Source organism: Gobius niger (assembly GCF_951799975.1).
Source record: "Gobius niger genome assembly, chromosome: 1".
Taxonomy (NCBI): Eukaryota; Metazoa; Chordata; class Actinopteri; order Gobiiformes; family Gobiidae; genus Gobius; species Gobius niger.
The window spans coordinates 23,478,964-24,055,679 of record NC_136852.1 but is presented as its reverse complement, the minus strand read 5'-3'; the positions used below and the strand labels follow the sequence as shown (position 1 = coordinate 24,055,679).

The 576,716-nt window shown below is 41.9% G+C and overlaps 4 protein-coding genes across 4 annotated transcripts in view; 1 reads left to right on the top strand and 3 right to left on the bottom strand.

The window, feature by feature from the left end:
- Positions 1 to 255,900: 255,900 nt before the first annotated feature.
- Positions 255,901 to 516,906, top strand: lsamp (limbic system associated membrane protein). The gene is made up of 8 exons (XM_079558444.1): positions 255,901 to 256,263; positions 426,491 to 426,635; positions 430,626 to 430,713; positions 468,596 to 468,721; positions 495,884 to 496,015; positions 498,230 to 498,350; positions 514,761 to 514,909; positions 516,160 to 516,906. Exons 1-8 carry the CDS (start codon positions 256,097 to 256,099, stop codon positions 516,255 to 516,257), a joined length of 1,026 nt encoding a protein of 341 aa, XP_079414570.1. The 5' UTR covers positions 255,901 to 256,096; the 3' UTR covers positions 516,258 to 516,906.
- Positions 516,907 to 524,310: 7,404 nt separating this feature from the next.
- gap43 (growth associated protein 43) lies at positions 524,311 to 539,231 on the bottom strand. Its single transcript, XM_079558506.1, has 3 exons — positions 538,926 to 539,231; positions 530,530 to 531,157; positions 524,311 to 525,484 (listed from the first exon to the last, which is right to left on the bottom strand). Exons 1-3 carry the CDS (start codon positions 538,953 to 538,955, stop codon positions 525,408 to 525,410), a joined length of 735 nt encoding a protein of 244 aa, XP_079414632.1. The 5' UTR covers positions 538,956 to 539,231; the 3' UTR covers positions 524,311 to 525,407.
- A 10,065-nt stretch (positions 539,232 to 549,296) lies between these two features.
- mpzl3 (myelin protein zero-like 3) lies at positions 549,297 to 565,700 on the bottom strand. The gene is made up of 6 exons (XM_079558494.1): positions 565,501 to 565,700; positions 562,292 to 562,458; positions 553,561 to 553,774; positions 552,311 to 552,467; positions 549,639 to 549,708; positions 549,297 to 549,452 (listed from the first exon to the last, which is right to left on the bottom strand). Exons 1-6 carry the CDS (start codon positions 565,568 to 565,570, stop codon positions 549,369 to 549,371), a joined length of 762 nt encoding a protein of 253 aa, XP_079414620.1. The 5' UTR covers positions 565,571 to 565,700; the 3' UTR covers positions 549,297 to 549,368.
- A 4,546-nt stretch (positions 565,701 to 570,246) lies between these two features.
- Positions 570,247 to 576,716, bottom strand: part of LOC306964477 (myelin protein zero-like protein 2) — a 27,661-nt gene continuing 21,191 nt past the window's right edge. The window contains exons 2-5 of the mRNA XM_079558483.1: positions 576,128 to 576,297; positions 574,589 to 574,799; positions 574,002 to 574,218; positions 570,247 to 571,690 (exon numbers count right to left, since the gene is read on the bottom strand). Coding sequence (XP_079414609.1) covers positions 571,534 to 571,690; positions 574,002 to 574,218; positions 574,589 to 574,799; positions 576,128 to 576,297 — 755 coding nt within the window. The 3' untranslated portion in view covers positions 570,247 to 571,533. The remainder of the gene's footprint in view (positions 571,691 to 574,001; positions 574,219 to 574,588; positions 574,800 to 576,127; positions 576,298 to 576,716) is intronic.

Sequence of the window (576,716 nt, the reverse complement as noted above, 5' to 3'; positions counted from 1 at the left end):
TGACCTTTCACCCCTGGACACAGCAAATGTGAAAAAGTGACATTGGGCACGATAGCGCCCCCTCCAGGTACAGAAGAAAAAATGCATTATGGGAAAAAAATTAGTTTGTCGGAAATGGATGAAATTCGGTACAAAAGTAGTTGATGGCATCCCGATCCAAAAAGCCAATGAGACCCATATCGTATTTTGTACGGTGTTGCCATGGTGAATCAAAATACATTGCGTATATGGAGGCGGGGCCAACGTCAACTTTGTCGTAGAGCGACGAGATTCGGTACAGACATTCGTCATGTGACGACCAGCAAAAAACATAAATGTGGCCACGCCCCCTGACAAACCGGAAGTCCGCCATTTTGACAGGAAGTCTGGAAAATGCTGAGTCAGCGTTTTCGCTGACGTCGCATTTTAACGAACTCCTCCTAGGGCGTTTCACCAAATGAGCTCAAAATTGCTCCAGCTCATCTCGAGATGTGGGGCATCAAAAGTTATCCAAATTTTGTGCCTATGTTTTACGGTTTGTTTGCGGCGAAGCCGCAATCTTTCCGAAGTATTTTGCGAATCATCATAAACTAAACATCGCTCCCATTCGCACAAACAAACTCCGATTATAAATCGGAAATATACATTTTTTTGACCTTTCACCCCTGGACATAACAAATGTGAAAAAGTGACATTGGGCACGATAGCGCCCCCTCCAGGTGCAGAAGAAAAATTGCATTATGGGAAAAAAATTAGATTCACGGAAATGGATACAATTCGGTACAAATATAGTTGATGGCGTCCCGATCCAAAAAGCCAATGGGACCCATATCGTATTTTGTACGGTGTTGCCATGGGAACGACCGGGAACCCCCATATTATTCCAATGGGATGGACACATAAATCTCACATTATACACCATCACGGCGCGTTAGCGCCCTCTGTCAGCAGTGTGTGGACAGTAGTAATTAAAGTAAGGCCCGTAAGGGCTGCCTAATGCTGCTTGTGAAATAAAAAACATTATGGGCGCGCTAGCGCCCTCTGGAGTTTGGAACCATTATTCACATGGAGAGGGAAAAAACACATAGCACCTATGGGGGCGGGGTCAACGTCAACTTTGTCGGAGAGCGACGGGATTCGGTACAGACATTCGTCATGTGACAACAAACAAAAAATATTATTGTGGCCACGCCCTCTGAGAAACCGGAAGTCCGCCATTTTGACAAGAACTCTGGAGAATGCTGAGTCAGCATTTTCGCTGACGTCGCATTTTAACGTACTCCTTCTTGGGCGTTTCACCAAATGAGCTCAAAATCGCTCCAGCTCATCTTGAGATGTGGGGCATCAAAAGTTATTCCAATTTTTTTGCCTATGTTTTACGGTTTGTTTGCGGCGAAGCCGCAATCTTTACGAAGAATTTTGCAATTCATTGTAAACTACAAATTGCTCCCATTCGTTCAAACAAACTCCGATTAAAAATCGGAAATATACATTTTATTGACCTTTCACCCCTGGACACAACAGATGTGAAAGAGTGACATTGGGCGCGATAGCGCCCCATTCAGGTGTAGAAAAAAAAATGCATCATGGGAAAAAAAAATGTTTCTTGGAAATGGATGAAATTCGGTACAAAAATAGTTGATGGCATCCCGATGAAGAAAGCCAATGGGACCCCTCTGTTAGGTGCGTTTGGACAGCGGACATGGAGGTACAAATTCCCTAAATGAAATAAATTTTGGGCATGCTAGCGCCCTCTGTGGGTTGGAGCTGTTTCTCACATGGAGAGGCTAAAATTTTACCTGAGAAAGGTAAAATGCACTGTCCCCCATTCATACGTTATCTCATCATCTCAGTGACCAAACATATTGTTATTGCTGGAAAGTGCCACTCACAGTCACGTTGAGCTTTTTTTTTTTTTTTTTTTTACAATAATCTTCTTTGGACATTTAAGGGAAAATATATTGACCTAATTTCATACATGTTGACAGAAAATCCTGAGCATTGTGACAGATTTTAGCCAAAAACCAAGACAAATGAAAAATATCAGCACTTTTGGATGCCTTCATGAGAAAGTCATGTGACGTTAGTTCATGTCCTGAGAGAGCCCTGAGAGGGACAAGTTTTCTTTCATATGGATAGGTCCAGCCATAAACCAATAGTAATCATGGTTACCACAATAAAATTTGTAACTGTGCCAACTTGACTTTAAATTGTAAGCTGTTTTTGTGACATCATGAGAACACAACCTAATGATGCAATTTGTTTTTTTAGAAGTAGAAAAAAGACATCTTTAAACAATGGAACCATAGACCAGAACACCGATGGAGCTCACTAAAGTGCACTCAGTCTGTACCCCGTTCATCCCAATACCATAAGAAATCATAAACATGAGTTTATTTTAAAAGTACACCTTCAGTTGAAAAAGGATTACAAACGCCACTGTTATTGCACTTTGGGCCATGTTCCCACTGATCGTGGGTAAACCTGTTCTGCAGCCTGTTTGTGTGGGCCCTGGGAGTTTGGAGTCTGCCTGAGGAGAGAGTGGTGAAGAGGCAGTTTCCTGGGTGAGTGGGATCCTGCAGTATGTTGGCTGCACGTGTGAGCAGTCGAGTGGCGTAGATGTCATCCAGGTTTGGCAGAGAGGAGCCCAAGATCCTGTCTGCTGTCCTTATCACGCGCTGCAGGTCCTTCTCAGCAGCAGCGCAGCTCACATACCATAATATGCAGTAGTATGTATGTTAGTATGCTTCCTATGGTACAGCAATAGAAGGTGACGAGCTACTTCTGAGGGAGCCCGTTCCTCCGCAGGGTCCGAAGGAAGAAAAACCTCTGCTGAACTAGCTTAAAGGAGCTGTACCTGATTTTTTTTCAAGTTATTGGATGAAAGTTGTTTAAACTCATACGTTTGTGGGGGGAAAAAGACACTTTCCATTTAATTAAAGCAATTGCAACAATTTCATGAACTTGCAAGCAGGTTTTCCTGCATTTTTGAGAAAGTGATCCTGAAAAGTGACCCTGCAAGTTGTGAAAAGTGCAGATTATTTGAAATAAAAATATCAGGTATAGGGACTTCAATAATGCAGGTGTTTACGCTCCATGTTAGGTCCTCACTGATCTGCACACCCAAAAACCTGAAGTCTTAGACCCTCTCCACCTCCACCCCATCAGTCCACAGACCACTGTGAGGTGTTTTCCTGTTTGTCCGAAAATCAATTATAACCTCTGTTGTTTTCTTTGTGTTCAGAGGTTGCAGCTAAAATGGCAGGAATCATTATATAAGACCATTATAAGACCTGACAGTATTTGACCATTTAAGATAAACATGTGTCATGTATCTGAAACACTTAATCTGCTCTATATGTCTGTGAATTCTTTCATCTGCTGCCTTTGTAATTTGTCATAAAATTTCTACACCAGAAAAATGACCAAGCCTTGAATGTAAGCAAGTGTAACAAAACATTTATTGAGTTGAATACTTCTTTAAATTGACATTGACAAAACATGTATACACATGTTTCAAACAATAGCAACTGTCCCTTAAAATACAAACACAAAACATTTTCAATTTCTGTCACATTATTACAACATGAATACTTTAAAAAAAACTTGTGAATACATTCAAACCTATTTACATCATACACAACAACAAAAAATGAGGATCAATCAGTGAAAACTTCATTGTAGTTTAATTTAATATTATCTGAACCACTCTTGGTCTGGCCTGTCACCTAGAACCTGTTTGCCCTGGGAGTCCCTACAGAGGCATAAAGCCCCTCACAACATAGCTCCTAGGATCCTTCAGGCGCTCAAACCTCTCCACCACGATAAGGTGGTGGTTCAAGGAGAGGAAAATTTATTAACATTATTAGTGTCATTACAATCGAATACATGATTTACATCAATAATACATTATAAAATACATAAAAGTACATAAAAATACATAATATACAATATAAATACAATACATACATTATTATTTGGCATTTATATATACATTACATAATTAAATTATTCAAGGGACCCTTTGAACCAGTCAGAATGTTCAAGACCAGAGACAACAAACCTTACAGTATGTGTGCACGCATCACTGTAAGGTACAACACACAATAAAGCCAAAACTAAATCAACAGTAACAACAATTACAACCAAAAGCCCTAAAACTACAACGCCTAAATCAGCAAACACATAATCCAAAGCTAAGCAGTCTCTTCACAGACAGGTTTGTTTGTTCACCTGCTTTACAACTTTGGTTTTCCTCAGAAACCTCCCTCTTCACATGATGTCACTGTGTAAAGGCTTGTAGTTTTCTAATGTACTTTTGTCAGACAAAATGGGGAAACTTTAACTGCATGGTCACAGATAAGTTTTCCCAGTCTGACAAAATGACATTAGAAAACTACAAAACTGAGCACAGCTTCACCTAATAAAGAGGACGAGAGGAGGAAGACCAATATTGTAATGCACGATTCACAAAAAACCTGTCAGCAAAGAGAAAACCTCTGCAAATAAATATCTCAAAATACTCCATCACTGAATTTCCATGATCCAACATCTAAAGCTATCATCAAAACGAACCAACACATAAATATGTACAACACTCGAAATGTTTCCAAAGACAAACACACAAAAGTCAAAATACATGATTACTGCCAATCATAAAAATGTTATGTACAATTTTGACAAAGGGTCAAACCCTGAATGCTCAATAATCAAGAGAGGAATGGACTGCTTAGGGCATGATGAAAGGGCATGGGAAGACAAAGTTGTAAGAGACACAAGACAAGTCATATGTAAGGAGCAATGTGATGAGCCGACACAATAAACAGCAGCTGTCCATTTAAACTATAAAGTAGATCTAATCTAAACGCGGCATTTCAATGCACTTCCACCTAAAAGAACAGACGATCCCTTCATGGTCGCTAAAGTATGTTGGCACGACTGAACAGTCAATGTCGTAATCACTTGACTTTAGATAGAAATGATCAATTAAAGTCCCTCTCTCAGTTGTGGGAGATGTAACGTATTGAACATAACCTCTTTCTACCATAAAATTGCAGAGACTTGTAGATTTCAATACGTCGTCATTAAAATCTCCCATCACAGCCACAGTGGCACAATGTGAACTCAGCCAATTCAAAAACCTGTCAAAGTTATACTTGAATAGAGACATGGGATAAGACGGTGGCCTGTAAATTACTGCTATGATAATTTGATGCTCTGCAAAATAATTAACTAAACACTCCAAATCGAAATCTCGTACTGTGATTTCATAGTTAAGGTTTTCCTCACAGTACATGCCAACTCCACCGTACTGTTGGCCACGTAAACTAACCAACGCTGTGTGGTTACTGCGCTGGTAGGAGATACTACGGGGACGACTATGGAAGGTATAACCTTCAATTTGACAACCATCAAAAGATGAGTCTACAGATAACCATGTCTCTACCACAGCGATACAGTTAGGCTGCAAAAGCTGTGTGCGTGAAGCTAAGTCAGACACATGTCGGGCTAATCCCTGTACATTCATAAAAAATACTGTCAAAACATGTGCCTCTTGTCTGTGCCAGGGCAAACTGTCGGCCACGAAGGGAGGCAGGTTCTCTAACGCGGCTCTAATGTTGTCCTTGCAGTAAATGGCCTTTTCCGAAAAGTCTTGAATTACAAGACCCTCTAAACTCCGGACGCGACTTAAGGCCACATACGCCTGACCCGCGGTAAATATTTTCTTCAGGGACACCACAGCTTCATCTACAGTAACCCCTTGTACTTTGTGTACTGTACAGGCCCACGCGAGTTTAAGCGGAAACTGTCTACGCCTCTCGGTGCGTTTATTCACCTGTTCTTCAGCTGGTCCTATGCGGGTAGAACCAGTCAGGTCTGCAGGGGTACGGGTCTGTTTCCTTGTCTTCGCACCTACTCTATCGTCATCGAATTTCACGTAAATAGCTAAAGGAAACCTCTTGTTCTGGGGATCTTCGACTATATAGGTTACAATGCCACATACCCCATTTACTAGACCGTCAGAAAGATCTATGTTTTTACAAAGCATAACGCGTGCATTGACGCCGATATGCAGTGCCTCCGCCAAACTAGGTTTCATTTTTTTGGACTTATGGAAACACAGATGACCATGGAGTTCCTTAATTTTACCGGAGCCCTTATCAATCCCAAAATCCCGCGCCTCTATGGTCATCACCTCTGAACAAACGCTACTAAGCTTTCTTAAGTTATATTCCCCAACATGAACCCTCCTCGCGAAAATATGCAATACGTCGGGCTCTTCGCCTGTTTCACGACGCTTCAATATATCTATGTCGCTTTGGAGCATGGGTGTCCCTCTCGTACGCACTCTTAGCCGGTTTAAGAGGTCCGCGAAAATACTATCTTGTTGTCTAACAACAGTTTTTAATTCCGCTACTTTAAACAAATCGTTGAAAAAATCAACGCCTACATTTTCTTTATACAAAACCTCCCCCCCAACAGGAGCTAACTGATAAAAATCCCCAACTGCAATAACGCAAACGTTTCCAAATTTTATCTCCTCATCCGTCTGTTTAATTTGACCCAAACGACCGTCAATCCACTCAAAAACCCTTTTGTCAACCATCGATATTTCGTCGATTACAACAATTTCAACATCGATGTATCTAGCGCGCAGTGTACTTAACTTTTCCTCTCCAAGCTTACCATACTTTGCTGGAGGATTCGCAGGGATAGAAAACGTCGTATGGATTGTTGCCGCCTCTAAGTTATACGCTGCTATCCCGGTCGGAGCCATTAATAAAACGCTAATGTTATCCGGACTATGACAAATAGGAGCCAATAACCGCGACGCTTCGTACTGAATAGCCCTAATCAGGTGACTCTTCCCGGTGCCAGCTCCACCTGATATAAATACGTGCAATGGCTCAGGGTTGTTACCGGCAACCTTATCTAAGCACCATTGCCGTATTTTGTAAAAAATGGACAGCTGTTGCTCATTCAGGCTTCGCAAAAGTGCAAGACCCTCTGGACGACTCATAACATTTGTCCTCTCCAAATGACAAATGTCCTCGTTCCTTACAGCTAAGTCAGGGATGGGCTCTTGCTCATGCTCAGAGAGGACCTCCTGCAACATCTCCCTAAACTCCTCCTTCGACTCCAACCTTTCAACTTCCAGCTCTGGGCAGAGATCGGCCCATGCCTCTTCCAAAAGCTCTTCAGAGTTCATTGCCTCTTGGATCTCATCCAGATCCTCAGCCTCCACTTCAAAACGACACCTATTCGCATCAACTATCGCCTTCACCGAATGCACCGACCCGTCACTATAGCGCACTTCCCCATTTTCATAAAAGTCCTTATATGTTTCGTATGGAGCCGGCTTAAGGTCGGCTTCATCGCGATATGGTAAAAACAATTGAAGGATGCTAAGATGGAATAACTCTGAATCTTTTGTCTCTGAAAACCGTGCATACCTAACAATTGCAGGCTTGGTGTTCTGCCGTTTAGCGACAGCACCTAAAGAATTTAGTAAAGGAATAGCCTTTTGACATGTATCTGTTTGACTAAGTACACGGTATTCAGATACAAAAGAAGCAATACACATATCATTAAAAGTACTATCGTTTGGCCTACTCATAAAGCGATCTATAATGTTGGTCATCCAAATATCGTCCGCAGCCGAATCACCATCTAACTGACTGATAGGTTTGCTCAATCTAACAATGTTGTTTCCCGTAGGAATGAATTCTACTTTACGTGAGAATTCCTTAAGGTGCATGTTTGTAACGCGATAAACAGCTTCCTGCGCAGAGACATCCCGATTATGCAAATAAACGCGTCCTAACTTTTTCAATGCCTCTTTTGCACTAACATTATCTTTGGAAGCTTCTTTTTGGGCAGCGCCCAAGAGCAAACCCATCTCCCTCTCTGCCTTAGAAATATATGAAATTATATAAACTATACACGCCCACGCATCTACAACAAACTGAATATCCATATTCGCATCCCAAGCATCCAACAATTTCGCGTTATAATTATTAATCCAAACTTCCTTAATCCCCCGCTTTAAAACTACATGAGTGTGACCGCCTAAAGCCTGGTACACCATTTCAAACGAGTCCTGTGTTAAACCGGCAGCTGCAAACAATGACTGCACACTATCAATGGGAACATTCTCATCTACAATAGCATCTTTAAGTGCAGTCATAAACGCCACAGCTTCCTCTTTAGGCATAATCGGTTCGCTCTCCGGGTCTACTTTTTTGATAAACGTACGCATGGACGGAGGACGTGGGAAATTAAAGCGACACTTCTTTTTTCCCTTTTTACAAGTTTTGGAGTGACGCTTTGAATGCTGCTGCACTGAAGTAACTTTTTCCAATAATTTTGGATCAGAGGGTAATTCACAACTAATGTACTTATCAATAAAGTCAATTACCTCCTCGTCTGTATTAACTCCAAGCTTGGGAGCGTCTCTAACCCAATATAAACAATGGACGTGAGGGCTTCCGCGCTGCTGAAACTCTACACGATAAAAGGAATCTATAATTTCGCCTATCGGGTGAGCCGGGGACTTCAGGACGGTATTTTGAAATCTATGCCACCGCTGATCAAACATACGGGCGACAGTTGTGGGGTGGCGACGCAAAAGATCACATCTGTCTGCCCAATTTAAGTCCTCTACGCTCCTGGTACTACCTTCTATTTTTAACAGTGCCTCGAGGACTTCTGGCCAACGCATATCTGCCGAACTAAATGAACAAAACCATGTTGGAATACCCAGCTGGCGCACCATCGCGATTAAGTCTTTGAGTGTGGCTTGCCAGTATGGGGGCGTGCCTCTAATAGGCTTTAAAAAACGATAACCACTATCAAACTGTAATAAATTTTCCAAAGATTCTTCATCTGCAGCAGCATTACCCGAACCCTGACACGCATGTCCCTTTCGCAAAGCTATGGAGACCTTCGATACAACCTGCTCTACTTCCAACATGTACAGAGCCATGAATAGAAATTTAAGATTGCGCGCGAAACGACCGTCCGCGTGCAATAGCCTGTTAATGAAATACCGGCACAAAGTAATACGAACAGGCCTACGGGTGTGAAATGTATTACGCCCAAAGGGGAACTCTTTTGGGAAGCATTTAGCCTCATTTTCCTTATCGGTGAGCAAACTAACTGGACTGTTCCCCTCCGCCGGAGCCAAATTCAGTACACCCTGGAAGTAGTGGTCAAGAGCCTCCTGAGCCATATCTGCAGGCATAAAGAAGGTGTCCTGGAACATACAATGACGCTGACGGTCATGGAGATGCTCATCATCTAAATCTTCATCCTCTCCCTGTGCTGCCTGTCCCTGTGCTGCTTGTCCCTCTCCTTCCTGTCCCTGTGCTGCTTGTCCCTCTCCTTCCTGTCCCTGTGCTGCCTGTCCCTCTCCCCCCTGTCCCTTCGCCTGTCCCTTTGCTGCGCGTCCCTTCGCTGCGCGCCCCTTCGCTGCGCGCCCCTTCGTCGGCCGCCCCTTCGTCGGCCGCCCCTTCGTCGGCCGCCCCTTCGTCCCCTGTGCAGCCCCCATCTGCCCCTGCGTTGCCTGTCCCTGCGTTGCCTGTCCCTGCTCTTCCTGTCCCTGTGCAGCCCCCATCTGCCCCTGCGTTGCCTGTCCCTGCGTTGCCTGTCCCTGCTCTTCCTGTCCCTGTGCAGCCCCCATCTGCCCCTGCGTTACCTGTCCCAGCACCGCCTGTCCCTGATCCGCCTGTCCCTGACCCGCCTGTCCCTGACCCGCCTGTCCCTGACCCGCCTGTCCCTGCCCCGCCTGTCCCTGCCCCGCCTGTCCCTGACCCGCCTGTCCCTGACCTGCCTGTTCCATCGGTGTCGCTCCCGTATCCATAGCTTCCTCTTCCTGCCTCACGAACTCATTAACCCACTCTTCATCAAACTCTATGTCCAAATAATGCTGGTTGTTTGCTTTAAGAAATGCTATCGCGCTCTTTATCCGACCCGTGTCGACGTATTGATATTCATAATGGCCTTTGTAAGTAAGTTTACGCTTTAATTTCACAGGTAATAACCATCCGTCCATGCTACGACGCGGTAACAGCTTAGTGGTGTCAATAATATTGGACGGCACACATGTGGCCGGACCATGAGTCCCCCCTTGACCCCCCTTTGGCAGAGCATACATCTGCATAAACACTATATTGAGCGCCACTAAATGCTGTTCGACAGTGTTCAAACACGCGAGTTCAGGAGGAATATCATCTAATTGTAAATTGTTTATTGAGCATTCAGCCGGCATTTGACCCTTTTTGAGTTTAGAGTTACAAGTGTAGCAGATCCACAAACTCCCTCTACAATCAGACAGCGGACACGGTGACGGACAACTCTTACTGCACGTATGTAAATAGGCATCTGAGATACAGGCCTCAGCAACAGCAGCACATTTAGGATCAGCCATAAAATCATCCTTTCTACAAGGTAAGACCTGGTTGATAAATAATAATTTAAAGCACACGCAACAAATGTGTTCAGGACCGTGTTCAACTTCCCGCCAAAAGCGTTCCTTAACCAAATCAAAATTATCAGCCAATTGTTGCTTAATTTGCCTTTTACGATTTCTGTAAGCAACACGAGTTTGAGCTTTGTATTGCTCATCTTTGTGGTATTTCACTTTACTATAGATTTTTACTTTCTGCCTATGTTTGGGACTATCTTTGTACTTCTGTTTACTGGCGGCCCTGACATCGTGTTTGTGCTTTAAGTTCTCTTCATACTTTTTAATGCTAGCTGTCTTTTTCTTTTGTCTATACTCTGTATTAGCACAATATTTATGTTTATTTGCTGCCTTGATTGCCACTTTCTTTTTCTCTCTATAATCTACATCGTCTCTATATTTAACATTGACTGCAGCACTGCTCTCAGCTTTTTTTTGTTCTCTATAATCTACATCGTCTTTATATTTAAGATTGACCGCAGCCTTCTTTTCCTCTTTATAAAATACATTCTCTCTATATTTAAGATTGACTGCAGCCTTCTTTCCCTGTCTGTAATCTACATTATCTCTATATTTAAGATTGACTGCAGCCTTCTTTGCCTGTCTGTAATCTACATTATCTCTATATTGAAGGTTGACTGCAGCTCTATTTGTGGCCTTCTTTCCCTGTCTATAATCTACATCATCTCTATATTTAAGTTTGTCTGCGGCCTTCTTTCCCTGTCTATAATCTACATCATCTCTATATTTAAGTTTGTCTGCGGCCTTCTTTCCCTGTCTATAATCTACATCATCTCTATATTTAAGTTTGTCTGCGGCCTTCTTTCCCTGTCTATAATCTACATCATCTCTATATTTAAGTTTGTCTGCGGCCTTCTTTCCCTGTCTATAATCTACATCGTCTCTATATTTAAGTTTGTCTGCGGCCTTCTTTCCCTGTCTATAATCTACATCGTCTCTATATTTAAGTTTGTCTGCGGCCTTCTTTCCCTCTCTAAAATCTACATTTTCCCTATATCTACTTCTCAATGTTTCACGCAATCTATCTTTAATTGTGGCATATTTGCTTTTTAAATGTTTATGCTTTTTGTTTTGAATGTACTTGGATAATTTACTGTGTTGTACATTCGTTTCAGTGTTTGGATTAACCACTGATTTGGCATCTACCTGTCTAGACCTAGTGTTGTAACCCATAAGAATAGAACTATTAATTTGGCAGCTTCCGTAACAACTATGGGTCACAGGGTTTTTAACGCAAGTTACATTTTCATAATGAATATTGTTAATATTTTCGAGGTAGATGCCGCTGGTTGACAAAGGCCTGGTAGTACAACCATATTTAAGCCAACGTCCACTCAAAAACGTAAATATATCTACACATAAAAGATCTGCTGTTGCTTGGATCTCCATCTCAGTGGCCCAAGTGTTAACTCTATGCATATTACTATCGTTAATATACTGGGCCACAGAAGAGCAGCCATCGCGCAAAAGCCTATTGTATTTTGATGCATTACTTTTAAGATGTTTAACGACCGCAAGTCTAAGTTTCCTATGATATTTCTGTGTGCCACTAACAGCCTGCGAGATCGAGCGAAAGAAACAGTTACCGTCGGCAACGATTTTATCATTTGTACACGGCACATCTAACTTTAACGATCTCAAAGGATCTGTTGTTTCTGGTTCTGCTACAGCAAGTCTCTCATAGTCAATGTTAAGGTTCTCACACAGTGCCCTACAAACATTCTCCTGAAGAGGAATAAAATCAAGAGCATCATCTGTGGCACCGGTACAAACAACATCCCAATCAACATCACATTCACGATCATGTTTGGTCTTTTTAGGTGTGTGTGTGTGTTTGGGAACAGACAACGTTACTTTAACTGAGCTTTTACGCTTCGGCTTTTGGTCAGAAGTGTCAGGCGTCTGAGGCAAAATGACCTCTGACGCTTCACACTTCAAACCAACCACCACAACAACAACACCTGTAATCTCAAACAACTTATATTCAACTTCATAACAGTCAGCTAACGCGCAAAAATGAGCATATAAATCATCCAGGCTGCTAAAGTAAACAACAACACTCTTACCATCAGGGTCAACCATCCCAGTCGCACTACGACTGTGTGAGTCCACCACCGCGTATCTACCGCTGTCTTTAATGACTGCACAAGTGTTGCCACACATCGTCAGTAGACATGCATCATAGTGTGCCAACATCTCCCCTAAACCACCATCTAAGGTGACCCAAGATCCAGAAACAATAAACTCATGCTCCACTACATTTGCAGCCCCAGCGCCCGGCCGACTGAACTCAAACTCAAACGGTTGACCATCAATAACTGACTCTTTGGGCAAGTCAGAAGGTAGCAAGTTATCATTCCCATTAGTCAGGTCGTTACCCCTAAGCTCTGTGTAAATAGCATCACCAATCTCTAAAGTCCTGTCTAAATCCTTTTGCTGCCATGTAAACACACTGGACACAGTGTGCCTAGCTAATGCCACCAGAGCTATGGCTGCACACTGAGCCCCTCCATACGGGAACCTGCTATCAGCCTGATGAAAACTACCCCTAACACAACTCGGAATATCAACGGGAACGCTATCCTCCATAACTATATCAGAACACACCACAACAGGACTATCAACTGGAACACTATCCTCCATAACTATATCAGCACACACAACATCCAAATCGTCACATTCACGTTCACGTTTCACCCTCTTACTTGTGAGTGTGCGTTTGGGAACAGACTTAGCTTTAACTGACCTTTTACGCTTTGGCCTTTGGTCAGAAGTGTCAGGCGTCTGAGGCAAAATGACCTCTGACGCTTCACACTTCAAACCAACAACCACAACAACAACACCTGTAATCTCAAACAACTTATATTCAACTTCATAACAGTCAGCTAACGCGCAAAAATGAGCATATAAATCATCCAGGCTGCTAAAGTAAAGTACAACGCTTTTACCATCAGGGTCAACCATCCCAGTCGCACTACGACTGTGTGAGTCCACCACCGCGTACCTACCACTGTCTTTAATGACTGCACAAGTGTTGCCACACATCGTCAGTAGACATGCATCATAGTGTGCCAACATCTCCCCTAAACCACCATCTAAGGTCACACAGGTACCGGACACAATAAGCTCACTCTCTAGTACATTTGCAGCCCCAGCGACCGGCTGACTGAACTCAAACTCAAACGGTTGACCATCAATAACTGACTCTTTGGGCAAGTCAGAAGCTAGTAAGAGCTCGTGCCCATGAGTCAGGTCGTTATCCCTAAGCTCTGTGTAAACAGCATCACCAATAACTAAAGTCTTGTCTAAATCCTTTTGCTGCCATGTAAACACACTGGACACAGTGTGCCTAGCTAATGCCACCAGAGCTATGGCTGCACACTGAGCCCCTCCATACGGGAACCTGTCATCAGCCTGATGAAAACTACCCCTAACGCAACTCGGAATACCAACAGGAACGTTATCCTCCATAACTATATCAGCACAAGCTACAGGACTATCAACCTCCATCTCTACATCGCTACTACCAAACGTGATAAGGCTTTCACTATCACTAACATCTATGTCAGACTGTGCACAACAAATGCAAGACTTATCTTGGTCCCTGGCGTCAGAAGCGCTCTCCCCGTGGACAGCTGGTGGAATGCTGCGGCGTGGAGAAGGCTGACTGGCTGAAAGGGGGCTGGTCCTCTTCATCTACAAGTCACAAAGAAAACACATAACCATTAGACATCTCTCAAACTAAAGCGGATCTCACTCTGTTCAGTGTAGCTGCTTTTAAAAATGATACATAAAAATCATCATCTCACCTGGTCCACGAAGACCACTGGGGCGTCGGGGGAACTGGTGAGTGATGCTCCTGGAATCACCCCCACATCCACGAACTGCAGCTGCAAAAAGAATAACGTGTTAGATACTACTTCATGACAGATCATAGAATGTCAATTAATAAAAAGTACACACACCTCCTCCTCCAAGAAGCCGTCCAGGATGACCACGCTGGTAGGTGACGTTCCTGGTGTCACCTCCACGACAGCTGCCGCCACCTAGAGGACAACATTTGTTAATAATCAAAGAAGTTACAATGTAAAAACTTATTCAGCCACTTTAAACGACACTGACCTGGTCCTCCTCCATAGTAGACACGGAGCTGGCAGATGAGCCGGGTCTCACCGCCACAACCTCTTGTGCTGCCCGCGCCTACAATAAACAAAATAACAAATATGCATTAATTTCTTTAGAATGTATAAAGAGCACAGCCTTAAAAACACCTACCTGCCGCGTGGGCCGGCGTCTCTTTGGGGCAGCACGCTTGCGACGCCTCGTCCGAGACGTCTGTAAAAAAAAGACGTGTTATTTCACCAGCTCAGAAATCATGATTAAACAACAACATTTCACACAAGATCTGATACTTACCTTCTTTCCCGAAGGAAAGGAGCCGATGCCCTGGCCACAGCCGCCGTGAGATGGAGAGAAGCGCTCCATCTCCACCAGCATGGCAGGGCTGAACAGGCAAGGCGACAAGGGAAAGGAGAACACGTTCTCCACCTCAAAACAAAGGAAACAGACAGTTTAGTCACAGCACTCACAATCTAACCATAGCTTTATAGAGTAGAACACTAACCTCCTGCGCCTGCAGCAGTCCCTTGGGGCTCACGGGGGAGACCCCAGACTGAGTGACAGAGATAAACACAAAGCAGTCAGTATAATGCAACTTCAGTTAACAATGCTTTAACAAAACAGGAACAGTATCTCACCTTGCTGCCCCGTCGAACCTCGGTCCACTCAGGAGGGGGTGGAGGTGGCACGGGCGGCGGCTCGGGCACCTCCACTCTTGGGGAAACCCTCCTGGTGACCGGGCGGGGCGGGGGAGGAGACACCGGCGCAACAGCGGCAGCGTCATCCAGCTCCAGCTGCATGTAGCACGCCTGCCACAGCAGCTGGACGAGGATGGGCATGCCAAAGTCGTCGCTCAGGTGAGTCTGAAACACATCATTCACCCACGTTAAATAAAACAACAGTCATTAAAATGGTCAACTTTAAAGAGAGAGACTGTACTTACACCATCCCTGGCCCACAGATGCCCTTTGCTCCGGGGAAACTTGTGTGCTACACGGAAGTAGCGGATCCCTAAAACAGATGTTAGCAACAAAAAGAACATGTTAAAGTATGCGCCACTCTAAGGAAAATAGTGATGACAGTTGCATTTTTTATACATACCCATGCCAACAGCGATGCGGTGGTACGCCTGCCGAAGGAGGGTCTGAATCTCCACCCCAGCGCTAAGCCGAGGTGGAAAATCCACGACACACACCTACGAACACAAAATTACAATTTAGACAAGTTAAATACAATAATGAAGTACTTTCAGACCTCATAGAAGTGAAGTACACACCTTGGGCCAGCGTCCACAGACGTAGGCCAGGAGCTGGCCGAACTCCCTCGCAGCCTGGTCCAACGTCCGGCACGTCGTCAGTCCGTTGCAGGGTGCCATCAGAACGACAAGCGCTGGCTCTGACAACAAGAGAAGGGTCAGAGGTCAAACGTGCTGAACTATATGAGACATTTCAAAAATGTTAAAAAAAAAAAAAAAAAAAAAAAATTTTTTTTTTTTTTTAAAAGGCTAAAATGTTGCTAGTACAACTGTACCCACCTCGGGGCATGGTGGTCCCAGCCAGCTCCCTGTGGATGTGCGAGGGTCCACCACCAGGCGTCGCGCTGAAGCCGAAGGAATAGTGCCCCTCCTGCATCGGCACGTGCTGGTCCACGATGGCTCGCAGATGGGAGTTCCCGACAAGCAGAATGAACTAAGACCAAAAAAGAAACAATCTGTATTTAGTGATTGTCAGCACATCAAAAGTCACACATTTATTTCCTTCTCAAACTCATGAACTTGCCTTCTTGTCGGGAGACTCCTGCGGGAGCACCAGCCGGTGCTGCTTCCCGGACACTCCAGTGGGCCAAACCTGGGGACGGTGTCGGTAGCCGGGTCCACGGGCTTCAAAGACAAGAGAAATCATTGTAATATCAAACAGAATTAAAAAGGAGGTGGAAGTATTCTGAAATCCACTTACGTTCCTCGACGGGGGGCCAAAGAGGAGAGGGATCGAGCTCCTCCTCAGGAACAGCCGACTGCCCCGGGAGCAGCTCGACGGGAACAGCGGACTGCCCCGCGAGCTCCTCCTCGTGAACAGCCGACTGCCCCGGGAGCAGCTCGACGGGACCAGACGACTCCCCCAGGAGCAGCTCGACGGGAACAGGGGACTGCCCCGCGAGCTCCTCCTCGGGAAGAGCGGACTGCCCCGCAAGCAGCTCGTCAGGTACAGCGCACTGCCCCGGGAGCAGCTCGACGGGAACAGAAGACTGCCCCGCGAGCTCCTCCTCAGGAACAGCGCACTGCCCCGCGAGCTGCTTCTCCCTCCTCCTCTTGGCCGCAAGGGATCGCCTGGACCCCTTGCCGCGCGGCATCTGAAATACAAAAGTGGAATGAGTAAACAACACAATGGTCAAACAATCAAACCGAAGTAGCCATGTCTTAAACTAAAGTCAGACGCATAGAGAAACAACACTTCATATCATCCTAGCCTCAGTCTTGTGATGGTGCTGTAGAAGGTACTGACCTCATTCTGGCATCAATGGACTGAGGCAGAGACGACCACAGCATGGACTGGTATGACTCAGTCCACACTGTCAACAGCTAAAGATTTAATTCAGGTTTAATGTGAAACAACTTCTGTCCTCAGTGTCCTCACAGACAGGACCAGACATGGACCAAGCCAGAACCAGCAAAACCAAAACCACATGATCCTAGATGTATCTAGTTTAACACCAAATATAGCCTAAAGTGAGATTTAGTCAACCTGCCAGACACAGACAATACATTTCCAAATCTGACAACAGAAAACGCTCCACTTCCCAAATTTTCACCAAAGAGTAACAAAAGAAAGACCTTATCCCAAGCAGTACTAAGCCACTATCTCAGTTGTACCAATAAGACAGTCATTTACGGCCCGTTTCATCAAAACATTCCACATAACATGAGCAACTAAAGACTATTAACTCAAAACAGTCAAATGATCTAAACTGTAGAATTCATCTGAACTGTAGAATTCATCATTAGTGGGACCCATCAGGTATAAGGCAATAAACAAAAAAGACGTACACAAGACACAGAGCCACACCAAGTCTGCACCAACAGTGTTATCATCACTACATTAAAACATGCCACTGCTCCACAACAAGAAAGAACCAACAGGTCTAATATATTGGCTTTAAACTGACAATTTTGGATGCTACAAATATGTTCCGAAAGCTAGGAATGAGTTTGGCCCACAAACAACATTTTAATTTAGTGATTTCCTTTTCTGTGTTTGCAATCAACAAAGTCACATAGGGCCTTTAAACACAGGGCAGCTCCTCCTCCTACCACAGACATGTCACAAATACAAACCCTGCATCAGGTCTGAAACAGTACCACTCTGAGGCTGAACCCTAAGCCAGACCAGAACACTACAGTAAAGTTCACATGAATCAAGAAAACAGCCGCTGTCAAACACAAGGTCAAATACCCACAAATATCAACTATTTTCTCCACATAAAAGTTGCATAATGCAGCTTTAAGTGAGACACAAGGACATTAACAAACAGAACGAGAAACAAACCTTAAACTGAAACATCCGCACCAAGCTTGGACCAGAATGCAAACTCTATACAAAACATGTAGACAGTTCCACCAGGAACAGAAATCATTAAGATTAAATCTTAGAGGCATCTATCAAGTTAAAATTAGCTTAAAATTAAAACAAATAAATCAAATCAACAAGACACAGAACCAAACCAAGTCTGCACCAAAACAAACATGAATACGCGACACAATGAAACTGTTCCACAACATGAAAGATGAGAAATCATGAACCAAAACATCTGAGACAAAATGGCCGCTCTCTATCACACAGATGTGCTGTCACAACAATAAACACTACATCAGGTCTGAACGAGCACCATACTGAGGCTGAACCTTCAGCCATGCCAACGCTCCTGTTCTTAACACACGCTCTCACAGCATCAATCCAAACATCACACAATAAAACAGAATGACCTGCAATACACACAATGGCCACCCAGAGCACTGCACTTCAGGGTCAAGGTCAAATACACACAAATATAAACTCTTTTTCCACATGAAAGTTACATAATGCAGCTTTAAGACACAAGGACATTAACAAACCTTACACTGAAACAAAATCCGCACTAAGCTTGGACCAGAACTCCACAAACTACAAACAAACCATGTAAACAGAGTCCTCCCAAGAACAGAACTCATTTAGATTAAATCTAAAATATGAACAATGCACTTTTAAGTAAGACACAAGGACATTAACAAAGAGAAAGAACCAAACATTACATCCTCTTACATGACACGCTCTCACAAGTACCAGAACACGACATCAGGTCTGAACCAGAACCTGCGTACTACAGCACTACAGTAAAGTTCACATGACACAAGAAAACAGAGCCACTGTCAAATACAAGGTCAAATATCTACAAATATCAACTCTTTCCACATAAAAGTTACATAATGCAGCTTTAAAGCAGTACTGAGTAACTCTTCCCCCTAGAGGCCATAAGCGCTACTGCAGGTGTAGTAGAAAGTTACGATTTTTTTACTTATTAATTGTCTTGGAGAGTAAATACTACGCCAACAGGAAAGGCGAAGGGAGAGAGGGTTACTGTGCATCCAATTATACAATGGAAATATTTTTTTTCACTCAAACTTTGCTGTAAATACTGTTTAAAGTGACGTTAGCCCGCAGTTAGCTTTGCCCGTTAGCATGTTAGCTTCTTCTTTGTGATTCTATTAGTGTGTATTGCTTTCTCCGCACCGGTGGCAGACAAGTTGCAAACACGGTTTTCTGGTCAGAGACACCAGGGGGAGATGAAAGACCCTCCAATCATCCCATAAACACTTCTATTACCCGCACAGGGACTACGAAAAGGATTTATTAAGGTAAACACGTTACTTAGTACTGCTTTAAGTAAGACACAGGGACAATAACAAACAGAACGAGAAACAAACCTTAAACTGAAACAACATCCGCACCAAGCTTGGACCAGATATCTACAAACTCTACACAAAACATGTAAACAGTCCCACCAGGAACAGAACTCATTTAGATTAAATTCTTAGAGGAATCTATCAAGTTAGCTTGAAATGAAAACAAATAAATCAAATCAACAAGACACAGAACCAAACCAAGTCTGCACCAAAACAAACATGAATACACGACACAATGAAACTGTTCAACATAAAAGATGAGAAATCATGATCCAAAACATCAGAGACAAAATGGCCGCTCTCTATCACACAGACGTGCTGTCACAACGATACACACTACATCAGGTCTGAACGAGCACCATACTGAGGCTGAACCTTCAGCCATGCCAACACTCCTGTTCTTAACACACGCTCTCACAGCATCTATCCAAACATCACACAATAAAACAGAATGACCTGCAATACACACAATGGCCACCCAGAGCACTGCACTTCAGAGAATATGTACTCCTGTTCATCACAAGCAATCTCACAACAGAGAACCAGAAAAAGCAAACAAATAGGTGCTAACTGTTCAAAACTGGACATTTCATCCAATGCGAAGAGGCAAAACCAAGCACAAAGACTTCTTCACAACAGTTTTAAATGATGATTTACTTGTGAGGTGTCAGAGTAAAAACAGATCAAATGTGTGTATTTGACCTTGTAGTGACCCAGCGGCTGTATATGAGTGGTCAACATGGCACCTTTACTTTCCACCACAGTGGTCTTTAAAACACTCCTGGATCAATTGTTAAGTAGGTTCCCTCCTGACCGCCAGAGGCGGTGCTGTAAGCACTGACAGAGAAGCTCTGGCGGTCATCCGGGATTCATAGAACCGTAGTTACATACGTAACTTTCGTTTTCTGATGAGGCTCAGTCAGCAGTGAAAACCTTTTAAAACAATTGATCCTGGAGCGTCCTAGAGACCACTGTGATGGAAAGTAAAGGCACCATGCTGACCACTCATACACCCACTGGGTTACTACAAGGTCAAATACCCACAAATATAAACTATTTTTCCACATAAAAGTTACATAATGCAGCTTTAAGACACAAGGACATTAACAAACCTTACACTGAAACAACATCCGCACTAAGCTTGGACCAGAACTCAACAAACTACAAACAAACCATGTAAACAGAGTCCTCCCAACAACAGAACTCATTTAGATTAAATCTAAAATATGAACAATGCACTTTTAAGACACAAGGACATAAACAAACAGAAAGAGAACCAAACATTATATCCTCTTACACGCTTTCACAGGTACCAGAACACTACAGGAAAGTTCACATGAATCAATACAACAAAACCACTGTCCTGTGAGTCACAACATGGCCACAGCACCACAGAAACAACAAGAGTAAACATAATGCCTTTTTAAAATACAAAGCCTTAGAACTACTCCTGTTCATCACACACAATCTCACACAGAGAACCAAAACATACACAAACAGATCAACTTAACTGTTGCACAAAACTGTACAGTAAAAACGTGACACTACAGGACTAAACAAGAACTAGAACTCTGCAAGGCCTACACAAACAATAAGACCCACCAGGGTCAGACATTATTGTGAATAGAAGACCTGCCATATTAAAATGATCCCCAAAACACAGAACTAAACCAAGTCTTCAACAAGACTGTCATCATCACTGCATGAATAGTCACATGACTTGGTAAAACAGCAGCTGCACAACATTTAAGATGTTTAAATCATGAACTAAAACATCTAATGCAAACACAGCTCAGCACAGACGTGTTCAAACATGAACACGTGTGAAACCTAACCTTAGTCAGAACATTACATTTATATCATCACACACGCTGTCACAGCATTTATCCTCACTTCACACAATAAAACAGGATGACCTGCAATACACACAATGACCACCCAGAGCACTGCACTTCAGAGAATATGTACTCCTGTTCATCACATGCAATCTCACAACAGAGAACCAGAAAAAAAGCAAACAAATAGATGCCAACTGTGTCAAAACTGGACATTTTCACACAACACTACAGGCTACACCAACAAAGACTTGTTCCCCACAAACAGTTAAGCTACTAGAACAAAATAGTTTTAAATGATGATTTATTTGTGAAGTGTCACAGTCGAGCCAACAAGTCTAATGCAAACACATTAGCAGTATCATATCTGACACAAAATGGCGGCTGTCCTTAAACACACAGAACATCGTCCCTCCTCTCACAAGTACAAACCCTACATCAGGTCTGAACCAGTACCAGAACACTACAGTAATGTTGACATGAATCACTATAACAGTACATTTATAGGTAACACTTTATTTTACACTACCACTGATACATTGTACCTGCCACATTTAGTACAGTGTAATCTGCTCTGTAACCATGTGTTATGGTTACATAGAACATTACATTGTACTAAATGTGGCAGGTACAAAGTAATCAAGGGTAATGTAAAATAAAGTGTTACCCATGTATATTCACATTGCAATAAAACCGCCTGAGCAACTGTCCTGCAGACACAAAATGGCTGCCTATTACAGTTTTGTTCCTTTAGTAACACAGAAGGTTTAGTTTACCTCCTTCACTAGTTTCGATCGCTTCCTGTGATCTTCATCTCCCTCCTTCCAGAGGAAGATCACAGGAAGTGATTGAAACTAGTGAAGCAGGTAAACTAAACCTTCTGTATTACTAAAAGAACAAAACTGGAATAGACTTAACCTAACAAGACAGTATGAACCTTTTACAAAGACGAAATGGCTGCCCACAGCACTGCACTTCAGATATTATAATATAAACACCTGTACATCACACACACTACCACAGCAGAGAGTCAGAAAAAAACACCACCACACAGAGGCTAACTGTGCTCCAAATTTCACCCAATGCAAACAGGCAAAACCAAGCACAAAGACTTCTTCACAACAGTTTTAAATGATGATTTACTTGTGAGGTGTCAGAGTAAAAACAGATCAAATGTGTGTATTTGACCTTGTAGTGACCCAGCGGTTGTATATGAGTGGTCAACATGGCACCTTTACTTTCCATCACAGTGGTCTTTAAAACACTCCTAAAAGTTACACAATGAAGCTTTAAGTAAGACACAAGGACATTAACAGAACGAGAAACTAGCCTGAAATGTACAGACCATCACTTTAAAGCCACACAGTGGGAACATTCCAGATTATATGAGCAACTGAAAACTATTGCCAATTTCAAACATTCACAAACAGATCAGATAAGCAATTGCAAAAAGCGGACTAATCAGAAATACACGATGCAACTTAAAACACAAAACACCAACTCAATCTTAACCTAGAACATCAGAACTAAAGCAGAAATCTTCATAGAGAACATGTGCAATAAATCTGAATGTTCCACATCATGAAAGATGACAAGTCATGAACCAACAGGTCGACAGCATTGGCTGCTATAACATCTGAGAGACAAACAGAGGAGCAGCATCCTCCCCCTCACAGCAGGTCTGAACCATAACCTTAGTCAGAACATTACACAATTACATTACATTACCTTCACATCACACAATAAAACAGCCTCATCACACACGCTCTCACAGCAGAGAAACACAAAAAAAACACATCACCACAGAGGATCTAACTGTTAATAACTGGACCATTTCACCTAATGCAAACAAGAAATAAGAGTGTTCCTCACTAACAAAACAACTTCAATAAGATAGTGATTTGAAAAGGATAGAAAAGCCAACTTAATCTCCATAAAATCAGTTTTTAAAAAAACATGCTATTTTGTTTAAGAAACATTAGGTGTTAAGTGACACTATAAAACTGTTCCAAAACATATTTACAATATGACGAATAAAAAAAGATGAACCAGCAGGTCTAATGCAAACACAGTCCCAGAATCAAAATGGCGGCTCTCCATCACACAGACACCTCTCACGAGGAAGAACATTAGGTCTGAACCAGTACCACACTGAGACTGGACCATGAGCCAGGGTCAGACTTTATTGTGAATAGAAGACCTGCCATATTAAAATGATCCCCAAAACACAGAACTAAACCAAGTCTTCAACAAGACTGTCATCATCACTGCATGAACATTCACATGACTTGATAAAACTGTCCACAACATTAAAGATGTTTAAATCATGAACTGAAACGTCTAATGCAAACACAGCTCAGCACAGACGTGTTCTTCAAACAAGGACAAACACGTGTGAAACATAACCCTAGTCAGAACATTACATTTATATCACACACGCTCTCATAGCATTTATCCTCACGTCACACAATAAAACAGGCTGAGCAAATGACCTGCAATACACACAATGACCACCCAGAGCACTGCGCTTCAGAGAATATGTACTCCTGTTCATCACATGCAATCTCACAACAGAGAACCAGAAAAAAAGCAAACAAATAGATGCCAACTGTGTCAAAACTGGACATTTTCACACAACACTACAGGCTACACCAACAAAGACTTGTTCCCCACAAACAGTTAAGCTACTAGAACAAAATAGTTTTAAATGATGATTTATTTGTGAAGTGTCACAATCGAGCCAACAAGTCTAATGCAAACACATTAGCAGTATCATATCTGACACAAAATGGCGGCTGTCCTTAAACACACAGAACATCGTCCCTCCTCTCACAAGTACAAACCCTACATCAGGTCTGAACCAGTACCAGAACACTCCAGTAATGTTGACATGAATCAATACATTACATTTATAACCTTCCAAACAATTGATCCTGGAGCGTCCTAGAGACCACTGTGATGGAAAGTAAAGGCACTATGCTGACCACTCATACACCCACTGGGTTACTACAAGGTCAAATACCCACAAATATAAACTATTTTTCCACATGAAAGTTACATAATGCAGCTTTAAGTAACACACAAGGACATTAACAAACAGAACGAGAAACAAGCCTTACGCTGAAACAAAATCCGCACTAAGCTTGGACCAGAACTCTACAAACTACAAACAAACCATGTAAACAGAGTCCTCCCAACAACACAACTCATTTAGATTCAATCTAAGATATGAACAATGCACTTTTAAGTAAGACACAAGGACTTGTGAGGTGTCACATGGCACAATAAAACTGTTCCACAAGCAGACAGATGAACCAACAGATGTAATGCAAACACATTAGCAGCCTCACACGGACACAAAACCCTACATCAGCTCAGTACCACAAAAAAGATCACATCAATCAAGAAAACACAGTCACTGTGACACACAACATGGCCGCCTCTGTCTTGTGACACAGAAAATGGCCGCCACAGCACCAAACTACAGAGCTTGACAACAAGAATAAACATACAATGCCTTTTTATAATGTCAACACTTATTGTGCTCAAAGCCTTACAACTCCTGTTCACTCACAATCTCACAGCAAAGAACCCGAGCAAAACAACACTATACTGAGGCCAACTGTGTCTAGAACTGGACTAGACAGGCTATAATCAAATGCAAGGTAAACGGGCAGAAACATAAAGACCATCACATTAAAGCCAAACAGTGCAAACATTCCAGATTATATGAGCAACTGAAAACTATTGTCAATTTCAAACATTCACAAACAGATCAGATAAGCAATTGCAAAAAGCGGACTAATCAGAAATACAAGATGCAACTTCAACACAAAACACCAACTCAATCTTAACCTAGAACATCAGAACTAAAGCAGAAATCTTCATAGAGAACATGTGCAATAAATCTGAATGTTCCACATCATGAAAGACGACAAGTCATGAACCAACAGGTCGACAGCATTGGCTGCAATAACAAACAGAGGAGCAGCATCCTCCCCCTCACAGCAGGTCTGAACCATAACCTTAGTCAGAACATTACACAATTACATTACATTATCTTCACATCACACAATAAAACAGCCTCATCACACACGCTCTCACAGCAGAGAAACACAAAAAAACACATCACCACAGAGGATCTAACTGTTAATAACTGGACCATTTCACCTAATGCAAACAAGAAATAAGAGTGTTCCTCACTAACAAAACACTTCAACTTCAATAAGATAGTGATTTGAAAAGGATAGAAAAGCCAACTTAATCTCCATAAAATCAGTTTAAAAAAAAACATGCTATTTTGTTTAAGAAACATTAGGTGTTAAGTGACACTATAAAACTTTTCCAAAACATATTTACAACATGACGAATGAAAAAAGATGAACCAGCAGGTCTAATGCAAACACAGTCCCAGAATCAAAATGGCGGCTCTCCATCACACAGACACCTCTCACGAGGAGGAACATTAGGTCTGAACCAGTACCACACTGAGACTGGACCATGAGCCAGGTCAGAACACGACAGTAAAGATCACATGAATCAAGAAAACAGAGCCACTGTCAAATACAAGGTCAAATACCCACAAATATCAACTCTTTTCTCCACATAAAAGTTGCATAACGCAGCTTGTAAGACACAAGGACATTAACAAACAGAACGAGAAACAAACCTTAAACTGAAACATCTGCACCAAGCTCGGACCAGAACTATACTAAACATGTAGACAGTTCCACCAGGAACAGAAATCATTTAGATTAAATCTTAGAGGAATCTATCAAGTTAAAATGAGCTTAAAATGAAAACAAATAAATCAAATCAACAAGACACAGAACCAAACCAAGTCTGCACCAAAACAAACATGAATACGCGACACAACGAAACTGTTCCACAACATGAAAGATGAGAAATCATGAACCAAAACATCTGAGACAAAATGGCCGCTCTCTATCACACAGATGTGCTGTCACAACAATAAACACTACATCAGGTCTGAACGAGCACCATACTGAGGCTGAACCTTCAGTCATGCCAACACTCCTGTTCTTAACACACGCTCTCACAGCATCTATCCAAACATCACACAATAAAACAGAATGACCTGCAATACACACAATGGCCACCCAGAGCACTGCACTTCAGAGAATATGTACTCCCGTTCATCACAAGCAATCTCACGACAGAGAACCAGAAAAAGCAAACAAATAGGTGCTAACTGTTCAAAACTGGACATTTCATCCAATGCGAACAGGCAAAACCAAGCACAAAGACTTCTTTACAACAGTTTTAAATGATGGTTTACTTGTGAGGTGTCAGAGTAAAAACAGATCAAATGTGTGTATTTGACCTTGTAGTGACCCAGCAGCTGTATATGAGTGGTCAACATGGCACCTTTACTTTCCACCACAGTGGTCTTTAAAACACTCCTGGAACAATTGTTAAGTAGGTTCCCTCCTGACCGCCAGAGGCGGTGCTGTAAGCACTGACCGAGAAGCTCTGGCGGTCAGGAGGGATGAAATAGAACGAAAGTTACGTATGTAACTACGGTTCTATGAATCCCGGATGACCGCCAGAGCTTCTCTGTCAGTGCTTACAGCACTGCCTCTGGCGGTCATCCGGGATTCATAGAACCGTAGTTACATACGTAACTTTCGTTCTATTTCATCCCTCCTGACCGCCAGAGCTTCTCGGTCAGTGCTTACAGCACCGCCTCTGGCGGTCATCCGGGATTCATAGAACCAGAGTTACATACGTAACTTTCGTTTTCTGATGAGGCTCAGTCAGCAGTGAAAACCTTTTAAACAATTGATCCTGGAGCATCCTAGAGACCACTGTGATGGAAAGTAAAGGCACCATGCTGACCACTCATACACCCACTGGGTTACTACAAGGTCAAATACCCACAAATATAAACTATTTTTCCACATGAAAGTTACATAATGCAGCTTTAAGACACAAGGACATTAACAAACCTTACACTGAAACAACATCCTCACTAAGCTTGGACCAGAACTCAACAAACTACAAACAAACCATGTAAACAGAGTCCTCCCAAGAACAGAACTCATTTAGATTAAATCTAAAATATGAACAATGCACTTTTAAGACACAAGGACATAAACAAACAGAAAGAACCTAACCTTACATCCTCTTTCATGACACGCTTTCACAAGTACCAGAACACGACATCAGGTCTGAACCAGTACCTGTGAACCAGAACACTACAGGAAAGTTCACATGAATCAATATAACAGAACCACTGTCCTGTGAGTCACAACATGGCCACAGCACCACAGAAAAAACAACAGTAAACATAATGCCTTTTTAAAATACAAAGCCTTTGAACTACTCCTGTTCATCACACACAATCTCACACAGAGAACCAGAGCAAAACAACACTATGCTGGGGCTAACTGTCTAAAAGTGGTCATAGACAGATTATAATTAAATGCAGGTAAGGTAAACAGGCAAAGATGGACAGACCATCACTTTAAAGCCACACAGTGGGAACATTTCAGATTATATGAACAACTAAAAACTATTGTTAATTTAAAACATACACAAACAGATCAGGACTAAACAAGAACCAGAACTCTGCATGGCCTACACAAACAATAAGACCCAACAGGGTCAGACTTCATTGTGAATAGAAGACCTGCCATGTTAAAATGATCCACAAAACACAGAACTAAATCAAGTCTTCAACAAGACTGTCATCATCACTGCATGAATAGTCACATGACTTGGTAAAACAGCAGCTGCACAACATTTAAGATGTTTAAATCATGAACTAAAACGTCTAATGCAAACACAGCTCAGCACAGACGTGTTCAAACATGAACACGTGTGAAACCTAACCTTAGTCAGAACATTACATTTATATCATCACACACGCTGTCACAGCATTTATCCTCACTTCACACAATAAAACAGGATGACCTGCAATACACACAATGACCACCCAGAGCACTGCGCTTCAGAGAATATGTACTCCTGTTCATCACATGCAATCTCACAACAGAGAACCAGAAAAAAGCAAACAAATAGATGCCAACTGTGTCAAAACTGGACATTTTCACACAACATTACAGGCTACACCAACAAAGACGTGTTCCCCACAAACAGTTAAGCTACTAGAACAAAATAGTTTTAAATGATGCTTTATTTGTGAAGTGTCACAGTCGAGCCAACAAGTCTAATGCAAACACATTAGCAGTATCATATCTGACACAAAATGGCAGCTTTCCTTAAACACACAGAACATCGTCCCTCCTCTCACAAGTACAAACCCTACATCAGGTCTGAACCAGTACCAGAACACTACAGTAATGTTGACATGAATCACTATAACAGTACATTTATAGGTAACACTTTATTTTACACTACCACTGATACATTGTACCTGCCACATTTAGTACAGTGTAATCTGCTCTGTAACCATGTGTTATGGTTACATAGAACATTACATTGTACTAAATGTGGCAGGTACAAAGTAATCAAGGGTAATGTAAAATAAAGTGTTACCCATGTATATTCACATTGCAATAAAACCGCCTGAGCAACTGTACTGCAAGACACAAAATGGCTGCCTATTACAGTTTTGTTCTTTTAGTAACACAGAAGGTTTAGTTTACCTCCTTCACTAGTTTCGATCGCTTCCTGTGATCTTCTTCATCTCCCTCCTTCCAGAGGAAGATCACAGGAAGTGATTGAAACTAGTGAAGCAGGTAAACTAAACCTTCTGTATTACTAAAAGAACAAAACTGGAATAGACTTAACCTAACAAGACAGTATGAACCTTTTACGAAGACGAAATGGCTGCCCACAGCACTGCACTTCAGATATTATAATATAAACACCTGTACATCACACACACTACCACAGCAGAGAGTCAGCAAAAAACACCACCACACAGAAGCTAACTGTGCTCCAAATTTCACCCAATGCAAACAGGCAAAACCAAGAACAAAGACTTCTTCACAACAGTTTTAAATGATGATTTACTTGTGAGGTGTCAGAGTAAAAACAGATCAAATGTGTGTACTTGACCTTGTAGTGACCCAGCGGCTGTATATGAGTGGTCAACATGGCACCTTTACTTTCCATCACAGTGGTCTTTAAAACACTCCTAAAAGTTACACAATGAAGCTTTAAGTAAGACACAAGGACATTAACAGAACGAGAAACTAGCCTGAAATGTACAGACCATCACTTTAAAGCCACACAGTGGGAACATTCCAGATTATATGAGCAACTGAAAACTATTGCCAATTTCAAACATTCACAAACAGATCAGATAAGCAATTGCAAAAAGCGGACTAATCAGAAATACACGATGCAACTTAAAACACAAAACACCAACTCAATCTTAACCTAGAACATCAGAACTAAAGCAGAAATCTTCATAGAGAACATGTGCAATAAATCTGAATGTTCCACATCATGAAAGACGACAAGTCATGAACCAACAGGTCGACAGCATTGGCTGCTATAACAAACAGAGGAGCAGCATCCTCCCCCTCACAGCAGGTCTGAACCATAACCTTAGTCAGAACATTACACAATTACATTACATTACCTTCACATCACACAATAAAACAGCCTCATCACACACGCTCTCACAGCAGAGAAACACAAAAAAACACATCACCACAGAGGATCTAACTGTTAATAACTGGACCATTTCACCTAATGCAAACAAGAAATAAGAGTGTTCCTCACTAACAAAACAATTCAACTTCAATAAGATAGTGATTTGAAAAGGATAGAAAAGCCAACTTAATCTCCATAAAATCAGTTTTTAAAAAAACATGCTATTTTGTTTAAGAAACATTAGGTGTTAAGTGACACTATAAAACTGTTCCAAAACATATTTACAACATGACGAATGAAAAAAGATGAACCAGCAGGTCTAATGCAAACACAGTCCCAGAATCAAAATGGCGGCACTCCATCACACAGACACCTCTCACGAGGAGGAACATTAGGTCTGAACCAGTACCACACTGAGACTGGACCATGAGCCAGGGTCAGACTTTATTGTGAATAGAAGACCTGCCATATTAAAATGATCCCCAAAACACAGAACTAAACCAAGTCTTCAACAAGACTGTCATCATCACTGCATGAACATTCACATGACTTGATAAAACTGTCCACAACATTAAAGATGTTTAAATCATGAACTGAAACGTCTAATGCAAACACAGCTCAGCACAGACGTGTTCTTCAAACAAGGACAAACACGTGTGAAACATAACCTTAGTCAGAACATTACATTTATATCACACACGCTCTCATAGCATTTATCCTCACGTCACACAATAAAACAGGCTGAGCAAATGACCTGCAATACACACAATGACAACCCAGAGCACGGCACTTCAGAGAATATGTACTCCTGTTCATCACATGCAATCTCACAACAGAGAACCAGAAAAATGCAAACAAATAGATGCCAACTGTGTCAAAACTGGACATTTTCACACAACACTACAGGCTACACCAACAAAGACTTGTTCCCCACAAACAGCTAAGCTACTAGAACAAAATAGTTTTAAATGATGATTTATTTGTGAAGTGTCACAGTCGAGCCAACAAGTCTAATGCAAACACATTAGCAGTATCATATCTGACACAAAATGGCGGCTGTCCTTAAACACACAGAACATCGTCCCTCCTCTCACAAGTACAAACCCTACATCAGGTCTGAACCAGTACCAGAACACTCCAGTAATGTTGACATGAATCAATACATTACATTTATAACCTTCCAAACAATTGATCCTGGAGCGTCCTAGAGACCACTGTGATGGAAAGTAAAGGCACTATGCTGACCACTCATACACCCACTGGGTTACTACAAGGTCAAATACCCACAAATATAAACTATTTTTCCACATGAAAGTTACATAATGCAGCTTTAAGTAACACACAAGGACATTAACAAACAGAACGAGAAACAAGCCTTACGCTGAAACAAAATCCGCACTAAGCTTGGACCAGAACTCTACAAACTACAAACAAACCATGTAAACAGAGTCCTCCCAACAACACAACTCATTTAGATTCAATCTAAGATATGAACAATGCACTTTTAAGTAAGACACAAGGACTTGTGAGGTGTCACATGGCACAATAAAACTGTTCCACAAGCAGACAGATGAACCAACAGATGTAATGCAAACACATTAGCAGCCTCACACGGACACAAAACCCTACATCAGCTCAGTACCACAAAAAAGATCACATCAAGAAAACACAGTCACTGTGACACACAACATGGCCGCCTCTGTCTTGTGACACAGAAAATGGCCGCCACAGCACCAAACTACAGAGCTTGACAACAAGAATAAACATACAATGCCTTTTTATAATGTTAACACTTATTGTGCTCAAAGCCTTACAACTCCTGTTCACTCACAATCTCACAGCAAAGAACCCGAGCAAAACAACACTATACTGAGGCTAACTGTGTCTAGAACTGGACTAGACAGGCTATAATCAAATGCAAGGTAAACGGGCAGAAACATAAAGACCATCACATTAAAGCCAAACAGTGCAAACATTCCAGATTATATGAGCAACTGAAAACTATTGTCAATTTCAAACATTCACAAACAGATCAGATAAGCAATTGCAAAAAGCGGACTAATCAGAAATACACGATGCAACTTCAACACAAAACACCAACTCAATCTTAACCTAGAACATCAGAACTAAAGCAGAAATCTTCATAGAGAACATGTGCAATAAATCTGAATGTTCCACATCATGAAAGACGACAAGTCATGAACCAACAGGTCGACAGCATTGGCTGCTATAACAAACAGAGGAGCAGCATCCTCCCCCTCACAGCAGGTCTGAACCATAACCTTAGTCAGAACATTACACAATTACATTACATTATCTTCACATCACACAATAAAACAGCCTCATCACACACGCTCTCACAGCAGAGAAACACAAAAAAAACACATCACCACAGAGGATCTAACTGTTAATAACTGGACCATTTCACCTAATGCAAACAAGAAATAAGAGTGTTCCTCACTAACAAAACAATTCAACTTCAATAAGATAGTGATTTGAAAAGGATAGAAAAGCCATTAGGCTATAGAATTTACTGATGAGTCACCCAATGCTAACAGGCCAACTAAATCTCCATAAAATAACAAAATATGTTAAGTGACACTATAAAACTGTTCCAAAACATATTTACAACATGAAAAATGAAGAAAGATGAACCAGCAGGTCTAATGCAAACACAGTCCCAGAATCAAAATGGCAGCTCTCCATCACACAGACACCTCTCACGAGGAGGAACATTAGATCTGAACCAGTACCACACTGAGACTGGACCATAAGCCAGGTCAGAACACGACAGTAAAGTTACCATGGATCAATAAAACAGAGCCACTGCTAGACACAGAAGAGACAAAATGGCCGCCCGTGTCCGATTACGCACATAAAAGCACATGTGAGACACGTAATGGCCGCCAGAGCACAGACGCAACTTCAAAGACAAGGAAAAGACCAAACCTAATGCCATTATTTTAGCTCTATTGTGTGATCACTGAACATGTTTCACGGGGCACAGTGACATAGCAAAAAGCCTGCTAGCTGCATTAGCATGTGAAGAAAACACGAGGCTATCATCCACAACTAAACGAAATCAAACTAAACAGGGCACAGTAACACAGAAAAAAAGCCTGCTAGCTGCATTAGCATGTGAAGAAAACAGAGGCTATCATCCACAACTAAACGAAAATCAAACTAAAGCCAACATTAATGAACTTGGTCGACCTAAAACAGCCTGATAAGACATTTAGCATCAAGCAGAAGTAAATTAAATCACACAAAAGCCAGCCTTAATGCATGAGGTCTTCAAACACCACCTGCTAGCAACATTAGCATCTGAGAACAATAGGCTAACAAACAAAACTAAACTTAATCACAAAAAAGCTAGCACTTTACCCCACATTTGAAATAAACAGCAATAAAGAGAGTAAAACATTGTTTTTCTTACCTTCTCCTGGGAAAGTGGCTCTTTGCTGAAAGTCACAGACGATCAGACGGTCCTTTCTCCAGCCTAAGAAGATGTCCTCAATCCAAAAAAAAAGTCCACACAAAACACGATAAAACTCACAAAAGACTACAAAAGACTAACAACCAAAAAACAATAATCCAATGATCCGATGATCGCAAAGGCAAGCCAAGGTTTGAGAAGACAACGCTGGTTCAACCACAGGTGACTTCTCCCGAAGTCTGGAACGTTCTGTCCTCTCCCCCTTCTATTTATAGACTCCAGTGAGTCACAGATCGCGCCGTCTCTCCACCAATCAGAGCGGAGGGAGGGGAGGGTGGGGCTCGTGGGGGAGGGGAGGGGCGTTGTTACTGGGCAGAAAATACACAGGGATGGGAGGGGCTGAGGAGACGTGCTCTGTGCGGAGCAGAAACAGACACAGAAACAGCCTCCGTTTGGACATGATTAGTTTAGTGAGTTTAAGGACTACAAATATAAACCAGGACAGGAGAGATTATTTGTTTCTGAGATACTTATATCTGCACAAGAGCTGTGTGATCAGGGGAGAGTTATTTTATCACAATTCTTAGTAGATTTCTGTTTCTCTTTGGCTCAATGGTTAATCACTCAGACTGGAGTTTGAGAGATGTAGTTTCTAAACTGGGAGTTCTTTGTACTTTATATACAGATATTATACAGATATACTTTTACTCCTGTGATGACGTGATTTCCAACAATTAAATAAGACATGTATTATAATGATGGAAAATATTTGCTCTTAAAGAAAAGACAGAAAGTGGCCAGAGAATGCTTATTTGCATTTGCAACAATAGCATGACATTTATTGAACATGTAAGTCGTTTTTATTGGGTTTACTCAAATAAATCAACACAGAAGCTAAATCTGTGGAATAGTGGTTCATTGATGACTGGTGGAGATGCATAATGAGATCCTGTGTTTGCCTGATCGCTCACATGATTTAATCACACTTAATGTAAGTAAAGTCAGAAATGCCAGGCACGTTGGCGCCTTCTGTATGTGTAGTCACAAAGTTTTACCCAATGTTAAAATGATTTTTATTTCTTTAAAACATGTGTTCCATTTGTGGGAAATAAAAAAGGCGCGACAGCGCCACCTACAAAAGTGAAAATACTCCCATGAAAAAAAGATAAACAGTATATTGACCCTTCACCCCTGGACACAACAAATGTAAACCAATGACAGTGGGCGCGATAGCGCCCCCTCTAGTTTGAGAAGAAAAAATGCATTGGTAGTCAAACAATTAGTTTGTAGGAAATGTATGTAATTTGGCAGAATAATAGTTGATGGCATCCTGATAAAATAAGCTAATAGGAACCACACAGTGTTTATTACGGTGTTGCCATGGAGACGACTGAGGCCCACCATGTTATTCTGACGGGACAGACACATAGATCTCACATTATACAACATTACAGCGCGTTAGCGCCCCCTGTCAGGAGCTTGTGGCCAGTGGTCATTGAAGTACGGCCGTACAACGCTGCTTGTGAAACAAAAAAGATTTGGGGCGCGCTAGCGCCCACTACAGGTTGGAGCCATTATTCACATGGACAGGCTAAATATTTAGTTTTGACAAAGATTAATGGCACATCAGGGCAATAAAGTGTAGTTGGCGCGTTAGCGCCCTCGGTAGGGTTACAGAGGCGCAGCAATGGAGATGCAACAATGGAGGCACAGACGGTCAGTGAAATAGAGCCCAATCCTGCTTGTGAAATTAAATAGATTATGGGCGCACTAGCGCCCTCTGCATGTTGGAGCCATTATTCACATGGAGAGGTAAAAAATGCCGTTTTCATGTTTACTGACAAAGATTAATGGCACTCAAGGGCAATAAAATATAGTGGGCGCGCTAGCGCCCTCTTCAGGTGGGTGCCATTATTCACAAGGACAGGCTAAAATGCAACTTTTCGTCTGTGTTTACTGACGGATAAATGGTACATCAGGGCAATAAAATGTAGTGGTGTTACAGAGGCGCTAAAGGAGGCACGGCCCGCGAGGGCCGTTCGATGCCGCTTGCGGCTTTAATTATTAGGCCCGAGCGGCCTGCCGTCGCAAGGGCCTATTGTAATCGCAATCGCGATCGCAGCGCAGTGCGCGCAGCGCACTGAACCTAAGTGCGCGGAGCGCACAAAAACAGCGCGAAGCGCTGTCCCCATGTCAACCGTAAACTCACCATGTAAAACAGTGACAGCCCACACCGGAGGTGTGGGCCCTTTATACTTATTATTGCATTAAAATGAATGGGGGTATATAGTGTGAATGGGGGTATATAGTGGATGACGAGCGCGAAGCGCTCGTCATCCACCCAGGAACCCCACGGGTGCGTGCGGATCGATGAAAGCTTTCCAAAAATGTATAATATGATATCGTCGCGAAAGCGACGATATTGTTTTTCTCGGAAATATTATTAGGCCCGAGCGGCCTGCCGTCGCAAGGGCCTATTGTAATCGTAATCACAGCGCAGTGCGCGCAGCGCACTGAACCTAAGTGCGCGAAGCGCACAAAAACAGCGCGAAGCGCTGTCCCCATGTCAACCGTAAACTCACCGTGTCAAACAGTGACAGCCCACACCAGAGGTGTGGGCCCTTTATACTTATTATTGCTTTAAAATGAATGGGGGTATATAGTGTGAATCGGGGTATATAGTGGATGACGAGCGCGAAGCGCTCGTCATCCACCCAGGACCCCCACGGGTGCGTGCGGTTCGTTGAAAGCTTTCCAAAAATGTATATTATGATATCGTCGCGAAAGCGACGATATTGTTTTTGTAAAAAATATTATTATTATTCTTTCTTTCTTCTTCTTCTGCTCTTTGAGCAGGAATTTAACCCCCTGAACATTGTCGAAAACTCACCAAACTTTGCCCAAAATTCAGGTCCGGTGAAAAATTAATTTAAATGTGTGTTTCATATCGGGGAAAAAAAAAATGGCGCGACAGCGCCACCTACAAAAATCAAAATACATTGCGCCAATGGGGGAGGGGCCGAAGTAAACTTTGTCGTAGAGCGACGAGATTCGGTCCAGATATTCGTCATGTGACGACAAAAAAAAAATATTATTGTGGCCACGCCCCCTGACAAACCGGAAGTCCGCCATTTTGACAGGAAGTCCTGAGAATGCTGAGTCAGCGTTTTCGCTGACATCGCATTTTAACGAACTCCTCCTAGGGCGTTTCACCAAATGAGCTCAAAATCGCTCCAGCTCATCTCCAGATGTGGGGCATCAAAAGTTATCCAAATTTTTTGCCTAAGTTTTATGGTTCGTTTGCGGCGAAGCCGCAATCTTTCCGAAGTATTTTGCGATTCATCAAAAACTAAAAATCGCTCCCATTCGCACAAACAAACTCCGATTAAAAATCGGAAATATACATTTTGTTGACCTTTCACCCCTGGACGCAACAAATGTGGAAAAAGTGCCATTGGGCGCGATAGCGCCCCCTCCAGGTGCAGAAGAAAAAATGCATTATGGGAAAAAAATTAGTTTGTCGGAAATGGATGAAATTCGGTACATAAATAGTTGATGGCATCCCGATCCAAAAAGCCAATGAGACCCATATCGTATTTTGTACGGTGTTGCCATGGTGACCCCCGAGGCCCCCCATGTTATCCAATGGGGCTGTCACATACATCTCACATTATACAACATTACAGCGCGTTAGCGCCCCCTGTCAGGAGCTTGTGGACAGTGGTCATGGAAATACGGCCCGTTAGGGTCATCTGATGCCACTTGTGAAATTAAAAAGATTACGGGCGCGCTAGCGCCCTCTGCAGGCTTGAGCCATTGCTTACATGGAGAGGCTAAAAATGTAGCTCTGATGTTTACTGACAAAGATTAATGGCACATCAGGGCAATAAAATGCAGTGTGGCGCCCTTGGTACGGTTACATAGACGCGGCAATAGAGGCGCTAAAGGAGGCACGGCCCACGAGGGCCGTTCGATGCCGCTTGCGGCTTTAATTATTCTTTCTTCTTTCTTCTTCCGTCTTCTTTCTTCTGCTCTTTGAGCAGGAATTTGACCCCCTGAACATTGTCGAAAACTCACCAAACTTTGCCCAAAATTCAGGTCCGGTGAAAAATTAATTAAAATGTGTGTTTCATATTGGTGGAAAAAAAAATGGCGCGACAGCGCCACCTACAAAAATCAAAATACATTACGCCAATGGGGGAGGGGCCGAAGTAAACTTTGTCGTAGAGCGACGAGATTCGGTACAGACATTCGTCATGTGACGACAGAAAAATAATATTATTGTGGCCACGCCCCCTGACAAACCGGAAGTCCGCCATTTTGAAAGGAAGGCCGGAGAATGCTGAGTCAGCGTTTTCGCTGACTTCGCATTTTAACGAACTCCTCCTAGGGCGTTTCACCAAATGAGCTCAAAATCGCTCCAGCTCATCTCGAGATGTGGGGCATCAAAAGTTATCAACATTTTGTGGCTAGGTTTTTCGGTTTGTTTGCGGCGAAGCCGCAATCTTTACGAAGTATTTTGCGATTCATCAAAAACTAAAAATCGCTCCCATTCGCACAAACAAACTCCGATTAAAAATCGGAAATATACATTTTATTGACCTTTCACCCCTGGACACAGCAAGTGTGAAAAAGTGACATTGGGCGCGATAGCGCCCCCTCCAGGTGCAGAAGAAAAATTGCATTATGGGAAAAAAATTAGTTTGTCGGAAATGGATGAAATTCGGTACAAAAATAGTTGATGGCGTCCCGATCCAAAAAGCCAATGAGACCCATGTCGTATTTTGTACGGTGTTGCCATGGTGAAGCCCGGGGCCCCCCATGTTATTGTAATGGGGCTGACACATAAATGTCACCTTATGCAACATTACAGCGCGTTAGCGCCACCTGTCAGGAGCTTGTGGACAGTGGTCATGGAAGTACGGCCCGTCAGGGGCGTCTGATGCTACTTGTGAAATTAAAAAGATTATGGGCGCGCTAGCGCCCTCTGCAGGCTGGAGCCATTATTCACATGGAGAGGCTAAAAATGTATTTTTGATGTTTACTGACCAAGATTAATGGCACATCAGGACATAAAATGCAGTCTGGCGCCCTTGGTAGGGTTGTGGCACGGATAGATAGAGGCGCTAAAGGAGGCACGGCCCGCGAGGGCCGTTCGATGCCGCTTGCGGCTTTAATTAGGCCCGAGCGGCCTGCCGTCGCAAGGGCCTATTGTAATCGTAATCACAGCGCAGTGCGCGCAGCGCACTGAACCTAAGTGCGCGGAGCGCACAAAAACAGCGCGAAGCGCTGTCCCCATGTCAACCGTAAACTCACCATGTAAAACAGTGAAGCCCACACCGGAGGTGTGGGCCCTTTATACTTATTATTGCTTTAAAATGAATGGGGGTATATAGTGTGAATGGGGGTATATAGTGGATGACGAGCGCGAAGCGCTCGTCATCCACCCAGGAACCCCACGGGTGCGTGCGGATCGTTGAAAGCTTTCCAAAAATGTATAATATAATCTCGTCGCGAAAGCGACTATATTGTTTTTCTCGGAAATATTATTATTAGGCCCGAGCGGCCTGCCGTCGCAAGGGCCTATTGTAATCGCAATCACAGCGCAGTGCGCGCAGCGCACTGAACCTAAGTGCGCGGAGCGCACAAAAACAGCGCGAAGCGCTGTCCCCATGTCAACCGTAAACTCACCGTGTAAAACAGTGAAGCCCACACCGGAGGTGTGGGCCTTTTATACTTATTATTGCATTAAAATGAATGGGGGTATATAGTGTGAATGGGGGCATATAGTGGATGACGAGCGCGAAGCGCTCGTCATCCACCCAGGAACCCCACGGGTGCGTGCGGATTGTTGAAAGCTTTCCAAAAATGTATAATATGATATCGTCGCGAAAGCGACAATATTGTTTTTGTCGAAAATATTATTATTCTTTCTTTCTTTCTTCTTTCTTTCTTTCTTTCTTCTGCTCTTTGAGCAGGAATTTGACCCCCTGAACATAGTCGAAAACTCACCAAACTTTGCCCAAAATTCAGGTCCGGCGAAAAATTAATTAAAATGTGTGTTTCATATTGGGGGAAAAAAAAATGGCGCGACAGCGCCACCTACAAAAGTGAAAATACATTACGCCAATGGGGGAGGGGCCGAAGTAAACTTTGTCGTAGAGCGACGAGATTCGGTACAGACTTTCGTCATGTGACGCCAAAAAAAAAATATTATTGTGGCCACGCCCCCTGACAAACCGGAAGTCCGCCATTTTGAAAGGAAGACCGGAGAATGCTGAGTCAGCGTTTTCGCTGACTTCGCATTTTAACGAACTCCTCCTTGGGCGTTTGACCAAATGAGCTCAAAATCGCTCCAGCTCATCTCGAGATGTGGGGCATCAAAAGTTATCCAAATTTTTTGGCTAAGTTATACGGTTTGTGTGCGGCGAAGCCGCAATCTTTACGAAGTATTTTGCGATTCATCAAAAACTGAAAATCGCTCCCATTCGCACAAACAAACTCCGATTAAAAATCGGAAATATACATTTTATTGACCTTTCACCCCTGGACACAGCAAATGTGAAAAAGTGACATTGGGCGCGATAGCGCCCCCTCCAGGTGCAGAAGAAAAAATGCATTATGGGAAAAAAATTAGTTTGTCGGAAATGGATGAAATTCGGTACAAAAATAGTTGATGGCGTCCCGATCCAAAAAGCCAATCAGACCCATACCGTATTTTGTACGGTGTTGCCATGGTGAATAAAAATACATTGCGTCGATGGAGGCGGGACCAATATGGGCCAACGTCAACTTTGTCGTAGAGCGACGAGATTCGGTACAGATATTCATCATGTAACGACAAACAAAAAATATTATGGTGGCCACGACCCCTGACAAACCGGAAGTCCGCCATTTTTACTGGAAGCCTGGAGAATGCTGAGTCATGGTTTTCGCTGACATCGCATTTTAACGAACTCCTCCTTGGGCGTTTGACCAAATGAGCTCAAAATCGCTCCAGCTCATCTCGAGATGTGGGGCATCAAAAGTTATCCAAATTTTTTGGCTAAGTTTTTCGGTTTGTTTGCGGCGAAGCCGCAATCTTTCCGAAGTATTTTGCGATTCATCAAAAACTAAAAATCGCTCCCATTCGCACAAACAAACTCCGATTTAAAATCGGAAATATACATTTTGTTGACCTGTCACCCCTGGACGCAACCAATGTGAAAAGGTGACATTAGGCGCGATAGCGCCCCCTCCAGGTCCAGAAGAAAAAATGCATTATGGGAAAAAAATTAGTTTGTCGGAAATGGATTAAATTCGGTACAAAAATAGATGATGGCATCCCGATCCAAAAAGCCAATGGGACCCATACCGTATTTTGTACGGTGTTGCCATGGTAATGCCCGGGGGCCCCCATGTTATCATAATGGGGCTGACACATGAATCTTACATTATGCAGCATTACAGCGCGTTAGCGCCCCCTGTCAGGAGCTTGTGGACAGTGGTCATGGAAATACGGCCCGTTAGGGCCGTCTGATTCTAATTGTGAAATTAAAAAGATTACGGGCGCGCTAGCGCCCTCTGCAGGCTGGAGCCATTATTCACATGGAGAGGCTAAAAATGTTGTTTTGATGTTTACTGACAACAATTAATGGCACATCAGGGCAATAAAATGCAGTGTGGCAACGCTGGCGCCCTTGGTACGGTTGTGGCAACAGAGGCGCTAAAGGAGGCACGGCCCGCGAGGGCCGTTCGATGCCGCTTGCGGCTTTAATTCTTTCTTCTTCTTCTTCTTTCTTCTTCTGCTCTTTGAGCAGGAATTTGACCCCCTGAACATAGTCGAAAACTCACCAAACTTTGCCCAAAATTCAGGTTCGGTGAAAAATTAATTAAAATGTGTGTTTTATTTTTGGGGGAAAAAAAATGGCGCGACAGCGCCACCTACAAAAGTGAAAATACATTACGCCAATGGGGGAGGGGCCGAAGTAAACTTTGTCGTAGAGCGACGAGATTCGGTACAAATATTCGTCATGTGACGACAAAAAAAAAATATTATTGTGGCCACGCCCCCTGACAAACCGGAAGTCCGCCATTTTGAAAGGAAGACCGGAGAATGCTGAGTCAGCGTTTTCGCTGACTTCGCATTTTAACGAACTCCTCCTAGGGCGTTTCACCAAATGAGCTCAAAATCGCTCCAGCTCATCTCGAGATGTGGGGCATCAAAAGTTATCCAAATTTTTTGGCTAAGTTTTACGGTTTGTTTGCGGCGAAGCCGCAATCTTTCCGAAGTATTTTGCGATTCATCAAAAACTAAAAATCGCTCCCATTCGCACAAACAAACTCCGATTAAAAATCGGAAATATACATTTTATTGACCTTTCACCCCTGGACGCAACAAATGTGAAAAAGTGACATTGGGCGCGATAGCGCCCCCTCCAGGTGCAGAAGAAAAATTGCATTATGAGAAAAAAATTAGTTTGTCGGAAATGAATGAAATTCGGCACAAAAATAGTTGATGGCGTCCCGATCCAAAAAGCCAATGAGACCCATATCGTATTTTGTACGGTGTTGCCATGGTGAATCAAAATACATTGCGTCTATGGAGGCGGGACCAACCGGGGCCAACGTCAACTTTGTCATAGAGCGACGAGATTCGGTACAGATATTCGTCATGTGACGACAAACAAAAAATATCATTGTGGCCACGCCCCCTGACAAACCGGAAGTCCATCATTTTGACAGGAAACCTGGAGAATGCTGAGTCAGCGTTTTCGCTGACATCGCATTTTAACGAACTCCTCCTAGGGTGTTTGACCAAATGAGCTCAAAATCGCTCCAGCTCATCTCCAGATGTGGGGCATCAAAAGTTATCCACATTTTTTGCCTATGTTTTACGGTTTGTTTGCGGCAAAGCCGCAATCTTTCCGAAGTATTTTGCGATTCATCAAAAACTAAAAATCGCTCCCATTTGCGCAAACAAACTCCGATTAAAAATCGGAAATATACATTTTATTGACCTTTTATTGACTTTTCAAAAAGTGACATTGGGCGCGATAGCGCCCCCTCCAGGTGCAGAAGCAAAAATGCATTATGGGAAAAAAATTAGTTTGTCGGAAATGGATGAAATTCGGTAGAAAAATAGCTGATGGCGTCCCGATCCAAAAAGCCAATGAGACCCATATCGTATTTTGTACGGTGTTGCCATGGTGACGCCCAGGGCCTCCCATGTTAATCTAATGGGGCTGACACATGAATCTCACATTATACAACATTACAGCGCGTTAGCGCCCCCTGTCAGGAGCTTGTGGACAGTGGTCATGGAAGTACGGCCCGTTAGGGCCGTCTGATGCTAATTGTGAAATTAAAAAGATTATAGACGCGTTAGCGCCCTCTGAAGGCTGGAGCCATTATTCACATGGAGAGGCTAAAAATGTTGTTTTGATGTTTACTGACAAAGATTAATGGCACATCGGGGCAATAAAATGCAGTGTGGCAACGCTGGCGCCCTTGGTAGGGTTGTGGCACGGATATATAGAGGCGCTAAAGGAGGCACGGCCCGCGAGGGCCGTTCGATGCCGCTTGCGGCTTTAATTAGGCCCGAGCGGCCTGCCGTCGCAAGGGCCTATTGTAATCGCAATCACAGCGCAGTGCGCGCAGCGCACTGAACCTAAGTGCGCGGAGCGCACAAAAACAGCGCGAAGCGCTGTCCCCATGTCAACCGTAAACTCACCATGTAAAACAGTGAAGCCCACACCGGAGGTGTGGGCCCTTTATACTTATTATTGTATTAAAATGAATGGGGGTATATAGTGTGAATGGGGGTATATAGTGGATGACGAGCGCGAAGCGCTCGTCATCCACCCAGGACCCCCCCGGATGCGTGCGGATCGTTGAAAGCTTTCCAAAAATGTATAATATGACATCGTCGCGAAAGCGACGATATTGTTTTTCTCGGAAATATTATTATTAGGCCCGAGCGGCCTGCCGTCGCAAGGGCCTATTGTAATCGTAATCACAGCGCAGTGCGCGCAGCGCACTGAACCTAAGTGCGCGGAGCGCACAAAAACAGCGCGAAGCGCTGTCCCCATGTCAACCGTAAACTCACCATGTAAAACAATGACAGCCCACACCGGAGGTGTGGGCCCTTTATACTTATTATTGCATTAAAATGAATGGGGGTATATAGTGTGAATGGGGGTATATAGTGGATGACGAGCGCGAAGCGCTCGTCATCCACCCAGGAGCCCCAGGAGCCCCACGGATGCGTGCAGATCGTTGAAAGCTTTCCAAAAATGTATAATATGACATCGTCGCGAAAGCGACGATATTGTTTTTGTAAAAAATATTGTTATTCTTTCTTCTACTTCTTTCTTTCTTCTGCTCTTTGAGCAGGAATTTGACCCCCTGAACATAGTCGAAAACTCACCAAACTTTGCCCAAAATTCAGATCCGGCGAAAAATTAATTAAAATGTGTGTTTCATATTGGGGGGGAAAAAAATGGCGCGACAGCGCCACCTACAAAAGTCAAAATACATTACGCCAATGGGGGAGGGGCCGAAGTAAACTTTATCGTAGAGCGACGAGATTCGGTACAGATATTCGTCATGTGACGAAAAAAAAAAAATATTATTGTGGCCACGCCCCCTGACAAACCGGAAGTCCGCCATATTGACTGGAAGCCCGGAGATTGCTGAGTCAGCGTTTTCGCTGACGTCGCATTTTAACGAACTCCTCCTAGGGCGTTTCACCAAATGAGCTCAGAATCGCTCCAGCTCATCTCGAGATGTGGGCCATCAAAAGTTATCCAAATTTTTTGGCTAACTTTTACGGTTTGTTTGCGGCGAAGCCGCAATCTTTCCGAAGTATTTTGATATTCATCAAAAACTAAAAATTGCTCCCATTCGCACAAACAAACTCCGATTAAAAATCGGAAATATACATTTTTGTGACCTTTCACCCCTGGACACAACAAATGTGAAAAAGTTACACTGGGCGCGATAGCGCCCCCTCCAGGTGCAAAAGAAAAATTGCATTATGGGAAAAAAATTAGTTTGTCGGAAATGGATGAAATTCGGCACAGAAATAGTTGATGACATCCCGATCCAAAAAGCCAATGAGACCCATATCGTATTTTGTACGGTGTTGCCATGGTGAATCAAAATACATTGCGTCTCTGGAGGCGGGACCAACCGGGGCCAACGTCAACTTTGTCATAGAGCGACGAGATTCGGTACAGATATTCGTCATGTGACGACAAACAAAAAATATTATTGTGGCCACGCCCCCTGACAAACCGGAAGTCCGCCATTTTGACAGGAAGTCCTGAGAATGCTGAGTCAGCGTTTTCGCTGACGTCGCATTTTAACGAACTCCTCCTAGGGCGTTTCACCAAATAAGCTCAAAATCGCTCCAGCTCATCTCGAGATGTGGGGCATCAAAGGTTATCCAAATTTTTGGGCTATGTGGTACGGTTTGTTTGCGGCGAAGCCGCAATCTTTCCGAAGTATTTTGCGATTCATCAAAAACTCAAAATGGCTCCCATTCGCACAAACAAACTCCGATTAAAAATCGGAAATATACATTTTATTGACCTTTCACCCCTGGACACAACAAATGTGAAAAAGTGACATTGGGCGCGATAGCGCCCCCTCCAGGTGCAGAAGAAAAAATGCATTATGGGAAAAAAATTACTTTGTCGGAAATGGATGAAATTCGGTACAAAAATAGTTGATGGCGTCCCGATCCAAAAAGCCAATGAGACGCCTATCATACTTTGTACGGTGTTGCCATGGTGACGTCCGGGGCCCCCCATGTTATTGTAATGGGGCTGACACATAAAGGTCACCTTATGCAACATTACAGCGCGTTAGCGCCACCTGTCAGGAGCTTGTGGACAGTGGTCATGGAAGTACGGCCCGTCAGGGGCGTCTGATGCTACTTGTGAAATTAAAAAGATTACGGGCGCGCTAGCGCCCTCTGCAGGCTGGAGCCATTGTTCACATGGAGAGGCCAAAAATGTAGCTGAGATGTTTACGCACAAAGATTAATGGCACATCAGGACAATTAAATGCAGTTCGTTCACGCTGGCGCCTTAGGTACGGTTATATAGAGGCGCTAAAGGAGGCACGGCCCGCGAGGGCCGTTCGATGCCGCTTGCGGCTTTAATTAGGCCCGAGCGGCCTGCCGTCGCAAGGGCCTATTGTAATCGTAATCACAGCGCAGTGCGCGCAGCGCACTGAACCTAAGTGCGCGGAGCGCACAAAAACAGCGCGAAGCGCTGTCCCCATGTCAACCGTAAACTCACCATGTAAAACAGTGAAGCCCACACCGGAGGTGTGGGCCCTTTATACTTATTATTGCTTTAAAATGAATGGGGGTATATAGTGTGAATGGGGGTATATAGTGGATGACGAGCGCGAAGCGCTCGTCATCCACCCAGGAACCCCACGGGTGCGTGCGGATCGTTGAAAGCCTTCCAAAAATGTATAATATGATATCGTCGCGAAAGCGACGATATTGTTTTTCTCGGAAATATTATTATTCTTTCTTCTTCTTCTTCTTCTTCTTCTGCTCTTTGAGCAGGAATTTGACCCCCTGAACATAGTCGAAAACTCACCAAACTTTGCCCAAAATTCAGGTCCGGCGAAAAATTAATTAAAATGTGTGTTTCATATTGGGGGAAAAAAAAATGGCGCAACAGCGCCACCTACAAAAATCAAAATACATTGCGCCAATGGGGGAGGGGCCGAAGTAAACTTTGTCGTAGAGCGACGAGATTCGGTACAGACGTTCGTCATGTGACGACAAAAAAAAAATATTATTGTGGCCACGCCCCCTGACAAACCGGAAGTCCGCCATTTTGACAGGAAGCCCGGAGAATGCTGAGTCAGCGTTTTCGCTGACGTCGCATTTTAACGAACTCCTCCTAGGGCGTTTGACCAAATGAGCTCAAAATCGCTCCAGCTCATCTCGAGATGTGGGGCATCAAAAGTTATCCAAATTTTTTGGCTAAGTTTTACGGTTTGTTTGCGGCGAAGCCGCAATCTTTCCGAAGTATTTTGCGATTCATCAAAAACTAAAAATCGCTCCCATTCGCACAAACAAACTCCGATTAAAAAACGGAAATATACATTTTTTTGACCTTTCACCCCTGGACACAACAAATGTGAAAAATTTACACTGGGCGCGATAGCGCCCCCTCCAGGTACAGAAGAAAAAATGCATTGTGGGAAAAAAATTAGTTTGTCGGAAATGGATGAAATTCGGCACAAAAATAGTTGATGGCATCCCGATCCAAAAAGCCAATGAGACCCATATCGTATTTTGTACGGTGTTGCCATGGTGAATCAAAATACATTGCGTCTCTGGAGGCGGGGCCAACGTCAACTTTGTCGCAGAGTGACGAGATTCGGTACAGATATTCGTCTTGTGACGACAAACAAAAAATATTATTGTGGCCACGCCCCCTGACAAACCGGAAGTCCGCCATTTTGACTGGAAGCCTGGAGAATGCTGAGTCATGGTTTTCGCTGACGTCGCATTTTAACGAACTCCTCCTAGGGCGTTTCACCAAATGAGCTCAGATTCACTCCAGCTCATCTCCAGATGTGGGGCATCAAAAGTTATCAAAATTTTTTTGCTAACTTTTACGGTTTGTTTGCGGCGAAGCCGCAATCTTTACGAAGAATTTTGCGATTCATCGTAAATTAAAAATCGCTCCCATTCGCACAAACAAACTCCGATTTAAAATCGGAAATATACATTTTGTTGACCTGTCACCCCTGGACGCAACAAATGTGAAAAAGTGACATTGGGTGCAATAGCGCCCCCTCCAGGTCCAGAAGAAAAAATGCATTATGGGAAAAAAATTAGTTTGTCGGAAATGGATGAAATTCGGTACAAAAATAGATGATGGCATCCCGATCCAAAAAGCCAATGGGACCCATACCGTATTTTTTATAGTGTTGCCATGGTGACGCCCGGGGGCCCCCATGTAATTCCAGATGGGCTGACACATAAATTTCACATTATACAACATTACAGCGCGTTAGCGCCCTCTGTCAGGAGCTTGTGGACAGTGGTCATGGAAGTATGGCCCGTTAGGGCCGTCTGATGCTAATTGTGAAATTAAAAAGATTACGGGCACGCTAGCGCCCTCTGCAGGCTGGAGTCATTATTCACATGAGAGGCTAAAAATGTTGTTTTGATGTTTACTGACAAAGATTAATGGCACATCGGGGCAATAAAATGCAGTGTGGCAACGCTGGCGCCCTTGGTATGGTTGTGGCACGGATAGATAGAGGCGCTAAAGGAGGCACGGCCCGCGAGGGCCGTTCGATGCCGCTTGCGGCTTTAATTAGGCCCGAGCGGCCTGCCGTCGCAAGGGCCTATTGTAATCGTAATCACAGCGCAGTGCGCGCAGCGCACTGAACCTAAGTGCGCGGAGCGCACAAAAACAGCGCGAAGCGCTGTCCCCATGTCAACCGTAAACTCACCATGTAAAACAGTGACAGCCCACACCGAAGGTGTGGGGCCTTTATACTTATTATTGCATTAAAATGAATGGGGGTATATAGTGTGAATGGGGGTATATAGTGGATGACGAGCGCGAAGCGCTCGTCATCCACCCAGGAACCCCACGGATGCGTGCGGATCGTTGAAAGCTTTCCAAAAATGTATAATATAACATTGTCGCGAAAGCGACTATATTGTTTTTCTCGGAAATATTATTATTCTTTCTTTCTTTCTTCTTCTTCTTCTGCTCTTTGAGCAGGAATTTGACCCCCTGAACATTGTCGAAAACTCACCAAACTTTGCCCAAAATTCAGGTCCGGCGAAAAATTAATTAAAATGTGTGTTTCATATTGGGGGAAAAAAAAATGGCGCGACAGCGCCACCTACAAAAATCAAAATACATTGCGCCAATGGGGGAGGGGCCGAAGTAAACTTTGTCGTAGAGCGACGAGATTCGGTACAGATATTCGTCATGTGACGAAAAAAAAAAAATATTATTGTGGCCACGCCCCCTGACAAACCGGAAGTCCGCCATATTGACAGGAAGCCCGGAGATTGCTGAGTCAGCGTTTTCGCTGACGTCGCATTTTAACGAACTCCTCCTAGGGCGTTTCACCAAATGAGCTCAAAATCGCTCCAGCTCATCTCGAGATGTGGGACATCAAAAGTTATCCAAATTTTTTGGCTATGTTTTACGGTTTGTTTGCGGCGAAGCCGCAATCTTTCCGAAGTATTTTGCGATTCATCAAAAACTAAAAATCGCTCCCATTCGCACAATCAAACTCCGATTAAAAATCGGAAATATACATTTTATTGATCTTTCACCCCTGGACACAACAAATGTGTAAAAGTAACATTGGGCGCGATAGCGCCCCCTCCAGGTGCAGAAGAAAAAATGCATTATGGGAAAAAAATTAGTTTGTCGGAAATGGATGAAATTCGGTACAAAAATAGTTGATGGTGTCCCGATCCAAAAAGCCAATGAGACCCATATCGTATTTTGTACGGTGTTGCCATGGTGAATCAAAATACATTGCGTCTATGGAGGCGGGACCAATCTGGGCCAACGTCAACTTTGTTGTAGAGCGACGAGATTCGGTACAGATATTCGTCATGTGACGACAAACAAAAAATATTATTGTGGCCACGTCCCCTGACAAACCGGAAGTCCGCCATTTTGACAGGAATCTGGAAAATGCTGAGTCAGCGTTTTCGCTGATGTCGCATTTTAACAAACTCCTCCTAGAGCGTTTCACCAAATGAGCTCAAAATCGCTCCAGCTCATCTCGAGATGTAGGGCATCAAAAGTTATCCACATTTTTTGGCTAAGTTTTACGGTTTGTTTGCGGCGAAGCCGCAATCTTTCCGAAGTATTTTGCGATTCATCAAAAACTAAAAATCGCTCCCATTCGCACAAACAAACTCTGATTAAAAATCGGAAATATACATTTTATTGACCTTTCACCCCTGGACAAAACAAATGCAACAAAGTGACATTGGGCGCGATAGCGCCCCCTCCAGGTGCAGAAGAAAAAATGCATTATGGGAAAAAACTTAGTTTCTCGGAAATGGATGAAATTTGGCACAAAAATAGTTGATGGCGTCCCGATCCAAAAAGCCAATGAGACCCATATCGTATTTTGTACGGTGTTGCCATGGTGACGCCCGGGGCTCCCCATGTTATTGTAATGGGGCTGACACATGAATCTCACATTATGCAACATTACAGCGCGTTAGCGCCCCCTGTCAGGAGCGTGTGGACAGTGGTCATTGAAATACGGCCCGTCAGGGCCGTCTGATGCTAATTGTGAAATTAGAAAGTTTATGGGCGCGCTAGCGCCCTCTGCAGGCTGGAGCCATTATTCACATTGAGAGGCTAAAAATGTTGTTTTGATGTTTACTGACAACGATTAATGGCACATCAGGGCAATAAAATGCAGTGTGGCACCCTTGGTAGGGTTACATAGACGCGGCAATAGAGGCGCTAAACGAGGCACGGCCCGCGAGGGCCGTTCGATGCCGCTTGCGGCTTTAATTCTTTCTTCTTTCTTCTTTCTTCTTCTTTCTTCTGCTCTTTGAGCAGGAATTTGACCCCCTGAACATAGTCGAAAACTCACCAAACTTTGCCCAAAATTCAGGTCCGGTGAAAAATTAATTAAAATGTGTGTTTCATATTGGGGGAAAAAAAAATGGCGCGACAGCGCCACCTACAAAAGTGAAAATACATTACGCCAATGGGGGAGGGGCCGAAGTAAACTTTGTCGTAGAGCGACGAGATTCGGTACAGACGTTCGTCATGTGACGACAAAAAAAAAATATTATTGTGGCCACGCCCCCTGACAAACCGGAAGTCCGCCATTTTGACAGGAAGCCCGGAGAATGCTGAGTCAGCGTTTTCGCTGACGTCGCATTTTAACGAACTCCTCCTAGGGCGTTTCACCAAATGAGCTCAAAATCGCTCCAGCTCATGTACAGATGTGGGGCATCAAAAGTTATCCAAATTTTTTGGCTAAGTTTTACGGTTTGTTTGCGGCGAAGCCGCAATCTTTCCGAAGTATTTTGCGATTCATCAAAAACTAAAAATCGCTCCCATTCGCACAAACAAACTCCGATTAAAAATCGGAAATATACATTTTATTGACTTTTCACCCCTGGACACAGCAAATGTGAAAAAGTGAAATTGGGCGCGATAGCGCCCCCTCCAGGTGCAGAAGAAAAAATGCATTGTGGGAAAAAAATTAGTTTGTCGGAAATGGATGAAATTCGGTACAAAAATAGTTGATGGCGTCCCGATCCAAAAAGCCAATGAGACCCATATCGTATTTTGTACGGTGTTGCCATGGTGAATCAAAATACATTGCGTCCATGGAGGCGGGACCAACGTCAACTTTGTCGTAGAGCGACGAGATTCGGTACAGACATTCGTCATGTGTCGACCAAAAAAAAATATTATTGTGGCCACGCCCCCTGACAAACCGGAAGTCCGCCATTTTGACAGGAATTCCGGAGAATGCTGAGTCAGCGTTTTCGCTGACGTCACATTTTAACAAACTCCTCCTTGGGCGTTTCACCAAATGAGCTCAAAATCGCTCCAGCTCATCTCGAGATGTGGGGCATCAAAAGTTATCCAAATTTTTTGCCTAAGTTTTACGGTTTGTTTGCGGCGAAGCCGCAATCTTTACGAAGGATTTTACGATTTATCGGAAACTAAAAATCACTCCCATTCGCACAAAGAAACTCCGATTAAAAATCGGAAATATACATTTTGTTAACCTTTCACCCCTGGACACAACAAATGTGAAAAAGTGACACTGGGCGCGATAGCGCCCCCTCCAGGTGCAGAAGAAAAATTGCATTATGGGAAAATAATTAGTTTGTCGGAAATTAATGAAATTCGGTACAAAAATAGTTGATGGCGTCCCGATCCAAAAAGCCAATGAGACCCATATCGTATTTTGTACGGTGTTGCCATGGTGACGCCCGAGGCCCCCCAAGTAAATCTAATGGGGCTGACACATGAAACTCACATTATGCAACATTACAGCGCGTTAGCGCCCCCTGTCAGGAGCTTGTGGACAGTGGACATGGAAGTACGGCCCGTTAGGGCTGTCTGATGCTACTTGTTAAACTAAAAAGTTTATGGGCGCGCTAGCGCCCTCTTCAGGCTGGAGCCATTATTCACATGGAGAGGCTAAAAATGTAGTTTTGACGTTTACTGACAAAGATTAATGGCACATCAGGACAATAAAATGCAGTGTGGCAACGCTGGCGCCCTTGGTAGGGTTGTGGCACGGATAGATAGAGGCGCTAAAGGAGGCACGGCCCGCGAGGGCCGTTCGATGCCGCTTGCGGCTTTAATTTCCTTTCTTTCTGTATCAAAAACGAAGCAAACGTGAATGCTTTTTTTATTTTACTTAAGAACAAGGTCATGCACAGTATTTCCGATGTACAAATTGCTTCTGTCCCGGTGGTACTATTGACAACATCAATTGGCTTTAACACATGGCATCACCAGGGAGTTTGTCCTTCGCGTGTGCTTCCTGTCATTACCACCAACTGTTTGAGAACAGCTTTCAACAGAAGGAAAATGAGCACATAAAGCAACTGCGGTAAAAATAAATAAATAAATAAATAAAAAGATTTCTCCCAGTGATGCAACTCTTTCGATATTATTTTTGTACTTGTCGCAAACCCTCTCGACCAAGGGTATATTTTATCATAATGTTTATTTCTTGCGTCAAATTCGGAATAGACATCCGACTTTTTGTTTTGTTGCTTTTCTTTTTTTGAGAAAGACACACATGGGAAGTTGGGAAACGAACTGTAAACCAAACGAGGACAGGAACACGTTGCTGCTCATTATGTGTAGTTTTTATTTGCTGTCGGTGTGTCGTCTTTTTGCGATGTTTGAAACACTTTCACACTGAAAGCCTCGGGCTGACACATGGCTAAAATTCCACCCAGCCTGAAGAACAGGCCACAGCCATGATAATAAATGAACCAATCACTGCCTGTGCTGTCTCTCTGATGGATGTAATTATGAGACCGCTCCAAAAGCCTCCGGTCAGAGCGGAGGAGCCCGGGTGCTGCATTTTGTTTATTGCTGTTTACTTCCTAACTGTGAATGCTTTCACCTGATTGGATGAATGAGATACACTCCTGTTTGTGCATACAGAGCAGGGCGGGATTAATGTCGGCTGCTCAGACATAGACTCTATGTGGGCACAGATCAGGGCTTGATGAAAATAAAGTCATTGTAATTACTGGATTATGTGAAGGTTAACACATTAAAGGGCATGTAGTAAAAGGAAGAGAATATCATGGTATTCTCTTCCTATTAAAGCGTAATAAAGATGATTAGTCATGGACAATGGGTGAGGATAGCACTTCTCGGGGTGCTTTGTTGCGATACCGCCCCCTAATGGCCAAGGGCGACTCCAGAAGGAACTCTGTAATATGGAAGCCAAAGATCTTTCATAAAACTCGAGATCGGACATGTCCATTGTAATACGTTTGAACAAATGGCAGTTCTGGTGCCTCCCTCGGGAGGTGTTCCAGGCATGTCCTATTGGGAAGAGGCCTCGTGGAAGACCCAGGGCACGCTGGTGGGACTATGTCTCCGAGCTGGCCTGGTGTCGCCTCGGGGTCCCCCTAGAACAGCTGGAGGAGGTGTGTGTGGATCGGGAAGTCTGGGCATCTCTGCTGAGACTGCTGCCCCCGCGCCCCGGCCCCAGTTAAAGCGGAAGAAAATGGATGAATGGATGGATGGATGGATGGATGGATGGATGGATGGCAGTTCTGACGGCCATCTTGTGACTGGACCGTCTAACCCAGGGCAATGTAATCAAATGGGAAACACCACTTATTTCCTTGATATGCCTCAGGCCACCCTGCCAGGGCCATTTTTGAGATGCTTCCTTCAGGGAAAAGGCATCGCTTTCTCCAGTGTCGGGTTCTACTGATCGCCATTCTGATCGTTTCTATCAAAGCACTTTTCTTTTTTGGTGTGGACTTTTTACTGTGCAGTATTTTACCTTTAAGTTTCTTATGTGGCATTTGTTTGTTTTTACGTTGTGTAATGTCCTTTTATATGTTAACAGTGCACTTTCAGCTCATTGCACACTTTTATCCAATGTGCTTTATATGCTGCAAGAAACTGAACTACTGTTTTGATCTATTTTTAGTTATGTCATGACTTTTTGATAATTGGGATCTGGCCAGAAAATAACATTTTTGCAGTTTTTCAACTGTTATTTCAGTTTTATAGGAGGCATAGACTTTAGTTACATTTAGTTACATACTTTTCCTCTATACTTTTTAACTCTATATGACCAATATTTATTGAACATGTTACAGTGATACAGTGAATGCTAATCACTGAACCCTCGGAATGAATGGAGAAAACAATGGTAATACGACTAAACAATGAGACATTTCAAAGAGATTACATCCTGACTGAGAGACCTAGACTTAGAATAATACAACCAAACACAAACAATGAGTGTATCTCACATTCTGTCACTGAATCAATGAAAATGTTGCTTCCGGATTTGCATTGGTTGCTATAGGGGTTAGCCTCGCCGGCCACTCACAAATGGCCGCCACGTTTGCCACGTCAACATGCGTCATGGCCGAACGAGTTTTATTAAATATCTTTCATGGAATCCAATGCAGACTTTATATTTTATATATTTCTATAACTTAAAAGCCTAGCATCTCTGAGGGGGTATCATAGTTCTAACCACGCTGTGTTTTGTTCTCTTGATGTTTTTTTCTTTGATTGACAGGACCTGGAGAGCTGTGAGGCTCATTGTCACTTCCCAGTCTTTATGCCCTTTTTTAGAAACCTTCTCTCTAAATTTCACACACCGCATGGGCCCATTACCATGAATGGGGCAGAATGGCTCTATTCATCTCATGTTTATGTGGCCAAGGAACAAGACAGTGATTCTGCATTATTCATGGGAATACCACTAACCACAACCCTTACTCATTATGAAGACTGTAGATGAGTGACATGGTTAGTATGTTATTGGGAATACAGTTCAAACAGGGCTGCAAACAGCATTATTATTCATTCCTATTTGTAACTTATTCCCATGTTTTTACTGTGATGTGACTTCACAGTTGAGCCAGATGTTGTGTACATCCTGATGAGGGATGTAGGAGTGGATAAACAAGCAGGAGACTTCAGTATGGTCCAGTTCAGTGAAGTGAGGAGAATACTCACTCAGCCGTGGCTTAAATGACTCGGAGCCCGGTGGAGCAGCCTTGGCATCGCTGCACTAGTTCAGGGTAATGAGACACTCAGTAAGCCCTGTCATTACCTGCTGTGGTTCAGCTCCTGCAGAAACCACGGCCAGAGAGCACAAACTCTAAAGGTACAGATGCATTAAGCCAGTATGCTTATCATTTCCTTTAAGGTCTTTGCAAATGAAGTCACCTGACATTTCGAAAAAGTCTTGATACTGCTTGGTGGATGTTGGGAAGTGGATCTCTCGACCGTGAGTGCTACTGCATAAACGTTTTACAACAGTTCTTATTGACCACATAAACTTGGAATATTCTCTGTACTTTCTTACTTACTCACTGATTTTGTTTAAGAAGCTGAGAAAGTAAGATTTCTTTTCCCCACCACCACCACCACACATTAGTGTTACCGATGATAAAGTGTAATGGCCCTGATCCCAGATAGAAGCCATATAGTCAATGCCGAAAGCAAACAATTCACTGTTCAGTGAGGCATCCATATGGGGGATTGTGATGTATGGAGATGATTCAGCAGAGTTTATGATGAGCAGGCTTTGAACACAGCCAAAATGCTCCATTTGTTATTAGGATGGCAGGAGCAAACAATAGGAACCATCCACTAAAGCCTTCAGAGGAGGCTGTTTTGTGTAGACTGTTTAAGCCACACCTTAAATTTAGAAATCATGTTACTCATCATGTTTACTAAAAGGAAAATACTACCTTAATCTGTTTTTTAATCCTATTTTAAAATCTCAATATGTTTGTGTTGGCTTCAGAGGTTTTATATTCTAAACAAAATCATATTATTATTTGGGACAATGCCACCCAGCTATACGCTTGTTACGCACTGTGCTTTGGCTCAGGTGCTCTGAGAGGCACCATACTGAGGCCACTGTGACAAAAACGATGCATGAGGAAGACCCTGAGGAAGAGTAGCCTACTAAAAGAAATATGTGCCAACGCAGCCAGCGATCAGGGGAGACTTCACTCTGTAGGCAAAATGTTGCACAATAGTAGTGTCCTCTGGAGCCGTACAAGATGGAGAGAGAAAGAACAGGGGTCTTTGAAAGAGGAAAGACATTTATAACTATTAGCTAAAAATAAGTTTCCAATGCTATTGACCAATGATCAGCAGCTCGCATAAACAGCAATGTGGGGGTCGGGGTGCGCGACAGGTTCTGCAGACAAAGGTGCAGGCTACGCAACTGTCTCTGTCCTGGTGCAGGCCGTGAATACTGACCCTGGCCCGCACACCCATAGCGCCGCGTACGATGTGCCATAAGCCACATCCTACGTTGCTGATCATTGGTCAATGATTATGGGGAAAAAAAACTCCTCATATTGTTCAATCTCGATTTTCGATTAGATTAGTTTAGCGCAACTTTGTAGCTGATTATACACGTAAAATCACCAGGTCCCTCTTTGTGCCGCATGTGTCATCCGTGCTTCCTGTTTGTTTGGGCCGAGCGTTTCCCTGGGATTGACCTGACAGACGCCGCAGAATTGGGCCGTCCATATTTTTTTCCAGACGGGTCTAGCCAATTCTCCTCCATTAAAAAGCACCACGCCATTATCGTGATCGACCTTTATTAAAATCTCAAATAAATTAAAATTCGATTAATTGCCCAGCCCTAGTCCAAAGACTTTGTTTTCTCCCTGTCGTGTCCGGCTCCAGAGGACGCTCCAGGCGGCTAGCTTGGGGCATCTGAACTTATATTTGCTGATGATTGTTTTATGTTTTACTTGATGCATGAACAGAGATTCCATTCCAGTTGGCGCAAAGTTGCTCGCTAGTACTTTTCCCTCAAAGCTATCTAAGACGCATTTCTCTTTCTTTCTCATAACTGCTCTGCACCATCTTTCCATACTATCAGTATCTCTCTGAGAACGGCAGCAGTGACTCATGGATTGGAATCCTATGTATCAAGGACAGTTATTCAGATTGAGCACTTTGTTATTGAAACTAACTCTCCCTCCCCCCTCCCCGTGCTGTTTGAAATGATGTTAAACACAGGCCTGCAGAGCTGATGGGTAAATCTTTGAAATGCTGCATATTTTAAAAAGTGACTATAGTTTCATTTCTAGAGAGAGGCGGAATTTCTTTGGGGATTGGTAGCTAGCCGCATGGAGGAGCCTTTTTAATATGCCAGACGGCTGAGCGCTTTTAAGTGTCAGTTGATGGAATCCATACCATTGGGACTGCCATCTGAACATGGCCGGGCTTAGTTCCTCTGTAACAATATGGTCTGTTTTACGGCAGGCAGTTTTAGAGCTCTATTCTGTAACATTTAGGGTATGACTCAAAGAGGGATTATATTGTATACTTTTGCCTTTGTTTGTTTTCTTGTATGTCCTTGTCTCTGCCCCTATATTGCATCAAGATGGTCCCGGGGTTCGTTCGGTTTCCCCTACTTCTAAAAACATTCACAATAGGCCTGGATTAGTGGACCAAGTTTCAGTAATGCAAAGAATCCCTACATCCTCATTATTGTATTACAAGCCTGTTCAATAATGAAATGGCTTTGTCTTAAGAGAAAACTAAATCTGTCTCGATTCAGTGTTTTATGGACATTTCAAGGACAATGACTGAGCAGCGGGTCGGCCAAATTCCACAAAAGAACGGGCAATTACTTTTCTCCCTTTCGGAGTTGAATAACGACACAGCTCTATACTTTTAAGAAAAACATCTTGGTAGAAGCTTATTTACATGATATTACTCCACCGTTATCTCGTGACGATGGGCCTCTGTTCCACAATATTATTACTGAAGCTCAGCTCGTGTGGATTACGATAGTGGGACTAAATGTTCTAAATTATGCTTTTCTATGGGCTCTACTTAAAAATCCAATTATAGCTGCTTATTGCCTCTTCAAACTGTTTCCACGTGAAAATGAGCTTATGTGATTAGTCGTATGCTTGGTATGCACTTCTGATAAGTCTACCTTATCAGGTAACACTTTACATTACAGCCTGCGACTTCCATGGGTACAAGGAATAAGAAAGTTAAGTAATAGACTTCCATGTTAGTACAGGTAAATACACATTACAGTGCAAGGTTTAGTGAAAGTATGCAAAGTGTAGCAACTGTGCACACAAACAAAGGTGTACAAAGTGCAACAAAGGCCTTTTCATGTCATTTTTAATGCCCAAAGAGTGAATTTTAAAGCCACAAAGGCAGAAAAAAATAAATAAGATTTGCAAACATTTCACCAAACAGAGGAAAAAAGAATTGGACAAAACAGGAAACTTTGGAGCCAAAAAAAAAAACAGGTAAATTTCAGCCAAAACTGTAGCTCAATATGTTATAGTCATAGGTACAAGAAAGAAGAGATAACGGGTGTTCCATTCAGCTTCAGCTCCATTCAAAGTAATGATCCCGAGTGGTCTGTGAAATTACCATGGGTTTACCAAATGTCTTTTGGAGTTGCCTCTGGCCACCAGGGGGTGGTATTACAGCATGAGCGTGGGTTGCAATCTAAAGTGAGGCACTATGTACCCCTTTGTTACACCTTGTACCCCTTTGTTACTCGCACATCTGCATATTGTACACCTTTATTACTCCTTGCACACTGTTATTAAACCTCGCACTTTAATGTGTTGTAATTACCTGTACGTACATGTGTAATTACTTTCTTGTGCCCTGCACCTACACAGGCTGTAATAATCTAAAGTGTTACTGAATATCAATACCCAGTGTATGTGTTCCAGATCATTGGTGAACTTGCATGGATTTCCCCAATTTTTTTCTTACAGTACATTGGCCCTATCTTTCCACAGTAAAGAGTTAAACATGCAAAAACTCAACTACTCTAACAAAAGGTCTTACACAATACATAGCCAGAGGTACTGCTATTTTTGTCCTTTTTCTAATGCTTTCTGGTCCTGATGAAATGCTTCTTTTGAACCAGATATCTGTATGTTCTCATTAGATCAGATCATTAGTAACATTGCATTACATAAACACACTGTGCACAAACCTGCTCCCATCCCTGATCTCAGCAGGGCTTCAGCTGGGGGAATACTCAACGTGAATTAGCATAATTAATATCATCTACATGAACAGGCAATTTCTTTCTTATACATGAGCTTCGTTATGGCCCCTTTCCTCAGCATTCATGTTATTTTCTCGGGGTGTTGAATGCAATAAAAGTTGTGCTGTACAGTACACAACATAATAAGGGTAAAACCAAAGAAATACAAGAAGAGAGGAGAATATTTAATCAGTGATGTTCAAAGACAGAATAACTGACCCTGATTTTTGTGAACTCTGCTATCAAATATTAGTCATTTCTGCTCTTTTTCTTGCTTTACATATACATATAAATTAATTGGATTTGTCATCCAGTCTTGTCTAACATCAGCTATAAATCTTTCTTCAATACAGAGCGGCGATGAAATGTTTGCTTTCCCTCCTGAACGCAGACTCAAAAACCGAAGGGAGTTAAAGCACATGCTCTGAATGTAATGGATACATTTATGTGTGCAGCAAGTCAATAAACGCAATTTACAGCATAATGACATAACACACTACAATTACAATGCCACTAATCGCTTCGGAGTGCTGCAGCATGGAGATGAGCATCAGCTGTAGCGTTTAGCTCTGATAACAGCCCATTAGTCAGAATGCAGAGAACACTGTTTGCATTTCAGTCACACGGAGAGCCACTTATTACCTATAGCTGTCGACAGGGGAAAGTGTGTAAGTGAACAGCGGTGCAGCCTCGCAGTTTAAAGGATCAGAGCTTTAAACCCACTGTACCTCCAGCTGACTGCTGACAGACACCACTCTGCCTGGTCCATTAGTGTAATAGCCCATATGCTAACTATGTGATAAATAATGTACAGTGAGATCAATGGTTTGAATTCAGGTTTTGGAATTTCTTGAGAGGAACTGTTACTAACCGATAAAATAAATGTATTATAGCAATATTTACATGTAGCCTTTATTTTATTGTTTTTAAGCATCTTTTGATGGTTAAAAAGGCCTAAGATTCTTAAAAAGAGGAGGGGTGGCCGGGACACCCAACCTCCATGCTGCATGCAGGCACCCATCGGACAGCACAGCGGCCGCCACAAACAACCACCATTCCTAACCCGAACCCTAACCCGGTGCCAGGGCTCCCTCAGAGGGAACACTGGGAATAAATCCTATGATCAACTGTAACTAAAAAGTCTAAAAGGTAGAAACCAATCAAAGCGCTATCTCTAAATAACTATAAAATAACAACATTGGACTAAAAGCAGAGAGACGTCAACTGAAACATAAACTGGAAAGGTGAGTCTTGAGCCTGCTCTTACAAACATGAACCGTAGCAGCCGATGGCCTGCAATCTTTGACATGCTTTGCTCTAAAAGAAACCATTACCATCTTAACCAACCTTTCTGACCTAAATGGACAGTGTAATAAGCCAACAATTGATAAAGCCAGGAGTTATGAAAATAGACTCAGGCTAGCGGACTGGCATGATTGACTCAAATGGGAGTCACATTGGGCAATGACAGCCCAGTATACAGTGAAAGTCACTAGCTCGGGATAATTTCTATCCGTCATTTTGACAGACAGGGTCATAAAAATCTGTTAGAGATATTTTTATCTGTCATTAATAAATCTTGTTCGTAGGTGTTTAATGAGATAAACGGGGCCAAACTAAACATGATTTCTGAACAGAATAATCGAGCACAGATTCTGAAACGAATGTGTTCAAAGGAGAGATATTCAGAGCCAGCGTGTGCTTGTCAGTATTAAGGCTCATATCACACTAATACAAGTGCAAGTTGCAGCTTATTATTTACATTTCCTCGATTCAACTTAATGTGTAAGTCACATCGTCTGTCTTTGAAGCACTATACCTCCTCTCTCTCCTCTCCCCTTTGCGGATTTATCCAAGTTATTGCGTTCACATCTCCGATGTGTCCAACCATGCAGCGTTCCACAGTGATACAGCTAAGCTTAGAGCCCAGAGGCCACGCGGTCAGAGAGAGAGCAGTGCTGCGTTTGGACTTTCATTACGGCTTGATTTTCAATCCGTCAAAATGACGGCCGGTCTTAAAAAAATTCCGTCAAAGCTAAAAATATTCCGTAAATGCAACCTCTGCTTAGAACTGACAGAAAGACTGCACAGGATTGTTTCTGAACTGAAAATATCAAAGATAAAACACGAGTTAATTTTATGAGATTATTTTTTAATATAATTTTCTAGTGATTTAAAACATGTTTCAAAATATCCTTCAACATATCCCCAGTGTGTATTTTTTGGTCAAGTTTTGTGCCAATTTCCTGACAAAATCTTTTCCGTAATCACGACGAGAGTAACACCCAAAGTCTGAAAGCTATTACTGCAATTGTATCAGATGCTCGATTAATCATTTTGGCAGAAAGAAAATGAGCGTCAGTTGATGCTGCCAAGACCGAGCACACTCCAGTGGCAAGCTTGACTAATTAAGTAAGACTGATTATTGTGATGAGGATATTACTGCGCGCATGTGGCGCTCAAATTAGCTGAATGATAATTCACCTGTGACTTGCATTAACAATCTCTGCTTTTGACTGACAATATGGCAGCTCTGGTCAATCGTGTCATCCTGTAGAAACCATAGGCCCGATCTAGTGTTTCTAAACGCACACTATGGCGTAACCTTTTGTGAGCCAGCACCAGATCTGGTGCATTGAGTGGGCTGGACAAACACCAAGGCCAATGGCGATGTTATGTAGAACAACCTTTTTCCTCCAACCAGACTCTTTCCGCGGTGGTGGGAGTGAGGGGGTGAACAGGTCCTTTTTTTTGTTTTCGTGTTGTGGCCGAGAGCAGACCATAGACATAGACCTGCGCCACAGCGGGACTGGTTGTACATCTCTTTCTCTCAGGACACAGGACACATACAGTGTTGCACTCACAGTGGGATGAATAAAGTTTTTAGTTTGACCTGAAAGAGCTTATAAAAGCCTATAATGCTAAAGGAAGAATACAAGGCTCACAGCGCTGCCTGTATAAAACCACGCCTCAGTGGGTGTCTTAATAAGCGACGCCCTCTCGCTATTGGTGCAGGTACTTAAGTGCAACAACTGTGCACAGGAAAGATGACCGTGGCGTTTGGAGCAACGCTGTCCTTGCACCAAGCGGAAGATCGTGCCCCTTATTTCTACTGATGCCGGGGGTTTTCCAATGTTTTTCAGTCCACATACCTCATACTGAGTATAAGACGGACAGGGGGATCCCAACTCTCGATCCGTGTATGGCAAAAGATCATCAAATGTGTAAGAAAGAATTTGGCATACATTTTTTTCTCATGTTTTGTGTGTTTTTCGCTCAACCACACTATCTCGCCAGCTCCCTCTCCCGTCTCAAACGCACAGGTCAGTGGAGTCTCTGCAATGATAAAAAGGTTTGTGTTATCTTGGAACAGTGTCCCATGAATCAGTGACAATGTAAAACTTTGGGCTGCTGTTTTTGTTGCAGATCAAATGGATTCGAAATGATTCAGCTCGACTGCTAGCGCCGATTCTCCAGTCAGAAGTCAATAGCATACTTTTGATTTCGCGCTCTCTTTGTGTTAAAGTTGTCGTACTATTTCAGGGAACGGCTCACGAGAGATTTGTGAACCACTCCTCTAGCCGCACTGTAACAACATCATAGGATTTATTCCACCGTCTGTTTAAAAGTTCTCGCCGTGTCTGTTTGGTTTCCTCCAGGCACGCCCGTTCGCCTTCACTAAAATAAATGTGAAATTGGCTGAAATCCTCTATAACGTAATCCCGGTGAAGATTCTGTCTCGATATCTGGAGATGGGTCAAATGCATAGAACAAAACTCCCTACAGGGACAATAAAGTCTACAGCAGCAAATAAAAGCCATAATCACAGTCACTGTTGGGTACACAGCAGATATTGGCACTTTGCTCAGATAGACCCACACATAAAGCTTTGAGAGGAAAGCTAATATCCTCTGAAGTTTGTGTAGACTCGCAATCAACCAAGAATTTTCTATAGTAGTTGATGTCTAGTGGACTGGCAGAGGATGGTTCGCTTTTATCTTCAATCACCGCTTCATTATCTCTTGAGTCAAAGGATATCAAACAAAGAAAAGAAGAGTAAAATACAATGTGAGTTCAATCAACCTGTCAGCAAAACATAGTTCTGCATTTTGAGATTTTTTTTAATCAAAGCGTTTTGCTGCTGAAGTCACACCGAGCACTTGTTTCCAAAAGGATCTATTATTCTCAGTAAAAGACCCGGTCTTTGGCTCAATTTTCAACTCATTGTTAACTGTGAGTGCCAAAGAAACAGCACACTGTGTCTAACTTCAAACATTCTAAAAATGTGCAGCTTTAAAAGGGACCTATAATATTGATAATAACATAGCACTGAGGCCCGGGAAATATCCTGTGCAAGTTTAAGTTTTTACTTTTTGTTCACCACAAAATCATCGGGCTATTGTTAGTCATGCAGCCTTCCTGTCATGTCCTTTACAAGAATGAATCTACAATTAAATGACAAAATAAGGAGCATAGCTTCAACTGTTTTCCTTGTTTGAGAATAACAAGGCGAGACCTGATCACTCTACAGTACAGTGAGTACTCCACCTGGAGATCACTCGTGATTCCGCTTTTAATTGGCAAGTGACATTATTATCAGTTTCATTGGACACGGACCAGTGTTTTGATGGAAATTGTCAAAAATAAGTGCACGTGCATTGGAGAAGTGTATTTCAAAATTCTCATCTCAGTGTCTCGTATCTTAAAGGAACAGGCCACCGATTTTCCATACTGAGATATGTTCTTACCTGAGCTTAGACGAGTCGATACGTACCTGTCTGGTCTTTGTGCCCGTGGAAGAGCTTGGTCGTTTCTAACTTCACCCCTGTGTGGAGCTATAGGAATATATTGGGAGAGGCCAAATGCTAACAACATCTTTCGTTGTTTTGCGTGACTGAGCGCACGCACAAAGACCAGACAGGTACGTATCAACTTGTCTAAGCTCAGGTAAGAACATATCTCAGTATGGAAAAACGATGGCCTTTTCCTTTAAAGGACACACAGGGCTCACCCTCGGCACATAATAAACTTAATAAACACATCAAGGAAACATGATGACAAGTTTTACGGATTGAATGTAAATAGCACGTTAAGTGGCACTTGTTTCTTGTTTGCATTTGTACTTTTGTTACAGTATATATAATTCATTGTCATGACATGTCCATGAACTTCTGCACTGGCCTAAATAAAAGGGGGGAAAAACAAAAACAAATGATAAGCAAACAAATCACAAACTGGATTTTCATACCAACATAAGCAGAGTTCCTATATTCTGGGTAGAATATCTTCGGTTGCCAGATTGCTCCGTCTGCAATTCTTCCCCCACTGCTTCAAAAAGATAAGACAATATGGAGCATGAACTGTGAAATTAAGGCTTTGTCTCTCATTTAATCTGTGCACTGAGCTAAAAACTACGTTGAAGTTAAAAGTGTGATTTTTTTTTTTACAGATTGTCAAGGTCTCCAGTCTACTACCTATAGTGGAAGTGAATTCATAACATACGCCATTGTCATTTGTATTTTTTTTCTTTAGAAAGACTTTGCTTGACTATGCACTATGTGACTGGCGACAGAGAACACTGACTGTGACAATATTGCAATACAAAGAACAATCTGACCAAATGAACAAACCAGTAGGAGACATGTCCAACAAAAAAGACAGGTTTCCATGTGATTGAATGTATTTATCGTAGCTGGATCCTGTGTGGATCCTGTGGTCTGCATCTTATACATATTTTCACACCTGTCTGATCCCATTAACACTCGCACAAAGCGAAATCACATTGTGGTCCAGCAGATGGTGAGATGATGGCAATTCATACAAGATAAAATGAACCTCAAATCAGCTATTAATAGAAACGAGCTTTCGGGGGGTGGAACTGGATTGCAATCCTGCTAAAGTCAGCACATTTGAACTGCTTTTTCACCTTCTGGGCGAATGAAATGTTCTTTCTTGTCTTACTTGCCCTCCTACTTCCTCTCAAATGATTTTTTTCCTCACACAGCCATGTCCGAGTATCTTTTCCTGTGACAGTGACGCCCGCTCCAAAGGTTTTACAGACTTCGCAATGTGTCGTGAGTTCTGTCCGTGTCGCTCACCGGATGGCAAATGTCTCAGAGCCCGCGGCTTGCCCACCCTGGTGTTGACCTCTCCCGGTGACTGAAAGCCTGATGAAAAGCAGACGAAAAGTGGGAAAGACGAATAGAGCTTTTGTCAATCAGTGTTTTGTGTTGCATTTACAGCGGGCGAATTGGTTTCAGCCCCGACAGCGTCCTAAATCGCGAGAGCAGGAGACGTCCTCTGCATTTAAACAAGCCTGTCTCCGGAGGTGTTTGTGATTTACAGTGAAGGAGATGGAGCGGAGAATTGAAGACAAGTGGTGGACATTCACTGTGTAATCCTGTTTAATGCAGCCAGTGAACTGAAGGAGAAGACCATGGGGGGAAAGGAGGCTTCAAAAACTGGGCCCAGACAGAGAGATCAGAGTCACCGCGAACGGTCTGCGTTGAAAAATCACTGCAAAGAGAGAGGGAGAGAGAGCTGACTAACTGCACAAGAGTAACTGTCGCTTTACATTGCACATTAATGGTGTTGGGGTGAACACATTGACATTGTCCATTATTTTGTCCAATCAAAATGGGTGGCCCCTCACTCCCCTCCACACACTGCTACTTATGGATTCACTGAGATACGGAAATCCCATTAATGTAGCAAAGTAAACATTTTGAGACATATTTATTAGCTTAACTGCAACTTTCATGTAAGTCTGTTTTTTTTCCCCTGGCATTTATAACGTAATACTTCCGTTTAGAACTACGATTACAGTGCAGAGCTTTTTCCCCCCCACAACCCTTGAACGCCTCTCACTCACAGCGTCTCGGTGCCTGCTGTAATCATAAGGAAGACCTGACAGCTCCCTGTAGATATTGGATTATTAAACAAGTGGATATTTCATGAGGATTTCAGCCGCACCAGAGCAGGTTGCTCAGTTGTTTCTTCTGTAAACTTCTGTCATTATGCTAAACTCTGACTGTGATAGCTGCTGTTTCTGCATTTCGACTGCTTTAACATTAGCAATCCCAACACGTGTATGTGTTTACATGGTGAGGGGTGTGTTGGGGGGTGTCCTGTGAGGCGGGGGAGGTGCGGTGCTCGGCTGTATCAACATGGCGTATGATTAAAACATATTTTGCCCTGCTTGTTATTAACTTATTTATCTCTAATGAAATATAAGAAATGCACTTTGCCGAGTTTTAAATCTTTATTTTCATCATGGATGATTGGAATGGGAATTTGAAAAATGAACTGATACCCTTAAACACCCTCACTTTATTGCCAATATCTCCTTAATCGCACATGTTTCTTTTTGCTCTCCATTTCCGTTATATTTTATAGTGCTCTTTGTTGCAACTTTCCCATTGATTGGTCTGTGCCCTATTCACACTAATTAGCCTTGAGTTCAACCTACAGACCCAGTCTGCCAGGGAGAGCTGGCAAACACACACTATCTGTATTTGGCATAGACTAGACTCTCCTGGCTCACCTAATTACTCTGAACTGAAAGGGCATGAAGCTTTCAGCAGCTAGACTTGACATAGAAATCAATATAATGCACTCCTAAGCCCAGGATGATAAAGCAATTATTTAAAATTAGATTTTTTGTAAAGGACTGTTTTTCTTTAAAGGCCTTTTGTCCTTTATAAGACAGGACAGCTCGGGGTGAAAATAGGTGGAGAGTGAAGAGAGACATTCAGCAGATTGTTGGTGCTTGGACTCAAGCCTGTGATGCTGAGAATAAACTAATGGCAAAATAAAATCCTAGGCACACAAAATCAGCTTCTATTGTCTTTAATTAAACCCCAACACATTTCGACTCTCAGTCTTCGTCAGGGCAGTCAGCTGTGATGCTGAGGTTGAACATGGCAGCAGCTTTTAATATTATATATCTGGTATAAATATAATACAAATCACTGACTGTAAGGTGCAGAATTATTTAAATACTGTTAAAATGCTATAGGCATATTTAATGCTTACACCAGTATATTGTGTGGGGAAAATACTTAATTTTACGTTATATATTCCAGATTCAAAGAGCAAAGTGTGTATGTTTTAGAATGCATTCATTTCTCAGATCACTCAGATTCTGTAGTGCTCGTGCAGTGTTTCCCAAATAGGGGTACGGCACTCGGGGACTTAGCGGGGGGTTGGAGCTATGCCAGATTAAAAAGAAGGCGAACTTAAATGCTATTTGAACATAATTTTGAAAAATGATATATAAACATATGAATTTGAGACACAAAAGCTTGTCTTTTTTATTAGTAATATGTACTTTTGTTGTCTATTGGTATGGGGTACAGTGTTAAGTCCTCCAAATCCATACGACACAAGTGGTCGTTTGTCTTATCCCTTAATTACGACCATATAAGACGTTTACTAAAACAGCGCCCCCAAGCTCCCATTGAGGGTATGTACATTACATTTAACCCTATTCAGAAACGACTTTATTTTACGTAGTGTTTTGCGATGACGATTCCAAAACACAAACGCAAAGAAATAAATCACAAACTGGCAAAATGAGCCCCACATGCAATAAGTAAAGCAGCCCCAGATCTTCAGCCCCGCCACACCTGTGGAGGAACTGAACGTCCAGAGGTGCCAAAGGCTCTCCAAGCGCGCTCTGCGCTATTACGCATCACACCTCCCCAACCGCAGCAGCGGCTACAGGTCACCATCCTCATCATTTATTATATAATATGTGTGGGCTATAGGTTATCGCCATTTTACTCACAACAACAGCGACACCAAAGCACAACTCACCATTGACGCCTTCGTTTCTTCTCCTCCATATGCGTCACTGCCAACTCCATAAACTCTCCTGTCACTTCCATCTCTGTCCTCAAACGTCCTCGTGTCTCAGACTCCGTGTCTCCCGTACGTCCGGCTGTCCGGTGACCGCGGCGATCCTCGGATCCGCCCCGGGTTCCAGTGCGCATGATGCAGGGAAAAACCTCTCGTCATCCTGGTAAAGTGTGGCCTCGGCTCCGCTGCTGTTCTCCACAAAGTCCCGCATCTCTTTCAGAATTCCTCTTGAAAACGTGCAGCCAAATGTCCTGATCAAACTGATGTGGTTCATTTCTCCGCAGTTTCGTCATTTAAGGATAAAAATATAAAACATCACAGCTGTGTTTAGCTGGCGGGTTTTTCCAACTAGATTTGACGGACACTCGCTCTGTCCAATGAAAACACGTGAATCAGCTCGAGGGCGTTTGGGCAGGTGAGCCTGCGCTCTGATTGGCTGAAGAGTCGGCTACGTCATATCCAGTAATATTTGTTAATAATCATCATCATTATATTATAAACAATCTGAAATAAACTGTTATAGAGCAATTCCTCTGATATCTGTGATTTATATGAACAATGTTACACATTTTATTATTTTTCCATTCAAAATAAATGTCTTGGTCATAATAATCATTCTACCCATATGTGTTTCTATGCATGACATAATGAGCTAAACACATGATGCAGATAAAGGTTAAGATCATTTATGTGTCATTACAAAATGTGTCTCTGCATTTGGCCCCTCCTTCGACTGAGGCGAGCCGTCAGGAGCAGTGGGCAGGAGCGTGTAGCATCTGGGGACCATCTCCAGATGTGGAGCCAGGCTGATGGTCAGAATCACCTGCTGGAGGATTCACCTAATGCACATGTCTTATGTTTAAAGCAAATGTAATAGAGACACTGCAGATGTGGCACTTTGTGTTCAGTGTGAATGTTTTGTCATGTCTGATTGTGTGTGCGCAGATGAGCGGCTCTGTTGCCAAGAAAAAAGACAAATCCCCCTCTGGGGTAAAGACGTTTATCTTATCTTATCATATCTTATCTTTTGTTGGGGTGCAGATGAACTCCACACTGAAAGGGAATTTAACCCAGGACCCTCTTGCTGTGAGGCCAGACCACAAACCACTCAGCCACATGTGCCGCCCGTCATGTAAATCATACAGGCGACTGTCAAGTGTGTTTTAATAAAATATAGAAATGTAAACATGACTTTATAAAATAGTAATGAGGAGGTTGCATTATTTCTCATCTGTTTTGTGCAGAGGAACATCATCATCATTCCCTATGATGTAAACATCTAATGAACAGCTGCAGGGACAGATGTGCTTCATGGAGTTCTGGACAGTCCAATTGCGTCCAGTTCTTTAGGTTCCTTTGTGAGCCAGTGTACGACACTGAGATGGTCAAATGTACACGCTCACTTTTATGTTACATGACTTAACACTGGTGATCCACATGTGGCTGTGGCTTCTCCTGTGAGCTCCACTGACATCACATATGATCAACCAACACACACATGCACCACATGGATGTGCGAACCCTCACGCTCCAGATGAAACGTGACATGATGAAAACTATAAGAATTATGTTTTTGTTTCTTAATTTTATCATAACCCCTGAGTAAATGTTTGTCTAATTAAGGTTTAGTGTTGATAAAGCAGAGAAAAAACATAAAACAATGTTGAAAATTCTGATATGTGTAAAAAATAAATCACAATTATTTTGATAAGACACAAGAAAATTAATACAGGTTTAGATTCATTGTGCTTTGATTCATTTTCATATTTTTCTTCAGTTTGCCGCTTGCAGATTTACTCAGTAAAAAGAGAACTATACACTCGAGTACAGATACTACTTCAAAATAATATTACTTGAGTAAAAGTAAAAAACTCAAATAACAATTAAAAATATAAATAAATGGATCCCAGAAAGAATAGTTATTGCTGCGGTAAATATATAAATGCAGAAGTAGTAGATAATAAGAAATGTACAAATAAATAAATCAAATCAAATACATAAACCCCTTTCTTTTTTCTTCCCTCCTTTGCACCTTTTGCTATAGGGTTAAATCCTGCTTTAGTCCATATAAATCACAGACATCAGAGGAAATGCTTTACAACAGTTTATTTCAGATTGTTTATAATATAATGATGATGATTATTAACAAATATTACTGGATATGATGTAGCCGACTCTTCAGCCAATCAGAGCGCAGGCTCACCTGCCCAAACGCCCTCGAGCTGATTCACGTGTTTTCATTGGACAGAGCGAGTGTCCGTCAAATCTAGTTGGAAAAACCCGCGAGCTAAACACAGCTGTAATGTTTTATATTTTTATCCTTAAATGACGAAACTGCGGAGAAATGAACGACATCAGTTTCATCAGGACATTTGGCTGCACGTTCTCCAGAGGAACTCTGACAGAGATGCGGGACTTTGTGGAGAACAGCAGCGGAGCCGAGGCCCGACTTTGTCGGGATGACAGAGGTGTTTCCCCGCATCATGCGCACTGGAACCCGGGGCGGATCCGAGGATCGCCGCGGTCACCGGACAACCGGACGTACGGGAGACACGGAGTCTGAGACACGAGGACGTTTGAGGACAGAGATGGAAGCGGACAGGAGAGATATGGAGTTGGCAGTGACGCATATGGAGGAGAAGAAACGAAGGCGTCAATGGTGAGTTGTGCTTTGGTGTCGCTGTTGTTGTGAGTAAAATGGCGATAACCTATAGCTCACACATATAATGTAATAAATGATGAGGATGGTGACCTGTAGCCGCTGCTGCGGTTGGGGAGGTGTGATGCGTAATAGCGCAGAGCGCGCTTGGAGAGCCTTTGGCACCTCTGGACGTTCCGTTCCTCCACAGGTGTGGCGGGGCTGAAGATCTGGGGCTGCTTTACTTATTGCATGTGGGGCTCATTTTGCCAGTTTGTGATTTATTTCTTTGCGTTTGAGTTTTGGAATCGTCATCGCAAAACACTACGTAAAATAAAGTCGTTTCTGAATCGGGTTAAATGTAATGTAAATGTACATACCCTCAATGGGAGCTTGGGGGCGCTGTTTTAGTAAACGTCTTATATGGTCGTAATTAAGGGATAAGACAAACGACCACTTGTGTCGTTTTCTGTTGGAGGACAGTCTCTGTTAAATGGAACTTATATAGAACTGTTCTACATTGATCAGGGTCAAAGCACTTTACAGTAAGGAACCAGTCCCCCATTCACTCTCTCATTCATACACAAATGTGCGCAGACACTGGAGGCACTGGTGCACGGAGTACAAATAGATGGTCCAAGGGGTGCACAAGACAAAAAGGGTTGGGAACCACTGTGCTGTGTACTTACAGTATATCTATAGACTAGAACTATCCATAAAGTGCTTGCTTACAGATAATTTCCTATGGCACATTGTTCTCTCTCGAGCATGTTTATCCGTAAATGAGGCTCACAGAACCATATTGCTGCTCAGACTCCTACTGATTCCAATTTGTGGAGACTCCAGATTTCTGTGCCTACCCCTCGCTGAGAGAGCCATATGAGTGTAGTGTGAAGATGGCGCTGGCTCTAACTGATTTTGAAATCCACTCTTTGAGACTGCATGCACTGTATTTCAGTCCATTATTTTGTTACGTAATCCTTGTTTGAATGTGATTCTGATGAAAATGGGCTGGAGAAAAAGCCGGTAGAGCGTTACGTGTCAGTATTGGAGCAGTGCCGTGAGTCCTTACCTCTTCTTGATGAGATACATTAAATCAGTGCATTGCAACGAACAATTATTAAACAACTAAAAGCATAGGGATTCATTCTTTGGCTCACAGACTCAACAAACTATTGGGGAGAAAAGAACAGCTTTTCCCCCAAATCCACCCATGTTAGTGACCTATGAGTAATAGCTCACTTATTTGTTTTTTGTAAAGGACACGGTGAAACCAAAAGTTCCTTTGATTCACAGGCAAATCCTGGGCAAATGCCAAACATTGTGTCTCTGAGATTTAGAAAAGTTCAGGAGATTTGGTACAGATTTTCAAAATTTTTACTGATGTAGGAGATGTAGAAAGTGATTAATGACCTTGTTTCGAAATCGGTCCAGGCTTGTCAGTATTGCTCATTTTATACACTTTCCAACTACAAATTTTCTATCCGTCTCGGACTTGTGTGTGCATTTTTTCTCCTTACTGAATTGCAACATTGAGTGCAACAGCTTGTATTGTTTTCCAAGACTGCCATCTGTGCCTAGTTTGTTTTCGCGCCTCTCCTCTCCCAATGACAGCCATATGGTCATAATGTTGAAGTCACGTTTTGTCACTGAATAACCTTGCGAGTGCTCCTTTTAAAATCTTGGCCCCAAGTGCCAAAGCATTGTGTGTGAATGACAGATGATGAGACAGATTCCCCTTACAAAGTCGAGTACAGTCCCCTCCGCTGTCAATCGGGACACAAACATGACAGCAAAAGTCATACGGCCGCTTTTGTTTCATGTATGATTTCTGTCAAGAATTTGTGACGTGAGCTCTTTGCAAACAATGCACATGGCGGAACTGTGTCTGATGGCTATTCTCCCGCTCTGCTCTGCCTTCTGTCTGTCTCCTGCACAAATCTGTCTGTCTGCTCCATCAGTGGCTGTGTTTACCCGGAGTGTGTGGGATGCTGAGCAGTTATGTTTTAACTGCTGGGGACACAACTGCACACGGCTGAACAAGAGAAGCAGCAGAAATGGCTAAGCTTCACATAAAGTGTGGGTTGAAAGGATACGGCTGTGGATAACAACTTAAAGCTGGAGAAATTAGCAACGCTATTTACAGTCATATACAATACATACGCTGATATTTTCACCCTTATGTAACTGATTGAACCATACAGAGAAAAGTGAAACGCAAGTCCTATGCACTCAAAGAAGAGCCACGGCGTGGTCTCAGGGTAGATGTTTTGGAAAGTTCTGAGGAGAGCAAATGTGTGAATTTAAAGGGACTATACAGAGTTTAATAATGTTAAAATGAAGTATTTTCCTCCCCCTACATGTTCCAGCCATGTCCTAAGGTGCAGAATGAGCCCTGACCTGTTCACCACAACTGCCTCTAAAATCCTGCACTGTCACTCAAAAAGGTGTTACTTCGGGTCCGAATTGCCGCCATGCACGAGCTTAATATAGAAGGTGCAGTTACACGTATGACCTGAGGTGGCAGTAGTGAGTATAAAATGGCCAACTTGCATCTAGCCCCTTTAAGGAGACAATCAATCAATCAATCAATCAATCAATCAATCAATCAATCAATCAATCAATCAATCAATCAATCAATCAATCAATCAATCAATCAATCAATCAATCAATCAATCAATCAAGCAGTCTGTCTCATGGGACTGCACAAACATTAAGACAATTAAACAAAACAATAAACAAGACAATGTAAAGGATCCACTCCCATGGACGGACAGGCTATAGAGACCCAGGGCCGATGGGAGTCCATCTACAGACGGGCCAAGACAGCGGAGGAACGTCCAGTCCTTGTTGGAGCTTTAGTTATAGTTGTGCAGTCCCTGTAGGCAGAGGTAGGGCTGAAGACTGGGATGCTAACGTCCATCCAAGCATCAAAACATGAAGGATTGTAGCGCAGGGTAAAATTTCTCATTTACAGCATGTAGACATTGATAAACAAGGCAGGTAAAGTGTCTTGCTCACAGTAACACACAGTTTGAATCAAAATGTGTTGAGAACATAGCTTTTATTCTGCCTTGGCATCACTTTTTCACAATCATGACATTTACTGTAAATAACTACAAAGTACTTCTCACAATAAAAAGTGATGTTTATTGAAACTGATGCAGAGCTTCTCATCCTTTGACTTTATAAATCAACTGCTCTCTGTTGGTCAGTTCCTTCATTCTTTATCTGTATCTGTGCGGAGCCGTGGCAGCTATCTGCATGTTGTCTTCATGTGTCAGTGAGTGGCTGATGTAACCCAGAGTGACAGTGTTCTCAATGGGGTTTCTCTGTGTGGCGCAGGCTCTTACAACAACCTCATTGGCATTGCACACGTGTGTCTGATGTGTGTATCTAATGCAAAAGAGAGTGGTTCGATATTTTGCCCACCTTTTGTTCACACCGGCCCGCAAAGGAAGATACTGCCTCCTCCTATGACCTAAACCGCTTGAATAATTCTGCCCTGTGTCGCGATTACAGACCCAGCTTTTTAAAGTGCGGTGTACAACAGACATAGACTGTGGAGATGCATATCTATCAGCACTGCATCATTATCCATTCAATATGCACATTTTAGTCTGACAAATGTTCTCTGTTGTCATTTAGTCACGCCATCAGGAGCCTGCACACCTGCTCATGCATAACATGTTTATGGAGGAGTTAAGGGATGCACTTACTTTACATACCGGGACCACACTGCAGGAGATTTTAGAAATGAAATGTTTGGATCTTCATCCTATTCCTTGCTTAAAAACAACTTTATTTTAATTCATTGACCTCAGGGTCAAGAGTAATTGATTTTGGTTGCATCAGTCAATCACATCATATTTTAAGCTTTGCATATTTTCTACTCACTGTACCGACTTGCAAAGCTATTTTTTAAAGAAGAAAATGCACTATTGCTTGCACACTCATCTAAATGAAAGAGGCTCATGTTAGAAATCATTTATCATTGGTAAACAACATAACTTTCTATATACATCCTACTAAATGAGCTACACTCTCTGTAGAATCAGTGACAACTGTTCTTCCTAACAACTCCTAACACTCCTTGTACTCATTTCATTTCATACAAGGGTCTGAATCTTCATAATTGAGCTCCGTTATCAGGTGGGAGGGGTGAACTCCTTTGAAACGATTGGATCTGATTTTCGCTAGCGTTTGGTCGTGACGTATGTAATGTGCCCGAGTGAGTGAAGCAGCCATCATAACTCTATCATAACTCAATCATAACTCTATCATAACTCTATCATAACTCTATCATAACTCTATCATAACTCTATCATAGCTCTGTCATAACTCTATCATAACTGTATCATAACTATTATTACTGTATCATAACTCTATCATAACTCTATTATAACTCTATTATAACTATCAACACTCTATCATAACTGTATCATAACTGTATCATAACTGTATCATAACTATTATTACTGTATCATAACTATCATAACTCTATCATAACTCTATTATAACTCTATTATAACTATCAACACTCTATCATAACTGTATCATAACTGTATCATAACTGTATCATAACTCTATCATAGCTCTGTCATATCTCTATCATAACTGTATCATAACTATTATTACTGTATCATAACTCTATCATAACTCTATCATAACTCTATCATAACTCTATTATAACTCTATTATAACTATCAACACTGTATCATAACTGTATCATAACTGTATCATAACTGTATCATAACTGTATCATAACTATTATTACTGTATCATAACTATCATAACTCTATCATAACTCTATTATAACTCTATTATAACTATCAACACTCTATCATAACTGTATCATAACTCTATCATAGCTGTATCATAACTGTATCATAACTGTATCATAACTGTATCATAACTCTATCATAACTCTATCATAACTCTATCATTACTCTATCATAACTCTATCATTACTCTATCATAACTCTATCATAACTCTATCATTACTCTATCATTACTCTATCATAACTCTATCATTACTCTATCATAACTCTATCATAACTCTATCATAACTCTATCATTACTCTATCATTACTCTATCATAACTCTATCATAACTCTTGGGGGCATACCTTGCACATTCCAAGGCTTCAGTTTTAATTTCTTGATATTTGGGAGCCGAGCCAGAACGGATTGAAGAGCTTCCTTTACTTTCATATCCGCCGCCATTGCCAAACTACAACCAGCAAATGCGGCGTAAATGCTTGACGTCACCTACAACACCCGCCTCCCCCGCTCCCTGAATGGTAGGTTGAAATTCAACCGATGTAACACGGCCACTGAGATCCAGACCCAGACAAAATTATGAAGCGGTTTAACCCCAGCGCCAGATGCCATTCATTTTCCAAACCAACAAAAACATCATTCATCTGACAGTGGTGATGTCTATGGGAATGTCCAGGACAAGTCACTATGGCAACATGTTCATATGGTACAGTAAACCAATTCAGTAGTTTCATGACACCTTTTAGAGCTGGTTCAGTTCGTCCCAGGGATATGAGCTGACTCAATGTATTTCATTTCCCAGAGGAACACTATAATCATGCACATACATAAAAAGTAAATAAATCATTCATCACAAATATCATGATGTGATTCATCAAAGATCAGGATATTCCCCGGTATGTCTTTACACTCTCCTGAAAAACCTGCAAAAGCTGCAAATTAGGAGTGACTACCGACCAAGAGGAGCTGCTTTAACGTTAATGAAAGCAGATGTTTAGTGGGATGAAGCTGCTCCCCCACACTTTGATCTAAAATTAATTAGACTGGTGTTCCTCAAATTAATACGAAGAAAACCTCGCACATGACACATCGACTTATGTAGCTCCTGATATTTACATTCTGCTTCTGGCCATGAACACACATTTGTGAGTAGAATTACGCTTATGGACCATTATGAACTACAGTATCTCCAGTTTGGAAAATGTCACGGGTCTGTTGATTGTCATTGCCCCATGCAGTCAAGAGTGTGACAGACATGGGGCTGAAATATTCATTATTATAAAACACTTATCTGGTCAACTTGAAATTTATGCTAAATTTAAGAATATAATCCGATTTTAATGGTCTGTTGTCTTTGACTTGCCACATAATTAACACTTAATCTATTTTCTTAATGAATGTACTTTACTGTCCGTGTGACACTTTTTGAGAAACGAGTACTAAAGTGCCGATTTGCTAATGGAGTCAGTGCCTTCACTTGGTATAATTGCATCTAATTCACATTTAATGGCTTTGGTCTTGCTGCCATTTTGCTGATCGCTTTGTCTTTGCTCCCAGACTGTTTGAAATGAGTGAAAGGTGGATCATGTGGCAAGAGTAAGTCTCTGCCAGGCCTTAGTTACCGACCAAAACATACAGTAGTTATGCGAGTCCGTCTTTACCCACTTCGCTTCAGCCATTTTTCGTATGTAGAAGAAATTATAAACAAGTCAAGCTGGTATACTTAGGTTATGTCTGTTTAGTTTATTTTTATTGTATGTGCACGTATCATGAAACTGTTGCATAAAACAACAACACTGAGAGGGCATCCAACAGTCAACCCTTACCTTCTTAATCCCCCGCCTTTAACCACGCGCATTTTCTTCAATTCGGCTTTACCCAAATATATAGTCCAGCGTAACGCCTCATTTGAAAGCTAAGACCCCCAACAATGATCTAAGATTTTTCCTTGCGTTGTCGTCTCTTTTTCATTGTATTTTGTCTGCTGTTTTGCTGCGTTTTTGTTACTTTTTTGTTGCTTTTTCATCACTTTTGTGTTGCCTGTTTTGCTGCATTTTTGCTGCTTTTTCAGCACTTTTTGTGGCTTTATCATCAATTTTGTGTCACCTGTTTTGCTGCGTTTATTGTTTCTTTTTCAGCACTTTGTTGTTGCTTTTTCATCACTTTTTGTGGCTTTTTCATCACTTTTGTGTTTCTTTTTCATCACTTTTGTGTTGCTTTTTCATCACTTTTGTGTTGCTTTGTCATCACTTTTGTGTCGCCTATTTTGCTGCGTTTTTGTCCCTCTATTGAAGCTTTTTTTGTTTTGTTTTCAACCCTCATTTACGTCTTGTTTTTGTCGTCTTTTTTTTTAAGAAGCTTTTAGATTTGGGTAAAGCCAAACTGGAGAAAATGTGCCTCGGTTAAGACGAGGCTTGAGAGGTTTTAATAAAAGCATATCACACACTAATACACATCACAGAACACCTACTTCATAAAGGCTGAAACTGTGTACTTTGCTGCAACCTCGGCAACTTTTACTCCATTTTCCGAGCTTTGAAATAGTCTCTTCCGAGGATCAGTCTGGAGCTCAGAGTAAATCGTGGATTTAATGGTAAAGCCGTTTCAGAGACAGACGGACGGAGCGGTGCAGGTGTGACAGTCGGCAGGTCACAGCGGGTGGGTTAAAGTTGAAGTTTAGTGTAAAAAAAAAAAGATAAATGTACCATGGCTTCACAAAGACACGCCGTTGATATAATCATGGACATTTTGCATGGTAAACAAAAGCGTGGCGACCTGAGCCCTTCCAGTGCAGGGTCGATACACTACCGCTAAAGTTGTCATTACAATAAATTGCCTTTAGTGTAATTAGGCTAATGCAGCTCTGAGCATTTCATCTGCATGCAAACAGTGAAAATTAGATATTTCATTTGCCTTCGCCCGAAGCGTGTGATTATACGCTTTTGTTTATTGCCCCATATCCCACACTGCTGAGTAAATAAAACACTATTAAAACCGTCATGAATCACCCTGTAATTAGGAACCTGTGTGTTGGGATATTAGCGCGTTCGCAGCACTGCAGGCTGACTATAAAACAGAGAAGAAAAGCACAGTCACGGGTTTGTTGAAATCGTTTGAAATAAAAACGACTGTTAGCGCTGAAGCACACGCGTTCACCGCATCCACTCATACCTGGAGACAGAACCTGGTGTGACCAATACGATGTGTTTGTTGACACTATAGGCTCCACTTAAAATGAGAGACTTGAAGAAGAAATGGTTTTGGTTTCAGCTCATTTTTACAGCAAACGTGTAAGAGATTGGCTTTGTGTCATTGCAGCCCTTTTGTCTTTGGTTTGATAGATCTTCATATTAAACTCCACAGATATTAGCTGTTCTTTGAGCACAGGGATACATTATTGTACTTTTTAATTAAGGAATTAAGGAATTCTGGTACACTTGCTTGTACACTGTTGGGTTAAGCTAAATCTATATTGTGGCACTTCATTCTCTGGAGATAATTGTCTTCCTATCTCAAGCAAACAAAATAGATTCATCTCTAACCCAGGCCTTAAAGATGCACTAAGTAACTTTGTGGGGGAAAACAAAACTTGATTTGTGCGTGTTTGGCCTTTTAGGGAAACAGTGGTTTCATGTGTGCAGCACGGCACCTTCGCTTCCCTCAAAGTGGCCTCTGTGAGGCTCCAGAATCAATTGTTTTTGGTTTCTGGCAAGTTTCTGGTACGAACCCCTAAAAACAATTGATCATGGAGCATCATAAAGGCCACTGTGAGGGAACGCAAAGGTGCCAAGCTGCACCCATAACGCTACTGAGTCACTAAAAGGTCAAATATGCACAAATATTAAGATTTTTTTTTTCACTTAAAAAGTTGCAAAGTGCACGTTTAAAGGAACAGGCCACAGTTCTTCCATACTGTGATATGGTCTTTCCTGAGCTTAGACGAGTTGATGCGTACCTGTCTGGTCTTTGTGCCCGTGGAAGAGCGTGGAAGCTTCTGACTTCACCCCGTTTGGAGCTATAGGAATATACTGGGAGAGGCCAAATACATTTATTTATATGTTTATTTGATAGGGACAGAACAAGAAGCATTGTTACAATAACCGATGCCATGCTCATAGGTCGTATAGCTAAAAGCTAGTTCGCAGACCTGGTCCCTAAGACATAAAATATTAACATTTACATAAATCATTACTAATAATACAGTACAGAATTACATTACAAAGAATACAATTTAGAAAAAGTTTACAATAAAATATTATAAACTTCTGTTGTGTCCACAAGTTTGATTCAGTTTGAGCCACTGTTTAACTTTACTTTTAAACTCGCTCAGGTCTGTTAAAGTTTTCAGATCAGCAGGTAAAGTGTTCCAGATCTGTGGCCCTTGTACCGCAAACGCTGTCTGTCCAAGAGCTGTTTTGCATTTGGCTGGTCTGCAGTCTCCACTGACAGCGCCCCTTGTGACGATTCCGTGAGCTGCACATGTTTCAATCATTCCTGCAGCGATATCGGGAGCGAGGTTCTTTGGTTGTTTTGCGTGACGCACGCACAAAGACCAGACAGGTTCTCATCAACTCCTCTAAGCTCAGGTAAGAACATATCTCAGTATGGAAACACGGTGGCCTGTTCCTTTAAACAAGCTAATTTTCTCCAGTTTAGCATTAGCCAAATCTAAAATCTTATAAAAAAAAAATAAAAAAAAAGAGCATCAAAATAGCAACAAAAATGAGGATGAAGACACAACAAAAATGTGCCGGAAAAGCAACAAAAATGCAACTGAAAAGACAAAAACACGACATAAAAAACAATGAATAAACGGAAAAGACACAAAAAGGCAACAAAAGAGCGGCAAAACGCTTCAAAAATGTGACATAAATTCAGCGACAACGTAACAACAAAGTTGCGATCCCTTTTGCAGGTCTTTCAAATGAGGCATTACACCGCTTTGGGTAAAGCCGAACTGGAGAAAATGCACTCGGCTCAGGCGACGGGTAAGAGGTTACGATTAAGAACTGAAACTAAACATGCACTGCCATGGTTTGTAGAATCCTAAACAAGCCAAGGCAGCTTTATGTAAATGAATGAGTGTATGTAGGCCAGTGCCTGCAGGGTTGTCCTGTTGAAAGCAGTTCTCACACTAGTTGAACTCTGCTTCTTCTTTCACTCAGCCAGAGGCTCCATGTCTGTTCCTCTGTGTCCAGTCCTTGGACTGTCCTCTCAGGTCCTTTCATCTGCTGCTGGAGCTGATCCAAAATGGGACAAGTGTGAGAGTCTCCTCCTGGTCCTCCCTTCCACAACCAGAGGGCAGTCTCTCCGATCACCAGCAACATCTGCCTTGTTTTTTTCATGTGTGTGAGGTCATTACAAGTGCGGCAGGAAACTGTGTACCTTAATACTGGGCGAGATTTATCAAGACAAGTGCTAAAAAGTTGTAAACAATGGCTACAACTACGACAAAACAAGCTAAGATAGATGAAAAGAAATGACTAAAAAGTTTTGCTTATTATGTTTGTGGGAGAAGGTCCATTGAACAGTGCAATGTGATTGAATATGTATGAAGTCTGCTAACACATGTCAAGAGAGACTGCGATTGTTTGGACATGTGGCATGCTGGGTAATCGGGAGAGCTTTTGGGCCGTCAGAAAAATGAAAATCTATTAAAACAGACTCTCACAGTTGTACTTTTACAGGCCTGAAGGCTTTTACTATGGCTGCTGTTTTAGACATAAATTAAGTTACACACACACACACACACAAAAAGTGCATAAATAATAAAATATATTTCATTTGCATAACTCAAACTGTGGAGATGTTACAGGCCCAGATAATGTGTGTAGTGGCCCATGTGAAAAGAGAAAGTGTTGGAACTGATCCTACAACCTCTAATTATCAAAGAGCCAAAATCTGGGGGTAAGAGGGCTGGTTTAAATCATAAAACTCCCGTCCCGAAATGAGGTCCCAGCACGCCCCTAGCGCAGTATATCAAAGAAAATCCCATTCATGAATCGAGAATACTGCTGTATAAGTGCGTAACAATAAGAAGTGCCATAGGCTAGTTATCTAAATTTTGCGAACCCTTGAGCTAACATGGACACACAGTATTTGCTTGATGTTCGATTCTCAATTTCTTGTCTCTCGAACAAAAAGTATCGTCAAGCCTTTGGACCAACTAAATATGTACCCGCAATCTCTCTTGACTGCTTGTGTGTGTGTGACCACGGTGAGTCACAAATGCCTTTCTGATTAAACTTTTCCTCAAGTTTGTGTAGAAACAAGCGCTTTAAACTAATTAAGGCCAACGCATGTCTTTAGGGGGAGCACTGTGAGCTTTCTCCTCTCGGTTGGAGCTCCAGTTTGGGTAAATTAGCGCAACAAAAAGAACAGCCATAAATCACAGCCTACAGCGGCAGAGGTCCAGATAATCATGTTCTCTGTGTGAGGGTGCCACCGGAGGAGCAGGGCCCGCAAATAGACAAACCAGACACAGTCACCGGCTTATTAACATCGCAGCGTCTGCAAATGGTGCCACGGTGAGAGGCCGAGGGACGTGCGTGCAGCAGGTGGAAGGCGGTCGGTTCACTGATGGAAATGCCTTATACAATCCGTATGTGGTATTTTTATGTGTTTAGATCGCGTCGGTGTCTCTGCTCCTCCGTTAACAACTTCACGTACTCAAGCAGTCCATGAAAAAAAAAACGTCTCAGATTCATTATGCGCTTCACAAACTTCACTGGAACAACGTCATGTCTCGCTCTTGCAAAGAAGCGAAGAGGCCCATGTGCCTGTGGTGTGGTTTGAATGGGACTCTCCTGGATGTTTGCACGGGAATTGCACGCAGCTTAACGCGGAGCGGTGTTTTAATGCTCAGCTACTGCTCTATTGTTTCGTTCGGGTTTTGGGTTTGTGGCGTGCCAAGGCATTTGTAATGGAGACCCCAGCGTGCAATACATCCACGCTCGCCCCTCTGAGTCGAGTAATTGGTCCCAAAGAAATGAGAAAACCTCAACTATTAATAAATGATGAATTGCCACGTCCACTTAAGTGCCCGAGACAATGCCACAGTTTGCAGGGAAAACATCGTTCTGTGACTTAACCAAACTCGCTTTTGGAACGTCTTTGCTTTATCTTTTTAAGGAAAGCAGTATGAAAAAGCGTTGAAAAGCATCAGCTCCTGTCGGCTCGGATGCACCATTTTCTGAAAATCCATTTGCACGGAGGTGGATACGGGACATTTTTTTTCTTCCCTTTTCACTCTGCTTCCATCTCAACATCATGAGTGCTTAGTATTCAGCTCCATTATCAGGACCAAACAAGACATTTTTGCTGTTCCCTTTGTTGTTCTACTTCTTTTTTCTGGTTTTCTCCATCAATCCAAAAAACAGAGATGTTGTACACGATTTCCTGGATTGGAATCGGCACTCGACTTGAACATGCAGTAGGTCTGAGTGTTTGTGAACCAAGGACTCGTACTTGAACGATTTAGCTCTCAAGTCCTTGTTATTACTGACCTCTACAAACAAGCTTTTAAATCATTATTTTTGTAATTTCTCAAAGGCTCAAGAGCCAAATTTGTGACTTGGGTTTTTGTTGACGCTGATTTCGACTTAGACTTGAACTTTATGACTTCTGAGTCATTAAAACTCGCACTCAGACTAATCCAAGATTAATACAAGTACCTAACAAGGTGAGATCAGTGAAGGCACAACACTGGAAGTACATAAATAGATTTGCAAAGTCTTTAACAAGGCTGTTGATCAGTAACTCACTGAGTCTCTAATCAGGATGAGGTCAAGGAAGAAACAGGAAATGTCTTAATGATCAATGTCAAATCCACTGTTAAAAACAGTGTGCATTTAGGTGGAGATGTACATGTTTAAAGACAGATAATCAACCAGAATGGACTTTTTAATTCAAATGTATTACAAATTGCAATATTAGTTTATTCATACGTGGAATGTTGTCAGAAAATGTTGATCCAACTTTGTTTTACTATACTTACCTTGGTCAGGTAAAAGTCAGATATAAACAAAAACACACAAACAAGGAAGTATTTACCTTGCTACTAACACTTTACAATACGTCCCGGTATGTCTGTGTTATTACTATAGTACATCCTACACAACTACAGTGGTACCTAACTCTATGGTACCTAACAGTTACTACAATAACTACATAGACTTACCGGGCCGTATTGTAAAGTGTCACCTATATTTGAAAATTGTGTGTACCAGCATTACTGCTGACTGTCTCTCTCTCTGTCCAATACCCAACGGTCTGCAATCTTTTCGATGATGATACACTTCAGTGGTTTTGAAAAACCACCAAGTCTCCCACCTCTGTCTGATGTGAACCTTTTAAAAGCCTCACTGAACATATCAGTGGTCTAGTGCATTTAAAGAGAAACTGTTGTGGGAAGTGGTTTATTGATCTGCATTAGCAATTTCTATTATGCATGAGGAGATATCATTGCAAGAAATATTTATGGCCCATGCGTTAATACAGACATACTCTTAAATGGGTTTATCAGTAGCTAAATGTGCGCAAAGTGCAATCTCCTCAATTTCTTAATGAGCATTTGTGAGTGGAACCCTGTAGAGACCCTCAAGTTATAATTAACACGCAACCAGCAAGAAAACAAAGAAAAGCTATGAGCTTTGTTTAACAGAAAACTAAATACAACTTACTGTTCTTATTTGTCTGCAGCGTCGAGTAGCAACTAACATCGAATATCACTGCTTCTTACAGATTTACCAGAGACTCGCTCTCAGCCTGAAATTTCATTCTGTCAAATCAGATTTAGGAGCAGAGTCCCACCTGTCTCACGCAGCTTTGTGTCTACAAATCATGTGGCTTGCGACATGAAGGAGGAACAATGTCACGAGTCAGGACATCAAGTGTTTTACAATATCTTTGTCACTTGGTTGATTTAAAAGGCGGAGAGTTGGATGTGACACAGTAAGGAGAAAGGAGTTACAACTGCAGGAGGCCACAATGCGACGCAGAGTTTACCGGCCACTTGCTGTAGAGATCACACAGGTGACAGACATGAACGGGACAGGATGATATTGAATATAGATAAATTATTGATAAAGAGACATACAATACATCATTATTTGACACCAGCTGGTTCCCCATGTTTACTCAAGCTGATCCCTCTTATGCCTATTGTCCTCTCACCATCTCGCCACTCACTTCCCCATACCTCCACATAGATGAGAATAGGGTCCTTGGTTTGTTTCTCAGATCAGAGTAAACGTACCATGTGGGTATTTCCCTTATTAACCTAAATATCCTTAATCGTTGAACTAGATCCAACCACTCCATTGACACCTCACTCAAGCAGGGCACAAAGAGAAAGCTATTTCTGAAGGCTTTTTCCTATAGCTACCATTCATTTTCCACCATTTGAACACACTTTGGATATTGGATATTCACATGTGCAGTCATGAAACATGGGCACAACAGTTTTGCTACAGGAACCTTCACTTCTGATAATATTCCTCCCTGGAGTCGTCGTAGACAAGGTCTGCTCATTGGATATCTAGTTTACACAAATGACCGCAAGACTCTATCCCTTCCTGTTCCAAATTTATGTGCGAAAGTCTGCGATGTTGAAGGTCATGGGGCATGGATCTCACAGGGTTGAATGAATCAATGAATGCTACATGCTACACGCCCTGACATCAAGCTATTATAGTAATCAACACAGCTTCACCCAAAGTTCTTTATTTGGTTTAAAACTCATGAGACTTTTGAGACATTTGCATTTTCATCATGTTTTAGTTTGGAAGTTGTTGAATGTACAAGGCCGGGTTTGTTCACCCAATGAATACCGGCTATAATTATAAGGTCCTAAAAATGCTAAGAAGGAAATACTTAAAAAGCCGGAAATCCATGTGAAACTTTAATTGAAACAAATATAAACCAAAAAAAAGCATTTTCTGCACCTGTTATCTCATTAATGCATCCATTACTAAATTTTCACTTTCACCAGATGAGCTCATTTGTCGGGCACTTTTGGATCACTGACTAAGCCTCAGTAATGGGCCCAGAAGACGGAAAGTTGGTGCAGAGATGAGCCTGCCTCATTATTTATTTCTTTAGACTTCATATATATATATATATAGGTTCCAATACGTCTCGCAGAGTTATTCCAACTTCAAAATCCAGCTTCACGTTTTAAACTGAGCTGCGCAGCCTGGCCCTGGGAATGAAAGTTTCAAAGTATCATTTAAAGCAGCGCTGTGTGACAAAGAGCTGCAGAAGAATGTGGCACCGCAGAGGTTTTCCACCTGTGCGTGCGGATATTCACAATAATGAATCGACAGAGATCTTTACGATTTCTGCTGGTCATTTTAATTTGACTCACAAAGTTTAGTAGATTTCTTTTTTTTTTGTCTTCCTCTTTTATTGCATTTATTGCTGCAAAACTCTTGGCTCTTGACATTTTATGGCTCCATTAATCGCACGCTGTACTGTACTTTCTCGCAGACATATTTAGAACGCTGCTGAGTAGCTTCTTCTTCTCACCACATTGTGCAGTCTGTCAGTCTTGCATCATTAGACTGAAACGCACACTCTCAAAATCCCTAAATCTCATGGCGTCAATTCCCGTGATGGGCCACTATTTCAGGCGTCTAGTTATAAATGCATATCAAAGCGGGCCTTATAGTTGACAGGCTATTGCTTTAATTTGTGACTTTGATTGATTCGCCTTTGAGCTTTGTCGGAGTCTGCAGCTCCACAATCCTCTCCTTCTCTGTCTGTGTAGTCCTACTGTAGTGCAGTCTATAGTCCACTCGTTGTTGTGCACGGGGGCAGAGTGTGCGCCCTGTATCAAAGGAACTCCTCGGGGACACAGCGCAAATAACAACAGTCAGGATGCACTTACTGTTGGCTCATACATCAATGAACAACCCGAGAGAAGTGAGGCCAGGAAACATCGGTGAATAAGCAACCTTCATTCATTCGTTCATTTATTCAATATCATTTTTCTTTTGCAAATAAACCATATTTCAAATTTACTTTAGTGTCATTTTTATGATATAGCAGTGTCCTAGTCCAGTCCTATACAACCTTTTGTACAGTTTATTTCAGTGGTTCCCATCCATTTTTTTTTACTTGTGTACCCCTTAAAGTCTTCAGAGGTACTCCGCATACCCCTTAAAGCAGTACTGAGTAACTCATGCCCCTAAAGGCCATAAGCGCCACTGCAGGTGTCGTAGCATGTTGAGGTTTTTTACTCATTAACTGTCCGTGAGAGTAAATACTACACTGACAGAAAAGACAAAGGGAGAGAGGGATATTTTACATCCAATTACACAATGGAGATCATTTTTGTCACTCAAACTTGGCTGTAAATACTGTTTAAGTGGCGCTAGCCCGCAGTTTGCTTTGCCCGTTAGCCTGCTAGCTTCTTTGTAGTGATTCCGTTAGTGTGTATTGGTGACTCCGATCCGGTGCAGCGAAGTTTCAAATGTGGTTTTCTGGCCAGAGACAGCAGGGGGAGGTGAAATACCCCCATTAACACGTGTATTACCCCGAGAGGAAAGGATGTATTAAGGTAAACAAGTTACTTGGTACTGCTTTAAGGATGTTGCAGATTATATAAATAATATAATAAAAATAAAAGCCAAAGTGTCATTTAACCTCTTAACCCCCATCGCAACCGAGCTCATGTTCTCCAGTTTGACCTACAAAAGTGATTGTAACTTTTTTTTTGTTACGTTGTCGCCACCTTTTTTTCACGCTTTTGAAGCGTTTTCGTCGTGTTTGTGTAGCTTGTTTGTTAAATGTTCGTTGCTTTTTTGTTGAGTTTTTGTCACATTTTTGCATCACTTTTTGTGGCTTTTTTGTTGCTTTTTCATCGCTTTTATTTAATTTCTATGTTGTCATGTTTTTGGCAGCTTTTGTTTTGCTTTAAGATTTGGGTAAAGCCAAACTGGAGAAAGCGTGCTCGGTTCAGGCAGGGGGTTAATGTGGTTAAATAGCCTTTTTTTCAAAACTAAGTAGCCCTTTTTAATCTGACATTCATTCCTGAAGTACCCCCAGGGGTCCCCTTACCCCTGGTTGGGAAACACTGCAGTATTTTACCTATTTTACCACAGTATTATCTGGGTTCGGTAATACAGACTTCACCCAGTACAGTTAATGTGTCACAAATGCCGAGTTAATGAACCCTGTTTGCTCCTCCTGGTGATCTTTTTCTTTTCTTTTTTGTGTAAATCCTCGACAGAATTAAATGGTTGCTGAAAGTGGACGTAACTCTCGCTCTCTGTAAATCCTGTCAGACCATGTAAATCTTTGAATGCATATCCCCCTAAATTGGAGGAGGTAAAAAAAAAAATAGCAATGTAACCTTGGAGCGTGTTTCCTGAATCTCAATTCATATTGGCCGCGCGCTGCAGTCATTTGTGTCACAGCTCGTTTCTCTATGGGACACAAACAGCGCCTGACAGAGGGATTAACCTGGATGTGTGTGTCCTCACCTCACTGCGCCTTCAGTCATACAGTCTGACTCACATCCCCCATAGACGTCAATACAACCATTTAATAAGGCGCGTGTGTGGCATGTTTAAGAGAGCTTCAGGAGCCTCTGCTGTGTTGTTGATCTACTCAACTTTTCTTTTTCTTTTCCTGGCTTATGATTAGTATATTAGTACCTGCAGCACATAACACATAGTTCTGATGGTCAGATAGATCCCACCTGCCACTGAACATTAAGTCAGATATTGTAAAGAAACTTTATGATTACTTTTAATGTTTGCTCTGTTGGTTTTACACTGCTGCTTTGGGGGAAACGTCTGTCCCCTTGGAGAAAACACAGCGATTATGATGATGCATTGCTATCATAAACACGGCTATTTTTAAAAAACAGCAGGGCAGTCGGAGTGCCTTGGTGGCTTTATGCCTTTACTGCAGTAAGCCCAGGTTTTTCCTGTCTCTTTTGCTCCATTTCTGTATGAGTTAAATGGAAAATAAATACAGGTTAATTTAGGCAAACATAAAGGCAGTAAAGAAACACTATAGGGATATAAAATGCAATTTAATAATACACCTGAAGGAGGTGGGGAGCCGGTACAAAGTAAGTGAGGGAGTGAGTTATGAAAAAGGGAGTGTGTGGATGTGTTTGATAATAGATTTAGATCTCACAAAACATGCATGTGTTACTTTATGAAATCTACTTGTGAGGTAACAACATGATTGACAGTTCATATTAGGATAAATAAACTGCTGTCATAACTGTGCATTTTCATGCACTGTTGTTCTTGTACAAATAAATGGATTTTTGTCTGTTGAAATCATGAGGTGTGAAGAACAATGGAGACAATTAAGTGGATTGAATATTTACTGGGAGAAGAGTACAAAATATAGTCACATCTTCACAATGAACAACGATAGACATGGAGTTTTTATCCTAGTATGCAAATGAGGTATGTTCAGGGCGTATCTTAAACATGATAGGCCGGCCCAAATAACTAAGTATTCTCTAAGTTATTCTCGGTGAAGTTAGTTTAGACAGACCGTCTGTCTGTGAGGCCGCGTATCCGTCAATGTCATGGTGGCTGGACAGCTATGTATAGATAGAAAAACACATTCCTTGTCCTATAGGTTTACCAGTAATTTCCACTAACGTAGGCATAATACATGTTGCACACTCCTAACACAACACGCTGGCATGCTTATTCATTTATAATATAATTTGAACATAGCAAAGTTAAAAATATGATTTCATCTGTTTTTGTATATTATGTTTTTAACTTAAAGGCGGCTGCATGAGTTGTCAGCATGGCACTTTTAAAAAGTTGCATAATGCCCTTTAATCGAAACAAAATTCTAAATACTGAAGAGGAGCATATGGAACTAATAGGGGATTTCATTTACCTCTGTGTTCTGTCTGTATTATTTTTCATTTTGATAAGATTGATACTTTCATGTTTTGATGCTTCTTGGAATCCATTTGACCACATTTCCCTTTGTATTTACCACATTTAAATGATCTAAACTTGAGACGTTAGGACTTTCCTGATCCAAATAACATCACAGGTTGTGCTTTTGAACACTGGGCTCAGGTTTTAGTCTGCGGTTCGGAACAATCATCTGTCTCTGCTTTGAGTTTCTACAGTGTATTTAATGGATTAAGGGAATGTGTGTTATGTGCCCGGACCACCAATGTCAATGATGACACAATCCTCATATGCACCCCTGACCGTCTGATGCTTTTATCAGATTACACTGTGACAAAGAAGCACCTGTCTACATCAGCAGGGATGGTTGTGTAATATTTTCTTTCTTTTAAGATGGTCAGTCAAATGCTGTAGCTGAGATGTGAATAGACACTGTAACCTTTTTCCAAAGGTAAAGTTACAGAAGAGGAGTCTGTTATAGCTGCCAGTCTACAAAATGAGCTGCCTTTCACACTAATATATATTTTTTTTCTTTACAGGTAAGACATGCTCCATTCTTTCATAGCTGCCAGTGTGTGCAATGTTCCTGTCATCTGCAAGTGGTTGAGGGCACTGAGGAGACAAAGTAGGTACTTCTGCACAAGACGTTTTGGCTGGTTTTGAATGTGTGTGTGAAGTTGAATGTGGCGCAGAAACTAATAGAGTGAGATGAAAATACTTAAGTGTAGACTGATCCTAATAGTGTTCAATTGTTCGGAGTTGTTGCTTTAGCACAAATTTGACTTTTGTATTTTTTTTTTGTACACCTGTGATTGCTGGTGCACTTTCCAAACTACTCTCTACTATTAGTTTGTCTAAAAATGTACTTCCTTGGAGTGTTTGTAGATTCATTGTACAGTACATCTTCACAAGTGTTTGAGGAATGCTCAATGTCACAGGCTCCTTCCAGGGCACCAAACATAATTGCAGCACTCACAGGCGTGTCTGCTGGTTGTGCTGTGCTGTTTCAGTTTGGTCACAATGGCCGTGCAGTACAATTCATTAAACTATAAGTACACACTGTTCGGGAACGTGTTATTCCTGACCCTACAGCGTGACATGCAGTGAATGTGTCACTTTGCTCATGAATTATTTATCATTCATCATTTAATGATGGCATTAGTTTCTTGCTGTGTTTTGTTTTCACTGCTAGAGATTGATTTTAGCTCCCCTGAGATCACCTATGGCCTTGGTTGGTGAAAATAGTGAATGGTTTTAACACTTTTTTTATAGGCACTCTAGAAAAAGAGTCCCACACAGACAGAAACATGCTTTATTCTCCTGTGTTTGTTGACAAAAGGTGATGTGGGTGACAAGGAGACATCAAAAGGGATGTTAAGATTATACACAGGCATGAAGTTTCCCCTCATCAACTATCGTCTTGTACAGTCATTTGGACACATATTTACTAATGCTGTCAATCAATGAAAATATTTAATTGCGATTAATCTCATGAATGCCAGAGTTAATTTACAAGTAATTGCAAATTAATCTCACATCTATTTTTATCTATTCTAAGTGTCTCTTAAACTCACGGTCACGTGATGCCGTCCCGTTTGAGTGACAGCAGCAGTGGAGCGGATCATGCGCCGTCTTTTTAATGTCTGTCGGCAAATTCAGACTAATGTTTTTGGGTCAGGTTGGGGCGCGTCGGGCGCGTCACTAGGCCACAGCTTATAAAAACAACGATTACGATAACACATTAATAATAACGCAATATTTTGGACAGCACTAATATTTACCCAGTGAACTCCAACATCACACACAGGTCCATCCATGCTGTATCACAGATGTTGTGTCGAAAATGAAAAAGAAAAAAACAAACACACCCTGCTCGCCTGTTCACTCTCAGACCTCTCTCCCCTGTCCCTACAGACTCTGAATCAATCCTGATACATTCTGGCTGTTGTATTTTATTGTGTCTATATGTGAGCCCCTTCTTGTATGTAGCTGACACAAAGGAAGTGACAAAACATACTGTCGCCTTCACTGTAATGTGATTGTTGTTGTTTCAGTTTCAAGTTCAGATATTGAAATTGACTTGGTATTGCTTTAGATGAAGGTGTGTATAATAAGCAGTGTGTTAATACTTTACAAGCATATTATAAATGCTTATTGGTACCTTATTAATACTTAATGAGCACACCTTAATATAAAGTGTTAGCCACTACAAACTAATGTAAAAATCAGGCCAAATAAGCTGGCAATCTTGCCTTTTTTTGACAAAAACAACTTGTTTTAATTTACTAAACATGGAAAGAGAGCTTGATAGACTTATTTCCTCAGAAGCCTGTATTGTCCGCCCATGATAAGATAAATCGAACCTGGCAGCACGAGTCTCCCATTACTCCCTAAAACCCAGTGCGGTTGGGCCAGCAAACAACCACACGTTCATTATTGAGTGCCCTCAATTTTGTGTCCCTGCGTTTTATCTCTAATGGCTAGAGCCGCACTGTCATTATCAGGGCTCACTCTGAAGAAAATTCCTGCTCTTTGGGTAACAGCTTTGGATGGAGCTGCTGTGTTCTCTCTTCACAAAGAGATACAGTGCATTACGATCATCAGTTGGCTTTCAGCATTGCAAGAAATGTACTTGTTTTTTTCAGTAAAGAAGCCTATGGGTAGATTGCAATAGGATTTGGAGAAAAGATTGCATGCATTATATATTTTTGGAGGCCTTTCGTTAAGAAGAATGTAATGTACCTTTGCAGGAGCCAGTCATTGTCAGGATTTTGAGCATTTTTGTGATTGCCTGGCACTGCTAAAAAATCCTCCAATGTTCCCTTCAGTTTCCTCTTGCAACCTCTGTGGTCTCTCTAATCCTCAGTGGGTTCCTTTTCCGAATTTTTTGTTAAAACTTGCTAACAAAGCTGCATCAGAGAAGGAATCGCAATATCACTCCTTTGCCATTTAAATGTCAGCTCTGTGAGCCATAAGAGGGGCATTCTTCCCCCAGGCTATACTGGTCTGTTTTAGGATTATGTGGACAAACCACGGTTTGTAGATAGCGTGCCTCCTGCTGCAGGGCGAGGCTGATAAGAGGACATAAAACTCACAGCTGGCCAGAAACAGTGAATCTCCTTGAAAAGACGAATGAGACATAATGTCAGGTTTGGAGGAGCAGCTAGGGGAGGGCAGCACAGTGGACTCTTGGACAATGACCAACACACTGCCCTCTGTTGTTCTACTACAATGAAGACCAAACCAGTGCTTTGTTCTTCGAAACTTTGATCGAGAAGTTTCTCTGAAGATGTGGTTCTTTCTTCTCTGTTGTTTCACGCAGTCAAACAGAATAAAATGCATACCTTGAAGTCTATTTGTCTTGTTTAGATGGTATTGGCTTTATTTTTTAAAAGCTTTCACCGATGGTAAAATCATGAACTGACACAGCAAGGAGTAGATTTGTTGTATGTTTACCTTTATTGGCATTATAAAAAGACAAAGAGGCTAAGTGGCATTTGCCGAATGAAAGATGCGGAAAGAACTTGCTATGATTAAAATGATACAAGTGAAGTGTCTGAACATTTAAAAACAAGCTACATAATCTTTGCACTCAAGGCACTTTATTCACAACTCGTACAGAGATAGTTTCCTCTCTCATGCTCGAATGCTCCCTGGACAGTGCTGGATTACATGTGTTTAGAGCAGCTTATCATGCCTTTACGCTTAATCTATTCCAAAGAGAATAAAGCATCCAAATCCAATAGTTATACATGCAGTTTAAAGAAGCCGAGAATTGTACATATGTTTTTTGGAGGATTGGTTTCTTCAGAGGGAGGTGAACTTTTTGGCATGCCTTGGAATAATCCACTAGATAAAAGTACAACTTGAATTCCATAAAGTAATGGATTACTTCAACACAACCAGCATACAATAGAAACGTGAATCTATCCTACTGCACTTACAAATTGTTCACTTTTGAGGACTTGAAAATCCTGCGTCTTTGAAACAAGCCCCGGGGAGTCTGATCCGCCGATGAAACACAAGGGAAGACTCTCTTCTCCTGACGGTCCAGCCTGTGATCTGCAGGCCTGGTGTACTCCATAATGAGATGTCAACACACCACTGGGACACTCAGCAGCTATTAGTGCATTCCCTCAGAGGAAACGAGAGCCTCAAATGAACATAACAGCGGGGCAAACAGAGCTAGTAATGGGACTTGGAGAGATGTTGAGAGGAGTGGAAGCAGTAAAGCTGCGCTTGCTTCACAGTATTTGCCTACACTGAATGACCAAATGCACCAAGTGACTGTCGGAATTTTTTATGGAAAAGTTATACTATCTGTAGCAATACTACACTTTACACCAGAAATTATGTGCGGTGTATTCATTTAGAAATAAACAAGAAATAAACAAGGCACCACCTATGGTTGACTAACGTTTGCCTTGTTGTCTCATAATTCTGAAGCGTGACTCTTATATACTTAAGCACAAAATCAGTTGAAACCCAAAGCTTAATGCTTGAGTATATTAATTTATTCACAGCTCAAACAACACACATAGCATCAAATCACTATTTGCAAATCAGATTTGGCAAATGATTAACTCCAATTCACATGACATTGCTTTAAGGTGCAAATGAATCTACACAAATGTCTGCTTTAATGCAGAGAAGGACTTTCTGGGAGGACAAAGGGATCACAGGGCCTTGAATGAACCCTGGGCACAACTTGAGAACAGAGTGTGAGAACTCTGTAGAAGAGAACTTGTCGAAGAATAATAAATAAATCACATGTTCACATGGTAAAAGGCAAGGGATGTAAACTGTTTCAAAAAGATAGTGACACAGATGCAGAAACATAAAATCATTAGTGATTTATTTGAATAAGATGTCCGGTGGAGCAACTGTTTATCTTTTCCTCATTAACTTTTAAAACCATGGAAATCCACAGAAACGGACTGAAACAAAAAAACAATGAACTTGTTTTTTGTTTCAGTCCGTTTCTGTGGATTTACCATTTACCATTTTCAGCATGAGGGAAAAACAGGACCATTTTATTCTCAAAATACTATGGATACAAACTGAGGTCTAGTTTCTCATCAGAGTTTTCAAATAGCTCTTTGGAGAAAAAAAGCGGTACATTCAACTTTACCTTTGACATGCTTTTCTCTCTGTTGTTGGCCTTTAATTATCAAGGTGATTGTGTGTATTTCCTTTTGACCATTCAGCAAAGAATGAACTCTGCAGCAATCAGATACAGTGTTCATGACACCATGTCTTACATGTCTCTATTGATGTCCAAATGTATTTCAGCCAAACTATTTTACCTGGTGTTGACCTATCTGGTGAATGAAAAGCCAAGTGAATCAGAACTGGATGGATGTCAAAGTTGGAAGCTGTGGCAATCAATGTTTTGTCCAGCACATTGATTACTTTTAGTTTCTTTCTGTTTAAACCAGGACAGATTTAAAGAATATCAAACAAGTAATTAAAAGTAAGATGAAAGGGTCAAAATTACGGTTAGTTACAAATTTCCCAGCATTGTTATTTAAAATGTATTTTCACTGTTGTTCAGTGCTTTCTCAAGTCTTCTAAAACAAAGCACCAATAAACACCAGTTTATAATGAAACCAAGAGCTTCATTTACATTATCACCTTTTTAATTGCACATGCTTGACGTCTGCATTGCTTTAAATACTGTAAGCAATAGGTTGTGTTTTCCTTTAAATTGGAGATGCTGTACTTTGCACATACTTAAAGTTAAATGACAATGGCAAAGAAAACAGTCTGGGATTGAATCGTTACTGCTTTACATGATGTTTTAAATTTAATGAGGCTAGATGTGTTAAGTCATCACTACCTTATATATACAATGCATATCAGATTATCTTTCTATGAATGTAGATTTCTTCACTTGTTCCCTGCACAAATACAGTCTAGATTCTATCCATGAAGCGAGCACTTTGGCGGATTGCGTTGTCATGGCGAAAGCACAGACGCAGGATCATTTGAATCAGTAATGTGAGTCAATAGTACTTACACACCCGCATCCATTCCCTCCACTCATTGAAATTTCTCGGGAGACAAGACATAATATAGAAAATACGGGGCACTTGAGATCGTAGAAGGTGTTAGACTCTTGTATCCTATGCAGATTCAACAATTCTCTTGTTTACTGCGTTTTCTGGATGAAGTTCATTCATTATTGAAATAAAGAAGGAGGTGAGACATTTCCATTGATAGCTGTGCATGTTAAGGTGTACATTCGCAACTTTGGCAGGGGAAAGGGCAGGACAAACTGAATTCTGAGATCAGGTTATTGTGGCCAGAGGAGACAAAAGTGAAATATGGGCTTCACTTTGGAACATTTTCACTCTAGTGTTTGTCAAAGAAATATGTGGAGCTTTATTTAACTTTAAAGTTTGTTATTTTATTATATCAATAAGCGTGTGTGTATGTGTAAAGGCAGTTAAGTTAGTTCGTTAAGTTAAGTTACACTTTATTAATCTGTTCTCTGCATGAACCTATTGCACGTGTTATTGGGTGTCCACCATCAGCATTGTATTTAGTTAAAAGTGCAATCAAAACATTTATAATATCCAACTTTCACAGTTTGTCTGGCCCATTGACCTGTTGTATGCTTTATAAAATGCAAATAGCTAGTACCTGTTGCTGCCCTTTTGCATATAGGCTGTGATACCATCCAGAATTTTAAGTTCACGGCTATACAGCATGTTAAACCACCAGAGGGATCAGTTTTGTAGACAAGTGAAAGTCTCACAATTGTAGGTGACATTTGTAAACGTTTAGCCATGCACATTTTTGTCTTTAGTTTGCAGTTATTAAGTAAATGTTCCACGTTTATGTACTTTATTTCTCTAAATATTTAAGAATTATCACATTGGTTGCTTTGATATTCACAATCTTTTATATTCAAGCAATTATAATAAGTCTTTATTGGGGAAGACACTGAACATTGCATCTTAATTAGTATCATACTGAGCCCTCTGTGTTTGTTGTCTGTGTTAGCACTCCCAACTGCTTTTCTTCTTTGCAACTGATCTGTTGGTGGCAAGCTCACACATAAAGTACCTTATCACCCAACCCTATTATTATTAGACAAGAGGACGCAGTACGCTGCATCATATTTGAACTTTAATTAGACAATAGTACCGAGAATTCCTGAGAAGTGTTTGGAGTGAAAAAAAAAAAACTCAATAAACGAAGGTTCCTCTTTAATGACCAAAGGTAATGAGGTGGACCTTTGTTCCCTGCAGTTATAAGTTCATGATTGTTAAAGTTCATCCCTCCCACATACAATTGCTTTAATTAAATATTGTGGTGAAGTTATGTAAAAATAATGAAGAATCGTTCCGCATTAATTGCCTTCGCAGAGCAGATGGACAGTCACTTGGCTTGTCGCGTCAAGGCTTGTTATTGTAATGTCTCACATAGTGATTTTGCATTAGTGTCCAAACGGTTTGTACACTTTATCCATCCATCCATCCATTCAACCATCCATCCATTCAACCATCCATCCATCCATCCATCCATCCATTCAACCATCCATCCATCCATCCATCCATCCATCCATCCATCCATTCAACCATCCATCCATCCATTCAACCATCCATCCATCCATCCATCCATCCATTCAACCATCCATCCATTCAACCATCCATCCATCCATTCAACCATCCATCCATCCATCCATCCATCCATCCATTCAACCATCCATCCATTCAACCATCCATCCATCCATCCATCCATCCATCCATCCATTCAACCATCCATCCATTCAACCATCCATCCATCCATCCATCCATCCATTCAACCATCCATCCATCCATTCAACCATCCATCCATTCAACCATCCATCCATCCATCCATCCATCCATCCATCCATCCATCCATCCATCCATTCAACCATCCATCCATTCAACCATCCATCCATCCATTCAACCATCCATCCATCCATCCATCCATCCATCCATCCATCCATTCAACCATCCATCCATTTACAATACATATTAATGAACATTGTAAACAATGTAAATATGCCAGATTATAGCCTTAGGCTAATTTCCATCCATCCATTCAACCATCCATCCATCCATCCGTCTGTCAATCCGTCAAACTTGATGATTGATTGAGGTAACACTTACAAGTGCTCTAATTAATAAATATTTTCTACATATTTTGGCTGAAATCTGCTTCACTGTGCAAGCCGGAGACGAGAAACTAGAACGTGATAGAATTCTATGTTTGAGTTTGGGAACGGCAGCCGCAGCCGCACATCAAGCCGCTCACCTGCGGTGCTGGGTGTGCAGTGTGTCTACACCTGAGTGTTCCTGTCTGCTAAACAGAGTGTGAATTGAAGCACGCTTTGCAAATACATGCTTCAGGGCGAGAAATATGTTTGTGATGTGTAAGCAGAGATGACTTCTTAATAATGTTCGATTTAATTTTGTTTTGGAACAATTATTATGGACAATATGAACTTTGACATTTTTAGTGTCCAAGGTCCTAGTATCCCAAGGTCCTAGAATGTAGATATTCCGTGCCACCACCTGAGTCCCGTATCTGGTGAAGGACAAGACTAAACCCGAGCAAGTTGAGGGACGGGCAACACACTTTGTAACATCTGACTTCAGTCCACCAACGATCAGTGCAACAGCAACTGTATGCTCCACAATCTGGGAAGGAAAACTCTCGACGCAGAGACAGCATCTGTGACTCGCTGGGAGCAGTGCCACCCACCCACCTTATTCCTGTTGACTGCTGAACTACATATTAATATTGTACTATCAGACCCAATACCGCCAAGTGCAAGAACTGTTTTTTGTTGTTGTTGTTCACACATCCCTCAATGGAACAAGTAAAGCAGTTTTGAACATGACTGTACATACCTTCAGGCAAAACTGTGATGGCGAAGACTCTCCCCTTCACCGTGACATTGTGTATGAGCTCGACCAGAGCATTCATATTGAATGCATCATTTTCCATCTAAATATAATATTATAAAAACAATGCCTTTATGTATCCTGTTCATATTTTTGAAAAATCAGTTTTGTTTATCTTTTTTTTCTCTCTCTGTCAAATACTTTTACTTGCTCATATGTAGCCTACACTTGGAAGAGGCACTTGAAACCTAAGGAAGATGTTTTTCAATAAGATTTTTTAAATAAGTTTCGGACATCTTCTATGCAGGAAATTCCATTGAGGATAATCTTGATACACACAGAGCACTGCTATCCGGTATCTAACCAATAAATGAAGCATCCAATAAGTGCATACTATTGATGACAAGATGATGATTATCTTTCTATGTTACTGTTGTTTCAAACTTAAGAATAATCACAAATAAAAAATAATTAAATAAATGGACTGGATACTGCTTATTAAAAATATTCACCCCCGCAGTTTCCAGTGTTCCGTAGTCTGTGGGAATAGTACATGAATTTGAATAATTAACAAAGACCAAGACGTGTCTGTGTTGAATGGTAATTACTTTGTGATTGTGGCACTGGCTTTATGCATTATTTTCCTTTTTAGGCAGCTCCAAATATAAACATTGAAACAGGGATAAGTTGTGCTGTGTCCTGTTAATTTTTGCGCTATGCGTTAACCTAACACATGTTTCCTTGCTTTCCAAATAAGATGTTTACTTCAAGGGTCAGTCAATTAATTAGTGCAAAACTCTGGCTCCACTGGTGCTTATCTGCTTCGCTCTGTCTTCTCTCTCTCAGTGACAGTGTTTGTCATGCCACATTGAGTCTCCAAGAGCTGTGTAAAATTAATAAGCATTTATCGTGTGTTGATCTGTTTATGTTCCATCTCACTGAGATGCTCTGAGGTGTTTTGGTCCACACAGACTTTTGTTCAGAACCGGCTGTTCGGTCGCAAATATTTAACATACTGTAGAAGGAGGAACTAATAATGTGATCTGTGATGAACATTCTTTTCATTTGCAATACCACTGCATGAAGTTTGAGCGCTCCGTCTGACTTAAATGCCCTCTTCTGTCTTCTGCTGATCCCGCTTCTTTCTGATTTGACCATTTCACTTATATTATATTACAAATCAATTCATTATTTGTTTACTTATATAACACACACATATTCTTTAAATGTTCATGTTTGTCGCCCCCTCAATGCTGCAGTGATGGCCAGTGTCGTTAAAGCTACATTTGATCTCACATCAGTTGTTTCCGACTTAAATTTACACTTACATTTCATGATACTGTTTGTGAAAATCCCACATGCAAGCCTCAAGAGTGAAAACCCTTGAGTGTTCTTCCTCAGTTCCAGTGCTACACTGACGCTGTGGATTTTTTTGTGAACCGAATGTGACAAATACAGTGTGACACTCTCTGCAGGGGCTTAAGAGGATTAGACGCACAACTGTCTGCAGCTGAAATGCACCTTTACACCTGAAGTAGACACACATTTGATAATAACTTTAAAGCAGACTGGTGAAATCATACCTCTTACATCCGTTAATTATTTTGGAATGATTGAGTTAGCTATTTAAAAATGATGGCTTGATACTCATTGTTTATGATGGGGTCTGATAAGCTATAAAAAAAAAAAAAGTATGGTATGTTATAAACTGTGTGCACTACTGTAGACGTTCCTGAGGCTATCTGAGGCTGAGGTGGATTAAAAAGAAGAACTCACCAATAGAGACATTTGCATAATTAAAGTCATGATCTGGCATCTGGAAACGGCCCGGACCTACTGAAGAGAGTCAAGTTAAAGGTACACTGCGTAACATTTTGGACTATACTTTTGCGGCAAAACGAAACATGCTCCTAATGACCAGCTCAACACAGACCATTATATTACGGCAGTGTGTAATAAAAGAGTGGATTTGGATGAGAAATTAACCTGCTTAAATCTCAAATTCTACTGCCTTTCGTCACATCTCCATGGAGACGAGCTGGAGACGTACCCACTCCCAGTCAAGTTTACAGTCATATCTTAGGGGGGGGTAAGCCTCGTAAATCTTTGTTTGTGCATTTATGAGGTATTTTTCAATGATGAAAATATCTGTCATAAAATAAATGCTTGCATTTCAATTTTATTTATGGGGTAAAATTATACGCGGTGTGGCTTTAAATGTTTGATTCTTCCTTTCTCAGTTCAATAGACAGTGTTCTTACAGAAAGCCCAAAATGTCCTGTAGCAACTGCCTCTTTGTTGATACCTCTACCAAGGGGGGGCACAGAATCCCAAGGTCTCACCAAGGCACACCCAACTGGGCTAAAGCCAACTCTGGGAAACCAACCCCGCTCAATGTAACCTGTATATGCTGCTTCTAAAATGCTCACAATGAAGTGGAGGCAAATAAGTAAATATAACTGAATATGTGACAAATGTATGAAAGGCCATCTACTCCCACAGCTGCCGTCAAAGCTGCTCAACATAAAAGGTCAGCGCAACAGCAGTGCATCCCCTCAGGGAATGCAGACCCACAAAAACATTGTTTCAGTAAGGTCTGCCCAGGGTTCAGTTAAGTCGTTGTTTATGTGCGTGTTTTACAGCAACGGACGCGTTCAGCCAGAGCGTAGGTTATGGCCTGCGTGCTACGTTTATGATAAAGAAATGGGATCGTGGGTGAAGAGTCAGCACAGCCTCTGCAGGAAAGCGGCAAAGCATCATAAAAACAACGCAATCATACACACCATATTATCAACCACTTTGTCTCTTTGAATAAAATAGTGAATGCATTGTGCTCAGATTGTTTCTGAGATGTAGTGCTTTAATACAGTGAAAACGCTAAATGAAAGGTCGAACTGATCTACATTGCCTGTTCACCACTGGTAGAAACATTAACTTTCCTGTCCAAACTGTGCAGCTTTTTGTCTTCGAGAATTAATGCCAGAGAGATCATCTACTTAGCCTTAAGCAAGAAAAAAATGAAGCCGTTCGTTTCACAGATTTTTCCGTCATTAGTTGAGCACGTACGCCCACTCGTATCTCTAAATGGACTCCTCTTGACTTCACATTGTCCTGCTTATCCTTGGGCCTCTTATAAATGTTCAACTTTTGTCTGGTTAATTATGCGGCTGTCTTGGGGTGTGCAGGCCATGAGACAGTAAGAAAAAATATAAAGTGGACATATACTTTTTTTAAAATGTTTTATATAAAGAATGTCTAGGCCGGGAAAACTTGAGGACGACTATGTGTGTCGATTCAAGTGCTATCAGTGGGAATGATGGAATATCAACCAATGGTATGAAAACAAAATACTTACATAAGAAATGCGGTTTGAGGTGCAGGCACACGGAGGACACTTTCGGTTAATTCCCCATCAAACCACGGGGATTGAGCAGTAGAAGAAGAATCAATCAAAAATAAACCGGATAACTCAAACCTGTGTCAATGAAGTCAAATATACAACTCTGGATTGTTTTTGCTGAGGTAACAACAAAGTATGTTCAATAATGTATACTCCCACTTCATTGTCAACCAGATGAACGGAACAGGGATCTCCAACCAGTAGCTCGGGAGCTACCAGTGGCTCTCCAGCACGTTTTTGGCTTTTTACACACACTAGATAAGTCACATCTTCTTTTTGTTCTGAACATTTTAAACAGAATCTGCACCAATTTGGCGAACAAAGTAACTGAAAGGGACAGGATTTCTATCATTGTATATATAAGACACCTCTAGCTACTATTACTTGATTGCACGTGTCCTGTTTATTTTGCACCCAAAGTGTTTCTTGAGAGCGGATGGAACAAGTGAATTTCTCCAGTGTGAGCTCAATGAAGTCTTTTTTCTGTAATTCTATTGAAATATCTTGGCTACAAACTCTCCAGGGTGTACGCCTCCGTAGTCTCATAACCAAATTCACATGTGCACCCCCAGCAGGCAAAAGGTCTGCTAAAGTCAGGATTTTTGGAAGAAAATCTTACTGGAGGCGCATGTGAATTGAGCCATTGTTACAAGTGTCTTCGAAGCATGAGCACCTCTCTGATGGTTTTGGTATGTAAAAGTAGCTCAGCATATAAATAAGGTTGGAGACCCCTGGCCTAGAAGGTTTGCACTTACATCAGTTTAATTCTAAATGGAAACACTTTTGTTCCAGACCAATAAGCATACCAGGTGGCAAAATAAAATAAAAACACATTTTCTGATAACAAACTCAACAGTGCCACTAAACAGAACACTAAACTATCGCTCTTTTCCAGACACATGATTAGCGGCTGCTAATAGCACCTTTCACATACAGAGAAGTACTTCACAAAAATAGAAATACAAAGTACTCTTACAGTCACAAAACATGATGGTCATAAAACAACATTTTAATCTCCTGGAATTAAAGCGCTTCCCGAAACATCAACATAATCATAAGAAAGGTGGAAGATCATTCCAGAGCATCGGCGCTCATTTGTTTGTGAATGCTACTGAGCCAGAGAGCGGCACAAAACCAGGAAGCGAAAGTTGGAGGACGTTGTGCATCTGCTACAACCAAAACAAACAAACGAGTAACGCAAATACAGAACAGTGCTGACAATCACATGTTGGTTCTATTTAAAATGAGAACGCATGTGCAGACCCCCTATAATTAGAGCTAACAGTTAATATGAAATTTACACCAAAACATAGCCATGACCGTGAATATAAGGAAGAAACCTTTGATTTAAGCAGCGACAGAGGCCAGTCAGCAAAAGCCATGATCAGATCCTTTTAAGTACCTTGTTCCACGTCTCTTTCCCTCAGACAGTCGTCATTTGTAGTTTTTGATGGCTCTGCCCAGAGCCCTCGCAGTTGTCATGTGAAGAAAAAATATCTCCGGGGTCCGCCAGTCCTGCTTTAGTCCTGCTTTAGTCCTGCTTTAGTCCTGCTTTAGTCCTGCTTTAGTCCTGCTTTAGTCCTGCTTTAGTCCTGCTTTAGTCCTGCTTTAGTCCTGCTTTAGTGTTTAAAATGTTGGTTTGATTGAAAAAAAAGAGGTGTGAACGCCAACCCCGCTAGTTGGAAACCTGAAACAATGCCGCAATGTTGGTCCCCAATCGAACCGAGTCCCAGGTGTGAATGCGACCTAATAGAGGAAAATGGAAATGAAAAGTGACTGGGAGCCATTGACACAAAATGAATCAATACATTTTCTGCTCAGGTGAGCTTTCTTCAGGGTCCATCTGGTTGACAATATCTACCGGTTCTAACTTACATATGCACAAAATATCAATGAAGCGCTGCACACATCTGTGTCGTATGTTGATTTTTTTTCCTCTTCAGCAAACTGCAACCATTGATCAGAAAACATGTATGCCCTTTCCCCCAAATGTCATCCAGTTAATTAGCGCAACTAAGAGTTTGTAATGTAAATGAGTGTTGTGCCGTGTGTACTAGCTGATAGAGAGAGATGCAGAGACAGGCAGACAGCAGGGGAGATTAATGCCACTACAGTAAGTGCAGATGCTATAATAGATGCACTAGATCAAAATAATATACTGCAGTGACCTATCGTGTCCCACTTTTACCCTGCCTTCAATTACTCTACATTTTTAGCATGTTACTGGTTCCCCAACATGTCTATTCATCTGTTCTTCCAACGAGCAAACTTACGACGTGCTCCCAAAGCTCTTTCACTTGATTTAGCGAACGAGGTTGTATATTTCGCATTACATGGGAGACGTCAGACAGTCTTGGAGTAGCTCACTGTCTGAAGGATCGCTTTTCATTATTAGTCCTAAGGAAAGAGGCAGGGAGTTATTTAGTTTTTAGCTTTTAGTCAAAGATTGAAAGCCTATATTCATTGCTCGCCGTAGCTAAAGTGCTTAAGTGCTGTGAAAAAAAACGTCTGGGAAACTGTGGTAGAGACTTCAGGTTGGCGGCATGGGCTTATCAATTTGATGAGTCCTACAAAGCTTTTTTTTTTTTTTTTTATGTCTGTAAAATGGCAATTATCTATCCACCGAGCAGCTACGCATTAGTGAAGTGCACGCTGGCTTCGGTGGAGCAACACTGTAATATGGCTGGATAGAAAGAGCAAACCAGCCACAGAATATGAAGCATTTTGTCATTGGCCATTCATGACAGAAATAAAAATAATAAAAAGAACCTCATATTGAGATTTTCCAAATGTAAGGCAGACTGGTTCATCCCGGATAGTGTTGACAGAACCAGTTAAGTTCAATCAGAGAGAAATGCTGAAGGTTGCAGGCATGTTTATGACGTTGATGTTTCATCGAAGTTGCTCAGGTATAGATTCGAGATCATGAGGATGGATTTTCTTCGGCCCGGCATGACTATGTAGGGTTTTCAACTCCTTTTGTATTTCTCCTCTGATACTTGAGCGATGTAGACAGACAAACCATTTATCAGAGTCGAGTTTTGGACAAGCAGAAGGTCTTATTTATTCAGCACTCGCACTGAATAAATTGGAGACGTGCTGCTATCATTTTATCCGCCTCAAAACCAACACTGCAACATGTTGGCTGGCATTTACATGTATAATTAAAGTAAATGAGTGCTGCTAAGTGGGAGGGCAATTAGTCACTCATTAACATGGATTATTTGTCTATGCGATGAAGGTTATCACAGATAGTTTGAGCCGACAACTTTTGCATTTCTCCAGTAAACCTGCTTCACTCGTCAACAGACTGAATACTGGCCCATGCATGATTGTTGTGTGTTTCTTTATTCTACTGTTGTTTCTCTGTTGTTGATCATGGTATAATGGCCTGCACTAGATAGGCATTGTAGATAGGCATTGTAGTGTAAAGTACCAGAGGGATTGTATCATTGTCTTTGCTCCAGGCTCCAGCAGTGGCATTCGTGTGTCTAAGTCCTGGATATCCCTCAGAAGATGTACTGGGCACGTCCCACGGGGAGGACACCCATTAAAAGACCTATAGTACCCACTCTTAGTTGGCCTGGGAATGCCTTGAGGTCCCTGCGGAGGAGCTGAAGGAAGTCTTTGGGATGAACTAAGCCTAGACGGCTGCCTTATTGAGGTGGCCTTGGATAAGCACAGGACAAATGATGGTTGGATGCGGGTCGGCGATTTGGTAGCTCAAAGCCCCATAAACCCACACCTGTCTCAAAATGAAAGTGAGACATTGAGAACAATTTGGTTTTGTCACCTTATTTCCCCTACATCTGAGCAAAGAATATGACTATGGCTTGTGGTTGAAAAAAGGTGGAGATGTACTTATTCTGCAAACTCAGCCCACTTGTGAGGCTGTGGTTGATGCAATACAGCTGTAACAAAAGGAAAACAAGAAAATCGAGCACATATAATATAGGTTTCCTTTCCGAGCAGACAGGGACCCTTAAAACTCAGACATAAGGCTGTTTTCTCACTTTTCACTCATGGAGTATAATTCAGACTGAATGAAATTTGTACATTTTGCAAAAGCACTTTAAAAAGTCAATCCAAAATATGTCATATTTTTATTGCAATAATGTGGTTGTTGGAAATACCGCTATGCCAAAAGAAAATTACTTTCTGATTTTTTTTTTATTGTATACACTATGGACCTTCTCTGTCATTTTTCAAATGCAGTTATTGACTTAATTTCCACTGCTCTAGAGAGAATGACTGATGCATATATTGAACTGAACAAACATGGAGGTCTTCAGAAATTCATGGGTTGATTATGCAACACAGTCATGCTGTGGTCTGCAGTGCATCATATTTGCAAATAGCAGCTTTGACCACCATTGACTTTGGTCTGTTTGCCTTTCATAACCCATTAAACAAACAAGATGAATGTGTACGAGCCACAAGCATTTCAGCAGAAGCAGCAATGATTGGCCTCTGCCATTTTGTAGCATCACAATAAGCAATAATGTCCACACGGATTCACATGATGTCATCCGAATGTTTCGTGGCCACAACTCAATCAGTTCTTTGTCTCTGCTAAGTTTTTCCGGGGGTGATGAGGACACTGTCACACAGTAGGAGGCTGGTGGTTCTACTGGTGCAGGGCTTACAAAAAAAAAAAAAATCTTGTCCAGTTCAGTTTGCAGCTTAAGTTATGACTGTTGCCATTAAGAACTTAACACAAAAATGTATATTTTGAATGTTGAAAAGCCCTCTGAAAAGTCATCTACCTCACATGACTTTGGTGCAATTTGGTGCAGTCTTCCTGGTGGCTTCATTTCATTAAAGGATATTATTCATAAGTATTGCATTAGGAAATATAGAGTAGATTATGTGTAGAGTTAGGAATGGCAGGGCAAAGCAAGGCAACTTTATCTATACATTTCGTATACAAGGCAACTTGATGCGCCTTACAAAAGAAGATAATGCAAAATTACAATCAAGTTAACTTAAGACAAAGCACATATAGAAACATCAGTACATGGGAAATACACGATGACCGGCCATTGACCGGGGGGCGGGGCTGAAGAAACGCGTTGAGGCAGATGAAGAACGACGGGGTTGTGGTTAGGGAGGGGGTATGTGTGTGCGGTTATTTACAGTCTGAAAGTCAGTGTTATGCAAAATATGACCCAGAGAGCTCAGTCCTTATCTGGTTAAGCTCAGTGGCTTGGCCTTGAAGGGAAGTGTTGACGGCGTCGGAAGAAGGAAGAAGAAGTCCAGCTGCCTCAAACCTCCTCTCTCAGGAGGAAGATAATTATTCCAGTTATAGTTCATAAATTTATAATTAAAATTCAGCATTACTTCAGCTCTCCAGAGCAGGTAGTTCCCTTCACAGTTCATTCTTTTTCCTCCCAAGATATAGTCCATCTATTGTCCGTCTCCACAGCGAGCTGCCAGATCGTACATAACAGTCCATCGTTGTGGGCCCTACTTTCCAGTGTAATTCCATCACTCAGTCACTCCCTGCTCCAAAGTGCTTGGTAATTTCAATCAACAGCAGAAAGGGTCCCATTGCAAGCTGCTGTCATTCTAAATTTCCGATAATCCAGGGCAGTCCATCCAATAAGCAGGTACCCTGTTATCAAGAGTCCAAATAAGTAAACTCCCAAACCGAGCTGTGACAATCCAATCAAGGAATACTTTGCAGGGGACTTTCTAATTTCATTAGAAATAGTCCCCATTCTTCTGCCAAATGTTAGTTTTGTAAAATATACGTAGTTGTTAATAACCACATTGATTGATATGTGTCAGTAACTGTTTTTGACATAAACTGGAACATTGCTAATTTTGTAACGGCCCTTTTGTGACACTAAGGAGACCTTGGATTAATGATGCGCCGGCAGGGACAAGACGACAGCAGAAAAGATAACAAGGAAACAGCAGCAGGTGTTTGGTCTATGAAAGATCCCAAAATGGCAGGGCACATCTGGGACGTGGAGACGCTGTACATGAAATGTTACAGCGGGTTTCTGGACACACAGCTCCACTCAGAGCAGTCTTTAAATGGAGCGCATTGATTTGAGACCTCCCCAACACCTGCAGCTGCAGTGAGTGCGCTTGTGACCGGCGGCGTTGGCTCTGCGTTGTGGTTAACTGGTGGGGTGCAGAATGTGGACTCACGGGACTCAAGGCGGTAATTGGACGAGGCAGCGGCACTCGCACTCAGTTTATTGCAAGCATCTGACAACATTTAAAACACAGCATAGATAAGGCGACTCCTGGTGGCGCAGCGAGAGACGCCCCAACACCCAATCTTGCAGGGATTCAAAACCCCCTTGTTACACACCGTCATCGCTACAGCTTCATCCGTCAAGTTGTCACATAATTGAAAAGGAGACCATAAAAGGTAGAAATGAATGTAATACATATTGAATGCCATGAATGCACTCTTTGTTGCAGCACTTGTAATGTGTTCTGCTAGCACTCATTGATGGTGAACAATGCCTTGGATGAAAGACCTAAAGGCTCTACCACCTACACATCACCAGAGCAAGATCAGCAGTGCAGCGGTGTGGAGTACATCAAGGTCAACTTTTTCCGCTATTCACACACTTATGCAGGCTTCACCCTGGCTGATCAATGCTGCTGCACACAAATCATGTGGAGAGATCCTATTGGCACCGCACAAGCTGAAAGAAAAGATATCATTACACCGAAAGTGAGACCATTGTTTTAGTGTTGTGCTGCCCTGAAGGAAAAGTCAGCCTTGTTCAACCCTCCCTGCTGGTCCCATAGTATACTTTATATTAGTTATTTTACACAATGTGTAGGAGGCATGAAACCTGTTCAAACAAGAAAAGCAGTGTAGTATACATAGTAAAGAAGCATACATTGTGATAGCTGCTGTTGCTTTCTTTCTGTCACAACACAGAAGAGTAACTTAGTGAATTCAGTCCGATAAAACAGAGAAGAAGACCTCTCCCCACTCTTCACCCTCGGTTGACGTAGTAAGAACAAATGTCCAAGCCTACCAAGTGTCATAATCACCGTGGTTACATGAACAAAAGGAGAGTCGGATCTCTTGCCTAGTCTGACTAGAACAGGATTGGCCGAACCCATGCAAACCCAGGAGAGTCAATTGGGGCCTGAGCCGATCGTCAGTCAGATTAGACCAGCATGTAACAGTCTTGTTGAATCAAAGCGGATTGGAATGGCCCAAAGTAGGGCAACACATTGTCAAAAAACATCATGTTAGCACCGGGAGCCTCTGTTGAAAAGTTTTAGGTTAGCTCCAGCTAGTCACTGTAGAAGACCCTAATATAGACCTTGGGTGTATTGTTAAAGATACATTGGGACATCGCAGTTAACCCCAAAACAGCCATTCGGTCTAAACGCACTTTAGGCTAATCAGGGTTAACTGCTAATACATAGGTCAACTGCAAAATGTGAGTTAGACCACACCCCTCCTGCTCTCTGTACTGGACATTCGGATTGGGGCTAACAGAGAAACGACTGGTTTGATTGTTTCTTTTAGCAAAACGGATCAGAGTAGAATCTTAAAAACTTAGTAAATGTAGTGAAAGAGATCCTTGACCACGCATCCTCGACTATGACCGCGTGGTGTTCCTTTTGCATTTTTGTGTGTGTTTGAGTCGATTTTCTCCACACTAAATAACATTTTACGCCTACTATACTTTACTTTATATTTATCAATGCAGGCTCAAACATGAATAATAATTCATAAAGGCCCAGGGGTGCCAAGGACGGCATCTTTTCAAATTGCTGAAGTTTTTGCCCAGATTTTGTGGTATTCTGTTGTATCTAGCGCTGTATTTGAGTGGTGGGCTTACAGCACCCTCTGCAGTCTGACATAAAAGAAAAAAAACTCTGTGCTTGGTTGAGTCCTTAAAATCCACCATCTTATTTGCCAGCATTTTTTGTGTGAATTTCATTTTTACCACACTAGGGAGATAGATATAGAAAATAAATGTATGCATCCTACTGTATACACTGCTCTGTTTATTAAGAATCTTTTGCAGACCAATTAAAAGTTTGTGGACCTACAGTTTTTTAGTGTTGTTACTGGGCTTGTACCACCATTGCATAAGCCAAATATCTCGTCAGCAGCAGAAGGAGGCTGTGAGGTTGGAGGAGTGACTGATGTCTTCTCGTCCACGGCGCAATTACGAAACATGAAAGACGCATGACATTTGAAAGACACAAAGAGGGCCGTGACAACAATAAGACGTAATTGAGGAGAGGGTAATGTCAGCTGATGTAAGGACCCAGTAATGGGCTACAATACTGATGGGAGCTTGTTTTAAAAATAATGCGTTCAACAGCCTTGAGTGTGGGGATGCATGCATGGTGGCATAGGGGTTAGTGCTCTTCACTCCCGTTCCCAGCCCGCAGATGAACATAATCAAGTTCCATTACTCTTACGTGTCCTCAGTCAGCCGGAGAGAGCAGTGAGGGTGCATGAATGATGGATGCAGGGCTCACAGCACAGGTTGCAATTATTATTTTATCAGCTTCACATGAAAGTGAGTGGCAAAGGGAAGACACCGAGGTGAAGGGCATCATATAAAAAGCACAATGGAGAGGGCAATGTCAAATGATGCAAGGACACGCAATGTGCCGGTAAACTAATGACTGTAAAAACAATGAAGGGTGAGAGAAAAGATTTTTTAAAGGTGCATAATGCAACTTTTTATGGGGAAAAAAAAGTTGATCTTTGTGCGTGTTTGAACTCGTAGTTACCAAGCATCCATCCATCCATCCATTTTCTTCCGCTTTATCCGGGGCGGGTCGCGGGGGCAGCAGTCTCAGCAGAGATGCCCAAACTTCCCGATCCACACACACCTCCTCCAGCTGTTCTGGGGGGACCCCGAGGCGACACCAGGCCAGCTCGGAGACATAGTCCCACCACCGTGTCCTGGGCCTTCCACGAGGCCTTGTCCCACTAGGACATGCCTGGAACACCTCCCGCGGGAGGCGACCAGGAGGCATCCGGAACAGATGCCCGAGCCACCTCAGCTGGCTCCTTTCGACGTGGAGGAGCAGCGACTCTACTCCGAGCTCCTCCCGGGTAACTGAGCTCCTCACCCGATCTCGGAGGGTGCGCCCAGCCACCCTGCGAAGGAAACTCATTTCGGCCGCTTGTATTCGCGATCTTGTCCTTTCGGTCATGACCCAAATCTCATGACCATAGGTGAGGGTGGGAACGTAGATCGATCGGTAAATCGAGAGCTTTGCCCTCCGACTCAGCTCCCTCTTCACCACTGTAGCGATTTCAAACTACCCCCCCATTCACCTTACCCCCCGGTACTTTGAAATTGATTTCAGACTACCGGGGGGTAACTTGAAATCGATTTCAAATTACCCCCGGGGGTAACCTGAAACTGATTTCAAGTTACCCCCCCTGATTTCAGATTACCCCCGCCACAATATGTATTGTTTGTTTGGCACGGCTGTGTTAAATAGAAAATGCCCGGATGTTAATTGCTAATAATAGCTTCAACTCTCGTAACTTTTCATCTGGTAAGGTCAGCTTTTGTTCGTAAACTCCACTATCCTTAAGTTTAGGGCTACGGTAATGTTAGCTTTAGTTCGTAAACTTAAGGTTAGGGCTACGGTAATGTTAGCTTTAGTTCGTAAACTTAAGGTTAGGGCTAAGGTAAGGTTAGCTTTAGTTCGCAAACTCCACTATTCTTAAGTTTAGGGCTACGGTAATGTTAGCTTTAGTTCGCAAACTCCACTATCCTTTAGGTTACGGCTCCAACTGCGGTTCCTGTAAGGTATTTTATGGTTGAAGAAAGCGGTTGAGAGGGGGGTAGTCTGAAATCAGGGGGGGTAGCTTGAAATCGCGTTCATCTTACCCCCGGGGGTAACTTGAAACTGATTTCAAATTACCGGGGGGTAGCCTGAAATGGGGGGTAGTTTAAAATCTTTACACCACGACAGACCGATACAGCGACCGCATCACTGCTGACGCCGCACCGATCCGTCTGTCGATCTCACGCTCCATCCGTCCCTCACTCGTGAACAAGACCCCGAGATACTTGAACTCCTCCACTTGAGGTAAGGCTACCAAGCAGCTGCGTGGAAGTGAAGGTGCCATTTAGACTCGCTACAAGGTGAAGCACAAATATCCACTTTTTTTTTCACACATAAAAAGTTGCATAATGCACCTTTTAACCCTTAACCCCCGACTTAACTGAGCACATTTTGTTCAGTTTGGCATTACCCAAATGAAGCCACTTTGAGGCTTTCCTAGCAAAAAAAGTGTTGTAGCTTCGGAGTCTCTGAGCTGTTTCATTCTGTTTGAACACTGACCTCTTGTGGACAAACTTTGTTATTGTGACTTCTCATAAACACCACTGGCGGTTTTATCACTTGCAGCCTGATATTGATGTTTGAATGATCAAATCAATCATAGGCCGATAAATAAGAGTCATTTTCTGTGTAACGTGAGTCTGCGGGCGAAGCTCCAGTGGGCGGGGCCTCAGTCACCTGCGGCTCTGCTGCTCAAAGGCAGGACATCAATGCGCGATCTTTTTGCTTCATTCAGTCAGAGCTAATTTTGGCACTATTTGCTCTAGGTGGCGCTCCTTACGTTTCCCTCGCCTGATCAGCTCCACGCCTGCTTTTGTATCTGTTCAAAAGCAGGACTTGAAGAATAAGAAAATATATAACATATGAAATGTATTCTAGCTGGCTCACAGCCACCTTCTCTACATGAATGCGGTTAAATGTGGAAATGGGTGAAATACAGCACATTTATTTCTCACTAAAGATTTACATCGCTATATGGACGAGAAAACATCTGTTGTTGTCGCTGCTAAAGGCAGCTCAGTGAGACGCTCTGAGCAGATGACCCGCTTTAAGACACGATACACAACACACAGAATGAAGCAGTTTTCGAGACAGTCACGTGACCAGGTGTTACTGAAAGAGGCTCCGACGCAGTGTTTCGAAGCATCTGCTTCAGGAAGAGCGATACAAGCTCCGAAGCGGTGAGTTTTTTCACTCACTACAAAGAAGATATGAAAAAGTGACGAAAACCTGACAAAAAAGCAAAGAAAAAAAGGACAAAAACATGATGAAAAAAGTGACAAAAACATTACAAAAAAGCAATGAAAAAAAACAAAATGTCTAAATGGGGATGACAACGTGGCAACAACCTGAAGAAAAAGATACGTTTTGATCAGTTTTGTAGGTCTTAGCTTTCAAATGAGGTGTTTAGATTTGGGTAAAGCCAAACTGGAGATAATACACTGGGTTAAGATGTGAGTTTAGTCAAGAGATTAAGAAGAGTACAAAAAACCAAGCTAGATCTGAGACCGGCCTAGAATGTCATCCCAGTGCAAAACTTACACCAAATGTATTTTATGGAACAAAACAAGAAAGTGACTCCATTTTCCCAATATATATAACAACAGTATAGAGCCCTCTACAACACTGACCAAAAGTGATTTGCTAAAAAACAAAAAAACAAAACAAAAACAGATTATTATTCACAGTAGCAAAACAAACACAAATTCTCCCCTCAATAGTAATATATAACAGGCCTTAATTCTGAATTCTGACACTTTGCACGTTCTACAAACTGCACTGACACCGCATTCCGTATTGTAACCACGAGTGCCTCATTTCCATAGGTGTGGGAGTATGTGCCTAGATGTAGCCAAGTCACCGTTCTAATGGCCTTCAAATGAACCTCAGTAAATGTTGGCGGTAACTGTGAGTGCTGCAGATTAAGTGTTAATTAAGAGGGCAAATGAAGTGTGGAAAAGAGATTAGAAAAATCCCTCCTCTAGGTTATCACAAGCTTTGCACACACTGCCATGGAGCGGAATCCTCACCAACACACTCTTTACTCATGAACAATACATTTAATGTGAGCAAACATCCTTCACTCTGCCTGTGTCCGTTTGTTCAATCATAGAATACTTATTTTTAAACGTAAACTACAACCTGTTTTCTCTTGTTTTTCTCTAATAATGTTGTCAGTAATCTACAGGAAAAGTCTCATGTGTAAATGTATTTATTTTCTCCAATTTACTTGCTGTGTCTTTAAAAGCAACAAGAAATGTGGGTTTCAATGCACACAAAGTTTTCTTGGGATTCTACTGTTATCTGGTAAAACATCAAAGTTATCATGACCTCAAAGTGACTTCAGGCAACAGTGTCATCTGTTCACTGATATCAAAGGTGTGACAGGGGACAGATACTGTGGTCTCCTGTGGTCTCCTGTGGTCTCCTGTGGTCATCCTTTCTTCTTTGTGTCTTTGATTGACGCAGAGGAAACATTTAGAAAAAGCTGTGTGGGGCATGAAGCAAATAAAAGACTTGAAATAGAGAAAGCCTGCATTTTTGCAAACAGAAATCACTGACAAAGCTGTCCCTTCACTGAGGTCAATATGAGGAGATCAGTCTAAGAGCGAGCAAATGATTGGAAAGATCGTTTTTCAATAATAATCATCTCTGATTCATGTTCATGGACACGTCAGAGACTTTGCACACAGTTCTATCAATGATAGTTAAATGGAGGGCAATTAAGGGCACTTATGTAACAAATGTCACATACATTTACGCTGTTTGAAGATAGAATTGCAGTGTTGCTCTGCATAGCTACACGAAGAAGTCCACTCACCACCATTGACGTCATTAGAAAGTGACCGTCCTGTTAATGTTCATAGTCCGTACATGCTTCACAGAATAAAGCCAATGCCGACTTCTCACACAATCCGTCTAGAACTGTTTGTACAAATGTGTGAGGCGAGACAGGTTAAAAGAACTAATTTGCACTTAGTTGATCTTTGATCCGCTCTTACTCTGTGCACACTTTGGATTTAAACAGATACAAAGGTCACAACCGGCTGCTGTCATTTTAAAGGCTGTTATTTTAAGTTGCAGACTATTTACTCAGAAGACCAGCAGAACACTTACTATGTGAGCCTGGCCTTTACTTGGCATTTTACTTATTTTGAGCAAGTAAAGATTGATTTTAAAAATAGTTAGTTATTCCGTAGTTCTTTTGTTAAAAGGGAAAAGGTAGACGTTAGCTGTACCTTGACATGTTTCAGCGGATGGTCAACGAATTCGTTACAATTAACACCTGGCGTGTGTCTCTCATCAGCTGATGTTCTCAGGCGAATACAGTAAAGGTGGCAGTGGGACCGACTAAAGGGGCGCAGTGATGGGCACAGTCTAATCATGCCTCATAGCAGGACTGAAGAGGACTGAAAATGCAGACAATGTTTTTTTATTTTTCTTTACATGTTTTTGATTAAGCATTTTGCCTGATCACACTCACCATGTGCTCACCAAATGAAGCAGGAGCGGCATTACCTGATCTCACACTCTCTCTAAATATTATTCCTCTGCTGCTCTGGAATCACACATCCCTTTGCTCTGCTCATGTGTATTATCTGTCTGCCCATGTTTGGTTAGATGATCGAGTTCCATAACTGTGTGATTTGACATTGTACAACTCTGCACTTTATTTGATCTTATTACCAATTTCATAGTGCAGCTGCACTTGCACAATGTGCCCAGAAATAAAATTTCCCCGCGAAGGACGATAAAGTTTATTCTAGTCTAAAAAGTGGTGAAAACATACAAGAGTTGAGTCAAACTTTTTGGGAAACTGTTTTGGCCTCAATTGCAGGTTTAGCACGAACATAAAGGTGTTATTTTATGTTCTATTTTCTACAGCTGCTAGAAATTCATAGACCTTTGAGATTTTTGCCACAACCCCCAAAATTCAATTTTATCTTTCCTTTGTGTTGCCGTTTCGGAGCAGGTTGTGACAATATATGATCTTATTAAATCACACTTTTTCAATCACAGTCTTTTTTTTTACATGATATTATAAATGGAAATGTTCCTCAGTTCTTGTTCAGTTCATTTTCCAAATGCAAAGTCAGGTAAATATGTCTTATGGCATAAATAATCATGTTTATTTCTATGTTTTTTAATAGAACAGAGATGGATAAACACACAAAATTGAATAAAAGATCTCTGCTTTATTAGCATGTCTACATCGACATAGCTTGTTGCATGAACACACAAAGCATGGTGCAGTGTGACCAGACAGAGTTGTTCTGAAAGAGAACTCACGTCTGCTTATCCAAGGTCAGTTGTTGTGTGACGTGTCAGCTGTACAATGCTAACACTCTTCTCTCACCAGTGGAAATCAGGTTGACTTTTTGTACATTGAGTCCAGGAGTATGTATCCGAGTAAGGAAAAGTGAGACACAGCAGGAGGAGGAGATGACTGAGACCCATAAAATAACCCACTGACAAAGTAACCCACCTCCACACTGTTGCACTGCCAGAGGTTACTGGGCTGCGGCTGCAAAGATCCCCCTGGTGCGGACACTGACTGACATTAACAGCCTTCAGCCCTGACACAGGAGTGGGCTATTGCAGCAGGAGAGGACAGGAGCACTCAGAGCAAATAGACATAATCTGTCCCAGTGGTACCGCAGAGCACTGAGATGGTGGTTTACTGAGACAACAAGAGCCAGTCAATGTACCATACAGTATCTGGAAAGAAAAGGTCAACTTTATGGAGATACATAAGTGACTAATGTCACCGGAGTAAATGGGTCTAAATTATGTAACTGCTCTTAGGTCATTTTTGCTGCGCCAGTGGCTAACTTGAACAATAGTAACTGATCTTTTAGGCCACTTGTCCTAAGAGTGGAATATTTAGTTTGTGCAGTATTTGTGCGAGTATTTTTTTTTTCACCATTAAGTCAATCACCAAAAATATTCATATGGTTCGACAGCAAGATTATGTAAGGGCGAAACAAGTTTTTTTTTCATTATTTTTTTCAGAGGTCCTCTATCAAAAAATAATGACCGGTAGATGTATAGCATTGGTTGTTGTTGGGACAGTGCATGTTAACCTGTAGGTTTCTTTAAGAAGTACAATGACAGTTACTGAGAGTTATTTGATCGTTTTTCTGTGGGTTTTAGTGTTTTTGGACCAGTTGAATGAGTTCAGACAGGCAATTTATATCAGTATGTTTACTGCCTTGCCTAAGTGTGTCTCAGTGCAATTAACCAACCCACAGAAAGCATGCCCACTCTAATTATTGGCTATATTAATCAGGGAGCGCTCCAATATGCAAGCAGACTGCAGCTTTGTGGTTAAAAGAGATCATGAGAATTTCAGGTTTGAAAACAGCTCATGTTGTTTTTTCTCTTAATGTTGAATACCTCATACTTATTATATATAATGAATACACACAATGAAGAGCGAACAACTTTGACATAGGAACTTTTAGACCAGAATAATGTCACCAATATCATGACAGCTGAAGTCCTCAGAAAGTCTCCTCAAAGCGGGCACTTTTCTCGATGGACACTCAACCTTGATCCCCACAGTTTTGAAGATCTCCTCGTCTCCCTTGGGAAGCCCCTCTCCTTGATAATGATGCCTAATTATATCAATTATCAATGGAGTCGTCCCATATGCAGTCCACTCAAAGCATATGTTCCGTTTCATTCATCTGCCGTGAAAATGGTCTGTTGTGCATGTGAAAATGAATCAAATCGAGGATCAAATAAAGTAGGATGGAGCGTGTAGCTGCCCATGAGCTGACAAATTAACCAGAAGTGGAGGACATTCAGTTTAATTCACGGTTCAAAGTCAGCTTTGTTACCAATTTTACTGTTTACTGCCATATTGTATGAAGGATACTCAGTTGACTGCATGTGCGAAAGTCTTTGCTAGTAACTACTGTACACTCCGAATGTCTGGAACGTCCCTGTCAGTTAATTCTAACGCACTACTGTAAATGAAACTTGTTTTTGTTGTGTTACTGCCAGTGGGACAAATCCTGTTTCTAAACCTTGTTCTGTTTGGCTCAACGAGACTTTATCGGGGGTTTACAGTGTGCCCTGTCAGCTGTCAGGATTAGTGAAGAGAACACTTTATGGGATTATGGGAATCAGAGGAGAAGGCATTGATCCTTCTGGAAAAACTTACTGCTGGCATAGCCTGAGTTATCATTGGTTTTTAGCATTCGCCAATTAACATTTCTTTAGTTTCTTTCATGCATTTCAAGTCTTATTGCTTTGGGCTTAGTAGCAATCTTAAAGATTAGTTTTTTTTAAATTTTTTATTATTATTATTATTTATAGTTTCATGTTGCATTTTCCAAAACGAGAGACGTCTAACTTCAAGAGGAGAGCTTGTTGTGTATTTTATTAAAGAGGCTGCACCTATTTTAATACTCTGCTGTGTGGCATCTGACGTGCTAGAAATGTGTCAGAAGTGCCGTCATGCACGAGCATAATAAAGAGATTGCCGTTGCGCATACGACCTGAGGCGGCAGTAGTGAGTATAAAATGACCAACTTGCATCTGGTCTCTTTAAGTAATTAACAACTAACAAATTAAAATAACAAACTTCACAGTTACTACATCTACTGGACTGGTTGCTGAACACTTGGGATGAACTGTGGTCACAAAGAACATAGAATAAGGCCAACACACCCCGAGGTTATTGTGAATTTCCATGTAACCCAGATTGTTATCCCATATCTGTGTGTATAAATAGAATCACTGCCATGTTAAATGCATTGAGAGCTGTTGCTACTTCCCAGCTGTTGCATGTTTTTTTTCTTCTTTTTTTGCTTTTCTGTAACTGAATTAAGCACAATACTGATGTCGCTGAAGAAACGTCTGATGAAATGGAGATTTTGAACTATTTTGCACTGAATATTTTGAACCTACCTGCACACGGTTCCCTCTCTGTATCCAGACCCATATTTGACCAATAGCAGCTTGTTTATGTATTTTTCTTATGCACAGACAGCCATGTATAGTGAGAGTGTGAGCAGAATGACTTTAGTCAGGTGGAGCTGTGTCTGAGCTCATAACAAACGCTCTAAAACATTTAACATGTAGAATTCTAAAGAGGGCGACATGCCTGTGTCCTATTTTTGAGGTCTGTGCTGGGAAAGCAGCTGATGGAAACAGAATCCATTTCCCCGGTCATTACCAATACAAAGTCTTGAGCACTCCCTTTTGCTCTTTTGATAATAGTTTTCAATCTATTCATCTCAAGCTTGCTCTGATAACAGATTTGGATGACAGCGCCTTCAGTCGTGAGATTTTTTCTCCTCTCTATTCAAAGGCTATGCATCCTGTGCCATCTAAAGCAGTTCTAATTCCCACCTTGCGCTTTGAAATCTTAGCAATACTGTTGGTGGCTCTCTGAAGTGGTCTGAATGGGCCAGATTTGATATGTAGCATGCCATTATTCATTCAATGTTGTTGCGGAGGACATTTTTAATATTCTGTACAGTGCAAGATGGAGCAACATTGAGATTTTTCAATTTTGGTTAAGTGAATGTGTAAAATTTGAGTTGTAATTGTAATTGATAGTACATTAGGCAAGCATTTCAGAATCAAGCTGGTTTTCTACATAAGCTATAGTGGATTGATATGTATTTTAATAAGCCTATCAGGTGCTTAACTTTGGAAATACACATGAATCAGAGAGAGAGGATTAGTAAAGACCTCCATCTCCGTTTTCAAAAGGAGTTGTATGTGCGTGAAGTATTGGGTTTTAGTCGATTCCTTCACAGTGCCATTTTATGATTTAAATTTGCTCTCTGATGCTGTCACGCTTGTTCAATGATGTGCAGTAGTGTGTAGTGTACATTAATAGCTCTGTGCACTTCTTAAACACCCTCTTCATATGTGCAGAGTGCACTGCTGTTTATGACCTATTCAACTGTAAATCTCATGACAAGCAGCCCATAAGTGCATGCATCCTGTATACTTAAGAATGCCATTAGCGATATCTACAGACTGAGTTTTTCTCTGCAGGAGGCTCCGGGCTAGATTGAACCTTTTTTTTCTTTTTTTTTTTCTTTGCACTACAAGAGGCGGTTGAATGCCAATTCAACTGAACATGGTGTTTCAATGTCGAACAATTCGCTGAAGTGGGTTTGAAAGTTTACAGTGCGACACATTTAAGAATCCACAGCAACACAGGGATATGCAGGTGATTTGAACAGATCAGTGAGTGGGTCTCCAGCTAAATCATTGTCCTTGGCCCTCAGATATAAAGAGAAAGTGTTATGAGTCGTCACTCTCTAAAACCTAAAAATCAGGTTAGAAATCTATAGAAGCAGTCATGGACTCAGAGCTGAACTTAAACAGCTATAACAGCAGCAGCTTTTTAGCCATCTACAAGGAATAGCCAACATCAAAGGCATATCTTGTTTCCAAATGCAGACGGTACACTAGACTTTTGCACAGTCGGGTGGCGCCCTGTGCAATCTTCAGCTTCATACCAGGCGCAGTAAGTGGGCAGGACAGGGGATGGACAGACTCCTACCAATAAAAAAGGCTTTAATATATCAGAAACTGTCACTTTGGAACAGTTGCGTGATATTGGCAGGATTAATCATTTTGGATGTGAATAAATCTGTGCGTTCCATGCACGTAGTTACTGTCACTCCATTTATGCTTTCACGTGCTCCTAATGTCAAGCCTGTGTTGTCGGAATTTACCACCAGAGGGCGCTAGAAGCGTGTCAGAAAATGCATAAAAGGAGATGCAATGTTTTTTTACGCCACATTTACTGAAGAAGACACGAGAGAGTGAGGCAAAGCAGTGATGGTTAAGTTTGCGATTGGGTCAAATCACTTTTTACAAGTTTAGCCGTTTGTTCTACTTCACCTGTTAAGCTGTGTGCAGTAGCGTAGATGTAAATGAGAGAATGTTGCCAATGAATCTGCTAGTGATCCTCTTTTGCACGTGCTACTCATTTTGCACATGAGCAAACGCTTGGTAAATGTCCTCTAGAGCGACTACTCCATACGTTTGTCTCCAGCCATTGATACTGTAACCGTCTGCTCACTGGCCTCTCTGCAAGACAGCTGCAGTGTATCCAGAATGCTGCCATATTAGTCCAGTGCTCCGGTCTCTGCACGGGCTTCCTGTCGCTCAGACGATAGACGTTAAGACGGCTCTGCTTGTGTCTAGCTTCATGTTAGAGATGAACCATCTCTGAGCACCCGCGGGGAGAGGCTGTGTTTCAGTTTCACGCAGCTAAAATATGGAACAGACTTCTAGGTGATGTGAGACAGGCCTCGTGCTCAAATCTGTGTTGAAAACAGTTCTCATCTGCACTCATCGCTTTAAATGTATGATTATATTGGTGTTGATTGTATCTGCCCTCTTGTATTTGTATGTAACTGTGAAGCATCTTGGAGTGCCTTGCCTTTATGAGCACGAGCTGAAAAAAGGATTGAAAGACTCCTGTGTTATCTTCTCGTCTGGTGAGAGGAACGGGTCTTTGTCTTTGAAACCCAGACTTCTCTCACCATACACAAGACAACAAGATCCTCAAGCAGATCCACTTGAGGCATAGAAGAGGCTTTTTTTTCTGTGGAGGACCATTCTATTCTACCTATAAAGCAAATGAAGGTAAATTGCCCAGGACCAAATCAAAACTAAACCGGATCTAAAAAGGTTATATAAACAAGAGCACCTACATCATGGGTGCAGACCATGTCTAATCCATAACTTAAATGCACTAATATAGTATAAATGATCTCTGACATGAAGTATCACTTGAAGAAACCCAAGGACCACCAGTCCACCACTGCTCTAAAGTGTTACAAAACTCCATAATGGATTTTTTTCCCACTCTCCAATTGTCCTCTTTGAAAGCAATTTTAAGAATGACCATTTGGCATTACAGATCAGTCTTGTTTTGAACATTGAATACTGAAAACGGATTTTGGTCACTGGGGTGCGCAACACCACATGCAGGTCATCTTAAATGTACGACGACTGCTTTATCGATGTTGGTTTTCCCCCCCGAGCAAGTATTTCGTCATTTCTTGGTCTGCTAAATCAATTCGCTGAGTGAAAGTCTCGACGGCAGAGACCTGATTTATTTGACTCATTCCACCCAAACAGATACAGCATCTCGTGAGTTCAAATTAGATCACTGGCCTTAATCTAGTCGGTCTGCTTTCTCGCGGCTCACCAAAACAGCGCCGCATTTGCATGATTTATCTGGATGGGGAGAGAGTGTCAATGCCGGGATGTGGGGTATTGTATTATTAGAGCATCGGCGTGTATCAGGGTGCTGGTTTGTGCCATCTACCTGACTTTGAAACACTTTTCCCTCATGATCTCGATTCTAAGATACGGAAGTGTCGTGTTTAATACTCCATTGTTTGGATTCTCCTTCTGTTCGCCTCACACATCCATCATGTTACAGTGAAAATACAAAGGTTTGCTCAAAGCTCAGCAGACCAAAGTCATCCTTAAGCCCCTTCCCTCCCTCCCCTCTCCCTGTCTTCCCTGGTTATGAGGGACTATTCTAGGTTATGGAGCCCTGTAGGGACATCTGCCCATTTATTTCTTCATTCCTAGGAGAGGTCACAGGAAGCGTGCAAAAACTAAAATAGAAAAGAGAACTCATTTTTTATTACTTTTGTGTGCGCCCCACAGTGTTGGCTTACAATATCTGCCTGGGTCCCTCGAGGGGGAATGAGCTGGAAGTATGAGAACCATATTTATTGCACGATGCTACTACATTGTATCGATCAAAAGTAACCCAGAGTTTCTGTTATTCAGCTGCTGCGCAAACACCATAGGTGAGGCCGTTTAGTATGTACGTGAAAAACCTTGCAGCTGGACAGTTTGATCATTTCTGCCTCTGTATAGCCTGCTTTCATTCTGTCAGGTTTCAAACATGTGGGCCATTTCAATAGCAAGGCCCATGCCACAACAAAGTGCAATTAAGATTTTATTCACAAGGTTATAGTGTAAGCAGGAGAATCATTTCTGAAATGGAACAGACATGAAGGGAGGGAGGGTGGGGTCGACAGTTTCAAACAAACTGAGATGACGAGGCTTGGCTTGGCATATGATGGCTCGTGAGTAATTAGAGGCGTGGTTAGGTGAAAGCAAGAGTGGTTGGTGTGCAAAGTGTGATAGGTTGAGGCGCAGTCCTGCTCCCGAACCTAGTCAATAAATATTGACTCCATTAAAATGTCAAATATTTATCTTGTTGATATTTAAACTTCAGCCTGTTTTAGTTTGTTGTAATCTCTACATGGTGGAAAAAAACAAGCAGGAGGTAAACAAGCCGGATGCTTTAATATGTGAGAGCATCTGGTGCAAAAAAGGAGAGGTTCATTGAAGTGAGGAGACTACTCGCTCAGCTGTGGCCTGAATCGCTCGCAGCCCGGTGGAGCAGCCTTCGCATTGCTGCACTAGTTCAGGGTAATGAGACACTCAGTAAGCCTTGTCATTACCTGCTGCAGTTCAGATCCTGTGGAAATCACAGGCAGAAAGCCAAAAAAAAAAAAAAAAATGTACACACTTAGAAATGACGTATTTCTGAAATGCTGCTGTGGGTATAAGTGCTGCGCAAACTGACTGTCATTTTAATAATGCTGGGTTTACACATTGGCAAGACATGAATGTGATGTGTTACAACACGGCTCAGCTTAGTTAGGGAAGTAACAAAAACCAAGATGTAAAATGGATAAATAAAGAAGTAAGAGTGTAAAAGGTAAAGTTAACAAAAAGAACCAAACAAAGGATATTTGCATATTTACAAAAGGTTAACCAAGATAAAGTTATTAAATACTAAACCAACAAGTGTACAAAACCAATTTCACAACTGACGAGTGTCTCCATAACTAGTCACAGTAGGCCCACTAACAAAATGAGAGACAAACAAAATGAGACACAAACTAACGTAAGTAAAACCGAGTGTTCGTAGAAAAAACCAACATGTCACGACAGACAAAATGGCATATTAGCCACAAAGACCAGCAGCCCCCAATGTCCTGAAGTGTGACCTTTTAAAGGCGTGGCTGCAACAGGTTAATTAGGGGCTAGGCATTACGATGCCGCACCAATCAGGACCAGAGATAAACAGCCCATCAGAAGCGAGCTTGAAGCCAGTCCTCCAATCGCAGACCAGAGCTCGCACAGTCAGGTTTCCATGGAGGGAAAGACAGTATTAACCACAAAGACACAAACTAAGGCCCTGTCCATAGTCAAGCTGAGGACCAAACGCAAAGATATTTTATCAATCCAGTGTATCATCCATACAAGCCCGGCGTTTTGGGGGTCTGCAAACGAACATTTTCCAAACTAGGTCCCAGAGTGGAAAGATCTCAAAACGCTGTTTACGTGGCGCCATTGTCTCCGCAACGTCTCTGCAACTTTTACTAAAACCATGACATCACAGCGCCAGAGTGGTGTCTGTTATCCATCATATACTGACCTTATAATGACTTTTACTCATGGGTCTATGAAGGTTTTACTCCGCTCTTCTTTTCTCCAGTGCAGTCCACAAGCCACAGGTGACAAGAGTGAGTCTGGGTTTTTGGACTAAAAGTCCAGTCACTAACAGGTTTTTAGTCCCGTTAATATAATAATAAACTCGCCTCTTCATCTCTTCTGTAGATCGTCAATCCTTGAATCAGTTTCATTTTCACTGTTTGCATTCCACAATAGTTTTCTCCAGTTTGGCTTTATCCAATCCAAAAAGTGACAAAAAATGTGACGTCAATTTAACAAAAAAGCGATTAAAAAAATTATGAAAAAGCAGCAAAAAAGACACAAAAAGTGACAAAAACTCGACAAAAAAGAGACGAAAACATGACAAAAACACTTTAAAAATGTGACAAAAACACAGGGACAACGTGAAAAAAAAAAAAAGTTTTGATCACTTTTGTAAGTCTTAGCTTTCAAATGAGGCATTACACTGTTGCTCTCCAGTTGAGAAGCTTTTAGAATCAGGTGCAGCCGAAACTGGAGAGAAGGTAGTTACCTTTACGAGAATTGGCGCTCTGCGGGAGTGTAAAGGGCGCTGAAGCTTCGGAGCAGACGGCGCCTGGCTCTCTTCCTGCCAGCGGCACTGCAAAGCATTTCAAAATTTACTATACGTGATTAGAATTTGGAAACTTTATTTTTTATGAAGATTGACATAGCCTAAAACACAATATACACATGGGGCTGGAGGACAAAGCCTCCACAAAGCTCCTGGACCATATACTGTATATTTGAAGGTTCCACATTCTTGTCATTCTTAACACATTCCTTACAGGACCCGACATTGGCCCTCAGCAGCGCAGGACAATATAATCTTGATTTTAAAGCAGAAATTCCTTATTTAATTGAATCACTTTAGAAATGCACCATTAACCATAATCACCAAGGTCACACCTTTTTATACTGTCCGGAAATTGTTCCAACAGTGCCTTCACACCATTGACTGGAGGTAAAAGTCAAACAGATATTCACTTTATGAACACTTCCTTTCCGGGGGAATTCTAAATTGTCACTGAATTCATCTGTATAACCATTACCCAAACATTCAGATTGCACATGTACAAACTGTTCCCATGAGCTTATGTTTTACTGGAGCACAATAGCCCTTTGTCCAGGAATAGCATGATAACTGTGCCATGTGGAGTAGGATTATGTGAACAGCCTCCGAAGACACCAGTTAAAAATCCAATTAGTGTCTTTTACTGCTTCTTCTAATTACAGACTTGGGGCTTAAGTCAGTAACTCAGCTGCGCATTCCTTTTGTGTGAAGTCCACTAAAAGTATTGTCCTTTTGAGTAAAACGAGTAAAACGAGTAAAACAATAAAAGTAAAACAATATGTAGCACAGAAATACAGCACACGTGACATCTCCAATGAGACAAATCAATATACTAAGTGTGGTCTTTTATCATTGTGTGCATTTGTTTCTCTTTAGAGATCTGTTGCTGTGTCTGTGTTGCAGATGTTTTGCTCTATTGATCTGGAGCTGTTCCTCCACGGTGTCAGGCCTGGCTGCAGTAATCGAGTGTTTACGCACTCATTTTCATGTTGAGAGCTGCTCTGTTCAACACCGCTGAGCCGCGGTCTTCGCTCTCCCTTGACTGTAGTCTCTCAAACATCAAGAAAAAACAGACATCGAGAAAAAATAGGGTGGCAGCAGCTGAGTTTATCAAGCCATTTCCTGCTGATCCAAAAGTCGTCTGCCCCCAGTGTTGCAGTTGAGTCCTTGCAGGCGCTTTCTAAGGCATTATAATGTGTAACCACCGGCACATTTTACTAATATGCAAAGTGACGTGTATAAATCTTATCCGGTCCCTGTCTTCTTTCTCATTCAAATATGGCGAAGCTGTTTTCTGTAACGACGCATCTATCATTGCTTGATGAGTTGGTCGAAATGATTTGTGTAGCAAAGTCAATGACGGTCAAAACAGCTATTTGCAATAATGAAGAATCACAGCGATCTCCAGACATGTTGTTATTGTTGTGATAGATTTATTGAGTCCCATAATGAGTAGTGCTTTTCAATATCATCTGAAAGGCATGTGTTTGTCTGCTGCAGTGTGGATCATTAGGGGATGTAGGTGGAGATTGGGCCTCGGTGGACTCCAGCAGCTCTCTGAGGAGATGATTTGAGCTGTCAGGCCTCTCCATAGGCACTCCTCCACAGTTCAATAACCGCACTGTCATAAACAAACACTCCAGAGGTTCTACTGGTGTATCTGTCAAACCTGCCTGTGCAAGAGCGGAAGATGTAGTTAGTACTAGACAAAGTGGCTCTTTATTAGCCTTAACAGCTATATGTTTATGCATTTTAATCGCTATTGCACATAAAACATTTCAGAAATTGTATATATCATCAGTGTTGCCACAGATTACTTAAAAAAAAGTAATCCGATTACCAACTTTTTACTTCTTTAAAAAGTAACTTTACTGATTACTTGGTTTTGAAAGTGTTAGAGTTAGATTACGCGTTACTTTATTGTAGTGAGTTTAGGTATGTGATTACTATAATGAAATTTGTCTATTGTAGCTTGGGTATTTGACCACTAGAGGGCGCGACTTTGCTGCGATACTGTCTGATACACTCTAATGTGCTGCTGTTCACTTCGGTCTGAGGCTAATCAATGTGTCTTACCTCAGATCCTGACACTGACCATAATCACCTCCTCCTGCATTAGCTGTTTGAGTCACATCACCTGGTGGGACTTCATCTGCAAATTTGACTGCGGTGCTGCAAATGTGCCCAGTCACGGGAACCAGGGACACAAGTTGGTTCTGGGGCATTTTGAGCTTTTCACAGATTGTTAAAGTGTAGTCTCCAAGCTTTCCAACAATGTGTTATACGTGGAAATCTAATAATATTTGGAGATGTTATAGCAATTTGAAGTTAAGACCCAGAATATTTCTAACCAGAGAAAACGGCCTCTAAACGTTTGGGCTGTTCTCACCTCTCTCTGCTGCTCGCAGTAACAGTAGGGCTCATTTACATCTCATTTAGATAAGCCATACCCGCTCCCCCGTAAAGCTGTAAATCACAGGGGAAGAAAAGGCAAAAAGCAAGAAAAATGTGCCATCAAAGAAGAAAAAAAAGGTTTGCAAACAGGTAATATATAATTAAATGTCTATTGCATAAATCCACTTCCCACAGAGCCTACTTCTACAGCAATTAGCAACACAATGATAACTAGCAACATTATCCCAACACACACACATTTGACCAGAGGGAAAGAAGAACGCACACACGGTCATTAGTGCCATGGACAATGACTATGTTACATTATTATCAGCAGCGCGCTGTGAATGCTTACAGCCAGGACATCATCAGTCGCACTGGAAAAGTTAGCCTGGAAAAGTTCACTGGTTTCACACAGAAAAACAAACTCCTGCAGTAGTATTCCAGTGTTAGCATTCGGCTATTCAGAGCGTTAGCAATAGGGGCCGACCTCCGTGAGACACACAGGGAAGCGTTGCATAATCATGAAGTCACACACACACAATGGGCTATTTCTCCGTCTTTTTCACCCTGAGATTTCACACTTTTAAATATACCAATACTGTTATCTAAGACATGTTCGTGATCTTCGTGATCTCAACAAAAAGATTCTGCAAACAAAAAAAGGAAAATCACCAATTTTCTAAAAATGCTCTTTCTCGATTTGTGGGAAACTGAGTTGGCCGACTTGTGTCCCCCATGTTTCTTCATTTGTTGTCAGCTCAGATTGTCTGGACAGCGAATCTTAATGTTGTCATCTTTATCTGACATAAACTCAAGTCATAACTAATTAGTATTTCCAGTATTGCTGTTGTTTACGTTTGTGCCCTGGTCCTCACGCTGAAAATGTGACTTGGCGCATAGGCTACATCACTCCTTGCGACACAAAAAGAAAGCAAATACTTTTTACAAAGGAAGATGACAAAATAGTAATGCACAGGGACTTGGAACCGTGACTTTAATCTGCTTACTGGTTAGAAAATAGTAATATGTTAGATTACTCATTACTGAAAAAAGTAGTCAGATTAAAGCAGCTCATTACCGACATCACTGTGTATCATATTTCTGTTAAATGATCATATTCATAAGGGCATATACACAGCACACATCACAGAGGCCCTCTCTCACTTAGGCTTCATCTGTGGGAATAAACTGAAGCCAAATGAACATAACGGATTAATATCAAAGACAACATTAGCTGGCCCAGACAGTCTCAGAGCAACACAGGTCTTTAATGTGTCCACTGCAAGCAGCACTCTCCAAACTGTCCACCCACAGCGAACCCACAATTCATCGCCACATAGTTAAATAAAAGCTGTTTTTCAAGATCTGCAGTACACTATGATTTCAATCCATTTTGAAATGTTTAAAATGCAGCTGAATGACACCTAATGCTTATCTGTTTGATGTGATTGTGTCTTACTCCGCCTCTCACTCCCTGAGGTCGCCAGGCTCTGTTTGTGGTTCCTAAGACCAAGACAAAGCTGAGAGGTGATAGTGCCTTTTCTGGAATGAGCTCCCACTAAATATCAGACACATCTCTTTTTAAAAACAAATTTCTTCCCCTTGATATTTACATCCATTTATGGGTCGGCCTTTAATGTACTTGTGATTTGTATTCTGCATTGTGTACAGCACTTAAGTCAAGTGTGTTGCTTTAAAGTGCCTCATGAATAAAGTTGAATTGCCTCTAAATGGAGAGACCTGAGATGAAGCAGGTGCAAAAATATCAACCTACAGCAGGAAACTCTCCGGAGCTCTGGCCCAACACAGTAAGAGGAAAAAAACAATAAAAGTTGGCCAGATCAACGGCCAGTGCCCCAGATTGTAGCATACGCATATCCTCATCCAGCGGGCCTAATGAATTCAGGTCCCTCATTGAAGAAAAGACCTCCATGCACACTTTATAGGGGGGTGACTGCGGTGACTATTCAATGCATCATCACGCCAACACAATGCTCCTCTAATTTATTTACCCTGAGCTCTTGACATAGTAAGGAAGTTCAGCTCAATGCAAGATATAGGGATCAAAATGTGTTTGAGATTGATAGTAAATGTCGGGGGGGGGGGGAATACCCATTCTAATGAGGCATGATTTGTCCTTGTAGTTATTTATTTATTTAGTCATTAGTGGAATTTGTGGATTCAGTTTTTTTTTTGTGTTTGTGTTTTTTGCATCATGAGACAGTTTTGCAAATAGCAGATCTGGGCAAACAATTTCTCCTACAAGCAAAGAAAAAAAGGCTTTGTGGATGAGCAAACTATTTGTTTATTTCTCTGTTCATTTATTTTCGTCCATCTGGTTTCAAACGGAACGCAAACAAACGATCTCAGTGACGAATGCTCAGAAAACAGATGAAGTTGCGCTTTATTTTTTTATCTATTATTTTCCTGTTAATCTGTTTCCACATGAGCACGGGATTGTTGCATCAATACCACCAAGAAATCGGGGATCACTTGCACATTCCTTATAAACCAACGGAGACGCAGAATTTAAAGTACACAGAAGTATTTGGAAATTAGAGTGTGTCCGTGACTGTAGGAAAACAACATATGAATATTTGAGCTTTGCTGCCTGGTGTAGGGTTTTGCTTGGAACGATCAATTTATAAGGTTATGGTAGTTTAGGCAGTACAGTGGCGCTTCACAGCAAGAAGGTCCCGGGTTCAATTCCCACCTGGACGGGGCCTTTCTATGTGGAGTTTGCACGTTCTCCCCAGGAGCAGTAATATCTGCACTTTACTGCGCGGACGTCGACGTGCTCCTCAGGTGTTATTACGCCTTACAATATAGTACCCCCTTTAATCCGCTTAGAAAATCGACATGTTTAATTTCACATAACCATATTTAAATAGGGGAAACATGGAAGAGCTTTGTCGCTTCTAACTTCCCCCCCCCCCCATTTGGCCCCATAGAGGAGAGGCTAAATGCTAACAACATCTTTGGTCTTTGTGCGTGACTGAGCGCACGCACAAAGACCAGACAGGTACGCATCAACTCGTCTAAGCTCAGGTAAGAACATATCTCAGTATGGAAAAACGGTGGTGGCCCACGAGATGCGGTTTGCTCACTCCAGCCACTAGGGGGCAGCTTAAATTTTTTTTTTTAAATGAAAGAATTCCACACGTGTCCAGCGGAGGGCACTGACATAGTAAAAGATCAGGATATAAACAGCATATTATAGCCACGTGGTAAATGGTCAGTCTGCCCCAGGGCGGCTGTGGCTACAATAGTAACTTACTGCCATCGAATGTGGAGTGAATGAATAATGACTTCACGTAAGCACTTTGAGAAATATGTGACAGAGGCTGATGAAGCACAATAAGTGTAAGCCGTTATTTATGAGGCCACAGTCCGTTACAATATATGCGGCCCGCGACCCGCCGTGGGGGCTGAATTTCGCCCCACGACCCAAATGACTTCGACACCCTTCCTTTAACTTAATAAGATCCAGCACAAGATACTTTGTGATTTGAGAGAATTCCTACCTTGTTAGTCTTTGTGATTTGCAATTTTGATTTGATTTTTTGCGAAGCCCTCGAGCGACTTGCATTTGTTCGGATTTGTGATAATGCATGCAATACGTGTTCCTTTAATTTATATTCTGAACTATTAGACTCTGGTAAATCAAATAGTCTAACTTGGCACTGCAAAAACAATGGAAGGTTACACAGTACATAAAAAAAATGTTTTCTTCCCTCTGTGATGGAAATATGATCATACTGCACAAAGATGTAAGCAAACAGCATAGGAAAGGAGCCGGAAACATCCATCAAAGTCTGTGAATGCTGCACTGTACTATTGGGTTTAAAAATGGAAGATTGATGGTTAAGACAGGTATAGCTCAAAAATTAGGAGCTCAGTTTTGGGCTCTTAATCACAAAAGGAGGATGTACTGAGCCCCGTGCAGTACGAATTCTGTTTAAATTCTTCTTTACAAATTATGCTGATCCATTGAACACATGCGTCTTTGTGGTCAGGAACATTCTTCTCGTACAGTGTCTCCATAAGTCCTCCATTTAGAGAGTAAAGGAGGCCATTGATCCTCCTCCGTCTGCAGCAGGAAGGTTCAGTTTTCTGCCTTTGTCAATGGAACTAATAAGACATGCTCACATACTGTATTGGTCTTTTTGGAAAGTGACATATTGAACTTTTTTTAGTACATGGCTATGCCTAGTATTATTAAGAATAATTATGATGATGCTTATGATGATGATAAAACAGCAACCCAGCAATCCACCACTGTTTTTACTTTCGTTTGTAGCCTATATCATGCAGAGCCACTTTTTGCCGTGGGACTGGGAAAGTGGTGTGTTTAGATTTTGTAAACCGAAGTCCATTCCCTTTAGTTTAGTTTAGGATTGCCTTGAGACAAACATTTGATAAAACGCTAAGTTTGTTCTTTGTTCTGGACTGGATCAATTTCTTGACCTCATAGGGTCAAATCCAGAATTGATTTCTTTCTCCATGTTCTCTCAGTAAGACTCTGAAGTAGTAAATCATTGCTTAAGAAGAATAAAAAAGGCATCTGCAACAAATACCTTCTTTCAGACATTTCAACCATTGTGATAGAAATATACTGTCCAGGTAGTGTTACATCTTCATACTCCTATTGAACGTGATCTGACAACTCAAGCATCCACTTGAAATGAGCTCAAAGGGCCCGATCTTCCGCCTGGCACAAGGACAGCCTTGGTTGTTGGCATGGCTTCGATCTTGCCCACACCCAAACTTGTGCTTTCGCCGGTAGCCTGAGGGGGTCGGGTGTGGGTCGGTGGAGGCGTGTGCTACAAGCGATCTTTACACTTGTTCACCATCTGAACCATGCCCAAGCACAGAAAGCCCCTTCAGCGTGGTCCGTTTGTGTGTGAGTGCAATCAAACTGTGCTCAGGTCCTGCTCGGTTCCAGACTTTGACCTGCTTGGAGGACGTGGGCCAGCACAGTTGCTGATGCATGCTCACACGGATAAGGAGCTGTTAAATGAGCGACTGCATTTGTCACAGTAAAAAAGTGAGAAATGGCTGTTTTAGGCCTGAAACGCTGTCAGTGCCACTGTGCTGCGTTTACCTTCTGGTAAGAGAGCACGACATCGCTACTTAGTCCAAAATACAAGATTAGAGTGGATTTCACAAACAGGGCAAGAAGGAATCGCACATTCATTCAGCCCCTCCAAGAATCCTGAGCAACTGTTCCAATAGGCCTCAGCAATAATTTCCTTGCAACTGCGTAGCTCTGCAAAATCTCTGCTAAAGTCACAGTTTCTGATCAGTCATATCATTTTATTGGTATATTTGCACATTTGAGTGGTGCCAATGGCTCTGTTAGTTCAGCCTGTCTGAGGGGGGTCTCAGCGAGGGCTGCTGCCTCTCTCTCTCCCCACCCACTTCATGCTCATCTCAGGTCTGACTTTACAGCGAGTCCTTCCACCCCCTGCACTGCTGCACACCTCCATCTTCCAAGGCTGTGCAGTAGCATCATGTGTCCATTTCCTGTCCTGCCCCCTTACTGCGCTAGATGGCACAAAGCGCCACCTTTCTGCACAATCGTCTTGACTACAGTCTGTGTTTAGAAACACAAGATCTGGCCCAAAGTAAGTTAAAAGCCCTTCATATATAAATATACATCATATGTTCAGATTCATGGGGGAATTCCCCTGCTCCCCTCAATTCCAGTAATCCTCTTATATTTATGCAGAACAACAGATTTGCCCAGTGCCCACCCGAGAGTCTGCCCCCCACTGGGACGCTTTAAAAGCGCCTCCAGCTTTGACCTGTTTCTTTAACATCCCAGAGCAGAGCTCCCTGTCAAAATGACACGTGTGATGATAGTATGTATCAATCAAAACCTCTAAAAATGTATAGACTTAATCAATAAAATGACCACTGTTGCTCTTGCCCAAAGGAGAATGACACTCCATGTTTACGAAAAGGAATGAAAGCTATTGCGCTTTGTATTCATAAAAATAAGAATACATATTATCCAGCCACGGGGCTTCCCAAATCTGCGACACAAATTCATCCAATCGCCCATCAAGTGTTGCCCCAAACTATGTGCCAAATGCAACACACTGCCTGATTCAAGTTCAAGTCTTTTGTTTGAGAAAAATCCAGGCGTTCAAACTAGAGATGGCATGAATACATTAGCTTGAAGACGGGCTATTATTACAATCTATCTTTTGTCAAGCAATATTGCTATTCTCAGCATCTCTCTCTGTCTCCATCGCTGACAGATAACCAGATCAGTATTCAAAGCAGCAGAGAGCTTAATCCCTTTAGACTGTTGGAGAGTGAGTGTGCCTCTTCAGCACAGGGTTAACTCTGAGACCACTGCTGCGAATCAGCTCCAAGGCTTTACACGCAAACCATTCCAACTCTCAGACCTCTGCTTTCGCTTCAACAAGGTCCTCATAAACTATCTTATGTGTTGCATACAGCATCAACAACACTGTGTATATTGCCAGAACATCATGGGACTCATAGAATAAAGTGGCTGCTCGAAAAGCGAGTTGTCTCGAAATCACTGGCCATCAATGGTTGAGGTAAATCTAAAATAGAGTCTTACAGGCCTTCCACTTTGACAGATCAAACATTGTGAAAGCACCCTTCACATTTTACAGAGCGTTTTCATCCCTCCAAGATCTCAAATCCCATAAATCTTCTACTTCTTTAAAGATAACATTTTGAAAGAGTTCCCACAGAAAACATCGTCCAACAAAGCTGAAGTTTGTGTCTATAATTGTCGGATATGAATCATTTAGGAGAGATTGGGAAATGAGGGTCAGTGACGGCTGCCAAGACTGAGCATATTCAAGTAGCACGCAAGTCAGAGTATGGCCATGTAGAATAATGGGATAAAGATATGACTCTGCATGTGGAAAGATTTATTGGCTGAAAATGAGTCGCTAAAATATCTCCATTTTACCATCGTTTGCTGATTCGGCAAAGTGAAGTCATCCAGGACTGTTCCCCTTCTGCTCGATTTTCCATTTATATGCTTGATTATGCGGTGTAATAGAAAGGTTGGCTTGCTGGAGCAATGGAAGGACATTTGGAGACAAGCCACTGTAAATGTTACATAGAAATGTGTTTCATGCCTGTTTAAATGTCAGCACATCTTGATGGAGGTCGGGCTAAAGTAGGCGCCCTCGTCTTCTCTTCCTTGTCTGTAAAAAAAAAACGGTCTGATTCAGTCGAGTGGCATTTGTCCGTGATTGTCGTTTAATCTATTCCAAGCCGTTGCCAAGCTCAGACTGAGGCGGCAATCATTTCATTTAAAGGGGGCCTATTATGCAAAATCGACTTTTTCAAGCTTTACATCATGTTATTAAGTCATTCCCTCATTAAAAACATGCCTGAAGTGTTGCCTTGGCACATTCACGTATTTTCGAGTAATCTGTAGAAACTCTGATGGCGGCCATTTTAGGGATAAAACGCCTGATTCCTTCAGGAAACGCCCTCGACCTCCAGGATACGCCTCCGACCTTTCGTCACCAGCCGAGTAACCAACCACTGCTCCTCAGCAGAACCCCCATCCCCCCAGTGTCTAGCCCTAAGATGTAAACAGAGTCATCATGGAGGATTAGCTTCATGTGTTGTGAACCGGAGCCACAGCAGACTTTTACAAAGACACACATCAGTGTTTCTGTTACCGAAACACCCAGGATTAAAACCGGTGACAAGAACACTTATTTCAGTGTCTGGTTCTGCGCTGGGCCTTGATGATGCACAGAGCCTCCGGAGAAAGCTAATGCTAAGCTAAACCTCGAGTCATCACGTGGAAACGAGAAATATGCACAAATAAAGTCAATAAAACCACCACACACATAAAGAACCGTTTAACAATGATCACACACGGAGCCAGGCTTGTTGATTTGGAAGTTTATTGCTCACATTTCATCTACAATGGGTCATAGCCGAGTGGTTTTCTCCCGGAGCTAACAAGCTAGCCGCGACAAGCTAACGGGAAAATTCACTGAATACAAGCATATTATGCATTGAAAACGTCACTAAAACAGGAAACTGCTTGAAGCAGCCTTTATGATGATCACACACTGAGCCTGGCTTGTTGATTTCGTAGTTTATTGCTCACATTTCATCTACAGTGAGTCGTAGCCGAGTGGTTTTCTCCCGGAGCTAACAAGCTAGCCGCGATAAGCTAACGGGAAAATTCACTGAATACAAGCAGCATATTATGCATTGAAAACGTCACTAAAACAGGCAACTGCTTGAAGCAGCCTTTATGATGATCACACACGGAGCCTGGCTTGTTGATTGTGTAGTTTATTGCTCACATTTCATCTACAGTGAGTCGTAGCCGAGTGGTTTTCTCCCGGAGCTAAGGCACTATTAGCCGCGACAAGCTAACAACCTTCACCTTCACAACATTCATTGAAAACAGGCAGCATATTATGCACAAATAACGTCAATAAAGCAGGCAACTACTCGAAGCAGCCTTTACGATGATCACACAATGAGCCTGGCTTTACACATTTGTGGTTTATTACAGACTTTTCATCAACAATGAGCTGTAGTCGATTGTAACAAGCTAACGGGTAACCTCGAAAAACCATTGTCCACCTGTGGAGATAATGTCCGTCTTTGAATCGTATGGGCTCCTGCAGATCCTGGTGTCGTCCATGGGGGTATAGTTAGAGATCCATAGGGCATGGCAGATGCAACGAGATAGCCTCCAAACAGCAGTTATTTTTCAGGCAAGAGCCCCTTCCAAGCGTCCGGTGTGGAAGGTTCGTTTCCAAATAATATCCTGTGTGGCCATTGTTCACAAAGTGATAAACAGTAGGTCCTTTCCAACAATAAAAATTAAAATGCACCGATCGTAGTTTCAATACTGTTGAGACAACGAGCGGAGTGTTGACAGCGTGTGGAGGGGGCGTGTCGGAAAGGGTCAGAGGTTCTTAAAGTGACAGAGGCCTATTTCAAGTCATTTGCTAACGCCATTTTGAAAGAGCAATTTTATACAAGGCAGTTATTCTAATTTACTGCATTGACAGACCAACAGAAGGTTTCGTCATCATTGTAGTGTGCTATAGACTGGTGCTATGTGGCTGAAAAAAGCATAATACCCCCTCTTTAAGAAAATGCTCGAATGAACGGGTGGAAAAAGCAGCCATTTTACAACATTAAATGGGTTTTACTTTGAATAATAGGATGCAGTTCACGCAATTATCTCTGGAAAATATATCTGCAAGAAAAGCGTAAAAGGCAGGTCCATTAGAAAGGGCAGCGAAGGCGATGTGCAGCCAAGCGTCATGTTTCTGGGTTCTTTGAAGCCAGGACTCTGAGTGGGGCATCCCTGATCTTAGAAATGTCACATAAAACAAATGTATTGCTTACCGATCTATGAACAAAGGATTGCATTGACATAAGCGAATATTAGTTTCAATCTGGTTATAAAATTGATTTGCAAAAAATGCTCCCTTTTACATTGGAACATGCCTGGTTTCTTAAGTCTGCATGTGTATGAACTTGGTGTGTGGATGTGAAGGATACGGTTTGTGACTATTATTTACAGCTTCCGGCGGCGATTTGACTTTACCATAATACAGAGCTTTGTAACTCAATAGTTGCACTGAACAGTAGAAACAGCTTTGGTGTGTTTTATTGAAACAGCGGGTCAAAACAGCGTGGTATGTGCGCAATAAAGACCTTATCAACGTAAATCCATGTAAATCTATATTCATGTCACGCTCCTCCAGAAAGAACAACAGGAAACACGGTGCCCTGTGCAGAAAGTGCTTCCTCCTGACATGACAGCGTTGAGTAGATTTGTTTTTTACTCTCTACAGGTGGCAGCAACTGGGGACTGGTAGCAAGAAGAGAAATGGGAAAACCACAGGAGAGGCATTAGTGCAGGGATGGACTAACAGGGTTGCTCTATTCTAAGCCAATTTTCATGCCTTTCCCCCTGGAGTAGTTTGCACTTTCCAAAGGTGTTGGAGAACTGCCAGATCAAGAGTATACAAACCTACTATGTGGAGAGAATGATTATGGATAGCATGTTTAAAAAGATGTACACCGACAGATGCGATTCTTTGGTCAAGAAAAAAATACGCTTTTGAATTTATAGCCGCTATCGTCTTTTTCGAGTTTTTTTTTTTGGTTTGTTATCTTTTTGTTATTTGTGTTGCTTTTGAGTTAAAGCAAGTGGCATGCTCAATTAAAATGATTTAAAAAAAAAGATATTTCCTGTAAAATGTTTTGCTCTTGCAATGGCATGGCTTAGAATTTTGAATTCAGCGATTGAATGTAAAGTCTAGTCTTGAAATGATGCATAAAAGAACATCATGCTCAACAGCTGCATTCACCTGTGTGCAGCTTGAAAGGAATATGATCAATCCTAATGGTATTTCCATCCGGTAGCTTTTATCTCTGATGTTTACATGGAAACAAAGTAGTGTACTGCTTTTGTGGGTCAGCCTTTGTGAGACAGTAAATGGACGTGATGAGATTTTTTGGGGTGGGCTGCACGGCCTCAAAATCCTATTGAATGTTTTATGAAGCAAAGCAAACTCGATCAGTGTACTCATGGGACTGCCCTATTTTGACGGGGTCAAAAGAGTAGAGAGGCCCCTTTTCCAATATGGCCAATTAGGTCTCCATTTAATAGTATTAGTATGTGCATTAAGTTAATAGCTCAAAAGTCTGAACTGGACAACACACAGAATCACATTAAGGATCTCTCAAAGGTGCCGGTGCCTTTATATATCGGCGAAAGCTGCTATAGCTGGGAGAGAATATGTCTGCCAGCTAAAATCCCAGACAAAAGCGGGTGCCTAACAGAATACAAAGCAACACTGTTCAGTCTGAGAGACCGCTTTCACATATCTGACAGACTGTCTCCATGCATGGCTGATCAGGGATAAAAAACAGGACCGTGTGAGATGAAGCCCAATTAACTGACTCAGGTGTGGTGCACCATCTTCAATAGACGGTCAGTTTGGATAGTTTACTATGCCTCATCTACTTTCCACTGTGAATGCACAGATCCATCAGAGAGCTATTCGAGAAGCTGGCTTACATTGCAACATATTATAAAAACCTAAAGTCAGATCAGATGAGAAAGTTGAACTCAATTTGATCAGTGCACAATGAGCCCAAGGTTTATACGTTGAAGCGGTTCAAATTCCTGTCTGTGACTTCTTCTGTTGCACGCGGTTAAGAGTTTGAAATGAGCTGTGACATTAGCTGTAAAACAAACATTGAATTCACGAGTTCTGTAGCGCACAAAGCGGCTGCGGTGTCAAGAGCAGTGTGTGAGTCTGCCTTTCATCCTGTTCAACCCGGTTCCATCGCTTTGTGATGTCCATAGTCCGTCATGAATCATCAGTGTTATTAAGTCAGGCTCTTTTCTTCGAGCCTGCACAAAGGTCATTCTCCAGTTAGATACCTCTGACCACAAACCTCGCTCTAGGGTCCTCATAATGCTCAGTTATCTGTTATCTCCCTACATTTGGCCGTTTCATTTCTTTTCCCAGACATGTCACAACTATAAGGTCCTTTTATAAGGCACAATTATTGACAGGAATTGACAATTCCCAAATAGTTTTACACCATTCCACTGGTGTATTGAATAATCTCCACGGCGAAAAGGTATCCTGGGCTCGGTCACGTTTCCCCTTACCACCCTCTCTCAGGTCACGCGATAAATATGTATTAAACTATTTGAATAATGCGGACTGGAATGAGAAAACCTTATTTCAGGGAGAGAGCGGGTGATATGGGAAAAGCAAGGGAGGGCAGAAGGCTTCCAGACTTTTAAGTATCTCAGAAAATTAAACAATGCCCCTTTTATTTTGGAAGTGACGACGGGCTGACATTGAAATACTGATACTTTAATATGTTATAGCTGTCGGCAGGGCTGTGTAGTACTGTGCCGTGTGTGGAGAATCAAATATTAAAAAAAAGACTCGCACAGAAACCTGCGGTTGTAGAATATGCAGTATCTGAGATGTCCTGAAGGCTCTAAGATTAGGATCTGGTGCTGAGTGTTCCTCTCGACTGGCAGGACACCGAGTGGGATAAAAGAGAGAGGAAGAGACTGAACCGAGACAATGATAGTCACATACTGTGTCAATTCGTAATGTGGAAGTATTAGCTCAATTGTCTCTTTCACTGTTTTTGGTTAATGCTACATATTTCTTCTGGGTGTCAGGGATGCCCACCAGCATCTGTCCACGGCCCAGCTGGTCAGGACCATGTCTTAAACGGCTGCGACCGGGTGAGAATGGACCTGTGTCTGTGCCGTGTCTGCAGGATCTGTGTTCGGAGAGGGACAGTGCATCCGTGTGCTGCCTGCCTTTAGAGTGACCTGCATCGGTGTGCGTTCTGCTCGTGTTCCTCCAGTGTCCCTCCACTCGCAACTCGTCATCCCCAATTTGTCATGACTCATTTCTAGCAACATGCCTTTGCAACAATAATATAATCTGAATATGAGTCAACTCTTAATCACCTGTTATATATACAAGAATGTCTTTTTTTGAGCTTTCTAACTGAAAGTTTCATTTTTTGGTAAATGGTCTCAACTTATATAAATGGTCTCAACTTATATAGCGCTTTTCCACCTACATTAGGCACTCAAAGCGCTTTACAGCAAGGATCCACTCACCCATTCATACACCAATGTACGCAGACACTGGGGGCAATGTGGGTGAAGTGTCTTGCCCAAGGACACAACGACAGTGTACACTTTCAGGAGGTGGGAATCGAACCCCCAACCTTCCGATCACGAGACGACCCTCTCTACCATCTGCGCCACCGTCGCCCCATGGTAACACTTTATAATAATGGTACATGAATTCATGCATGATTTTCATGAACTCATGCATGAATTAATGCATGATTTCATGAAACATTCATGCATTACTAAATCATGACTAATCAGGAACAAACATGACTACATGTTGGTTCATGGATGACTTAATCTCTGAATTAAACGTGTAACTACTGTAATGAATTTACATAAAAATAATCTTAATAATTCATCATGATCATGAGGTTCACATAAGAATACCATGAATTCACTAAAACAGCAATGAAATGAGAATAAAATGATCAACCAATCATGATCATGAGGATCATGCATGAACATCATGACTCATGTGGAGGAAATCTACTTGCAAATGATGTCCCCTCAACTAAAGTGGTGCATTACCTTAAACTTTTTAACAAAGACCACCTCAGTCCTGAAGAAGAAGAAGAACTTTTGTGACAAATTATTACAAGTACAGCATAACCAAATAAGACCTCCAGAGCTGGTCTTTAACAGGTTAAAACGTTTAGGATAATGCACCACTTTAGTTAAGGGGACAAAATCATAATGAAATCATGATGTATTAAGGATTAGCAAATTATAAGTTCATGATTGCCGTAAATGTTAGCCTATAAAGTTAAACTTTGTGTTCTTGTCCATAATTTGCAAGTAGATTTCCACCATATGAGTCATGATGTTCATGCATGATCCTCATGCAATGCATCCTCCTTTTTTGGGGGGGGGGGGGTGAGAAGATTGTGTGAAATTAGTCATATTCCGCAATCCAATTCATGTCTCAAATATATTTTTCTTCGCCCTTTTTATTTATGTCCCACAAAAGGCTGTAATAGTCTCATCACTGAACCAGTCATGGGCACTGAGCAGTCTCCATATTTCTGACCCTCATTGTTTGATGAAATCCTGATGAAAGTTTTCTCTCCATCCTTCAAAACCAATTCTCAAGTTAGTATATTTTAGCTGTATTGTCTGCTTCTAAACAGTTTCGCTGACATTTACTGCATGTCTTACAGCTTCGTCTATGGCATTTTACATCTGCTGGCTGCCATTTGGTGTAGAACAAAATCATCCAAAGATATAACCTGCATGTGAACATCATCATTGTGACTTTTAAATGCCATTTAAACTGCTTTGATTGAGCTGTGGCATTTTCATCATCCAGTGGAAATCAATTAAGACTGATGAAGGCGGCAACAATCTGTTGTGTTTCTTGGAGTTCAATGTCCAACCTGATGAGGACGAATGCTTCGATTTATATAAAGACTATCCATTGGCCAATCACGATGAGGAGAAAATAATGATTTGACAATATAAAACAGGAAAAGATTTGCACAATTGATGTGTTTTGTACATACCGGGTGGACATTTTCACACCTGTCCGATTTCATTAACTCTCGTGCAGAATTAGACAACCCTATCGTTTAGCAGATGGTGAGATGATGGCTGTTTACACAGGGGAAAATGAACGTGAAATGTGCTGATTATAGAAAGTACTTTGGCTTCTACTTTTGTCTTGGAGAATAAACAGATTTTGCTTGGAGTCTCGGGTAAAATGACAGAGCATCACTAAATGAAGTTAATCAGATGCTCCCTTCAGAACCCGAAGAGCCTGTCGTCTCGTAACTGTGTCAAGGCCTGAGTCTGGAGTCTGTTTATATTGTGGCAATCAACCTTGAATCAAAGGAGTCCAGCTAAAGGAAATCCATAGCTTCACTCAAAGCTCCCATCTCATTAGCTGCGCCCATACATTCCTCAGTTAATGGTTCAAACGCATTTAGCTGAACCAGTCCACCCTGATATTGACGTCTCCGGTGACTGAAAGGGCCGACGGAAAGAGGACAGAGGGAGAGAACGGGACGAGCAGTGCTCTTTGTCAATCCGTGTTTGGTGTAGCATTTACTCTGGGCGAATTGGTTTCAGCCCTGACTTGACTGGATGTGTCCTCAATCACGGAACAAGAGACGCCCACTGCATTTCAACAGGGATGTCCAGACGAGCGCGGGCGCCGGACAAGGGCTAAAATGGACTTCTGTAGATAAAGCAGACACGGGGAGAGGGGGGGGGGGGGGTCTGACAACATGGCAAGACTTTTAAACTGTTGACGGGACAAAGGAAACGTAGGTGATTCAATCGAAACAGCAGGAGGGGTGCCATGCTGCGCCGTCCCACCAGACCGAAAGGCGCGCGGACTCTAAATCACACTAGTTTCTTCCTCCTGTTTTTCTTCTTCTCTTTCTCTCTCTTCTTCCTCTTCTTTCTTTTTCTTCTTCTTCTTTCTCCTCTATTTCTTTTCCTTCCTCTTCTTCCTCCTCTATTTCTTTTCCTTCCTCTTCTTCCTCTTCTTCTTTTTCCTGTTTTTCCTTCTCTTCTTTTCCTTCCTCTTCTTCTATTTCTTCTTCTTCCTCTTCTCTTTCTTCTTCCTCTTCTTCCTCTATTTCTTCTTCTTCTTTTCACCTTCTTATCTTCTTCTCTTTCTTCTTCCTCTTCTCTTTCTCTTTCTTCCTCTTCTACTTCCCCTGCTCTTTCTTCTTCTTCTCTTTCACATTGAGGCACATTGAGTTGTCTACATACGGAATGAATAAATAAAGTTGCCTTGCCTTTCTTCTTATTTTCTTCTTCATCTCCTTCTTCTTCCTCATCTCTTCCTCTTTCTCTTTCTTTTATTCCTTCCTCTTTGTGTTGTCTTACTTCTACTTCTCCTTCTCTTTCTCCTTCTTTTTCTTGTCTTTCTTCTACTTCTTCTCTTTCTCCTACTTCTCCTCTTTCTTCTTCCTCTTCTCTTTCTTCTTATTTTCTTTATTGTCATCATTGTCTTCCCCTTCCTTCTTCTTCTATTTCTTCTTCTTCTATTTCTTCTTCTTCTTCATCATCTTCTCTTTCTTCTTCTTCTTCTTCTTCTTCTTCTTCTTCTTTTTCTTCTTTTCCTTCCTCTTCTTCTATTTCTTCTTCTTCTTTTCACCTTCTTATCTTCTTCTCTTTCTTCTTCCTCTTCTCTTTCTCTTTCTTCCTCTTTTACCTCCCCTGCTCTTTCTTCTTCTCTTTCACATTGAGGCACATTGAGTTGTCTACATACGAAATTAATAAATAAAGTTGCCTTGCCTTTCTTATTATTTTCTTCTTCATCTTCCTTCTTCTTTATTAAAACATCATCTCTCTGGAAAACACTGGTTGCACATCATATCTTTGCTATACCTTTGGCGGACTGACGTAAACATGTTCTGTTCAGTCTTTTGTTGATGTTAAACAATCATCTCAGCAGGAGCATAACATTATTTTTCACTTTTCTCCCTTTCATGCTCGGCTATATCTTTTACAGTGACATTTTATAATGATGGCGTTCACAAAATGACGGCACAGCTTGAGTTCAGGAGCCAGGCGCCAAGTTGCCGAGTACACAAAGTGCTTGAACAAAATGCTTTCATGTATGATCCGAGCATATTTGTAATAGATCCCAATTGCCTGGCCGGGTAAACGGATAAACAGCCCGCCCGCCTGCTTTGACATGCGGGGAAGAAGTACAGGCGCATGGGCTACAGAGCTTTTTTTTTTTTCCTGACAGGTTTCAACAAAGCGGTGTTTACTTTCCCCACAAAAGCGCCACTGGATGTTTATAGTCGCGCTCTGGCTTCCCTCTGTCATCTCCGTGTCCCTCCATACTCCTGACAAGTTTCAAAACAGTCTCTTTTACCCGCTCTTCTATGGATGCACAGTCACTTGTGGGTTATATACCGGCTCCGCGCTCCCTTGTTTGAAATGTGTTCTTATACCTTTCGTTGGCTCAAAGTCATCCCGTCTCCTGAGTTTGTATTCACCTCCAACTTCAAAGAAATGCTCTGTTTTTGTGTGTGTGTGTGTGTGTTGTTTTTCTGTTTGTTTTTCACTGCGCTTGAGAGATTGAGGCCTTAGCCATTCCGCTCACACGCGCAGCTGTTGCCTATAAACACCCCTCATAGATTTTCAATGGCTCATTTATATCATTATCCACGCTATTTAATATGTGTCACCATTTACATAGAGGGAAAATCATGTTGCCGTGTATTTGCATTTGCCTTCTCGTTGACTGGTTCATACGCAAACGGTCTCCTCACACTGTAAAGCTCCGAGCACACCTGACCGAGCTGACCTTTTGTCTGCAAAAGTTGATCATATGTTAGCTTTAGGCTTGCAATTTATGAAAATGCGATTCACTCCCAAATCATACAGCTTGCCTGATAGCATCTGAGGGGGAATACTGGAGCGATGTCTTGAAGTTAAGGCTGTTTTTGGTTCAAAATACTAAGAATTTATTTCCCCTCTCTCTCTCTCTCTGCTCTTTTTTGTATGCTGTGCTGGACCTGGCCCTACCTGGATTTCTGCGGACCTTACAAATCAAAGGTAAAGCTTTTTAAGTTTTCGATCTTGAAAACAAGTGGAGCAGAAGTTGGTGGAAGTATTGGTGTGAACCATTGCACAATTACCGAGAAATATGCACCATATCCAAGAGTCTATTTGCAGTCAGTCTTTGACAGATTGCAGCGTCTTCTGAGTTTGCTTGGTTTTTCATTTAGAGATGTTTGGTGATAGCATGATATTCAACACAAGTCTATAATGAAAATAGTGACACTATGGCTCATAGTAATAGAGTAATAGACGACACACAGGTACATGATATATGGTATTCTTTTAATTTGGTGCTGAATGATTTGATTCCATATTCTGGTTGCTGTGCTGTTGACATGTTAGATCTTTTATAGTTCATCAATCATCTTTGCGTTCAGACTTTATCCACTTACTGCCTTCCTCTTTTTCCTCGGTCCATATTCTAAGTATTTAATGAGATCTGAGCAGTCCTACACTCTGCCCCGTACCTAGTGCGTGGTTCAACACCAGCACATTTATGAAAGCTTTAGTGCATAATGGGAAGACCTGTCTGGTTCTCATGCTCTGTAATACACAGCCAGGAAACGGCTGTTGAAAACTCATACACCAAATCGAACACTTTTCAAATCAATGCAGCATGAGAGCGCTTTGCAGGGGTATTGCTTTATGACTTTGTTTTCCACAGCTAAAATTGAACATCATGTTGGATAAAACAAAGCCTCTCAAAGCTCTTGAAATGTGTCCAGTATGTAGGCCAGAATGAGCAAACAGATACCTAATTAGCCTTTACTTTTACTTTAAAAAGGTGCATTATGCAACTTTTTATTACTTTTTTTTATGTATGAGTGGTCAGCATGGCGCCTTTACTTTCGATCATGGTGGTTTCTGCAACACTCCAGGATCAATTGTTTTATTAGGTTTTCTGGCCAGCCGTGAAAATCTTCCAAACAATTGATCCTGGAGCGTCCTAGAGGCCACTGTGTTGGAAAGTAAAGGTGCCATGCTGACCACTCATACAGCCGCTGGGTCACTGGGTCAAACACATAAAAAGTTGCATAATGCAGCTTTAAACTTGTTTCAGACGATTATGGGATTGGCACGGAACATGTTTTTGTTTTAATCTTGACTGATTAATCGTGGGGTAACCTTACCAAATGATCTGCCTCCCTCTGACTTGAAATCATTTGCATATTGATTGGACATTTCCCTATCCAATGCGCTCAACGCATAAAAGGCAACGCACACCTCTGCTTTCCATCGGAATTAGTGCCTTCCTCTTTAGTATCCTTTTGCCCCGTTGTAAAATTTGGCAGGCATCTTGAGATATTTTGCAAGCTGTGTCTAGCTTGGACTCTTGCCAGTGTAATTTCCGCTCCCCCAATGACGGCCATATGGTCATTGTGTTTGCCTTTTGTTTTTGTGTTGTCCTATTTTGCGATTTTCTTTCTTTCTTTTTTTTTTTTTTTTTGCATGGAAGTTGCCAAAGAAACCTGGCCAGTTCACTTGTGTCATTTTCGCCATCTAAACGAATTCAAAGCGTGTGTGGAGCTATATGACGGCCCCTCTGCTCCCCATCCTCGTGTGTCGGTGAGCGGCTGACGCAACACATTGGTTCCACTGGCTGTGCTCACAATGGGGCTTCTCCTGACCGTGACACTGGCCTAAAGCATCCTCATTGACATTGCAGAAACACCCCCCGGACGCTGCTGCTCCTGCCACTGCTCAGGAAATACAGATGGGTTTTATGGCGCTTCGGTGGGAGCTTCATTTTTTGGAGATCTAATTATTTCAAAAAAAGCAGTTCAAAAGGACTAGCTCGTTTTATATTGATTTATTAAGAAGTCAGTCTGATTCATTATATCAGAAAGCCAAGCAATAACACTTAGTGAGCACCGCTACAAAAAAAACAAACATTTTGCAGCACAAAGAGCTATACTGAACAAAGATCTCTGCTGCCTTGGACACGTTTCGTTTTTGACAAGCTCTGTTATACTTTTACGCTGCTTTTCACTTTTTACAGCTCCCTGGCTTCGTTTCCCTTTTAAAATGTAGTGCAGTGCAGCTCATTTGACAGTGTCATGTGAGGACTTGTGTGATTTCATGTGAAGCTGGTCATACAATACAATTTGTCAGACTGACAGGAAAGAAAGTGACAAAGTTCACCAGGGCTTGTACATATTTATATTCACCAAACATATGCACAAACTCTGGACATTATTTATCTGCGACACGCTCTGACTTTTTTCAAAGCAGTACTGAGTAGCTCATGCTCCTAGAGGCCATAAGTACCACTGCAGGTGTCGTGTGTTTTTTTATTCATTAATTGTCTGTGAGAGTAAATACTACGCTGACAGAAAAGACAAAGGGTGAGAGGGATATTGTACATCCAATTACACATTGGAGATCATTTTTTTCACTCAAACTTGGCTGTAAATACTGTTTGAGTGGTGCTAGCCCACAGTTAGCTTTGCCCATTAGCCTGTTATCTTCTTCTTCATGATTCCATTAGTGTGTATTGTTGGCTCTGACCCGGTGGCAGCAAAGTTGCAATTGTGTTTTCTGGCCAGAGACACCAGGGAGAGATGAAAGACCCCCCAATCATCCCATTAACACTTGTATTACCCCCAGAGGGACTACGGAAAGGATTTATAAAGAGAAACATGTTAACTGAACATATTTACTCCAGTTCAACATGAATCTTTAAAGCTTCATGACATGGGAGCTTACAGCCAATGGGCCAGAGTAACGCCTCATTTGAAAGCTAAGGCTGACAAAACTGACTTTTTTGTCACGTTGTCGCCCCTTTGTTGACACATTTTTGCCATGTTCTCGTAGTTTTTTTGCCAATTGTTTTGTTGTGTTTTTGTTGTTTTTTAATGTGTTATTGTTATATGTTTTTGTCGCTCTTTTGTGTCTTTGTTTTTTTTTGCTTTTTCATCACTTTTTAATCATGTTTTTGTCACTTTTAGGTTGCATTTTCATCCTCGTCTTTTGATGATTTTTTTCCAAGAAGCTTTTAGATTTGGGTAAAGCCAAGCTGGAGAAGATGTGCTCGGTTAAGGTGGGGGTTAAGAGGTTAAAAAGTAACTGTAGAAAGGTAATTAGTACTAGTTATGTTAGCGGATATGGCATTTACATTTAGACTTCCTTCTTATTGCTGTGCATAGGACAATACATGTACGGCCTATCCTTAATACAATGTCATTGATCTTATGTGCGGATGCCGGACACAGATTTTTAAGTTGTGGCAGACAAACATAAACGCATGCAAAAATATATCAGCACTTGGTTGGCATTACTTATTCATCTATGCACATTTCTCCGTGTGACAAATGTTCTGTGTTGCCATTTAGAGCCTCCATCAGGAACCCGCGCACCTGCTCATGCATTTAATAATCTCCTTGTTTGTGGGCTGAGTATTATGTAAATTATTTACAATCCAGTCAGCGGATTAAGGATTGTGATAGTGAAATGTTCGAGTATTATATATACTTGAAAAAGATTTAGGAAGCGCTCACCAGGATCTCAATTAGTTACATAGACCGGTGCTCATCGAGGGTCAAAAATATACCAAATCAAAGAAAATGGGACTGAGGCACTCGAATCAAAGTGGAGAGTTTATTTCGCCAATGCGGTACATATCATTATATATACTTCTGCATCCCTTGTTGTATCAGAGCAATTAATGGATTTTACTACAGCTCGAAACTTTTCTGAGCACAGCTATTATTGAGAGTGGGTGTTACTGTATAATTTATTCTACTTTCTTTGTACTAACTTTGAGTAATTAGTATAGTTTTCTTTTTTTCCTAATAAAAAAAGAAACATATAATTTAGTGTTTGACAATGTAGTAAAATAATACAGAAATGTATAAGTGGATGATGGAGACTTTCTGAAGCCAATGTTCCAGTCCAGTTTCATTTCATAGGCTGTTGATAGGCAAATTGCAATTGTTTGCTTTGTTTGCTCAGGTTTTCATGCTTCCGTAGCCGACATTCTGCTGAAAATGGATGGGGGAAAAGGCTGCCTTCCCTCTGCTTCATCAACCTTGAGCCCGGAGGTTAAGGATGATCGATTTGCAACTTCATCGGCGTTGCAGATAGCCGGTTTGACGTGCCTTCATGAGCGCGCATAGACTCAAAACTCCTCAGATTAATCAAACTCAAGCCTCTGCTATCGCTAAATCTAGGCCCTTATCTCAGTGCTATTGTAAAAAAAGGGGGGGGCACTAACGCACAGATTAGACGTCACCGCGTAATCGAGAGCGCGGCGCAAGAATGGATGTGCCTTGGTCATTACAGATTCAGCCATAATAACGCTGGACAGTGGGAAACAATGATGCATGTTCTCATTTAGCATTCACACAGAGGAGGCGTGAGCGTGCTACACCCAGCGCATTAGCTGTGGCCCCTCAGTTTTCGGCGCAATCTCTATCCGCATTGGACACACATTGGACACACACGGTTGTTGACAAATACCACTTACGAGTCTGCGATTGCCTTTCACCACGGCGCACTTATAGAGATAAGATCGTTTCAACGCGGTATGTCCACTTTGTTGATAGATGTAAGTGTTGCCAATACTATTATTTAATGCTTAGACCTGTGGTTACTTCTTACAGTCACAACGATAATGGCTACGAATTGAGGTTTGGTTTTATGGTAGGAGACACCGGGGCTCTTTGTCATATGGGGTCATTTGTCAAATTGCTTTTAATATATTCACACTAGAGGGTGCTGTATGCTGGTACTGATAGTTCGGGAAATTGTACAGTTACCATGGAGATCGGCCATCTTTGCAGCTGTTAGCATACATTTCCATTGACTAACATTAGCTAAAAACAGTATAAAAAGTGGAGAAAAAAGCTGTGGAATAACTCCGTTAGCTGCTGAGTTGCTGCTGGTAAATCCATCTAACACACTGTGGTGTCCAAGTGTTTTAATGTGAGCAATAACTCCAGTATTTTAACTTTTAAAATCTCCATTAGTTTACAGTTGCTGCTAATCCCATAGGCTAATGCTTACCGATATGACGTCACATTCCCGAACTCTACTGGTGCCTCTCCTCCAATAAGTATTTTCTCATTTGGACTGAAGACATGGGGAGAGGACACATTTTGAATTGCTTTTATGGCTTTTCCCAAAATTCCATGTGCCATAAACAAAAGACACTGATCTGAATGATAGAGACGTTAGCTTTGGTTTGAGCCGTTTTAGAGCTAACATGCTAATGCCGTTTGTTAGCTAGCTGACACTGTTCGTAAAGCGGACACTCTGGGTTATTCTTGTAGTAAGAGCTTTTCCTTTTGTTAGTGCCATTAACAAAACACACAGAGATGTTAGCTTTGATTTGAGCCGTTTTAGAGCTAGCATGCTAAAGCCGTTTGTTAGCTAGCTTACATTGTTCGTATCGTGGGGGGTTTTGTCACATGGGGTATAAATGGTGGGATTTTTTTTTTCTTTTGTGTCTCATATGTATTTATGATCACTTAATTTTTACATTCGCTTTTATACAGGCCGTATGTTTGGGTTATTTAGTGAATTTGTACGTTTAACACCTCATAGAGTATTTTACAATTTTTTTTTCTTCAAATCAACAGTTCAGATGTGGCATTGTGTTGCAACAGTTTTAAAACAAAAAACAAAGGTATATCAAATTTCAAGTTCACACCAAACTCCTTAAAAACAATAGTGACAACCAACCCCAAGGCCTGCACATCATGGGGACATCACTGTCACAGTCGATTTTCTTGTGTTTGATGCTTAATAACTATTTATCTCGATAGGGTTCAAGTCAAGGGTTCAAGCTTTCATTTTATGCAGGTCTGACTCTTGGGGTGGAATTTTCTGTTGATGAGTAGTGAGTTCTAGGGAAAAAAAAGTGTGACAAATATCCCCGGTCTCCCGTAATAGGCAATATAGATTAGCGAGGTTCTTTAGAAAGCACTTAACTACTTCAATACAAATAAGAAACTGCCTATGGTTCAGTGTGATAATGAACCAACATCCAAAATGGCACTGTTGACCATGATGTATGAAAAATCTCACTACAACTCCATGATCTAATCTCACACTATCCGTCTATGTCTGTCTACATTTGCCTATTTGGTCTAATGGCATTAGAGAGCCATGAGCAAAAGCAAAGTTAATTTTCCCTGAGACAGAAGTGACTCTTTTTGTTTTCTTCTTCACAAAAAAATACTTTGCACTACACTGCTGTACGTCTATGTAAAGGGTAAAATGGATAACATGATTCGGTTAAGAATCCCCATCACAGGAAGAACATGAATTATAAACAAGCACTGACATCTAGTGGCCATTGTTTTCCACTGCATGGTTAATAGTTTTGAATTCAGCCAGTTCACGACAGCCAGGCAAATTGAATATTTATTCGGCATGAGTGGATTTACATGTAGTTGGGGTAAATTCAAGTGGAAAGCTCAAATATTTTCATTTCGTCTCTATACGTCGTTCTGTGCAGCTGTCCTGTATTGGTTGCATAGCTGAAAAGAAATGATAAAGACACCGTAGTTTGAAGTTTGTCCCAAAATTGTTGCTTAGATTAGCACAGTACTGGGCGAATACATTTGTTCTTTGATTAGATTGTTTGTCATTTGCATTGAATTATCACCGAAAACAGATCGAGTTTTTTTTTTTTTTTTTGTGTGTTTGTGAGACAATGTAAAGAAAATGAGAGAGTAAAACTGCTTGTTAAGTTCGGCTGTTAGACTTTTTTTCCAAAGTGAACGTTTGAATGAATAATGCCAGACCACAGTGTGACCTTGTTGCCTCATTAAAAAGTAAGCAAAGCCACAGAATCAGAAGCTGAAGGATCGGGGAGGCTCTTTATGTTATCGAACAGGCAAAAGCAACATTCACTGTTCCTTTCTCTCATCATGCAACTTTCGAAATCACGTTATATCTTTTACTACTTTTTACTTGCAATATCTCTGAGTAAAAAAATATAGTGTTACACAGTTCTTTTGGCTACTCTCCCCACCTCATGACACATCCACTGTTCTGTAATATGTTAATCATCTCACCCCCGCTTCTTCAGGATCATGACCATGTAATTACAGCTATTGAGTTGAGCAGTTTTAACACAAGCGGCTGACTTAATTAGCGCAACACTGTCATTACACTTGAGTACTAATGTTCATTTGTCTTGTTTCTCCATTAAAACAAATACAAAAAAAAAACAAAGGCCTGACTTTGGAGGCACCAGCTGTGTCAATCTGAGTCAAAACAAATTACTGGTTTTTGAAGGACTTTTGGCTTTTGCTTTCATATCCTTTCATATCTCGAGCCCTTTCCCTTGGCCCTGCACCGTCTAAAGTTATATGAGTCCATTTCTCACAAGAGTAAACCGAAAATGACAACTGAATTATGATACATTCTTCACTTTGACGTGTCAAAAGAATGGAAAGGAGATGGTTTCTGTATAGCCTTCTGGATATTGTGGTGATATTTTCTAACATACATTAGATGTTTTTGTTGTATGTTTGGGTCTAGTGTCCTGCTGTGTTTTATGGTAGTTGTTTCTGACATTCCCTTGACCGTTATTATACTTTATCTTCTTGGCATTAGAAAAGTGTCTTTGGTCCGCAGTAGACGCACTGTCTTAGCCTTGGGGTCATTGCTAAAAGCAGCTTTTTAGCTGCACCATGACCTCTGAAATCAGTTCAGAAAGCCTCTATTTGCTATTTACAGAACTAAGTCAAACTTATTTGCCATTTCAGAAAAAACTAGACAAAAACAATATACATATGTTTTTTTTTAATGAAAAGGGTAAGCAGGCATACCCAATGAATCCTGTGGAAAGGCATGAGTTAACCTCGTATCCAGAGCCGGTGCTGGCCCTTCTGGGGCCCTAAGCAAAAAGCCACACGGGGGCCCCACAGTACGCAATCCATTTACGGTCAAAAACTGTTTCACTGTGCAGAAGGGGAACATAATGACCTCAATTCAGGCCCTGCCCCTGGGGACCACTAACCACTAAACCACTGTCAGACTGGGATTTAGGACTACTACTAGTCTATTTCCCCCACTTTTTAAAATGGTAAATGTCTGTTATTCAACTTAAATTGTGAAACTAATATATGATATAGACTGATTACATGCAAAGTGACATACTGTATGTATAGCCTTTATCTGTTATCATTTTGATTATTATGGCTCACAGCTTGTAAAAACCCCAAGGCTTTGCATGTAATGAGTCTATTTCATATATTAGTTTCACATTTTAAGTTGAATAACAGAAGTAAATGCACTTTTTCATGACATTCTAATTATATACCGAGCACCTGTATTTTACAGAATTACTCTTCAAATACTACAGCTGGCAGGCCCAAAGTCACAGTGGAAAAGTTTCATCCATTCCACAGCCAATTAAAAGTACAGGATTTCACACAAAATGCTATTTTAGGTTGAGTCCTTCTTCAACTAAGAAGCACTGCTGTATTTTCCGAGGGTGATTCAGTAACATTATTGCCCTCGATGATGTGCAATAGGACTTTAGCAACAGTTAACAAGTCAAATGATCTAGATTTTCAGCATCTATTTAAAAGCACAAGGTTTATTAAAGCAATACTTTGTGTATGTAAAACCTAGCTTATGGCATATTTATTCAGCCTGAAAACAGTGTCCTACTTATATGGAAGTACTGGGAGCATAATTATGATGGAGCAACGCGCTGTGTTTCATTAACTGCCTGGGTGGTAACTGCATTGGAGGCTTCATCCATATACAATACCAGCTCATTTGGTGCATTTTCAATAAGAACTCCCCCGTCTGTTTGCGATGCTCCCAGGAAACTTTCCTTGCAATATTTCTGTAACTTATTATTTCCAGCTACTCAATTGTTTCCCAAGGCCCATAAAATTGGCGGTACCGAAATTTGCCGGCAGATGGAATATTCTAGTACTTTTTAATTAATTCCACTCAGAGCGGATTTGGCAGCGAGGCACTGCAGTCGATTTAAACATGGCCCTCTCTCCAGAACTGGTTTGGCAGCATATGGCGGTGAATTGGAGATCATTGTCCGTGCGAGTGCAGCAGGCGAAACAAGGGAGAGCAGCTGTAGATAAATACGGCGGTGTTGATTGACTGTGGATTTGAGCTAAACTGATAAATAATGTCCAGAGTTTGGGCATATGCTTCGTGAATATAAACATGCACTGTAGATATAGCTTGGCGCATTAGAACTTTGTCAGTTTCTTTCCTAATTTTACAGTCTGACTAATGATGTATTATATGACCGGCTTCACATGAAATCACCCCAGTCCTCACATGACACGGTCAAATGAGCTGCACTGTCAGTGTAAAAGTGAAAATGTATTGCAATGAGTTTGTTCTATATCACAATCTAAAGCAATTGTTGCATACTTTGTCGAAGTATTTCATAGCCCCCTGTGTCAACATATGAATATTTACAATATGTATTTTTGCATTAAAGCCACATGGCTGCTGCACTGTGACTTGGATAAGAGCACAGTTGGAGCCCCAAGAGTTTTGTTGTGTTCCTAATTCAGTAATTTGCTGCTTTGCTCACTGCCTGTTGCTGCCAGTTATCTCTGCAGGGTCACCCGTGACATTTTCTTTAGCGACGGTAAACAAGCGCTGTCCTCACCCGCCACTTGTTCACTCCCCACACACGCTGAGAGAAGCATTTCACCTCACAGGCTTTGTCTGAAGCTATATTGTCTGTACCCATATTTACCTTGAACGTACCCATTCAAACAGCTAATGCTGTATCGGATCAAAGACATTTTTAAGTGTATAAGTGCATATCATTTATTAACATAAATGGAGTTGTGTAGGTGGCATGAATAAAAGGTGATTACAATCAGTCTCTCAACAGCGCCATAAACACAACATTATGAAACATAATCCATGGCATTGGCTTCCAATCTCTACTTTTCAACGTTTGATGAATCATTAATGCCAGTAATACAGTTATTGGTGTCACAGAGTCGTCATGTAGCAAATATACATTTGCCAAAGACACCCTTCCTCATTTCCTGCTCTGCTGGCACAAGACTGTTTGGCAACTGTGGCACATCCAGATTTTTGGCAAGCTCTTGATGACTGTTCAATTTCGATAGAGACACAAATATTGGCTTTGTTCCAATCTCCACTTCAAATTTGGAAACAATGTTCATGAGCGAATGCTAAAAACACACTTGGATTAATAATTCACTAAACAAGTAATTTATGTGAATACTTTTAAACAGAAATATTTTTGTCTTACATATATTTGGAAAGTTAAACTGCCTTTGTTGCTTTGACCTATTTGCTAGAGCTCTTGTCATATTTATCAAGTATTCACAGATGATTGCCAGCTTGAATAATTTCACCCCATCTCTCTTCCAAATTTCCAGCGCTGCCCCCGTTCCCTTCAACAAAGGCAACAAAAACACGGTGCTATTACCATATTTCAATGTGGCATTGTCTTAACAATAATGACATTGAAACAACAAATCTCATGTATTATTTTCCCCCTCCGCGCCATGCCAGCTTTCCTTTTGAACCCTGACGCTGTAAGACATTTGATAACCACCAGATGTCTCTCCTGCGTTGTGAAACCAGCACTTCCCTTCTCCATGTCTGCCGCCTCTGTATTCGCAGACCAAATCAGACTTCTTTAAAAAGACAAAGTGCCGCGTGATGCCCAGATACGTCCTTATACTTACTTTGCCTATCACTTTGAATGGACCAGTCCGGTTTGATGGATGGCCCTTATCAAAGTTGGCCCAGTGCGGGGAAGAGTGGCTGCGGTGAAGTTTCTAATAATAATCTGATCATGGCCCTATCTGATCCATTATGATCTACCGGGTAAAACTAATAGGAAAAAATGTATGTGCCTGTCTGTTGGAGCCAAAGTAAAGTTAATTATGAAAGTACATCGGGGAGTTGCACTCACTGACTCCGTGTAGTGTGTACCGGAGCACTCATTTTAGATTATCTGCCTCTACATCCCTGTCATTAAGATTACATGGCAGATTTTTAATGGTGTCTGATGGATCGTTCTTTGGAGGGCGGGCGGGAACACCACGAAAAAGTCCATCATACAATCTTAATTTGTGAACATCAGAATTGATCACTTCAGACTCTTCAGGTCAGAGCATGTACTTAATCATTTGGACGGCTTGCTATTATTCTACTCAAATATATGACAGACTGTCTTTGGCGGCACTGTTGCACTTTTTTTTGTTTTTTCGATACCTGTTTAGCCATACTCGATTTTCACTAGCGCTACCTACACTAAAATAGTTGTCATCTAGAAGCAGAAAACATGTGGGTTTATTTCCCATGTATGGGAAAAGTTGGGAATAATTTGGGGGAAAATTGGGAGAAATTGTGGCAAAATTAGAGTTGCACTAAAAAAAAAAACCCGTTGTATTTGTGCATCTTTGACCTTTTAGTGACTCAGTGACTTCATGGGTCCAGCATGGCACCTTTGCTTTTCCTCACAGTGGACTATGATGCACCAGAATCAATTGTTTTGGGGTTTCTGGCAAGTTTCTGCTACAAACCCCTAAAACCAATTGACCCTGGAGCGTCATAAAGTCCACTGTGAGGGAAAGCAAAGGTGCCAAGCTGCACCCATAATGCCACTGAGTCACTAAAAGGTCAAATATGCACAAATATTAAGATTTTTTTTTCTTAAAAAGTTGCATAGTGCACCTTTAAGGAAAAGGTGTGTTGAAAGAAAATGGGGCTTAAATAGGGGAAATAGAGACAATTCTAAGATATAATATAGAAAAAATATATAATAAATGCTTATTGCTGTCCCTGGACCAACAGCATCAACACTTGGATCTTAAAGCTGCATTATGGAACTTTTTATGCAAAAAAAACATTTGATATTTGACCTTGTAGTGACCCAGTGGCTGTATGAGTGGCCAGCATGGTGCCTTTACTTTCCATGATTGTGGTCTTTATGACATTCCAGTGTCAATTGTTTTGTAGGTTTTCTGGTCTGCAGTGAAAACCTTCCAAACAATTGTTTTTGGAGCGTCCTATAGACCACTGTGATGGAAAGTAAAGGCGCCATGTTAACCACTATACAATCGCTGGGTCACTACAAGGTCAAACACGCAACACACAAATATCAACTTTTATTTTCTCACATAAAAGTTGCAAAATGCACCTTTAAGATATAGAGTTTTGGAATACTTCTATTAACACCAGCATCTTGATTTAAGAAGCAGAAGAATTTAGAAGCCCTTTGTAGAGCTGCTGCAGGAGAAGTTTGCATCTTTTGATGAAATATCTATTGATAGTTCTAGGTCACATTTGTGTAAAAATCATTGCGGTATAGATTTCATTAAACGTCTAGAGAGGGCAGTGGGCTCGCACTGAAAATGTTCAATTTGTGAAGGCCATGAGGTGGGCCACACACACATATCAGACTTGTTTGTTCAGCACATCCCGCAGGAACCTTGGGCAACATGTCCACTCTGCACTATGATCTGCAACGCGGTTAACCCTTCACTGCATTATGTTGATAACGGCTGTCTGAATGACGCTACTGCAATCTGAAGGCATAATAGAAATACATCTGGTATAAAACTCAAGTCAGAGTATAGGAGTGCAGTTTCGATCTTGCATTTACCGACTCAATCCGTCACCATTTGCCAGTGTTGACAAATATCCAAGGCTGCCTTTTCGGCATCAGTCAGACGCAAGAACTTCAGGGCCAAATTCTACACTTGAGAGACCCACTGGTAAATTGTACCGGAAATATCAAAAAGCTTCTTTATTTTATTGATTTGGTTTATTTGATAGAGACAGATACAAAAACATAGACAAGCTGTAACATAAGTGTGATGTATGCATGATAGTGCTGATAAGCTAATTGGCAGCACTTGTCCCAAGATTGGCTTTCCTGTTGCCCTTCAGGACCTTTATATAAAATAATTATCTTAAATAAGAATTAGGGCTGAGGCTTTTTTCAATTAATTACATAAGGTTTAGTGCAATTAAACATAATAATCGGAATTAATCACACTTTACTTTAGCGGCACAGACACTTTTTCAGTCTCCTTTTCACTGCCAGACGTTGCTTAACCACAAACATTTTTTTAATGTCAGACTTGTTTATTCAAACAGTTAAGCCGACATAAACTTATTTAAATAGATCATTCTCCAAAATAAATCAAACTGCTATTGTTGTCAAATGATCACACAGGCTTCACATCTCCACTTCACATATTTTAAAATGTAGGAAAATACAAAGCAATATAACTCTAAATAAATGATGCTTAAATGTAATTAATTGTGATTAACCTCTTAACCTCCACCTGAACCCAGCACATTTTCCAAAATCCTAAAGAGTCTTGAAAAAAGCATCAAAATGCTGACAGAAAGGAGAAGAAAATGGGGATGAAAACGCAACAAAAAGAGTGTCAAAAAGTGACCAAAAACCAAAAAGTGACAAAGGAGGAATAAAAAGAAGCAAAAATGGGACAAACATGTGACGCAAATGCAATACAAAAGCCACAAAAAAGATACAAAAGGGCAACAAAAAAGTTTTAAAAATTAGATGAAAAAGAACGTGAAAAATGTTAATCGAGTCCCACCACTAACAATGTTTATTTAGTTTTTTTTTGTAAGGCACTTTTCCATTCAGAGCATCTCAGAGTGCTACTGAAATATATGTGTGAAAAACATCAACATTTATAAAGCCTTCTTAAAAAGGTCAATTTATCTTTAAAAGAGTCCAGGTTCTGTGTTTCCGCAGCTCCACAGGGAGGCTGTTCCAGAGCCTTGGCAGCTGAGCAGAAGGCTCTGTCCCCCATGGTTCGGAGTCTGATAGTAGGAACATGAAGGAGGAGGCTGGACGACCTGAGGGTGGTGCAACTTCCTGCAGGTGTAATGGGGCGTGACCAGTGGTGCGTTTGTGAATGAGTAGCAGGATTTTGTAATTGATCCTCGCAGAAACAGAAAGCCAGTGCTGTGAATACAGAATTGGTGTTCTATTAATACTCGGCTTGCAATATTTACATTGGGCACATTATCTGCACTGACATAAGTTTGTAGTAAATGCACTTCTTCACAGTCCTAGAATGCTCTACGAATCTTATCAGATTCGAAGCCAAAGCAATCTTATTTACAAGACTCTCAGACACAGAGTGCATATTACCTCCATATATATTGCTTAAAATATGAGCTCAAGTGTCATTGTACAACTGTGTAACAAAATTGTGTTCAGGTGTTATTCCTGAGCTGCTGCGACTGAGCCACGCCACCATTATTGGCCAACCTGAGCAGCATGTTTTTGGAAGTACCGGAGTACTCAGAGGAAACCGGGTTGGCTGCCTTCAGTCTCCTCTGATCCTCTAAAATGGTGCAGCGCCACCTGGGTTTGTCCCTGTTTCAGAGCGTGGTGTCCTGCACTGGTCAGCTCCTCCACCTCCTCCTTCCTCTTCCTCCTGCAGTTCCCTCCACTCCACAACAGTCTTTCATCATCTTCTGGGAAGAGCGTTGCAGTTACTCTGTTTTATTCTTCAGTGAACGTCCATTAGCCAGAACAATATAGGACTAGAAGGCATGTGTGGCTTAGCTGCAAGTCTTGCCCGGCTACCTCCTCGTTTGTCCCTTTTTTGTTTCCTGTAGCAACTCTTGTGACGCCTCCTCTGTGCTGCAGGTGTGAAGGGCTCCTGTTGCCTCGTCAGTGTTTCAGAAGAAGAAATGTGTAGCTCTCAAATGTCTTTAGCTCATAGGCTAGCTGTCTGTTAACCTTTAAAAAGCTGCTTTCTTCAAGATAATTATGGACTCTTTGCTGTAAAAAATAAATAAATCCACCAAACCACATAAAACACAGCAAAGACGTACAAAAGCATCCAGTAAAACAATGTGAAAGACAGAAACCATAAATGCAGTTTGTAGAATAAGGCAAAAAAATGCAGCTGTACCAAGAGAGATGGAGGTTGCTGCTTGTTTACTCATCACTATGACTACAGTCTGTATAGCACTTTACTGTGAGATGATCCTGCGGCGTTATGACAATACATGAGGTGAACCTGCCATATAAGCTAAACAAAACCTCCCCCAATTCTTCAGAGTGGAAATCCTGTATTCTAGTTTAGTTTTATTTCAACATCTTGGACCTACGCGCTGAAAATCAATTTTGCACTGGTCCTTGAGCCAATTTAAGTTTTGAAGCATTCTCAAACCAACAAATAGCTCTGCTCGTGTGGAGTGTCTCTTCAGACTAATGCTGCTTGGCCCGAGACACAGCGTTGTTTAGCCCGCAGCGTTTGTTCGAGTCCCACATTTTGGATATCAGTCTAAAACATATGAGATTTTAGTTGAATACTCTGGCAGTAGTTTTATTATTAAAAAAATATTATTCCTCAGAAGTTTGGCTATAGAAAAGGGACGGTTCGCAAACCTAGCAGTAGAACAGCTGAAGGCACACTAGCAGAATCAAAAGTTGAAACCTTGAAAGCAGCTTTTGAAGTGGAAAGAGATGGAAATACTTCTCCTGAACAGGGAAGTCAAACAAGAGTCAAACTGAGGCAAAACTGAATAAAAAAGAAAAAAATCTTGGCACACAAACTCCAACTTAGCAAAGTATGTTTTTTTCAAAACAAATACAAAATGGTATGGAACATTTATAGAGACGTCCGAAAGTGCGTCCAAGAGGAGTGTGCACATCTCGAACTTAAAGGCCCTATACCTGATATTTTTCATTTCAAACAAACAATGATTGTTGGTGCAGGTACAAACTCATCCCCAATCTTCCTAATACATGTATTATCCCAGTTTTTCCACAGGGACACGTTTATAGGCACATTTCACAACTTGCAGGGTAACTCTTCAAGGTCACTTAGACAAAAATGCTCGAAAACTTTCCTGCTTTATAATTAGATCTACAGCGTTTTTCCCACAAATGTCTGAGTTTACAATATACTAACGGAAGACAAAACAAAGTTCATTCCTTAACTTGAAAAAACGATCAACAGTCCCTTTGACCACCACCATTCATCACTATTGTACATGTTTTTAGTGGTAACTGGATTACCCAGAGGAAACCATACGCAGACACAGGGAGAATATGCAAACTTGACACAGAAAGACCCCACCTGGGGATCGAACCTGGGACCTTCTAGCTGTGAAGCACGATCGCTAACCGCTGTGCTAATGTGCCAGCCGTAAAGGAACAGGCCACCTTTTTTCCATACTGAGATATGTTCTTACCTGAGCTTAGACGAGTTGATTTGTACCTGTCGGGTCTGTGTGAAGAGCATGGTCGCTTCTAGCTTCACACCATTTGGAGCTATAGGAATACATTGGGAGAGGCCGAATGCTATCAACATCTTTGGTCTTTTTGCGTGACTGAGGGCACAACGTTTTTCCATACTGTGATATGTTCTTACCTGGGTTTAGACGAGTTGATACGTACCTGTCTGGTCTTTGTGCGTGCCCATGAAAGAGCATTGTAGCTTCTAACTTCACCCCTGTTTGGAGCCATAGGAATACTTTGGGAGAGGCCAAATGCTTTTATGCGTTTTGCATGACAGAGGGCACGCACAAAGACCAGACAGGTATGTATCAACTAGTCTAAGCTCAGGTAGGAACATATCTCAGTAAGTAAAAACTGTGGCCTGTTCCTTTAAGTGTTTTCTCTCTTGTTCTGAGGTGGTAATTGTTCTGCAGTGTGTGTCGTAAGGCTTTTAAATTGAACAAAACATGTAACTAACTCTATAGTGTGGGAGAAATTATAATTGTTTTCTTTCATAGTGGATTAAAAGTGACTGTGAAAGACTGTGAATTGGCCTAACCATGTGTTTTCCATCTTTCCCAGCCTCAACCACATGAAAACCAAGGACAGAAGCTGCACAATAGCTCACCCATCACCAGATGCAATAACATGAAGCGTTATACCTATCATAATGTTATTCCTGATCACTGTATGGGCATCTCCCTCAAACTATAAAAGACTCACGCGATCTTGCTTTCACCTCTCACTAATGCACCGAGCCCCCCTAATCCATCCATCAACCCATTTTTATCTCCATCCTTTTCTTCACCTCCAAACCCGAATGAGGACGGGAATCTCTTCCTGCGGGTCAATGTCGTCCAGCAGTGGATCCGGCTGTGTCGGCGCGGCTTCCTGAAATATCCTTCAACCAACGCGACGTGATGAAAAGCTCAATTCGGCCTCACTGAAGTAATTCACTGTTTTTATGAGCGTCCTTGTCAGGCGCAGAAGTGATGATTAGGTAGAAAGTGGAGGACGAGAGTTGGTCATGCATAAATGGATCTGAGTGAGCCAAAACAAAGACTTGGCAACTAGCGGTTATGGGCTGCTTTCACGGCACCAAAACATCAATGCATTTCTATAATGTTGTACTGAAACGATTGATCTGTCACATGTAAGTTTGGAGAAGCAACAATGGGCTATAACATATATATAGGTCATCAGACTTATGTTATATGGCTAAAATAATTCTTTACCAAGTTATCCGGGCCTTATATCATGAAAAGATAATTGTGTGGAACATACAGAGCAGACAAAGAGAGACTGTCGCACAATCAAACCCACAACCATGTTATTCCTTGTGACAAATCTTCAGAAATAACTTAATATTATATTCATGTCTTGCTGTACTGCACTGAATCAAACTTTTACTGTGTCAAAACTGTTGACCAAAATTGTGCATATATCATATCAAGATCAAATGGAGACTCAATGAAAACGTCTCGAAACTTGCTATGAATCCCACGTCATCGCGATTTTTGCTTTGTGTAGTGTAGACGGGGAATAACAATGAGCTGTCAAACTTAAGTAAATATTCAATTCAAGGCTCTTTCCTATAACCTTGACTCTGCAAACTCCAGAGGCGCTCCGTCGTTGGTGAGCAAACTGACTTGGGAATCATTTGTCTGAACTCTGCCATATGGCCTGCTTTTGCTGAAGGCACATTTTTACATTCCAACGCTCCTCCACCGGTGTTGTTTAAATGTTTATTATGTTTCTTTACAGACAGAACACAATACAATACTATTAAATGTTGCATTACTTCCCCATAGCAGCTATAACAACAGGTCTCCGTGGGCTTCTTTAATTGGCGTTGCAGCCCAATTGTTATGCATTGTGCAAACAGTACTGCCACTCGATTAATGTGAGTTCTCTGACAGGCATCACAACAATACCAGCACTGTAGGCAGAAACTAGGCGTGCTTCTGCGTGCGAGTCCCCTGGAGAGGTTTTATGTGAATTCTCCGTGCACAGATCGTGAAATTCTGACCGACAAATAGTTTGAAAATAGTAAGCAGAGGTTAATTAACTGAATATTTTTTTAGCTTTGATGGATTGGAAATCAAGCCGTAATGAAAGTCAAAACGCACCACTGCTCTATCTCTGACAGCACATCACTGTTGAACATTGCATTGTTTCGCTTTGCATATTGCATGGCAAGTAAACAGCTTTTTAGTTCTATGGTTCTCACTGGGAGGGCATGGATTTGGATAAATATGCGAAGGACAGAGAGAGGAGATAGAAGAGGCGCATGAAGGTAAGAGCATATGGACCTTCCGGCATATATAGTGCAGGCTTCAAAAACTGCAAAATGTCTTGTTCGCCCAATGTTTCTTAAACTTAATAATAATAATAAGCTCCAATTTGTAGTTGTAGTAGTGAAATGTGAGTCTTAATATGGATGAGCAGATGATGCTCTGAATAAGTCGTCCCCCTTTGAGACTCTTAAGTTTCGACACATTTTTGTTTTATAATAGGTAACCTATATATATTTCTTTGAAAATGCTTGTAATAAGAGATGAATCAATGACGGATAAATATAGCTCATGACGGATTATTTACAACCCTGGTGACGGAGAGAAATTTTCCCTTGCAAAAACCACTGGTCTCGAGCTTCAGATTTGCAAGTCTTTAGGGGATTGTGTGAGACTTGAACCAGCTTGTTTTTAGCTTTGTGAGTTTCAGAATTTGAATATGTTTTTAAAAATGAAAGGGTCTCTCAGATATACTGCCTCTGTTTGAAATTGTCAAGCCTGGACGAAAGAGCTGCTATGATTTTTCATTGTTTTTGTTTGTTTTTTAGCACAAAATAGTTTTGGATTGTGAGATTGGGAAACTACTGCCATTTAAAACAAAATTCGCCAACTAAATAGACATGAAAGAGAAAACACCATCTACCATCACACAACCTTCTTTGTCAGCATTGTCGCAACTATTGCACTATATGATAACAAGTAAGTCATGTTATTGCAATAAATCCATGTAAACATGTCAGATGTTACAGTTCCGCTTTTCTCTCCCATTTATTTCTGTTTGCAATAAGTACAGCCGGCTTTGTACACTTGTATTTGCTACAGAAAAACCTGGGGAGGGGGATGCACGCTGAAAAGAGATGGATCTGGTTCTTCGCTGTGTTGTTATTGTTGTATTAAAACCAACAAACAGCTCGCCCTAAAGCATGCCCAAAGTCTCAGGGGAACAGTCGAGTGCTTTCTTTTTTTTTTTCCCCTTTTTTTTTTTTTTTATCATAAACTGCCTCTCGCCTGCGCTCCAAAGGCCTGTCAGATATGTGCGAGCAACAGGAAGCAACAAACATCAAGCCGAGAGGTTCTGCACTGATGCTCCGTTTCTTCGGCACCCCATAGAAGTCAGTTTTTGAATCTTTGACCGGAATCTAAAGCGTATTTCTCTCAGCCCATCCATCAAGCCTGCCTCGGAGAAGTTTCTCGAGGCATTGCATAAGAAATAAATAAAAGTTACAATGTATGTCATTTTCTAATATATACTGCTGCATTTGGACCTTTGATGCAAAAAAAAAAGGTGAAAGCTCACATTGTCTATGACTATGACTTGACTTTTTAAACATTTTGCACATGATTTCTGGAAAGCCTGTTACTTTCTAAGCTCACTTGCTGTGAAATGTCACTCTTTTGGTTTTTGATGATGCATTGGGTAATTTCAGAAAACTACAAACGTAGAACAGAGGGAGCCAAAAGCGCAAATTGCATAGTGTTTCTTTAAGGCAACCATTCATAATACAGTGGCCCGCTATCCATCAAACCTCACTGACAGGGCCTTAAAGTATTAAAGGGGGACTGCTTTTTTTTTAAGCGGACCAATGAGAGGAGCCATACTCACCGACCTGCACTTTTCTTCAGGGGGTGAATACAGCCTTTGAATTAAGCTTTTATTGGGCACATTACATAGGGGGAGGGTATGGTATAGCGTCAAGTGGCGGCGTGGACTGTTTCGATGGACTGACTAAATCACTAAAACCCCCCCACTGTTTATCCACTACTGAGGATTTAACCCAGCTGTGCTCTGAGATGTACTTTCTGCTCGACTGGCAGAAAAAAATCGGCCCAGGACTTTTGGGTCAAGACCGGCCCTCAAAAAATCTTCAATGCAATAGTCGACCATTAGCAATACAATCAGCCCTTGAACTGAAAACAGTATGAGCTACAAAACCTAGGAGGACAATTATCTGCATGTTGTTCCTGCCGAATTCAAGCTCCACAACGGAGTTAGGGAGGTGTGGAGTTAGAATAGAAGTCCCAAAAAGGCAAAAATGATTGTAAGTCCTTTCAATGGAAACCGTAAGCTTTTCCAAACTGCACCTGACAACTCCCAATATGCACTTCACTGCATATGTTTGTCTAAAATGTATAAAAATAGAGTTCTGGGTCCTTGAGGGTGTTACGATAAACTATTTTCACTTATATTGACAAATATGATGTGTAATGTTGTATCCGAGAGGCCCCTTATTATTTACGAGATCATCAGTGAACCATAACTCAAGAAAACATGCCAACGGAGGGGTATAAAAGGTTACAGATAAATCTAGAGGATGAGTTGTGTAATTGTATCCAATGAATCGTTTTGTAGTTTCTATTGCGGGCCGGTGTGGTGCAGTACAGGCCTGTTCACTGGTCTGGTCTGACCGGCCCAAAAGTACGTCGGCCCACCGGGAAAACTCCAGGTGCTCCCGATGGCCAGTCCAGCCCTGACTGAAAGGCATGGTGATGTATGATGATGTATTGTTCCTTTCCCCCCCCCCCCTCTATTTGGCACCACGCAGTTCCTCTGTTGTTAACTTGCTACATGTAACATCTGCTAACAACATTGTATGGGACCACACCTTTTTCTACTCGAATGGCTGTCTCATTAGTCAAAAGCAACGTAGCTGTATGACCACCTGGTACGTTAGAACTGCCCCTCTGGGACGGCGACAGCTCGTGGAAGACACCATGTTGTGGCCTGTAAATGCATAATAAACAAAGCAGTGCTTAAGCCCAGAGTGACTTACTGCTTTTGTGCTGACTCGGCTCAATGGACCTCATTGTATTTGCATTCTGCTGCATGTGGCCCCTTATGGAAACACTATAGAGAGTAGCCTGGACCAGCTCAATCAATCCAAGCTGCACTCTGGCTTTCGTTCCGCCTGCTATTAGGTGGATATGAGCTCAGAATGCCGGTGGTGATTGAAGTGATGTCTGTTAATAATATAGGGTGGGGACACATTCATATTCTAGATAAATGCACCCGTAATATGCAGGTTTTAAGACTGCCGACTTATGGTGATCACAGTCACCAGTCGCTCGAATTGAACTGACAGCCTCCATGCTTTGACGCAGAACTGGGAACTGTTCAAACCCCCCAGGATCAACAACAGCAGGTTATCTCAATTCAATTTTAGCCCAATATCACAGCAGTCGTCTCAGGGCTTCAAAACAACCAAATAAAGAGACAGATATCATTATCAAACAACAAAGAAGACGAGCTGATGGGAAAACATTCAACAGTCGAGCCGAAATCGGAATTGGTATTCGCTCTGCAAGGGAAAAAAAAACTGCAGCAGTAATACACCAACAAGACGAGAAAATATTGCCAAACGAAACCTGTTCATCAAGTAGATAAATGTAGATGAATCTCGCAGACTTCCAATGTCCTCTCCCAAAAAAAGGCAGACAGAGGACATTGCGCCTGCTGTAGCGGTGCTGTTTTGGCGACGTGGATGCACTCGGTTGGTCTTCTCATTGTATTGTGCTTTGAGTTTATGGCTGCAGCGGTGACCTGTCAGGCTGCGTAAGTCCACAGTGTTCCACCTCGGTGCTGCCTCCACAGTGCGGGCAAATCCTCCGGGCATCAGTCTCTCCGCTCTGTCAACGACAACCTTACACTCCACTCCATGTCCCAGCCCCGAACAACTATTCCCCCCCCCTTCCCTCCCTCCCCTTAATGCTGTTCCATGGGATGTGTGCAAGCTTTAAGGGGTCGGCAGCCAGGTCAAGCTTTGCAGATTCCTTTTTCTTTTTTTTTTTTCCCGGGTAAAGACGGGGCTGTTCAGTGTGGCGTATGCTTGTATTCTCTGATCTGATTCTGAGCTAACTGTCAAGATGGGTTAACTGGAGGGCCGGGGCGAAATGGTCCGGTCTTGACCCGCTGTCTCACAAGGACAGGCCTCGGTAAACAGTGTTTCTATCAGGAACAGACATGTGATGCTGACAAGAGAAGGGAGAAAGAGGCCTGGAGAAATTGTTTGTGGAAAAGCTGGCTCTTCTTTAGCAGCCATTGTTCCATGTCTAACGAATCTCATGCCAGTGGAGTCTTTGACCGTTCAGCTGCATTGTCATTGTTTTGATTTGTTTTTCTGTAATTCTTTTTTTTTTTTTTTTTTTTTTATCGTATGTTTCTGTTCAGTGTCTGTTGCTTGTGACAGTGTTAGTGCTCGTGTTTGCAATATATGTTGCTGTAATTGTGCCTATTCTGCTAAGTCTGTAATTTTCTGGTCATGACTCATGAGCCATAGACACCATTTGTATTAGAGTTATAATTACTGGTTTACCCTTTTCAGTATGTGGTCTGCTTTCCAGACTCTTACACTTGCGTTCATATTTTTTGTTTATATGCTACTGCTATGTATTCTATTATAGCATTCACAGTGTTGGTCTTTGGGAGCATGGAGAAAACGATGTCATACCCTTTGCCGTTCTTTATGCTCCTCATTTGTGGGTTTCAGTCACGTAACGTTTTCTTGTTAGCCTCTGGAAGGCTTTTGACCGTTCAAAAGATAGAACAGCCAATGGTCCTCATTTTACATCACTTGAAACCAATGAAATTTGAAACTGCAGCACTTGTCGTCACGCAGTGGATGGCAGCCGGCCCCCCTTCATGCCTATAGATCTCACAGGAAGCTCCAACTCTCCGGGGATTTAACACAATAAGTGATGTCCGCCTAACAAATGACCCTATAAAAAGCGAATGAGGATGGATTTCGGCGCTGTTAAATATGTCACTACGTAATTGGCTAAGCGATAAATCACTGCATTACTGTACGTTTGGAGAGCAGCCTTGTGGGAATATGCGGCAGGTTGAATGAAAGCAGAGACGGTGTCATAAGTGAATCCCTCGTATGAAAGGCCTATAGAGGAGGCCAGGGCCCCGCACTGCAATTGGATTGACCTAGATGGCCCCTAGAGTTCAGGGATGTGGGGAGCATAGCTGCTGGCAAACAACACACACTGATTGAAGTCAAAGTGCAAGGCTTTCTTTGGCAGCCTTCCTCATTGTCCCGCCTGTATTTGTCTGCGCCTGTTGTACTGTACAGAGTCAAGGGCTTTTCTTGGATTTCTCTTTCCACTGGGTCACTTTATGGTCACTTTATGGTCACTGTATGGTCACTGTATGGTCATTGTATGGTCATGGCCAAAGTGTGCAGAGACAATGAAATGTTTCCAGTAATTGTTTTGTCATTCAAAGTTGTATAGTTTCTCAATTTCATGCTATGTGTCAGGAGCCACAGTGAACAAATCGCAAAGGCAGTGTCCACGAGGTTGTACTTTATTGGGAAAACCCTGCTAACCATGTAGCTTTGACCTCAACAAATATGTTACAAGATTCATGTTACCAGTTTCAGTCTCGTCTCAAACGATATTCTTAGATCTGTTCACAATGTGTGCTTTGATTTAAATCTTGTAAAGGAACAAATAACATTTCTAGCATTGTTCCTACAAAAAACAGCCTGGTTTCTTTCATTGTAAGTAACCCAGCAATAGCTAGGTGTAGCAAGTTCCAAGAAACCAGGCTTTACGTGTGGAAAGTGCAATGCTAACTAATGGAAAACTAGCTTTTTTTGCTGTTCACATATCGAGGTACTGCAGCAATGGCGAACAATCTCAGCCCCTAGCATCGTTGTGTTGAAGCAGTGCAACCAGCGGCCATTGGTTTTAACATACAATCACATCCCTTTTAGGGTTGTGAAAGAAATCATCTAATTGAAAGTCTTTATGTAACATCATGCCAGCTTGATGTCAACATAATCTTGAAGGGCGTATGTGGTCAGAGTTGGTGGATGTGGAACTTTCCTATGATGTCACAGAACATTATGAACTGGCGCTTATAAACTGGCTTGTGCCTTGGGTTTACCTCATTTTGATCAAACCATGTGCATTATATATACACTTATAGGCTATATATTTTCCACTTCAGCTGTATTGTATTTGCTATCCTTTCTTTGGCGAGACACTCTGCTGTCATTCATTTTATCTGACTGTGCTTGCTCAATGATTGGTTCAAGGGGAATGCAGGCTTTCTGTGCTCTGAACCAACTCCCTGCTCCAGCGGCATCCAGTCATCTGACACTCGGATCACACGTCCGCAACACAAACTCTGCAGCCTGCCCCTCAGAGAAGGAACAATCTCCCTGTTTTTTGTTGTTCTTTCTCTTTTCACTGGCTGCTTTCCCTCCCTTTGTAGGTTTCACTCCGGTCCTGTCTGGCCATGTCTTCTCCTCCACACATCTTCCTCTCCAGATGCCGTTTCGCCTTTTTGTCGTTTTGAATGGCGGCTCGGAAGGGTATAGAGGGAAATGATCAGTTTGCCAAGCTGGCTGGACATTAGGACTGCATGCGGAGCTTTGATCTGGACCTTCTTTCGCAGGCATGCACATACACATGCTAGCACAAGCGGCCAGCGTCACACAGCCAACTGCGAGAGCCAAAGACCAGCTTAGGAGAGATTGTTGGGTTAGTGGACAGCAGATGAACTAGGAAGCATGCCAGTCTGATGATTAAGTAAGTCTGTTTTTGAGGGGGAAGGGCAAACGTGGGTCAATCTAAAAATAACCAACACATTTAGCACATATTTAGTTGGTCAAACATGAAACTTTCAGGGTAAACCGAAGTAGGCTTTGGAAAAAACAAGAAAATGTTTACTCATGCATTACTCGAATCTGCTATAGCTCAGATCACAGTGTCTTTCGGATCATGGTCTTTCTGGATGATTCGGGAGAAGGTTAGTGGAGGAATATGTGCAGTATGTTTGTTGCTGTGCCTGGTTTTGTTCATATTTAATCCCGCCGTGTTGCTCTGTGAAGGGATGCCCTCACAAAGGTGTCAAGGTCTCCAAATGGAGGACTGCTGCGAGTGAGTCGGAGACAGATTTATTGCATAACTGACACGCAAATCTCTATAATCCTAAAAGTCAATTGAGTTAATATGGTCCGTGTTTGCCTTTTTATGTAACCTGGTTATTGTTGTTTGCGTAAGAGTCTCAGATGTGTTTAGTGAACTGAGGCCAGCGCAGATGGGGCTTTTCTATTGTTCTGAAGTGTGGCATGTTCCAGCTGCACTGTAAATTCCAACTCATTGCACTTAATTGGAATAAGTTGTAAACCCGATGCATAACTATTACTCCCAATGTTAAGCCATGATTACTAGTAGCGCTAGTATGATTAAGACGGCTTTCACAGTGTTCATTACTAATGATACAAGTTCTGATTATTAGACATGTTAGTACTGGCAACTGGGAATTCCGAGTACTGATTACTTTTGTTACTTAAATATGACCTTTACCTGTACTATTATGCTTAGTACTGGTTAATGGAACATTCCTGTTCCCTTTATGGTTTATTGGTTATTCCCATTAATGAAGTTTTACAAATTTAGTACAAGATATAAATGTTGTAATAAAGCAAATCAAAGTGTAGTTATAAAGTCAATTTATTCAACATTAACACAGTGTAAAACACTTACATTTTTAGGTGCAGTTAATGATAGAACATCTGTATTTCTGCAGTTATCGTTCACATCAGTCCAAACAGGTAGTTTAGTCTGTACTGAGCCGATGAAGACGAGGAGCTGAAGTGTCTCAGAAGGTTCCACAGACTCTGTACATGCAGCAGGTTCTGCAGACTCACAGCAGGAGGAAGGGGGTCTTTGTAAATCACCGTCAAGTCTTCATCAACGTGGTCAGATTTCTGTAAGACATAAAAAGAACCAAAATACTTTAGATACAAGTCCCTATGGCAAGACCAAAACCTATAGGTATAATGTTGCTTTGTCTCATCCAAACATCTCAGCTCTGACTCTGTCTCACCTCAGTGTGTTCAGCTCCAGCCTCAGCAGATCCTTCAACAGCTGCTCTTCAGTCTGACACTGGACACACACAAACCATTCACAAATGTTATTTCACATCCAACTTATGGCCACTTTATCAGAATACAACGATGAGTGCCGTCTTACCAACTGTCTGGATGCTGAGATGGTCTCAGAGTTTTCACAGCAGTTCAGAATTCTGTAAAACAAAGAATTACAATCAGTAAGCTCAGTAAAAACAGGTAAAAAAGACTATGGACTTCCTCAGAGTTTTATGACAATAAGGATAAACTATCATATAAAAAGTCAGGATTGATATTTATATATTTATATTATATTTGAAGTCTAAACACTTGTGTACTAATACTAAAGTCCAAACCACAGGTAAATGTTTTTGACACAAACATTTGAGTCCCGTCTCACCTCAGCGTGTTCAGCTCCGTCTCATCAGGTCTTTCCACAGCTGGACTCCTCAATCTGACACTGGACACACAAACCATTTCAAAGATTATTTTACTAAATTACATGCTGTTTAAAACACTGATCAGTGCAGTCTTACCTTCAGCCTTGATGCAGAGTCAGTCTCTAAATCTTCACAGCTGTGGGAATAAAAGAAAAACTTTAATCATAACCAGCAGAATTAGTTGTGGACAGGCTGCACCTGATTTAACGTTTGAAATAATGAGTTACAGTAATATGGCCAAAGCTAATATGTAGATGGTCCATGAGTAAAAAATGCACAAATGACTGTGCTGCTGCTGCTGCTGCACTTTTGCACGAGAACACAGAGTAAATTACCCTTAAGTATCTATTTTCTGTCTTTAAATGACACGTCTGGAGCTTTACTACTTAAATTTGTATCACTGATATTAGACAGGCCACTGTGCGGTCACCAAATTAAATAACAAATGTGTTTCAAGGTAGAGCAAGAGCGTTATTGCATTTTTGAAACATAAAAAACTATTGAAAATAGTAACAATACATCAAACTCTCAGAGCAACACAAATATATCCAAAGACACACTCACCTTATGTCGATTAATGAGAAATAAAACAGGAAAGGTCCTGTTTTCTGCTGTTTCTGCTGATGATGCACTGAGGGCTGTCGAACACTTCTCTTTTGAATTCAAAACAGTTCAGAGCAATCTGATTGGCTCATTCTGTACATGTGACATATGACCTGAACCAATCACGGGCAGCATAGGTTACAGCTTAGTTTTGTCAGTTGCGATTACTAGACAGTCAAGTTCCCGTTACAGGGGGGCAGTAGAGGACACAGGGGGGGTTAGTGAGAGTTACTAAAACCATGTACTGGATAAAGAGAAAAGCAAGTTAAGCCAATGTTCAGCCGATATTATTCAAAACGGGCAAATCCTAGTAAGTGGGACAGAATCTGATAATGGATACTTTAGAATGAGCGTGAGCACAACAGGACAACAAATAATCATTACTGGCATCAAGTAAAGTTAGTCAGTACTGGCAAAACCCTGTTTTTGGAGCAGAAACATGTTGCTGTAAAACAAAAAAGCAATTAATCACAATTTTCTCTTGAAAATGTACCTCTTACATGGAATAGAGGGTAAAAGCTGAAAATTTCAGGTCTCCTAGTAATTATAACACTTTATTTCATGTTGCCACCTTAGTTGGAATTTACAGTGTGCTTTTAGGGACGTACAAAGGCAAATTTCCGTGGACTGCACCGCATTTAAGCACGCGTTGAAACATTTTTTCTTTTTTTTGCTTTTATAAACGATATAGTCAAACTTCAAAATGGATTTCCTGCAGTTAATCTCCACAGGTACCTACAAGGGGTCTTCAACAGCTCTAAGAGGTTGAGCTGGACTTTTTTGAGATGAGTGTGTTGTGTGTTTGTTTGAGGCACTGTTTGCAATATCTTCATAGTGGCGTATTTGTTTTGTGGAAAAACATAAGATTTCTGTGTTTGTGTTTCAATGGGAAAAGCCAGTTTTAGACCAGTCTGGCGAGGACAAGACAAGACGACGTCACTGAGCCACTTCATCCAATCAGAGGCCATCATTCTGTGACCTTTATTCTCCTTGAGAGAAGTCTATGAAAACAGCTGAAACCATTGTGAAGATTGCACAGTGCAGGCATGACATTTCAGGTTGTGCCTGTACCGTGCAACTCTTCAACAACTCAAATGGAGATCTGTCTGTTCTTACATGTCCATGTACACCTGCATAACTTTGATTTCAATTGACATTCTAAAAGATTCCGAACAAATATGTATTCTATAACAAAAAACGTCATTGAAACCAATCTTGTCCAATGGCTGCAGCCGTTGGAGCGGCCCAAATCACATTGCACCAGCCCCCTGTGGCTCCTCTTGCAGGTGGTGGGACCACAGAAGGACGGCCTCACGATTCTAACCAGGTCTGTTGGTCCTTCATTAGGTGCTTCAGAACCGCTCTTTGTCTAACCCGTGAACAAGGACCTGTTTGCCCAGGATCATTCTGGTGATCAAACCACTCCACCACGTTATGGTGGCAGTTCGAGGAGCTAAAAGTTACTATATAATGTGCATATAAAATGATAGCACCAACACAAGTATATAAAGCAAGTTGATAAAATTAGATCTTTTTAGGACCTGATACAACAAGGAACAACAGGGAAATGAACAAAATGGTATAGATTGGTTTGAAAAGTGCCTGTAGCTTGCTCCAGATTGAGCGTTTATTGTCCAGCATAAACATTCTTTCCAGTTTCCCATAAACAAATGTCGATTAACATATCCTTCTCCTCCCGAATAGCTTTACCGATAGGCAGCCTACCATTTAAATGACAAATGTTCTAAGGGACAGTGTGTACCAGCCAGGCCTGTCCTCTCTGCTTCGTTTCCCCAGTGGCTGCACAGGGTCGCTGGGTATTTATGCGCCTGACCTGCTGCCTTTATGACCGCGATTTACTTAATGGGCCAAAAGAGAGCTGCAGTTCACAGTTTAGCACTGCTTATGAGGAAATCATGTATGTGACCACTCCATACTCATTGGATAAGTAGCAGAAGATTCATCCATTTAGCATAATAGAGTCCACCGACAAACACTTTTTGTTGTTGTTGTTTTTTTTACCATTGTCTAATCAGGAAAGTCCAACTGAGATTCCGAATCTCTGTACCCCACCGGACCCTATTTGTACATTGAACACCCAATGCTGTAAATTATTTCAAATCAATACTGCTTTTAAGTTCTATTATCGCTTCAATTATTTTCCAATTGCGGACAGTTTTATGACGTCTTTGCACTGACCTTGCTCCCTTTGTCGAAATCACATTCACTGACCATTTTCTTGTTCTATCACATCTCCTCGAAGGACACCCACTCCCCGTTGTATCCACCCATTCACTTGGCGCCATGGCAACCAATAAACAGAGTTATTTTCTCTCCCAGTGAGTAACAGTTTTCAATGTTTAATGTGATGTTCAATGGGATGACCAATAACACCTTGGTGCAAGGCCGGTGCTCTTAACGTGGTAGAAGTGTTTTACAAGAAAGTGGCAGTTGTCGTAATGGGTGGAATAATGGACATTTTAAGTCTGATTGTTCCAGTGGGAGGCATGTTAACACCATGTCATATAGTGTGTCAAATCTCAGTTTCCTTGAGTGGATTTACCCTGTGGTTGATGTTTCTGTTGATGACTAAATCTGGAGGTGTTTGTGACGTGAATAGCAGTCCACCTTCTTCACAATGCCTCCTCTCCTCAGTATTAGTATGTGTATGTATCCCTCCACTCATGACTGATGCTTTTCCATTACCATGAAGGTGTACCGTAGAGGGCTTTAACTCCCCTGTGATGCCGTGCATGGGTGAAACCCTGCATCAATCCTCCCTGCATATCCCAAACACTCCCCACTATCTCTGTTTTGATCTGCTGATCTTGTCTCATGGTTTCTCTCGCACGGCTCCTGTTCTATTTCTATATCAGGCTTGTTTCAGCAATCACAATCTCACATTGTTTGGTGCATTTTTTTTTTCTTTATCCCATTCCAACACAAGGGATTTACGCTCACTGCCAAAACTTGCAAAATATGTTTACATTTTATCAGGCCCGCGCTCGAAAACCGAGTTTAAGTCCTAACAAAGTTCAGTTTTTGTGATTTGCAATGGCTGTGTCCGGGAGTCCTGTGGGTTTCTCTCTCCTCTCCTATTCCACCTGCCTGAAGCAATCGATGTGCGATATTTTAATTTTCATTGTGGCACATGTTTCATCAAGTGGAAGGTGGTCTGGTTGGTTACTACTGATACCGACGTGGTTCCCAAGAATTGATGGTGAGTGGATCCTCTGTTTCCCATATAGAAGCTGTGTTAATCCCGTCAATTTAAATAATTTGTCATAATTTTAGTAAAAATCCACTGCCAAAGGAACAGCTCTGAGCTTTGTTCATGTTGAGGACAAACATGAAGCTGAGGACATTGATTAAATGTGATTTAATCTAAATATTATAAATGCAAAGTTGACTAAATCCATCTTTAATTTAGTGAAGAGAATCTGTTCTCAAAATCATGACTAAAATGAAATGACATTTTTTATCAAAAGAGTAAGACTAAAATTTAATTAAAACAACTGCCAACAAAGGTGTGACCATTAAGAGGCATTAGACAGGAACATATTTTTAAACACTTGCAGGTACAGGTGTGTGAGTGGGAGGGACGAGGGGAGTGGCATATGAAAGAGATGCACTTTATGTATTGTGTTGTTGTTGTCCTTGCCTGTTTTGTCTGTAATGTTCTGCTGTGTGTTGTGGCTTATATGTTTTATATATTTTGTATGTTCTTGTCTTGTTTTTTATGGGACTGCGGATGGAAATTAGCCTTGAGCTAAATCCGGCATATTTACAGCACTAGTTGTCTGTTCATTAATATGCACTGTCCCATTCAAATAAATTAATAGATGAAAATTAAATGAAAATATGTTACTAAAATTAACACTGGTAAGAAGATTTCCACTAAGATAAATCTTGGTGCATACAGGCATGTTTGGAATTAGTGGTTCAACATCCCATAAATACTTAAAAAACGGACAATGCTAACCAGGAAGCTAGCGAAGCTAAGATTAGCTTCATGCTATGTTAGCTAACAAGTGCTGTTTTTGACTTCTACTGAACAATTTGCTGTAAAAAAAAAAAAAAAACATCCATATGAACCCGATTTTGGCCTGACTTTATTGGTGTGTGATAAATATGCTAATAGTTGGCCTTAAAATGGCTAAAAATAGTAAAAAATGGTGACTCTCGAGAGGTTTTCTACCCCTTCGGCTTGGCCACGCCCCCCTTGTACGACGTGATGCCATCTGTATCTACATCTCTCCTAAAATTGTTTTGTTAGTAATTGCTTCTGTTTGCATCTTCGTTTCTACGGGTAAATCTAAAGCAATTGCGAATTTAATTGTTTTGAGCCATCAGTTTGGTTGAATTATCCACCTCTGATTTTTATCGCATCCATATATACGCACGGACTGTATCTGTCATCTCCATACCCGACCTCTGTATCTCTCTCCCTCCTCCCTCTCCATCGCACTGTCTAACCACAACACCGCCTGTGGCCTGATAATCCCCCAAGTTTGCCACTAAACGGCTGACTCGTCCAGCGGTGTCCCCTGAAAGACTTAGCATTATTGAATGAAACGCTAAATGCAGCCGCAGGGGAAAATGACTGCCACATCGCATCACTCCCCACCTCCGTCTGCTCCCATTGCCGCGCGAAGGTCTTCATAGAAGGATTGAAACTGGAGACTGATATTCCCTTATATCTATTCGTCAGCCAGTGGCGCCAGTCGAGTATAGTCAAACGCTATAGCTGTCACTTTTGATCAGCTTGATAGAGATGGTTTGCGGCTTTTTTATTGTGAGAGCGCTCCTCCTTCAAATGCAGCTTTATAGAAAGTCATTTCCATTCACTTTGTGCTAGACATTTGGGGCCAAGTGAGCGGGGCTTCACAGGAGAGCTTTTAACAAATAGAAAGAACAGGAGCAGAAGCCAAGTAAAAGCGCTTTAGTACATCAGTGGAGGTGTTTGAAGATTTCAAGCGGCACAGCCTTTCTTTTAATAAGCCAACCAACCATCTCAAAAAGCTTCTTTTTTTTTTTACTTGCCTGTTCATTTTCTGACCAGAACACTCTCTTGTTAATGCTACATTCATTAAAGTCCTTTCATGATGTATTCTTTAGAGTTTGTTTGATCCATTGTCAATTAAAGATAGAGTAGTCAATGTATTCTCTTGTGGTAGAGTCAATTTCTTGAGGCTAAATATAGCACGTTTGGTCTAAGGGTCAGATCTTGTGCCTGGTGCAAGGACTTGTGTTTTTCCTTTATAATGAATTTCTCCATTGTGAGGTCGAAAAAGGCTCATCTTATCTTATAGGCTCTCACAGGTAAGACTACAAACTTTACTAACAGCTAAACAATGTTCGTGTTCCGAGAGAAAGAGATGTAGCCTACAGCCGGTGGCAGGGGTCGGCACTCGCTTGGCCGTAATTGCGTTAACGCGACCAAAACAAAAGCATGCGTTCACCCTCCACTCCCCCATAACTCCTTCCCCTTCGCCGCGGAGTCTGTTGGAGGAAAACATTGCCGTTGTACGTAGCATGGCCATTGGTCAAGGGTGTTTCTTTTCCACATGTACTTAAGTCTGGAGTGGCATGATTCTAAATATCCTACGGTCTGCATTTACTGATCGGGCCCTAAATCACTATTTCTCAGGCGGTCCGCCCTGCTCACTTCTCAGCACAGTCTCGTTCTGAGCTCCTTGGACAAAAGCTACATCGAATTAACTCACTTAAACAATCAGGATGTGTGCAAGGTATTGTGAGAGTTTAAAACAAGCAGCCGGTTTATGCTCAACTGCCTCTGACTTAAAAGACTTGAAAACAGGATCATTTGAGTAGTGCAGATATAAAGAAAATGTCTCATTCATGTTGAATTTCACCATTTTATTATTCAATTCTTGTTGTATCAAATACCTGAAATTCCGGAATGAGTGAACACCTTCAAAAGTATGTGGGGAACTCATTGCCAGGTGTGCCCATTTGTGTTTCATCCATTTATCACCTTCTTGATGATGTCTTCTTTTTGGTGTCATGACTGTGGGCCTTATTCCATACAAAGGATTATGTCTATGACCGTGGAGCTTACATCTAAAGTATGTGTAGTATTTCGCTTTCATTAACCAGTGGCAGTATCCATTCACCAGATTCTTTCGCACTTTGCTGATATTACTTCAGCTGAGCCATTCCTTTATCAACAATTCCAACACCGTTAACTCAGAACGTCTCAAGAATTACACAATATATGGCGAGAAAAGATGTCATTGTACGACTAAAAGATCCCAAAATGAAAGATTAAGTTCTTCTTGCTTCATCAGTGCTTCTGAACACACATTCTCCAGTTCAGTTTTCCCCAAATTAAAAGACCAGTGTAATGCCTCATTTGAAAGCTAAGACCTACAAAACCGATACAAGAATCCTCCTTGCGTTTTTGTCACCTGTTTTGTTTGGGTTTTTTAATGCTTTTTCGTACTCATTTAGGCTTTGTTTTTGTCGCTTTTTCATCACAATTGTGTCGCCTGTTTTCATGTTTTCATTTTTTTAAGCTGAAGCTCATAGATTTGGGTCAAGTCGAATTGGAGAAAATGTGCTCGGTTCAGGCGGGGGTTAACAGGTTAATGGGTTGTACAAGGGGGCGCTGCTCTACCCTAAATAGGTCAGATGTAGCCCGTTCTAAAAAAAGTAAACTCCTTTTACTGTCCTTTCAGTCAGTTTGACCTCCATATTTCCTGAGATTATGATATTCTCTACCATTTATCACGGGCAGCAAACACAGAAAAGCAACTGTTTGGGGAAATATTAATAGGGCGCTTTGGGATTGTTTATAAAGATACTTTTGATTAATCATCGTCACGCACATCCAAAAATAAACATTGTGTTGTTGACCAAGGATAACTTGTTTTTTCCCTGGAATTTATACTCTTTGATTTTGGACTTTGAAACATTACTTCTATTTATTTAGCCTGCATAAACAAACCCACTAATCCCCAAATAGAGTCTCATAATAGCTGCTCCTGTATAATGAATGCCATGAGTAAAGCTAATTAGTGATTATGTGTATTCCCATGTATCATTTGCTTTGATAGGATGTCAATTTTAATTACTCATCTCTGCTTTTCAACAGCAAGAAAAGGATCAACACCAGTAAATACTACCATTTCTACTTTGGCTTCTGCGACTAATTCATAATCTGTAATGCTTTACGATCCAGCCTCTGTTTAGCCACTTAGGAAGTAACAGCCCTGACCTTGGTGCGTATTTGATTCAGGTTTTACAGGCAGCAGTTGTCGTATAGTACTGGTTAACCCCCTTGACTTAACCGAGCACATTTTCTACAGTTCCACTTTACCCAAATCTAAAAGCTTCTTGAAAAAAAAAAGTGTCAAAATAGTGACATAAATAAGATGTAAATGAGGATGAAAATGCTTTGGGGTCGGAAGGGGGATTATGTAAAAAAATAAATTAAAAAAATTAAGCTTTTTATCATGTTAGTGTGTCATTACCTCCTGGAAAACAAACCTCCAGTGTTGCTCAGATTGATTAACGTATTTTTGAGTAATCTTTGACCTTCCATTTCTGTTTTGTTATCGAGGGGACGAGGCCTCTCCCATGTTCTCTTCCTCAGTTCAGCTCACAGCACAAGATTTAGCTTTTCATTGACCTGTTTAAAATGCTTTTGAAAGAAATCCCTGGCTCATGTTGTCCGTCCTCTAAATGGCTGAAGAGAAAAAACCCGCTCCCCTCCCTCGCTTCTAGGACGGACCTCCGTCAAAACAGTTGCACACCTGAGAGAGAACTGCGCATCGATCGGTCTACTCTGCTCATCGTAGTAGCTACCTGCCTTTACTTTTTTTCAAATGCCTTCAGCGAGAAAATATATTTTTGGATACGAAGAAAGATTGTTTGAGGCACCTTTCAGATGACTGCTTTCAAAACATGAGCTTATTTGAAAGTGGATTAATAAGTACACTGACACTAAAAAACAATGCGATCCTTACCCTAAAGAGGACTACTTCTACAGAGCCAGCAGCACAGGTACGATACTGTAACTCTACGCATTCCTCACATTCATTAATAACCACAGAATACACCTTTCTTATAATATTATCAGCATTTTCGGATTTCATATTAACCACACCTAATCACCAGGGAGCTCACCATGTGCCAGATGTTGTCAAATCCGTGATTCTGCTTTGGCAAAGTCCGGAACAAAAGTCCTATATTTCCCACGTGTTTCCCGGTGAAGTCCAGAGGCAACTCTGACGTCCCTCGTATCCCAGTTCACCTGTTGTTCTGATCATATCCAAAACTGCGTGTTCCTCTTTCTCCAAAAAATCACTCTCTGGTCCGGAAATTGAATCTTGTCCTTGCACAATCCTGCTTCCCCTTCCCTAAAAAAATGTAGGAACTAGCCAAATACAGCACACAGGAAAACAGGAGTAAACAGCCTCCATGTGTGTTGGGATGATGTACTGAAAGGAGGAGTGGTCATGGGCGTGTCCGACAGGCACGGAGTTTCTTAAAGAGACAGAGGCAAAGTGTTGCTTTGAGGGAAATTTATTGTCGGTTGTTTTTGATATTTGCTGCATTTTCCAAACAAGTTTGAGTAGCATAGTTATTTGAGTATGCTATCGAATGGTACTATGTGGCACAAAAAAAACATACACCCCCCTTTAAAAAAAGCATCAAAAGAACGACAAAACGCAACAAAATAGGTGACAGAAAGTGATGAAAAGCAACATAAACACAACTAGATCATGACAAAACGGTTACCAAAAAGCAAAATTGCAACAAAAAACAAAACAAATCAAGGAAAAATCTTAGATCCGTTTTGTTGGTCTTAGCTTTCAGATGAGGCGTTACTGGCCTATACGCTGTAAGCTTCAGTCGAGAAGCTTTTAGACTTGGGTAAAGCTGAACAGGAGAAAATGTGCTCGGTTAAGATGGGGGTTAAGAGGAGGAAAATAGTGATTCTGTTCTGCTTCTGCATCGGCCTTATAAATGAAGTATAATGGTGAATTTGCCAAAGACTGTGCTGGTTATTCATTCAATAGTTAACCGGTAATGACTGTGTTCGAATTCTGTGACATGTTAACGTTTCAAATTGCGGCGCTATTTCTATTCTCCAGACTGATTTGATCTCCGATGTTCCCCTGCTGTTTTCCCGGCGCCATTACTGGCCGCATATAAAGCACCTGAAATGTAATTTAGCCCTGTAATATGAGCAAGTTTGAACGGTGATGCTGCCAGCATGGGGGCCTGCATCTAACCCCGGCTGCTCGTCAGTGCAACGTGTTATTACAATTCAGAGGACTATTGTATTTCGACGTTACTGTTTTTGTTTTCCGGATTTCTTTCTTCTGGCTTTACCATGCCTGTGTTCACTGAATATTGGGTAATTGCTTATCGGTACAGCCTTAAATCTTAATCTCGACTTGAATAGAGTCTTCAGGTGTCGCCCGCGCCGCATATTGCCCTGCCAATTTTCCACCACTTATGTCGAACACTTCATCCACTCAGCTCGCAAATGATACAATCTTCAGAGTCTTACATTTTAAACAGCAGCTGCAGTCACATTGTTTACACTCCCATTACAGGCGAAGAAGAACACTAATGGGAAGTTTGGAATGAGTTTGGGCCTCGACTAACAAACTAAAATGTACACGTTTGAGTTGTTTGCAAACAAATCAAAAACCTGGGGCAGGGCCTTTTAATTATACAGTATAAAAGAAAACAACCCAAATTGTTATGGCAGAGTGTCCCTTCCTCTTTTAGGTACCTTTTTGTACCTCATACATTCCGCTAAGACCATTGGACCTCATTCATGACTGTTAATTCATGACTGAATTAACAATGGTGTTCGAGAGGATGAAGAATAGGCAGCAGTGGGATTTCTTATACAGGAGAAGTTTATTTACCATCGGTGCGGGACCCGGAGACATGAACTCGAGACATTGCGCTAGTCCTACCATTCAAGTCTGTCTATGCTTCCACAGAAAAGGGATAAATACCCTCTCAGAGCGTCATACTGATACACAAGCAAACATTCAGTAGCTGAGAGTCTGAGCACCACAGTCAAGGCTATGACAGAGATAGTATGACAGTATGACAGCTTGACCCAGTATGATAAACACCGATTTAATGTTATCGTCTAACAATGACCATCTTCTGATAAAACTTCTCAAAATCCGTACTTCGAAGACAGTGTCAGAAAACTAGGCCAGAATCACGACACCTTCTCCAAAGGGGAAAATACTTCGTTCCTGTGTTCTGAGGTCATAAAAGGACAAAAAGTGCTGTGCACAACTGTCAGCCAGAGGATACGAATGGCAAAACACAAATCCAAAAGTAATAACCAAGACAACCCAACGCACTCAAGGACCCGCCTAAACCTTTGGGCATGCAAATCTCATTACAAAATGGTTCAATAGGTGTAACCTGTACGTCACAAAAGCACTGTCCTTCTCTTCTTCTCTCGGGTTAGTTCCTTAAATAGATGACATTCCACTTGTGTAGCTCAACAAGGAGAGCTCACGCTTCCTAAAAACAACACTCGTCTTTTTCAAATAACGTTAATACAGTGCAATTTATAAGTGGAGGCAACTGGCAAGTAATATTACCAGAAGTATCTGTAATTTCTTATAATTATATCTACATGTTTTAATTACACAAGATTTAATATGTGCATATATGACTGAGAATGCTGGGTTCCATCAGGTGCATGAATGTGAACAAAACTGGAGACTTTTTTTTTCGTAAGAGTCCTCCTTCTTAGGATTTATTCTTACAGAGTAACACATTTTGTGAATGCCAAAAACCTTCCTAAGAAGGCGTTAAGAGCAAATTTGTGTGTAAGAACTTGTTGTGAATAAGGCCCATTGTTCCCTCATCAAAAACGTACCTGGAGAAGTATTTCAGACATTCAGTCATTTTGAGTAATCCTGCGCTATTGAGTTATCCTACGCTGCTCAGATCGGCATCATAGAGGAAAAATGAAACTGTTTAAGGTTTTTTTTTTGGTTTTTGCTTACATTTTTAAAGCCCACAGTACATCTCTTGATCTTTTCTGAGCCCTTAAACTTAAAATGTGCTCTTTACGGCGCCAATGGATTTTCTTGCTCCACATTTGCTTAATATAATTCCCTCAACTGCCTTTTTTCTTCATATATTAACATATATATCAAATACAATAGGGCAGACAAAGAAGGAAGGACTGTGCGTCATCGTACTCCTTTCGGTGGATAGAAATAATGCACATTATTACATGCAATTCACACTACGAACTACCATCACATTCCTGGTAGCACAGCCAAAACACATGATCCAGTGAGTCTTCCACTCACAGTGATTCCCCTTCAGCTGCACCAGAAAACATCCACCGGATCAGCCTTTCCCCTCATCCCTATTTGAGCTGCATTCACTGGTGCTTTGTTCTTCTCCGGTAGATTTCAGCCCAACCCCTGCACTACTATGAATAGCAAATCAGATGGCGCTATAAAGTACTAAACGCGACATACCCCGTGTGAGTGTGTTCATGAGACATAGAGCCCGTCCACCCGGCGTTTTGATCATCGCCTCCACAGTTTTAAACACAAAGATCAAAACAACGCTGTCCTACATAGCTGGGTTGAAAACAGAAAGGAGTGCAGCTTATGTGCTTTCTCCAAGTTTGTAAATGAAGTGAAAAACAAGAGTTTGGAAACCTGTGATGCTATATTCAATTGTCTTCAACATGACTCTCCAGGCAGTGATTTAGTCTGACACTCTTCTCTGTTGTATATATAGCTCTACCTTTATTGCTAATGTATTCCCAAGGGCATTCAAATGTATAGAAAAGTATGTAGAAGCGACATCAAAATGTTGCTACACGATCGTATGGAGCTTCTAGTCATATCTTCTCTTTCTAATCAATTGGAGAACAACTCCACCTACTCTGTTTGAATAAGAATTAGTTCTAGAGATCATGCTGTCCCAGTGTGTCAGTGTGAACCAAGGCAGATATTGCGTAATGCACTGAGTGTATAGAGATTTCTCTATCAGTGGTCTTAACTTGTGCAGTTTCTGACCCACATTAGACAGATCACGACAAGCCACAACCACAAAAGCTTTTAGTTTGGCCCTGTTTTGCATATATTGAATTTTAAAACACTACTTATTTACACAGTTCTGTTTATTCATCCAACATGAATGATTATAAATACCAAAACAATTCATCTGCAACCATTTTAGGGGCGACAGTGGTGCACATGGAAGAGCAGGTCGTCTCATGATCGGAATGTCGGGGGTTCGAAATGGCACATGGCATTATAAGACATTTGTTCCGTTTGAAGAGCATGCGGCCTTGCAAGTACTCTTTAGCTGCTTGTGGAGACCACGTGGAGGCTGTCTCCATCTCCCTCATTCATTTCGTAACCACTAAAAATGGTCCTGCAATTTTTTTGGTCCCCGCTTATGAAACACTACTTTTACAGACCCAATTGTCCATGTTGTTGCTTGATTTGGAAGAAAAAGTGTAAATAAAATGGTATTTCTTTACTATAGTTAGCCATATACTGCTCTCCTCTACCCTCGGTTTACTGAAGCCAGTATACATCCTCTCAGTGCTCCGTCTCACACTTGCCTTCAGTGGTCTGGAGGTTCACTAATCTTCTGACGCAGCACTTCTCCTTCTTGCCCGGCGTGCCAATAAGGCCATGTACTTACATAGATCAAGATAAGGAGCAGGGATGTGCCCATGTGACTTTGTCCGCTGCATTGTGTGAGCGGGCTTGTTTGTGTGGGAGGAAGTGCAGCCTTTATTGACGCTGCCGGATCTGTGTGCAGTGAAAAGGCCATAGACTATTGGGTAAAATCATTATGTTCCTGTAATTACTTTGTGGGGCCATTGGACTGCTGCCTCTTAATTGGAAAGTTAAAGGATTAGGTCAATTTGTGATCCGTTTTTGTGTGAAAGCAAAGTGGTGAAAGTGGAAAGTCCTTCTGTGTCGTTTTGCACTCACATAAATAGGTAATTGTGGGACATACAGTATTTGTTGTTGTGCATCATTTCATCTGAATAAATGGTCTGCTTCAAATACTATTGGCACCACTACTTCCATTACGACTCGTGCATTCTTTACTTACATTTCCCACATTGCCCACTTTCCAGAATTGTCTGTTTAAGAGTGACCGTAAAAGAGCAGACTGAGGAATTAGCTGGTGATGACAAAAGCTTGTGCGCTCATAGGCACTGGCTCCAAGAATCCTGGCTTCTATTGAATTGCGTCTCATAAAACAATGGTTTCTCCGAACATTATTGCTCCGTTACACAAGATGTTTGCATAGACACTAGGGCTCTGCTTCTATATTGACAATTGTGAACAACATGTTATTGCAAGCAAAATTCAAAACTCATTTTCATTCTCTCTCATGGCCGATGATTAACATTTCAGTTTGGTCCTGGTTAAGCTGGTGAAAGTTTTCTGCCATCCAGAATTTGATATCTAGAATGCAGTTAAAAAATGCATCTACCTGACATATACAGGTTAAAAAACACTGGGCCTAAAATTGAACCCTGGGGCACGCCACATGTAATTTTATGGACCATAGAGGAGCAGGTATCCACACTTACCATGAATGTCCGGTCTGTGAGGTAGGATGTAAACCATTTGTGGACATCACCAGAGAGACCGATTTGTTTTTAGACGAGTAAAAAGAATAGTGTGGTCAACTGTATCAAAGGCAGTGTGTGACTCATAATTGAATCTACAACGTGTGTTGACCGTGAAGAACTCTTCACAGACTCTATCTTCCTCTGGACAAGCAGCCCACAGTTCCGCACTCAGACGTATTTCAACCTGGATAGACACACACAGACAAAAGCAGCAATTAGAAAGATTTATTGGCATATACATGTTTGTCAATGAGACCCGGCAGTGAACATCGATATATGGATTAAAGTTAGTATGCATGTGTAGGTTAGGAGTAGTGATGGACACTGTTGGTGGTTATGGGAGACCGGTGAAGGATGTAGCAGTGTGAAGCTGTGGATAGAAGAGACAGTGGAGGTGGGCCACAGCACAGCAGGGACGCAGATGTGCCATGAACGCTGGAGGTTTAAACGCGGGACCAAGTGCGATGATTGGCTATGACGAAGGTGGGGCTCCGTGCTGATAGGTTGAGGTGGAGGTGTGACGCTCGCAGACACGATCACTGGCTGGAGGTAGGTGACGCTGAAACTACTCTTCCAGATTGAATTTATGCCTAGGCTTCATTACCTCTGGGTGGGGATAACATATGAGCTGCCTTCGTTTGTTGAAAGGCTTTACTTAGTGATCATCCAAAATAAGGCTGCTTCCGAAACGGTCAGATTGCTAAGAGCTCTTACGCCAAACCAGATGTGCGTCAGCGTCCGCCATGGCAAGTTGCCTCCGAATTGGTAAGTCAGTTAGGAAGTAGTTAGGAAAAGGAGCCTTGATGCTAACTATCATGGCCACTTTAGCATAGGGACCTCTGATGCTAACTAACCAGTGATTAGGAGCTATGTGCCATCCCACAAGCCACTGCGCCAAATCCCCCCACCCCCCTCGCCCCCACCCTCGAGTGATTCATGCGCAACCACTGTTGATTGACAGGAGCACATTTAATAATAAAAATAATTACAAATTAAGATTCTGCACAAGTCAAACTTTATAAAAGTGACAAATCCATGTTGTCGTCCCCACAGCTCAGTCACATGTCAGTGTTAAAGAGGAAACTCAGGAAACGGATTAAATGCTTTTGTTTTCATTTAGTAGAAACTTCAGCCACATGGATCATTTGCATAATGTAGCTTTATGAAACAGCTGTTGAAATAAAATAACACTAAAGGGAAATGTTTGGATCATTTGGATTTATTTTTCTCCTTAAACGTCTTTGTTTGGACACTATGTTGTTGTTGGACACTGTACACTAGGGGGCGACATGCACTTTTGTTTGGCCTGCACTCCACCAATAACTTTAAAGAAGAAGAAAAGCAGCTGTTGGTGATGTCACTTCCCTTTCCCCTGTTTAAGGACGGACGGATTGTTCAAATTCTGCTGAAGGTCTAGTTCACTAACTGCATAGAGGTCTAACAGTCGACCCCATGAAAGGTTAAGGAGTTAGTTGCTAGTGTTAGTGCTTAGAGGCTACAATTTGATGGTTTCGGATTGAGCCAGAAACTCTGTCCGGACGGTCAGTCAAAAACCCATGTATCGAAAAGGCCAAGATAAGACCTGTATCGAGATTAGAGGTGACCAAGTTTAATCTGGAGAGAAAGGCACAAGGATAATTGAGCTCTTATGCACAGAATAGAAGTGTGGTGATGTAGCAAAGTTTATCAGTCTAACCCCCACTTCCATACTATGCTCCTGTCAAGCTGAGGCCAAGAACTTATTCTATGGAAATGCAGTGAAATCACCCTCCGGTGCTTATGCACTACACTTGCACAAGGTTAGGGTTTTAACTGCTTCTTCAAGGACGACGCGAGGGGATGTGGCACTTAAAGTAACTGTTTAATTTTTCACGATGCAATTTTGAAGCTCCTTGCACAGACGTTGCAGCAGCCATTTGCCACCGGGAGATCTATATTAATTGAGAAAAACATCATCTACTCGGAGACATTGACAGTGGAAACGGTGATGAAATATTAATGATGAACTAACACTTCCATCGGATAAATAAAATGGCCTGGGCATTAGACTCGGTATGAGAGAATTCTAGATTCAGCGCTTGGTGACAGTGGCTCAACACTAAAACCCTTCCATTTCCTGTGAATGCCAAACCCAAGGCTCTCACTGTGCAACGCCGACCTCTCCATATATCTTGACTCGCTAAAATACCCAACCTTATGAAATGGACAAACTCTATAACACCTGCGTTTTCGACTACAAAAACACCAGCTGCAGCTTTTAAGTCTGTTAATGAGCATGAAAGATGTTTAGTACCCGTGCTGTACAGCTGGCCAGCCGCACGCTTTTATCCTCCGGTAATAAATTAACTGTGAATTCAGCCAGAGTCGTTAGGCACCATTTAAGAGCAGTGTTTGACTCAGCGCTACCTGGGAGGTGTCATTTATTTCTTTTTGGAAATGATGTGACCACAATAAGGCCTATAAGGAATCCAATGACATGCACAGAGAGGGCTAAGGGGATTAGTCGCCCACCAGCCTTCACCACTGGCACGGCTCGCGAGCGCCGCTGACTCAGAGCTGCGCCTGCGGTAAACTCCCAATGGCGGCAATTTGTAAGGTGTAATATGCTAAAAGTGCCATATCCCAAAATGTCTGCAGTTAAGGATATTTTTAACAATTATTTAACATGATTTGATAAGCGAATCATAGCCATATTTTTTGCAAATTGATTTTCATAGACTTTATTGTATTGAAATAAATACAATCCTTGAATTGCAATCCAGGACTGTGTCATTATGGCACAGTATCGGGACACTTCTTCAAATCTTTATGCAGGAATGTTCTTTTTTCAAGGGATGCGATCATGTCCATTAATCAGGCTTGAGCACAAAGAGTATACAGTGGGTTTCGTCAACTTAAGCAAGCCAGCTAGTGAACGGGAAAGAAAGGATTTTAGTGAAGTGATATTCTCTAAGAGATTGGCCTGTTTAAAATGAGGTCAAACCAACCTAACTGTGAACAGAACAAACTCTTTTTTTCTGCCCACAAAATTGTCCCTTTAACATTCCCTGTATTTTTTCTCGCAACAGTGAAGACAACTGCTCTACAGACTACTCTGAAATACTCTCTGCAAGACGTTTTACTCTGTATAACTTACATACCTTCAGTCTACGTCTAACATCGAAGAGCTGTTACTGTTTTAAAACATGGAGAATAGATGATAATACAGTTTAGTCACCTGTTCTGGATTTGGATCCGAGCTTAAAGGAGGGGTATTATGCAAAATCGACTTTTTCAAGCTTTACATCATGTTATTATATCATTAAAAACATGCCTGAAGTGTTGCCTTGGCACATTCACGTATTTTTGAGTAATCTGTTAAACTCTCATGGCAGCCATTTTAGGGATAGGCTTGCCTGAGTCCTCCTAGGAACGCCCCACCTCCTGGAGACGCCTCCGAGCTTTCGTCACCAGCCGAGTGACCGACCACTGCTCCTCAGCAGAACCCCCTCCCCACTGATGCCACAGACAGCGTGTGGAGGGGGCGTGTCGGAAAAGGTCAGAGGTTTTTAAAGAGACAGAGGCCTATTTCAAGACATTCACTACAGCCATTTTGAGAGAGCAATTTTAGACAAGGCAGTTATTGTAATGTACTGCATTTACAGACCAACAGAAGGTTTTGTCATCATTGTAGTGTGCTATAGACTGGTGCTCTGTGATTGAAAAAAGCACAATACCCCCTCTTTAAGATCTGATCATGGGTCCCATACAAAGAATAACATTGTTCACGGGGACAAACTGCACCTTCAAAAAAGAAAAGAACAAGATGTAGTATATCCAACTGGCTGTACATGAGTAGTGTGCGTTTCCACTGCGAACTGCTTTATTGCTTTGAACAAAAGTGCCGCCTTTCTCAGCCCATAAGTAACTATAGAAAATCTCTTTGTATGTTTCTGCCCAAGTGTGAGCATGATGCTGACTCTCTCTCTCTCTCTCTCTCTCTCTCTCTCTCTCTCTCTCTCTCTCTCTCTCTCTCTCTCTCTCTCTCTCTCTCTCTCTCTCTCTCTCTCTCTCTCTCTCTCTCTCTCTCTCTCTCTCTCTCTCTCTCTCTCCTGATCTGCTCTGCCAGTTAATTAGAAAGCTTTGTTGCTGTGTTTGTAGTGACACATGCTTTTAGTGGTGATGCACTGTGCAAGCTCCCACTTCCTTTTTAACAAACTCGATTCCATTTGCTTTTTCAGTGTCGCATTGATGCCTTTTTAAGTGAATTTAACAACCTTGTCTAACTTAAAACCTCCAATGAACAAAGCTGATAAAATGCTCAGGCAACAGCATTCCATAATGTTTAACAACTTTTAGAAACATTCGCTGGCTAAAGTTCTGCAGTTTCCAATGCATATGTACGTTGCTGTGCCAAACAACTGAGAAATATACATATATATATATATATATATATATGTTTTAGAGCTGCAGGAAATATGCTTAAAGGGGCTAGATGCAAGTTCATCATTTTATACTCGCTACTGCCACCTCAGGTCTTATGTGTAACTGCAGCTTCTATATTAAGCTCGTGCATGACGGCACTTCGGACCCGAATTAACACCTTTTTGAGTGACAGTGCAGGATTTTAGAGGCAGTTGTGGTGAACAGGTCTGAGCTCATTCTACACATTAGGACATTGCTGGAACATATGGGGGAGGAAAATACATAATTTAACATTTTTAAACTCTGTATAGCCCCTTTAAAATCTCCTGCAACAGGCAGACTGTGGCGCAGTCAGTAGAGCGGGTCGTCTCGTGATCTGAAGGTCGCGGGTTTGAATCCCAGCTCCTGCAAATGCGCACTGCCGTCATGTCCTTGGGCAGGACACTTCACCTTCCTTGCCTCCAGTGTCTGCGTACATTGGTGTATGAATGGGAGTGTGAATGGGTGACTGGTTTCTTACTGTAACGCGCTTCGGGGATGATAAAGGTAGAAACCGCTATATAAGTTGAGTCCATTTACCATTTAAAATCTCCTGCAAGATAGTGTCCTATAGCTCATGGCTTTGGCGATGGGCCCGGGGCACTGTGTTCGCACCTAGTCCTGGTTGGCTGGTTGCCCCATGTGGCACCGAAAGAATGCTCAAATGCAGACAAAAGACACATTTCTTTGCTGGGACAGTATACCTTCATCTAATGTACTCATTACACATTTACCTTTTTACTATTACTCAATTGCACATGTTCCTGTCTATCTTGCACCCCCTGAGTGTTTCTTGAGATTTGATAAAACAAGTGAATTTCTCGACTGTGAGATTAATAAAGTCCTATCTAATCTTGAGCGATAATAATTTCCGAAACAACTAAACAGACATTCCCGCTGAGCTCAACGTGTGTACCGGAGCTCCTTTGAGGAAGTCCCTCAGTTTGATTAAAGCCGTCTTAACATGTGCCTGGTGACTTAATGCTAACAGCTCCTTTTGTCTCCTTGCAGCGCCTGCCTCTGTCAGACCCTACGTCTCTACTCCCTTCTCCTCCCCACGCCTCTGTGTTGTTGGCACTGCTAACGTCTCCCAGTCCCTTTCTCTCTCTGGCTGTGATTAGTTCGAGAGTGGGTCTGCAGCTCTGTGATAGCATCCGTCTCCCGACACATTCGCTCTCGCCTGGAACAAAATAACTTTGGAGTTAAAGAGCTGGAATGCGTCGAGTGCCGTATACATCTGTGTGCTTGTGCATGTGTGTGTGTGTGTGTGTATATGTGTGTGTATGTACTCAGCACCTGAAAAAGCGTTGTGCATGCACTTGCTGTAAGTGCGCTTATGTAAGTTCCACTGTTCTTAAGGGAATTCAGTCCCGGGGAGCAGCTAAACTTTGATGTCAAGAGTAACGTTGCAGTGCTTTTCAAAGACATCTATTTTCTAAATGACTCTTGTAAAAATAAAAAAATAAAGCCATCTTCTGTAATTAAATCGAGCAATATCATGTTGTTTTCCTCATCCATGGCATTGGATATATTGGTTTTGGTTGGAGTAGGAACAATCCACCCTTTTCATTCTTGGTGCTGTGCATGTTTTAGTCTGCGCTGATGCATTATTGCTGTCAAAACCGCTGTATGCCAGAGATTACACGAATTAATGACACCAACCTCTCTCAACTGTTTGTGAAACTGGTGGATTTATTCATTTTAATTCCATGTATTTGATATATCATGTAAGGATATACTTTAATAGCTCATATCTGAATGAATGAGTAATGGCGACACGTAAACAAGCAGCCACCACCCTCACTCTTGTTACAGCTGTATTTTTTTCCTTTTTCCGCAAACTACATTTGTGGTTTCTGTGTTCCACACTGTTTTGCTGGATGCTTTTGTACGTCTTCGCTGTGTTTTTGTGGGGTTCAGTGGATTTGTTTGTGTTTTTTGTCCATTATGGTCCTGAAGAAGAAAGCAGCTTTTTAAAGGAATAGGGCCATCGTTCTTCCATACTGTTTTATGTTCTTACCCAAGCTTATATGAGTTGATACGTACCTGTCTGGTCTTTGTGCGTGCCCGTGGAAGAGCGTGGGTAGCGTCTAGCTTCACCCCATTTGGATCTATAGGAATATGTTGGGAGAAGCCAAATGCTAACAACGTCTTTGGTCGTTTTGCGTGACACACAAAGACCAGACAGGTGCGCATCGACTCGTCTAAGCTCAGGTAAGAACATATCTCAGTATGGAAAAACTGTTCCTTTAAATGTACTAAGACGTTGGAGACACAGCGAGCTTTATCTCAGTATAGAAAAATTGTGGCCTGTTCCTTTAAAAGCAAAAAAAACAGCTAGACTATGAACTTCCGCACATTGTGAACAAACAAGGAAGGGACAAACTAGGAGAAGATTGTGAAAGACTGTTGCGGGTGGAGGGAGCTGCGCAGAAGGAAGAGGAAGGAGGAGGTGGAGGAGCTTACCAGTGCAGGACACCACGCTCTGAAACAGGGAATAACCCAGGAGGCGCTGCACTGTTTTAGAGGACCAGAGGAACACTAAAAGCAGCCAGCCAGGTCCTCCGGGTGCTTCAGTTTCCCCCACCTCCAGAAACATGCTGGTCAGGATGGCCCACAGTGGCTCAGTCGCAGCAGCTCAGGACCAACACCTGAACACAATTTTGCTGTACAAAGACAAATGAAGCACTTACTTACTTTAGTTAAAGAATTATTATCAATGTAAAATGATCCATAACCACAATAGCTAGTAAAAAAAAGCAAAGATCAATGTGCAACAGAGAAATGACATTATGTTACTCACAAGCCCTCGGTGAAATGGAGTGCTTTATTTGACCAACAATAGTAATTAAAGCATAGCAGTAAGACTAGATGAGTGTGTTGCTGTTCCTTTTTATTCACTTGGTCTGCTAATAGAATTATGAAGAATCCTTGTGGGTGTTTTTCATGGTCATGGCAGTGTAATGACAGTTCAGGAACACGCTGTAATTTTAAAGCCTGTTGACATTTTTTTTTTAATTTGATACCGTAGTGAGTGGTGATGAATTGCTGTGGACTTGTTTCATTTTACCGAGAAAGCAGCTCCGTCAGCTCATAATACCACAGACTTTCTGCTGCTGTTTGGCCCAAGTGTTACAGTCATGTTTTCGAGCCGGTCTCAGCCCTAAGGAGAGTGCGGGATAAATGCTGGTGTACGTGTGGGCTCAGCAGCTTAGCCGAGGGGGCCACTTTGTGCTTGGTCAGGATCTGCCTCTGAGATGGACAGATGGGGAAGTAACGCATTTCCTCCCACTGACACCCACATGCTCCAGGCTCCAGCTCTGGCATCAGCAGCTATAGCAACAGGCAGCTGCCTCACTCTCTCTGGGCCCCCGGAGCCTCGTCAAGCACGCGCATGTAATGTGATAGGACTGGTGTCACGAGCTAAAGAGCAGCCAGCGCTAACCTTTGCACAGCGCTCTCCACTCTGATGAGATTTGTTGGTATTTGTGCTAGATGTGAAGCTGTTTTCTTGGGAAATCTGAGAAAATGACCGAGAATCCATTTCTGGTTGATAATAGTGAATGGAAAACACATGCTCATGTCAGATTGCTCACTTCATCTGTCAGACAGCATCATACGCGTTAACACATACAAACACGGTACAGCAGTGTTTTTCAACCTTTGTTGAGCCAAGGCACATTTTTTTTATTGAAACAATCACGAGGCACACCACCAGCAGAAAATGTTAAGAACATTTAACTCTGTAGCTTATATTCAGTCGTTCAAAGTGTCTATAGGAACACCGTATAGTCTCGCTAGCCACAATGCCTCAATGCATCATCTCAAAGAAATACCTGATCCAATCCAATCCAATCCACTTTATTTATATAGCACATTTAAACAACAAAACGTTTCCAAAGTGCTGCACATGCAACAAAATCAATAAAACCACAAAATCAATAAAATGATATGGAAGAGTATATGGTTACTCTCGATCACTAGACAGCACAGACACTCGAAAACGATACATTATTTCTGGATAATAATGCATTTGTTTTCAAAAAACCAACGAGGTGAAATTGGATAATTTCCCAAGGCACACCAGACAATATCTCACGGCACAGTGGTTGAAAAACACTGCTAAAGTGGAGCAAAAAGCAAGTGCAGTTGATATTTGCGTTTCTAAAAATTGGCAAAGGCCGCAGCGTAAACTTAAAGCTACTCTAAGCGATCCCGGTCCGGCACCGATGCATTGCCAATAAGCGCCACTAGATGCGCCACCATGTGCACCACATTCACAAACAGTAGAAGAAGACCGGCGCTTCTCTCGCCCGTTTCTTATAATAGATCCATGCCCTCACCTCATAGCAAACCCCCAACACGACCCTCACCCCCGCACCATGTAAACATCGACATGAGAACAAGAGATCGCAAATGTTCGAAGCAGAAGACGCAGCAACAGTTAGCGGCTAACAGTTTAGCATTATGGCAGAAGTTTACAAAAAGATGGTGAACTGACAAACATCTGACCGACCTGCTCTGATGCAGCTAAAATCCTCGTGAAATATCCGTTTGTTTATTAATCCAATATCTAAAGGAGTTGTCAGGTCCTTTTTTTTAACTCACAAAGCAAAGCAGCACCGGAGGAGAGGCTGAGGCGTTCAAGGGTTGCGGGGAAAAAAAAGTACTGCACTGTAAGCTTAGTTCTAAATGGAATTATTATGTTCTAAATGTCCAAAAATCGCTTAAGGCAGCTTTAACGCAATAAATGATAGCGTTTAGCGAGCGCTGTCATACTTATCTCGACTAACAGGTATGTGAAGAAAAACTAAGAAATGAGTACGTTGGAGAAGCTGGCGAAAACTTTTGCGTTGAACAATGTAACGCAGTTAGCGAACCAATGTGGTGTTCCAAACGCTTGCAAATGTTTGTATCTGTCTCAAAGTTAAAATACTAATTGGGTTGTTTTGAAGGTCTGCGGGGTTACAAAGACAGTATAAGTTACCTGCGACATTACTTCCCTTGGCTCTACATCAAACTGCAGTTCACACCCGCAGTCAATTAAAAAGGCTCCACGAGTCTGTCACACGTCTTTTCAAAGTCCTTTATCCTTACCAAATCCGCGGCGTCTGTGCACAACGGCGACAGAGTGTATTGATGATACATGAGCCGTATGTTCGCTGTTCACCTGTTCCTCTCCTCCCATAAGTGCGAGCCCGTCTTGCTGAATCGATATTCTCTGCTTTTGAGGAGTCTATGATTTAAACCTCATCTTCAGACAAACATTCTGCAGCGTCGATCGCTCTTCCCTGCTAGTTCCCATCACACATACAGTATCGCCGCTGGATGAGCGTGTGGAGGGCATGGAAGTATCCCCCCCCCCAGCAATTGTTTGGAAGGCTTTCACTGCTGACCAGAAAACCAAAAAACCTTCCAAACAATTGATTCTGGAGCGTCCAAGAGACCACTGTGATGGAAAGTAAAGTCACCATGCTGACCACTTACAGCAGCTGGGTCACTACAAGGCCAAATACGCACAAATATCAACATATTTTTCTGCATAAAAAGTTGCATAATGCACCTTTAAAGCCAAGAAGATCAATTTGCTACAGTAATAACAATCAGATAATTATTGATTGTGGACATTTGTCCATCATAACCTTCCTGTGCTCGCCCACTTGCGAATTTCAAGTACTCGCAATAATATTACACCTGGCTTAGATAGCAGTTCTTTTTTTTATTTAAAGGAATATTTTGTAGTTGTGGTTATATGTGTGTCAGTTTCCGTTAAACCGTCAGAAAATCACAAAGGAGTTTTAGCCGAGACACAAAATCCCGTCTGCTCAGCCATAATAAAATGTACCTCCCTGCAATATACGAAGTGATTTTCAGCCGAGCAAGTCACCTCTGAGCTCCCAGAACAATAACTATATACAGCTTTTCTGGTTTTGTGTAAGATTTAGCTTTGATTTTTTTTAAGGGTTAAGCCGAGACCTGCTTGGATCCGTGGATAAAAATAAAATCCCCTGAAGTCAAAAGAAAGTTCGGGCAAACCAGATCACGTATGCGCCACCTTTCCCATGCAAATGAGGCATGATATGAACTGAGATGGACGTGTATTAGCCATCACAAGCTTGATCCCAAGAGATATTTTAATCCCAGCATGAACAACGTCTTATCAAAGTCCAAACTGCGATGTTGAGAAGGTGGGTTATAGTCAAAACACATGTAATATTATGCATAATGTGAGCGAGCTTCCCATCCCCTCTTTCACCGTGTGTTTGGTGCCTGGAGGATACAGCTCTAGTTCCTTTGTGCACTCATGCTTTTCTTACCAAAGTCTTTCATCTTTCCCTGGACTCATTTTTGTTTTGTTTTTTCCCACCGACTTCCTTCACACCTCCATACTTATTTTGAAGTCCACGCACACACCATTCAGTACTACACAACAGCAGTAGCATCCTGTGGGCCGGTGCAGAGAGACGAGAGAAAGAGTGATGCAAACTTTACCTATATAGGGCTGGGATGTTTTCTTTATAGTATAGATGATCAGTGAGAATCTATTAGTCAAATCTTGCCTTCAAAATGATGTAACCTTGTAGCCCCCACCCGAACAGAGCACATTTTCTCCAGTTCGGCTTTACCCACATCTAAAAGCTTCTTGAACAAAGCATCAATATTTTTGCCCCTTTGCGCTTTGAGTTTTTACTCATTGTACAAAACCTCTATTTACTATATAACTGTCTATCTTGCACACCCTGAGCGTTTTTCTTGAGAGCCGAATGCAACAAGTGAATCTCTCCATTATGAGATCAATACAGGATTATCTTGTCTTATCAAAATATAGCATCAAAGACAAGGACGAAAACCCAACAAAACGGTGGCAAAAAAAAAAACACGACAAAACAGCAGGTCAAAAAATGTTATGAAAAGCAACAAAATTCGACACAAGAGCGACAAAAAACGTTACACATTTTATTTGAACAAAAAACATGCCAGAAAAGCAACAATTATACAACATAAAAGTGACTAAAGAGCGACAAAAATCTGACAAGACGTGGCGAAACCACGTCAAAAAAGCAACATTAAAGAGACTAGATGCAAGTTGATCATTTTATGCTCACTACTGCCACCTCAGGTCTTACGTGTAACTGCAGCCTCTATATTAAAGGAACAGGCCACCGTTTTTCCATACTGAGATATGCTCTTACCTGAGCTTAGAAGAGTTGATAGGTACCTGTCTGGTCTTTGTGCGTGCCCTGATTGACGCAAAATGACCAAAGATGTTGGAAGCGACCAAGCTCTTCCACGGGCACGCACAAAGACCAGACAGGTACGTATCAACTCGTCCAAGCTCAGGTAAGAGCATATCTCAGTACGGAAAAACGGTGGCCTGTTCCTTTAAGCTCGTGCCTTTTTGTGTGCCAGTCATAGACATAATATTAATAGACCGTCATTACTCACTCCTCCCTGTTTGACAAAATAACGACTTTCGAGGGGGAAAATCATGGAGGATTTACAGACTCCTCCCCAGCTCTGACGAAGCATGTTCCTCAAAAATGCATAAGGGCGGGATCTTCACTGTCGACTCGGCCCTTGCGTGATGTGTGGTTCGGTCATAGCCACGCAGCTCCAATGCTGACAGTCCAGCCCTCATTAGAACGAGATTTCTAAAACTAGCTTGTTCTGCCGCCACTATATGGAGGTACTACAGCAAAGGCGGCCAATGTCTGCCCCTATCGTCGTCGTGAATCTGTGCTATAAGCGGCCATTGGTGACAGAGCAGGATTTTAGAGGTATGAGGTATGAGCTCATTCTACACATTAGGACATGGCTGGAACATGTAGGGGGTGGAAAATACACACTTTTAACGTTTTTAAACTTCACATTGTCTCTTTAAACGCAATGGAAAAAAAACTATGAAACCAAAGGTCACAAAAAGCAGTCAAAAAAAACGCCAAAAATGCTTAAAAAATGTGACCAAAACGCAGCAACAACGAGACAAAAAAAAAAAGTCGCGCTCAGTTTTGTTGGCCTTAGCTTTCAAATTTGGCATTACACTGTTGCTCTACAGTCCAGAAGCTTTTAGATTTGGGTAAAGCCAAACTAAAGAAAATGCAGTGGGTTAAGGTGGGAGGTAAGAGGTTGATGAATTTCAAAGCAGATGAAACAGAACCCTATACATTGTCATTTGTGTATTACAAATAAACCCATTTTCATTTTCTGCGTAGAACATTTTAGTAACTGTGACTGATAGTCTCTACTCATGTTACGCCTCACGGGAGTTGAGGCAAATCTGGCTCAAAATCAGAAAACTTCTGGAGCGAGACATGTTTTTTTTTTTTTTTTTCTCCCGTAAATATCTATGAAAGTCAAACAGCAGATGTGAGAGAGTGAGGGGGGGGAAAAAATAAAAAATCCATAGACTGCGACTCTGAAGCCTGGAGCAGGTGCACACCTCAGTGACCTCGCACAGCCTCGGTCTGCCCTCCATTATTTTAGTAATGGAGTTTTCACCAAAGACGTCTTCACTGCTGCTCCCACACAGGCAGACAGCACTGTTCGCGATGCACTCACAGGTACGAGGGATACAAAGGGTGCAGGAAACCTTGAGAAATGCATCAACAACACCGCGCCTTTATGTGGTGTTATCAGCTTTTAAATCTATGCTGATGTTGTGAAAGTTGTTATTAATCTTATCCAACTAGTGTGTAGGTGATTTTGGAAATAACAGACAAAGCTAAAGTGTCCCATGGCAGGTGACACTTTATAATAGCTACACCTTATTTGCACCTTAATAAATGATGGATCAACACCATCATGAGTAATTCACTTGTTAGCTGCTTAAAGGGGCTAGATGCAAGTTAGTCATTTTCATACTCACTACTGCCACCTCAGGTCTTTTGTGTAACTGCAGCTTCTATATTAAGCTCGCGCATGACGGCACTTCAGACCCGAATTAACACCTTTTTGAGTGAAAGTGCAGGATTTTAGAGGCAGTTGTGGTGAATATGTCTGAGCTCATTCCACATTTTAGGACATGGCTGGAACATGTAGGGGGAGGAAAATACTTAGTTTTAACATTTTTAAACTTCGAATAGTCCCTTTAAAGGCACACTGTGTAGCATTTTGGATTATACAGTTGCCATCAATAAGAAACATGCTCCTAATGACCAGCTCGACACATAAAATGCTCTTACTGCCGTGGCTAAAAAAATAATGGGTTTGGATGTGAACCCAACCTGTTTAAATCTCAAATTTAATTCTCAAATTCTCCATGGAGACGAGCTGGAGACGTACCTACTCCCGGTAAAGTCATGTCTTAGTAGAGGTGAGCCGCTCACAGCAAAGACACATATTTGTTTGTACATTTATGAGGTATTTTTTCAATGATGAAAATATCTATCATAAAGTAAATGCTTATATTTCAATTTCATTTATTGGGGGAAATTATCCGCTGTGTGGCTTTAACTATTACAGTTAATGCCTAACTCATAATGAATAGTTCTTCACATACGTCACTTATTCGTTAAGTACTTATTAAGTGTTAGTCACACTTAACTAATGAATTATTCATGATGAATTAATTGTTAACTCATCATTTATTAAGGCTAAATAAGGTGTAGTTATTATAAAGTGTTACCGGAATGGCAATATGGGACTTTTAAAGCAAATTTCCCTGCCAAACATAAATAAATGTGGCTATGTAGTGATTTCAACTGACCATATCTTTTAAATTATTGAAGAAACATTCTACATTTGCCTATATACAAGAGAAACTTTACCAACAATTACTAGAGGCAGGTGCGTAGGAGATGAGAGAAAATCCCAGCGTACATGAGTAAAAATAATAACTCTTCTGCACACTGCCAACCATTGAGGTCAACATTTCAGTCCTGAGACATTCATCAGGCAAATTGTCTACATTTTCCTATAAAATAATTTCTGTAAATAATTAAGTGTTGATGTTTGTGACTATTATATGCACTTAGAAAGACTTTATCAGTACTTTGTTTACTCCATGGGATTGTAGTTTACATAAAGCATACACATATGTCCTGGAAAACACTATTCACGCATTCATCGGCTCACGATTGGATTACGGCAATGCACTGTGTATTGGACACAGACCTCCATACACAGACAACAGCTAATGCAAAATGCTGCTGCCCGGCTCCTCCACCAACTCTCGCAAACATGACCATATCACACCTGTCCTTTACCCCCTGCATTGGCTCCCGGTCCCTTTCAGAATCCAGTACAAACTTCTGCTTTTCGTTTGCAGTTCCATCCACGGCCTTGCTCCTGCGTATTTATGCGAGACTCTGACCCCTCACCAGCCCAGCAGAACCGTATACGTTCTGCCCAACACATTACAAACAGTGGGGTGATCGTGCTTTTGCTGTGGCAGGTCCAAAACTCTGGAACTCATTGCCGCTTGAGTCATGTGCCGTTTTGGTTGTTGTAAAGCGCTCATAGAAATAAAACTTGATTGATTGATTGATGTCTGTGACTGTGTGATATACTGCATACTGACTATTCCTCAAACAGTGGTTTTCTATGGTAGACTTATTCCTATGCACAACATTTTAGGCTTTCATTGCCGGATTGAGATTGTCTTTGTTTCATCCACTCTCCACACACAGCCACCAGGTCCAACTCTCCGTCAACACCCGCCATTTCATTCATCCCTTCGCAGCAATGCCGCTTTGTTCTTGCGTTCAAAATCAATCCCTTGTTAGGCCTGATCTTGAGGTCATGAAACCAGTATAGGGCTACTCAGCGCTAAGGCTTTTCGTAGTTCGTCTTACAACTACGGCGGCTGTTGCACTTTACCAAATGGGCGACTTTAAATGTGTGCGGCTGTCTCACCTCTTATCCCACTCTGCTGCTATCTCTTTGAAAAACGAACACACTCCCCGGGACGCGGAGACTGTCGGTGTAATGCAATCAGCGGGCGCGGCGAACACAGGCGCGGGGAACATCTGCGCATCATCGGAAAGAGCCAAAACCCCGAGCTCGACTGGGAGAGTGACCATGGACACAGCGGCATATGGACGGGCCAAAGCTTCCCCAACAAGGCCAAATAATGATTGATGCTAGCAAGTCGCTCGCTACGCAACCGTCTGTGCAATTCACCGGGGAGCTCCATCGCGGCCAAATGAGCAAATAAACCGTAATTTCATTGTCATTGATGATCAAATTATGTTGCTGGTCCAATTTGAAGCAGGGAGTAAATAGTTTGCCCGGATTTCTGCTTTTCTGCTGTCTTGCAGTACAGTAATAAGGATACTAATAATGATGATGTGCTTGGTGGAAATCTTTACCCTGGAAGGATCTTTATTCCTGATATTGTGCAGAGTCGGAAGGATGACGAAAAGTTTTGTAACCCAGAATAAATCCTATATTAAATGTATTATCATGATGATGCAATCGTATATTTAGATATTGCGGAAATAGCTGGAGTTAGACTTGAGTATATACAGTGTAAAAACCTGCAGAATAAAAAGCTTTACATAATTAAATCTGACCTATTTTAAAATGCGGATATTGTGCAAAATGAACTTTTTTTTTATACCTTTCTTCTAATGTTGTTCCCCCATCTAAAGCAGGCTTAGTGTTTTGAGTCATTCATGTTTGAATAAGTGTTTAGTGCTTGTCTTTGTTATTTGTTTATGAAACTACCTGGTTTGTGTGTGGCCCCTTCCACAGCCCTACGTGACCAGGAAGTAGAGGTCGACCAATATGGGTTTCTCTAAGGCCGATGCCAATATTTTTGCAGATTTGTTCCAAATGTTTGGTCTATAATCCTGTAATAACATAAATACTTGGCCACTCCAGCAGTGGCCGATTATACTTTATTACTCTAGGTCAGGGGTTCCCAAAGTGTGGCCCTCGGACTTCTTATTGATTTGATCTTATTGATCACTGGAGATGGTACTTTTTACTGCAAGTTTAATAATTCTACTCCATTAAAACATCAAAAATGAACATTTTATGGTGAGGCAGAGCTGCATCTAGGCCTGTCACGATAACACATTTGATGTTCGATTTATTGAGGCAGGAAAGCATAAACGATATTATTGACTCTACTACTAGATACTGTCAACTCTCTCTAAACCTTTGTTCTAAAAGTGCATAATCCCATCCTAAAAGAGCACACAAACTGCAATGAACATGACAACAATGTAACTCAATTTGCTTCAGTTAAAAATCAAAGTTTTACAAAGAAAAAAATAGGGGGGAAATGCTAATGATAATAATAAATGTACTGATGATAAATATCGAGCCCAAAAATATATTGTTTATCTGTTCTTTATTGAACGATAAGTCGATATAGTAACTATCGTGACAGCCCATAGCTGCATCAATGGTTTAAACCTCTCTTAAACGCACCTGGTTGAATATTTGACTGCACTGACCACCAATCCACGGCCCTCCATGCTGTAAAGACTTCAACGTGCGGCCCTTGATAAAACAAAAATATTTAGCATCCTGCCGTTAGCATTAGCATATTGTTGGTAGCTGCAGCATTTTGCGCGGCGATCATACATACAATTGCAGAGGTAAAAACAAACTCATCGATTAAATCCTCCAGGTTCTGTGCTTCGAAATGACATGCAGCACGTCCACATTGACGGAGGTTTTGTGAAAACTGTGTTTAAGAAAGTTGTAGCTAACCAATTTTCATTGCACTGTTTCTCTGTTACCCGGAGGCCCAGGGAGTTGTGAGAGGACTTTATTTAAAGCCCTGACTTTGCTCTTTCCAATGCAAAAAAAAAAAAACGGGAAGTCTCTATCACTTTCGTTCTGCACTAAATCTTGCCAAATCCCTAACACAGGTTTCTTCTCCTCCTCAGAGCAGCAGCAATATTAGCAAAAGGCAATAATGTCAACTGGAGATTTGCTATACAAAGACACTCTCAGCCCCACCTGATATACCAACAACATCATGCTACATCCGCAGAGCTTTGGTGTAATGGGGAGAGACAGGAATGGGAAACTTTGAAAAGGCAAGATAATGAACGCAGATGTATTACAATAGTGAAAGATGCGCTTGAGATGATGCCAAAAGCACGGGAAAAGCATAACACCCGTCTCTGGATCATTTTTTTTGGATGAGATTAGTCACGGCGGCGCACCTCGTGCCGGGTTATGTACCGACCGCGACCTTGCCACGGGGGAAGTGATAGTGAGTGTTTATTGGCTGCGAGCAGATGTTTCCTCACCTGCATCTGTCGCGCCAAACTGCTGCTAACTGCTACAGGCTGCTGCTGATAAACCGGGTTCACTGCGCACTAATAAAGTCACACACCGCCGTGACCAAACCCCCACCCCGCCACCACCTCTCCCCCTGGAACACAACAGGATTCATCTGGATCACCCTCTTTATCATGTGCTTATGAATGCTCCACTGCTGCATTGCAAAAGACCAAACAGGCTTAAAAAGGACGTTACTATGGTACTATGGACAATGACAGGGGAACAGACAATAGGCAAATAAAGACAAAATGTAAATTGTAAATTAGCTGTCATAACACCGGAAATAATGTCTATTCATACAAAATAAATAAATACAAAAATCCAAATCAACAAGGCAATAATATGGTATTGGAGAAAATGTGTACACAAGACACCGATTATTGAAATAATTGAGGAAATTAGAATACCACTCGGCTGCGTTCTTTTGGCTATTTTCACGGATGATATCACAATATTATTTTTTTTTTTTTCCTCAGACTTTACCGTCAATCACATGTCAGCGCAAAGTCCTTGTCACTATAATACTGCCAAGAATAAAACATGGTGTGGAAAGATTGCCCCGAAAAAAAAAAAAAAGCTAAGTAGATCAACCTGCTCGTGACACTTGACAGAAGCAGAGTGTCTTCAGCCGCAATCAATCAGTGTACCTCGCCTCTGCCAACTTAACCTATTTTAGAAAACAGGCCACCGGTGCCAACTCCGCTGCTCAGCGCTCCACGAGTGATCCTAGGCCACCGTCGGCCTCTCACCTCCGAGCGGGAAGTAGGCCACTTTTACTGGGGTAGAAATTGGTCTTAGTTAAAGATAAAACGTGTGTAAAAATCTGCTTAGATCAGAAATATGGCTCGTGCTGTTGTGTGTATTGCTGCCCATTGCTGCCAATTGTCTCGCACCAAGGGGTTGAGAGGAGCATTATTTTTGACTCACTGTTTGGGCTTATGTGGTTGATTTGACAATAAAGCAACCAGCACTGAGCCTATTTAGTTGTGGAAAAGTTTCATCAAGAAAATAATGAAATAGCAATTTGTAGCAATTCCACACATCTGACAAAACCCATTGTTTTGTCGGATGAATTAACAGAATGTTTCGGAACAAATGATTCTGAAAGGACTAGAAAGCAGAAGGTATCCGTAATGTCAGTCTTACACAACAAAAGACAAACAACAAATAGCCAGTTAAAGTCATTATTATATACAAAGATTCATGCTTGGATGTTTTTTGCATCGCAACACAACAACGCACGTCGTATTGTCTGACACCCGGCTTCAGTGAAAACCCTGAAGGAGGTAGAATGGTCACGTCACGGGCTCTTATTGGCTAAACTCGCAATCTCATATCGTGTTTTGAAGCTTCTCACATTTCTGTTTAGTCAAAAACGGCCTGTAAATACTTTGTGATGCCTTGCCTTTACTTTAGAAAGCCCCAGAGTTTGACTTAAAGGTCATATTCACCCCAGGAAGTAGAAAGAAATAAACAAAGGCGTGCGCTGCAGTTTCATAGGTTTTGTTGACGCCTCATCGTTTTCATATGAAAAGCAGATCGAGAGACTACGAGACTGCTGAGTTTTCCTGCGTTTTCCCGGAGACTAATCCCGTGCAAACTGTGCCTCAGGGCGTTTTCACACATGTTGGAGCTCCTTTTGGGTCGACCCGAGACCGCCCTAGTTTCTACAGCGTTTACGTCAAAGTTACTTCAGCCCACGTTGCACCATCAGTCACGTAACAACAATCAGCTGTTGGTTGAACTTACTCCCATGACAACAGGCATCGACCTGTCAGTACACCGACACACACGCACATGCACACTTCCCTAAGACGTAGCCTACTCGGATGATATAAAGTTGATGCATTTTGCCTCGTCAGTAGTAGTAGTAAATCCAATCGCCCGGTCATGCATTCATCCTTTCTTCACGCAAAAAAGAGGCGTGAAGGCGAGACTGGTTCGGCCCAAGGTTTGACCGCCTTCACACTACACCCGCTCCACCTCACAGTACTGCACAGGCTGCTCCGAGACCACCTGTTTCAGCTGCACTGGGAGCGACTGTTAAGACCGGCCCAAAGTACTGCGATTGGGTTCACACTGACCCAAAAGTGCCCGCTCTCTGTTTCGACAGCCCCTTTAGGTCGACCCGACTAGAGCCTGTGTGAAAACGCCCAGACTCATTTTCCGGTTCTCCAAACAGCGGGTGTTCTCCATAGGCCCAACAAAGGTGTCGCTGATCAGAAACTTTGAAACGCCACTCTAAAGAGGAAGAAATCTCAGAAAAGATGGTATGTCTACAGTTGTTGATCAAAAGGAATAATTGGTATCCATTTACTCTCTGTGCCCACTGTATGCGTCTTGCCACACTGTGCACTCTATTGACTGTTTTTCCATTCACTTATGCCAACGCTTTGTGTATTAATACAATGAGGCTGCACTTAACATGCACTCTCTGTTCATGGAGGCTTTGTGTGACTGCATCCGTACACTTTACACCGCGGTCTATTGAGGATGCTGTAGCTTATTTATTTGCCCACATGCACACAACTGAAGTATATCCACACAGACAGACCCTCTTATTGTTGGATTCATTAAACCTACCGGAGACAGTTCCTAAAGCCAATGTGTGCTTTACATGTCTTATTTTTTTGGGAAGTCTGGGGTATGAAATGGCAGTGTTTGTGTCCAGCACATGGGCATAATCCGAGACACATCCGAGTTTGTTTTAGCAGTTTGTGCACACTCCTCCTGCCTTCTGCTGCGACTGCTTTGACAGCTAAGTTCTCGTGATATAATTAGACTACTGTTACTCTTCAGAGGGAGCCTTGCAATGTGACATCCAAAGAACAGCTATCCTCTTAATTGTGTTAAGATTTGTATAAATAGTTCTCAATGTGTCACACACTGTATTCTCAAGGAAGATTAGGTTAAGCATCCACACAGTTGAACTTCTAACTTTGTGCATTTGAGCTTCAGGCCTGTAGATGTTTTTTTTTTTCTCAAGGACTGCTCGGACTTTGCTTTCTTCTATTCTTCCAAACATCAATTTAAATTGAATTGGTGAATCCAAAATGTCCGCTGGTGAATGACAGAAATTGTTCTCCAAAAACTGTTTCATCTGCAGCCAATTACGGCAAGAGAAAGAAGATTGAATTACATGGTTCTTACAAACATCTAGCATACAAAACATGGTTGGCAACATGCCCCCTTAATACGGTCATTAATTTCAACAAATGCCTCACAAATACTTCCTGTTTATGTGTGTTATTTCACTGATTGGCTCAATGTCCAACTGAAATCACAGAGACCAAAGCGATCCCTCTCTACAACAGAATTGCCTGCCAGATTTCGTATTTTTTTGGTGCCATTTCATCGTCACATTCCCTTCGATCTTTGCATGTGACAGCCATTGTTTTCCCCTGTCTCATCCCTACAGTTGACAAGAGTGAGTTCACATTGCTATGACATGTTGTGTATGGCGTCTCACGAGCTGCTCCTTCTTGAAATGCAGCCGAGACAGAGCCACACACACGCACTACACAAACTCCAAATTATACAGCGGGCTATTTCCTGCGGACACTGTAATTGTATCATTGAAAGATAGCTTGTCATAAAACAAAAAAAAGATGCCAAGAACAAACGCTGCCTTCCCTGATTACTATCTTTAAGGATTGGATTTTGTACTATGTGATTTTGCAGCCAGTGGCACCATTCTGTCCGATGTGGATTGTCTTTTGCGTGCTCACAGAGGGAAATAGGTCTTTTAAAACTGTGTATTTATATTGGAGGCTCCAGGCATCGGTTATATCCCCAAAGATTTCATTGCCCTGGGTAATTAATTAGAAACAACCAAACAACGCTATATTTAGGTATGATAAAATATGCCTTTGGATCAGTACATCAAAAGTAGGAAAGCAGGTAGAATAAGTAATAGGCCACATCAGGAGCTATAATTTACATGCAGTAAGTCTGTCTTCTCTGAAATAGAAAATGTGATGGCTGATAAAGTTAAAATCGAGTTATTTAAAGAGTATAATCTTAAAAAGATATAGAAATCTATGTGTCCATCTCAAAGGCTATTTTTGGCCGAACTATTTGAGCTGGGTAACGAACAGCTCCATCCGACCTCAATAATATACAACACATTCAAAAAGACTAGGTGGAGCGTTGTGTTGTTAGATGCAACAACAGCATGAAATAGCCAGGAACATTTTTATTTTAAATTTTCAGAGTAACTCTGTTCACCCTGTCCTCACCACAGCTATCGCGCCAGATGGAACCAAATCATGTTTGTTTATTTGCTGTGATGCATGCTTCATGCTGACTGAGGTGTCAACGCAGTGTGCTTCGTCAAAGTGAAGAAAAGATGGTGCCTGACGCACTTTTTTTTATTCATCCATGTCTGTTCCCAATTCTTGTTAGAAGTGAACAGATGTATTCTGTTTATTTCTATCTTAACAGAGATGGGATTTAATACCTGTAGGAAAGTGCTCGCAAACTACTCATCGTTACAATGTGCAGCCTATACCACGAACTTTCTGTTTATCACTCTATTTATTATCACATTTTTCCAGAATATTTTGGGATCATCAAACAAATGAACAAACAGTGCATCGTGTACTTTGCTTATCTTTAAAATTACCTAATATATGAATTTCTTGTGGGTAGCGTGAAACAATTGGATACAAACCAGATAATCATTAAGCTACTGTATTGATCTCAAATTTTCATTTTGTTGTATTTCACCTGCAGTTACTGATTTTGCATCCCAACTTTCCTTGTTGCATTTGTCATTACAGCAGTGAAATAATGCTGCAGACAAAAAGAGTGTGTTGAACACATCAAATGTCAAACACACAGTAGCATTTTGACATTCTGCTGTGAGAGCACATTGCTGTTTGCACTTAATGATGAATGTATGGAGCTTGGCTGCAGGCTGTCATGCTAAAGCCGTTTGAAACATTAAACTGAAAATAAAAATGTGTGTCCTTTTGAATAATGTGGTGTTCGCTACTAAATAATTGCTGAAGGAAAGAGTGTTTTTTTTGTTTTTTTCAATTGAAGCAACAGACTGCTACACTTTGTATTCCCTATGCTAGTGTTGTCCCTCAATGAGTCATGAGAGATATTTAAATAATGTGGCAGTACAACATCATTTAACAATTTTAGAGCCAACCCAATGAAACTGCTAGCCTGGCTATCGCCAGACAAAATATAGAAGTTATATTTAGTCTGGACAGGTATGGTTTACAAGCGTCCATAGCCGTTTATTGGGCACTACGAATGTCTATCATATGTGTCTGCATGAAGCCATAACCAATCATATCATCGTATCCGATGACGTATGGCGACTGCAGTGTCATCCAAGAACTTCTGCATGTGGCATGTATCGGAGTTGTAAAGGAAGTCAGTGTAGAGGGTGAAGAGGAGGGGCGAGAGCACAGTGCCCTGAGGTGCTCCAGTGCTGCAGGTCAATGTTGAAGACCTACTGCCCCTCGCTTGAACAAACTGCGGCCTGCTGGCCAAATAGTCCGAGACCCAGCTCACGAGGTGAGGGTCCACAGTTTCTCCTGGAGAAGGCTGGGATGGATTGTGTTAAAAGCACTGGAGAAGTTGAAGACCAGCAGCCTCACAATACAGCACACGTCATCAGGAGCCTTGGACAAACCTGGACCCACGGCCTTCCTTGGGTGCATACGTCGCAGCTGCCTCGTCACCTGGCCCGCCGTGATGGAAGGAGTTGAGGTGGATGTGACAGGTGCTTGAGGGAGCGTGAGAGAGGCAAGAGGAAGGGCAGAGGAGGATGGTAATGGTCAGAGGAACCAGAGAAGGCCTGTGGGGCTGTTCAGCTCCTCCACTCTCTTCTAACTTTGTTCCCTCTCAAGACATTTTTAGCACTTCTCTGGTAACTTCATAGACATATTACAATCATTCTCTCTCTCTCTCTCTTCTCTGTTATTTACATAGATTCCAAAATGTTTCAGCCATGTTAACAAAACCAAGGGGGTATTTCTATCTCCCATGTATTGATACCTATGCCTTCTAAAAGCATTCCGGTTTCCACATCCACTAATTACACTCCTAATCATCAACAGGAGATAGCTTAGGAGTGAAAGGGCATTGTGCCATTTGCGTAGCCACAGTTCCAGGTTATTGTGAAAGCTTGACGTGGTAGTGCAAGCCGATCGCAGCGGAAGCTCCTGCAGGCAGTTCATATCTTCACTTGATGTCAGCCGTTGCTAATCATTCCACCGCAGCTTTATGCTTGACGCAGCCGCCAAGGCCAAGCGTTTCCTAATTAGCCCTCATTATCTCAAAGTTTATTGCAGTCACTCTCAACACGACTTCACTGCAGCAGTCTTCCTCCAAAACAAAATCTTCGCATTAGCATTTTGCTTTGTCTGCTTAACAAGATCCGAGCTCGCGCTTTGTATTCCTCTCCGCCGCACGCCGGAGACCGCATCAGGCCAGCACAGGGCTCCCCCTCACGACCGCGACTCGCCTAATGATGAGTGAAGGGCCTTTGGTGTGTTCCTCTTCATAAATATCTGCCTATATCTGTGTATACGAGTGTTTTGCGCACGTGTTGCGAGCCCACCGCGGGGAGAGGAGCATCTGCCAAGCTGCGATTACGCCCAGGGTAGCTTGAGGAGTGCGCGCTAATCATCAACGCTTTTGAAACATTCACCGCTCTCTCAGATAAGACTGTTTTTCTTTCTTTCTTTTTTTTTTTTTTTTTTTTACAGCCACAGTGATGCGTAAGTCCGGCAGGGATGCTCCAGGCCTCCATTGTTCTCAATTATGTATCGAGTGATCTTTTTATTCTCATGCTTTTGTCGTCAAGAGTCTTTCCTCACATTGTCTAGTGAGTGTTTTCTCCTCAACACATATCACATGGACACACCCAAGCCAAACAAAACGCGGCATCGGATTGAGGTCGTGATGATGAAGAACTCTTTCGCGACTATGTTAAATTCTACGTATGGTACAAAGCAATTTCGAGTTTGAATTCAGTGGTAATCTAATGACAATGTTAAAGATCAGTCAATCTAGGTACCCTGGATATGGGCCATGAGGACTTTCTCGAATGATTCACAATTTAGAAGCAAATCCACATGAAGACTCCGCACATAGTATTGCGTCATTTCATTCTCATTATCAATATGATATTCATAAGCCATCATCACTGTGTTCCATCCAACTTACAACACTTCAAAAAAACCAAACAACAACATTGTATTGTTGTGAAAGTGGCTTACAAGCAGCTCATCTCAGTGCGTTTTTTTTTTTTTTTTTGCCCCCCTCTAGTCTTCTCTTGCGTTCTCCTTCATGGGTGTAAAAGTAGAGACTGACAGGATGTTCAAAGTGCTGAGGATCAAAGGCGGCTCTGGTTTTGTGAGTGATGGGGGTGGGATCGGATCCGAGGCTTTGCTTGTGTCGGGCCATATTACACGTCTCTTTCACGCCATCGCTCACTGTCTGTCTGTCTGACTCCCTTGTTCGGTGCTATTCTCTCCCCGTCAGCTCACCGCATCACACCTTATCGCGCTTGGTTCGCCTGTTTTTGTTGACTTTGCCTCGCAAGCCCTGTTTGCTACACTGCGTTCGTGTCGCTATCTCTTCCCTTCACACTGGCTTTGTCAGGACCACTACTCTCCGTGGTGTCCGGTCTATGGAACTTTTCAGTCTCGAGGCTTCAGAACTTCTGTATTGTATTTTCCCTCTGTTAATGGGCATATTTAGAGCAGTTTGAGAGATAGATGACCCAAAATTGTGTTATGTTTGCTGTACATTGGCTGTTATTACCAGACATGTCTAAACTTTTATACTTCTATACATTATGTTTTATCAGTGTACATTTTCCAACTGATGAGCCTTTTTGCATATTGCCAAATGCTTTACTGCTTTGTTTAGGTTCTATGGTAGAAGCAGGCACATGCAACTCATTCTCACAATGGTTAACTAGCCGGTAGTTGTCATTGTTTACACTATTGTGGCAGTATTGTTCCTTGAATGTTGTGAAAGTCTCTGAAGGATTGTGATGTTCGACAGAAATGTAAGGGATGGGTTTGAACCCCAGCCAGCAATTTCCAATCCCTATGCTTCCTTCATTGTTTGTAAACCAAATAACTCAGCTTTAAAGGTGCATTATGCAACTTTTTTATGTGGGGAAATGAAGTGACCCAGCGGCTGTATGAGCGGTCAGCATGGCGCCTTTACCTTCCATCATGGGGGTCTCTACAATGCTCCAGAATCAATTGTTTAGTAGGTTTTATGGTTTTATTTTATTTATTTAACCTTTATTTAACCAGGTAAAAAAAACTCATTGAGATTAAACAGTTGATCCTGCAAAGTCCGAGGGACCACTGTGATGGATGGAAAAGGTGCCATGCTCACCACTCATACAGCCACTGGGTCACTACAAGGTCAAATACACACACATGTCAACTTTTTTCCCACATACCTAAAGGTGCATAACGTACCTTTAATGATGCCACTCAAACCTCGTCTTAATATCTATGTCCTGTATAAGTTCTGCTCAAACTCTGATTCTCTGCACCACCTGTGCTTCCACTGCTCCTTCACTGCTTTCATTTCCCGAAGAGGCTCCTCAGGCTGATGGCGATTCTAATGGGCTGTAGCACTTTCAAACGTGGCATGACTTAATTTCTGAAATTGATGTTAATGACAAATCAAAGAGCAGTAATATGAAAGTGCCAGAAGGAATCTCAGTCCTTGAGGGTGCCAGCTTAGAGGGCTATTTCTAGGTGGTTACAATAGGAGAGTGCATTCAATTAGACACCACGTGGGATAATCCACAACGGTCTAAGAGACTTCGAATCACTAGTGTGTGTAAGAAAATGAGGTGTAGTGCCTGGGTCTGGGTCACCCTCTTCTAAAGCAGCCAACACATTCCCACTCAATTTGAATCGGCAATGTGATTTTTCTCACACTTCAATGCTTTGTCTCATTAGAAACTCTGCATGTTTCTAATAACACACACAAAAATGATTTCCGTAAGTGGCTTGTTCTGTGTGCCTGGTGCTATTGGCGTGCCACTGTCCCTGGGTTGGCTAGTAACAGCTCAAACATTAAATGATGCCTTTAATGAGGCAATTAAGCCCTGGCCACATTAACGCTCAGGCTTTTAGAAAACAAATCATGTTTCGGCCACTTTGACCTTTTGTCGAAGCTCTGACACAGTGACAGGGAAACGCTACTGGGTTTGCAACATGTGCAATGGCTTCTGTGGCTCAAAACAATAGTATGTGAGTGTTAACAAAAGCTTTTAATTCAACTAAACTACAAGCAACTATATACACTCCCTAAAGTTTAATGTACTATATGACTACACCACTAAAATGTTTATTTTGCTCTGGGTCTTTTACTCTTAAGAAACACTTTAGAGATTTCCAAATCCAGTCCTAAATTGCTTAAGCATGTGTTGCACAATTTCCGTGTTTCTTTAGTGTTTTCAAAGAACTGTTATATTTTACCATTTTACCATTAACTACTAAAAACCTTTTCTGAACATTTTGTTCAATAGAAATCTCATCTCAAACATGATGTAACAAGTTCCATTTTACTTATACTTTTGTACCATTTCTAACAGTTAGACTGCCAAGCTTTGACACTGATTACGATACTATTAGGGGCTTCTTTGTACTCATTTGAACAAACTTAGAGCCACATCACCTTGTGACGATAAAGGTTTTGTCAAATCCTTGCAATTACTCATGCAGACAACGTTCCCTTTTGGTGCGAAAAAGCAAGTTGCTATAGCCTGTTTCACTCTGTCGTTATGAGAACATGAGGTGCTCTGAGCAATCGCTCCTTCATGATGCGTCCACTCACTGCAAATGGTCTGTGACATGACTGTCCCTTTGTGTAAGGTGAAACAAAGCCACAGTGGCTGTGGAGATGCAATTTGGTGATGTGAAGTTTATTATAGAAACTCTGCTAGTTGTGGAGTCTGCATACTCGATTGTATCCCACCATTGGGAGAACATTTTTTGCTGCATGCCCCAATTTAATTGTTTGCAAATGAAACTTCAGCGCAATTCATTCCTGCTTCAGCCATTCATCGCCCAGGATCCCCTTCTTAAAGGAATAGGCCACCGTTTTTACATACTGAGATATGCTCTTACCTCACTTTAGACGTGTTAATATATCCCCGTCTGGTCTTTGTCCGTGCGCTCTGCCAGGCAAACGGAGCACATACGCAGCCTCTCCCACATGTCACATAGCTCCAAAAAAGCTCACGATAGAAGCTACCAAGCTCTTCCACGTGTTCCCTATTTAAATAAAGTTACGTGAAGTGTTTTCATGCGAAGTATATTTACGTCCGCGCAGTAACTCCTGAAGACTTCCCCCGCTCACTTCCGTCAATAACCTTTAGGAGTTACTGCGCGGACGTTTTGCTCCTCGTATCATTACGCCTCACAATATAGTCCCCCTTTTTATTTGCTTATAAAATCGACAAGTTACATTTCTGTGTAAATATACTTCGCATGAAAACACTTCACGTAACTTTATTTAAATAGGGAACACGTGGAAGAGCTTGGTAGCTTCTATCGTGAGCTTTTTTGGAGCTATGTGACATGTGGGAGAGGCTGCGTATGTGCTCCGTTTGCGTGACAGAGCGCACGGACAAAGACCAGACGGGGATATATTAACACGTCTAAAGTGAGGTAAGAGCATATCTCAGTATGTAAAAACGGTGACCTATTCCTTTAAGCCATTGCTCTGTCGTTTCCTAGCTGTGCTGTGACCCTCCTCCGCCCCTCCTCCTGCTTGGCCTCTCCTCGGTTCTGCTCGTCGTTGTCAACTGGCCGCCCCAGGTCTCGTCCTCTACCACCAACAGTGTCCGGGCTCTGGGCGAAGATTCCGTCTATCCTTCATCATGTATTTCATATCAGTAATGCAATCTTCCACCAGGGTCTGAGCCCCAATTACGATTCATGTCCAATAAAACTTCCTAACACCACTCTTTCTGTGAGTCTTTTCAGGTTGAATTGGCACACTTGACGAGATGGAAAGGCTGAAGAGGTTGCTAGTTAAGCTACAGTGAAGGTAGAAGCAGGAAGCAGAAAAAGGCTTAGTGATAAGAACTGCAGTATTTTCAAAAGCACTATTTTGTGACGTAACCCTGAACGACAGTGAATCGGTAAACGCTTACAGTCATACCAAAGCTTCATGATATACTGCATACGAGAAATCCCAGCAGATCTCTCCATATGTTCTCGAGAATGATTACTGTGTAGGTGTGTGTACGTGTTGAACTGTGAATTTTACCACCCAGTTGTGTGAAAATTTCAGCCACCACCTTTGTGTGAAGAATTCCCCATAGGCCTGGGCCTCTTCCGCCGCCTCTCCTCTCCTCCTCTCCGAGCACTTTGAAAATGCAGAGAGCGTCGCACACTGTGGCTAAGCCCTGGCTTGATGCTGCCTTTCAGATAGGCTGAACTTTTAAAAGAGCCAGGGAAATGCAGGCGCTGACGAGTGGAAGGTGGACTTAGAGGCAGGAGGTGAGGATCAGTCCACAGCAGTGTCTCCCGGGCGGGACCATAAATAAATGAGGCTGCCCCACTACAGTGAACTGGCTGAGAGCCGCCTGCGTGCCTTGATGAGGGCTGCCTTCTGCCTTCTGTGGGTGGGCTCTTTGTCTCAGGGCTTTTCAGGGAAAGAGTATAAAAAGGGTCTGTGGGAGTTGGTAAAAGTGGGTTTCATAACACATTTTCAAAGAGTTAATTCATCATACATTTGTTATATATTGCATTATTTGTTGACTTTATCGTCCCCATTGGGAAAGTAGTCCTGTGCGTTTAACCCATCCTGCGACTAGTGCCTCAGGGCGACCTGTCTGCAGCAGTGGTCTCAGTGCAAAGGCCCAGGACTGTCAAAACCTTGAACACATTTCATGGTTTGCTAGCAGTCATGACATGACACATGTTTTGTCTAATTTTAACACACTTATAGCACACATGACACACTTCTGCGTCAACACAATCATCAAAATGTAACACACAGCCACTCAAAATCTTATGAAACAAATCATCTCTTTGAGTTATCTTAAAATTGGTCAAATAAATGGACATATTATATGTATTCAGTGCACGTTTGAATCAAGGGACCTGTGCTACTGGAAATTAGCGTGTGCTATTTTTGTGTGCGTGTTGCACCTGACTTACTATTAGTAACTGCACTTTAAAGCTTCACCCAATAAATCGAATAAAATACAAGCATTTGTTTTACTGTAGATATTTTTATCATTCAAAATACTTAAAAAAAAAAAGTAAACAAACAAGCATGCAAGCGGCTCACCTGTCTTCACACCTGGCTGTAACTTTACTGGGAGCGGGGAACGTCCTCCAGCTCGTCTCCAGGGAGATTTGGCTAAAGGCAGTTTGATATGAGATTTAAATTGGTGAGCTTCTTCAATTACCCACTGCAAAAAAAAAATGTCTAGCTGGTCATTAAGAGCATGTTTTGTTTTGCTGTCAACTGCATGATCCAAAATGTTGCGCAGTGTCCCTTCAAATTAGTGGAACATCTGAGGAAAGCAGATTTATGTGCAAATACATGTTCTGTGACTCTTGCTGCTGCTCTCATGATAACAGCACTTTCAGAGAACAGCCATGACTGAAAAAACATGGTGGATAAAATGCCAAGAAGTGTCAAGAAGAGTTTACTTTCTAGGTCAGTTGAATGTTCTTCATTAACATCAACAACCAACAACAACAAAACGAACCACTACAATGTTTGCTGTCCGTAAAAACAACACAAAACTGCCAACATAATCAAAACCAATCAGCACCTAATGCATTTTTTCCCACACAAAAATGATGAGGTTGTAAAGAAAACGATTAAAAAAAAAAAAATGTCTCCAACACTTGCACTCCCCAAATTATGCCAATTATGTTTTACAACCGAATCACTCCCATTTAGATTCCAACTTTTATGGTGAAAGTACTGCTAAAACCCACTGACAGTTGTGTGTGGGATGGCACTTCCCCCCGAACCCACAGCCCACGTACCGCAGCTCTTTAATATTTATGCCGGTTCTCGGGCATTGATTGTTGCTTAAGTATTCAAATGGCAATGATCAGATGCGTCCACTGCTAATGACGGGAGCTGCTTTAGGGAGAACATAGATTCAGTTTGTAAACAAGGCAGTGCGCCGGCGTCCGTCTACTATCCCCCCCCCCCCAATGAGATTAGGAGCGTAATAGGGACATAATAGCATCGCGGACGCAAATGGTGCTCACACATAAATGTCCGCGCTCGCCCCGCTCTCGCTCTATCACTCACTGCTATCAGTCTAATTCAGTCTGTCTGAGGCTGCTCCTGGAAATACAATCAGTGCATAAGCCACTGACAAATCCCCATTATATGCAATTTCATGGATGATAAACCCTTTTAAAATCAAAGTGATCCGACGAATGTATGCACGCGGCTTCTCCGATGAGCAAATTATGATTTCCCCTCTTTTTATTTACTCTCATAAAGCACTAGACTGGACTCTTTTCATCAAATTAAACTCGACCGTGAAAAGTAAAACACACAGTATGGAGACTAAAAGGGCCAATAGTTTATTTTTTTTGTTTACCAGCAATGAAAGAGTAGCCACATACATGTTGTTCCTAATGCATTTTCCATTTCTTCACAAGGATGAAATGATAAGGATGCAATGATTTTTAGATTTTAAGTTCAGCGTTTAATTCTGTTTCAGGTCTGTAGACAGTAAATTAAGAATGGACTAATTTGTGTTTTAGGAGAACGGCCGCAGTCGGTCAACCATCATTGTAAATGGACTGTAGAAATATTTGTGAGACAGTCCAAAAGCATCTTGATTTATCATATCAGGTCATGCTGTAATGCCATACCATCTCTGTACAGCCATAACCTTGATTCCATAATAAATAAATCAGCTAAACGCGCAACACATTCTCTAGCGCTGACATGTCTATAGGGCTAACGTCCAAAGCAGCTTATAAAATACTCTCACCGAGGAGGGTCTGCACCTGTGGAAACATCATTATTGTTAGGGAAATAAATATCACGTATTTCAGAATTCTAGAAGGAATTCTAGCCTCCTCCGTCCTGAAGCCTTATAGGGAAATGGATACAGGCTCCAGAAGTTTCTTGCTCTTACGTAATGGACATTTTTCAGTCATTATTGAACACAGGCATGTCATTCTTACCTCCAGGTGTTTGTCTTAAACATTGTCGGACTTTTATTTCCTTTCCTCATTTATTTTTAACTCCATTCTAAACGAGCTAGCATAAACAAGCTTCAGTAACTAGCCTCACTTAGTCCATTCTTACTCTACAGTCTATACTCATGTGCCAACTTTCCACTCATTCCTTTTCAAACATGGAAGTACAGTATATAAGTATGTATTTGATGTTTTTCTTTCGCACCTTAAAGGGACTATACAGAGTTTAAAAATGTTAAAATTATGTATTTTCCTACATGTTCCTGCAATGTCCTAATGTGTAGAATGAGCCCAGACCTGTTCACCACAACTGTCTCTAAAATCCTGCACTGTCACTCAAAAAGGTGTTAATTCGGGTCCGAAGTATGGAAGGTGCAGTTACACATTTTAAGCTTGGAGGGAAAAGACCGGCAAAAGATATATATATATATATTATTTTTTTTTTACTTACTGTCATACTGTGTTGTTATCATTTGCATGTTTGGAAATAAACTGCAGAGAGAAAAGAGGCAGAATAACTTTTGGATTATAACCAAAACGTTTTTCAATTTCATTTTATTTCTGGACTGCTAAGTGATGCAGTGATGTGACAGGTCTCAGGTCCCTTCTTTCTGCCACAGTCCATAAATTAAAGCAGCAGAGCCCTTAAAAACACGCATGAGGATCAAGCAGTCATGTATCATTGGCATGGTAATTTGCCAGACACTACTACCAAAGTATATTAGTCTTTATGAACATTTTTAAACCAAGAATAAAGTAAGACTAGACACACAAACTGCACAAAAAGTCAATTTAGGTCTATATTTATAACATACTTCATGATGGCACCACTGGAGTGCATTATGGAGAGAATATCTTGCATGAATCACAACCCAACAATCGCTGAAAACACACTATATTTTCTGGACTTAACACTGTCTGCGTCTTTGTAATACCCGCTTAATGTACTTCACTTCTCAGCTGGTAAACACGCATAAATCAACCACAGCGCAACAACTTTACACTCCAAAGTTCCAGATGCCTTTCCAACCGACCCAATAACCAATTTGTCTGAGTGCAGTCGAACTCTTTCAGCTCTTACACATCGGCCATAGATCAGCTGTAATGTTTGCTCAAGTACAGCGCATTACCATTATAGTATGGCCATGTGGTGGTACAGGAGAAACACAGTAGATCAATTGATAACCCATTTGGGCCTCAGGCAAGATTAGTGTGTCTTATTGGCCTGTGAAAATAGCATATGTTGTCCAATAGCCATCGTTCTCAAGTTTGGACATGAGTGAAGAGGGCCCAGCAATAAAATGACTCATGTATCCATATCTTAGTTCCATAGTTTATGTTCTCTTACTCTAGGAGCAGAGGGCTTGGTACGCCAGACTGTTCTCTTCCTCTGAACCCACTAAGACTTTCATTTTCTCACCTGCTAGATTGTGTCTCATTGGCCCACCTGCTATGATCACCCGCTCTCCCTCTTTCGTGTATGATGGTCATTTTTTTCCCCCTGAACACATCTCGTGATATTGACTCAATTTCCAACACGCTTTGATTGCCGCCGCGTCTCTATCAGATAATGACTCAGAAAGTACTTTTAGTTTGGCTCCGGCTGCTCGGTCTCCCTCTCGGTCGATGCGCTTTCTAACCAGAAGACACGGAGTTGATTAATTTCTGCCAAGACATTTTTTTCTCAAATTCACACTGACATTTCTGGTAAAAATGAGAGCGCTGACTGAACTACGGAACATTGTTTTCAGTGTTTTCTGGCTTGGGTTTCCTCTTTTGCCTTATGAACTTCAAAGTCAAACATTTTTCAGGAACCTCACCAAAGTGTTTTATTGCATTGTGTCATTATTTTTGGAGGGGATGTGGTTTTTCCCTGGGCTAACACTGAATACACAAATTGTCGCTACTCTAAATGCTGTTTGGGTGATTAACAACACAGGATAATTGTACTGTATCACTGTTTACAAATGTCAAGCAATAGTCACAAAGGATGGCATCACTTACTCATCCTTCAACTAACCTTGTTCCTGTTGAGACGGATAAATACATGCAATAAATATGTATTTAATCGCGAATGAAGATTTAAAAACACATTTTTTTTTCTCTTGAAGGATGGTCGCCGAGCTGCTCTTTTACTTGAATATATGTACGGCAACCTATTCAACCTACTCAACTTATTCTGCCCCGCCCACTTTTGCCTCTTTTTGCCACGGATCGGCACTGCCTTTGTATTGACACTTACGGTAAGAGCACAAAGTCCGTTCATTAAAGGGACAGGCCAACATTTTTACATACTGAGATATGAGCTTACCTGAGCTTAGACGAGTCGATGCGTACCTGTCTGGTCTTTGTGCGTGCTCTCAGTCACGCACAACGACCAAAGATGTTGCTAGCATTTGGCCTCTCCCAATGTATTCCTATAGCTCCAAACGGGGGTGAAGTTGGAAGCTACCACGCTCTTCCACGGGCACGGACAAAGACCAGACAGGTACGCATCAACTCGTCTAAACTCAGGTAAGAACATATCACAGTATGGAAGAACTGTGTGCCCTCAGTCACGCAAAAAGACCAAAGATGTTGTTAGCATTTGGCCTCTCCCTGCATATTCCTATGGCTCCAAACGGGGTGAAGTTAGAAGCAGCCAAGCTCTTCCACGGGCACGCACAAAGACCAGACAGGTACGCATCAACTCGTCTAAGCTCAGGTAAGAACACATGTCAATGTGGAAAAAACGTTGGCCTGTTCATTTAAGTGGAGAACGAGGAACAATGTGATGTTTAGTAGATTGATTTGTGTAAAATGCCCAATGTTCATTTGCACCAACAAGTCAACATTGCTCTGTTTCTCTGCGAGGCCTTTGTATCTGTGTTGTAAGTGATTTTTTCTTGACTTCTCCAGTCCTATGTGAACTAATACAAGTGAAGGGGTGGGCACAATTCATGGCGGAACTTCTGGAATAAGGTGAATTTATAGAGAGATTATTTTTTGGTAAATCAAAACCTTGAAGCATAAACTCTAACAAGCAAATACTAGTGGCTCAACTAAGGTAAGAAAAGGTGTGTACCATAATTTCCGGTTTATAGGACACTACTCAAAGTTGGCAAAAAAAAACAAAAAACGATACAGCTAATTTACGTGTTGTGTTTAGATCTTATGCCCGAACCTGATCAGGAATTTGGAGTCATTCCGCAGTTCAGCCATTTCTCCTACTTAGACCGCTAACAGACTGCGGCGGGGGGAGTACACGTACTGAGTGTATCGGTCACGTTTCTAAAGCATGGCGAGGCCGGCGCTTTGATACCGGCGCTGCACCGAGCCAATCGCTTTATGCTCTTTATCTCAGGCACAGTTTTAACTCAAGAGTAGTTTGGTGTCCATTCAGTGTGTAAAAGTACGGAAAATACAACGCGATGTTTGAGGAAAAACGAGCGAGGAGGAGATGAGAATGAAACGGCAAAGAGGAGGGACAGTTGCCTGTGTTGCTGCTCGTACGCCCCTGGCATAACCTGTCCGGCACCGCACTCCTCTCTCTGCCCTGGTGCAGTGTGTGTGAGCTACAACATGGGCAGACACCTGCAGTCTGCAGAATAGAAAAGTGCGGACTCTACTGTACACGTACTTTTTTCTTTTTTAATTTAGTTGGTGTGGCTTTAATTCAGGTGTGCTCAATAGTCCGGAATTTACGGTTCTTCAAAGTCCCAGTGAGCAACCGTGACGCCTGAGAACCCATCTCCAGATCTCAAACTCGGTTTTGGTCAAGACTACCTTGCTGCTTAGACTATTGTGCAAGTTTGTTCCTCAGAGAAATGCCTCACGCGCTCAAGGAATCGAAGACATAAAGCCCGTATTAACCTTGTCACGCCTGTCATTGCTTGATTTGACAGTGTGTCTGACAAAGTGCGTCTCCATATGGTCAACTACTGGGTATCACTGACAGGCGCGGTGACAGGTGAGACATATTTTTTATCCTCATTTGTTGCTGTAATTGTCAAGGCGCTGTGAGTGCGCAAACATTTACACAATTAAAACAATTGTATGGGATGTAAAAAGAAAGTGTTTTCAGTGTGCATCCACAATAAGCAATGTCATCTTGTAAAACATCGCAAAGTTCTGTTAAGCAGTGAGCAGCTCTTTATGATCAAGTGATATCATTTTCCAACAAAGGAGCTGGTATTTTCTCTTTTGTTCTCTCCTCTCGTGCTGACTGACTTTCCTCTGCAGAATAGTTATGATAAATGTAACAAAGAGAATTAAAGATGAGTGCCGCGTTCACCGAAAGCACACAGCGAACAAAGTAGGAGAAAGCATTTCCATTTGAATTAAGTTGCTAAAATCTTGATTATCATTTTAGTTGGAAATGTTGCTGGCATTTTTTTCATCCTTTATTTATTTATTTCCCTTTCAAATTGTCAAACATGGCAGCAAAGGAAATGTCTGACTTACCTGGATATGGTAAAATACAAACACATTGATGCAATTTGTGTTCACTTTTTACCTTTAGCATGCATTTAGCTAAACTCAAGCTGTATTTTCCCTTTTATCCGACAAACCAACACAGTTCTCATTGATTAAATGTCCTTTTCATACACAGAAATGATCGTACAAAACATGGAATATGAATGCAATTACATGGTTTATAAGCCACAACCCTGTATTTGTCCTCATTCACTTTTGAAATCATAAATACGAATAAGTGACAGTCACAGTTTTACAAAATACTGGGAACACTTTAGTTCCATGTGTCGGTACAGGTATCAAGATAGTAATTACACATGTAAGCACAGGTAATTACAAAATAACATCTTAACCGCCACCTGAACCGAGCTTATTTTGTTTGATTTAAAAGCTTCTTGAAAAAAAATGAAAAATAGCCTTGTAGTCAGATGCTCGTATGTGTTCACTTCAGGCGGTGCCACTGCAGCGTGATTCTGTAGGAAAAAAAAAAACTCTGCCCGGTTGCTGCTAAGCACTAAGATGTGAATGAAAACGCTTTCCTGATTCTTTGTGCTTTGGTGACAGTGAGATAGTTGAACTAGCCTCCATTTCCCTGACACTTGAGGCAAATCTCGCCTCTTTCCTCTCACCCCTCTCTCAGATATTATTTCAATACGTGTGGGTTTGAGTGTGTAGTACCTGTCTGTCCAGAGATCCCCCTTTAAACATGTTTGTAATCCAGTGCCTTCTACAATGCGCACACGCTCGCGTTTTCACAAGTTTATTAAAGCGTATGATTCCTCTGATCCGAATGCCTTGGCTCGGGAAAGGCATTTCAAACCACAGCTGCTGATCCGACCGTCATGAAAACTTCCTCTTTTCAGATGGTGTCTCCATTCCACTTGTGTCTTTATGATGTAGAAGAGGTGGTTATGTTGCTCCATATTCAGATAATCAATATATTACTCCTGAATGTGTGTTTTAATGCTAGTTCCCACTGCTCTAACGCACCTGCCCACACTCACCACCCGTACATGTGCGAGCACTTACATTGACAATGGACAGGAATCCACTGTCCCTGCCATGTGATCCAAATTAGGTGTAGACGCACCTTTACACTATAGCTGTAAACTCTCCAGTCGAGAACCTTATACAGTAGATTTGGGTAAAACCAAACTGGAGAAAATGTACTCAGTTAAGAGATTAAAATGCAACAGCGTACTCTCACTTTAGATTACAGTGTAGGTACACATTATGATGTATTTGCACATTAATTATGTGTTTTTTTTCGCCTAGTTCCACCTCGTTACTCTTTATCTCCTCTGTTCCTTCTTGTTTTTGTAGGTACACAGCGCCTCACTTCAGATTACAGCCCGCGCTCATACACATTAGGCTAATTTTCGCTCATTTTCCCCAATTTATGAAACTTCATAAAGCTGGCACATCTATATGATCGCAACCTCGCACTTGGATGTGTCATGACTTTCTTGTTCCCTGCACATTCACAAGTTTAGTATTGTATTGTGCGGTGGTTTTATGACCCTTTTTCCCCCTTCTCCGTGAGCTGAACTCCTCCAGACTCATGTTGGCAGCGAGGTCAGCCTCTTCGCCGGGCAGAAGAGGAGCCATCAGTCAGGCCGGCGTCAGGAAGAGCACATAAGCAGCATGTAATTAATCACTGCTCTGGACGCCTTCCTAATCGCAGCCATGCACAATTCTCACCGCAATAATGATAGATACGGCTGCACCTCACCAGCCAGGGGTCTCTGGGAATCCGAGGTTTGCAATTACACAAAGACTGCTCCACCACCACCGCCACACATTAGCCCGCGTTTGTTTGCATCTCTCATTCAGTTGCCGTGCCATAGTTTAGTCTAAAAGAATTACCTTCAACAGTGTGACGACGCCCCCGCGCTCCTCCAGAGGATTTCTTGGCCGCGAAAAATGTTGATTTAGAAATAAGGTTTCACTATTCGGCTCGCGTCTCGTGTCACACCTTTGCGCCTTCGCCAAATTGAACGTTTGAATCTCATCTAAACATTATCATTGTAAGTTAACAAAGTAATCTCCCCCCCGAAAGTTGACTTCTTCATTTGCAAGATTAAAACGATAGAGGAATAACTTTGGGGGGCGTTGCGATGTTGATTCAACCTGCGCATCAGCCTTCGAAAAACTTCAGCCGCGTAATTTCGTTCAGACGAGCAGAGGCCGAGCTATAAAAAAGGCAGAGCTGAGGATATGCTTCAAAGCACACTTGCTACGTGTGATGGCGGCAGCTTAAAACTTGTCGTTTCCTTTCACAATCACACCGAGCAGTGTCAAATCCAACAACTGCGATTTCAAAGCAGATACCGTGAAGGTGAGTGAGGTTTCTGGATGTAACTCGCTTTGATGGCGTATAGAAAGGCACTACACAAAAGTGACCACTTAACAAGGCTGCCATGTTTGTTGACCGGCCCAAGGATAGCGAAAACTGTGCCTGAAAACAGTCCCGAGGCAGGAAAAAAGGGCAAATCCATTCAAGCTCATTATTAGAAACAAAGTGCACGGCTGCATATTTTAGAAGCCGGGGCATAGATAGAATCTGCCTTTTTGAAAAATGTGAAAATAATAACCCTTCCCTTAACCATATCCCATAAACGTGATTAATTATGCTGATACATCCTGGGGACAATTATGCGGTGTCTTTTGAAGTAAACGGATGGCTACGAGAAGAATCCGCAGAGGATTATTCATCAGCCACCGAGAGCCTTTTGATTTTCTTTATGAGGCAGAGGAACACTCCAGCTCGCAGCCGGGGGCCTGTTGTCTACATAATGGCGGTTCAAAATGTTCCCGTATCTGCCTTTTTTTTTTTTCTTTTCTTTTTTGTCCCGGTGCAATTGTAATCAGCCTGACAGTGACGTGATGATTTGGAATTACTCTTTAGGATTGGCAGTCCGGTGTGTTTTCCCGCGTCCTCTTCCCGCGTGGTGGGTTTTTTGCGCAGCTGAACGACCAGGTCTGCAGCTTGTGCCAGCGTTTTTTAATTAGTCCAGGATGAATAGTGAAGTGTCTCCACCTCTCAGGGACCATTTCACGTTTTGAAACCCGGGGAAAGCGCACTTAATTGGGAGCAATTGTCCTGTTCAAAGGCGGGGGGTTGTCGCGGGGGTTTTCACTTCGAAGTTGTTTTGTTTGTGAACCTGTAGCGTGCAAAATGATTCCGTAAACTGGGACTTGTATGTGTTTTTCCGCTATTTGTTTTATTTGTGGTTGTTGTTGTTTTTTTTTTTTTGGCAATGTTAGTGGAGAAGGTGCCTTGGTAAATCCACCAAGGTGAGAAGTGTTTGCATCTTGCTATGTGTTTGTGTGAGGTAGGTATCTGTACCTTCTTTTAAGATAAGATAAGATAAGATAAGATGGTACTTTATTGATCTCGCAGATGGAGAAATTGCATAAAACACAAGTATCTGTACTTTCTACTCCTTACATTTTCAAAATAGGCTTGTTGCATTTTTATTAGAATCACGGCAGAGAGCAGTTTCGTTTTTGCCTTTTTAGTTTTGGTTTAGAGATGAACAGCCTCACCACACACCGGGGGGCAGCCGCTGAAGTAAACACGCTGATTTCAGACACTGACAGCAAATGGACCAGGTCAGGCGCAGTACACGGAGGTGAGAGGTGCGCCTCCTCCATCCACAATGCAGCTACAGGCAGCATGAACATAATATTGACAGTCCTGCTTTACTAATGCCAAGTATGAGATCACAGCTGCTTTGGCCCAAACGGTTCCAAACTCAACACTGACTTAATCTAACCTTTGGTCTGCTGTAAATGATGAATCAAAGGCTGTTTCACAAATGTAGGCCCTTGGCTGACATTAGCGATTTTTGGGCATTTTTATTTGTATTATTATATATTCATTTAATCCTTTGTTTATACAGGAAATGAGACTCAGTATCTCATTTGCCAGAGAGACCTGTTTCAAACACATCAACTTCTTGCCCAGTTACATTGGCATGCTTTACTTATTTAAAAAAAAGAATAATGAAAAAAAAAAAATAGAATAAAAGTTTTAAAAGCATATGCCCATAGACAAAGGCAGGAAAGAAACAACAAATACTAGCACAGTAGCTGCTGTTATCACATCTGCACGTGAGAACAAGATAAAAATAAAAAGGATTAAAATATAACTAGGAGCCTATAATGTGATGCCATTTCTAGTTGGATAATGTTTTTAATCAAGCTCCATCACCGACTGTTTTTGCTTCTTGCTTTTTGACTTACTTTTGATAGAGTTGCAGCTGTACTGTCATTTTTTTACTTAAGTATCAGTACTTCTCCTTGAAGAGACTAGATGCAAGTTGGTCATTTTTATGCTCACTACTGCCACCTCAGGACATACGTGTAACTGCAGGATTTTCTGTCTGGGCTCATTCTACACATTAAGACATTGCTGGAACATGTAGGGGGAGGAAACACTTAATTTTAACATTTTTAAACTCTGTATAGTCCCTTTAAGTAAAAACAAGTACTTTTGGCATTTCTGGTGTAAGGATTCAGTCATCCAGGATTTGTGTAATGGATTTTTAAATATTCTCGACTCCAATGGCTTCTTCTTCCTTTGCAGCCTCAGAGCAAGAGGAAGCTTCTGAAAATAGAAGGATAGCATCCTCAACTTAATCGACCCGGCTCAGTCGACAATATCTGAACATTTCTACTCCCATCTTGCAAAGGGAATGGGTAATAAGGCATGTCATCCTTTATAACTGTATCAGCGCGAATTTGAAGGTGTTACCGCGCCTAAGCTGACTACGCTCGCACCAAAGACCGACTTTTCTTAATAACTCATTTCGCCTGACCTCTTTTGTTAAAGCGTGTATGGCTTACCGCAGATGACAGACACTGGCTGAGCTCTTGCAGCTGGAGGGGCCTCTGTTCTACACGGCATATATATTATTAATTTTGAAAGTAGCTCCAGTCCATCAGCCGCTCTTGTTCCCAGTGTGAGCGTGCCCTCTGGGGCTGCAGGAGAACAGCACGCTCGGACACGGCTCTGCAGCGGAGACTACACTATACCCAATATAGAGCTACACCGCAATGACTTGTATGAACACTTTTTCCACTTAACAGATTTTGGCAGGTTAAATTCACCTCTTGGCTAGATTATAGTCTTTATTCCTGTCCACTATGTAACTAAAGTCCCCGTGGAGGCATGAAGAAATGCATTTTGCCTATCAGTTCAAGTTCTTTGAAGATTGGTTTGCAAGGATGGCCATTTTGAAAGCATGGAAGCCACTTACAGCAAGTATGTACTTTACATTCATACATACCACAAAGATTTTCTTGGACATAGATGTTTCTATTCCTTTCAGCTGCAGTATTCAACAAAGAATTGTGTTTTCCTTTCCATCGCAGAGTGATCTTGTCTAGCCATTTGGATCTCCACATCCATTCACTGCCTGGCTTTCAAGTGAAAACCAGATGTTTGCTGGCAGACCACGATATACACACACAGCTCTTTGTCTTGTGCTGGTGGATGCCTTGCGTTTGGCTTCATCGGATGTTGTCATATAAAACGGTGCATCGGAAATCCCCTTCATATTGATGTCCTGGTCTTGTGTTTGAATTTCTCGCTGACCCTGATGGGAGTCATAAAATATTGACCGCGCCATTCTCCGACAAAACAACAGCCCCGGCCCTGGAGCGACGTGTGCGTCCTTCGCTTAAAGATGCTGAAGCTTGGGTTTCAAAGCGGGTGGAGACAACTGCTGAAAGAGCACAGATTGAGTGACATATCCTGAAAGTGCTGCGCCCACCGCAATCTAACAAATCAATACAATGCGGCAAACTTCTGCAAGATCGGACATAAGTGAAGGGGAAAAGTGAGAAGAGTTGCAGCTATCGGTGCGGCGTACAATGGTTGCACGGTCTTGCCTTATTCAGGTGAATTGTTAAATCGTATGCCCTGCTGAAAGATGCACGAGCACTGGGTCAAAATGCCCATTGACTAAAAAGACTGCCCAGTACATCATTAACAAAATAAACCATGAGGATATAGGAATCATTATTTCATTATGATCATTCCCAAGGGCTTGGATAATGGGGACTGTCAACGCTGTTTTGAATGCAGTTTCTCCTTTGGGCGCTTCTCCTCCCCATTGTTTCAGAGCTGACGGTGTATTTGCTGCATGAAATGGCGGAGTTTCAGGCCATATTGCGTCACCGTCTTGTGATATTGTCTATTAAGAAGAATACATTTCCCAATCTTTTCTTGCAGCGCTGATGGCTTGCAGCCCCATTCCCCCATTTGCAGACAGATCCTGTCAGGTGCATGCTTCACCTGACACAACCTCTGTTTATGCATCCAATTCAAGCCTTAATTAATTCAATGGAGCGCTCGGTTGCTGTGCACTTGCATCAGCGCAGACAGGTAATGAAAAAAAAAAAAGCCAGGAATATATCTCATATAGTACTATCTGCCTGTACGCGAAGCTCTGTTTTTCTTGGCTTTCTGAAGCACCTCATGTTGAAAGTACATTTCCAGGTGTTGGTGGAGACGGCAGGTATTTTTGAACCTCAGGGTCATGAACAGAGATGACATTTTGAAGACATTTTGAGACAGGACATGTGGCCATTCCTATGTAACTTTCAAAACAAATATGCAAGACTCTATCAGCTTAGTGGAAGTCAATCCCAGCTCTGACCCAGGCAAACGGTTGCCTCTGGGAATCTGTTTTTTCTAGTCACAGAAAGCGGCAAAGAGCAAATGATCATTAAAGGTCCTATATCATGCAAAATCGACTTTTTGTTGCTTTTAGCCATGTTGTTATGCTATTTCCTTATCAAAAACACCCCCAGAGTGGTTTGTGGCTTCATTCACACAGCTCTCAGTAATCCTCCTGAATCCTGCTCTCTGAGCAGCTGCTCCTCCCTCTCCTGGTGAACGGCTGACCTGTTCAGTTGTGTCGTAACAGCGGAACGGAAGTGCTCGACGTCTGTAAAGCAATGTCTTAATTCTATGCTTACGGCCTGATTTTAATTTGTAAAAGAGCGTTTTCATTATTTCTGTCGTAAGAAAGAAACAAAGAGAAAAAAAAAAGAAAAAAAAAAAGCCCGAAGTGCCCGAATGCCCGAAGTGCTTCCAGGTCAGCTGTGGCCAAAACAAACACATCGCATCTGAACAGATCAGTCATGTTTGCGCTGCAGCTGTGAAGATGGAGCTCGTTACCTACTCTGGACACACCTGTTCTTTATTCTTAACTAACGATCATGTCACGGAGAAAAAGAAGTGCGTTTGGCTACGAGGACGAGGAGTTTATTCAACCTTTTTCAAGAAGAGGCCACTTGTCTAGCTGTTTTTTTCTCCGGGATTCAGCGACTATCAGCCAAAATGGTGTTTTTCTGTGACTGTCTCTGTTGGATGTTTGGGGAACCTTCGCCAGAACCAAAGTGGATTAACTTTTATAACCAACGCGAGTCCCACAATGTAAACAGCGATGGACCAGAGCGGTGAGTCAATCCAAACGCGGGTTAGCTTGTGTGTTAGCATATTAGCATGTGTGTTAGCCATTTATGAAGCTGTGTTGCTGATGTCAACTCCGTATAACTGCATCGTGAAGTGACTTCACTTATTGTTGTTTATTTATATTACGGTAAAGTTGTATGCGCGGAGAGAGGGGGCGGAGTTAACTGAATCGAAGCGTTGTGTCTTCCGGGTTCGAAAAATACCTCCAGAAAACACTTATATTTATCACAAAAATGAGTGCTCCATAATGGTAGAGGTACAATATATCATATAAATGCCTATACTTAATTTTGGAATGGCTAAAATAGCATGATATAGCTCCTTTAAAGGAAGGAATAGGCCACCGTTTTAACAGACTGAGATATGTTCTTACCCGAGCTTAGACAAGTTGATGCGTACATGTCTGGTCTTTGTCCGTGCCCGTGGAAGAGCTTGGTCGCTTCTAACTTCACCCTGTTTGGAGCTACATAGGAATATACTGGGAGAGGCCACATGCTAAGTTTCAGGAAGCTTTTAAATGTGGTTTAATGTGGTCAGACTGGAGAAAATGTGCCCGGTTAGAAAATATCATTAAATGTGCTCTTAGGTTTCTGCTTGAAATTAGATGAATTTTGAAATTTTTTGCTCGGGCTGCATTTCATTTTCATCTCACTGGTAACAACTTCAAATTTATGTTCACTGAAACATTAATCTCATCAGTGCAAGCTTGTTTCCGATGCCCTTTGCTGTGCTGAACATGGAGCCGCAAACGGACCCTGCTGCTCCCCCACCAGACCTTTGTACAGTACAGCAGCTATTGTGTGCCTGTGTGTGTTTGTGTCGTTGGGAGTCTCTACATCTGTTGTGGCCATGTATCGGTTACCAGCCCATGCCTCACCTCTGCCTCCTGTCATACCAGTGGAGTGTGGGTCTTCATGGAAAGCACGAGAGCAGTGCAGACGCATAATGCTATTGTGAAATGCCGCTGTGTGCTCCGGTGTGTGCTCTCTGCCTGGTGTGAACGTGTCGGCGTGAATCAGGTCACCTCCACTCCCTCCTGACCTTCCCTAGTTTCCTCTCTCCAAACTGCTCTCTCCTTCTATACCGTATATCCCGGGATCTCTGGAGCAGCTCACTGCAAAGGTCATTATCTCAGCATAGAGGCCAGCACTATTTAAAAGTCAGAATAGCCGTAACCCACTGGGGAGTGTATAGTATGTGGAGTGGGTCCAGCATGAGTTGGATGGCATTAAAGTTAATTAAAAACAATTGGCGGTGCATATTTAGTTGTCTGCCTTGGGTAAACAATCTGGGCATTAATGTCTATGAGATAATGAAAAATATACGGGTTGTCTTGTGGGAGTGGAGTTATTGTTGTGGTTGAAATTTTACTTTCTCACCTGCCTTGTTCAGACTTTTATAATCTGAGCAAGGGAGATAAATTGACAAAAAGAAAGCTTTGTTGCCCTCTTCAGGCTAAAGTTGTTTTAGTCCAACTGGAAGACAAGGCATTTATATTTGTGGAGGACAATGCATACGCAAGTGCTTCATAGTCACATAAGAAGGCAGATCCAAACCATCCATAAAACACAAATATAATCATTGATCAATCACAGTAAAAGAGTTACATTATAAGGAACTGTTCTCAGCCTGGATTTGAACATTGCAAGAGTTGAGCTCTGTCTCACATCCTCTGGAAGACCGTCTGTTCCAGATTCCAGAATAAAACATAAACTGAAATGCAGAATCACTGTGTTTAGTCCTTACTCTGCGCACCAGCAGGAGACCCCTCACTGACGTTCTCAGAGCTGAGATGTTTCATATGGCATGTCAGAGATGTTCTCTGGTGCTACACGATGAAGACACTTGCAGACAAGCGGAGCTGTTTCAAAGTCTGTTATCTTAGCAACAGGCAGCCAGTGCAAAGACCTGAGCACTGGACTAATATGGTCGTATTTCATGGTTCAGGACTCGAGCAGGAGTGTTCTGGATGTGCTGCGGCTGTTTTACAGTCTAAGTCTGGTTTATACACTAAACCAGACTAATCAAATAACAGTGTATTTTAAAGATTCAAATATTTCATTTGCCAATGAATCAAAAAAGTTCATTTTCCTCGTCGTTGTTGTGGAGCAGGGGGTGGGGAGTAAGAGGTGGGAGGGCAGGGAAGCAAGGTAGTTCAGCTTCCTGATGGCCTGGTGTATGAAACTGTTCCTTCAGTCGATTGGACCTGGCCCATGGATTCCGCAGTCTCCTCCCTGAAGGCACTACCTTGAAGAGACTGTGTGATGGGTGCGTAGGGTCCCTGTTGATACTGACAGCTTTGTGGGTTGAGTACATGTCCTTAATGGAGGGGAGAGGGGCTCCGCAGATCTTCTCCACTGCTCTCACGATGCACTGGAGGCTCCTTCGGCAGTGCCACACAGTGATGGAGCTGGTAAGGATGCAGTCTATAGACCCTCTGTAGGGACTTGTGATTATTGATTGAAATGCATTGCACAATGTAACAAATGTTGTTGTTCAGGAGTTATTATTCACTAAAGAACAGAACAGAAACATGTGGCTCATGAAGAGGAGCAGCAGCATAGATGTTTAGCATAGTTCACTTATACTTTCAAACTTTTATGGTCGAGAAAAAACAAAAATATTCTGTCATGCGGGACCAGTGCTCTAGAGAGGTGTCCATCTCGAATCAGCTTTTCTGTGACACATTTAGATAGTGCTGAATTAACAATAGCTGGCAGCATAAACCATGGAAGCCACTTCTGATTCAGACTTACACTTCCCCGCTCAAATACGGCACTAATGTATGCACGGCTAAATCTGCCGCTGAGGGCGACTGACCAGCTGGAACAATGGTCCGCTGCCTGGTGAGCTGATGAGGGCCGATACGAGGGCTGAGAATAAGACCCAGCTTTTTATTTCTGCTCAACAATGGCTGACTGGCTTCTTAACAAGTGTGTGGTTATTTTTGTATGCGCATATGTAGCCAATCCTTCTCTCCCTTCACACACTGCGTTATGCTGAATGCCAAAACGCCTGTGTCCTGTATACATTGGGGAGGACATGAAGTGAGCATTATGCAGAATCCGAGGTGTCAGCTGAGGGAGCTTTTTGTTGAAATTTCTCTTCAATTGAATTCAATTACTCAATAAATATGGCGACCAGAAAGTTGGGCTGAAAGTTTTGCCTGACAATAGATAATGCCGCTCCCATTCTTTTTGCTATACAAATTGGTGTTTTTCCACAGGGAAAGGAAGCTGTGGATTATCATTTTACATTCAAAGTTAACTTTAGAAATGACTCTCTCATACAGGCTTTGGACCAGTTTCTAGGTTTTCTCTATAATCGGAAGGCACAGCTATTCCCTCTTCTAGTGCTGTGTTTTTCTTGACAAACTCAAGCTCGGGTGAAGGGTACATGAGCAGAAGACATATTTCACCTTGTTACTGAAAAACAAGCAATGATTCAAATGAGTAAAAAAAAAATCCACCTTTCACATCTTGATTGTAGTTTAAGATGAATATGAAAGGCAACCTTCTATTTCCAACCTGTGTTTAATCAGCTTTATCCTCTATACTCAGTGGGTTGGAGTCCTGCCAAAGCCAGAACAACGGCGCCGTCCTTAACCATCATTTTTTTCCTTAAATCATGTGTGTTTTTGACAAGAGGGCGAATTCAATTAGGAGAACATCGATTGAAAAGAAAATCTCATCAGAAGGGCAATTTCAAAGAGCTGTCGGAGTAATTGCTGTGGATTTGTCATAAGTGGTTATGGTCTTACCTCATTGCCACAATATCGTCTGTAATAGTGTTCCGCAAAGGCTAAACTTATCACTCTTTCATTGAGCTTGAAACTTAGACAATTTTTCTTTTCATCATTTCTTATTATGTTTTTACCCGGATTGTTTAGTTTATAGTTGTTAGAGTTACATATAGTTTACACTTGGAAATGCACTCTTGAGTCATTCTTGCAATATTCTGTCATAGCTGATGCTTGGGTTTTCCCCAGTCCAAGAGAATGGGTATTTTCACTAAACAGGAGTCAATTGTTTCTGCATTAAGTTTCTTACGGATCCAATCCCAGATGCAAATTTGTAATGCGTTACTCAAACAGATGCAGAAGGCAGCTTTTGAACTGCCCATATATGGTCATGTTCAAAGCCGCCACAGGGGGGAAACAAAAAAACTTTACTTTCTCCCATTTCTCCACCAATAGGCTACTTTAACAAATGCTGAATTATGAATATACTTTTCTGCTAAGTAAAAATACAAAGACACGGTGAGGAGCAAAAGGGTTCAACAATCCCATAAATACAGACAATGCTAAACAGCGAGCTGAGAATAAAAAACGAAACAAAACCAGGAAGCTAGCGAAGCTAACAATAGCTTCATGCTACGCTAGCCAACGAGTGCCGTTTTTACGCTTCTACTGAACAATTTGCTGCAAAAAAACAGCCTCTATGGACCTGATTTTGGCGTGATTTTATTGTTTGTGATAAATATGTTTATAGTCCGGCCGAAAACGATGAAAATGAGTGAAACATTTGGATTCCAATGAGTGGTTTTCTTCCCTCTCAACCAGGCCACGCCCCTTTGTATGACGTGTTGAATTCATAACTTCTCTCACCTGGAATCAAGAGTTTACTTTTCCGTCACACACCCCTCACCCCCACATGCTCCCCGCACCATGTAAACACAAACACGTGAACAAGTAATCGCAAGCTTTAAAGAGGGGGTATTATGCTTTTTTCAATCACATAGCACCAGTCTATAGCACACTACAATGATGACCAAACCTTCTGTTGGTCTGTAAATGCTGTAAATTAGAATAACTGCCTTGTATAAAATTGCTTTCTCAAAATGGCTGTAGTGAATGTCTTGAAATAGGCCTCTGTCTCTTTAAGAACCTCTGATCCGACACGCCCCCTCCACACGCTGTCTGTGGCATCAGTGGGGAGGGGGTTCTGCTGAGGAGCAGTGATTGGTTACTCGGCTGGTGACGAAAGCTCGGAGGCGTCTCCAGGAGGTGGGGGCGTTCCTAGGAGGACTCAGGCAAACCTATCCCTAAAATGGCTGCCATCAGAGTTTTTACAGATTACTCAAAAATACGTGAATGTGCCAAGGCAACACTTCAGGCATGTGTTTTAATGAGGGAGTGACACAACATGATGTAAAGCTTGAAAAAGTAGATTTTGCATAATACCCCCCCCCCCCCCCCCCTTTAACTGAAATCTAATATTGCAAACTCATCTGCATTCACAGTGGACTCCAAACCAAGCCACCGGCATATTGCAGTTATTCAAGTTTACTTATTTGTCATTGACCTTACACCGGGCAGAGTCATATTGCTGTATATAGCCCCATGGCCGTACTGAACATTGCTGTGCTGCACAAACATACCCAGGCTGCAGTGTCTTATGAGGTGTGTGTTATGGTGCATATATATATATACATATATATATATATATATATGTGAAGGTGGCGTGGGTCCCTTGGGTGCTGTTCGCTGCTAGTCCCCGAGCTTGTCATTCCTCCGCCGTGCACATTTGCCCTGTAATCCACCAGAGAGTTAGCGGTAAACACGGCCATATTAATTTCAGTGGAGTCCATATTATTAGATATGAAACGAGGCTATTATCTGGCGAAATTTCGCTGTTACCCCCCCTTTAGCAGCTAATAAGGAGTGACTCATTCAAGCTTTTATGTTGGGCTGTTATTGACTTTCGCTGCTTGTGGCGTTCCATTCTACCTTAATTATTGACTCCGAACCCCTTTAGCTCTTTCCAACTCAATAAAATGTCAACACCATTTTATATGGGTGATATTAATGATGAGTATGGGAAGAGAAGTTATGAAGATGAGAAGATAAAATGTATGACTTAGGGAAAAAAAAATATACAGGGAAAGAGAGAGATAGGGATGGCTCACGAGGGAGGGATAGAATGAGAAAGCTGCAATGACTGAGTGCAACGCCAGACTGCTTGTCTACGTGCTGCTAATTAAGAGAACAGAGGCGGAATGTAGATTAGGAGGGAGGGCCGCGAGATAGGCCTATGGCTCTCTTTCTAGTCCTCTGTGAGAACCTCGTCCTGGGATATGACTTCTTCATGCTAAACAATGAGAGGCTACATTATTCATTGGTGGTACAAAGGAAAACAAGGATGGAATACTGAGATGGCCGTTCTTTGTTGTATGATCTAAAAATACTGTATTTAGTTTCGCTTGATCTCATGTGTATAGTATTTGAGCCAACTGTCAGGAGCAGTGTTGCCACAGTTACTTTGAAAAGGTAATCTGATTTCTGACGACTCCTTGGATTTGAAGTTTGATTACAAGTTACTTTATTAGTTACATTCAGCAGCTGCAGACAATACCTCCACTACCTCGACATACAAATGACTTTTACAAATACTCACTTTCCTGGGTCAGGTAAAATGCACTCCTCCCTCCATTGTTGTTTGCGTTTGTGTCTTGTGTGATTGGTATGTAATTCACGTGAGTGGTCCTCATGCTGAAAACATGACTTGTTGCATGTTACCTCACTCCCCGAGATGCAAGAAGAAAGCAAACATATCTTTTGTTACTAAAGACTGAAATTGTAACTGACAGTGACTTGGATGAGTAACTTTAACCTGGTGTAGGACTAACTCTAACATCTGAACGCAATTTTGTTCAACAATTGTCCAATGACAAATAAGGCACTTACTTACTTGCTGAAAAAGTAGTCAGATTAGTTACTAAAGCCAAATTCACACATGCGCAATGTCAGGAAAAAGTCAAAATCCAAAAAATGTCTTGCTGAGGGCGCGTGTGTGAATTTGGCTTAAATAACTTGTTACTGGCATCACTGGACAGGAGCATGGGGCAACGGCATTGTCCCTTCTTTCAGGGAGTCATCTCCATCTTTTAAGCAAGGACTCTTGTCAGAAATGAGGATTCCTGGAGGATTAGCTTCCACTGTGCATTTGGGTCTGTGAAGCAAAAGTAACTGGAAAGATCACACAGTCTAGGAATCAAAACATGGACATTCTGTGAAGCTAGATAATACTGTGCTCAGATCTGAATGCAAAAAAATATTTAAAATAGTTTACACAGATGGTATCAATATGTTGCCGGTGTTTTGGGGGTATACATTTTGAAACTATTAGTTCCCTGGAAAGATTTCAAAACGCTGTTTACTTGGCTCCATTGCTACAGCCTCTCTGCAGCTTCTATTAAACAATGACATCACAGCCCTGGTGTTGTGCAAAATCTACTGACCTTATTATGGCTTTTACTGCAAAATCCTCCACTCCTCTGCTCCTCACATTCAGGTTTACTGACTCATGATTAAATCACCCTCCGTAGACACCAGGTGTAAGCAACGTCAGGTCCGGGTGAAAAATCTCGCCCTCAAGCAAACTGTATACATATCCTCTGGCTCACAAGTATAGAGTACAGCGATCTCAACATTGTAAAGTACACAAAAAATCCCTGGGGTTGGACCACCCTTTTAGTTCAATATAACGTGCAAAACTAGTACTAGTAACAGTGTTGGCCGCTGTGAGCAGGTTTTACCCTCCACATAAACTATCAGCCTGCCACCCAGAAAGAAAACTCATCCACCCCTGGTAAACAGCAGCACTTCCAAGTACAGGCACCTGCTTTCACATATGTTTACTGGACCCATGGCCTCCATTAGAATTCGCTACATAACAACTTGCCAGTAAATAGTTAAGATGGTTGCTCCTGGATGTGTTTTTAAAGTAGCACATTTTGATTCTGTACACATCAATGCTTTCTTTTTTAACAGAAACAGGTGTGTTTGACAAGAACTGGCTCATCATTGTTTATCCTGTTTTTAGAACAGAGTAATAGAGAAATTAGTGTTTAAAACATTTATTATTCGAGCCCCCCCTAGTTTGCCTTATATCAGTAGACTTGAGGTGTGATCGTTTTCAGTTGCCTGCGCTGTTATTAAATTGTATTCTTTCTTTCATCTTCCTGTTTTGATTTGCAGTTTTATTTTCAAATCGTAGATTAAGCAAACGCCTTCTCCTGCAGGAGTGGTGACACAGCTAGTATTTCAGCAACACAAGGGGAGTTAAGTCACGCCAAACACCAGACGAATAAAATCTGGCGGTGCTGTAAGATCCACCCAAAGGGGGCAAACTTACCGCTATGAAGTAAATCTGTAGCTATTTGAAAGCTGTGCCTGAAGCAATGCACTGATCAATAATGTACCGGCAGCTCAGCTCAAGTGGCACTGCTGTGAGGGAGAGGGAGTGCAGCTGAGGAGCGTGTCAGTAATCTTTCAGTGGTGTGTTTTCTTCACGGCAAAGGCGGCAGTTTAAAGGACGACATTAAAGGCATCTCTGCTTACTTAGACATCCCCGTTTTGTTCCCCGTGATTAACCCGTAGACTCTGCAAAATCCGGTGCTTGTTTGTCTGCATTTGCTCCGTTTTTGAAATATATATATATACGGTGGGAGGAAAAAGTGAGTACACCATTTGGAATTTCTCACATTTCTGCCTAAATTGCTCCTAAAATGGTGGTCTGATCTTTATTAAAATGATCTTTAAAAAAAAGGAGTAAACAGTGTCTGCTTTAACTAATACCACCCAAACATTTACATTTCAACATATTTTTATTGGCCATAACATGTAAACATTTACAGGATAGCGTGGAATAAGTGAGTACACCCCCTGGCTAAAGATCCTGCCAAAGGAGGGTCAAAGGGTGTACTCACTTACTCCACACTGTCCTGTGAATGTTTTCATGTTATGGCCAATAAAAATATGATAAAATGTAAATGTTTGGGTGGTATTAGTTTAAGCCAACACTGTTTATTCATAATTGTGATTTTAATAAAGATCAGACCACATTTTATGAGCAATTTAGGCAGAAATGTAAGAAATTCCAATCTCAATTTTCCTCCTGTTTTTCCATACGGTATACTGTATATCTTGGATCCTGGACACACAGCAGACACAACACGTGTTGAGGTGAAATGTTACTAAAATAACTGAGCAAATCCAAATCAGCATCCCTGTTTTCCACCCTGCGCAGCTACAAAACCAATCCCTCCCGGAAAGGTCTGACACATATACCCTCAGCTGTCGCTAATAGAAGTGAATAGCGGGAGAAGAGATGACCCGCGGGGGCTCTCCTCCAGAAAAAAAAGGCTTCCTCTTGTATAAACAGAAGATTGCGAGTTGAAAAAGGCAGCGTTCATTCCCGGCCGAGGCGAGATGGATTCTTACAGGTGCAGAAAGCTAAGGTCAAGCCCAGGCAATTTGACAGCGTGCCTTACAGGAATGATTAGATTTCATAACTGGGGTGAATGGAGGGCTGCTGCGCTTCTACATTTCCACAAATGACCCCTCACTAGATGCATTTGCTCTTCCTTTTATCATGGGCTGCTCATGCATGTGGGTGCTCCAACGACTTAAGGCCGAGATGCAAGATAAAAGTCTCCCTATACATCAAAGCAGCTTTTTTATAGTCCGTATAAAAAAAATCTGCACATTGTTGGTTCTCAAATAAGTGCTGGTGTGATCGCCTTGCTCGTAAGACAAACCCACTTGGGGAATAGAAAAGTGTTTAGGGGTGCGCTGTGTTAAAGGATTATTACTGGCAATTTCGCAAACTCCGTGAAAATCCACTTGAAGTCACAGTCCGGCAGCCCATGAAAAACTTGTGTCCCACTTTTAAAATGGCTTTATTCATTAAGTTATGTCATGGCCTGGTCGTATCTCATTGTTAGCATACTTATTCATGCATCTAAAGAGCTCGCACTGCCGTGGTGGTCATTAATAATTGTTGCCAAGTAGAAGTAGAGGAAAATACATTTAAACCGTGTTTCAGATTATTTTATGGGCTTTAGGACAACCAACTCCAAGTTGCTGCAAGGCTTGCTGGCTACGTTTACATGCAGACCAAAAATCCAATCGTGATCTGATTTCTGGAGTTGTCAGATTAGTGACGTGGCATGTTTAACAGCATAATCTGATATACATTATCCTATATTCATACAATCAAATTTCTTTCTGATCTTTCACACATGCATAAACTAGCGGGGAAATACAGCAAAAAGGCCACACTAATGTAATGTCACTAACAAAGATGAAAGATATCCTCAGCGTTGTGAGTTTGAGACCCCTCCTGTTCACTGGCATTTTTTAAATTGTTGAAGTTGAAGCACAATTTATACTTTGCTTTACTACTACACTTACTAAAGCAAATAAGACATAGCTGACGGAGATTGAACCTGAGACCTTTGAGTTACGAAACCTGTGCTGAATCCACTTGACTACCAAGCAAGCTGCTGCCACATGGACAGCACTTTGACTCCAAGTCCAAATATCTCCACCTGGTTCTGCAGGTGGGCCTGATGAAAGGGAGGGGCAGCGACATATTTCAATTGCTTGAAAAATCCAAGGCCCCATCCGAAACGAGCAGATTGGTAAGAGGTCTAACCCCAAACCGGATGTGCGTCCGCCATGATAAGAAGCCTCCGAATTGGGCAGTAAGTTAGGAAGGAGTCATGGAAAGGAGCCTCAATGCTATCATGTAGCCACTTTAGCATAGGGACCTTTCGTGCTAACTAAACGGTGATTAGAAGCTATGTGCCATCCCATAAGCCACCGCACCACCAATCCCCCACCCTCGAGGGATACATGCGCAACCACTGTTGATTGACAGGAGCACATTTATTTTAAAAAAATACGGAATAAGACTGCACAATCCAAACTTTATAAAAGTGACAAAATACGTGTGACAAAATACGTGTTTTCGTCATCACATCACAGCATGTCAGTGTGTTAAAGAGCCGCCTTAGTAAATGGTTTAAATGAAGGCAGTTTGTGCTTTTGTGCATTTGTTTTCATTTAGTAGAAACTTAAGCCACATGGCTAATTTACTACTGTAGCTTTATGAAACAGCTGTTGAGATAAAATAAGGCTAAAGGGAAATGTGATGGCTCATTTGGATTTTCCTTTTTTGTGTCTTTATTTGGACACTATGTTGTTGCATATGCAATGCAGTAGGTGACGGAATGCGCTTTTGTTTGCCTGCAGTCTGCAAATAACCTTAAAGAAGAAGAACTGCAGCTGTTGGTGATGTCACTTCCCCTTCCCCGGGGTAAGGATGGCAAATGCTGCTGAAGCAAAAGTTCACTAACTGCACAGAGATCTAACAGTTGACCCCATGAAAGGTTAAGGATCAGGAGCTAGGGTTAGGATATGGAGGCTATAATTTGATGGTTTCGGATGCAGCCCAAATCTGCTCTGTCTCATGTAGAACCTGGAGTTTTGGATTCTGGAGAGAATGTAAACGCCTTAGATTTGATTATTGGGTTTGATTATCTGAATTCTCCAGTTATTGGATTTTCTAACCAACGTAAACGTAGCCACTGTCTGGGATTTCTTTCCTTGGCACACTTTTCTACACATTTTCCATCGTTAGAACTGGCCATGTTTCAATTCTGGTGTTAAATATTCAGTCAGTCGACCTTCTGCAGCAGTGTATATACCTCAACTTTTCACTAAATGTTGCCAATGCTACTACGCACTTTCTGATATACACTGGAAAAGCACAAGACTGTATTTTACTTAAAATCCAGAGTAACTAATGCCTTAACACTATATATGATTAAATATATAATGAGAAACATAAGTAATGGGGAATAACATTTGAGACATGTTTTCTCATACCTATGGACAGATAAAAGTACTTGGAATCTGGGGTGAATCATTTTCTTGATCCAACCTCGTTTCAGTTTTCACCGAAGCACCTCACAAATTCTGTTAAGGTCATGTCTAATCCATAAAAGATGGCGTTTACTTAGAAGCTTAATGCATCCTCTGAATGGTACGTGTTCTCTTTGATGAGAGAGCGACGGCGGCTTTTGAGACCAGCCATAATATAAACAGTTGTTGTTTTTGTGGAACTGAAAACATGTTACTCAGATTCAGAGGAGAGAGTGAGGAAACTAAAGGTGATCTTGTGGCACCGCTGCTTGAGTTATTATAGACGGACTGGGCCGTTTACTCATCGGCTGGCGCGCTTAAAAAAAAGGTGCTTCTCTTATTTTACATGACTCACAGTTTTATAGCGAAGGTGTCATTGGGACCGCGTTTGATGAAAGAAAACACAGTGCTACCTTAGCAGTAGACAACAGCTGCCGCCGGTGAATTCAAGCATGTCTTTTTACCTTGACAAACGGTACCTAATAGGGGACATTTACTGGCATATACAGGAATATTTATGTTATGGAACCAATAATGAACAGGACCTACGACATATACTGTATAGGTTGAAAACCATTTACTCCCCCATACAAGCGCAGAGGTGGATATAGCCTGTGTCTTCCTTATTGAGAGAGTAATAATGTGGGAATTTATGTCTCTTGCGTTAATACGGCAGGTGCCTGAAAAACACCACACGTTGAGTCTCTAAATTGATCATTAAGTAAAGCCTTACACTTTCAAAGAACCAGGGGGAGAATTTAAAAAAACATCAGTAGCGGCTGTTGATAGGTGGGGCTGTTGCACACCGCGTTCGTGTTGCTTTTTTTTGTTTTTGATCTATCTATCAGATCTACTAAACACGTTTACTGCTGCTTGTGAAACTAAAATGCAGACTTGTTCCCAGAGCATCAGACATACAACAAGGCAAAGGTTTACACTTGAAACGGCAGTCAAACAGCTACATACCATATAAACAGCAGACTATCACGTAACAGTGCATTTGCCCTCAGCATAAAGATATGAGAGCACTAAGGAGTTGTTTATGTCCTGCTAAAATTAACAACACCCTCTGAACCCGGATAGATGTGAACCGTGGTGTAAACATGGACTCACCCCCGTGGGATTGAGGAGCATCGCGTCCTTGCGTCTGCGTCCAAAAAAGAAGACAAAAAGAATATCCGTATAATCCACCGGTGTTTGCTAGTTTCCCATAGTGTTTACAGAAGCCGCGTGCAAGTGAAAGTGACCAATGAAGAGTCTTCAGCGTGGTGTGCGTGCTATGTGGTTGGTCCCGGAGCCAAGTGTGTGTGTGTGTGTGTGTGTGCTGGAGGCGGGACTGCCATCTATTGATCACTGTCATATGTTTGTGTGTTCTTGGGACTAATCATAACTAGTCCTTTTTTTGTTCTTGTGGTAAAAATCATGAGCTGATGCTTAAAACTACAATGATTATACGCAGTAATGACATTAGGCAATTAGTTATGATGTAAACTACTTTCTTCATTCTCTTGTCAAAAAAAAAATACAGGAGGAGCTTAGCCCACCGAGCCCATTGATACTAGCCATCCCTGTGTAAACTATGGATGAAGTTTTCGAGTTGCGTTTTTGGAATTCACTACAGCAACATCCAGAAAGTGACGCCAACAGAAGCACATACATATAATTTACTCCTTTTTTGGAGGTGTTTTGCCCAATTTGCGACAACAGGTCCTGGCTGCATTTGAAAATCCGTGCGTTTTGTGCTCTTGTTTTATTACTCTGAGCTCTCAAGCTGTCGCCGCTGTATTTATCTTTTAAATGAGCTGTCAGGTAGTCCGCAGACACTGTTCCACCTCAGACAGCCCAATGTTAATTTCTAAGCACTTGTTTACTCCCCCATCTGCCGTGTTTCAGCCTCAGTCGTTTTCTGACTCGACTTTCGACACCAGGGAGATATAGAAACTGACATCTGAAGGAAAACGCTGTTTGTGTAATCAAGTATTATGCGGAATGTCTGGGTGAAAAGTTTAGCCCTATGTTTCTTCCGTTCTGCTGACGGAGGTGCCAGGCTTTGGGCCAAGGTGCACGTTGAAACCGTATACTGCTGAAGTTGTTGCAAGCATCCCTTTTTTTTTCTTTTTCTGCGTATCGTGCATTTTGCCGCCAAGATGCCGCTTCAGATAGAAAACCCCAACAAAATATGCATGGCTGTAAAAAATAACAACAACACCAACTTGTCTTTTGATCTGTTGTCTTGAGTTTCTTCGTCCTTTGCACTCTAATGCGCACATGGGCGTGCTGCACAAAACTGTGTGCAAGTTTTCCTGCAGACTCAAAACAGAAAACAATACAATAGTGTAGCTCATTGATCTTGTAGCTCCACAGCTTTTTTTTTTTCTTTTTTTTTTTTACGCAGAGGTTAGATAGTGCACTATGAAGGTGAGTGCAAATCAGAATTACATTATAGATCCAGCTCCTATTGAAATGTCTGTGGTGCTTGTGCTTCATAGGCAAACACTGTATTGATTTAAGATTTTGAGGCGGAGCGCGTTTCATATTTGGAGGCCACTCAAGTAGGCTATTGCAACATAGAAAACTTTATTTTTTTGTTTTGTTTTTCGTTGAAGGCCTGTAATGAGGGAGTTGTCATATTGCTTACTCCGGTCAGCTGTCAGCAGTTTTCTGGGGATGTCAATGCAATGCTGGAAGGCACCTGCTCAAGAATGTGTTTTTATACAAGACATTTCTGGAGATCTCAGGTTTTTGTCTTTGAGTTGAGATCATACAGTAACTCTGATAACGCTTCTGCTGTGTATTTGCCTGGAGTGAGGAATGTTGCGTTGAGATGAGCATCGGGGATAAAATATAGAATAACATGATAAGCAAATAACTGCACACTTTACAGACTTGACTGCATCATAGCGATGTAATTATTATCAATCTGGCATTCCAGCGACACGACCAAAGTAACAAGGTGCTTCTTTAACATAGGTATAACATTCTTGTCAGTACCATGGAAGAAGAACATATTACATTTTATCACACATATTTATCATGCATGTTTTCTGACATTATAATTGTCAATTGTCTCAATATTGCAGCTTCTAGATTCACCAAATGCACATCAACAAAGTGGGCCCTGCGAGAACACGTGTTTCAACCACAATGGGAAAATACTTTTAATTTTTTAATCCAGTTCAGGCACCTGCTCAAAAATGTAGTAAAAATAAAAAGTGTTAATGATAAAATTCACTAAAGTTTAAAGGAACAGGCCACCGTTTTTCTATACTGAGATATGTTCATACCTGAGCTTAGACGAGTCGATGCGTACCTGTCTGGTCTTTGTGCGTGCCCTCAGTCACGCAAAACGACTTAAGATGTTGTTAGCATTTGGATTCTCCCAATGTATTCCTATGGCTCCAAACGGGGTAAAGTCAGAAGCAATCAAGCTCTTCCACAGGCTCGCACAAAGGCCAGACAGGTACGCATCAACTCGTCTAAGCTCAGGTAAGAACATATCTCAGTATGGAAAAACGGTGGCCTGTTCCCTTAAGGGATATTTCAGGATTTTTTTTTTACATAGGGCTTAATTTCCTGGTTATCTTAGTGTTGTTGATTTCTGGAGATATATGTGTATTTTTTTTATTCATGCAGTCCTTATATTTGAAGAGTGGTGTGGCGCTAGGCTAGTGCTAGGCTAGTGCATGTCTATGGTAAGTAGAAGCCTGCATTAAAAACAGTCTGACCCAAGCACAGTGCACCTGAGGCAAATCACTTACAACACCAGACTACCGATTTAAATGTCTGTGTTGGCTGAATATTTTTTTAATACAACCATTTTACATTAAAACAAACTTATTTAAACGATATTTGAGCAGCATCAGCTTCCTGGTTATAAGCTACGCAGCGGCGGAGTAATCTGTTAGGTTACCCGATCTACAGTAGTAGTACCTGCAGCCGGCATTACTACACGTGGAATTCACAAAGGAGCTTTCTACATATCAGATATGGCAACGTTTGGAGGACTACCCAATGATTTTGAAGAGGTTTGTAATGCAGGCTACTAGTTACCATAGACATGTACTAGCCTAGCACTAGCCTAGCACCACTAAACTCTTCAAATATAAGGTCTGCATGAATTAAAATAATATATATATCTCCAGAAATCAACAACACTCTGGATAACTCGGAAATTAGGCCCTATGTCAAAAAATGTGAAATATCCCTTTAATCAGAGGTATACCTAAAATGTGTACTTTGCTTTCTACTTTCCACTACTGCTCAATACTATTCGGTAAAGTGTAAAATCTTTAAAAAATAATGATTTCTTCATTCTCCCCATGCTTTAGACCAATTCATCTTCAGTGTATAGCCTAGCATACACCACCAGCCTGACAGACAGAACTAATTAAAAAGATAATTTAAGAACGAAGTTAAAATGAGCGGTTTGGAAATGTCACCTGCAGAAGTCTTTTACATGGCAGCCTCCACACACTGCCGAATACAGTGTAATGACTGTGAACACCTACAGGGAGAGTTTGTCTAAACCAACATTAGTTTTCTGCGATGGGCCTCATGGGAGTGAGCGACAGTTCTGCCGCACAGGTAATGAAGTCTGCACAGCTCAAATAATTTCAGCCCACATGCAAACCCCGCATCAAATTACCCTGTTTTATGTTGTAAACCCCTGTGTGTCGGCAGGTAAGCAAACAACAGGAGGAAGTCCTGCGTGTGAGATGGTTTTCTTTGGCTATATGACTATGAAACGTGATGACGTGATATTTAAAGTGCATTATGCTTTTGAAAATATGACTTATTAAGATTGATAACTTCTGTTGTAAGTAATAATTTTCATTTCATTTCAGTGAAGCAGCAACTTTAATGTAGAAAAGTTATTTTTATTTGAAGCTGCTGACAGGAAGTGCCATAGATGATACAGACGGCATCTCTGGAATCGCCCATACATGGTCATGTTTGAAAACAGTTAAGGGGGAAAACAATTTAATTATTCAAAAACTTATTTAACAAATGCTGAATTATAAATATAGTTTTCTACTAAATAAAGATACAAAGACATGGGGAGGAGCAAAGTGGTTCAACAGCCCATAAATACATAAATAACGGAGAATGCTAACAGAATGCTTAATGTTAGCATCGGACTAATACTAACGTTAGCTAGCGCTAGCTACAACTGCCGTTTTTTCACTTCTACTGAACAATCTGCTGTGAGAAAATATCCATATGGGCCTGATTTACACTTGACTTTACTTATGTGTGATAAATAAGTTCATATTCCACCATAAAAAGGCTAAAAAGAGTTCCAAAAGGGTCTATTTTATTCTGTCTGTGTCCAATCAGGAAGTGAAGCTACAAATGTTTGGCAAAATCTTAAATACAAATATGTTAACTATGTTTTAGCAATAATTGTGTCTAATGTGTCATATGCACTTTAATGAAATCACAGTTCGGTCAATGGGTCATGTTACACACAAGGTGTAAGGGAGAATATACTGTATTATTCTATTTTATTTATTGAATGAGATAATGTGGAGTGTTTATTTCTATTTTATTTTATTTTTTTAATGATTTTTTTTTCCTATTCATTGTTTTATGTGCTTTGGTGGAGTAAGCAGCTTTGTTTAGACCGCAATTACAATGTCTTTTAGTTCACTCCCTGATTTCCCACCCGCAGAATTTGCATACAACACCTTATTAACATGCGCGTTTATAATTAGACAGATAACAGTTTATTCTGAGTTTGGCACTTCTCTCAACACGACCTTTCACTTTGTCAGTGGGGAGCCTGACAGCAGCTTAGCAGATAGATGCTGCGGGCCAACTGTCTTCTGCCGCAGGGACACGTGACGACACAGGGGCACAATTCATCCTTTCGCCGAACTTCATTGTTCTTAATTCTCCACCAAAAATACACAACTTGAACATTTCTGTGTATAAGGAGCGCAGAGAAGGGATGTATATTTCCAGGTAACGCTGATAAAACTCATGAAATGGCACCAAGTTGCGCCGTCCCTGATTAAACAAAAAAACAACAGTTCTGTTAATGAGATTTGCAGAGAAAACAATGCCTTCTCCATTATTCTGATATGTATTACAGAAACTGACATGAGCTGAAATAACTTTGTTGTGAATAATGTGTTGGTTAGAGTTTATTTGAATAAGGACGAAGCTAATTAACTCATGTAATTATAATGCCATGCCTGCACTTGACACTCCCTAATTCGCTGCAGTCTTCTGGAGTCACGCTGTGAAACTTTTTGCCTTTAATACATACTCTATACTATATTATTATTAATATTATGTATTATTTCAGTTCTTTCCAGATGATGCACTCACCAACGCTGCTCACTATTTGTAAGGGGTACGGACAGGACAAAAAAACAAAGCAAACAAGATTCTTTCTAAGCGCTTACCAAGTTTTTTCTTTATCCAGTACATGACCGGAGGGCTTTGTTTCATTAACACAAGAATCAGCCTGTCTGCTTGTTTATTTAATATTTATTTTTTTGTCCAGTGAACTAATAATGACCAAACGATGAGCTCACTCTTGAATAAATGTCATAGACTGTAAATATAATGGACGTCTCCTCCTCACTCCTCCCTGTTTACCACAATGACCACGCTCGAGGGGGAAATCATGGCAGGTTTACAGACTCCCCCTCCCGAGACTCGGCCCTTGCGTCACGTGTAGTTCGCGCTGCTCCAATGCTAACAGCCCGGCCCTCATTAGTATGAGATTTCGAAAAATGTTCTACCAGCCTGGTCTCTTTAATTGTCACTAACCCAGCGTTATCACAGGAAAAAAAAATTGGGACCAGACTTTAAAGTTGTTTTTAATGTGTCTAAAGTCCAATGGGGACCTAGCGGCTATATGGAGGTACTACAGCTATGGCGGAGCAATGGCGGCCCCTAGTGTCTGTGTCAAAAAGCAGAGCAGCCGGCGGCCATTGATAAATGCTAGCAAGCGAGGAGTCAATATATGTAAGTTGTTTGTTGCGTGTAAACCGTTATAATACTTTATGGTTAGCTTGTGCTTGTAAATGCATTACACATTTCTTTTTCTTTTATGCTTTTGTAGTGTAATCCCCTGGTGAGGGAGGGAACAAAAAGAAGAAAAAAAAAAACGAAATAAAATAAAATAATAACATAAATAAAAATAATTACATTTAGGCACTTGCAGGCTAATATATATAATATTGTGCGGTTATCCGTAAAAAAAAAGAAGAAAAAAAACGCCACCAAAACAGCGACAAAAAACAGACAGATGAATAAGTGACAAAAATGCCACAAAATACTAACATAAAAGTGACAAAATACAGCAAAAGAGTGACAAAAATATGACAAAAAATATGAAATCATTATTATATTATTATTTTAAAAAAGCAATGAAAAAGTGGCTAAATAACGATAAAAAGCCACAAACATATAACAAAAACACAACAAAAGATTGGCCAAAAACGTAACCAAAGTGAATGATAAATGTGATGACGACGCAACAAAAAAGTGGCAGAAAACTGTACACATTTTCTTTAAATTAGTAGTTTAGTATTATTTGAAATTGATCTTGAATTATTTGTTTATTGACAATTAGTTCATTCATATTCGTTTTTCATGATCATATCATATCATCGCTGTTATGTTTCACTCTCCTTTCATGTATAATGATCTCTGGCTTTGCTCACTGTGTCCAATCCACTTGTGCATCCCTGCTGTACGACAATAGCTGCTCTGTGTGTCGCTGTGTGTTCCGACGGGCCGGAGCAGAGATCACTGGCCTTTGTTTTGGAGCTTCCATAAGCCGTGGTGTACGTCCCCCCCCAACACCACCACCACCACCACCGAGAGGCATGCAGGGCACTCCCCGCTTATTACACACACTATCGCTCTCATCGCCAGCAGACTTCAACCAATTTCAAACTTGAAGTATAGCTAAAAGGTCTCACAGGGAAATATTCCCATCCAAATCAGCATGCCAAGCCAAGGAGCGCCTCTTCCCACTACCTCAGTGCCCACTAGTCTCTTTTAAGTGGTCTTGGTGCAGACGCTGTTTTTATAAACTGCTCAATCTTGGATGTATCTAAAAAAGCACTGGTAGCTTTGAGAGAATGGATGGAGCTCAGTTAAGCATGTTAATGCTTGGAGCCAAAATTCTCATCTTGCTATCAATTCCACCTGCTGCCTTTAAACCATTTCAGAGCAACTCATTTGGAAAGTGAAGTTTACGGCTTACCTTAAAGTGCACTAGGGTTGCTATGAAACAAAAGCAATAATTTCTACCTTAACCTGCCGTCCTCCACCTGTGAGTTGTATTTTACTCACACAAATCTTTATTTTCAGAAACTATAAGGCAGGGGTGTCCAAACTTTTTTCACCGAGGGCCACATAAAAAATAAACAACTGGGCCGCACTCAGTAGAGGTCAGATATGTAACTACACCTCTGTTGTTTTAAAGGGGCTATATGCAAGTTGGCCATTTTATACTCACTACTGCCACCCCAGGTCATACGTGTAACTGCAGCTTCTATATTAAAGGGGCTGGAAGCAAGTTCGCCATTTTATACTCACTACTGCCACCCCAGGCCATACGTGTAACTGCACCTTCTATATTAAGCTCGTGCATGACGGCAATTCGGGCCGAAGTGACACATTTTTGAGTGACCGTACAGGATTTTAGAGGCAGTTGTGGTGAACAGGTCTGGGCTTATTCTACACATTAGGGCATTACTGGAACATGTAGGGGGAAGAAAATACTTAATTTTAACTTTTTAAACACTGTATAGTGCCTGTAAAGTTAGCAAATTCAATAAAATGTTAACTATGCGTTTTAATTAAATATGCTTAAAGTAAAAAAACAGCCTTCATTACTGCTTTCTATTAATGAATTTTCATTTATTTTATATGTATATTCAATTATATATATATATATATATATATATATATATATATATATATATATATATTCAATTATATATATATATATATATATATATATATATATAGCTGGTGTTTGGCACCTCTGGTATCTTTACCGATTCCCTTCTGAGCTGTGCTCATGTATTGAGCACATGGTTCAATACATGAGCACAGCTCAGAAGGGAATCGGTAAAGATACCAGAGGTGCCAAACACCAGCTCCTGGTAGACAGAACAGTCGCTCGAGACTGCAGAACCCGACACACTAACCTGAGCACTGCCTGGATTGATTACAAGAAAGCCTACGACTCAATGCCACATACTTGGATCATTGAATGCCTGGAGCTATACAACATCAACAGGACTCTAAGAGCCTTCATTGCAAACTCGATGAGGTTGTGGAAAACCACCCTTGAAGCCAATGGCAAGCCACTTGCACAAGTCTCCATCAAATGTGGCATATTCCAAGGAGACGCCCTGTCCCCACTGCTGTTCTGCATAGGTCTGAACCCCCTCAGCCAAATAATCAACAAGACTGGCTATGGATACCGACTCAGGAACGGGGCCACCATCAGTCACCTCCTCTACATGGATGACATCAAGCTGTATGCTAAGAATGAGCGAGACATCGACTCACTGATCCATACCACCCGGATATACAGTGCAGACATTGGGATGTCATTCGGACTAGAGAAGTGTGGTCGGATGGTGACTAAGAGAGGGAAGGTAGTCCACACAGAAGGGGTCTCACTCCCAGAAGGAACAATAGCAGACATTGAGGACAGTTACAAGTACCTCGGAATCCCACAAGCAAATGGCAACCTCGAAGAGGTGACAAGGAAAGCGGCTACGGCCAAATACCTCCAACGAGTAAGGCAGGTCCTAAGAAGCCAGCTCAATGGCAAGAACAAGTCCCGGGCAATAAACAGCTACGCCCTACCAGTAATCAGATACCCTGCAGGAATAATAAGCTGGCCAAAGGATGAGATACAGACCACAGATGTTAAGACGAGAAAGCTCCTAACCATGCACGGAGGGTTCCACCCCAAATCCAGCACTCTGAGACTGTACGCTAGCCGTAAGGAAGGAAGCCGAGGACTAGTGAGCGTGAGAGCCATTATCCAGGATGAAACATCCAAGATCCATAAGTACATCAAGGACAAGGCTCCGACAGATGACGTGCTCAGTGAATGTCTCAGACAATGGGGAACAGAAGATGAAGTGCTGGAGGTCCCATCATGGGAGGACAAGCCCCTACACGGCATGAACCACCGAAACATAACTGAAGTGGCGGATATACAGAAATCCTACCAATGGCTAGACAGAGCCGGACTAAAGGACAGCACAGAGGCACTCATCATGGCTGCACAGGAGCAGGCCTTGAGCACCAGAGCAATAGAGGCCCAGATCTACCACACCAGACAAGACCCCAGGTGTAGACTGTGCAAAGAGGCCAATGAGACGATCCAGCATATAACTGCAGGGTGTAAGATGCTGGCAGGGAAAGCTTACATGGAGCGCCATAACCAAGTGGCTGGTATAGTGTACAGGAACATCTGTGCAGAATATGGGCTGGAAACCCCAAGGTCAAAGTGGGAAACACCTCCAAAGGTGGTCGAGAATGACCGAGCCAAGATCCTGTGGGACTTCCAGATACAGACGGACAAAATGGTAATGGCGAACCAACCGGACATTGTGGTGGTGGACAAAGAGCAGAGGAAAGCCATCGTGGTCGACATAGCAATACCAAGCGACTTCAACATCAGGAAAAAGGAACACGAGAAACTAGAGAAATACCAGGGGCTCAGAGAAGAGCTGGAGAAAACCTGGAGGGTGAAGGCATCAGTGGTGCCCGTGGTCGTTGGGGCACTCGGGGCAGTGACCCCCAAACTGGAGGATGGCTCCAGCAGATCCCAGGAAATACATCAGACATCTCGGTCCAGAAAAGTGCAGTTCTAGGAACAGCAAAGATACTGCGCAGAACCCTCAAGCTCCCTGGCCTCTGGTAGAGGACCCGAGCAGGAGGAAAAAGAGACCGCCCGCGGAGGGGGAGGAAGAGTTTATATATATATATATATATATATATATATATATATATATATATATATATATATATATATTAATTGAATATATATATCTTTTATATCTTTTATATTTTTAGAATTTGCAGCAGGCCAATTAAAAGTGGGCCGCGGTCTGCAGTTGGCACGCGGGCTGTAGTTTGGACACCCCTGCTATAAGGTCTTAGCTTTCAAATGAGGCTCAACACTGGCCGAAAGGCTGTAAACTCCAGTCAAGAAGCTGAACTGGAGAAATGCACAACATTTTCAATGCTTTTTATCATCAACACATCAAGCCTAATGTTTCTATTTTTCGTTTTACAGAAATCCTCTTTTTCCCCCCTAAACCTGCATGCACATTTATATTTTATTTATTTTTTATTTTTTTTGCTTTTCTCACCATAAAGCCTACATGTCACACACAGGCCACAGCAGCTGGAGGGGAGCTGTCAGGATGGGCTTTTGCCTTCTGATCTTCAGCTTAAAATGTGCTGATGCTTTAACCACAGAGGGGCTGATTCTGGGGCGTCCTGTCAGTCTGCGCCGCTCACGATGGGATTACAAACAGCTCTGCCTGCTCCAAACAAGTGCTTTATGTGGGGAGACATAAAAGGACGCGCTCGTGTGATAGACAGCACAATAAAACCTGCAGCTGATATATGTGACGACAGCAAAGTAGGCGCATAATGGGCAAGTGGCGGATTACACGGCGAAATATAGTCTGATTTTAAGCAGGTTAGGATGCTTGGAAATGCATTTTTTTTTTAAAAGAAGGTTGTATAATCTGTATGGACAAATGTGCATGTTTGGTCACTGGCAAGGAGAATAAAGCGATGCTCGAACAGGGAATGAGGAAGTAATCTGATCAGTTTTCCAAAGAACGTGCCCTTAATTATGTAATCAGAATGTAAACAGAAGTGATATGTTCCTGATTGTAATATGAATTATATAAACGCAAACAATGCATACGTTAATTGTGATCGTATAGTTGTTGATTAAACAGAGAAGTAATGAAGTAATATGTACCAGAATGAAGCTTGACTGTTCTGTTTTGAGTGTGCATTATTACGTCTAACTGTGAGGTTTCTATGTAATAGCCATAGCGCCTTTGCTCTGCCCAATCCCGTCAGACCTTGGAAGCTGAGCAGGGAAGGGCCTGGCAGGACTTGGATGGGAGACCGTTTGGGAACACCAGGAAGCCTGGCGAATGTAGTGCGTGAGTGAGTGACTGGTGGTGGTCGGAGGGGCCGATGGCACAGACTGGTTGCCTTGCTTCCGTCAGTCTACCCCAGGGCAGCTGTGGCTACAATAGTAGCTTACCACAACCGAGTATAGAGTGAACGAATAGTGCAATGTAAAGCGTCTTTGAGTAGCCAGAAAAGCGCTATATAAAACCAATGCATGATTATTATTGTTATTAATAGAAGTGTTTTGGAAATATGCCTTAATGGGAAATAAACAGGGCTGTGAATTACATCTGTCTTACCGACTGTGCTCATCTGAAACTGGCTCAGTGATCAACTTAATGCATTGTGTAATGTGCCATGGACCAAATCATCTCTCTGCATTTGTAATATGCTGTATGCTATGGACAGCATATTTGAGAAAATAGACCCAGAGATCTATAATAAAACTCTGATGTTGCCATAGTAATCCATTGGAACTAATCTCGAGCTCCAGCAGCCATATTATGATTGTTTACATTACTTCTGGAAATGGACTTATCAGGCAGCAAGGCGGCCACCACATTATTACACTTTTTTAACCAGATAGGCATATTTTAGATCAACCTTGAGATGAAAACAAAATAAATACCATGGATACCGTAGCTATTTAGAGTTTTATTATAGATTTGTAATAGGAACAATCAAAGGCATTTTTTTTTAATATTTTGCACAATTTTTGGGATGCACTTTTGAAGTATATACCGTCGCAGTGGGTATGCGGATGATGTCACAACATGGCAACAGAAACCAAGTGAGTGTCAGCGCTGATGTATGAAATGGGTTATTTTTATTGGTTCTCCAGAACATTGAGAGTTATGTTTGGAATAATAATGTGAAAAAAATAGAATACACTGTAAACCCGAACAAGTTCAGTAAACTCAAAACCTTTGTGAAAACTCGATTACGACAGAAGTTCAGTGGACTCATCCAACATAGTTTGTTTTAAAGTTTAGTCTTATCACATATGTTTTGACAATTTGAACGTACATTTTAAAGTTCAACACACTCATTAAATCAAGTCATTGATTTAAATTTTAATTTTAAGTTTGGTAGACTCATTACATTAACTTTTGCACGTCTATTTCCACCTACAATTTATAAGTTTAGCAGGCTTAGACAAAAATACAATAATACCAATAATCAACTCTAAATACACAAAACATCCAAGTATTCAAAGCCCAAGAATACAATACAATGACATGTATTAGAAATATGCTGCCTTACATTAAAAAACATTCCAACCATAACAATGCAACTTTAGCATAAATTGCATAGCTATCCAAGCTGTAAGAATTGACCCTCTACAAGCTCTTTTGTCAATTATTATCTGAAGTCGAGTCACACTGGCAAGCGGTGCACCGTGCGGAGACTCTTCAATGTATCTCATCAGTATTCATATTTCCTGAAACAAATCACACTAAATGCACTGCCTAAACTGTTACAGTCAGTTCATTAGGCGCTGCGCTGAATGAGCATTAGATCATGGACTATTAAACTGCTGCTTGATTGGCAAGGGCTGAAATTAAAAGCTCATTTCACATTCACATTTCAGTTGAATAAGCAGACACCCCTCTTCAAAACAGAAAACCTTCAGCTCTTATTCAGTGTATGACTTAGCACAAGGCAGCAGCTTCACCATGGAGTCCCGTGGTCATGGTCAACTGTACTTGAGCGGTCCTCAGTAGAATGTAAAAAATGTAAATGCAATGAGAAAACAGGGTTAAACAAATTGAACTCTTTATGTTGTCTGTCACAACATAAAGAGTAAGAAATGGAAATATGTGAATCAAGGACAGATAGATGAATGTCAGGGTATACTTGACATGCCCATGTTCAGAAAGTCAATCTCATAAGGAACTTGTGTCATTACTTCAATATCTACATCTGAATTACTTTTGTCACAGTTCATATGTTGAAAATAGAATGGCGTTACCCAAATCTAAAAGCTTCTTGAACAAAGCGTCAAAATAGCGAGGATGAAAATACAAAGAAAAAAACATGATTTAAAAAAAGAGCCAAAAAAGCAACAATAACTCTATAAAAAGCAACAAAAGCATGACAATGAAAAGCTTGTGTCATTAACAGAAAGAAACACAAAGACATGAGAAGAGACTAAGACCGAACATCGTCCATGACCCCCAGACAGTGACAGGGTGTTCAGTTGGTGTGAATCCTACTGTCCCAAACAAGTCCAAATATAAACAAGCACAACATTTTCAACAATATTGTGCTTGTTTTCCAATCAAGTAATAACACTTACTTGATTGGAATACTTTTACAGAATGCCTAGACAGAGGAAAAGAAAGACTGACAGATTTGTGCTGGATAATGTTTATGATGAGGTCAGAAAGAAGGGCAGGTCAGATCAGTTGCAAAGGCACATGGGATCTGCCATGTAAAACTGAGCAGGTGCAGTGATCTTCCCGGTGTAGGTTACTGGAGCATCAACAGGGTTTTCACTGAGGTGCAGGAGGAAGTGTTGGCTGATTATTTGACTCAGATTGTAGACCTGTAATATGGCCGGACTGAACGTGAAGTAAGCATAGGTTAAAGAGAGAGAGACATTGTTCTGGACTGTTGTTTTATTGAAATAAACCTCTATTGGAAGGATATCACGTGATGTGCCTCTGTTTTTATTTATTTTGTCTAACTGTTACAACTTACCCCATCATGTGTTACAAAGGACCACCATGTATTTGACATCAACTCACGAGGTCTGTGATGTTCTTGCAGAGGTTTGAATCGGTGCCATCTGTAGTAAACACATGTGGATACTTTGTATAAAAGTTTGGGAGCTCTAGCTCAAAAATTCAGTGAGTTACAGGTGCTGAAGCAAAACGTGTTACAACCATACCCGGTCTCCCCTATACAAACATATTACATTTTTAAAACGGTAACTACTAATATAGAAAATAAAACCATTTTAAAGTAACTTGCCCAACACTGTCTAAGACTCAAAATAGTCAATTTTATTGTACTTGATTTATAACAAACACAGTCATTTCTGGTCTTACATCTCGAGATTTTGTGATATGACGTGGTTCTTACTCCACAATTAAACAGTGTAACTTCCAAGCTGGGATGATAGTGTTAGCCCTCAAACACCTTAAGGCTTTCGCAGTAGTAGCCCTCGGTTCGTGACCCCTATTGTGGAGCAAAATCTTTAAACACATTTGCTCAAAAAATCCCCAGGACTGTTTTGTTCCAAAGGTATAATTTTGTTTCCATCTCTGTCCTGGCCGGCTGTGTCTTGCAGAAAGGGACCTCAGGTGGGTGCTGTTGTCCTGACAACCAATAAGGGGCGCATCACAGTCAGAGGCAGGATAATCTGAGCAGAGAGAGAGAGAGAGCGAGAGAGAGAGGTGCTGCGAGTGTGCTGTGGCTGTGTGAAGGGAGGGGGGCGATTTTTCCCATAGACTCGAAACAGAAGCCTGCCTCTCTCTCCCCATCGCTGCTACTGTGTGCGCTGCTTCTCTTTTTTTTTTTACGCGGAGAGCACTGGGCAGCACAAGAGGCGAAGGCTGTTGGCTGTGGTGCCGCGCAAACTTCTCCTACACACATCACTATCGGAACTGTTGCTTTGGATTTCTTTGGCTTGGGATAACTGGCAGGACTTCTTCTTCTTTTTTTTTTTTTACGAACTGCATCTTTTTATTGTTCGTCTACACAATTTGGGATTTACCAGCTTCACGAAAGCGCGCGCATGTACCAGAAGATGCAAGTCGGGCGCAAATCGTGCTGGAAGCAGTTGCAGGCTTCATTTTTTAGACTGCTGTGTCTTATTCCCACAGGATTCCCCGTCCGGAGCGTGGATATGCAGCGAACCACGGACAACATCACCATCCGCCAGGGCGACACAGCCATCATAAGGTAAAGCCCTGACTCTTCTAACTTTCTTCCAGTCTCGCGGTAAAGACACTCCTCCTCCTCCTCCTCGCTATGAGTGGGGGGTTTCACTCTTCTCACAACAACACGATTCTTCACATGCTCCGCTTCTGTCTGTCTTTTTTATTTTTTTTTATTTTACCTTTATCAATATGAATGAATGTGAGTTGGGAACGATTTGCTGTGACGCTTTCAACTTCTGTCACTCCTGCTTATGTTCAGTGCGGGGAGTTTGGTGCGATGACGGGGTGAATATCCAATCCACTGCGCGCAAAACACGTCCTCGCTTCCATCCGAAAATGCATTTGGACGCGGAGAGCGCGCCTGTTTACTTGTAGCGTGCGTCGCGTCCGGACACGCGTGTATTATGCACGACGAGTGATGAGCCGAGGATGCGGAGCTCGGAGTGGCAAGCACTACCGAAGCAGCGCGCGTTTCGGGATGTGTGGAGCGTATGGTGGGTTGGGTGTTTATTCACCACATCCATCACATCCATCACAACTACGGAGAAGAGTACGTAAAGCAGCATCGTTAGGCGTATCTGCTTCCCTCCCGTAGGCCGCTAAGTTCTGCTCCATATATGTGTGCGCTCCCGTGTTTTGGACGGTATTTAAGCCCGTAGCCCACTTAATCACCTCCGAGACAATGCAAGCTGTCAGTTCAGTGTATTGTGATAGTGTTGGGCAGATGTCTCTGAACACGTGATCAGCGAGCCATGTGTTTGGGACGCGCCGAATGCGAAGTTGATTTTTATTTAGGCTATTTGCGTTTGCATGGTGGTTTTATTTAGGCTAGACTCCTACTCACCAGCCAGTCTGGTCTCAAATGCTCTAAATAGGTCCCGTGTATAATGACCGCACACATGCACTCAGTCACATTGATTTTTCGACTCCCCCTCATATTTTATGTGCTCAGTGCCTCTGACTGCTGCTGTATGTACAGTGAAGATGTGGTGCGATGGACTAAAGGAGGAGAGGTCAAACTTAGACACTGCATTGACCCGGAGGAGCCAGGCTGTTGTGTCCACCCGGTCTGGGTCATTTGAGGTTAATGGCAAATCTAATCGGGAACATGATGAATTACAATAGGCTGCTAACTAAAGTACCAGATACAAATACATGGGAACACTACAAGAAACAACCCCACATGAGCTGTTAGCTACATGACCTTTTGCATTATATGAGAGTAATACTTTGCTTAATGGTTCTCAAACTGTGGCTTGGTGGTTAGAAGACTATGTTCTGCAGTACAGCTTGTATTTGTCTTTCATAGTTCCTTTCATAGTCCTTATTTAGCTCTGATTTATTCACGGTTTAGTTGTGGTGTGATTGTCATATATCTATCTCCTCAACAATCCCTCTCGTTACGCCTATGGAGAATAAAATTTCCCTTCCCCTGGAATGGCTCACAGAGGAAAATCTCCTTTCTCCATACAGCTGCTATCGCTGACTTTATTCTCACACAGTGAATAAACCACTTTAATAGATGCTCTTTGCCAACAGGTGCCATCCAGCTCATCGCATTAGTCTGCTGAACTGTTTACTGGTGAACTCTCGAGGGGTCACAGTTATTTGTTTCACTTATCAAATCCAATTGAGTCTGTCTTGGCTATATTCAGCCGCTTAGCCGCACATTCAGCCTGACTTCCTCGAAACCCACAGGCTTAAGGTCTGAATCAAATCCAGGAAATGTTTAGATGCGCCTTTCCAAGATTTTTATGGACACGTTTATTTAAATGGACAGAAATGGCCAATCGGTAACTGAATAAAACTGCTCCATGGCACAGGGGCTCACTAAAGTATAGCTTTTATTTGAGCAGATGCGTTCAGTTAAATGTTCATAAAACATGCCCATTGCTAGATCAAAATAACATGTTATTATGTTGTTTTGTATGCACCAGTTAATGAGGAACGAAAGCTTGATTTAATTTGTCATTTCGAACATGCCTATGCACTCTGTCTAATCATTTCTGAGAAGTCAAGCTATTGTTGCCAGGAGAAGGTGCAAGGTGTGTCAAAGAAAGTTGAATAAAATTGCTTTTTGCTTTGGAAAACGTGCTCTGAAGGCAATTTTCGAATTGAACCCTCGCTGCTGCACAGGCCGGGGGTCATTCGAGGCTCTGGCGCTGCTGACAAAATACCTGATAAATGATGTCTATCTAATTACCTCTCCCGATCACAGTAAGCAACATAATTAAAGGCACATTCATAATTCATCTTGTTTGCTTTGCCGATCACTCTTGTTTATCACCGGTCGCGGCACGATTAACTGAGGCCAGAGACCCCCATGGCTCCGTGGCGAAAACACAGCCATTTTTCAAGCCCAGTTTCAACCTGACAAATTGGATGTGTGGCCTGCGCGGCGGGGGTTTAAAAAATGCGCAGAACTTTGAGCATGGGTGGGGGAACTGTCGGCGAGCGATTTGTCATGCTGCACGTTGTATCTGATTCCATAAGCTGGGCTCTTTGTGCGGGGCTACTGGGATGTCGCTGACCCCGGGGGGTGTAATATCGCCGACTGTATAAGCTCCTTCACTGGTGCCCCTGGCTACAGCCATGCCCATGGCAAAAGACTTGAGGAGTCAGCTGGAGAAAACAGTATGGGGCTGAACCACTGCACTTACAGCAAGCTCGGGATAGTATCGGAACAAGCAAATAAAGCAAAACCGAACATATATAGACATTTGTGTTTTCAGAATAAAGGGCACATTTTCTGCATCTGTCTCCAAATTGCAAGACTAATTATTTGAAAAGAAAAGAAATCATCATCTAAACGTATGAAGCTGACTGAATAGAATTGCCAAAGTCTTTGGCCAGATTCTGAGAGACAGGCCTGTAAAGAGTGACCTTAGGACAAGTCAGACCAAGGTCTGTCTGGAGAGCTGCAACACTGGCAGAATATTGATCCATCCCTTTCTGTCTGAGCTAAACAATCCCCAATCCCACAAGTTTCTTTTTAAACAAAAATAGTCAAATGTGGATGGATCTTTTCATGTTTCAAACAAGACAAAATATTTATGAAAGTGAAGATGAACCAATGCACTCTTCCTGCATTATAAATTCCCTATTTACATATTCAAAAATGCCTTTATTTGAAGGGGTTAGATCAATCCAAAACCTTTTTACCCAGTGAGTTACTTTTGTGTACAAAAAAAAAAACCATCAGAGAGCTACTTGTGCTTCAAATAAACTTGCATAACCATGCAATTTAGGAGGAGTTCACGCTGCAGAGTTAGTTGCCAAGATTCTATTTCAACACAGTCAAAGGAAATTACTTGAATTGTTCAACATGTTCAGAGCAGTCAGAAAATGTATCAAAAATGTGACTTTTCAAGCACATGTAGAAATGTACATGGCCTTTTGGGAGCTATCAAGACACGGCTGGAGAGCTGCTGATATCGCCTGTTGGATCATTCAACATTTTGAAAACATTGCATGCTGGATCTTAATCTATAAATCAATATTCAGTATCGATTTTAAACATATTCAAAGTGGATGCTCTGGTTTCTTTGCTCCTTTTTTCCCTCAAAATGCCAGACCCACAAACTCCATTAAGAGTAAATATTGACACATATCCCGAACATCTGCGGCTGCCTTACACAACCAGCTGTGGAGCTACAAATTGATTTGGTGTTCGTTCGTGCGCCGCAGTCTTCAATCTGCTCGCACTCATTTACAAGGCGCCATCAGATGTGAAGATTTAACCACTCTTAACCTCGCAGACCCTTCGCCGTACGAGGCCATCGCAGGAGTTAATCTGACACACAGATTATTCCCATGGCAACAGGCAGCTCGGGGGTTACTTCGACATGCTTGCATCTCGATTCTTCCTCTCTGAGATGGCAATTCTCATAGAATCGCAATACTTCCTTTCAAATGTTATAAAGAAACCCACTCAGACACAGGGAGAGCGTGCCAACTCCACACACAAAGTCAGACACAAATTTTTCGCTTTGACTCAAATTGTAACTTTTTCAAACTTTGAAGAATGGCGACCCTGGGGCGCGTATCTCACCAGTCACATCACTTCTTCAAATCGATCGACAAAACCTGAGACCTTCTTTTGGCAGTCACCCCTTTTTTGGATGACGCCAGCAAGTGAACTCAAACCTTTGCCATCCTTCTGTCGCCACAACGCAACTCACTGAAAGCAATAACGTTTCCGCTGCGTGTCTTGGAGCCCTTTTCATGCCACAATAGTTAACTTTATAATTGCTTTTTGGAGTCCTCCTCTGCTCCATGGCCTTAAGGATGAGCCGGATAATGTCAGGCAGAAGTCCCTGTAATTGACAATCGTTTATTAAAGCCATAATGACACGACTTTTGCGTGCTCCTCTGGGTCGATTATGCACACTTTGACAACGCACTTTGCCTCGCCGCTGGCTTTACGGGAGGGGTGATTTTGCACTTGAGCTGCGCCCAGGAGCATCATATATATAAAGATACCACAGAAGTGTGCGCTTAATTTGGATCAGATCCAGGCATACTAATCTTGTGCACAAAATCCACCGGAGGGTTAGACACAATGTAGCTCCAATCTTCTAGCTTTGTGTCAATTCAGTCAAAAGCGGAGTTGTTTTATCCTGCATTATTGAAGATTCAACTTTTGAACTCTGACGGTGGATGCTTTTATATATTGATGCAACTTTATCACATTATTTACACTCCAGTCAATGCACAGGTCACACAATAAAAGAACGCGTTTACAGGGTATTTCCACGGCTAGCATTGTTCTTTAGAAGTGAAAGACAAGGCACAGGTATATGTGCCTTACTTTGATCTGACTTTATGACAAATTAACATTATGTTTACATTTAGAAAGAAAATATGCATGAACTCTCATATACGAGAGCAGTGAGATGTAGTAGAGTTAAACGTGAAAATAAGAATTTTAAACAGGTCATGTTTACTTTGAGTTCCAATTACCTTAAATAATCATAAAATTGAAATGTTTGTTCTCACAATAATCCTTAAACTCAAATATGGAATCATGACATTGTATTATTTTATTTGTCATCAATATAGCATTAAAACCAGATATCTCTATAACATTTAGAATGAGCCTGAACCATAAGGAAAGGCATATATAAGTCAAATCTGTAGTTGATGTGAATCAATGCACTGCAGAGGCCAAATTAACCTGGACACTGTGTTTAACTTGATGTTTTGTTTATTTGGAAAGGGACAGTGCATAGGAATTTACATTACACAATGTAAATGTGCCCGAGTTGCCAAAAAAAGCTCATTTTCATCGGTCGTCCCTTTGGCAGATGTCAAGGCCAGCCTAAACAAAGACAGAATTAAATTCACACAACAATTTCCAAGATCACAATGGAGAAATTCACTTGTTACATTCAGCATTCAATAAGATCACTCAGGTTGTGCAAAACAGACAGGAAATGTGCAAACAGTTAAATAGTAGAAAAAAGCGGTATCTTATGTACAATAAGTAAAAGCAAAAATCTTAGGAAGGAAGGAAATAAGAATAAACAAAAATAGGATAAAAAGTAGAACTATTATAAAATGTAGAATATCGAGGTCCAAAGTTTGCAGTCCTAGTGCAGTTTGTCAGTAAGTGATGCTGGTACAGGGAATAAAGTGGTGCTGATACATTATTGCACGTAGTTTTTCAAAGGGATTATTGCACATGTTACTTTACAGTCTTGTTGTTCAGTCTGACAGCAGTGGGGATGAAGGACCTGCTCCTTCTTGCACTGAGGGTGTCTCAGTCTGCCACTGAAAGAGCTGCTCAGCTCCTATACAGTCCTGTGCAGTGAGTGGGAGGTTGTGTCCATGATGGAGGTGAGCCTGAATTATACCCTTCTGTCCCTCACCTCCTCCACAGAGTCCAGGGGGCAGCCCAGGACGGAGCTGGCCCTCCTGACCAGCTTGCTCAGTCTGTTCTTGTCCCGCTCTGTGCTGCTTGGGGCCCAGCACACAGCAGCGTAGTGGAGAGCAGAGGCCACCACAGAGTCATAAAAAGTCCTGAGCAGAGGCCTGCTCACACCGAAGGACCTCAGTCTCCTCAGAAGGTGGAGGCGACTTTGGCCCTTCTTGTACAGGTGTTGGTGTTGTGGGACCAGTCCAGTTTATTGCTGAGGTGAACACCCAGATACTTGAAACTGTCCACCTCCTCAATGTCCTCCCCCTGGATGTTCAGCTGTGTGTGTGGTAGTGGCTTCCTCCTGAAGTCGATCACCATCTCTTTCGCCTTACTGGTGTTCAAGCACAGGTGGTTGAGCTCACACCAGTCCACAAAGTCCATGATACTATACAATCATAAAGCAACTTTGATCCACCCGCCAAACACACAACTGGGAATCTTCAAAATCTGCAATAAATATACAAATTTGCAAACCAAATGTTCTAAATCCTGCATAAACAAATACTTTGGTCCGGGAGCTTATCCAAAATCCTCTTTGAAGTCTTATAAAGTCAAATACAAAGTTTTGTCTCAGAACTCTTAGCTTGAGTCGAGTTTAACAAAATCCTGCTATTTTCCTCTAAGTAGCAAGCCTGCATTCTTTTGATAAAACTTTCAGCATCACACAAACGAGACATGATTACAAAACGCTTCAAAAATGAAAAAAGAAAGCTTGAATATTTGAAGGAACGAAGACAAGTCATTTGCATGCGGGTAATTAGCGTATGTGCTTTCCTTGCATAATGCACGTATCACACTGATGCTGTAGGTCAATGAAAGATTAAAAGCGCTGTCGATCTGTGGAGGTACACGCAAACATATGGCAAAGACATGGCGTTTGCTTCCGCCCCTTCCTCTGCGTATACACAAGCGAGCTGTGATCACCATTTCCTGCTTGTCACTTTCAATGATGGAAACTCTGTGCACGTATTCATTCCCGCGGACAGTATGCAAGCTCGGGTAAGGCGATCTTATGAGCGATATATCCCTGGCTGTTTTTCAAAGCGGGCGGTGTAAAACGCCGCAGAAACAAATCAATCTCGGGGTTGCCGGACGGAGGGCAACGTAGCAACATCATTTGGGATGTCTACTCCCCGGGGGACTTCTATATTTCCACCAGCTGAACTTTTTTTTTTGCTTTCTTACAGTAGAAAATCCGGGACGAGATCCAGGCCTGCCATAGTTTCATCTCTCTGACCAACCAATGAACGATATGCTCCAGTTGTGCAGTTTGTACGGACTGTGGCCCATATCTCCACCTGGTTATCAAAAACTGCCATGATGAAGCTCTCTAGACGGAGTGAAACATTGGCGTCCTTTTACTGCAAGCCCACTTGGATAGCTTTCACTTTTCCAAGCTTGGAAACTCAAGTGGTAGATACAGTGCCTGAACCACCATCATCCTTATCTGCTGCACAAACGAACTCTTCTCTGCCACTCCAGGTTTTCTAAAACGCTACATCGCCCCTGCTCTCCCGTCTGAAGGGTCCCCGAGCCTCAGCCTCAGCCTCTGCTCCCGCTTCACATCTATCCTGCTCGGCGTTTTGCTTCGCCAGCAGTGCATTGTCCAGCCGTGTCCTCATCTGACTCACCGGGCGCTCCGAAAGTTACTTTAGGACAAAAGCGAACAAGAAAAAAAAAGTACCGGAATGCATGTTGGCGGCTGAATGCTTACACAGAAAGAGAACAGGCCGCCTCTGATGGGATGAATTGGAGTGGGAGGAGGCGGAGGAGGAGTGCAGGGACATAGCATTAGTACAATCAGCACAATAATCCCCTCTGTTCAGCCCGGGACCATGGAGGATTTTCAAATCAATTTTTGACACATGATGCTGCGGCGAGAGGGGAGAACAGTGTTGTTAGCATCATGTGTGCTTTTCAAGAATACAGAAAGAAAGGGCCAGGTAGATATTAAGTTTGCAATTAATCACAAATTGATTGTTCATGCCGTGAACCTATACACATATTTCTGTACAAATATTGACAGTCTTTAATTGCAAAGTCTTGGTCGTTGCGTAGTGTTGGCGTCCGTGCTTACAAGATATCTGAAATTTGAATGCTGATCCATTTATTTTCTGCAGACAGTCCCGGATTAGTGTGCCTAAATGTTGACCCAATTTTGACGAGTGCAGGGATTACGCTTTGGAAAGGAATGTAACTAACACAAATAGACAAACCAATACTGCCAGTTGTGGAGTATTGCGGTATCCAGCACAAACTCTTTGGCATGTATGTTTTCCTATAAATATGAGCGTACGTTTTTTTTCCCCGCAGAATGTTGTTTTCTTGACTGGCCCGACGATTGTTTTCACATGTCGACAACTTCCCAATGTGTTTGCCGTCTCCCGTTGACAAGACACACTCGAATGCGCCAAGATTCCCAGCGTAGACAATGCATATTTTAGAATGGCATACAAAAGATCGGTCAAAAAAAAAAAAAAGAAAAAAAATCTTTGATGTGCAAATCTTCGGGACCATGGGCTCTCTGAGATATTTCCCTATTCTGTGCAGATTTCCAAAGCCCTTTTGGTCCTGTTGCGAGTTATCAAAGTTACTTGGGCTTTCATCTTGGCGAGTGTGATCTGAATAATGGCCCGCGGGAGACAGTGGAGAGACTTTGACGCGGCAGATGGACAGCCCTCTGTGTGCCGAGACCCAATGCAGCTCAGCGCACTGCCTGGACTTCTTCCAACCAGACTTCAAACTGGACTCTTTCGGTCACTGGTTTTGATGTGGTTTTCACCTCCCGAAAACAAAGACGTCACAAAGCTCTTTATTACAGTGTGTCCTTTCAATGTGTTTCTGTGAGCCAACAGAAAACCCAGAACAGTTTTTTTTGTGTTGGGTTGTTGTTTGTTTTTCCCTTTAATCCCTGGTTTTGGGGCCTCTGAATATTAAAGTAGTACTGCTCTCCCTAAAAGCAATTCCACTCCATTTCCTCGGCTTTTGTTGGCCAGACCTGAATGTCTCTAAGTGCATATTTAAACTACTCAGCAATTTCTCACAGCCGCCGGCCACCTAAGGGCCGCGGTGGTAGAAGCAGAGTGTGCTCCACTAAGAAACACCTCCAAATGTCAGTATCAAGGAGCAGCAGGGGAACTCGGCACGTCCTAGGTTCAGTATTTTGAGAACATTTGCATGGCGTAATCACTTTAGTAGCCCGGATCTGAACAGTAGTATGGGGGCACAAATTTGACAAAATGTTAAGTTCTGGAACTTCTTTATGCAAAACAGTGTCAGATGATTGAGAATGTGCAGCAACGACAAACCGGAGGAAGGGGAGAACCTTCGAGAACAAAGTCAAATTGAAATGATTGCCCAGTCTGAACATAACCTGGTGTTTTAATATGCAAACTTCACTCTGGCCAATGTCTTTAGGCGTGTTCTTCTAAAATAATGGAACACACAGACGACAATCCATCCAAGAAATTGTCTTAGTAAGAGGGGAGGCTGTTAAATGTTTATGAAGATTTCCGGAAACTTTAATAATGGCCTCAATGTAAAACAGACACAACTGTTCATCTTTGTGTGTATATCAATATTATGGATTTTGGCATTTTGGCCCTTATATAACATATATGTTCCACTGTGCATCATTATTCTCTTGAAGTTTATTGTTACACCTTTCCTTAAAACTTTACATTTTGCACAATACTGTTAACAAAATCTGGTAAAGATCGTTGCCTCCAGCTCCTGAACTAGAGCGTTATAGTTTTGGTACATGGCTGCAAGCATTTGGATTTTAGCCGGGGGCAAGTTTTTCAGCGTTTTGCACCTCCGGGATTGGTTTAAGATTATATGATGCAACTTACCTCCACCAACTACACAGTGCAAAAGAAGCTTGGATCGCAAGTCTTTAATATTTCCTTCATGCCGATATACTTAAACCAGGGTGTTATTTAACCATGCTACTTAATGTTGCACCTTCTGTATGGATCAGATCCGCCATTGAGTCCTGTTCCCTTTGCCATTGCAATGCACGTGCATGTTGTAGAGGTTTAGCTTCTACAGTATAATTGTATGTCACTATGATTAATAACACAGTGAGCCCTGCAGTTGAACTTAATCCAATCTTTTCACTTGGGGCTTTCATTCCCATTAACCAACCAGTAATAACGCTTTGGTGCTGAACTCGGGAAGAAAAATATATTTTACATTTTTGTGTCACGAAGTGAAATGAGATGTGATGGCGAAGTTGCCCCAATTGAACTCTCAAATGAACTGGCAAGACAGATTAAATAAATGTATGGCTTAGTCAATGCATTAAAAGGATTTAAAGGGGATATGTACTGTCATATATGAGGCACAGTCAACCTTTTTTTTTAGGTTTTAGCCATGTGTCGTAGAAAATCTAAATCATCGACTGGACTGGGTTTTGGTAAAGTTTGGTAAAGCTTCTCGTCACAGAAGCGTCTTCATAGCTCAGTTGGTCAGAAAGACACTTTGACCCAAACTGGAGTGGTCTATATAAGACTCAAACTCCTCCCAGGAGGAGGGAACCAAAACTGACAAACATCCCTACTCAAGTTGTCTGCAGTATCACTCAACTAGCAAGTCTTTGTTCTGCCCCTGTAGATGCTCAGTGTCTTTAGGATGGACTAAATTCTGTCTCAAAGTGTTTGAAATACAATGGAAACTGCAAACTGCAACTTCTCTCCTACTCCTGCTACATACAGGATGGCTACTCCTTTCCTTCTAGGCTCTGTTTACTGTCTGCCCTGTCTTTTGCTTCTTTGAGCTGTCTTCACCTTATCAAAGGACTAACTCAGGTCTTCCTGGGAGGAGCCTGAGTCTTTTATAGACCGCTCCAGTTTGGGTAAAAGTGTCCTTTCTGACCAAAAGAGCTAAGAAGAAGCTTCTGTGACTTGCAGCAATGTCCTCAACCATGTGGTTACATTGTTCCCTCATCAAAACAATACACGGAGTAGTATTTTGCTTTGTTCAGAAAGTTTTGAGGAATCCATCTGGTTATTTCTCCTACAGCAGAACGTGCTTCAATCTGCATGTCCCGGCTTCGATTATGTAATAGATGGGCATTAAAAATAATCGCTAATATTTTTAAATTATTGATAAATCGTACTGCTGCAGAGGACTCTTACACGTCACAATGAGACAAAGAACAACACAGTTGTTGATGATGATGAACATGTTCTTTCCAATCACAGAATCTTTTAGTTATAAAGGATGAAACAATGCTACGATGGTTAAAAGCAGGTTTATAAGACCCACCACAAATTTTGGTCTTAAAGTTACATCATTTTACTGGGATAAAACAGATGCCTTTGATCCGCGTCCGCCCCAGCTGTTAATCCGTATGGCGTTTAAGTAGATTATGGGGCCCACCGTTAAGTATGGTCCTGGATGAGCACACGCATTGTTTACCAAGCTATCTCCACCGCCATCAGCAAAAAATAAAACTGCTTACCAATTCAGCGACACATGCCGGTTTGGACCACAGGGTCAAACCGCATGAAGACTGTATAATTTCTGCCTATTACATAAATGACAGCTCCTGGGACGTAGCGCTGTGGGTTGTTATTACGGACTTGGGAAGGACCTGCGGTGTGACCAAACTGGCCCTTACATAAGTTTTCATCATGCCTTGTCTTAATAAGTGTGCTTGAGCGGATTAAACATCAAAGTGGGGATTGTCAGCATTGCAACGGTTACTCAAGCAATGAGCTGGAACTTCCTAGATGTGTAGATAAAAACACTATCAGTGATCTCGCTACTTCAAGAGATGACTTTGAAGTTATCTCCTGCAGATGTGATTTTCTTTCAATCGGGGTAATTAGGGGTCTCCTCAAATGCTATGCTTTTGAGTGATGGGAATATGCAAATTATTGATGGCAAAATTAGATTGGATAAGCACAGAAAGCACAGAACTTTGTTTTTCTTTATCTTACTATATTTATATCAAGAATTACCCACTCAAGATGTTTTCCTTAGTTGTTGCAAGATTTTTCAAACAGCAGAGAGATAGTAGTTAATTTTAGACTCAGTATTATTGTTTTAGCCGTGGAGTATATCATCATTTATTTTATTTATTTCTCAATTGTTCAATTCCTCACTATCGAAATATGTGCTAGGTCAGTGTTGAGGTGAGCTATGCATGTGCAAATATGAGAGAGGTCGGTAGTTGGGACATCAGTCAAGCATCAGTGTAAATGTGCCAGATCTGTAGAAATATTTGCCGAACAGTCTAAATCAGTCTAAAAGCATTGTAAAGTATCATCACTCAGTCTCTTGAGCACCAATTTCAATCACTATTTATCCTATTGGCTCGTGCTGAACGGCCATACCATCTCTGTAGTGCACTCATAACCTTGATTCCATATACAGATTGACCTGTCATTGAGGCATACAGCACAGAAGGCTTAATCTTCAACTGGACACGTTTATATATATATACATTCATACATTTCGAGAATCATCCAACGTCGGTAACTATGATGGATGTTCAGTTGAAGATTAAGCCTTCTGTGTTGTATCTACCTGGATAATTGAGGTCAATCTTTGTTGGAATTTAATCAGAATTTGGCAAGTTTTGCCTGGTGACTGTGCAATCTATAACACCTTCAAAGGTTCTTTTAGAAAGATACGAGGTATAACAAGACGTTTTTGTTCAAATGCTATACACGTTTCGACGGACTGGGAATTCCACTTCCGTCTTCATCAGAGGTGTCTCCTGACGTGCATGATGGGTTCTTCCCAGACAAAGAAAGAACAGCTGTTGTGCTGGAGTACGTCACCATCTAATCTTGCATCGGACTATACAGCTTTGGCTCTTGAAGAAGAGAATTGGATGATTCTCGAAACATCGGCTACTATGTACTTTATATTAAAACATGTCCAGTTGAAGGTTAAGCCTTCTGTCTTGATTCCAGAATAAGTAAATAGGCTAATCACAACGCAGCTAGTGCTAACAGCCACAACTGCTTATCATTTAGGGCTGCAAACGATTATTTGGTAATCGATGAATCTACCAATTATGTTCACAATTAATCGGCTGGCTGTGAATGATGTATGAAAATTGTATTTTTATTTTTATTTTTTTAATACATAACCCTAAATCTGCATCACTTGACGACATCTTGATGGAGTAAACTTAAAGTGAGTGTTTTAGGAGGCTCTTAGTGCTAATTCTGCTTCTGATTGGATGAGACACAGACAGATATTTTTTGACATTTTCAATGTACAAAACACTACAGACCCTAACTTTTAAAACAAAGTAGGTTTTCATAAAACATACACAATTTTCATGTCATTTTTGCTCTATTTGAGTCTGTGTTTACTAAAGAACTAATAAATCGATTACTAAAATAGATGTTGACTATTTCAATAGTTGTCGATTAATCGATTAGTTGTTTCAGCCCTACACTCACTGAGGAGGCCCTGTGCCTGTTGCAATTTCTTGTTGCAAGAAAAGAATTACCTTTGTTGTGCTTCGATGTAAGCCTTTAGAGCAGAGTCAGCACTCTGGTAGAAGACAACCGCTGTAATCAGGAGCTGAGGTATGTACTTTTGTTATGCATATTAAGTAGCCATGTGCTCCGGGTGAGACTCAGGCCTTCAAAGTAATACAATAGAGGTAGAAAGGCCTTTAGACACCAATAGGACTGAAATAGCATGTGTCTGTCACTGTGAGGGTTAGAATACTTCTGCCTGTGTTTACAGTACAAGACTTTCAATGCAGGGAAATACTGTACCTCATGTTTGTGTCCCAACCTGAGGTCTTTCTCCCGTGTTTGCACGTGCACAGCTCCACTCAGTATTGACCAGGCACGTATTTGGAAAGTGAGGAATTGAACTGCATGCACTCATCACGCATCTCTCCTCAAAATATTTCTGCACTAATGATGAAGAAAGGCATCGATAGAGGCAACGAAACAGCGAGTAATTATGCAACTTGAATAATGTTTTCCGAGCACCTGATGCCCCGGTGACGTACGTGGGTGTTATAACTCCGCTGAATCACACTTAATTCTTATTGCCGCATGGAAAAATTACATGTATTATGACGCTTAAAAAAAGAAAGAAAAAAAAACACTCTATTTTGAGCGATATGCAAAACAGGAACGCCACTAAACCGAGAAGAACCCCCCACGGGCGCAGTGCGAACATGCTGTTTTAAATCACCACCATGCGCGGCCAAGTTTGAAATTCAGATGCTCATTTCCGGGACATTGTCATTTGAGAGCCGCAGTGCCGGTGCCGATATGTCCCAGCGCCTACACTAATTGCTTGACGGTAGCATGCTCAACAAGATGAGATAAGCTGCCCAAGTCATGCCTCGCCGTGACACTGCCAAGCTTAGCCAGCGGTTCATTATGTAAGGCCAGTAATCAGCTCAGAAGTCAACAGCCGGCCCGACATACACAAAAGCCTCGCAACAGTTTCAAACTCACTGCTGCAGGTGACGCAACACGGAGAAATATTGATCTTCCTGTCAGACGAGGACTTCGGCCAAAAGATTGAAGTACCTCCAAAACGCCGCACTGACTTCTCGCCGTCACGAAATGGCCTCCAGATTTCGCAACACTGCCATTTGCGTTGGCTTTTTTTTTTTTTTTTTTTGTCAAATGACTGCAAGTTAATGCAGACATTTAATTATATCTTTGGAGGAAAAAGTAAGTTGTCCAAAGTTGGTTTCCATGAAAAAACGATGAGGATTATTCAAACTATAATATATATTCATTTCACAGTAATGAAAGCCCAAAAGCAGTAGAGAAGAGCTTATTGGCGCCCACCCGGCATTCAAATTACTTGTTCTACACTTTATAGGGAGGTTATTAAGACTCCTAATCACAGTATGACATGCTCGTACCCTTTGGTTTCACTGTTAACACCAGTGCTCATTCGGTGGCTCACTATGTATACTCAACAACTGAACTCATGGAATGGTTTCAGACCAAGACGTACATGTAGGGAACTTATAATTGACCAGAGTTTACGGATGGCTAATGCCAGGCTAGATTTGGCCATTCAACTGTCAAAAACAAAGCTAAACTCGGCAGAGGTGTAAAACGGGGCAGTTAAATCCCAGGCCAAGAACAAGCATCACAGTAAAGCAGTGCATCGTCTCTGTCTTAAGATCACAGATGACGATAGCCATCCACGGCCCCATCACTTCCAGCTCCTTCCATCAGGGCAGAGACACAGACCTCCCTGTGCCAAGAAAAATGTGTACAGGAATTCCTTTGTGCCCTCTGCCATCCAGGAGCTGAATAAGCTGCAACCCCGAATGTCGCTCAGTCTGTTCAGTTCCTTTTCATTTGATGAGGTGAATCTGCTGCTGCTATTTTATAATGGACTTTAATGTATTATGTATGCTATCATATTTGCTGGGCAAATGTGTGAGCAAGCCAAAGGCAAATTTCTACCATCATTGTGCATGCTAGACAATAATATTCTATTGTAAGTTTCTCAGTCATTCCAACAGCACTGGAATTTTGACACGGCTTAAAAATGTGTTTGTTAAGAACCTTAAACGCTCCAAAGTGTTTTTGCACCATCTCTTGCTTAATGCAGTCCTTGCAATCCCAGCCGTCTACAAAAGCATAGCACACATTTATATAGTCATGCCTCATTTGCACTCGGCCCCTTCTTATTATGCCGCTTCTTGTTTGTGCCAAAATGTGTTTCAAAGCGCTCGATTATCACCTTGCCCTTTGACACAACACTTCCTTTCTACGGTTGAATGGTCATGATTCATTGATACTGTTCAAAATATTTGCAGAATGATAGTCGCATCATACCTACCGCATCCCCCGCGATCTCACCGGTTGATTGGAGCCTAATAAAGACTGTTTTGTTTTCGGTATCGTATACGCAGAGGCGCAGAAGGGCCATAATCACTGATAATAACATGTTGTCGCGGACCCCAGGGGAGAGCCATTTGAAAAAAAAACATGCTCTAAAGCGATCTCGGTGGCAACATGTTTTGATCTTCATTATCCTACTGAGCTTGGCTTTGCATTTTAGAGTGGAGGATTTGAAAAGGCCACAGTGTTGGAGGTCCATGCGACTAATTAGACATCCTCTCCTGGGCTTTTGGCATTTGAGATGAAGGAAAAAACGGCGCTGTTGTCTCCCCCCCCATGTTACCACTGTATCACAAATTGGGATATGTGCGCTTCTGGATTGAGAATTCAGCTTGTCTCATTATCTTTTAATTAAACACCTCCCGCCCTTTAATCTCAGCGCAGGTGGAACAACATTGTTTTCAATTACTGGCTCTTACATGCGCTATACAATTACCTGCAATTAAATCACCTCCTTTCCCTCCCCATGAGTAATCTGAGTATTGATTGTCGCGAGCCTCATTCACTCTCACTTGGCCACTGCTTGGGTGACAAATGCTTTACGACAACTGCCATTCACGGGCAGAATGTACTTGTGCTGACAGTCATTAAGCAAGGAGAGACGGCGTTCGGTTGTTCTGCTTGCTGACCGTGTCCAAATGCTCTCAGCCAGACGACGATAGAGGTTTGCAGGGGGTAAGTAAGAAGTGAGGTAACTTCATGTGCGCTCAAAATGACTTCCCACCAGTTTATTTTTTTTGTAAATAAGAAAGCAACATGAGACAACAATAAGCTAATGACTATACAGTATGTTACAGTATAAACGATACCAGTGCAGTGTCGGAAAAAAAAAACGTTTAGGTACTACTGATGCTTTTTATCCAAGGACAGCATTAAAGGAAGTGACTGATTTTATTTCCCCCCATTTTCTTTTCCCTATTTATCCATATTTTTTTTGCCCAATGTTTGCCCCATTTGTCCCAAGTCCCCTCAATAACAATCTACGGGTGGCAAACGGGAGTGCCGAGTATTTTTTCTAATAAACCGGTAAATGACCAAAAATAAACCGGAAAATAAACCGGTAAATGACCAAAAAACACATCGGTGACTTTTGCGATTGAAAATTCTGTTTGAATATTAACGCCAGCCGCTAATAACGCAATTGAATGCCCTTCGCTGATTGGTTTACTCCACTTCCTGTTTGCTTTGCGTATGTTGTGCTGTAAAAAAATCAAGTTGATGCGGAGTCTTACCGGACTCACGCGCCTGTACAGCGGTGAGTCTGGATTATTTCACGCAAATTCCCCAAAATTCTTTGCTAATATTTTCCCTATTTCCTCCCATTTTTGTCCCATTTTCCCCCCCAAAAAAATTATTCCCCATTTTTAACACATGTATTGACATTGGAGATGAACCCGATATTGTATATTTGCATATCTTCCACTACATTATTGTTATGTTGTGTGGTTCTCTACGACAAATATTTCAGTCTAGGGTATCGGGAAAAGTCATCATTTAGGTATCGGTATCAAACACCAAGTATCGTTAAAGGGACTATACAGAATTTAAAAAAAATATGTATTTTCCTTCCCCTACATGTTCCAGCAATGTCCTAAGGTGTAGAAGGAGCCTAGACCTGTTCACCATAACTGCCTCTAATATCACTTCGGGTGCAAATTTCCGTCATGCATGAGTTTAATATAGAAGGTGCAGTTACACATAAGACCTGAGGTGGCAGTAGTGAGTGTAAAATGGCCAACTTGCATCTAGCCCCTTTAAAGCAGTACTAAGTAACGTGTTTACCTTAATAAATCCTTTTTGTAGTCCCTGTGGGGGTAATACAAGTGTTTATGGGATGATTGGAGGGTCTTTCATCTCCCCCTGGTGTCTCTGACCAGAAAACCATGTTTGCAACTTGACTGCCACCGGTCCGGAGAAAGCAATACACACTAATGAAATCACGAAGAAGAAGCTAACATGCTAACGGGCAAAGCTAACTGCGGGCTAACGTCACTTTAAACAGTATTTACGGCAAAGTTTGAGTGAAAAAAAATATTTCCATTGTATAATTGGATGCACAGTAACCCTCTCTCCCTTCGCCTTTCCTTTTCAGCGTAGTATTTACTCTCCAAGACAATAAATAAGTTAAAAAATTGTAACTTGCTACGACACCTGCAGTTGCGCTTATGGCCTCTAGGGGGAAGAGTTACTTAGTACTGCTTTAAAATACTGGTATTGCCTTTTTTTTTGTTTTTTTTGTTTTTTTACGGTACCCAGTCCTACTCCTTATTCATTACACTTCTTTCTTCCTTCCCAAATATGAAAGCGGTGCAAATCGAAATCCACCACAAGGCTCTGACCTTCAATGGTTATTTTCTGGGAAAAGGAAACAAAAACGCACAACTCAAGTTCATTAAACTTGAGCTAAGTCTCCAATTTGCATGCGTCGCTATATAGCCCCTGGAATGAGCGCATCGGGAGGCATTAGCATTTCATCGCATTGTCTCCTTGAGCTGGAAAGACGTCAACGCAATCGGCTTGTGCCCGGAGAGTTCCACCGCTGCACCCGAAGAACAGTGAACAGGTGGCCCGAGTGCTAACGCGCCACTCCTCGGAGAGACGGCAGTTAGCGCTTCCCTTTGTGCCTTCATTCACCATGGCGACAAAAGGAAGAGAAAACCGCTCGATGCACTTAAATATGCCTGTCGAGCCTCATAACACATTCTCAAAAAAAAAAAAAAAAAAAACAATCCCCGCTTTTTATTTCTCGGGGCGATTTTCATTCAATTTTCATGTTCCCGCAACAGGAGCTGTCAAATAGAAATCATCAGAGAAGAGGATGTTGCCATGTTGGGAAGAGAAGTGTAGTTTTATGTTTAATTATCACATCATTAGCCTGTACATGTATTGGTGCCCTATACCCAAGCATGCTTTTTCTCCTTTTTCTTTGCTGCTCTTCAGTCTGCACAACTGCACAATGGGGGAGTGAAAAAGAAAGAAAGATGAGAGACACATATGGCAGCTCAATAACAGTTGTGCAAGTATAAGAAGTTGAGCTCACCGTTCTCTGGAAAGTGGAGGCGGGAGAAGTTCTCGGAATCGTGAGAAATTTGACTTCAAAAGGTCCGCTCAAGTAAAAAGCATATCCCTGAAAACTATTCATAAAATGTCACTGCTGCCACCACTACATCTTGATTCTATCTCATCCATTTCCACCTCGCCAGCACTGCGGATCCAAACGATCCCTGAACAATACTGAACAATTAGGCGCTCGCTCTGTGTCGTTGCCTCTCCTGTCAGAGCAGTTTGCTTTCCCATAATCATTATTGGCCTGTAAGTGCATTAGCCAGATGAATTGCTGGGGAAAAAAAAAAACTGATTTTATTTCATGCATTGTTTATGAAGCTCAAGGTGGTCACAGCGCTTATAATCAAACAGTAAAATTTGTATAAAACCGTAGTAAAAAAATAAACATTTGAAACAGTTAATAGGAAATGAAATAATATGTCACAGTATTACTGACCGTGAAAAGCCAATATACTGTAGGTTTTGAGCCTGGGTTTGAAAAGGCTAAAGTCAGTGATGGTTGAAATGTCAGGGGCAGGTTATTCGAGAGTCTGAGCCCAGCGACAATGGTGACGTCCAGCAGGAACTGCTTTGTGGACCTTAACGACGGGTTTTGGATAGACAGGAGATTAAAGCGAGACACGGTAGGTGAAAATATAGATTTTTCACGCAGTGGTCAATGTGGAGATTTTTAGCTAACATCTTAGTTTTTACGTTTAGAGTATAAAAAACACTAATCTTACCCCGTGCGATGCTTATTTTATAATGTTCTGTCCGTTAGCGAGGCGGAGATTTCCCGGAAGTAGCTTCAACATTGCTTCACAAAGCTTCCACATCCACATGTCCCGCAAAGAGTGCCCGGGATGACGCTATCAAGCCCGTGGGAACCCAGGGTGCTGAGGGTGAGTAGTTTAGTTTAGTTTACACATTGCAAGCAATATTGATAAACAGGAAATATACATCCTTCAGCACCCCTATATTCCCACGGTTCTGGACGCTATAATCCAAATATGGTCATTTCCTTTCTGGGTGACACCTGGTACGAAAGACCCGGAAAATGTACTCACGCATGCGCACTTGTTACAAAACTTCAGGGCCATTTTATCAAGATGTGGATTTATTGTTACAGATTGTGTTCACTTAATTATGATTACTGAAGAAGATATCTGTCTATCCATTATTTGGATTTTGTTGCTGAAAATGACGGCACCATTTGACCATTTTATGGCATAAAAGGTCTTATATGAAAACATTAAATCGTTTTTGCAATACAATATTTTTCCTCATATTTTTGTCAGTAACCAACAGTTTCAAATGGAAAATAATAATAATAGTGCATCGGTTTTCTATAGTGCTTTCCTGGACACTCAAACACATTTTACATTGCATTATTCATTCACTCCATACTCGCTGGTGGTGGTAAGCTACTATTGTAGCCACAGCTACCCTGGGGTAGACTGACAGAAGCAAGGCAACCAGTCTGTGCCATCGGCCCCTCCTACCACCACCAACCACTCACTCACACGCTCCATTCGCCCAGGCTTCCTGGTGTTCCTAAACGGTCTCCCATCCAAGTATCAACCAGGCCCTTCCCTGCTTAGCTTCGAGATCTGACGAGATCAGGCAGAGCAAAGGCGGTATGGCCATGGATATCACTGAAAAACAAAAGCCCCATTTTAACCTCCAGTGTCTTACTTTAAACAAACAGGGAGGCCCAAGACTGTGGAGGGCTTAAAAGATTAAAAGATTTTTTTTTCTCTCTACATTTCTTCATTTTTCTATAAATTGGTGTTGTGGAAGTTTTTGAAAAGAAAAGCTGCCTCAAGCCAATTCTACCAGTGTTGCAACTCATTTTTACGTTTATAACAAGAACAAACAACGACCGTTTATTAAAAGATATATTTTTTCAAGTTGATTTCGCCGGTTGCATATACAGCACCAGAATTTGCCATTGGTGTCGAGTCATTCACGGGGGAGAAAGTTAAATAAAGTATGCATTGCAGATACATATTAGCAACGGAAAAGGCTCTGTCCTGGAGATAAATGAACATCACCTACAGTACCCGCTGAGTCACTGAATATGTGCAGAATATGCAGAATCGTCTCCACAGATTCCACACAGAGCTGCAACATTTACTCCTTGGCCTTTTCATGATTCATCATTACCGCTCTGGTCCTGCGCCGTATGAGCCGCACTAGTACGGCGTTCGGCTTATTGCTGTCTGATGTCTAATTTCTCTCTCCATCCCGCTACCCGCCGAGCGCAGAATTAAAGTCTTTCACTTTTGCTTCTCCCTAATTTGGTCCGTGCTCTTTGTTCCACTGCTTTCACTTTTGAAGGCTATGGATATACACAATAACTAGGGATGCACGATAATATCGGCCGCCGATAATTATCGGCATTTATCGGCATATTGGCGGCATCCCCGATAAAGCCGATAAAAAAAATGTGGACGATAATTAGGCCCGATAATTATAAGCTCAAATTACATTGAATCTGCGGCTCCAGCTCGCTGCCTTTCTCTCGGCGGCGCCCGCACGTCCTGCAGCCCGGAGCTGCTGCAGACTCAGGACAGCACATTTACAGCAGAAGATATACGCTCTCCACGGCCGACTTCTGCGCGGCTTTAGCTGAAAAATACGACGAGTATTACAGAGAAACAGCGCTGTGCAGCTGTGCAGGCGCTCTCCGTGAAGGAAGAGCTTTTTGACTTTTTACATCGAAGTAACTTCAACATTAGCACCGCAACAAAATGAGAAAAAGACGAGGAAATGCGAAAACTCATTATATGATTTATATGTATACACTTGGGCAGAACTGTGAACTGTTACATTGAGTTCTTGTCACAAAATAAAGTGCAAATATATATACATAATTATCGGTGTCATTATCGGTTATCGGTATCGGGACATGCGGAATCATCGGTTATCGATTATCGGTTCAAATTGGCATTATCGTGCATCACTAACAATAACTATATCCCGGCAGTGGCTAAGCTGGTGCGCTTTATGGCCCGCACTGCTCGTACTTTTTTTGTTGTTGTTGAAATAACATTTTGTGAAGCTGAAATTCCGCTCCCTTAAGTTGACGTAATATGTGAAGATATTTCTATAATGAGCTCTTGTCTGAAAATGCAGAGCTGTCCTCAGATCCGCAGCTGCTGGATGGCCATACTCTCGTTCTTACTGAGTGCGCTGAGTGCCGTCCCCTGGGCCGTATCCCTCCTCGCTTTGTCCCAGACACAGCCGCAGTTATAGGCCACTGCGCCAGATCTGTGTCAGCTCAGACGGACTCCAAAGAGACCAGACAAAATAGCTCTGTGCTTGTTATGTCATGCGACGGTGTTTTGCAAGAAACGGTGGAGGGTCAGTCAGGACTTAAATCAACAACGGAATTGGAGATGGAACGCCACAAAGTGAGTGTGATCAAAGAAAATGAGAGGAGAAGATGAAATCGGGTTGAGGGATTTGTTTGAGCTGTTTTGCAAATGTTGGTTTGGTTTTAGGGAATGTGCCGAAGCAGCTGAGGAAAATGTCATGTTATTTATTTATTTCAAGTTGTTCTGTCCTGTTAATGACGTGTTACAAAAATCGAGTACTTTTTTCAGTAACTAAGGACGGTAACATATTACTTACACAAAATACGGTAAAGTATTAGTCATTACACTTCAAGTAACTCAAGTTCCAAGTGCATTTAAATGTATGAAGGAAAAAAATGCCAAACTCCCCCAAATAAAATGCAGCACCAAATCAATTTGGACACTGGTGAATAAGATCTGCAGTTGCGTGTAGCTAATGTTGTCAAAACTAGAGGCCGGCCGATATTTGGGGATTTTACAATATCAGCTATCGGCCGGTCTAGCTGAAAAATAATAGAGACGTTTGTCGCATTGGAAAGAGCAGGGCTTTAAAACCAGTCCCCCACACAACGGCCTAGGCTTCAGGGGAGGTGAGAAACATCACAATGAAAGTCGGTTAGCTTCAAGTTTGGTAAATACAACTTTCACCAAACCTCCGTCAACATGGACATGCTGCACCTCCATGCTAACCTCCACTATTGTATTTTTGATGCTGCGGCTAGCAACAGTATGCTAATGCTAACGACAACTAATCAAAGCTGGGACAGAAACTATGATTGGATCACCTAAAGTAATAAAATAAAATCAGCCAGTGTTGGAGCTGCAAAGTATTTGTTTTTTACAGGATTATAGACATTTGGAAAAAAACGGCCAGAATATATATATATATATATATATATATATATATATATATATATATATATATATATATATAATACCCATATCAGTCTATCTAGTCAAAACTATTTTCAGTTTATATTTTGCCAAAAGTATAACTCAGAAGTAACTCAAAATAGTGTAAGAAAGAGTAATATGTAATACAAACATATTACATTTTTAAAACTTTAATTATAATTTTATATTTCAATTTTAAAGTAACCTGTCCAACACTGGAAATAATTTCAATAATTTAAAGGAACAGGCCACCGTTTTTCCATACTGAGATATGTTCTTACCTGAGCTTAGACGAGTTGATGCGTACCTGTCTGGTCTTTGTGTGTGCTCTCAGTCATGCAAAACGACCAAAGATGTTGTTAGCATTTGGCCTCTCCCAGCATATTCCTATATAGCTCCAAACTGGGATGAAGTTGGAAACTACCACGCTCTTCCACGTGCACGCACAAAGACCAGACAGGTACGCATCAACTCGTCTAACATATCACAGTATGGAAGAACGGTGGCCTGTTCCTTTAAGAAGACTGTAGTTGAATAATGCCCAACATATGGTCGAACTTGCACACAGCATGAAGTTTTTTGATAAACATACAAGTGACAGTCATTTTTTTTGTCACCAAACAAATGAGTGTGTTGTGTGATTTTGACCGGTGTCTGTCAAGAAGTTGGGTTAAACATTGATATTCATAGGAACATGCTGTAATGCCGAGTGTCCCGCTCAGCTCCATGCCCAAAGTGAGAGCAGATAATGACACTGGTGATTGCCGTCCCGACAGCGGTCGTGTCGACAATGACGGAAATAATGAGCGTATGTGTAAGGGAGGAGAGTGAGCGGTAATAAATTGGCCCGCTGTAAAATAGTCACATTTTAATTACGGTAATGAAGCGCTCCCATTAACGTTAACAGTAGGAAACTGTCATTAGTGTTCTTTCTGATTGACTGTGCTGTATTTACACCTTTTTGTGTTGTAAATGTTCATTAAACTCATCCACCACAGTGCGCTTCAGCCTGCAGCAAGGCCCCAACAGATACTTATAGCTTTATCAGTGAGTGAGAGACACTGAATACTGTTCCATGACAAATGTGTGTCATAAAAAATGATCGGAAAAGTACATATCCATGAATTAGATTTTGTGTTTATTTCACATTTCATTCGATGAGACAATAGGTAAAGGCTAGCTGTAGCTTGACATGTTGTGTGACGTTTCTTTTTTCAGCTGCTGTTCCGAGGCATTAAGTTGAGCATTAATGCTGAGGCGGAGATTGTATAAATCCATTCCTTTAAGTGTTACACGCTGCGCTGTGGCACTTGTTCAGTGGCTTGTCACATCTGCACCGAGGTCAATGAATTTTATAGAGCATCACCACTGTGTAATTAACTTGACTCACGTCCCCAGTGTTTCTGATGGAGCGGCCCGCACTTATGAAAGGCTACTATATGTGGTCCCCGTTGTATTGGAAAACCCCAGTAAAGTTTGGTATTGTGCGGGAACAATGCGTCTCCTATCTCTGTTTTTGCTATTGTTGTCTAAAGTATAACCTCGGATTCAGTATGAGCGTCACAACGCGGATGCAATTTCTGCGGTGTCACTCATGTGAAAAGAGCTATTCTGTGTCCGGATAATTGAATCCTGCCAATGTAAAATATTTTAGCCAGTTGCAATATTTGGACAATGGAGCAATATGTTATGGTATTTGATACATGTTTTTCTGAATACTAGTGCAGTCAAAATATGCAACCAATATGAACAACAAAGTAAAATAAATGCTTGTCACAAGCGGCAGGCAACAGCAGAGAATCATCTTCTAGCGCAATACTATGATCGCGCAAACTGATTACTTGCTGAAGTTTGATCAATCATGTTTTATGGCTGTAACTATTACCCAAGCTGTTATACTGTATTGTTCAGTGGCAGATTTTTCCCAGGGCACCCAGAGACCAGTGGGGTGGTCATTAAAAGTTATCACTAAACAAATAAATATATAAATGAGTGACTGGCGTAACCTTCTTTGCTCTGTCAAATCAAAGTAATTCAGGACTAAACCAGGGCTAAACCTAGATAAAGGCGTAGGGAAGTGCCGATCCGATTGCATTGTATGTGTTGTTTGGGTCACTGATTTATTGGGCTAAACGCACAGTGCCCCCATGGGATTTCCGGCTGGACAATAAGATCGGCGTTGTCCTTCCTCTCCCCGATTTGCGGGGTCCCACACAAATGAAGAGATAGCTCAAGATTATGTAAAGGGCAGCGAGTAAAGGTTGGGATGTGACTGGAGTAGGTTAAAAACATAACATGAGATGCAACGACTTCACTGGAGGAAACCTCCATGTTCATAACGGTGGGTGGTTTTGAAGAGCCTGTGCAAGAATTGGCCTGCATGTAGTTTACATTACATTGAGTTCACATGTTATAGTGTCATTTGCTTGCAAGATAAAAGCTCCTACCTGAACGACCACTGGTGTTTCCTTCAGGGCAGGATTCAAATCCAACATGATGTTTGTAACATGTTGCAGTGACTGTCCATCAGTAGCTCGCTGTCCTTTACAAAAGGACATTTGTAAAGGACATGTAAAAGATAGGGGGGAGGAAGGACAGCGCCAATCTTATTGTCCAGCCGGAAATGACATGGGGGCACTGTGGTTATAGCCTATAGACCAGGGGTCTCCAACAGGCGGCCCATGGGCCAAATGGGCCGCTTGTTGATAGTTGGTTAGATTGTGGGCTTCAATTGTGAGCTTAAATCCAGCCCACAATCATCTCATGGGCTGGATTTAATCATTCAGCCCACGAGATGATTCAATCCGGCCCCTGACTTGTAGAGCACAAATTGAGTATGTAAAAAAAAAAGTCTCTAGCCTATTGCAGAGTTATGAATTTTTAAAGAAATAACCAGAATGCTCACTCCAGCCACTAGGGGGCAGCTTCAAGAATGAAAGGAAAGAATTCCACACTTGTCTAGCAGAGGGCACTGACACAATAGGAGAACAGGATATAAACAACATATTATAGCCACGTGGTAAATGGACAGTCTGCCCCTGGGCAGCTGTGGCTACAATAGTAGCTTACCACCACCAAGTGCTGAGTGAATGAATAATGACGACAGTGCAGCAGTGACTTGTGACACAGGCTGTTATTGTTAACTGCAATACAAGTGTAAGCCGAGGTTACAGTCATGTCAGGCTCATTATTATTCATTATTGAAAAAAGTTACAATAGTATTTTCCCAATCAAAACATATTGTACGGGAGCTTTTTGTTTATGCAATACACTCCCGATATATTTGGCCCCATCAAAATGAACTTGGAGACCCCTGCTATAGACCTTACTTACACCCTTGCCTTCGATTTATGAGCAAGATACTTTACGAGTACAATCCATAGTCAATAAATCTTATCCTAACATTCCTATCTTTCACTCCTCAACAATGTACAACCACAGAGTTGCACCATTTATTTTTTTTGTACAATTGCCACAAAAACTGAAGCAGCGTCTCTGATGTGGTGCTGAAATTCCATGGAGCGGCGTCTTATATCACGGGCCAGCTTATTGATTCCCTGGGCCTGAAAGCGGTTTGACGTGGCCCGAGATCTACAGCTCCATTCCGGCTGATTTATCCGCCATTCGGGGCAGGTTAATCTAGCATATGGAGCCGAGCGAGGCGGCGGTGATAAATGCTATGTTTGTACGCTGTGAGGAGGAACACGGCGAAAGATCACTGGATACAAGGAACAAGGCGCGGTATCACGGCCCAAACAACAAGACACAACCTGAGGGACATGTTTCAGAGTGCACCCGCTGCCTCTGACATTGACTAAGAAAGAGCGCGCACAGACCAAACGCTCTCCGCGCTCCATACTGATGTCTGTGCAGCAGGAGTTTGGAGAAGTGGAGCTCGTGGGATAGACTACAGACTAAGAAATCTGCATATCAACACATCTAGTCCCATCCAGTACTCCTACATTCATCTGTACTTGGTAGTTTAAATGTTGGACGCAGGCTTCAACAGCTCTCATGATCATTGCGAATATACCAGTGCAGCTTGTAATGATTCCCAGCAATTGGAATCACATCGACTTGTCTTTGCAATGTTTTTGAACACCTGATGCATACAGTTAGCCTTTGGTCTCGCTCATCATGGCACCCAAAGTGATTTGATGTTGGCTTGCTCTATGTCGTGTTGCCCTCCCACATACACACACACACACACACACACACACTTGGCAGGAAGTTCGCCTGGTTGGATTTCTCAAAGACACACCGATGAAAGACTGACAGAGCGGACACATAGGGAGGAGGTAGGATGTATAGGAGAGAGGAGGGAGGGAGAGAGAAAAAGATTGATCACTGAGTGGGTGGAAATGTCAGCGTGCTCCGGGCTATTCATTTTCCATGTGGAAGCTGCTATATGTGGCCTTTTTCACACTTGTGTCCAGGGCTCGCTCTGACTTCATTGGATAATTACCCATGCGCAAATCGTATTTTGAGCACAACTTAGCAAATGCACATATATTTAAAAAAAACTGAATAAAATGTTGTCAGTGATGTGTGCCAGATATGGAGTAATAAACTCGGTTCTGCCCTGCAGTTAAACAACATTGTTTCCTGACAGTCTGAAGATGGCTGTATTCATTCAGTATAAATTCATGCATACTTACCCTTAAAATTTGCCTCCAGTGTAACATAAATCCTCGAAGTCAGCACTTTGAATGTGTACATTTCCCTGCTATGTCAGCTGTGGAGCAGATTAATACAACTTTTGTACTGCTTCTTACACGGCTAGTGCCTCTCATCCTCCCCGCATGCTCGCATTAAATTTTGCCAGCTCGCCTCTTCATGTTTCTCCACTCCTCTCCAATTTTCTCCTCTCTGCTTCCTCCTGAGGAAGCCCGCACTTCCTCCTAATTGTCGGGGTTTGTCAGCCCCCATATGCACTGTTCAAGGACATGGCTGCGAGAGGTGTGTGTGTGTGTGTGTGTGTGTGTGTGCTTGCCAGTATTTTCTTTGTGTTCACGGCATATTGCATTGCTTTGCCCCTTCATCTAAGCCTTCAGCCAGCGCTTTAGCTCACCCACCCAGCAAAGGCTGGATTTGCAGAAAAGGCCATAATTATTATCAATCATAAAGCAAAGCCACTTCTGAGACAAGCAGAAGTTTCAGCCTCCAACGCCCCAGCATGTAGCCGCCAATTAGCCAGTGTAGTGCAGCAGTGTACACACAGCACTGGATCCCACAGACAGACTCTGAGCTGTGGCCATACTCCCACCCCCGAGCCACTGTGTATACAGTAGTGACAGTCCACATATCCAATAACACACAGTACGTATAGGGAACACACAAGAACTGCTCACTGCTGTCACAGCTGGAAGCCGGATGTTTCTCCGCTCTGTTCTTTGGTTGACACCATATTCACGCCTGTGCTGACTGGATGAAGGATATTTTCTTTTTGCCTTTAGTGAGATTGCATGTCCTGCTGCAAGAAATCCTTAATCCTATACGGGTCGTGTGAATTGTCTTACACATCGCATCAGTCAGACTCAGGCTTGTGTGGCAGATCTAACGTTAATAAGACACACAGACACAGCTCCATTGTTCAACAGAAAACCTGAATCCATGAGAGTCACCCAAGCTTACCTTTCATCATCTTAATTTTGTTCCTTTGAATAGCACTGGATAAAGAGCACACTCATGTGGAGGATCTCTCTTGTCTGCTTTGATACAGCACTGGAAACCTTCAAACAAAACCTACGTATCCATCTTCCACTGCAGAGTTGGAGCATGCCCGTAGGCCAAGCTCAGTGCCAGATGCGCAGGCCCTTATGACTAACTCCTTAATCTGCTTAAACTGCAGCCACACTGCATTTCCTCACATCGCTGCTGAAACACGGGCCATGACCTTCCGGTTTAATGCAGACGTTTGTTAAAAATGCCATGTCATTAGGTATATTGTCTTGTAAATGTGTTCTGTGTAATTTTCATACCTCATGTCCACTTTTGGCTGTTGCATATTGCACCCCCCGCACACACACACACACAATGGTTTTGACACTTCCGCAGCATCTTTAACACGCACAAATTGCTCCATAAAACGCGGTTTGTTTGGCTTCCGAATAGGTTAAAGACGGCTGTGAAATAATGGGAGCAATACTAATTACTCCCACAAGACATATTGTGCTTTTAGCTGCTCTCCTCCACTGACAAATAAAGACTGATTGCACTTATGTTGTGTTTTTGTTTTGTTTTTTTGCACAGTAGAGAGTGGGTTATGTGTTTGTCATTACACTTTCAAAACATAACTACATAAAGGGCTGATTAGTATGCGACAAAAGGCTGTAAGAGTTATTGTACATAATGCATTCCCTGTGGGGTGCGTTGGAGAGCGAGAGCGCAGTGGCTAAATCGATAGGGCAGCAACAAGTTAATTCAGCTTTGGCCTCCACTGCGCCGGCTGCATATTTTGATCCATTGTTCTCAAACAGGCAATCTGTGATCACTCCTGCTCCTGTCCCTGTCAATGCACCGTGGCATTTTTCTTTTAGGAAGATTGTTTTGCTCCATTCAGTGCCCACATTATACATACTCGGATTAGGGCCTGACCACTATTCAATGTACTTTACTTTTTGGCAACGTCTTTTTCAGTGCATTCTTATATGTACTGTATATATTAGGGATCCGATACTGCCAATCCAACCGAAAAACCGGCCTCCTCTGTTGACAAGTCATTGTTGAAATGCGTCTCTTCGCACTGGCTTTTCACGCTGAGCTAGACATTTTGATTATGCAGTTTTTATTTTTGGGGGGACTATTTTTTATTTTGTACTTCACTCCATCTAGTGAAATATTCTTTGTGTGTCACCTGTATTTTTGCATTGAATAATAGAAAGCGCTTTGGGGTAGTACTCTGTTTTTAAATGTGCTATATAAATAAACCTTCACCTTGATCGGATATCAATACTGGAAAATATATGATATGATGATATGATTTCGGGTACTTGTTTTGGATCTAAAGGTTTTTTAAAATACAAGTTTCACCAACTCAGTGAATGCCATATATAATTTTGAAGCTTAGAACCTGGAGAATTCAACCGCTGAGTTAGAGTGACCTCCAAACATACTGCAAAATGCCACGACTAGTAACAGTATGCTATTAGTTGCGACAGCATGCTAATGCTAACATCAACTAGCACGGATAGAAATCATGATTGGATCGCCTATTAAAATATAATAGCCACTGCTGGAGAGGCCAAGTGTTTGTATTGTAGTTTATGGAACGCTGTTAAAGAATAGCTCTAACACATTTGTAATGCACAAGTTATAATGATCAGATCATTTGTTTATATTAATGCAACCTCATAGCCTAATAGTCTTATACTCAAGGATATTTAGTGTTTAATGCTTTTCACCATTAGTTTATTCATTGATATAAATGCCTATGTACGATGTCGTTTGCATGAAAATATACTATGTATCTAACACTGGGGAAAAGATGATTCACATTCACTATTTTCACAGCCACTTTTAAGAAAGTTTCTTGGTAACGGTTAATATTGGATATCAAACCCCCGTATTGGTATCGGTATTGGAAGCAAAAAAGCTGGATGTGTGAATCTCTAGTATATACTATATGTAAACCATGCTTAAAAAGGAAGGAAAAATCAGCGACTGTGCCTTTAATGCTGTATCAGGGCTTATGATTGATGATCTCATATTAGGTTTTGTTCAGTCTAAGTTAACAAAGGGAAAGATGAAAAAAAGCAAAATACTATAAAATAATCCTGGTATGCCGAGAAGACTGTTGGAAAGGGCGTCTGATAAATGGAGGATGGCAGACAATTTGACGTGCCAACCTTTGAATAAAAATAAACCGAAACAAAAGAGACATTGGCTCGTATTATGCGAGATGATTAAACTGTTCTCTGCGATTCCCGATCTTTGTTCATTACACGTGGCCTACAGTTGTTTTTGTCTCCGAGCGTGAGTGAAGTTTTTCTATTAAAATCTGCTCATCACAGTAAAGTGCAGTTTAGGGCAGAAACTCTCCTCGCACTAATTGATTCTAGAAGATGATGAACACTTCCTCATCTTTATCCTGCCCTCAGAGACCCTTTTTTTTTTTTTTCTTCTTTTCCTGCACAATCTCATTATAAAACCTCATATTTCTGAGCACGCCTCTGTCTGCTACAAATTGTCCTTTCATCCTTTCGCTGTGCCGCTAAAGTCACTCCTTGTGCTAGGAAAGGGGCGAGGGAAAGTTCACCAGTTCAGTTATTTTTGTTAAATTCCCTGGTAACACCTTTTTTTTTAATGCATTTTTTGAACCGCACGTCTGAAACAATCACAACTAATGAGACACGGCCACGATCATAATGTACTGGGTATATTTTGGCTGATAATGTGTTGATTATCCAAGTGCTTTAAGTCTTTCGGTCTCAACTTCGATAGGATGTGATTGTTATAATGTTTAAGTATCACAGTGATGGTAAATATTCGTCTGCTATGTAGCTCACGGCCATTAAAAGTGCTTTATAAATAGAAGCAGTAATGTTTCACTAATGTCTGCTTTAACAAAATACAGAAGGATGAAAAAATACATTGTGATTGAGATTGGATATACAGTATGAGTAAATTTGCCAAAATGCTCCAGAGAATGCTTGCATATCACTGATCATATCCATATAACGACAGTGCTTTATGTGCCAAACCATGGAAAAAGAAAAGTTTGTCAGTCATTTGCTGAGAGCCACGTCTTTGGAGCTGGTGTTTTTAACTCCACGGCCAGCTCCGAGTCTGCCAGCGTCATTCATTATTTAGCCATGACTTAAACATGCCTCCCTGGCGCCTAACTTTGTACTCCTCTCATTCTTCTCACATCTTGTTGCCAGCGGAGCCCCTGATCCAGCTGGTACCGCGCTTCAAATAAACTAATAGTGGTTTTTGATCCGTAAATATTATGTCCTGGCCATCTGGCATTACCCCATTTGGCCCCATTGAAGTTCACTCAGTGAGAATGGTAAATCTGAGTGGAGTGAACACTTGGACTTGGTGGAGTGTATACAGTGGATCTATTCAAACTGTAGGGCTAAAAATAAACACATTTGTGTTGCAGTGTTTGACACCTGTGTTTCCCAACCAGGGGTACTGGAACTTAACGGGGGTACTCAGGGACTTAGCAAGGAAGTACTCGGGGTCTTAACAGGGGGTACTCAGGGAGTTAACAGGGAGGTACTCAGGGACTTAGCAGGGGGTACTCGGGACTTAACAGGGAGGTACTCAGGGATTTAGCAGGGGGTTCTCGGGGACTTAACAGGGAGGTACTCAGGGACTTAGCAGGGGGGTACTCGGGACTTAACAGGGGGGTACTCGGGGACTTTGCAGGGGGGGGAACTCTGGGACTCAGCAGGGAAGTACTCAGGAACTTAGCAGGGGGGACTCAGGGACTTAACAGGGAGGTACTCAGGGACTTAGCAGGGGGGTACAGCGGGGACTTAGCAGGGGGGGATGCTCTGGGACTCAGCAAGGAGGTACTCGGGGACTTAGCGGGGGGGGTACTCTGGGACTCAGCAGGGAGGTACTCAGGGACTTAGCAGGGGGGTACTCAGGGACTTAAAAGGGAAGGAACTCAGGGAGTTAGCAGGGGGGTACTCAGGACTTAACAGGGAGGTACTCAGGGACATAGCAGGGGGGTACTCGGGACTTAACAGGGGGGTACAGCGGGGACTTAGCAGGGGGGGATGCTCTGAGACTCAGCAGGGAGGTACTCGGGGACTTAGCGGGGGGGTACTCTGGGACTCAGCAGGGAGGTACTCAGGGACTTAGCAGGGGGGTACTCGGGGACTTATCAGGAAGGCACTTGGGGCTTAGCGTGGGAGTACACAGGGATTTAGCAGGGGGGGTACTCTGGGAACAGGGAGGTACTCGGGGACATAGTAGGGGGTACTTGGCTCGGGGACTTAGCAAGGGGTACTCAGGGATTTAGCAGGAAGGTACTCGGGGACTTAGCGTGGGAGTACTGTGGGACTTAGCAGGGGGGTACTCAGGGACCAATTGGGGGTGGGGTTACACAGGGACTTAACAGGAAGTTACTCAGGGAGAAATAGTATTATTCTTGTGAGATAGCATCATTAACCTTGAAGTTTTCCTGAGTGCCTTTGGGTGAACATACCAACTATTTTTTGGGCTTATTTGCTATGTTCACTTAAAGGCACACTTTTCATTTTCAATACTATTACAAATAGCGATAAATCCAAAGCCACACACCAACAGTAACATATTTTTTTCTGAAACCTCTGACACTGTCACACGCCAGTGATATGTAAATAAATGATTAAGGGCATGTGCGTCGTTACCATCCTCGGTCTAAACAGCACTTCCCGTGTCGTAGCATAAATAATACATGCATTCTCCATAAGCACCTAACACGCATTCGCCTCATTCCTTTGTGTGTGCACGTGGTGACGTCTGACCTCCTCCAGGTTTGAAAATAGGGCCGGAGGCAAACCTGCTGCTGTCGTTGCCATAGCAGGTCCCCAGCACTGCAGCCCATTAGAATAAATATGGTCACACACACACACACACACACACACACACACACGCATAAGCTACTGCAGGCTGGGACCTCGATTATAGCGACCTACATGTGGTGGATACCATTGAACTAGGTTACCGCTAATCAACGCCATGTCTATAATCATCGACTGTGTGAGTGTGACAGGAACAGATAAGATTGATTGGGCCAATAGTGTTTGCTTGGCCAGTGGGCGTGTTGTAGGGATTGTAGTGGTGGCTACAGTGTATCCGGCAAACAACGCGATAGATTTCTGTTTCATGAGATGCGACTGCTTATACGCTTTGTCACGTATGCACATATTAGCATAGGACAGCGAGGTGATTTGTAGCAGCAATATTGAAATGCAGTATGGTGTTGCCAGAGCTGCAGCTATAGCAAAACTCATTACTGATGTCCTAGATACTCACATTACACTAGAGCCATGCATTCTCTGGAGTTTACACCCGGCTCCACAAGCAAATGCAGAGAATTAGTCAAATATATTGCTTTTACAATATAAATGTGATACAAGATACACGACTCATTAAGTGAGTAGTTCCATGTGGAGGTTTTAGGACCACATGTTCGATGGACAGCTTACACTGACTACGAAAGGTTTTTTACCTCCTAACCCCCACCTGAACCAAGCACATTTTCTCCAGTTTGGCTCTACCCAAATCTAAAAGCGTCTTAAAAAGTGTGAAAATAGCAACAAAAATGAGACAAAAACGAGGATGAAAATGCCCCAAAGGAGCAACAAAAAAAGTGTCAAAAAGCGGAGAAAATGAGACAGAAACGCAACAACAAAGCAATGAAAATGCGAGGAAAATGATCAGTTTAGATCAGTCTTGTTGGTCTTAGCTTTCAAATGAGGCGCTACACTGGCCTATAGGATGTGAGCTCCTGGCAAGAAGCTTTTAGATTTGGGTAAAGCTTAAGGTGGGAGTTAAGAGGTTAAGCTCTGTTACCAAGGCATGAAAGGCAAAGTTACTTTTTTATTTTTTCAATTTTCACACCCAGCACTATTGAAGAAAAAGATTTGGCAATACAAGTTTAGTATCTAAAACAGCTCAATAATAGAACCTGGGACTAAATGGGAGCCTCTTATTCATTGTGCTTTCATTGGGTCAGATAATACACATCAATAATGTGTCTGACCACAACTGTGCCGAACTAAGTGAACACATAGACAACAAACTATTTTTTTTTAGATGGAATAGGGGCTGGTACCTTTTTAACAGCTGATTAGATCATGTGATCAATAAGATGCCAAGAAATACCAGGTGTCCGGCCACAAAATCACGCAATCAAATGAGAAGACTATACTTCCATTATTATTTTCATTGTTTTAATAACACAACAATGATTTAATTGAAGTAGTAAAGGCAGTGAACACATTACAGTCGTAAGGGCAGTGATCATGTATGTGTAGAGTATAGTACCATGAAAACACCACAAAGATAAGCTTTTGTCAAGCGCCACCATGGGACTGGCATCGCTCAGTACTTCATACAGTCTGTGCTTCCCAATTGCTTCTGCTTGATCAATAGGGAAGCAGTGCATTCAACATAAACATTTTGAATAAGCTATTACCATAATTTGTGTTTGTCCATCCTTCCCTTGTTGTATAGATAATAGAGTAGCTGTTTTCTGAGAACAAATTGGGCAGGTTCGGCCTGAATGCTTCCTCAAACACGACAAAATTTCACATAATCTATGCAAGAAAACAGGCATTCGTTCAATCTCAACTAATAGTCCACTGCTTGAGAGCGCCGCAAAGCCTCCTCACACCTGGGATGCGGTTATTCCGAGAGCTGTAATTGTTCTGACACTGTGCGGTCGACTCAGTCAGAATGTGAACATGCTGAAATATTATGCCTTTGATGTGTGGAGCATGTTATGTTCAGTCCAGCAGGGAAAGAGGCGCCATTATTGAAGATGTCCTGGTGTACAGCCAGGTGATTCTGACCATCAGCCTGGTTTCACGAACTTCAGACGAGTTGATGTGTACCTGTTTGGTCTTTGTCCGTGCCCGTGGAAAAGCTTGGTCGCTTCTTACTTCATCCCATTTGGAGCCATAGGAATATGCTGGGAGAGGCCAAATGCTAACAACATCTTTGGTCTTTTTTGCGTGACTGAGGGCACACAGTTCTTCCATACTGTGATATGTTCTTGCCTGAGCTTAGACAAGTTGATACATACCTGTCTGATCTTTGCGCGTGCTCGTGGAAGAGCGTGGTAGCTTCCAACTTCACCCCCGTTTGGAGCTATAGGAATATGCTGGGACGCGCACAAAGGCAGGACAGGTACGTATCAACTCGTCTAAGCTCAGGCAAGAACATATCTCCGTATGGAAAAATGGTGGCCTGTTCCTTTAACCAAGATTTGTACAGATTTAGATGGCTGAAAAAAACAAAAGGACTCTGACTGATGAAAAACTATGTGGTATTGTGTGTTTGATTATAGACTAAGCACTAGTTCTTATGTGTAAAAAGTAAAGAAAAGTACCAGAGTGAAATTGATGTTCTCGGTTCACTAGTCCAAAACAAGTCCCAAATCCTGGTCAGGGAAGAGGATACTAAGGGACTATCCTATTGTTTATACCACAAACAAGAAATCCTGGACCTGAATAGCTTCCCTCTGAAAGAAACGAGTCACACGGAGGAGACGGTGAGAAGATGAGTTTGCTCATGGCTGCGTTATCTGGTCGGATCCTTGGGCGTCCGAGAAAAAGTGAAGTGAAAAGTGAAGGCCACGAGACTGCAGGGAATTCCAACTTAGCCTCTATTTGAATAGCCCAGACCAGAAAGCAGAGCGCATGGGACAGGATGTGGTTAATGACACCGAGAGTGCATGCATAAAAGCAGTGAAAAGACATTGAGCACACTATAAGAAACAGGAAGACGGCACGCGAGAGTCTGAAAAGGGTGAGAGGAAGACGAAACTGGGTGAAAAGTGTTCTCGAGGAGAGTCACAAAAAGGCATGAATAACACACGAGCGGGTGAGGGGATCAAAGTGGATTGATGGGGCTTGAAAGGAACATAAAAACTGTCATAAAAGAGGCTTGATGCTCGAGGGTGGATGCTTGATTGAAGTGGCAAAATGAATTGGTTGCTGCTGCGAGGAGGAATGGACTCATCTCTCTGGCAATCACTGGTTGATTCACTCATTTAAGTCGAGTTAGATAGGCCTGAACCTTACTCTGGAAATAGACATGTAAGAATGTATATGCCTCTCTTGACTAAAAGTAAAAAAAAAAGTTCTATCGCAAAAACAAGTAAGTGCCAGTGGAAGAAAACAATCAGTGTGTGCTTGTAATTCTATTTTTGTGGAGCAGTGTTTGTAGAGACAGGGCCGTGCAGAAAGCTTCAGTGAAGAGTTCTAGACATAAATAAAGAATAAACACAAACTTTTTTTTTGTCATGTAAATCGATCAAATAATGACTGAGGTGTTGAAATCAGAAAGATTTCTCGTTGCACTTCGCATTCAGTGCCGAAGCAGGGATTGCCATTGGACAATCAACGGACTCAGAGGCGGGAAGTTGGGCACCCCCGTAAGTGTCTGCATGAGTAAATAAGTGGATAGAAAACAGGCAGGTGAGACAAGAAATACAGTATGAAAGGCAGTAGTGACCGATGCATAAAAAAATGCATAATCATTTATTGTCATTTGCATAACTCAAAGCTCACTGTGTGTCAGGCCCAGATCACAGTATGTGTGTAGAGTCAGAACCGATCTCGCAATCAGCCCCAATCCTGCTTTGCGTTTGAGGTGAAATCGGGCCTTTATACAAAGCGCAGTGTTCATAGTTTCAGTGAGAGGAACGATCACATCAGTGTCCTTGCAGCTGATACAATCCGGTTTCCCCTTTCATCAAACAGTAAAGGACGCCATTCTCTGTGATTCTACGGTAAATAAAACATTGACCAGTGGCTATCAGCACCCAGCCCATGCACAGGAGCGTCAGAGCTGTGCACAGACACATGTGTTCGATGTGGTTAACATTCCTCTCCATCATCTGGCCTCAGCCCCCGGAGAAATCTGTGAAAAGTGTCATCTATCCCCGTCTTCAGCTCTTTCAATTCTCTCGCGCGGCGCTTTGTCTTTCATTATGAAAAATCAATCACTTCATTTAAGCCAACGCCAAGCATAGATGTCACAGCAAACACATTATTCTGGTAAAAAAAAAAAAAAAAAGGTGTCGAGTCAATAGAGAATATATAGGCTGCTTTATAGCATGCTTTCCTGAAATTGGACGGGCAATATAGTAATGATTGTGTAGGCTTTAAAAAGACTTATGATCCCCTTTTCAATGATCATATTTCTCATCATCTCCTGCTTACATTCTGTCTGGCCGTGAATCTTTTTATTCCAATATCAACCAGCGTTCGTGTGCTTTGTTTTGATTCTGAGCAGTCACACTTCCTGGTGTTGTCCAGCTCTCTGCATCCATTTTCATTCACAAATCACAAATGATTGCAAACGAGGGGTTCCTTTTTAACTGAACCAAGACCCATGTTTTTCAGCTGTACCAGGTTTTGCTTCTTTGGTCGATTGCACATTCCCAATGCCTCAGACGAGTGGGAATATCTGAGCAGACTATGCTAGGATTCGAATCAGGAGAGTGTTGTGAATATGCCTTTATACACTTTTAGGAATCACGCTATTTCATCATCTTATTACCATGCCATTTCACTGCTGTAAAGTGCTATGACTTTACTGATATTTAACATAAACAGAGCAGCCTGGTTCGAAATTGGGACATGTAAATCTCGTCTCACAACACGCAATTTAAAGCTTTAAATGCATGCAAATGGTTGCGGCCTCAAAGTGCATTTGTAACACTCTTTAAACAAGTCTTCTGTTCTTGTACTTGAACGGATTCCAATCCTCTGCAGAGATAACCCCAATTACTGCTTCTGAAAGTTTGCGCTCACGCCTGTGATATAATGTGTGCGATGAAGGGAGGGAGCCGGCGCTCTAAGGAGGATGAAGTCGGAGGAAAATGTGCGCTAAAGGCTAAAAGGAGTAGTCTGTTTGAATTAAAGCAGGGTCAAAGGTCAGTGATCGTCGTGAGCTGTTGGAGACCGCAGAGACTTGAACTTAAACTTAGCCTTTCCATCCTCCGACCGCTCCCTCTCTCACCTCTGCTATAATCATTTAAAGGTCTGTTGGTTGCAGATGCAGGGAAGGTAGGAAGGAGTCTGTTTGTTTGTTGAGCGCCTTTCACAGAAGGGCTTTAATGGTACATACTTTGTACTAGTAGGGGCGGTATCAAAAAATAAATTATTTCGGTGCTTCGGTAATTTTGTTCTCCAGACGTCAATATGAACGTGTGCCAATAGTTAGCCACTTGTAGCTGTTTTATTGTTCTTTTTTTTTTAAAACAGTTACACCGAAGAAAGGCTATAACTCATTCAAACGTTTGTGATTATTGGAGATGTCAGTGCAGGGCTGCGGCAGGTCTGACTAAACCAGGACTTCGACTAAGCCGGTTGTATCCTCGGCCCCAGGACTGAATAAGAAACTATAGTTTTTAGACCAGGAGTGTCGAAGCCGTTTGGGTCGTGGGCCGAAATTCAGCCCTCACGGTGGGTCACGGGCCACATATATTGTAAAGGACTGTGGGTAAATAAATAATGGTTTACACTTATGCTTCATCAGCCTGTGTCACATGTTTCTGCATAAAGTCATTATTCATTCACTCCACATTCGATGGCAGTAAGTTACTATTGTAGCCACAGCCGCCCTGGGGCAGACTGACCATTTACCACGTGGCTATAATGTGTTGTTTATGTCCTTATCCCTTATTATGTCAGTGCCCTCCACTGGACACGTGTGGAATTCCTTCCTTTTTTAAGCTGCCCCCTAGTGGCTGGAGTGAGCAAACTGATTATTTCTTTAAAAATCCATAACTCTGCACAGGAATGGGCTAGAGACTGAGCTTACCCGCCTGTTGTTTACCAAACTCCAGCTGCACCATGAGGAGAATATCAAAGATTGTTTGGAAAAGTGTGCGCTCACCAATTAGACGTTGGTTTGGACATTCGGTGCAGAGATCCTTGAACAAAAGTGGACAGCTCACAATTGTTGCTTCACTGAGCCAATACAAACGTTGTAGTAACACATTTAACATGAGTTTGATTTACTTTGAGGGGTAGTCGTAACAAACATAAATGCATAAAGATCTTTGACATGTGAAGTACTTTCGCTCGTGTTTAGACAACTTTAGCTGAAAGAAAACGGTGTCATGATGAAGTGGCTTTGGACTGTCTGTAATAATGTTCTTCCTCTCTTTTTGTCGCTGCTTAAAGGGGCTAGATTCAAGTTGGCTATTGTTTACTCAGTACTGCCACCTCAGGTCATACATGTAATTGCACTTTCTATATTAAGCTCGTGTATGATGGCACTTCGGACCCGAAGTAATAACTTTTTGAGTGACAGTGCAGGTTTTTAGAGGGAGTTGTGATAAATAGTTCTGGGCTCATTCTACACATTAGGATATTGCTGGAACATGTAGGGGGAGGAAAATGCTTAGTTTTAACATTTTTAAACTCTGTATAGTCCCTTTAAGTGGAAATTATTTTTTATACCCTTGGGCATGTTATTTAGATTCAATTAAAATAACATAGGTTTAAAAAAGTACCGTTAAGGCACCGGTACCAAAAAGCAGGTATCGTTAAAGTAGTGGTATCGCAAAAAAAAAGTTACATTCATGGCCTATTGTACATGTTTTTAGTGGCATAGGAAACACTCGGAGGATGCCTACGCAGACACGGGAAGTCATCTCCAAGCACAAACCCCTAACTGTGTTGCATAGCGACAGGAGCACATGGCACTGTGTATCGATAGCGAGGAAACGCTATGTGACTCAAAATACAATGAAATTGCATACAATCTACATAAAACCTGTACAGGTGTTTCCTATGCTATGTCACACACACATCCACACACACAAAATCTCCTCATGCGGTGTCCTAGATAAGTCTCCGAAAGTAACACTCAAAACTTCAGAAATTTAAGAAGTGTTTGCACCAAAAATACCCTCTTCAAACTTTAGCCAACACCTGAAGGTTTCTTCTCTTTGTAAGCACTATCCAGCCCGGATTTCAAAGCGTGGCCTACACTCCCACTTCCCGCGTACCGTTGGCTCTGCATGTCGCTCACTATTCACAAGGCAAAATTGATTGTTCAGACTGTTCAGCTGTAGCCAATGCAGGTCTTAAGAGCATGTTCCCTTTAGATCTTCCACGCACACAAGCCAAGAATAGCACGCAGTTGTGGTGGTAGTAGGGGCTCAGTGCTGCTGGATGTGGTCGATGTACTGAAAGCTTCACTTTATTAGAGAAAGGATTATCTGCTCTGAGGTTCTTAAGGGTAAACTCGGTCATGGCTCAAAGTTCTTAAGAGAAGGTTGTGGAGTTCAGCACCACGGACAGCAACATCTATAGACCTATAATACTGCTGGGCTAGCTCATCTGAATTTTACAAAACAAAAATAGGGCATATAGATTATTATATATAGCTTATATGCTGTGATATTTGTGGTTATTTTAAAGGAACTTGCACGCTAAAGACTTTATAGTAGTGAAATATGTGTCATTATAACAATTTACTGACTCGAATTCCTCTCATGTGGTTTGTAAGGACTTCTATGTATGCAGCCAACTAGATTTCACTCAAGGTTACTGTGGTGTTTAAACCGAAAGGCCAGTGCTATTGATGCTGATAAAATATTTTTACACTTAAAGCCGTACAAATCATCATACTTATTTGTTATTGATAAATCTGAGGATGGCCTTAGTATTTTTTTTTTACATATTTTTTCTATAACTGATTTATTCTGATTGATTTAGTCCTCTAAACCAGATGTTAGATTACAAGCACTTCTTAAAATCAAGTAAAGGGGGTTTCACGATTAGAAACAGATTACAATATCAGTGTCGCAAATCTGATATGTGGATGTGTCTGCGCTGCAGCCTTTTAGTGTTCATGAGAGTCAAAAACCCTCACCCTGCGGCTGCTGTTTGCACCACTTTAGCACACACTGCTTTGTAAATCAAATCCAGCGTGTCATTTTTCAAAAATAAAAGTTGTGCCACTTAAATCATTGGTTCCCAAACCTTTTTTTTTTCTCTTGCGGATCCCTTGGACCTTTCAGTGGTAGTGGCAGTGGTATTTGTAAGTAAAAAGACAAGTTGTGTCACCTAAAATTCTTCCAAAACTACACATTTTACGGCAAAATATAGCTTTTCTTATGAAATTACTGTTCAGTTTCCCCTTTTTTCTTGAATCTGAAATAGTTCCAAGTACCCCCCTCTGCTAGGTCCTCGAGTACTCTCGGCCCTGGAAAACTGACATGTAAGACAAAAAAAAAGTAAATTACAAGTAAGTAAGAGCAATAGGGCTCAATACAGAGAGTAGTTTTTGTCCTATTCATCCTCATGCTTCCTGCATTCAATTTTGAAATCTAGATCCATTTCACTATAGACATTTCAACAAGTGCAGGAGTTTGAATGTTTGAACTGGTAAACAACTACAAAAAAACTAGATGCATTTCAAGTATTGAACTACCTGCGTATATACAGCATTTGCAGCCTTTGCCATTTCAATCCGATCGCGTCCATACAGTCACTTCTCCAGTTCTAAACTCCACCACCGCTCCTTATGAGACAACTATATAACGCTTCATAAAGTCCAAACAAATCGCGGCGCGGCTCGAGCGAACGTGGCCTTAACTCCTGTCATATTTATTTAGAGCCGACGACAAGCCGCCTCAGACTCCATGCCCTCCTGTATCCGCTCTGTTGTCTCCGATGTTTGACCTGTCGCCTACATCTGCTCAAGTTAATTACTCTTCAGCGACTCACGCCGTTATAGGAGGAGACGCGTTCCAGCTGCTCTGATGATTGCAGAACTGACCGTGTTTAGGCTTTACACTTTCCTTTGCTTCCTTTCAGCTGTTTGCTTTGAAAGGTTGCCATAGCGAATTATCCGTCTGTGTTAAGCTCTCGCTCAATGAATAAAACGGAACTCGCGTCTTTCTCTGTGAAAAGGTTTGGATAAAATATACATCCAGGTTCTCTGTGATAACCTTTGCCTGCGATAACCAAATACAATGGTTTAAAGAAGAAGAAGATGGGGGGAAAAAAGCTGCTCCATGTTTGTGTATATGTCGCCACTATTTGTGAAATTTGAAACCAATTCTGGGATAGGATTGAACTTTAATAATACGATCACACATTTTATCCACTGCTCAGAGCATTGGTTCTGTGATTCACTGCCTTAAAATAGCATCAAATGACGCTGGAGGTGAAGTTTTTTCTGCTTGTGTCTTTGCAATGGCTCTAGTCATGTCAGAGTGTTACGGAAGTGAGCCAACCCCGAGATGTGCTTAGTGCCGCTATTATCACAGAAAATAGCTGTAAAGCCGAGAACAAAACAACACTCGCATACAATTAGCCGAAACAGCGGGCCGTTGGAAGTATAATTTCTTTCACGGAAAATATCTGTGAATGAAGTCATTAGAGCGTTTCACTCAAACAAAGCAAGTTTATGTCTGTGTTTGGAATTTAGTTCAACAGCCGATAGAGTTCAGGATTGTGATGTCATATCGCTAAGCATCATGGGATTAGCAGCAATAATAAACCAATGGAGATTTAAAAAGGTATACTACTGGAGCTGTTGTTCACATCATCACAGTGAGTTAGATTGTATTTACCAGTGGTGACAGCTAATGAAGTTGTTCCACTGCTTTTTTTCCCTCCACTTTTTATACTGTTCTTAGCTAATGTTAGTCTATGGAAATGTATGCTGACAGCTGCAAACATGGCGGATCACCATGGTAATAGGGGGTTTTCCCAAACTCTATAAATGCTTTAAAAACGGACAATAGATACAGAGGGCATCGCGTCATAAAAGGGTGTGTGGCTTCGCCGAGGGGGAAATAGAATCTTTTGGAAAACACAAATGTCCACTCTTTAAGCCATTTTCTTGTGGAATATGAACTTATTTACCACACATAAATAAAGTCACATGTAAATCGGGCCCAGATGGATGTTTATTTCACAGCAGATTGTTCAGATTTTTCTCCAAATTGTTTCCCCAATGAACTGTATTTAAACTTGACCATATATGGGCGGGTCTAGAGTTGCCGTCTGTATCTATGCTAATCAGGAAGCTAGAGAAGCTAATGTTAGCTTCATGCTACGTCAGCTAGCAAGTGCTGTGCTTCTTCCAATTTAGTTTTGATTTTATTAGCGTGTGATAAATCTGTGAATAGTCCGCCAGAAAACGGCTAAAAAGAGTGAAAAATTGCAATGAGAGGTTTTCTTGCAGTCTTTATCTACAACAAACAATGCTTTGCTTAGGCTATTATAGTTGAGTTCTTGCTCTCCTTTGGTTTTCTGCCCTTAAAAAAGGCCTGAACATGTGGTGTGATTGATATTGTGTGTTAAATTATGAATTCATTTGATTCCTGCCAGTCAAGGTCAAACCCTTCTTAGATAAATATACTTTAAGAACTGGCTGATTTCAAATGCATTTCTCCTTGTCTCCGCTCCCCTCCGTTGGCTGCACTGAAGTAGAGTTTCCCGGGAGCGGCTTTAGCTGGTAATTGCGTAACAAGATTAAAGTGTGAGGTACTGCGAGAGGAGCAGGAGTCTAAAATGTGGGTTTAGATGGCCCTGTTTGCGTTTGGGTGACGATCTGTAACGCCCCGAGGTGCTGCTGCTTCCTGACAAACTGCCTGTCCTTATTGATGACAGTGATTGATCACAGCCTGCGGGGAGCTGTGAGCGATAAAGTTATTTCTAATTGAAAGATCACACCGAGGGTTCCTAATAGTCCAGTGCTTTCTCATCCCATTCCCCATACCGAAGTGTGGTCCGTGGACATATCCACAGTCAGGGCACAGCTCTGTATACACGGGTGATGAATGGGCTCGGCTGTATTGCACTGTTCAATCTTCCCGCCTGTTGCCTTTTTGTTTCATATCCCATCTCATGCACCAAGCAAAGTTGTGTTTCTAGGGGTTTTCCTGTGTCATATCTAATGGCATCACAGATATCCAATCATGATATTGTGGGCTATGTTATTAAATGGATACTGGCTTTATTTTTGCAAACATAAATGTCCACAAGCCGGGACAATAACGAAGAAATACCGATTAGGTGTAAAGGCGGTTCGAGCTGACACCCACCAGGCAGAACAATTAACAAGATTTAACAAGATGAGAGCACATTTTAAAGCAAACTGTTTGGATGCACTGAAAAATCTAAGTGCTCCCTGCGGAGGAGAAAAGTCCAGCTTGTAAACCTTAAATAAACAGCTGACCTGAGAAAGCCTTGTGTGGGTGAGGCAAATGTCTGTATTTCAAAGCAAGCCATTACAGACGACATCATGAAAACCTTTCAACAGTGGAAAGATCCTGTGCGGAAACAGTCAGAATGGCGTCCTTCTGTCAAATGTCCATATTTTATGTTTTTGGGTTTACAAGCTGCATTCCGTACATGATCTGTGTGGTTGCTAAAACCGTTAACAGACCATGAGTTCACCGTGGAGTCAGTTTCTGGTATTTTGGATTGCAGAAAGCTTTTCCAGCTGTACAGTCTACTGTATGCAGCAATCTAGTTTCCCAGCGCTTATCTGCAGACCATTCCCTGAAAATGGTTTGATGTACATCTAAACAAATTTACCTCTCTAAAATTTGTTTTGCACTTGAAGTAAATATCCCAAATTGGATTATTTGTGGCAAACGTTCTCGTTTTGCTCTCTCACCTCACACAACCTCCTTGCACACCTGAATAAACTATAAAATAACTTTATTAGGAGTGGAAAGAAGACTTCAAATAATTCGATCAAACCAGCTATGAAATAGATTTTTTCAAAAGATCTTTTTTGACCGGTGAAGAAGTTTCAGTACTAACTGCAACAGAGGCCTTTCTAAAGTTATATTATCAAGTTTTAAACTTCTAGTGCACATCAAGACACTTAAAGAGAGTTCAGCAGACAGGTCTTTGGTGGACTGGTTCAAAGCTGACATAATCAATACAGGGAGCAGAGTCACAGTCTGATGGCTCTCCCCAGTGAGGTGTGTCCGGACACGCAAGATGGCTACAAATCTGCTTCCTTTAATAATGTCAGTTACGTCTTCTTTCTTATTTTTTCTCAAAGTCTGTCTCGATACCCAAAAGATGGATTCTGCTTGTTGTCTGACTTGTGTGCCTCTTCATCGCTGTCCTGCTTTACCCTCCCATGCGATGCTGCCTCCATACAGAGCACGTTCTGGAGCCTTAGCAACTGTGGGTGTGGTCAGGTGAACGCATGCAAAATATCCCGTGTCTCTACCTAATCTAATTTGTGATATGACATGGCCAGATTTGAGCCAACGCGCATATCTAATGGTACCGGTTTGTCAGGCTGCCAGTATTGCATTGCATGTCCCATAGATAATGTGCATTGATATTATGCAAGAAAAACAACACGAAGATGAAGCGGCAGAAGGGAAGCGGCTGTTTAGCAAATGAGAAGTAGATCCAGCGCCGTTGCCGCGGTAGAGACCATATATATCTTAAGGGGCTTGACAGTGGATCAAAAGCAAAGCTATTAGGAACACCTTTAGCTGATGGTGGTGTGTGTGGGTGAAACGTGGGATTGGCGAATGCGGGGCGCGCGGGGGGTACCTCCTCGTACAGCGTACAGCCTACAGCCAACTCAGTCTAAATGGCTCCTTAGGGAATCACCAAAGTGGAACAATCGATTTCAGCGATGGATGGCTGGAAGAAAGAAAGAAAGAATGAAAGCCCGAAAAAGGGGGGGTAAAAAAAAAAAAAAACACACCAAAAAGACCAGTGTCCTTATTTTCAGACTTTTCCCTGTAAAACCGTTGCTCTCACTTATTAGCTGATTCCTTCACTGAGAGGCAGCTAATGAGAGGGCCGCCCTTGGAGCAGCGATTGCCAAAGTCAGACAAGCTCTGGAGTGTAAGGCCTTCACCTGTCTGTTCCGGTGATAGTGACGGAGACCGGCCGTCCGTGGATAATCCTGACTAACCCAATTAAAGACGTTCAAAGTCGGACTCCTTAAGTATAGTCATCTATTTACAGCGCGAGAGAGTTTGGTCATGAGACGAATAAGCCGGTGAAGAGCAGCATTCGGAATCAAACGACTCCAACCAAAATAAAAGTAACAATCAGTCAGGTAAGCCACGTTTGGAACAAGATTGTCATTTAGCATTTAGTTTGGCATTGAATTCGAACTTATCCGTCTCGCAATTGGACTGAGTTTAATTACTCGTTTATACGCTTTGGAGGGAACAGTTAGCACATGTCAGTCTTTGCCTCAAATGGGGAGACATATTTTGTGCTCATTAGTTTTAATACATTTGCTGATTGGCTCTAAACGAATGAAATGTGGCAGTGATTATCCGTTAATGATGTTTACAAGGCTAAAGTCATGGGCTGAAATGTAATATGCGGTGTGATTTGCGACAATTTTCTTTCAGCCATTAGAAACCTAGCAACCCGGGTTAAGGTCGGTGGCTGTTTCAGAAATCTGTCTTGCCTTAATCTTCCTCCGCCGAGTGCTCCGCCGACTTTTCATACGGGTCTGGTATAGCGGCGGTGCACTTTCCCCTTATGCGCGAGGTCAACCCCAGATCAATTATGTACTTATTTCTGCTTGGTCAAGCAATTTGGATTTTAATCTCATGGTTGTTATCTCAGAATCCTCTTTGTGGAGTATGGAGGAGCTCAGCCATTGGAACGCCCCAATGAGGACTTCAATCGCTCGGGTCAATGGACAAACGCAATGATGATTCCCCGTTAATTTGCCGGTAATGGAAGCAAATGCATGACTGAAAGCATCCGGTCGTGATGCTTTTAAACCAGCTATCAGGTTTTCTTCTCCAATTCTTTACCTATACACTTTACGATGGTGTGCTCTGCTGGGTAAAGGTAGATTCACAACCAACCAATAACCAATTGCCAATAATCAGACCCGAGACTTTAGCATGAGACCTTCTGCGCTTGTGTGGTGTGAAAATGTTCTACAACAGCAGGGGGCGCTTGAGATAGATACCTTTTGTAAACACACTATTTCTTGTTTTTTCTTTCACTCACGGTTGAACTTAACAAATCCAATCTTGTCAAAGGATAAAACGGGATGGATTATTGCTCGCCAAAGAGGGAGGCAATTTACGCTTTCATCCCCAAAGCCGGAGTAAGCTAACTGCGGCGCACTGTTGTCACGGGACGCATATAGGAACAGTGGTCCTGCTACTGCGTGTGATCAAGAAGCACAGAACAAGCGCGCTATGAATAATTGACAGCAAATTGATTGACTGAAGCGGCTAACTGTCTTCTAAAAGTTTGTCGGACGGACTCTGAATTTCAAACGGGCGTCCGTCTCTGCAGCAGACCATTTGCTATTCGCTTAGTTTGTCTTCCGAAAGCACCATGCTGTGATTTAGACAACTAGAAAAAGAAAAACATGGAGCGGACACGACACACACAAAACGAAAAATCCTGTTATTGTTGTCACTTTCATGGGACAAATACCATGGCAACTGCATTTCTGTGACACCATTAATAAACATCTTGGATTTGGAATTTGCCACGTTTTAAATATTGCCTTGCTTTACAGTTTTGTTTTTTTGTTTTTTTTTAAATCAGTACACTTTATCAGTTGCACTTTATATTAACTACACCGTATTTAGCCTTAATAAATGATGACTTAACGCTTAATTATCATGAACATTTTGTATAGTGTGACTAACATTTAATAACTATGAATAGGTGAAGAACTATTATATTATATATTATATTATACTAGTAGTTAAAGGGACTATAAGGAGTTTAAAAATGTTAAAATTAAGTATTTTCCTCCCCCTACATGTTCCAGCCATGTCCTAATGTGCAGAATGAGCTCAGACCTGTTCACTACAACTGCCTCTAAAATCCTGTACGGTCACTCAAAAATGTGTCACTTCGGCCCGAATTGCCGTCATGCACGAGCTGAATATAGAAGGTGCAGTTACACATATGGCCTGAGGTGGCAGTAGTGAGTATAAAATGGCGAACTTGCTTCCAGCCCCTTTAAGTAGTGATTAAGTGTGATTAAGTCACACTTAGCTAATGAATTGTTCATGATGAATTAAAGCAGTACTAAGTAACTTGTTAACCTTAATAAATCCTTTTTGGGATGATTGGGGAGTCTTTCATCTCCCCCTGGTGTCTCTGACCAGAAAACCACAATTGCAACTTCGCTACCACCGGGTCGGAGACCCCAATACACACTAATGGAATCACGAAGAAGCAGCTAACAGGCTAACGGGCAAAGCTAGCTGCGGGCTAGCGCCACCTAAACAGTATTTACAGCCAATTTTGAGTGAAAAAAATGATCTCCATTGTGTAATTGGATGTACAATATCCCTCTCTCCCTTTGTCTTTTCTGTCAGCGTAGTATTTACTCTCACGGACAATTAATGAGTAAAAAAACACAACATGCTCAGACATCTGCAGTGGTACTTATGGCCTCTATGGGCATGAGTAACTTAGTTCTGCTTTAAGTGTTAATTCATCATTTGTAATGGCTAAATAAGGAGTAGTTATTACATTATTTTGAAAGTCTCACCGCTTGTTCATTTGCACTGCAGTGGTGGTCATGTGGGGAGACTTTTTGTTTCTTCTTCCGTTTTCATCCAGTGTGCTCGAAAGGTCCTTGCTCTAGTGATAGTTTTGCCCCTGGATCAAATTCACCTCCACCAATCGCTAAAACAACAGCCCTGGCCTGATCTCCGACTAAAGCTTCACCTCCAAATACGGACCATCGCAAAACAAAACTTACAAGTATATTGGATCCGCCTTTGCCGCACTTTAAAGCCGAATTGGAGGTACACCGAAGTCGCCCCAAAATCTCATCAAAGGCGCCAGTTGCCGTTTCTCTTTTTGTCGATCCAATTTTCATTTTGTATTGTGCCGCGCGATTGAAATATCCTGACTTCAGGCGTGAGATACTAAAACAGCTTCTTCTCTTTTTCCCTACTTTTTTTCCTCCTGACAAATAAATGATGTATGAAGCGCAAGTGCAATAAAAAAAAGTTTGAAATTGTCTTGTTTTGGGAGCCTAGTTTCAGATGAACGCCTGCTGGGCTGTGAGGAATCTGTTGATGTAAGCCACCCACAGTGCAATAATGTGGCAAGATGTTGAAGCATATGAGCATAAACAAAAATCGTTTTTAATTGTAATTGAAATCTCTTGTGATTCCCAGTCATAAATAAATCCCCATGGGTTTGATGTTTGCATGGCTGACAATATAATAATGTTATCCCCTTTTTTTTTCGCGTGCAGGATTGCAAGTCTGTCAAGTGCTTCAAACGCATTTCTTGTATATAGATTTAAACCGCTGGCCCGAGGCGCTTTATTGATGCAAGTGTCTATTCATGAGTGAAGTCAGTTGCACAAAAATAGTGTAGGAGCTTGCCCGAAAGAATTTGCATGTGCTAAAAGGCAGACTGTTCGGAAATGCTGCAAAGCTGACACGCACGTTCACAAATCATCACATTCTTGGGAGCTGAATCAGGACCAAAACAATAGCCACTGTGTTTCTATGGCTGGAAGTCATTTCTGTTGTCCATTCAAGTCTTTCAGATGTTCCGTGAAAGAATGGATTTCCTGTGATGAGTGGCAGTATTTGTTTCATAATAAGGACACAGTTTTTCTCCCCTCTTCCTCTACAACGTGACAGCTATGACAGTATGGCATTGTTCTTTTACAGCATAGTGACATAAAATACGTTCTTATGTGGATACATATATATATACATAGTAGCCTACTGTTCCGGGATGTACAGACGGCAACAAACGTGGCCTAGCCCAGGGGGAAGAATACCTCTCATTGGAATCACAACTTTTCACTCTTTTTAGCCGACTATTAACATGTTTGTCACACACCAATAAAGTCTAGCCAAAATCGGGTACACATGGATGTTTTTTTTCACAGCAAATTGTTCAGTAGAAGCGAAATACGGCACTCGTTAGCATACGTAGCATGAAGCTAGCATAGGTTCGTGGATAGCGTTTTTTTTTTAAATGTATTTATGGACTGTTGAACCACTTTGTGCATGTCTCTGTATCTTTATAGACATTAGTGGTGGGCCTTGATTATTTTTTTTAATCGAGTTAATTATCGCCTTTGTAATTAATTAATCGCAATTAATCGCATTAAAGCGTCATTTATTTAGGGGTTGTATTTATTTTTTTAGAGGTATGATTTAGGTGCTTCTTTGTATATTCCTGCATTTGAACCAATGGGCGCTGGCTGCTCTGCTTTATGACCACGACACTGGGGGCCGCAATGGCTCCGCCATTGCTGTAGTACCTCCATATCGCCACTAGGCCCCCATTGAAAAGCATTGGAGTTTAGACACCTTAAAAACAACTTTAACGCCTGGTTTCAATTTTTTCAACACTAGACTAGGCTAGATATTCCTCCTGTGATAACGCTGGGTTAATCACAATATATGAAACCAGGCTGGTTTTTGTAAAAAGAATTGTTGAAATCTCGTACTTAATGAGGGTCGGACTGTTAGCATTGGAGCAGCGCGAGCTATACGTCACGCAAGGGCCGAGTTTACAGTGAAAATCCCGCCCGTATGTCCTTTTTAGGAACATGCTTCGTCAGAGCTGGGGAGGGGGAGTCTGTAAATCCGCAATGAATTCCCCCACGACCGTGGTCATTATGGTAAACGGGGAGGAGTGAGCATAAGACGTCCATTATTTTTTACAGTCTATGATTTGAACTCATCTAAAGTGGAGATGTGAGGCCTGTGCGAACATTTCAAACATGTCGCCGTTTAACTGTGTGAATAAACATGTTTAACAGTCAACTTGTTTATGGCTTTACGTGTGGTTTGTGCCTAAGCAACGTCAGCAGGAAAAAAAGAAACTGAAGTGTCGAAGGTTGAAGTGCGATTAATTTCGATTCATATATTTTTAATCGCACTAAACCTTATGTAATTAATTAATCGCAATTAATTGAAAAAAGTCCCGGCCCTAATAGACATATATTCATAATCCAGCATAAAATAATGGTGAAGAAATGGGAGAAGTTTTTTTTCTCTTCTTTGTTTCCCCCCCTCTGGCTGCTTCGAACATTACCATATATGGGCATTTGCTAAGATGCTGTCTGTATCTATCCCCAGCTAGCCTTTTGCCAATGGGATAGCAACTTTAATATTCTGAATTCAAGTCATTTAAAACCCATGCCTAATATTTATTTTTTTGTAGTGTGTCAAGGCCGAATCTAGAGGTGAAATCATCTTAAAGTGGCACCTGACACTAAACCAACTCTTTTCTTTTGATAAGCTAATGTGGTTTTCGAAGAATATTATCACATTTTCCCAGTCCAGTTTTTGCTGTTTCAGTGTAAAGTGGTATAATTTGCTCTTTTGTGGTCTAAAACCATCTTGAATGTGCTTGTGCTTAATGGTTAACCTGCTACCTGCAGACCCACGATCAGGGGGCTAGGCTTAGGGTTAGTGAACGGCAAATGCAATGCAAGTTGTGTTTCCCCCCACACACGTCTCACACATATTTTTTAGAAACTAGAAGGTCTTGGCTTTCAAATGAGGTATCACACCGGCATATAGGTTGTAAGCGCTCCAGTCAATACGCTTTGAGATTTGGATATAAATAATTGCTAACACTAACCCTAAGGTGGCAGTTAACAGGTTAAATGGTTAAACGGCCAAACGAGCCAGCCATCATTATGACCAAATAGCAATCTGAAAAGCAGCTCATTCACACTGTACCCAGGCCCAAACCACACCGAGAGCACAGGAATAAGCGTAAGCATGCGGCGTGCATTATTGTACAGAGGTCTGGCCAGGGTAATGATAATAAAAACAGGGCCGCTGCATCTTTTGTAATGAAATCTCTCTTTGCCCGCGGAGAAGGGGGATAAAAAGCAAAGTAGACCTCCGCGCGGTGTGCTGCAACCTTTTAATTTATTCACCAAACTTTCCACGCTGCATCGCTTGCTTTCGGAAAGGCGGCGGGAAAATTAATTGCAAATCAAGTGATAAATCTTTTGAGTTTGCATCAAATAAACTCCTATTCAACTCGCTGCACAGTCTGATCTGGGGGAAAGGCAAGGAGAGACATTCACCTGCATCTAATTAGAGTTGGAAGCAATAAATATTCAAATGTACGGCCTGATCCGAGATAGAGTCAGGCAAACACAGTCGCGCAACCAAACTTCATTATGTTTTCCGTCGGGGCTCATTATTCATGTCCGGGAGATTTACCTGTGAGAAATGCCAGAACAATTTGAACCAGTTAAAGAAACAGACGGGGTTTTCTAAATAAGTGGGAAGCATGGCATTACGGGATGATAATGCTGCGCTAGGATGTTGCACGTCTTGCTCTGGGGACAGAATTCTATAGTCTGTATCAATTTTGTGTGTGTCCGTGAACTAAACCACATTCGAACCCGGGGTGAACTCAATCAGGATTAATCCGGGACTCAAACCAGAGCTTTAATATAAACACAGCAACCATAGAACCGCTATCACGGCCTCATCGTTGTTCATGGAGAAAAACTGATCCCGTGTAATGTTAATAGACCGACAATGACTGCATTCTTTTTTTGATTTGTGACCTGATAATGCACTCGCCCACGGGCTATAGAGAGGAGGCTTTTCATGTACTTGTTTCAGAGCCTGTGTCCAGTTCGGTGCAGCTCCGACAGAGCCGGTCTTTGTGTTTCATCTCCGTCGCCTCTCACACACACAGTGTCAACGCGAGAGCAAACAGCCCACTGCGCTCCCCCAACCCACCGTCTATGGGCTGAGCTGGGGGAGGACATGGCATTCCTTGCATATTAAACTCCTCATTCATCTACTGCTACACTCCCGCCAACAATCAGGCCCCTTGCTTCTCTTCTCTTCTCCTCTTCTCTTCTCTTCTCTTCTCTTCTCTTCTCTTCTCTTCTCTTCTCTTCTCTTCTCTTCTCTTCTCTTCTCTTCTCTTCTCTTCTCTTCTCTTCTCTTCTCTCCTCTCCTCTCCTCTCCTCTCCTCTCCTCTCCTCTCCTCTCCTCTCCTCTCCTCTCCTCTCCTCTCCTCTCCTCTCCTCTCCTCTCCTCTCCTCTCCTCTCCTCTCCTCTCCTCTCCTCTCCTTTCCTCTCCTCTCCTCTCCTCTCCTCTTCTCTTCTCTTCTCTTCTCCCCTCCCCTCTCCTCCCCCCTCTCCTCTCCTCTCCTCTCCTCTCCTCTCCTCTCCTCTCCCCTCTCCCCTCCCCTCCCCTCCCCTCCCCTCCCCTCTCCTCTCCTCTCCTCTCCTCTCCTCTCCTCTCCTCTCCTCTCCTCTCCTCTCCTCTCCTCTCCTCTCCTCTCTCTCTCTCTCTCTTCTCTTCTCTTCTCTTCTCTTCTCTTCTCTTCTCTTCTCTTCTCTTCTCTCTTCTCTTCTCTTCTCTTCTCTTCTCTCCTCTCCTCTCCTCTCCTCTCCTCTCCTCTCCTCCTCTCCTCTCCTCTCCTCTCCTCTCCTCTCCTCTCCTCTCCCCCCTCTCTTTTCTCTGATTTCCAGAGGACAGGACAGTGGGATTGGTCAAGCTATACTATTATCGCCAGGCTGATAATTATGGCATTCAGTGACGGCGCAGGCTTAAGTGCAGCAAAGGGGGGGGGGGAAGTCTTCTGTGCAGACTTAGCGACCCTGCATGTTCTCCACTCGATACGGTCGTGAAGGCCGCCTTTAACTGTACACATTGATTGATTTCATTCATTTGTTTGTTTCGGCAAGTAGCTAGCTGTGGACGTACTCTCGGAATTGCAAAGCACTCGGGTTAACGCTCCCCGAGTTGCTCACCGCCGCCACCTCCACTCATTTCCTGCTCCCGAATACAAAACCTCTAAACTGCTTCAGCGGCGCCTTTGCAGACTCGGGTTTCATCCGTGCGCGGGTCTTGTTCCACCCTCGACGAGTCTGTTTTTTTGTTTTATTTTTGAAACTTTCTCCCGTCGTCCCGGTGTTCTCTCTTCTACCCCTCTCCATTATTAGCTCAGGGATGGCAATGAGACGTTTTTTTTTCTTTCTTTTTCTTGTCTTGCAATAAAACGTGACTGAGCGCAAATCTAAATGATCCCAAAATGCGATGCGGGAGGGAGGGAGGGGGGGGGGGGGGGGCTTTAATGACTTTGGGCGCTAAGATGGTCAGACAGCGGGACAGCATGGCACCACTTAGCCCCTGTCAGTAATGGCCTGGGACACCTCCGTAGCTCACAATGTCATCCTCCGTGCCATCCATTCCTGTCCGCGCGTTCGTTTTTTTTGAAGGCTGGGTCTGACGGGTACAAGAGGAGAGGGGGGGGAAAAAAACAAAGGGGCAAAGGGTAAATGCGGAAAACAGTAAAGGGTTTGTTAATGGAGAGGGAGGACAGTGAAGGGGCCATTGCAGCGGGGAGGGTCCGGGGGAGAGTGGCAGAACAAACAACCAAAGTGGCCAAGAGATGAACCCGCGATGGTTCGGGAGAGCTCTTTTCTCTGCCGCGAGAAAAACCCCCAAAACAATCTGTATGTGGACTTGCTGCCCTTACTGGTCCCGGCAAACGCGACCTGTCAGTTTTGGTGGGTGACTTTTCTCGAAGTGAAGGAAAGAGGAAGCATGCAAAAAAATAACAGAATAAACTGTCTCAGACACTGCAAGTTCATTTAAAAGCACAAAGACAACCCACCAAGGGCACCAAGGATCAACACTAGGGCCATGGAGTTGCTTTTACTACAGAACTGTTGGTATGTGAATGGGCCCCAGCAGGTTGCTTTGCGCACAAAAAAAAACAAAATTGAAAATAAAACTAGGCCCTGAGCAGAGGCATGTTTAAATTTTTAAAGCTTCCAGAACTGAATGGGCCCTGTCGGTCTGGTAGTAAAAGCATGTTCACAGCTTTACCCACAGTGGGTCGATGAATTGTGTGTTCTGCAGTTACCCTATTGGCCTTCAACTTTGACAGCACGAGGTTTTTGAATTTCCATGTCACGACATTTGAAAGACTGGCTTCTCTCGTCAATATAAAGCACAACACAATTTTGAGCAATATTCACACAATTTACAAAGGCCATTGTGAGGATGAGGAAAAAAACTTTGACAAACTTTGAAGGACAGGCTGAATTCTGCGCTCAGATTTCTGAAAACACTGAATTTGCTTGCTCAAACAGGGCCGCCTCCTCCTCGCTGTTCTTCTGCCGTGCCCTTTTAGCTTACAGAGTACCGACTGAATATTAAAGTTGACATGGCAGCTCAACACAGCTCTGCTCTTTGCAAATAACAAAGAACAAATTGGACTTTCCCCAAAAGCCGCGGAGCAAGGTTGGAGCAAATGGACAGAAGATAATGAGTAATGGAACAAATGGAACACAGAATTCAAGGTCTTTTGAAGCGAACCTTTCAGAAAAACGTCCGCCGCTGTTTCACATTGTCAGTATTTAGTTGAAATATTTCGGCACAATAAGTCCCGCTGGCCTTTTGGAGAATTTATTTAGAGAATTTAGAGAATTTACTGTTTGAGATTGGAGTTCGTGACATTCCATGTAACTCATTTAACCTTGCATTTATCTTTTGTAAATTTTATTTTGCTATGCTGCAGACGTTGGCCGATATATTGGGCTGATATTTGGGTGTTTTACAATATCGGCCATCAGCCATTCGAAGGCCGATTAAAAACCTCTTAACCCCCCAGTTCGACTTCACAAACTACCAACAAACTTCTTTCGCACCGCAAAAGGTCAATTTATCCTGACTTACTTCTGCATTTATATTGTCATGGTGAATTTGTCTTATAACAGGTGATCTTTGCGTCGCCCGATATGGGTTTTTCTAAGGCCAATGTTGATATTTTTTCCAAATGTCTTATCTACAGTATAATCCCGTGTATGATGCTTCTACAGGACATTCATGTTTTCAAAACTTAAATACGTTCTGAGGTGTGCAAACTTGTGACCCTTTTTTCACTGCGATGTTTCTCAGTTCCCCTGATGCCCTCGGTAGTTGAGGGAAGGCTCGTTTTAATGCTCTGACTGAGCAATGTAAAAAAACGGGATGTCACTTTCAGTTCCAGAACCGAAAGTAAGAGAGACTTTTGCTCAGAATTTCAGAACCATGAGAGCAAGACACTTACTGTTTTAAGTTTCGGAAAAAATGAATGTCCTGAATAAATCACTGCATGCCCTAATAAAGCGCCCCCTGCTGTCACAGATCAACACTGGCTTATTTAACAGTTTAGATCAGGGGTGTCAAACTCATTTTGGGTCGCGGGCTGAACTTGAGCTCCCACGGCGGGTCGCGGGCCGCGTATAATAGAGTTTTTTTTTCAATAAATGAATAATGATAAGCTGTGATTTGGTCAAAGCTCCAACTTGACTGTAGCTTCATTAATGACAACGCCTTACACTTGTATTGGACTTTACAAGCCTGTGTCACAAGCTCCTCAAAGTACTACATAGTAGTCATTATTCATTTACTCCACACTCGTTGGTGGTAAGCTGTTTAATGAAGCCACAGCTGCCCTGGAGCAGAATGTCCATGTACCACGTGGCTATATAATGTGTTGTTCATATCCTGAGCTCTTATTATGTCAGTGCCCTCTGCTGGACACGTGTGGAACTCTATCCTTTTTTTTAAGTTTAATGCCCCCTAGTGGCTAGAATGAGCATTCTGGTTAATCTTTAAAAAATCATAACTCAGCACAGGAATGGGCTAGAGACTTAAATCTTTTTACATACACACTCAGGAATTTATGCTCTACAGGGCAGGGGCCTGAATAAATTATCTTGCAGGCTGTATTAGGCCCGCGCGCCGTATGTTTGACACCCCTGGTTTAGAAACATCATCATACACATGGAAAAATGTGCCAAAAATGTCAGCATTGGATTAAGAAAAACCCATATCAGGCGACCTAAATACACAAAGATCACCTGTAATTAGACAAATTGACCATGAGTATATAAAAGTAAAGAACCTGAGCGATATACTGTAAACGTATTTGTGAAGTAGCTCTCTGTATAAAACTAGCATTCAATCTAATGCATCCTTCAGAAAAGCTACCGAATGCAATGTACTGTGTTGAAATGGTTGAATGAAATATCATATGTTTTAAGAGCAGAACATCGCGACGGTTATCCTGCAGCTCTAAGTGACATTTTAATGGAGTCTATAAAGAAGCTGCGGGTTTAGAGATAGTTTTTTTCTTCTTCTTGTGGCTTCTTGTGACAACCAGTATTTAAAGGAGCGTGCGTGGAGCGCTGGTGACAGTGATAAAACCCTCATTTGGCTAATTAGGTCATCGTGTGAAGTGACCCAGTGCACTGACCAAGCGCACGCCCAACAAGCAGCTCTGATCTACTTCAGCTAATGACAGAAGTGCACAATCAATAGAGTCTGGTGTGAGCGCCATTGAACGCTGCATATACTGTACATGCAAAGTCCCACCCTCACTTCCTCTGCTTCCTCTGTGGCCTCATTTAAGCCGCCACTTTGGCCCGCGGGGTCCGACGGTCTGTCCATTGCTCATTTACAGTCGACTATTGACTCAGAAACGCATCATTACAATCTTACTGCATGTGTCTGCCCGATTATAATAGCCTTGTTTATTTAGTCTGTTCATAAATGTGATATGATTAATTAAACACATTTTTTCTTTTTACCTCTTGCTATGTGGTCCTCACACCTGTAGTTGGGAGACACTGAGATTCCCAAATAGGAGACATAAGATTGATTCTTGCACCATAACTAAGGAAAAAGTCACTGCTCCTGTCGGGATATCTGTCCTCTGCATTTGACTCCATCCTTCAATGCAGCCGGAGCAGTTCCAACAGCACAGCGCCGCGGGGTAGCTCTAAATGTTGAGCTTGGTTCGGTCATGACTGCCCAGCCGGAGGATAACCCTGTTGTACATGTTTTAGGTTGTGGACTACAAGAGGGGGGGGGGGGGGACAGTGTGTTTCGGACCATCCACTTTTGTCACGATCCGATATGTATCGCGATACTCAGGGCCGATCCGAAACATATTGTGATATTTTTTGTAAATGTAAGAAGTCATGTGTCCAAAGTTTATAATCCAAGTGCCATTTGACATTTATTGAAGTGTTAAGATTGAAAAGTGCTGTGTAACTGTTACTGGAAAACCAAGTGTGTGATAAAAAAAAATGCCTCCAAACACAAGTATTGAAAGTATTGCGATAAAGTATCGATACTTGGTATTCCAGCACAAAGTATTACGATCCAATCTGTTATTTTTGTCCCAACCATAACAGCCACCAAGAGATGAACAAATTACTGATAGGAACAGACTCCTCTCAGAGAAGTGAACTCACGACCAGCCTGCTCCAAGGCGAACCACTCTCCGCTAAGCATAACTCAAGGGTTTGATAACATTTGATACCATTTGCGCATGACAAACACACCTTAAAGTGATAGTCAGTCAGTTTAAATGTTTTACACATTTTATAGATTGTGTATAATTGACGGCCTGGGCCTGAAATTGAATGTAACATAATATTAAATATGACTATCTTTTCTACAGTCCTTCCCGTTGCTGATTTTAGACACTAATAAGAAAACAAGGGATACTACTCTGACCAATGAGATGAGCTTTGTCTGTGAACCAGCCTGTCAGGTCCAATCAGGAGATCGGGGGGAGGAGCTTGAGCGTTTACTTTTGACAATTCTCCTCATTTCCCAAAAATAGGAGCGGATTTCTGGTCCAAGAGGGGGGGAATTTGATAGTTCACTTTATCTCTCCTCACTTTGCAAACTTACAGACTATCACTTTTAAGTGCACATGACAAATTAGAAACATGTTTTGCTAAAACATAGATAACATGATTATATTTAAGATTTTTGCATGAAAAATTCACTTCCTGTCAGTGTCCAGGAAGTGAAAAGTGAAACTAACATTTTTTTTTTATGCTTATAGTTTCACTTCCTTATTGGACACTGACAGGAAGTGAAATAAAATATGTCATATTTACAAAACCATTAAAACTTGTCACTTTAATGCATTTCCAATTTTCTCATTTACAAGCATTGAGCTGCATCAGGCAAAGTCAGGCAATCCACCCGATTTACCAGATTTAATTTTCTTCTTTTATGAATGAATAGTGCTGTGAAAAGTGTATTTCCTGGTGTTTCCGTCTTTATTAGGCCTCGGGCATTGACATAGTGTAATATATTGGAACACAAGTCGCCGTAAATTGAATTCCCTGTCAATAAACTATTATCTGGAGTTTATTACCTGCCATAACGCTTCAGTGTTCACGCGCGTGTTCAATTTAGTTACAGCTTACTCCATGCGGAAAACAAATAATAATAAAAACAAACAGGTACCGCCGCTCGGTTTATCTACTGGGGTCTCTCTAGGATTGCACGCTTAACAAGAACAAGCTGGTAATTAATTGGCGCCATGAGGTTGTTGAGTTGGGTCTGCAGCACCATGGGGTCAATATGGCGGGAGGGGCCTGTAATAGGCTGACATAGTTACAGATGTAATTGGCCGGCTCATTCAAGCGACAAGGGCAGGCCGGTTGGAAGCGCTGACCGTGGAAAATTAGAGAAGATGTTGTAAGATTGATCACGAAAGAAAAAAAAAAAAAAAGAAAACCTCTCCGCCGGTCAACTCCGCTCATAATGAGGATTACAGAAACGGTGCTGTGCTAATCTCGGGGAAGGCTGGGGTAATTACAAGGGCCGTATCTTTCAAACGGAGCAGCCCGTTTAAGTCGCGCTATCCGTTTGGGAAAGATGACACCAATTGGAAGAACGTGCAAAGGAGAAAAAAGTTCAGTGCGCATCTGCTAATTCACGCTCTTTGTCATTCAGGACATATCCAAGATTTAACCTCTTAAATCTTAGCCAAGCTCATTTTCGCCAGTTCAGCTTTAAAAATCGAATAGCTTCTCGACTGGAGTTTATAGTCTAGGCCAGGGAAACGCCCCATTTGAAAGGTAAGACATACAAAACTCATCTAAACAGATCTTTTTTCCTCACGTTGTTGCCTTGTTGGTGTTACTTTTTTTGTCGCATTTTTGTCACTTTTTTTGTCAAATTTTTGCCACTTTTTTATGGTATTTTTGTCATTTTTGTCAAATTTTTGCCACTTTTTTTTATTGTATTTTTGTCACTTTTTTGTTGTATTTTTGTCACTTTTTTGTTGTATTTTTGCCACTTTTTTGTTGTATTTTTGCCACTTTTTTGTTGTATTTTTGCCACTTTTTTGTTGTATTTTTGCCACTTTTTGTTGTATTTTTGCCACTTTTTTTGTCACTTATTTGTCACATTTTTGTCACATTTTTGTCGCATTTTTGCCACTTTTTGGTCGCATTTTGGTCAGTTTTTGGTAACATTTTTGTCGCTTTTTGGTCACTTTTTGGTAACATTTTTGCCACTTTTTGGTCGCATTTTGGTCAGATTTTGGTAACATTTTTGCCACTTTTTGGTCGCATTTTGGTCAGTTTTTGGTAACATTTTTTGTCACTTTTTGGTAACATTTTTGCCGCTTTTTGGTCGCATTTTTGTCACTTTTTTTGGTCACATTTTTTTGGTCATATTTTCCTCACTTTTTTGTTACTCCTTTGTGGCTTTTTTGTCTCTTTTTGACAATTTTTAGTTTAGTTTTGTTTCTAGTTTTCATCTAGTTTTTGTCACTATTTTTGACGCTTTGTTCAAGAAGCTTTGAGATTTGGATAAAGCTAAGCCGGAGAAAGCGTGCTCGGTTCAGGTGGGGGTTAAGAGGTTAACCTTGTATAGCAAAAGGTCAGGTGCACTTTGTCCCATCCTTCAATGCCATTAGGTGGTGGACTGAATCACCCGGAGGCCAAGCTTGTTGTGCACGTTTGTGTGTCAATAAGGGAAACAGGAGGAAACCCATCCGGACGTTGGGGGAACACGCAAACTCCACACGGGATTGCCCACTCAGGCCGGGAAATGATCCCAAGCGCAAAGGGGAGGGAATGTCAAACCTTTAAATTTCCCACACTGAAATGCGTAAAGACAGTGTTTATTACCTTATGCTTAGAATGAGGTGATCTCAGTGTATTTGAATTGAAGTTTCTCGCACATTCAATTCCCAACCAAACACTCAGCTTTCCCTCTGCATTCTCTCACCACTTTATTCTCATTAAAATCCGGCTCCGCTCACTGCCTGTTTTTTTCGGGGCCGCCAAAGGTTTCCAATTTGTTCCTCGCCGTGTGCCACCTTGCATTATGCGGCGTCATTTAACATGTCATTTGCCACAATTTGTTGCTTGTTTATATGGAAATCGCTAATCCAATTAGGCCTAACCGCACACAGGCCGAGCTGTCAATACTGTCACTGTGTCAGCGTCCTGTGGGGATTGGGCCACTTTTATATCTTCATTTACGGTTGTCTTCATGGCGCTGCTGTCTTTCACACGCCTTATTATCCCCTCTTTATGCCATTATTGTTTTAAAACATAACACTACAGGTCGACAGTTAATGTGTTGTTTACATTGTTTGGAAAATCCACAATATTACGCTTATATTTGAGTGACAATGTAGGTATTTTTCTTGTAAAATGATGAATAAGTAAAGCATGGAGCACGTATAGTACATGATTATTTGCCAGATTTAGATTCCTGCTAACACATGTTTTTTTTGCTGATTCAGGCATTCCTCATGTGGGGTAACCTTTTTTGTGTCTCAGCTCTTTGTTGCTAATTCTGAAATCTAAAATTCTAAAATCAACCTCTAAACCATCACCTGAACCGAGTACATCTTCTCCAGTTTGGCATGGCCTATAGGCTGTAAGCTCCAGTTTTTCTCTGGAAAGGTTTGTGGTTTGCGTCTTATCTTTAAGACAGGACATGCTGTGTCGAGATTAGTAGCTGTGTCTCGGACCGGATGGCATTGACCTGTGGGGTTCCCCGGGGGCCGATTCTGGGGCCCGTCTTGTTCCATCTGTACATGCTTCCATTAGGTCAATTAACATCCAGTAACAACGTGTCTTATCACATATATGCAGACGATACTCAGATCTATGTTTTACTGACAGTTTGTGAACATGGGTCTGTGTCATTGTATCAAACAGATTAGTGTGTGAAACAACTTCCTCCAGTTAAACACTGATAAAACTGAGATAATTGTCTTTGGCCCACAAAAACACAGAGATTGTCATTGGTCATCTTGAAGCTCTTTCACTATTGTATTTTCATGATATCTCTGTGTGTTTTGGTGTTGTGAGGCACACTGAGTTGTCTCTGACATAAAATGTGCTATATAAATAAACTTGCCTTGCCTTTTAGATTTAGGTAAAGCCAAACTGGAGAAAATGCGCTCCGTTTTAAGTTTATGTTTTTTGTCCTCATATGGAAATGTGTCATCAGTATTTGACCCAGCCTTCAAAGTTGCTGACCTGTGAGGTAGAATTTGAGCTACAGGATTTGACCAGAACTACCTCAAGCATTACCCTGACCCATACGAGCGATCGCTGTTATTGTTTACAGTACTTCCGTATGCGGCACATGCGCAGCGTCCAGTAGGCAAGAGCTGCTGGGCTGACATGTGGTGCACCATTTGTATTGCACGACTGGCAATACACAATTTGCGTTCAAGTAGATCCTGGTGTCAGTTTAATGGCTGGAAAAAACACACAGTTTTGTAGTTCATGTACTTAAAAGGTTATGTTAAGTCACATTTCAGTTTAGTTTCTATGTTTAGAGAGTAGACTGATGAGAGCAAAACTCCTGAGTTACTGTATGTGGCAGCATAGAGAGAGCAAGGCAACAAAAGTAAAGATTGTTAAGTGTACATCGTCCTGATTAACCTTTACTACTGAGGTACTGCATTTAAGTTATTTTTCCAAAATTAAGAGCCAAGCTTGTTTATACACAACCAATGTTTTACTGTTTGTATGATTCCACCATAATAAATATTGCATTTTCAAACATGACTCATTAGTTCTTTTTAAGGACATAAAGTGACCTTGGTAAGTCTTCAAAAAGTAGTCAAAAGTAAACTCAAAATCAGATGACAATCTTCCTTCTTAAAATGCTAACAACAACATGTGGAAATAGAAATACATGGCTACATTTCATCTGACGAGCTTTGGCAGCAGATTTGTCAAGGCTCTACACACCAGCGTTGACGGACATGTGGGGTCGTTGTTTGTGGTTTGTATTTTGCAGCTTCAGTGCTTTCTTTCTTTGTGGCTTCAACGGCAGACAAAAGAAGCTCTTTTTGCAATCATTAGATTGTCCATTAGTACAGTTTATGTCACAGCAACTGGTCGGCATTGCTATCTAGTTTGCTCGTGATTGACTGTTATCTCGTGTTGTTTTGCCTACCGTCCTTTATACCGCCCGGGATGTGACGACATCGCGATCGCTCGTATTAACACAAACAGCAGCAATTTCTGACTCGACTTTCTCAAGCTGAAATGTGACAAGGCAGAATACACCGACAAAGAATTTGACTGGAAGAGCTGCCATTGGCATTTAACACAATGACAAAATGGCAGTCTGCAGATATGGCCAAAGAAGACATTTTTCACAAAAAAGAGTGACGGCGACAGCTGCGCGAGACAAATGCGGTTGATCCACTCTAAACAAAGTTATGAAATCAGTGTGGTAAATTCTCACGCACCTCTGTGGCCTGTTTTTATTCTTTGGCTCTCGGCTGCGGAAGGATTGGCTTTGTCATGCGTGAGCGCAGACGTGAGGCCTCGTTCGCCTGTATAATAAACCCCCCGCCTCCCAAACTGTGGTGATGTGCCCGCTCCACTCTGTCCCAACAGCTGCCAAAACACATCTATCCATTTTAGTGCCCACGTTCTCTCCGCCGTGTCACAGGCAGCGGCCCGGAGGATTCACAATATGGTTTCTAAATACATATAATTGGCCATCCTGTCAGGTTTTTTGCTGGCGGAGATGACATGTAGAGTGCTTGCACTGCTGTAGCACATTGCCATACTGTACATGCCCCAAAGCCCATTTCCCATAAGCCCCTGTGGTCATATATCATCATCAGAATGGAGGGCACCAGCGGTTATGTGAAATTCATGCTTCCACACTGAGTATACAGGCCAAATGACCGAGTGCAATGGCATGCAGCTGGACATCATGACACTCATGGTAAACACATTATGTAGATGCAGAGAGTGGGAAAGTGGATGGTTAGGCCCAAGGTTAAATAGAAATGTGTTCTTTTCTGCTGCTGTATAGTCAAGTTTAACAAATAATTCTATCTCACCGGTTTTCAAAGTGAAGGCTATTTTCCCCTGCTGCAGCGAATAAACATACATAAAAAAAAAGAGTTGTCCTTAAAGTTGAAGTTTCAAGTTTTGACAAGATTCCGAGGGAGCGCAGTGTCTCCATTTTTAAGAAATCTAATATTCAATCCTTTGCTCCAAAGATTTATCTATTGATATGCGTATTGATATGTGATATATGTGATATATGACCTCTTAACCCTCACCTGAACCAAGCACATTCTACTCCAGTTCGGCTTTACCCAAATCTAAAATAGGACAAGATGAAAACACAGCTTTTGGAATGAGTAAAACTGAACTGGAGAAAATGTGCTTGGTTAAGGCGTGGGTTAAGGTTGAAAATAGATATATTTATTTTTACGATTACCACAAGTTCAGAGCCAAGTACTTTTTTAAAAAATCTTTCATAGATTTTTGGGCAAAGTTGTCAGCTGTGAGTACTATGTGACCTCTCAGGCCAGACTCGGATGCATTGTCTGCATATTGATGCACTGACTGACATTGGCATTTTGTTTCCGCACTAATATCCCTGTTTTCCATATACCAAATTAATTTAGTGTCTGATATGCAGTCCTGGGCAATTTGGATTTAGATAACTAATGAAGCGCTTCTCGCTGCCAAGCAGGAGCATCTGCTCAAAGAGATGCAAAGTCAATTTTCATAAATTTGAAAAATGCCTCCGGGGATCCCCAGAAAGATGAGGAGGTAAGGATGGGAATCGAGGAGGAAGATGAGAGAAAGGAGATAGAAATAAACAAGGTTAATCCTTAACGTTAATGTATGGGTTTGGACCTATTCACATCTGAATAACACCGCTCCCACACAACATGCAGTGATTAGCCCTTCATGAATGCAGACATGGTTCCATAGACCAGGGGCAGGCTTATAATACATAATACTACTCCTGATGAAGACAAATCCCCATGTACAGTCTGACTATACAAGCAACACACAATTATATATCACAGCTTTTACATACCATATTCTTTAAACTAGCCAAGGAACCATTATGTCACATTTTAGTCATACTGTAAAAACAAGGAGGGAATGTTTATAGCTATTTATGTAATGACATTGCAGCTGCTAAACATCTTGGACTTTATAATGAGACACTCACAAAAATAAAGAGTGCATTATGCTCTGTCTAGTGGATTATAAATGCCTGCAATTATCACCATTTATCTACTTTCAGTTGTTGACTTGAAGGCTCCCCATACATACTGATATATATATTTCTATATGTTCTGCAGATGTGTTTTAGCTGGGGAAAGTATGCGTTCTGATACTGATTCACTGGAGGCAGCTATATCAGTGTATTGAGATTGAGAAAATCTCTGACGAGAAAGAGGTTGAAGCCCTACACACTGCAGGTGTTTGTTTGCATCAGACTGTGCACTTCAGTGTCAATAGCAACTTTGAATTCCTGTTTCAGAGCACATTATTTAAACGGCAGGCTGACGCTGACGCTCCCTGACAAGTCTTTTTTGGCGCAGCACAGATTAGCTGAATGACTGTGACGGCTGATAAAACCCCTTCTTGCATCATTGGCTCATAAAGACTGAGTTCTGAAGCTTTTGATTCACAGCTTAAGTGACAGACCATGTCGGAACATCCTACTACTGCATCTTCATTTCATCCTGTTAGTCGGATTCCCACTGCTTAATTGTGGCTCCAAATGCACTCGACATCCATAATCCTCGCTAATGAAACTTTTCAATCCACCGATTCACTGAGTCATTGCCGTTCAAAAACTTTACCCACTAAAATGTATGCAATGGGTGAGTCAAATTTGGAAATGAAATCAAAAGCCCCACCCTATTTCGTTATGTTTCCTTTATCGATGTGCATGGACAGGTTGCGAGATGGGATTTTCTTCAAAGATCTAGGTGAAAACCAATTAAGGAAAGGTTAGGTTAACTACTTTGATTAAGTCAAGATTGAGTAAAGTGTAATGTGTAATGTCATGGAGAATTATATCTTTCTTTCTTTTTTAAATATCACACAATGTAAACGGTGAAAACACCTGGACTGCGTTCGATACGACACTGTGCCATTCAGCAGGGTATATGCTTAACAAGCTCATTCAACTTGATTTTCCAGCCTGGCTTCCTTTTTCTTTTTTTTTCTTTAACTATGAAGAATTGAATCCGCCACAGACAAAGGGCACTTGCACCAGAGCAGCGTATTTCCAATTGCCTCCACACCTTCACATATGCCTCAATTTAGCCGAGCACCATGAGAACGGAGCTAATCTTTAACTGTTATTCGGGGAGGTGTTGAACGTGTCGTCTTGGGGAGGCGTGCCATGTCTCTTCTGCTTAAGATATGTGAGCATATTCCAGGTAATTGCAATGTGAGGCATTGCCGTAAATAGGTGAAGATGTGGCTTTGTCGCTCGCTGCTAATTGGGTGAGCTCCAAAGATGGTACGTCACACATGGAATAAAACAAGCGAGGACACATTTTTATTGTATATGAGCATCTTTTTTTTCTCTGGTTAGCGTTTACAATTTCAAGCACAGTAGGCTATAATTAAATGAAAAATGATTTGACATCAAACATAACCAAAAAGTGTGAATGTCAGTGTTACCTTATTTTTTATGCTTATTTTTAATTGGATTTTCTTTTTCACATCAAACAATAGTTTGTATGATTATGAATCATGAACATAGACAAAGTAGACCTTTTATATGAACTAGGGATGTGACGTTCATGACCGAGTGACTCTTTAAAGAAGAACTGAGCAACTTATTTACCTTAATAAATAATGGGGTGATTGGGGGGTCTTTTATCTCCCCCTAGTGTCTCTGGCTAGAAAAGCATCCTTGCAACTTTCCCTACACCGGGTCAGAGGTGCAATACACACTAAAGGAATCATGAAAAAGAAGCTAACAGGCTAACCAGTATTTACAGCCAAATGTGAGTGAAAAAAATGATCTCCATTGTGTAATTGGGTTGTGGCACAATGAACCTTCCTCCCTTTGTCTTTTCTGTCAGCAAAGTATTTACTCTCACGGACAGTACAAAAAAACAACGCAACATGCTACGACACCTGCAGTGGTGCTCATGGCCTCTAGGGGCACGAGTTGCTTAGTTCTGCTTTAAGGTGAAGGCTTCAAACCCGATTTCAGTTGTGAAAAGAGCCGGATCTCAGCCCAACAACGGAGAAGTGACATACGTGAAAGCTTTTTGCTCTAAAGTAGAGGCTAAACGCGCTAAAAAAATGTATTCGTCGTGCCTTTTATTGATCACATCTTAGATATTGTGAGTTATTTGGCTGGCTTTGAACGGCTCTTTGAAATGAACGAATCCCAAGGACTCGGCTCCCAGCATAGAGCCGCACCAGTATCATTTTACACAAAAGAGATTCCATTGTGCATCTTTAAGCTCGAAACCACGTTATGTTATTATTATGTATTGTATTGTAAAAGCTCTTCTAGGGACGGACATTGCAAATTAGCCTCGGCTCTAAATGTTTTAGTGTGTTACTTGTTAATTGTTCACACTTGTCCCTGTTTTGATCATGAAACAAATAAGAAAAAAGTGAAAAATGTTAATTAAATAGCCCTATGGCGTGGAGCATGAGTGTTGTTTTTTCCTCTGAATATTTTCTAGTGGTCTGTAAAGTGGATTTAGAAGCACTACCCACTTGAATAAGTGTGCAGCTCCTACAGGAGTTTAGAAGCAGTACATTGTGATACTTAAATTGGACACAGAGAAGCCGTACTATACTGTATATGAGTTATCAGGGGAGTATGTGTTTAAAAGTATGTTACAATGTTTCCTTATTAGTGTCTTGTGGTTGCAGTGCGGGTTTTGTTGACTAAAGTCGGTGATCTGGACAGTTTGGTCCAGCACTCTGCACCAAACTCCCTCATGGCCATCGCTGAGCAAGCCAGTTGAGAAGGCCAAGGATCCGTACACAGCCTCCCGTTGTTATTATGACCACAAGAGTCGCAGGAAATTGTGTGCTTCACAATTCAACACAAAAAGTAATGTTTTACTTCTCAACATAAGGGGACTTAACCTCTTACCCCCCACGCCTTAACCAAGCACATGTTATCCAGTTCGGCTTTACCCAAATCTATAAGCTTCTCGAATGGAGAGTCAGTGTAACACCTCATTTGAAAGACAAGACCTACAAAACTGATCCCAACTTGTTTTTTGTCGAATTATCGGCGCTTTTTTGTCACATATTTGAAGCGTTTTTATCTTTTTTTTCTGCCGTGTTTTCGTAGGTTTTTTTGCGGGTTTTTCTCGGGTTTTGTTTCATTTTCATCACATTTTTGTAGTGTTTTTGTCACGTTTTTGATGTTTTATTGTTGCTTTTCTGACATGTTTTGGTCGCTCTTTTGTTGCTTCTTTGTTTGGCTTTTCAACACCCCTTTTGTCGTTGCTTGTTTGTCGTGTTTTTTCATCACGTTTTCATCACGTTTTTGTTGCTTTTTTAATTTCGGTATTGTTGCTTTTCCGGCACGTTCTTGTTGCACTTTCACTGCTCTTTCGTCACTTTTGGTTTTTTGTTTTCTTCTCTGTTTTCGTCGCTATTTTGACACTTTTTTTCAAGGGTTCATACCAAACTGGAGAAAATGTGCTCGGCTCAGGTGGGGGTTGAGAGGTTAAAGCAGTACTAAGTAACTTGTTGACCTTAATAAATCCTTTTCGTAGTCCCTCTGGGGGTAATACAAATGTGCGATGATTGTGCAACTTTCCCTGCCTCCAGGTCGGAGCCGCAATTCACACTAATAGAATCGCGAAGAAGAAGATAACAAGCTAATGAGGAAAGCTAACTGTATTTACAAAGTGTAAACAGTATGTACATTCACGTTTGAGTGAAAACAATTATCTCCATTGTGTAATTGGATGTACAATATCCCTCTCTCCCTTTGTCTTTTCTGTCAGCGTAGTATTTACTCTCACGGACAATTAATGAGTAAAAAACCGCAACATGCTATGACACCTGCAGTGGTACTTATGGCCTCTTGGTGCATGAGTTACTTAGTACTGCGTTTAGTTTGTTAGACCACACTGACCACCACTAACACATATAGCCAAGATGTGAGAAGAGTAAGACCAAAGAACACAACAGCTGTCATAAAGTTGACTCTTTCCTTTGTCTTATGTTCATTGTGTGACTGTTTGGGTTTCTCCCACCAGCGGCACAGAAAAAGGAAGACGGACTCTGCTGCTCCGGTGACAAAAAAGTGACCAAAATATGACAGTACCCGAGTAATCCCAACACACAGAAACACATTCAATCAACCTTCACTCTGTACTCGGTATTGAAAGCGTCCGTTTAACAATAGGCCGGACCGCGACATTCTTTTGAAGTGCAGCAACATACATATGGAACACAGACAGAGGAAATAGCCAACACTTCTTCACATAAAAAGAAGTAATCATCTCTCATTTATGTCGGTGATGGGCTTTTGCCGTCCGAAGAGATTAATTTATGAGGGTGAAAACACATAATTGGCCGACGTCCGGTCCTCAGCAGTTAATGTGGAAGATTGCGGGGTCTGAATAAACACCATTTCTCTGTTGATTGGAGATAAACGGAGAGCCACTCCTCGACTCCTTACAACGGGGTCTTTTATTCTCTCTCTCTGCCGGGCTGTGGCGCATCCTAATTTCTCTCTCTTTTTTTTCTTTTTTTTTACGGATTGCATTTTGAGTCCGCGGGTTGTGCGGCTTATAGATTTGACATGTTTATAGCCTGTGAGATATTCATGCTCATTCAGAAGGTAATTCCTGCGGTGACCACTTAGGACGTAATGTGGTGGGGAATGTACGCGGTTCGCTCCAGAGTGTGCAATTTCGTCTCTGTCGTTACACTCCGAACTGTGGCCACAAAATCTCTGACGTCGCCTCTTTCTTATGGACCCCTAACTGCAGTTGTCAGCGGTTATGTGCATTGTAATACTGTAAACAGCACATTAAGGGCCGATAGTGTGTACTAAAGCAGAGGAAAACGCCAGCGCAGTTGATATTTGGGCCTAATGAATATGTTAAACGGGGTATCTATACAACAATGTGCAAAATTTGATGTGTTACTGTGATTGTGTAGAGTTATAAAGACAGTTGGCTGCATGGTACATTTTCCATTGAACTAGAGCAGCTAACAGTGGATGTCCATCAGACGGCTGCAGGACGGCTTCCCACGTCCTTTTGACCTTTTAACCTCTTAACCTCTTAACCCCCGCCTTATCGCAGCACTTTCTCTCCAGTTTGGCAACAAGCACAAAAGCACAACAAAAAAGTGACCAAAAACGTGACAGAAAAGCAGCAAAGTGACAAAAACGTGACAGAAAAACAACAAAGAATGTGACAAAAACGTGACAAAGCAGTGACAGAAAAGCAACAAAAGCGTGACAAAAGCGTGACAGAAAAGCAACAAAGACAGTAACAAAAATGTAACGAAAACTTGACAGAAAAGCAACAAAGAAAGTAACAAAAACGTGATGAAAACGTGACAGAAAAGCAACAACGGAAATAACAAAAACGTGACAAAAACGTGACAGAAAAGCAACAACAAAGGTGACAAAAACATGACAGAAAAGCAACAAAGAAAGTGACAAAAACGTGACAAAAATGTGACAGAAAAGCAACAAAGAATGTAACGAAAATGTGACAAAAACGTGACAGAAAAGCAACAAAGAAAGTGACAAAAACGTGACAAAAATGTGACAGAAAAGCAACAAAGAATGTAACGAAAATGTGACAAAAACGTGACAGAAAAGCAACAAAGAAAGTGACAAAAACGTGACAAAAACGTGACAGAAAAGCAACAAAGAGAGTGACAAAAACATGACAAAAAAGCTACACAAATGTTATAAAAAGTGACAAAAATGTGCATGCGGTTAAAGTGGGGGTTAAGAGGTTCAAGTCCTTATAAAAAGCTCAGGGTCTGTATACGCCGTATTGATGACACAGAAGGAGACGCAACTCATTTTCCGCTGTCCACCTCTTCGTTTCATCCACGGGCGTCTCGTCCTGCTGCTGTCCCGATTCTCATTTTCTTTTCCTTTCGAGGAGTCTATGATCAAAACCTCATAATCTTCAGCGCCGATGGTCCCAACACTCCCCAGTGTCAAATAGTTCCTGTGCAAGACGGCCACAAAATAGCAATGGCTAATTTAAAGGACCACTAGCAATTTAGCTTAGCAAATCAGGCCCTAAGAGTGTAGAATTAAAACTGAGGAGGCCGTATAACTCAGTGGATAGTGTTCATAGAGTGCACACCGCTCTCCGATATAACTGCTGTGTTATTTTACCGATTTGTAAGTGTGGGTACATTCAAAACACTTTCAAAACGTGCGGTTTCACTCAGAATTCATGCTGTCACACCTTTGCTTTACAGGAAACTTGCAAAGAAAGAACAAGACAGGACCTACACATGTATAGAGGACAGGGGTGGAAAGAGAACAACAGTTTAGATGACTTGGCGCGAATTTCCCGAAGCAATCCGAGCAAGAACACGTTTTTTTTTTTTTACTTTCTACCGTCACACAATATACCAAGCGGCGGCCCAAGGTCTCTGCACTTGTTGTTCCACAAGCGTTTTCCAATCCGAGCTCCGTTCTCTCTCGGCGCTTCACAATGCCATCCTTTTTTTTTTTCCACATGTTTTTTTTTTTTTTTTCTTCTTCTTCTTCTCCAATCTGACTGGAGAAGGTCAGCGGGAGTGTCTGAAGAGGTTCCCTTCCGCTCGCGGTGCAGAAGATAAGCCCGTGCGCAGAGGTGAAGAGGAGGCGTGTGGGAGAGCCAATCAACAGGTGCAGCTCTGACCTTTGAGACGCGAGCCTCTTGTCATGCTCCCCCAGCCTCGACGCGAGACTTGACCGAAACCGGCTGTCTCCTCCCGTCGCCCATGTTGTCTCTGCGCACACTGACGGGCTTATTTACTGCCTTTGGACTGTTGTTGAGTTCATGGCAATGGAGCTGTGTGTGAAATCTCCATTTTTAACCTCAGGGAGTGAAGGGAGGGATTTGTTACGTTTCTTTTGGCGCCAGGATAAAATATACATGAAATACCTTTTTTTTTAACCTCTTAACCCCACATTTTCCCCAGTTGAACGGAGAAAAAACGGACCGTAACGAGCGGGTTACAAAAACGTGACAAAACAGGCGACTAAAACTCGATGAAAAGGCGACGAAAAACACAGTAAAACAGCTGACAATAAAAGTGATTAAAAAACGACAAAAACACTTCAAAAGGTGACGAAAAAGAGGCAAAAATGCGACAAAAAGTGACGACAACTCGGCGACAACGCAAGGTCTTAGCTTTCAAATGAGGCATTGCACTGGCCTATAGGCTGTAAGCTCCAGTTGAGAAGCTTATGGATTTGGGTAAAGCTGAACTGGTTCATGTGGAGGGTGAAGAGTTTAGGTATCACTTTATTTTACACGAGCTTGATACATTGTACTTAACTACATTTAGTACAATGGAATGTGCTCTGTAATAATCTGTAATAACGTGTACCTATGTAGTTCGTACACAATGGGATATTAGTACTTTGTTAGTACATAATGTAATAGGACACGAGACCCTTATGGTTAGGGCTTAAGGTTAGGGTTAGAGTTAGAATTATGTCTTATTATATTATACTTACAAACTACAAATACATATTATTCCATTGTGTATCTAACCCATAGGTACAACTTCTTACACATTGTTGCAAAGCCCATTACATTGTACTAAATTTAGTTTGGTACAATGTATCAAGGGTAGTGTAAAATAAAGTGTTACCAGAGTTTAATATGAAAACGCTGAATAACAGTAAACTTGCTGTAAATCTTATTTCATATTTTGTTAGTACTCTCCAGCAAAGTGTCAAATCGAAATCTCTTTTTTGCCCCTATTCACCTACAGTGCCTCGCCTTTTAGAAAAAGATTTTAATGAACGACTTTGCCTTTAGTCAACCGTATTTTCAGCATCTCACTGGGCAAAAAAAAAAAAGGTCCTAGTCTGAGATATTTGACCGCTTTGATCTTTAATGCGAATGCTGGATTTGTTTTGCCAGACTCCTGTGCGGTGGCGGTCGAAAACTGTCCACATTTCTTTGCTCCGGTCAGTGCCCTGCTGTGAAGCTGGTCCCTGCTGTTTGCGCCTCTCCTCCGCGTGACTCGTCCTCGCCTGGGCTGTGTGCGAAATCAGATTCTTTCCAACCAACCAGCTCCGGAAAGTCAGCACTTTGTCCGCCACCCATGCATCATTTACATACATACCCCACAGATGGCAGCATTGACTATGTTCCCTGTCATTGTGTACTTTGACAGAAGTCGGTAAATCGCAAATTGTTATTGACTTGGTATTTCTTTCCATCGTGAATCAAATTCTGTCCGACATATAAGGGTAACCCGCCTGGTAATGCTGCACCGGAGACTGACCACATCCACATTACTTTTTAACACAAACGTAATTGCACATTTTACAAAGTCCCCACAGAAAATCATTTCTCATGATCGCCTAATAAATTGGCTTTTTCCTATTCCCGACTCTGTATTTTCATTCATTACTGACCCGTGTGCCTGCGCGGAGATGACGCGCCGAGCAGCTATTTCTGCGCGGTCACTGGCTTATTGATTTTCTCATCCCTTTTTCTGTCCAATACTGCCCAGCAGAGGTTGTCAGACACATTGATCGGGACAGTGCGTTGTTTGTACTCGTGTGCTGTCCGCGCCGCTTGAGATACAGGACGTCGGCAATTGCAGGCGACGGCTGCGTTCTTCTTTGTCATGAAAAATGTGCAATTTGACCACTTTTTCTTTTTTTTTCTTCTTTTTTTTTGTCCCCAGACGCATGGGCCGAACGCCACCAACAATCGAAGGCTCAATCAAACACAAATATTGTAGGAGGAACACAAACACCGACTGTCAACTGAAGCCTCTCGTGTCAAATACAGTGATCAAAGCCGCAAACAACGGATAGGTCATGTCTCGGCCATTCCTGGAGAGAGATTGTAGAGATGTACTTTTAATTCATGCCCAGAATAATCCACAGGCGTCCACTAGTCCCATATTGAGGAACACTTAACTTCAGATTGCAGATTTGGGTGCTAATGGATGCAGCAATACCACTTTTTAGAATACCGATGCAAGTACAAGGCATTTTCTTCAACATACTTTTTGAATTTTGAATACTTTGAATAGACGGTTTATAGACTGACTTTTTGACGGGCAGGTTACTGAGTGCCTGTGCTGCATTCATGTATTTTTATTTTATTTAGTAGTAGTATTGAGATGGTTGCTTATTACTATTGCTGTAGTAAAAAGTAGTTGTAGAAAGGCCTTTTTTTGTTTTTACCTTACTACAACTTTGTGGATTTTCCCTTGCGTGTGTTTTGTAGACAAGAGCAACTTAGCCAGTAGCCTACAGCATTTTGATTATTTTTGCTGAAGCAAAATTTCGCTCAAGGTGGACATGCTGTATCTCTTTATTTTGCATTTTCTGATTACATTTTAGTCGCTGGGATAGTTTTACAAATTAATCCCTAGATATGGGGTAAACTGTAGAAGAATCAGTCACATGGATCTAACCAGGGATTTTTTTTTATAATTTTGATGTGATTTCCTGCATTCTGGTGGATTTTAGATCTTAAATGGTACTTTCACCTGGTCCATTAGCTGGTGTTAAAGAATATTTTGGGGGGCCCCCTTCAAATTGGGGCCTCTCAGCAAATGCCCAGTTAGCCCCCTTCATTGCTACGGCCCTGCCAAAAGGTACAATGACACGGCATGATTGATTAATTAATAATATTGAGTGAGAGTTGACAGCTTTGTTTGAGTGCATGGCAATCGCGTATTAAAACTGGTGCCATCAGTAAGAAGGTTGTGGAGATAAGACTAAGATAAGGCTGTGTGCGCCGTCCGTCACCATGGTAATTGATGTGAAGTATTTCTGATGCGGGTTAAACCTGGAGAAATGTCAGCATATCATTTCAGCTATCAGTTCAACATCCCTTGTCGCGGAAACTCAAAAGACATTAATGAAATTGTAATCACTGCACCCATTTGATCACAACTCTTCCTTTTAAGCATTTTGGATTGCAGTGAGTTCTCTCTCTTACCCCAAGTCCCCGACCGTGATATCTGCCTCCCGTGGCTCGAACCGCCTTAATATCTGTCTCTTGCCGCTCTAACCACTTAAGGGTCCGTTCAACATTGTCTCATCCTGGACTCATTCGAACCCCAGAGGTTGATTCACTCGCGCCTGTCTCCGGGACGACCGCGGAGGACCTGAAAAAAGAAAAGAAGCCCTTTCAATCCTCGGCACCAAATTGAAACGCTATGACTGTGAGATGAAGGTTAGCCCGGTGGTTCACCAGAGAACGTCACCGGTTGAAACAGATCTCGTAAAGCCCTTTTAAATGGATCGGCTTCTGTTGTTCCGGTTTTTTTTTTTACTTTTGTGTGTTATTAACAATGATAAAGGAACTCATGCCAAAGTGTGATGGTGCTCTGAAAGTGTAGAGTGGTTTTGTTGCTGTGTTTAATGTTCTCGGAGCCTCTCCTAGCTTGCCACGGACAGTTGTATTATTGTTGCTCTGTGTACAGTAGAGCGAGCTGGTTGTACAAGTGCAGTTTTCAAATGTCCACATCTCACAAGTAGACTATATTTTTGCTCCCAAGTAATGTCCTCTGTCATTCTAAAATGAGGCAGAATCTCTTTGCTAAGGGCTATATCTCACAAAACCCTTCTTGTTAACCTTACGACTGACATGGCCTAAAGCGCATGTATTCTGGAATTGTTAAGCTGACAAAACATGACTGGCGAGACTTAAAAAGTGTATTAATTAAACCGAGTTGCAAGCTCATGATTAGTCATGACCCAAGTGTCTGGTGGTGTTATCCCGCAGTCTTCACCCGTGACTAATCACCAATTAAATAGTGCTGTCTCTCTGTACACACCGGCCCACCTGCATATATTATTAGAGTAAGAAACGTGTTCAAAACTTTTTTAATTAAATAGATTTTAGTCGCCTTGCGGCAAATGGTTTAAGTGTAGAGTAGGTACATTAAGTTATAATTCTGTTAACGTGGCCAAATGCACAATTAATTGCATTAAAATTGAGGTCACATTTAGGCAGAACAATTACAATTAACTTTTTTTTTCTTCAAATTAATTCAGCCCCTGTTAAAGCCACTGCAGGTGTCGTAGCATGTTGTGTTTTTTTACTCATTAATTGTCTGTGAGAGTAAATACTACGCTGACAGAAAAGACAAAGGGAGAGAGGGATATTGTACATCCAATTACACAATAGAGATCATTGTTTTCAGCCTAACTTGGCTGTTTAAGGGGCGCTAGCCTGCAGTTAGCTTTGCCCATTAGCCTATTAGCTTCTTCGTGATTCCATTAGTGTGTATTGGGGCCTCCGACCCGTAGGCAGAAAAGTTGCAATTGTGGTTTTCTGACAAGAGAGTGGGAGATGAAAGACCCCCCAATCATCCCATGAACACATGTATTACCCCCAGAGGGACTACGGAAAGGATTTATTAAGGTAAACAAAATAATAATTAAACTATTGCATTTAATTATTGATTCAATTTTCCTCAAAATGCAGTTTTATCACATTGGTGCGACAGTATCTCCACGTCAGTAGCACCATAAGACTTTCCGTTCTTGGACTTTTTTTCCGAGGGATTTTTTTAAATATCCAATTGCTAGTCGAACTTATTGAGTTTTGAATTTCCAAAAACAAGGCGAAATTGACATTTTTACAGATTTTTCCACTAGAAAACAGCCTATTTTAAAACTAAACAATATATCCAAAATCCCCCCCCTCTGAAAAACTATTTGTAACAAACATGTCAAAATAAAACCATACATTTAAACCATTATTCATATTTCGTAACTGAAAATTGAAAACATAAAATGACTTGCAATACATTTTTTCCTCATATTTATGTCAGTAATCTACAGCAAACGTTTCAAATTGATATCTCTAAATTTAAAAAGTTTCCCTATTCACCTGTAGTGTCTCGCCTTAAACCAGGTCTACACAGCCATTTGATTTCACGCCCTTTCCTCCAGTGCTAATCATCACTTAATAAGCAAGTGCTGTCTTCTATAAGCAAAACCTGCAGTGGGTAGAGCGGCTTGGTTTGTACATGTCCATAAACTGTCGACGTACATGCAGAGTTACTCAGCCTACGTGCCACAACACCGCTCTGCTTTGCTCATTAACCTTCCCCTTTCAATATGTCAGAGCTCGTAACCTTTTCACAACTCACTCACATCTGCTCGCCCCGTCTTATATGAAGCATTTCCAGAAAAATCATACACTTCCCTGATGTAATTTTCCTCCGAGTGAGAAGTTGTTCATTATTTGCATCTTGGCCTGTGGCAAACCTTGCTTTAATAGAACACGCCAGCATGTTAGCTGAAGTTAGGGCATGTCAGAATAAGAAAGTGCTCTCCTGACGTGACCCCCTAAAAATGCAATTTGGGCTGATTTTACTTGCAAAATTCAAAGCATTGAATTAATTATAGCTGCCCTTCATTGTTAGACAAGTGATGCCCAGATTCTAAATTGATATAGTCGTATGCAGTGACTGTGTAATCCCGAATTCAGCAAGACCCAAAGCCTGTTATCTCTGCTTTCAGGCACTCGAATAGAAAGTATGTACTGGAGTGATAGAGTGACTTCTGTTTGTTAAGGTAAATGATATAGATACACCGATCAAACTTTTTTTTACTTCCAATACCGATACTGGGAGTTTGAGCATCTGCCAATATCCGATATCAATTGATACCAAGACACTTTCTTAAAAGTAGTTACTGTGAACTGTCTCTTCTCCAGTGTGAGATCAATAAAGTGCAATTTTCTCTTGCAAACAAGATGTTATCAATTATAGCCCATCTATTTAAAGGGACTAGATGGAAGTTGACATTTTTATACTCGCTGCTGCCACCTCAGGTCTTACACGTAACTGCAGTTTCTATATTAAGCTCACGCATGACGGCACTTTGGACCCGAATTAACAGCTTTTTGAGTGACAGTGCAGGATTTTAGAGGCAGTTGTGGTGAATAGTTCTGGACTCATTCTACACATTAGGACATTACTGGAGCAAACGGGGGTGGAAAATACATACTTTTTTAACATTTAAACTCTGTATAGTCCTCTGTATAGTTTAATAAAGTGTAATAGAGACACATTAAGCAAGAATAACTGGACTTTTCTACATTAAAGATATGACCGGCTATTTAGGCTACATTAGCATGAACAACTCGCATAGATTTATCTGATCACAATTTGTGCAAAAACAAATGGTCACATTTATATAGCGCCTTTCGACCTCTGTAAGCAGACACTGGAGGCGAGCCGAGTGAAGTGTATTGCTCAAGGACACAACAACAGTGCAACCTGCGGGATTCAAACCGCCAATCATCAGCTCATGAGACAACCGGCATTTCATGAACTAAAATACAAACACTGATTTGATTTCATTAGGCCATTTTAGGTGATCAAATCATAGTTTTAGTGATTTGTTGACGTTAGCATTAGCATGTTGTCGCTAGCTTTAGCATACTGTTGCTAGCCGCGGCATTTTGCGGTGAGGAAAAACCTAGCCCAGCGATCAAATTCTCCAGGTTCTGCCCTTCAAAATCACATACAGCAGGCCTATATTCACTGAGATTTAGTCAGTGAAAGTTGTGTTTTTAAAGCAGTTAGAGCCAAAACTGGTATTGGTTCAGTATCGGATATTTGTAGCTGATGCCCGATATCGTATGTTTTACCAGTATCAGATCGGTGCATCCCTAATATATGATGTTGCATGAATGATTTTAAAACATGTGTGTAATTGAAAAATGCCATGTACGTGCCCAAGGAAATTCAGAGAGATTGAGTTTCTATATCTAATAGACAACCCGAGGTGCTCCGAGATCAAATCAACGATCAATTTTCCTTGTGAAGTTGGCATTATTTTCCATAATGCTTTTAACTGGAGGGAACGAAACCGATTACGTGCCTTCATACACAATACCATCTTGACATTTTTATGCTTATTCTTGAAAAAAAAAAAAACATATTATTGAAAAAAGCCCGAGGTAAATCCTTGAAACGGCTGCCTCACTGTGCGTGCAAACGGCCTGCGTTCTAAGTTATTCTGTACAGTGTGTGACGTCTTTGGACATAATGGCAAAATCTATGTGCGCCTAACCTTGCTCAAGGACACCATCCCGATCGATACTTTGCCATTTTAACCGCCGTCGCTCTATGAACCGGGCCACTCCACTCAACACCTGTCCCTGAAAACGGCACCGATCTGTCATAAGACTCTGTCACAAGACCCCCCCTCCTCCACATTGAAACACGACATCGGTGCCTGCAGATGGAGCAGCCGTGTGGAGCAATGGTGCCGTTTGTATCGGCCCGTGCTCCCTGGGGGGTGAAAGGTTACGCCCCGCGAGAGAGAGAGAGCAGATGCGATCGGGGATTTTCGGAGCTTCAGCGTTAGCAGGAAATGAAAGTGTCTGCCGTTTTGGGGCTGTTCGGCGTAAAGGTATAGCACAGCAGGATGAAAGGATCCTCCAGATTGAAACTTATTCCAACTTTTCATACAACTTAGGTTTAAAGAAAATAGTGCCCAACTGCCTTTCGAATGTAAGTCAGCAGTTTATTGTTTCAGGTACTGGAGGAGAAGTGAACCGAGCCTCCAGCGGCAAAAAAAAAGGTCTTGCTGAGGAAGACGCTGCAGTTGTAAAGAAACCTATCATTTGCTGTGTGAATTCTGGCAGATTGCAGCACTATACAAAAAGTGTGGCTTGGGGATCCTACAGCTCAAACTTCATCCCTCAAAACGTGTGCTCGGAAGCCTCATAATCAACTACAGTCTTCACATTTCTATTTCTATTTCGTTCATCAGAGGGCTAGATACTATGCAGTTGAAGTTTGAGAGGAGGAATGTGCCTTATAAATGGCATTGTGCATCTCAAGGCATTTCGATTTAACTATAATGTTGTATCTACTTCTGAAAGTTTCATGATGTTTTGTGATTATGACTTTGATTTAGAAGCTCCTCGAAGCTTCTACTTTTTTGATTCTCTGTTTGAGTTGGTGTGAGATGTGATTTGAGAATACGACTTGCTTCCATATTCACCCAGCAGGTGCAAAATGGACATTACAATGAAATGTATTCTCACTGCTCCGTACTGTATATAGCACCCATTGAAGAGCTATTATCTACTTGTCTTATGGTACTCACACTTTTTGCATTGTATCTAACAATAGCTTTCCTGCTCTTTCTCTTCTCTCCTTTGCTACCCCGGGAATGTGGCTGTCTGCCGCCCTCATGGATCTCTTTCACACTCTATTGTGCGCCCTACTACAGGTAAGAGAGCCTCTGTCCTTGTAACTATTGCTGTACATGTAATTATTGAGATCCTGAAATTGCAATATCATGTACTTTCAAAAACGTTTTGTTGTGTGGTTAGCGCTGTCACTGAATGGAGATCGTTTTAATTTTGAATGGCCAAAAACTGCCTGGTTTTGCACAAGGCTTTACTCTTGGAACTTGAATAGAAGAGGAAATGATCTACAATGAGCGAAGCCTTTAATAGTGAGACAGGGGTATACAGCTATGTCACAGCTCGCATTGCTTTGTTCAATGTTATTGGGAACACTTTATAATAATTATACCTTATTTAGCCTTAATAAATGATGAATTAACACTGAATTCACCATGAACACATAAGTTAAATGTGACTAACACTTAAGAGCTACTTAACTACTACAGTTAATTCCAAACTCATCATGAATAGTTCTTCACATACCGTAATGTCCAGACTATAAGCCGCTACTTTTTCCCACCCTTTGAACCTTGCTGCTTATACAACGGTTCGCCTAATTTATGGATGTTTATGGTCCTACTGAATATAGCGTCATGTGTCATGTGTCTTCCTCCATCTGTCCACCGGAGCAGGATGCCCTCCCGCACTGTACGGCTTTTTATTTTATTATTATTTTGCAACACATAGCTTACAGACAACTGTATACATGCAGTAGTACTCAAGCAGAAAGAAATACCTTAAAAAAGTGGATCCCTCCTAGCAAGGGGCAATCGTTAATTCAGGCTCCATTGTACGTAAGGTTACATGCATGTCGGACACAATAGATGTACTTATTGCTGTTATTATCACCACAATAACATAGTAATACTCCCGCGCTATAGCTAACGTGGTTTTGTGTACAAAATAAGTGCGTTTCATTCTCTCACCGCTGAAATATTATGGAGGGTCCAGCGATGCGCACCACAACCCAGCTCAGAGCAGCTTCGAAACACTTCGAGAAGCGCTTTGGCTTGACCAAACACACATGCCTTTAAAGAATAATACAATCCAAGTTCTTAACACACTTTTATAAAAGTAAATGTACCTGTAGGCCTCCATTCTCTTGGTATAGCAGGGTGTGCATGAAGAGAGAATCCCAGTATTTCCAATGCTGGTGGCCCTTCAAATGTGCTTGGAATGGCATGGACAGCTGCGGCTTACAGACTAGTGTGGCCTATATATTTGTAAAAAAAAAAGTACGGAATATACAGTACTTCACTATTTGTTGTTAAGTAGTTAATAAGTGTTAGTCACGCTTAACTAATGAATTGACCATGATGAATTTAGTGTTAACTCATCATTTGTTAAGGCTAAATACGGTGTAGTTATTATAAAGTTTTACCCAACTTTTTTAAGCAGCCGCTTGTGTGCACTGAAACCCTGCCCTTAACGCAGCCTGACATTTGCCTGGATAAGGTCTGTCCAGACACATGTCCAAAGGTGGCGCGAGCGGTGTCTTCGCATAACCTCTTTGACATTGTGTTATAATTGCATTATGTTACATTATACCACTGGCGATGAGGTCCCCGGCAGCACACGGTAAGGCTGTAGCCGAATGAGAGAACGGATTGCGTGAGATAAAAAGCGAGGGAAATGCCTTTGAGGATGAATCGTTGGCTGTCAGAAAAATTGTATACAGTGGGCAGACTTTACTTTTGTTGTTTGCAATGCTTTGTCTATAGTGTCATCATAGTTATACTTTTTACATTTTTAATATAACCCGCTGTATAATACTGAGTCGTGATTGTATTTATTAGCATACTTTGTCTACTGCTCTACCATTTTTCCAACACAAAGAAAGTATACAGTGCCTGAGATTTGAGGCCGGTGTGACTCCAGAGAGACAATATACCAAACTTGCCTGGATGTGACCACCTGCAGCCAACAGCTTTGTTCCTCATTCAATTATTCATAGTGTGGGGGTATACACAGTCGACTGAGATCTCGCACACTTCCGCTGTTATCGTGATGTTTCCTTCTCGGCCGGGTTGTAGAAAATCGCAATTGTATTTTAGACTTGTTCAACCTCTCGATGCTCTCAAATCTCTCCTCACTAAAGCCAAGACCTAATAAAGCCTTCAGTGTCAGAGCACATCCCCGGCCCACTCCCTCAGCAGTGGCTACGGGCTCTTTAAAGAGACCAAAAAGTCCTTATCTCCACAAAACCAATAGTACAAGTTCAAAAGTTGTGGAGCAGTGGGAGAGATTAGAAGATGTCTGTCACCTTTCTGCTGTTGTAATTTCCCTGGCCTATCCTTCTCTGTGAGGAAAAAAAAAAAAGTGGCCCTTGTTTTTTAGTGGGAGGAAGTGCAGATGACCTTTTGGAGTCACAGTGCAGTTCCGCAGTTGTCTTTTTGTTCTTGCACTGGACAATTAAAAGTCTGACAATGAGACACAGATAAAACAAAATGGGCCGCAGAAATGAGTGGCCGCCCTGTGAGTAAAAGTGTCGAAAGGTCACAGAGAGCTGCGATGAATGGCATCTGCTGAGCCTGAATAATGAATCACATTTTCAAGTTATTAAAAGAGATGTATGAGTGGTGCACGTTCCATGACTACAGCACAAGTCAGTCTGGATGTAATGTGCGGGTATACTACAAAGGTTTGGCATTAGCAACACGTTATATATTAATGACAGTGGGTTGCACCCTTATGTCGAAATTGCACTTAAAATTAGCATTATTTATAGCATGTTCCTCCTGATTTATTGGAAACTGTTTATATCAGCAGCCGCAAGGGCCTCGTATCTCGGTTAAATTACGGTGTTGTTTCGGTGATTAATCAACGCGTTGTTACGGCGACAGCGCTCACTCACTCTCCGCCTACTTTGCCACATATTACACCAAAATGGAGCAGCCTGCTGAAGTGGATGAGCAGGAGAGACCTTCCGCTTTATCCCCGTCACTCCAAAGGCGCGAGTGCATCTCCACTCCCGTCCCGTCTGCCTCCCGGTGCTCGCCTCGCCTCATGCTCGCCCCCCCCCCCCGCATGGCTGCATGTGTCCCGTCTCCCGGGCGCTGCTCGCCTGATGTTTTCTCTGTGCAGACTCGGTGCTGCGTCGGCCACACACTCATTTAAACTATCTTCCTGTTGTCTCTATCAGGACAGTAGTTCGGTGAATAGAAGGGAGAAACATTTTTTGGTTTTGTCTCACAGGGGAGTTGAATCCATGCGGTTTTCACGAGGGCAGTAACTTTCAGAAACCCCAGTTCTCTGAATGTGCTTGGTCTAAAACGAATTGCCGTCTCAGTGGTGAGATGATAATAGCCGTCAGGTGCAGGTTTCGGTTAGTTTCAAATCAGTGGTTCCCAAACTGCGGGTCAGGGATCAGATGAGAAAATGACCGTTTGCCATTTATCATTTTAAAAAGTGGGGGGAAATAGTCTTGAACCCCAGTATGACCATGGCAAGTGGTTAGTCGTGCTGATACAGATGGGCAGGAGCCGAATTGAGGTAATTTGCACTACTGCATGTTTTTGACCATAAATGGGTTCACTCTTCGTCAAATAGCCTTGGGATGCAAACAGCAGGGCCCCCGAGCAGATTTTGACAAATAAAGTACTTGCTTACTTATTTGCGCTGCTGTTTTACTAACGCAGCTGACAAAAACGGCCTGTATTCAATGACAATGATGAGCTACAGAAATGATGATAGAGCGCACATAGGAATCTCTGTGCCATGCCGGTCAATTCTCTGCAAACTTAAGTTCATTTTTGCTTTAGGGCACCGAAACGGCTTGCAGTGGCCCTAGTTTATATTATTAGTTGCGCAAATCCGATATGTAAGTGAGTTTGCCCTTCCCAACCCACCTCCCCACCCCTACACACTTTATTTTTTTGTTTATTTGGATGGCCACCCACTTTGAGATGTGCAGTGTGAGGGCTCAACAACATGCTTTGGTGTTGCTTTTGCCCAGCAGTCAGTCTTGAATTAAAGCGAATTGCAGGAAACAAATCCAAAATTTAAACAAAGCGGATAATAGGTGTGTCTAGTGTTGTGTCCACGCTCGCATCTCATCCATCATGATCAGCTGTGCCATTGGACACATAAATATGATTTAAGAGCCGCGAGAGGGATAATGCTAACCGTGGCTCTTAAGCTAAACAAGACGAGTGATCTGCTCTTGCTTACAGTGCTGTGGTTTGAGCGTGGTTGTTCCTTCTGCTGAGCTCAGCTGCGGTCCTCAGCCACAGAGGTCTATTGATCACTCTGTCTGACTCTCGGCAACAGCGCACACATCAGATCAGCGCTGCACAGCCCCCCTAGTGGAGGCGGTGCGAATGAGGAAGCATATCAAAAGTTTTATGAGGAAGTGCTTGTTGGCAACAAACATCTGACAGGCATGGGAGTTCTTGATTTTTCTCTGGCTTTTGACACTGTTTTCCGAGAAGCTTTCCCATGGGCTAGCTATGGATTACCCCACGAACAACAATGTTAATCTCAAGTCAGTGAGGTTTATGACATTGTTGTGCCTTTAAGTGAATCGTTGTTTCGGATTTTTCAAAGACTGCTGAAGTGTATAATCAACACAGCAGGAAGGTGTGCATCGCTGTCAGTATCGCACAATTTCATCACACACTTGGTAGTCAGTAATCAGCACCGGAAACCCAGCAGCAGCTTGTTGCATTGTTTATTACGACTTCCATTAGAAATAAACACGTCTGAGAGTACATAGTAGACATGATGGTATACACTGAGAAGAGGGCGGGGGTGAGCGCTGCTATGTAATCAAGTCAGGTGCCCTTCCAGGATCCATGTGCAAAACGCTTATATACACTATGAGAAGAGAGGAGGTCCAAGGTCCACAACTTCTCATGAAAATAAAAATCCTTTATCCTTTATTATTAGACAATTTGATGATGGTATATTGTCTTCTCTCTCACTTCAGCCAGGTGTACGACGTATGATTGTGGTCATCTTGAAGTGTAACTTTTTTATGCGAGAAAAACAGCTTGATATTTGTGTGTAATTGACCTTTTTGTGACCTGACGGCTGAATGGGTGGTTGGAAAGGCGCCTTTACTTTCGATCACGGTGATCTTCACAACGCTTCAGGGTCAATGGAATGCATGCACAGCGATGGAGAGGCTCGTCAGAAATGAAAACTTACTAGAAACTTGAAAAGTTATCCTGGAGCATCATAGTAGCCACTGTGATGGAAAGTAAAGGCGCCACGCTGACCACTCATACAGCCACTGGGCCACTGAAAGGTGAAATACGGACTAATAAAATGTTTTTCGTTTTTTTCACATAAAACGTCCCGTAATGCACATTTCAATGAAAGATCGTGGGGGAAGTCTTATGTCACAGCTCAAAACTGCTACCAGTGAGACAAGGATAAAGATGAATGCAGAACAACCAAAGACGAGCAGCGACAGAAGCACCGTGTCTGATAGTTTGCAGAGTGAGCCCTCATCTCTCTGCATCTCTGCATCTCTGTCAGCCGACAAAAAAATGGAGGCAGATGACTGAAGGCTCATTCATGCTGTATGTTTCGAACGCATCCGGATATGCACAGCGCTCTCTCTCAGTCTCTTGAGTAAATCTGTCCGTCCGCTCTATCAGTCGGAGACGGAGCAGTACATGAGGCAAACCATTTCGGATTCACCTCATTTTTGGTGATTATTTTTTAGTGGTGTAGCAAAAACACTGCAGGTGACGCCATATTGTTTTGCTCCCTGCTCTTTCTCTACCCTTTTGGTACATTTTCTGACACACTTCCAGCGCCCTCCAGTGGCATTTTTTTCTATAGGACAGGCTGGGAATAAGAAATGCAGTGATAGAGTACAAAATGGAAGCATTATTGATCCTTTGGGAAACTAGCTTTCTCTGCAGGTAAACTGTATCCGAATTACTGCTCATCCATTATTGCAGTCAGTCATACAAGTGTGTTCTACGAAACTGCAGTGGGTCCTTGCTCTGTTTAAACGCACCGTTTAACTGTGTCCGTGTGATCAACAAATCTCTGTGATACATGCAGCTCAACATTTCCCATTTCCTCTCTCTTCAGTGTGTCATAATCAAACATGCCCCATTCACTGCCATTATGAACATTTCCCGGTTCGAGGCATGCATTTTTCCTTTGCCTTTGGACATTCAGTGCTTGACGCTCACTGGCCATGCATTTTTAAGCCTTTTTTTTTATTTTCTTTCTTTCTTCCTTCCCACAAAGCTTCAGAAGAGCTCGAAAATGGCAGCGCTTAACTTCCAGAGCGAGGCTGTTCATTTAGATAAGAGCAGAAACACAGAGTAAGGGCCGCGACCCAGACATCAGCCAGCAGCCCTGGATTTCTGAGCCTTTTAGAGCGAATTTGGAGGGAAAACTAGGACTAATCGTGTTTGTAAGCGTCACAGGTAGAGGGATTAGGGGCTGTTGGACGAGGTGCAGACACACTATTGGGATGTGTGTCAGTCTGAGCCAGTGGAGGGGGATGTTATGGTGTGAGGTTGTAAGACGCGCCAGAGGGATTTCGAGCGTAACAGTTGACCTTCACTAACTTGATTTTTTACCAGAGCTCTCCCCTTAGTGGAGAGAAAACAACTATCACTACAAGATAATATTTTTTTAGTATGTTGGTTGATTGCAGACAAAGGTGATAAAAACATTAACAAGTATACAGTATGCAGTTAGGGTCAACATTGGCCTTGTTTTCAATACTTGATATTTAAAGACAAAAATGGATGTCCTTAAAGTGATAGTCTGTAAGTTAAAAATCCCTTTCCTGTGAGCCGGATTGTCACGTCCAATCAGGAACGTGGAGGGAGGGAGCTTGATCATTTTGAAAGTTTGTTCTTGCTCTCCTCATTTTGCAAACTAGGCGTGGCTTTCTGGTCGAGGGAGGGAACTTGATTGTTTACATTCAAATTTCACTCTCACTCCCCCCACACTTTGGAATCATACAGACTGTCACTTTACTCCTTGATATTTGGGCGGAAATTGCTTGAGATACTGCTTGAGATACTGACAGTGACAACACAGTACAGAAATACGAACGTATGAGTATAACTTTCAATATGAAAAAGAAAGACTTGTTGGTTCAGGGCTGTTTGTTGTTATTGTTGTTGTGTGGACAGAATTGAACCTACCCGTTCAGAAGTTAGATTTGAATTTATTTATATATAAACGGAAAACGGTATAGAGCGAGATTATCTCCAACAGTGTCCTAAACCTCTTTTTCTGAGTAGTGGCAGTATACATATTGATTTTGCATAATATACATTTTATTACCAGAAGCAACAAGCCCTTTCAATTTGTCTGTAGGACATGGGTCAACATGGGTCAGTACACAGAAACAAAAAATACTCCAATATGCCAACAGAGTATTTGACGAGCACAGTTCGGTGTTAAATAAGGACGTGGCTAGAATGTACTTATTCCACCCTTGTATTGTCATAATCCTATTGTAGTGCAGTGTTATTAAATGTAAAGGTTACTCACGAAGGCATATCTTATAAAACACGTGACATGATAATGTGCACAGTTACTGCATGCTTCTACTCGCGGCACCAAATGTCAGGCTTGCGGGGTTTAATTTGGCACTGCACAATATTATAACCCCATATGGCCACTTCCTCGTTCCCCAACTCCTCTCAGTCTATTGCCTTCTACATCCAAATCCAACTTCCTTTGAAAACAGCTTTCTGTAACTTTTTGTCCTATCTTGCTAGGTCCCTGACCTCTATTCTCCTCTGCAATGGTTTTATTCTTCTTTTCATATTTTTTACACCTTTTGCCATATACGTACACTGCACTCTTGTTCGACGCCCACATCGGAACAGTTGCTGCAAAAGTATTGAGCTTCTAACAACCGAACTTAAGAAAGATGAGGAATCTTATATCTTTCTCTCAACAGCTTTCAGCCAATTCAGTTTAACTACAGGTCACAAGGGATTTTTTCAATAAGCCTTTATCATATCACTTTGACTTCGGCAAACTTTTCATAGAGTAATTCCATCACATAATACCTGACAATTTGTCGGAATTTTTTTTTTCTGGCTGTCACAATGCACCCCTCACCAAAAACTGTTCTAAAGCTTCTCAGTGAGGACAATGTGTAACACTTCCACTTTTACTCCCTTTTCCACTGGTTATTCCTACTCAAATACAAGTTCTGGGGCCATGCTCAACCCTGGGCCAAAGCCTGCTGAACGGGTACTAAAGTGAATAGACTGCTGCCCCAATTGACCAGAGGAGAGAGGACCGGCCTGTCATGTCATACAAGATTTAAAAGATGATTTTGCCGCTAATAACATTTAGCCAATGTTAGCATAACTTTAACTGTTGTAAGAAAAACATCTGCAGCATATCTTCATAGTTTGTCTTTTAGCTGCTTCTCTCCTTGGCACCTCTGAAAAATTCCATAGACCCCATCAAAATCTAAAGGACAAGATTGCAAGGCTAACCACTCTACCATCTTGAATTTGGGCGTTGACATTATGGGCCCGATCTTCCGCTCGGTGCAACAACAGCGTTAGTGCAGTGTGTGACATGCTGCGTGCAAACAAACAGTGCGGGTCGTGGCTTAGAAAGAAGGGGTCGACTGAGGCATGGTGTAACTGGAACAAGCACTTGTTGCTTCTTTCCCTTTGCTATCCTCATTTTTACATTAACATCACGCTCCTACGGGACAAAGTACAAACTTTATTCCACCGTGAGTTAAACACTGTCCGTGTCTCAAGAGAAAGAGAACATGGTATCAAAGAACGCCACTCGGTGCTACACGACACAGAAACGTGATCAAAACACCAGCACGTGCGCCCCCCGTACCAGCCTCGCTCCGTGGAGAAAAAGCTCGGGGACACTGTTGTAAATAAACATCACCATTGGCCATTTGCAGCCCCGTTCAAACCACTTACTGTGTTTAGTCTGGGGAGAAGATTTCACAGTGCGCCCCTCGTCAGCGTGAAAGTCTAGTCTGCGTTTAGAAACACAAGATCTGTCCCATTATGTCACTATCATTATCTGACCCTACCCTCTCTCCTACAGACATGCAGATGAAGTGAATGATAACATAGACCATGTTAGAGATAGGACTTTGACATCTTATGATGCACTGTATTGCGCACTCATTAATTTGACTGAATGAGCTGGCATTGTGCTGTGAAAATGACTGGAGATTAGCACTGATTAAAGAGGGAAATCAGTTAACACAAGCGCCGCCTCCACAGCCCCCTCCACAGCTCCTCCACACCCCCCTCCACAGCTCTCCTAATTAAAGGCATCCAAGTGGAGCAAGGGCTTGAGGAGGCTGCCTCTCTCCTGGGCCTCCGCGCGCTCCCATAGACCCAATATTAAATCTGTAAACCACTTTGGACGACCAACAGATGGATTTCATTATGTCCTGCACACTGACTGATGAGGCAACATGGAAGCATGCACAGGCAATTAACTTTTACATTAAAACTCCGCTGCTTTTGTGTTCCTTTTGAGAATAAATTTGGCAAAAATCATCAAGTTATTCATACGCTTGCATACAGTATAAACAAGCTGTTACATTTCAAATATGTAGTATATGTGTATCCAGCGTCCAGTACTGATGTTTTATTGAAGTAACAGTGCTACATGACCTAAATAACCGATGCATTATCAATAATATTCTCAAAATTTCAAATACAGTATGAATTTAAATCATGGCGTCGCTGACCCCATGTCAGTGACATATTCCAGTCCTTTTCAACCTTTGTTTCCTCATTGAATCTTTTAGTTCTCGCTACTTTGAGGTTGTCTCCTCAGAAAGTGATGATCTAAAACTCATATTTATTAGAACAAGACAATTTGCTGTGTTCAAAAACAAGCTAAATCAATCTTCAATTCCTTAATTTTTCAGCTAAATACAATTTAAATAGTTTTCCTTTTAAAATTTTCAACAAAAACGTTGACCTAGCTTTTTCATCTGAAATTCCACATACACCCCGCTAAGCACCAGTGTGCCCCTAGAGGCTTCCATACCCTTGGATGGAAAACACACATGTCATCCATCAAAATGAACAGATTATCCAAAGTGTATCCAAACACAATATTGAAAACCAAGGGAAAGATCGAAAATCCTGCCCAAAAGCCGTAGCTTCAAAATCCTTTCTTGTCTTCCCAACCAGGAGTGTTTCCATTATGGTGTAAGATATGTTTTCTCTCCACTGTTAAAGTATGTTTCATTATCACCTGATATGCGTGACATTATGTCGGCATACCATTAGTGTCACTTACCTTTCTTTTCACAACACCAGTCACTGAAAGCACTTAAGCAAATATCCTATGCTGTATGTTTGTTGCTCCATTTACCAGTGCTAATGAAATCGCATCAAAGAGAGCCCTTATATTCTTTTAACAGGCTATTCACTTTGATGATAATTTTCCCACAAAGACAAAATGAGGGCACACTCATTTTAAACAAATCCCTCCACATTCCGAACTGAGAGTCAAAGCCATGATAATGATACATTTCGTAACTCAGCCTTCTATTACCATTACCACAAAGACTGCATGAGGACACAGGTGACAGGTGAGGAAGCTGTCATTTGCGTTGAGTAAAACAATCTTAAAAATCTGCCGCGAGGAAAGGATTAATAAAATGTTTTGGATTTATAAGGATAAAGAGTCTAAAAAAGCTGAAGGTGATAGAATTTAGCCAAAACGCTGACAATAATCAGCACCATTTAGGCTCCAATGAGATGAATTTTAGAGATTGTGGCTCCAGTCTCCAGTTCAGGCAAGATTGGAAGTTGGAAAAGTCCAGGTTTAAGGGGGAAAAAAACAACTTCTCGTAATATGTAAGTAAGTTAGTAAGTAGGTGCTTTATGGAGGGTCAGTCCTGAGCCGCTGCGACTCACATGCGCCAACATAAAACATGTGCACACAGGACTTTTATTTGGTGGGGGAGTCACTTTTGATGTAAATTAGTAGTAGGACTCGATTGAAAATTTGAATCGAGTTAATTATGGCCTTTGTAATTAATTAATCGCAATCGTCATTGAATTTGTCGTTTTTTGTCACTCTTTTGTTGCTTTTTTGGGGGTCTCTTTTCATTTGCACACATTGAACACATTTTTCCCAACTTTTCATAGTTCTTTGTCACTTTTTATGTTGTGTTTTTGTTGCATTATTTTTTCTTGCATTTTTCTTGCATTTTTTCACCATTTTGTTGTGGCATTTTTGTCAGTTTTTTGCCACTTTTTTATTACGTTTTCATCCTCATTTCCTTTTGTTTGTTTGTGTCATGACGCTTTTTCCAAGAAGCTTTTAGATTTGGGTAAAGCCAAACTGGAGAAAATATGCTCGGCTCAGGTGGGGGTTAAGGGGTGAAAAGACTGTAGAAGTTTATTTCATTTTGGAGAATGCAATTTTTAAATAAGTTTATGTCAGCTTAACTGTGTATAATGAACAAGTGTGACAGTTAAATCGTTTTAGGAACAAGAAAAAAAACTGATAAAGTGTAATTAATTTAGATTCATGTTTGTAATCGCACTAAACCTTTTGTATTAATTAATCGTAATTAATCTGAAAAAAAAGGAAAGAAAAAGTCCCGGCACTAATGTAACAGACGGGCCTGATTTGAAAGTTGTCAGTTTCTGTTTGAAAGACATGTCAAAAAAGTCGGCCTATGTTGTGGATTATCGGGTTAATGATTTCCTTTTGTAGGGTATGAGGGTTTATTAATCAATTAATTTGTTTATTAATTAATTAATAGGTTGTAGATTAGCCTTAAAATTTAACGGGGCACCAGTTCGAAAGGCGAACAAAATAAAAGTAAGAATAGGAGGCTAAACTACAGATTTATCTGAAGGAAGTAAGATCTTGGACGTACATATTGACTCTTAGTCTGAATAATAAACACAGACATTACCAAAGCAAACTGTGGTTTATGGAGGTTTAATGATCAAAATCAATTAACAGACGGCATTAAATATTAAAGTGCAAACAGAATAACTTGGAACCCTAACAGGATGAATAATCAGATAAAATGTTCTAAAATTGTATCTGAAAGTCAGTAAGGTGGTTAGAGGTTATGTGAGTCTTATTGAGCCAGGTCTATGAGATGCGCTTACGACCGTGAGAGAAAGGCTTTCCACTCCAACTGTGGTCCGGCGTTCCAGAGTCCTGGTGTCGGCCTGTGGTTGTGGTTTCTCTCGCGTGGCGATTCTCAAGCTGATGCAGGCGCGGCCCTGTCTGCAGCTTCTCTGGCCTTGGGCGTCAAGCAAGACTCAAAATCGCTGAAAGCTCAGCGATCAAAAATGTTGTTGTCTGGTAGGAAAAATGCAAATGTTCTTAAAAGAAGTAACTGATAGTTACAAATTCACGTCAAATGACGGGCTCAAACTTAAAGTTCTTGTGGTCCATCTGAGACAAAGGAGAGGTCAAAGTTCAGCGGGGGATGTCCACGTGCTCCCTTCCGTCTCTCCTCCTGTCCCACCACACTCTCACAAGAAGCGCATTCAAAAAGGAAGAGCAGTAAGGGAAGTTTCTGGCTATTTCTCCTTCCTTTATACCAAGGGGGCGGCCCCTTTTTCTCCGCAGGATTCGACCAATCCCTTCGGTCCGTAACCCGATATGACGATCCCAAGTGGGAATGTCTTTGGGAGAGAATTCAAGAAATACATTTCTATTGCGATAAACACATTAACAACTTCACAACTTTCCAAACAACATTTTGACAGTATGTTTGTACATCGCGTCTTTGTTGACCTGGGGAAGAATTCATCATTAGAACAGATTGGTTGAGTTCATTCTCACTGTCCATGAATTGAAGAATTGGCTTATTACTCAAATCGGATGTTTGAGATTCAGTCTTTAGTCCAATTCGAAGGTCAATAGAGAGTTCTCATTTCTGGTTGTGAGGGTTAGGATAGATCGTCACAGTCTTTTTCTCCTGAACTGTATTCGATCTTATCAGCCATTCACAAGACAGGAAGTGACGACATCCCAAAAGTCATAAAATGGCCTAGGAGTTTTGGAGTGGGGGTTGAGCTGCTCTCTGGAATGCGTTAACAATGGCGAAAGGCAATAGGCGAACCTTCACACGCTACACTTTCTTGCGCCCTGTCCAGCAGAAGGCACACTGTGTGGCCGCCTAGTTCGCCTATACCCAGAGCCAGCCCCGGTCATGAAATCAGACAACTCAAGCAAAGATGCGGGGGCTTTAGGAACGGGGATATTTTTGATGAATCTGCTGCAACACATCGAACACAAACGAGGCTCTGGATGTCCAACAGTGGATTTGCAAATGAACCGTAACCAATACATTTGCCTGCGAGTGTACAGGAAAGGAATTTCAACTCAAGCTGAAGAATTTATGAATTGTTTATGTCATAACACCACACAGCATCGCTCCGACTGGCTACGAATTGTCAGTCGGGGGGGTTGGTGAGGGAAGCTGGTATAGATCAACAGTACGAGGGCTATAGACCAGTGCAGTTTCCCCCCAAAAATAACTTCTCTGGCTTTTCGAGGAAATCCATCATGGTGTGTGTTAGCAGAAGGGGGAACATGTCTCTGACAGAGCGCACTTCTCGGACCACTTTCTAAAGCGGAATAGTTCGAAAGAGAGTCCATGATCCGTACTCGGGGACATCTGCGTGGCCTTCTGCACCTCTGCATGTTGCATAAACAGGAAATCACTCATTCTACCTGACTTTGAAAGAAATTAGATCCCGAGGCTATCTCCAGAGAGAGAGAGGAGAAAAAAAAAAAACGTCCTTCTTTTTCACTCAATGCCAGCGGTGGTTTTGTAAAGCAGCACTACAAATGTATAAGCAGAGAGGAATAGAATACAAAATACGGCTATTACTAAAGCATCCAAACACAAACAATTATAGTTTTTACCTCGGATGAGTGTTCAGTCCTTCTGCGACGCTAAACCTAAAGCTGATCCTTTTGCTCACTACTGTTTTGCACATCAGCTGAAGGCAAGCGCCAGAGTTTCAGAAAGTTTCTAAATGTATGAAATTCAATGAAAAAGCTCATTACCCCTAATCACCATGTTTTACATTGAAATAAAAAATCACATTGCGTTTTGACTTTCTTCTCTCTGTGATCGTTCGTGGGCGGGTGCTTCCACTACAGACTCCTCTACACTCTCACGCCCATGCACGCGCACGCACTGTAAGGCCGGTGGTGCCTCGCTAATGGAGAAGAAACCGCATTCACGCGATGGGAAGGGACAGGCGCGCACCTATTCCCTTTGAGCTTACAAGCTGTGAATTTCACATGTGTGTGGCCGCAGCCCGAGCGACGGTGCTCGCTATGTTTTATGGATGAGGGCGAACGCACGAGGGGGAAAAGAGGAGATGGAGGAGATGGAGGAGAGTTATCACAGGGAGAGGTTTTTCCCGCTGATTTTAACACTATCCTAAGACTGCTACGGGGGATGCAGAAATATGTTTGCGTCGTGATGTATTCACAAAAACATGTCAGAGAAACTGAAGGGCTATGGCGTATTTGGGAGCTCCAGATGTATTCAGAATCTGCCCTGATTATTGAAGTGGACATATCCCTCTGAGCAAAGCAAGTAGGGTAGTGTTTTTGAACAATATCCCATCCAAGTGTTTATGGATGTGTTATTATTTTTGTCAGGATAGGAATCAGTTGCCTGTTGCTATGCATTATTCTGAGATTGTGGAGAGATGTAATTCTTGGTTGTTTCTCTGACTTGAATTGGAGCTCTAACACTACGAATATTGCTAAGAATGTGAGACAGTGCCTCAAAACACTAAGATTCTTATGAACCTTTATTATTGCGCAATTGAGAGTGTCCCAACCAGTTGTATTACTGTGCTTTGATCTGCTCCCTTCAGGGAAAAGGTATCGCTCTCACAAATGTTCTATGATCGCCATTCAGACAGTTTCCTTCCACAAGCTGTGATGACTTAAAACAAAGCACTTTCATTATTTGTTGTATGGACTTTTCATTGTACAGTTATACGTTTCTTACGTGGCATGTGTCGTGTAATGTCCTTTTATACGTTGACAGTGCACTTTGAGCTCATTGCACACTTCTTTGTCCAATGTGTTTTTTGTGATGCAACTAGCTAGTGTTGCTGCGAGATTGTCCATGGCTGTGCCCTTTTGAAGGGGATATTTTAGATCATTTCAATCATGTTTTGAGAGTAGGAAGATTTAGTTTTATATTCACTGAACTTATGCGTGAATTAATGCATGATTTCATGATGCATTCATTCATTACTAATAACTTCACATGTTGGTTCATGGACGACTTCATCCTGAATTAAACGTAACTACTGCAATGAAGTACATGATAATCTTAATAATTCATCATGATCATGAGGATCACATAAGAATAACATGAATTCACTAAAACGACAATGAAATGACAATAAAATGATCAACCAATCATGATCATGAGGATCATGCATGAACATCATGACTCATATGGTGGAAATCTCCTTGCAAATTATGGGCAAAAATCATCATTTGCTTATCCATGATTTCATTATGATTATGTCCCCTCAACTAAAGTGGTGCATTATCCTTCACTTTTTAACCAGTTAAAGACCAGCTCTGGAGGTCTTATTTGGTTATTCTGTACTTTTAAAATTTCTAATCAATGTTTTTGAATTGTTTTTTCCACACACAAAAAAGGACTAAGGTCCTGCAAGAAGCAGAAACATTTTAAGGTAATGCAGCACTTAAGCTGAGGGGACTTAAAGGAATAGGCCACCGTTTTTACATACTAAGATATGTTCTTAGCTCACTTTAGTCGAGTTAATATATCCCCGTCTGGTCTTTGTCCGCGCGCTCTGTCACGCAAACGGAGCACATACGCAGCCTCTCCCACATGTCACATAGCTCCGAAAAAGCTCACGATAGAAGCTACCAAGCTCTTCCACGTGTTCCCTATTTAAATAAAGTTAAGTGAAGTGTTTTCATGCGAAGTATATTTACCCAGAAATGTAGCATGTCGATTTTATAAGCAAATAAAAAGGGGGACTATATTGTGAGGCGTAATGATACGAGGAGCACAGCGTCCGCGTAGTAACTCCTAAAGACTTCCCCCGCTCACTTCCGTCAATAACCTTTAGGAGTTACTGCGCGGACGTTTTACTCCTCGTATCATTACGCCTCACAATATAGTACCCCTTTTTATCTGCTTATAAAATCGACATGCTACATTTCTGTGTAAATATACTTCGCATGAAAACACTTCACGTAACTTTATTTAAATAGGGAACACGTGGAAGAGCTTGGTAGCTTCTATCGTGAGCTTTTTCGGAGCTATGTGACATGTGGGAGAGGCTGCGTATGTGCTCCGTTTGCGTGACAGAGCGCACGGACAAAGACCAGACGGGGATATATTAACAAGTCTAAAGTGAGGTAAGAACATATCTTAGTATGTAAAAACGGTGGCCTATTCCTTTAATTTGCAAGTAGATTTCTGCCATATGAGTCATGATGTTCATGCATGTACCTCATGATCAGTATTGGTTGATCATTTTATTGTCACTGTGTTGCCGTTTTAGTGAATTCATGTTATTCTTATGTGAATCTCATGATCATGATAAATCATTAAGATTTTCATGTACATTCATTACAGTAGTTAGATGTTTAATTCAGGGATTAAGTCATCCATGAACCAACATATAATCATGTTTGTTCCAGAGAAGTCCTGATTTAGTAATGCATGAATGAATCATGAAGTCATGCATTCATTGTTGCACCATTAGTATAAAGTGTTACCCTAAATTTAATTGGCTGCACACTCGCAGAATAACCCTGCTCTTCTAACATGTAATTGTTGATAACTATCTGAACTCCACCCCTGACTTTGTCCTAATCTCACTTGATCTTATGTTTTATTTAAACTTAGATCTGTCAATAATTAAACATTTGAATGATGGCATGAATTATGCAAATGTTTGCTGGGGCAGTTATTTGAGACAGGCTGCATTACTAACAGTAATATGACACCATTCATCACGGTGATAGAACAATGGCTGCTCCTGTGGGCTCCACTTTGAGCCGCCCTTACATAACCTTGATACAGATATAAATCTTCACACAGTGACATCAATGGGGGTTTGCCTATAGCTCTCTGCCTACAAACTGAGAGCATGCCTCTTCCCAAGATTGGCTTTTCTCTCTTCATTTCATTGTGTGTGCTTGTTTTGTCCATCATATTTGTAAGGGCAAAGTATGAATAAGGTCATCCTCATTTCTCTCATCTCTAACATTGCTTTTACCACTGCTCCGCTAAAGGTCAGTTGCATATTAGATCTGAATTTCTCCCATAAAATACTAATGTGCCTGCTTCAAGTCCGTGGATTTTAACTTTGAGGCAATGGCCCTTTAGGCGGGTTTTTCTCCTTTCTTTGACTGTGTGTTCTGAATCATGAACCTTGAGCAGAAATGCAGGGAGAGGACGTATAAGTGCAGCTTTTAGATCCAATACTTCACAGTGTTCCACAGACTCAAGGGCTTTGTGGTGATGGGCCTGATCTGAGCTGACTGATGCATTTCTCTGTCACTATTACTTTGACAAACTGGACTCAGCTCAACCCAAGAAACACCAAGGATAGCTCTTCAAAATGGTAGGTCCGGATGGTACATTTAGTTTTTATGAGGCTTTTTTTTTGACAGCTAAAATGAGTGAGTGATGCTGAGACCATGAGAAGAGAACGATACGATGTTTGATCATCATAAAGGATTTGCAGGAAGACAGTGTTCACCTCGGACTTTGTATTTGTATTGTAGACTTGTCCTCTGCCGTTGACCAGGGGGGCCCGTCAGGAGCTGTGTCTAAGGGACCAGTCTGCAGATTGAGATCTTGGTCAGGAGTGGAGGTTCTAGCCTACTGTGCATGTGTTGGGTGGTTGACTGGAGAAACCTCGAGGAAAACTGCTTGGACACCATAAGACTGGGCACCGTTAAACGATACCAGTTTGGTATCGGGAAAAAAAAACATTATTATTTTGATGTAGTTGGTCCAGCATTAAAGGAAGTGATTTAGTTGTTTCAGCTCAAATAAATGATAAACGATGATTCTGTTTTCTGGTTCGAGATGAGAAATATTTTTGTATAGGTATCAGACAAAAGTATTGTTCAGGTATTGATATCGTTAACCGAGTATCGTTAGAGTACGATATCGATACAAAAATTAAGGATACCCAGGGTTAGGGGTAAGGCCCCACCTGGCCTGGGACCTTCCAAGGACCTTCTTGCAATGGGGACTTTACTGTCCTTTGAATTTTAGCCATTCTTGATCATTCAGTGGCTGTACAAATATAAATATAAAATATAATTGATATTTATAATAAATTCAGGAACACAACATAACTATTGAAAATATCTCACAATCACCACCTCAGTGTGACCGCTGGCATACTATGATGCCCAAAGGCCCACCTGTTGGTCAAAAGAGAATATGCAAACAACTCCACTCAAGAAAGTCGAACTCATGACCGTGTTACAGTGAGGCAACATTTCTAACCACTCAGCCACTGTTCCTCATAGCTATGATCCTGAAACCCCGAGGCAAAGCATGTAACCCTTCGAGGCAGAAGAGCCTCCTGGGTTCTGCTGTGGTATGTGTGGTGTAAATGTGCACCTGATATGGTTGTTATGCCTCTGGACACGCTACACTGCAGTGTACAATTCTGATTTGTGTTTTAACATGAGCAAAGTGGGCTTCCCGCATGGGACAATAACCTTTTGAATTTCATTATATTGTGCTGGTGTGTTGTTTGGCCTGGCCTATGCTCTGTATGTGAATGCCTGAAAAGTAATTTGCAAAACAATGAATGCTTTCTTGGATCTGATGTCATTTTAAGTGAATTGGAAATAGTGCAGTTACACATTTCATCTCGATTCTGCACTCCGTGGAGACTGTTTTCTCTTTCCATAATCCCACAGCGATGTTGATGCTCTGTGGGGGCTCTAGTGGCCCGGCAGGCTGCTACACTCAAATCAATAAGGCACTACTATAAACGCGGCTACAGCGTTAAAGGGGAGGGCACTAATGGTTTTAATCTCAATTCATCTCCTGTTGAAGGGCATCAACTCTTTGATAGGCTTGTATTCAAATCAGCTGCCTGCAGTGACATCATTGTTTGAAGACTACGTTTCTGGTAGCTGTGAGATAGGATTAGTTGATTAGTTTACTTATTGAATTTGGCATAACCAGATGGGCTTCTGATCCAGGCTTTTTGACTGACCCTAAAGTACAAACAGTACTGATACACCAGGGCAAATCAGTGCTATCCCAATGATAGACCAAACACCAAATCAATACTGATACATTTCATTGAGACACCTGGCAGTAACAATGCAAATGTGAATAAATGTGCAAACATAAAAGCCACATAACGAATAGATTTTCATATGTTTGACAACGGTAGAAATGTATACATCAAACTATAGGCTTTATGTGACCTGTGATCTATACATTGAATGATTGAATCAATAAATGAATAAATGAACTGAGATAACTTTAAATGATGTCAAGGGCATCCTGTTGAGAATATGTAAAAGCAAATGCCAGACTTGTTTAAATTGACTAAACAGAGCTTACCATGCAGCCACATTAACGGATGCCGTCGAAGCAAGCGTTTTCTGTATATTGAAACATTTATGGCTTTAGTGAGGGATTACTATGTGGCCAGTTGACCTTTATGGGTGAAGATGTCTAAAGGCGAGGCCAAGGGCAACACCCTTCAGTTCTGAATCAATAAGAGAGGGGGAGTCTGTGCTGACAAAGGCGTGCTCCTGGGCCCTGATTTTAAAACACATTTCTCTGTATAGTGACTTGTGTAACTACCACCACAGCACTAAATAATACAGTCAGGTTGCTGATCTGCACATTTTACCAGTGGAAGGATATGGTTCAGAGATGAAAAGCAGAGTGTGGTCAGCACTACAATGCCATCCATGTGTGAAACCACTGCATACACATGTGCTTACAGAGACACATGTTGCAGTCATTCACAAATACTACGGCAAGAGAATACATTAAAAAAGTGCATTTACTCTACATCGATTTTAAGATTCCGTTCACACATGCAGCAACACTTGAAGATGGGCAGGCAGCATATTGTGTACAAAGATTGAAGGGAGATGTGGTTTCTGCCGACGACGTCATCTTACCTCTGTAGCCTTTTCAAATTGCTAATTGCGAACATTTAAGTTGTGATTTTGAGTGCTATTAATTCACATTAACCTTAATGCCTTTATCTTAGTGTCTTTGCCCTGGTCCGTGAACCCGCCCATAAAAGTATTACGCTGGGACATTTTTTCCTCTTAAAGACATGCAGAGGAACTGACACCATGCACTCTTCGCACACTCGTCTCTTCTGCCCTTTCAGACGTAAACACCTGAAAATGTGATCCTGCACTTACAGTATTTCATGCGTTTCTCTCGGCGCCCCCATCCTACTATAACGCTGCACGCCTCAGTGACCGCCATCATTTGGGGCAAAGCAGTGAAACGGAGCGATGCCAGGGGACCATGGCAGAGATGGGGCTCCCGAGGTGACAGGCTGATTGATTTTTAAATTAATTTCAATTCGCGGGTTTATTCCCTTTGCCTAGCGTGCATGTCTGCCCTGAATTTTTATGAAGAAACCGCTATCAGCTCTTGTCACTGAAGAATGATTAAAGATCAAGTGAGAAGTGGGTAAACACTGCAGGTTCCAGTGGTGGAAAGTAACGAGTTTTACTCACGTTACTGTAATGGAGCAGATTTTGGTACATTTTTCAGCCTGTACTTTTGCTTGGAGTTGAGTTCAAATTAAGTCATGTAATTGTAATTTGCTACATCTGAAATGATGTCCATTACAGAGTGCAGCGCAGTCCTGCTGGCACTTTATATTGTCGGCAGTTTCGTCTCTTTTCCTCCTGTCATCTCTCTCTCCTGTATGTGATGCAGCCTGCACTATTGTTGTATGATATTTGTTGTATTTTTTTATTTGATCTGTGCAAAGATGGATTTAAACATGTGATTATTTTCCTTTTTTTTGCGTAAAAGATTGATCTAAGATGTGAAACTGACTGAAATCACGTCAATAGGGAACTTGATTAATAAAATAAAAGTAATGTTGTCCTGTACTTTTTTCTGCACTCATTCCACCACTGCCAAGTGCATCTCAGAACATTTCAATGGCGAGGGGGGAAATAAATAATCAGTCACCTTTATATCATAATTGCAAGCGTAAAGGTAAATTAGAATTGCACACAAGTGTCCTGGTGTCTTAAGTTGCTTTTAGATCAGATTGTTTTCCGTATTTTCCGGCCTATAAGTCACACTTTTTTTATAGTGCGACTTATACTCATGTGCGACTTATATATCAAAATTTCACAGGTTTGTTATGTTCACAATAAGCCACTAGAGGATGCTCTAGGCTTGCTACTCTGCTACTCTGAACCCAAATGCCTCCAAAAAGAAGATCGAGCAGCAGAAAGAAGCTAGGGCTAAAAATTAGATGGCCACAGCCAGAGGGAGGAGTTTGTAATGCTGCGTCCACACCAAACACGTTTTGGGCGTCAAAAACGAAGCTAAACCTCCGTGACTTGTGACTTGTTTACATCTGTGGGGCTGGCATGGAATCTGCCCCGATGGCTCAGCTACAACGTACGTCACTATGGGGAGAAAGCTTCTGATTGGTCGACGCTCGCGAATTTCTCGAAAAAGTTCAACATTTCCCAACTCGAGCATCGGCCGCGCTCGACGCCCTGGATGCGCGTCAAAAGCTTACCAAGCGCGAAAAACCTCAAAACGCGCCGCACAGGAGGCGCTGCGGGACATCTTGACGCCCCCCCGGAGGCGCGTCCTCCATGTATTTTAAATGTATACCTGACGTTCTCGGAGGTGCCGGCCGCGTTTGGTGTGGACACAGCATAAGTGGGTGCTTGAACAACGTGTTGCCGGGAGAGGCTTGTCAGGGTGGATGGTGCGACTTATCCGGATCGACTTATATATGTTTTTTTCTTCTACATTATGCATTTTTTGGCTGGTGCGACCTGTACTCCGGAGCGACTTTTAGTCCGGAAAATGTGGTATTTTGGATATAAAGGTGTAAGGTGTACTTTATTGTCGTCATAGCGCCTTTGCTATGCCCGATCCCGTCAGACCTCGGAAGCTAAGCTGGGAAGGGCCTGGCAGGACTTGGATGGGAGACCGTTTGGGAACACCAGGAAGCCTGGCGACTGTGTGTGTGTGAGTGGCTGGTGGTGGTGGCTGATGTGGAGTGAATGAATAATGCACCAAATTGTAAAGCGACTTTGAGCGTCTGGAACAGAGCTATATAAGACCAATGCATTATTATTATTATTATTATTATCATTATTTGTCCAGTGTCTGCGACCCATTCCGAGCTCACCAAATGCAAATATCAATGCATTTTCCTTTTGTTCTGAACCACTTTAGCGGAAACTAAAGTAGTTTTCTGCCATTGTCTATGCAGAGATAAAGCATACAACCACATTAACTCATTTTAAGCATCAGCTCTCGTTTGGGGGTTTATGCAGCACAAAATTCCATCTCACATGAGTTGAATAAATTGTCCCCTGAAGTTTGAATGCCTAGTCAATATCTCAAAACTGAACAAATACCCTGAAGTGTAAACTGTCCAGAACATCAAAGCTAATGTATTGTATTCTTAGCCTCTGCAACTTTGGCTCAGTGATGTGTCGTATTTTTTGTCCCCCAAAAAGTTTTAGTTTTAAACGTTTTGCTCTTCTTTCACTTTTCATACAAAGCGGCTGGATGCAGAAGTGAGGGGGGTGAACTCTGTTGACCATGGGGGCAGCTCTCATATACCACCACCAGTAGGTTAAATTATGCACATAAACAAAAGTGCTTTTTTGGATTTGCAGAAAATGTCACACAGACATTTGTGCATTTATATTCCCGGCTTTACTGACCTTTGCTCCAGTTGCACATTTGGTTCCCAGCTGAATACATTTCCGTCACTTTGGGCAAACATGCTGAATATATTGCTATCAGTAAACAACATTTTTTGGTCTTTCGGACTTTTACTTCTTCCAGAAACTGTCAGTGCCTTTTGGACAGTTAAAAGAATAGAATTGTATTGGAAGTGTGGTGATTCTTACATCAAGTGTTTGAGGCTATTGCACCTGAGGCAGATCACTTTTCTCAGCATTGTGGGTTCAAGTCCCGACTTTGACAGTTTTCCTTCACAGATATGCTCCGTGGTTCCTCTGTGACCAACGCAACTAAATAATCTCTTTTGTTGGTTTAGTGCACTATACGTACAGCTGTGTCTGCCTTTCTTTTCCAATGAGGTCGTCCTTGGGAAACTTTGTGACTGATTTCAGCTTCAAGGGTGGAGTTTAGAGCGAGAGGGAAATGAACAGATCAAATTCAAACTCAAAAATAGGCAATGTTTTTCGGTTTTATGGACTCCAGGGACAGGTTGAAGGAGTGAATGTGTCAATGCCTTTCTCAAAAAAATGACAGTCCAAAAACGTTTGTATCGCCTTGGTTGTGTAAGAAAAAGTTTTTGCTCTATCTGGATAAAGTTTAATTTAATCTAGTTTCTTTTATGCGCCGAACAATAGGTTGCCCTTTAAGGAACCCTACTGAGAGACGGCTGTGGAATTGCCTAATTGTCATTCTGTGTGACGAGAGTTTCCAATGGCAACGAACCAAGTTTTCACACATTCATGCGCAGGAAATATTTAGCACCTGAGTGTTATTAGCATCTGATCTCCTCTTTGATGGGTAGCGTTTCATAGTAACGCCATTGTAAGATAAGCTTCCCTTTGAAAGAGAATCATTTCTTTCTCTGTCGTTGTTGGAAGTGCAAATATTTGTGAAATAGCAAACCCATCACCCATGATTTTTAGCGGAAAAGTGTTGTATTGTGTTATTTTATTTATTGTGACACTGCGCTGTTTTGGTGTTATTCCACTAAGATGAGTTTTGTTACAAATATGAATGTGAAACGATCATTACGGTCCTTTATTTTCAGTAATCCAAGAGATAGAGTATAGTTTAATGATGTATTCAATCCTCCACGGCACTCCTGACGTGACCTCTTTGTTTTGCCGGGCATAGGTCGAAAGGCGACACGCGCAGATGACAGATTTACTTGACTGACGCTATTTGGAGAAATGTGTGATATGAGTCATAATAGTTCAATACAAAGAAACAAGCTGAAACATTACCAAGACAGAAGCATTCATTTAGTGTGAAATTACTCATCTGAGTAAACAGTCCAAAGGCAAAGGCAATGTACTCTCCATTTTAAGCCCATAGTTGTTCTTTCGAGTTGCAACCCAACACAATTTACAAAAAAAAAGTACCATATGCTTTCCGGATGTTTAATGCTTAAACAAGCGTTTTCTATACACCTCTATATAGGTGGTGTAGTAGTAGTAGTTCACAAGAAGTGTCCAAAACTCATGACTGAAGAAAGTAGGTGTTAAAAAAAAATGTTTATAACAAATGTGAAATATTCCGAGATTTTCCATCTGCCAAAAGCTGGAGTTGCTGAGGTCATTCTGGGGCATTAGAGATTGCGAACAGCTTTTAAAACTGTGCTTGGATTTTTTACTGCTGAGAGTCCGTACTAGCCATGAAGGTCCCAGGTTTTTTAAGAGTGAACAAACAGCTAGCTTATTAGTTAAAGACATTTGAGACCTACACATTTCTTCTTCTGAAACACCGAAGAGACACCGAGGGCCCCCCACACCTGCAGCGCTAAAGGAAAAACAAAAAAAAAGGACAATCGTGGAGAAGATGGTGAAAGATTGCGGTGGAGCGAAGGGAGCAGGGGGAGCTGCGCAGGTGGAAGAGGAGGTGGAGGAGCTGACCAGTGCAGGACACCATGCTCCGAAACAGAGACAAACCCAGGAGGCAGTGCACTGTTTGAGAAGAGCACTGAAGGCAGAAAGCCAGGTTTCCTCCAGGTGTTCCTGTTTCCTTTACCTCCAAAAACATGCAGCACAGGTTGGCCCATGGCGGCGGTGTGCTCAGTCGCAGCGGCTCAGGACTAACCCAACACCTGAATGCAATTTCGTTGACAATGAAAAATAAAGCACTTACTCAGTTTTTGCACTGTATAATCATTCCAACACATACTATGCACGGTTTCCATTTGAGAACCATTTAGTTTCATGACACAGCCTTGGTCAAACTAAATAGCTGAAAGTGCACATCTCAACATGAGCCAAATGTGACACCGCCTTTCACTTCATACTTTCTCAGCTCGGATCTGCATTCCCCATTGAGAAAGTGATATTTAAATGAAAAGAAAGACGTCCTCTACTGTTTTACCGCTTGTGCCATCTGGCTAGATAATCATCCGCTCAGCTCATGCTCCCGGAGAGCCATTACGCGAAGATAGAAGGAGACGTATGCATCGTGAAAGTCACACCAGCGCCATATGGAAGCAGCCTAAAGCATCCACACAAAGTCTTGATTGCCTCAGTTGCATTGACTTTAAAAACAACTTGAGCTCTTACTGAAGTGTCTCGCACAGCCTCTGTTCTCATTTGCAACCAGAGTCAGATAAAATATTAGCCTGTCTGATTCGAGGACGCTTGTTGAGCATTATCACGTTTTTTTTGCTGCGGACTTCTGAAATTAGCTGCCAGGAGGATCTATACTCTGCAACAGCGATCAGGCAAACGCTTCTGGGGAGATGGATGGCTTTCATTAAGTTTTCACGATGAAACAGAATGGCAACAAATTGTGGGCAATATTGCAACTTGAACTTAAATGGATGTATAACAAATCTTAAGTGACTCCAAGCTGTATATTCTACTTGCTTAAAGAAATTAACATAAAAGTGTTCATTTGCTGCTGTGGAAGCAAGTAGAAGGGGCTACTTCTTTCCTCTGGAGAGCAATCTTGTTTACGAGGATGTCTTGTAGGCAGCGTCTCCTTGGGAAGACACTTCACCCTCTTCACCTTATGTTTACACCTTTCTTTTGAAAAGTTTTACTTGATCGAATGTTTAAGTCCAATTTCTTGACAATTTGAATGCAGAGTGCATAGAGGTTATAGGCTACATTGTTACTCTCAAGGCCTCTGTGCAAATACAATAGAGCAAAAGGGGGCAGAGTTCAATGCGTTTGAGAAGGTTGGAGTGTTTGTGCAGTTGAAAGGAGGTAAAGGGAGAGAGTTCCGCTTCCTGTCAGTCTGGTGTATATTTCTGGAAACCCTTCTATTCTGGAAACCCTTCTATCACTAAACTGTCGTTAAAAGTCATTAAACAAAGTCAGTCAACAAAGCTGTGTTTTTTGTTGTTTTTTCACACCACCCCTCAGCCTTAAGATGGACACACCACAGCTGACAATATGCCAACCTAAAGTTGTATTAAATGCCAGAGTCGATGTTTCTGCTGTGTTAACATAGTCTAACGTGCACTCTTTTGGCGATGTGCTTCACTGACACTTCGTTCCACTGCTGCCACACCGGAAAAAGAAAACGGAATATAATTTTCAATCTCCATAGACCCACTGTGAGCAGAGATTTAGCTGCCACAGGTATCAGAGCATAAGAATAGATGCTATTTGCACACATGATATCTTTGTGTGATTTCTTTTTTGGGGGCAAGGACTAGACGTCAGGATGCCAGTTAAGGCCGGCCAAGATAACTTTTTGGGTGTCGCATAGTGTTTATGTGTCTGCGGATCTGGCAACACAAATGCCATAGGCCTATTGTTGAAGACAGAGGCCTTGGGTGTCCAGATGGAACTGTTCAGATGGATGTGCTCTGGTAAAAAGATACAAACCAGGCTGACAAAAGCTCATAGAAAACTATACATGTATATGTCAAAGCTCTCCTGCTTTTGTGCCTGCTAGACCTCTGTATATCCATGCTGCTGGCATGCCATTTCCATCACATCCCACCTTTATGCTACATAAATAAATATATAGTTTTCGCCACAAATGTATGGATGCCACTGTGTGCATAAGGAAATGCCTGACATTCCTGATTTTGCCAAGATGTTTTGTAAAGGGGAAGTAGTATCTTTCCATCAAATTGGAGACCAGGGGTAAACTTGAAATGTGTTTACCATGAGAAAGGTAGAACAACAACATTTGAGTCATCATCATCATCATCATCATCATCATCATCATCATCATCATCATCATCATCACTCACGTCCTCACTCACGTCCTCACTCCTGTCACTTTGGTTTGGTTGGTTTGGTTTGTTGGGTTGGTTGGTTGGTTGGTTTGGTTGGTTGGTTTTGTTGGTTGGGTTGGTTGGGTTGGTTGGTTGGTTGGTTGGTTGGTTGGTTGGTTGGTTGGTTTTGTTGGTTGGGTTGGTTGGTTTTGGTTGGTTTTGTTGGTTGAGTTGGTTGGTTTTGGTTAGTTGGGTGGGTTGGTTTGTTGGTTGGGTTGGTTGGTTTTGGTTAGTTGGGTGGGTTGGTTTTGTTGGTTGGGTTGGTTTTGTTGGTTGAGTTGGTTGGTTTTGGTTAGTTGGGTGGGTTGGTTTGTTGGTTGGTTTGGGTTGGTTTGTTCCAAATCCAAGTCATTGCACTTGCTTGCTACAAAATACTGTAAGTATACATAGCAAAACAAACAAATTGAATTGCTTTTTATTTTTTTTATTTACTTCTCATTTTCTTCGTAGCTGAGCTCCAACTGTAAGTCTTATCCAGACTATTCTATAACAGACACACTTTTGTTCCTGTGCGTAATTTATCGACCCATTACTCAGCTGTCCGCTCTGGGTTGCGCTTGTTGACTTCACCTTTTTTGCGCACAACTTCCCCCCTCCTCCTCTGTTTATCCCTGCTGTCTCAGCCTGTCTTAGCCCTGTCTAAGCGCTGACATCTCCCCACGCAGCCTGCCTCTCGGGCCCTCCCACGGACCGAGGTGACATGTGCCAATCAGCTCCGTGTCTGTGAATAGTTGGGGCCCTCAGTCGGGCAGCTTATCGTTCTGTTCATCTGGTGGTCAAAGGAGCCCCTGGACCAGCGTGCGACCGGTCAGTCAATCACGGAGACAGCATGCCATTCAAGCAATCAGTGCTGTAAGTTTGACTGATGCAAGGCTAGGTCATCGCTCCCCCTCAAGATTACTACAAAAGAACAGGATCGACTTTATGTTTAATAGCAATTCATATAAAGAAAGCAGAAGTAAAACAAAGGTGAAGAATAAAAAGATAAAATGGTCTTCTGGGTTTATGTTGTAATAACTAATTTATTCATCATTCATGAACAATGTAGAGAGCATTACTCATCTTTGTTCACTACATTATTATTTCTCTGTCTATTAAAATGTTTAGACCCTACCAGGCAATTCGCTCAAACCTAAGCTTAACCTTTTCCAGGTACAGGGGTGGTGGCAACTAGTAAATCTATGCTGGCATGTTTTTTTGTTCTTGTGAGAATATTTTAAGGTTTAATAAATGATGAATAGACTATTTACCAATACTTAAATAGTGAGTAGATATAAAGTGTCGCCAATCTTTCACATTGAACGATGTGTTTTTAAACGTCATTAAAATATAAAGCATTGATTGTGAACATACAGTTGGAAATGATGCTCAACAGTCTTTCGATGAAGTCTCTTACTAATCATTTATCCCACTTTATCTATTTCCTATAGTACTACCACAGCAGTCTGCACCGTGACTCATACTGAATAAATTAAAGGACAATTTTAATTGCACATTGGTGTTCAGTCACAGTGCACAGGGTGCATGTCTTGACTCAGTGTCATGAGTTTGTGTCACAGCAATGGGAATTTGCTCAGTCTTTGCCCATATCAAATAAAGTATGTGGATCAAAGAAACCTAAAAAAACAACAGCTATATATTATTTGAAATGTATTTCTCCAATATTCTTATTACTGTATACTGTATAAATTAGAATAAGGTGAAAATCACTAATTTAAGAAGTGCGCCATAAGACAGCTTTACTGTATTTGTGTCTGAAGTGTTTCTTTAACTCCTGGACGCATTTTGAGAGACAGCAGTTTTGTTGCACTTGCTTCGACAAGTGAACACACAGTGCCTGTCCCATACACACTCACATATGGCTTCACGCCGCGACTGACAAAAGTAATAAGCCCCAGAATTAATGAGAAAGAAGAAACAACAGAGCGGCCCTGTCTGTTTGTTAGCGGCTGGGCTCAGTTTTGCTGTTCTCGTTGATTGGAATGATTTGGATGGATGCTTTGCTGCTGTTTATGCGAATGAGTGTGCGCCCGCGTGTTCGAGGCCACACAGTTCTATCTGCATATTAAGACTGCGAGAAAATTGTAAATGCTATTCAAGCAAATCATCTCATTGCCTAATGCATTAGGCAGCCTCACACGTCGATATCTACCTGTGCAGGAGAAGATGGCTGACCTGCCACAGTTTTCTTTCACACAAGGAAGATAAATTAATCTAAATAGATGCCCAGGTCTGGGGAAGGGTCTGAAAAGTTGCGTTGGAAAGTAGAGCTTGAATTATAATTGTGGACGTTATAGAAAATGCTTGTTTGTTTGCGTGTGTTTGAAGTCAACATCAGTGACCTCTGAGAAAGTCCAACGCATCTTGATGAGCGATATGGTTTTGGATATAGCCTGACAAAATACAGAAATATGAGATTTCAGATTAGCTAAAAATGGATTGCCGCAAAACATCATGGGTTGTAAAGCGAGCGAAACATGCCCATGGCTAATCGAAGGAAGAATCGTGTTGCGTAGTGTGGGGGGGTCATGACTGGACTCGTGTTCGAATCATGTAGTGTGGGCAGCAGAAAAACGCGACTAGACTCCAGTCGTAGGAAATCAAACATGTTTGATTTTAAGTCTGATTTTAGATGCACAGGAAACACAGGGTGATTTTACTGTCCCCAAAGCGAACAAACAGAATGCAGCGGCCAATGACAGAGTTAAATAAAGACAGAAAAACACTGCAGCGCATCCCTTTTCATTTCTCTGTCAAAACAGCGGCACAAACAACTAATTTCATGGCTACAGCCCCACCAAACGTTCTCGAGAAGCACCTTTTCAAGCTATATTCCAACCGCAAACAGCGTTGAACTTACTGAGTTTGGAGAGACTTTCCTGGTACTTTTCTCCGTTCTCCGCTGTCTTCTGTGTCTCGTGGCTGATGGTCCATCTCCTTTTCTTATTAAATCCAAAGAAATACGTCTCGCATCTTCTTGTCGCCAACGTTTATCTCCATCATGACAGAACTATAGTCAAGTTGAAGGCTCATAGTAGCAGTAGCAGCAGCAGCATTGAGCTGTGTTGTTGTGATAGTGATCACATCACACGGTGTTGACCAATCAAGAGACGCAGATGTTTCCCACGTTCACAAACAGAGGCCTATATTTTCTGAGCTGGTGTCAGTTTTTGAAGCTGGAGGAGAAATGAGGCCGTAGAGAAGACAGACACGCTGTGTTAAAAAACATCAGCTGTTTGACAGAATCGTGTAGAATCTCAGTCGTTCAGTGTGAACGCCAGACGTTCTATAATCACACTAAATTCAGTGTTCATTGTGTAGTGCGAACCCCCATTCTCTATAAAATCGTATAAGACTGGAAAAGTTGTGCACTGTGTGCTGACCTTTAGTTTGGCTAATGGTCCACCATTAAGCTGTTGGGTAGTGTTCCAGAGGAAATATTTTTTTTCCTTTTTCCAAAGCCTGGTAAGATCCATGACAACATGACACAATTTGAAAGAGAATGGTCCAAACAAAAAAAAACGGACAAGGAAAGGCGGGGGCAATATTTATGTGGACAAGCAGACTATATTTGTTACATATATTTGTTATCTGTATTTTGTCTGTGGGAAAGGTCCTATGTCCGAGAATGACGATGTAAACGAAAGGCCCCAGCAGAACGTCTTGACCAAACAGCATGCTCCCAAACGTGGGTTAACTCAGCCATGGAGAAGCCTCATCACAAAATTGTGCATGATTCCATGTCACCTGGATAGTCAGCACACGCGCATGTAAATACGGTTTGTTTGTCTTGCTTGGTGACGTCAATTGTAAAGCTGGCTATTTAAAGATTGACATACTGAGAGATGTCATTATTAGTGAATCATCTTCCTCACTTAGTGTCAAAAAGCTCCTTCAAAGTGTTGAGCGATTTTTTTTTTCCCTTTCAAACAAATTATCCTTCAGTTTCAGTCAAGGTTTTTCAGCAGTGATATCTAGTCCCTGAACAGATGTAATGTGGGTCATGGGTTCAAATCCTGTGAGGCATTTCCATGTGGGGTTTTGCTCTTGCTCTTGCTCTACATGGATAAAATAAGTTATAAACCATTTCTTCTATCTCTATCCGCTACCACCTGCTCCCTTTCATTTAAAAAGATACAGCAAATCTTCTCGTGTTATTGACAGGAAAAGGTTGAGGAATCATCGTGGACCTAAAGCCGGAAAACTTCATCGGAATTGTTTTGAGTGTGTCTCTGTGTGGGTCGTGGGATTATTGCAGAAAATTAATTATGGATGATAGCGATATTTGAATGCAGTCCACCCACTCCCCCCCACCCCCTTCCTGTGTCTGACTCACGCTTCACCAGTACCTACTAGCTATTGTTGGAGCACATTCAAACTGTACTTAATTATCTCATTCAGCATGTAAAAGCACTGCGCGAACAATAACAGGGGAACAATAACAGCGGAAGACGCGGCTCATAACAAATGTGTTTAACATGTTTCACTGTGCTAATATAGGAATAATAAACAGTGCACATTTTGATTGCTATTGTTTGTTTCTGCGCTAATTAAGTCGGTGCAGCAAAACAGGACCGCTATACATACTGTAAGTGTCACTGGGGTTTGGAATATGTTGTGTGACTCAAGCTTCTCTTGATTTTCATGGACAGTGCTGGATGGAATTGGAGTGTTATATATTTCAGCTAATAACGCAAAACATTAATGGCCTTGGTGACTCACAACATAAACTGTGTATGCAGTTATTAAAGATTAAAATTAGCTATTGCCATTAACTTGTCGGGCATACTATGATGTCATTACTTCATCAGCACAGGGTGAAAGGGGGTGAAGTACAAGGAGAGACATTCATATTCTGAGATTATCAATGCAGCCTAATAATGAACCTCCCATCTCTTGATACAGAGGTGTTTTTTTTTGGTTTTGTACCTTTTTCTGCAAACTGCATTTGTTCCACTTGATACTTTTCTACATCTTTGCAGTGTTTTTGTGAGGTTCAATAGATTATTTTTTTTTTTACTGCAGACGGTCTGGACTAGCCATGAACAAGCCAGGTCCTAAAGATTTAATAATAATAATAATAATTAAAGCCGCAAGCGGCATTTAGAGGCCCTCGCGAGCAGCGTTGGCCGGTTGGCGCACGCCGTCGCACGCCACCGCAATAACCGGGGGGCGCTGCCGCGCCGTACGTGGTTCTACTGTCGCTGCCGCCCTCGGTTGAGCTTATAAAAGAGCAAAGGCAAGAAATGCGCCTTTGGCGCCAGATCACGCGATATTTCCCAAAATGGCCGACTTCGTGTGGGTTGCCTAGCAACCACGTAATGTACTTTTTTGTTCGGACAGTCACGACGAAGGTGTGTACCAATTTTTGTTTGGCTACGCCAAACTTTATATCGGGTCGTTGCCATGGCAACACGGTGGGAAAATGGGCGTGGCCTTCATTGACTTTTTTGATCGGGGTCACGTGACGGATGTCTGTGCCAAATTTTGTTTGTCTACGACAAAGTTTACTTTTTTTCTCCATTCATTTTTATTCGGTGCTCTGCAGGGGGCGCTATAGCGCCCATTTTCAAAATTCCTATATCAAAACATCCGGGGCCGACGACTCGACCAACGATTAAAGTTTCACTAAAATCGGCCACAGTATGTGCGAGTTATGACTCTTCGAAGGCGACGGCGAACGCCAAAAATGAACGCCAAATTCATGGCGTTGCCATGACAAAACCGGAAATCCTATTAGAAAGTTTTTAATAACTTTTAATGTCCCACATGTGTAGATGATCTGGAGCGACCGGGGAGTCGCTGCGTTCAACGCCCTAGGACGAGTTCGTTCAAATGCGAGGGCATGAAAAGGCGCCTTTGGCGCCAGGTCGCTCTTCTGGCCAGTATGGCCGCCATACAGATGGTTGCCTAGCAACCGCGTAATATGTTTTTTTTTCTGGCTTCATGCGACCAATCACTGTGCCAAATTTTTTTCGTCTACGACAAACTAAAATTTTCGGGTTTTTCGGGATTTTGGGGGGTCTGGCCATAGGCCGCAATGTTAACGTGGTTTTTCCAGGGGGCGCTGACGCGCCATTTTTTTGAATTTTTGAAATTTGGAGATCTGAAAGTTTTTTTTTTCACCTAATTGAATTTTGGGCAAAAACGACGAACTTAAATTTTCGAGTCTCTCCATAGGCGCAATGTAATCCTGATTTTCCAGGGGGCGCTGACGCGCCATTTTTCAACATTTTTTATTGGGATTCATTGACACTGTGTATCGCCGGGATTTTTAATTTTGGGCAAAAAATGGTGAGTTTTCGTCGACGACTCGTCGAGTTATTCCAAAAAAACACGGATAGATGAAAAATAATAATAATAAGAATAAGAATAAGAAAAACTCTTACAATAACAATATAGCGCCGCCTGCGGCGGCCCATATTTATATCGTCGGAAAGGTCTCACGTCCAGTAACCCACCCGTGAGGTTCATTGTCAAATACGAGCGCGTTGCGCTCGTATTTTACCACTTCTTTGTCAATATTTCTTAATGCGTTTTTTTTCCAGATTTTTGTGCGAGCAACAACAAATATGCCGCTTTCGCGGCAAACACCTATATTATTGGATAGGCCTCGATGCCCTGAGTCACTCTAGTAGTGTTTTGGGCATTGGGAAGTGGCCATGGTCGATGACGAGCGCGTTGCGCTCGTCATCGACTACTTTCTTGTCAATGTTGCGCCTTGCCTGGATTTTTCACCTTTTTTCATGCGAGCAGTTACAAATGTGCCGCTTTCGCGGCACACGCCTATTTCACCGGACAGGGCGTGGTGCCGGGAGTCCCCCCTATTACTGTCTCATGCACGGGGAGCGCTCCGCGCTCTGTTTCTTGAGCGCTACGCGCTCTTTTCGGGACGTGCGCTACGCGCACTGCCGTACAATTACAATAGGCCCGAGCCCTGCCAGGCCGCTCGGGCCTAATAATAATGCGTTGGTTTTATATAGCGCTTTTCTGGACACTCAAAGACGCTTTACATTGCACTATTCGTTCACTCCATACTCGGTGGTGGTAGGCTACTATTGTTGCCACAGCTGCCCTGGGGTAGACTGACGGAAGCGAGGCAACCAGTCTGCGCCATCGGTCCCTCCGACCACGACCAACCACTCACTCACTCACTACATTCGCTAGGCTTCCTGGTCTCCCATCCAAGGACCGACCAGGCCCTTCCCTGCTTAGCTTCCAAGGTCTGACGGGATTGGGCATCGCAAAGGCGGTTTGATTTCTTAATCTGAAACACTGAAGAGGCACCAAGAACCCCCTATGGCTCCTCCTGCAGGTGGTGGGTCCACAGAATGACGGCCTCATGATTCTAACCGGGCATGTTGGTCTCTCATAAGGGGTTTCTGAACCGCTCCTTGTCTGACCCGTCACCTAGGACCTGTTTGCCATGGGAGACCTTACCAGGGGCACGAAGTCCCCGACAACAGAGCTGCCTTGACTGCTGCTGCTCAAACCCCTCCACCACATTTAGGTGGCAGTTCCAGGAGAGGACAAACCCAACACCTCGTTGTCCAATTTTGCCCCATAGAATTATAAGGCTCTATCTGGCAGTTTTGTCGAAATTTAGATGTTCATGGACCCAATCTGTACATGATTTGGATTTGTTTTGTTGATTTTGGTGTTTTTCATGAGCAAAAACTTTTCATTCCCATTTTCATTATGTTCTATTACCCAAATATCTCAGAACTTCTCAGAAAGCAGACAGAACCTTAGGGGAAGATATTGTACAATGACAAATAAAGCAAAAAAAAACATTTAGGCTATTTTATTTCACAGCCAACTTATTATTTACATGCACTGAGATAGCTGAACCCCTATTTATTAACTAAAAACACACTCTACACTGGGAGAATTGAATCTGCAGCCCGTCGAAAGGATTTCTTTTTTTCCCCCACAGTGAATGATAAAAAATGATCTATGTTTGGCCAATCCCCTCACATACATTCCTCTACATTAGCATGCCCATGTGCATCTCTCTGAACAGTGTCCGGACATGTGATTTATCAGCTGGGCCGCATGCATTAGGATTATGGATGGCCCCGCGGGGTGAGAGCGCTCCACCCTCTTCTTCTATGTGGCTGATTTTAATGATGTGGTCAGCAGTGGGGGGGCTGGACACTGGCCGCAGACAGCTGTGGAGTTTCAGCGTCTGAGCTCGGAGCCATCATCTCCATATGGCCCCTATTAAGAAATGAACAGCCCACACTCCGGGGACTGCCATGTTCTCTGTCATTTTGAAAGATGGGAGTCAAGCGCTCCGCAGATAATGGACAAGACTAACATTTGCACTGCATTAGGCAAATTCCACATCGACGGCTTTTGATGAGACACTCTCAATTCCACACAGTATTCCTCATATTTCCTCATATATTGCTCCTTTTAAAGTGGACATTTGATACATAATTGAGGCTTAAAAAAACTACTGGGTGCCTCAGTAGCAGTGTTGTTTTCGTCAACGAAGACGATAACGATATCGACGATATTGACGCCCCTTTTTTTTAATGACGATAACGTAACGATGACGAGCTAAAATTTGTTCTTTGGGGACTAGAACATGACGAGACGTTTACCAGTTTACGTCAATGAGACGAGACGAGACAAAAATGGGAGAAAGTTTTTCGTCAGATCGTTCACAAACAGAGTTTGTGCGCGGAGTGAGAGAACACACGGTAAACGTGACACGGAGCGGCGCCGTGCTGCTCATGATGAGGCCGGTGTAACCGGGCAGCGGCGCCTCTTTCTCTCTCCCCGTGGCGTGCGGTCACTACTCGCGCACATCCTCCTTGGAGCGTCTGACATCCATGTCACGGGGACTTTATTGTTTCTCAGGACAGTTTTCAATACCGTGGCGTATGAACGCAGGAAGCACGTTGAGGTAGCTACGTATGTGCAGACAGCAAAAAAATCTCGAAGCGATGATCAGAGGACGAGGAGAGCGGGCGCTTTTAGGAAAAGTACTGTTCACAGTAGGCCTACCACTTCTGCCAGTGCCTATCGTGGTGTCATCTGTTTGTCAAAAGCTATAGAAAGCCAATAGAAGCTATTATTTATCCCAATTTCCAAGACTTATTGAAATTAATTATAACTTCTTATAATGAAACAGACGAAAACGTGACAAAAACCTTTTTAATTTTCGTCTGACTAAAACTTGACTAAAACTATCACATTTTGAAATGACTAAAATGTGACTAAACCTAAAAGCGTTTTCGTCCAAAAGACTAAGACTAAGACTAAAACTAAAAGGGCTGCCAAAAACAACACTGCTCAGCAGTGATATTTTCCGTTTATATTTCAATTTAATGTATGTAAGAAAAGGACGGTCACACAGGGAGAGCTCTGGATTACGCCTGGAGCTCCCTCTACAGGCAGAAGTGCAACTGCAGCAACTCCAGGGTATCAGATTATGGGCTGAATAAATGTGGTGCTTAACATTGCTTAATTTCTTTTTCATGTCTAGTTATGTAAAACCACTTTGAAGCCGCCTCATACATTTCAGTGTATGTTTATGCTTTTCTGCAGTGGCCAATCAGTGACAGGTAGAAATGTGTCCCATTTTTTTTTTTTTTTTCCACACTGCTGATGTTTTTAAAGATGAATTTCCGACCACGCCGTCTCTCCACTGCATTATTGCATGTTGTCTTTGAGTTGGCTGCAACATGCCTCCGGCTCTAGTCCCACGCTGCTTTGATGTTCCCCCACTTTGATGTAGCAGTGTCCCTCATGTCACAGAATTTACATTCATAAGTGTCTTCATCACGCGCATTTAAATCCAGACTCCGTTAGATGCATCACTCCACTCACTTTCCATCGTGATCAGGACTTTACGCTCACTTGCAAAAGTTATTCCCTTGGTCTTGGTTGACTTGAGTTTTGGTGACAATATTTGCAACAACTTAGATTCTGTGTTTCTTGCCTTGAGTAATTATTACATAGATACAGCCGGCGTCTCATCAATTGCCCATACATGGTTAGGTTTGAGGCAGTTGAGGGAAAAACAAAGAGGAGAAAAATATAAACTTTCTGTAGTTACTCCAAAACTACTTTAACAAATGCTGAATTACCAATATAGTTTTCTACCCAATAAAGATACAAAGACATGGGGAGGACCAAAGTGGTTCATCCACATTTCATCAGAAAACGGCTAAAAAGGAGGAAAAATTGTGTTTCCCAAAACATACTTCCTTCCCCCTTGACGAGGCCACGCCCCCTTGTATGACACAATGCCGTCTGTATCTATTGGTTTGGTCTTGAAACGTATTGACAGTTTATTCCAAGCATGAAACTGAACCAAATGTCTCTCAGCCAAGTGAGCCTCCGTGTTTCATCTCTTACTGCATTTTGGAAGTTTGGAAGTGTATTTGTATTGTGTTTCTTATCTTAAACATCACTTGACTTTCATGTGCATAGCTTTTATTTATTTCTCTCTTTTTTGCTTTGTTAGTCTGTCTTGTTTTCACATAAACTCCAGGCGTTGCTCCACAGAGATATATAGTATTTGCATTTGAAAGCACTTTGCTACGTGGAAGCCTTTAACTTCATAAACATAATGTACTTTTGTTACGTGCAGTGTCTTGTCCTCAAATTCAAAAGGGTCACGCTTTGCAAGAAAACTTTGAACTTGAGTGTTTGAAGTGAACGTAGAAATGAAACTCGGTAAAGCTCCCCTTTTGTTTGTACAAAGACACGGTTGCTTTCATGTCAGCGGTGCATTCAAAGGCACTTTCTGCAACATCCTTAAACCTCAAAGATGAAAGTGAGTAAGCCAAATTAAAATGACCACTGCAGTCTCAATATACCAGGGACGGAGATGAAGAGAGAGATGCTCGGCCTACGTACTGTAGAGGCAGTGTCACAAAGAGCTATGGAGGAAAAAACATTTCATTTAATTCTGGCTGAAACACTGTGGCGTTTTCAGTCGGGGAAAAAAAGCTACCACAGTGTCTGCTTCATGGCACATAAAGCTTCTGTGAATATAGATCTGCTGCTATGAATATTTTTGTCAAGCAAACGTATGGCATACAATCTGTAAGATGTTTTCATTTATGGGAAGAGAAATGTGCATTTCAGACGCAATACCAGACGCCCCCAAAAAAACACAATAAAAAGCAATAAAACAAATCAATTCAAATTACATTAAAAATAAGTATATGTATATTATAAGATTTGTTAAAATACAATCATTTGCCATAGGCAGCAGTAAATAAGTGTCCTTTCAGCCTGGACATAAACATAGTTAGGGTTGAGGCCTGTTTCACGTCCTCACAGAGGCGTTTCAAGATGACCAATGACAGGTTCTTTTTGAAAGACACTAGGTAAAACAAAAAAAGCTTGTTCAAATACCTTACGCGTTTTGACGGACAAGGAACTACTTCCGTCTTCATCAGAGGCGTCTCCCGACGTGCATGATGCGTCTTTCAAAAAGAACCTAAAACACTAAATTGTTATCAAGAAGACATAATCTATTATAGAAAACGCTATCTCAATGGCCGCCGCCTGGGCGCCGCCATGTTTATTTCCAATACCGACTTTGAAGCTAAGCAGGGAAGGGCCTGGTTAGGACTGGGATGGGAGACCGCTCGCGGCCATTGGCCAGAGGCCACCACGTGACCGTCCCACCCGCCGCGGGCATTGGCCACGGGTCCATATGGACCGCGGTGCTGCTGTCCGATGACAACCCGCCGTCACAACAACGCGAGTGCACGAGATCTGACTGCCGTGCGTGTGCGCGCATCTAAACAGGGCGATGTCTTCGCGTGTGTGTGTGTATGTGTGCGCGCGCGCATCCAAACAGGCCGATGTGTCATCATCACTCACCGCTAAACTGGAGCTGTAGACGCTCCGCACAGGTACAGTGACACCCTCCAAAACACATCTGCGCGTCTTTGTTTAAGTTTCTCCTGCAGTGACCGAGGCTGTGGTTCATTATAGATCCAGTGCTGAATGTCCGAGGTGCAGACACATGCGTAATATCCAATCCTGGCCATATTCCGTTTCCAAAGTTTTGTCTCCGAAAAAAAGTACACGCAGAAACACGAGCTTCAAATGACACGCGCTGCTCCGAGTGCTTCAGCCTCCGTGTGCGGAAAGCGAAACTGAAACTACCACTTAACGAGCGCATGGCCTGCACTGTAGCTTTTTTTTTAAATGTATGTATTTTTTACCTTTGCTGCTGTACCATTTCTTTTCTATTTTTTCTTTACATTCTATAAAGCGGCTTTCACAGCATTGCCAATTGTATTCTAAGGATATAAATACTGTCTAATAAAAAACAACTTATTCTTTTTTGGATTGCACATACACGTGATGCACCAAACCACGTGTCCTGCACCGTGAACCGAACCGTGAGAGCTGAACCCCTAATATTTATCCATAGGCCTACATCTTCCACTGTCTCTTGAATTCGATTCCCTGAGTTTATCGCCCATATTGTCGTTGTAGTATATACGAAAGGAGTACAGGTGCATCAAACACTCCAATTGCAGTTTGTTTGAAATTATTTTTAGCATTCATTATTTTACACATTTGTAGTGGCCATAGTTTTAGGAATGGCTTGGGAACCACTGGTCTACTTACTGCAGGTCTACAGCTATACCGAGTGACGGGTTATAGGGACTATACTGGACAGTTCTTTGTAATAACTCATAATCTCTGCATATCAAATGTGGAGACTAGCGAGGGCCGGCCGAAGGCCGGGTCTCAGCTAGTGAATGTAATTAAAAAAAAGAAAGGCTTCTATAAGAAAGTGTAAAAAAAAAAAAGCGATGAATACGCAACTAAAAAACATGATAAAGGACATGAAAAAGTGATGAATACGTGTCAAAAATGAGACGAATAAGTGATGATCTAATATTTGTCAATCACAAATATTAGACGAAAAAGTGATATATACGTGACAAAATGAGACGAAAACATGTTGGAAAAGCAACAATAACACAATAAAAAAGCAACAAAACCACGACTACAAAGTGATTTAAAAAAGCACAAAAAAAGCTACAAAAATGTGACATAAGTCTTGTCAGTTTTGTAGCTCTTAACTTTCAAATGAGGCGGTACATTAACCTATAGGCTGTAAGCCCCACTCGAGAAGCTTTTAGATTTGTGTAAAACAGTGAAGTGACCTGTAGAAAAAGTGGCCATAATGTTACAGGCTTTTTACCTGGACGCTACATGAGCCCGCTTGAATAAAAGATGGATTCAAATCCTGTGAATGTGCAGTCAGGCTGCTGCTGTTCTCCAGAGAAGTGTTTTTTTGACCATGGTGAAGATTGCAGAGTCAGGGAGGGAAGTGTCTGCCTCCTCAGGGCTGGATGAAAACTCTCTCAGAGATGTTAAAAGCCTGGTTTTATGTGCACTTTTATGGCACTGGGTAATAATCACAAATGGACTAAAGGTGATAGCATAATTTAGGCCAAAAAAAAAAAAAATCAAGCTGAAAGTGCAAGCCACTCAGCCGTGTATTAACCATTGACCCTGGGATCCCGAGTGGGGGGAATGCTCTCTGTTAAAATGCCCAATGTGCTGAGTCATGTTCAGCCTTTATAACCGGCGCACACTCATTTTAATTTTAGATATTTCCGCTTAATGGGACCAGATTTATGTCAAGTAATGGTGCCTCTTAAAGTCTCTGGCACTTCTCAGGAACATCCATCAAATTCAGAGTCACAAAAGCCACAGCAAAATAAAACGCACTTTGTCAGAACTAGCTCTGGAGATACGCAAAACAAATCGCGACAGGAATCAATACATCCTGACCGCCACTGATGCGCTGAATTGGCTTTCTATCTGTTCGCCATTCTGTCTAAGGCCCATAGTTTCATAGTTTCAGCCCCACAACTTCTACCACAGGAGGATGATCGACTGCGCTGGGTAACTTGGAAACCTTCACTAATCATTTTCAAGCAGAATAGTAAGTAAATTGAAACTGCTGGAAATCTTTCTTCTCTGTAAAATGGCTGTTAATTGGAAGAGCTGATGCCAGTTTTGTGTCCCAACCTAATCAATAAGTAGTTACTGTAGTTGAAATGCAAGGGCGTAATGGGATTTTCCCGCCAACTCTGAACGGAGACACATTTAGTGGATCTGTTGAGCCACAGCCAGGCATCTCATCTCCTTTCAATAGCCTGGCGCTCTTCATCTTTCTCAAGGCAAGCCCGGAAATTGAACATGAATCTCGGGCTATAGCTATCAGAGGAACACTTCCTTTCCCACCAAAAAGCAAATGATTTCAATAAGATCCTTGGCACTTTCTGTGTCTCAATACACCGCCGCATCACTTTCCCATTTTTGATCTCCCTGTTCTTGAGGTGGCTGACTACCTCGGAGGTATAGAGCTTTGTAAAATCCAGTTTTGATTGATACACTTTAGCTGGAGCTTAGACGTCATTGCGCTGTGGCTGTGAAGATTCATATGCACTTATTGTTTCCTTTCATTGGAAGCAATTCCCGGGAGCGTCCGCTGTAGACGGGACAGGTGAGGAGAAAGAGGTCTTGGGGAGGTGACTATAGCTCACGTAAATAGAGTGAAAAAACAATGGTTAACTGACGGAGAGACACGTTTTACTATGAGACTAAAGTCCAGCTAAAGTTGCGTTTGTGTGAGGTCTCCGTCATCCAGAACCTTTCAATTGTAGAAGCTTTTTTTCCACAGTCATCAACTGAACTGTGTTGTTTGAAGCCTGTTCTCAGAGGATTTTTTTTATCACTACTACACTTCTACAACACTAAAAGTCCTTGGATGTACTTTAACTTTTAGACGTAATTTGTCAAAATGTATTTTCTGCATTGGTTATTGTTTGGTTGGTTTGGAACAGAGGTCATTAAATGGTGGACCTGCGTCTGGATACGGACCCACGAGCAACCCGTCTGGACCTGAACCTTGGATCCCAACTTTGGACCAGATCGTGAATCTCCTCAGACGAGCAGCAGCGTGTGCTCTCCCTCTCTGCACCAGAGCGCGAAACTACAGCCCAGATGAACAGATTTTTTTAGACTAGATTATTTTTTTTAGAACCGAAATACGGCTTTATTGAAATACGGCTGGAAGATTTGAAACTGAGGACACCCTAGTTAAATATGCACGTGCGATCGTAATGCGCAAATGATACGGCTGTTTCCCGACTGGCAGTGAGCATGTCTGAACCTGGACTACACCTGGACTAAACTTGGACTAAACCTGGTCTAAACCTAGTCGAAGCAGGGCTCAGTGCTGAACTGAGGAGAAACACATCACTGCATTGGCACATTGTGGACATAGGCTAGTATGCGTTCTGATATTTAGGAGCCAAAATGTATGTTCAGAGTAAAAAACAATAAAAACATAAATTCAAAGCAATTATTATTGGATTTAATAAAGGCTTAAATATCCCCGTATTACCGTGAATTTACCTCACATGTTCCGGACTTTGCTTGACAAGTTCTTTTCAATTTGGACCATAATGAAATTCCTGTAATATTTCATGACCCCTGGTTTAGAAGTCATGTTAGTTTTAAAGCAATTTTCAATCCGTTCCCGGTATCTGTACAATTTGACCTCGGAGTTGATTCAATTTGATAACTTTTAGAATTCCTCGTGTGATCAGTTTTTTTTAGTGTGACCATTTCAAAGACATCTTTCCATGTTTAAACATTTTTGTGTCCTACAACAAATCCTTTGTAGAAATCCCCGAGAGAAAAATGCCTCTTAAAGCGAGAAATGCCTACGAAACGCCTGTAAGCTCGATTTACTGGCTGCTTATCACCCTAAGAATAGTTGCAGCCCCGACAAGGTCCTTCACGGCACATTTACTTGTGAGAGACAGTGAGGAGGGCCTAAAAGAGCTCAGCTGAATGATGACCACTAATGCTTTTCAGCTGCTCGCTGTTGGGAAGCTGCTATTTGTCGTATTAGTGCAGAAACGCTGAGCCGAGTAACAAGAACTCATGGCTGTTGTTATTTTGGGGACATCTCGCTCAATCCTTTTCACTCGATGCGCTCCCCTCTCCCTTTTGTGTTGTTGGAGAGTAGCGATAAATAATTGAAATGTTGACTCAGCCTAGTGGTCTGGGTCGGAACAAGCTGTTTTTGGTGGAGAGTGCGTGTCTCCCCAGTGGACTCTAAAGGTCCTAAGAGGCGCCTGTCTAAGAACCAGCATTGTGTATTCAAAGAGTGGACAGGTACTATAGACCAGGACGAGTTCAAATTTAATACATTTTCTGGAGACTTTTCTTGAATAGGACTATAATTTAATAATGTTAGTGGTCAGAGTGCTTACAATGACAAAAACCTGTAGCAGAGTGCATATATTGGGGAAACTGTCAATCACATGTTTCCTGAGGTTTCGATATTCCAAGCGGCATCAGTAGGTTCATGTATCAGTATTAATATATATTTTTATTAAGGTGTACTTTGTTTTCCCTTCAGTGCCAGTGTGAGGTAACAAAAGCTCACGCACATAAACACACATGTGGGTAGTGTGTTCAGGCCCAACAGACTCTTTACATTTAAGTCACACACCGGGATATGCTGTGTAGTTTATGCTGTGGATGATTTTCTCCATTTATTATTTCAATGCTTCATAATTTGTCATTTTCTTGCATTGTTTGAGTGACAGATTTTCAGCTTAGAAGTTAAACATCACCTCTGCCGGTGTTCAGCGCTCAGAAAAAAGCCTGTTTACTGTGGTATTTAGTGGCGCTGCAACATGTCAAAGGCAGTTTCTCTTTGAAGTCATAACCTCTGAGAATCGCCTTGAACCTGGATCAGGGCTGTGAATGCAGAGCGGAAAACGCAAGTCAGAAAATGTATTTTCACAAAGTCAAGGCTTGAACGACAATATAGACACAGTAACTTGTAGTGTCTTGATGAAGATTTCAGCTTTTAATGGGCCGCTTTCAAAAGGACACTTCTTGAAATGAAAGATGTGCAGGTTGGCTTTATATACTTTATTCTCATAATGCTTTAGAATAGGAAGTCACAAAGTAAGGACTATATATGAGGAGCTGGGCGGTATGTGCTGCTTCAGTTTGCCACTGTTTTTTTAGGTTTACTTTAGAGAAACTCGGTGTGAAGCAAAGCAATGGTGCTCTAATGGTGGACCACCTGCCGCAGTGTTTCAACGAGACAGTCAATTTGAGCAAATGAAATGGCAGCAGACACTGCTGTTTTGTTTGAAATTAAAAAAAATGTTAACTGGAAAAGTTGCAGATATGCAGGGCATATATTCGAAACATTTTTTATATGCCAGCAGTGTTTTATTTTTGCCAAAGGTTATGGATTATTAACTTAAGTTTTGTAACAAGCAAATAGTGCTTTGTTGTATTATTGAGAAGCTAAAGCAGGGAGAAGGCACGTTTTTTTTTTTTCTCATTGTCCCATGCTGGTAAATTGGATTTGATGGAATGTTTTGATTTACCGAAAATGAGAGATCATGCTATTGTAGCAATTAGAATAGATTTGTACCGAAAATACAATGACAATTATGCTGCCAATTTTGCTTCAGATGACTGTTGCATATACTTTGATTAGAAGTTTCTTATATAATAATAATAATAATACATTTTATTTGTCGGCGCCTTTCAAAACACCCAAGGTCACCTTACATGAGCTACAATGATAAAAGCATGAAAAATAAAACACATCAAAGTAAGTAGCTAACTTTAAATAGGTGGGTTTTGAGACGCGATTTAAAAAGGGGCAGTGAGGTCATTTGTCGGAGTTCAGCGGGAAGTGAGTTCCAGAGGTTTGGGGCTGAGCGGCTAAAAGCTCGAGCACCCATGGTGGCTAAGTGGGCAGTAGGTACAGACAGCTGAGGGGCAGAGGAGGACCGGAGGGTGCGGGAGGGAGGAGGCACATGAAGGAGCTCAGTGAGATAAGGAGGGGCCAGGTTATTCAGAGATTTGAAGGTGAGGAGAAGGATCTTGTATTGAATGCGATGTTTGATGGGGAGCCAGTGGAGCTGCTGAAGAACTGGGGTGATGTGATGAGTGGACGGAGTTCTGGTGATTATTCGGGCGGCGGAGTTTTGGACGAGCTGGAGTCTGTGGAGTGATTTTTGGGGGAGACCAAAGAGGAGTGAGTTACAGTAATCTAACCGGGATGTGACAAGACTGTGGACCAGAATGGCAGCTGTATTGGGGGTGAGGGAGGGGCGGAGGCGGGTGATGTTCCGGAGATGGAAATATGCAGAACGGGTGATATTGCTGATATGGGCCTGAAAGGAGAGTGTGCTGTCCAGGATGACACCCAGACTCTTAACCTGAGGGGAGGGGAGGACTGTTGAGTTGTCAATGTTGATGGAGACGCTGTCAGTTTTGGATAAGATGGACTTCTTGCCAATGAGGAGGACCTCGGTTTTATCACTGTTTAGCTTGAGAAAATTGAGAGAGAACCAGGATTTGATTTCCTGTAAACAGGCACAGAGGGAAGAGGGAGGGAGAGCAGTGGTGGGTTTGGTGGATAGGTAGAGCTGGGTGTCATCTGCATAACAGTGGAAACTGACATGAAATTTGGTATATTATTATATATAAATATTGGTAACATTTCTGTAGCGCTTTAAAGTAGATATATCTAAAAGAGGCTTAAACATTCCTTTGCCACTCCTCAGCATGGAAATTTTCATGGTGTGTGGTTTGCTATTTTAGCAGGGCTATGTGCGTTTTGGCCTCCAAGTCTTTGCAACTTTTTACTCGATTTTATTTCAAGATGTTTCAAAGTTCCCAAAGTCCTTCAATACTTTTTTCGCCTCATTTTCCTGCCTGTTGCCCCATTGTTGAACCCCGGGGGTCATTGTCCACTGTGTGCCGCCTGCTCTTCAGCCACTTCTTTGGCAACACAGATGGGCAGCAGACTGGGATGGGACAGGGCTACGATCTTTGGGCGCCTCATATGGTGGTGGTTATTTTAATAATAACGGGGTCAAAAAGGAAGCCACTGGGTTTTTTGAAACTTTCTCAAACTCGGACTTAAAAACCCATATCTACTTTTCCAGCCAACATCATCGACTGTATATTCTTGATCATATTTCCCGCTAATGAGGTTGTGTCCAAGCGTCCCTAAAGTGATCTCCTGAGCCTTGCTAGACATCGCTTTCCCCTTGCGCACTCTCCACCTGTTTGAAAACAAAACATTATGCTGTAAATGGTGAGGCTATAATGCGTTTAGCCAGGAAATAGTCTCTCTCATATGGTGTGGGATAACACAATAATGTTAGCGTAATCATATTGAATTTCTTTCTCTTCACACCATCTACTGAGCTTATACAAGGGGAAAATGTCGCAGGATGAACACTGTTATGTACTGTGAGCATAGCGGCAAATGCAATTTAGACATCGAAAATAGAACTGCAACATGATTTCTCATTTGAAGTCTATAAGCAACGTGGAGTAGCAGCAGACAGATTTTTTTTTTTAGAGTAAATAAACAAAAATTATGACGATGTGTTATTTTGGTACAATGGGTCCATTTTGGTGGATTCGGTGCAAAATACACAATGTTTTTCACACCTTTTGGCGAAGAGCTAAGAATAAAAGAACAACCTAAGTGAAAAATTAGGCATACAGCAGATCATTTTTACTGCTTTACGGTGCCCGGGTATAAATACCATACCATGTTTTTAGAGTTATTTTGGTAAAGCGTTGTAATAAGCTGCGTTATAATCAATTCATCACGGCTCAGGACTAACACCTGAACACAATTTTGTTGTACGGTTGTATAATGACAAATAAACTCACTTACTTATTAATCCGTTATTAATTCATTATTTGTGGAGCGGCATTGCTTTTAACAGTGCACAGAAAAAAGAAACAACAAGTCATACACACGACAAACACAACAAATCACTTTGAGTTCAGTAGCCTAATAAAGGTGGGTACAAAACTAGTCTGTGCTCTTTTTTTTTTGCAAAGGCAGTGACCTGAACCGGCGACAAGAGGGGAGTGGGCTGTACTGACTGTGCAGTGGGTGTGTGTTGTCCTTTTGACCTGACTCTGTTATTGTACTGTAAATCTCCATAAGTGATTCCTGTTCCTGTCTGATTATTTTACTGCTCAGCCTAATGATTTTGTTGAGTGGGTTGCGGTGAATGGCGCTGAGGGATCCAAACCAAGCTGTAATATGTGAAATGTTACGACTGACTGAATGAAGCATTTGTAGAAGGCCATGAGGACTGACTGGTGGACTTGAAGCTTACGGAGTTTCCTGAGAAAATAAAAATCTTGCTGACACTTGTAAGTTTGTGATCGGATGTGATACCGAGATATTTGTATGCTTCAACACGTTCTATTGCATCATTATATATGTGGAGTGTGGGTGGGCTATGATGTCTCTTACGGAAGCCTATTACCAGTTCTTTTGTTTTGAATGTGTTGAGGTTAAGACAGTTGTACTCGCACCATTCTGTAAATATGTCCATTTCCTTTTGTAGCTATCCGTCTGAGTTGGTTGTGTCCACTTCGTACTGTCATCGAAGTATTTGATGTATGTCATCCCTGTGCAGGTACTTCATGAGTGTACAGTGTGAATATAACCGGAGAGATGACAGATCCTTGAGGTGCACCTTTTGAGACGATCTGTGATGTGCTGAGCTGCCCATTGACCCTCTGTTGTCTTCCAGATAATTCTCTGTTGGCATGCTTCAAAATAATCCATTCTGGACAATAATTCTAGTGCTAGTTTTGAGCACAGTCTGGCATGTAATTGTTACTATTTCCAGTACATCATTATAACTCAGTGGGACTCTATGAAAACATTACGATAGTTTGCTGGTGTATATTTTTGCTTTACCATCGAAAAGGCCAACAAAAATAATTAACCTCTACCTTATTTATTTCGTTAGCGTGCTTGCTTCATACCTTCAAACTTAAAAAAAAAAAAAATGTTTTAGGTTAAACTTTATGCCCTCATCAGTTTGCACAGGTTGTCATGAGTCAGCATGCCAGTCGTTTTCTTATTGCGAGGCACAAACGCAGTTGCCACACCGCTATGAGATTAAAGCCATTCCTCATAGAGAAGCCTTTGCTTGTTCTGCAAATTAAGGTGAGCTGCTTTGGGTACAACAAAGTAGACCTCTTGGCATTAGGTGGAGCTTGAGCAAAGAGAAAACAGGGCCCGGGCCAATTAGTACAGTATATGAAACGGGGCTGTATTTATTCAATTCAATCCGGCGATGTATGGTGAGGAGAAAATGTGGCCCCTAATTGTTATTTTTCAACGTCATTCTCTTAAATTAACCCGTTATTTGCACCAAGGGAGAAGAGATTGTGTTTCATATGTTCCTAAAGCTGCCTTAAGGATCTTTTTTTATGTCAGTAGATGTCAGTAGTGAGCCCTGCTCTGCACTACACCCCCGTCACCCTGCACCCCCTTGCTTTCCCCCTCACTCAAGTCCACACGCGGCCCTGACAGGAGTGCATCTGTTTGTTGTTTGTCCACCATTCACTAAAGCATCCGGTGAAAATCGCGGAAATAAACAACAGCAATCCTCCCTATAGTGCATTCAGGGGAATCTCATTAATCTTGTTGTGCACACACATTTATCAACAGAATAAATAAAATATGTGGCAAAGTAAACATTTTGATGCCTATAATTACTTTCTAAACTGTTACTTTCATGCAAGCCCGTGTTTTTTGGAATTTAGAACATAATACTTCCATTAGTGCTAAGAACCATCACACTGAACATTGGGGCTCCCCAAAGCCATGTGCTGAGCCCCCTCCTGTTCACTCTGCTGACCCATGACTGCACTCCAAAGTTCAACTCAGACCTCTTCATCAAGACACAACAGTGGTGGTCGTCAAACAGTCGTCAAACTACAGGAGTGAGGTGAGCATTTGGCCATGTGGTGCACACAGAACAATCTCTCTCTGAATGTGGAGACAAAAGAGATATTTGTGGACTTTCGAAGAGCGTGGGTCCAGCATGTTCCTCTAACAATCAACGGTGCTGCACTGGAGAGGGTGACCAGCACTAAGTTCCTGGCTGTGCACATCACAGAGAACCTCTCCTGGACCATGCACACAACATCTCTACTACTTTCTCCGCAAGTTGAGAAGAGCCAGAGTGCCAGCTTCCGCTATGTGAAACTTCTACAGAGGGACTACAGAGAGCATACTGACCAACTGCATCACTTTTTGGCACGGCACCAGCACTGCCTCCTGCTGAAGGAGCCTCCAGCACATCGTGAGAGCAGCGGAGAAGATCTGAGGAGCCCCTCTCCCCTCCATTAAGGACATGTACTCCACCCGTCTCACCTGCAAAGCTGTAAAAAATCACCAGGGCCCCTATCACACATCCTCTTCAAGATAATGGGCCCGATCTTGTGCATCAAAACGGAGACGATAGCGTGACATTTTGCGCTCAGTTGAAGCGCACTTTGTGATCTTGCCACTCCAGACTTGGCGCATTTAAGTGGGTCCAGGAGAGTGGTTGTGTGGGAGTGGGGGGTGAACATGTGCTTTTATTTTGCTTCGTGTTCGCGCCACAGCGGACGCTGGTAGCTCTTTTTCTCTCGAGAGACGTGAACATCGTTTAGCTCACGATGGGGTAAATAAAGTTTTTAGTTTGACCTGTGAGAGCCTAAGGCTTAAGAAAGAACGCAAGACAGCGCAATGTAAACGAGGAAGTGAATATCAGCCGTGTTTCCATCAGTGCAGTCGCCTCCTCTTGTGACGCCCCCTCGCAGGTGGCGGAGGCGAATGGCACATATAGCGCCGCCACTCGGAAAATAATTCGCCAAGAGCCTGCGCCGCCCCGTGCGCCGCCACAAGATCTGGCCCAATAACTTCAGGGAGGCGACTGCAGAATCCACGGGCCAGGTCCAGTCGACTGAAGAACAGGTTCATACACCAGGCTATCAGGAAGCTGAACTCCCTCCCTTCCCTGCCCTCCTTGTGCTACTTGTGAACTATTTCAATTCATTGTGAAATGAATTAACAAATCAAATCAATTGAATGGAATTTGAATTTTACAGTGCAGATGTTTATATCCTGCAACCCTTGAATGACTCACACTCTTCTTGGTGCATGCTCTGTAAACAGAGAAGGAAGGTGGTCCCACAGCTCCCTGTAGATATTGGATTATTAAACAGACAGACATGGACATTTCATGAGGATTCCAGCTGCATCTGAACAGGTCGGTCAGGTGGTTTTACAATTCATAAGCTTTTGTAAACACATTGCATGCTAAACTCTGACTGTGCTGTTGTAACTGTTGCTGCTTCAACATGTCCACTTATTTTGCAATCCCTGCACGTGTCTGTGTTAACATGGACTATGGAAATTTACGAGATAACAGTCATTTATCTAAAATCAAGTCATGTTTGTCGTCCTGTCATTTGTTCTGATAAGAGGCAGAAAAGTTGTCTATATATTCTGACATTATATGGGTCACAGCACTTGTACTGCCATCCAACATGGGGGTAGCGGGGCTTTGGGGAGAACGATAATGGCCCTATTCTTGATTATTGTGAACATTTTTGGAGACAAACGGGAGCATCGCACACAGGCTTCAAATCCTAATTCTTTAATCTGGTTCCCTGTGGTGTATGTGCCTGATTGTGCAAGTGAGACTGGAGGCACTAGATTTATCCCAGATCCCCCTCATCCAAAAAGAGCATCGTCCCACGCAGCCCTCTCCTCCCACTCTGTTTGTTTAAGACGCACTGTGCCAAGAGCTAAGAGGGTCTGACTGGAGTCTGTGAACAGCCAAAACACACACACAGGAAGGATTTCAAAGCTATAAGACTTTGTTTGGTGCTACACAGAACAGTATTCATATTAGGGCCCGACCAACATGGATTTTTGGGGTCCGATACTGATATGATGGGGGTTGGCATGGCCGATATATGGACCGATATTTGAAGTAATTTTATTTAATGTATTTTTTTTTTTTTATCACCCAAATAGCGCTGTGTGAGGGGCATAGGGCCGATTTATTCTGGGCATTTATATTTAGTTGTTACTTCAGAGGGAACTCGTTTGAAAGTCAAAAATCAGTAGATTCCAAAACAAAAAACGGTAAGTCTCTATCTCTTACAGTTCCGAAGTGATACGCAAAAGTCTGCAACACAAAATATATAAAATAAGTGTACTAACTTGTGACCAATTTCACTGCGATGTTTCTCCGCTCGCCTAGGATGTTGTGGGAGGGCTCACTTTAAAGCGCAGACTGAGCTCTTTCCAGTTCAAAAAAATATGTATCGGCCTGATCTATACACTCGTTCCAAATGTTTATGCAAATTGTATTTCAGTGTCAACAAGGTAAAAAAAAACAATGTTTTTTAATGAAACTCATGGAGGGTATTGTGTCTCAGGGCTCTTTGAATCACTGACATCAATCTCAGAGACCTGGGATGGTTAGTTGTCAGGTTAAGCCCAGTTAAGGGAAAAACTACTGAAAAAGGACGTTCCACTTTATTAAGCAGACATTTGCAAGCAATATGGGAATGAAAAAGGATCTCTCTTGTGCAGATAAAGGCACAATAAGGGCGGTTTCAGCCAGACAAATACATCAGATAGAACAGCTGCTACAAAGCAGCAAACAGGTATTTATAGCTGCTGGTGCCTCTGGAGTCTCCCGAACATCAAGGTGTAGGACCCTCCAGAGGCTGCAGTTGTGCATAAACATTCTATCCGGCCTCCCCTAAACTGATCATTGAAGCTGACGAGCAGAAACGGCTGCAGTGGCTCAGAAATACGTGAAGACTCATTTTATTTATTATTTATGTATTTATTTATTTCATAGGGACAATGCAGATTGATGAACAGTTGCACATGAGCACTGTAAATATGCCAGATTATAGCGGGGATGCTAGTTTCCATCTGTAGTCCCTAGGCAGGCAGCACATACACAATTTACAATTTACAATTAACATAATGTGACAACAATAAATGCAGTAACAACTAAAAGTGTTCACAGGCCTGGTTTTCCTTTAGCCACAGTTTAAAACGTGCTTTAAAAGTGGCCAGAGTTGGAGTCTCTCTGACTGATAAAGGGAGACTATTCCAGTACTTGGTGCCTTTTACAGAGAGCACAGTCTGTCCAAAGGAGGTTCTCCTGTGTGGAACCTCACAGTTTTCTATTTTTCAAACAGCAGAGTCATGTTTTGGGCCAGAATCATAAGGAGAGAGCTGGTCGGCCCCTTTAGGCTTCCTGAAGGTGTGAAAATGACCTCTGAAAAATATGTGGAGTTTCTGACTGACCACTTTCTTCTATGGTACAAAAAGAAGAGCTTTCCCGAACAAAATCATCTTCATGCATGACAACGTACCGTGTCATGCTGTAAAGAATACCTCTGCATCACTGGCTGCTATGGGCATAAAAGGAGAGAAACTCATGATGTGGACCCCATCCTCCCCTGACCTCAACCCTATTGAGAACCTCTGGAGCATCAACAAGCAAAACATCTATGATCCTCTAACAGTTAAAGACTTGAAAATGATGCTGACTCTCATTTGAGTTGACAGTTTAGAAAATCCAAGAAAAATGTCATTTGCATAATAATTTGGAACGTGGTGTAGTATAAGTAGTATAATTTTTCACAAGTTTCAAGTGCTTTGAATTTCACATCTTGGCCTGTGTCACTCTTCGGCGCGCGATCCCTACAGTCACTAAACTGTCTGACCTATAAAGTTCCTCCAATTAACACATGTATTGTTACTTGCAAACATAACAGCAACATTTTTTTTTTCTGAGCAGAAAGTCGAAGTTGCATCTCAAACCTTTCGGACAACTCTCGTAATGATCAAAGTGAAGAGGTCAATTCTACTAGACGTTTGGACTCCACAAAAGGACACGATAGAGTGGAGTTAACAGACACTTTGGTCTCACTCAACTCTTGGCTTGTCTAAAAGTTGACTTTGTACTTTTACCACTTTGCGGCAGCTCTGACTGCGTTATGTTGAAATCAGAGAGATGTCGTAGCCAAGCCATAACAATCCTTATTTCTTTTGTATAAATTTGCCTCATTAACTGCATTCATTGAATGTGAAATGATGACTAACGCTGCCCCATTAATGCTCCAAGTACATTGGATGAAATCTGAATACACAAACTAGTTTTAAAGGAGTGTCTCAGAGGCTGTCAGTGCTTAAAAAAAACAGATTTGCTTTATCCTAAGGCAAGATTATCAGAAGTTTAGTGCCGTTGGTGGTAAATGTTTGTGTGCATATGTCCGCTTTGGTGACTGTGGGCGGCTGGAACATTTGTGTTTGTTGGCGCAATCTTTTCCCCAAGTCCTGTCTCATGGGGATAAGAGTATGGCCCATGGCTAGATAGACAGACAGATGTGGTGTTTATTCCAACGTGCTGCTGATTCATTATCATAAGGAGAAACATGAAGACGGATGATTGAGACGACAAACTGGAAAATAGCGGATAGATGTGTGGATAATTGGAGAAATGAGATACATATACAGAGCAATAGGCAAGGCATGTTTATTTTTGCCGCGCATTTCATACACAAGGCATCTCAATGTGGCTGTGTATATTCGAAATATACTAGTATGATACCCACAAAAGTACTACTATACAGGAAAACAAAGATAAGAAACAAAATGCAATGTTTTGATGCATTGCGGGCCACAAGAGAACATTAAAGAAAGCTATACTTGGTTGCCATAGTTTGAATGCTAGAGGTCGACTGATATGGGTTTTTCTTAGGCCGATGCTGATTTTTGGGGATTTATTTTGGCCAATGCCTATATGCTCGGTCGATATTTTTTAGCGATATTTTTGACCGATTTTAATAAATGTCTGGTCTATAATCCTGTAAAAACATATATACTTAGCCACTCCAGCAGTGGCCCATTTTAGTTTCATACTTTCGGTGATTCAGTCAGTTCTGTCCCAGACTTAATAAGTTGCTGTTAGCATTAGCAGACTGTAGCTAGTCGCGGCATTTTTCTCAGCGATTAATTGCGGAGGTTAAAATTGCGGAGGTTAAACAACAAATTTTCATTGCGATGCTTTTTGGTTGTGAGGGACTCGTTTTAAAACCCTGACTTTGCTCTTTCCATTGCAAAAAAACCCTAACCCTAAAAAAAACGGGAAGTCTCTATCATTACCCGTCCTAGAGATTATTGGCGCTAAATCGTCCGAAAGCCGACATTGTAAAATCCCCAAATATCGGGCCGATATATCCATCGACTTCTAAAGTAAACGTTACTTTTTTTACTCATAGAAAGTCTGGAGTTTATCAACGTTCTGTTTTATTAGTCTGGATAATGAATAAGTATTGTTCAGGTTCCTGTACGATGACACAAGTTTGGGTTGTTAGAGAATTAACAATGGTGTTCGAGAGGATAGTTGAAGAATAGGCAGCAGTCTGGATGTCTTATACGGGAGAAGTTTATTAACCATTGGTACGGGACCCGGAGACATGAACTCGAGACATTGCGCTAGTCCTACCATTCAAGTCTATCCATGCTTCCACAGAAAAGGGATAAATACCCTCTCAGAGCGTCATACTGATGCACAAGCAACATTCAGTGGCTGAGAGTCTGAGCACCACAGTCAAGGCTATGACAGAGAGAGTAGGACTGTACAGCTTGACCCAGTAGGATAAATAGCAATTTAATGTTATCCCCTAACACGGGTAAAGAAAAAAATCACCTACTTTTTGACGGTCAAGCAAAGCATAGGCCAACCAAAGTCAATTAACCCAATGAATCTCGAAGGAAATTGAATGCCATTGTGCATCCTAGTATAACCCTTTTTTTTGTCCAAAAAGAAAAATATTCCGCTTGCGGTTTGAAAACTTTGAAAACTTACTGAGACTTGGAGAACCTGCTGACTCTGTACACAAGGGGTTCTCAGTCCACTGTCACCTCAGGACACAAAAGTAAGAACTCGTGCACAAAGAGCACAAATGGCTTTATTTTAAAACATTCACGGCAAAATGGAGAAGAACAGAGCGCTTGCCAGAGAAGCCAGATGATTAAGACGACAGACTGGGATGAATAAAACAGAAAGCGTCTTGGGATTATTAGGAGGAGAAGATGCTCTGAAAGTCATAAGAGAGACGTTGATGGGGAGCGACAGAGGAGCTAACAGGCTGTCAGGGGCTCTCAGTATTGTTAAAAAGAGTCTCATATGCAAGGTGCTTGAAGCTGCGCAATTCACAGTTGGCACATTTTAGGCGAAAACAATCTTTAATCGCTACCACTCAACTCACATTCTCCGTTTTTATTGGCAATTAATGCAAATCAGATGCAATACGGGTATATTCTTGTAATGATTATGGTGGGAATACTCATAGCTCAATTACTGTTTGTATAATTTTACAGCCGTTTTACAACACAATGCAGCTTAGTTTTATAATAACCTGCTTTTGTTGTTTTGGCGCATTAAATATGGCATAATGGTGATAACACGATGAAAGGTGTACTTTTGAATCAAATCTAACAAGAGCTACAACGTCAGTTCGGACGAATTCAGAGATCTTAATGAGTGAAATGTTTTTTTCTTGTTTCTCGAGCCGCATCACGCATGGCTTTTTAATAGATTTGATGCTGAAATAGAATGTCTTGCTGGAAGGACAGGAGTTTCTGAGGTAGACAGAGAAAAAAAAAATAGCTGCTATTGTGTTGTTAGGGTGGATTAAGTTTATTTGTAGAGAGCAAGGCATTTCAAAGTGCTTCACAGTCACATAAAATGGCAAGAAAGCAGATCAAATCAATCCATAAGACATTGACATAAAAAATGATTTATTAGAGTCAAAAGCAAGAGTGCAGAAAAAAATAAATGTTTTCAGCTTGGATTTGAACATCATCAAAGTTGAGGCCTGTCTCACATCCTCATGAAGACTGTTCCAGATTTAAGCTTTAGCCTCACCGTGTTCTGACTCTGGGAACCACCTGGAGACCCCTCCCTGAAGTTCTCAGGGCCTGAGATGGTTCATATGGCTCTAACATGTCAGAGATGTAAGACTTGTACACAGGCAGAGCTGTTTTAAATTCAATTCTCAGAGTGACAGGAAGCCAGTGCAAAGACCGGAGCACTGGACTAATATGGTCGTATTTCCTGGTTCTTGTCAGGACTCGAGCAGCAGCGTTCTGGATGTTCTGCAGCTGTCTGACAGTGAGCAGCCGTTACAGTAGTCTAACCTGCTGGAGACAAACGCATAAATAAGTCTCTCTCAGTCTGGTTTCGACACATTGACTCTGATCTTAGCCATGTTTTACAGATGGTGAAAAGCTGCTGATGTTAGTGCTTTGATGCAGCTGTTTAAGTTCAGGTCTGAGTCCATGATTACGCCTAGATTTCGAACCAGATTTGGGGGTTTTAGAGAGAGAGACTCAAGGAGACTGATACCACTTTGTCTTTGTGTCTGAAATCAGGAAGGCCAATTCAGCAGAAAACAGATCATGCCCAAAGTCTCATGTCTTGCTTTGGCCATGGCTAAAACTGAAAGGCTTTGACTGCAGTCAGATCTGATATGACATACTGTAGTGCCTCCAAAGCCTGCTCTCCTGTAAGTGTGTCCTCCACAGCTGAATGAAAGAAGCTGCACCACGGAGCGATTTCCTCAGCAGGCTGTTTGTTTGTTTGCCAGGAGTGTAGTCCCGGCTCAAAGATACAGAAAGTGGAGACCGGTTTGTTTTTGCTTCTTCGTGACATTTTGTATCCGAGATCGGTCCACGCTGCAACACTGCAGGTAACTGGATCGTAATGAAACAGTGTCTGTGCGTGGAGAGGGTTCAAAAGCAATGGCTGTTGTGTTTGTCTTGGCAGTTTAACAAGTATTTCTGTGCTCACGAGGATGTTTACAGTAGCATCTCTATAAAAATCCATGGCTTATGTGGGAATAAAATTAGTTTGAAGCTGCCATAAAACTATTAGCAAGCTTTGTTTGTTGTGGCTTCTCTTCACATAAAAATATTTAAAAAATTAGTGTAGTAAGTGTACTCGATGTAGAAATGTTTTCGTCCATTACTCTTGACTATAGTCATTCTTCATAGGCAATAATTAGTTTGTGCCACCCAAATGAAGATGTTTCTTTTCAATAAAACTGTTAAAGGCATCTCTCCCATTAGCCTGCATGTCCTCCTACTCATACCTTACTGAAGAGGTTTCTTCTCAAAAGGCTTTCTCAAGAGGTGCGCACATGCTGCAGAGTGTTTTAGGCGAATCTGAAAAGGAAAAAGCACTTTTAAATGAATGTGCTCCAGTGAGAATGAAACAACCGAGGGGTGAGTTCACTGATGTTTGTGTGACATTTGTACACATGGCGTTTATTACGGTGTTTTTGCAAACCTTTCCACAGTAATCGGGAAAGATACAGCGCTATAGTTGCACCCCCAGGCCCTCTTGATGTAGCATTTCAGATTAGCCACATGTAAGAGCAACTCCAATTCATTTCCGGACGCCGTAAAGCGGCTTACAGTGATAGCAGCGGCTGAGAGTCGTAGGTGAAGAGATGGAGCAGATGTGAGGCTCATGTTCTCTATAAATGTGTGTACACAAAGGCCGTCCTACAGCTGCGGAGAGTCAGCAGCCTTGCAATCTGCTGCACGCTCAGGTGACCATATGATACGAGGAATCAGTAGTTACCGTATGCAAGTATAAAACGGCAGTGCATCAAAACTGATCACGCTGTCCCTTTTCTCAAGTTCTCCATCTGATTTGACGTCCCCGTTTTGTCACATCCAAAACTCTTTTCCAACTCCTCATAATTTAACTGCGCACTTTTATTTCTGAGTTTGAGCATTGCCACCTCAACTCCCCCCCCACCGCTGGCTATTTGTTCAAATAACTTTTTCCCACCTGTAGAAATGCGGGGCCCCCTGCAGTCATGCCAATGGGGCATATCTCCTCCTCATCAGCTTTTCCCGCCGAATGATTTCTTCTCTGATACTGCGAGCCGGTATTTGTTGCACTTTCGGGAGACGTTTTTTTTTTTTTTTTTTTTTGACATTTGCGAGTTTCCTGTCTGCGCTAACGGAATAACAAGCCCCGAAGCATTAAAATACATCACAGTACATGCTCGCACACAGGCACATAGGCCCTGCGCATTGAGCTGGGGATCACCGCTATCCGGAAGCAGGGCCTTGGGCTGGCTCATTCATTTTGGAGACCACCACCGCTTAGCTTCCCTCCCACGAGCTTACCAATGTAAACATCACTTTCCTCACTCAATGTCTTGCTCCTGCAGGCTTTTTTTTTTTCTCTCTCTCTCTCTCTCTCTGTCTCTCTCTCTCTCTTCCTGTCTTTTCATTTCAATGCAATTTTGTATTCCTTGGCCAGCAGCGCTTACAGTCAACACCTGTGGAGCTGACAGGCCTCCCTTGGCAACTGCAAATAAGATGTCATGTGGGGGGCTGGACAGTGGGATGAATTGGGTTTGATAGAATTTCAGTGACGTAATGGGAATGCAACAGAGAGAGAGAGAGAGAGAGAGAGAGAGAGAGCGTGGAAATGTTTCTATCACCGCTACACATGGGATTGTATTTCAGTGGGTCATTACGCCGTTTTCAAACATGTCCGTCTTTGCTGCTCTTCGTGTGCAGCGTAGTCTAAGGCTCAAGAGAGGAGAAGCCGACTCCCATTAGTATTTTTTTCTACTTTTCCGCATGATATCGCTTTGTGCCAACATGTAAACAAGCATGAACTCGCCATCTGCATTGGATTGTGTTTGGTATTTTCCTAAAAAAAAAAGTCTTAAAGCAGTACTAAGTAACATGCTTACTTTAATAAGTCCTTTCCGTAGGCCCTCTGGGGGTAATACAAGTGTTAATGGGATGATCGGGAGCTCTTTCATCTCTTTCATCTCTTTCATCCCCAGAATCACGAAGAAGAAGCTAACAGGCTAACTGGCAAAGCTAACTGCGGGCTAGCACCACTTAAACAGTATTTACGGCAGTGTTTGAGTAAAAAAAAGTGTCCAATGTGCAATTGGATGTACAATATCCTTCTCTCCCTTTGTCTTTTCGGTCAGCGTAGTATTTACTTTCACGGACAATTAATGAGTAAAAAACCGTAACATGCTACGACACCTGCAGTGGCGCTTATACACAGTTACTTAGTACGGCGCCCTAACCAAAATGGATTTGAACTCTCCATAAAATATTTTACATTGATTTGTCTATAGTAGTTACATCAGGGGTGCCTAGTGCAGAGTGGTTATTCTCATCCCCTAAAGTTGATCTCCAAGTTGATCCTCAAGACTCTTCAAAAAGTATAGATTGATAGACACAAAAAAATCACGCTATACGTGCCTCCTTCCGAGTTGATGAGTTCAGTCTCGCTAGCACAGAACGTCAATAGCGTCTCCAGAATTTTAGTTCTGCTCCTATTTCACTATACTGCCACGTTTGTTAAAATGAAGTGGAGAGCTTTGAGAAATGTCTTTATTTAGAAAGTACAACTATGGAAGGAAACAGACTGTACAGACTTTCTAATCCAGCGATTCAACTCGGTAGGCGCCGTACCTGGGACACATTTCCACCTTGACAAGGCACTTCATTAGCCGGGGACCTAAATGCCAGAAATGTCGGGCTGCGGTGCACTCTGGGTAATAAGCTCTGCACAAAAGCTCTTTTTCCTGACTCCAAAAGACGATGCCCCCCCCCACCTACACGCACACACATACTCGCACACACAAGCACAAACACAACTCAGCCAAAACTCCCAGAATCCACCTTTGCACGCAGCTGACAAAGGCGTCACACAGCTCACGGCGTAGCCCACTTCTAACACACTCCCGGCACAGGCGCATTGTTCTTTATAATTACTTTGGAGAGTCCGCCTTCACAGATAGATGGGGTCTTATCTTTTAGCCTCTGACTCATTGCCTATTTGCTCTTCTTTACAGATAGTGAATTAAACAAACCCCATCAGATCGGCCTCAGATATACAATCCCACAACCTTGGACTATCGCAATACGGTTAAATCTCTTACTTTCGCTTTGTTTTCTACTACTGCTCGGGATTAGAAACCAAACCAAATGAATTTACTCTCTTAGAATTACAGTAGCATCTTTCTTTGTCTTTGCTGGGCCTTCTGGTAGATCAAGAACTCTGTCACTTACCATCTTGTGTACTGTATCTTTCAGACTCCTCTGCTAATCTCGCCTATAGCGTTTTCCTACTTTATTGTACGTTATTAAACTAGGCCTGTCACTACACTCACATCTCGCTGGCTGGCATTTTTGGCACATCCATTCAAAGTATTAATTAAATGCGTGTATGAAGTGAGCTTTTTGATGAGGTGCTGACCCAAGCTATATTGCCTATTTATTAATTGCTGCGTGGCACGGTAAAGCTGAGCCGGGTGTGTTAACCACTTTTAATTTGGATCCCAGTCTCGCAGAAAAGCTTGTAACAGCACAACGACTGCAAATTAGGATCGGAAAGTCAATTTCTTTCCGGGGTCCTGTAATGCGACATTAACGCGGAAAAACAAAAGTAAAAAAGTGACTGGAAAAGAGTGCCGAACAAGTGACATTGGTTGCTATGAAGTTAGTATGCTGCTTCATGAAAAGAACACTTTTTTTTTTTGCAGGGTGAGGTATCCTGAGTTCTACAAGGCCATTCACAGTTTGGAATAAAATAGCAGAAGAGAAATCTGCATGTGTCGAGCTCGACCAAGTGCATTAGCTGTAATGAAAAGCCCATTAGACGGTGTGCTCTCAGCGAGAACTCACAGATCACCTGCTGTCGCTGAATATATGCAGGATTTGTGGCTCGGACTTCAGATAACGCCTTGGCAGGGAGCCCCAGTCAAAGCATGCCCTAAAACCTTAGCGTCTCATCTAAAGGGAAAAAACTGATTGTTCTTGAAACGCGTGTTTTAAGAGCTGTTGGATGCAGTGGTGATAAAAGATTTTTTTTTTTTGGGCGGGCAAAATTATGTTTTGAGAAGATGCGACCATTTAATCTTGAAATAATATTATTATGCATAGTTCTTAATTGGTTTTGAAAGTGATAGGGTTGTAAAATCAATTCCTCGATACTAAAAGTGGTAGCCTATCGAAGCTAGATATTCATTTGAGCAGCTATCGATACTTTCTGTCTTCTCCCTCCTCATCTGGCTTGCTCCAAACTTAAAACTAGAACTAAAAAGTACTCTAAAACTACATGCATCCATTGTCGAAGTGTAGGATCTGATGACTGGTGCTGTTCCTGGTCAAAAGGAGCAGGCGTTTATAGAAATTGTAGAATTTGCGAGTGTGGTTTTTTTCTATTAAAGGCCAGTTCTAACTTTGCAAGACAACACATCCAGTGTGCATATCCAGTAGTTGATATTGTAGGTTAAATTGCCTGGTACAAATTAGACTTTTTATCAAACAATTTCTCAAGAACATGGTCAATCTGAATAAACTAATATATTGTTGACTATTCTGCAATGTCGATAATACAGGGCAGAAGGAAAGAGACAAGAGAAAAAATAGTGTACTATTTAAAAAGATTTTTTATTTTTGCTGCAGTTTCGAAATCGGTATTGAGAATCGAAGTGGAGTTTGAAATTTCCACATCGTGACAACACTACAAGGAGATGACCAACAAGATGTGGATTGGGTTAGATGTTTTTAATGCATTATTAGTGCCTCCTAATCCATAAACCTCACTATAAGCAAGCTCTCTTTTGTTTATGCTCTACGTTAGTCTACGTTAATATCTAGCCTATTACGGCGCCTTTCAATGTTAACCGTAAAATATTAAGGATGATTTGTTGGAGACCTAAGAAAAAAACTTTGAAAGGTAATACAGTTGTGTGATCGTGAGTACGTGATAAAAAAAAAGGCACATACATGCTACCTTTAAGTGGCTCTGGTGGTCGTATTTGTATATCCTCTGCTGCGTCGGTAGTACTTCTCTTAGCATGCCATCCTTTTATTCATCCGCTCGAGCTGACAAACTTCAGTCAAGAATCTGTCTGCCGTGCTTACTCTGAAGCTTCTTTCAAACACTTCGCTCTTGTGTTTGCGGAGGCGTGGGTGGGCTTGCAGACATCGTTGCCTGATACACTTTTAAATATATTTACCGTGTCTGAAAGGGAAGCTTTGAATATCCATGTTTTATTGGTAATGAGAACATATAAAACTGACTCCGTTATTAGAGTCACATTGTTAGTCGTGTTCTTCCAACTATTTCCACAATACAGACACACAGATTATCAGAGTGGTCGGTTTGCTCTCCAGACTTGGGGGAAAAGCCGGTGGAAGTGGTACGTTTTCAGTGACGATAAGGAGGACGGCTGCGGGAGTCCATGTGGTGTTGGAGATGGGATCGATGCGCTAACAACACCGGCACTTCTTAAAGCACTGCCTTATCTCTGGATCTCTCTCCACTCTCTCAGGCAGATTCACCAAAGGCTTTAACGTTCACTCTGAGTCGAAACTCCGCGTTTTTCTCCTTTTTTTTTTTCTGTCAGTGCGAGGATCAAACAAGTCCTGTCCTCCACACATCAAAGAACAGGAATGACATTTTATGACAGCGAACTTCTTACATGAAGCGTTACTTCATATTCTTAAATCTACACACACTTTTCCTCTCTTTCTCTCTCGTTTAATATTCCCCACTTTCAGACTTGGCTGGACGCTCTTTACGACGTTGTTATTTCCGCGGTTTACCTATAAAATCTTTACCGCGGACTGACCAAATAAATTGTGCTTCATGATGTGTGGCCGCCACCATAAAAATTGCCCAACTGGAAGAACACATAATAAAAGCCTCTAACGCCTGATTTAGCTCCTCTTCTGCAAGGCTTTGTGTCTTTTTATACTTAAAGAGGAGAGGCTGTGTACTAAGGCGCGCTGCTGCACACAGATGCCTCTTTCATGTGTGTCTTTGCTGTGAGAAAGCAAACCGTTCTATTTGAGCAAAAAAAAAAAAAGGAGCTCAAGTTAAGTATTCTGTTTGGTGCGGAGTGGATCGGGAGATCGGGCCAAGTGCTGCGAGCTCAGGCAGATGTTCCAGAGGCTGCCGTGCTCAGATCTGTGTAATGACGATGACTATAGCTCAATCTGCTCATTTCAAAGGGTCTGTCAGCCACTCTCGGAGTCTCGGTCCGTCTTGATGTAAAAGTCGCACAATCAAGGCGGTAAAACATACAGTAAATCCCGAATGCTTAACCCCCACTTTAAGCAAGCACATTTGTGCCCAGTGACGGGAACCAGGACACAAGTCGGTTCTGGGGTTTTTTGCTTTTCACAGATTGCTAAAGTGTAGTCGCCAAGCTTTCCAACAATGTGTAACACATGTAAATCTGATTATATTTGTGAGAGCAATTTGAAGTTAAGGATCCAGAACATTTCTAACCAGAGAAAACGGCCTCTAAACCTTTGGACTGTTCTCACCTCTCTCTGCTGCTTGGAGTAACAATAGGGCTCATTTACATCTCATTTAGATAAGCCATGCCTGCCCCCCCCTGTAAAGCTGTAAATCACAGGGGGAGAAAAGGCAAAAAGCAAGAAAAATGTGCCATCAAAGAAAAAAAAAAATAGATTTGCAAACAGGTAATATATTAATAAATATCTCTTACATAAATCCACTTCCCATAGAGCCTACCTCTACAGCAACTAGCAACACAATGACAACTAGCAACATTATCCCAACACACACACATTTGACCAGAGGGAAAGAAGAACGCACACACGGTCATCATGGACAATGACTACGTTGTGTAATCCGTAACCTGCACACACAGTTTATGACCAAAAACAAAAATCAAACAAATCGAATCCAACTGAACACACCACGTTAGCTTACAGCACAACAGGGCCTCATCATAAAGCAAACTGACACGATGGCACAGCCGTCTGAAGTAACCCTTGCGGGCTTTCTGCTCAGCAAACTCATGATCAAATCCATTTTCCCCGCTCAGTTATTTTCAATGTAGAGTTATGCAAATCCACGCTACATCCTTATGTCTTAAACCATGCTGTGAAAGTGAGTTGGCTCGGGAAACGTAATGGTCAGCAGGGGGCGCTGTGCATGCTTACAGCCGGGCATCAGTCGCATGGAAAAGTTAGCCTGGAAAAGTTCACTGGTTTCACGCAGAAAAACAAACTTCTGCAGTAGTATTCCAGCGTTAGCATTCGGCTCTTCAGAGCGTTAGCAACATCAGCCTACCTCTGTGAGACACACAGGGAAGCGTTGCATAATCATGAAGTCACATACACACAATGACACGCTCCCACATTTTTTCTGCATTACCTATATCAAATAACGGCAAAAACGAGACGCAAACAAGGATGAAAAGGTATCCAAAAAGGTGATTAAAACTTGACACAAAAGCAGCAAAAAAAGTGATGAAAAAGCAAAAGGAGGGACAAAAAAATGACTAAAATGTGACAAAAAAGTGATGAAAAGGCTCCAGAAATGCAACCCAAAAATTCCACGCATGCAACAAAAATGTGACAACAAATAAAGTGACAATGACGTGGCAACAACGCAGGGAAAAATCAGTTTGGGAGGTCGTAGCTTTCAAATGAGGCCTAATAGCTGTACGCTCTCCAGTCGAGAAGCCTTTAGACCTGGGTAAAGCCGAACTGAGGAAAATGTGCTTGGTTAAAGTCAGGATTAAGATGTGTTTATTTAATGTAACTTATTTACAATGGTGTTTCATGAAGATCCAGTTGGCAGAAGAAGCGCAACGTTGTTTTACTACAGGCACCCACTGATTTAAAAAAGAAAAAAGGTCCTATAGAAATGCTTACTCGGGCTTTAACAAAACCCCATGAATAGTTTCTTGGCCCTGCCCTGGCTTCATTTCCCTACAACTCTTTGGCTCTGACTTTTCTCTCACTCCACTGCTTCTCTCATATAACTCCGCTGAGCTTATGCAGGCCTGGTGCACTCTTCTCCAAAGTCGGTATAGCGTGGCCTCTCGCTGCTCCTGTTGGCTCTATATCTGTGCCCCCTAAAAACCCTGGACTGATTTCCGACTCCGGCTATCCGACTTGGCCATTAGTCCTCTGCCAAAACCCGCTGCCGAGAGTCCCCCCCCCCTTCCTTTTAAATTCCCTTTTTTCATAGACTTCTCCGGTCAATGTGGCCCTGCGCAAACAGTTTATCGAGTCCAAAGCTTTGAAGCATTGCCAGACAAACAAATTGATGCTTGGCTTGGTTCTGTATCGCGGCAGTGGCATCTTTTGAGCAGCGGAAAAGCTAACAAGACAGCAGGATGCGGCGTTGTGCAGCACAGTGTCGGAGGGCTTGTTTGAATGCGATACTTCTATTTGTGGCTTTCAGAGGGCAAGGGGAATGCACACAACTGGCAGGAGGAAGAACGGAGTATAGAGTTCGCGGTTGTGTTGTCAAACCTGCTTAGACTACCAAGAGTATTCTTTCATAATAAATCGCAACGGAGATTTTAAAATGTAAAATACTGGAGTCGGGCACATCGAAGCATTTGGACACTAAAGTGTGTTAGCTCTGTTTACCAGACATTATCCCGCTGCTTTGTTGTAACAGTTCATCCTCAAACTCTACGAAATGAATGTGAACAAACTTTTATGAAGCTCCTTCAGAGTTTCACAATGATCCAAATCACAAATTCCAAGACTGACTTGACTTGAATAGTTTGCACAAAATGTTCTTTGTTGGTGTTGCTATATCTTCCATCACCCACGGCAATTGGAGTAAGAACAGTTTAAATGCAAATTCCTTTAAAGAACAAGTTTAAACCTAAAACGTTCATCCTCTCCAGTGAAAATGTCAGTATCCATTACTCTGCTATTTGTGTCATCGAAACTTTGAAACTGTCGCGCAATGATTATGGAACACTTCCCCCTGAAGTATTTACGTAGTTCTTTTCAACTTTTCAAGGACTTACATATTCCACTCTGGGTGACTAAAGCCAGAGTGTTAAGAACGCCTGCAGCTCTGTCTGAACCTTGAGCTTGGCCACTTAAATATCTGCAAACTGGCGCAAGGAAAACACTCATAAATCAAGCGTTTTGGAGAAAGTGCAGGTCTTTTCATACCCTCGACACTTCCCACTTCATCAAGCCGCCATTTCCCCTCTTTTAAACAATGCGCTCACAAATGTTGATTGTGTACGGCCCTCCAAGCAAATCTCATGCGGCGCGGCAACTTCGATTGGTAAAAATAACACTGTATTTTTGTGGTTTTGAAGTCCTTGCTCTCCTCAGACGGCGTTTGAAGCGAAGTTGAAGGCACGTACTGTCCGAGTGATTAACGACTTCCCGCTTACACGCACGTCTGCCTTGTGATAGAGCACCCCGCCAGCTCCGTCCTCCCTTGCGCATCGCAGTCATCGGGAAGTTATGTGCGAAAGAGCACAACCTGAATTTTTCCCCCGTCTCCCGCATAGCAAGGTTATCTCCGCATGAGCCTTTAGTAATAAGCACGGACATACCAGGGAGCCTTTCCATGCAAATCTACTGTACAAACACTTATCACGGCGCGCTGTAGTCTGTCTCCTCTTCCTCCCCGCTCATTTTTCTTGCACGCATCGATGTCAGCGGCTGATGCTCAACACGATAAAGTTGACACAGTCGTTTAAAAGGGACACCGGGAAAAGGGCTGTGAATGCATAAAAAGATGATGTTCTGAAGTGAGCTGGCCTTTGAGCAATTTGTCAACACAGCGGTGTAAATCTATCCGCCTTTTATGGGCCATATATTTTACAGAGTGAGATGTTGCCGAGAAACTGTCATGTCTAAAAACATTGTCAAGGACAAGTAATTAGTAGGGGTGTAGCGATTCACCGTGCCGCGGTGCAAAAATCTGATGATCTGCTAAAGTGACTGTGCAAGTTTTAGTCGATATTTCTTAATATTTTCACTGACTTAAAGAGACTAGATGCAAGTTGGTCATTTTATGCTCACTACTGCCACCTCAGGTCTTGCACGTAACTGTAGTCTCTATATAAATCTCGTACATGACGGCACTTCGGACCCAAAGTAACACCTTTTTGAATGACAGTGCAGGATTTTAGAGGCAGTTGTGGTGAATTGGTCTGAGCTCATTCTACACATTAGGGATCTCTAACCAGTAGCTCACCAAGCCTCTCCAGGTAGCTCGCCAAAGACTTTCTACATCTCTACACGCTTCATAACTCAAATTTTAGATGCATTTTCTGTTTGTTCTGAACGTGTTGAACACAACCTGTGAACAGTTGGTTCAAATTAGTAAAGTATAAGGACTAAACTCAAGTCACTTTCTTTGAAATACCATCTTGGCAAGTAATTCTTCTGGGTGAACTCCACCTAAGTTGCGTTTTTGAACATATGTAGCTCTCCGATGTTCATATTGTGTAAAAGTAGCTCGTCAGGTAAAAAAGGTTGGAGACCCCTGATGTAGGGGGATGAAAATACTTAGTGTTAACATGTTTAAACTCTGTATAGTCCCTTTAACACTCAACAAGCACATGGCCAACATGTGACAGTGCGCTACATTTTTATTTATTTTTTTATACTTCAGGGCACTGCAGTTTTGTTTTGTATTGTGAGCCCATGGGAACCTTTTTTTTCAAAGCAGCTTTGGAAACTTATAAAGCATTGCTATTTTTTTTCTGAGATTATTAATAGTGCCCAATAATTAACGTGTAGGCTATTTAATTTTAAGCCAACTTATTATTTATAATTATATTGTACTAATGCTGTGATGCACCAAACTGTGGGTCCTGCACCGTGAACCAGACCAAATCGAACCGTTACACCCTTAGTAATAATGTAGGTGTGAATTGGTGTGTGAGACATCCTTCGTTATCAAGGTAATTGTAACTGATAATAATGTTTGCATTACTGTTCTGAACTCTGTCCATCCACTCTCCAAAAGTGCTTCTTGGACCAAACCTTTGAGAAACCTCTACAGGGAGCAAGTAGCTTTTCATATTATAATGTTGAGAACTTTAAGCCGATCAGACTATGTTCTGTGCCACTTGGTTGTAAGTTTTAATATGAGCAGTTTGCAGAAGGATACCTTGGTGTTGAAGTCAGGAGTATGCAGACCAGACTTGGCACAGACTCACTATCTTCCCTCCACAAAGCGTTTAGATTTAAGGAGCTTTCCCTCTGACTGAACAAAGTTCTTATAGGAGGCGACAGGAGCATGTGGCTGGCACAAAGTGATTTCCCGTTTTACTGTCACTTTAAAGTGATATGCTACATGTCGCACAGTCAATTCTGCACTACCTGTGACAGATAGGAATTGGCCGAGCTGAAGCCCCGCAAAATGGGTTTTCCAGCTGATGCGGGAGAGCACCAAAGCGTGTGTGTTGGCGGGGCTCGAGCGGCGCGAGTTTATGGTTGAGATTGCCTCGGTAACAGTAATGGTGGTCCGCTGGTACACTGGAGGAGAGGCGATGTTATCGTCTGATGCGGCCCTGTTACAGAGAGCAGAGATAAGCTCATTATCTCCTCACAGCTTTGATAACCCTCCACTTCCTGGAGGAGTACACACAAGATTGGAGTTAGTCTGTTCAGTGCAGTGAGAACGGGTTCTTCCCATGTCATCTAATAGAGATTATACACCATTGCATTGCGCTTTTGTTTCTTCACTTGTATCTTGTTTTGCTAATGTGCTTTGATTTGAGCTTTTTTGATTATAAAGCTGCAATTCTTGTGGCTTAGATTTCATGTTGCAAGAATTTTTTAGTACGCTACTTATGCTTCATGTTTAAGGTCAGTAGTTTTGATGGGGTTTATCTTCTTTATCATGTTCACGTCTGTCTGTAAATACATTTATCATTCTGACTGATTACGCTCACCTCGGGGAGACAAACCTATCTCCTTCTTTTTACTCTTTCTGGCATTTTCACTCTCTATTTTGCTCATTGGAACTGACGGGAAGCCAAGTACATGTTTTTGTGTGATATTTGCGCTTTAGTTGATGCCCCTAGTGTTATTGTCCCCTCCCTTCTGGAAACGCAGAGCTCAATGATCCCTGCAGTCGTTTGTCCCACTCTATAAGAGAACATCAAAACCATAACAGCAGCTAAATGGTGTGTGTTATTAAATCGTCACAGAAAAGTTTCTCCACAGTTCCCCACATGCAAGCACACTTCACTATGAGGCGATCTGAATCCGAGATTTTAATTAAATGCAGGGCCCAGTACCAGGCCATGTTCTCGGGTTTGTCAGCTGTCGGCAAATCGGCATCAGAGGCAACTCCTCATTGTTTATTGATAATTTGATTTTTGTGCAAAGACCAACTGTGTGGCATTTAGTTTCTAACACTCAAAAAGAAATTGTTTCCTATTGTTTGTTTGTGCCTGAGGCAAATTCCTTCCAACACAATTTTCACAATATGAACAGCGTGACGTATTTATTATGCAACAATTGAAACTACCTATTTGTAAGAACATTCTTTCACTCACACATCTGTCTTTTTATGTATTTGTCTATCTAGTATGAGAGGCACTATATGTGTACCTGTTACTGATGCATACAGTAAGTAACACTGTACAAAGCATGCTGCAGTATTCACTCCAATTACAGTGTAGCTCTAAACCAGGACTTTAGATTTAACTTATAGCTAATGAACCTGGTACTAAAAGACAACTAGAGTAGTTCAAATGTAAAAGTTTAAATCCATATCCCCGGAAGCATTTTAAGAAAAAAGCAACATTATTTTGATATCTTTCTAAGTTATTTATTTGCATGTGAAGTACTTTCATCGTATTGCCATGTAAATTTGACCACATCCTGTCTCTTCAATTTCTGCATAATCATTCATTTGAAGCCTTTGTTTCTTGTTGAGTGAAAGTGTTGCTAATTCTTGGTCTTTTTCTCTCTCCTCGTCTCTGCCATGTCACAGCGACTTGGCATTATCAGCAGCACACACAGGAACAAGACGAGCGCCTCCTCATTCATTTCCCCCATAGCTTCTCTCTCTCGCTCTCTCTCTCTCTCTCTCGCGCTCTCTCTCGCTCTCTCTCTCTCTCTCTCCCTCTGTCTCTTCCTCTCTCTCTCTCTCCTCTCTCCCTCTGTCTCTCCTTCTCTCTCTCTCTCTCTCTCGCTTTCTCTCTCTCTTCCTCTCTCTCTCCTCTCTCCCTCTGTCTCTCTCTTTCTGTCTCTCCCCTCTCTCTCTCTCTCTCTCTCTCTCTCTGTCTCTTCCTCTATCTCTCTCCTCTCTCCCTCTGTCTCTCTCTTTCTGTCTCTCCTCTCTCTTTCTCCCTCTCTCTCTCCTTCTCTCTCTCTCAGTCTCTCTCTCTCTCTCTCTCTCTTTCTCTCTCTCCCTCTGTATGTTTGTCCCTCTCTCTCTCTTCTCTCTCTGTGGGTCCCTCTCTCCCTATCTCTTTTTCCTCTCTCTCCCTCTCTCTTCCTCCTCTCTCTCTCCGCTCCCTCTCACTTTCTCCTCTCTCTCCTTCTCCCTCTCTCTCTCACTCTGTCTGTCTGTCCCTCTCTCTCTCTCTTTCTCTCTCTCCCTCTGTCTGTTTGTCCCTCTCTCTTTCTTCTCTCTCTGTGGGTCTCTCTCTCCCGAACTCTTTCTCCTCTCTCTCTCCGCTCCCTCTCTCTTTCTCCTCTCTCTCCTTCTCTCTCTCTCTCTCTCCCTCTGTCTGTTTCTCCCTCTCTCCTCTCTCTCTGTGGGTCTCTCTCTCCCGATCTCTTTCTCCTCTCTCTCCTTCTCTCTCTCTCTCTCACTCTGTCTGTTTGTCCCTCTCTCTCTCTTCTCTCTCTGTGGGTCTCTCTCTCCCGATCTCTTTTTCCTCTCTCCCTCTCTCCTCTCTCCTCTTTCTCTCTCTCTCCCCCTCTCTCTCTTCTCTGCTCACAGGAGAATGCAATTAAGAGTGCATGTGCTTGGCGCTGTTTGTACAGTCTCTGAGAAGAGGCTTAATAACACATGGTTGGCTCATTAGGCAGAATAGTCTTTTCACGCTACTTCTGTTATGAGCCAGTCTGGACCACGTTGTGTTGAAACATGCAACAACATTTTCACAGGATGAAAACGTATTTATTTATTTGTCTGAATTCTTTGTGAAAGTGTTGATCATGGTGTTAAATCCACTATTACTTTTGCTACATTTATTTAAGCAATACTTCGACTATTATTAGACTGAAAATCTTTTTGAGTATAAGTATCAAAATGTGAGCCACAAAGCACCAAGCTGCAGGATAATCCTTTTGTGCAGGTTTAGGCACCTGCCTTGAAGCTGCCGGTCAACAATTTCCCATAAATATCTGTTCCCTGTTGTACTTATCCTGCGATGAGAGGCAAATCATTAAGTCGTCTTGCTTTTTTCTCCAGAGCTTCTCTTCTGTTAAACTGTAATTTGGGCTGACACTAAGATAACACTTTTGGCACTTATTTGCATTCATTTATAGGCCCCCCGCAGCGCCCAAAATGATTATATTCAAATGTTATTATTTTGCAGCGATTCGCTTTATCTGCAAAGTTTAATAGCACTATTGGGACTGTGCATTACCGCATGAACGATTTGATGAATAAACCAATGGATTTACACCTCATTATCTCCTTGGATTGTGATCTGAAGCGCTATAAGCTCCGAGGAATCTGCCAGGACCCAGAGTTATCTTCAGTACATGTGTCTTTGTACATTAGCATCATGTTTGTCTCTTCTTTAATCAAACGACAGCTGAATACATGGTACATTAAGACCTTTAGAGCAACAGACGCCGTAAGAATTCTGCTTCAAAAGAGCAGCTAAAAAGTCCTTTTCTAAATGGGGCATGAACATGACAACTTTTAAAGAGCGCAATGTATACATGTGATAGTGGCACATATAGAAAAAAGTCATTCTTTCTTGCCTTATAAATTGTCTTGTAGAAGTTGTAATCGTGAAGAAGAAAGACAAATAGTGTACCTGTCCAGACTGCTTTGTAATACGAACTATTTTCATTTGATGTGAATAGGGGCGTGTTGCTGATACAGCAAACATGCAAAATGTAAGACCTCTGACCCCAATTTCACTTTCCGTGGCAAAGAAACATCGCTGCCTTTCCGGCCCCGTGGATGAAGCTACTATCGTACATCGGTGCAAGTATCAGAAGGGGCTTCAACGTGTTGTTTTGAAGAATTTAATCAAGCTCCAGTGGATGTTTTTATTTCTTCCTGCTGCTTTGCAAAGGAAGGGCGAGCTTACTCTGGGGGATATAGAGAGATGCTTGGGTTATGCAGCGCCTTGGATAGTTATGTACAAAACAGTATGCCTCAATGACTTAAAACAGAAGATATGCTTGAGGTAAAAACAACGTAGCATTGTAGAAAGTAAAATGTCCATGTGCCCCCTCCCTACGTTTCTGTTTGAACATGACAGGAATGGGGTTTAACAGCCTATGGTGGTCCTCAATATAATGGCACATTAGCAAACTTTCCTCTTCCTTGATCACCTGCCATCTCAATACATATAGTAATTAACCAGCATTTGAAAAGCTGCGCTGCGAGTCAAAGCCCTTTCACACTCAAACCCCGTGGAGCGTGCCAGAGCTGTTAACATAACTTAGCCTTGGACAAGACCCCTGGGACCACTTGGAGAAGAGATTTCTTTGGCACTAAGTACAAAGGAAGACCTCTGCTGCCGCACTGGGATTCACATAGTGTGTACCTATATCGTTTCAGCTATTAAAGACAGCCATGCTGCGTAAAAAAAAACCTTTGCCGCAAGAAAGAGGATAAAGTACAAGCAGTTATTTCATTAGAGGAGAAATTTGGAGGCAGAATAAAAAAGCTCTGAGCGGGCTTCCCTCAGCTGCTCATATGACGCAACATATATCCCGGAACCTTTGTGGAGTTGTTGAATTTGTCATGACTACACTTGCTTTCAGAGGCCTTCAGAGAGGTTTACATAGTGGTTCCGAACAACACAGTCCATATATATATACATACTCTACCGAAGGCTATTTGTGAGGCTCAAACACCGCCGCTGTTGTGAACCGACAAGCACAGTTTTATGAGCTGTTCATAGGTTTAAGCTTGTGTTTGGAGCCTTGTCAACAGCACAAAAGCCATCAACCTGGTCTTACTCATAAAAATATTTACTGTGTGTGAAATAGTCGTATTGCGGTCAATTAAAAAGGAAAAGGGGAACTTAGTTGACAGTAATTTCAATTCATGACATGTTCCCTTGTACGGCAAAACAATACAAGAGGCTGCCTTTTTTAATAATTAGACCTGTCACTACATGGCAACAAACCTTTTTGTTGCCGTGCACCTTTCACCGATGACTTTTTCATGAAATAGTAAAAAAGGGTTTTATGCAAATGTGTGTTCCTCTGATGGCTTCTGAAATGAACTGGTGCATTTAACATGAGGACAATCGCGGGAGCTCCTCGATTCATATCACCGTGGACCCTTTGTCTGGCCCCATTTGGTCTCATTTGACGTGACACGTGTCTGTACTCCTGTCATTGATGTAGTGGCTCCCGATGGCAAACTTTTGAAGATCCTGCCGACAACGCTAAATGGTGTGCACTGCATGTAGAGTGTCAACTTGCATCCTTCACGGCCCACTTAGGCAATGTCTGCACGCTGAAATCCAGACCCCATGAGAGGGAGAGAGAGGAGCTGAGCGGGGAGGAGCGAGACTCTCAAGAAGCGCTATCTGCAAAGTCTACAGCACATAATTATTTAAGACATATATTCAGTTTTAAGTGTTACCTTTGAGAGCAGAAAAAACACCAGTATGTCTAAGCCCCTATTTTATTCTTGTGATTTTTCGGAGAAGCCTGGGTTGGAATAAGTCAAAGCGGATTCTGCTTTTTCGGAAACATTTACAAAAAGTTTAAAGAATTTCAAGTCTGTTTCATTTGAGATTGAATTTCTAATGTCGCATCCAATTTTTTGATGAAGACATTCTCGTAGGGGCAACAGTGGTGCAGTTGGTAGAGCAGGTCATCAAGGGTAGGTGTCGTTGTGTCCTTGGGCAAGACACTTTCCTCCAGTGTCTGCGTACATTGGTGTATGAATGAAAGTGTGAATGGGCGACTGGTTCCTTTCCTGTAAAGCGCTTTGGGCCTAATGAAGGTAGAAAAGTGCATATAAGTTTATACCATTTATAGCCCAGATATAGGCAAACGTTTTGATGCAGGGGCAACATTGGGTTTTAGAGCTTTCCAAGAGGGCCAGACCAGGGCTAGAATTAGGAACCGCCACCTTAACGTGGTAGAGGGGTTTAAGCATCCGAATGATCCTGGGAGCTCTGTTGTCGGGGGCTTCGTGCCCTTGGTAGGGTCTCCCATGGCAAACAGGTCCTAGTTGACAGGTCAAACAAAGAGCGGTTCAGAAGCCCCTTATGAGAGCCCAACAGGCCCGGTTAGAATCGTGAGGCCGTCCATCTGTGGACCCACCACCTGCAGGAGGAGCCACAGGGGGCTGGGGCAATGTGATTTGGGCAACTCTAACATTTGCCCCCACGACCCGTCAATGGATGGATGGTTGGATGGATGGATGGATGGATGGATGGATGGATGGATGGATGGATGGATGGACGGTTGGATGGACGGATGGATGGATGGATGGATGGATGGATGGCTTTTATTCAGCACGCCAAAATAAAAGCACCATCTTATTCATTAGTTCAACTTTCCTTCTGCCTGACTATTAACAGACAAAACCTGCTGAACTAATCAATGAGACAAGCTGTGTGCTTTTATTTTGTCAATTGTCAATTGTGAGTCAATTGTCTAAACACGTTTTGACCGAAATGTTGCAGCAATAAATGTCTCAATAAATCTGAGACAGTGTGTGGGGGCTTTTGTTTGTTTTTGCACGCCTGCCGGGTGTGTGCGGAGTCTTCCTTAGCAACGCCTGAACCCATTTTCAAAAGGAATAAAATAGCCGCAGTTACAGTATGTGTTATCTTTTTTCATGTCAATGAAAACATAGGTGCTATATCATCTTTTGCGGGCTAGATTGAAGTGCTAGGCGGGCCGCATTTGGCCCCCAGGCCTTAGTTTGTCCACCCCGTTATAGCCCTTTACTGTCACTTTAAATAATTACCTGATTCGGGAAAGCAAAAGGCAAAAAAACATGTGTGGATAGAGTGGAAGATTAGCGTTCAACTGTGTACAATAGACATAGGCAATTACTTGAACCTATAATCATGCTTTTAAAGTACTTGAAAGTGAAGCAACTCTGTGAAAACTGTCAAAAAAGACCTTTAAAGATGATACAAGCATGTCTCTCAAGATGAAACACAATCAGACATTCAAATACAGTTGTTTGTACGTGATGAGTGAAAATGAAAAAAAAAAAAAACATCAAGTAGTCTTTGAGTAAAAACAATGTAAAGTATATTGATGTGTGGTTTTCTTTACAAAAAGCAACCATTAGTCCAAGTCGCTGTGATTGACAGTAAAACCCTGCCTAACGTCTCCAAACAGCACTTCCTCTCTGCCGTACGGGTGCTCATGTGTAGCACGGATGTAATATGGAGGCTTCCTGGGATTACGTGGCACACTTTGCAGCATAAAAGCGGCATAAGCAGGGGCCGCGGAAAAAGCACATTTATGAGACGAGGGAGCCGTGAGACGTATGCAGGACATTTAAGACGAGCAAAGCAGTGACGGCAGGCCATCGCACGGCCACAGAGGGAGGATGTACAGCACGGAGCGTCTCCTGAGGCTTCAGAGTAGCGTCGAGGCTTGCGCTATAGATCCAGCTGCCTACGTCTCAATGAAGTGCCATCTGTCATGAGCTTGTTACTGCGGCTGCCCCCACAGCCGCGCCGGAGTCTGGAGATGCAGGCTGTGGGAGTGACATCAAGAGGACTGAGAGAGGAGGAGTTAAGGCTTATGCACCAGCAGTGTGTGGAGTGTGAGTGTGAGGCAGCATTACAGGTATCAAACTTACTGATTCGTAAAGGAAGCAGCTTTAAAGTGTTTAGAAAATGGCCAATCTTCTGCATTTCCATAGCCTTCTCTCACACTACGCAGCCATCTTTACACTTGATAGGTCTATTGGCTATTTCAACATAAGTTGCACTTGTACGATCATACTATCAGATATAGAAGTTGTGTATTTTTCAGTTGGAGAATACAGGGACAAACGTGACATACTTTTCTCCCCTAAACCAGTGTTTCCCAACCTGGGGTACGGGGATTAAAAAATCAAGGTGAAACTGAGTTAGAATTTCAATAAATCGTTCAAAGGAAAGTTAGTTTTAATGGGTTTTTTCAGTAAAAGGTTTGACTTTGAGAGTATTTTAAGGTGAATTTTGAACATAACAGCATCTGAATAATCTATGTTCAGTTCCTCGCTTTGGCAATTTTGGCAGGATCCTCGATTAAGGGGGGTACTTGGAGTATAAATGAATGCCTCAAGTGGTGCGTGGGACAACAAAAGTTGGGAAACACTGCTCTAAACAACACTTATTATTCTAAATAAATATCACATTTGGAAGTACAGCAAATAATTACTGTTCCAATGCTGAACTTGTTCTAATCCCAGCAATATTATAATAAAAGACTGTACATGTGGCCCTAAACATGTATGAAACTGCAGTGGCGTATTATCTTCACTCCCAAAATGTGACATGTGCCTCAGATTATTTATTTTCTTTGCAAAGCCCCAAATTAACTGAACTATTCTGGCGAGTGCAAACCCTTGGAGGTGAGAGAAAAATCACACTTGTGCCAGGGAAGAAATTTGAATGAACCCAAGCTGAAAATGTGTGAGTTGTTTGCAACCCTTTTTTTTTCTTTTTCCGTTAATAATTTCTGCCCTGGAGGTCTGCTGGCCCGGTCTCCAAACAATCATCCCTGCACTGATTAATGCCTGTGTGCGCAATGATGCTTGTCCACAAAGATGGAAGGGCTTCATGATGGGAGAAGTATATGTCGATTTGTGGCTGTCAGGGGCTTTTGAAACTGACAAAAAGATCAACAGAGAAGCTGCAGAGGCTCCACTGTCTTATTGTGGAAGAGTATTGTTTCATTTTTACCTCTTTGTAAGACATTACTCTGACGGCCCTCTATTTCAGTGTCAGATAGTACTTTGGGCTGCACTGCCTCTGGCCTGTTATGTATTGCCGTAATAGTTTCTCTATTTTAAGAGCTGTTTACTTGAATTGAACTTGGCCTACAGTGTATTTTTTGTGGATGAAGAATTTATCTTTTGGGGCAATGAATGTCAAATTTATTACTGTGAAATATAGTTATTGCATCTTGTGAATGTTATTTCACATCGGACATTTTGTTGAATTTGTATTTCATTTTATTATTATGTAAATTTGATCAAATATACCAAATATTAGTCACTATTGATGTCACTGTTTGTTCTGCAATGGTTTAAAGCAGAACTAAGTAACTCATGCCCTTAGAGGCCGAAAGTGCCACTGCAACTGCTACACTGAGAAAAAACAAAGGGAGAGAGGGATGTTGTACATTGTGCCACAACCCAATTATACAATGGAGATATTTTTTCCCCGCTCAAACTTGGCTGTAAATCCTGCAAAAGCGGCGCGAGACCACAGTTAGCTTTTCCCTTTAGCCTGTTAGCTTCTTCTGATCGTGATTAACCAAGTAACAGCGTTTTCCAAAATGTTCATCAACAAACCGAAAGCTGTAGACAGAATACAGTCAGGACTGACCTGTCCGCCATGTCATAGACCTCAGAAATGCGAGCCAAAAGTGCTTTTGTAGACAACTGAGAGCAGCGAGGGAGATGTTTTCTATTAGTGTGTATTGGTTGGGAAAGTTGCAAGTGTGGTTTTCTGGCCAGAGACACCAGTGGGAGATGAAAGACCCCCCCAATCATCCGAGTAACACTTCTATTACCCTCAGATGAACTACGAAAAGGATTTATTAAGGTAAAAAAGTTACTTAGTTCTGCTTTAATGAGTACCCCCGTCTTCTGTTGGTCTCATGGACTTACAGCTTCTGAGTTTCCCCAAATCTGATATAATTTTCCAAACACAAACGTTTTTGATTGCATTGTATTTCTAAGTAATGTTCAACTCTTACAACTTGAATCAAAGAGCATTGTTTCTGCAAACACTTTTGGACACACAGTCCTCCTGAATGTGTGTGTGCATCTTGAAAAGCGCTGCACAAATTAAAGGTATTGTTATTATTTGTACACACCTTGTCTCAAAGTCTAGTCTATTTCAGAATATGTACATTCTTCTCTCACATTTTCTATATCGTGTTGAAAGCAGAAGATTGCAGCGCACTGACAGGCCAAATTACCTCCGGTCTCTGTGAAAGTGCCTTGAGCTTATTTTGAAGTAATTATGTCACAGGGGACATCTCTGCGGCATTTTTCTTTGGGAATCAATCAGAACAGCACACCCCGGCAACTGATGGCAGCACTGGCTTAAAATTGCTGCCTCGCTTTATTGTTTGTCACTCTCTCTCTCTGATATAAAGAAACAATAGAGACAAATGACAAGGCTTTCATGTTTTGTTGCTCTTTTTTGTTTTTTTGCCTTTCTCAAAGCCGAACCTCCAGTGCCCCATGGGGGGAGTCAGGATCTTCCGCTGGCTCTTTGAAATCACTTCTAATAAAAGCTGACAGTTTATCGCCCTCCACATATCACCCTCGTCGATCTTCACATGAAACGTGTCAGTAAAGCGGAGATGAAAATCGCACAAGCGCAGGTCTAAGTCTTCGCACCACCTGCACTTGGATTCACAATAATTATCGCGCCCTCTTTAACACCAGTGTCAACACTCATTTGCAGGCAATTAATCAAGTTGAGCACTCTCATGTGGCGCTGTACCATCCACATATACTCTGAAGAGGGGTGCGCAACTTTTACAGAAGTCATACGCGTACCAAACACAGCATTTTTAAGGGAGGAAAACAGGTACAGCATGAAGGGTTAAGTGAGTGTTTTAGTGAGAAGATCCCAATTTCAATATCTGAACATTTCTACTACAGTTTCAACAGTAATTATACACTGCGTTCCAAATTAATATGCAAATGACATTTTTATAAGATTTTCTAAATTGTCAACTCAAATGAGAGTCAGCATAATTTTTAAGTCTTTAACTGGTAGAGGATCATTTAAATGTGGTGGGGAAAAAATCCTAGTGATAACAGTATTTTTTTCAAAAATAAATATAGTAAAGACCTCAAAATCCACTGTTCCAAATTATAATGCAACTCATCGTTTCAATACATTTTAAAGCTTGTAATTAACTGAAAATGGTCATTTGTTGAATTTGCAATTTGCATCCAGGGCTACACGGCGCTCATCAGTGAACAAGACTGTTTGAAAATGAGTCCTCATGTATTTCTGAGCCACTGCAGCCGTTTCTGTTCATCAGCATTCAATTAACAGTTTAGGGGAGGCCTGGATAGAAGGTTTATGCACAACTGCAGCCTCTGGAGGGTCCTACACCTTGATGTTCGGGAGACTCCAGAGGCACCAGCTGCTTCAAATACCTGTTTGCTGCTTTGTAGCATCTGTTCTCTTAATCTGATGTGTTTGTCTGGCAGAAACCGTCCATATTGTGCCTTTATCTGCACAAACCGGAGTGTGTTCTGAATCATCCACAAATCTCTTATCAGTATGATGATTACGCTTAATCTTTCATGAAATATCGAAGGTTTTCATACCTAGACCAAGGCATTCAACTATTTCATGCTTGTCATCAGCAGAGAGACCCTTTTTCTTTCCCATATTGCTTGAAAATTATGATCTGCATAATAAAGTGGAACGCCCTTTTTCAGCAGTTTTTCCCTTAACTGGGCTTAACCTGAAAACTAATCATCCCAGGTCTCTGAGATTAATGTCAGTGATTCATAGAGCCCCAAGACACGATTTTCTGAGTTTCATTATTATTGTTTTGTTTTTTTTTCCTTTTTGACACACAAATACAATATGCATAATAATTTGGAACGCAGTGTAGAGTATTCACCAAAAGATTGAACACTCCACAATCATGACCCTTATGCTGAGTGAAAAAGGAACACTGATGGTATAGTGAGTACTTGCAAAGCGACAGGACAATGTTTCAAAGTTTCTTCAAGCTCACTGGAGAAATAACGGTACCTGGAATGGATTTTTTGAAACTTCCTGAATTTGACTTTGGATGAGGCTTTAAATTATCAGCACCTCATAAAGGCTTTTACCCTTTCCTTCAACACCAGAAGGACACTATGAACTTCTTTTTTTACTGAAAGATAAAACTTCACGTCAGAGCCGGGCTGCAGTCACGGTGTGCGAGGTATTTTAAGACATGCTTTGTTCGGCTCAGCCCAGTGCTATAGGGGATAAACTTAGACCTTACCAGAAATGTGGGGCAAGACACTGCTCAGAGGGCTCCACACGAATAGAGAGACTTTAATTTGGTTTTGCAAGAGTTCGCTTGGCTTCATCTCACTTCATTTTTTTCTCCACTTTTTTAGTCTTTGCCTTAGTCATTCGGTGGCTGTTTGAGTGAACCCCGGTTCACACCTGGTCATTTCTAACTTTTGAGCCTTGTGGTGTGAAAAAGCCATGTTTCAATGTCAATAGCTGTAGCAGTTCCAGGCGCAGTGGATTATGCAGTGGCAAGGGCAATACAGCTGTAGTCGTTTTCTTTGTATCCACGGTCAAAATGCACCATAACAGCAGAAGCAGCAGCTTTGATAGCAGTAATTCATGTAAGCAATTGAAGTTGTGCTATTCATCTTATGGTAAAGCAGTAGTACTTGGCGGCAGGAGAGGGAGCTTATTTCTTTGCCTTCTTTTATAGATTATTGCTTGAGAGATCATGAATGATTTTAAATATCAGTTTCTATTCTATTCTATCTCTCAATGTTTGGGTCATGCTGCCATCATCCTTCCTTTGGCTGTCTGGATGAACTCTGACTCACGCCTGGCTGGAGACAACAAACGCGTTGCTGTCGAGTCCAACTTAAGTGGCTTATGTCTCGGCAAGCGCGAAGCACAAGGTGCCATATTCTTGTCAAACAGCTCACATTGCTTCATTTCATGCGTTTTTTTTTTCAGCCGATTGTCGAAACAAGTTGTCTTTCACGGGACGATGTGGATGACGTGAGCGGTACGTGTTTGCTGTCACGTACACATGTTCCTGTGAATGCAGTAGTTCTAATATTCGTAGTTGTTGCTTTATTAAAGGCAAGTTTATTTGTAATGCATTGTGTAATTCAAAGCGCACTGCGAAATAAAACAGATGTGTTAAAAATGTACATACATTTACAATCACGGCCCGGAAATGTTAATGTGACTCTAGCATTTCAGAGATGCAGAGATTGGTTGTATAGGCCAGAAGGGGGCAAACTAATTCTGATTGCACTGAGTCTGATTAGGACTCATGCAGCAGTGTTCTGGATGTACGCAGCTTGTCTGGAGAGGCCAGTGAGCAGCCGGTTACTATAATCTCTAACAGACGGGAGAGAAACTCATTAATAAGTCTGAGGTTGTGCTATAGCAGTGATCATTAGCTTTGAGCTGCATTATTTTTTGTTTATTACGTTTCTGAAGGGTTTTATGTATGTTTTAAGTACTGAGTGCTTTATTTGTCATTGTACAATTGTACAACGAAATTGCGTTCAGGTGTTGGGTTATTCTTGCGCCACTGCAACTGAGCGTGACGCCATTGTAGGCCAACCTGAGCGTGTTTTTGGAGGTTGAGGAAACCGGAAATCTCTTTGGTTTGTGCCTGTTTCAGAGCGTGGTGTCCTGCACTGGTCAGTTTCTCCACCTCCTCCTTCCTCTTCCTCCCTCCGCTCCACAGCACTCTTCTCTAGTGGGAACAGCGTAGCGTAGCAGATGAACATGATTCATCTTATTCTCCAGTGAACGAACATTATTCAACAATAGTAGGGGTAGACGATTTGCGTGACTTAGCTGCGAGCCTTGTCTGGATACCTCCTTGTTTATACATTTTTGCTTCTTGTAGCGCTTCTCGTGACATCTCCACTGTGCTGCAGGTGTGGGGGGCTCTTGGTGCCTCTTCAGTGTTTCAGAAGCTCATAAGCTGGCTGCGTATTTATTATTTAAAAAACCTGGGTCCTTCATGGCTCGTATACGAACTCTCTGCAGTAGAGAGAGGGAGGTTGCTGCATGTTTACGCGTCGCCAAGACAAAAAGTTACATTACAAACCACACTAATCATTAAACGCGTCATCTATCCATAGTCTTGCTTCTTCACTTGGATGCTCCAGCTTCCCCCAAAAGCTAATTCCTTAGTTTCATTTCAGACCAAACCTTCAAGATTCCTCCTGCATGATGGTTGCCGATTAGTCAAACACCAATTTCCCCAATGGATGCAACTAAAAAAATAATGAATTGGTAAATGAATTAGCTCTATTCAGACTGGATTTGCTTTGGTGTTTATGGCGACCATAAACATGGCGTTGCAATGTATCGAGGTGATTGCGGGTGGTGCGGCCTCTCTGTCAGTCGGACACATATCGCGGCTCGCTCATTACCGTTTGGTTCAGGCTCAGGCTTGCGCTATGGTCCTCCCCCACGGCTAGCCCTGGAGCAGAGATCCATCCAGCAAGGCCCTCCTGTCAACACAAGCCCAGCTCAGCAGCTCTTGCCCAGGCATCTGTCAGCCCACACAGTCCCCTGTCAGCTATAGCCTATTGGCCGGTCCATATTGGCACAGCGCAGCGGGCAGAGAAAGAGTATAATATAGCATCCATCAACAAAGGCTGTGGGTAAAACAGTGTGGGACAGCAACCAAAGCATCCATCACCAGAGAACCCCACATAAACTCAACCCCCGCCTCCAAGGGACTGCTACTGCGTATGTGGCCTAACGAAAAAAGTGCCTTTAACTTTTGTTTACTGGCGTCAGCAAATACTTAGTAGCGTTACAAGATTTTTATTCCCCCAAAAGTCTGCAGAAGATTCAAGTAGGCCTGTACTGTGGAAACACTGAAAAAAAAACTTGAACATACCGGTCCAAATTCCAGAAATTGTGAAGTAGCAATGCACAATAATCTGGCACTTTTTCCCCCCAAATGTTCCAATAAATAAAGTCACAGTGCCAGGGCTAAATAACACAGTCGAGATCCTGCGTCATTGCAAGGCTGCAGTCAGTTAATGGGATGGATTTTCATTACAAATCATTGGAGCGTAGCCTGCTATTCCAATCAAACTCTGCTCCCCGCGAGAGACTTGTTGAAGACTGCCGCGCGGATAGTGCCAAGCCATCAACAGACCAACCTTTATTTCTGATGCGGCTCAGACAGGGGGGCAGCTAGACTTGGGTCCGGTACAGACATACCTTGACAGCTATAGTGAAGAAGTGGAGTGAGCCGGAGACAACTGACAACTGATGGAAGCTTGTGCTGCCCTCTAGTCACTCATTAGCGAGGACAAGAAACGGCTACTGCCGACCATGTTCTGCACTGCGTCTGCTCCGCTCTTGTTGATGCCTTGGGAGGCTGAGCGGTTTGAATGGAAATAGACAGAATGTCAGGCAAAAAAAAAAAGAAAAGTGACCTCAAAGATCAATGAATTGCACTTTGTGTTGGTTAAAAAAAAACACTGGTGTCAAACTCACTTTGCCAACAACCACTTTCAATTCAGCTTTGTTTGTACAGCACCAATTCGGGGCAAAAGTCATCTCAGGGTATTTGTCAAGAAAACCTATAACACATCCCTTCTCAAGGAAGCATTTGTGAGAAGGTGAAGTTGATGGTGATAGAATTTAACTTGGCGGAAAGACAAACCGAGACCTCACCAACCCTGAAGCTTACGCAATACCACTGGTAATGTAGAATTTGAGATCATGCTTATGGTCGTGTTGCATTGTTATAATTATTATTACTTTATATAAGTGTATAAAGCCATACAAATCTAATTTGTACAGTCATACTTAATGCTAATTATATTACAGAGAGAACGTGCACCTGTTTCGCACGGTGGCGCAGCTGCAGAAAGTCCGGGTTCGATTCCCACCTGGACCTTTCCCTGGGGCCTTTCTGTGTGGAGTTTGCATGTTCTCCCCCGTGTCTTTGTAGGTTTCCTCCTGGCACTCCGGTTTCCCCTACCACTAAAAACATGTACAATAGGCCAGGATGAATTGTGTCTGTCAGTCTCCCCCAGAGGAAACTGAACCATCGAGTATGGGGTGAATGTACAATTGTCTCATGTAAAGCTCTTTGTGACTATGTCTGTGAAAGGCGCTTTACTGTGCTTTTTCTCTTTTGTAGTTAGCTTTTGTAGCTTTATACTAACTTACGAAATGGCTACACTATAAATCAATGTCAAAGCCAAAGCTATCAAGGTTATTTTCATCATAGCTTAAGCCTCTGTGTCCAACAGTCAAATGGAGTCAGCATTAGGATTTCTCAGGTGTATGTTCTTTTTTTTCTTTTTCTCTTATAGTACAATATTCTGCATATCATCGCCCTAATGCCATTAACCATTAAATTTGTCGTCACCTAGCATGGCTTTGTTAATGTGAATGGGATCTAACGACTCTCAGTTTCGCCCCCAGACTATTTTAGTTATTGAAACTGTTGAGGTTATGGCAGTCCTGACCCTTCCCCTCTGAAGGGTGCAGGCCTCCAGCTTGTGTGCTTCGTATCGAGCTGGACGTCGACTATGAGCGCGAGAAGCTTCTGAACATATAAAGAGAAACATCCTCAACTCAACCCAGTCCAGTTAAAGATGTTTCAATCCCTTCTATATAATATTGGTGCAATTCTTTTAAAGTGAATGCACTATAGTATAGGTACTCTTTCTTGCAACATCCTTGATCTGTGTTTACCTCATCACTCACCAAACCTCCTCATGTTGTAGCTGTATAAAAACATCTGTAGTCCTCCTCATAGACAGACTGAGGCTTAATGACATACTGTTCTCCGAGGCTCCGGAGTGGTGAAGCTGAGATGAGAGCAGCGTGCGACACCCCAGAGAAAGAGTGGAGGCGCTTCAGAGGCAGATGGAGTGAGGAGGCAGAGGTGCCAACAGATAAAAGGAAGGAAATATGCAGAAACCTTACAAGAATATTTTAAAGTTAAAACGTGGTGGAGGTTGTGGAAGCATGTACCAAAGCGCCATGTGGTGTTTCTGCTGTTATTTCCCAACTTATATGACCCATATGGAGGAGCATATGTTCGCAGCCAGCTCAAAGGGGGATCTAATTTAAACATTCAGAAGATTAATGGAACAAGTCACCTATACTTATCCAAAGTGTCTGCTGGAGTTATGAAGGTTGTATAGTACTCTTACCTGCTTAAATTTTGGTTTGTTTTTCTCTTTTTTCTTTCCATCTGTGGACACGGCTTTGTAGTTTGATACAATCTGCACACTAATATGGGGAAAATGAAAGTTTTTTTTGTGTGTGCTTTTTTCTGGAGTCTTTTGGATTTTATTCATTTCTAAATGTCTAAAGTCTAAATCTTTCTAAATCTAAACTCAAAAGGTTAGTCTAGTTTTAGTCACTTTCATTATAAAAATAAAAAAAATTGATTTGGAAATATGGATGCAGGTTGACAGGCTGCAGGTTTATATAGCTTTTGACAAACAGATTGCACCACAATAGGTGCTGGCAGAAGTGTCATTGTGAACAGGACTTGACAAAAGTGGCCGCTGTTCTCTTCTTCTGATCATCGCTTTGAGGTTTTATTACCAACAGCGCCGTCTGCACATTTGTTCATCATCATACTTTCTGCATTCGTACGCTACAGGATTTAAAACTGTCCTGTGCAAAGATAAAGTCTCTGTGACATCGCTGTCGGCGGTGATTGTAGTGGGGAGAGAGGGGAGAGGGGCGCAGACTGCCGCATGCGAGTCCATGTGACCTGAAGCGGCCGCTCTGTGTCACGTGTACCGGGTGTGTTTGCTCGCTCCGCGCACAAGCTCTGTTTACGAACGGTCTGACAAACCTCTTTCTCCCATTCTCGTCTCATTAACGTAAACTCATAAACGTCATGTCCCAAAAGAGCTATTTTTGGCTCATCATTGTTACGTTATCGTCATTAAAGCAGCACTAAGCAACTTGTTTACCTAAATAAATCCTTTTCCTAGTCCCTCTGGAGGTAATACAAGTGTTAATGGGATGATTAGGGGGTCTTTCATCTCCTCCTGGTGTCTGTGGCCAGAAAACCACAATTGCAACTTCGCTTTCTACGTGTGTTCAATGCACACTTATGGAATCACATAGAAGAAGCTAACAGGCTAACGGGCAAAGCTCACTGCGGGCTAGCGCCACTTAAACAATCCAAGAAATGATCTCCATCGTGTAATTGGATGTACAACATCCCTCTTTCCCTTTTTCTTTTCTGTCAGCGCAGTGTTTACTCTCACGGACAATTAATGAGTAAAAATCTGCAACATGCTACGACACCCTGAGTGGCACTTATGGCCTCAAGGGGCATGAGTTAATTAGTTTTGCCTAAAAAAAATAAAGGTGTGTCAATGAAATGAAATGATCATAATAGTCTTCGTTGACTATAACAAGACTACAGATTAGATTGTGTTGGTATAAAACACCATTGTCAAAAGTACTGGACTCTGTATTGCCTTCACTACCATGACTACATTTCAGCCCTATTACTTTTAAGTGGGACAAACGTTTCTAAGTCTTAGAAAGGTTTTCAAATAATCTCTATCCCTTAAAGGAGTTTATTCTACAGTTAATTTCAAACTGGCATGGGGTGCTTGATCAAGCACATATTGTTCTGGTCTTGATTTGGGCATAATAAGGAAAGGCATGGTCATTCCAAAACAAACCGATGACACCGTTCTCTCTACGATTTTTATCCCGATGTCCTGATGACAGTAGCTTTTTGTTAACATTCTCATACTTTCAGAGAAGTGAGATTGCCAGAGAAATGAGAATAGAAGCAACATCCCCATTCTTTCAATTTCCCTATGTTTATCATATGAAAACCTTATGACCTCACCTTTCTTGCTCTCTCTGATTGTCGGTCTTTTCGCCGTCGCTTTTCATATCTCGAGATGTTGCTGTGAGCGACCCACTATCAAAGATAAAAGAGTAATGGCCCTTACTGTTTCCCGGCATTATCGCTTGGTGTGCGTAGCTTCTACTTTTTTCCCCGTAGCGTGCCTCCTCCTGCTTACTTCCCGATTGGAGGCGAGCGGTAATAAGGACTGAAAGGAAGCAAGCGTGCCGTGAAAGCTAACAGGACGCAGCCAGGGAGACGGACCACTTTATTGCTTCACTGTGAGCACCTCGCCTTGTCTCCGCGCCTCACTAACATGGCATTATCATTTAGATAAGGAGTGCTCTGTAAACAGTCTATCAGAGCGCCTTTAGTGACTTTGAAGACAACAAGAAAGCGCAAAAACACCTGCGTCCACCGGATCATTATACAGTGGCGGGAATCGTGGCAGGAATCGTGGCAATCGACGACTAATGAGGCTGCCGGGCTATTCAAAATATCAAAAATGCGAGGTTCCTCCTTCATCGTGTAAGGCTCTGAATGAAACGCTGTCCAAGCTGATGACATGTTGAATAGGTTAGAGCTTGTCGGGGTGATGCCGTGCAGGTGCAAAGTGAGTGAGAATGAGGATACAGTAGTGTTTAAGAGATGAGTGGAACACAATGAATGTGAATAGCTGTTTTAACATTAAGCTCCATGTAACCCATTTTGGTTATGGGAGTCACAAATGTAGAGTTTTGTATCTGAGCGCTCCATGCCAGCCGTTGCTATGAATTGAAAAGGCTGTCAGTAATTAAACATTCGCACGAATCAAACCTGAACTGATAGAGCGTTTTATTTGAAGTTTATCTGTACAGAGCAGGAGGCTTTTTTTTTTTTAAGCCAAACTGCATTTGCTTTCTCTTTAAAGCATTTTCAAATGGAACAATAGGCAACAGACCGCAGCTGCACAGATGGCTGGGGTAAAAAGTATCAGTTTTTACACGGAGATTGCAATATAAGTCACAAACTTACAATACTAAATGTATAGTTTATGCAGCCCTTTAATTCACTACTTTTATTCATGCCAGAACTCAAAGCATATTTAATCCCAGGCCAGGATGATTAAACAAAACCCAAAAAAAAGAGCTGCCATGCCAGTCATTTTATCTAGTGAGTTTTTTTTTTTTTTTCTTTCTCTTAGATATAGAGAAATAGTTCGCCAGGTTTCAAGCTGTGTGTTCAAGCCCTCAACAAATCGGACATCTCCTCCCCACTGTGCGCCAGGCTAGGGCGACCAAACCTTCTTTCTTTTACACTTCACCCAGGATCACCTACCACTGGGAAAAGAAAAAAAAAAACTCCCATGTAAATCTATGTAGCCCCTACACTCATCCAGGGCTGTGCGATTTGCATGTCGGCAACATTCACTGTCAGCTCGTATTATCCGCGCTGCCCATTTCTATTGATTCCTTCGTCTACTTGCATTTACATTTATTCATTAGGGTGAACGCCGGTGTGCGCCTCTCTCTCTCTCTCCTGTGCAAAGTGTCTGTGCCCCGAGTCTTAACGGTGTAATGCCCTGACAAGAAGTAAACAAGAGGATGCTGGTGTCCTCTCTCATCCGCGCGGAAAGTACGCTGTTAACAAAGACGCGTTTATCAGTGAGAGGAAGGTTTTCTGGGTAAAATGAGGGCGATGGGGAAGACGTTTGGATTTTGTACCGCAACCCTCGAGTAGGTGGAGGACTGTAGATAATGTGAGAGGAAAAATATGAGAAATTACAGTGAATTGAAGTGAATAACTATTTCCCCTTACTCTCATTTAACCATACATATTGTTCTGCCCATATTTGTGGTCATCTTTATAGAGTATTGTTGTTTAACATATTATCATGTACTATGTATTCAGAGAAAAACAATTGAGGAGCAATTCTTCTGACTTGATACAACATTGTTTGTGCCTGTGTGTGTTAGGCCTACACTTGAATTAACACAGGGAGATTTATACATGCTGTAGTAGATCTTGAAAAACGTATTTCAATGCATACGAACAGTAATTATGCAGTTAATGAGCACCCCGTTGCCTGTTCAAACATTGGATCATGTAAAAGTCAATTTTTGATGCTATAGACAGGACAGTGCTAACCACCAACATAATTATATCTCTATTATGATTGTTTATTTCACTTTGTCTCCCACTGATGTGTTGTTTCCTCGCCTCCGTCAGGTGCTACGTCGACGACAAAGTGTCTAGAGTGGCCTGGCTCAATCGATCCAACATCATCTTTGCGGGACAGGACAAGTGGTCTCTGGACCCCAGAGTAGACCTGGTCACTAAAGGACAGCTGGAGTACAGCCTGCGCATACAGAAGGTGAGTCCACAAGTACACTCGTGCCAGTGAGAAAGGAGTAATGTCAACTTTTTTTTCATACAGTCGTTCCCACGTCATAAACATATACCTTAAATAGTATTTCATATTATTTGTACAGAAATCCTGACCAGCACAGACACTGTCACGGCTTTCTGTCTGTTGACTGCATAGAGATATTACTTTGTCTTTTCACTTCCACTTTAATACCCTCTGGAAAAAACATACTTTACATGTACAAGATGAACTGAATCGGTTTTATTTTCTGTTTGTGTTTTTCATTTTAAATATTGTGCATGAGTTTAATTATTTTTTTCAAGAGCTGTAACATGGCTTGTTAGGCCCGAGCGCCATACATGGCGATAGGGACTATTGCTTCTGCAACGCAGGGGGCCACCAGGGTGCGCTTCGATGGCGTACGGAGTGGCCCCCGTTCGCACAAACTAGCTCGGATTATTACCAAAACGCATACACATGTTGCCCCTTCACCCCCGCATACATGACATGAGGTTTGGTGGCAGTGGACCCAACAGCGCCCCCTATAAAATGCATGTTAATGTCATCACTCATTCACTGGGTACGTACCAGAGAGTAATGACCCTGACAGTTGCATGCGCCTTGGTCAGAGCTTTCCGAAAATGTATAATATATGGTATTTCGAGCAACGGGAACCCTTGTTAGGCCCGAGCGCCATACATGGCGATAGGGACTATTGCTTCTGCAACGCAGGGGGCCACCAGGGTGCGCTTCGATGGCGTACGGAGTGCACAACGGACACGACAGGGACCACAGCGACCTCCGACCCCGACAGACGCATAGGACTCGGCCAGAGCTTTCCGAAAATGTCTAATGTGTAAAAACAGCTACAATGGAAAAACGCCTATATTGTTTTTGCTTTTGCAGAAAAGCCTTCCCGGGGGCTTCAGCGGCCAACCGCGCGCTCCACGTACACGCCAGAAAAAAATGACCCACAAGTTTTTTGTGCGCCTTAGCCAGAGCTTTCCAACGGTGTACAGCATGTGGTGGTTAGGGCAACAGCTATATGCTTTTTTGGCAAAAAACGTAGTATTATTATTATTTTTCTTTCATTCTTTCTTTCCTCTCTCGGAAACTGGATTTTCACCCCCTGAACGTGCGCGAAAACTCTATTAAAAATCACCGAAAAATCCGGTCTGGTGAAAAATTGATGAAAATGTGAGTGTCCAATGTGGGACGTGCAAAATGGCACAACAGCGCCACCTGCAAAATTGAAAAAAATAATTCAGTGACGGAGAGCCTCCACCAACTTGGACACACACTCGCGCCTTTGGGCCTTAAGTGGGTTTTAAGTGGTTCTAAGTGGTCCCACCCATCCTCCGTGGAAATGGCCAGAGGTCTTAGCCAGGCAGCATGGTGGCCTCTGTAAGACTTTTCTCTGAAATTCGTCAATTTTCCAAATTTCCTCCTTTATTCACAACGGCTACAGTTTTAGACTCGTACATGTTTATACTACCCCTCTGTCACAGAAAGATGCTTCAATTTTGATGTTTTTGACTCCAAAATCAACTTTTTCTAAAGTTTATAGTGACAGGAAGTTTAGTTTACCCGTTTCCTGTCCGTCCCTCTGTGTGTCCCTCGTACTATTTCGCTCTCAACGAAATATTCTTTATATGGAGGGTGCTGCTGGGCTGGTGCACCCTCTCATCAAATCTTTGGGCAGTTAGAGGAATTTACCCTCATTAAAAAGAATGAAATATATTCATGCTTAAGCTGTAATTTCCGTTTTCTGCAAATACACAAGGCAGTCTTTAATAAGATTAATGTTAAATTGGCTGAAGAATTCACTAAGCTTGTGAAGCTCCATTGGTAGAGTGCTGGGTTCCTATACGTCAGGTTGTTGGATCGATCCCAGCAATCACCTTTTTTTTTTTTCCTTTTGGACTCGGTACTTTATGGTCCCACCCTCATGAAAAATGGGAAATGATCCCTCTCCTCCAGTGGGGTGCTGTCACCTAATTTTGGCCTGAGAATTGAGAGAACCCTCACCCTCATCAGGCCCATGTTTGCATGGACTTATATCTCAGTAGTAGCAAGGTTTTCTTCAGTGAATGAGCTAGTCCTAACACAGCCTTCACACTTTTCTTATGCTTTCTCATTTTACATGGACCACTGTACACATTGTCTCAGCCTAATACCATGAGTGCGGGTGTTTCATAAGATATTTTTTTGTTCGACTAATACATTGTCTGTGCCTTTATAGTGTCATGGGCAGAGCATTTGGTTTATAACCAAGAGGCCCCTGGAACAATTCTGACCTTCATAAGTTATTTTTTTCTTTTCTTTCTTTCTTTCTTTCTTTTTTTTGGCCCTTTCTGGGAAGAACATGATTTACCGCCTATGGTCCCACCCTCATGAAAAATGGGGAAATGTTCCCTCTCCTCCAGTGGGGTGCTGTCCCCTAATTTCGGCCCAGAAATTTAGAGAAGCCTTGCCCTCATCAGGCCCATGTTTGTATGGACTTATATCTCAGTGGTAAAAGGTCGTCTTAGGTAAAGGAGGTAGCTAGTCCTAACATTTCTAATGCACGGGGAGTTTCATAAGACCTTCCTTTGTTCAGCTGATATTTTAATTGTGCCTGTATAGTGTCATAGGTAGAGCATTGGGTTCATAACCATGAGGCTGCTGGATCAATTCTGACCTTTACTACTTTTATCTATTTTTTTTTTCCTCGGCACCTACTGGAAATTACATAATTCAGCACCTATGGTCCCACCCTCATGAAAAAAGTGGGAACAACGCTTACAGAATTTGCATAACTAAAGACATGGCAGGATAGTAGGGCAACTATTGAGGCAACACCAGGGACTATGTCGAAAACAATTAAGAAAATGGAGGGGGAAAATTGACAAAAAATTACCTCTCCTCAGGTGCTGGGACCTAATAGTGGAGCATTATTTTAGAGAATAGTAGTCCACATCAAGCCGATGATAGTATGTTGTTATAGCTCAGTGATAGTGTGCTGGTCTCTGGTATAGGAGGTATCCAGTTCAAACACTGCCATGACAATTTTCCAATTCTTTGTTTTTTCACATGATTCACATATTTTCGAGCCTGATAAAAGCACACAATGAGAACCAAGTTATGTGACACAATTGTGTATTCCCTTCCCCCTCTTCACTCGTGCAGCCCATTACAGACAGGTGTTCCATTTAAACACCCCTCTGGTTCGTTCCACATTACAGTAAAACGTGTCTTCCTACAACAAGTATGAAAAGTTTGATGCAACGTCTTTTTCTGATTCTCCTGTATCCGTTTGTTATCTTTGATAGACTTACATTACTTTTAGGCTTGTGTTACAAGCTTCATATCTGGAACAGCAGCCCAGGCTGAGGACAGGGGGCCTTCAGGCTGAGGCAACAGTGGGCCGGCACCAAAGCTACTTGGGACAAGAGTGAGGCCGGTGTGTGACAAAGGCTCAGGCGAGAGTGGGATGGGTTAGCAGGCGTAAGAGAGTGGTTTGGGTGTGAGACAGAGGCTAAAGCAGGTTTGGGTGACAGCAAATGTGGGCATTCGCAAGGGGGGAGGTCGCCAGGGGCAAGATCGATCAGAAGGGCTCACAAAGAGCATAGCAATCGGGGGGCTCGCATGGGGCGACAGCGAGCAGGGGCAATTGCAAAGGGGGGGAATGCCAGGGGCGAGGGCCGCACGACGCCGCTTGCGGCTTTAATTTTATTTGCTCACTCAAAGATAGTAAGACAGTGATTTATAATTAGTAGTTATTGCAGTTGTGTGATATTTGCTACATGTAAAATGATGAAAAAGTTTGAAAGTTGCAAATTCCCTTTGCTTTGACTTAACCTTTGTCGTATTACTCACATCATCATTGTAATTAGATTAAGTGTAAGACATTAAATTGTGCTAATAGAACATAATGTATTGTTTAATGGATTCATATTATTCATTACCATGTATGTTGTCTCAGCTAAAGTTATATTTTTGTCGCCCTTTGTGCAGGTGGATGTCTATGACGAGGGCTCGTATACCTGCTCTATACAGACGAAGCAGAAACCCAAGACCTCACACGTCTACCTCATTGTACAAGGTAAAGACTTCTCAAGACCTTTGCACCCACTCCTATATGCACCCACTGTGTGGGCGCATGAGAAATTACGCTATAAAAGGAATATACAGAGTTTAAGGGGAAAACAATAAAAAACTGCCTTTAGAAATGGCATCTCGAGTTCAAATGAGCCTTAAGTGCACTTGAGAAGCCACGAGCAGTTTTCCATTTCAAAAAACGGAAAGATATGTTTTTTTTTTATGAAAGTATAATGATGTAAACTTTTGAATTGTGATGATGATGAAATACGAAGAAGGATTTGGTGTAGATTACTTGTTTGTAGCTTTTTGAAGAATGTTTTTTAAATTGACAGTGCTAAACTTTGGAGACAAGTATAGCACATGATATGATTCCACATTTTTAAACTGCTCCAGGCTCAGGTTGAAGCGACCCGGACCCATATTAAAGGCACTGATCGTTTCAGTTTTGTCTATGCAAAGACCCTTAATGCCGTCCCTGAATTATCTGTTCTATTGAAGGGTGCCTAATATGTGATATCTGCCAATATTTCTCAGTTATTATTATCTCAGCTAGTTCCTTAGACCATTATATCTTTTCACTTTTCTTTTATTGATGATTTCCATCTTCGCTCATTTAAAATTAACACCTCCTCGGTTATGTTTTCGGACGCGTTAATTGATTTTCACGTTAAGTTCTTACCAAAGGAGAAAGTTCTGTAAAACCTTCCTTGCTATTGCTCCGTGTCCTATTTCTCAACTTCATGGTGTCATATCCGCAGCAGGTGTTAGGCTGTGTTTTTGAACTGTCGCTGTATTTTACCCCTCTAAACCTCACAAATGTGCTTCAATTGCTATACTTACCTTTCGAAAGCGAGAGAATAAACGCTATGAAAATCACTGAGCTGGCATCGAGGCTGAGTTCATTATCCATCAAAATGCCATTGCGGGCATGTGTAATGTTGTTTTTTTCCGAAGCCGCGGTTATAGTTGACAGATATTGCTTTTAACCTGCCAGGAACAGCCTGTGTGATAGACAAGTGTGCACGAGTTACAGGTGGAGGAGCTCAGTGCTTGGTTTGTTTGTTTGTAATACTTTGTGGAGGTCCAAATGCTTTGTCAGTCCTCAAGCCATAGAAAAGGCTGAGTGAAGTGACAGTGTTGTACTCAGAGGAACATTATGCTGTTGTTTTATCTGTATTTTCATTTTTTTTCTGCAGCATCACCAAAAACTTCCGCTTGACTGTCCATGCCATGATTGTCTTTAGGCTAGTAACTTTATTTCACTTTGTCTAACCACATGAAAAGGATTGATGTTTAAGATGAAGTAAACCTCTGCCTGCTGGTCTTTCAGCTGTTTTAAGTTTTAAAGAGAGAGAATAACATGCAGGTAAAACAATGGATGAAGTAATGGACACATATTAGAATTGCCATAATACAATCCAATACTCTACATCAGGAGTCTCCAACCTAATCGACTCGAGGCCCGCAAACATTTCTTTCCTAACTCTCGACATATGTCCAGGGTCATATGTCCTGGACATGTGCAGTAATTGCTCTTTAAGATGTAAAACATGAGCATAGTTTGTCTATTTACATAGCAAAGCTGATCAATTAATCAATCATTTTGCCATTTTATTTCAATGTTATTAATATTGTTTAAATAACTGTTAATTCAGCCTGAGATATTAAAGGAATAGGCCACCGTTTTTACATACTAAGATATGTTCTTAGCTCACTTTAGTCGAGTTAATATATCCCCGTCTGGTCTTTGTCCGCGCGCTCTGTCACGCAAACGGAGCTCATACGCAGCCTCTCCCACATGTCACATAGCTCCAAAAAAGCTCACGATAGAAGCTACCAAGCTCTTCCACGTGTTCCCTATTTAAATAAAGTTACGTGAAGTGTTTTCATGCGAAGTATATTTACCCAGAAATGTAGCATGTCGATTTTATAAGCAGATAAAAAGGGGGACTATATTGTGAGGCGTAATGATACGAGGAGCACAGCGTCCACGTAGTAACTCCTAAAGACTTCCCCCGCTCACTTCCGTCAATAACCTTTAGGAGTTACTGCGCGGACGTTTTACTCCTCGTATCATTACGCCTCACAACATAGTCCCCCTTTTTATTTGCTTATAAAATCGACATGTTACATTTCTGTGTAAAAATACTTCGCATGAAAACACTTCACGTAACTTTATTTAAATAGGGAACACGTGGAAGAGCTTGGTAGCTTCTATCGTGAGCTTTTTTGGAGCTATATGACATGTGGGAGAGGCTGCGTATGTGCTCCGTTTGCCTGGCAGAGCGCACGGACAAAGACCAGACGGGGATATATTAACACGTCTAAAGTGAGGTAAGAACATATCTTAGTATGTAAAAACGGTGGCCTATTCCTTTAAGTATATAGAGAGGATGGAAAGACTTTGGTGTCCTGACTCAAGCCTCTGGAGGTTTGGATCTGGACCCAGTTCTGCCAGTTGGGGCCCCCTGTTCTACATTATACAGCAAAATGCATTGTAGTGAAGTGTAGAGGTGCTCTGATCGATTGGTCACCAATCATGATCGGCCGATCACGGCCTCATCAGTGTGATCGGAGTTCTGTAAAATGCCCTGATCAAACATGGATTTCACATAGTTTCTTTCCGAAGATATTCGATTCGATTACGTATGTGTAGACCCATGTGTGTAACTAAACGAGCAGTCATGGAGCTCGAGCTAACCTGCAACCCTTTAATGATGAAGGTTCATTATCAAGACAACGTGCCATGTGCCACACGGCCTCACGTGTGCTCCTATAAGTAGTACAGACACGAGAGTCAAACACAAGACTGTGCCATGTGAAAAGTGTTTGAAACTACAATCAGAGGCAGAGATCCGTGAAGCCTGTACTGTCTTTTAGGGCTGAAATGTCACTAAATGGCTGCAACTAAAATGTGCCTTTGTGTGTTTGGCACCTCATGTTGCCGTCATCTTGTGCAAGTTTTCTCCTTTTTCTTCATATATTGTCCAAAATTACAGCTCCGAATCGGAAATGCTGTTCCTAATTCCACTATGTTTGGGCTGCGTGCTCCGCCTGGCCGCTCTGTAACACCTATATGAAGCACCTACGACTCTCAAACTCTGGCAGGGATTTGATTGGCCGAAATAACATTCACAAAGAAAGACTAAAGACTAACTTTATTGCACTAAAGCAATATGCTATAAACCAAAACATCAAAAACACGCCGAAAGTTGGCGGCTTGACTGATCCACACAGATAAGTATGCATTCTGACCCATAGCAATTTTTGGATGGAAGTTACTCGACTTTATGTAAAGTGGATGCACTCTATACTGACAACACTGTTTGGGGATTGCCCTCTGCTGGAATGTCATCTTACAAAATGGGCTTCTGAAATTCACGTTCGACAATAAACTGAACATATCACCCTATAATAGCATTTTTAAAGGTCAATACTTGAAATGATGCTCTACTTTTCTGGGATCCAGAGCAGCAAATTACCCACTCTTCCCAGAATGCATCGTGTTCGATTATTCAGCGCTCAATCCCGCTCAAGCTTCCGCGTTTTCTGTTGGCCGAGGTTGTTCATCATGGCTAATGCGACAGTTATTGCAAAACATTGATTCCGTGGCTTTTTCTTTGCCCACTGTGCCATCCCTCTCAAAGACCCATTCCGTTTAGGCTCCATTATTGTGCGCTGCGTTGTACTTTTGATCTGTGTGGGTGTAATTTGTCTTACCTTTTCTTCTTTTTTGTAAGGCCTTCCGAACTTGAAAATGTGACGCAAAAGTTGACTAAAGGATTCTGGTCATTTCAGTATATTTTGGGGCTATAGATGGGAATATTATTTAGCTATCTATTAATTTTTGTATTTGTTAGCTGTTGTAAAACTCTTTCTCTAACCAAACATGCCAGGGACACCAAATGTTTTGACTGGACAGTGAGTCATCAACATACTGCATTTGGAAGAATACATATATAGCCAACCTAAACCTAATGTTTGGTCACCTTTAGTTAAAGCAAAGCAGTCACATCTCCACGGAGACGACCTGATGATGTCCCTTTCGCTGCAATGTTACAAATCGGGTCCAAAGCCTGGGCCCACTTATAAAAAACATACTTTATTTCTCTCTCACTCACATCTTTTTCCCAAATAAAATCACCCTTGGTATTTCAGTGTGGCTTTATAGAAAAATGAGAACCTTGTCAACGAAAAACAATGGAATATAACAAAACAAAAAAAAGTAAACAATGTGGCCAATTGAAAAATAACAAATGAATCTCCAGAATGTGTTTTTTTAAAAAACAAAAACACACACAAAAAAAAAATATTTGACACGTTTGACATAACGTTGGAGCGATGGCACAGGAATCTGAGAGGCAAATGATGGCCGTTATGCGACTCTGCAAACTGCTGCAGGAGAAAGACAAGGAGATCCATGACATGAAGCAGTACGTCACAGTGCTCCAAAACAAGGTGGAGGTCCTGGAGAGCAGGCAGCAGCAGGACAAGCTGACACTGACGATGGAAAACCTCAGTTTAGCTAAATGTCTGGAGCAGGAAAGGAGTGTGAACGCAGAGCTTCAAAGGTCCATCCAGGAGCTGCGTCTAATGCTACAAGTGGAGGAGCAGGTGGAGACGACGCCCAGTCCAGAGTCAGAGGTCATGGAGCAGGTGGAGGCAACGCCCAGTCCAGAGGTCATGGACCAGGTAGAGACGACGCCCAGTCCAGAGTCAGAGGTCATGGACCAGGTGGAGACGACGCCCAGTCCAGAGGTCATGGACCAGGTGGAGACGACGCCCAGTCCAGAGTCAGAGGTCATGGAGCAGGTGGAGGCAACGCCCAGTCCAGAGGTCATGGACCAGGTGGAGACGACGCCCAGTCCAGAGTCAGAGGTGGGGATCCTCAGCACCGGAGAGGAGAGCCAGGACTTGATGCATCAGGGAGACTCTGCAGAGCCCCAGACCCTGAGTGTCTCAGAACAGGACGTCCCAGTGCAAAAGAAGGAGACCGGTGAGAACAAAGAGCTCCTTGTACTGCCCAGGAGAAAGTCTGCAAGATGGAGGAGGCTGCTCTGTTTGGACTGTGCTGAAAATTGATAACACTGACTTAATATTAGCGTTATAGAGATTTAACTTTAAAATAAATCTGTTCATTGAATTGTTAAACCATGTTAGCTGTCAGTTTCTTCAACACAATCTCAATTTGGAGACATATGACAAATTATGGCAAGACACTGCAGGTGAATGGGAAAAAAATATGAATTTGAAACTTTTCCTGCAGGCCTAACTAGATTACTGACATAAATATATTGAAAATGGTAAGTTTTCTACTGAGGCCTTTTGAGCATAAAAATGAACTACTGCAACAGTAACATACTGGGGTCACAGACTGAGCCGAGTAAAAGAGAAGTTTGGCTTTTTGAGACAGTTTGCAGACGATAGAAATTGTGTGGGAACATAGCATTGCTGTGGTAACCAAGACATAAAAGGAAAACATGTTTAAAATTAGAGGCGTGATGAGACATTAAGTCCTTACTATTGTTTACATTGAAAATGGTTTAAAGAAGAATATTTTGTTGTTGTTTGACTTCTTTCTGACAACATCTAAATCAAGTCACAAATGCAATGCTCCAACCAAGCCAGACCTACACCTCTGCAAAACCATCAACTCGGGAGCCACAATGACTGTTCACCGCCTTCATCTTTTAATGGCTCTGAAAATGTTTTGCGTTTCAGACCCTGCTCCTGGCTACACAGCCATGATCAGACTCTCGTAACCAAAGCTGACAATTTTCTGCTCGCGGGGACACACACATAATTGGAAAACAAATGATCAGACAGAGTAAATTCTCAGGTGGGGGAGATCGTAGGTTATTTTCACAGAGCAACAGCGAGAGCTACTTAATGCCAGGGTCAAGGGTCATGACAGGAATCCCAATAATATGACAAGCTCTGCTCCTTGGAGCCAATCCGATTTTTTCCATCGAAATTTGCAGCAATAGCTAAATGCTTTAGAGCAGTGTTTTTCAACCACTGTGCCGTGGCACACTAGTTTGCCGTGAGATATTGTCTGGTGTGCCTTGAGAAATTGTGCAATTTCACCTAGTTAAAAGATAAATTCATTATTATCCGCAAATAATGTACAGTTTCGAATGTCTGTGCCCTCCAGTGATCGGCAGAGTAACCATGTAATACTCTTCCATATCAGTAAGTGGTCGCAGGTAGCTCATTTGTGATCAATGGCATTGTGGCTAGCGAGAATATACGGTGTTCCTACTGAATATACAGTAGGAGTTTCATTTTTTTTACATTTTCTGCTGGTGGTGTGCCTCGTGATTATTTCAATGAATAATACTGCTTTAGAGTAGTCAGTATTTGTGTCTGAGCTGATCTGACTGACTTATTGTCCTTAAATTTAGTAGAAAAGTTGGATTGAGCAAAAATACTGTGAAATATGAGCTGAATTGGTTCGTGTAATGTTGCATCGATATATATTAGAGAGTGTTTCAGTGTGGTATTCCTGTCCCCTCAGAGCGGCTGAAGCTCTATGGAAAATCCCATTGAAGCTCTATGTTTGGAAAGCATATCAGGGTGGTGTTGTAACACCCAACCAATCAGCCTGAATGGTGATTGGCTGCCTCCGCAAAAAAAAGGGGAAACAAGCTTTGACTCACAGGTACTGCTGGAGGGTGAACCTATTGTGCATGTTTTTGGTTGTTGGGGGAAACCGGAGCACCTGCAGGAAACCAATCCAGACACAGGGAGAGAAACATGCAAACTTCACAAAGAAAGGCACGCACCGTCCGGGAATCGACCTTATTTCTGTTACGCAAGAGCGCTCCCCACTTAGCTGATGTGGGTATCTATCAAACTGAAAGATGAAGAGTGACCTTTTATCTTTATTTATCTTAACTTCTATGTATAGAAAATAGAAAATGATAGTATTTGCCACTGCTTAGGTTGTGAGGGAGGGGCAGTTCCTTGACCACAAATAGCATGATTCAGATTCAACCTTCAAAATACAGTGATACTCACATATGAAGCAACAACAGGCAATCTCTTTGAACAGCAAAGGACAAACTAATAGTGTCTCATTATCTGCCAAGAGAACAGTGACATATATATCCTCCAAAAGTTTTCAGAGCCCACAAACAAACATCGCTTTTTTCCCTTTGTTTTATTTTAATGATTGCTCCGTCATTGCATACGAAGACATAACAGAGGCATACTTTCCACTCGAACTAAAAAACACCCCCCATTAAAATGATGCTGCAATGACAGGATTTTTTTTGGAGTTAAAGCATAAAGTTCAGGTTAAATATTTCCTTATTTGATCAAACATGAAGAAGTAGCAGATAAGCACGTGAGGGTGATGTAGAATATCCAGGGCCAAAGAGTCTGCTCTTATTCACTCGCATTCCATCCCTGTCCTGCAGTCAGCGATAATTACTTGGCTCTGATATGGATACTGTACTGCTCCTAAAGCACAGATGGCAAAAGGCATGTACATTTCTGTATTTCCAAAAGAGAGTATTTATGTACGGTCAGGCAGTGCCATAAAGCATAATTTGGGGCATTTGCTCAGAGTGAGTGTATGATTGGTGATTTGCAAAAGAAAATCACTATTGTTCTCTGATGTACGTTTGTAATGAATACACTTATATTTTATTTGATGCTCAATGCAGTAGAATACATGTGAAATGATGTGGCAGTAACTAGTAATATGAGACCATGGTAGCATAACTGTGCAGTACAGTACCCTTGTGGACAGCTATGCCATGAAAATCATTCCCTTTCAATAACACCGCAGAGCTATTGTTAGAAACAACACTTTTTTTTATGGTAATTCATTGTAATGACTGGATATTATCTAAAAAAAAAAAAAGACCAATGGGGGAATGTAAAGCCTTACTCCCCGTCCAGCAATTTGCTTGGTCCTTTGTAGGCAGCACTAATATTGGAGCCTATTCAGCACATTCTGATATGCTATGGAAATGTATTTCACACAACGCACGGACTGGGGAGCCATTTATTCATCTTATAAGCGATTTCCAGCGTGTCCCATCGGAGCGGAAGTTTTAGTTCATTTAGCCTACTAACTCCACTTGTGTATCGCTGACCCTGGTAAAATAAAATACTGCGGCTTATCAAACCCCGCTCACTAAAGCAGTCAGTGTTCAATTAATGCGACAATTTGGGAGAGATAGAAGCAAACACGGTGGCCGAGTAAGTCCCTCTTCATTGTGCAGTGTTTCAAATCGCTGGGCTAATCGGCACAGCTATATGTTAATCTCCGGGCTGTTCATGCAAGCCGAGGTGCGATAACGGCTGCAGCGCTGCCTTCAGCCTTGGACTTTTTCCCCCCAGTCAATTAAGGAAGAAAGTACAGTATGTTGGTGATGTGCCAGGGTTTCTGTCAGTCTGCCATTTGCATTGATCTCCTGTCAGTCTCCCTTTAGTGAACAAAGTGATGGGATTTACGCCACTGCTTTTCCGCTCCATTTTGGCGGCTTAACCCTTTTTTTCCAAACATGCATTAAACAGTGGAAAAGGTTTTAAGCCTTCCATTTCAAAAGGTTTTTGAATGTCACATTGCAAGATGTGGGGAATGTAAAATCGTGAGCTATGCTGTATTTATTTCACAAAAAAGTGAACAAGAATGGCTGGGCGCTTTTAAACTGATGGTTATTGTATTGTTGGTGACGGCACGCCTGACAGAGATTATAGAGGCATCGACTGGATGGCTCACTCCACGATGATGAAGATTCCAAAATATCAGACATTGCTTGATATCTGTAGCAGCTCATCTTTGGCCGCATGATGGTACAGTTCTGTTTTCAATCTGGACACTCACTTTTGAGCTATATTTCAAATACGAGTGAGCCGTTTTCAGGCCGCGCAGAGAAACGGTGCAGTGTTGACATGTTGGTGCAAATGCACATTGGCCATTTTACACAAATCAATCGACTAAACATCAGATGTGAGCGGAGAATATTTTCCCTCGTTCTCCGTTAAAATGAACGGGCTTCGCGCTCGACCGGAAGTGTCTGGACAACGAGGTGCCGAGACAACGCAAAAAGTGGCAAAAGTGGGCGGGGCGGAATAAGGTGAATACCATGCAGTACAGTATATTGTGCTTTTAGCCACGCTCTAGGCACAATGTTTTCTTCTATCTCTGTGACTGTACTTACAACTATGATCAAATCACACCTGCATGACCAGGGTTGTGAAATTATTGTAAAAAAGATGTTGAAAATAAGTTGAATACATTCCAGCAAGCAATCACAGCGGGAAATAGCAATTTGCAAACTCCTACCATTCACTCTTGAATTAGAACCAGAAAACAGCACAGGATTCAACAAACAAGACCTTTTATGTTCATAATCAATGACAAGACATGTTGTTTGTAGGATTTGAAAATTTCCTTTGTTGGGCTGTCAACAATCCCAAAAGTTCAAATTCTGCTTTTTAAAGTAATTTCATGTTCCTTTTGCCTGCTTTTTCATTATAAGATACTACTTTTTGTGTGTGTGACATTTTTATCGAAAAAAGAATAATTCACATTATTAATGAATTATGTTTCACCAATAATTTCACTTCTACCAAAAGCAGGTGGTTCTCAAATGAGCATGGGACCCACTTTTGATTTATCATGACCAGGAGCCACCCAAATAATAATATCCATCCAAACTCATTCATGTTAACAAATTGCAATTTGTCATCAAGTCATGCCTTTCAGTCATGTGACTACCGAGGTAGAAGTATGCAGTACTACAACATGTAACAAAATCTCTACTCAGGATATAAAAGAAAGATAAGTGATTGACATTGGCATTTTTATGTACTCGTAATCATTGCTCAAGAAGATGATAGTAAAAACATGGTCCCAGAGAGTGCATGTTTATTAGCCTGATAAACCACACCCACCTTATTTCTGCGCGAAAGATGGTGGGTGTGGCCACATACGGTAAACAAGTTGCTGATTGGCGGCTAAGGCCTAGTCGAAGCAATCACGACCGTCACAGAGAAATGACAAGGTTACGTCACTCGCTGCACCACTATGTTGTTAGTTCAATTAAGATTAACATTAGCCAAAACTAATCATGGATGAAGTTGATGTGACAGAGATTAGAGCTGAGCTGTTACTGTAGTATTTCCTCAGTGTTCGTAGATGTGAGCCACACATGTGTTTATTGTGTTAAAAATTGAATCAACTGTCAATGGTTGACAGTTGCTAACCGGTAGCATGCTAACATCTTGAGCAGCTTAAACACTGACTGAGACTGTTGACATGACAAACTGTAAAAATCACAGAGAAACGTTTTCTGTTTCCTCTTTGATGGGTTAATTTAGTCTAAGGAGTGAAGCAGATCTTTAGTAAATCCTGCTGTAGCTCAACAGACAGAGCTGCTGCGCCACATGCTGGTTATATCACATAAACGTGCGCTCTCTGGGGCAGTGTTTTAACTGTTATCTTCATGAGCAATGATTACGAATACATATAAATGCCACTGTCAGTTGTCTTTCATTTTCATCCATCCCATCATGACCCACTTTTGAATCGAGAACCACTGATGTAAGTAATATAACTTTCTTTCCCTTGTGGCCTCAAAGTTTCTCACAAAAAGTAACCGTACTGTACTGTGCAAATTAAAACTTCTCAAACCGTCTGATCACACACTTTATTATCATCGTAATTCTTATTTTACGTCGGCTTTATTGCTGTCTCCAGTCTGTCAGTTCAATCTGGCTTATCGCTCTTAAATCTTCGAGTTATGATCCAAAGAAGCCTTACCTTACCTTGTGCGCGGCTTCCACCCCCCCCCCCATGAGACGAGGAGGCATTATCCATTCATAAATGTCACAGTGAGGACTTGTGAGAGCAGATGTAGCCCGGCTGCGCTGACCCCATTCCAACATGTTGTGTCCACCGAGAAGAGACACAAGTTAATGCAGTCCACTGAAGCGTAGCACTGACAGATCCCAGGGTAGGCCATTTACAGAGCACGAGGCATTTGACTTTTACACATACTTCACATCTGTACCCTCGCCTGGTTCAGTGACAGTTAGGACACTTGGAAAATGCGTACTTACTTTAGAGAAAATACTATTGTAGGGTGTGGTCTATGGCTTCTTTGCTGGTGCTGCTTTCCGCTCAGTTCGTTTGTTTAATATCTTAGTGCTGTTTGGACAGATAATGAGAATGGCACTCCGCAGAGGATCCTTCTGAAGTGGTGTTGGCAGGGCTTGAGTGACTCTGCTCTCAGGCCAAAAGCTGCTCTGACCTTTGGGAAAGTATCATGGGGCCATCTGAACCTTTCACTGGACCTGGAGGATGTCTTACTATCCCACTCCATTTTACACCACTACCTCTGGCTTCCTCACTTCGAGATCTAGGTCGTGATACCTTTTGTGTGCTGAACCAACTATTCTATGCGTTTTGCTGTTGTTGAAGTAAAGGGACCGAACATAATGTCTTTGTCTTTCCATCGATGGTTCCCTTTGCAAACCAACTGTCGACTTTCGATAGACTTTACACCGGATTCCTCATGGACACTCCTCTGACATGTGTTGCCCTGCGTTCGATCATCTGCATCCATTCTCAGTGAAATTAGAAGAGCATACACTGCAATAAATAATTCCAAACTGTCATATTATCTAAATGGTCAGACATCATGACGAAATGGCCCAGAACATAGAAACAGAAAAGATGGTGTGGTGCTCGATCTTAAAGTATGTCGACAGTTAGCAAGTAGGCTGGACTTTTCGGAGTCTGTTAGCCTGCTCAATGTATTTTTTCCGATAGCCGTTAGCATTAGCCATTAATCATCGCAAATGATGAACGATCCAGATGTTCTCAGCTGTTGTCAACCCATCGACCACATTTAAGTGAGGTCAAAGCCTATTCATGAATACAGACCCCTTGAGATTTTACTTTAGAATACGAATTAGCGTCTCAAAAGTCCTCTGAGATACTTGCTTACTCAAATTCAGTGTTTGCCTTTTGTGCAGCTGGACACTCATCCAGTGGCCGCTAAACATCATCTTATAATGCTAATGAATGATAAAGAAACCGCAGAAATGATATACCTAGTCACTGCCTTGTCATTGGTAGAGCGGGATTGGGCGGCTAACAAAATGTGCGCCTTTGTAGAAACAGGCTCAGATGGCTTAAGGCATTTCTGTGATTTGTATGGCCCCGAACAGGAAAAATGTTGTCCTTCATAGCATGTTGCCACTGCGAAGCACACAAGGCAAACCTAGCCAGAGATAGAAATAGTAAAATGATTGTTGTTATCTTCCAGAGTTGTTATAATCTGTCCGTAATTTCTGGGCAAAATTCTGTTAAATTTGGAAAATTACTGACATCCCAAGGTAATACTTATCCCGTGCAAAAACAACCTCATATAATGCTTTATGACTGACTTTAGTACAAAATCATCACTTCCAAATCCATCTTTACAGCTTGCACCGCTGCCAGCCAATTCAGAGTTCAGACTTTCCTTTCCCCCGTGGGATGATTCCACTGTACCTGCCTGAAAGAAACGTGTGAAATGGATCAATGCAATTTCATCTCACCACGGGCTGCAAAATATGTCAAAAGCATGTCGACAACAAACCCGCTCGATCCAACTGCTGGAGGCAACGCTACTGTTTCAAGAACCCTGTGTCTGCCAAGGAAGCGCGAGAGCAAGGCCGCGCAGACACATGTAGTATATCGCTTTAATCATTTTGGAAGCCATTGGTGAAAGTTAAGAGTGAAGTGTTTGTTTTCATTGAATTTGCTGCTGTTTAACTCAGTGAGTGTAGCCTTGAATGTGTTCGATTTCTACATCACGCTTTCAGTCAATGGCAAAATGTATGAAATTGCAGTGAAAACTTATATAATAGTGACATTTGAAGCCATGCTTGAAAATCAATCATAAGTTCAGTCCTGGTGTCGCTTCTGCACCTATTTCAAGTGCATGTGGGGTATTTGGTGATGCGAGAGACCGTAAGGTAGAAAAGTTTGAGACAAATTGTGTTGTCCCCATAGGGATATTGGCTCTCTGCATTGGACCCATCCATTAAATGCTACTGAAACTAGCTGTCAGAAGGAGTGCCTAGGGAGTCTTCTCAAGATCTTCAGACAGGATACTGTTCCTTATTTCTTTTAATGGATGGGAATGGAGGTTGGTGGTGTGAACAGCAAAGCCACAATCTGCAGGGAGACTTTGCCAACTTAAAGGTGCATTATGCAACTTTTTATGCAGAAAAAAAAAAGTTGATGTTTGTGCGTATTTGACTTTTCAGTGACTCATTGGTTGTATGAGTAGTCAGCATGGCGCCTTTACTTTCAATCATGGTGGTCTCTACAACGCTCCAGGATCAATTGTTTTGTAGGTTTTCTGATGAGAGGGTCCATCAGCAGTGAACACCTTCCAAACAAATGATCCTGGAGCGTTGTCGAGGAGGAGAGCTCACCCGATCTCAAAGTCTGATGCAAAAAAAGTACAACAGGTGATCTTCCATATCCGAATCCGAGGGGAATCTAATATAGTTACAGACAAAAGACAGGTCAAGGTCACAGAGGGCAATACATGAATAAAAAAGATGGAGGACTGAGGGACTACTGTGCAGTCATACGTTTTTAGACATTTTATTAAACTCAATGCTAAGTTTTTCTGTCTGTGTTATTTACAGGAGTTATGGAGTTTTGTTAATCTGATATTTCAGTGTGAATTACAACCAGCCCCATATGGCTCCTCCTGCAGGTGGTGGGTCCATAGGAGGACGGCCTCACGATTAAACGGGGACTGTTGGTCTCTCATAAGGGGCTTCTGAACCATTCTTTGTCTGTCACCTCGGACCTGTTTGCCATGGGAGATCCTACCAGGGGCACGAAGCCCCCGACAACAGAGCTCCCAGGATCATTCGGGCGCTCAAACCCCTTCACCACATTAAGGTGGCGGTTCCAGGAGCGGATTAATGCAGTAATAACTCCTGTTATTAATTTAAAAAGAGGATGGGCTCTCAGTTTTTTGCTGATTGGATCATAGTGCAGCCAATCACATTCAAGTCTCAAAATGTCACTATTAAATACATTAAATGCGTTTTCAAGAATAGCTTTTGAGTTTGTGAAACACTAAAAAACACATACTTTCACATACCTTATCGCCACCGTGTTGTTACCAAGCACCGATAAAAGGGCTTATTATATTGGCAAATGTAAAACCCACCCACTCAGGATTTGTTTCAGATGGATTTTTGTGGGTCTATTGAAGCTGATACTTATTTGTGAACTTAAACATTTATCTGTATTATTTTAATGTGCTGAATTAAAGAAAAAGGTTACCTATTGTTGGATATTGACTATTGTGTTACCAATTTGATTCACTAATGTGCTAACAAACAAATGCTTCCAGTGTTCAGCTCATTAAGAATCTCATTAATCATAGTTTTACTTAAGGCCAAACATTGTGGCGGAAAGTGCTCAAATGAAGTCCACAGTAAACCTCCCTTACTCTTAGGGATTGAGTTGGGGACAGCATAAGCCATGTCTGTCTGATTACACTGACAGAAAGCATGACAGGCCATCGGCAAATAGAGCCACAGAGGGCCCTCCCGGGGACGAGATCACATGCAGTTGTCACACGGCCTATTATTCCATTTCTCGACACTTTTGGAGAAAGTAAAAGTGGGGTATAAAGTGCTGCCATTTTCCTGTTCTTTGAACCTTCATAATGAAACCGACTCTTTTTTTCTGAAAGCAACAATTTTGTATTTCCTTTTCTCTCCAGGAGGCTAATGTATGTATCTTTTTAATGCTTTATGTAAGGAAGTGTTTTTGTTTATTTTAAAGGCAGTGTTTTCCTAAAGACAGGGGACAGTGATTCTGACCTGTAAAGCATTCGAGTTTTGCCTGAAATTTAAACAGTTTTATGAATTTAGAACAATTATTACTCACGTTTTAACTCGGTACAAGGCACTCTACACACACAACTTGCTTTGGGGTTTTTCTCTTCAAGGAAAAGGCTGGAATAAAATAAAATGCAGTCTCCTTTAATCTTTTTTTTACGCTGGCTGCATGAAGAGCTTTCATGCATTTAAATGGGCCCATCCCAGACAGAGGCGACAGCGAGTGTATTGACACAGGCTGAAGGTTTGCCGGGTTCAACCATAACTCGTGATGTAACAAGCCACCCCACCGGCCATCCGTTTGGTCTAGCATCTAATCTCTAAGACGCACTGCTGCTATATCTCCCCCTATCTCCCTCTGCGTAGATGTATAGGAGCCACTGTTTTCTATCTTGGGACTGACCCGCGCCTGTCACGGAGATGGACAGTGTCTTGGCATGGAGGTTGCGAGCACTGCATCAGGCGAGTGAGATTGAGTGGCGCAGTTAAAGCCCCACCAGCTTTCCCTCAGGGCAGAAAGATGGGGTCAGGTTTAAGGAATGATGGGACAGCTGAGTGAATGAAAATTAAATATGTCGTTTGAAGTAATGGACAGCAGGGGAGTGCAGTCAAAATATCTGCTCAAGTTGTGGCGAGATCGTAAATGACAATGACGACAAGTAGAAGTTAGTAAGTTGGTAGCAGACTGTAAGGAATTTGCTTGGTTATTTTTAAGTAACGTTTATGTATTTTAGAAACGTTATCTATTTGTGTTTCCATGTTTACTGTCCACAAACTCATCCTCAATGGGCAGCTTCAGGCATGTTCAAGATACTTTTCCTTTAATGCAAAGATATGCCATTTGATAGCATGGTTTCATCTATAAGTCGAATGCATTATTGGCCTAGGGCGGCAAGATTAACCTTTATCGTGTGTTTGAGCCACTGCAGTAACATAACCGCAAGGGGATGAGTTTTTTAGTTGTTGTTTTCTTTTCCCTGCCTTGGGCCTCTGCCGTTTGAGTGATAGACATGTTCTCCAATCCAATCCGAATTATCAAGCCTCGCTGCCTTTGGCTGTTGCCATTCCTAATTGTAACATCTTTACAGCGGGTTCTTCACGTAAATATTAAAATAAGCAGCGTTTTGCAGCTTGTGAGAATGTAGAGAATGTATTTAAAGTAGGCTATGTACAGTCGCTATGGGAGGGAGAAAGTGTGAGAGCGCCAAGCCCGTTTATTTGAGAATGATTATAGCTAAGTATATTTTGCCTCTTGCAGATGTATATCTTATTGCTGCATGAAGCTGAAATGTAATAAATGGGTACTATGATGTTTTATGACAGTTTTAGAATATATATATATATATATATATATATATATATATATATATATATATATATATATATTTAGTGTTCAATTGCATGAACACTAAAACATAGGCTAAACATAAAATATTAAAACTGTAAGTCAAATCGCAATATCTTTTGTCAAAATCGTGCAGCCCTATTTAAGCCTTAATCAAATTTACAAAGAATAATAATTCCTTGGATCTATACTGTGCTTTACAAGCGTTTCAAAGTGCTGCAAGGCCATTGTCCACTGACTGATAGAAATGTGTTAGTAAAGTCATAAGGTCTCTGTGTCACTGTCTCAAACGTTGCTATAATTTAAGATAAATCTAGCCTGGAGCCCATAATTGTGCTATTTAAAATTTTAGTTCAGGGCTCAAAGGTGCAAGTCCCAAACTCATAGTGCACACACCAAACTCCAACAAAAAGCTGAGAATTACAAATGATTTGCTTGGAGACCACCATGCTGAAATAGCCAGAGCACATGTTTTAGCTGATGGAGTATAGTGAACATGACACTGAGACATTAACACATGGCTCCACATATATAGCAATATCATCTCATGAGCCTGTATAGCTTCGTAATGATGTCCAGTTGCGGATGAGCAAAGCCCAATAGCCCAGTACCATGTCAGTACAAGGCCCACTTTAACATTAGTGTCACGAACAGTCACCTATTAAGCGCGTGAAGCCTCTCCACTCACCTGGCTTTGCTCAGGTCAAAGCCACTGCTGAGCCTTGATCCCTCTTTTCGAGCTTTGGTCAGAAGAGAGCAAAGCACCAAACACACCGATATGTGCACGCCACAGCTCACGCGCAAATCAGCTAGATGGTACTCATCCTGTTCCTGTAATAGATGTTTCACATTACTCAGCTCTCGACTTGATTATCTTCAACGGGCCATTTTATGTCAAATTGTTTGTTTGTTTTAGATTTGAGCCTCGTTACAGTGTTAATAAATTAATAAATATGTACAATGACTTGTATAGATTTGCTTTTTGCCAGCATATGTGCAATTATGAGCAAATATGAGCTGGGACATTTCTAGTTCCGAAAGCTTTTCGCTGTGGCAGCTTCGCAAACACTCTGGCTCTCCACTGCTCTGCTATTGACAGCTCAAAGGGAACTGCATCCTCCATAGCTGCCTTGAACCATATTTTTTTCCTCCTTTAAAGAAAACGAAGCGGTTTGTAGTCAGAGGTTTTGAAAACAGGCTCCAAATCCATTTTTTTTCTTTTTTCAAATTATCACCTGGTGCACATCCTTAGAGTTGGCCGCTGATTTGTCTTTGGCTGCTCACTCTGGCTGTGCCCAGAGGTCTGAAATATACCACATGCGGAAAGAGAGCGTTTGTGTGTGTGTATAAATTGTGTTAGAGGTGGATCTTTGGATGTTGTTCAGTTTGACGGCTCTGAAAGTCATAAACCTTTGATAACAAAAGAAAATATGACTAATCTGTATGTTCATTTCATCTGTAGCTCTTTTTGTTGAACATCACATTTAAGATTCTCAAAGGCTCATGCTTCATTACAAGAAATGCTCATAAAATAATCAGACCCTGTGCCTGATTTTTTTCCAGGTAGTTGAATGAAAGTGTTTTTGACATTTGTGAAAAGACCTTTTTTTCAGTTACAGGAAAATGGTTGTTAGCATTATTGTATTAGTGATCCTGTAAAGTAGGGACCCTGAGAGTTTAGACACAATTTACAAACAATCAAAGCAAACAAAGCACTAAAAGAAATCAGGTGTATGACCTTTAAGATCTACAATAGCATGTTGTATGAATAAGGTTCTTGAGTAATGGCTTTTCTGACTTTTGAGTGCAGTGAAGTATACTAACCCTGTAGGTGTCATGGTGTGGTTGGATCACAGAACTGTGAATGTCCATTGTCCCAGAGCCTCACGAGTAAAGGGGCTGAAAGGTTCATTGAATGAACACAGACAAAGTCACAACTGCTTTTAAAGGCTCTTCCTGAAAAAAAAAAAGTTCCCAATGTGCTAACAAAAGCAAAAGGAAGTCTGGTTTGCCTTGTTTCTGAATGTGCTGAAAAAGAAAAAAGTTGCTCCCTTCTGGTGCTCTACCCAATCATGTTGTTTGATAAACAAACCGTAACATCGAAAGGGAATCCATTTCTCAGTGTTAATCTGTAATGTGTCAGGCATCGCTGCTGCACCTGTCTGCTGCTAAGTGTCTCTCCCCAGCACGTTTTTTGGCCCCTCCACTGATCTGATGCGCTTGTTTGTTCTTTGGAGACTCTTTTAGAACCGGACATGTTCGTGTCTGCAGCAGCGGCCACTGTGGTAAATAACACACGGGCTTGTTATCGCCACTCCGAGCTGGAGAACAGTCTCCCAAATCCAGCCAGTTTCTCATTAGACTTCAGCTCAAGGCACTGGCATAGAAACAACAAGACAGAGAGAGAGAAGATAGAATCTAAAAATAAATAAGATGAAGGATATGCAGGCACTGAAAGGTAAAGACTGTGCTCCATCAAGAAATGTTTGGGATTTGAACAATGCCTCAGTTCCAGCACTTCATAAATAAATGTAAAGTTTAAGAATAAAGCTTGGTGCCACAATCTTAATACTGATATATCCTACATTACCCTAAAGTCACTGCCTCACAAACGCTCATTTATATTTTTCCATCAGCCACTTAACCGTTTCCGTATTCATCTTCGCTTTGTTGTTTTGCCTGTGTTTTATGACTTCAAGTTTGCTCCAAAGTTAGGAGTTTGAGGCTGTGTACGTCGCCTTGTATGCGTTGTGTCTATCGCTGTAACGCAGGAGCAGCTGGAGCTCAGTGTGAGAGAGGCACTCGGCGGGGTGGTCCCCTGCTGCATGTGTCAGGTGCTTCCCTCTCTGCTGTTCACAGCCAACGAGCTGCTGGAGCATCTGCACATCGGGGGCGCCGGCAGTGCCACGTAGAGGAACAGCGGAGATTATTGTCACGCTCTACCGCTCACCATGCAATTTCAGTCAAGTCTATGTTTGTCCTGTCCTGTTTCTGCCTCATTTTGTCAATTTAAATGTTCTATGTTGTCAGTGCTGAAGGACTAAGATATTGTTCAATGTTTCTATATATAGTCCAGTGCCTTTTTTCTCAACTGGTGTCATCAGGGTCCCACCTTCTCCATATCATCAAGTTACGACCCAAATAAAGATAAGAATTACAACTTGAATGAACTAAAAATGTTTTTAACTTTTTATAATAAGTCACAAAATATGGGGTTCTGGTGAGCATAGTCCTGTGACCATAGATATAATAATAAAAAAAAGCAGGTCCCATTCAGCCCCATTCTTTGAAAAAGGTCCAGAGTCCCGTGTGAACCTGAATGGCCGCTCTGCTTCCTCCTACGCAGCCTGGGCAAAAAGGCGGGAAGCCCTGCACTCACGGGGCGGGCGGAGCCTCCACAGAGCTCCAGAGCTTGATTGACAGGCTCTGGAGCCAGTCAATGTACTGAAAAAGATTCCAAATTTCTGGGCTGATAAACAAAAACCAGTGTGGTTAAAAATATTTCACCTACACCAGTGTTGTCACATGGGTCATAGCGATTTTTAGAAAAAGAAAAACTCTTTGGAGCCAGGCTTTTAAGACGTTTTGAAGTCCCATTAGAATCAATGCTCCCAAGTGTCTCTTGGTATCGCCCCTGGCCACCAGGGGGTGGTATTACAGCAATGTCAGCTCCCCGCCTTAAGGACCATACAGAAGCACGTTCCTCGCCCATTGCCTGTGACACACTTTTGGGTCTCTTAAAGACCACTGGTCCATCTTAATTTACAATCGGTTGAACAAAAGTTTGCAGATTAAAGTGATTGTCTGGAAGTCTAAATGTATTACAAATTTCATAAAATGTGCAGAATCGACCACATGGTCTTGAATTTCGATGTAAAGTAAGCAATAATGTATACTATTTTTTTGTAAAGTCCCTGCTTCTTGGATCTCAGCGACTAATCAGAGTCTCGCATCCTCCCGCGTCGACCAATGAGTAAAGCTTTTCCTGTGAACCAGCCTGTCTGGTCCAATCAGGAGGAAGGGGTCAGAGCTTGATCATTGACTTTAGAGAATTCTGATCCTTCTCTCTTTATTTTTGCAAACTTGCAGACTCACTTATACTCCAAAGTATAGAAATTACTAGTTACTATGTTTTTTTGTACAAATACCTAGTTTGACACATAATAACTCACGAGCTGGAGGTCCAGTGAGCTGGTTCTTACGGTATCACGTCTCAGAAGGCTGCACTCAATGGGACGAGGCCAGCGGTTGAGTGGTTTTCCCCAGTAACACACAGTTTCAAAGTTATGATTGATAAACTGATTATAAAATGCATGTAATAGTTTATCTACACAAATTTCTGTCACTCTCCCACCTGACTGATCTGGCCATTACATTCAGGGCACATGTGGTCACAGAAGAAGGTTATAATCACCAGAATGTAAAGAATGAATAATCCAATGTACAGTGCTTTTGACATTATTTAACCGAGTTTAAATATTCTATAACTTGATGGCAAACTCAAGGCAATACCAATTAAACTCCAAAGAACACTACTTGCCATGTACAATAAGACAGCTGCCTATGAAATGAATGCTACATGTTAGGTGCAGTATTTGATTACTTTCATGGCTATAAGTAGAGTTTGACATCCCCCACACCATCGACCGCAGCTTGTCCTTGTCAGTAACGTAGCACAAGAGGCGACATCACTTGTGTGATGGTCATCAGTCTTGGGTCAAAAGTTAATGGCAGCAAACTAAGAATCCAATCCAATCACATTTCTCCAGCCGTTAACAACCACCAGTGCTTGCACATACACGCACTTAAAAGCTCATACGCCGACTTTATGTATTGCTTTCTAGTCTTGCGAGTTGCTGTAAATGCGGGGCAGTCAGGTTGTATTGATTGGGTTGTACTGATTGCTGGCTTGGCTTCCACTGAACTGTCATGATGGCCTTAAGTGTCATGGGAGTCCAGCTAAAAGGCCATGTGAATGTCAGGGGGAGTCAGGGAGTAATTTGATAGAGGCTTTTAATGCTGGACAACCGACCTTTAATTTGCATTGAATCCATTTGGGATATCTCAAGACCACAGTAAAGCATTTAGTAGGTCACTGTGGTGAAGTATTCCTGAAGTCTGATTTTAAAACATTTCTAATATTGATTTCTCTTTCTTTTTTCTTTTTTTTAAAAAATCAAAACGCTTATGGCCACACTGTGTAGAATTTTACCCAATAAATAAAATTGAAATACAAGCATTTATTTTGTGACAAATGTTTTCATCATAGGAACAACAAACATGAGCCTTTGCTGTGAGCGGCTCATCTCTCATAAGACATGACTGTAATGTTACCGGGAGTGGGTATATCTCCAGCTCGTCTCCATGGAGATGTTGACTAAAGTCAGCAGAATTTGAGATTTAAAAATGTTACATTCTCATCCACATCCATAGTCCAAAATGTTACGCAGTGTGCCTTTAAGTTTAACCAAGCTCCTATAGATGTTTCAGATTGACAGCGGACATAGCCAGTTTACAATGAACTTAAACTAATATGAATTCTCAAAAACACACTATGAGTGAGAACAACATTCAGTGGTGTCTGCTGAGCTACAGTCTAGCTGAGGCTGTTGCAGACCATGTTTATTGTACAGTACATCTTTTTATACTTTCAGATCTGCTTAAACGTATTTACGGCTTCTAAAAAGAAGCAGTTAACCACACAACATCAAAACCCAAAGAAACAACATTGCAGACTACACAGATACAACGAGTGTTCATAATGCGCTGCAGTCAAACAGCCAACATAACGTCTTTAAGCAGCAGGATTGAACATCAAACCAATGGTTTCTCCATGAGCCTCCAGTCTCTCGCCTCCTGTCGTCTGCTTGGCCTCTTTGAAGCTCCACAAAGCTTTCCCACTTTTTCTTCGGTTGCCAGCTTGAAGTCCCATTGCAAAGAGTTGTCAAAAAACAAAGAAGATCCGAATAATCCACTGGTGTTATTAAGTTTCTCTTTAGTCTGGATCTCGGACCTCAAACTGCTGTGTGTGCTCTGCTCCCACATGTGTATGTGTAGTAGATAGGACTGTGTGGGACTGACATCAGTCAATATATACAGATGTGTATACGCCGGTCTAATAAACACAGGCCCGTTTGCTGTTCTTTGTGGCAAAAATCTTTACAAGATATATAAAACTACAATGATTCTACAAATGATTACACTAACTAACTATAAAAATTACAAATATAATTCCTTCTTCTGTCCCTAAAATGATAGGACGTGCTGAGCCCATCTGGCCCATTCAGCATCTTCACAAAGACTCTCCCCATTAGAGCCACATGACTCCATCTAGTGGTACAAATTTCTTTTATAAGCATATTTTCAAGTTTGCACCACTCTCTGCTCTTTCCTTGAACTGTAGTATTGCTGAAGCAGCAGTCCCGAACCAAATAGCTTTGGTATAAGAATGGAGGTGATTTCACACGGGGAGGAAATGTGAAATCGTGGGGCATTAAAGGCTTCTGAAGTGTGCACGGCGGCGAGAGGCTTGTGATCTGTAATAACCTCTGTCTAGACAAAGTGACATAATGAGGAATGGTATTTGGAAATGGAAGTGCAAAGGGCAGAAAGTGGTATTAAACAATTGAAGGAATGGGACTCTGTGGTGGGATGCAGCCGTCCCTGCCAGGAATCCATAACCTTGGATTTAGCTTGTCTGGCCATCTTTGTTTTTCTCATTACCATGGGCCGCATGATACCATAAGCCTCTAAATCATCCAACGGCTTGAATGCAAAGTGTGCTTCACCTTTTTTGGCATGCTCCCCATACTTTGTGTACGCCAAGCTTAGAGTATAAAGCTGCTTCTGCCTGGGAGGATTTGCAGTGGTATGACTCCTGAAGGCCAAGATAAGAATTACAACTCGCCTAAAAAATGTATTTTTTATTTTATTTTTCTTAAGGCCAGAGGCTGTTATTAGTTTGTGCCTAATCCCATTCCGGTTTTGGCAGCTTGCGCAGAGCTTGTTAGTAAAAAAAAAAAAAAAAAAGCAACTTTCTTCAACAGAACACCTGTGCTATTTGGAGGGCAGCACCAATTAAATGTTTAGGTGATTTATGACACTGTGCTCTTTAAGGACCCACACTTAAATTAACATTGCGGTCATTTTACTTTTTCACCTTTTTCAGGAGGATGGGCAGATTTAGCTTCTTTAAAGGCCCATTAGAAAATGAATTTGCTTTTTTCTTATTGCACATCAAGCCAACGAACTCGGCTCACAAATTAGCTTTTGTGGGTAAGTATTATGTGCCTGGGAAAAAGTTCATTCTAAAGAATATAGAAAGTAAAAAACCTTGTATCGAAGTCTGTTGCCCGAGGGTGACATAGCTCATAGACTTTCCTCCCAGAAAATCTCTAATAGTGAGTTACAATGCAGACACAACTCCTCATAAAGCAACTGTCAACAGCACAATTGGCAGATCAAGCGAGGATTGCACCTCACATAATGTGCTGAGTGGGGAGTAAAAAAAAAAACCTTTATCCAGGATTGTGCATGATTTAGCACTTTGAATGCAGCCAAAGACGCTGTTACAGGGCTTAGAGCTAATCTAAAGAGGGATTCTTTATCAACACAAGCACATTGCAGAGGTTTGGAGATGTAGCGCGGCGATTACATTCAGCGTCTCCTTCAGCGGCTTCCAACTTCCTCCTTCAAAACTTTTCCACAAACTCATATTAAGGATATAGGGACCTAAAGAAAAAAACGGATGATGATGATAAATTAAACACATCGCGTATGGTAAAGTGAGGGTATTGTAGATCTAAGCAAGAAAGTGCGGAGTGGTTGCTGCAGCACATTTTTAGAGGCATACAGTTAATGGGCTCCCACAATGTTGTTGATTTGTAATTATTTAATTTACGACAATATTCCAACTTAGTAATGGGCTTTTTGGACAAACCCAAAACCACAGCACAATCCTCGACCTTGACAGTTTATGGTTGTTGATGAAGCTACTATCTGAAAGCTTTTTAATTTGCGCGTAATGGGCAACTTCACAATGGTTTGGAGATGGGTTAGTATAAGCCAGTAAGTACATATTGTAAGTGTTATCTTGCAAAACATGTACTCCTTTCTCTGCTGTATATTGCAGGCGGTTTATTAATGCATTTGACAGGTGAGGTGAAAGTCCAACAAGTAATAATTTGTTCCTTGATGAAGACATTATTTAGAATCCTAGACCTTGAGTGAGAAAAAAAAGCTTTGCCTCATCGCGAACACAAGCAAGCTGAGGTTTCCTGTGAACTACAACTAATAATACTGCTAAGTAAATAAGTGACCAGCATGTTTTTGGAGGTATAGGGAAACCATAGCACCCGGAGGAAACCTGGCTGGCTGCCTTCCAGTGCTTCTCTGAAAGGGTGCGGCGCCTCCTGGGTTTGTCCCTGTTTTAGAGCGTGGTGTCCTGCACTGGTCAGCTCCTCCACCTCCTTCTTCCTCTTCCGCAGCTCCCTCCGTTCCACAGCAGTCTTTCACCACCTTTGTTCCTTCCTTGTTTCCTGTAGCTCCTCTTGTGACTCCATTGTGCTGCAGGTGTGGGGGGCTCTCTTGGGCTCTAGGTCTCTATGTTTGCTTACTTTTAAAAAGCTGCTTTCTTCAGGACCGTTGTGGACTCTCTGCAGTAAAAAACAAAAAACTGCCACAAAAACACAGCAAAGACGTACAAAAGCATCCAGTAAAACAGTGTGGAACACAGAAACCACAAATGCAGTTAGCAGAGAGTTAGTTGCAGCACTTCTACGATGTTGGTAAATGAGAAACACCCAAAAGTGAATTCAGAAATGTATCTAATCACCAGTCTCTGTCAGTCCCACAGTCTTTCACGGCAGGCTTTTGGGCTGACCTTGTTTTTTTTTAAAAGCAAGTAATTGGCTGTAAAGCTTCCAGGCACTAAAAGCTAAAGAGCTGCAAGGGCTTTCTACTGATTATCTCCTAATGGTTTCAAATTTAGTGAGCGTAATCACATGCCACATCACTCCTCTGATTGTCGTACAGTGACCAGCAGGAGGTGAATGCAGGAGGAAGCCTGGTGCTGGGGGGTACGGTAATGGTATAAGGCCCACATAATTTGACTGTAAACCACATTTTGAAATAACCGAGGCGACGCCTGCCTCATTTGCATTCATTTTCACAGCGACTAGAGGCGGCAAGTTACATCTTCCTGCAGTTTTGTTGACTTCATATCGGAGTGTCTGTGTAGGCTCTCAGTCGCACTGGAGTTGTCCATCTTCAATGAGGAGTTGTCCATGATCTCTGCTCTGTTGCTGATGTGGCAAATGTTTCGCTTCTCATCCAAAAGGCTTCGTCAGCGACACTAAAGTTTAAGCTCAGCCCGAAGACTATATATATCGACCACGGGGAGGAGTTAAGCTTGGCTAAGTCCCTCCCCTCTATTAACGGCTACTCTCACCTGTGGGTAAACATCTTTGTAGTTCTAAGTATTTGTAGTTCTAAGTCCTAATGACCTAACTCACGCCTGAGTTTGAGTCTGAACAGCCCTACTCTCAGCTGATCACTGTTAATGACCTGCCTGTTGATCTGTCCTGGGCCTCATCTTCATTAGCATGACAGAGCTCTCCAGGCCTGGGGCGCAGGAGGCTGCTCAGAGGACAGGTGAAACCTCAAACCTCTATTCCTGTTTATGGAGGGGTTTTGTTTCTTCACAAAAATTGCTTCTTTGAATTCTCTTTACAACACGTGTATCACCAGCTCTAAAATTAGAGAAATTAGTCTTGGACAAAGAAGATGGAGGACCATTTCTCTTGGTAATTTAGTTCCTGCATGAACTGGGGAGTCTTTGTGTTTTCTTTCCTCAATGTTCAAAAATAATTTCAATGTAAAAGTCAATGACAATGGATGAAATTATTACTTACTCCCTATTTAATGGAGGCCGCACTTACCTCTGTGGCTTCCGTAAGTATGGAGGAAATGGAAAATTGGCCCTTGAGAAGCACTTGAGGTTTCGAAAAGCACTACACAAATAAGATTTCCCTCTTTACCTTGCAATTGTGGCTCACTGATGAATTTTTCAAATATTGTGAATGTTTCACAATACAGCTCGTAAATGTAGTCACTCCACATTCACGGTCTATCACTTTTTTTTCAAGTGGATACATTGCCTTTAATAAGAACTTTCCTACATTGAAAGATAAGAGAGGGATTTTCAATTTCTTTGCTGCCACTGTCGGGAAATTATTCTACTTTTGAAAGCGCTTATCACAACTTAAGCAAGAGCGTGTTGTCCTCTACATTCCAAACTCTTTCTCTCTTGTAGGTTTGATGAACGTCTTTAATGTGCTGCCCCAGTGAGGATAATCATAGCTAATGTAATAGGGAGTTGCTTTGCATATTGTTAGCACTGATCATATTCTTGCGTAATCAGCATTTGCATTATTGGATATTTTAATGTGTTGGAGCGTTCTCCAGCTTCATCTAACATGTTAATGAATTCAATAGGCAGGGGTCAATGAGCTCATGGTGTTGAGTTTTTAATCTTAGAAATAAAGAGGACGGATGGAAAGATCAGTTTGGACGTGTACAGAGGAGGAATATAGACGACAGGAGGAGGAAAGTAGCACTGCTCATCTATATTGTTGAAGGCACATGTTAGAGAGTGATGAAAAAGCAACAAAACCATGACAAAAACACAAACGAAAGCGCAACTATGAAAAAGTGACGACAATAACACGGCAAGAGTGGTGAAAAAGCATCAACAAACCAACAAAAAAGCCACGAAAGAGCGACAAAAAGGTGACAAAATACGATGAAAGTTTGACCGAAACATGACGAAAATGTGCTCGGTTAAGACGGGGGGCAAGAGGTTAAAGGTCAGCATAGCCTGCCTGGAGGATTACACCTATTCTGCATGTTTTGGATCAAACCCATCCAGACACATCTTGCAGTGAGGAAAGAGCACCAACCCAGTCCGTCTTCAAAGGAAAAAAAGCTCCCAACTTTACAGCTGTGTCCTATCTTGTCATGTTTTTTTCCTACATTTATATGAATTTTATTTAAACCAGGAATGTCCCACTGAGATTCAGATTCTCTCATTCACTGGAGTCCTGGCTCCAAAGATGTTTTCAGTGGTTGGGGAAAAACCACAGATCTGTTCCGAGAATCAAAACTTGGAGCACAGCGTAACCTTCTGGACACAAATACAGCTGTTTTTCCATATCTAGCGTGCATTGGGAAACTTGCGTGTAATTGCTGAGCCGATCTCCCTCCATGGTGTGCGTTTTACTTCTTCTTTGTAGTCTGAAATAAAAGTTGAAACCAAGGTCAGTGTATTTATAACATTCCTTTCTTAGATGTTTATTTTTAAAGCGAGGAAAAGGGTTCCATTTAGAAGATCGTCCATGGAAGCGTGCTGTGTTTGCTCAGTGGGACCTGCCAAAAGTGAAAAACAAAGATCTTATTGACTTTGGAGTTTACTGCATATTGTAGCAGAAGTGTGAGTTTGTTTACATTTCAACCATCACATCTGGAGAAAGTGTGTGCTCTTTCGTGTATCATTCTGTGCAAATGAAAATGTCTGTCATCCAAATTGGACGCTAATGCTCCGCAGAGCCAGAGGAAGCGCCATTACTTCTGCGGTTCTACAGCTGCTTAGAGAGGACAAACTTAAGGGCTTGATGAGGCACTTTAAGCTCCAAAACTCATCATGAGGCCTATTTCTGCTGCCGGGATTTGCACATGCAATTGTATGTGCATTTGGTTATGCACGAGAGGATAACTTGAACGGACATTTGCCATGTCTTCATCAATTGCCCCCAGTGAAACCAATTGTCATGCTTTGGGGTGAGTTTCATTAATTCAATGGGACGCTGGAGATTTGTCGATTCTGCGAAGCAATTCTTCTGGATAGAAAGTAGAGAGTACAATTTGATAGCCTTCTTGGGGAAACGCTCATTGCCCAAGCCTTATTTCAAGGTTTTAGAATGAAACAAACATCTCAATTTGCCCTTAAAAGGACTTGGTGAAATGAGATGCGAGACTGAAAAATGTTTACACGGATGCAGATGACTGTCAAAGACTGTCACTTGTGTTGTTGTGCGATAAGAATTTGGCTCTTCCTCCCACAACATCCACCCGTATTAAAATGCTTTAACTGTAGCGCGACCCCTCTGTGTATCTTTGAGGACATCACCCGTCAGTTTCTCTCTCTCGCTCACTCAGTCTTTCTCTCAAGTACTTTTCAAAAGAGCTGCCCTTTCCAACATTGTTCCTTGAAGGTTGACCTATGACTAAGATTACAATTCGCACTCCTCACTCTCTGGCGCCTCAGGTTCCTCTGCGCCGACAGCTGGACAGCGCACACTACCGCCATATAAGCCCAAATGTCACTCACAATACCAATATCCTTGGTTCAGCTCCTCCTCTCTTTCATCCGCAGAGGTGACAGGGTTATCACTGTACGAGTAGTTGTTTCCTCCAACATAATTTTTCTTTTTCTTTCTGTATCTGCTGAACGCATCCAGATTAACTCATAGGATTTTGACCAAGCAGCACCGCTCTGGACACCATCCTGCTGGCTGTTTCTCAAAAGCAGGAGAGAAGAATAAAACAATTGGATTCTTTGTCACCTCAATTGAGTCGCGCCGCCGTTGCTCCGCCGCCGCTCCATCAGCTCATATCTGCGGGACGGATCTTCATTTTAGCGCGGTCATTTGGCTGCGACAACAAACTCCGCGTGACTTCATTTAGAATGCCGTTTGGAGAGAATGCGACTGCCCTGTCAGATGGGATTAGATTAAGACGGGCTATACGCGAGCCGCTGTCGGTGTTTGTGAGGGAGCGCCTCAGGAATCAAGTGATACAAATGCGGAGATGACGGGTGCAGAGATGCGGCACATGGGCAAAGTCTCAATAAACATGTTGTTGTATCAGCCGTGTCAACGTTTCACATCAAGACGACGCATTGCAGAGCGGGCAGTATGCTGTGGGATTGATTTTTTTTCGCCTTGTGTGAGTCTGCATTAGAGCTGTGACAATGTATTGATCTGGCAATGTATCGCGATGTTTTGCGGGACGATGCGATAACGATACTTTTTATTCTGATACTTTTGATGACGTCGTGCATATGAATGAATTCAAGGGCTCCACTGCTTTCACACTCAATAGCGGCCAAGAATGATCAAGAATTTAGTCAGAACAGTAGAGGGCAGCACAGTTTCAAGCCCTTGGACCAAACACGGTCGCGCAAATATATTACTTGAAATGATAGTTTTTATATTCGTAAGTAAGATTAATGTGTGGTTGATTTTTCCCTGTGGTTTCTTGTTTATTTAAATGTAAATGAAGTGATCTGCCACAGACAGATTAATAGACCCATTTTCAGTAAGTCAGGGATCATTTATTCACTTATTAAGAAAAAGGGGTACAATGCACATGGAAACAAATGTAAATCATGAATAATATGTTTGTTTAACAAAAGTTTAGACATTTTGATGTATGGTAGGTTATTTTTGTGCAATATATCGATTGTCGCAGTATTGGCAGAACATAAGATTATCATTATCGTATCAAATTGATATAAAAAATTATCAAATCGATAATAATAACAATTTTTGCAGTGTATCGTATCGCATCGTGTGATGTAATATTAATAATAATATAATATACTGTCTTATGTCAATGTGTTGTCTTGTAAGTGGTATGTATGTCAGCATTGTTAAAATAAAATTATTAAAAAAAAAATAATAATAATAATAATTAAAGCCGCAAGCGGCGTCGTGCGGCCCTCGCCCCTGGCATTCCCCCCCTTGCAACCGCCCCTGCTCGCTGTCGCCCCATGCGAGCCCCCCGATTGCTATGCTCCTTGTGAGCCCTTCTGATCGCTCTTGCCCCTGGCGACCTCCCCCTTGTGAATGCCCACGTTCGCTGTCACCCAAACCTGCTTTAGCCTCTGTCTCACACCCAAACCACTCTCTTACGCCTGATAACTCCTGCCCCATCCCACTCTCGCCTGAGCCTTTGTCACACACCGGCCTCACTCTTGTCCCAAGTAGCTTTGGTGCCCACTGTTGCCTCAGCCTGAAGGCCCCCTGTCCTCAACCTGGGCTGCCGTTCCAGATATGAAGCTTGTAACACAAGCCTATAAGTAATGTAAGTCTATCAAAGATAACAAACGGAAACAGGAGAATCAGAAAAAGACGTTGCAAACTTTTCATACTTGTTGTAGGAAGACACGTTGTACTGTAATGTGGAACGAACCAGAGGGGTGTTTAAATGGAACACCTCTCTGCAATGGGCTGCACAAGTGAAGAGGGGGAAGGGAATACACAATTGTGTCACATTACTTGGTTCTCATTGTGTACTTTTATCAGGCTCGAAAATATGTGAATCATGTGAAAAAACAAAGGATTGGAAAATTGTTATGGCAGTGTTTGAACTGGCAACCTCCTATACCAGAGACCAGCACACTATCACTGAGCTATAACTACATACTGTCATTGACCTGATGTGGGCAAGTATTCTCTAGAATAACGCTCCAAAATTAGGTCCCAGCACCTGAGGAGAGGTAATTTTTGGTCAATTTTCCCCCTCCATTTTCTAGATTGTTTTGACATTGTCCCTGGTGTTGCCTCAATAGTTTCCCTACTATCCTGCCATGTCTTTAGTTATGCAAATTCTGTAAGCGTTGTTCCCACTTTTTTCATGAGGGTGGGACCATAGGTGCTGAATTATGTAATTTCCAGTAGGTGCCGAGAAAAAAAAAAAAAAGATAAAAATAGTAAAGGTCAGAATTGATCCAGCAGCCTCATGGTTATGAACCCAATGGTCTACCTATGACACTATAAAGGCACAGTTAAAATTCTAGCTGAACAAAGCAATGTCTTATGAAACTCCCTGTGCATTAGAAATGTTAGGACTAGCTACCTCCTTCACCTAAGACGACCTTTTACCACTGAGATATAAGTCCATACAAACATGGGCCTGATGAGGGCAAGGCTTCTCTAAATTTCTGGGCCGAAATTAGGGGACAGCACCCCACTGGAGGAGAGGGAACATTTCCCCATTTTTCATGAGGGTGGGACCAAAGGCGGTAAATCATGTTCTTCCCAGAAAGAGCCAAAAAAAAGAAAGAAAGAAAGAAAGAAAGAAAAAAAACAAAAAACTTATGAAGGTTAGAATTGATCCAGGGGCCTCTTGGTTATAAACCCAATGCTCTGCCCTTGACACTATACAGGCACAGACAATGTGTTAGTCGAACAAAAAAATATCTTATGAAACACCCGCACTCATGGTCTTAGGCTGAGACAATGTGTACAGTGGTCCATGTAAAATGAGAAAGCATAAGAAAAGTGTGAAGGCTGTGTTAGGACTAGCTCATTCACTGAAGACAACCTTGCTACTACTGAGATATAAGTCCATACAAACATGGGCCTGATGAGGGTGAGGATTCTCTCAATTCTCAGGCCAAAATTAGGTGACAGCACCCCACTGGAGGAGAGGGATCATTTCCCCATTTTTCATGAGGGTGGGACCAGAAATTACCGAGTCCAAAAGAAAAAAAAAAAAAGGTGATGGCTGGGATTGATCCAACAACCTAACGTATAGGAACCCGGCACTCTACCAATGGAGCTTCACAAGCTTAGTTAATACTGCAGCCAATTTAACATTAATGTTATGAAAGACTGCACTTGTGTATTTGCAGAAAACGGAAATTACAGCTTAAGCATTAATATAATTCATCTTTTTAATTAGGGTAAATTCCTCTGACCGGCCAAAGATTTGATGAGAGGGTGCACCAGCCCAGCAGCACCCTCCATATAAAGAATATTTCGTTGAGAGCGAAATAGTACGAGGAACACACAGAGGGACGGACAGGAAACGGGTAAACTAAACTTCCTGTCACTATAAACTATAGAAAAAGTTGATTTTGGAGTCAAAAACATCAAAATTGAAGCATCTTTCTGTGACAGAGGGGTAGTATAAACATGTACGAGTCTAAAACTGTAGCCGTTGTGAATAAAGGAGGAAATTTGGAAAATTGACGAATTTCAGAGAAAACTCTTAGAGAGGCCACCATGCTGCCTGGCTAAGACCTCTGGCCATTTCCACGGAGGATGGGTGGGACCACTTAGAACCACTTAAGGCCCAAAGGCGCGAGTGTGTGTCCAAGTTGGTGGAGGCTCTCCGTCACTGAATTATTTTTTTCAAATTTGCAGGTGGCGCTGTTGTGCCATTTTGCACGTCCCACATTGGACACTCACATTTTCGTAAATTTTTCACCAGACCGGATTTTTCGGTGATTTTTAATTGAGTTTTCGCGCACGTTCAGGGGGTGAAAATCCAGTTTTAAGAAAGAAAGAAAGAAAAATAATCGTTTTTTGCCCAAAAAACCTAAGCCGTTGCCGTTACCACCACATGCAGTACACCGTTGGAAAGCTCTGGCTAAGGCGCACAAAAAAGTTGTGGGTCATTTTTTTCTGGCATGTACGTGGAGCGCGCGGTTGGCCGCTGAAGCCCCCGGGAGGGATTTTCTGCAAAAGCAAAAACAATATAGGCGTTTTTCCATTGTAGCTGTTTTTACACATTAGACATTTTCGGAAAGCTCTGGCCGAGTCCTATGCGTCTGTCGTGGTCGGAGGTCGCTGTGGTCGCTGTCGTGTCCGTTGTGCACTCCGTACGCCATCGAAGCGCACCCTGGTGCCCCCCTGCGTTGCAGAAGCAATAGTCCCTATCGCCATGTATGGCGCTCGGGCCTAACAAGGGTTCCCGTTGCTCGAAATACCATATATTATACATTTTCGGAAAGCTCTGACCAAGGCGCATGCAACTGTCAGGGTCATTACTCTCTGGTACGTACCCAGTGAATGAGTGATGACATTAACATGCATTTTATAGGGGGCGCTGTTGGGTCCACTGCCACCAAACCTCATTCCATGTATGCGGGGGTGAAGGGGCAACATGTGTATGAGTTTTGGTAATAATCCGAGTTAGTTTGTGCGAACAGGAGTCATTTTTGATGTCTGAGAAATCGCCCAAATAAAGGTCAACTTTGGGGCTCCACTGGACGAAGACCGCAAAACATAGCAAAATTCTTTGGATAACTTTTGATCCCCAACATGTGTAGATGAGTTAGAAGCGATCAGAAGCTCATTTGGACAAACGCCCACGGAGGAGTTCGTTCAAATGCGACATCAGCGTGAAGGCAATTTGACTTTTCCTCATTTTTCCACTCAAAATAGGGGACTTCCTGTTTGTCAGGGGGCGGGGTCATAATAATGTTTTTTGCTGGTCACGACCTGGACAATGTCTGTGCCCAAAGGCGCGAGTGTGTGTCCAAGTTGGTGGAGGCTCTCCGTCACTGAATTATTTTTTTCAAATTTGCAGGTGGCGCTGTTGTGCCATTTTGCACGTCCCACATTGGACACTCACATTTTCGTAAATTTTTCACCAGACCGGATTTTTCGGTGATTTTTAATTGAGTTTTCGCGCACGTTCAGGGGGTGAAAATCCAGTTTTAAGAGGCGGAAAGGCGGAAAGAAAGAAAGAAAAATAATCGTTTTTTGCCCAAAAAACCTAAGCCGTTGCCGTTACCACCACATGCAGTACACCGTTGGAAAGCTCTGGCTAAGGCGCACAAAAAAGTTGTGGGTCATTTTTTTCTGGCATGTACGTGGAGCGCGCGGTTGGCCGCTGAAGCCCCCGGGAGGGATTTTCTGCAAAAGCAAAAACAATATAGGCGTTTTTCCATTGTAGCTGTTTTTACACATTAGACATTTTCGGAAAGCTCTGGCCGAGTCCTATGCGTCTGTCGTGGTCGGAGGTCGCTGTGGTCGCTGTCGTGTCCGTTGTGCACTCCGTACGCCATCGAAGCGCACCCTGGTGCCCCCCTGCGTTGCAGAAGCAATAGTCCCTATCGCCATGTATGGCGCTCGGGCCTAATAATAATAATATAATATATATAATATAATTAGGCTAGGTTTAACATTGATCTGTCTTTGTTTCACATCATCAAGCCCATGCTCTAATCCTAAGCTATTATTTAGTTCTATTTCACTACACAAGACGATACAAATGCATTATTTCCATATCAGCCGTTATTCATTGAAGAATTTATCTGCATTAAAACCGAAAGTCATTGTAATTCATGTAGCGCCTGTTATTGCGTATACATAGAAAGTTAATTAGGGACGCTTGCTCCGAGTGCTGTGTTTATGGACAAGTGGTTGAGCAGTAACTTCCACATCAGCTCTCCGCACCTGAATGTGCTGACAGTTTGCAGCCCATAATGTTTAATGCTCCACTTTCTGCCTTTTCTCTGCAAGCGACCGGGATTGATAAAGAAGTGGCCCACTAATACGGAGTGACTCGAGGCCTTTGTTTTTTTTTAATTCTGTCACCAAAGGGCTCTATAACAGGGCTCGACAGTTGCTGTTCGGAGCTGTGTGGAGTTGGCACATGTTTTTATTCATGAGTAAGTTAGGTTAGGACATCTGGAACTTGGCAGGTAACAGCAGGTTTGAATGCTAACTAAAGACACTCCGCCTGCCAAATAACTCTATTTTTCAACATCCGTAGAGTCTAAAGTTGCCATTACACAATTGGGTTGACAGCTGCATGATGCCCCACCATTTCTTTATCTCCAAAGGACTGAAATGTAAAACTTAATGTGTGTGATGTCAAAGACTAACTGAAACGGTATACGCTGCTGGATCTAATGAGGATATAACAAACAACAGAAAGTCAATCTTCCATACACTAAATATATTGGTGACTGGAAAACACAAGAATGTAGTTTCGATGTAATAGCGCTGTTGAAGTTCAAGTTCTAGATCTGTCTAAAGCACATGCCGTGGTATGCAAAAGCATGCCCCCCCTTTAACATTTTGACATTTTGCCATACTATGGACCATAAACGTAGACATATTTAATTGAAATTTTATGTGATAGACACACACTAGATGACACACAATCGTGCAGTGAAATGAAATGTATGCATAATTTAGATATTTTTCTATAAATAAAAAAACTGAAAAGTGTGATGTGCAAAATTATAGGCCCCCTTACCTTTAAGTGCAACCAATAGCCTTCAGAAGTTCCCTGATGATTTCTGGATGATCACATGTTGGCCCAATGACTAAATAAAGTCTACCTGTGTGTAATCTAATGTCAGTTCAAATACAGCTGCTCTGCAGCTCAGGTGGGCGAAACTGTCCACAGAACAACTATCAGTCGTACACTGGTCTTATGGCAGAGTGGCTAGGACAAGCCATTTTTAAAGAAAATCATAAGAAGTCCCGTTTGCCAGGAGCCACCATGTGCCACTAAGTCATAAAGGCCAGATTTGTGCAGTGTACGACTGATAGTTGTTCTGTGTACAGTTTCCCCCACCTGAGCTGTAGCTCTCTGCAGTTCATCTGCAGTCATCATGCAGTCATCATAGGCTTATTGGTACCAGCTCTGGTCAGTGCTGTCCTTGTTCGGTCAGTAAGTTTAGGAGGACGGCCGGGTCTTGGTAGGTTTGCAGTGATGCCAGACTCTTTCCATTCCTTGATGGTGTATTTAACTGTACTTTGAGAGATGTTCAAAGCTTTGGAAATCTTTTTATAACCTAACCCAGCTTTATACTTCTCAATAACTTTATCCCGGACCTGTCTGGTGTGTTCTTGGACTTCATGATGCTGTCTGCTCCCCAATAGTCTCTAACAGACCTCTGAGACCATCACAGAGCAGCTGTATTTGAACTGACATTAGATTACACACAGGTAGACTCTAGTTCGTCATTGGGTCAACATGTGATCATTCAGAAATCATCAGGCAACTTCTGAAGGCAAGTGGTTGCACTAAAAGGAAAGGCGGCCTGTACTTTTGCACATCGCACTTTTCTGTTTTTTATTTCTAAAAAAAAAATATCTAAATCATGTACAAATTTCATTTCACTTCACGAGTGTGTGTCTTTCACATAAAATTTCAATTAAATATATATGTATATGTTTATGGTCCATAGTATGGCAAATTGTCGAAAAGTTAAAGGGGGGCCCATACTTATACCACTGTAAACGTAGAGCTGTGTACCTTCTGTTCACTGTGGTCTACTGGGTGCACGTTTGGAACACTTCATCGTCGCCTCCTTCTAAGTTGTATGTTAATATCTTCCTCCTCTAGAAACGGCGTTCAAAATCACCGCATTTATCTACGTGCAGAAGTGTGTTTACTTAGGAAAGCATTAGGAGAGCACTTTGCGTATATCCTTGGAAGCTAATGTGTTAAGTGCATTTCTCCACTTTCACACAAGGCTACATTCAATCTGCTAAGCATTTAACCACAAACAATATATTTAAAGTAAAAGGACGCAATTAGCGGTTGTGTTAGTCTTTTATTTTCCATGTGAATTCATTTATGCACGTATGGAGTTTTCTCGCTTGCATCTATAGTCCAAGCCTATACATACATGATTATCTTTTGGCCTGAATCAAGTTTCCATAGCAAAATGCCTTCACATCACTGAACTGGTGCTCATTTCTAAACAGCGAGGAAATCCGCAATGGTATGATCGTTGCCTACATGACCCAACCCAAACTTTGTGAAAACATTAAGAGCCATGTGGCAGGGTTGATGCATTACGTGGATTCTTGCAAGTTAAGTTTCTGCTTTGACCGATATTACATTAAACTCCTCTATCTAACAACACAGTCACTCTTGTTTGCCTACATTATGTTCCCCCCTGTATTCATCACATTCCGCTGCCATACATCACCACTGTAATGCTGCCTTCCACATCTGCATATATTACCCAGCACCATTTACTTATAGTTTATGGACGCGGTGATGTATGCCCCCCCCCCCCCCCCCTGCATGCTTTTGTGACTGATTGCGCCGAGAGCTGCTGACTTGCTTTAGCACCGGCATCTTAATACATCCCACTATTCCTCTTCCCGCTTACTTTTATTTTTTTTTCTTTCTACTTCTTCAGGTGTGGTTTGTTGCTTGTTGACATGGCGACGGCCAGGCGGCACCATCATTAAAGCGCGGAGATGAAATGATGCAGTTTGCAGCTTTGAACATTGAAATAACTCACTGTACTCATTTATTACGCCATTTTTTTCCCACAATGACACACGGGGAGCAATCTGTTTTCAAGCTAGGTACCGGGGCAGGAGATTAAATGGCTTATTTGGATCTCGACGGATTTGTGTTTTTTTTTTTTTTTGCTCTAAGTGCCTCTAAAAGATGTAATGGTGTGGCAAAAATGGGTCGCCAGATCTGTTTGAAATTCACCACTGAGTGTTTCGATCTTGGACCGCTCATCCGTTTTCCCCAACACTTGGCAAAAGGTACTTCTTTGATTAGTGCGCAAACCGAGCCGAGCAGAGGCAATAAATAACTGAATAAAAACAAGAGACAACAGAGTGTTTTATAGCTGGAGGCTGATGATTTGTTTGCAGCAAGCCCTCAGGGAAAATTACAAAAGTTGTGTGTAAGACAGTGGAGGAAAAATGGCGCAAAACTTGACCGAAAAGATTTGTACTCATTTGAATTGTGAGAGAAACCCACATGTAACAGTACATGACCAGCGTCGATATATTCCTTTTCCTGTTGCCCCGTTTTTGGGGTGTTTTTTTTTTTACTCTGTCCTCATTATATCTCCCCTGTCTTTTGTCCACAGTTCCAGCCAGCATCTACAAAGTGTCCGAAGACGTGATAGTGAACGAGGGCAGTAACGTCACGCTGAGCTGTTTGGCCAGCGGCAGACCGGACCCAATCATCACCTGGCGACTGCTCAACCCCTCAGGTGAGCCTCGGCCCATCAGCGCTCATTAGCATCCCAGCCAGGCCAGAGGGCAAGCCGGCGCAGCACTGTGTCTGAAGTACTCTGTGTCTGACTCTCTCGTGCAGGATCATTATTTTATTTTTTTTAGTGCGTGTTAGTCTCGGGAATCGCTCTACCCGTTCAAAGACATGCGCTACAGTCAGATGAGTAATGCCCAAGTATGAATTATAAGCGTTTCCAATGTAAGAAACCCCAAACATTCACCAAAAGATTAATTGTAACAAAATCTTGGGTGGGTTTGGATATTTAAAGGCCCTGTATCTGTTTGTTTCTTTCTTTGTCATCAGTTTAAGCTCTTAACCCCCGCCAGTTTGGCTTTACCCGAATCTAAAAGCTTCTTAAAATAAAGCACCAAAGTAGCGACAAAAACAAGAGTTAAAACGACAAAAATGTGCCAAAAAAGAGCAACAATAACACGAGAAAACAAGCAACAAAAATCTGACTAAAAAGTGACGGAAACGCAACAAAAGATTGACTTTCAAATGAGGCGTTACACTGGCCTATAGGCTGAAAGTTCTCAGGTCAAGAAGCTTTTAGATTTGGGTAAAGCCGAACTGTATTCAAAGCTGCGCTCGGTTAAGGGAGAAATCACTATTAGTTGTGATCCAAACCCATTCCTAACTTCGCGTACAACATAGCAATTCTTCTCAAGGACGAGTTTCTGAGCATGTTTATAACTTCCAGAGAGCAACAGTCTGTTTAAAACAACCTACTAGTTCTTAATGGCTAAAAAGGCTTTATAATTAGACAATATTTCTGTATTATTTGGGGAAACTGGACATTTAAGCTTTTACTTTTTAGGTTACAGTATCTTATTTTATAGTAAAAAGATACAAATCCTAGAAAGGAATTAAATGTACTGGTTGTTCAAGGTCTTTAGACAAAAGGCTCTTCATCACAGGCAGCATAACAGAGACTTGAATGGAATCTTTAAGATACACATTAATGACCATCCACAGTCAGGTCCGTAAATATTGGGACATTGACTCAATTCTTATGCTTTTGGCTCTATAAACCACTACAAGCAATTTCAAATGAAACGGCAAACTTTCATCTCATTTGAGGCTATTTACATCCAAACTTTGGACTTTGTATGTGAGCGTTTGTATGTGAGCCTCCCACTTTAAAGGGACCAAAAGTAATGGGGCAAACACTTGTAAATCAAACTTTTTCATTTTTTTAATATTTGGTTTCAAATCCTTTGCAGTCAATTACAGCCTGAAGTCCAGAAGGCTTGACGTCACCAGGGTTTCATCCCTGGTGATGCTCTGCCAGGCCTCTACTGCAAATGTCTTCAGTTCCTGCTTGTTATTGGGACATTTTCTACTTTTGCTTTTGGTCCCTTAAAGGGACTATACGGAGTTTTAAAATTTTACAACCAAGTATTTTCCTCCCCCATTCACCTTATTCTGGAAGTTTGCGTGGGCGCCGCCATTAATTGTCCCCGCCCCCTTTTCTCTATCTGTTAACATGGGATTGGAGAAGTCCACATAAAATCAGTTACTACACGAAACGTTGCAGTGTTGACATGTAGGTGCAAGTGAACATTGGACATTTTACACAAATCAATCTACTAAACATCAGATTTTAGCGGAGAATATTTTCCCTCGTTCTCCTAGAAATGAACGGGCTTCGTGCTCGATCAGAAGTGTCAGGACAACGGAAGTACAAAGACAAAGCAAAAACTGCAGTTTAAGCACATTGAAACACACCGCTGTTTCAAAATTGTGGTGGGTTATAGAGCTAAAAACTGTGGTGGGCAGAGCCAAAATTGTAATGGGTTATAGAGCCAAAAACCTAAGAATTGAGTCGATGTCCCAATGTTTATGGCCCTGACTGTACTATACTTACTGCACTTTGAAGAAGGTACTTTCAAGCAGCTAAGAAGACAGTGAGCGTACCGAATTTACAGTTGCATCCTGCACATACAAAACGTTGTCCTCGCGTGAAGGATTTTGTCATTGTGAAAGCATGTAATACAAGTTTGCTCCGATGAGACCTCACTGTCACGTTTGCTGCGCGGTTTCTGAGGGATTTAATCCAATTTCAAAGAGAAGAAAAATGTCCTGCCGCTGATAAGCTTGTGGCGTGATGGATAGAGATGCTCACATTGACAGCGCCGGAGCTTGATAACAGCTCTGCCCTGATTGAAAGTTGCTCTCTTCTGTGTCTTTGTCAATTACTGAGCGAGTTTGTCAGCTTCACAAACATGTTTCATCAAATACATCTGCTGCTCCACCTGGACGGGCCCACCACATGCCTGTGATTTTTCTCCGTTTGCCTTAAAGAAGAGTGATTTGTTTGGTGTAATCCTGCGAGCCATATGGTAGACTCCTTCTTCCATAAAAGCAGTGTGCAGAAAAGCAAAGTCTCTTTTTAAATTCTTTTTGCAGAGCAGAAAGCGTGCCCCGGAGGTTCCGATGGAGGAGTGAGTTTTAGGTAGAGCTTTTTGTATCCTCGCGCAGCTTTTGTTCCAACAAAATGGAGAGAAAAGGGGATGTCAGAGACTTGCTGTAAAGTACTCTTTCTGTCTTTTCATTTTTCTCACTTTAAGTGTGTCTTTTTGAAGTCAGGCGGAATATGGAATCAAGGATAAATAAAGAAGCGTTTAACAATCTACCAAAGCGTTGTTCAGCTTTGTTAGACTCAGACTTCTTTTCCTATATCGTAGGCCATTTGTGATCACAGTTTTGCGTAGCACGGATATCAAATAATTAGCTATAACAGCTTAAGATCAAAACTTTGCAGGTTTGCGCTTCGTTATGTCCGAAGTTTTGCAGATCACATAACTTTCTTTTTACTTTCTTAGGTTTCAATACTGTTCACATTCTCCAAATTGACACTCAAGGGAGGATTTCTTTTTCCCTATTCACTGTGTTAAGGCAGCAGAGGGCAGACAACCTTAGAGTATGTGTTTGCTCTACACTGAAAAGCAGACCCGAAGACCTTGATGTCAAGGGAAAAGCCTCCTCCGGGTAACAAAGTAGTATACGTAGCCTCAAAGACACATTTAGAGTGTCCGGCGCTATTTGCAAAGCCAGTCGATGTGGAAGTTTTAGTTGTGGGCGTGCAGGTGTGCCTTTTGCCCCAGAATCCTTTAGACTATCCAGATTTGAATGCATGTGGAGACCGCTGAGAGAGATAATGATGTCTGGCAGCTTGTGGTCTCTCGGTGGTGTCGTTTTAGCCTGCCCGGGCGCTAACGTTATGCTAACAACTGCCTGCACAGCCCACACCACTCCAAGACACGTGCTGAGATCACAGAAGTCAAATCACAAGCTTTATTAAAGCAAATAATGTTACAAAGCAATTCTTCATGCAAGTTATGATTTTCAGCAAATGGGTTTTAAAGCAACTTCAGCCAGCTACAGTTTCATTAGTAAGAAGAGGGCTTTGGAGATGGATGTTTTTAACAGTTAATAAGGAATTTTGCGGGTACCTTTTCTAAAGCAAGGACCAGTTGGTTGAAGGCGCCGCAAACGTTTCATTCATTTTGAGGAGAGGAGTCTTAATATACACGCCACATTGTGGGTCTTACTCAGTGTTTCCTATGTATCAGCCCGTAACAAAACCAACAGAAACAGAAAGTCCTCAGTCCTGACTAAGGGTTTAGCTTTAGTGAATCCCTTAATGTAGCCCACTGAAGTGAGGCATTTTGACTTCTTGGTCCATTAACAAATTAGCACAGCATCATTTAAAGCTGAAGTGAACACACAAACCATGTTTCCTCTCTGGGAAACTGGGAAACTACTTTTTTTTCCTACATTACTTGGCGGTATGGTAGTACAGCGGTTAGCACTCGTGCTTCACAGCAAGAAGGTCCCAGGTTTGATTCCCACCAGAACGGGGCCTTTCTGTGGGGAGTTTACATGTTCTCCCCGTGTCTGCGTAGGTTTCCTCCGGGTACTCTGGTTTCCCCTACCACTAAAAACATGTACAATAGGTGAATTCTCCAGCCTGGTGATGCTGACCATCGGCCTGGCTCCACATCTGGTGACCTCCCATCTCCAAAGCTTCTTACAGATTGCCCCAGCGGCATCGAAGGATGGGTCAAATGCAGAGGTCAAATTTAGAGAGAGTTAGGTTGGTAAGCAAAAAATCAGCCAGGATTTCAAATTGCTCATTGAACTTGAATTCGATAATCCATGGACAGATTATCATAATGTAGCCTGTGCTCTGATTCTGATCATTGTCTAATAACTCTTATTAAACAGAAATATGGTCATTCATTAATTATATCTGTTGAATTAAGAATCCCTGTGGGTGGACCCCCACAGCCCCTGTTGAAAGATGTAGCAGAGGATGTAGAAGTATGAACCTTGGTATTAATAAAAATCCCTGCTCACTGCTACAACCAGAGCCCTCATCATCACAGAATCAGGTAAAATGTCAAGAAAGGTGAGATTTCCCAAAACACATTCCCCTCCTTTAAATAACCAGGACCCCTGACTGTACTCCAAGAAAAATCTCTGGAGTTGCCACTGAAAACAAGAACAACTCAGATTCAATCATAGCTGTTTTAAAGACAAAAATCGCTTACCATGCCGACTGTTGAGTTTGTAACATCCTTCACTCCACTCTAATCTGCTCAGCCTGTGGTCTGTGCCTACACAGTGACAGTGCACAGCCTCAGTATAACTTGTATATGATAAATGGCTCCCCCTGGACCGTATGGGTTCAAATTGGTATGCTGCTCTCGCCCTTTGTTTACGAGATAGTTAATAGTGGCGCTTCTGAGGGTGTCCACACTCATTATGGGTGTCATCTGTTCCCGCGCCGGCGTGCACCCATCCCGAAACAGCGGCTCCTCTATCCCCACGGGCTTATTTATTTCGTCGTATCACCGCTTGACTGTCCCGAAACTAATTACATTATAACTGACATGTATGGTTGCGTAATAGCACAATGGCAGACTAAATTAAAAGGGGAAAATAAACAGAGAGATCATTTCAAGGAGAATGGTATGTGTGTTCACTTCAGCTCATGATTAAGAGCTTTCAATGGCGCCGCGTGCTAATTTGTTATTGGAGCAAGACGTCTGAATGCCTCACTTCAGTGGACTACATTACATTAAGGGATTTAACAGTAAACCTCATTGCAAACGGATTTAAGCAAAAATAAATTTGTAAAGTTTTGAGCCTTCCTACTATTTTTCCTTCTAGTAAGATTGGATACGTCTACTGGTGTCTCCTTTTCAACAAGCGAGGGAGAAGTTTCACAAATGTTGCCCTCTCCACCGCTGTGTTAAGTGCCTGGAGATGACAATGAGATCGGCCGCGCTTCATTATGAATAGGGAGGTGTGGACTCGTGCAGGCATCGCCCAAACGAGGCACTCATTAAAATGGTGCGTGCTCCAGTTCACCTGAAGGTTTGTATTTTTTGTTGTTTGGCTTCCGCCGCTTAAGAAGATAACAAGCCGAAGTAGTTCCCCTCACCGCAATTACAAATAATGGCCTGTTTAAAACGCAAGGGACTATTAACCCACTATTCCATATGTGCGAGGCGATGCATTAATTGGCCATTAAAGTAAAGCGCGGTTGTCAAGGCTCAAACCGAGGCCAGAACGTTCCAGACCAAGCAAGGACAAACACATAAACAATTCATAAAGCATTTTCATTTGCAAACTGCCTGAACTGTGTTGCATTTACTCCTGTTTTTCTTGATTAAATATACCAAACTTTAACATAATGTTTTTCTTACCTTGAGCCCTAATTAAGCTGCCTTTACAATAATTCACTTTAGGGTTGGTGGGGGAATTGTGGTTTACATCCTTGAGAACTTCCAAAGACGTGACAGTATAGCTTTAAGAGAAGACAAAGTGCATTCTGCAATATGCTAACGTCAAACCGCTTGAGACAAAATATTATAGTAGCAAAAGTTCTTAAGCCGTCGTCTGTTAGTTAATGTATCGTAGATGTTTCGCCTCTCATTCAAGAAGCCTCGCCGACAACCATCTGTAACAGTATCAGCCATTTTATTCTTAAAAGCTTCTGATTGTTCTAAAACCTCTATTGTTTAGTAGCTGTCTAGTCATCGTGTCATGATGTAAATGTTAAGGCAGAACTAAGTAACTTTTGCCCCTAGAGGCCACAAGCAGCTGGTGGCATGTTGCTTTTTTTTTTACTCATTAATTGTCCGTGAGAGTAAATACTGCGCTAGGGGTATTGTAGATTGTGCCGCATCCCAATTATACAATGGAGATAACCAGAGGTTATCGGTCGAACCGATTCCCGTTTAACCCCTTAACCTTCGGTTGAACCGATTCCTGTTTAACCCCTTAACCCCCGGGCGGCCTCCAGAGCGACGATGCGTTAGAGCTGGATTAATCAACAGAAATCTTTGGGGCTTTTCGATGTTTTAAGGTGTTCACACAACGTTTACAGCATTTAGTGGTTATATTACGCATCCGCACAAGCCCAGTGACAGCGGGACTGAAGGCTACGGAATCTATTTTGAGCAGGGGCGAATCCGAGTATACAGGGGCTGGGGCATTACAGGGGAACCACTGACAGAAAAACTGCCAGAGACCAATAAAAATAAAAAATATTATTTTATATTTATCTTTCAGACTGCAAGGAAAAACAGCTCATGTTTAAAAGACTTTGTTTCATTTTTTTTTTTTAAGTCGGCCCCCTTCCTTAAAATGCTGTCCCGGTAATTTTGTACATAGACTGGAGCATTTAAAATATATGTATTTTGAATTTTGTGGCGATTAAATATTAATTAGACTTTAAATCCAAATCCATGAGATTTTAAAAACTTTGATTTTAGCCTAAATTCCAAATTGCTATATCTTGAGAAAGCACTTGTTGTTTTCAAGATTAAACACATTTTGAAAAGTAGACACGCTGGCGTTTGTGACTTGAGGTGACTTGCCGGCAAAAGAAAGACTTGACTTGACTTGACCTGACAAAAGCTATGACTTGACTTGACTTGACTTGATCCCATGACCGATAGACTTGGACTTACTTGGGACTTGGACCTCCACGACTTGGACTTGACTCGAGACTTGCATTTTGTGACTTACTCCCACCTTTGGAGAAAACTCTTTGCACGTTAGCCTGTTAGCTTCTTCTGATCGTGATAAACCAAGTTACAACGTTTTGCAGAATCAACAAACCGAAAACTGTAGACAGAATACAGTCAGGACTGACCTGTCCGCCTTGTCATAGCCCTGTGATTGAGAGCAGCGAGGCAGATGTTTTCCATTAGTGTGTATTGGTGCTCCGGGTCGGAGGCAGGGAAAGTTGCAAGTGTGGTTTTCTTTATCGCTGTGTGACATCTTTTCTACCTGTTAAACACTTGCACTTCCTGGTCTTTTGATCGAGACTATTTTTTTTTTTTTTTTTTGGTGACTGTCAATGTGGGGTGCTGCGAATATTGACTCAAGAGTTTGCTTGATCATTTGGAGGGAATGATCAATAGAGAAGAGGAGAGCGGGGATGAGGTTCGTGTGTGATGAGCAAGAAGGAGCTGTTTGCGGTAGAGTCTCTAATGTGAGTAATGTAATGGCGTGAACACAGCTTGTTCGTAATCCCAAAGGCACAGATCTAGCATGTGGATGAAATGTAATTGGTACATACAAAGACAAACACATATCTTTTTCCACTGAGGAACATCATTTCAAAGGTTACAAATTAAGTTATTTCGGGCAAAGAGCATAATATTCCTGTATCATTGGCAATTCAGCCACTCTGCATGTTCTGTTTTCCAACAATTTGCTGGGAAACTTCAGTAACCTTAACAGCAGCAGTGAGAAACCAGTAAAGTCGAAAACGTTTTGACCTCTTAGCCCCCACCGCCATTTCCTCGAGTTCAGCTTTACCCAAATCTAAAAGGTCAAAGCCTATAGGCCAGTGTAACGCCTCATCCGAAAGCGAAGACCGACAAAACTCATCTAAACAGATCTTTTTCTTCGCATTGCTTTTTTGGTGCATTTTGTCACACATTCTTTCCACATTTTTGTCACTTTTTGGTTGCTCTTTTTCCTTATTCTCATCCTCGTTTTTGTCTGATTTTTGTTGCTATTTTGACACTTTCACTTTTAGATTTGGGAAAAGCCAAACTAGAGAAAATATGCTTGGTTCAGGCAGGGGTTAAGAAGTTTTAAGATGAATAACTATTTGAACGCTACATAATGGGACTATACATGCCTTTCAATCATGTGACCTTTGTTGTTGTAGCGGCCATTTTGAATACTGAAGTAGAATTATGCAGTACTACAACATATAACAATATCTCTACTCAGGATGAAAATGAAAGACAACTGATTGACAGGGGCATTTTTATGTACTTGTAATCATTGCTCAAGAAGATAACAGTAAAAACACGGCCCCAGAGATGCATGTTTATGTGAAGGAACCAGTGAGTCAGTGTTTAAGATGTTAGCATGCTACCGGTTAGCATTTAGCTTCAACATGATGAACACATGTAGACTAATAACAGCTCAGCTCTGTTACTGTTGTATTTCCTCAGTGTTCATAGATATGAGCCACACATGTGTTCATCGTGTTGAAGCCATTGTGGTTGACAGTTGCTAACCGGTAGCATGCTAATGTCTTGAGCAGCTTTAACACTGACTCAGACTGTTGACATAAAAATGAAAAATTTGAGTCTGAGGAGTGAAGCAGATCTTAAGTAAATCCTTGACAGAGCTGTAACGTCTGTACATTTTCATCACATAACATGAGTAGAGATATTGTTGCATGTTGTAGTACTGCATAATTCTACTTCGGTATTCAAAATGGCTGCCGGAACTATGCGTGATGTCACTGAAAACCCATGTATAGGGAGACACCAAATTTGCATGTCAGACGAATGTGTCATGTTGTGTAAATAACCCAATGTACAATAAGACTGTGAAGTAACGCCGACTGTAACAAGTGAATTTCTCCTTTGTGAGATGAATAAAGGTTTATCTTATCTTATCTTATCTTATGTTCCAAATATTCTCTCTCCTCTTGACACCACATACTCACAAGCCACTATGCAATGGGCGTATTTCATTTTGGTTTCACTCGGCTTCCAAACAGCATGTGTCCAACCCTTTTCTCCCTTAAACTCTCCCAGAATAGACTGTAAAGGTCACTGACTGGCTCTCGGGCGGTGGGGGGGCCGAGAGACTGACAGCTTCCCGCGGTGCACAATGAAGAGAGGAAATAGAGCTTTTTTTTGGTCAAGCGAGGATTCCTCCCTTGCCCCGCCAAAATAAAAGTCAGACTAGCGTGGAAAATATATGCCCTGCAGCCTTTGCTATCCCACGATGTGAAACGGATCCAGCAGAGTTGTAAAAACAGAAGTTGCGCTATCCTAAGGGGGGTTTAAAAGTCCAGTGGAGGCAGGGGAGAAAATTAAATGATAAGGTGTTCGCATGCAAATGGGTTCCTTGATTGGATCTGTAATAATTCTTCCATCATTTATGGCAGCTTCGGAGGTTAATTAATGTTCGTTTAGTTCATCAGAGACCCGGCTCACCTCTCCTGTGTGACAGTTTGTCTGTTATTTAGCTTCAGGGAGGATCACCACTGAGCACAGCCACCCAAGCGAAGACATCGGAGGTTAGCACTCAGCAGATGTTCCACGCTTTAAAAGCAAGTCACGGACACGTTTTTGGCTTATTTACAACGCCGCACCCGGGTGGAATGATGAAGGCAATGGCTATAAAAATGTGTTCGGAAATCTAAAGGAGCCTCTCTACCTGTTAATCATAAGTTTGACTTTGCCACTGTGGTGCCCTTGTGCAAGTTCTTGGAGGCAAGTGCAAAGTGGTGTGCTGTGATTCCACCGGATTTTTCTGCATTGACTGCAACAATGACATCTGTCCATACTGATTGAGTTGGACCGCAGCCCATGTGCTTTAATGCTGTATGGTCCCAGCGCAGTTCTCCATTAGGGCCATACTACATTGACGCAAGTTTAGAGTATTATCGTAATTAAAATGCATTGTATGTTTTTTAGTATGCGGTTTAGATCTGTCATCCTATGAGATAAAAGTACACCTATGTAGTTTTATTTTTATAGTTTACAATTAAAATCAGTTGAAGACAAAACTTGCATCCACTTTGACCTTCCCACTCGCCAAAGCCTCCATTTGTTTTTGCCATCACAGCGCCCTTGAGCCCAAGATACGTATCTGCATAGTGTAAAGTGACACGCTATGAATCTACCACACAACAGCTTCATTGCAACAAAGACATCTGTCCAAATGAATTGACTTGGAGCATGGCCCGTGCTCCCGCTGCGCTATATGATTCGGGCCAATATTGAAGTCATAACCCCTTTATAGGAGCACTTGGCAGGGCGGCCTTTTAAAAGTCTGATGCTGAGTGCCCTTGACATGCCTCCTACGCTCCTCTCGGCAGCAGCGGGCCAAACTTCGCGACCAGTGCTGTCACCTCGTCTGGAGGCCTATGTCCCTGTTCCCATCTTGTTCGATCCATCTCACTCTTTCTGTCTCCTCTTCTCTCCATCATCTCCCCATCTCCTGTTTCCGCGCACGGCGATAGTCGCTTCAATTGTCCTTTCTGCACGGCAGGTCGATGTCTGGAGAGAGACATGGAGAGAAAGCTATACCTGAAGCAAAAGGTGTTTGAATAAGGTGGTGCTTTCCCCCTCCTCAAAAAAGAAAAGAAAAAAGAGCGGCTTGGACTCTTGAAGATAAAAGTGCTTAAGCCATCAAGTGTACAGGATTGTTTTTGTTATTTCACCTTTTATCTTAGGAAGCGTCGTGAACACGTCCCGATCTTTCGCTGAACTCCGATGAAGTAGGTGGAATTTGTCTCGTTATTGGCAACACCCATCTTCATTCTAGTCGCCACTTGTTTAGTCTCCAAAAAATATTTTGAAGAGTTCAGAATCCTTTATTAGATGATGTACAAACATCGTGAGAGACTTCTATTATTTTTACGCTTGGATACAGTCCTTGGAAAAGTTTTGGAAAAAGGTTCTTCCACTTGAGGCACGCTTTGCTTGCTTTCATCATAAAGACACATTGTGACTGCTGTTCTAGTGAAGTAAAAGAACAAAACAGCAGAGAAAAAAATACTGGGATGGTGCTGGTGAGGAGATGGCAAGCCTTAGTTTTCTATAAATAAAGTGTCATCTTTTAAAATAAACTAGAGGTTACAGAGCAAAAACAACTGACTATCCATTTCACACTGTGTCCCTTCATGTAGCGCCTCATTTTATCTTGATAAAAGTGCAATATAGAAGCTTATGACTTAAAAAAATATATATATAAATAATATTTTGGGTCTATCAACATATAGTGTGCAGATGAAGATGATGAACTGCTGCTTCTGGTTTGCTGTCACTCATCAACACTTCTCTCTTGACGCCATATTTAGTCACAAGATGGTAGCACTTCGTCAAAAGCTGCGATACAGATGTCTGATTTCGCACATCACAAACTAGGAGAAGTTTTGGAAAGATCTTACGCTATAGTCTGCGTTTTGAGACACAAGATTGAGGCCTATAATCCTGATCAACACATGCTGATTATTGCAATGATGGCATCAGTGGCTCAGCATTTAAGACTCATGTCATAGAGCATCGAGCTTCTTTCCTCAGACCGTGTGTTGTTCAGTTGTTGAGTATCTGCATAAGACTCTAGATCCAACAAAATGCAGGTCAGGTTAGTCCATAGTGGCACGGTCAAGAATAACCCTCCATCAGATCAGCCCAATTTTGTTGTACAACTTGTATGCATAAAGCACTTCATGTTATCTTACTCCACCAATTAAATGTTGTGTGTACTTGGTTGGTGATAATTACTCAGTCCTCAACTTGTCAAGTGCTCCGTGGCAGATACACCATGTGAAGTGATAGCGTGCTGTTGCAGTGATGAGCAGCAGGCAGCGCGCACATAGACACTCCTCTGCAGTGAGCCAAGCTGTCAGAGCTTCTTTCGTGACCCACAGTCCATCTGATGGCACAGGGAAGTGTGAAGTGGTGACTGGCCCTTGTTAGAGCAGCCGGGGTCAGACCGCCTTCAGCAGGGTCCCAGCTGCCACTTTGTGTGTGTGTACATATAGTATGTGTGCATAAAGCTATGTATAAGACAGCCTGTAATGGATCATAGCTTTATATTTTTGAGGAGCTACATTAAGTGCCAATGTTTTCTAAGTTGGACGTGCGTTCAGTCTGTGTAGCTCTTGCCTCATAGCAGAAAGGACCCCAGTTTGAACCAATGCGGGCACTTCTGTGTGGAGTCTTTTTAGGTTGTCAACGTCTCCGGTTTGCCAAAACATGCAAAACTGGCAAATTCTTGATCTTGATACTCCAGACCATGCTCAAGATCTAGATGTGGATCCCTGAGTGCTGCACTGAGGTCACCCGCATATGCTTACAGGGACAAAGTGCGATTTGGATGTGGTTTTAGTCTCCAATAAATGAGCATTGGTCTCTGTCCCCACCAGACACAAGAATCTGACTATACAAGCGAGTGTGTGTTCAGACGCTCCTTCGGGATGCTGGCAACAGACAGCTGCTCATCCATCACAGATCTGCTGACTGCCACTGTTCACTTATTTGTTTACAATTGGCAGCTGGTCTCAGATCAGTCTGTGTATTGAACATCATGAAGCACAGCTTGGCCAGAGAGCGCCAGGCTCATTAGGTGTAGTCACCGCAGCGATGGCAGAATCACTCTTTGTGCTTCACAAGACATAAACTTGAAGGAGTGTTTTGCAAATACCTACGATACAGCATGGACAGCGAAGGTGTGACAAATCAATTGAATGTTATGAGATGAATTAAAAGACTTGCCAATCAGTCTGTGGGCATCACTGTCATAGAGTTAGCAATGACCAACAGTCAGAGAGTTTGCCAATTTGTCCAAAGCTTACACAGTTACTCAAAAGAAGACATGTAGACCCTTCAGAAATCATCAGTCAGCCAATCTGGGAATCAAACCAACAACCGCCTGGCTGAGTTGCGGTAACACAAACACCTCCGTAGTTTCTCAGTAGTCCAGTTAAAAATAGACAGCTCTTGTCACTATATATTCACTGTCATGCCAAGGGACTATCTTTCTCATTCTGCGTTATTTGTAAAAGTTTTCACTGCGATTTTACTTCCCTCTGATTAGTTTACTGTCATCAGCTTGTGTCCCATCAGTGCATGTATCTAACATCCTGCCGCACAGTTGGCCCGGTGTGCCCGGCCTCATTAGGTGTGTTCACTGCTGCGATGGCTGAACACTGGAACTCTCACTTGTACAAAGTCGCCACCGTTCCAAGCCTCAGCACTTTTTTTCCACCGTCTCTAAGCACTTTTTTGTGGAACCCTGAGTCACATTGGCCCCAGGGAGCAGGCGCCTGAAGGGGAAGACGGTCGTGATTTAAAGGGGCCTTGGTTGGAATCCTCGCACTTATAATGAGGCTAATGGAGAGGAGGACAGAGGCAGTGGGGGATTTGGGAGAGTATTAAACTACATTGATTTCCGTAGATGTGCGCCTTGTTAGATTCTTGCACCTCTACAGAGCGAAATGAAAGCTGAACAAATGCTAATTTAACACATCTTTATTCAAATATATGAGAGTTTTGCATATATTTTGGGCAAATTAGCTGTGCACATACTGTGTAGGCTCACTAAACATCTAATTAGATCAGGTCGAGGAGCTTAATCTCTTCACCAAGCGAGAATGAATATTATGGTGTATTTTCAAAATCCTACTACTACATTTTTAATAATAACTCACTTAAATAAAGTGAAGGTCTTGGTTTTCTGCCTCCCAGGCTTTTACAAAAATAGAATTAGACATAAAAAACAAATGTATGTCCCAGCACCTCCCTGATCCTTTTGGTAAAGAAAAAAAGAACACAAGACAAAGCATTGAAATAACATTACACAGGGCCCACCGACGACTGAGCGGCTTTGGCACATATTTAGTACAGGTTTCTTGAAAACTGTGACTCACGTTGAGTGTTTTTGTGTGCAGTTTTTTGTACGGTTTGCAGTTTACGGTTTATAAGTATATAAGATAGATCAAACCTATGAGTCACTGTCACAAATACAGACTCCATGCTGCTGCTCCTCGAAATCCACATGATCCAAATCTTCGAGGGTGAAACTTATTGTCAGTGAGCAAAAAAATACCCTCCGTAATCCGTTGACAGCTGCTCCACAGCCATGTGTCTCTGTTTTGCTATATTATTTACGTTAGACAAGTTCGCACGCGTGTGTAGCTGAGTTTGTGCTTTCGGATTCTTTTCGTATAGCACCATACGGCCTCGGTTCCGGACCCGGACTTTTCATTTCCTCTGGAGGCCGTGCTGTAAACATTTAGGATTCAGTGTGATCCTGGGGTTACACCTCTCTTCTTATTTACTGTTAGCATCACACAGCTCTGTCCCCGTCTGCCTGTTACTAAAGTTATTGTTATTAAAGTAAGTAAGTGAGTGTTTTATTTGTCACGAAATTGCGTTCAGGTGTTGGGTTAGTGCTGAGCCGCTGCCACTGAGCGCTCCGTCATTGTGGGCCAACCTTACCAGCATTTTTTTTGAAGGTCGGGGAAACTGGAGCACCCAGAGGAAACCTGGCTGGCTGCCTTCAGTGCTCCTCTGAAAAGTCTATTACATTATGAATTTCTCTTAAAGGGGCAGGCCACCGTTTTTCCATACTGAGATATGTTCTTAGACGAGTTGATGCGTACCTGTCTGGTCTTTGTGCGTGCCTGTGGAAGCGCTTGGTCGCTCCTAACTTCACCCCGTTTGGAGCGATAGGAATACATTGGGAGAGGCCAAATGCTAACAACATCTTTGGTCGTTTTGTGTGACTGAGGGCATGCACAAAGACCAGACAGGTACGCATCAACTCGTCTAAACTCAAGCAAGAACATATCTCAGTATGGAAAAATGGTGGCCTGTTCCTTTAATGGCACATACAAATTTAAGTGTAAACAATGCACAAGACTCTCCAATGTCTGTCCCAGTCCGAAAGCTCAAAGCTCATATCCAAGTGTCCGAGCAATAGAGGGATTAGGAGTGAGACAGAAGACTCGATGAAGCTGTTGGGAGCAGACGGTGCGGCGCTCCACCGTGCGTGTCATTTCTTCAGCTCAGGAAGCGGCAAATAAACAGCCGGCTCTCGCACCTGTGTGTTTTTTTGTGTGTTTTTTTTCCTGCACCGCCAGCAGCCGCAAATGGCCTGTAAACACAAGTGGAAATACTGCTTTTGTCCTCGCTTTCCGGGACAGATCCGGTCGGATTGGAGATTTACTGTGTTGTGGCCAAGTGTATTAGGACGTTAGGACCAGAGGCAATAAAACATGATCAAGCAGCGGGCCTAGTGGGAGTGTTTGGTGCATTTATTTGAAAAGATTGAAGATGTCCCAGGGAGGTTTTTAGTGAGGGGGAAAAAAAGGGTTGTTTTAAGCCCCACAGAAGAGAGGCGCAGCATGGTTGTTTAGCTGATTTATGGAGACGAACCGGTTTATGTAAACGGTCCAAGATGATTCTGGTGTGTGGGGTTGAGGAGGGGTTTGGAAATTGGGAGATTAAGGAAATCCTATATCATTCCTTTGCTATGGGGGGAAAGCTGCTTATCAGAAGGAAAAGGACGCTTCTTGTAACATGTCTTACTCAAACAATGTTACACCTGGTACAGATATGAATTTCTTTGTTCAGTTTAATCTGAAATCTATGCCTGTTAATTGAGTGTGGTAAGAGGGGTATCATTCTGGATGCTAGGTTAGCAATAGTGGACCCAGGATGAACAAATTCAATATTGTGTTCTACATTTTGTCGATCCGTAATGAAAAGCCACACCATGAAAAATGTCACCGGTCTCGCTTTAGATTAGGTGTGCTCATTAAGTATTAATAAGCATTAGTACTCATTTTAGGGTAAGGATTAGGGTTAAGGTTAGGTTTAGGGTTGGCTATGAATAAGCGTGTTATTAATGGGCTATGTTAACAGATAAAAGTATAATAAGCAGTATGTTAATACTTTACAAGCATGTTATTAATGCTTATTAGTATCTTATTAATACTTAATGAGCAAACCTTAATATAAAGCGTTACCATTTCACCCAATGAACAAAATTGAAATACAAGCATTTATTTTATGAAACATATTTTCATAATTCTGTCCCCAGTGTTATTTAACCTGTATTTAGACGAACTGTCGACTAAACTCAGAGCCTGTAACACTGGCTGCGTCTCTGGAAATACTGCTCTGAATCATCTTTTGTATGCAGATGATCTAGTCATGTTTAGTCCAAGTACGGCTTACAGCAGCTCCTCAATATCTGCTCAACCTATGGTGTGGAACATAACATTAAGTACAATAGTTTGAAGAGTATGGTTATGATTTGTAAAACCAAGGAAGACATGAACATGACTTTTCCAAACTTTAATTTGTGTAATGATATTTGTTGTCACCAAAGTGAAGTACCTCGGGCACATCAGCACTGAGGACATGACTGATGATGATGATATCTATAGACAATGCAGAGTGTTGTATGGCCAGGCCAATACTCTGGCGCGGAAGGTTGGCTGTTGTACAGAGAGAGTAAAGCTGACTTTATTTAAAGCGTACTGTACTCCCTCTTAATTGTTTGTCTTGTCTTTTATTTCTTTTTAATGGACTACGAGTCCGGAATAAAGTTGAATTGAATTGAATTGAATTGAATTGAATTGAATAATTGAAAAATACCTCATAAATGCACAAACAAACATGTGTCTTTGCTGTGAGCGGCTCACCTCTCCAAGACATGACGGTAACTTTCCCGGGAGTGGGTACGTCTCCAGTTTGTCTCCATGGAGATGTCCACAAATCCACTCTTTGATTATCGACTGCAAAAATAGCATTTTCTCTGTCGAGCTGTTCATTGGGAGCATGTTTTGTATTGATGGCAACTGTATCGTCCAAAATGTTGAGTTTGCCTTGGATCTTTGCCATTGCTCTTCCCTTTGCAGATATGTTATTATAGACTGCGAAATCCACATCTGTTGTTTGGATTTTGCCTCTTTTCACGTCATATTGAAATGATACAATTCCACTTTACAATTGCAACAATATAAAATAGAACATATTACGATGAACGTCTTTGAGACATGTTCTTTCTTGATAGGAACACAGCTGGTTCGTGGCTGCGTCCCGTAAGTCGAGGACTGCCTGTGCAAATGCTAAACCACACATCGGAGGGGTCCATAGGGAACAGATTTCTATGTGCCTGGCTTACACTCACCAGAATGCACACACACAAGCACACAAACAAAAGAAAATAAATGTCGCCAGGTCTTTTATGCTACTCAACTCTGAAGTTCCTCAAATCAGCTGCTTAACATAAATTAGCATTCGCAAAATAAATGTAATGTTTCGCGCCGAGGCAAAAATGATGCTGATGAATGATGCATGAGGAGATGCAAATGAACAGCGTGCACTCGCCAAGTCAAGTTTGTGGGTTGAAATGCACCGCTCTCACCTCCTCCTCCAACCCTCTCTCACTCTTTCACTCTCTCTGACTCTGTCTCCATGTGCTGCTCTCTGGTGACTTGAAAGGCACAGGCCACAAGTGAATGCACAGCCTAGTTTCCACAAGTTTCTATACAACTATTTTACATTTTCGTTTATTCCCAGGACATATATCCAACTGCCGCCCAAACGCACTTGTATGTGTTGTCGTTGATAATGAAGTGTGCTTTGCCTCCTATAGTTTAGCTATAAATACATCATATTGTTGTTACAACCTTTTGAGAACTTGCTCACACGGGATCACAGCCCTGTGTTTTAGAAAGTTAGTATGAGTAGAGTTTCAAGGTTTTTTTGTGGGGGCGTCATTCAACCTAAAACCTATATCAAATGCGTGTGCGAGCCACTGAATATGGGAAGACAAAAGGTATTTTCAACCTTTTGTGAATAAAAACCTGAAACCCTCCTGCATTCGACCCTTGATTCGAGACCTGATTATCGGGAAGGAGACATTGATACGTTGAACACACATAGTTTGAGTGCAAAGTATTGTGCAAAACGCGTTCCCATACAGAACCGACCTTCACTGTCTCTGCCTCGCTGCTGTAATTCACATGGAAAACTTGTAGCCGCTGCAGACAAACTTCAGATTGCCGGCGTCATGCAAATCAGTTTCCTGCAGTTTTCTGGTTCCAGGGCCTAAGTCAACTCCCCCCCCAAAAAACTCCTTCTAAAGACTGCTGTTGCATATCCCAACGGCCCGGGGCTTTCAACCTTATAATGTGCCGCAATTATATGCATTGTCTTTTTGGCGTGACGAGCGCACTGCTGCCTGCAAATGAAGCAAGTGAAGGGAACTATTTCAAGCCAAAGCTGCATTTGAATCATTTAGATACGAGTTATTTACACGAAAAGCTGTCCTGTAGACTTGCTTTGTAAGGTCGCAGCTGTTGTGTCTGTGAAATAGCAACATGTGGTTTTTTATAATTTATTATTAAGACAAGTTGTTTGATTGCAATTACATTTGTTACAAAAGTCAAGGTTCACTTCTCTGTGCATGTTTTAATTATGTCCAGGACTTATAACATTTCAGAAAAACCTTAAATATGTTCAAATTAAAGCAGAACTAAGTAACATGTTTACATCAATATCTTTTCTTAGTCCCTCTGGGGGTAATACATGTGTTGATGGGATAATTGGGGGCCTTTCATCTCCCCCTGGTGTCTCTGGCCAGAAAACCACAATTTCATCTTTCCCTGCCTCCGGGAAGGAGCCATCAATACACACTAATGGAATCATGAAGCAGCTAACAGGCTAACGGGTAGAGCTAATTGCCAGCTAGCGCCACTTAAACAGTATTTACAGCCAAGTTTGAGTGGAAATAAATGATCTCCATTGTGTAATTGGATGTACAATATTCCTCTCTCCCTTTGTCGTTTCTGTCACTGTAGTATTTACTCTCACGGACAATTAATGAGTAAAAAACTGTATCATGCTACGACACATTCAGTGGCGCTTATGGCCTCTAGGGGCATGGGTTACTTAGTACTGCTTTAACTAAAACAAAAATATCACAGTCTACTGGTTTGCATAATAAGACACCATGAGGACAGCATCATCTTTTTTTGTGTTGCAAATAATGTTGTACTGCGTAAATAATTGCAGCCTTTGCTAATTGCAATCATTAAAAAAGCAATTTTTGTATAATTCCCTCTTCCCTCTTCCCAAGCGATAAAAAAGGCTTAATCATTTCATCATTTAAAATGCTCCGACTGCACCACTTGCTTCATACGGGGTTTACGATAAAAAATATTATGAAGCATAGTCCTAATAGATCCATCATTTGAAAGGGAACTATTATGCATTCTGCAGGGATAGCGGAACAGTATCAGAAATTCATATGAAAGATAAACACATTTTCGTCAGAACTTTCATATTTCAAATTGATTATATATGCTCGCGGTCCAGAACATTTCCTTGGACCGCACGCCTCCCTTCTGTGAGCGCATAAAAGCGTCTGATATTCTGCCACATCTTCCCCGTGTGTCTCTCATTGTGTATTCCGCCGTTCTAGTCGCTCAAGGCTACTGACACTGGAGCGGCCCCAAATTCAAGTGTATCTTCACTCGGAAAAGTTTTGCAAAAACACACAGAAACATAAAAAATGTGATCAAAAGACCTTCAACAAACGCTGCTGTGTTTGGATAGGGCCCCGACTCCAACCCTCGATTCAAACGTTGCCCCGTTGTGTGGACCGATCTGGCAGACAAGATTTGTGGCTTTATATATTCAGAATGGACAGACCGCATACAAGTGTAAACATAGATATGACCTTGTTCATAGCTATGTGCAGAATTCAGCACTTTACATTCTGCTTGGACTTCACTTGGCTGTGATTAATGTGTAAGAATAAAGTGGCCATCTACAATCAAATACTTTTATGTGTCTAATGTGATGAACGATTGAACTTAAAACCATCATCTAAAACAAAGGAACCGTTGTTAGAGTTTCAATGTTAGTCATGTTATTTTAGACTGTCAAGCAACATACTCTTGCTCAAATTGGCTCACTTTAGAACAATACACAATGTGGACAGCGCCCTCTTCTGGAGGAGCTTGACTTCCACCTTTCACTCGACATTCAGAGTAGCTCTGGGGGACAGCCACGTGACTAAAATAAATCCACTTATTGTCTATGTCAACACTTCAGAATCTGCTTTGGGGAGAGATCACAAGGCTCCTCAATTCAACAAAATACATAGACAGAAGAAGAATAAACCTCTTCTTGTGGTTAGTGTATTGCAGTAGTCAAAACCTTGGATGCGATTCGATATCGATAAACCTTGCAGCCCTACTGTTAGAGGATAACATTAAATAGCTATTTATCATACTGGGTCAGGCTGTACAGTCGTACTATCTCTGTCATAGCCTTGACTGTGGTGCTCAGGCGCTGAATGTTTGCTTGCATATCAGTATGACGCTCTGGCAGGGTATTTATCCCTTTTCTCCGGGTCCCGCACTGATGGTAAATAAGACATCCTGTATAAGACATCCGGACTGCTGCCTATTTTTCATCTATCCTCTCGAACACCATTGTTAATTCTCTTACACCTACTATGGGTTCTCTTGATCAAACCTAGCTCAAGATTTGGAGTTGAGTCCTCAGGTTATGGGGCCCTTGACAAGTATTGGTATCGAAGGATCGGTCAAATGCTGTGGAAAAATGTCCGTAACGATGCAATAGTGTATCTCTTACTTAATTTATCACTGCAGTGGCTTCGTATTGTTACTAGCATACCCATACAAAACAAGGACAATTCTTCACTCATGACTTCAAAGCTCCTGTGATTTGTGCACTAATACTGCTGCCGCTACCGCTACCTCTACGATGCATTAGCATAGAAATGTGATCCAATGCAGTAATGTCAGGATTCACGCAGCGTTTCCCTTGGACACACTCGGTATCACACGCCGCCTCCAACGCTGCACCTGTAAAACTCAAATGTTAAGTTCACTTACTGTATACGGCTGCGACTGGAAACTTCATATGCATCCATATAGTTTCCCAGATCTTACTGTTTTTTTTACCCCCTCGATTGGCACACGATTCTCAAAAACAGGACTCTGCTTGTCAAAAACCTTGAACATCACTTTCCCAGCATGCAAGCTTCTGAGAGGAAAATTTAAGAGGATAAAGTTAAAGCCATATTTCTCATGAGAGTCCTGTTCTGTAGACACTGTCTGATACTCGTACCATTTGATCCCATCGATTTTTCGTACAACACCTGATTAAAATAGAAGTCATTGTGTACTTTGTCCTTGTCCAATTAATTTCTGCTCAACAAAGGGAAAGCGAGGCAACGCGGATAAATAATTGGGTTGCTTCTTTTAAATGCTATTTTCCATTCCAGACAACCCTGTGTTCATTATAATCTGATTTACATAATCTGAAGCCAGTATTATTTAGCCGTAAAGTAAAGTTTGGGGCCGGTGGCATTAATCCCGACGAAGTTTCCGCAGCCTCCGAGACGCAGCGAGACGCCTCCGCTTGCGGCGGCGCGTGAGCAAATATACAGTACGTACGCTCGCCTCGTCTTAATGAATTTCCCCCCTGACAAGATTAAAGCTCTATCTCCATTACCCTCCATTACACAGATAACACGAGAAGCAGGCAGCGTCTCTCCCATCCCTTCCCGGCGCTCCGGCCCGAGACGCGCCGAAACTGACGCGTCGCGAGCTAATTGTTTCCTCAGACAATACATCAAGTCCCATTTACCAGACGTGAGGCGCACACCAGGTGAGATCAGTGACAGCTAATTGCCGCTTAAACAGCTAAGCGGGCGGCGCCTTGTGATGCTTCATTGAAATTCCTCCGGGTCGGCCGCCGCTGCCTGGTGTTTGATCTCCTGCCTCACCTGCTCGTCTCTGCTCTTTATCCAGCAAAGAGACCCGAGTCCAGATGAGGGGAGGGGGGGGGGGGGGCTTCAATGGAATTACCATGGCAACCCTTTTTTTTTTTTTCTTCAATCATGCCTTTCCAATCACGGGCCCCCGTTCGTCCCGCGACACAGAGCCCCGGTATGATCTGCCGGGGACTTTGATCATGAGCCCTCTCTGATCTTTCAATCACTGTGAGATAATATTGTATCAGCTGACCTCCATCGCTACGTTTCTGTGAGGTTTAACCGCGACCTTTCTCCTCTGCCGTAGTTCAGAAAGTGGTTGGGGCCGTTTCGTTTCGGTTTGGGTTTTGATTATGTTTTGAGTGTTTGTTCTCCAGATTTAACAAACGTAAGTGAGCAGTTCTGCGGCGGACAAACTGTTTTAGAGTCTGCTTTGTAAAATCTCGGTGAATGCATTTTTTTTTTTTTTTTAAGTCAGCCTCACCAAAATGCGAATCCTGCCAATGGGATTTAGTCAGTATCTGAGTGAAAAGTTTTGCTCATGTAAGTGAGAAGATGGAGAAAAAAATCTGTAAAACTCCGGTTGAGCCAAACTACATTACGATTCATTGTGCTCCTCCACTGCACATCTGTCTCCATCTGCGGCTTTGTTTTCGGCACTCTCTGGCCTCAGTCCTGGCATCGTCCTGGCCAGTCCGGTCTTCGCTGCATGTTTTATTCAATTATTTTATCTCACATTGTATTTCTGAATTCTGGCAACCGTTCCACTTTCATCTTTGTATCCATCAGTGCGCTCTGGAAATCAGAGGTGAATTTTAATGCATGAAAACCATTCGAACTTCAAACAATATACACTCGGCTATGATAAATTAATCAAGCTTTCCATGCTGTTTTGCGTTTGGTGTAGAGGTCGGACGATATGGGTTTTTCTAAGGCCAATGCCGTTTTGGGGGTAAAACAATTAATACAGATTTTATTAGCTACTTTACGTGAAACAATCATAGTTTCTGTCCCAGCCTTGATTTGCTGCTGCTAGCTTTTGCTGCTGCTAGCTTAAACATGCTGCCGCTAGCCTTAGCATACTGTTGCTAGCTGCAGCATTTTGTGCCACGATCAAAAATACAACTGCAGAGGTTAAAACTAACTGAGCAACTGAAATCTCTAGGTTCTGTGCTTCAAAATGACAGAGAGCATGTCCATATTCACTAGGGCTGGGACGATCCACTTTTGTCACGATCCGATACGCATCACGATTCTTAGGGGCCGATCCGATACGTGTTGTGATACAGTAAGTAAATGATAAGTAATGTGTTTACTTTAAAATGTGAAAAAGAAATCATGTGTCCAAAGTTTATAAACCAAATGCCATTTGACATTTATTAATGAAATGTACATTAACTCAAAATGTAACGAAGTACTGTTACTGGAGTGCAGGATAAAAATGCCTCCAAACACAAGTATTGGAAGTATTGCAATACTTGATAAAGTATCGATACTTGGTATTGTAGGACAAAATATTGCGATCCAAGTCCGATCTGATATTTTATCCCAGCCCTAATATTCACTGAGGTTTGGTTGGTGAAACTTGAAATTTGACGGGAGGTCCCGGAGATATCGGCGCTAGATCAGCCAATAGCCGATATTGTAAATCCCCCAAATATCGGCCCGATATATCGGCCGACCTCTGGCTTGGTGTTCAATGCTTTGACTGACTACGATACTGTAGTTGAAGAGAAAAATGGCCTAACATAAACAGTTTGGTAGCATCTTCAGTCAATCTCACCACGATGTCCGAGTTTATAAGACACATTAAGACACAGCAGACACGCCGTTGTTATAGTTGAAATGCCAACGTCTCGTCGATCCGATCACACAGGCTGTGGAGTTTCTGCTTCATTTCACTGGTCCCGCAGCGTCAATCGCAGAGAGAACATAACCTCACACATTGCTGACATTTTCACTTTTTTTTTCTTTTTTTTTTTTATCATCATCACCTCATATGATTTTTACTCCAGAGATCCACAGCCCATTTCCCTCTCCAAATGCCTTTAGTATTTACCTGCTTTTAGGGAGCACACCGCGGATGTTATCGACTTTATTACATTTGCTCGTCCGCCGAGATTTGATGTCTTATTCAGTGCACATAATTGCATCTTTCTATTAAATTCACCTAGATGATAGTATTGGCTGCAGGCTTCCTTTAGATGATCTCTTATTAGCTTTTGCAGACCAGGAAATGAATTTAATTTCACACTGGGGCGACATGCAGCAGTTGTTGTTTTTTGTGTTTGTTTTTTTTTGTCAGGTTAATGTCCACTTCTTCAGCTAAATGGATTTAACTTGATGTACTAAAAAAACTGAATATGTGTTTGCATGTTGCGTAGATACAGCTGGGAACACATCACACAAGGGGGCGTGGCCTAGCACGGTGGGAAAAATCGTTATGTTTATGTCCGGGATAGCGTTAAAAGAATTAGCGGCTCATGAGGTCGCGCCCATTTCCTGATTGCGATGTGATTTATGATATGCGGCGCGTATCAGACGTGATAACAGTCATTTATAACGGGGGCAGGGACATCAAAGCGCCTCCCCCTGACCCGATACGTGCTTCCCTCATAACGACGCCATGCAGGCAGCCTTTTGTCTCCCTTACACAGATAATTAGCCGGATTTGCTCATTAAACAATTAGTCAGATATCCGCCCGATAGTCTCTGTGGCATTGCTTTGTGTGGTGTCATTATTTTCCCTGACATTTGCAGATATTACGCCTCTGTTAATTAAAGCTCTCAGACACATAATGTACAAGAAGCCAGCTTAACAAGTTGTTGATTAAGTAATCCGCATTTAATGGTTTCAGTCAGCCTGTTCAAATGTTGGCTGAGGGGGAAAAAAACAACGCATTTTCTACCTGGAGAAGAAAAAAACAACAACGCATCTTTAACCCTTTAACCCCCACCTTAACTGAGCCCATTTTCTCTAGTTTTACCCGATTCTAAAATAATAATAATATTGATAATGCATTGGTTTTATATGGCGCTTTTTCTGGACACCCAAAGTCGCTTTACATTGCATTATTCATTCACTTCATACATGGTGGTGGTAAGCTACTATTGTGGCCACAGCTGCCCTGGGGTAGATTGACGGAAGCGAGGCAACCAGTCTGCGCCATCGGCCCCTCCGACCACCACCGACCACTCACTCACTCGCTACATTCGGCAGGCTTCCTGGTGTTACTAAACGGTCTCCCATCCAAGTACCGACCAGGCCACTAAAAGCAGCTTGACTGGATCTTACAGCCGCCAGTGTCACGCCTCATTTGAAAGCTAAGACCTGCATAACTGAGCTAAGATTTCCTCTCACATTGGTGTCGCATTGTTGGTGCTTTTTTTTGTCATATCGTTGGTTCTTTTGTGTCATGTTTTTGCCATTTTTTTGTTGCTCTTTCAACCCCCCCCTCCCCTTTTTTTTGCGTGTTTTGTCACTTTTTTGTAGCCATTTTGTTGCTTTTTCAACACTTTTTTGTCGCTCTTTTGATGCTTTTTTTGCTGTATTTTCATCCTCATTCATGTCTCGTTTTTGGCACTTTTTTCAAGAAGCTTTTAGATTTGGGTTAAGCCAGACTGGAGAAAATGTGTTCAGTTCAGGTGGGGGTTTATGTGTTGCTGAAACCTTCTCCTGCATTGTAGAGGATTCAGTGCTGCATTCATCATTACACAAAGAAGAATCGAAGAATCAAAAATAATGCTAATTTATATATAATATAAAATGTGTGAATGTGTGATTCTAAAGGTTAACTATATGGTTTGATGAATGGATTGTTATACCAATGAGGATGACATTAGCTAGCTTGAAAGTGCTGTAGCGGATATAATATGTAATCCTGTGTATTATGACCTTAATGCGAAGTCTGTTATACAACGGTTGTTCTAGAACCCCGAGGGCTGTGTCTTCATTAACATGCACTTTCCTGAACGAATAAACACATTTAGTCTTTATTAGGTGCAGGATGCAAGAAAGTACACAAGAAAAATGTCAGGATTATTTCAAAACACATGATTCACAGTCTGTCAGCGGTTGTGGTAAATGAGTGGCAGTGGATTTATACTTCACTGAGATGTGACCATCTGCAGTATTTCACATCATTTCACCAGAGGTATTTTGACTAACGTATCCAAAGTTATCTGTATTTTCTGTTCAAAAGGTTAGCCCTGACTTTAATCCAGCCCAGGCCAGCGGTCCGTTTTGTAAAACTGAGCAACATCAGCCAAATTAAAAGCACTGACCGATGACCTGTGTCTGCAGAGCGAAAGTGTGGTGGTGCCAATTAACCAGCCGCTATGACGACAGGCCTATTATTTCTAAGTTACTGTTGAAGTCAATTACTTTCCGATGTTACTGAAGGTGGACAAAACTTTCTGATGGATCTGCTCCAAATTATAATGGATATATATATTCCAGTTTCGCGGCCTTTTCACCCGAAAGCATTAATTTTTTGGAACAATTCTAGAGTGTGATTGTGATCTTGCAGGCAAAAGTGTTGGGACGCTTTACGAGTTTTACCGTTGAACTTGTCATTGTGAAATACAGCAACAGGGTAAGGTGCAAATTAACTACTTCACACTTTTTTGGAAAACTGAAGTTGATCTTGTGAACATTTTAGTGTTTTAAATGGTGTTCTGCTCCTTTTATAGCCTTTCTTTGTCACTCACAGACAGTATTGCTTTCGGAAAGTTGGGCAAAGTGCTTATAAACTTGTCCCTGTGGAGAGTTGGGATTTTAGAAATGCTTTAGGAAAGTTAGGAATGAGTAAGGACCACAACGAAAACTTTTAAATTCACACGCTAGGAGAAAATGATTTTTTCAGTTTCAGTTGTTTCAGTTACAATGTCATTTCCATATATTACTCTCTCGTGCTGACAATCAGTGCCTGCATGTTAATACTGGTGTGTCTACATACGTATACTCTACATAACAGTGTTATATGAGGAGGCAGTGCAGGTGACATTAACTGAGCTCAATTGGCCTTAAACTTACTGAACGTAACACCGTGCCAGGGTTGTGCCAAACTGCATTTCTCTCTTAGTCTTCTCCTGTTATAAACACTATAAACTTTGTCGAGATGTTTGTTTAGTTTGCACAAAATAAAGGACAGAAAGATAATGACTCTTATTTCCGATTGTTTAACTGAATGATTAAAGATATAGGATCTCAAAGTGGTCTGGAATTAGATTTATATTCATACAATGGAAAACAAACGTGTTTATGTTAACGCGTGTGCCTCTTGTTGTTCTGTGTGTCTTGCAGCAGAGCCGCTGGATGGGGAGGAGTTCCTGGACATCATAGGCATCATGAGAAACCAGGCGGGTCGATATGAATGCAAGGCCAGCAACGACGTGGCCACGCCTGACGTCAAATATGTCAATGTCGTGGTCAACTGTGAGTAATGACACCCTCTGACTCCACGGCACACTCTGCACACGGCCAAGCTCCGCCGCATATGCAGCTTTTTAAACACAAGACACACAAGGGTGAGCAGACCAAAGAGTGAAGTTAAAACAATAAGATGATTTCAAAAGAATAATAATAATAATAATAATAATAATAATAATAATAATAATAATAATAATAATAATAATAATAATAATAATAATAATAATGATAATAATAATAATAATAATAATAATAATAATAATAATAATAATGGGAGTGGTGTATATCATTCTCACTACTGATGCTTGTTCATTGTAACATTTGTTTTGTTTGATTCTAAAACAATGTTTGAAAATGCCATGTCACTGTAATTATAAAAATACAATTTGATGTAATTGCTTTGAAACAAGCTGTGCTCAACAGAGCACTGTAATTGGGTTTAACGGTGGGTTGGGTTGTTTTTGCTATTTATTTTGTATTGTATTTGTATTTCTAGACATCATTTTGTTTCTACAGAGTTGAGTTTTGCTCCATGCAGAGCGTTTGGTCATAAAAGTTGTAGAGCTCCTTTAAGTTCTGCCAGTCTCTACCTTTGAGCGTAATATTTTTAGAAATCTCGTCAAACCATCACTTTTTGACACCCTTCAGACTGACGCAGCAGACAATTAGACATTTAAAAGTGAAAGGGCTAATTGCATCTTGTCAGGGGTCCGTGTACGATCTGAAGAGCGCTGTGCACGTTGGCTGCCGCTCTGTGATGAATAGCCAACGTTCAGACTTCAGAAATCCACCCTCCTCTTGAGGACTTCACAAATTCTCTTTGAATCTGAGCACGGCGAAAATCCCGCTGGACTCCAGCCAGGGCTCTAATACTAAATGATAAAGATTTCTACGTTCAATAGTTTCATAGTTTGCGAATTTAACTATTTATGGTGTATTTCTGGCCATTGCATTATTTATAACACACAGTAATGAATGATGTACAGCTCGGTGCTCGGCGAGATCAGCCGATTACTTTGCCTGAGATCAAAATGTAAACCTTTGCACTTCATGGCTAAAGCATACGCAGGACACATTATAAAGATATGTGTTATTTTCACAAGTGTACATGAATCAGTGCATTCTCCGACCTGGCCTCTGTTCTTACGCCAGATGCCCTCCCCAAGGCACACAGTGTGCTCAGGACTGGATACAATGTGAGCTTTTATTGGAGGGTCTAAGTGACCCTTTGAAAACACTCTTTTTGTAATCATAGCGCTGCAAATAAGGCCAAGAAATCCTTCACTTTGTGATTGAAGTGCCAAAATAGTGAGAATGCTCTCTGGGTCAGACTCTTTCAGAAAGACACAATAGCCACGACAAAAATCAAAATGACTAAATGTTCATTTTAATGGTCATTTTGACCCTTTATGCCAATAAAATGCTTGTCATCATACGTACAAATACTGGTGTATATGGCCTGATCCTTCGAACTAGTGACTTACGTCTTTGGGATCCGTCCATTTCAAAAGACTGGCTCTTTCTAATAAAACATTTTAAAAACGCCAGCTAGATAACTCACAATATCTAAGACACAATCGAAAAACATGTTTGTAAATAAAATCTTGCTCAACTGTCTGAAGTAATTTCTCGTGTATTTAGCTTTGACTTCAGTGCAAAAAGCTTTCACTTGTGTCGCCTGCTCTGTTGTTTGGCTGATTCTTGTGTTAATTCGGGGGAGTTCCGGGTAAAATTGACTGACTAAAAGATCCGGTCGGTCATGAACGTCTCATCACTACTTTGAATGAAGCAGCTCTCAATGAAGAGGTTTTGGGTCCAGGGGCCAAACAAGGCTTTGTTGGAACAAAAGATCAGAGTTAAAATGGAAACAAAAATATCATTACCCGGGGTCTGACGCCTTATGAACGATGTGGCCAACATGGATCCTTTTATCAAATGTCACAATAATTACTCTGTATTCTAGCACAATATTGGGTAAGAGCCCTCTTTCTTTCCTCAGTTTTTTGTCTTGAAGGAATAAAGAAAACAGGGGAAAAACTCCACATGCTTTTTAGTTCTAGCCCTGTGTGAAGCATAAGAAAGTTGGAGCGTGGTTTTCAAAGGCTTGTGAGATGTTGAAACACATGAAGTAGTCGTGTCTAGCGTAGGTCTAAGTCTACAGGTGTGAGCTCGAGCCAGATATAGTCCACGTCTGATCTCCAATGCTGTGTGCTTTTACAGACCCTCCGACAATACAGAAGATCCAGAGCTCAGAGACTCCGGTGGGCCGCATGGGCATGCTGCAGTGCGACGCCAACGCCGTGCCCAAACCCGAGTTCGAGTGGTACAGAGACGAGAAGAGGTGAGACTGCTAACATCATCTCAATATCTACAGTATTATGTCAATAAGAGAAAGAAGAAGGAGATCATGTAGGATTTAAGGTACTCAACACATTTATCAAATTAAGTTCAGTGATTGATGACTTTACTTTTAGATGTCTTTATCTACCTTGCATGAGGATTTACTTTTAATAGCCTCATTCTGTTGTAAAGCACATCCACATATATTAATGGTAGCTATGACCTCATGTTCAAAGTGACTAAATCTCCTAACCCTCTTAAAAGGGAATATTTTGCACGTTTTCCTGTGGTATAATATTGTGCAGCCTTACCATAAATGATACAGCCCACTTTATTTCTGACTCACACTGTGTTGCAGTGGAAAGTGAAGCCTCTTCTTAGTACCGGGGTCGATCCTAATCCGCCATAATGTATTGTAAGCATGGGTTGTGTCTAATGATCACCTTTGCCTATTGACTGGCTAAATGTACGTACGCGCTGTGCACAAGCGTTCAAAGCGCCCATTAAGGAGGCACAGGCCATTAGCTTCTTTTAGCACAAACAACAGCGTATACTGGGAAAGACAGACCCCCCCCCCCCCCCACACACACACACACACACACACACACACACACCACCCGACAACCAGACTGCCATAAAGTCTGATGTTAATGGTTTCCAGAAAGATCTTTTGAAATCATCATTCTGTCATTTTGCGTGCCTGGAAAAGCATTTAGTTGTTGACCTTTTGGATTGTTTTTCTCTCTGAAGAAAATTGTATTCAAAAACAGCAGAATAGAAAAAACTCATCTAATATTATTATTCTTCGCGGCGGCGTCAAATTCTGTCCCGTTTTTGTTGCTTTTTCATCTTTTTTTTTTTTTTTTTTTTTTTTGAGATGCACAGATCCAGCTTTTTTGCTACCGATACCGATACTGGGGTTTACGTATCTGCCGATATCCGATATTAAAAGATATCCAACATACTTACTTAAAAGTGGTTGACTCTTTTCTCCATTTTAAGATGAATGAAGTCATATTTTGTTGTCATGATGTTACAGATCAATTATCAGTTATATCTACTGATAAACTAATAGATAAACATTTGGATACACATGGATACACAAGGATCACTGGACGTTTCTGCACTAAAAATCCTTTAGGTTACATTAATATAAATAACTCACAAAAAGATACCCGATATTGTATTTTTTCCAGTATCAGCTCCAATATCTGATACCAGTATCGGATCAATGCATCCCTAGTTTTTTCATGACGTGTTTGTTTTTTCATCATGTTTTTGTTGTTTTTTCATCCCTTCATTGTCGCCTGTTTTGCTGTTTTTTTTTAGGCTTTTTTTGGCTGCATTTTCAGCCACATTTCAGCTCGTTTTTTGCTGTTGCTATTTTGATGCTTTTTTCAACAAACTTTCAGATTTGGGTTGAAAATGTGCTCGGTTAAAGTGGGGGGTTAAAGAGTTTAAGAATTTCATAGAGCTAAAAAAAAATAATAATAATCTAATTTTACTAAACTACCTACATTGGGCAAAAATAAATAAATAATTAAGTTTTCCTTATGAGCTGCCAGGTCCATGTTTCACAATGTTGAATAAAAGTATGGCTTCGACGGCAGCAGTAGAACAGGTGCTGTTGACAGCAGATTTATGCCATTGCCGTATCATTGTACAGCGTGTTACAACCTGGCCTGTATTTGTATCTCCTCAGCTTTGATCACCTAATGTTGCATTCAGTTTCCATCTGGGAAACTGTTGCCGCTAACGGCTTCAGTCAATAAGACAAAGATGGTTAAACTAGTTTGTACTGACGGGTAATGAATTGTAAACGAATTTCCCTTATTCTCCATTCTGACAGATTCTGTGACAGATGTGCTAAATTGTTCCAAAACACTGCTATTTCTAACTGGAAAACTCATTATTCTGGTGGTATTCAGTCCTCTGAGCTGTATGAAAAACAACCAAAAAGTAATCTAAAAAAAAAGGCACAGTGAAGGGATTTATTTTCAGAAAGGATTTTAAGCAACATTTTCAACTTGAAATTCATTTATTGCATATCACTTTGAAAACCGCAAACACATGTTTTACATACTTTTGTCAGGTTTATGTAGAACATTGTGGATACATCTCTTGTGACATCTTAACTTTAGTAATTTGTTCTTCCACTGAATGTGACATAATAATATTGATGATTACTAGTGGAAGGCAAGGGCGTGACTTTTGTCTCAACATTGGGGGGGTTAAGATTCCATAATCATGTTATGTTTCTCTGTGACAGAATACATGGGGGGTCTGGGAGGGTACCCCCCTCAGACTAATATCGACTAAAATCATCCAAAGATCATAACTAATAGCTATGAGCATAATTTTATAGTAGCGTTAATTCATTCAAAGTATAAGTCCATTCAGTCCTACTGACAGAGGAGTGAAACCTCATTTCTTCAGACATACTTTAGGTATAACTTTGCTATAGACAGACACAGGCTAGTAGAGCTCATATACAGCTGAAGTCAATAGTGTTGAGTGCATATCAATCCTGTTGGCCTCGCCCTCCCCTTTCTTTAGAGCACACATCCCTCTATGCCCTTCATGGACCCTCTGCTAAGAATGTTTTTCTGACTTTTGTGGGTTTTTAAGATCAGTGACAGTGTGACTGCAGCTCATTCACAGCACTGTTTTTGAGAAGTGTATTGATTGGTCTTACTGCGCTCGTTGTGTGTCCAACCGGGCGCTCGTTCTGCGTCTGGTTCTTGCTCCGCGCACCCGATGCGATTAAACTGCAGCAGTTTGCCGTGAAAGTTTAGGTTTGTGTCTCCACTAACGTATTGTTCCTGCCTGATCACTGTATAACAATGACCATAAAATATGCGTGTCTTTGACCAATCTTCACCAAATAAACACCAGTTTAAAGCACGCGAGCAGGGGCATAACATAGCACCGTGAGCATAGCACTCTTAACATTAAAATGCAGACAGTTAATGTGCATTATTTCCCCTCGATTACCGCAGCTCTCCTCTACTTTGAGGTGCGCGGGCTGGAGCTGCACTGATGTCAGTGCGCACTGTGGACACAGCAGCTCTGAAGTGCTTTTTCTCCGACACACAAAACACTTTTATTTTAAAGATAAGTTTAAAATATGAAACCGATGTCAAAGAAGCCAACGCATGTTTCGTTGACATGACATTGTTACGAGATGTTCAATGTTCAACGTTTCCAAGCTGTTTTGACCTGTCAGAGACTTGCGTGCTCCTTGATGCTGCTGTGTCCATTTAGGTAACATAAAAAACTGTATCCCGTTGTTCCTACGTATTCCATGTCTATCGTGTGAGATATTGGAGCAGTTTTTAACGCAGCAATGACTTCCAGGCCTGGTGACACAGTGCGGAATAGTAAGAACCTCGTGTTAAGAACACAAGTAAACAATCTGTTTTGCCGCCGGAGTTCCACCATCATGGCGGAGAGGGGGGATCGAGGGGGGGCTCTGTGCCGTGACGACAACTCCTCACTCTCAATACCTTTATATAGCCTACTGATTTTGTTCACTCATTAGGGGCAATAGGGGTTAGGGTGTCCCAGGCTATACAGTGAAAGTTTTAAAATTGTAATATTGCAATGCAGTCCCTCCATAAAGTTTCACTATGACTCCATGAAACTACACACCAAATTTTAGCTAATTTGGGCAACATTTAGAGGTCCCCCAAGGTCATTGAAGTTTTACCATTATAGGTGACACTGCGGCAGGTCACAATTGTTGTCCAAAATGGCCAATTTTTTGGCAACAAATTCTAAATAATGGATTGCGCCAGATAATAATGTATGGTTTTATTTTATTGACATATTAGTAACTAAGATTTTTTCATAGGGGATTTTGGATATACTGTTCATGTTATACTGTTTCAATGAACTAATCACAAGTGAAAAGACATATGAGAACTCAAATTCCACCTGTTTTTTGGGGGGGTTCAAAGCTGAATAAATCAGGCTTGGAATTAGATATAAAAAAAATCCCTCTGAAAAATCCTTCAGAATATTATTAAGTCCAAGACTGGAAAGTTTGAAGTCTGTTGTGCTCTCTCACTGACCGAGTGGGGCCTTTCTTCATTGCTTTTTTATTTTTTGGTGCTTTTTTATTATGTTATAGTTGCTTTTCCAGCACGTTTTTGTCGCTCTTTTGTTGCTTCTTTGTCACTTTTTTGTTGCTCTTTTGTGGCTTTGCTTCACTGTTTTGACGCTTGTCTTTCAAGAGGGTTTAACCAAGCTTTAGCTTTAGCCAAACTAGAGAAAATGTGCTTGGTTCAGGTGGGGGTTAAGATGTTAATAATAATTATTATTTAGGAATAGCTTTTTGCTAGGGTTTACTGTTTAGGCCTTCAACTAGCTTGAAAACCAGACAAATTTATCCTAAACAGTAAACAAGTTTGCTCACTGTGCACAGTACAATGTGTCTAACATTTATGTTTGTTTGCAGCAACATGGCCAAAACAATTAAGCATCACCTGGAACTCGAAGTACAGATAAGTTGGTTATCTGTACTTCGAGTTCCAGGTGATGGTTGATCGGTCATCCATGCGAAACAGTAAACGGAGCTCGCCTTCCATACGGTCCAGATGTTATGAAAAATTTTGTACACTAGCATCGCAAAATGAAACTGACACTGTCTGAAAGTGCAAGACCTGATGATTCCTTTCTGGATCAAGTCAGACATTGAGCTGAATTTTTTAAAGTAGTTTCATGGTGTCATAGTGAAACTTTTTAGGGGGACTGCACTGGCATTTTCCACCAAAAAAAATTTGGGACACCCTAATAGGGGTTGTATCCCCCCATCCACCCCGTGTATTATGCGTATGGTGCAGGGTGATGCAGAGAAATACATTGTCGCAACACATTCGGTTATATAGGGGATTCCTTTCCATTTTCCATCAGTTTGGACCATGTGACATTTTACTGGGTCCACAAAACCTTCACTCTCTAGTCTTATTTTAGACTTTTATAAATGTTCAAGCTGTCCTTCAACATCTCTGAGTGACATTGTCAGGCTACAAAAGAATGAAAGGGTTTTAAAGTTACAGAACAGACATTGAGTTTGTACAATGAACAAAAGCAGACAATGTGCAGATTTCCCGATACCTTCAGAAACATGACGGAGACGAAACCACTTTCTTTTCTTTTGCATTTGCATGTTGCCACGTTGTTGGAGTGACGAGGCCCAGATGTTCTGCAGAAAGCTATCAATTTAAGTGTCACGCATGTGTCAGGAAAACACTCCAAAAGGATCACAGCGTAATGACAGTGAGATACAGTGACAGGCAGCAACAATCCCCAGGTTCATTTAAGGGCCATAGAAGATAATAGGTCCAGCTGCAGAACTATTGCAACCCTTCAACACTGACTGTGGCTGGTAGCAGCAGTAATATTTTTGATTAGGACTTTTCGCTCGTGGTTAGTTTTATTAAGGTCTTTGCCGTAAATATTTCAGCCTTTAACCTGTTGCCTGCCATCTTAGGGTATAAATGCACAGTGGCATTTTTATGGACTCGTAATCATTGCTCAACAAGATAACAGTAAAAACACGGCCCCAGAGATGCAGGTTTATATGAAGAAACCAGCGAGTCATGATAGCATGCTACTGGTTAGCATTTAGCTTCAACAGCTCCACAGAACCACACTCCATACCTTGGATACAACATGTGACAGAGGTCTGAGTTGTTACTGTAGTATTTCCTCAGTGTTTATAGATGTGAGCCACACATGTGTTTATCGTGTTGAAGCCATTGATAGTTGCTAACCGGTAGCATGCTAACGTCTTGAGCAGCTTAAACACTGACTCACTAGTTTCTTCACATAAACGTGCGTCTCTGGGACCGTGTTTTTACTGTTATCTTCTTGATATGATTATGAGGACATAAAAATGCCACTGTCAATCAATTGTCTTTCATTTTCATCCTGAGTAGAGATATTGTTATATGTTGTAGTCCTGCATAATTCTACTTCGGTGTTCAAAATAGCCACCGGAACTATGTGTGATGTCATCGGGAACGCATGTGTATGCAGGTGTGATACCTCATTTAAAGGGACTTGATGGAAGTCATTTTCTTACCCACCCGTGCCACCTCAGGCCTTATGTGTAACTGCAGTCTCTACGTTAAGCTTGTGCATTACGATGGAGGAAGTTGGTGTTTCGGCCCAAAATACCAACCTTTTGAGTGACAGTTGTGTTGACAGTTTAGCAGCAGTTGTGGTGAACAGGTTTGGGCTCACTCTACACATTAGGACATCGCTGGAGCATGTAGGGGGTGGAAAATACATATTTTAAACCTTTTTAAATTCTGTCTAGTCCCTTTAAAAGCCAAGACCTTCTAGTTTCTAAAAAAGGTGTGTGTGAGTGAAACACAACTTACATCACATTTGCCGTTCGTAACTCTACCTCCTAACCGTAGCCCCCTGATCCGCAACCTCTTTCTCCTCCACAGTCCATGCCCAACACACCCTTCACCAGTCATCACAAATGACGTGGAGATGTTTTAAGCAGCGGAAGCAGCAACAGCGCACAACACTGCCAGGGTTTAGCATGATGAAAGAACCATCTGACCGACCTGTTCTGCTCATAGCTGTCAAGTGTCCCATTTTGTCCTGGACCCTTGACAGTCGTCCTCCCACATCTCGGATATCTCCCGTATTATAGCAAAATAATAATAATAATATAAGCTTCCGCTGCCTCTCCAAACTAAACTCTGCCACTCAACCCGTGAGAAATGCCGCCTGCAGTGGCCTAATGGCAGTTGTCATGAGGTTGCGTAGCTGTCAGGTCCCCCGTTTTGGCCGAGTAAGTACCGTATTTCACCCCTTCTTGGAGCTTGGTTGTGGTGATGGGACGGCTCGCAGCAGGTGCCGGAAAATGTCCCTTATTTTCGAGTCCAAAACATGACAGGTGTGGTTCTGATGCAGCTGAAATCCTCATGAAATGTGCATGTCGGGAGGCCATGAGGCGTGCAAAACCTTAGCACAATAAATGTTCTATGTTCTAAGACTTAGCGAACTAATTTAGTAAGTAGTAAAAAAAAGACTATGACTGAATAAATGGAAAGCTCTCAGTTTGCCACATGCGTCCGAAACTCTCGCAGACAATGGAAGCATAATGACATTGGAGGACAACTTGCCGTTAGATCACTGAAGAGCCGTACAAGACAATGAGATACGTATTTTTTTTCTCCTCCTGCATCTCAACTACAACCCCGCGGAGTTCGCTTGAGGAGAGGAAAATACTTGTGCCTTATCACATATCTGGTCCCTAAAGTAATAGGCCTATCACAGCTGCACTTGAAAAGGAAAGATTTATGGTGGCTGAAATATTTTTGCATTATCTGTTGTTTGCAACCCCCATCCATCTCACTTGTTTAGTCTCCGGGAGGGTTTTGGCATTGTGCCTCTGTTTTATTTATTTATTCTTTTTTTCTTTTCCCTTCAGTGAGTGTGCCAATGGAAAGCGTAATTGCACTTTCTCCTTGGATGATGATGTTAATGCAGCATAATAATATAATTTATCCGTGCCTGGCTGGTTCATTTTGTCGTCACCTCGGTAAGACATGCTGCTAATGCTTTCTTATTTACCTGATTGTCTGAGGCGGCGGGCCTGATCCAGAGTTTGTCTCTGTTGTAAACATTTTAACCTCATTTGCTTTAGGTTTATCAGTGGATGCCCTCCCGAATGAAATTGCAAAATGAAATTAATATGTTTTTATTAGCTCGACATTTATAGCCGCCACTAGATCCACCTCACCGATAAGGGCAAAGTTTCACAAATACCAAGTGCACGTCAGGATCCGATGCCTCTGATGGGTTTCTGTGCATCGTTGCATCGTGGGAGTAAGTTCAATTGTATTACTGAGGAGAACATGCGGATTCCTCTCAGATATCACTGTCAGTCAGTAATGAAGCATTAACTATCGAAACGTCATTACTACTGAAGTGAAAATGTTACTAATATACTGACTGTTCTTTTTAGTGGCAAGAAAACACAAGCCTCTCTCTGTGATGTGCCCTGACAGAGCTTTCATACTAACTTAAAAAGACACTTGTGCCTAGACTCAATGGGCCTCATTATCAACACATTCTTACACACACATGTGTTCTTAGCGCCCTCGTAGGAAGGTTTTTGGCTTTCACAAAACTTGTTCTTATCTAAAAACTTTCCTCTGTAAGAACAAATCCTAAGAACAGTCAGGAGAACTCATACGAACAAAAACATCAGTTCTGTTCACGATCATGCTCCTGATGGAACCCATTCGGAGTCATTTATATTTGCACATAATAGGCTAATTAATTCCAGAAAACGTGTAACTGTTAAATTACAGATGCCATTTTTTATTCAGATATAAGTTGGGAATACTACTTGCAGTCTTATCAATGGCAAGCAGTGTTGCCACATTTCACTTGAAAAAGTAATCAGACTAGTGACTACTTATTATTTAAAAAGTAACTTCAGTATATTACTGATTACTTTGTTTTGAAAGTCACTAAGTGATATTACTCATCGTTGCTTTATTGTAGCCAGTTTAATGTATTTACTGTCGTTACATCTACTGTACTTTGGGTATTTGACCACTAGAGAGCACTACATTTCTGCTGTTGATCGAGTCTGACTCATGTCAAAGCGCTGTTCACCTGTGCTGTGGCTAAACACATTTCTCACGAAGATTACGGACGCGTCTTATCTTATCAGTCTTCTCCGCACAGAATGTACGGAGCGAACCTTTATATTGTTATCTTTATCCGACACAAACTCAAATAGTGACTATTCAGTATTTCCAGTGAGAAAATGTGCATCTCTCTCCTCCCTCAATCGTTGTTTACATTTGTTCAGATTCAGATGCAGATTCACAAAACTGTTTATCCCAGGAGGGCAATTAAGTTTGCAGGAGCCGCTTTTTATAAATAGATCATATAGAAAAAAAGTACAAATCCATAACATGTCAATCAACAACGAACATTATAGTTATCTGTCAGTGCTCAGAGTGGGCAACAACAACACGAGGGACACAGCCTCAGTAAGGTGAGGAGAGAACAGTAGCACAAATATAGCCGCAAGTGGCGATTATCGGCCCTCGCCGACCGCCCTGCCCCCTTTGGTCTCCCTCAATCTAAATTTACGGTATTGCTACTGCCTTTATGTTTGTTTGTTTTTTAAGTTTTTTCCCTAGGGTCTTAGTTTTAGGATTTATGGAATGCGCTTATGTGCCATCTCGGTATCTGAAGTTTTTGTCAGAAAAAAAAAAAGTTTTTTGACAATACTGAGAACCCTGCTCTTAATTTATACATTATACAGAGAAAAATGTGAACACCGCATTCCAAATTATTATGCAAATTACATTTTTCTCTGATTTCCTAAACTGTCAACTCAAATGAAAGTCTTTAACTGGTCGAGAATCATTTAAATGTGGTTGAAAAAATCTCCCAGTGATAACAGTATTTATTTCAAAAATAAATATAGTAAAAAAACTCAATCCACTGTTCCAAATTATTATGCAACTCATCGTTTCAATACATTTTAAAGCTTGTAATTAACTGAAAATGGTCATTTGTTGAATTTGCAGGATTAGGAGGTCATATTTACTGAAATCAAAAGCTCCGCTTCGCTCCGCGCACTCTATACGATTACAAGAGGCCTAATAATATCAACAACTACAAATAACACTCAATAACTGCATCCACCTGAGTTTAATAGCAGTTAGAATAAATTAGTTTGAATATTCATGGTCCTCATGCTGTAAATGTAACTTGGCGCATAGGCTGCGTCACTCATAAAAGGAAAAGACAAAATAGTAACGCACTGTGACTTCGAAAAGTGACTTTAATCTGATAACTGGCTAGGAAATAGTATAGCGTAAGATTACTTGTTACTGAAAAAAGTAGTCGGATTAAAGTGGCACGTTACCGGCATTACCGATGGCAAGTAAAGTAAAGTACTGTATTACTGCTAAGACTAAATTCACATTGTATTAACATTATTTCATGAAGACGACGTTGGCCTCGATCTCGCAACCCAGTGTTTACGAGTCAGAGGCTCTCCTCGTTGAGCTACGTGCACCTACAGTATTTACCTTAGCTTAGACTCAGGTCTCATGGTGGCCTCTTCCTTTAAACATTTTGTAATGAGATTTGCAAGCCCAAAGGTTTAGGAGGGTCCTTGAGCGCGTGGGGTTTTCTTGGTTATTACTTTTGGATTCACGTTTTTACCGTTCGTATCCTCCTCTGGCTGTCATTTGCACACAACCCTTTATGTCCTTATATGGTGAAAGATAGTTGGAATACACACGCGTTTCCAAGTCAGCATTCACCAAACTCATAACAGAGGTACGAAGGATTTTGTGTTGTGAATCCTTACACTGCCTTCGCAAGTTTTAAGACGTTTTTTACGAAGATGTAGGTCCAACCAGGAAGTGTCCACCGTGAAAGTTTCCCATAACTGTTTTGCATTTTGCTTAATTATGTGGTTATTCTGAAGCAAAGATTTGATAGCACTTTTCAGCGAGATGCGTCTTAATGTCTAAATCCTCTTGTAATCCTCGCTTTCATGTTATTTGGCTAATGGTCCACGCTCTCCTGCTCTATTTGAAGTTGGAATAATCTGAAGTTGTAAGCTTTATTTACAATGGATTAGTGTTTCATTAGATCTTCCATAATAAGTCTTTTTGAGGGATTAGAAAGTTTTTGTCTCTTGGAGCACTGCTAATAATAAATAGGCCATTAATTCTCAGAACTCTCACATCAAGTAGGTGCCGCCTCAGAAAATATAGAGTGCTACACATACCATGGTTACAATTTCCTGGCAAAACCTCTCATATGAAGCTGTTTCTTCCCTGATCAATTACAGCTGCATTTATTAACCTCTTCCTCTAGCCCTGGCTCAAACTGTGAAATCCCTCCAGATGGTTCTGCGTGTCAGCCCATCTGTCGACTCAGGTTAACTTCAGGTTAGCTTGTAAACACAACTTTCATCCATAACGTCAAATATCCCTTTGACTGACTTACGAAACTCTGTAGAATGAAAACAGCATATTTTAGTCAAATTAAAGCAGTAGTCAAAGTAACTTGTTGATAAATCCTTTCCGTGGTCCCTCTGGTGGTAATACAAGTGTTAATGGGATGATTGGGGGGCCTTTCATCTCCCCCTGGTGTCTCTGGCCAGAAAACCACACTTGCATCTTTCCCTGCACCAGCTCGGAGCCACCAGTACACACCAATGGAGGCTAACGGGCAAAGCTAACTGTGGGCTAGCGCCACTTAAACAGTATTTACAGTCAAGTTTGAGTGAAAAAAATGATCTCCATTGTGTCATTTTCTGTCGGTGTAGTATTTACTCTCACGGAGTTTTGGTTTGGGGTTCGCGGCCTGAAAAGTTTGGGAAGCCTTGAATAGTTTAAGACAGAAAAGCAAAACCAAGCCACTCTTTCTTCATCAAAATGTATTTTTTTATTGTTATAATTATTGTTCGTTTTTTTTTTTTTAGTAGTATTAGTTTATTGAGCAATTTCAGAATAAGAATCAGAATAGTGTTTATTGCCCTGGGTTGGGAACAGGTTCACAAACTAGGAATTTTTCTCGGTGCAATTGTGCAACATAAAACATATACCACAGAATTAAGATAAAAATGAGCTGTCATTTTATAATCATTGATTTTATAATCACAGCATTACATAGTAGTGAAAACTCAAAAGTAGGCCGAAGTAAGAAAGCTTATAAGTGCCTATGTTCACATTAACATTTATGCATTTAAGCATATTATAAGATCAAGCGAAGGCCGATACAAAATACTTGTCTATCATCTGAGTCCTCAAAAGGCATTCACAGCACTGAAAATGTACATGACTGAAACACAGTTTACACTTCATTTACATTCACTGAGTTAGTTTGTATTACAGGTTTCGTCAGAACTAACAAAAAACAAAATGGATTTTCATACCCAGCCACCTGCACAGTTGGAGCGTTCAAGTGCCTGTTTATGCTCAGGTACAAAGAGAATAAATGTACTGTATACGTTGCCCTGCTCCACACTCAGGCACACACACAATTATCCCATTGCAGATAAACAACACAATTTACAGCAATAACTTTACAATTTAGCGGCATTGACATCGGAAGAGCTTTTGCTTTTCATGTCATACTAATTCACAGATGAAAATACACTACATTTGCTTCAAATTATCTCAGTCCATAGGATATAATGCTCTACAGGAAATCATCTTCACGGTGTCACGTAAGTCAGAGCTTAATGTGTTGCACGCCCATAACCAGGCACTGGTAAGTATTCAGTATAGCAGACATGTTTCCAAGACAAGCATATTGGACAAAAGCACGGTTAATGTGTGTAGTAACTTAATATTTATGTATTTCATAAGGACTCACTGTAATAACACCAATGACTACAAAAACACCAGTCACCTTTCTATTCATTTGTTATTATGTTAATTATTATACTTGTGATAACTGCTTTGACTCTAAATGGATTGAATTGGATTTAATGGCTTGGACCCGGAAGTTCAATGCATTTTTAAAGCCCACAAATCCTAATGGACCTGTTCTGAGCAGGTATGCACATCAGCTGTACTATATTCCTTTTAGCATGTTTAATTCCCTCTGCTCCCGTTGGAGAACATTCCAAACTTTGCGATACAAACCCTTTGGTTTTAAAGTCTCCTTTATATTCACAGAAATGATTGCTAAATACTGTGTAGCACCTTTTTACTCTGACCTGTACTACGTCACACCCAGTTTGAAGCATTTGCCGAGTCCAATCTGAGCTAATATCTGCATGTCCTCACGGTGCTCACACTCGATCAGCCTCAGTCCTCTCTAATCCATTTGGATCTATGAGCTGCACACTGCAGTTCATAACTGGCCACTTCCGTTTCTGCCAATACGCTCTCCATCTCTTCTATGCCTTTTGACAACACTCAAATCCTTCTGTAATCTCGCCCCGAAAGAAAGGGCTGTCAAAAACTATTACCCTCTCTGTGCCCGAACTGCACCAAATCCTGTTAAAATACAGCTTTGTCGCTTGTGCTGTTTGCTCTGCCCTGGACAAACCAAAGCGACGTGTTATTGAACGTGATAGATGGGATATGTGTGTTGGTTTGTCAGCTGGAGTTGCAAATGTTTTCGATCATCAGGCCAGGGGTATCCTCATGGCTTTTATTGAGCTCTTTGTATTATCAGCTTTAATATCCAGGCTTTTCCCTTTGGTGGTCGGTAGTGGGCATTGACACTGGTCTCTCCGATCACAATGAGAGGTAGGTTGGTCAAAATATTTACTCAAGTAACTTTGACATAATTAAAGTCTGATGCAAGCTAATTTTGGCCCTTATTGTCGGATGATTGGGGATTGTTGATGGCGATTTCTCTTCACTGCCTTGTCTGGGCATGATGCATCTCAACAGTCAGCAGACCATTTTATACAAAAACTTTTAACATATGGGTTGCAAATGTTATTCTTTTTCAGCCTTTGTCTGTATTATTTTCAATGACACAGACACTCCTAAGTTGAGTGAAGCCAAGACTCTGTTACCCTTGAACTAAAGCAGAGGGACGTCAAACGATGCATCCGCAACTCCAATACTTTACACATTATTTGATGACTTTATCTATTATAAACAGCAGCTCAGGCTATTGCTGCCGGATGTGAGAGTTCCTTACACAAAGACAAAGTGCTATCAGTCACCTTGAGTCTCTCTCTCTAAAACTTGTAAATTTGTATTGATGTATTCATTTATAATTACACAATACAAAAATGTTACAATGCTTTAGTAATTATTATGGCAGTATCTTTGCGACTGAGAGCCTCTGCAAACATACTGCCATAATATTTACTAAAGAATTGTTACATTTTTGTATTGTGTAATCATAAATTAATAAGTAAAGTCTTGAATGTTGATTGCTCTCCTAAAGCAGGTTCTGTATATTTTAAGTTATCAAAGCTGCAACGCTTCATTTTAAGGGGCACATTCATAGTGAACTCATGATGAACTCACCATGAGATCATTTTTAGTTGCAAGCTTATACAAAGTTTGGTCCTTGGCCTGAATTCATCATTATCATTAATGAGTTCATTGCCTGAATGAACGGTGTGAATTCATGAGTATTTCATCATGAATCATCATGACCTCACATGACCATTTTTACCATTTTATGTTGATGTTTTTTATTGATTTTATCTGTTTTCTTGTAGTTTTAGGCAACTGTGAAGCACTTTGAATTGCCTTGTGTATGAATTGTGCTCTACAAATAAACTGGCCTTGCCTTATTAATAGTTATTTTATTGTGGTGGACCAAAAGTGCCTCGGATCACCAGGAAAAAGAACGTTTTTGGTGGAAATACTACTTAAATACCAAACTGAGTAACTGCCAGATGTAGGGTTTTGCATGGACATAACCCAGACGAAACAGGACATATATTTATTCTTTCACACGTGGGATGGACCCTGTCGTTTCACAGACCTCTGCTGCCATCTGTCTGCGAAGATGAGTCTAAAACGGTTCAAATTGCCTTCCGCTCGGATACTGCCAACTTGTGTGATAGCGCGTTCAAGGCTGTTGTTGTGAGTGAAGCATCTGGCAGACAATGGCACGCCAGAGGATGAACTTCCAATTAAAAAGAGACAAGCTTTGGATCTGTATGAGCCAAACCTAATACAAAATGTGAAAATGTTTACAAAAGCTTTCGAGAACACGCTGCGTGAAATGCAAATGACAAAAGCCAATAACTCACATGTGTCATCCTGGCCTGCTTTTTTTCCCCCTCTGTGCTCAACAGTAAATCTAAATGGGTATTAATGATCTGCTTTATATCGTTACTAGCCTTCGAACATCTTGCCCCAGGCCTATAGTGATTAAATATTTCAAATTCCAGATGAAGAAATGACTGTAAGAACCAGACCCTGCAATTTCATGTCCATGCACAGTCTTCCCTTTTTTATCCTGAAGAATCATACTTTGAATTTAAAACTTTCACATTGAAGTTTTGTCTCTTTTGACCTGCGTCGTCTGGAGCCAAGCACATTACCATCGCACGCTGTAATCTAAAATATAAATAGCGGGTTTTGCTGGCAGCTCCCCGTGGACCTCTATGTTATCTGGCTCTCTGCGTGCTCCACAGGCAGCGGGGCTTTTTAGCGCTGCGCTCACTTTTCATGAAGACACACAGGAGCATGAATCAGCTCGGCTCTTATCGTCCCGGGAGAAGATAGAGGCGGGGGTTTTGAGACTGAGGAAGTGCACTTGACCTCGCGGCTTTATTGTTATTTCTCACATGAAAGTCGCTCGAGTTCCCGACAATAGGTTTTCCCGCACTCTCATTGTTGAAAGAAAAATATCCAGGCTTTCAGTTAAATTTGACTTTTTTTTTATGAATATAATTACAGTGAGCTGCGCCACTCCTTAATGGCTGATAGGTTTGTGCCTGTAATTGTAGATAGAGCCCTTGTTACACATGTGCAACAACCACAGCGTGCTAAGTAACATGCAGCGGTGTCCCTCAGTCACTCCATTACTGTGTGAAATTGGCTTCATGTGCTCCTTATGGTAATTCTCCCTATCAGTAAACTTCACGTCAGCACTAACTTCTGCCCCCTCTATCTCTCAGACTTAAGCAGGATTAAGTTTAGGCGCCTCAAATGAACCTCTGCCCATCGGTGATATGAAAGGCCTAAATCAGGGCCAATACAAGCCCGGTCCTTTGTGAAAAGTGTGTTATTAAAAGAGCTGTATTAGTGGCGATGCCGAAGTTCTCAGCTCATCAGCAGAGTATTTACTGCGTGAGTCAGCAAATTAAGTCGATTCAAAGGGTCAGGGTTTTTGACATAGTCATTGATTGTTCAGTCTTTGGCTCATTAATGTTTCCTAAAGCATGAGGCATGTTAATCCTTCAACCACACAATGAAAAGTGAAGACAAGTTTGTAGCTTCAATCTGGGTCAAAGTGCCTAACGTGGAATTTCCTTTCCGTTGCGTGGTGTATTGTAAGTGAAAATATTCAATGTTTGGCCTTGGTCGTCATAGTGCGTGAGGGCTTTTCAAATAAAAATCAGTTTATAAAAGGGTTTAACCAAAGTTCAGTGTGTAAATTTGCCAAGCAATGAATACTACACAAAAAAATCTGATTTATGTGCATTTGATAAAGTTTGCAAAAGACACAATTATTTTTTAAGATTTTGCTAAACTTTTTTTTTTGCTAAAGAGTTTGTGATGTTTTTTGGGTGTTTTTTATTGATCCTTGGGCACTCGACGGGACATAGGTTGGCCGTCAATTAGATTAGTGAGTTAGAGCTCTATGGATCCATCCCTTTTCTCAAGAAAATCATACATTACTGTAAAACTGTGACAAATACCAACCACAGACCCATTGAACATTTCCTACTGTTCCTCCTCAGGATGACCAACACTCAGAGCATCAACATCCAGATGCTGGGCACCACCACCATCCTGGGATTCTCCAACGTGAGTGAAGAGGATTATGGGAACTACACCTGTGTGGCTACCAACCGACTGGGCATCCAGAACGCCAGTGTCTTCCTCTATAGTGAGTGCACGCTGTATACTGCAGCTGTGACGGGCTGAAATTCACAAACACAATGAGATGGAAGTGTTTCCTTATTCAAGCTGGGCAGTATGACAGTAAAATAAACTCATGATCTGATCTCTGTGGCAATCTGCCAGTTTTGAGAAATTGTCTCATGATTTAGTGTTTCAGGATTCAATGAATGCAGCGCTATGCTCAAAACAGACACCTTTCCCCTCACACTCCGCCTGTGTTATGAGTGAGCTATATGCTAATTAAACTGAGCACAACACAGAGAGCACATTCAGAAGCAGATGATAAACATACTATTATTACTATGAGTGCTGATAAAATTGTAATCCAGGCTGCAAGAGGATCATGATGTGCATTTTTTCTATGCCTATTTTCTCGGATCACACATTTGAAAATCAAGGCTCAATGTCTCTGAGTTGTTCAGTTTCAACCTAAAATATGCACAGTAGACTAAACATCCAGGTCATGAGAAAGATCCAGCAGAGGTGACACTGCATTTCCCAGTTACTGCATTGTATAATGTGTGTCGCAATAAACAATGTAGGTTTGGCACTATAAGCAGTAAAGGATTTAACAATGCCCCATGAAGGCTAATGTAATTGTGCCCTGACTCATTCCTTGGTCAGCTTTAAAATGATGGATTCACAACAGCACTTAAAAAATGTTCTGAATTATATACTCATACTTATACTGCTTTATCACATACTCAGCAACAGCGGTTGATTTCACGTAATTCAACCAATACAGGATAAACAATCTCTCGGGTATGCTTTATAGCTGCTCTGCTATTGAAATGATACATTGAAAAACATAAAGAAACACAGCTATAAAACAAAAGAGAGCAAGACTTGCAGTATTATCAGGAGTCCTCTTGCAGCCTGTGGATAAAGTCACAGTGATCTGATTTGTGTTTGTTCTTGGTCCTGGCTTAGTCTCATACAAATGTTCCCATCTCCTTCCCGAATCAGGAAAGACAGGCTCATGACTTAATCCTAGCTCACATGCTAACATGCAAAGAAATGTGGTTTGGTTTGGAAAATCTCTAAAGCCTGTACTGTGGTAATCAGTCTGTGTGAGGATGATTTTTAAAGTGCCTCTCTCTCTCTCTCTCTCTCTCTCTCTCTCTCTCTCTCTCTCTCTCTCTCTCTCTCTCTCTCTCTCTCTCTCTCTCTCTCTCTCTCTCTCTCTCTCTCTCTCTCTCTCTCTCTCTCTCTCTCTCTCTCTCTCTCTCTCTGCAGGACCTGGGACTGGGCGGGACATCAACAGCTCCTCCTGTGCATCTCAGTCACTGTGGCTCATGGTGGCCTGTCTCGCCTGCCTTTTCTTCAAGTGTTAATACCGCTCTCCTCCCTCCGTCCTCGTCTCCTCCTCCCTTAGCTTCCTTCCTTATTACCTCCTCTGCTCCTTCCTCTTCTATCCTCTCCCACTCACGGCCATCTTGATCTACAACCTTTTACTACCCACTTCCAGCTCCCCCTGGACTGTTTGCATCATGATCCGAAACACCCTTGGTGCTCTCTCCGAACGGCACTGCTTACTGATGTATTGATTTCAAACAATGGTTGAGTAACAGTCTAACTACAGCGGCCGAAGGACAGAACAAGCAGACGGTGCTGCAGAAGCACATGCTCTTTGTTCAAATCGTATGCACTGCTTTGTCTCTGCCCTCCTGTACTGGGGCGGGTTTGTTGTATTTTTTGTCCTTATGGAAGTGAAAGCTAAGGTGTCTTTGAAAAGGGGATGCCTACAATCATTCGTGTCTGAAGTCAAGACGAGCGGTAAAACTGTATTTCTCTTATTCCTGTTGTTGTATTATGTTTTTATTTTCTGATTGTAGTTTTAACCCTGTTTAACCAGTGCATTAATGAGTGTGAGGGATGTTTCTGCCAAATATACATGTGGTTTAATCGCAGACATGTGTATGTTAAATTGATAGACAGACTAAAATCTAGAAACAGATTTAGGAAGGCTTTAGAACCCCACAAATGGACATCCACTAAAGTAAAGCAATTTGGCAGTTATTTTCCACCCAAACCTGTTTTCATTGTGTTTATTTATTAATATTTTTATGCTGTTTCAATACAGTGTGCCAACCAAGCACTTGTCAATTCAAAATTATATCATACCTAGAAAGTATTAAACATTCTCTTGTTTTATTGTTACTCTGTCTATCAGTAATGGAAAATCTATGTTTGAACCTAATGACAAAAAGATGTTTATCCTGCCATGATTGAAAAATATAGAATGTCGTTTCTATCAATGTCCACTAGATGGTGCAGTCCACCACAAAACAGTGAATAGATTAAAGTATTGGTCCAGATTAAATGAAAGAGGACTCCTTCTTCAGTGGCTTTCCACATGCCTTTGATCACACCCCATTTTCAGCTCCTTCTTTTCCAAAAAAAAAAAAAAAAAAAGATGGGGGAAAAAGTAGGTTACAAAGATATTATTGTACATAGCAAAATTTTGTATTTCTCTATGATAAAATACCTTGTTCTGCCATAGTGATCACACAAAACTGAAAATGTTAGTCCACTAATTGCTTTTAGTTTAATTTCAGGCTTTTACTGGCTCCTGCTTAAACTGAATGAAGACGTTCGACACCAATGAATGACTTTATGTTTTTCAAAGAAGAGTGTGTTTTAATATGTTTAATATGAGATACACAGCATTTATAATATGTTACGATGTCTTTATTTCTGTAAATATAATCTGACATCCTTGTGTCAAAGAGATTTCCTGATAGCAGTTTTATTATACATTTCTCAAAACTGGACACTTCCTCTGTTGTATGAAATATGATCATCACGTGTTTCCCAAACACTGGGACAGGACCCCAGGAAACATCACAGATCCCATGCAATTAGCTTTTCAGGTCCACCGTTCATTTTGAAAATAGACATTGTTTACACTTGTTTACATTTGGCTTTGTTTTTCTCTCCCCTCGTCCCTTTGGTAAAGATGTGCCACATCTGTGCACCAATGCCACTGGAAATGGGGGCAGGTTATAATGTTTAAACTTCATTTCACGACTTTGTCTGAGGGTTCCTCCGTAATGTTTGGGTAACACCGCTCTATAAGTTGTGTATGGACCATGTTCTGGACCTGAGAAAAGCTTCTAATGTGAGCCATTGTCCATCTCCTGGAAACAGTTTATTTTCTACCCAAACCAACTGCGTGCAGTACTGTAACAATCTCTGTCTGACATTAAAGACTTGGTCCCAGTGTTTTTTCTTGTAAATGCTTCTCCTAGATGTGTTGGTTGACGTCTGGTGCCAGTGGTGGTATTGTACAGAAGGTGAAGCAAGTCAACTTTATCTTGAACCTATAGTTTAAAAAGATAAAATGGTCCATACTATGAAAGCAGTGTCACTTGCATGAGCGTTCTCTCACGTGTCTCTTAACAAAACCTCAGGGCAGAGTGAGGATAACCATGGACAGATATCTAGAATACTAGTCTGGTTGCAAGGGATTATCACAGTATTTCAGTAACCTGCCTGGAATAAGGTCTCTCTAGCATCCAGTCTGGCAAGTCAGTCTCCCAGAGATGTATTCAGAGACGTATTCAACCGTACTAGTACTTCCCCAAAGTCAAAGTGTTTTCAGTTATAGAAATAGGCATACGATAATGGTGCCACGTATTCAAATACAAATGCAGTGGGGGCATCATGCAAAGGTAAATATTTCGAATGGCACGTGTCATATCCATCAGTTCTCATCAGAAAGTTTTTGTGACTTTAAAAGTATAGATGTATCACACAAAACATCATTTCTGATCATGTAGAAGATGCTGTCTCTGAGACTGGGTTGCCAGTGCTTGTAGGTAAAGACCAGCCTACACGAGTCTAAGACCCCATTTAAAAGCCATTTTCTGTGTGTGACCCAGCCAGCCTATATAGACACTTTTCTTTCACTGCAAACCCACTCTTCGGCTCATTATAACTATTATTATTATTATTATAAAGCTTTCTGGGCGAGTTTTACAAGATGTGACATAGATTGAGAGCTACGTTACATGGCTCCACTTAACTTGAAATATTTGCTGTACCTCCTTTTCTGTATATAATATATTGTTTCTACAGTAGAATGTTGTAAACTCAGCCAATTCATACATCCATGTTTATACAGTGCAGATTCAAGCAGCCAAATGTAACTATCACATTTGTGCCCTCCCGAGGACATGGGAAACGGAGATTCATGATTATGTCCCAAAACATTTCTTTATTCTTCATGGGTTTTTTTCTTTTCTTTTGGCATTATTGCAGTTGGTTTCTCAAACAGCTATGTAATAAAGGTATGTGAGAAATGGTGACAGAAAATAAAGTGGTTTGAATTTCATGCCATGTCTTTGAATGTGGATTTTTGAGACAAATCTGAATACACAACATCTAGTGACACTTTACAATGCATGTATCTGTACCTACTGAGGTAAAATTATGGAATTACAATAATAAGTGACAAATAAGTACTGGTAAGTCCAAGGTATAGTTACAGGAATAACTCTTTGGTACTTAGTAGTGGTACTTACTTGGTATAGGCTTACTCACATTACTCATTGGTAAGTCCTCGGTGCTCACGTTGGTAATTACTTGGTCTTACTAAAATAAATGTAACTAAATCTGCACAACAATTTATTCCTTGCAGAAGGCATAAGTCAAAGGATCTCGTAAGTCTAAAATTGCAGATGACTGTACCACCTGAAGAAGCTCTAGCAGTGTTTGAAATTGGGCAATGAAACAAATGGTGCGACTGGAAAATAAATCCTTTCCCCTGTCCCTTATTTGGGCAGTCTCAGGTGTGTGTATAATACGGCACTTAGAATAAAGGTCAATTATTCTTACTTATTCATTCTCAGAGCAAATGGCCAGTATAAAAAAAGTGAAACGACAAAAAAATATTTAAAGGTACTACAGACAGGCCGATTATTGTTTTGAGCTTGTTCAAAATCTTACTATTTCATTTTCTATTTCATGTTAGCCATTAGCTTCAAGACAAAATATGTGACCCTCCAGTGAAGTCTTTGCTCTAATCTTGAGTAATTTCTTCATTTGGACAAGACACTGCTAATATTTCAAAGGGAAACAGCGAGCAGGAAGAGCAGCCCCCTGAATATTCACTCGGAAGCCACATGTGGCGCTGGGGTCAGGACGCCCTCAGCTCGTGCCATGTTCCCTCCCATATGTGGTCAGTACCACGGACAGCTCCATGTTTGCCTGTTAACACAAAACAAAAACACACACACTACCTAGCCTACCTACGAAAACCCAGCTTTGGTAGCTCTTTGCAGCTATTGGGCCTATTTTATTATTCATTCTTTATTTATTTGCGGTGAATATGAAGCAATATAGCAAATTTGTGTCCAGTGTTGCCTGATGTCTCTTTTTACTGCTTTGTGAGTTCATTATGAATGTGCCCCTTACAATAAATGTGATGAAGTGGTTTTCCAGAGGTGGGAGACTCGAGTCAAATGTCTTGATCGAACCGATTTTCCCGGGGGTTAAGGGGTTAAACTGGAATCGGTTCGACCGGGGGTTAAGGGGTTGAGCTGGAATTGGTTCGACCGGGGGTTAAGGGGTTAAACGGGAATCGGTTCGACCGGGAATTAAGGGGTTAAACGGGAATCGGTTCGACCAGGGGTTAAGGGGTTAAACATTTTCTAAAGACAGTGAAGAGGTGGAGATTTACGGACAGGAGAACGTTTGAAACAATGGACTGTACCGACAGCGCAGACGGGCGGCCTCCAGAACGACGATGCGTAAGAGCTGGATTAATCAACAGAAATCTTGGGGGCTTTTCGATGTTTTAAGGCCGTCACACAAAGTTTACAGCATTTAGTGGTTATATTACGCATCCGCACACAGCCCAGTGACAGCGGGACTGAAGGCTACGGAATCTATTTTGAGCAGGGGTGAATCCGAGTATACAGGGGCTGGGGCATTACAGGGGAACCACTGACAAAACTGCCAGAGACCAATAAAAATTAAAAATATTATTTTATATTTATCTTTCAGACTGCAAGGAAAATCAGCTCATGTTTAAAAGACCCTGTTTCATTTTTTTTTAAGTCGGCCCCCTTCCTTAAAATGCTGTCCCGGTAATTTTGTACATAGACTGGAGCATTCAAAATATATGTATTTTGAATTTTGTGGTGAATAAATATTAATTAGACTTTAAATCCAAATCCATAAGATTTTTAAAAGTTTGATTTTAGCCTAAATTCCAAATTGCTATATCTTAAGAAAGTACTTGTTATTTTCAAGATTAAACACAATGTTGAAAAGTAGACACGCTGGCGTTTGTGACTTGAGGTGACTTGCCGGCTAAAGCAAGACTTGCCCTGACTTGACATGACAAAAGCTATGACTTGACTTGACTTGACTTGACCCCATGACCGATTGACTTGGACTTACTTGGGACTTGGACCTTCACGACTTGGACTTGACTCGAGACTTGCATTTAGTGACTTACTCCCACCTATGGGTTCTACCAATGGACATTGAATGCACCATGGTGCACAGGTGCTGTGGCATGGTCTGAGGCTGGATTGCATGGGTGCTGCCAGCGTGGATGGCTGGAAGGAGTGTAGAGAGCCCCGTCAAGGTGCAGCTGGTCCACTCGAGGCCATATGCTGGGAGCTTCACTGGGAATGTGACAGTGTTTTTGATGTTACATCCAGCCACTGCTGTCTTGTTTTGCCTTTTAATTTCTGTTTGTAGTTAATTTGCATGTACTGAGTCAAGTGAGTTCAACCAGTGTTGTGATTTGAAACCAATAGCATAGGCGTTATTCTTGAGGTAGCTCGGCAACTTTCAGTCCCTATCCCTATATATTTAATCAAACTCAAATTGTAGAAATTGAAAAAAATAAATAAAATGCCTCTGGTTTTAAATTTCTGCCTTTGCATTTTTGTGAGACTTATGTGGTAAGGAGAACTCAATACCACTTTACTACATAAAGCAACTGGTTCACTTTGCTGTGCCTAATAAAAATATGATTTCAAATAAAAAATAGCTTATTGAAATGAGCACTACAAGCCTGTGCCACAAGTTTCTCAAAGCGCTTCATCAGTCATGTACTCCATACTCAGTGGTGATAAGCTATAGCCACAGCTGCCCTGGAGTCCGCTTTACCCAGCAGAGGGCGCACTATCTCGTGGATCTGCTTCGCGGTGCATCTGCCTCGGCTCCGGGTCTATAACTTTCCCCCAACTCGTTGTTTCGCTTGTTAATCATCGTGTTTTGCGGCTACAGGCTCTCTAATAGTGCTCACCCGCTCCCCGCCTACTTTGCCACATTTAGCATCAAAATGGCTGCAGAAAGGTGAGCGCCGGCTCTGACTATCAGCACAAGCTGTTGAGTGTACACAGAAATATTTAGTAATGGTTTGAATGTTAATTTGAGTTCTCTTCTGTTCCTTGATTGCTCACTTTAGTTATGGGCACATTCATATGAACTCATGATGAACTACATCATGAGTCACATCATGAGAACTACAGATTTATTTTTTGCTGTAAGTTTATACAAAGCTGTGTTAGAAGAATTCAACAAGAATGGATTATGCATTAATTCATGTGAAGCGTTACCAATAGGCTTCTTTTGTCTTTTCTTTTTTTAATCAATGTAGACTGAGTATGGGCCCATAAATTACAGTTGAAGTGGGGTTTTCTATTTAGAATGAAAACGAAATTTATTGCATCGTTCCTGTTCTGACGCCTTTGAAGCACAATAAAGCTCCTCCAGAGTAGTATGAATACTATGATTTGATCACCAATACCACTGTAGTTGGCGATTACGCAGTAGAGCGCAACTGGTGGCCTCTCTACAATACAGGCCATAACCGCTAGATGTCAGTATAAGCCAAACAATGTCCTCACGAGCAGAACGGAGTCACACCAAATATTTGACCTTCAGAGTAGTACCAGATCAACTAAACCGAGTCTTTCAAGATCGATTTTTTTCTTCTTTTTTTTCCATCTGTGAAACTGAATATTGTACTTGGTGACAGTAGGCTAAACTTGGCCATGCCGCGATTCCATTGAAGACAGATGGGAGGGGCCACTCAGCTGGGCGTGACGCACGCACGGCGCAACACGGACTCCTTCATCAGTCAGGTCAGGGGCCAGGGCTGAAGGCCGAACGTTACACAAGGTGCTATGTAATAGTCTACTTTTTCTTGGTAGATACTTACTGTCTGTGATTTCGGATCTTTTATGAGCTACATAGAAAAAGTTTAGCCCAGAAGTTTTAGTGAGTCGAGACTAATCGAGGGCATGCAGTTGTCAACTATTTCCAGGGCTTTGTTGTCCTCAAAACTGCTACTACAAAGACAAGAGGAGAACAGAGAAGTCTTGAAATAACGTGGCCTCTATAGTTGGAGCGGAAAGTAAGTAGCCTATGTTGTGAAAATACTCTATCAAACACGTTTATGGTTCTGGTTATTTTTTTTTATTTTTTTTTTATTATTGGACCGCTTAATAAAGGGATTTTTTTATTTATTTATTTCATAAAATCGCCAGGTGCGAACTGATCACACAGGTGAGGACAGATGTGAGGAGCAGAGGAGTGCGCTGAGCGAGAGGTTCATGTTGTTTGGAAGGCACTGGTCTTGGTTCAGTCCTCATTTGTCTCGTTTAGCTCTGTATTAGGCCTTAGGCCTACTTCAGATGTGGTGTAGTCTTAATAGACCCGATGTGTTTTTTGTCCTTGCTGAGTCCTGGTATATGGAATGAATGCACGTATGAAGTGCTTTGGGTGACTTGTGCCAAAGTGCTACAATTAATTCATTTGGTATTGCTTTAGATTAAGGTGTGCTCATTAAGTATCAATAAGCATTAGTAATCATTTAGGGTTAGGTGAAGGGTTAAGGTAAAAGTATAATAAGCAGTGTGTTAATACTTAGATACATATTATAATGCTTATTAATACCTTGTTAATACTTAACAAGCACACCTTAACATAAAGCATTACCATTAATGGCTACCCCCAGATATGCCCCTGAAATGTGGGTCTGTCAAGTGTTAGTTTAGTTTAGTTTATTGGTTTATTTGGTAGGGACAGTGCAAGTCAATGAACAAGCCACACCAGATTGTAGCCTTGGGCTAATTTCCATCCGTCGCCCCCCATGCACACTCTCAAACATTCAAACATTCATTCATCCTGGCCTATTGTACATGTTTTTTGGGGTAGCGGAAACCAGAGTACCCGCAGACACGGGGAGAACATGCAAACTCCACACAGAAAGGCTCTGTCCATGGTGGAAATCGAACCCGGAACTTCTAGCTGTGAAGCACAAGCACTAACCGCTGTGCTACCGTGCCGTGTAAGTGTAAGTCATAGGACTATTTAAAAAGTCAGTATGAAAAAAGGAGACCGTTTCTGATGGTAATTGGCACATTTGCTTTATTTTGAAAACAGACATTGAAACCATTCGAATTTTTTTTTTTTTCGCATCTTTTCTCACAAGTTTGAACGCCTTGATAAGGTTGAAACTGGACATTGCACTCACTGGAACATAGGAAAAGTATTTTTTTTGTTTTTGCTCATTTGATTTTTCATTGACTTTTTCTCTTTTTCAACATCAGTGCAAGGGTTATGTTTCCCCAATTCTTATAAACTGTCATAACAACACCAAAGACATCAAAAAGAAGCCGCCACACCTCTTAAGTTTTTGTGACTGCGAAAAAGTTCCTCTCAGAGGGAGAGTTCCCATCATGCATCTGGTTCAATGGTTCATGCTACTGTTCTCACAAATTTGGCATAACACAAATCGTCATGTAAAAGCCGTATACATTAGTACTATAGCAGATTTGTATATTCATATCTTAAACTGGCAACAGGTCCTTTAGTGTACATGTGAGTAAACACGTTTGTAAAAGGGGTGTAAACCAAGCTTGAAAGACTCAAGCACAATATCGAGAGAGTATAGTTCATTTGGATACAGGATGGAGCCACCCAACTGGATCAGCGACACACTTAATTACATTCTTATCTTCAAAATTGACTGTGTCTAGGTGCTGTGTCTTCAAAAAGAGTTGAAAACTAAACTTGCATTAAAAAAGGTTTTCTTGTTTTGTGCGTGCAATTGCGAACAGATCCTACGTGTTATAAACGGTAAGAAAAATGCATTGCAACCTAAGAAGTATCGGCAATGCACTTTACATGTGTCACTATCCAGTTGGGCGTGTCTGTTCTACCACTAAGCATAAATAGTGTAAGTAAAATAAAACCAAAGCCTCGTCTTCCTCACCACAACAAGTTCACAATCGTTTATCATCACCATCATCATCATCATCATCACACTTAGTATGAGCTTGAGCCAAAAAACTCCACGCTGGAAACTCCCCCCAACATGAGAAAATCATTGCCACACAAAAAATGACAAACAAATAGAAACGGACTGCCTTCGCGCCCTGAAGGCAAAGAGCGACCTTTTTAGATTTTGTTTTTCTGAAGATGACCGTAATCTTCACTCTTCAGGTGAAAAGACTTTACTCCTCCTTGGACTCGGGGGCGTCCGCTGCCTCTGCTGGGGCCGGCTCCTCTGCTTTAGACTCCTCTGCAGCATCTGGGTGTTAAGTGAAAGGGAGTAGGTGTGGGGAAAGAGAGAAAAGAGTACACAAAAAAAAAAGAAGTCAGCCAAGATCACTGTCATAATAGTGTTGTTAAGAAATGGCTCTCCTATTAGGTGCCATCACAGGAGTTTATTGTAGTAAGTGTAGGTTGTTTTGCGCTGTGCCTGCTTAAATTTGGCTGATGATAATTGCCGGTTTCACTACAACTCAACATTTATGGTACGAGATGAGAGGCAGGCAAAATGATTAAGGCAGTTATGTGCAGATTTGCTCTGTGTTTGGGTACATAGAAGGATGGCAAAACTTTTCTATAATGTGAATGGCCAGGCTGAGAGATCGATATTACCCATTTCTATCACTATTAAGTGTGTGAACACGTTTTGACTGGACGAATAAATAAAAAAAAGAGTTGAGAATGTGATAGTGGGAGAAGTTGTACGTCCACACAATGCACAGCCATTGACAAGGCAGGAAACGTATGGTAGAAAGTCGACTGATCCGTAAAAGGAGTTTCATGATAAGAAAGCCGCCCAAATGAGAGGCATCTGTCAGATACAGACAGGCTGAGCAGAAACCTAAACAAAGTTAAGCAGAAACAACATATGCCATAGTACAAAGGAATAATTATGGTAATAAACCAATGCACAGTCATTTAAATATAATAATGTTTGTTTAGTGGACTCCTCTGCTACAGCTGTCTGGTTAGATGAACGTGGAGTCCATATTCTGGGTTTGTTTTGACTTTACAAAGTGAAGCGTGTCCAGGAACGAGAGCCAATATCTTCCTTCCTCTTTTGGACAGAGAAAGATCGGTCTCCCTCTTCTGGTCCTAAATCAATTGCAGAAGCAGAACATCGATCTACAGAGCTGCTTGGACCTCTCCCAAATGCACTTTTAAAAGAGAGCGCAGACAACTTCACACGTTCCGCCTCTTACATTTTTAACACTCAGACACGTACCTTTAGCAATAGAACCAGCCACATAGGACAACTCTTATAACACAAAGACACCTGTATGTGAAGAGAAGAGGTCTTTCATTGGCTTGAGGGATTTGAGCCGACAGTGCGATGCCAGCAGTATCCTCGCTGCTCGTCATGTCTCGTGCTTTGTGTTTCCCGAGAACACAGGCCAGGATGGAGGATGCTGAATAATGTTTGGAAACTAGGTCGAGCAGTTTTTCTAAAGAAGATACCGCAGCGGCTATTTTGGGTGTTCCCTTTTTGGGAAAATACCATTAAGTTTGTATCGGTGTCTAGAAAGCACGCAGAACGGTGGAGCTTCAAATTAAAAACATGCAGATTCACAATGAGATGTTTATGGTAAGAGCGATTTGTTTGACACATAGAAGTTGGAATTAAATTTTTTTTTGTTGCAATATCTGAAGCACCAGTAAAGTCGCCATTTGTGTGGAATGGTTTTGGGTGTGGCAGAATTGGAAAATCGTAACGTAAGACAAAATCGAGAGAGTAACCTTTAAGCGTTTAGACGAAGGGCACCAGACATATTAAGAAGCCAAGTAAAACTAGAATATATTGACTTAAATATGAATGAGTTTGTCAAGGTCAATGAAATTAGGAAAATTATGGTTATTACATTGTTTGTTTGCCTTACAGTACTCAAAGGACATCGTCATAACAGCATCTGTAATGCACGAGGAGCAGGATGAGGTCACTTCTGACATGCAAAACCACTTTTATCCGATAGAGTCGCTTGTTTGGCTAAGCGCCCACGGAGGGATGATGTCACGGCAGGGTGATGTCACGGCCCTTTAATAGACAGCGAGGTGGGTGGGTTTGTGAGCGGGAGGGGCAGAAGATGACCTCATGCACGGGGAGATGGGGGGTGAGGGAGTGCGTGTATGTGTCAGCTAGAAAGCCGGGAAGACAATGGGGGGGGGTCTTGAGATCGCGGTTGTCGGTGTGATGCGTGAGTCACAGCAGATGATCCAGGTATGAGCGGTAATTGGCCCGTTAGCCGGCGCGGGATTTATGGCTCTTGATGGGAACCGAATCTTTTCTCATTCGATTTTCTCTCTACATGGGGATTCATCCAGTATCTTTATGTCGCTTCCAGCTATGAATGTACAGTACATATCACTCAAGACTTAAAGATATGTTTTGACATCGCTGCTGTCGATGTGACGCGCGAGTCATAGCAGCAGATGATCCAGGTACTGTAATTAGCCTGTTAGCCGCCGCAGAGTGGAGCGCATCCCTTAGACATTACCGCACGGCTGATGCAAACACAGTTTCACTCCGGACACTTTAAGAGCCTGTCATGTCCTGATGGAGTAAAGTGGCGTGAAAGTTACAACCATTTATTACCGTCAAACTAATACGTCTAATGGCTCGCTGCGATAAATGACACAGAGGAGTCACTGGATTATGGTGATTTGTAAAAGGCGCAGACAACAACAAAGGCGTATAATAGAAGTAAGTATTGGGGATTGATTTGTCCCACTAAAAGGGAATGTTTATATCGTGCTTTTGTCAGGACTCTACAACTACTTAACCCTGGCCTTGATATTTTGAGCAGTATAACTTTAGCATAACATAATGTGTCGGCAAACGTGCTAATCTGCTCGAGGGAGTGAAAAATTGGGTACAGGGCCTTTAATGAAAAGTTATAGATTATAGATAGTTATAGATAGAAGATCACACCAAGATTAGACTTAACTTGTGATGCAAAATAATGCTCTTGTTGTTTCTTTCCTATTTATGGTGACACATGCTGACACATTTTAGGATACCACAACAGAGATCAGTCTATATAAGTAACCTGACTCTATTCATTGTGATATAGAAGGCATTATTGTGACTGTTATAGGTCTATATCACAAGAAACACACTGAAGTAATAAGTCCCAGGTTATTCTTTTATTAATGTGACTGTCCATTTTTCCTCTTTCTAATTTACATTTGTAATGAGCTCGCAGACACAAGGCCGGTGTGAATATGCAGCGCCATCTTTCTCCTCTCGCTTTGACAACTTGGCCGGATGTCTCTCTAACGGTACCCTGCCTCGCGGATTAGCCACGTAGGGGTATGTGGATCACCCGTCATGCTTCCTCATACATTATTCAGCCTGTCCCCCGCTAATGCCTAGTGTCCCTGTCCGAGCATGTCATTTATTTTACTCGGACAAACCTTGACCAAAAGAACGTCATAAATATTAATCGCATGCTTTCTTGTCAACAGATTGTGGAGTAAGACTTTCCCTCATTAGCGCTTCCTCTGTCAAGTTGCGTTTATTCGGCGACACACTTTTTTTCCCCCCTCCCCGGAGGAGACCGAGACCAACATTAATCATTCATTTCAAAAATCGGAGCACCTGGTAACATGCCTCTGTGCTGGTTCGCTTGCTCCGCGCAGGGCCAGCTATCCCATCGAGGTGGTAACCATGACGACGTGAGGAGACAGCGCTTCCTGGGTTGACCTACTTTTTTTTCTTTTTTTTTTTCGTGCGTACAGTTTCGACACCCACTCTTCCACCGCCGCACCGCTAACTACCTGTCTGACCCAAAAGTCCTTGAATCAGATTTTTTTTTTCATTTTTTTTTTTTTAACCCTGTTGTGTCAAGTATATTCCGTGAGAACGAGGTGTAGCGGCTTCGCGACCCGGCGTTAATTACGCGTCATATGGTGCTAGACTTTGAAATCTATCAGCAGCAGGCGCCAGGTAGTTCATCAAGCGTTTGAACCCGCTGCAGAGTGCAAACCAGACGGGATTAAGTTCATTAATTTTCTCGCTCATTTCTGCCTGTGTCTGACTCTTGTCTGTTGCGCAAGTGCCGTAATTAGAGCTCCGTGGATGTAGATGACTTAGAAAGTTGCTCCACTTTTCAGAACAAGCAACAAAACAGCTACAGTCTGCGCCGATCTGAATGAAGTATACACGTTCCCTCGGGGCTCATGGTATATTTCAAGGGAAAGCGTGTACGCAGTGAATCGCAGTTGCATGTTAGCGAAAAAGAGACAATTACAGTTACATCTTTACAGTTTTCACTTTTTATACATTATGGCGCATTCACTCATTGTAGCATAATGTACTTGAGCAAATACTTTGAATACTCTCTCTTCTGATTGACTCTTCCCGTAAAAAAAAGAAAAAGTGTTAGCTCATCACACGATATCAATACAAGCACTTCTATCTATCTTTCCCGGAGTCTAATCCAATATTCGGCGATGTTAACCAGGGATTTTGGAGCTGTGCCAGACAATCCTACAACGCCCAACGCACATTCATTTCCTGTACCGCCAGCCGAGCACAATATTTGACTTTATCTTTCCATCGTTGTTTATTAACAGTCTAATGCGGTGTGAATAATGAGTGGATGATGGAGTCTAAACAGGGCTCTCGATAAAACAGGCCTCCTGCATTGTGTTCATTGTTGACAGAGGCTTGGTAAAGACCCAGACGTGGCTTTTTCTTTACCGTCTGAATGCGTTTATTTCATGTATGTTTGGAAGAGTAAACGGTCTCCACGCTTCACGAGAGACTGTGGAGTCAAACAAAATCTGCCTTTTGAAGTACTTTGCGGCACGATTTGCGGCGGATGCATTTTTAATCAAAACAGCCGCATACAAATATTGTAATTGTAAAAAGTGGAGATGTGTTAAAGGCTTGTCACGGTGTTTCTCACAATGTGGCACCAGTAAAAGGCTTTCTATGGGGGGTTGCATTTTTTTTGCCCAAGAATGATCTCATTTTAGTCTTGACCTGTATTCAATTGATCTTTTTTGCGTGTCGAGAGGAAAAAAAGGTCTACACATATTACTGAATATGGCTGCTATGCCATATTTCATCCATAATGATATGTGTTAGTAGGTGAGTAAATGTGTTTGTTGTGCCAACTCAAGTGTATTGCACTATTGTCATTTTATCCTGATCCTTGTTGCACTTACTAGGTGGAAACAATGTGTTTATTTTTTTGCATTCTGACAAAAAGCCCTGAATGAGAAGTCATCTTGCTTACGCTTGCGTCTTTCCCTGTAGACATTTTGTGCTGAGTGTTCATACGCGAGGCAGCAGTGCGTTACCTTCTTTTGTTTGGTTAGGCTCCTCCTTGTCGGCTGTCGGGCTAACAGCAGCAGGCACATCGGCTTGTCTGTCCTCCTCCGTCTTCTCTTCGCTCTTCTGCTCCTCTGCTTTCTCCTCGCTCACCGGGGCTGGGGTGGGAGCCGGGGCTGGGGGCGCTGTGGTGGTGGGACTTTTGGCCGCTGGGGGCTCTACCTCCACCTCTTTGGGCTTCTCCTCTACCTTCTCCTCCGCTTTCGGCTCCTCCTTCGCGGGCTCGGCGGCAGCAGGGGGGGCTACGGGAGACGCTGCCGTTTCTGCAGGTGGCGCCGGAGAGTTAGCAGGTTTCTCCGCCGCTGGGCTTTTGGCTTGGCTCTCCTCTTTCTTGGACTCCTCGGCAGGCGCGTCCTCGTTCGCCTCCTCCGTGCTCTTGGCCTCCTCTCCCTCGTCTATACCGTTCACTATCTCCTCCCCGTTGACAGGAACCTCCTCTTCCTGGTCTTCCTCTCCGTCTTTCATCTTTTTCCGAGTTATGTGTCCGCGGAAGCTCGCCTGTATTTTGGTCGCAGCCTTGTGAGCCTTGTTGTCCTCGGGTTTGTTGGCGGTGCCGTCCTGCTCGATTTTCTGGTCGGCATCTTCGTTCTTCTCCACCTGAAGTCCACAAGAATGACAGGCATCACACACTTCGCTCAAAATATTGCTCAGCTAAATTAGTGCTAGTACTGAGGAGGAAAAAATGTACTTGATGAGTACATTTTGGAAATGGCTATAGGAGCATAAGAAAGAAATGTTACTAGTAGAGTACTACAAAGTAACATTTTACCTTTAGATATTGATGGAAAGACTTCAACTCTCAAAGAAACAAAAGCAGTTGCAGCAGTAGCCTCACCAACCATGCCTCCTTGTTTTGAATTAGATTTTAGTTCAAAAGGCAGAACTAGCTAAGGGAGAAGGAATTGCCGTTTAGAGTAATGCTTTTTGAAAGCCATGCACCCAAAGAGAGATGGACAACAAAATCCTTGCCCAATTGACCTTTTAGTTTGGTTGGTGGGACCAATCTCTGCATAAATTCAAATTCACTTTGAGGTATGGTCACCCATTAATGGCTGACCATGGGTGATTCATCAAAAAATAACAATCTACATAGGATAGGTCAAACAAGGGTCATCCAAAAAGTTTATAAAATACAGATTTGTTATACTAATACACAACGGGGCGGAATGAAGAAAAGGGAAAGAGGACAGACAAACTAAAATGCAAAAAAAGTGCTTCATGAGTTACCTGTCGTACCTGGCTCCAAAGCTGTCCATCAAAAACCAGGCTGTGTTATGAGTCTTATAAATCTAATGAAAAGAAATCAAATCAAATTAAAGGATGAAGGATGAGCAGTGATTGTGGCACACAAAATGAACCAGAAGTACACAGCAAAGCAAAGCATCAAAATGTAATTTAGCTGGATGGAACTTGTCAAAGTAAAAAAAAAAAAGAAAAAGCAGAATAAGCAACATATATAAAATGGCGTTATGGGTAACAACTTTTTCTGAATATCCCGGTAAAGAATCCAGCGAGGCATCATTGTGAAGTCATTTTACAGAGATGCAACTGTCTGCAACTTATCAGAATAGCTTGTCTCGTGAAAGTATATGAAATGCCCACCTATACAGCCCATAGCAGTTACCGTGTGGGATAATATACTTTTAAGAAATAGGCATGTAACCAATTGGCAGTTGGGCAAAAGCAATGCCAATTCAGCCACTCAATGTTAGCCATTCCCAACTGGCTTTACACTTGATTGAAAAGAAAATACGAAATACGACACGGCATCTGGTTTAGCCCCAATGTCACCATCGATGTGGAGAATCCCTGCTCACGCTTAAAGAAGCCTCATGCATGTCTAACAACACGGTGGGATCGGCCATCGTTATTTATTTCTCCCATAACAGATGACAGTTTTCAAAGCCCACTTCCTGGTTGCCAGCTTTGTCATTTCTAAGTATAACCGTTGTAAACACCACCTCGGGCAGACCAAACAACAACAATATGAACATAGTAAAGTCTCTATGGCTTGAATTGAGTCTGCTGCTGCGCGTTACAGCTTCGTCTGACAGTGCTATGAATCTACACAGTGTTTTATGGAGCTCTTCGACAGATTTAGTGCCAATGTGAAACATGAGAGGACTACATCTGTGTCAGTTGTCTGCACATAATAAATTGGTCTCTGGATGGAGCCATATTGAGGCATATATTGTTTATCCACAATAAATAAGAGCGGCCTTGAGATGCGATTAGGAGACCATTTAAATCCATGTGAGGCATTCATTGGTGTCGGCAGCGTCTGTTCCTAATGTAATCTTCAAAACCATAAAAATGCAAGCTCCTGTTGAACAATAATGAGGTTCTCTCTATTCATTGCGTACAGTAGCACTCTCTCTTTGGCATTCGGCTGCTAGGGAACTGCCTGCTCTGGTCTCCTCGCTCCTCAGCATTCACAGCCATACCCCTCCCCACCATCAAAGGTTACCGTGACAACCGGAGAGTGCTAACTCATCACAGCGCTGTCTGCGGGCCGGTGCTGCCGCGAAAGACTATATGTCACCGTGATTGGCAGAGCACCTGACCTCCTACGGGGAGTCGGCCAATGGGGAGGTCGTAAATCAGGCGGGGCAATCGGTGTGGCTGTTTGGGGTGGGGGTACGGGGGTATGGGGGGCAGGTTGAATGGGATGCAGCAGTAACAGCGGGTGCGGTGCTCAGAGGGGGGGCATGTGTGTGTGTTTGTAAAGGCTGCCATTCTGTCACCACGCGCCGTGTGATGTCTTGTTTAAGGGCAGTTTGGAAGAGGCAAAAGGCTTCCGTACATTGAACTCGCTTCATGAATTTACCTTGAACTGGAAACCCCTAAGTATCTCTTTGTACTTTTCATCTTTGTAAACCTAGAGAAGGATTTTATATTCTATCTTGAGACTAAAAATGACCATTTCACAATTAATATCTAAACCACTGCATGCTAGTAAACCAATATGCAGCCAAAGCCAGTTGCCAAAACTAAACAGACTTAAAAAAGTTATTTCTTAAATTTATAAATGCATTTTTATTAATGATATTCTGAGGCTTTTACAAAATGCAAAAAGCTGCCACACATTTGATAACAAATGAGTCTTCCTTTGTCACAATTTCTTAAATTTATACTAGAATAATACACATCAGTGCATGAAAAAAATCCTTTTCTTCATGTCACATATTGCAAAAGCCTGCTCATTGTACATGAGCATTTGGCTCATGTACAAGACAATAGTCTGATGAAAACAAAACTGAAATAGTCTGGAATTACTGTCTACTAGATTCATTGGTTGCTAGTCTCAAACCACGGGTTATCAGTGTGTTATACTACATATAAAATGTGTTGGATTCACAAGGGGTGTCAAATAATGCACACTGGAGTGCAGCTATTTACTCTCTTTGCATTTGGGACAGCTGAGGTATAGGCATATCCTCGTGGGGAAAGACCAGCTTCAATTTAGACTAATTAACCTTTGGAGACACGGTTCATCAGGAGCATGCATTTACTGCGTAACACCTGTCCCTTGTTGTTCAGTCCTGTCATTTCAATCAACACTTTTATTTTATTATATGCGCATACACATTTCCTCGCGTGTGGACAAATTATAGCTGTATTGTATCTATGGCAACCAGAATGAGTGTTTTAGCAGGCAAAGGCACTGCCGGCTAATTGGAATAAGTAATTTCATTTGTAGCAAAATGCAAATATGTTGGCTTGGTGCAAATGAATTAAGAGTCAGATCAAACAGCGAGGAGGCTCCACTTAAAAGAGGGGTGCACCTTGTCGCGCGCTGGCACCTTCGGGAGACACTCTTGTATTTATGAATGAAAATCTGTGCCGCACAAGTGGAACAGCGCCTGCGGGGGGGATACGTGACCGGGGTTCAAATACCGGGCAATGGCAAATCATAGACAAAACAGCACAAACTTGTAAGGCTGTACATTTCAAACATATTTGTGCTTTTACAGTCCGGTAAACTAATCATTAGGCTGTTATTGCTCATTGCATTTGATATGAGCATTTCGACGGCCAGCCTATGATGCATGTAAAGCGGGCGGCAAGAAAGTGACAGCCTAGCATTATTCCAATGAGGGGGTGACGAGACAAATATCGATAAGTCAAATGGTGACAACACATCGGCGGTCAGTCTGCGATAATGTCCCAGCGTCCACGCCCATATCTAGAAGTCAATGACAACCTATTGGCTCATAGCGTTGATGATATCATGCCCCTCAGTATTCCCAATCTCCATCATGTAATAGCGTGAGTCACTGCAAAAAGCCTGTAAGTAATTCTGTTTAGAGTTAAGTGCCTGGGTTAGATTTTGGCAGCTGTAAGCACCTATGAGATCAGGCATAGTAAAAAGCCAATAAGTCACCAGTGTATTGTTGGAAGCGGAGGGCGTGCCGGGCCGGTTTCTGGGTCTATCTGAGCTCAATTTTTAAGAGACATTTACCAAGCGGAAGCAGTAGATTCCGGATAAATCGTCATATTTAATGGAAGACATAAGAAAGCCCGGCATGCCATTGTTATTTTTACCCTGACATGTGTTTTATGATGGTAGCAGATTGGTGCTGGAGATGTTACAAATGAAGGCCTCCAGCAGGATTTATGACCTATAGCGGCAGGGGATATAGGTGGAGGAGGTGACTATACCAATACAGATGAACCTTGGTCTCCCGGCTCTAATATCGGGCTGACACCGGTGACCCTGGCGCAGACGTGATGGTTAGCGCCTCGAGCCACTAAATCATGTGCCCAATAATGTGGCCAGCTCACGCAAGGAGACGCTCAGGCTATATCTTGTTTTTATAAAAAATAAAGGGTGGATCAGGCAAAGCGCTCTTTTTATGCAAATGCTATTGACTTGATTTTGTTGTACGACCATGAGCAAAGAAGCGGGTGCTCAATTCAAACGGTGCTCATTTGTTCTGACTTCGCGATGGGTTTACAACAAAATCAAACACTTAACACTTGTAAAACTGGACATGCAGAATCGGGAATGCTGGGAATGCTTTGTCACGGTTTAAAAACTGGAAAAGTCAGGATCCAATGACCATATTCCTGTGTGGCGATTTACATTGACCCTCACGATCAATGTGGCCCCTGGAAGGATTTGGAATCGCAATGTGACTGTGAATGCTTTCGGTGCCATCGTGATTTGCTGAAATGAATGGAATGACTGAAAAAGCTTGATATTTCATTGCTCTTAAGATCCTATTAACTGCCAAAGTCTCAACAGCAATTATGTCTCTAAGAACTAATTAATTTGTTGCATAATGAAATACGAAAAATGATCAACACAGCATTTATTGTCTTTTGCTGCTCAATAACAGCCAAATATGCAAGGGCTTAATTTCTTCTATTAAATTGTCTTTTTGACCGTAGCTTCAATATCCCCTGCCTTTTGCCTGTGAGCCGGAAAGACTGCCAGCCTCTGTGTGTCCTTGAGTGGGCAGTGGCAGTCGTGAGAACCACACCCCAGGAGTCAATGGCCTCACGACAGATCCATACACACACACACACACACACACACACACACACACATACACACGGGGGCGCGCAAATGACACACGTAACCATCCCCCTATACGGTGACACTCAGCAACAGTCTCCCATGCCTCAGCCTCTTCGCAAGGCCATTAGGGACTTGTTTGAGGGCGGCGGAAAGAGGTGGGAGTGCAGGGGTGCGTGAATAACTACAAAACCACCACATCTAATGCACATATCTCTATCGTTTTTTTTTTGCTTTTTGTATTCTGCACCGTCTGCTTGCTCCGCCCAGATGTGGCACAAATGCAATGCAGAGATGTAATTAGGTAGGGTTTTTTTTTTTTTGCTGCCGTAATGGCTTTTGCTGAGAGGCATTGCTTTGGAAAATGAATCCGAAACAAGCTAACAGGTGCTTGGTTTGACTTTTTTGCTTACAGTTGCACAATGGTCGAAATGATTGAAATCCAAACACTTTGAGCCACAGTAGCTTCTGACTAATTGACACAGCAAGCCATTTTGGAGCTGTATCATGGAGACTTGCATTGACACCTCACTCCCCCTAAACATGCTTGGCTTGCTTTCAATGGCTTCCCTCTTCCAGACACTATAGACTGTCTAGTGTCTGCCACGGCTGAGCATTTTCTCCTTCTCCTGTGTTTCAGCGATTTTTTTTTTTTTCTCCCCTCCTTTTCTTCTCCCTGGCACTTTCATTCTCATTCCCACCGTGCAAACTGCTACCCACTCACTCCGCTTTCCATTTCTCTCGCTCTCTCTCTCTCTCTATCCCTCGCATCACAAGCAGACACAGCGGAGTACCACACCCATTTAGCCGGCTAGCTCCTGCAGAAAAAAAGGGGAGAGAGTGAGCGAAAGAGAGAAAGAGGGGAGGGGGTTCAGCTCTTGCTCAGGTGGTGGTGCTGCCGCCGCCGCTGCTGCTGCTGCTAGACAAGCCTTTGGAAAACCCAAAATGGCTATGCATGTAAAAGATATTTGCCTTTCGCTATATGAAGAGGGGCAAAAAAAAAGTCACTCCATTGCAACCAAAAGGCAAGCCACAAGCCGGTAGCGTGGTAACGTCCTCTGGAGCTAGCCCCTAATTGAATTACACCGGCTCTTTCTGGACGAACAAAGGCTCCACAATCGCCACATGATCTCATAGGGGCAGGGCGAGGGAGAGAGTACTACGGGCAATGGGTTTATGATGGACAAGAAGGAGGGGAAAACATAAGGCAAACAGTGGGAGAAAATTGGGGCTGTGGCCGCGGAGGTAATGTTACTGAGGATGCTTTAGTGTCATGTTAGATTAATTACCTATGTGGGCTCAAGCTTAGATAGTGGGAGGAGCTAAGGGGGAGCATACAAGGAAGTGGAGTTGGATTCTCAGGATTGGGTACCAAAGGGGTGTTTTTTTTTCTCCCTTTTTTTGGTATGGCATGCGAATTACATCATTCATTTGTAGACCTTGGAGTTATCAAGTGACTTCTTCTTTCTACTCTTGAGATTCCAAACAAAAGAACATTAAACTCGTTGTTTGAGATTCCCTATTCTTAATTGACAAAGTAAATCCCTTTTATATCCCGATTCGTTTAAGCTTGAGGAACAGCTTGCGGGGTTAAGTTCAAAGGGAGCGTCGTGCACGTTTGAGGCGGGGACAGCGCATGGCGGCAGTGGGGGAAAAAAGCCGGTGCCTCACCCACATGGCTGCAGTGTGCCGTAGCAGCAGCAGTAGCAGCAGCAGCAGCAGCAGCAGCATACCGGCTTTTTCTCTTTTAGCTTTCTCTTTTTTTTTTTCCATCCTCATTTCTACTGTTGCCTCCCACCTCCTACCATCGCTCATCTTGTCACCACTGTTACATTTGCGGGTAGTTTTTGGCGGCACAATCTCATTTTCTGCTTTGCTTGTCTTTACATCTACCTTCCCCCACCACACCATACCTTCTCTCCCATTCTCACCTACTCTTTGCGCTACCTACATGTGCTTTTTTCTTTTTTCTTTTTTTTTGCTTGCTTGCTTGCCACAGCCTAAAACCTCGTCCAGAATCCAGCATGTCTATCAAACTCCCCTATTGTGTCCCTTTCAAATATGACTCACCCAGGCTGACATTTAAAGAAGCAGTTATTAGATTCCAGTGGTAAATCCAGCTTTAGTTTTTACCTCTATAGCTTTTTTTCCCCCCAGCTCTCATAGAATGGCCATCTATTTCTCTTACTGGGAAAAAACCCACCCAACATGCCGAGTTTCACACCCTTTAAAACAAGTGCACACTCCATAGTCGCCTCCATTGACAGTCTCCACTTATGAAGCTAGAGGGCTATGATAATCCTTTTAACTCATTTATTCTCATTGTACTCCCCAGAGGCCACTGACACGATGGTGCCGCTCACTCAATCCTTACCCCACCCTTTTTTTTTTTTTCCTCCTCTCCCTCACTGTGGAAAATTACTTTAGTGCCGCTAAAAAAAATTCTGCCCGATGAAGATTTTTTAAGACTTGTGCTGATCTGTCAATTAAGGAAGCATTACATCGGGAGGTTTAATTAGCGGCAAGCGTCATGGGGCAGAAGCAGGCGTGAGTTTAGCCCAGTTCTTTGAATGGCAGAGGAAAAAGAAGAAGAATACACTCAGTCATATTTGAATTTCACTAATCACTCGGTGTGATCTCTCCTTTCGCCAAGAACAGTGTGAAGTCTTGGAGGCATTGTGGCAACATCCATTCATGCGGGATAATCACATTAACTAGGCGTGTCTGGGCTCAAAGCACATTACACCATTTTGGGTTAATACTTCCCACACAAAAAAAAAGGAAAAAAAAAACACTACAAACTTTTAATACAAGAACTAAAGTGCAGTGAAATGGATACTTTACCGGCTTGGTTCTTCTTATGCAGCACAGCATAGTTGTAGTTTTAGTCCCCCCGCTTTGTTCCTTTTTTTTTCTTCTTCTTCTTATTTCTTCAAGCTTCTTCTTTCTTCCACGCTCTCGCTCTCTCTCTCACTTTCTCGTGCGCGCTCTTTCCGTGCACACGCTCTCTCTCACTCGCGATGGAGGCTGTATCAACAGCTAGGAGGAAGTCGCCCCGGCGCTTGTACTACTCCTCATCCCAGTTTGCACGCTCCTCTTCAGCCAGTGGCTTTCTCCCCTGTATCGCTTTTTCACTCGCGCGCCGCTCACAGGGACTTGGCCGATCCCACCCTATAAACCCCACCCTCCCGGCCTCTCTCTCCTCCTCCTCCTCCTCCTCCTCCTCTTCAGTGATGGAGGCCCCCCACAGCATCCCAGCCTCCGCACCATCACCACCTCTTAGTGATTCTTCTATATCTTTCTATGGCTCTAACAGAAACCCCACCCTTGTACACTGTCTGACTTGGAAAGCAATCATTATATCATTTCCTTCATTGATTTCCAGCGCCGCTTGTTTAAACATGCCCATTTAAGCAATACATCAAATGCAGCCTTTCCACCCACAAAAACCAAAATCCACTCAAAAAGGCCTACTTAAGCATGTGCTAATCCAAATATCATTCTGTTGTGCTGATGGATAGTCATTCTGAATACTCTGGTCTGGAGACATCCCCCTCTCCATACCCATACTCCGTTCTCATGGTAACGCCAGCAGATAAACTCGCATGGCTTCGGAGGAGGAGTATAGCAGCGTGCAAGGCCCGGGTGTGGCAGACAGACAGCAAAGCAACTCTCCCATCACCGCCATATACGCTCCTTTTTCACATGTTTCGGGCTTCTTCGTGGTCACTAATGAGTGCCTGTAATGCAGGGTATTTAGTCCATTTATAACCATTAGTGTGGAGCCGCGAAGCGATGCAAAAACACCCACGCGCTCCCCGTGTTTGCCTTTCATAACACACACACACACAGACACACACACACACACAGGCCGTATACAGTGCGGTGTCAAGAGAAGTCCCCACCCCCGCTCTGACACCGGCAGCAGATGCTCGGTGCACACGGAGGCAGGAGAGAGGAGAGAGGGAAGAAGGAGGGGAGGGAAGAAGAAGAAGAAGAAAAAAAACTATTCCTGAAGGGTTTGCAATTCTAGTCTGTGACAGGATTATGCACTTGGCAGAGGCACGGAGCGTAGTAGAAAGGGGGGGGGGGGGTCGCCTGGTAGTGCCAACAAATGGACCACCATCCAACACTGGCAGCTCCATGATCACAGCGTATGACCCTGTCTGACAAATATGTATTAGTCTAATTTATGTTTGGAGACAGGATGCGCAAATGGTCTCAATTTCTTTTTTTTGCTAAAACAAACTGTAGTTAACACAATTATAATGAAAAAAAAAAAAGTACCCAGTTTTCTTAAGTTTGACCATTTTTACAACGTTTATAGTTTCACTTCCTGATTGGAAACTGACAGGGAGTGACACAGATAGAGGCAAACAATTTTAAACTGTTGCCGTGCCAACCATGTTACGTCAATGAAAAATGAGCAGAGGTGGGTAGAGTTACTTTGAAATAAACTCATACTCCAGTCAGAGTAAAAAGTAGTGAGTCGAAACAATTACTCAAGTAAAAGGGAAAAAGTACTTGGAGGAAATTTGACTTTGAGTAACTGAGTGACTCAAAGCGAAAAAGTTTTTTCAATTACTCCATAAATTGTGTGAAACCAAAAATTCCTGTGGAAATCGGGAATATCTACAAAAAAGAGGGAGTTGCACTGGAGGAAGAGGAAGGACGAGGTGGAAGAGATGACCAGTGCAGGACACCACGCCCTGAAACAGGGACAAACTCCATTTCAGAGGACGACTGAAGGCAGCCAACTAGCCAGGTTTCTTCCAGGTGCTCCGGTTTCCCCGCGGCTCAGGACTAACACCTGAACACTATTACTTTGTACTGTTGTTCAAAAACAAATAAAGCACTTACTTACTTACTTACTTACTTACTTACTTACTTACTTACTTACTTACTTACATAGTTACAACACAATAAACACAAGCGTACAAGACGGACTTCGATGTTCAGTACCTTCTCCAATCTCCGCTGGACCACACAGCACAGTACGCATGTTTGAGTTGATAAAGACAGAGCTGCGTGTAGTAAATAATGTTAGTTTGATTAATGGCGTATGAAGGCTGGTGGTGGTGGTGGCAGTTTAGCTCAGGGTGTACGAGGCTGGGTTGCAAAGTCTGAGGTCCTGGTTTCAAGCGCCAGCTCCTGCTCACCTTTGGATTGTCTGGACCAGGATGTACAAGGCACCTAAGGCCCTGGCCCTTCCTGTGACTGTGCGATCAGGATTCACGGCGTGCTCCAGCCTGACTGCAGGTGCCTGACCATCCGCGGGCGCAAAATGAAGAGAATTTTTTGAGTTTGTTTCACAACATTATTAAAGTATGTCTTTAAAAGTGCGACTACTGGACAAACTGCACAGGCCAGACTTGAACCTACAGCCTCACAGAAGGAACACTTTACTGCCCTGTCACTAAACCACTGGACCACAGAAGCACACTCTGACTGACTTAATTCCTTGAGTTAACTTCATGGAAGTTCACTATTCATTTTTTTTTTTTTCAGATCATTTATATAGATATTTGCTGAAGCAGGTCATTTTGATTCACTCGCCTGTAAAATTAAAATTAAATTAAAATCATTGCTGCTAATGTCCCTTATGGAATTTACATAATACTCTTGCATGTGAGTCTCTAGTTGTAGCCACAACAATCAGCATGACTATCTGATCCACTATTGGCAAGTTATCAACTACAGCACTGAATAAAAGAATAATTGTCTTTATTCTCGCCAACATTTTTTTGATGAAAATAAAGGTCCACAGTACAGCTCAAAGATACATTTAACCCTGCAATAGATAGGTGGAACCAAAACACACTCTGAGCCTATAAAAATACTACCACTTGAACATATATGTCAAACAGGTCAACAATATCTGTAAAAATTAACATTGTACGTCAATTTTTGTCCAATGTCCAATGCGTTTTATAGCCCAAATCTCATTTTGACTAGTAACATGTGGGGCAATGTGACTGTGGTGCATATAGGAATGCATTTAATGGTGCACGTCCCACCGGGGGGGGCGTAGCTTTAAAGTATAATCTGAATTACTATGTAGAGAACACAAGTGAGAGTGGAACACAAAATAAAAGTCAGTTAACTTCCAAATGAATTACTCAGGCCCATAGTCTGTAAGCTCCGAGAAGCTTTTAGATTTAGGTGAAGCTGAACTGGAGTAAAACAGACTGAGGCGAGAACGGTCAAGTGTCTTGCTCGAGGACACAACAACAGTGTGCACAGATGGGAATTTGTTTTCACTTAACAAACTGAGCGCATTGATCATATGCATGTGCCGAACTAAAGTTTCATTTATATCATGATTTTTGTCCGTCCACTGTCTACTTAATAGACTTTTTTTTTACAATGGAAATCATGTGCTAATTTATTTATGATTGCATTAAATCAACTGTCTGCAGTGTAAAGTGTAATGCCATTAGGTGACTTTTATGCAAATCGACTCGTTCACATGTTTTGACAGGAGTCACACTTAACAAAGGGAAGAAAACCATCGCTACGACACAATGAATAGATCAATTCAACGCACAGATTTCTATCAGATTCCATTGTCTGGGAGCATTTACTGACAGTGCAATGGCAAAACATTATGACCCATTTATTAATTTGTTGAACTTAACAGTGAAAGACATAAGCCTAAAGCCAATTAAATAATGATTTCTACAACAACAAAAGCATGGAACCCACACACACTGCTGGATTGTACCTGAGTTTAACACTATGTGCACCTTGCGGCATGTGAGTCCCCAAACCTCCCAAACCCCCCTCCCGTGTCATTGTGCCCTATACAGTCTGACACACATGGAGCAGTGAGGAAATGCTGACTCGACGCCATCTTTCTCCGCTCTGCCCCGCTCTACTCCTTTGCATATTCACGCCTTTCAGACTGCTGTGTACCCCTGCCAGTCTTACAGCAGCCCCACACAACACTCCACCCCGATATAACCGGGACAAGTGTACAAGGGTGTGGGTCCAGGCTCACACGCTCGTCCACATTTTCTACAAATAGGAAGAAGAAAAATGGAGGGGAAGCGGCGTCTGCTTTATTACTCTGAAATGTCACGTCATTAAATTTAGGATAGCTCTGGGGAAACTAAAGCCCAGTAAATACTCTCGTAAGAAATTTGAAAGGGGCTATAAAGGGAAGGAAGTTACAGTTTTTGACACAATGAATTTTGGAGAGAAAAATCAGTCGACCAGACAGGTTTTGGCGGCACTTTGTGATGTATGGAAACAGTTTGAGAACTCGAATAATGGAGAGGAAATGCGTTTTGAAGCCCTGTTTCCGCAATATTATTTGTATTTCCTGCTATATTTCTTTGGAGTTAGATTTTGACACAATTTGGACTGTTATTGGTGGAATCCTAATGACTGTCAATGGCTCTGCCCCACTTGTCCTGTGTGTTATAGGGATGCAACTACATCCACAGGTGCAGCAGACCCACTGACCCAAAGGTTTGTGGTTGAATCACTTCTACTGGCATTGGGTATTTTGTTGTGTTCTTGGGGCAAGTCACCTTGCATGTGAGGTAGTGTGGCGGATCAGTGAAAGAAAAAGGACAACTGTAAAAGCCCTTTGAGAAGCTTGACACATACGTAGATATTTCCAAATCTCTGTATATTTATCACTAGAATATTTTGTTATATTCTGCATTTATTGTTATTAAAGTGGATGGGCAAGTCAACATCCTGTTATGCATATGATTTATTATGTAACCTATCATTTTATTTATTTTTTCTGGTTAACTGTCAAAAGGAACTTAAATCAATCAGTGCATTTCAAAAAGTACATTTGCACAATGAGTGGTAGCAATTGCAATCATACCCATTGTGTATTTTGGAGTGAATAGTGCTCTAAATCGAACCAGTGCTCTGTCCACCTGCGCGAGCCCTTTCGGCTTCTTTCTGCAGGCATTACTCAGACTAATGAGAGGAAGTGTTGTGGCAGACTTGGACAATCAAGTTGAAATATACATTTCAAGCTGCATTACCTGTGGTCTGGAGCCTGTGAGCTGCTCTGTCCTACTCTCCCTCAGTTTACAGTTTGTTTAAGGATTAACTTCAAATGTCAAATCACTGGAAGACATAAGAATTGGTGAGTTCTTTAAAACCAAATGCATCACAAGCATGTCGATAGAAATCCAGATTCAACACTAAAAGATTTGGTTATAATAATAATGGCTTACACTTGTATAGCGCTTTACAAGTCTGTGTTACCAAGTTTCTCTAAGCACAGCACTGTCCTCATTATTCATTCATGCCATTAATGCCATAATGGTAAGCTACTTTTGTAGCCACAGCCGCCCCTGTGGCAGACAGAAGCCAGGCTGCCACTATTACAACCAGAAGTAAATCTTTTAGTGTTATATCTGGATTTCTATCGACATGCTTGTGATGCATTTGGTTTTAAAGAACTCACCAAGTCTTACGCCTTCCAGTGATCTGACATTTGAAGTTAATCCTTAAACAAACTGTAAACCTAGGGAGAGTACGACAAAGGAGCTTGTTGCATATGAAGTTCTACTTTGAACCTTGTTAAGATCCAACCACGCAAAATATGAATTTTTGGCATTTTTCAACTGGTCTTAAACCTTTGATCGGGAGTGTACTATAGCAGGGTCAAAAAAGCAGCTTGTCATGATGCTGCAAGTTTCTGATTTACTGTCGGTCTCAAAATCCACTCGATTGTGCAGCTTATGAGATTTGGTTTTGTCAAAGCAATATTTTTATATGTTTGCAGCAATTAGTACTCTGTACTTTTTTCAGAATGAAAACACCAACTTTTCAATGTATTACAAAATAGGCCTTTTAGATATTCTTTCTGGTTCTCATTTTAAAAAAAGATGAGGGAAAATATCCTCCGGTCTCCATGGCGAAACCATCACTGCAGAGCCAGAATCCCGGGAGTACTTTAGCTGAAAGGATTATCCCTACTTGCCCGATGGAGGAAACAGGAGCACCCAAAAGAAACCATCTGTGGAAGTTTACTGTGCCAGGATTTACATGTACCGCATCTAACAAAATACACCAACAAGTGAACCAACTGAAAAGTAATTGGCTTCCCATTTCCTGATTCCAACAGACCTCGGGCTCCATCCATCCAAACTCCTTAGTATGCTAATCTATGTGCACTTATTTGATCGTTTCGTTAAGCAGCTGTACGGGCCACGCCGATCAATAATGTCACACTGTCCGCGCCGTATTGAAAAGCAGTCAGGGTTTTGCTCCGCCAACACTAAAGGTTACAGCCGCCTAAATGTGATTACGCAGTGATTTTAGCAGCAGGCGTCAACATTTGGGACGTCCAGCAGGAAAGACATCATCATCACCTCCCTGTTACAAGCACACTTCAGATCTGTGGCTACGGGGCTATTGGATTCACATTAGTGGGCAGGCTGTTTTTGGACACAGTATTAGCTGTCCCCCAGTGAAATGTGATGATGTTTAATGGCTTTAGTTTAGACACAGAAAGGACACGTATTCTGTTTTGTTTACAGATTTTGAAATGTGTTTTTTTTTTATTGTGCATGTTGGAGAACAGATAAGAAGAACTGCTAATGCTTCAATAACCAATTACTTTGGGACAAACTTTCAACTCATGACACAAAAGTATTAAAAGTAACTCTTTGACCCTGTTGGGGTGTCTAATAGGGAAAAAAAAAAACACTAACTAAGAATGAGAATGAGCTGATGACCTGAGCATCCTGCATATTCCAGCAATGGATTTCTTCTTCCCTTACAGCATTTTCCAAGATGACAATGCCAGGATTTATCGGGCTCACATTGTGAAAGAGCAACCACTCTATGAGGACTTGAACAGGCCACCGTTGTTCCATTCTGAGATATGTTCTTACCTGAGCTTAGACGAGTTGATACGTACCTGTCTGGTCTTCATGCGTGCCCGTGGAAGAGTGTGGTAGCTTCCAACTTTACCCCCGTCTGGAGCTATAGGAATACATTGGGAGAGGCCAAATACTAACTAACAACATCTTTGGTCGTTTTGCGTGACTGAGCGCATGCACAAAGACCAGACAGGTACGCATCAACTCGTCTAAGCTCAGGTAAGAACATATCTCAGTATGGAAAAATGGTGGCCTGTTCCTTTAAGACAATGTTTTTGTCTACAATCTTTTTCACAGACTGAGCATTTGAATGGTTTCTCATGTGTAGGAACATGAGACATCATTTTCACATGGATTGGCCTCCAGAGTCCAGAGTTAACCTCTTTGAGAATCTTGGTGGGAAATGAACGCAACACTGGATCTTTTGACATTGTAGGTGCTTATTTAAAAAGAAAAAAAAAAAGCCGCCGCAAATGCGTGCTGTAATTGAAGCTAAACAAACAACAAAATATTAGAGCGTGTGACCATTATTTGTGCAGTGTAGTTTACCATTGCAAAGGTCCACAACCCGCTGAAACCAATCAACCAATTTCAAAACCAATGGTCAAGAAAACACACACCAGATCTGGCAACACCATTCAGGTTCAGGCTGAGGCACTGCTTTTGGGGTTCATAGAAAGTTTTTAATATAAACATGGGGAAATGGATGGCCACAAACTACCATGTGCCACCCGATAAAAAGAAGAAAAAAAAGAGTCTTGCCCAAAGAGCGGTAAAAGGATACTACTCTTTGGACCAGTGGGCAGACAAACCATAAAGACAGCATAATAAAACTGGCATGATGGAGCAGAGGTACCATTTCCTCCTGGGTTGGGTGAGGCATGGGGGGGGAGGGGCTGTTGCTAGTACTGGTGCTTGTGTACATTTGGGCCGATTTATGAATGTAGGCGACACAGTAATGATGATAGCACGTTACATCAGTCAGGCCTGGCCTTTCCTCTCTGTTCTCTTGTGTACAGGGGGGGAATTCAATCTAGTCATGTGGCCGTTTTCTAAAGTGCATGTTTCAACCGGCCGACATGAGTAAGCTGTTGCCATGGCAGTCCAGATGAAGCGGGAATGATAATTGTCTCACCATAGCGGCGTCTAAATTATTAAAAACCTAGAGGGCACGAGTGAGGGGAGAATAGAAGGGGAATTAGCCTGAGTGCTCCTTTCGGTTTTGCGCGCTGAAAATATTGGGTCTAATTTTTCTTGTGCATCAGCATCGGCGGGTAAGCCTACTTGAGCGTGTGTTTGCAAGTGCAGCGCCGGGACAGGGCCTTGTCTAGAGAGTTTTCAGAGAATATTCAGCGCTCATGAATAGTGAAGGAAAGCGGTGTCGTGAATACTGCAAGTGCCAAAACAACACAGCTAGGAAATACTGTTATCCAAGAGGGCGAGACTGGTCTGGAGAACAGCAGAAGTGGCCAGGCAACCAGTTACTTTCTATTGTGACATTTGGATCCATCAATTGGTTTATTAACATATGACATTTGATGGTGGGAGGACGACAAAGAGAGCCCCTCAGTGACTCATGCAAGTTTTTTGTGCAGCACTCCAGGGATCACTGTCACTTGGTGTGAGAAAACAGAGCCACATGTTGATCCAGTGGGCATGCGTGCGCTATGAAAAACAAATGCCGATGAATATGATGATGGTCAGGAGGTCATTTCTGTATCTCCCCAGATTCTAGTTTCTAAAGTCTAGATCACTTCTACATTCAAAGATGTTTGTGTTGTAGTTTTCATGGGTTAGAGATGGCTGTGTGACTGAGTGATGAGTCAAATCTAAAAGCTTCTCGAAAAAAGCTTCAAAATAGCGGCGAAAACGAGGATTAAAATGCAACAAAAAGGTGACAAAACACAATTTAGAAAAGCAACAAAAAGTGACACAAAAAAAAACGTGCCAGAAAAGGAATAACACAATTTTTAAAAAGCTTCAAAAACGCTTCAAAAATGTGACAAAAACACAGTGTCAGCAAGACAAAAAAAATTAGGCGTTGCACTGGCAGCTGCAAGGTCCAGTTGAGAAGCTTTTAGAATTGGGCAAAGCTGCACCGGAGAAAATGTGTTTGGTTAAGGTGGGGGTTAAAAGGTTAAATTACTTTCTTGTGCCTCAAAAGTAACATAGAACCAGGCGCACGTTAACCGGGCGGCCGGTGTGTTTTGACGTCATTGACTACACGCAACTGCAGCTCTTACACCAATGTCCATCTGGATTTGGTGCTGCATTCTGTTTGGGGGCATTTTTTGTTCATATATTTAATGCACTTGTAACTTCAGTTACTTCACTGACTAATAATGACTAATATATTCCCATATTGTGTTTCAGTAATATGTTATATTCCTTAGTTACTGAATAAAGTAACTCGTGAACGCTTTTGTAATAGGTTATCCCCAGCGCTTAAAGTGGGACTGACAATTTTACATTTATTTTACTTGGCCCTGGTCCCACACTAACAGCCGTTAAGTGCCCCCACTGGGCCACTCCATTATCAATAGTCTGGACACGCCCCGGCTAGGAACAGTTTTAATAGTTATTTCAAAAATCTTTATTGAAAGTATACACACTGACTTAAATATCCAGCTATTAAAAGCTGGTTTTATATAATCCTTAGATATGCATAATTAAGTTCTGACACCACCTCAAAACACAAACCATGTATCTCATCAACTCTTTATTTAGGCAAAAACATAACTTAAAATGTTTATTAACGAAGCAAGCTGTGCATCCATAAAACAAAACTCTCTCAGAGCAGGAACTGTACAATACAATATCCCCATCAATAAACAACACAAGGGAGCTGCTGAAATTATGACGTGATACAATGAAAAACTGTAGAACTACATGTATACAATGTTATAGTCAATAGATGAATAGTAGCTACTTTCATTTTACATCATCTTTACCACAGACACACAACAGAAATGTACCATTACTCTAAACAGAATTCATACAGCCTTAGGCATTGGCAATAAATTACAATCCTTCAAAATGACATTAAGTGAAAACGTGAATGATCAAGACTTGACAGTTCTCATCTGTTCAAAAGATGCATAAAGTGTCACAGGAGAAAATAAGCTTGCATCAACATGGAAACGTATGTTGACAAATGTATCCATGCGAAAGTAATAGGACTGATTTTTAAAGTAAAACTGTTTCCTTTGGCCTGAAGGAAGTTATTTGCATATTCTTGGAAGAGGTGCATAATTTAACTTTACTCACGGCAGATAAACAATTCTTCAGGAAGACTCTCTGATATAAAAATGTAAACGCTACCACTAGTTTTGTTTTGGCATGGAAGACGAAAGAAGCAACACACTGTCTAAAAGAAAGGAAAAAAAAGTCAAAAAATGCAGTGACACGTGTTGACCAGCAGGGTTCTCTAGCACTTTGACTCAGCATATTGATCTTCCACAGACGGACTCTTTTTGAGGTTATAATAATACTCCTCTTCTTCATCTGGGTCCTAAACAAAACAAGGAAGTCAGGAGTTCAGACGGAGGCCCGCAGACATAGCAAAACGACATTAGCGACTTTAATATTTGATCAACTTTCCGGCCCTCTTGTCCAGGCCATGTAAAATTTAACATGTGAAACGGATCTGCAGACAAGTCTCATTGAGTTATTTATGCGATAGAGGACTGTACTGTACCATGAAGCATAGCTCGCAGCATGTGGCCTTCTTCACTGGGCCTCCTGCAGGTGTCATGGCGTACTCCTCACTTTAAAAACACACACACAAAAATGGAGCAAAATCAGCAATGCAATGGGTTCTCGTTCGAGTTGTCAGAATTTCAGATGGATGCCGGGGGCCAATATCGCTCAATGGGAGTAAGAAAGCAAAATGTGTTTCTGCAGAAAATCTACAAATGTTGAAACTGATTACTTGCGGGGCTGTAGAAGAAATATTGAAATATTTCTGCAGTACCTCTGACTACAAGAGCAAGAGGGAGCTTCTGAAGGTGGAAGTGAAACATCCTCTACTCATTTAAGGGTGAGTGAAAATCTCTACTATGATGGAAAATATGGGGGCGACTGAGAGCATACGCAAACAGACCCCTATGACAAATGCTAGTCATTCATCAAATCACGTGTTTTGACCTCAAATACTCCTGTATCTCGAGCACACTTCACCGTCTCAGGAGCGCGTGCTAATGTCACAGCTTCAACTTTATTCAGTCCACTCATGGATGAGCCACAATGGTCACCCGGTGTTAATGAGGGCGAGCCACGCTGTTGAGGAGAAATCCAGCTCCATGTGTGCTGCGGAGACGCTGTGTTGGACACTGGGCAAGCAGCAGCAGGTTAAATACTCATCACGTGGAATTTGGCATTACAGTTCAGCCAGCTACTTCACAGAACACAAGACGACGCTCTGCTGTGATGTTTCTGTCCCTAAGAGCGAAGAGGTTTTGTAAATTTACCTGAAGTATTCGTTTGCATGGCTTTATGATGAAATGTGAGCAAATGTTTTCAATTAGAGCGTTTTATGTTGTCCTCATATTGATAATCAATAGAATAATGACACACATCATCTGATTTAAAAAAAACTATTCACTTCGTTTCTGTTTTCTGTTTTTAAGTAGTCCACCGTCCATAATTGCCCCCTGCCCTCCCGCTGACATTTTGACGTCCAACTCAAAATCATTCACAATTACCATGGAAACCCACTCTGTTCACACGACATGCAAATCCAGGAAGAGTACAGTAATCAACAGACTAAATGCAGAGGCGCACCTATGTTGACTATGGCAACAACAATATGAAGTGACGTTTGCTTTAGTTAATTAGTGTACACAGTGATACAAGACGGCATCAATATTCATGCACTGACGGTTTCCTCGTGCTGTGTTTTAAATGTCAAATGAATCGCGCGTGTTTTTTTAGTTGCATCTATTCATACTGAACTCACTTTGTTCTACGCTAAGATTTATACACTTTAGACTTAGAAAAACTTCATTAATCCATGGGGGAAACTGCTTCAACACTTCGAGACCTGGCTGAAAACTCTGACTTGAAGATAGAGTATTCATATACTGCCTCAACCTGCCACATTCTAATTGCTTGTTGCTGGTTTGAGCGGCATGATCTGGCAACCCAAAGCACAGGGCTCTGTGGGCTTTCTCATTGGACAATTGGCGGTGGGTTGGCCTAAGAACCAAAACAAAACAATTGAAACATAAACAGCTATGAGTCAAAGGGACTATACGGAGTTTAAAAATGTTAAACTAAGTATTTTCATCCCCTGCATGTTCCAGCCATGTCCTAATATGTAGAATGAGCTCAGACCTGTTCACCACAACTGCCTCTAAAATCCTGCACTGTCACTCATAGAGGTGTTAATTCGGGTCCAAAGTGCCGTCATGCACAAGCTTAATATAGAAGGTGCAGTTATGCATAAGACCTGAGGTGGCAGTAGTGAGCAGAAAATGACTAACTTGAATCTAGCCCCTTTAAGCTAATCAAATCTTCTGATCTGTTTTCCTGTTTTCAATATCTGTGTCCATGAGTGTGGTCCTTAAAATGGGAAAATTTCAAAAAATTAAGCTCCAATCCTTGCAATTCATTGAAATAGTATAGAAAACTCCCCTGGTGATTTTTTTTCTCAATTAGATAACATTTAACCCTGCCTCATCAACCTTGCAGGTTTACCCTCAAGGGGGAGTGAATAAAGCAAATATGAAAAAGTCTAAAAAAGTCAAATATATTAACAAAATAAAACCATACATTTAAACTTGGCTTTATTGGCATTATTCAGATAAATGTTGTTGGAATTTGAAAAAGAAATATCAGGAGAGTTTTTGAGATTATTCAAAACAACATTCAGGGGTTGGAGCTTAAAAAAAACAATCATTTGAAAATTTACATGGGATTTAGGCCCACCCTAATGTCCATTTTGAGATGCTCCATTACCTTGCACAAGCCTTTATTTATTTTTTTAGCTTTATTTAACCAGGAAAGCCCCACTGGGATTAGGGGAGTCCTGGCCCCAGAAACTGTCCTACGATTAAAAAAACAAATACCTCGCAAATATTTAAAAACCTCAAAACCACATTTAATCGCCAACACCCACTGTCCCCCCCGCCCTGTCGAGATGTGAGAAATGCCTGAGGTTGGCGCTGAGGTTACCGTCAAACATTATCTCATTACAGATTTAATTAAGACTGCACACATTGAGCCCCAGAAATCAAATTTGAATTTTTGCTCAAACTTCATTAAATTAGCGATACAAAAGCTGAACCCGAGGCACCGAAGCCCGCAGCAGCGATGATGATTGGCCCCAGGAGGTTGGAGTGATACAATTTGCTGAATGAATCGACTTACCCCTCCGTGACCTCGATGGGTGATCTGTGGGATTTGGATTGGCTTCGCTGCTTCTTGGGACAGAGGATCCGACCAATGAGGAAGAAGGTGAGGAGAGCAGAGGGGAGGAGGATGAAAGCCAGCAGCAGTGTCACGTCAGAAAATCGAATGCCGGGAGCTGGGGAGAAGAGTCAGATACATGTTAACAAGTCGACTACAGCAAATACCTCCCCTGCATAGCAATAGGGCAGACGGCAGTCCCATATCATCCTCTCACAGTGCGAGGATGGAGGGGCCCAAAAATGCACTAGATAAAACGTAATGGCCCCATTCCTCAATGTTATATAATAAAAGTCCAATGGATCGGACCAACTGGACTAAAAAGGCAACGTTTCACCACTAAACATGTAGCTTCTTCATGGCATGGTCTTGAGTAATCCAGTTGGTTTGATTTATCGTAATTGCAATTAAGATTTATGGATGTTTTAGCTCTCCAAAATGTTATTCTACTGTTTTGAGGACTACATTCTAAGCATATTGTAATGTAAATATGTGTGTTTTAGATCTTGGACATAAATCAGTTCCGGGTGTGAAATCAGTAAAACATCATCAGAGTAACAATGACTTTTCTATAACTTTTGTCATGGTGTTGGTCAATTTTCACGTCTTATGATAAGAAAACCTGTAATGTACATCTTTGAGTCACATATTTGTGCAGACAGCCTATCTGTATGTTTTGCTCATGTACGTGTTTTCGTGGCTGCCAGATGCCTCCCAAGGACTGTCCTCGCCTAAACTGACTGAGTGTAGTCTTTCTCTGTACTTTGAGATATACATAACGGTTAGTCTGACCTCATGTGACAATGCATTTCTCCTCCTTCTTTGTGTGTTTCGGTATAAATACTCCGACCTTGTAACAGAACTCTGAGGCAGACTTGCCCTGCTCTGTGTTCTCCATGTGCACATGTACAATAAATGATATCTTTATTTTACTTTAACATAGTTAGTCTAAAGTTCATTAGAAATCCCACAAGAAACCAGATCTTTTCAGTGTTCAGTGACTTTGTTAAACTGTATATAAAATGTTAAGAGTCAAAAACATGGGACCTCTCTTGAACATAACTAAATCATATTTTTTGCTTGTCCTGTAGAAAAGAAGTGACGCAGTGGAAAGCCTTGAATGCCTTGTGCAAAGCTTTGTGTGTATGCAATTGTCTTAAGCTGATTGAGAGCGCTGACGCGGAGCTTTAGGCTGCGAGTGTGCACTGTACCTTTAGGAGTGACTGTGAGCACAGAGTGGGACGTGGGGGCGCCGTGGACGTCAGGGGGGTTCCTGACGGAGCAGGTGTAGGTCCCATTATCACTCAGAGTGGCGTTAATGAGGGAGATGGAGGCGTCACCGCGCGCCGGACTCCCCTGCCACTTTATCCGACCGTTGAACTGCCCCTCAGTGGGCGGGAAGGCCCGCGACGAGAAGTGGAAGAACTACAGAGGAGAGAAAGGAAAGTGATAAAAGAGGTTTATGCAGTCAGTGTGTTTATTTTATCTCTATTTGCTTTGAGCCTGGGTTTATTGTAATAATGATTGACTGTGAGCAAGTAATGTCCCTTGGGGATCAATAATGTTTGTAAGTCTCTAAATCTAACGCCATTGCTCTGTTTGTGGTTCCCAAGTCTAAATAAATGTAGCATCAGGAGAGGCCTTCAGCTTATACAACAAATCAAGAGATTCACTGCAGGCCTATAGTGTATAGTTCAAACAATACAAAAAACCTCTTAATATGAGTTTTCCATTGTAGTAAAGGTTTCCCAACAGTTGTCATCTTTACTATCCAGTAGAGAGGGCTACTCCTGTTTTATCAAAGTGAATATGTGCAGCAGTCAAACATATGCTTCTTCCCAATCCATGCCACAGGTAAAACTAGTTACTGTTGGCAGAGAAGCACAATAAAGGATGTACTGTATACAGTGGTATTGTGAATAACTATTCAAAAGGTAAGGAGTCTGCAAGAAAAAATAACTGAGGTCTGATTTAATTAAAGTCCTTTATTAATATAGACGGGTCTGCATTTGTCCACGGTTCAAAATGAAAAGTATTAAGTACGTAAGTAAGTAAGCACATAATGTCACCTGTGCTCACACAGCATGTCGCTTTAAAGCAACCACCGTTTTGTCAAAAGCAGGCAAAAAAACAGCACAAAATGCCACTCCATTTCATAAACAGCACAGAGAAGACATGCAAAATGGGCAGTAATATAAAAGGCCGACATCGGTACAGGGCGTGATGAAGAGTCGAGCCAGGGCACGGAGTAGTAAATTATGTAGACTCGCAGTGACGCATTCACACACTCAAAGCTTATATAAGATTCATAACATTCAAATGTAAGGGCTTTTATTTCTGCCTCAGAGAGAATGTCAGCTGCAGCAAAAAAAAGGGCACAGAGTTTGGCAATATTGCAGACAAACGTGGCTTTGTGCCAAGTTATTCTACCCGAAGAGAAAAATGAAAATGTTCTGGGTAAACGATACTTGGGGTTTGGTTGGTGCTGGTTATGCTTGCGGCTTGTGCATTGTAAAACAAATGGACAAATGGCACACGATTCATTACCGCTGGTTCACTCAAGCCGCCTCAGTCCCAACAAGGGGTCGGCAGTTTTTTAAGGTACGCCGCTGTTGTGTCCAGGAGCCTCATCTGTGCTGTGTAGAGGCCAATGCCACAGATTAGCTGCCACTTCTACACCAGTCAACCCTAGGGCAGCTGTGGTTACAAGAATGCATGCTTACCACAGGCTGATTGACTAATGCCATTAAAAACGGTTTGGTTATTTTGACAGGCTTTGGCAAGTGTAAGGCATTTAATTATTAAAGACATCAAAGAAGTTGGATAGTGATAGTCTAGTGGTTAAGGCTGCAGCACATATGGCGGAACACTGCTCTGTGTGTCACATAGGAAGGTACTCAGTTGGCTTTAAAGGATCTATAAGGAGGAGCTGCCTTCACAGAATGAATAAGGTGAACCAACAGAAATGACAGGGTAGAAGCGAGAGGCCTGACAATGAACAAACAAGCTCAAGCTGAGAATCAATCCCTGCCTTTACTAGAGATGAATGAAGCACCCACTTACGGCCATATTGACAAAAACAAATCTGGGAAAAAATAAAATCGGATTTTGGCAAATATGACTTTACAAACTGTCGGTCTTGAATAATCCACTCTTCTGTTGCCACTGGGAACAACTGAAATAAGAAGCAATGAAATATAAACAGGAAAAAAGTAATTAATAAAAATGGGAAAGCCACGAAGTGCCTATAAAAGTATACATATACAGTGGGGAAAAAAAGTATTTGGTCAGTTTCACATAGACATTCTATAGGATTTTGGCCAAATAATTGTTTTCCCCCAGTGTAAATATGATCTGCAGGACTGGGGTTGACACTATTTTATTGGAAAATGGCAAAGGTTTTGTGTAAGTAAAATGGCTGAACAGCTGATGAAGGAGGTCTGCGTTCTGCTTCTTCTTCTTAACTGCATCTTGCTCTGAACCATTTGCGCAGCATGGAGACATTAAGAGGCTCTTACAATATTTGCTGGATAAGATCTGAAGGAGCTCAAAGCACAGCAAATAGGATTTATCGACTTCCTGTAAGAACGGCAGATGTTTCTTTCCAAATACAGTCCAGATAAACAATCAGTAATATAAGTATCGGAACGTATATGTCACATATATGTAATGTCAATGAACTATCCGCCCGTAAAGACTGCATGCTTAAAGAATTTCAAAAAGGTCGTTCTTCATCAAAGGCTCAGATAGTTTTGTTGAAGTTTACTGACACACGAAAACATTAAGTGTCAGCACTTTGTAATCACATTTTCAAAGTGTGCATGTTTTACTTGCCAGAAGGTTTACAGTTGACCATAACACAACAAATTCATATAAAAGACCATGGCAAAAACTGTAAAACTACCTTTACTTTGAAGTCTGTCACTAAACATGTAGAACATTGTCAACATTTAAATTAAAGTCCTTTGAACACAAGAGGGATTATGCCATTCATTGTTGCATTTTGAAAGTCTTTGCAGCAGATACCAAATCCAAGCCCCAACCTCCCTGGCAGGCAGAGCAGAGTCTGTGTTGTTTTGATGAAGGGCAGACCTTGAGCCAAACACGCAAGTGATCAAGAATATTTTGACAAAACATCAGAATTCCGTTTATTGGCATTGTAAGTCAAATAAAAGTCTCTTTGAAAGCTTGAAATGCTTTCACTTTTTGCCAAAAAATGTTTATCCGTCTAATTTTGTTGACGTATGCCTGGCGGATCAGGCTTCACTACGTCTACTGGGTTAGCAAACAGAAACCTCTGTGTTTGTTTAAAGCAGAACTAAGTAACTCATGCAACTAGAGGCCATAAGCACCACTGCAGCTGTCGTAGCATGTTGCGTTTTTTTACTCATTAATTGTCTGTGAGAGTAAATACTACGCTGTAAGAAAAGACACAGGGAGAGAGGGTGTAATTGTACATCCAATTACACAATGGAGATAATTTTTTTTCACTCAAACTTGGCTGTAAAAACTGCTAAAGTGGCGCTAGCCCGCAGTTAGCATCGCCCATTAGCCTGCTAGCTTCTTCTTCGTGATTCCATTAGTGTGCATTGCGCCTCCGACCCGGTGCAGGCAAAGTTACAAGTGTGGTTTTCTGGCCAGAGACACCGGGGGAGACGAAAGACCCCCCAATCATCCCATTAACACTTGTATTACCCCCAGAGGGCCTACGGAAAGGAATATATTAAGGTAAACAAGTTCTGCTTTAAAAAAAAATAAAACAACTTTTATATTGGCTTTCTCAAAGAACAAGGAGTATTTCAACAATGTGAAAATACTCATTGACTACTTTCTAATTTAAGTCGAACAGATTCAGATTCAGCGCTGAACTTTTAGGGGGGGGAAATAACTCGTAATAATTGCAGTCTGCCATTTGCAACCATTCAAATTGTACTTTTGATTCAATAACCATCCATTGCCATTTATTTTTTTTAAATATTTTTTCAACCCCAGTATATTATTCCTGTTTAGAACCACTGTAGCTTCCACTTTATCAATTAGTGACAGATTTGCAGTTGTGCGGGAGGCCAATCTCATTTCTTTCGGGCCTTACACGAGAAACAGCCAGCGCAGTTGCGTATTAAACACCACCTAGTCTGCATGTTGCCACTTTAGACAAGATTATTTAAAACGCGTGTTGTGTTATTTACAGCCTTCAGCTTTACACACACAGAGTACAATGTCAACAGCCGTATCTGCAAATACACAAGAGCACAAACAGAATCGCCTCGACAATCACTGCCTGCTTTATGGCTTTATAACCACAGGGCCATACACTGCATTTTTCAACCAGAGCGATTGGACAAAGGCTGGCACAGATAAAACTATCGTCTAACACAGCATTATTCATACGCGGTTGATCATTTGAGGACCTGGCAGAGCTGAGACGGCAACAACATAGAGGGGCTAAAGAGTCAGTGAATACATCAAGAGACAGCAGACACTGAAAACAAATGCTAGACATGCCGCATATATACTTTAAAACATGGGAGACACAAAGCAGCTCAGCCAAACCGCGCCGAAAAGAAAACAACTTCACGAAAGTGCCCGAAGCTGCTGGATAATTATCTGTTCATTTCCCAGAGTTGTTAATAGATCTCAACAGAAGCAATCGGGTTCAGCAAATAGTGATCTACTTTTATTAATGGAGATTCTTAAGCAGAGTTTAGCATCTTCACCAAAGCAGGAGGTCAGTATAGGGATTTTTCTTCTTTTTTTTTCTTTGCACAATACACAGCATTGCAATTGTTATCAGTAGGGTCAATATCTGATTTTAATATTAACAAATAATAAACAATTATATATATTTTTCAGATATTTTTAATCACTTTTTTATCACATTTGTATCACCTTTTTTCCCTTTTATAAAATAATAATAATAAAAATAATAATAAAAATAATAATAAAAATAATAATAATAATAATAATAATAAAAATAAAAAATAAAATAAAAATAATAATAATAATAATAATAATAATAATAATAATAATAATAATAATAATAAATAAATAAATAAATAAATAAATAAATAAATAAATAAATAATAATGCATCGGTATTATATAGCACTTTTCTGGACCCTCAAATACTCTTTACATTGCATTATTCGTTCACTCCATGCTCGATGGTGGCAAGCAATTATTGTAGCCACAGCTGTCCTGGGGTAGACTGACGGACTGTCGTTTAATCACGTTTTTGTCACATTTTTGTCCCTTTTTCACAGCTTTTTTTGTAGCGTTTTGGCTGCATTTGTTTTGTTTTTTGTGTGCAAGGTAACTGTGATCAAGCCACAAAACTGTGAAACTAAAAACACAACCAAAAAGGCCGAAAAATGTACGTGACAATCATAACGAGGAAGAAGCTTCGATTCAATCCTGTTCCAATATTAGTGTTTAACTACCAATAACACCGCAACAAAGACACGTCCACCCCTCGCCAGTTGGTCACACCGCTTCCTGCTCACGTTTACTCAACTGCGTTCTGAGGTGGAGATGATCCCACGGTCACCAAACTCTGCTGTTACAGACGGACAGAAGCAAACGCAGAAGCAAGTGATCGTCCCCTCCGACCACCACCAACCACTCACTCACTGCTTTTCAAAATCCACTTTCAGTCTTCTAAACCCGGTCTTCTCTCCATTCGAACGTGTCCATTTAAGCCGTATTCATCAACATTCAATTGCCAAATGTTGAAATACCCAGAGAGCCCCCCTGACATTTGACTCCCATACTCACCCTCGCTTCTCTCCATCTCTGAAAAGCTCTAAACATTCATTTTCATCAGGATGGAGGTAATTATGCAAGCCACTGAAGCACTGCAGCAAATCCACACATCCACAATAACGCTTTGGCTGCAATATCATTTTTTCCGACAGCGCCTTCCACCTGTTTATTCATGGTCTTTCCCAGTGTGATATACGGCCAGGACGCACGGGCCAACAGAGGCAGAGCAGCTAATGCGATTGAATAGAAGCAAATTAACTACAAATAAGAAGCCTAAAACACTACTATATTTAGTCAATGAACAAGTACAGTAGGATGTCATGCAACAGGAAACGTTATAGGTAACTGTCGCTAATCCCTATTATGCAATCTGGTAGTTTTATTATATACATTTGATATATAAGATATATGCGCCTCAAAAAGTGGAAAAGTCAAGACAAAATAAGCAAAACAAGCAGTTGGAAATACTCGTTTTCATTGCAAAAAAAACTCTCAGGTCATTTATGTCCAGGTGGAGATTTTTGATTCAATTCTACCCTCCAAACTTTAGATACCAGTGTCTCAGCCAATCAGAAGGTGAGTTACAACCAACAATATTATCTTCTGTCCAAATATTTGCCATTTTACTGAAAGCCTTGAAATATGGCATAGTGCTTCAGTCATGCTAGGAGGCTTGAGTGTGACGATAAGACTAGAAACCTTCACACTATGTCTCACCCAGGCATGAGTGGACTTAATTATTCTTCTTTCTGTGAGGGTGGATGTCCCTCACCTTAAAATGACTATTGTTGAGTGCTCTATTCACTTAAATAGAACCATTCCTGGTACAACAGGTCCATATTATGATTTATAGTTCAACCCTGCTCACATGACAATAGCAAAACAGGGATAGTCTTTTCATGTACATCCTTACTTGTTTATCTGGCAACAAACAGGGCATTTCTTCTGACAGTTGCTGCTGACACACCTTTTAACTAATACCTTTGTGGCTTTGAGACGTTACACCACGCAGTTTCAGGGCTTGGAAACACGTGCAAACAGAGGTGGTTAGAGTAACCAAGGTAATAAATCAGGTACTTGCTTATTTTTTGAAATACCGGGGGGAAGAAAGCAGTCCAAATACAGTAATCACTCATCAAAGCTACTGTTTGAGCTTAAAAGTCTGGTTTATAAATGACAAAACATAAAACAAGACTCATATTTATGACTAATACAAAACAAAATTTGATCAAATACATTTTTTTAATGAAAGGCCCCTCAGTCGGACAGGAGTTTTCATCATACAGAAGGGTCATCCACTACTAATCACTTGAAAAACACTTCTTTCCATATTTCAACACAGCTTTTGTCACTCACAGTTTAACTCACTGGAACTGGGGACAGAGTAATGAAATGTATTAGTCAAGTAAGTAAGAGGACTCTGTATTTTATGCTTCAAATGAATAATTCCCAAGTACTACATAGCAGTAGAAACTCCAGAGTGATAAAGCTACACTTCGAAGGAACATTTCTTTCCCCGAGTAAATGTGTAACCTCTGCGTGCAAACACAAACGTATCAGAAAACCAGCCCACTCCTTCTCTCCTCCTCCGATACACTGTCGAACATCCTAATGACTAACCCAACAGCACTCCAGATCGAGAGGAGCCACAAAAACATTAGCCACCACTTAACTCCGAGTGCCTCTAAAGGGAAATGTGCTCAAATAGGGCTGCAGCGAGACCACACTATGGATTCCCATGGTCCAAATGCAATTAGAAAGAACCGCCCCGATGGATATGTTCAAGAGGAGATGGAGATGGCTTGAATTATGTGGCGGGCCTCGGTTGGAATGGTCAGTGAAACTCAACCCCGAAGTAGGAAAGGTTGAGGCCAATGAGTGCCGTTATCGGGGGCTGGACAGGATCTGGTTTCATGATTTTTTAGTACAAGACCACAGCGCGGCCGCAGAGGAAAGGGCATTAGGGCTGAATGACCGGGAGTGGGCTCTCCTGGTCAAGTCTCTAAAAGCACCGGACCAATAGGCTATAAAAAAAGATGTAAATAAATAACATAAAAAGTAGAAAAGCAAGCTAGTTAATGTATGGTTACTGTAAAGTTCAGAAAGGCCATAGAAACTCTTATCAATCATTCAGATAATAAAGTAATAAATAATGAATTACGTGGCCCAGAAGCCTTAGGATTGCAGCCCTCAGTGCCATTGGTCACGATTGGTTCGACACTTTGCTAAATGTCTCTCCTACCTCTTCAGCTTTTAGTCCAATTGACACATGCGAGGAGGCCCCATGTGTTAACCTCTTAACCCCCACCTGAACCGCGCACATTTTCAGCAAAAATCAAAATAGCGACAAAAATGAACAGAGAAAGAGGATGAAAACACAGCAAAAGAGCAAAAGAAAAGCAATGTTAAAAAAGGTCACAGCGCGAGGATAAAGATCAGTTTCAATCAGTTTTGTAGGTTTTAGCTTTCAAATGAGGCATTAGCTTTTAGATTTGGGTGAAGCTGAACTGGAGAAAATGCACTTGGCCAATCAAATCAGTTCAAAAATCCTTAGTTGGTTGTATAAGTTGTATTAGGTGGTTGGTTGGTGGTGACTAAAAATAAAAGAATGTGACGTAAGATGACATACGTGACACACCCGCAGCTTATCTTCCTCAGAATACATCAGCATAATAACCTAGTGTTGAATTTTGAGCATTGAAACGGTACCTCTGGGGGGAAACAGCCTCCTCTTTTTTCCCCCTTCATACCCAGGTCATGAATAAATGCAGGCTTATTTTTACCTCTTTAAAGATGAGTGCTGCTCAACAATAACAACAACAATATGGAAATCTGTCGACACACTCTGAGCTCACTCTCCACTGAAGTCTGCCAGGTGTCACGGTTAAACAGGACCAAATATAGACCTTCCGCTGACGAACACGCCTCTGTGTCAGTGGAAATATGTTGAAAATCAGAAAGTCCTTATGAAGTAACAGAGGGCATTAACGGATACACTGATTTTTCTCCTGGTCTTTTCTCGTTACCAAAACAACGATTTTTTCTTTCTTTTTTCCTTTTGGCACTGTTCTTCAGACAGCGCAGGGATTTGCATCTCGATTTGAAAATAAAAGTTCTTCCTGACTCAACCTCATATTGATCCATACTTGAGACTGACGCAAAACTTAAAGTGATTACTTACAGTTTGTGGCGGGCCGCCGGTCTGGGGTCGGTAGGACCAGTCCACAGACATCTTGCTGGTGGGGGGGCTGGTGGACGTGAAGGTGCAGGAGAGGGTAACCTTGTCCCCTTTGGAGGCATGGAGCTCCGCAGGCGTGTTCACTGTGATGGACAAGACTGAACTGGGCACTGGAGGAGAGGGAGAAGTAGGATTATTATACAAAACAAAACAAAACAAGGAGGCCTTTTTGGTTAAATAAATGGAATCAAAAATGCTGAATATTATCAGCAAATTATTGTCATCGCAATATTCTTTTCTTTTTTTTAGCAAAGCCTATAAAAAAAATACATTGCATTGGGGAAAACAGTACCATATTTTCCGGACAATAAGTCACACTTTTTTTTCATAGTTTAGCTGGGGGTGCGACGTATTCTCCGGTGCGACTTCTATATCAAAATATATAATTTCACATGTTGGTTATTGTCACACTGAGAGCCGCTAGAGGGCGCTCTAGGCTTGTGTATCTGTATCAGTATCAGTATCAGTATCTGCTACTACTACTACGGAAGATTTAAAAAACAGTAATCGGGCAGCAGAAAAAAAGTTTGGAGTGAGCGAGAAACTTGTGAGGGACTTGCGAAAAGCGGTCACTCTTACAGCAATGAAGAAAACAAAATAAGCCAACCACAAGCTAAAAGCTAATGGCCACAGCTAGAGGAATGAGTTTGCAAATGAGAGCTTGAACAACGTGATGCCGGGAGAGGCTTGTGCCCAGGTAGTTGCCAAGGCTGGTGCGACATATAGTCTATACGGTATTTAAGAAGAAAAATCAAGCTAATTTGTGCCTTTTTCAAATATTGATATTACCATTACTTCCCTATGGTGATATTTTCCTGCTGTGACATGAAGTGAATGTAAAGCGAAGCATGCTCAAATTTGCCCGGCAGCTCGGCCCGTGCAGTGGCGGAGTCAGCAGTGTTCCCCTCTGAGTGACAAACTAACAGAGGTCTATGCCAGTCTCAGTGCTTGTATTTGACAGTCTATAGCTACACATCTGTCTGTCAGCCGCCTTCAGCGCCAGCGTGGCCCCCCCGACCCGCTCATATTCTATTTTTGATTCTGCAAGCGTCTTGTGAATGCTCTCGCTATCTGACATCAAACCAGTGCAACGTCCACAGCAAATATGGAAAAGTGCAGATAGAGACAGAGAGAGAGAGAGAGGAGAGACGGCAGCCAAGAAATTTGCCCAGAAAAAAAAGGAATTCAAGAGGTAAGGCTTGCAATATAGAGAGGATACAAAGACATCTACTTAAGACTACATTACACTGAGACCTTAGAATGCAAAATAGTGAGAGGAGTGTGTTACAGAAATTATTAGTGTTAGAATACTAATACTACTACTACTACTATAAAGAATAAACTCTGCACGTTGTAATTACTTTATATAAAGATTTACACTGGTTTATATATCATAGCCTTGATAGGCAACAAACCGAATTTGACTGCATAATCAGTGCATAATAAGACCATTTGCATAGGACTATCCTGTCACTGTCAGGAAATGTGTGCAGCTGGACTGCGAAAGTAGGCCAAAATACATGCACATTTCTCTCATTCAGATGATGAGACTGACTCTGTTGCAGCTCCAAAACTGTGGAATGACCTTCCTCTCCACATCAGAGCTGCACAGACACTGGACCAGTTTAAATCTTTGCTTAAGACACACTTTTATGCAAAAGCTTTTAACACTGTCTAGCACATATCTGGCCAAATCTAAGCTGTTAGTGCTTTGCTGTTTTGTATATTGTGTTTTGTTTTTTATTATTATATTTATATGTTGTTGTTTTTCTCTCTGTACTGTAGACCTTTTGTGAAGCACTTTGGTCAACAGCAGTTGTTTTAAATGTGCTATATAAATAAATTTGATTTGATTTGATTTGATTTGACATTAGAAGATGATTGACATCAGTTTATTGAAAGTGCTTCTGTAGCTTTATTAAACGTTTCTGAAGGAATGAGACAATACTTTCTCATATCTGTCCAATTTAGCTACAAAAGCCCGGCAGGTGAGATCCATCTGAAGATTACAACAGAACAGGGACAGCTTTTGCACCTCTAGGAAATGATGTATTGCAGATGATCTGGCAATTACAGTGTACTGGCGCTGTGGTACTACTAGATAAATGAGCCCGAGAGCAGAAAGGAGGAGGAAGATTGTGTCTATGTGACCTCATGTGACAGAGCTCGAGCAACAAACATCACATAGCAACAGTTGCAACATCCTGAAAGATACTGGCCTTGATCAAATAATAATAAAGACTTGAAAACAAAGGGTGCTCGTGACTGGTGCATGTGCTGCGATCACTGATCACTGTGTACAGGACGTGACTGAGAAATCTTGTTAACAATAAATGTATAAATAACAGACAATAAATAAATATTGCGCTTGCAAATATGAAGTAAATTGGACAACTTGCTATTGCCTATAACGCCTATGTTTTGGAGCCTATACCTATCCTTAAATAAAGGTATTTAAGAACTTGGTGCTCTTAGGGGTATTTAAGAGCACCGGACCTAGTCTAGACAGAGATAGTCTATTGTATTTCAGGTCCAAAACAATACAGGACAATGTAGGCCTGGATTCTATTATGTTTCAACATTGCATTTTGGAGATAGCCCTATCATTCTCTCTTGTAACGTGACTTTATGGCAACTGTTTAATCTAGTGGGCAGAGCCAGGCTGCATACCAGAGCATACCAGCCGTCTGCAACCATTATTGATATGAACTGTGTACCTTGGGCAATCTCCCTTCCTACTGAGTTTGGCTCTATTCCAATGCACGTGCCCAAATCTACACCAAAACGAGCAATTATTTCAGGCAAAGAAGTCTTTGGGAAGTTTGTGAGTCTAACCTGTTTAAGTGTCCTTTGCTTTTGAAGCAAAACACTAAGCTATTGTGTTTGTCCACTATCCGCAGCTGCTGCGCTCTGAGCTGCAATGGCACTGTCTCTCTTAACGCATGACGCTGTGTACGGGACAGTCAGCACTTTCTTGACATATTTGCGCGTAGGAGACAGCACCACGAACGCTGAAGTGAAATAAACTAGCTACTACAATCACAGCGGAGCGTTTTATTTTTGTCAAAGTTACGATCAAAACAAGGCAAAGCGCGTGAGTCGGCTATGGGACGTGAAATGTGAGCCGTGCCGTGTGGCCTGGTTTTACTCACCGAAGTAGACGGTCAAATACAAAAGCAAAACTTTATTGAGAGCCGTATTCCCGAGGCGCAGTCGACGCATCGTAGGCGAGAGGAGCAGTGTCCGGCGACGTTGGATAAAAAGAGGCAAAAAAAACAAAACACGTCAACGCTTTCGTAAATTTCCGTCCATACTCCTATCTCATGGTGAGTCAGTGCGAGCTGTGCGCCTCGTCTCCTACCTGACAAACAGGTGTATCAGGAAGTGGCTGCGGGAGCAATGGCAGTGGCATCAAACTAAGGCACAAAACGTAGGTTATAAAGATAAAGTAGTTGGCGACATGGAGAAAGAGTAGCTTATGTCGTCAATCAATAGTGGGTTGTTTTTTTTTAGATTAAGAAATTTGGTATAAACTTTATGCTTTATGAACAGTGCCTTGACTGTTCAAGGAAATGGAACAAGAGTGAAGCGATTCAAAGCACCTGTTGCTGACTCCAGCTGTCATTCCTCACCTTTTTGGATAAGGAAACAACACATTTCAAACCCTTATAAATTCACTTACTGTTTAGTCGAATACATGCACACTTCCCCAGAAATGATTAGAATATGTTAATCCATCAAACCAATCTGAAAGCAAATAGCCTACTATGTGGTTCTTTGGGTCATCTCCAATGCAAATCTGAAGCAATGGCAGAATAAAACTGGAAATTATGAGCAACTTAAGCAATATTATCAAGCAAATCAAATCTATCCATCCATTTTCTTCCACTTAATCCGGGGAGGAGGCAGGAGGCAGCAGTCTGAGCAGAGATGCCCAGACTTCCTGATACACGCAAATCAAATACTCTCAGATTTATATTTTTTTTATTTCCTCTTCTGCTTTGTATGACCAAAAGTATTTTCCTGTCCCAAAAACTTAGAAAGGCCTCATTCTCCACTGCCTTCCCACACCTGCTGAAATCCTTATCCGTAGAGCCACTATTAAAACAAGCCTTTATTAAAACCGATACTCACACTGATCCTCATTACTATTTTTTTGCAGCCTGAGGGGATTTCTTTTGTTTTATCTCCCCAGCCAGGAGTTGGTTAAACCTCTGATTCTCTGTTGGGACCGTCCCGCTTATAATATAGTCCCATTACTGCGCTATCCCTGTCCTGAATCTGCTGTGTGTCTTCACTGATGTAATTACCTCTAATGGGACACACTATTTGTTATTCCAGCCCCCACTCTCTCTTTGGTGTTAGCCTTTATCTCCACTTCATGTTTGCACAGAGTCCCTTTGAAGAGTTTTCAAATCATGGGATGGAGGATCCGCTGCCACATCCACACATGTATCTCCGTGACTAAAAATACAGACGTAATCTCATCTGGTCATGACTCTAATGTAAACAGACCAGTAGCTCTTTACCAGACCTGTGTCAATATTTAAAGCTGACAGTTCTGAAGTGCCCTGTGTCATAAATTTCACAGAGGCGTTTTGAAAAGATGGACAGTGACTGAATATGCAAGATTACTGCAACATGAATGAATCAAGTTATTTGATTTAGCAGTTCCTTCCTGTTCTGGCTTAATTCATTGTGATTATTGAATTCGCAGGCAGTGTAAAATAGGCTGAGATGGCTGGATTCGTTTTTTTCAGAGAAGAATATGAGAATCTACAGCCACTCCACTCCATTGAAAGCTAATGTGAAGGCATCTCTTACCTGTTCACACAGAGCTCCCACATTGTGCACATGGATAAAAATAAAAAAAAAGCTCTATTCGGTTACAGTGGCTGGGTCTCAGGTTCAGCCCGAGTCTTTTACTCACAGCGAAGCACAATTATTTTAGTGGCTCCGGGTCCAAGAGAGCGAGAGAGCCCCGTTCTTCTGCTGTCAGCACCACAGAGCTCATGACACAGGGCTTTTACACTTGTGAATGGAGGGAGTCATTATCCTCCAGTGAAAAACGTGAGGCCCAACAAAGCAGTCTGGGCAGAGAATAGTGAATTAAATACTGATTTAAAGATATTGCACAGTGAGAACGATGTTCAGGAGTGATAGGGGCATTATTTAGTGAGTATAGAGGAACATCTATTAGTCCTGAAAGGTAATGTTAGGTGTACTTTATTAAATTCATTCTCTGCATTTGACCCATCCTCAATGCCGCTGGGGCAACCTGTAGAAGCTCGGGGACCCAGCTCCAGATGTGAAGCAAGGCTAAAGGTCAGAAAACACCTGGCTGAAGGATAAACCTATTGTATATGTTTTAAGTGGTAAGGGAACCGGAGTACCTGGAGGAAACCTACTCAGACACCAGGAGAACATGCAAACTAACCATGTACTCTAATGTACTTTATAAGTAAAAAGTTTAAGTATTTAAGAGTTTAATGTGCAAGATTTTTTTTTATCATTTGAATCATACCGGGACTGAATGAGTAAATCACTGACTCAGGTCAAAAACAGGAACTAAACCAGGTCTAAACCAGATCTAAACAGGAGTAAACCACGAAACCAAGTCGAAAGTGGGACTAAACCAGTTCAGAGAGGTCACTTTGAAAATAAAATACTTTTACCTTTAACCCAATTAACCCAAAATGTAGTGGAGTAGAAAGTACAGATACAGGCTCTAAAATGTAGTGAAGTAAAAGTAAAAAGTGTTAAGTAAAAGTACCCATTATTTGTATTTTTTACTTTGTTACTTTGTACCACTGCCTAAATAGTGCTCAATACAAACAACAAACCGCTGAAGAATGCAGACTATAAATAGCTTTTATGAGCAGCCAGTGAGTACATGTTGGTAAAATATGTCAGAGTATTATTATTATTTGAAACTCTTAAAAAAAAAGTCTTTGGTTTGCCATTAAATATCTGAAAAAATGTGGAGATGTAAATACAATTGGGAAAAATACATTTGATCAAAAACAGCTTTTTACTTAAACAATTAAATCTGGATTAACCTCCCATTTTAACCAAGTGCATTTTCATCCAGTTCAGTTTTACCCAAATTTAAAAGGCCAGTGTAACGCCTCATTTGCTTTTTCATTGCTTTTTTGTTGCGTTTTCGTCACACATTTTCGTCACGTTTTTGTCGCGTTTTCATCTCATTTTCATCTAATTTTTTCAAGAAGCTTTTAGATTTGGGTAAAGCCAAGCTGGAGAAAATCTGAATTTTACCAGGCTTAGGGGCACCTCAAAAGACTACTTTCTTGTGACATTGATGGTTGAGTTTACCATACTTTTGTTTCGTAACTGCATAACATAACTTATCATGGAATACATGTGCCATACTTTGTTTTTCAGAGAGAAGACTAGGTATTGACTTTAAAATATGGGGAGTAGCTTTCATCGGGACATCTTTCAATCCTGCAAACCTATCTCTCTGTATATATATAAAAAAGTCTGCTACTTCTGTGGAATGTGTTTTGGCAGCCAGCAGAGCTTGGCTATCAACGATCCACTATACTGAGAAGGGAATAGCAATGACACTGCGCAAACCTCTCCAGTCTCTAAACTGGACCAAATGTGTGATTTGCTGCCTGATTTGGAATTCTCCTCAATATTGCTGTGCATGGCTTGAATTGTTTTTGTAATGCAACCCAATCGTGTCTGTGTTTCCTTCAATAAAGCAGTCCCTCTCTGCTGGTGTGTATCTAAAGCTGCGAGGCCAGACAGATAGATAGACTTTGATCAATGCCTCACACACACAAACATTTAGTGCTAATGTATTCACGGTCATGAAGCGCGTCACCTTTCAAACAAGCTCTGTCTAAACAAAGTCACAGCCGAGGCAACAATAGGTATATAGGGTTTCAATATATAGGAACAAGACAGCAATGCAAATAGATAGGAGTTGTACTAATAGATAAACCTGTTTTAACAAAACCAAGGAAGAAGCTTAGATGAGTTGTGTGGGTCTTAGCTTTCAAATGAGGCGCTACACTAGAATAAGGGCTGTAAGCTCTCCAGTCGAGAAGCTTTTAAATTTGGGTAAATCTGCAGAAAATGTGCTAAACTGGCTGACATCCACAGACAGTACTCACTTCTGTGGTGCCTGTTCTCTTTCTGGCCTGTAGGGGGAGACATGCGCAGATCGTCCCAACTATTGAGTTAACAACCATAGCCTTTTAGGTTTTTTAGTTCTATCCTGAAAGACAATCATTCACCGCATCAATGTGTCTCTTCATTCATAAAAAAAAAAGAAAAGAAAAAGAAATATCTGAAAATGACAAGCAGACCCTCCAAGGTTGCTCTATGGCAGCTTCTCAAAAAGAGTTATAAACAAAAAGCCGTCACCTGTCGTCTGTCTGCTGTCAATGAAGCGTCAACAAATATGGCACTGCACAATAACAGCTTCGTTTTAAAATAAAAGCTTTTAGAAGAGAGGTGGGAAGACCGGTAGGTTCATTAGGTCACGGGAGTCACTTTAAGGCAGAATCATGTGTCCATTCGTGTTACTGTGGTTGACTGCAGTAAATACTCCTTTTGTGAGTTCAAATGTACAGTTTTACTCCCAGATGCTGCAAACAATACACACACGCATACCTTGTTCATGACTGTGCGTGATGATGAGAAGGGTAGCTTGTTATTTTTGGTCTTTATAAAGGCAGGCAGACAAATGGAGATAGATTACAAAGACATAATTATCCATAATTCATATTGGATAACGAGGCTGCTCTCTTGCATTATAAATAAGTTGCATACAATCACATCCCGTAGGGCTGTTACATAGATGTCCTTATTGCTGACACATTTAGTCCAACACAAACTACAAATCCAAAAAATGTTTTATTTAAAAATACTTTACAAAAGGTCTACTGTATAAAAGTGACTCACAGCAAAATACTTCTGGCATTGACTAAAAATAGATGTCAATAAACATCGCACATACAATAAGAAAGTGTCAATAGAAATACATTTTTACAGTCAGTTGTTAGTTGTTCAGGTGACGCATTCAAAGACACAAGGACATTTTCCAGCCAGTGGGTTTTCAGATCTGTGCGAACAAGCGCGAGTGCCTCCATTTGCTGTTCCTTTTTTTCACAAATGGCCTTGAGACTTGTATAACCACGACTCCACATTTCAAAAGGAATGCGGACACAAAATCGAAGAAAACGTGATCCTGCAGTAAACCTGACACGTAGACAAACCATGACGCCAGAACACAAAAGATGATGATTTACTTAACACAATAATTCATTTTTCAACATATACTAAGATCAACAGCTTCATGCTTGCTCTTGAAAATAGTATTTCTTATGTACAATCTTTCTGTTTGTTTCAAATCAAGTCGATGTTTGAGAAATAATGTCCTTGTAAACACTGGGGTTTAAGTTACTTTGGTATTGGTCGCAGACCCAGAGCACCTCGTCAACACTTTTTGACCCAAACTGTCTGAACATTCTGTTGTCGACAGGTGATGTCAGACTGCTTTGTTGGCACTGGTACTGGGAGAATAAAGATGAATGCCTGATTGTAATCATAGGGTATATGTGTGAGGGTGAGTGTCACGTGTGATGTGAGTTTTCAGCACCAATGAGTGTAAAGTGTATTCGCACGTTGAAGTGATAATTGAAGTCTGTGATCCACACTGCAGAGGCTCTGTGACGCCACGAATATCAGAGGCGCAGGTGCGATTCCTGTTTCAAAATTTAATTGTTCTCACATCTCTGGTAAAGAATTGTTGCATTCTGTTGACTATTTCTGGTACAAAAATGTCTATTCTGAAAATATCTATCTTCAGAAATCATGTACAATAAAGTCTTGGTTTTGGGCTTGTGGCCTCTTTGACCTAGAGAGCCTTCAATCAATAGTATGCACGTCTCAAACATTTATTGATATGAATTGACCATTTTCCTTTCAGTTCCAATGGTCAATCTCGAAGCGGTTCATTGATAATCACAGATACTCCAGCATTGCTTGACCTGACTTGCCTTTTCCTCAGATCAACTCAGTGTCTTCAGCTTTCTTTGAGTCTCAGCCCTCTCTTGGCAGACTTTGTGGGTGCCATCTTGGCCTCCCTCCAGCAGACCTCCCTGTCAGGTCTCTTCATTTGTCATCCCTCAGTCTTTCCACTCCGCTCTTGATCAGTCTGAGTCGTCTTCCTCTTCTTCGTCAGAGCTCCTCTCATCCTCCTCGGATGAGCTGGGGTCGCCGGTGCTGGGGTCTGAGATCATTCCGTCCGAGCTGTCGATCTCGATGGAGGTCTGGGAGATGTAAAGGTGCACGGCGCGAGAGGGGTGGCTAATGGTGAGGACAGAGGAGACAGAGCAGGGGAGGGTGAGGGTAGCACAGGTGCAAAAGCTTAAATTGACTCAGTAATGACAAGTGTGACGTTCCCAGAGTTTGTGTCTGGCTTTTACCATTTCATAGGACTGGTTTAAGGTTCTCATTACTACGATTTTCATAACCTTCGTACTGGATGTTTCATTGCCTGGCCAAAAAAAAGAACTGTCTAGGAGCCAATAATTTAATATCGGTCCAATCGCTGAGAGGCGGGGGTTCATTGTACAAAGAGATGGAAGCCGTCACCGAACTCTTCCAAAAAACATTAAAGATGGTGGCGTGACGACTTATATGCTGCTTTCTTCTGCTCTTTCGTCTGTTTTAAATCACCTGGAAATTATAAAAGCTGGAAGCGTTCCTCGTGAAAAAGGACGTTTTTGAAAAGGCTTCCTGCCGCTTGTTCCTGCGCCATATTCAGCGTTTCTCTAATTGGTTGATCCTGTCTGTCAATCACGGCCACCGGGAAATCACTGAGATCACGCTCGCTCCCAGACTGCATATCTTTGAAAAAATCTTGTAGTAAAAGTAAAAGCATGCAGTTTGGCAGGCCAGGCAAGATGTTTCAAAACCTTTGTTGCTGCACAAGTGCAATTTCTCGCTCTGAGTGCCTAATGGAGGTGAAACCATTCTGAAATATACTTTAACTTTGGCAAATTGTGTGACGTTAACCTTAAGATAAAAAACAGTAAGCTCATTTGCAAAAAAAAATCATGTATACTTGTACGGATATTACATGCGAAACTAAAGTCGAGTGGATTTAATGATCAAGAAGGAAAAACAATTTTGAATGCTGTAAGAATACAGGAAATGTACAGTTTTTGTAAACGTAGCAATAGTGTTTGCAGTGATGGTGGAAGTTTTGAGTTTGATCCCTTGTCAACTCTTGTAATGTAATCTACGATTTGCTCTATTTAGCATTGTCTGAGATGTTCAGAGCTTCAGAACAATCCAACTCCTGGAAACGTGACACATTAACTACTGAGCGTGGGTTGGCATTAACACAGTGGAACAGTCATGCCTGGCACATTCATGAATTATTTAAGTCCATGTATGTGCATACATTACACAAAATGGGAGAATGGAAAGGACAAGCAGACAACAGTTATGCAAAGAGTGCACAGGACTCACAAAATAGGAGACACATAAAAGACAAAGATCTTAAGCTCTACAGGAAATATTTTTAAGATCTCCATCTTCTTTTGAATCTCTGAGGAGTTTGCATTCTCGGACGACTTGACCGCTTTGGAGAAGAGTCAAATCACAGTAAACACACAGAAGCTTTCAAATGAAACAGTTGTGGCAGACAGATCTGAAAACCCAAGGCAGAAGCAAACCAGTCCCAAATGCCCAGCGGAAGATGTTCTCACAAAAACGCAGCATTGTTCAAAACAGACAATAGAGTTCAGTCAGTCTATTAAGGAACATTCAATTAAATAGCATCCACTGTGCTGGTGGGACGTTGTCTGTTTCCAACAAGTGCTCACCATTAGATTCGCTCAATGACAACGACTTGGAAACATCAGTCAAAAAATAACAGGCAAGTAAAACGGAGACACAGTGTTAGTACTTCAGTAGTGAATCAGCGGAGATGTACAATGGTGCCATCTGATTTAGACACACAGATGGATGGAAAGAGTGATTTACAAATTCAGTTGTTTGGTGCGAGGGAAAGCTTAAGAAAGACAAGGTTTCATTTTGTGGAATCCCCCAAAAAAGAGCACACATTTTCTGCTCACTTCCTTACTACATTTTTTTTTTTTTTTCACCATTGCTGTTTCATTGATGAACAGCACAGATCAGGAGTAATGGCCAATGAAGTTTTTATATAAATAGTCTATTGTTTGCCAGGCCCTGTTCTTGTCCCCAACATGTGGTTTAATGCTGTAGCTGGATTATGTTAGTAAGGAAGTAAACAGTGGAGGAACACCATTGTTGCTCTCATCAAACACGAGCTCGAAACAGGAAACATGTTGTCGGGCCAATTTAGGCGAGCAGGAAGCGATGAACTGCTAAACCAACATTTTCATGAAATAAAGGCACATTTAAAGATTGATTGTATAAAAGCTCTGACAGAGGTACATTTAAGTCACACATTCTTCAGTTCCACGACAGAGGCCCGTCAGCACCGCCACACTGGGGGGGTTCAAAGCTCTGAGAGGAAGGAGAGTGTGGAAAAAAAGTGCCCCCCCCCCCCCTTCCTAAATTAGAGCACCACAAGCCCCAACAGCCCAGAGTCTTTAGCCCCTGGTCCATGAGCTCAGGGTCTTACCACGCCGTCGGGTCTTTGCGCTCTTTGTGCTCTTTGTGCTCTTTGTGCTCCTTGCGCTCCTTGTGCTCTTTTCGGGGCGCTTCGACGTTCCCCTCCATCCTCTGCCGCTGCTTCTTTTTGCATCTCCTGCACGATGCGATGATGATCAACAGGACAACCACGGCCGCTATGCCTAACCCGACGGCCATGGCCAGGTACAGCAGCTCTGAAAAGGAGGCTGTGCGAAAGATCACGTGTTAAAAACTGAAATGTAAAATAAAACAATATAAAATGCTTCACGCGCTATCCCATAGTGATTGGCGTTCTGAGTATGGGCCAGGATAAGTCTACAAACACCACATTAGAGTGCTCAATTTGGTCCCGAAATGAAACTAGTGAAATGAATACACTCTTATATGAGCCACACAGACTTTTCTTTTTCCCCTCTTTATTGCAACAGCTGCGCAGCAAAGGGGAGCAAGAGCGAGGTGGTGGGAGGTGTTTACAGGGAGATCGTGTAAAGCTGCTCGATATTTTTTCTGCATGCATTTTCTAACCTTCAAAGTGACCTGTTGCAATTACAATAGTGACGTTAAAACTATACTCACCTGTAGTAACAACCCGCAGCCTGATCTCCCCCACTGTCCCATGCACGTCGGGGGGATTCTTCACTTGGCATGTGTAGGTGCCGTTGTAGGTGAATTTCACCTCTCGGATTATTATTGAGGCATCACGGCCCATGATGTCCCCCGCCCATGCCACACGCTTCCTGAAAGCGCCTTCTATGGGCGGGTAAGGCTTCTGCTGGTAGTGGAAAATCTGAAAGTGTCAAGAAAATGGACTTTTATGCACGGTTACTCTGTAAGAAGTATTCTCACCAAATGTTGTACATAGGTAATTATCTAAATGGCTACTTTTTTGCTTCTACTTGAGGAAGGTATCCCTTACTTGAGTTTTTTTTTGGCCACTCTCGCTACCTCAGATTAATTGCCAGGGACATAAAGTGGTGCCAACGTAGGACTAGGACAGAGCGGCTCCACGCCCACACACAGAGAAAGCAGACACGCGCCCAGGCCTTCTGCTTCTCTCCTCTCTGTTCATTATGTCTGAGCACACAGTGATGCAGGACTGTCTGGGCTGCTCTGTGGGGAGCATCATGACTCACACTCCTTCAGCTGAGGGGGTGGACGCTCCCTGAGCCGATATAGGGTTTGTTTCAGATCTATCCCTCGGTGCACGCATGTATACTGTTGAAGTCTTTCCGTGGCTGGTCTTAGGTATAGATTTAATGGGCGGCAAGGTTGTCATTTCTAAGTACAAACTGAATATGTTAATCTGTTCCTATCATTGTTCCCACCCATTTTTTCTAATGTCACATGTTCTCTCTCTGGATCCGTAAATCTCTTCTTTTCTCTGCCTTCCGCCTCCAGCTTGAACCCCAGCACCTTTCCGCCCACATACACACACTACCCCTTCTCTAAAACATATAGTTATTGATGAAACCATAACGCAACATAACTAGCAGTCCATACAACTGCCAGTCTTTCTTTACAATATGTCAATAGAAATGTAACATTGAGTCTTAACAGTGCTCCTCTTCAATGCCACACTAAACCAATGGACCGATACCTAGAGGTATAGAGTGAGTGGGCTGCACATGGCCTTTTTTGCTATGTCTTCTACAAACTAGTCAAGAGTTGGCAAACATGGAGAACAGACATTATCGGAGTGAAAGGAAGTTTTCCCAAACAAAATACAGCACAGACAATACAAATTTATACATGTTGTCACTGATCAGCATAATAATAGTGTTGCAATATTCAATAGTATCGATACAAAGCATAAAATATATAACCCTGCCGATTGGGCTGAGCCTCAATTTTAACATTTTTGGGTAAACTCTGGACTTAGCAAAATTGGGTAAATTACAAAATTCAAGAAAGTAATTACAAGCGTAACAAAGGAGTACAAGCCATAACTATGTGTGAAACAAAGGGCATATAGATGAGTCAGCTTATAAGACATACATTAACATTACATTAACCTTTTAATGCAATGCAACACCTTAGTTACACACATCTTTGTTACACCGTAGTCACGCCTTGTGCACCTTAAAGTGTTACCCAAAAATCTCCCATCATACTCACTGAGACTTCTTGCCCCTTTGTGAGAGGCCTGAAGCTCCAGGACACCGATAGTGCTTGCGGGTTGATAGGCGCAGAAGTCTGAAAGGTGCATTTGAGCCTTGTATCTGTCCCATTCACCGCCTCCACGTCTCCAGAGGTGTATATCCGGATCCCACGCACCTGTAGCAGCCCTGTAACAAACACACAAAGAAAATCATTAAATCATTATTCTTCAAATATCGAAATAAATATCACAGTGCATGGAAGCTGTCACTTTCCGCATTATGGGTAGTGAATGGAATTTACAACAGACCTCAGCAATCAGCCCAGTCCAGTTGACAACTTTGAAAAATTAATTATTATGGAAGACTCCTGGATGGCAAGGAGAGCTTTCACAAACACAACTTTATTGGATGTTTAATTAAAGCACAACTGTGAGAGCAGTGGATTATTTTTACATGCCTATATCCAGTGCATGTATGTATGTATACATTTTATTATTTATATTATATATGTATACGTCCGCATATACCGCTGGCCGATGCATACCACATAGGCAGAAACGGCGCGGCGTATAGATTTGTCATCATTAAAGTTTTCTCGCATAGAG

What these genes read in the sequence shown, in the direction of transcription:
- lsamp (XM_079558444.1), top strand. Translation starts at nt 256,097, where the DNA reads ATGTACCAGAAGATGCAAGTCGGGCGCAAATCGTGCTGGAAGCAGTTG. An exon ending in GCGACTGCTCAACCCCTCAG is followed by an intron (nt 468,722 to 495,883) that starts GTGAGCCTCGGC and finishes TGTGTCTTGCAG; the next exon opens with CAGAGCCGCTGGATGGGGAG. An exon ending in TGTCAATGTCGTGGTCAACT is followed by an intron (nt 496,016 to 498,229) that starts GTGAGTAATGAC and finishes GTGCTTTTACAG; the next exon opens with ACCCTCCGACAATACAGAAG.
- gap43 (XM_079558506.1), bottom strand. Translation starts at nt 538,955, where the DNA reads ATGCTGTGCTGCATAAGAAGAACCAAGCCG. An exon ending in GCATAAGAAGAACCAAGCCG is followed by an intron (nt 531,158 to 538,925) that starts GTAAAGTATCCA and finishes TGTGGACTTCAG; the next exon opens with GTGGAGAAGAACGAAGATGC. An exon ending in GCCTAACCAAACAAAAGAAG is followed by an intron (nt 525,485 to 530,529) that starts GTAACGCACTGC and finishes CTTAACACCCAG; the next exon opens with ATGCTGCAGAGGAGTCTAAA.
- mpzl3 (XM_079558494.1), bottom strand. Translation starts at nt 565,570, where the DNA reads ATGCGTCGACTGCGCCTCGGGAATACGGCTCTCAATAAAGTTTTGCTT. An exon ending in CCGGCGGCCCGCCACAAACT is followed by an intron (nt 553,775 to 562,291) that starts GTAAGTAATCAC and finishes TCTCCTCTGTAG; the next exon opens with TTCTTCCACTTCTCGTCGCG. An exon ending in CCCATCGAGGTCACGGAGGG is followed by an intron (nt 549,709 to 552,310) that starts GTAAGTCGATTC and finishes GTGTTTTTAAAG; the next exon opens with TGAGGAGTACGCCATGACAC.